This window comes from Pipistrellus kuhlii, unplaced genomic scaffold, assembly GCF_014108245.1.
Source record: "Pipistrellus kuhlii isolate mPipKuh1 unplaced genomic scaffold, mPipKuh1.p scaffold_m20_p_17, whole genome shotgun sequence".
Taxonomy (NCBI): Eukaryota; Metazoa; Chordata; class Mammalia; order Chiroptera; family Vespertilionidae; genus Pipistrellus; species Pipistrellus kuhlii.
This window is the reverse complement of record NW_023425482.1, coordinates 19,583,870-20,157,106: the sequence shown is the minus strand read 5'-3', so window position 1 is coordinate 20,157,106 and position 573,237 is coordinate 19,583,870. Positions and strand designations below refer to the sequence as shown.

The window sequence follows — 573,237 nt, the reverse complement described above, 5'->3', positions numbered from 1 at the left end:
GCTGCACGGACTTTCCCACCCCGGGAGTGTTTGGAGCAGTCATTGTTCTCCTTGGGAGACTACGTGTCCTGGCCCGATCTCCCCCTCGGAGCCTCCCGCCCCTGTGCGACCCGAGGTGTCCAGAGCTGTGGGGTGGAGGAGACTAGGGCCGACTTCTGGGAGGAGTTGAGTGGATGTGTTGGAAGGTGTCAGTGTTGAGATTCCTGAGTGCTAAGCCAATTCCTTGAACTCTTGTCAATAAGGAATGGAAGGGGGCGGGGAGGGAGGGGTGACAGGATAGGAGGATAGGACACTGTCCCGGAGGAAGTGACTGTCAGTGAGTGTAGGAGAGAGGAGCCAAGCTTCTGACCAAGGAAGGCTGGTCTGGATTTGCCGAGGAAGAGGCTGGAGACGGGCTTTCTTGGGCAAGAAGTGGAGCTGGGGGGATACAAGGAGGACGCATCCCAGAGCTCTCCGTGTCTTTTTCTGCTCTAACAGATAGAATAGCGCACATCCCTACATGTCCAGCCTTCGGTGTAGTTAGTATGAAGCTGACTTGAGAGGGAGAAGGCATTTTATAGAAGCATCACAACTCTGAGGTTGTCCATTGGACTTACATAGAGTGTGTGGGTGAAATATAACAAGGTCCAGATGGTATTTAATCCACACTCTCTTTAGAATTAAGGAAAAATCATATTCTAATTGTTATGTGTGTGAGGCAAGATCGATCCAGATACTTTTTTTTTTTTTTTAGTTCGGAGAGGAAGGGAAAGGGAGAGAGAGAAAAACATCAATGATGACAGAGAATCACCCTGTACTGGGAATTGAGCCTGCAACCCAGGCATGTGCCCTGTCCAGGAATCCATCCATGACTTCCTGGTTCATAAGTGGATGCTCAACCACTGAGCCATACTGCTGTGCTGGGTTGCCTTTTTTTTTTTTTTTTTTTTTTTTTTTTTTTTTTTTGCGGGGAGCAGGGGAGGGGAGGCTTTTTAATGGTGAAAGTGGGTTTGTGTTCTGAGCAGTGAGTTTTAGGGACTGCTTTAAGCTTCGTTTTTAAAGTTATGTTTCCCAAGCACTCTGGTTCAGTTGTACTATTTTCATAGACTGGCCCGATAGTCCACCAAACTCCGGCTGAAGGACAGAATAGAGCAGTGAACCTACAACAGGGACTTTTCAGGCAGAGATTTCCCTTCATCGGTGGTTCCCTTTCCCTGAGCATAGCCCTTGGGAATGCAAAAGATGAGTAATTGAGTCATGTGACAACTTATCCCAGAAATTAACTAGTGGGGGAGACAGCTCCTGCAGAAGTAGAGCTCGGAAGAGATGGTGCCAAGCATTGTTGGAGAGGTCCAGAGACTGCTGTGAGTGCAGAGGGGGGAGCGGAAACTCTGCCTCTGGGAAAGTCAGCAGGGACGCCTTTGCATAGAGCATAAAGCGGGTGTAATTGAAGGGGTTGAGGTAGAGCTGGTTGACTGTGGGTCAGGGGAGTTGGGAGGCAAAAAGACGAGGGACATTTTCATGAAACCGTTGTCCTGTGAGACTGTGGGTGTAGCTTGTAGGCAATGGTTAGATGAGAATAGAAAGGAGTTTGGACTTTTTTATTTTGGCCTTTGTAACCCATTTATTCCTGTATGTACTCATTCAGCAGATAATCATTGAACCCTATGATGTATTAAGACACTTTCTACGTGGCTAGGATACATCAGTGAACAAAATTGATAAAGGTCTCTGCTTTTGTGGAGCTTACATCCTAGAAGTTGTAGACAGAAAAATTATATGATATCCTAGAAGGTGATGGTACCTCAGAAAAATAATTAAAAGTAGGAAAAGGTAAGGAGGATTGAGTGGGAGATGTCAGAGCTTGTGGTAGGTAGGACTGCAATTTTAAATAGGATGTAAGCTTATTCTTGTTGGTGACATCTGAGCAGACTTAAAGGAGATCTGGGGAGGAGTTCTCCGGAAACACCCAGATGTGTGTCTGGTGTGTTCAGGGAGCAGCAAAGAGCCTAGTATATCTTGAGCCAATGTTTTTGAGCAGGGAACTAGTATAGTTTCTTATTACTTTTAAAGATTGTTGTGAATAATGAAGTATAGGAGCAAGAGTTTGAAAGTCAGAGCTCTTTTAGGGGTGTGGCTAGCAAATACCGGAAGTGGTCCACAGTGGGAGGGGAATGGGAGCAGAGATGAGTGAGGGGGATACCCTGAAAATCCTATATATACGTAAACACTGCGTATTTTCTTCCTTATATGTGTACTACATAATAGTTAGGAATAAGAAAGGTGTTTACCATTCTTAAAGTTGAAGCCACCAGAACAGTAAGTCAAAATCTCTTCCTCTAAGACCTATTTCAAAAGTATGATTCTTTTCCTGACTTTTCTATGTCTTATACTACCTTTTTTTTTTTTTTTTAATCCTCACCTGAGAATATGTTTCCATTGACTTTTAACAGAGAGCGAGAGTAAGGGAGAGAGAAACATTGATCAGTTGCCTCCCACACAAGCCTGCACCTGGGATCGAATCCACAATCTAAGCATGTGCCCTGGCTGGGAATCAAACCACCACCCTCCAGTGTATGGGACAGTGCTCCAATTAACCAAACCACCTGGCCAGGGCTGTATTACTTTTATTTTAATAAAATATACCTTATTAAATATACCTTAAATATATCATATAGATCTTTTTTTAACAACAAAAAAAGTCATTTATGTTATCTCTTCTTTAACATCTCTATTTGTTGTGACAAATTTCCCTTTTTTTCTACTTGCACATAATTTTCCCTTAAACATTTCCAATTATAATATTTTAAAATTCATATGTTTTTTATGAGGTTTATTTTTTAAATCACTTTTAATGGCTGTATTATATTACTTTGCATGGACATACCAAATTTGTCTAACCATTCCTCATAAAACATTTTGGATGTTTCTAAAATTTTTACTATTATAAATAATACTCATTTCTATGTAAATCAATATTTTAAAATTATTAATGAGGTGGGGTTTTTTGTTTTGTTTTGGTATAAAGTCTTTGAAATCCAGTGTGTATTTTGCACTTGCCACACATCTGATTTGGACTAGCCACATTGCAAGTGCTCAGTAGCCACATGTGGCTAGTGGTTTACTGATTACCGTATTTTTCGGACCATAAGACGCACTTTTTTTCCCCCCCAGAAGTGGGGGGGAAAAGTCCCTGCGTCTTATGGTCCAAATATAGCCTACACATATACTTTTTAAAAAAAGTTTTTTTACTTGCCCGGCTCTGTGTGGTCTTTGTGTGCTTGCCCGGCTCTAAAATGGTTCTAAATGCTGCTGTTTACTTTACAGGGTTGATTACATGTGTTTATGACTGTGATGTTGGGTTTTAATGCACATAAAATATTTTAGGACACTATTTGTTTCAGAATCTTTTTTTCTTCATTTCCCTTCTCTAAAAACTGGTGCATCTTATGGTCCGGAGCGTCTTATGGTCCGAAAAATACGGTAGCTTAGATCTAGAATGTTATTGTCTGACTTAATGGCATTTTTGGCATGGGAGAATTTGAGCTAGATTTGAACAATGAAGAGGAAGGATTGTATATAGGAGACACTTTTTAGGCTCTAAAGGAAAAAGGAAGAATCAAGGATGAGGTCCAGATTTCCCGTTGGGACATGTAGATGGTGATGCTGTTAGCCTAAATAGGGCATCTGTGTATGTGTGTAAAAGCTAACAGTGATTTTCTTCTCTCCACACCCAGTTGATAGGTATGCTATTGATCTGCACCTTACCAAACTGTCAATGGTCTATGAGTACTTGAGTAGAAACACTATATTCTATGCCAGTAAAATTAATGTGTTCTAATTGGGCAAACTAACCCAGTCTTTGGGTGGTGGTTTTTATAAATGAGATTATTTTTACACATTGACTGCCATTCTCTAGTTTTCAGGTTAGTAAAGTTTCCATTTTCTGAGTTATAGTTTGAGCTGATTTTTCCTCCAGAATTGGTATATGTTAGAGTTGGATTACTTTTTTTTTTATTTAATCACCTAGAACAGTTTCCCAAAGTGTGGTACGCGTACCCCCAGGGGTAGGGGAAGAGTTTGGTGGGGGTATGCGTTGCACCGGAGTTTGGTGGGGATATGCACTGCACCGGGCTTAGCTGCGCCTAATTTTACGTTCTCATGAGTACGAGGGGTACTCAGCGTTACGAAAATTATAGAAGGGATACACATATGTCAAAAGTTTGGGAAACACTGGCCTAGAACATGGTTAGAGAGAGCAAAAGCTGGGGAGCAGGAGGATGGGGTGGGGGGACACATGTCCTTTGGTGCACAGGACAACGCTCAACCAACTGAGCTACTCTGAGTGGGCTGGATAACTTTAAATTAGCACATGTTAGCCTTTCTGGAAGGGCCCTATCTACCCTTCTGCTCTTACAACTCTTACTTCTTGCTCTGGTCAGTGTGGCCTGAGACAAGGTCTTGACCCTCTAGGACAGTGGTTCTCAACCTTTCTAATGCTGTGACCCTTTAATACAGTTCCTCATGTTGTGAACCCCAATCATAAAATTATTTTTGTTGCTATTTCATAATTGTAATTTTGCTACTGTTAATAAATCGTAATGTAAATATCTGTATTTCCAATGGTCTTAGTCCACCCTGCTAGCGGTTCTCAACTTATGGGTCGTTGAGAACTGCTGCTATAAGAGATGATTGTGGCATGGACTAGGGTGAGGATGGTAGAATAGGGGAAAGTAGGGAGGAATTAAAGGTTTGTAAACATGATCAAATTTGTGTTTTAGAGAAGGACCTTCCACCGCTTTCCACTGGGGATTGTGCCCACAACTCAGGCATGTGTCCTGACCAGAACCAAACCATGACCTTCCCAGTTCGTAGGTCAGCACTCAACCACTGAGCCACACCAGCTGGGCTCGTTGGCATTTTTTATTCAGTGCGTGTGGTCAAGTCAGACACCTAGTAAATACAAGTGACACGGTATTTTACATGGCACAGTCAGATCCTTGACCTGGTCAGAAAAATTTGCCACGTCTCAACCCTTCCCTATTCCTGTGGGGACACAGCCACAGGGATAGGATGTGGAGGAGCCAGTGTTCGTATGAATGCAGTCATTCCTGTTTCTCTAAAATTCAGATCTCTGCCATCTCCTCAAGGCTGAACTCAGGAAACAGATGTGTGGTATGGGTCAGGCTCTTGCTGAACACTAGTGTTTTAGAGTTTAGAAACAAATTTATAGTAGCTGCCCTCATAATGCTCACCATCTAACTAGAAAAACAAGCATTCGGATAATTGTGTGTGCGCGCCAGCGGGCGTAAAGGACACAATACAGTGATCAGCCCTCCAGTGGGGGATCAGAAGGTTTCAGTGAAAATCTGCTAACCAAGACCTGAAGTATAAAGTGGAATTAGCAAGGGAAAAACTACTGGGAGGGTGGGGAGAGAATGATATTTCCCAAGAACAAAAAAACACAGTTAGGCTGTGGCCAAGCACATAGGGAGAAGTGTATGGACTAAGGCAGAAATTGTCTTTACCATAGCTTTATATATATATATATATATATATATATATATATATATATATATATATATATAACATTCATAACCATTATTACATTTTTAAAAATTTTTTTTAATATACTTTATTGATTTTTTTTTACAGAGAGGAAGAGAGAGGGATAGAGAGTTAGAAACATCAAAGACAGAGAATCATCGATCAGCTGCCTCCTGCACACCCCCTATTGGGAATGTGCCTGCAACTAAGGTACATGCCCTTGACCGGAATCAAACCCGGGACCCTTCAGTCCACAGACTGACGCTCTATCCACTGAGCCAAACCGGTTTTGGCTACCATAGCTTATTGTATCCCTCTTGAGATAGAAATCTAACCAGAACCAAAGGAGAAATTTCAAATAGGGCATGGTGACAGATGTCTCGTGGCTTACCAAGGCCTAACAAGGCAAGCAAAAACCAACCCACAAGCATCATGGAGGACCCTCAGCTACCCTTGTTTCTTTGGGGAGGAGAGGAGAAAGTGATCAGAATGGAATAAGACCTTTGACCTAGCAATTCCAATTCTAGCTAGCTATCCTAGAGAAGTTCTAGCATAATTGCACAAACAGTATTTAATGCAGTAATGTTTGCACTAGCAAAATATTGTAAATAATCCAAATATCTATTAACAGGACGTTGTTCATTTATTCATTCTCAGGGTATTTGTCAGCATTCACTATCGGTCAAGGTATATAACTGGTGAAGACAGATAAAGTTCTCATGGAGCTCATAGTAGGGGAGACAGACAGGCTAACAAGTAAGCAGTCTCAGATAGTGGTGAGAAGTAAGGTATCCTTTTTAATCTATTTGGTTCCTGAGTTAAGGTGGCAGGAATTTGGACAGTGAGAGATAACTGTGTCAGGAAGAAACTGAAACATGGTAATATGATGGAGAGTAAATTAAAGGAAGGTGCTGAGACAGCTTTTCTGAGGAAGTGATGCTGGAGATAAGGCTGAAATGACTAGTAGTAACTAGTTGTCAACCATGTAGAGATTCTAGAGGGAGAGAAAGTAGCAAGCATAAAGGCCCAGGTGGGAGCAAACTTGAAGTATCCAATGATCAACAAGTTCAGCATGGCTAGAGCCCAGGGAGTGGTGGGGAGTTTTGAATTTTATTCTTAATGCAATAGGTGCTGTTGGCTTTAGGTAATGGGAATATTGTGATACTATAGAGTCTGTGAAGTAAGTCAGAGGATTAAGGTGAAGTTATATGTATTGCTGTGGGAAGATCTCTAAGATCTCCTAACTATTACATAGTTAATTGTAAAAATAAGTTGTGGAACACTATTTATGGTATTTCACAAAACAAGACACTGTGTACAAAGAAACATGGAATAGGGATTCTCTAAGTGTATGCACCAAACTGTTAACAGTGGTTATTTCAAGGGTTTAAATTAGGATTGGTGATGGGGATGAAGGAGGGCTGCCACTGACACTTTTTACTTCCCACCATATTTGGATTTTGTAACAAAAGGAGGTACATGAGCCGGGAGCTTCCTGATTGTATAAAAAGGCTTGGCTTTGAAAGGAAATACAACAAAAGCTAAGGATTGCAGGACACACTGCTCCTCATGACTTTCTGGCCTGAATGTTAGATTTCTTTATGTAAGTATGTAAACAACTACATGTAACTGAACATTATCCCCTCAGAATATTAAATATATGGCTGGGACTGGTTTGGCTCAATGGATAGAGCGTCGGCTTGAGGACTGAAGGGTCCCGAGTTCGATTCCTGTCAAGGGCATGTACCTTGGTTGCAGGCATATCCCCAGTAGGGGGTGTGCAAGAGGCAGCTGATCGATGACTCTCTCTCATCGATGTTTCTAACTCTCTATCTCTCTCCCTTCCTCTCTGTATAAAACCAATAAAATATATTTTTTTAAAAAGAATATTAAATGTATGATCATCGTTTCTAATAGACTCTACAGTATGTTCCCTATATTGCCATGAGAATGTTTGTGTGAATGAATATTCCTTGAGCAGGAATGTGATCCTACAGGAATCAATGACATTCAAGGATGTGGCTGTGGACTTCACCCAGGAAGAATGGCACCACGTGGCCCCTGCTCAGAGGCGCTTGTACAGGGATGTGATGCTGGAGAACTACCGCAACCTGGTTTCTCTTGGTAAGGACCACATCCCAATGTCTCGCCTATTGGTGGGCCTTTCCTTTCTCAGTTACTATGGTTGTGGAGCTCTGTGACTGTAGCTTGGGTGGCTGTGAGCAGGGTGTGGGCGTTCAGGGTCAGAGCTTGTTCATCTTTTTGGGACCAGCCTTATGGGTTTCTGAGCCTGCTCTTTAGGTAAAAGGTCTTTCTTTTGCAGAACTGGGCGTAGGCCATTTGGTTGCATAATTCCCTCAAGTTGTCCATTTTCTTTTCCTTCAGAGTTCACGAGGGTCAAGGACCACTACTGACTTGCAAGAGGCTTTTTTGTCCATTTGCACAAACAAACAAATCCTCTGTTTTTACCCGTGAGCAGGTTATCAAGCTTCCAAGCCAGAGGTGATCTTCAAACTGGAGCAAGGAGAAGAGCCATGGCTATCAGAGGGCGAAATCCAAAGATCTGTCTGTCCAGGTAAACGAGTGAGGATCAGGCGTGTGGGAATCCGTGCAGACAGTGGCAAAGCTGAGGGAGTGGGGAGCACTTTCAGATTGCTGCCCTGGGAGCTCACAGAAGGCAGAAGAGGCTGAGCTCTCATGACACCCCTGTATATCTCCCTTCCCCAGTGGGTGCTCCTGCTGCTGGTCGGTCTTAGAGGAAAAGATACCACTTTGTTCTACACTGAGTATGCCATTTCTCCTGTCCTATAACCCTACTTTCTGGATTATTTTCTCCTCCGGTATCCTCAGGCTCCCATCTCATTATTTAGCGATCTCTTTTCTTACTCACTCAGCCATAATTGAACTTCCGTGTCTCCTTCTTGTTTCGTCTTACCGCTCTCACTCTCAGCTGCCCAGACTTGTAGGAAATATCCACAGCCTTGACTCTTCCTCCCTTCACAACTTGTCTTAGACTTCTTTCCCTCACTACACCTGTCTAGGGAGGAACATGGTCTTCCATCCATTCTATGGTCATGTTGATTTGATTCATTGCCTCTCTCCACTGTTCCTAGAATATCACTCTCTCCTGGTCTCCCACCTGGATATGTGCTTCTTGGTTTGAGGTCTTTGGCTTTTCTTGCTTTTCCTTCTAAGCAAATATGCCTTAAGGACTCTGTCCTCCAGGTTCCTCCCCCTTCTTTGTTACAAAAAGGGTGCCTGCCTTCTGGTGGTTGCAGCTCTTTATTTATACTATAGACTCAAAAATCATCCTTGCTTATACCCTGGTCATTTATTCCTTTTCACAGAACACTTTCACTCGGAAGTCCCACTCAGTTCTTATTAAAGTATAAAATCTGAATGAATCATCTTGCCCATCACTCCTTTCTACCCTGACCTGTTAGAAACCTTTTAGTATTTCTAATCTCTCAGACCAGACACCATAGTCAGTTTAGTCTTTTTCTTTCAACCCAGGTTATTTTCCTTCTTTGAGAAGTTATCTTAGATTTTCCTGCCTTTAACTTCTGCTGGTGTCATCTTCAACCAAACCCCAGGCTTAGATTACTATAATTTCCAGTTAAAATTACTCCCTCCATCTTTTTTATAATCCATATATATATATATTTTTTTTTATTATTGATTTCAGAGAAGGAGAGGGAGAGATAGATGGAAACATCAATGATGAGAGAGAATCATTGATATGTTGTCTCATGCACATATCTCTCACTGGGGATTGAGCCCATAACCCGGGCATGTGCCCTTGACCAGAATCGAACTGGGTACCCTTTGTCCCCCATGCCAATGCTCTATCCATTGAGCCAAACCGATTAGGGCTGTCAATTTATCTTTTATGTATTTCCAAGTAAGTTGCAGGTGAGTATATTTCATTCCTACATTTTTTCATGTGCATATCATTAACTAGAGTTCAATAATTGTTAATGGCTTTTAGAGATCAATTTATTAGGCAGATTAAATAAATCTTTTTTGGTTAAGCAAGGTGACTAATGTAGAATCAGAGCTCAAATAGACAAAATCCACACCCCAGTTGTAAGGACAAGAATGATTTGCCTCCTGAAATATTTTTTTAAAATATATTTAATTGATTTTTTACAGAGAGGAAGAGAGAAGGATAGAGAGTTAGAAACATCAATGAGAGAGAATCATCGATCAGCTGTGTCTTGCACACCACCCATTGGGTACGTGCCCACAACCAAGGTACATGCCCTTGACCGGAATCAAACCTGGACCTCCAGTCCGCAGGCCAACACTCTATCCACTGAGCCAAACCAGCTTCGGCTGAAATATTTTTCTCAGTGTGTGACATCTAGCCCTTAATCTACAAGTGTAACAAAGAATCATTTCTATTAGATCACTGGCTGCAGATTTTTCACTTCAGGTTTGACTATCTGGAGTCTCAGAGATGACATTTAAAGAAATTATAAAATAGATATATTAAGGAAATATATCTATTTCTGAAAGCTCACAGAAGGGCAGAAGAGGCTGAGCCCTCATGACACCTCTGTATATCTCTCTTCCCCAGTAGGGTGCTCCTGCTGCTGGTCAGTCTTAGAGGAAAAGATACCACTTTGTTCTACACTGAGTATGCCATTTCTCCTGTCCTATAACCCTACTTTCTGGATTATTTTCTCCTCCGGTATCCTCAGGCTCCCATCATTATTTAGTGATCCCTTTTTTTACTCACTCAGACATAATTGAACTTCCGTGTCTCCTTGTTTCGTCTTACTGCTCTCACTCTCAGCTGCCCAGACTTGTAGGAAATATCCACAGATTTGACTCTTTCTCCCTTCACAGCTCTATTTCTGACAGCTCACAGAAACCAGTTTATTAAATGGACAGCAGGCATAGAGAGCAAATACGATCCTGCAAGATGGACTGTGATCCTTTTTTCTTTGTATCTATGCCTAACACTCTCTTAATCACTTATCTCTTTACTCCCTAATCAGCCTCCTAGCTGGGCATCCTAGTTTTGAACTTATCATTCACTCTGGATTTGCAGTCTGTATTATCATATATTTTCACTCTTCCTTTCCTAGATTTTGGGTATTCTCCCTAAGCCACATGGCTGATTTTAAAACAGAGTCATGTATAATTTGAATCTCATTTTCTCATTCCTATGGTAGCAGTTTGTCTCAACAGGAGGGAATAGGGGACTTTTGCACTTTGGATTTCTTTCAGACTGGAAGACTAGGCCTGTGGCCAAATCATCAAATCTACAGCAGAACATATCTGAAGTATCCCTTCACACAGATGGTCTCTCACGTGCCACGTTAGAAGATGTGAGTAATCAGTTAGAGAGGCACCAGGAAAACTGGAAGAGGTATCTGGGGCCAGATGTATCCACCCAGAAGAAAATAATCACACCAGAGAAAACCTTTGAGCATAATAAATTTGGTGAAAACTCTAGATTGAACACAGATCTGGTCACACAACTGAACATTCCTTCAAGGTCTAGTGAATGTGATACGCTTGGAATCAATTTGGGACATAATTCAGACTTACTTAATCAGAATAATATCCTTGTAAAAAAGAAACCTTATAAATGTAATAAATGTAGAAAAGCTTTTATTCATAGATCATCACTTACTAAACATGAGAAAACTCATAAAGGAGAGGGAGCTTTTCCCAATGGTACAGATCAGGGAATTTATGGTGGAAAGAAACACCATGAATGTACTGACTGTGGAAAAACCTTCCTCTGGAAGACACAGCTTACTGAGCATCAAAGAATTCACACAGGGGAGAAACCCTTTGAATGTAATGTGTGTGGGAAGGCCTTCAGGCATAGTTCATCCCTTGGTCAGCATGAGAATGCACATACTGGAGAGAAGCCCTATCAGTGTAGTCTCTGTGGGAAAGCCTTTCAGCGCAGCTCCTCCTTGGTTCAACACCAGAGAATTCACACTGGAGAGAAACCATATCGATGTAACTTATGTGGAAGGTCTTTTAGGCATGGCACATCCCTCACTCAACATGAGGTCACACATAGTGGAGAGAAACCCTTTCAATGTAAGGAATGTGGGAAAGCCTTTAGTCGATGTTCTTCCCTTGTCCAGCATGAGAGGACTCATACTGGAGAGAAACCTTTTGAATGTAGCATATGTGGGAGGGCTTTTGGTCAGAGCCCATCCCTTTATAAACATATGAGGATTCATAAGAGAGGGAAACCTTACCAAAGCAATAACTACAGCATAGACTTCAAGCACAGCTCATCTCTTACTCAAGACGAAAGCACTCTGACTGAAGTAAAATCTTACCATTGTAATGACTGTGGGGAAGACTTCAGTCACTTTACAGACTTTTCTGACCATCAGAAGATCCATGCTGGAGAGAGCCCCTATGATTGTGAGCAGACCTTCAGTCAACAATCTATTTCTCATCCTGGAGAGAAGCCCTATCAGTGTAATGTATGTGGGAAAGCTTTCAAAAGGAGTACAAGTTTCATAGAACATCACAGAATTCATACTGGAGAAAAACCCTATGAATGTAATGAATGTGGAGAAGCCTTCAGTCGGCGCTCATCACTTACTCAACATGAGAGAACCCACACAGGAGAGAAACCCTATGAATGTATTGACTGTGGGAAAGCCTTCAGTCAGAGTTCATCCCTCATTCAGCATGAGAGAACTCATACTGGAGAAAAACCCTATGAATGTAATGAATGTGGGCGAGCCTTCCGAAAGAAAACCAATTTGCATGATCATCAGAGAATTCATACTGGAGAAAAACCCTATACTTGTAAGGAGTGTGGGAAAAACTTCAGTCGAAGCTCAGCTCTCACTAAACACCAGAGAATTCATATGCGAAATAAACTCTAAGAACCTTGGAATTTTTTAAATGTGCAGAAAGCTTTAGCTAAAATATTCATACTCAGTGTCAAAGGATTCTTGCTGGATAAAAAATTTGAGAATGTCACGATTCATGTGTATGTTATGTTGTGTTCAGAGAAAACTTTGCTAATAGACAATTTTTTCAATAAATAAAAGACACATTCTTAGATCTGGTTATGAACTTTTATAAAAATAACTACAAACATAATACATAACCTGTTGAAGATGCTATGTTTATATATTGAACTTTATAAAACTTTTTAACATTTGCAGATTACAAACTTTCAACAATTTGACTTGTAACTGTTACTGTTGACAGCCTTTTTTATAGATAAAATTCCTGCATTAGTGACCAAAACTCAATTTAAAAATTGCTTGACAACTACATTCAGTTGCAGTTCTTATATTGAATGCACCATGGAAACCAATTCCACCTCCAGAAATTCATCATTCAAAGAATTAGCTGTCCAGCTACTTCATTGTACAGATGAAGAAACTGAAAACCAAAGATGTGAAATAGTTTGCACAGAATGCTGCAGCTTATGATGGTAAAACTGGTGTAGGATGCAGGTCTCCTGGCTCTTTGGCCCCAGAGTCTTGACACTGAAAAGCTAATTTGGAATTCAGAGGGCTTTTAAATAAATTTTAATTCAGATGCACAAACATTTAATGAGCACTTAAGAATTCATAAAAGCATAAGAGGCAGCAAGATATGTTTAAATTTGTCACAAACTTATTTAAAGCAACTTGGTAGAAGCTTAAAACCAAAATGTTAACAGAAACTGTAAATGGTTGAACTACTGGCAACTTTTCCATTTCCCAAGTATCATAATTATACTTTCAACTAACATTTCAGTTTTATAAAACTATTAAGTCCTCTATTCTGCACTGCCCCAAGCTTCCTATATTGGATCAATGAGAAAACAACACAAAACTAAGACAAGAATTTTCCCCTAAATTTGTGGACAAGTATAAATTCAGGTACCTCTTGCCATAAAATTTGCCTTTAAATTAACACGTGCCAAGGGAATATTTCACCATAAAAATAACTTTTTTAAGCTTGTGGCGCTTTCCCATCAGTAAAGCCTGAGAGCTACGTTTCAGTATCCCACTCAAATCCTTAGTGTCCCGTAGGGGAATTCATAGGCTATCCTAAAGGAATTTCAAGAAGCTTTGTTGGTTCATTGGCACTAACAATGCAAATAAATTTAGGATCAATTGTGGACATTGACCCCTTTCATACAAGAGCATCTCTCTAAAATAAGCCAATTTTCCCGCCTTGATGAGTCACTGGGAGGAGTGATATGAGTGGTGGTGATGGTGAAATCTTTCCTTCTGGCTTTCTTGCATGCCAAGTAATAGGATCCATTTCCTTATCTCACCCTGAATAATACAAGGCAGCTCCCAAACATTCTTCATAGTTCTTTGCAGGGAAACGTGCCTGGGGGTTGAAATATGGCATGTCTAGCCCATTGTCTATCACATATGGAGCAAGATGGGATATTCCCTAGCCGACCTGCCCTTCTAAGACAATCATTCAAAACATGGCTTGTTTATGGTATTCCATGCTGAGTGCACACACAATGCCAAAGTCAAGCTTATATTGTCTGATACATAATTTGACAATATGTAATTATACTCAAACCTTCCCCCATTGATTGGCCAAGATGCCTAACAGGAACTCATTTTGCTGCTGATTGTTTGGGGATCCCCATAGTGGACTATGTGTAAGAATGGCATGAATAACCAATTGAGTGCTACCCTACTTTTAAGTTTATAAAGACTTTAGGTCTAGCCGAAACCGGTTTGGCTCAATGGATAGAGCGTCGGCTTGGGGACCGAAAGGTCCCAGATTTGATTCCGGTCAAGGGCATGTACCTTGGTTGCGGGCATATCCCCAGTAGGGGGTGTGCAAGAGGCAGCTGATCAATGACTCTCTCTCATCCATGTTTCTAACTCTCTATCTCTCTCCCTTCCTCTCTGTACAAAATCAATAAAATATATTAAAAACAAAACAAACAAACAAAACCCTTGTTTTCAAATCTTTCAGGTATATACCTGGAAGTGGAATTGCTGGGTCATTTGGTAAAAAAAAAAAAAAAAAAAAAAAAAGACTTTAGGTCTAGTAGACCCAAAGGAGACCACTGGTTTGTGTGTGGAGCCTGGCCTAGATCCAACCAATATCTGAATCTCAGCACATCTTCATTGACAGGGAGGGAGCCTAGGGTATATGAGTGGCTAACAGAGCAGAGGATTCCATGGTCCCAGCATCTTTGCACCATGCACTTATGATCACCTAGCTTTCTAGGCCACATGAAATGCATCCTTGTAACATCATTGTGTCCTTTCAATAAATAGCCTTCTTAGTTGAATAGGAGTCAGTTTGTCTATTTCAGTTTTCAGAAGTTGACTAAGAAAAGAGTGGCATATCAAGGAGGAGGGCTTAACTGCTAAACCCTTCACAGCCTGGTGAGTTAATAACAGCTACCATTTATTGAATGCTTACTACTTGAAAGACATTGTGCGAAGTACTTTATAGCTATCATTTCAGTTAATTCTTACAACTTCCCATTCTAGGTCTTGTGGTAACTATGGTCTATCTGCCCAGCTTTTTTCCTCTTTTCTTGTAATAATCCCTGCTGTACTGATCACAGGAATACAAATCAGGACATGCGTGGAGTATGGGATAGTTTTAGGGGAAAGCATGTGTCTAGTTGAGCCAATATCGGAGTCCTTTGCCAGGATTTTTTCAAAACAGTTAGCAGGGGAATTTTGATTTTGGCTTTCTAGGCTAGGAAGGTGAAAGCTAGAGCTACCTGGAGCCTGATTTCCTACCAGAGAGGGGAGGTCTCTTGTGGGAGAGGGTGCCACTGACGTGATGGTATTCTCATTACTAATCCCTGAAGTTTTTGGACCTGGCTCAATTTCTGAAGCAGTTTGTAGGATTCAGTGGGCTCCCCATTATCAGTCCAGTGATTCTCTCTTTTTGACTAAAGGCTAATCTGTTAGACTCTGTTTCTTTTTTTTTTCTTTCTTTTTTTAACATATTGGTTTGAGAGAGAGAGAGAGAGAGAGCGAGAGAGAGAGAGAGAGAGAGAGAGAGAGAGAGAGAAACAACAATGATGAGAGAGAATCTTTGATCAGCTGCCTCCTGCATGTCCCCTGTTGGGGATTGAGCCCACAACCCGGGCATGACCGGAATCAAACCAGGGACCCTTCAGTCTGCAGGCTGATGCTCTATCCACTGAGCCAAACCAGCTAGGGCTATACATAGTTTCTTGCATTAAAGAAATCTAATACATGTATTATGTCCTTGTGTTATAATGGTGGGAAGGGGATGGGGCCCAGAGATAAAATAACTCACCCCAGGTAGTACTGTCTATAGCAGATTTAGGCTTCTGACTCAGGACAGGCTGTATAGGCAAAGCTCTTAATCACTAACTGTTGTCTCCAGGGGCATGTTGGGTTCAAGGAGCTGTATATAGTGCAGTGTCATTTGGGGGTGAGTGGATAGAAGGATATGGTGATAGGTCAGAGATCAAGAGGAGACAAAATGGTGAAGGGCGTTGGAATTTTTTCCTGACTCAGTAAATCAAAATCCCTAAATTCACTCATAACCCTCATACCTTAATGTATCATTTCAATTCAGCCTATACTGTAGATAAAAATAATTTATCATACTTAAAGAAGAGCTTACATATGTTCTATGGTGCTACATAGTCTCAGTTTCCTTAAGTCCCCTATTGTGACAATTTTATAATAATGACAATTGAGTATTTTTATCTTTTTAAGCACTCCCACTTTTTTTTTTTTTTTTTTTTTTTTTTTTTTTTACAGAATCTTTTATGTTAATTTTTTAACATATCCAGAATGAGATAAAATATCCAAAGTGAGGTTGTTAGGTCAGCTTGTAGCAGTTAGTGTAACCAGATGGTGTGAGATTCAGATAAGATAGCCCAAGAGTAATCATCTCAACATTGCAAACAGGATCCAAAAGGAAAACCAGCCTCCCAATCCTGGGGAAGGTCCCAGGGTAGGCCTCTCCCCCAGAGCACCTAACACACCTCTTCCTATAGGAAAGATAAGAAAAACACATCTGCAGTTTGTATGCATATTGATGGTGGCCGTGTTCAGTTCTTTATAGCTGCTAAACCACTTAATTCTTACTCATCTTAAAAATGCAAATGTACCTGGCTGCCTTATTTCAACTAAATTGATGTCTCATATTTTCAGAGATAACTGTTAATGTCCATCATGGTGCCACAAATTGTGTGTGTGATTATTTGCTGTTCTTCCTCCACCTTGCACTAGATTATTATAACTTCCAGGATGGCCAAGTCCACATCTATTTTGCTAACTTTCTGTTTCCCCACTTAATTACTAGTATAGTGCTAGGGACATAGCAGGTATTTAATATAGTCTTGTTAAGTGAGCAATGAAGTAGAAATTTGTTGGTAGACAAAGTAGACTGGTTTGTAAATAAAAAGATTCTCAATCTTTTTAAAAAAATATTTTATTTATTTATTTATTTATTTATTTATTTTACAGAGAGGAAGAGAGAGGGATAGAGAGTTAGAAACATTGATGAGAAAAAAATCATCAATCAGCTGCCTCTTGCACACCCCCCACTGGGGATTTGCCCGCAACCAAGGTAAATGCCCTTGACCGGAATCGAACTCGGGACCTTTCAGTCCACAGGCCTACGCTCTATCCATTGAGCCAAACTGGTTTGGGCAAGATTCTCAATCTTGAAATCAGAATATTGTGAAAGAAAGCAGTAGATGCTATTTCTGGCAAAAACTTAGAAGTCTTGCAGGAGAAAAATGAGAGCTTGTACTGCTGGCAGGAGGGTAAATTGGTACAATTATTTTGAGAGTAATTTGGTAATTTTCAGTAAATTTGAAGCTAAGCATGCTTCATGACCCTAGACGAGATGTATACCCTAGACTAGAAATTCTCCTATATGAGCACAAAGACTTACATGAGCATGCTCATTGCAGTAATGTTTGAAATAGTGAAAATATGGACACAACACAAATGTCTGTCAGTAAGCGAATGGGTTAATAATTTGTAGCATATTCTTATATAATACAACACAATTTCTTAAATTAAGGAACCAGAGCATCTGGCAAAACATGCTATCTCTGCCTATTCCACTCCTGTGCCCATGCATTCTAAACATTTAATTTGTTCTTTTCTATGTCCTACTCTGGAAGGTAAGCTCCATGATAGCAGAGATTGGGGGTAGTGGGGGTATATGTTATTGAAACATAACATGCCTACAGAAAAGTACAAACAGCCAGTGAACAACTTGATGATTGAGGGTGGCTACTTTCGTATCCTGTCCCAGCATAGAATTTCAAATATTTAACAAATGGTTGGACTGAATGTACCTGTATTCACATGCCTACCATATTGAAAACAATTGAAAATAAAGTTATGGAGGATGTGAAAATCCTCATGTAAAAATCTATTAACCTATTTTTATCAACTCAAAAGTAGGAAGGAATTAAAATATCAGCTTCAGCCAAAACCGCTTTGACTCAGTGGATAGAGCGTTGGCCTGCAGACTGAGGGGTCCTGAGTTCAATTTCGGTCAAGGGCATGTACCCCCAGTGGTGAGTGTGCAGGAGGCAGCTGATCTGATGTTTCTGGCTCTCTATCTCTCTCCCTCTATGTAAAAAAATCAATAAAATATGTTTTTAGCCGGGACCGGTTTGGCTCAATGGATAGAGCGTCGGCTTGGGGACTGAAGGGTCCCGGGTTCGATTCCAGTCAAGGGCATGTACCTTGGTTGTGGGCATATCCCCGGTAGGGGTGTGCGAGAGGCAGCTGATAGATGACTCTCTCATCAATGTTTCTAGCTCTCTATCCCTCTCCCTTCCTCTCTGTATAAAATCAATAAAATATATATTTTTAAAAAAATATGTTTTTAAAAAATATATCAGCTTCAGAGTGGTGGTTTCCGCTGAAGCTAATGGGGAGAGGAATAAGAAGGAATAAAAGAAGGCTTAAACTCATATCTTTAAAATATATCTATATCTAAATGTATACATAAAATATATCTAAATGTAAGATATTTACATTTGTTAAAGGAGTATGATGCATAGTATTTACTGTATGTTCTTCTCTAAACCTTTAATAATTAAACTCAGCCTCTTGGTCTTATCTGGTCTCCCTATAAAGCCACCTGCTTTGTTCCCCTCAGAGTTATGAGCATGTTTAGCCTGTACATGTAGTGTGTCCAAAGGATTTAGGAGAAGGAAAAACAGACACTCATGCTCCCAAGGATGAGAAGCTGATCCAAGAAAGAAGAAAGAGTCCTTGCCCTAACCTAGCGGTCGGCAAACCGCAGCTCGTGAGCCACATGCAGCTCTTTGGCCGCTTGAGTGTGGCTCTTCCACAAAATACCACGGCCTGGGCGAGTCTATTTTGAAGAAGTGGCGTTAGAAAAAGTTTAAGTTTGAAAAATTTGGCTCTCAAAAGAATTTTCAATAGTTGTACTGTTGATATTTGGCTAGGTAGACTAATGAGTGTGCCGACCACTGGGCTAGAGGCATAGACTGCATGGACTAGTCTGCCCCACTGTGAATGAACACGGGACTGGGGTGAAACTGCCTAGACAATCACCCATCTCCCTGGGAGAGGACTTCCCTGTTGGGACAGGCCACTGGTCCCAGGTCAAACAGGACTAACCCAGGTGACCCGAACCTTCTTTTTCCTTCTCTCTGGTCCATCCAATGCTAAGAGAAGCCGGCTGGGCATATAGGCATCTAAGAATAAGGCATGAGCCCTCGCTGATGTTGCTGGAAGATTATAGCATCCACTGGGCACCAAAGGGTGATGGGTTCGAGTGCCCATCAAGGACAGGTGCCTGGGTTGCAGGCTCCATTCTCAGTGCCCCTGGTCTCAAGGAAGGCAACTCATCGATGTGTGTCTCTCACAACAATCTTTCTCTCTCTAAAAATCAATGGGGTGGCCGAAACGGGTTTGGCTCAGTGGATAGAGTGTCAGTCTGTGGAACGAAGGGTCCCAGGTTCGATTCCCATCAAGGGCATGTATATGGTTGTGGGCGCATCCCCAGTGGGAGGTGTGCAAGAGGCAGCTGGTCGATGTTTCTCATCCATGTTTCTAGCTCTCTATCCTTTTCCCTTCCTCTCTGTAAAAAAAAAAAAAAGAAGAATCAAAAAATATATTTTAAATAATAATAAAATAAAAATCAATGGGGTAAATATCCTCGAATGAGGATTGGGGAGCGGGGAGAATAGGGTACGAGTTTGGACTTTAGAAATGGGCTGAACTAACAATCATAAGAAAACATAAAATTGCTTTCTCTCCGGTTAAAGGATTCTAAAGGGAGATTTGACAGTGTGGCAGGTGACAACACATAGGTTGAAAAGGTTTGTACCATCAAATTTAGAATTAATAACAGGAAGATCTGGGTGTGTCAAAGGAAGTCCGCTTGCTTCCCCCAACACTTTACGAGCGAGTGCCTGGGTAGAAGCGCCGTCCTCCAGGTACCGGACCCGCGCAGCTGAAGACTACATTTCCCGAAAGCCTTGGCGGGGAGCACCCTCGCTTCCGGTCTGACGTATTCCGCCGCTGAGGAGGGCGTTCTTGGAAGAGGCTTGAAATTCTAGCGGCCCGGCACGCCGACTTCCGGTCTGCGTCGGCTGGTGCGCGGCGCTTCGTGTTCGCTTCCCGCTGGCCCGAGCGCTTCTAGAAGCCCGGCGGGCGTCCTGCTGCCGGCGCCAGGCAGCCCCTCGTGCCCCATAGCAGAACCCCTCAGGTCAGCCCATCCCCTCTCTTGTCACTCTGCCCAGTGGCTGGACACTGCCATCTCCTATCGCGAGGCCCACTGGACAAAAAGGGGATAAGTTGAGCATGTGACATTAGGTAAGTGGAGAAACTCCAGGTAACCATAACCCCTGCCTCTGAAAAGGTGTAGCTTTTCCTGAGGAAGTGTAAGTGTCTACTTCCCCCCGGAAACAAAGTCATAAAAACAGACACCAACCTGTCCTTTGTCATTCTTCCCTTCTGCTCCCTTCCCCCCGGGGCAGGAGAGACCTGTGCGGGGAGGACCAGGAAGCTTTGAGTGAAGGGTTGCAATTCCGGTAACGGTGGCCTAGGTCATTAGGACCAGCTCTTCCGTAGAAAACGTAAGCTGGATGGAATGTTGGGAAAAGAAAAGCATTCCAAAGAGCTAATACTGGAGTGGAAAGTTAGGGATCAAACTCTAGGAGGAGCCAGAGATGGTTTGTAATTCCAACACTCAGGGCTGCCTTTGCCAGACGCCTTTTGTTGCTGGAAGGAGACCCCTGTGAACCTCAGCTGTGAGGTCGGTGGACGTGCAGTGTAAGGGGTACAAGTGTAAAAGTGCTGAAAGCTGGGAGTCTGAATAATCTCCCTCTCTCTCTCTCTCTCTCTCTCTCTCTCTCTCTCTCTCTCTCTCTCACACACACACACACACACACACACACACACACACACACACCCCCATTTAAACTGGAACCCCAAAGGAAACTGCATTCAAGAAAATGTTGAACTGAATGGAGATGAGTATGTCTCTCAAGTGCAGCTCGTCTTGGAGGTTTAGGGGACCTCAGCCTTCAAAATCTACAACATTGATCCAACTGTGGTGTGCCCCGGTGACTGACAGAAGCGAATGAATATAATCTATAGAGACACGTAATGTCTCAGACATCAAAGTATTCACGCACACATACCCTTTTTCTAGTAACTTCCAGCACATTTTCAAAAATAGGTATACAGAGAGACATCCTGAAAGGAACATGCAGAAATAATAGACAACAAACACGGACACAAGTACTTCAAATGCTGGAATTACCAGAGAAAAAGTATAAAATCGCGAGTTTTTAGAAGTTGATTACATTTTTTATTGATTGATTTTATTTTTTTTATATATTTTATTGATTTTTTTTTACAGAGAGGAAGAGAGAGGGATAGAGAGTTAGAAACATCGATGAGAGAGAATCATCGATTAGCTGCCTTCTGCACACCCTCTTCTGGGGATGTGTCCTTGACCGGAATCGAACCCAGGACCTTTCAGTCTGCAGGCCGATGCTCTATCCACTGAGCCAAACCGGTTTCGGCTATTGATTGATTTTAGAGAGGAGAGATAAAGAAACATCAATTTATTGTTCCACTTATCTTTTTATTGGTTGTTTCTTGTATATTCCCTGACTAGGGATCGAAACCACAACCTTGGCATCTTGGGATGATGCTCTAACCAACTGAGCTATCTGGCCATGGTTTTTTAGTATTTTCAAAGAGATAAAACACAAGTTTGAAAATACCTGCTAAAATAAGAAAGCTATTAAATTTTACATAGATTTTTTTTAACAAAAAGTAACCAGTAGATGTGATTCAAACAAAGCATTTGCAGTTCTAGAAAATTCCCACACTTTGAGAACCACTGATCTAAGTTAAAACACAGCTACTTTCAAGGGATGATCTGCTTGTTGTGTTTTTCAGTCAATACTCCTCCAGTTTATTCACACTCTTAGCCAATTTCCCCAGCTATCTCCTTTACTATGTCAGACAACATTTCATGGAACATACGGACCAACATGGTTCCAAGGAAGCAAGAGTGAAAATGATATTCAAACTCAAGTTGTATACATTATGTACACATTTTATATTGGTCATACCTTAATAAAGAGTTTTTTTAAAAAAAGAATGAAGTCTTTGTCTGTTTTCTACAAAATTTCAGCAAGTATTTTGTTTAATTGTGTGTAAGCTAAAAACAAGTGTGTGTAGGTGAGGAGGGGCAGTGCTGGGCTGGTCGTGGTGCTCCAATCCCAGCTACAGCACCGCATTGTGAATGTGCTCAGACAGAGTGAGTCACTGACAGCAGCCCAGCGCACCAAGTCTGGTGACTTCTAAGAAAGTTTACATAATTCAGTGCTGTTTTGGGGTGGGGGGGGGGGGGGGCGGGGAGGGGGGCGTGGAGCATCATAAGAAGGAAGAGGGGAGATGGCCCAAGCAAGAGCCACTGCTGGACTTGCCTGGACCCTGGAGGCAGCTGCTTGGAGCAGGAGTTGGTTGCAGGTGGTGTGGTCAGATGGCATTCTCTGAAAGTCAGGAATTTAGTACATGTGTAACAAGTTCCTCTTCTGAATTTCTTAGCAGAATGGTAGTGGCATCCTTTTCTTTGAGGTAAATATTTAGCCATTTAAATATATATATATATATATATATATATATATATACACACACACACACACACATACATACATATATATATATTTGTTGATTTCAGAGAGGCAGGGAAAGGGAGAGAGAGAGAGAGAACATCAGTGATGAGAGAGAACCATTGATTGGCTGCCTCCTGCACGCTCCCTACTGGGGATCGAGCCTGCAACCTGGGCAGGTGCCCTTGGCTGGATTCGAACCTTCAGTCTGCAGGCTGATGCTCTATCCACTGAGCCAAACCAACTAGGGTTTCAACCAAAAAAAAATTTTTATTTCAGAGAGAAAGGGAGAGGGATAGCGAGATAGAAACTTCATTGATAAGAATCATTGATCAGCTGCCTCCTGCACACCCCCCACCGGAGATCAAGCCCCAAACCCAGGCATGTACCCTGTCCAGGAATCAAACTGTGCCCTCCTGGTTTATAGGTCAACACTCAACTGCTGAGCCACACCAGCCAGGCAGCCAACTCTTAATTAGGACTCATTGGTAGTGTTCAGTGAAACCATTTATGTTCACTTATGCTTTCTCTCCCTTCCCCTAGAAGAGATCAATCAGTTAGTAATCCACATTTACCTTTTTTCTACTGATTGTAAAACAGTTCATTCTCCTTGTTGAACATCTTATTTTCAGGAACACATTTTTGTAAGTAGATTAGATTTTCTTTTAATTATTTTTTTCCTTTAGTAGCATTGTTTTGTTGTCTTGTTGCACATTCATATACTTAGTTCAGGATCCTGTATCTATTAGGTAGTAGTAAACAGTAATGAACTGAACAAATGGACATTTCCAATGCTCCTCATTGCCTTTTTCCCCAGTCAGCACTCCTCTCTGAGTGACAGGGCAGATTTTGAAAACTCTGTACCTCAGTTTCCTTAACTGTAAATTGGGCTTGTTAATAGAACCTACCCCCGTAGGGCTGTTGTGGATTAAATGAGTTAATGTTGTACGGTACATGGCCCAAAGTCACACAACAGATGTTTCTTGCTGCAATTTTATCATTATCATCACATCACCAAACTTGGAAGCAGCTGTACTGTAGTGGCACAGCGTTGGATCTGGAGTTGGCTGTGGCGTTAGCTGGGTGTTTTTTGGCACATCGTCTCCCCTCTCTGAGTTTCAATTTATCTTTATTTTTAATGTATTTTATTGATTTTTTTTTTTTACAGAGAGGAAGGGAAAGGGACAGAGAGCCAGAAACATCGATGAGAGAGAAACATCTACCAGCTGCCTCCTGCACAACCCCCACTGGGGATGTGCCCACAACCAAGGTACATGCCCTTGCCCGGAATTGAACCTGGGACCCCTCAGTCCGCAGGCCGACGCTCTACCCACTGAGCCAAACTGGTTAGGGCTATCTTTATTTATTAAAACATCTTTTTACATCCTCATCAGAGGTTATGTTTTTATTGATTTTAGGGAGAGGATGGAAAGATCAATGTACCCTTTAGTACATGGGACAATGCTCCAACTGAGCCACACCTGCCAGGGCTTAGTTTGTCTTTAAAGGGGGGTACCATAACCCCACCTGTTAGAAATGGTGTGAGGACTGAGTTAGTATCTGTAAAGCACGTGATGAACAGGTTGGGATTGTAGGGTGTTTTATTTGGGTCCCTCCTGGTAAGAGTGAGAACTGTAGGACCCTGCCCACCTCCTGGTGGGGACACTGTGTGCATGCCAATGGCCACTAGGGGGCGGTATCTGACTGCAGAGGGAGCCCTGGAAGTGGCAGAACCTGCACAAGATAATGCTAGAATTTTACAGCATCAAAATGAGGAGATTCAGGCTCTCCATCCTGGGTCCCTGCACCTGAAGGAAAGAGATCTGGAGCACTTGACAGGCGGTAGGGGAGATCAAAGTCAGCATAAATCGGGGACACCCAGTGTAATGCCGGAGGAGCCCAGCAGCTCCGTGAACAAACCAGTCTTTCCCACAACTTTTTATTTTTAAAATTTCAAACCAAAAGAAATGTTTTAAAAACTGTACAATCAGCCCTAGCCAGTTTGGCTCAGAGGATAGAGCGTTGACCTGCAGAGTGAAGGGTCCTTGGTTCAATTCCAGTCAAAGGCACATGCCCAGGGTTGTGGGTTTGATCCCCAGTGTCAGGGGGGGAGGTGAAGGAGGCAACTGATCAGTGATTCTCTCTCATCATTGATGTTCCTATCTCTCTCTTCCTCTCTGAAATCAATTAAAAAGTTGTACAGTGAACGTACACCCTTATACCTTCCATTTTGATTCACCAATTGTCAATATACTTTGCCAATTATTTATACACAGATTTTATTTTTATTTTTTGGCTGAACCAAAAATTTGAGTTACTTTCAAACGTTCTGACACTTTGCTCCAGATTCTCCAGTCTGCATCTCCTAAGAACAAGGACATTCTCCCACGCAGCCACAATGCTAATATCATAGCTAAGAAACTCACCATGATAGTATTATCTCATACACAGTTTCATATTCAGATTTTCCCAATTTTCTCAGTCATATCCTATATAGCTATAGTTTTGTTTGTGATCTAGCATGCAATCAATGTTCACCTAACTCTTTCATGACGGTTTTGAAGAGACCAGGCAAGTTATCTTGTACAAGATCCCACAGTCTGAATTGGTCCTAGGTTTAGATTCAGATAAGTCACTTTTGGTAAAACATTGCAGAGGCCATGTTACCTGTTTCCCATTACATCATTAATAGGAGGCCCATCGTGTAGGTTTGTACCATACTGGTGACACTGAGTTTGATTGGGGCACTACATGTGACAGTTTTCTCTCCCCACCAAAACACTCAATTAGATCAGGACACTATAAGAAGCAACAAGCAACCCAACGGTGTGGCTCAGTGGTTGAGAGTTGGTCCATGAACAAGGAGGTCACAGTTTGATTCCGGTCAGGGAATATGCTCGGGTTGCGGGCTCCATCCCCAGTCAGGAGTGTGCAGGAGGCAGCTATCAATGTTTCTATCTCTCTACCCCACCCTCCCTTTCTCTCTCTCTGAAATCAATAAAAATATATTAAAAAAAAAAAAAAAAGATAAAGAAACAAGTTGAATCCAGGATGTGCGACAAATCGCCTAGTTTCTCCAATAATTCGATGGTATGGGGCTACAAAGAAGAAAAGACTTTTTGAATAAAAGAGACTTATGAGACATAGTGGCCAAACACATTGGATGGACCTTGTTTAAATTCTTATTTGAATAAACTAGTTGTAGAAAGACATATTTTAGACCATTGGGGACATTTTAGTATTAGATGATAGAAATTACTTTCCATCTCTGGCCACTGCAGCGAGAGGAGCTGCTGCCAGGTCTGCCCACCTGCAGTGAATGGTCCTAGGAAACTGCTCCAGCTCCCTGACAAGAGGAACAAGCAGAGGTACAGCACTGAACCCAATAATGGGAAGGCCTGCAACACCTTTCACCACAATGGGCTGATTTACCACAAGATGGTGGGCATGGAGCCTGCGGCCCATGGCAAGGTGTAGTGATTGTCATGAAGTGGAGATCCAGCCAGACAAAGCCAGTCACCCCGAGCAGCATCCGGCACGTGATCCGCAAGAACAGGCATTGCCAGTTCTGTGTATGGTCGCTATGTTCAGGGCCAGCACCGTCCTGCACAGCCAGAAGCCTGGGCGGTGAAGAGGAAGTGGGCCTGCCCCACCAAGAACACCTGAGCACCCCTGCCCCCAAAGCAAAGGTATCAGCCACCTTTCCTTTAGAAAAATTACTGATAGGCCTGACCCGTTTGGCTCAGTGGAAAGAGTGTCAGCCTGCGGACTGAGGGGTCCCAGATTCCATTCTGGTCAAGGGCATGTACCTTGGTTGCAGGCACATCCCCAGTAGGGGGTGTGCAGGAGGCAGCTGATTGATGTTTCTCTTCATCGATGTTTCTCTCTCATCGATGTTTCTAACTATCTGTGTCCCTTCCTCTCTGTAAAAAATCAGTAAAATATATTTTTTAAAAATTACTAATAATGTCATTGGGTGTAATAATAGCATGATTATTTTTCAACATTATGTTAATAAATTATAATATATTCATGTATTGGAATATTATACAGCAATGAAAAGAATGAAGTAGAGCCTCATAGATCGCACTAGATAAATCTCAGAAATAGTGGGAAAAAAATACAAAATTATAGAATAATATAATTGTTATACCAATGATACATATTTATTGATATATTATGATGTAATAATACATTATGATGTAAGATTTGCTTTTTGAATATATATTTTATATATTTAAAATCTGAAAAACAGTGCTAGAGATTGTTTATGGATACACACATATGGACTAAATATAAAGGCCTGTAAAGGAATGGTTAACACTATATTTGAGTGATGTTTAGAGCAGAAAAGGGTGTTGAAATAGGGAAAGGTACATAGGAGACTTTAACAATAGCTGTTAGAGTTTTATTAGGATAGGTTGTGGTTAAATTAATTACGCTATTATCTTTTCCTTTCTTGTGTATACTTGAGATTATCTCACAAATTTTTAAAATATGTTATTGATTTTATAGAGCACATGTGTCAAACACAAGGCCCTCGGGCCAAATCCGTCCCGCCAGGCCTTGCAATGTGGCCCGCACCGTGCTGTCATCACTGCACTCCGCTGCGTTTCCATCACAATGACAGTTTATGACTGTTCAGTAAACCATTGGGCCCGCGATTTAGGCTGGATTTTAGATTTTGGCCCCTTCTCTGATTGAGTTCGACACCCCTATTATAGAGTAAGGAAGGGAAAGGGGGAGAGAGAGAAAGAGAAACATCCATATGAGAGAGAAACATTGACTAGCTGTCTCCTGTATGCACCCCAACTGGGGACTGAACCCGCAGTCTGGGCATGTGCCTTGACCCGGAATTGAACCAGCAACCTCTGGGTACATGGAACAATGCTCAACCAACTGAGGCACACCAGCCAGGACTCACAATTTTATAAAAATTTAGCTTCTTAAAGAAGAAAAAGTTTTAATTTATCAAGCAACTAATAGATTAAAAAAGCTTAACATATGTAATCTACTTCAATGTTCACCTTGAAACCAAATGCAGGTACAGCTGAGAAGATGTCGGATTCCTGTTCTCAAAAACCATCGTAACACATCTCAGTGCAGGCAGGGTTGTCTTTTTGTTTGTTTTTTCAGGATGGAGAGGGGAAGCAGAACAAAGAGATCAGGGAGGGTTTGTGGACGTGCAGGGATGAGGGGTAGTTGTTCTGGTCACCTTCGATAAAGGTCCTGGCATCAGCGATCCCTGTGATCAAGCCAACCCAGGCCCACACAGGATCTGGAAGAGCACGTTCTTCTAATATGCTCAGAAAGGGGAGAATGTGTAGGATGCTTTCCCGTAGTTCTCGATGTGGATCTTTGTGGTTAGCAGTTTTGAGTTGGTCACTTGTGTTGTTGTTTTGTTATCTGAATTTTCTGGCGTCTTGAGGCCACATGGGAGCTGAAACTGCAGATCCCTGTAATAGTACACTAAAAAACTTCTAACATGCAAGCTTTAATTTTAAGGGGTAGAGGGAGAGGGAGCAGTTAGAATAACAAGCTGGGTTCAAACCTACGAAGATTAAAGTAAACTGTGATTAGCATAGTCCTTCACCATTACAAACTCACTGTTTAAATCCTCTGGCACCACTCTGCCCTTTGTACACTCCACTGTAATGCTAACCTCCCTGCTGGCTTTTTTTGTTTTTTAAGTAATTTTGAGAGAGAGAGAGAGAGAGAGAGAAAGAGAGAGAGAGAGGGAGGGAGTGAGAGAGAGAGAGAGAGGGAGAGAGAGAGGAAAAAATTGATTTGTTGTTCCAGTTATGTATCCATTCATTGGTTGATTCTTGTCTGTGCCATGACAGGAGATTGAACCCACAACATTGGCATATCAGGATGATGTTCTAACCAACTGAGCTACCTGGCCAGGGCTTGCCTGTTGTTGTTGTTTGTTTATTTTGTTTTGTTTTGTTTTGTTTTAAAAAGCTGGGCACAGTCTTACCATGGAACCTTTGCACTTGCTTTTCCCTCCACCTGGAATATTCTTTCCCATAAAGAGCATGGTTTCCTCACTCAACTCATTCAAGTATTGCTCAGATAAGAACTTTTCAGCAAAGCCTTCCTAGGTTAGCCTGTCTCCCTTACCTTGCTCTACTTTTTCACCATAGCAGTTGTCACCTTCTGACATTTCATATAATTTACTGACTTCCTATGTTTGCCGTCTGTCTCCCCCGGTAGTTTGTTAACTTGATCAGAGTAGAGATTTTTCTGTCTTATTCACTGCTGTATTCCCAATACCTCAATAATTTGGCACATAGCATAGGCACTTAATTCATATTTGGTGAATGAATGAAAATGTTTTATCACTGCATTACAAATTACCTCAAAACTTAGCAGCTTAGTCCTAACCGGTTTGGCTATGTGGATGGAGCTTTGGCCTGTGGACTGAAGGGTCCCAGGTTCGATTCTGGTGAAGGGCATGTACCTTGGTTGTGGGCACATCCCCAGTGGGACATGTGCAGGAGGCAGCTGATTGATGTTCCTCTCTCATTAATGTTTCTAATTCTCTATCCCTCTCCCTTCCTCTCTGTAAAAAAAAAAAAAAAAAATCAATAAAATATATTTTAAAAAAACAAACAAACAACAATTTAGCAGTTTAAATCATAAACTGTTCTTTCACATGGTTTCTGAGAGTCATGAATCTAGGAGATGCTTAGCTCAATTTCAAGCTCAGGTTCCCCATGAGACCGTAGTCCAGTTGTTGGCCTGCTCTGTGGTCACTTCAGAGCTGGCCTGGGCCTACAGAACTCACTTCCAAGTTCACAAATATGCTTGATAGTAGACCTCAGGTCCTCACTGTCTGTTGGCCAGGAGCCTCAGTTCTTAGCCCCATGGTCCTCTCTTCACGGGGCTGCCTGCAGGCAGCTGGCTTCTCCAACTCCATCAGGGAGAGAAAACAAAGGCACTCAGGACAATGGCTACAATCTTTCTTACCTAATCACAAAATACAGTAGTTGAGTATTGACCATCTAAGGTAGGTAGAATAATGATGGCCCTTCAAAGATGTTCATGTCCTAATCCCTTTTTTTTTTTTTTTTTCCATGTCCTTATCTTATCCGGAGAGCCTGTGAGTATGATATCTTACATGCCAAAGGGACCTTGGAGATGTGATTAAATTAAGGATTTTGAGATGACAGAGTGTATTGGATTGTCCACATGGGCCCAGTGTAATCACAAGAGTCCCTAAAGCACATGTGTCAAACACAAGGCCCGCGGGCCAAATCCATCCCACCAGGCCTTGCAATGTGGCCCGCACCGCGCTGTCATCACTGCACTCTGCTGCGTTTCCATCACAATGACAGTTTATGACTGTTCAGTAAACCATTGGGCCCGCGATTTAGGCTGGATTTTAGATTTTGGCCCCTTCTCTGATTGAGTTCGACACCCCTACTAAAGGAAAGACGGAGGAGGCAGGATCGTTAGTGACCAAAGAAAGGCCAGGTGACGGTGAAACAGGTTGAAGTGATGCACTTTGAAGGCAGAAGGGACCAGAGCTGAGGAATGCAGGCGGCCTCTACAATTTATAAAAGACAAGGAAACATTCTTCTCTGTTGTCTCCAGAAGGGACACAGCCCATCCTCACCTTGATTTTGGCCTAGTGAGACCCATTTACATGTCTGACCTCCAGGACTGCAAGATTATAGATTTGTGCTGTTTTAAACCATTAAGTCTGTGGTAATTTGTTACAGCAGGAATAGGAAATGATTACACCTGTATTCTTTTTTTTTTTTTTTTTTTTTTCCATACATCACTTCTGCACTGTATTGCATTGGGAGAAGTGACTCAACCCTCATTCACAGGGTGTGAATACCAGGGCCAGTTACTGGGAAGCACTAGAGAGGCTGCCTGCCACAATGGATAGATAATTAACTCCAGTTGAGAGAGAAATAAAAGGAGACTCGGAGGAGTAAAGTAACTTGCCTGGGGACATAGAGCTAATAATTGTGGAATCAGTTCAATCTGATAGAGTAAATTCCAAACTCTTAATAACTAGCTGCCAAGTCCTATTTGATCTGGGGCCTCTCTCTCTATAATCTCAGGCACCACATTTATCCCAACCCCAGGGCATTTAAAACACTCCAAAACATTGCTTTTCTGGGGACCCGCTTATTCTCATCTTGCAGGTCTCAGTTCAAATACACGTTTTTCCCTGATAACATCCTGACTTTTATCTCTTTATCCTATTTTAGTTTTTGTTTTATTTAGTTTTCCTTTACTATCCATCTCTTCTACCGCTCCTACCCCTCACTCATGGGGGCAGGGGCTTGGCGTGCTTTGTTTGTTGCTGTATTACCATTATTGGCATATAATGGGTATTAAGTAAGTCTTTACTGAATGAATGAATGAATGAATGAATGAATTCACAGGGAGGTAAAATAGTGGAAAACAACTTTTTAATTCGCTTCTCTGAGCATCTTGAAATAACAGATCTTACTTGGCAGACTTCATGACGATTAAAATGAAAGAAGTCACAAGACCTAGAGCTACAGGCTGTATTTTGAAAGAAATGAGAGTTGATTCTCCCACTCAACTTGGCCTGGGGGTGTTCACAGGGCTCTGCACTCTGAGAGCCCTTTATCTCCAGAAAAGGGAGAACACTGGCAGGAGGGTGAGCAATCCACCAGTACCTGTATCCGAATAATAACTAAGCCTTTTCTTCCCAGGCTGGTTCTGCTGGTTCCCACATCTTACCCCGAAGGCAAAATCCTTTTCTACATTAGCCAGGAACCAGAGCTCTCTGAAGACCCTGCAGCTCAACCACATGTTGAATGAGGCTGTATTAGGCAAAGAGAGCAAGTTTTGATTAGGAAGGCCGAGGCCTTGTGATCTTGGATAAAGAACCTATTTTCTCAATCTTTCTCCCTCTTTTCTGGGCGGGAGGGGAGGAACTTGAGTCAGAGAACTGAATAATCACCTCATTTCACAGCCCACACTCACAGTTTGTTTGGGCAAGGTTCCTCTCTGGTTTTATTAATTCACTCCCTCATTTATTTCTTTGTATCCTTGCCCTCAGCTCCCATTACTCTGCTCCCCTAATCTTTTTAATAAATGCCTTTGAATTTGTGGGTAGCTTTGTCAAATATGTAGTCCTGCTTCATGTGAATGTGACTTAATTTTTTAATTAAAGGGTGCCCTACTCTATATCACTTTCTGTCTCTTACTGTGGAAACCAGCTTCCACCATAGCCCCCAGTGGGCCTCCTGGTGTTCACATCTTTGAGCAGTCCCTTCTCGCCTTGAATAGAGCTGACCCTACTCAACAAATAAGATATTTCTGGGATTACAGTGTGCAGTTTCCATGGCTAGGTGATAAAAGACATTGCAAACTCCCCTTTCCTCTCTCTTGGCTCACCCACTCTAGGGGAAGTCAGCTGCCTTGTTGTGGGGACACTGAAGCCGCCCTATGGAGAGGTCCAAGAGGAACAGAGGTCTCCTGTCAACAGTTAGCACCAACTTGCCAGTGCGTAAGTGAACCATCTTGAATGATTCTCCTGCCCCAATCAAAGCTTCAGATGACAGCAGCTCCAGTGACATCTTCACTGTAACCTCATGAGTCATGACATATCCCAAACCAGAACCATTCAGTCAAGCCATTCCCAAATTCCTGACCCACAGGAACTCTGTGAGATAATGAATGTTTATCTTTATTTTAAGTCATTAAATTTTGGGGTAATTTGTTACCCAGCAACAGATAACTGATACTTACTCTTTCATTTAGCTGTATATGGTATAGATCTATCCAAATTTCTTTGTCTAGTTTAGGAGACAGCAAAGTTTCACTGTAAAGAGCTATTGAAAATAGATAGGAAATATTTTAGGTTGACAGGAATATAGGTTGCAACAACCCAACTCTGCCGTTGTAATACTGTTGTACTTAGCTAATTGTTTTTTTAAATTAAATATTTTGTTGATTTTTCACAGAGAAGAAGGGAGAGGGATAGAGAGCTAGAAACATCGATGAGAGAGAATCATCGATTAGCTGCCTCCTGCACACCCCCTACAGGGTATGTGCCTGCAACCAATGTACATGTCCTTGACTGGAATCGAACCTGGGACTCTTCAGTCCGCAGACTGACACTCTATCCACTGAGCTAAACCAGTTTCGGCATAATTAGCTAATTATTAATAGTAGGAAAGGAGCAAAGGGAATGCCAGACATTATAGGCATGTTCCCTGCAAAACAAGGAGACTGGACAAAGGGAAGATAGACGTATGCCCAGTAAAGTTGGGATGGCTAGGGGAGGTGCTTTCTATCAGTCACTCCTGAGAACAGGGGTGGTTGGCCAGAATGGACTTAGCCGACTACAACCCTGAGCAGATTTGGAATATTTAATTCTCTAACCAAAGAAACTTGCTCTCTTAAAAATGAAATATAGTGGCAACCATACTTTGGTAAAAACTGCTGTTTGAATTTTAACCCTTCTAGTTTGGCTCTTACACCTGATTAAACACGAGGGGGGGAAAAAACAAAAAATATTTACCTTAGCTTTCAGGTGAAGACTTGGAGGCTAAGGCAATTTTCCCTTGCCTGGGACCAGGAGCACAGGAGAGTAATTCCCACTAACTCAGTAACCTTCAGAGATAGAAACTGTAAATAACCTCTAAGCTCTGCTTCTATGTTATAGGCTATTGCAAGATAGGGCCACATTCCAATGTCCAGCAGGATGTGACTAGCAACGACCATGCAGGTGACTCCAGTCTTTAGAATGTAGTCTTTAAGATTTAGAATTTAGAACAAAGGAAAATTCCTGTGGTTTGAACCTTTAAAAGGGATTGCCTAACCCTGAAACGGTGCAGTCCTGTGGAGACCACCTGCGTATGTTGCTCTTGCGTCTGTCCTGGCCAGATATTTCAATAAATTCTTGCCTGCTTTTTTAATTAATCATCAGCCTCCAGTGGTCTTATTTTTGAACCCAGGATTCAACCCCACAACAAAAACAAACAAACAAACATATTTTTATTGATCTTAGAAAGGAAGGGAGAAGAAGCGATAGAAACATTGATGAGAGAGAGAAACATCAGTTGGCTGCCTCCTGCACACACTTTTGTGGGGATTGAGCCTGCAACCTAATCCTATGCCCTGACTGGGAATTGAACTGTGACCTCCTGAATCATAGGTCAACACTTAACCACTGAACTGCACTGACCTGGCAAAACTTGCTCTCTTATGCTCTTGGCTCTCTTGGTTCCTCTTGGCATGCTTGACTTATGGCTCATACTTGGCTTCCTGGCTTTAGTCCACATGGCCCACAGCTATGTGGACCACACACACAATGGACTAATGGACTACAACTAGTAGCCTGATGTTGACCTGAACCTGACTCTAACCTGGAAAGGAAACTCAGGACACTAGCTTTCATTTCAGCTTTACTGAAACCCCAGCTATACTTCTATGACTGAACTAAGGGAAATGGGACTTTGGAAATGCAGGGGTATAATTCCACAGAGATAAACCTTTCTACCACATCTCATTCTCCCCCGAGGGCCTCCAGAAATGCTTATTCCAAGGAGAAACCAAGGACCTTACTTCCACTGATAACAGAAGCACAAAAGTAACCATAGACAATACACAAACGAATGAGCCTCGCTGTGTTCTAATAAAACTGTGTGGATGCTGAAATTGGAATTTCATGTCATTTTCACGTGTCACAAAATATTCTTTTGATTTCCCCCCAACCATTTAAAAACGTAAAAATCACCCAGCCAGTGTGGCTTAGTAGTTGAGCATCAACGTATGAACCAGGAGGTCACGGTTTGAGTCCCCATTGGGGCACATGTCTGGGTCATTGGCTCACTCCCCAGTGTGGCATGTAGTAAGCAGCCAATCAATGACTCTCGTCACTGATGTTTCTATCTCTCTCCCTCTCCATTGTTTTTTGAAATCTTTTTTAATTTATTTTTTAAATGTGGTCATTCTTAGCTCAAGAGCCAAGCTGTACAAAAGCAGGCAGCAAGTCAAATTTGGCCTACAGGCCTTGGTTTGTTGACCTTGGTCTATTTCATTGTTTTGAACTGCTGCATAATTATACCATATTGTGCTTTTACCATATTTTACATATTTATTCCCCCAGTGAGGGGCATCCAGTTTATCTTCTATTCCCAGCTACCACAGACAACTGCTGCAGTGAATACCCTTGGCTGTGTGGGAAGGTCCCTGGGACATTTGCTCAGGAGTGGAATTGCTGGGTCTCAGGATATTAGTCTACACTCACCAGTGGTGCATGAGAGTCCCATTTCCCCTACTAACTCTTGGTATTGTCCAACTTCCTAATTTTGCCAGTCCGTGAATTGGTATCTCCTCTTTGTTTTGGCTTGCATTTTCCTCTTAACCAATGCATTTGAATATCTCTTTTCATACTAATATTCAGCTAGGTTTCCTCTCTAAATTGCCTATTCATGTTGGTCACCCATTTTTCTATTAGATGTTTCTGACTTTTTCTTATTAGGGAGACTTCCTCTTCCGGGCCTTAGGTTCCCCATGTGCACTGTAGTTGCCTATAGAGCTTTCCTGAGATGCCCTCCATGTTCCTGAAATTCCTACAGCCATGTTTCAAATAATGAGAAGTTGGCCCAAGCGTGGTGGGGTTTTTACCTATATTATCTCAGTTTAGAAATCCTGGCCCTGACCGGGTGGCTCCGTTAATTGGAGCGCCGTCCCGTACACCAAAAAGTTACAGTTTGATTTCTGGTCAAGGCATATACTTAGATTGTAGATTGATCCTCAGTTGGGGGTGGTGTGGGAGGCAAGTGATCGATATTTCTCTCGCACATCGATGTTTCTCTCTCTCCCTCCTCCCTCTTCCTCTCCCTCAAAGTAATAAAATATCATTGGGTGAGGATTTTTAAAAAAAAGAGAAATCCTGGTTTTATTTGGGGATTATGACTGAGCCTTGGTGTTGGGGGAGTTGATTATCAGTCCAGGACCACTGTGGGGGATCATGGGATCGAGCAGATGTCCAAGCTGGGTTCCATTAGGAAGAGCTTGAACTACAAATCAGAAAAAGACAGAAAACAACCTGGGGTGAGAAGACAAGGCACTAGAGAGAAGGAGCCCTTCTCTTCAGAGCTGGTGCAAGTAAAATTAGTTCTACACTTTTTTGAAGGGCAGTTTGGCTGGTATGTGCCAAAAGCTTTTAGCACCTGCACACCCTTTGACTCAGCAGTTCCCTAGCAATTTGTCCTGAAGTAATCAAAGACAAGGAGAAAGTGTTTGGTGGTGTGGGGGGGAAAATCACACTGAAATACCTCTGCAGGGACGGAATACTATATCTGTGTCTTAAGAAAAATAGTCTGCAGAAGGTTTTCTAATGCTATGGGAAGATGTTTATAATTCAGTTAACATGAGATCCATATTATAAAATAGTGGTTACAGAAATTATCTCATTTTTGTAAGGAAAAATATAGATGAATAAAGAACACTGGGGAAATGTCTTTATTGAGTGCTTAATGTGTGCCTTGCACTGTTTTTAATGCTTTACAGCCTCATTTAGTTCTCACACAATTCTATCAGTAGGTGCCATTATAATTCTCATTTCACAGGTGAAGAAACTGAGGTCAGAGAGGTGAAATGAGCTGTCCAAGTCGCAGGTGGTAAGTGATAGAGCTGGGATTTGAACCCAGGTAGCGGGCTCCAGAGCAACCCCAAAATACTCCCATGGCCACCTCCATGTTCATATCTAAACAATGAGACTGAGCGGCCCTTATTTCCTTTACCTGTATTTTCTGACTTTTCTACAGTTATTTATTTATTTAACCTTATTTGTTCTGTTTTGTTAATCCTCACCTGAAGATATTTTCCATTGATATTTAGAGAGCATGGAAGGGAGGGGGAGAGACAGAGAGAGCGATATCTATGTGAGAGAGACGCATAGATTGGTTGCCTCCCACATGTGCCCCACCACGGCAAGGGATCAAGCCTGCAACCCTTCTATCCACAGACTGATGCTCTATCCACTGAGCTAAACTGTGAAGGGCTACCAATGAACTATTTTTAAAAAAATGTTTATTGATTTCAGAGAGTAAGAGAGATAGAATCATCAATGATGAGAGAGAATCATTGATTCGCCGCCTCCTGCTCGCGTCATACTGAGGATTGAGCCTACAACCTGTGCATATGCCTTGACTGGTAATTGAACCATGACCTCCTGGCTCATAGGTCGACACTCAACCATTGGGCTACAATGAACTATTTTTTAAATATATATTTTATTGATTTTTTTTTTTTTTTTTTTTACAGAGAGGAAGGGAGAGGGATAGAGACTTAGAAACATCTTTGAGAGAGAAACATCAATCAGCTAACCTACTGCACACTCCCTACTGGGTATGTGCCTGCAACCAAAGTACATGCCCTTGACTGGAATCGAACCTGGGAGGGACCCTTCAGCTTGTAAGCCGACACTATATCCACTGAGCCAAACAAGTTAGGGCTATAATTAACTATTTTTAAAGAGCATCCTCCACTCCAGGCGCATTGAAACGCTTGGTGCTTTTGGAAACATGACATTGCAGGGGGCTGTGGATTGGGTTGTTGTGGGAGAAGAAACAGGAGTGATTTGGAGCTTTACTCACCTCACACTGTGTCCCAGCCCCAAACCCTCATCTCATTCTCAAACATATGAAGGAAATCAAAGGTCAGATGTTAGTTGTATGACTTTATTTTATTTTATTTTTTTAAAATATATTTTATTGATTTTTTTACAGAGAGGAAGGGAGAGGGATAGAGAGTCAGAAACTTCGATGAGAGAGAATCATCATCGACCAGCTGCCTCCTGCACACCCCCCACTGGGGATGTGCCCACAACCAAGGTATGTGCCCTCGACCAGAATCGAACCTGGGACCCTTCAGTCCGCAGGCCGATGCTCTATCCACTGAGCCAAACCGGTCTCAGCAGTTGTATGACTTCAGAATGGTTCCTCACTCTTTCTGAGCCCTTTCCTGGTATGTCATATGGGCCAAATTTCTAGAGAAACTTCCCAGTCCTTCTCCTTACCCCCCTTCCCAGCACTCAGAGTGAGGCATAGGGAGGGGAAGCTTTGCACTGTGGTCCTGGGAAGGAAAGGAGGGAGGCCTGGGAGGAGCGGGGAGGAGGAAGCTGGATTGGGAATGGAGTGAGGAATGGTGGTGGAGCAGCAAGAGGGACAGGTCTGGGGAGGAGTTTCCTCCTTTCTCTCCTCTCCCTGAGGCTGTGAGGAATGGCTGCTCCATCTCCTGTTGTAATTCTGGGAAGGTCTGTGCTGTGGTGAGTACTGGACAGGGAGTACACACACACACCTCACCATTGGTGACCAGGGCCCCAGAGCAAGTCAGTCTGTTTTCTGGATGTTGGCTTTCTCAGCAGTTAGGAGTTAATGCCTGGCTGTTTGTGAAGCAGCAAGAGGATAGGTGCTTTGTGAAAAGCTAAACAACTATGTGCTGTGTCAACATGCCAACAGTACACCTCCGATGGTTTCTTTTTAACAGCTTTAAAAAAAATCTTCATTGTTGAGTTGGTCTGAAGGTTGTGGGTTATTGTTAAGCTGATTAACATAAAAAAAATCTTCATTGTTGAAAGTATTACATTAAGTCCCCTTGATTCCCTTAGCCTGCCCTCGGCCCCTCCCTCCCTACACCACCCTATTGATTATGTCTATGGATTATGCATATTTGCATACAAATTCTTTGGTTGATCTCTTTCAACCCTCCTTCCCTCTGACATTTCGAATCTGTTCTGTGCTTCTATGTCTCTGGATCTGTGTTGTTCATCAGTTAATTTTGTTCATTAGATTCCACATATGAGTGAGATTCTGTGATACTTGTCTTTTTTTTTTTTTTCTCCTTGGGTTGAAAATTGAATTGCTGCCTATCTTCTCTGTGTGGGTTCTTCTTAAAAAAAAAAAATACTTTATTGTTGAAAGTCCTCTCTTTATCCCCCCATTAACCCCTTCCAGCCGGCCCACACGCCCACCTCAGGCCCTCACTGCCCCATTGCCTATGGCCTTGGGCCAGGCATATATACACACAATGTCCTTAGTGGATTACTTCCCATCCTTCCTCCCTGGCCTTCCCTCTGAGATCTGCACTCTGGTCCGTGCTTCGTGCTTCCACGTCTCTGGATCCCCAGGTTTGTCAGTTTATTTTGTTACTTGGATTCTACATATGAGGGGTATCATGTGATACTTGTCTTTCTCTGGCTAACTTATTTCACTTAGCGTGATACTCTCCAGGTCCCACCATGCTGTTTCAGCTTGTTAGAGATTCTTCTTTCTTTTTTTTTTTTTTTTTTTTTTTTTTTTTTTTTTTCTGATCAAGCCTCAGTTTTATTCTCTGAAAATGAGATTCTTCTTTCTTATTGCTGTAAAGTATTCCATGGTGTAAATGTTCCAGATTTTTTATCCACTCATCCACTGATGGGCACTTGGGCTGTTTCCAGATCTTGGTTATTGTAAATTGTGCTGCTATGAACTTAGGGGTGCATACATTCTTTCTGCTTGGTGTTTCGGGTTTCTTAGGATATATTCCTAGAAGTGGGATCACTGGGTCAAGTGGCAGATCCATATTTAATCTTTTGAGGAAACTCGATACTGTTTTTCATGATAGCTGCATCATTTCTGCATTCTCACCAGTAGTGTGTCCTCACCAGCACTTGTCATTTGTTGATCGTAGCCATTCTGACAGGTGTGAGGTGATATCTCATTGTCATTTTAATTTCATCTCTCTGATAATCAGTGACTTTGAGCTTTTTTTCATATGTCTCTCGGCCATCTGTATGTCCTCTTTGGAGCAGTGTCTATTTTGGTCCTTTGCCCATTTTTTAATTAGATTGTTTGCCTTCCTTTTGTTAAGTTTTATGAGTTCCTTATATATTTTGGATATTAATCCTTTATTAGATGTATCATTGCTAAATATTTAACAGCTTTTTTAAAACATGTAATTCACATATTACCCAATTCACCCATTTAAAGTGTATACTTAAGCAAGTTTTAGTATACTCACAGAGTTGGGTAACCATCACCACAATTTTAGAACATTTTCATCCATGCCCCAAAGAAACCCCATTCCCTTTAGCTATGGCTGTCATTCCTCTCCCGTCTTCTTAGCTCCTCAGCCGTAGGCAATGACTCCTCTACTTTCTGTCCCTATAAATGTGCTTATTCTGGACATTTTATAACAGTGGAATCACACAGTGTGCCATATCTTTCTCTGACTTCCTTTTACTTAGCATAGTATGTTTTTGTTATTGTTGATAATTCTCACCTCAGGATATTTTTTCCCTTGATTTTTATTAGTCCTGCAAGGGATCAAACCTGCAACCCAGGTATGTGCCCTTGACTGGGAATTGAACCGAGACCCTTGGGTGCACAGCTGTCCAATGAAACTTTATTTGTGGACACTGTAATCTGACTTCCATGTTAAAATTTCATTCCTTTTTTATAGCTAAACAATATTCCATTGTATGGATATACCACATTTTGTTTATCTGCTCATCAGCTGAACATTTATATTTTTCTCCTACTTATGGGCTATTATGAGTAGTGCAGCTGTAAACTTTAATATGCACATTTTATATGGACATATATTTTCTTTTCTTATTTAATTAATTAATTGATTGATTAATTTTTGTTTGTTAATCCTCACCTGAGGATATTTCTCCATTATTTTTAGGGAGAATGGAAGAGAGAGGGAAAGACAGAGAAACCTTGATGTGAGAGAGACACACACATCGATTGGTTGCCTCCTGCATGAGCCCTGACCAGGGCTGGGCTGGGGAGGAGCCTGCAACTGAGGTACATGCCCTTGACCAGAATCAAACCCGGGACCCTTTGGTCCACAAGTCGACACTCTATCCACTGAACCAAACTGGCTAGGGCTATATTTTATTTTTTTTAAATAAATGAATATATATATATATATATATATATATATATATATATATATATATATATGTTTTATTTCAGAGAGGAAAGGAGAAGGAGAGAGAGATAGAAACATCAGTGATGAGAGAGAATCATTGATTGGCTGCCTCCTACATGCCCCCCACTGGGGATGGAGGCATGTGCCCTTGACCAGAATTGAACCTGTGACCCTTCAGTCCACAGGCTGACACTCTACCCACTGAGCCGAACTGGCTAGGGCTCATTGATGTTTCTACAATATCTTTATGTCCCTCTCCCTTCCCCTCTCTGAAGTCAATAAAAACATTAAAAAAGTAAAGTAAAAAAAGGCAGTATGAATGGGGCCTGAGAGGAGTTTCCAAGGTGGGAGAGCTTCTGAAACCCATTTCTATTATTTCCCCAAAAAAACTTGGAAGGCATTTCCTTAAAGTCTCAGAAGTGATGCACTGTAAGAAATCTTTCCTCTGTTGTGGGAGAGATGGAGGGAATCCTGATTGTAATTTTTTGGGGTCTATCTTTTCTGGGAACGGGGGAGATTTTCTGTTCTCCTGCTGCTGCGCTCAGCCCCACAGAATTGCTTTTGCAGCAACACCCCTCTGTAGGGGACTCACAGCAGTGACGGGGTAAGGCTGTGTTTGGGATAGGAGGCTTCAGCAAGAACCTGGGAGAGACCTGAGAGAGGGGGCGTCCTGGCAGCACACGTGACTAATCAGCTCTGGTTTTCTTTCCAGCAGCAATGGCTCCCACCTTCCCTCCTACACCCGGTCACTGCCATGTCCTCTACCAAAGGGGGGGCGAACCCCGAGCCGGCTGGCACGGGGAGACCTACTGCCTGGTCGGTGGCTGCCGGTCCTTTGGGGATGCCCCTTTGGCCACCCCAGCAAAGGCGGAGGCAGAGAAGCCAGGCCCCAGAGGAGCACGTAAGAGGCATCGTCCTGTGGAATGGTCACACAAAGACCTCGGTTGCTCCAGCCCCAAAATTCCACGACTGGAGCATGACAGCAAGAGGCTGACCCCACAGGAGCTCACCCCAGCAAAGGCGGAGGCAGAGAAGCCAGGCCCCAGACGAGCCCTCAAGCGATGTCGTCCTGTGGAAGAGCTGGATGAAGACTTTGGTTGCTCCAGCCCCAAAATTCGACGATTGGAGCAAGGTGGCTGACCCCACCGAAGCTTGCTGGCCGAGGCATTCTCTGGAGAGGACAAATGTTTAATGTTCCTAAGACAGCTAATGCCTTCTCCTTCAGGGACCTCCCCACTGCCCACCACTGGTGATCACAACCTGAGCCATTCTGTCTGTGCCCTCCTCAGCCAGGAGCCCGCTTCCAGACCAAACAGACAGGGCAAGGAGCCTCAGGAACGGAGGTTTCCACTGGGAGGCTGCTCTGAGCATCCCAGGGCGGAAGCGGGCCCTGCAGAAAACCTGCTGGTCCTCTGCTCAGTCCTCTGGAGTCGCTTCCTGGGCAGAAGAAAGAGAAGTCTGCCCTCTGTGAGCCCTGGAGGATCCAGGAGCAAAGAGGGAGTGCAGAGTGGCCTTAGCAGGGCCCACCCCGTCTACCAGATGGGCTCCTGCCCTGAGTCATTGCCAGCGGCCACCAGCACAAACCGGGAGGCTTCCTGAAACGGAAAGAAACCGTCTGATACCCCAGGGAGCCTTCGGTCTGGGTCTCAGGAGTGGAACAGGGAGACTTAGGAAGTCCTGCTTCCTGGAAAGTGTTAGGACTCGAGGACAATATAACCCTTAACTGCCGTTTGTAAGCTTCCCTCCGCAGGAGAACAATGACTGGGACATTGTCCAAGCTTCCTGCCACGGGAGGACCAAGACCAGGACAACTTGCTGGACTCCATCTAAAGGGTTAAACCTGGCCTGAAAACACCTGATTGCACATCCACATTCTAAGCCCCAAGACCCACTGAGTACAAGAGCTTCCCGCCAGGACTGCATACAGGGATGAAACTCCAGCTCCTGGTGCTGCCACCATCGACCCAGTTTCCCTTTGGCTGAGTGCTGTGCAGCCCTTCCCTTTGGATATCCCATCCGCCATCTCCTTTCCTTAAATAAATTCAGTGTTTTTTTATCCACCATCTGAGATGGCTATCCTGCCTGCCCACATACCACCAGGTGTTAACTTTTCAGAAAGTGTTATGTCTAGCACCAACCCCTTCCTCCCAGGGTTCATCTGCTTTTTTATTCCCTCTCTGACCTCAGTGGGGTCCCTTACTGATCAATAAAATAATATTTTTCTATAAAAGCCAGTGTTTTCCTTGAAATCCAGTTGTCCAGTGTGAAGCCCTGAACCTCTCTTGTTTCCTTGAAGTACATTCCCCTGTGGGGTACCTGGTCCTGTAAGACCTTCTGCCTCCAAAAAGGACCTGTGGGTGAAGCGTCTGTGTGACTCCTGCAATGACACCCGTGCTAATTGAGGCCGGACTCAGATTGAAACCAATGAGTACGTGTGTGTGTGTGTGTGTGTGTGTGTGTGTGTGTGTGTGTGTGTGTGTAGGGGGGTTGAGGCTTGTTGCTCGGGATATTTTGGTGACTGAGATGATTGAAACCCCTCTCAAGGTATCCACAAACAAAAGAGACAAGTCAACAATATACTTTAAAATAATAATTGCTATCCAGAATTAAGAGGATAGAGTGATGAGAGGGTGCTACGTTACGCCAAGTGGTCACCTTCTTTGAGGTGGATTTTCAGTAGAAATGTGAATGATGGGTCGTGTAGGAGCTGGAGGAACAGTATTCCTGGAGGACAATGTGGCAAATGCAAAGACCCTGAGATAGGAATGAGGCCATGTGTTTCAGGGCCAGCACAAAGGCCAGGGTGGCCGGGGAGGAAAGAGAAAAGAATGAAGATGTGATGGGAGAAGTGGGTATGGGCCAGACCATAGTGAGCTTTGTCCACCATGGTGAGGAGTGTGGTTCATTTTTCTTTCTTTTTTAAATATATTTTTATTGATTTCAGAGAGGCAAAAGAGAGAAACATCAATGATGAAAATCACTGATTGGTTGCCTCCTCCACACCTCCTACTGGGGATAGAGACTGCAACCTGGGCATGTGCCCTTGGCCGGAATTGTACCCAGGACCCTTCAGTCTGCAGGCCAATGCTCTATCCACTGAGCCACACCAGCCAGGGCAGGAGTGTGATGGGAGTCATAGGTGACCTAGAACAGGGTCGTAAAGTGATCTGATAAGGATGATTGGAAGATAATTCTGACTGCTGTGCATGGTATGAGGTGCTGGCTGTTCCTAGCGGGATGTCTCAGCAGTTAAGGTCTCAGCAGTTAAGGGAACAGTTGGTGCTGGGAAGTGGGGGAAGGGGATAACCACAGACTTCGGGGTTTGTGTCCCAGGCCCACCTGCCTCAGTGGCTTGTGGCCTCTGGCCCAAATGAAGTCACCCACCCTGTGGACAGCACACTTGTCCTCAGGGGCCATAACAGCGAGACCGTTGTTGCTCATCCCCCAAAACATACCTTCAAGGCCAGGGCAGGTCCTGATCGCTTAAGAAGTTTTCCCTAGCCCTGACCGTATGCTCAGTTGGTTGGGCAGCATCCTATGGACTGGGACAGTGGTTGGCAAACTGCGGCTCGCGAGCCACATGCGGCTCTTTGAAGGCCCCTTAAGTGTGGCTCTTCCACAAAATACCATGGCCTGGGCAAGTCTATTTTGAAGAAGTGGCGTTAGAAGAAGTTTAAGTTTTAAAAAATTGGCTCACAAAAGAAATTTCTATCGTTGTACTGTTGATATTTGGCTCTGTTGACTAATGAGTTTGCAGACTGGGAGGTTGCAGGTTTGATTCCCAGGTTAAGGGTACATGCCTGGGTTGTGGAATAGATTCCTACTAGGAAGTATTCAGGAGGCAGCAGATCACTGTTGTGCTCTCACATGGATATTTCTCTCTGTCCTCTTTTCTTCTCTCTCTAAAAAATAAAATATTTTCTAAAAAATAAAAGAGTCCTAACTGGTTTGGCTCAGTGGATAGAACGTCGGCCTGCGGACTGAAGGGCCTCAGGTTCGATTCTGGTCAAGGGCATGTACCTTGGTTGTGGGCACATCCCCAGTAGGGGTGTGCAGGAGGCAGCTGATCGATGTTGATGTTTCTCTCTCATCTCATCAATATTTCTAACTTGCTATCCCTCTCCTTTCCTCTCTGTAAAAATCAATAAAATATTTTAAAATATATTTTTAAAATAATAAAAGAAACTTCCCTAACCTGAGTTAGAGGAAAGAGGCGGGCTCCCTGGGGCTCCCAGAGTTCCCACTGTGAGTCTCAGTTAACCCACAAAACACAGCTAATGACTCTTCCTGCAGTGAGCTCGCCTCCCCTCCCCCCACACTCCCGCTGCCCAGCACTGGAGATTAGAAACCTAGTATCTGCCTCTGCAGCCTGCTGTGACCAAGGCTGCTTTGTGGCTCCTAGAAGAGTCAGATGGGTTGGCAGTTCCCAAACATGAGGCACAGTCTCAGACTCACCTAGAGATCTGAGGAAAATGAGAGATTCCCAGTACCCACACCAGTCCTACTGAGTACACGTCTATTGTGGGGTCTTTTCAAAGCTACTAGTTTATAGGAAATACAAGGGACAGAGGACCATGTGAAATGCCACCTCAGGATGCAATCAGAAAATTTCAAAACAAAACTAAAGGACAAAGGATGCCTGCTGCAACCACCTACCTGTTCTCCGTATCTATGTTTGTTTTTATATTCTCCTTTAAGTGAAATCTTATAGTTGTCTTTCTCTCTCTGACTTATTTTAGCATAATCTCCTTGGGCTGTGTATTTTTCAAAACTTTATAAAGTGAACACACTGTAATTTTGTAATCTAAGCAAAAATGAAAAAAAAAAACAAACATAAAAAATGTTGGTAACTTTTTTTTAAGGGGTGAGGGGAGACTCCTTTCCAATGGCTCAGCTTTTTCCTCTTGGGCCTCCTTCCTTTTCTTCCCTCCCCCTGATCCTCACCCCTAGTCTCCACCCTTCTGTCCACCTGGTTGCATTCCTCACTTCTTTTCCCCCCAAAGAACTGTAATTAAGCGTTACTCTGTAATTGCCATTTCATGGTTCCCCATCTGAAGTCATGCTCCTGCTTGGCCTGGTTTCCATGTCCTTCTCAGTCTTGGGAGGTGGGGCAGGACTCAGCAGAGCCTGGGATGGGCCTTGTGCTCATCTGAGAAGGGATATTCCCTCTGTGTGTGCGCCTGGCTCACTTGATGTGCTCAGTCCCTTCTCTACCTTGTTTGATCCTCAGGACAAACCTGTAAGGAAACCGAAGTTTGGGGAGGTAGATGGAGTTAAGTCACCAAAGTTCTCACAGAGAGATTTGCGACGCAGGAGACAAAACACAAAGAGTCCAGCCGATTAAAAGGGGGAGGTTTCAGTCTTGGGCTCCCGGGCGAAATTCACTGGTCCGAGGGTGGGCTGGGGAAGTTCGCACCAAAAGGGGGCTTAGGAACTTTTTTCTTTTTTTTAATATATATATTTTATTGATTTTTTTACAGAGATGAAGGGAGAAGGATAGGGAGTAACATCGATCACCTGCTTCTTGCACACCTCCTACTGGGGATGTGACCGCAACCAAGGTACATGCCCTTGACCAGAATCGAACCCGGGACCCCTCAGTCCGCAGGCAGACATTCTATCCACTGAGCCTAACTGGTTAGGGCGGTACTTCTTTAATACAGCTGTCTAGTAGGGAGGAGAGCAGAGGGCCTGAGAGGTGTGGAATTTCTGCCTCGGGCCAGGGGTCTAGGAAGGCACCAGTTATCCCTGTCACCATCTACCTAGCAGAAGCATGCATCGGCTCTGGACTTCCTTCCCTGCCTGGACCTAACACTCACAGATAGTTGGTGGGAGGTAATACTTTCACTCCCTCAGCTGACAAGCATATTCTTCACTTAAAAAAATATATTTTTCTTGTTTTCAGAGAGAAAGGGAGAGGGAGAGAGAGATAGAAACATGAATGATTAGAGAGAATCATTGACTGACTACCTCTTGCACGCCTTCTACTGGGGATGGAGCCCAAAACCCAGGCATGTGCCCTGACCAAGAATGGAACCATGACTTTTGGGTTCATAGGTCAACACTCAATCACTGAGCCACACCGGCTGGGCCTGACAAGTGACACCAGGCACCAATGCTCTCTCATGACAGTTTGATATCAAAGCTGGCATCCTTATCCCTCCCTGTATCCTCACCTTTTGTAATAGGACTTTGCAGCTCCACCATCTAAAAGGTCCATTTCCCCAATCTTTGGGCCTGAACCAGCCTTGCTTTGACCATTAGAGTGCCCCAGAAATACCAGTGCACCTTCCACACCGAGGACCCGAGACAGCTTGCATGCTTCTGCTCTTGGCACACTGCCTCCGCTGTGAAAACAAGCCCAGGCTACGCTGCTGAGCATCATGGCCCCGTCACCCCAAAACCAGCCAACTGCCAGACATGTGAATGAGGCCATCCTAGACCTGCGAGCCACCAGCTGACTTGCTGGCTGACTGAAGAGACATGAATCAGCCCAGCAGAGATTAGCCAAGCCTGCTCAGATCAGCAGAACCACCCAGCTGGCCACAGACTCATGAGCAATGGTTTCAAGCTTCTGAGTTTTGGGGAAGATTTTTTTATTCAATAAGAGCTAGCTAATCAGCCCCTTAAAGAGAAGACAAGGTGAGAGGCTGTTGGGATAAAAGAACACCAACTTAGCAACCATTTATTTGGTGCTTACTGTGTACTAAGCATCTTCATTGAATTCTCACAACAACCTTATGAGAGAGGTCCTTCTATTGTCCCCATTCTACAGATGAGGAGACTGGGGGAGAGTGGCTAATAATTTGCTCAGGATCCCAAAGTTAATAATAAATGATAATCAGTTAACAAGTCAACGTGTGGGAAGTAGGAAATGGAGTCCAGAAGGCTACCTTGTGAACCAACTGGGGGGCAGAAGTTAAGCATTCAAAAACCTGATGATGGAGGCCCTTCCCCCGCTGAGCAGTCAGTAGGAAGGTGGTACTTTGAGAAAAATGAGTTTTTTTATTTTTTTAATATATTTTATTGATTTTTTTACAGAAAGGAAGAGAGAGGGATAGAGAGTTAGAAACATCCATGAGAGAATCATCGATCAGCTGCCTCTTCACAATTCCTACTGGGGATGTGACCACAACCAAGGTACATGCCCTTGACCAGAATTGAACCTGGGACCCTTCAGTCAGCAGGCCGATGCTCTATCCACTGAGCCAAACCGGTTTCGGCAGGAAAATGAGTTCTTAAAATAGGATAGCCCAGCTGGGTGTGGCTCAGCAGTTGAGCATCAACTTATGAACTTAGAGGTCACTAGTTCGATTTCCAGTCTGGGGATACACCCGAGTTGCGGGCTCGCTCCTCAGTAAGGGGCATGTAGGAGACAGTCAATCGATGATTGATGTTTCTATCTCTCCCTCTCTGAAATCAATAAAAAATATATTAAAAATTATTAAATAGAATAGTTGGGCCATTGTGGCTCAGCAATTCAGTGCTTTGACCTATGAACCAGGAAGTTATGGTTCAATTCCTGGTTCAGGACACATTCCTGGGTTGCAGGCTCTGTCTATCCCTAGAAGGGGGCCTGCAGGAGACAGCCAATCAGTGATTCTCTCTCATCATTCATGTTTCTATTTCTCCCTCTTCTGTCTTCTCTGAAATCAGTACAAATATATTAAAAATAAAAAGACAGGATAATAATTAAATTTATAAGTATTGGTTTATTTATTAAATCATATTTATTCAATAAAAATCTCCTCAGAGGCCAATTAATTTGGAGGAAATCAGAGGATGCAAAGTTAGATGCTGTGTTAATCTGGGTTTTCCAGAGAAACAGAACTAATAGGATGTGAGTCTATGATAATAAAAGTATGATATGCTAATTAGATCTGATGTCCTTCCAGACAAAGCTGCATCGGCGGGGCTGAGGCAAAGGCAGCCACTGTGGTGGAGAGGGCAAAATTCCTCCCCCGCCCCCCACTCTCTTCCTCTCTCTTTCTAAAAAAAAAAAAAAAAAAAATTATTAAAATAAAAAGAAGCTGTTGCTGAAGTGAATATACTATTATAGTAGACCTAAATTAGGGCAGTGGATGAGGAAACAGAAGGAAAGGACACACCTGGGTTAAATTTCTTTTATTCAAAATATGGAATATGATCTCATATTTATAAAATCATGCATTACTTATATGTAAGTTTTTAAATATATGCAAAGAATCTTACAAATCACTAGGTTTGAAACTAGTCAGCTAAAGAGGCTTCTGGGGAAATGGTGCATCTTTATTTTTTTAAATAAAACCATGTATTAATTTTCATCCTTACCAAAAAAAAAAAACCCCTGTGAGATATGATGTTGTTGGTTCCACTTTATTGATGAAGAAATTGAGGCTCAGAGAAAGTTTAAATCGCATGCTCAATGTTACACAACCAGTGCTCCTACCACTTCAGTAGTCCTTCCCCAGAAGCACTCTGAAGGAATAATCAAGGAAGCTTCAAGAGTAATTGAATGGAGGAGGGGAGGAGGGAAGAAGAGAGGAAGGGATTAAAAATAACCAGGGCACATTACCAGCCAGTGTGGCTTAGTGTTTGAGCATCATGGCCTTGGTTCGATTCCTAGTCAGGACACATGCCCAGGTTGCAGGATCAATCCCCAGTAGGGGGTGTGCAGGAGGCAGCCAATCAATGATTCTCTCTCATCATTGATGTTTCTAGCTCTCCCTCTGCCTTCTTTTCTGAAATCAATACAAATATATATATTTTAAAAATAACCTGGAGACTTTGAATGTGACCCAGTGGAAAAAAATCAGGAGGGGATGCTGGGTTACTGGGGGGAGGTATACGTTAAAGGAATGATTATGGATGGAATTTGGTGCGTCGATGGGGGCTTAGAGGACAGATCTAAGTCTACTCCTTGTGAGATGGCCCTGCCATTGAGCACCTAAAGTGCCCTAGCACCTGGGCATTTTTAAGAAAGAAAATAAATTCAACCCCACACTTCCAGGCAAGTGGTGTGTTCCTCTGGGTACTTGCCTTCTGCATCAGCAGCTTGTACAATACTTTCTGTGGCTCTGTGTGGCCTGATTGATTGGCCAGGCTTAAAAGGCCTGCTGTTGAACCTGAGATCTCAGGCTTCCAGCCTCCTTAGGTCATTGACAAAAGTCTTGGCCTGAATGTGAGGTTATTATTCATCCAAGAAGACATTATAAACCACGAGAACGCAAGCCCAGCAGGCAGGAATAGCCGCCCAGCTCACTAGGCACGCTGCGTTTTTATCCATCTCTCCAACATGATTCATAATTAAATCTGCAGCAGGCAGGAGGTAAACTAGAATTTTTTGCAAACTGGTGCTGGGAAAGCACTTCGAATACAATTTAATTTCAAAGTTCAGGAGGCTCAGCACTTGAAATGCTTGTGACATTTCAAGTTGAGGCTATTTTTCTGTACCTTTACTGGGCCTATCCCCCAGGAGGGAAAGACGTGAAAGGAAGAAAAGTTGTGTGGTTACTAGGAATATATTGGGGGATATATATATATATATATATATATATATATATATATGTGATTTTTTAAAATATATTCTATTGACCCTGTACAGAGAGGAAGGGAGAGAGACAGAGAGTCAGAAACATCGATGAGAGAGAGTCATCAATCAGCTGCCTCCTGCACACCCCCCACTGGAGATATGCCTGCAACCAAGGCACATGCCCCTGACCGGAATCGAACACGGGACCCTTCAGTCCCCAAGCCGACGCTCTATCCATTGAGCCAAACCAGTCTCGGCTATAATGTGATTTGTAATGAGGGACTGGCTCATGTGATCTGGAGGCTGAGAAGTCCCACGATCTGCTGTCTCTAAGCTGAAGACCCAGGAAAGCCAGTGATATGGTTCTAGTCCAACCCTGGAGGCCTGAGAAAGAAGGGGGAGTGGGGACAATGTTGTAAGTTTAAGTCCAAGATTGAATAAAAAGTAAAATGGAGGGACACACACTTCTTTTACATGGGTGAGTAGAGAATAGTTAACAATTGACATTTACAGCACATAGAGCTGTACATGGGGGATAAATTAACAACGTGGGATTCTGTGGTCAGGTGCTCTGGTGCCATGGGTGTGGCCTGAGGTGTCGGGAAAAGATTACTGTGACATTTTAAAGATATGTCATCTTAGACGCAACAACACAGCAGACAGGCTCACTGAAGGTAAAAATTGACCTTTGTTAAGGAAGCTACATGCCTAGGCTGTGACTACCTGCATGACCTGCTTTTAGTTGGGAATTTTTATGTTCAGATCATCCTGTGTGGTTATTGTCGGTCTCTGATTTTGAAAGGCTTGTCATGCAGGCCTCCCCTGAGCGTGTCAAGTTTAGAGTGTGGCCTCTTTTTCTGTTCGTGATATCAATAGACACACAAAAAGCACTTGAGAAAATTCAACACACATTTATGATAAAAATGTCCAGGAAACTAGGAATAGAAGGGAACTTCCTCAACTGGACAACAACCTACCAAACACCGACACCTAACATCAGACGTAATGGTAAGAAACGTAAGCTGTCCCACAAAGTTCAGGAACAAGGCAAGATGTTCCCTCTTGCCACTGCTTCTCAGCATCATACTGGCAATCTTCACCAATGCAATAAGACAAGAAAAGGAAAGGAAAAAAAGGACATAGATTAGGAAAGAAGGAATCTAGCTTTTTAAAAATTGTGGCTTGTAGTGATTTATTTTCACATTCTAAATAAATACTAACTTGGATACCTAACTTTATTCTTGTAATTTTATGGGTTTTTTGTGTGTTTTTTTTTCCTTAAAGAAGGCCTCCCCAGTTGTGCATTCTTCACCCCCTGAAACCCAGACCTGCCTATGAATGAATACTAAATGAACCCAAATTAAGGTCCACAAAAATTTATGCAGGAAGAACCTCGGGTCCTCTTATTCAGAAGGAGGCACTGAATGTGCACCTGGTGTGCCCAGAGGGCAGGCACATAATAAACACAAATGTGAGGCTTTTTGCATATAAATATTAACTCAAAGTGTGTTTGAAAGGAGGTTTCTGCCATTAGCTCCACGTAGAAAATTAGCTGGCTGTGAGAATGAGGGGCTGGGAGCAAAGAGACTGAGAATATCCCCCAAACATGTTTGCCTCAAAAGAGAGTAGAGGATGAAAGGAAGCAACCTGGATGCTCGGGTTCATTCAGAGCAACCTGGTCACTCACTCATTCAATAAATATCTATTGAGCATCTGCTGTGTACCAGGCAGTGTTCCAGGCTCTGGAACAGAACAGTCAAAAACCTCTCCCCTCCTTGTGGTGACGTATGGCTAGGAGGAGAGGATAATCCTATATAATAAAAGGGTAATATGCAAATTGACCCTAGTAGCAGAACGACCGGTCACTATGATGCACACTGACCACAGGGGCAGATGCGCAATGCAAGAGCTGCCCCCGGGTGGTCAGTGCGCTTTGTAAAATAATAAAAAGTAAAAAATAATAAAAAATTTACTCATAATAAAAAGTAAGTTGTTGTATCTATATTATGTTAGAAGGTGAGAAGTGCCAAGATGAAAAATAAAATAGGGTGAGGGAGTTGAAAAGTAGTGTGTGCAAGTATGCACCTTTCAATAAGGAAGTCAGGGAGATCTCGATGGAGGAAGAGCCAGGATGTGAATCCTGGGAGGGAGGAAGCCCTGCAGGTGAGAGGAGTTGTATGGGCAGGGGTATGCTTGGTGCTGGAGGAACAGTTCAGAGGCCTGAGTGCTGAAAAGGAGTGAATGGGGAGAATAAATCTGAGAAGTAATGGGGTCAGAACCCCTAGGATGGCTTTGGCTTGGCACTGAGAAGGACAGAAGAGGGTTTTGAACAAAGCAGTGACATGATCTGACTGCTGTGGGGTGAACAGACTGAGGACAAAAGCAGAAGGCAGGGATCAGTGGAGAGCAGTACCATAATGCAGGGTTAAAAGGAACCAACAAGAGTTACTGGAATGGGATGTGAGAGAAAGAAAAGAGAGCAATGGAGATCAACCACTGAGCCACAACAGCCAGACTAAAGCTGTTTTTTGTTGGTTGGTTGGTTGGTTTGTTTGTTGGTTGGTTGGTTTTTTTTTATATTTTATTGATTTTTTTACAGAGAGGAAAAGAGAGAGATAGACTGTCAGAAATATCGATGAGAGAGGATCATCATCAACCAGCTGCCTCCTGCACACCCCCTACTGGGGATGTGCCCGCAACCAAGGTACATGCCCTTGGCTGGAATCGAACCTGGGACCTTTCAGTCCGCAGGCCAACACTCTATCCACTGAGCCAAACCGGTTTCGACTGTTGTTGTTGTTTTTTTTTTAAAGAAGTACACACTGGTTCATTTGGCTAAGTGTAGGCCCCTGCACTTAGAGGTCATAGGTTCAATTCCAGTCAGGGCATGTGCGGGCCAATCAATGTTTCTCTCTTACCAATATTCATTCATTCTCTCTCTCTGTCTCTCTCTCTGTCTGTCTCTCTCTCTCTCTTTCTCTCTCTCTCTCTCCCCTTACTTCTTGCCTCTCTCTCTCCAGTTCCATTCCTCCCTCTTTCTCAAATTAAAAGAAACACAATTTTTTAAAAAACTACATACCATGAATTCCCTAAGGTAGTTGTTATTGCAGAATACCTCATGTGAGCATGTGTCATGGCCTGACACTGAGACCAGTCAGACCATAAATGACTAGCCAATCACACTGGCAGTGGTCAGTCACATACCAGTCACACAGAACTGTCCGTACTTAAAACTGATCATGGGAGTTTGGGCTGACAAAGCTAATTAGCCATAGCAAGGGTAGCAGTGGTTAAGGTCACAAAGTCTGCAACAAGACAAACTTGATTTTGAACCCCAACTCTGTCTATGACCATTGGCACGTTAGCCTCTCTCAGCCTCAGTTTCTTCATCTGTAAAATAGAGATAATAATACATTTCCATAGGGTGATTATGAGGATTACATGCAGTACTATTTGTATAATAAATAGTACAGTGCCTGAACTGAGTAAAGAATCAGTAAATGGTAGCTGACATCGTTTTTTTAAATGTATTTTTAATGATTTCAGAGAGGAAGGGAGAGGGAGAGAGAGATAGAAACATCAATGATGAGAGAGATTCCTTGATTGGCTGCCTCCTGCACACCCTCCACTGGGGATCAAGCCCACAACCCTGGGCGTGTGCCCTGACCGGGAATAAGACTCTGACCTCCTGGTTCATACCTGATAGGTCAACACTCAACCATTGAGCCACAGTGGCTGGGCTGGAATAGTTATCTTTTTAAGAAAAATTTTATTGAATTTATTGGGGTGGCGTTGGTTAATAAAATTATGTTTCAGGTGGCATCATTATTAATAATGAATATATAGCACTGAGCACAGTGTCTAATGTATTAGGAAGTGCTCAAAACATGAGATAATAAGCTTATACTTTTCACTGGCTTTCATCTGGCTCCTCTATAGCAAATACTTACACAGCCTAAAGCATTAGGCTCTGCCCTAGAGCCTCTTGGCCACCCCCACATGAGCAAATTGAAACTTCCGGAAGCTTCTAGGAGAACATTCCAACTGGAGTTTTTGATGAGGAGCCAAGACAGGAAATGGCATTGCCATTCCAATGCATGACCTGAGACAAGGAGCTAGAAAAGGAACTCACAGTAGAAAATTATTGCAATTGGTTATCCCAGGAATGCAGGGGCATTTCAACAGCAGAAAATTCCTTAATGTAATACATCATAGTATCTAGTTAGAGGAGAAGGTTGTAATCAGTTTAATGCCTTCAGGAAAACATGGCTGATAAAATGTAATACTCATTTATCGTTAAACATTAGTAAACCAGAATTAAAGGGAAATTTCTGTCCCTGGTATAGATATAGACCATATCAAACAGCATACTTAATGATGAAAAAATAGAATGATTCCCAAAGTAGGAACAAGGCAAGCATGCTGGCTACCATTCTTGCTATTTGATATTGTGATAATAGACAAATGATTTTCAACAAGAGTTTCAAGACCATTCAATGGGGGAAAGAAGAGTCTTTTCAATAGATGGTGCTGAGACAACTGGACATCTACACGCAAAGAAATGAAGCTGGACCCTTACCTCACACCATATACAAAAAAATGAACTAGAAATGAATCAAAGACCCAAATGTATGAGTTAAAACTATAAAATGTTTAGCAGAAAAATTTGGTGTAAGTGATTTCTTAGATATAACACGAAAGGCATGAGCAACCAAAAGGAAAAAAAATAGATAAATTGCATTTCATCAAAATAAACTTTTATGTCTTTAAAGGACAGCATTAAAAAAGTGAAGAGACAATCCACAGAATGGGAGAAAATATTTGCACATCATATAAGTGATAATGGTCTAGCATCCAGAATACATAAAGAATTGTTACAATTCGACAATAAAAAGACAACCCATTTTTAATGAGCATCATCCCATGTGCTGAAAGTTCAGTGGTTTGCTTCTCAGTCAGGGCTCATTCCCAGGTTGTGGGTTCAATCCCCAGTCAGGGGAGGCAACCAATTGATGTTTCTCTCTTTCCTTCTCCCTTCCTTTCTCTCTAAAATCAAATATATTAAAATAAAAAGACAACCCATTTCTAAAATGGATAAAGGATTTGAATAGATATTTCTCCAAAGACATGCAGATGGCCAACAAGCACATGAAAAGCTGTACAACATTATTAGTCATTAGGGAAATACAAATCAAAATCACAATGAAATGCCACTTCACACACACTAGAATGGCTATGATTTTTTAAAAATAGAAAATAACAAGTGTTGACCAGGATATGGAGAAATGGAAACTTCCGACATTACTGGTGCTAGAAATGTAAAATGATTCAGCTGCTATAGAAAACAGTGTGGTAATTCCTTAAAAAGTTAAATGTAAAATTATCATATGACCTAGCAATTCCACTCTTAGGTATATATTCTAGAGAATTGAAAATGTGTATAAAAACTTGTACATGAATATTCATAGCAGCATTATTCATAATAGCCAACTGATGAGTGCATAAACAAAATGTAGTTTTTAATACAATGAAACATTATTCAGCCATAGAAAGGAATGAAGTACTGATGCATGCTACAGCCTGGATGAATCTTGAAAACATTGTATTAAGTGAAAGAAGCCAAGCACAAAAAACTATCGATTATATGATTTCATTTATATGAAATGTCCAAAGTAGGCAAATCTGTAGGTGGTTGCCAGGAGCTGAGGAGGAGGATGGGAGTCACTGCTATGGGTAGGGGATTCCTTTTTGGGTTAATAAAAGTGTTTTGTAATTAGATAATAGTGATGATTATACAACTTGAAAGCTCTTGAATTCACCACTTTAAAATGGTGAATTTTATGGTATGCAAATTATATCTCAATAAAAAATCTTAATGTAATTAAAAAACTGAGGTTGAAAAATTCAGTTCCAGCAATTTTACTCCTTGTTGCACATTCTAGAGACAACACCGCCTCACCACTCCCACCAAGCACCAGGAGCATATAGGAAGCTTACTTTATAGTTTTAAAATGGCCACAAATTCTTTACCGTCCCTCCTATTAAGGGGTGAGGTCGATTTTCCTACGCTTTGAATCTGAGCTAGTCTTATGTCTTCATTTTAACCAATAGAATTCAGCAGAAGTGACTGCTGCCGATTCTTCAGGAGACCTTGCAGATTCTGATCTACTCTTGGTACATTTTCACCACCATGTGAAGAAGTCCAGCTGGAGAAAGAGGCCAGACATCCCAGCTGAGGCTCCAGACATGTGAGTGCGGCCATTCAGCCAAGCTGACCACAGCCAGTGAATCCAGGTAAAAAACATCTTGTCAACCCACAGAATCATGAGGAATAATACATTTTTATTATTTTTTATTCAGCTTTGGGGGTGTTTTGTTTTTTTTTTTTACCCAGCAATAGCTCACTGATACAATACCGAGGCCTTGCTTGCGCTCTCAAAAACTGAGAAGCAACCCAAAATGCAGGTTGTGTGGTATCGTTTGTAGGAGCCTGGACTTTGGGCTCCCACCCTGCCACTTACCAGCTCTTTGATGGTAAAACATTTATTCAACTTCCCCCCATGTTCTCCTAGATCCCTGGTGGGCAAACTGTGGTTCGAGAGCCATACATGGCTCTTTGGCCCCTTGAGTGTGGCTCTTCCACAAAATTAGGAGTACCCTAATTAAGTTAATAACAATGTACCTACCTATATAAGTTTAAAAAATTTGGCTCGCAAAAGAAATTTCAATCGTTGTACTGTTGATATTTGGCTCTGTTGACTAATGAGTTTGCCGACCACTGTCCTAGATCCTTGAGAGAATTTGAGGGGTTAATATACAGAAAGGACTTGAAATAATTTTTGCTAGAGATCAATGCTATTAAGTGTTGGCTATTGGTATTGTATGATCACTGATAAATGTGGTTCCTATATGCGCTAGAGATGATACCGGAGTAAATGTAACAAATGTATATAGTTGGACAATTCTAAAAAATATGTGATTGTGTGGAAATAGCAAGTTGTAGGATCATAACATTTATGGGAAAGTATTTTAAGCCTGGCTGGCATGTCTCAGTGGCTGAGCGTCAACCTATGAACCAGGAGGTCGTAGGTTTGATTCCCTGACAGGGCAGGTGCCTGGGTTGCGGGCTCAGTTCCCAGTGTGGTGCGTGCGGGGAGGCAGCCAATCAAAGATTCTCTCTCATCATTGATGTTTCTATTTCTCTCTCCCACTTCCTTCCTCTCTGAAATCAATAATAAATATTTGTTAAAGTATTTTAAAAGGGAGAAGTACAAAAAAACTATCTTAGAGTGTTTGTCTCCTTGAAGGCAAAGGTGGGAATGGATTTCTAAGTAGAAATAAAAAAAGAATTTTGCTTTAATGGAAATGTTCTTCTTTCTTATTATACAAAAAGTACACTAGTTGCATCATTTTTTAAAAGGAAGAAAAAACACTAGGGGCAAAGAAGCTAAAATCTAACATTGGTTAAATTAGGTTTGGTGAGGATATGATTGCTGTTTTCCTCCTCTGTGTTCTTTATTTCTGCACACACACCCCTTCCAAATCCCCATATTAATTGAATTACAGTGATTCTGAATCCTTGGTTTTCTTTAGCTCCAGCGTGGCGACCTGGCCTCCTCCAGCCAGCCCTGACACCTGTCTCGTTGCAGGCTCAGCTGGGTGTGCATGGCACCTGGCCCTGTGATCCAGGGCTTCCCAGCGTGGGCCCACCCCATGCCCTCAGGGGGCTGTGTTCTTGCCAAAGCTTCAGATCTCAGGCTTTGATCCTCAACGTGTTTGAAGAACATCAACTCATTAGTTTCAATCCTGTGAATTATAAGGGGGTTTTCCCATCCTCCTACGCCTTTGGCAAGGAGCCTAGACACCCTCCTGCAAGCAGCTGAGGGTCAACAGCTGTGGGGAGGGGGTGCTTGTACCGAGGTGTCTGGGGAAGGGGGGGCACAACAGAGGTGCGTGCCAGGGCGATTTCCTTCCACAGCAGATGCCGAATGGAGGGCTTTATCGGGCTCTCTAAATTTTTAAAGACTGGTTGGTGATGTTTTGTCTTGCTGTCGTTTTTTTTTATTGAGCAGGGCAGATAAATCGGCTTTGGTGTCCTTAACTATTGTGTAGGAGGGTGTGAAAGCAAAGGCTGCTGCAGGGACCTACAATATACAGGTTAATAAGAGATGGGGAAATGGGGAATCAGGAGAATTGTTTGCTCTCAAACAAATTGTTCCTGGATTTTTCTATTTTTCTTGTCTTTTTTTTTTGGGGGGGGGGGGCGTCTTTTTTATTTAATTTATTCTTTTTCCTGGATTTTTCTGTTGGGATGCTCATCTCATTTTGGGGTTTTATATCCAAAGGAAAATCTTGATGTTCTTTCTGGTTTTGATCTATAGATTCTGGATTACAAATAACACATATTCTTGATTATTCTAATAGAAAAAAATAAATAGCTCTGGTCACTGTGGCTCAGCTGGTCTGAGCGTCGCCCTGTGCACTGGAAGATCAGTCTGTCCGTCAGTGGAGGGGAAGACAGGCTGGAGGGGACTACAGAAGGCCATTGTAGTCCTCTAGGAGAGAGGTGACAGACTTAAATAGAATAAAATGTGCAAAGCACTTAATGATATGGGATGAAAGGGAGTTACTATTAGCAATATAGTAGGCAAGCCAGGACTGCTTGAGGCAGTAAGTAAAGAGTCCAGAGTTAGAGGGACTTGTGTGTCCCTGAGATCTTTGAAACTCCTTTCCCCTCTTCCAGTGATAAGTGCTGGAGTCTTTTATCCTTACCAAGCTATTTGACCTGTATTCTAGTGGTTTCATTGGCATTTATGTTTGTATTTTTCCACCTGTGTTCCTTCTTGTCACCATCAGCTGGGGAGGGAGGAATTGCATGGAGGGAGCTTTCCAATGTCATCAGTGGAAGTGAAGTTCTTGGGGTGCCACGAGGAAAAGAATTTTCCCCCATGGAGGGATGAGGTTTCATGGAAACCTTTATTAATGGTGTAAAGTTAAGGAGGCTCCCCTCCAAGGTCCCATCTCTGTCCATCCCGCCACGGAAAAAGCCCAGTCTTGTCTTCAGCAGGGCCAGAAACAAGGCCACCGCCCAGGATCTCTGTTTCATCTTAAAGTCCAGTCCAGTCCAGTCCAGTATTTGTGTGTGGAGCCCACATGGCCATGGGATATTTGACTGTGGCCACATGGCTGTGGAAGTGAGTGCATGGGTGAGCGTAGGTCACAGAGCAAGGAAACGCAAGAAGGGGAGGAGGGAACTCTTCTTTAAATTTTATTTTATTGTTGAAAGTATTACACATAGTAGTACATATATCTCCTTTTCCCCCCATTGACCTTCCCCCAGCCTTCCCTACCTCCCGTCACATGCCCTCACCCCACTCCCACAGTGTCTTGTGTCCATTGGTTGCGCTTATATGCATGCATACAAGTCCTTTGGTTGATCTCTTTCCCCCCCTCCCCAACACTCCCCAGCCTTCCCGCTGTAATTTGAGAGTCTGTTCGATGCTTTACTGTCACTGTATCTATCTTTTTGTTCATCCGGTTATAATGTTCTTTATTTTCCATAAATGAGTGAGATCATGTGGCATTTTTCTTTCAGTGCCTGGCATATTTCAAGGAAGGAACTCTTTGTCTAGGGATTTTAACATTTCAAAATTCTGCAGGTTTCCAGTGGTGTCCACCTGCCAGCCAATTCCTTGTTTCCTACGCTAGAGTGACAGGCAAGTACCTTCCCACGTCACCCTGAGTTCACTGTTTATGTGCCCACCTCCTTTGTTTGATCCTTTCCCCTGTGATCTGCCAGGAATGGACAGGTGGTTCCCCCTGGGAGGGTAAAGCGGTAGCTTCCTCACGAAGCTGCCCAGATGTCCATGCTTATAATGTCTGACTTCCCTTCGCTTTCCTTATTAATAACAACAAGCGAATTGCAATAACACTAACACTTCTTGTTAGTCGTGGGAACTTGTAAGTCACTCAGTCTCTCTGAACTCAGCTTCATCTTCTACAAAATGAGGATTCTGTGACAATCCGTGGATAACTGTACAGAAAATATTTTCAAAATGCAAGAAAAAAATTGTTATTTTATTCAATATTTTTTTAAAAAGAAATACTTATTAAGCATCTACTGTGGGCCAGGCACCATTGTTGGTGCTGAGAATATAGCAATAGGGAGTGGGGGGAAAGAACAAAAATGCAGCCCTTCCACAGTTGATGTTATTGTGGAAGTCCATTCAAATTCTGGGTTTTTCGGATTTTGATCATATTTTCTAAATTGTCAAGTCACCTTGAGCCCATGAAAAAGACAAACAGATTCTTGGCCTGACTACAGTCTTGGTCAGAATAGGGAAGATAGAATGGGGGAAGGGTTTACTAACACCCTGAAGTTATTCAGAAAGGACTAAAAATAAGAGGTTAAGTGGATTAAACTTGTCTTCTTTCCCCAAACACTGATCAAACACTTAGCAGTCCTGCATACACATCTGTTTATATACTGAATTTTTAAAAAATATTTCTAACTGCCTTTCTTTTCCCAAACACTTAGCAATCCTGCATACATATCTGTTTATATGCTGGATTTTTAAAAAATATTTCACCGCAAAAGCAAGTCCAAACATGAGAAACAACTTGTGACCTTGAGGGAGAAAGCAGTGGAGGTTAGCAGAAATAACTGAGCTTGCTGTGCAACCATCGGCAGGTCACCTTCCTGATCTGGATCTTACTGAATACCAGTTCATGGATGATTTAGTTGCATCAGAAGTAAGACAGAACAGTCAGAAGCTACCGTGTTTCCCCGAAAATAAGACATCCTCCGAAAATTAGACCTACTTACAGGTTTCCTTCTGAGTGAAATATAAGACATCCCTCCCGGAAATAAGTCGTCCCTCCTCCCCCAGGAGTCACAAGAAATTCACCAGGAAATTCAGGAATTGGGTTGTTATGATGATGTTCCAGAAGATGATGACATGATTGTCATTGAATAAATGAGTAAATTCTTGATGCTGTAGGATTCACAGTTTGTCTGGTTTGTGTTGACAACTACCGTACTACCGTACCATATACAGGTAATAAATTTCCTTTTATTTTCATTTAACAATAAATGTGTACCGTATTCTTCTTTATGGAAAAATAAGACATCCCCTGAAAATAAGACCTAGCACATCTTTGGGAGCAAAAATTAATATAAGACACTGTCTTATTTTCGGAGAAACAGAGTAGGTAAATTTAGTTGATTGAATTAAATTGCATTGATCAAATTAAAGCAAGTTTAATTAATTGGATTACATGATATTAGTAGAGGCCTGATGCACAAAATTCATGCGAGAGTAGGCCTTCCTGCCCTAACTAGTTTGTCTCAGTGGTTAGAACGTCGGCCTGCGGACTGAAAGGTCCCAGGTTCGATTCTGGTCAAGGGCATGTACCTTGGTTGTGGGGAACCATTAGGAGGTATATAGGAGGCAGCTGATCGATGTTTCTTTCTCATTGATATTCTAACTCTCTATCCCTCTCCCTTTCTTTCTGTAAAATAAAAAATAAGAGTAAACCTTCCTTCCCCTGCTGCCGGCACTGGCTTCCCTCTGGCACCTGGTACCTGGACATCCCTCACAGCCCCAGCTTCATCTGGAAGGAGATCCGGAAGGACATCATATTACATTTTTATTATTATAGACTAGTGGCCCGGTGCACAAAATTCGTGCATGGGGTGGGGTGGTGTCCTTCAGCTCAGCCTGTACCCTCTTGCAGTCTGGAACCACTGGCTCCTAACCTCTCGCCTGCCTGTCTGCCTGATCGCCCCTAACCATTCTACCTGCCTGATCGCCCTAATTGCCTCTGCCTGCCTACCTGATGCCCCTAACTGCTCTCCCCTGCCAGCCTGATTGTCCCTAACCGCCTCTGCCTCGCCCCCCCACCATGGCTTTGTCCGGAAGACGGCCAGTCTGTCTGGCCTAATTAGCATATTATCCTTTTATTAATATAGATTATTTTCTTAAAGATCCTTTTTGGCCTTACAGTTGTCAAAGTTTCTAGACCTTAGTCATTCACAGGGATTCAGGGCTTGTGAGTGCTTATCGATTCCATGCCCTGAATATAGTACACACATACATAAATACTTGGCCTCTGATCTCTGGAAACTGACAGCTCAGGCCTTGGCAAAAATTCACCAGTGCTGAAGGCATCACCATCCTGCCTGAGATTCAGGGGAAAGGAACCTACAGTGTGTGTGTTAGGTTTATCAATGGGAATCAGCTGCCTCAGCACCTTTAAAAAGGTGCGAGTCCCAGCCCAGCCAGTGTGCTCAGTGATTGAGCATCGACCTATGAACTAAGGTCATGGTTCGATTCCCAGTCAGGGCACATGCAGACTCATGTGTGGGGCATGCAGGAGGCAGCTGATCAGCGATTCTTTCTCACCATTGATGTATCTATCTTTCTCTCCCTTTCCCTTCCTCTCTGAAATCAATATATATATTATATATATATATATAAATAAATATACATATATATATAAATATATATACATATATATATATAAATATATATACATATATATATATTTTTTTTTTAAAGTGAGAGTCCCAGAAAGCTCAGGAACAGACAGACATAAGGAAGTAAGACTGGCATCATTTGTGCAGAGCACTTGGCAGGGGAGGGAGAGGCAGGAAATAGGACCTCACCCAGTTTTAAGGCTGTTTCCTAGAAAAGACTGAAAAACACCCGATTGTCTTTGGGACACATCCCCATAGTGTACAGTGTGGGAGTGAAGTTCTGGGAAAGTTGCTGCCAAAAATGGGCAGAAAAGCTCTTTCTAAATGTTTCTTGAGGACTCGGAATTTAACCCTGGCCCGGCGGCAAATATGTTTAAGAGGTTCTTAAGAGAAAAGGATCTGGTATTATGGAATTCTCCCTAATATCTGCTCCCCACGTTAATTCTTCTAGCACATATTGGTGGGTAGTAGGTTGGCAACTGATTCAGGCAATGAGTTGTGGAGTGAGACAGAATTGGGTTATATTGTCATTTTGCCTCAGCTGTGTGTGGCCTCAGTTTTCTTGTCTGTGAAAAGGGAATAATATGAACGGCTGTGTTGTGAGGATTAGAATGAGATAATGCATGAGAGTACCTAGCACAGAGTCTGAATCCAGTGTGTGCTCCAAAAATGATAGTAGTTCCTTTGCTTAGGACTTGTATTGCTAGAATGAGACTTTGCAAAAATCCTTTCTCATATCAGTTCTGTGAGAGGCGGCAAGAAACCCACATCGATTTTGCCTCTATGCATCTAGCACCCTGCCAAATGCTAAAGTTATTATCTTGTTGATTTCATTCATTCAATAAATATTTTAGTATCTACTTAATGCCAGGCTGGTCTGGACACCAGGTACAGCAGTGAACAAAGCAGACAAAAATCCTTGCCTCTCACAGAAGATTCCCTTCATAGGGGAGAGAAACAGGAAATGCAATTTAATGAACATTTATGTTTACTATGTCCAAAAGGGCTTTACAGATATTAATGCATAACCCATGAGGAAGGATTATTATGCTTATTCCACTTTCCCCGTGAGGAACCTGAGGCACAGGGAGTTGAAAGCCACTTGCCCAAGGTCTCAGAGTTCAGAAGAGCTGGATTCAGGATTCAAAGCTGGACACTGTGACTCCAGAGCCTTGGTCTTAATCATTACTGTATATTGCTTCTCAAAAAAAAAAAAAAAAAAAAAAGTGCATATGGCCCTACCTGCTTTGGCTCAGTGGATGGAAAGTCAGGCTGCGGACTGAAGGATCCCAGGTTCGATTCCTGTCAAGGGCACATGCCTAAGTTGTGGGCTTGATCCCCAGTAGGGGATGGGATGTTTCTATCTCTTTTTCCCTCTCCCTTCCTCTCTGAAATCAATAAAGATACATTAAAAAAAAAAAGATACATTTGTACTAATAAATCAGTGTATGATAAATGATATAAAAAAAATAAAGCAGGGTCGGGGCAGGGTGGGGCAGGCTAGAAGGGGTCAGTGGGGTAAAAAAGAGGACATATGTAATCCTTTCAACAATAAAGATTTAATTAAAAAGAAAAACAAAAAATAGGGAAACTTGCCAAAACCAGTTTGGCTCAGTGGTAGAGTGTTGGTCTGCGGACTGAAAGGTCCCAGGTTCGATTCCGGTCAAGGACATGTACATTGGTTGTGGGCACATCCCTGGTGGAGATGTGCAAGAGGCAGCTGGTCAATGTTTCTCTCTCATTGACGTTTCTAGCTCTCTATCCCTCTCTCCTCCTCTCTGTAAAAAATAAAATAAAATAAAATAAAATAGGGAAACTTAATAAGAGAGACCAGGGGTGAAAGGAGATGGGGAAAGGCCCCTCTGAAGAGCAGCAAGACCTGAAGGAGGGAGAGGCAGGGGGACTATTGGGGGAAGGGTGATCCAGGCAGAGGGAACTGCGAGTGCAGGGGGCTGGAGGCAGACCCGTGCCTGATGTGTGGGAGAACCACAGGTAGGCTAGTGTAAGAGAAGCAGAGTGAGCAAGTGGTAGAAGATGAGCCAGAGAGTGAAAGAGGACTCAGGCTGACCACTGGAAGCCTGCATGTGCCTTTCTCTGAGATGGGAAGATGGCAGGAGGAGCAGGCTTGTGGGGGAAGGTCAGGAGTTCAGGTTGGGATAATTGTCATGATCACCCATCAGACAGGAAGGACTGGCTCCGGAGGGCTTGAGAAATGAAATAACTCACCTCAGGCCAATCAGGAGAAGGTTCAGCCTCCCTGCTGACCCTACTTTCAAAGCCACAGCCTTTCCCTGGTTGGGTGCTCTGGAGAGAACTGGAGAAGTTCTATTTTATTTTTAAAATATGTTTTTATTGATTTCAGAGAGCGGAAGGGAGGAGGAGAGGGAAATAGAAACATCAATGATGAGAGACAATCATGGATCAGTCGTCTCCCTCCTGCATGCCCTCAACTGGGGATGGAGCCCGCAGCCCCAGCATGTTAAACATGCCCCAAATTCAAGTCTACACATTCCCCCAGTTCCAAACTTGCTCTGCCTGCTGTAGGATTCCAAAAAGCAGACCCTGAGACAAGGACTCATGTGTCTGAATGACTTGTTAAGGAAGAAATGGTATCATTGGAAGTTGGATTGGGGTTCAGTTGATGAGAGAGAGAGAGAGAGAGAGAAGCATGGATTTGTTGTTCCACTTATTTATGCATTCATTTGTTGCTTGTATGTGCCCTGACCAGGGATCAAACCCACAACGTAGGCCTTTGGATGACACTCACCAACTGAACTATCCCAGGGCCAACTGTCCATTTCTCAGTGAGGCCTCTGGGCCTCCTGAATGCTCATCTGCTCCTCATCTATTTTCTGCCCTGCTCTGCGCCTGGGGAGAATGATACCTAAACACCCCACCATGTGGGCGGGCTTTCTTGTCCTTAGGTTTCTGGATGGGTTTGGAGGCACTGCCAGGAGCTGAAGGGCAAAAGGAAACGGATGGATGGGTATCTTCCTCTCCCCTCCCCTGCTCTGCTCTGGGTGTCTTCCCCTACCTCTCCTGGACCACAGACGCATTTAAAGGGTGGTCCTCACTGTCCAGCTCTTCCCCAATCCAACTTCCAATGATACCATTACCTCCTTTTGTCCTTCAGTCCTCAACGATGTAATGCCTTCCTGCTGTCAGTTCCCTGATCATTCCTCCAGCCCTTTCACTGAGACTTAAACCTCCCCTCTCCTCCCCCACCGCCAACCAAGCTGGATAATGTCTTCTGCTACACCACTACGGGAACACTTCATTTAGTTTCCAGTCCTATCTTCTGCCCCATGAATTGGATATTCCCATTCTGTTCTTATTCTTCTACATAGCGCATGTTATCTAACCTAATATATATTTACTTAATTATTTACCTCCATGCCCCACGCTCTTGGATGGAAGGTGGTTTGTCTGTTTAGTTCACTCTTGTGTCTCTACTGATTGGCACAAAGCAAGCAATTGTTAAATGAATGAATGAATGAATGAATGAATGAACAGACGATCGACAGGGGAGCCACGGAGAAGACCGCAGTGTGGTCCAAGCTGCGGGCGGAAGCGCTGACTCTCAATTCCTCCTCTCGCGCCTCCGCCCGGATTGCTGAGCGCCCGGGAAGGAGGCGGAAATGAGTGCGCCCAACAACCCTCCAGCCGGGCGTTTACTTAATTAGGACCTGTATCCCCGGGCTCGTTTGTGTTTAACTGTCCGCCTAATGGCTTCATCTGGCTCCTGGCTGGGGAAGGGGGGGAACCTTGCGGGTACCTCCCCTCCCCCCGCCCGCCCGGAAAGCAGCCCCTGGCGGGAGATGCAGGCGAGGCAGGCGCAGATTTCAGCGAGCCTCCGGTTTAATATTGAGCTTTATCTACCCCTGGTCTCCACCCCCACCCCCACCCGAGGGCCCCCTGGCCGGAGAGCACCGCGCTCCGGTGATATCGGAGGCCGATTGCTCGCTGAGCCGTGAGCCGTGAAATTGAAAGATTACAGCGTTTCTTTTCTTCTCTCAGTTGGGGCAATGGAAGGGGTGCTTCCGAGGAGAGAAAGGGGCTGGAGAGGCGGAGGAGGAGGAGGACCAATGAGTTGGATCCTGAAGCAATACCAGGAAACATCGAGGCACTTGCTCGGTGCCAGGGACTGAGGTTAGCGTTGGAAACGTGCTAATCCTCGTCGGTATGCCTGCATTCCCTTAATCTCCTAGTGCTGTGGCTGGCGGGCGTCGTAGCCCCAGCTGACGCTTGCAGAACTGTTGCTCGGAAAGGGCGATTCACTTGCTCGAGGCCACAGAGCTAGTGAGTGGTGCAACCCTAACGGGAAGGCGGGCGGCGCGCCCAGAGCCGGTGCTCAGGGAGAGAAAGAACAGCCAGCGTCTCAGCGCAGTCCGTCCTTTTAGCCTGCCGCCGGCCTGAGGTGGGGAGGACTAGGAGACCACCTAGTCCTCTGGGGGGAGGGAGGACAAAGAATCTACAATTAGAGACCCCACTCTCCTCCTCAAACCCCTGAATCTGAGCTGGAGAGGAGGAGGTTGAGGGAAAGAGAGACTTAAGGGAACAGGAGGTAGGGAGAGGGCGCAGTGCAGGGCGCAGCGGTTCCCGGGACAGTTCCCGTGTCCAGGGCCGCCGTGTGCAAGGAAGGCTCGCTGGAAGGCTGCTCTAGGCAGCAAGCAGTTTTTGCTCAGGTTGTATTCAGTATTCAAGGCCAATAAAAAGAGCCGCATTTTTTAAAACTGCCTTTACTTAAGTGGAGAAAGTGTTCTGTTTTATGGGAGGGGAGGGTGTTGCTGGAGACTAGGAGGCTAATAACCCCTTTACCTTGTGCCCTTTGACGCCACCGAGACTTCCGAGCGCCGGGCACATCTCTCCCGGGCTCCACTGGTTGTGCTGGGCAGTGAATGGGTTTTGTGCAGACTTTGAAACGCGGTTCCTCGCCACCCACACTGCGTTTTACACCCTCCGAGTGGGCTGGCATGGGAGGGGGAGAGTGAGGCAGGGGCAGCAGACACCCCCCCCGCCTCCATCAAAGCTTTGGGAAACAGCGCCTTGTGGGGGAGGGGGAATGAATGGGGCGCCTCTGTCTCGGGTCAGGTTCGAAGGCTATAGCCGCCAGACCCAGAAACATGTTTCTTTGCTTGCTGCGGAGGTTGAAGAGTGGGGTGGAATTTTTTGTTCTGCTTCCCCTTCCCTCCTCCCCCTCGAACCCAGAACCCGCCTGCCGGGAGCAGCTCCTGAAAAGCCGAGAGAACGCCTGTCGGAGGAGGGGCTTCGAGGGGCTTCGAAGGTGCTAGGACCGCGCCAGCCGCCGCCCCACCTGCGAAGGGGCGGGACCTGGCGGCGCTGGGCCAATCAGCGCACGCCGGCGCTCACCTGGCCCCTTCCGCTGGTCCCCGCGAGCTGGCGCTCAGAGCGGCGCGGGGAGCTCAGCGCGGCGGCCGCACGCTGTCCGGGCAGTACCTTCACCTCCCTCTCTCTCTCTCTCCAGCAATGGGGCTCCCTCGTGGGTCCCTCGCGATCCTCCTCTTCCACTTCTTCCTCCTGCTCCAGGTACCCTATTGCCTCACCCCTGCCCTGCCGGATGCTCCCCGGAGGGCGGGCGGGGTCCGCCTGCGGTGGCGTCGGGGTGGCCGGTCTCCCGAAGCCCCGTTAGCAATCCGGAGATGGGTGTGCAGGGCCGGGCACGCCTGTGACCCGACCTTCCCCTCTCCCCGCTCTTCTTCCCTTGGCTTAGGTGTGCTGGCTGCCGTGCGCGTCCTCCGAGCCGTGCCGGGCGGACTCCGGGGGAGCTGGAGTGACCTTGGAGGCGGGAGGAGCGGAGCTGGAGCCGGGCCAGGCTCCGGGGAGAGGTAAGATCCTCCAGGAGCCCGCCCCGTGCATGCATCTCCGGGGCGGATGGAAACCGCACGTGGTCCGCTCGCTCTGGTGTGGCCCGCGCGAGGGCTGTCCCGCCGCCTCGGCTACGGGGGAGGCGCGCAGGCAGCATCCTGGGGACCGGGGTGTAGGTGGGCGATGGACGGGAAGACCAGACAGCGTCGCGCCCTCTGAGGTCCAGGTCCTCCTGGCTCCGCTACGGCTGCCACCCGGGCGGCTGAGCTCCGCGCCCAGCGGGTCTGAGGGAGGCTCCCCCGCCGGCCTCCCTCCGCGGAGGAATGTGCCGGCCGCATTCTTCCCCGGCCCCCGCGCAGGTGTGGGGATGCGCCGTGCCCGGGGCAGCCCCCTGCGCCCCTCGCGGGCCCCTTTGTGTACGGCGCTTTGTGTCTCCGACAGACAGACCGGGTCTGTTTCTCTTCTTCGCGCTCCCCTCCCCCGCCCCCCTGCTTCCCCGGCAGCTGGAATGCACTCTTAACCCTGCCCTTCCCGGAGGGTCTGCGCCCCTGCCGCCTGCCTGCCTGCCAACGGCCTGGCACACCTGGGCTCGGGCCGTCGCACCGCGGGCACACTCCCGCTCCTCCAGTGCCTTTCGCCTGGAATGTTCGGGCCCTTGAGGAGAGTGTGTGTGTGCGCGCGCGCGGGGGGGGAGGGGGGTCCTAAGCTTGAAAGTCTTGAGCCCAGGGGGCGGTGGGTGGGAGATCAAAGCACATTTTTGGCCTCCCAATTGCTTGTTTACCCCCTTTTAGTTCAAAAACTTGAGAGTGGGGGGTGGGGATCACTTTGGGGGCGGAGAACCAGTGTGTTCTGAGACTCAGGCAGCTGCAGGCTCAAAGGGGGGGTAGGGGTGGGGGGTGTCTCCTTCCCTCCACGCCGAGGAGGGGGAGTGTGGCTTCTCCGCTGGACCAAACCCAAGTTCTTAAGCAGAGGTCTAACTCGGGATTCTTGAGTGGGGATCCGGAGGACTGTTACCCTGTAAAATTGTCTTAAGGATTGCTGTATGCATTTTTCTTGGGAGGGGATTTATAGTTTACTTGGTTTTCAAAACAATTAGACACTGCCACCTAGCATTTTTCTCAGCCCCCATCAGCATCCCCCCCCCCCCCCTCAGCTTTAACGTGGAGGTGCCCGTGCTTCCGGAACAGAATGGTTCTCTTTTGTTCTGCAAAAGAGGATTGGAGGCCTGTAGAAGCCTCCCCCTCCTCCCCTCTCTTTTCCAAAATAACTGCAGGTTGACAAAAACAATTAACACTCAGGCTAGGCCAGGCTCCTTAAACTCTTGGCTGTAGGGAGCAGAGGAGAGGCATTGAGAGGCCATGCCTCATAAACTTTAAATTCTTGTGCATGAGTTTATTACTGGCTAGCTAACAAACTGCAGCTCAGGCAACCTGTAAAAAAAAAATGTTCACTTGGGCAGGGCCCCCAAATCCAATCCCAGCTCCCCCGAGGAAGCGTTATGGCTAACCTGAGTGCTGCCAACTCTGTGCCCCTCCCCCTCATGGTCAAGTTCTTTGACTAAAGTTCTGGGAGAGCAAGCTGTGGCTTTCAGTGCCGTCCGCCTTATCGTTCTTACTGAAGCAAGAAATATCAGATTCGCTGTCACTTCACTTAAGCTTGAGGTGGTTGGGGGGAAGCGGTGATCTGGTTTTCGATTTCATGGTCTGCTTGGTGAGTGTTTCCTGGTGACATCAGGCTTTTTAAACCCTTTGAGAAAATTCCGCTTTTCTCGGATGTGTGGGTTAGGATTGTGAAAAGGGTGGTTTCATGCCAGGAGCACACCTGGGATATTAAACAAAGGGTGGGTTCAGATGCTTGGCTAACTTTGCGGCTCCCTGCAACATGCCTGCTTCTTAGAGCCGTCTTCCCGTGAGATAGGCTGCCACCTTATTTAAAGTAAAAGTACGTTTCTGGGTCCCATACATTAGGATGCCCCAGCAAAAAAATAAAATAAAATTCTGATATCTCCCCTTAGTCGTCAGCTGCTGGCATCTGTCTACCCCCCTCCGTGTACCCCAGCTCCCCATCCTCAGTACAACTGGGATGGATTCAACCCAGTTGAAAGGGTTATCCTGAGGGGACACACACACTCAAGTCTGGCCAAGCAGACAGCAGTTTCCATATTGCCAAGGAACCACTGTGCCCCTGTTCTCCCCTGGGTTATGAATATCACAGGTGTCTATGAAGTTGAGCTCAAAGAAATTATCTGATATAATTAATGCCTTGTTTGTATGTGCGCTTTCCTCTTCAAAGCATTTCCACAGCCCCTGAGCTTGCTTAATCCTCCCGACGTTCTCTTGAAGCTGGTATGGTAAATATTAGACTACTTCAGCTCCCAAGCTGAGTTGGGGCTTCGGGAAGCCGTAAGCCCAGCCCTTCTTGGAGGTTTTAAAAGGTGGAGAAATGGAGGAGCAGCTTAATGAATTTAATTTGCTTCGTTAAATAGCTCGCAGGCTTCCTTGAGCATCACAGACATGACTTTTACCTGTAGGTGTATGCCCAGGACCTATTAAGCGGGATGCCCCGTGGGTATTTGCATGAATCATGACACTCTTCTGAAGGGTCTGCCCATTTTACAGGTGAAACCTGAGTACGTAGTTACGGCTGCTTCACTAACATCACCGCAGTAACTAGCTGGGACTTGAATGGCAGTTTCTGACTCCCAAGTCCCCTGGCATTTTTTTTTTTTTTGAACTGCCAGAAAGTGGGAGGTGGATGAAATGGAGATAGAGCAGGAATGTTCTCCTACCCCAGCTCTACAGTGTGGGGTCTGCTTTCCTTCAAGTGTGGCCTGCAAGCAAAGACAAAGGAGAGGTGGGAGGAGGGGCTTGCATATTGGTGCAGTGATTAAGAGTGAGTGACCTAGAGCCGTCTATACGTTCTTAATGGTGAACAACTGAGAGGCAGCTTATAGTCCAAGAAATTCAGTACATCATGTGGTCCCTCTGCAGGTTCAGCTCCCCCTCAGTCGGTGTTTGGGTAATTTCAAAGCTCAGTAATAAAATCTGACTGAACATGCGTTAGCTTCAGGATGGTTTTTTGCTTATTTCAACTTGTATAAAAATTGTCTTTTGTTTTGGAGCTTCCATTCTGGGCTGTGCCCTCCATTTGATGATTATTTAGCTTCTAGTTATATTTTATTCTTTCAGTAAACATATTTAGCATCTGTATGTATCATGCCCTGTTCTAGAACTGCCGCCATATAGCAATGAACAAAACGAAGTCCCTGCCTTTGGGGGGCTTGCAGTCTAAAACTAGAGGCCCATTGCATGAAATTTGTGCAAGAACAGGCCTTCCCCCAGCTGCTGGCATCGGCTTCCTTCTGGCACCCGGGACCCTGGCTTCCCTTGCAGCCCTGGCTTCATCCGGTCTAATTAGCATATTATGCTTTTATTATTATAGATTAGTTATTTTTGTGCTAGTGACTGACTGCCTTGCCAAACAGGTGATGGTATTTTCCCCTTAGTGTAGGATGGGGATCAGGAACCTGACATGAGGTCATGGGGGCAGTTAGCAGTCAGGCCAGGATTGAAACCCAGAGGGATTCCCCGGTGCCTGGTGAATCTGCCTCTGATGAATGGGTATTTGGGAATTGAGGCTTCGAGCTGGCTCAGCAGCAGGGTAGGGTTGGTTACCAAAGCCCCGTTGTACATCGCTGTTAGCTTGTGCCTGGGGAGCAGGCCTCAAATCTCTAGACTCCCTTTCCACCTCCTCACAAGGCACTGTTCCTAGGTTACGCAGTGCAGGGCGCCCACAGCGCTGCTGTGTGAGAAAGACGTGGCTTATGATGAGCAATGAGTTTCTAGGGCTAGGAACGAGCTCTGCAAAGCATTCGGAGAGTGATGGAGGAGGAGGGAGAGAAGAGCTTCGCTGCCCACGTCAGCTGAACCTTTGGTTCTGAGACTGAAACGTCTCTAGTGAGAGAACCACTGTCATTGAAGAATAACATATATGGAGGAAAGTGCTTGATGGACTTCACCGAAAACACCCATGTACCTAGCACCCAGCTCAAGAAACAGCATTGCATGCACCTCAGATACCTCTTCCTTTCCAGTCTCTACCTTCCTCCCGAGAAAGCCACTAACTATCCTGATTCCAAAAAGATAAATTAATTTGCCTGTATTTGGACTTTATGTAGAAGAACCATAGAGAAAATCCTCTTGGCTCTGGCTTCTTGACTGCATATGTGAGATTCTTATAGAGTTCTGGATGTGGCTGTAGTTAAATCTCATGTGGCTGAAATACTCAATACAGCATTTGGGAATTGAGTATTTGAGCAGCAGGCTCCTCGTATGACAGAGGTGATCCTATAGTAGTCATTACATGACTATCCACAGTTCTGTTGACCAGCGATTGAGGAGTTTCTCCCCCCTCTCCTCTCCCACTTTTTTTTTGTGTGTGGCTATAATAACTAGTGCTACTGTGAACACTATTGTTCAAGACTTTTGGTGAAACTATAAACAGTATCTGTTAGGTACATACCTGGGAACATAATTGCTGGGTTAACTGAGACTCACGGTACTGTGACCGTGTCCTGAGAAGTCAGCTTTTCTCTGTGTTGAAGTAGCTGAGTCTCTTCTGGATTCAGCCACCTGCCCTCCCCCAACAGGCTCCTTACCAGACCCATCCTGTCTTGCTTCTTATCTGGCCTCATGCTAAGAGACAAGTTATTATTATGTACTTGGTAGCTTCCTTTATCTTGGGGGAGAAATCTTTTATCTTTTTTTGCCCTTAAGCTAATGCTTGTATTTTCCCTCAAAGTAGAAAGGAAATCTCAAAAGGACCCTGAATTTCTTAGGTGAGGTCTTTTTCTGGGTGAAGATTGTTATCCTGGCCAGTGGGTGGGTGGGCAGCAGACTCCTCGTATGACTAAGGTGGTGAAGTCCAGCTTCTCCCTGGATTCAGAGGCAGTGAAGTATCCCAGATTGGAAGCCAAGTTGAGTGGTCTTTCAGCCAACAAATGTCTGAACACCCACAGGGTACTAAATGTTCATAAGTGAGCAAGACCTCAGTGGGCTCCTGATTAGAGGAGGAAGTAGATAAGTCACCAGGCAATTTTATTTTTTGTTAATCCACGCAAGGATATTTTTCCTTTTTTTGTTTGTTTTGTTTTTTAGAGAGAGTGGAAGTGGGAAAGAAACATCAATGTGAGAGAGAGAGAGATTGATTGGTTGTCTTCCACACCCAACCCAGGTACATGGTGTTTAAGCCAACACTAACCAGTGAGCACACTGGCCAGGGCAGTCACCCGGGCAATTTTAATAGTGAATCCTTTGTTCAGCAAATATTCATTGAGTACCTGCTAAGTTCCAGGTACTATTTTTAGGTGCTGGGGATACATTAGTGAACAAAACACGAAAAAAACCTCAGGCTTCATGAGCTACTTGTCTGCTAGTGGAGAGAGACAGACAAATTAAGTTATTTACATGAGTGTGTGAGTATGTGTATTATTTATATACATACTAGAGGCCTGGTGCACAAAATTCATTCACAGGGGTGGGGGTGACCCTCAGCCCAGCCTGTACCCTCTCCAATCTGGGATCCCTATAGGGATGTCCGACTACCTATTCAGGCCTCCTAGGATCTGGCCTAAATAAGCAGTCGGACATCCCTCTCACAATCCAGGGCTGCTGGTTCCCTACTGCTTGCTTGTCTGCCTTCCCGATTGCCCCTAACCACTTCTGCCTGTCAGCCTAATTACCATCTAACCACTCCCTGCCAGCCTGATTGCCCCCATCTGCCCTCCCTGCAGGCCTGGTCCCTCCCAACTGCCCTCCTCTGCTGGCCATCTTGCGGCAGCCATCTTTTGTCCATATGGGGGCAGCCATCTTGTTTGTTGGAGTGGCGGTCAATTTGCATATTTTTTATTAGATAGGATATGACCGAGTGGGAAGTGGGAGAGGGAAATTTTAGAGTCACATAGGAACAGCTGTTGACACATTCTTGGGGGAACCTGGAGGAAGTGGTACAAAGCTGGTGGCTGCGGAAGACTTAATGCAAGAGAGATTGGGCATGAGAGGTAACAGGGAGTGCTCCTGGCAGGGGAGCAGCCTATGGCTGGTCCATGGAGTGTAAGGTGGGAGACACAAAAGGAGAAGTAGGCAGGGTCCAGTCCAGCTTGGAATTAGTATCCCCCCAGAACAGAGGTAGTAAGGTGTTCTGGAAAGGCAGGACAGGGGCCTGAAGTCCCAGTTTTGCCGCCATGGAGGCCAGCCCCTCCGCCAGCATCCCTTCTCAACCGCCCTTTTCCCAGACCCGAGGGCAAGGATGTTGTCAGCCTCAGTTGAATTACCCCCCTCATTTCATTTCGTTACTGGGCATTGCCAGCCGAGGCAGCCGGGCTGATGAGGAAGGACTTTGAAACAAAAACACAACTAAGTACCTTTTGCCAAGAGCTAACTGAGTTCCAGAAACTACACTGTGTACTTTTATGTAATAAGCCCCTTTAATCCTCCTAAAAGCCCCGTGAGCGGGTGGAATTGGCTGCATTTAACTGGGTAGGAAACCTAGGCTTTTAACTTTGTAGCTTATCCAAGGTCGCCCAGGTAGTAAATTATGGAGTTAGGGTTTGAACCCAGGTTGGACTCGTAACCATTTGGGAGTCGGGGTGAGAGAGGGAAAGAGGGTGTGAGTCTCTGGCCCCAGCCAAACTGGAGGAAGATTGGAAATAGTTAACTTCTGACCCAAGAGCTTTGAATTCCTGTCCCCTCCACAGGCCTCTGTTAATCACTAGGAGCTGGAATTGGGGGGGAGGGGGCATTTCTATCCAGGATCCCTGGCCTTCCTTTTAGGATGTAAGGCGGGTAGGGAGGGCTCAGGGCCCAGGCCTGATAGCCTCTCACTGACATTCTCAGCAGAGAATCTGCTTCTGGTGTTCATCTTCTGCCCTCCCCATCCCCCTGCCACCCTTCTCCCAGCACCAAGACCTCCCACCTTGCTCTGAGTGCAGGAGCTTGATGTATTCTCCCCTCCCCCTACTCCTCCTGCCAAATCTGGGTCCCCTCGCCCTTCTAGGTTACTAGAACATCAGGGGGCCGCAGATCCCTCAAAAGCTAGCAGAATCCCCTCCGGCTCAGTGGCCATGGTCCCGCTGGACGCCAGGGTGCTGGGGGCCTGCCGCTTGCTCAGTGAAGAGAGAGGGAGAGGGAGAGGGAGAGGGAGAGGGAGAGGGAGAGGGGGAGGGGGAGGGGGAGGGGGAGGGGGAGGGGGAGGGGGAGAGGGAGAGGGAGAGAGGGAGAGGGAGAGAGGGAGAGAGGGAGGGTGCTGGGGGCCTGCCGCTTGCTCAGAGAGAGAGAGAGAGAGAGAGAGAGAGAGAGAGAGAGAGGAAACAAAGCTAAATGCATGCTTTGCTTTCTCCCTTTACCCCATCTTTGAACTCACCACTCCCTCTGTCACCGTCTGACTTCTGAGGCGAAGGCTCACGGCCAGGATCACAGCCAGGAGGTGGGAGGGCTGGGGCTGCTACCCCCACAAGCAGAGTGTCTCCAGGCCGCACAGAACCCTAGGGAGGAGAGATCTGAGAGTCTCCCCCGGACTCTGGGGCATCTCAAGGGCTAGATGGGGAGACAGGGCTGAGGACACACCGTCCCAGGCTTTCCTGTTCCCCCCCAATCTCAGTAACCCCACTTCTGCTCGTTGGCTAGTCAGAGTGCATAAGATTACTTCGAAACGACACCTCTCTCACTAGGAAACCTTAAACTTGAATTGAAGACTAGAAGTAAGTTGATCTTGCCCAGGGGTTCCGGCCTCTGGGTCTCACCTCTGGGTCTCACGTTACCTGTAGGAAGTCTGCTCCCCCCGCAGTGAATTGTGTGTGCACTAGAGTGCATGTGGCCCTGGCTGGGTAGCTCAGTTGGTCAGAGTGTGGTCCCGATACGCCAAGGTTCAGTCCTCGGTCAAAGCACACGCACACGAATTGGCCTTTCAGTTCTAACAGCCTGTGTGGGAAATGGTGCCTGGCCCTGGAGCTCCGAGGAGGCAGGTGGGCTGCCGGCTGGTCAGTGAGGGGGCAGGAGCGCTCAGCCACCATCCCGGGTGTCTTGCTCGGGCTGGCTGCCTTTTCCCAACGAGCCCTATCTTGTCGTAGCTTCAGGCAGAGAGAAAAGACAGCTACCTGTGGGCTCCCCCCGCACACAAGTCAGAACAAGACTCCAAGCCCCACGCCCTGCCCTCTCCTTGAAGCCCGCTTACGGCTGGGGCTTCCCACCAGGGCTTCAAGACCTGTTATTTTCTTGTCTTTTTCCGCTTCCAGAATTCTCCTGCATTCCCCAACGGGGACTCAACCACATTGTTAACTGGTTCGCCCCTGCCTTTGGCCTCCGGGAGTCAGTAATTTGCACGCTTGACTGAGTGTTAAAATTGCCTAGGGAGCTTTTTATTTTCATCATACTCCCTTCCTGGTATACTATTTTATATAGTTTATGTAGGGTTGGGTGGTTGGGACTTTACGTTAATACATAAGTGTACGTTCACTGTAAAAACCAGGTTTTTCCACTCAAATATATAGCACTTACTATGCGACAGGTACTGCTCTTAGCATTTTATGTGTTAGCTTGTTTAATCACCATGACATCCCTTGAATTAGATACTGCTATCACTCTCTTGTTACAGATGAGAAAACCAAGTCCAGAGAGGTTAGGTAACTTGCCCAAGACCACACAGCTAGTGAATAGCAGATCTTGGATGCAAATCTAAGCAGCCTGAGCTTTAGCCACTAAATGTCACTGCCTCTCAATAGAAGCAAATCAGAAATAAACACGTGAAAATTCTTCTCTTCCTCAGTTCTACTCCCTAAGGATAAGCACAATTAACAGTTTAATGAGAATCCTTGCAGACCTTTTTCTTTACAAAAAAAAAAGAAAAAAAATATATGGAGGCACACCAAGATTCTTAAAACAAGAATTGGACTGTATTGTGCACAAAGATACTACTCTGCAGCTTTCCTAACTTACTGAATCAGGCTGCTTTCCAGAGTGCTACATACACATCTGTCTTGTCCATTAGCAGCTCCGTGGCCTTCCACGTGGTAGACATGCGGTGATTTATATAGCTGACCCCTATTTTTATCTTTGACAGATGTGGAATGGGGAGGAGTTACCATAAAAATTGTGAAGTGTTTAGACTTTTAGAACTCTTTAACTATCAGGAATCACCTTATTAGGAAAGATTGCTGTAGAAAGGAGTGAATGAATTGTTCATCTTAACCCCATCCAGATAAATTAAGCCTTTACGTTTGAATACTAACCTTCAAGACAAGCTTTGCTGTAAGCTTAATAAGGTTGCAGTACCACTTTAAAATCTTAGTTTTCACACTAACTATTTTTGTATGTCTTAATTATCTGACTTTCAGAAAGCATTTGAAATCACCAAAAGTAAAAAAATTTAACTATGTAACAAATTTATTAGCACTTGTATTATTTTCCTTAAGTGTTGAGAGCTTGAGAATGTGACGTTCGGTCAAAGCAAAAATGCATTTTTTTTCCTCAAGTTTTCTTCAGATTCCAAAATGTAGTTGGCAAGCCTTGTGCTGCATAAAAGTTGACTTTCATTTTAAAGAGGATATACTCTTTTCTGGTCTTACTTTTCCCTCCCCACAAGAGGGGCCAATGGGTGTGTGTGTGTTTGTTTTTAACTCAAATATTACTGCAATACACAGTCTTATACAGGGTGGTTGCATTGATGTAAAATATGCATTCTTTTAAAAACCTCAAAAATTCATAACTCCCATGATTCAAGACTTACGGTCTCATCTGAACATATGTGAAGTGTATGTGTGTGGGATGAGGAAGCTAAGGGAATGCTTACAATTCACTAGTCCCTCCAGTTTTGAAATTATGAGACTTTTTACACTTAATTTTGGAGGTTTGTATTTCTTTAAACTTTGCATACAAAGTGGACAATAATTATGGCACCGTTTCAAATTTCTATCCCTGAAATTAGCTCAAAATATAACTATCATAATGCCGAGGCCTGAGCTGGAGTTCAGGGCTGCAGTGCCTGAGTTAATTCGTTTGTCCCCTTGCTAGCTGTGGAAACTTGGGTAAGTTGCTTAACCTCTACGCCCGTTTTCTCATCTGTAAAATAGGGATAATAGTGGGGATCTTATAACACTGAGGTGAGGACTAAATGAGTTAGTGTTGCCGTGGCTGGTGTGGCATAATAGAACCTCAGCCCGCACACCGAAGGGTTGTGGGTTGGATTCCCCGTTAAGGACATATACCTTGGGTTGCAGGTTCAACCCAGCCTTGGTCAGGGCGCATGCAGGAGGCAGCCAATTGATGTCTTTCTCACATTGATGTTTCTCTTCTCTTGTTCTCTCCTCCTTCCCTCCGTCCCCTCCCTCCCTCTGTCCATCCCTTTCATTCTTTCTAAAAATCAGTGGAAAAACTCTTCAGGTGAGGAGGGTTAACAACAACAAAAAAGAGTTAGTGTATGAAAACACAGGTAGTAAAGACAAAAAACAAAACACATGCAGTAAATAAACGTTAGGTGTTAGTGGTGTTTATAATAGTACTAGAGGCCCAATCGCGAGGCGCCCTGCCGGGGGCCAGGGACCACACCTGACCGGCATAGCACCGGCTGCTGCATTGTGTCAGCTGGGGTGGGGACAGGCACTCCTGTGTGTTGTGTCTCTGTTCCGGTCCCCCCCCAGCCCCAGCTTCCCTGCTGCCGCTGGGGATGGGGATGGCACGCTGTCCCCTCCAGCCCATCTGTTTGGGCAGCTCTCCCTGAGCAGTTGTTATGCCCGGCTAATTAGTATATTCCCTATTGCTTTTTTTATAAATAGATGGATAGATAGATAGATAGATAGATAGATAGATTGATTATTACAATTGGACAAGTCTATATGCATATTTCCTTAGTAATTTTAAAATTATTATCCCTGGTTTTAAATATTTATTTATTTATTTATTTATTTAGAGTGAGAGAAACATCAATGTGAGAGCTAGACATTGCTTGGTTGCTTCATGCACACCCCCTACCAGGCATCAAAACCACAACCCAGGCATGTGCTCTGACCAGGAATTGAACCAGCAATCTTTTGGTGCACAGGATGACACCCAACCAACTGAGCCACACTGGCCAGTGTTACTTGTGCCTTTCAAAGCACAGCATATCCTGTTGGACCCTCATCAGAGCCTGTGCGTGTGCGTGTGCTTGCGTGCGTGCGTGCGTTCCCAGTACAGAGGCTGGAAATGAATAAGGGCTTATCTCCGTGGAGTGCTTACTGTCACACAGCTTAAATATGAAGCGACCTGCTCAAGGCTGCAGGCCAGCCAGTGTGCTGCAGTTTGACCCAACAGACCCTTAATTTCCATCCCACGTGTCCCAGGTTGAGCACAAGGATCTCTGTTCTGATTTGGTCCTTGAAGGTAGAAATCAGTGAGCCGAACAGCACACCTCGTGCGCAGCTTTGAGTCTGTGGGTGCGTCAAGCGCTCGGAGCGCTGTGGAGAGTAGCCCAGCCTGGGTTTCTCTGGGGCTTGAAGGGAGGACGCAGTTTCCACCGGTAAGGAGGGAAGCTCTTTCCAAAGAGGCAAAACTGAATCCTCTGGAAAGAATTGCTTTCTCCTTAACTGGTTACCAAAAAGCTTTCCAAGTAGGGGATTGGGGGGAGGGGGCGGGGAAATAGCATCTCATTTTTTATTGCAAGTCCAGTGTTTACTGGTACTGTGGGAAATAAGCAAAATGGAGGTCACCACCCATAGAGAAGCTTTGCCTTTTCCAGTGAACACTTTCAGTAGGTCTTTCAGGTCCATTTACCTAACCAAGACTTCACTGAGGGCGTCTGTGGAGGGTGTCTGATCGGAGGGAGTGGACCTGACTCCCATTGTGCACCCTCTCCAGGCCCCTGCCCTGGCAGTCCAGCTGCCCCTCCTACTTCGCTGGGTCTGAGAAGGGCTTCTAGCTGAGGGCCTCAACTGCCCTGCCTGCTCTATCTGCAGGAAGACCCAGTTGCAGGGTGAGGAGAACATAGATGGGGCATCTGCCAGTGTGGTCGCACTCTGCCAGGGCCAGGCTGTGGCCCCGCAGGCAGCTGGTCATCTCCGTAAAGCCACCACTATGCTGGTGACCGCGGGGGAATCCCACCCACCAGGCACTTCGGCTGCAGCACGGAGCTGGTCACCGGAAGATGGTGATTGTGTGGTGATGAATTATCTCTTACAGTTCCATGGTGGTGGGTCGGCTTACTCTGCTCTTGGCTTTTGGGAAGAAGAGCCTGGCTTCTAGGAGGGCACTGGCGGGCAGGTGGAGCTGCCTGAGCGATTTATCTCCCGGCGTCAATCAGATGGCCCCGAGCCCCTTGCCTGTCAGCATGCCTTGCACCACAGGCCTCTTCCCTCTGGCCCTGCTCACCTAGCGCCAGCCTGTTTTATTGTTCGTGTTTTGTTTTGTTTTTCAGGAAGATGGGTGGTTCTGGGGAGAGCTAGTCTGCCTTCCTGGTGCCAACGCTTGGGGCCATATGTAATCTACCTAATCTATGCATCTGCCTTTCTCTTTTATAAGATAAACATAGTAATACTTCATACTAGCCAGGTGCATGGTGTAAACTGTAACATGGCTGTTTTGTGACCTGTCCCCAACCCCGCCTCCAGCAGCATGGTAGGTCGTTTTTGACATTTAAGGCTACAGGTTAGACATTTGAACAACTCGTCGCACACGTAATTAAGGATTCTGTTGAAAGTTAAGTTGTTGAAGCTTGAAAAAATAAAAAATACACTGTCCTAGCAACAGTCATGACCATCCTTGCAGTTCCGGATTTGTGACATCGGGAGGATTTCTGCCACAATTCCTGGGTCAGAGGGCTTGTTTAAGGTTTAATTTTCAGGAAGGTTGTGCCAGTGAGCACTCCCCCACCACCCCTAACAATATATAGCTGCGCCATTTCCCACGTATTCCACCAATCTTGTTCTTTTCACCTGTGTTTCTAATAAGTGAACCTTTTATCAATACAGTCTCCCTTGGGAAATCGGCAGAATCTTTTTTCCAGGCAATTTCACATAATTTTCCTCTGCACCTTCTTATCTCAATTCCTAAGACCGGAAAAACAGAGGCCTACTCTCCACACGCACCCGGTACGGTAAACAAAGTCAGTTGACTGCATCAGACTCAGTGCAGTGATCACTGCAAGGACAAGTGCTGGCTTCATGAGCTAGGTATGTCCCTAAACCAGGCGAGGTGGAGACTTCTTGGCCAGGTGGCTCAGTCAGAGCACTGTGCTGATATCCCGAGGTCACAGATTCGATCCCCAGCCGGGGCACTTACAAGAATCAACCAATGAGTGTATGAGTGGGTGCAACAACAACACATCAATCTTTCTCTGCCTCTCCCCCCTCTCTAAAAATAAATTTAAAATATAATAAATAAATAAAAAGCTTTCTTTTTGCAACAGCTCTAGTACCCCAGGGACTTGACTCTTCTTGCCTGGGTTTTATGGGGGTGCCATTTCAGGATCTGAGGTCAGGCTTGGCAGGGGCGATCTTTAGAGAGGAGCTTTGAGCACAGGCCAGGGACTCCAGGTCCCACTGGATGTCTTCCAGTCCAGTGCAGATACACAGAACTCTTGTTCTTATGCATTAGTTTTCTCTGGGGCTTGAAGGGGGGACGCAGTCTCAGGTTATCAACTCCCTTCCCCAACAGTATTCTAGGAATTGTGTATTTCGGCTCAGTGCCGAACGCTATCAATTTATATCTACCTTTTCATCAGGTTCATTGACTTTGTGATTCGGAATCCCTGTGTTGGAAACTTGAGTCTGAAGCAGTCAACTAACTTTGTTTACCGTACCGGAGGCGTGTGGAGAGTAGGCCCCTGTTTTCCAGTCTTGAGATCTGAACTGTTCCCCATGTGCTCATCAACACTCACCAGCTTGCCCCAAGCAGAGTTTCACACAAGCCCATTCATGCCTTCATGACTTGGCCAAGGTTTGTGGCCTTGTGGAGCTAGGCCGCAGTCGGGAACAGGAAATACATCTGCTTACTTCACTTCCCCGCTGTTGGAAGGTGGGTGAGTGATGATGAGACCTGGTTTCAGATCAATTTCATTTTGAGCCAGTGATGCAAGCCGCTGGTGCCAGGAAGCATCTGGGAGGAAGTTGTAATGATTTTGCCCCACGGCTCACTGTTCACCAGTCTCTTTGTGACTCATGGCTTGAGCGAAAGCTCATATTCCTACGGTTGTCTCTGTGAGATCTCTGTCCTCTGCCTCCCCCAGTTAGCCCAGAGCACTCCTAAAAGCAGTCCTCTCCAGATGCAGACTGAGCCAGCTCCCTTTTATGCTCTTTGGTCCTGTGTTTCTCCTCCTCCCTTCAGTGCTTCATCCCTCAGGTAAGGCATTTGGCTATAGCTAAGCCCCTACCTACTTTGAGAGATGGTTTTTCTCTGATGTCGAGGCAGGCCCAGACTTGGAGTCTGAAGCCTGGGTTAATTGTGAGTAGGCTAAAGGTACCTTCTAAAGGCTTACTCTGGGCTAATCACAGTGCTCGATGCCGTGTGAAACATCCCATTTAATCCCAGTAAGTTAATGAGATAGCTATGATTATTCCTATTTTCCAGAGGAGGACAGCTCCCATATGCTTCTACAATATGGATTTGAACCAAAGCCTTTCAGTCTCCAACTCCCATGTTCTTCATCACTGCCCTGCCTCTAGGATTTGAAATCTGGTCCTGCTGCTTCTTGGTTGTGGGGCCTTGCATATTTACCGGTCAGAAACTGCTTCTTGCAGCCTCTGGTTTCCTGAGTTGTCAGAAAGGGGAGGAGGTGTAATATCCACCTTGCAGATTAGTTTTTGAGGACTTTGGATAGGAAAACACTTAGCTGAGTGTCTCGGGCCTTTGAAACTTGTTCCTGCCTGCCTGGCTCAGGCTCTGGGCTGTATTCTGCCTCCAGCTGAATGTGGGTTGGAGCTGTGGGACCAGGCCCTCTGATGCAACTGGAATGGCGGCCTGAGTGGGAGGCATGTACAGTTGGCATACATCACTCTTGGCTTCCTGGTCTGGAAGGCGCTGTCCCCTCGGAGAATAGATGGACAGCCCAGATACTGTGCTATAAATATTTGGAACCATAAGAATAGTGGAAATGTGCTGGCAAACAGTAGTGAAGCGAGTTCACTTTCCTGAGGGGCAGATCTTGAAGATAGCAGCAAGAGGGTTTCTGGTTCCTGGCAGCTTTTAGTGTGGAGGGAGGATTCAGGCTTCTGAGTAATAAGGGGAGTCACTCCAGTAAGCCTCCTGCTGGGAAACCTGCTGGGGAGGGTTGGAGGGCTCATTGAGCCTCTCATGAAGGAAAAGCGCTGATAGATGGATCTGGCCAGCCCTCTGCTAGCTGAAGAGCTTCCCTTAGGAAGAGAACTGTTGTTAGAATGGAAAAGGTGACTTAATTTTTTACCCGTGTTTGACTAGCTAATGCATTCACGTGGGTCAGCGTTCAGAAGGCTGTACACTAAAAAGTCTCATCCCCATTTTCTCCCTGCGTCTCTCCACCCATAATAAGCCCAGTTTTTTGAGTCACCTTCCAGAGGTATTTTTCAAATACAATTTGAAAGTACAAATGTTAGCGTTTTGTAGAGACTGCTGCATTGTTCTGTATCTTTTTCCTTTTTTAATTAACAATGTCTTTTTTAAAAAATATATTTTATTGATTTTTCACAGAGAGGAGGGGAGAGGGATAGATAGCTAGAAACATCGATGAGAGAGAATCATCGACCAGCTGCCTTCTGCACACCCCCTACTGGGGATGTGCCCGCAACCCATGTACATGCCCTTGACCGGAATCAAACCCGGTCCTTTCAGTCCGCAGGCCGACGCTCTATCCACTGAGCCAAACCGGTTTCGGCAACAATATGTCTTAAAGATCTTTTCATATCAAGGCACAGCAGCTTCCTTCTCTTCTATAGTTTTTATGGTTACATCTTGTTCTCTTGTATCAGTGGTATCATCACCCAAAATTAACCTCTTGTTGATGAACATTTTTTTTATGTTTTCTGGACTTTTGCTATTATAATGAATCCTTTGTTGTTGGTTTGCTAGAAAGCTGAGGAAAGGTTATGGTGTCCTTCTAAGAGGAAGAAATTTGGACACTGGCAGTCACAGAGGGAAGACTCAGTAAAGACACAGGGAGGAGACAGACATTTACAAGCCAAGGAGAGAGAGAGGCCTCAAAAGAAACCAACCCAGCTGACACCTTCATCTCAGACTTCTGGCCTCCAGAATTGTGAGAAAATAAAATTTTGTTGTTTAAGCCCCTTAGTCCAGGCTGGATTAGGACCCCCACCCTATGACCTCATTTTAATTTATCACCTCTTTAAAAGCCCTGTCTCCAAAAACAGTCACATCCTGAAATACTGGGGGTTAGAGCCTCAACATATGAGTTTTAGGGGAGACATGATTCCTGTTAAGAGTCATGTTAAGAGAAAACTTGAACATATAAAAAAGAAAGCCCTAGCTGGCTTGGCTCAATGGATAGAGCATTGGCCTGCGGACTGATGGGTCCCAGGTTCGATTCCAGTCAAGGGCCCGGGCCTGGGTTGCAGGCTCAATCCCCTTGTGGGGGGCGTGCAGGAGGCAGCCAGTCGATGATTCTCATCATTGATGTTTCTATCTCTCTCCCTCTCTCCCTTCTTCTCTAAAATCAATAAAATATATATATTTTTTTAAAGGAAGAAAGTAATTTTTTTATTTTTTTTTTAATCTTCAACTGAGGACATGCAGAGAGAGAAACATTAATCTGCATATGCCCCAACCGGGAACCAAACCTGCAATCCAGGTATGTGCCTGACCTGAAATCAAACCAGCAACTTTTTGATGCTCAACCAACTGAGTCACTCCACTGGCAAGAAAATAAATTTCTGATAATCCTAATCATTGGGAAGGTGGACTTCCGTCCAGTATTTTTTATTTTTTAATTTTTTTCTGTGCATAATTACAAATACTGTATGTGCAATTCTACATTCTGCTTACTATTCTTACTTCATAGTGTAAGTTCTTCCCTAGATAACTTAAAGACTACTATAAATATCATTTTGCATAGTTGTTCAATAATTCATGGAGTTAGTGCCCCATATGTTATTTAACTCTTTTATTTTGCTGTTAATCCTCACCTGAGGATATTTTTCCATTGATTTTTAGGGAGAATGGAAGAGAGAGGGAAAGGCAGAGAGAAACACACATTAATTGGTTGCCTTTTGAACGGGGCTGGGCCAGGGAGGAGAGAGAGAGAGAGATAGAGAGAGAGAGAGAGAGGGATTTGTTGTTCTACTTACTTATGCATTCATCGGTTGCTTCTTGAGTAGGGATCAAACCTGCAACCTTGGATGATGTTCTTAACCAACTGAGCTACCTGGCCAGGGCTAGATTATTTAACTTTTGCTCTATTTGAAAGGTGACATAAGTGTCATTCCTGGTCCTTTTAGCCCTAAAGCAGAGCAAAAGAATAACTCAAGATGAGACTACAAAGCTGTGCTGGAGGTAAAGGGCAGGTTCTCCCTGGGGATCTTGTGCCCCTGGGGCCTCTGGAGCTGGATCAGGCCTGATCTCTCTTCCCCTTCCTCCCACTGGCCAGGCGTGTCACAACCCATGGCTCCTCAGTGGGAATGTCGTCAAGGAGGCAGGGCTGGTTTCTAAGCAATCTTCTCTTCCACAGGGCACATTCCAGCCTTCCCACAACGGGTCCTGCCTCTGTGTGTGCGCCTGGGGAGTGTGTGCTTTTAAATCCCCCTTTACACTCTTCCATCGCTGAGCCCTCTCCCCAGATGATGGCCAGTATGTTACTAACTTCCTTCACCTAGGTTAGCTTTGCCTGTTTTTGAACTTCATGCTAATGGAATCATGCATGTGTTCTCTGTTCAGTCTGGTTTCTATTAGGGAACCATATGTTTGTAAGATTCATCCAGAATGTCCTTATAGTGGATTCATTTCAGTATGTGAAAATACCGTGACGTTTCCAGCCATTCTCCCTTGGTGGACATTTGGGCTGTTTCCAGTTTTTAGCTATTCTAAACAGTGCTGCTGTGAACATTACAGTACATGCCTTTCGGTCAATCTGTTTTTGTTGAATCTATATCTTAGAGTGAATTGCTGGGTCTTGGGGAAGGTGTATATTTAGCTTCAGTAAATATTGACCACCAGTTTCCCAAAATGGCTCCCATTTTATACTCTCATGTCGGACTTCCACTTTTCTATTGAGCTCAAATTTGCATAAAAATTGACCATTTAAAAAAACATTAAAAAAAAAACAATTCAGTGATATTAAGTACATTCACAGTGTTGTGCAACCATCACCAGAACTTTTTCATCTTCGCAAACAGAAGCTCTGTATCCTAAGTACCTCATGTTAGCAGAACCGTACAGTATTTGTCCTTTTGCGACTGGCTTATTTTACTTAGCATAAGGTTTTCAAGGTTCATTCATATGGTAGTGTGTGTCAGAACTTTATTCCTTTTAAAAGCTGAATAATATTCTATTGTATGTATAAACCACATTTTATTAAATCTCTTGATGGACAATAGTTGAATTATTTCTATCTTTTTGCTATTATGAATAATTTTGCTATGAAAATTTATATATGAATATCTATTTGAATTTTTGGGTATGCACATAGAAGTGAAATTGCTGGATCATATGGTAATTCTATGTTTACCTTTTTAAAAAATATATATTTTATTTATTTATTTATTTTTAAATTTTTTTACAGAGAGGAAGATAGAGGGATAGAGAGTTAGAAACATCGATGAGAGAGAAACCCTACACACTCCCTACTGTGTATGTGCTTGTAACCAAGACACATGCCCTTGACTAGAATCGAACCTGGGAACCTTGACTCAGCAGGCCAATCCACTGAGCCAAACTGGTTAGGGCCTATGTTTACCTTTTGAGGAACCACTATTTCACATTCCAATGCATGTGGTTTCTAATTTATGTACATCTTGCCAACACTATCTTTTATTTGAGGGCCGGGGGTGTTACACATTTGTAAAAATGTGTTGATTTTTAGAGAGACAGGAATGGGGGGAGAGAGAGAGACAGATTTATTGTTCCACTTATATGCATTTATTGGTTGATTCTTTGTATGTGCTCTGACCAGAGATCAAACCGAACCTACAACCTTAGGGAATTGGATACTTGAACCAACTGACCTACCCTGCCTCCTGTATGCCCCCTACTGGGAATGAGGTTGCAAACTCAGGCATGTGCAAAGGACAGCAGCTCTGCCAACTAAGCCAAATAACCCTCCTAGTGGGTGTGAAGTGGTACCGCATTGTGATTTTGACTTGCTCTCTCCTAATGACATTGAGTATCTTTTATATGCTTATTGGCCCTTCCTTGTATATTGTGTTTAGAGAAATGTCCTTTCAAGTTTTTTGCCTGCTCCCAATTGTTGAGTTTTTAAGGAGTTCTTTATATTTTCTGGATATGAATCCTTTGGAATATTAATCCTTTTTATATTAAACTCTTTGAATACTTTGTCATGTTCACATTACTTTTGTACTTTACAAAATAAACCTCATCTGTTACCCATTCTTATACTAAGGAAGGATTTAAAATAAAAACCATCACCATCATCATCAACTGAGCCTAAAGGACAATTCTTCAAAAAAGGACAGTTGGAAGCCTCCCCCTGACATTTCCATGGCCTGGCCTGGTCCCGTGGTCCTTTCTGTGCTGCTGCCCGGCGAAACGATGAGCACCGGAGTCTGGGCTGGCACCACGGGCATCACTGGGCCAGAGCCTGGTGCTGATGGGCCCAACTGTGGCCTCTAGCAGGTTCCCTGATTTGACCACAGGAATCGCGTGTGAGAACGTTGGCTGTGAGTAATATTTAGCGTGTTCTTTAGGGTCCGGCTGACCTGGCTTCTGAACATCAGTTTTCTTACCTTTGCAAAGAGACTAACACCTACCTTGGTGGGGCAGACATAAGGATGAAATGGGCCCAGGCTCTGGCTTGGTGAATGATAACTACTCACTCACAACGCTCATTTAAAGGGTGGCCGAGCAGGAGGGATCCAGAAAGAGTGTGACAGGCTGAGGTCTAGAGCAGCAGTCGCCAACCAGTGGTCCGAAAGGTTGGCGACCACTGGTTTAAGGAAACCTTCGGAGCGGCGGTCGCCAGCCGGTGGCCCGTGGACCGCTGGTGGCCCATGAGGTCCGAAAGGATGGCGACCGATGGTCTAGAGCAGTGGTCGGCAAACCGCTGCTTGTGAGCCACAAGCGGCTCTTTGGCCCCTTGCATGCGGCTCTTACACAAAATACCACGTGCGGGCTCGTGTGTACAGTGCGGTGGAAACTCCGTGGCCCATGCGCAGAAGTCGGCTTTTGGCCTGGGCCGGTCTGTTTTGAAGAAGTGGCGTTAGAACACTCAAGGGGCCAAAGAGCTGCATGTGGCTCATGAGCCGCGCTTTGCCGGGCTCGGATCTAGAGCAAGCTGTGTGAGCGATGTGGCAGGATGCATAGTGCGTGAAAACCTCCTGCCTCCGGCTGTGACCTTGGCCTCCTCCCCATCCCCTATGTCTCACGAGGCCACTGGGTACTGATGTCACTCAATGCCTATGATCTTGGTTTTCTGGCCTCATGAAAGCCCCATCTGGTCACATTGCCGCCCAGAGGAGGTAAGCCGAGCCTCCTCCTGCAGTGGAACACGCCTTGATCCGGTCGAGGGGCTGTTGTCTGGGGTAGCTTCCAGAAGCCCCTCCTTCCTAATACTCTCTTTCTCCATTCTCCCCCGTTTTCATAGGCTGCCCTGGGCAAGAGTCAGCCCTGCTTAGCACTGATCACGATTTCACTGCACTGAACGACACAGCAGCCCAGGTAAAACCATGTCCGCCCGTGTGTGTAGGTGGGGAGGGGTGAGGTGTTCTTCGTGCCCGCCCAGATTGCTGTTGTGAGCCACCTAGTCCCTTCAGAGGAGGCAGTGTTAGCCCTTAGCTGCCACAGTGTAGTCTTGCAGCTGCCCAGTAGGGGCAGCAGAGAGCTGCCTCGTGAGTAATGGTCCAATGCTCTTGTAACCTTGGATTCTTTCTCTCCCCTCCCTTTTCTTTCCCATATCATCTGGGTAAACCCCAAGGGAAAGCAATTCCCACACAGAACTGCCAATCCCATGAGCTCCTGGGAAGATGGACATGAGGCACTTGGTCACACATTGTTTCTTTTAATTAGTTTTTTTGTTGTTTTTTTAATAGCTAATATATACATGGTTCAAATATAAAAAATACATATATTTAAAATTATGCAATGAATTACCTCCCCTTATTTCTCTCCATCTGCCTAATGCCCTCTCCACCCCCTTCCCACAGATAACCACCATTATTATTTTCTTCTGTGTTCCCCAGACTTTGTCTATAAATATGCAAATATGAAGGTATGGCCTTATTTTCCTACCTTTTTACACAAAAGATGGAACAGTGCCTGGCATCTACGGTATGTGTTTGTTAAATATCAAAGTACATATCAAAGGTCTTTCCATGTCAGCACAGAGAGAGCTTCCTTATTCTTCATTTTTAGGGCTGCATAGTACTTACATAGATGTACGTACTGTGGAATTTTCCGTTGGTCCTCTGGACCTTAGATTGTTCCAATCTTTCTTTTGCAGTATACCCATCCGGGTCTGCCTCCTGACCCTTACCTCCTGTAGGTGAGGATGGTGGGTGTGTCCCAGCTGTTTGCATATATAGATTAAGGGGTTTTACTCTCCTTACAGGAAAGTAAGGCTCTGAGGATCTCCCCACCCAAACGTATCTTACGGAGACGCAAGAGAGAATGGGTGTTCCCGCCGCTGTCTGTCCCTGAGAATGGCAAGGGCCCCTTCCCTCAGCGGCTGAATCAGGTATGACTGTGCTTCTCCCTGGGAGTCCTCGGTGGCTGCAGGGACCCTCGCCTAAAGGCCTGAATAGAGGTTTCTTGGTGCTGAGCACGGGGGCCTGCAGAGGAAAGCCTCTCTCGTGGCACCAGTTTCTGAGATATTGGTCACTTTGTCAGCTGTCTTTTTTTATTTTATTTTTTTTAATTTTGCTTCCAGCTCAAATCTAGTAAGGACAGAGGCACCAAGATCTTCTACAGCATCACAGGGCCTGGGGCAGACAGTCCCCCTGAGGGCATCTTCACCATTGAGAAGGAAACAGGCTGGCTGTTACTGAATAAGCCATTGGACCGGGAGAAGATTGCCAAGTATGAGGCAAGTAAACTTTAGCATCCAATGAGAAGCAGGGCCCGGTGGGAAGGGTGGCGCCAAGCTGACCCCAGACCTGTGCGCCCGCAGCTCTTTGGCCACGCCGTGTCAGAGAACGGCGCCTCCGTGGAAGAGCCCATGAACATCTCCATCATCGTGACAGACCAGAATGACCACAAGCCCAAGTTCACCCAGGATGTCTTCAAAGGGAGTGTTTTGGAGGGAGCACTGCCTGGTAAGAGGGCTGGGGAGGACTATGGCCTTGGGTCAACTTATTACCATCTAGAGATCAGCTCAGACCCTTAAGGTTGGAAGGACACTCTACTTCTGACTTCCTTGGCTGTGCAACAGATCACCTGGGATCTTCTTTAAAATCCAGATTCTCCTACTCCATCCCAAGATCCCTGAGGAAGAGTGATCCTGGATCTGTATATATGAAAATCTGCATATATGAAAATTTCCCAGAAGCCTCAGATGATCAACCAGGTTTAGGAACCACTAGCTTTGGAGCTACGACGACTAGATTTGCATCTTGATCTTGCCTCTTTACCTGCTGTGACCCCCCGGCAAGTTCTTGACCTCTGAGCCTTAATCCTCACATCTGAAAATGGCAATAATATCAACCTTAAAGGATTCTGAAGGTTAGAGAGAATACACCCAGCTTATGTAGTATGAAGCGCCTGATACAAGGGTCTGCTGTGAATGGCAGCAGCAGAAAAGCAGTAGAGGCCAGGAGGTCCTGGAGCATGGCTTATGCTGAGGGAAACATGAACTCCCAGGGCTGGAGAAGAGGGTGGGAGGGGCCAGCAGCGAACTAGGAAAATAGGTTCATGTTAATGCTCTCAAAGACGGGCCCTGCTGGGAAGGGTTCCTCTTCCTTCCTCTCCGAATAGTGGACAATCCATACAGAGAAGTATAAATTGGTTAGACTGCCAATAACAAATTCCCAAAAGAAACACAGTACCTTAAACAAGATGGAGGATCCCCTCTCCGTCCCCCCTTTTATTTAAAGCCTACAGGTGGTCAGCTCAGTCTAGAATGGTCCAGTTGGAGACCTAGACCCTCCTCTCCCTTTGCTCTGCTGTTTTGGCATGGTTCCCAAGGTTGTCTCACGGTTGCTGCTGGAGCTCCAGCCGTTCTACCTGGGACAAGGGGAAGGGCGGGAAGAATAAACCCAAGCTCGGGGAAAACACGCCCCCCAAAGTTGTAAATCCCATTTGTCAGAATTTAGAGTTGCGGTCACAGCTAGCTGAAGAAGGGATGGGAAATAGTCTTTGTTCCAGGTAAGCCTGCGCCCAGCCGAAAGTGATTATGGAGGATTATGTCTCTAAGTGAGAAGAGAGGGGGGAGAAGGGGAGAGTGGAAAATAGGTCCCCATTAGCGATCTCTGTCAGAAAGTGGAATGTGGGTCTAAGCCGCTGAGCAGGAAGGGGGCACACTCATCTTCTCCCCCCTCCAGGTACCTCTGTGATGCAGGTGACAGCCACAGATGAGGACGATGCCGTCAACACCTACAATGGGGTGATTGCCTACTCCATCCATAGCCAGGAGCCAAAGGACCCTCCTAACATGTTCACCATCCACCGGAGCACAGGCACCATCGGCGTCATCGCCAGTGGCCTGGACCGGGAGGTGAGTGGCCCTGAGGCAGAGTGCTGCCTGCCCGGGCTGGTCCAGACACTCAGAGCAGGAGCCCTGCCCCCAAAGCCCAGGATGGAGCAGGGGGACCCGCGTCAGCTGGCAGCGGTTGCTGCTCCGTTCCTATGCTGGTGTCCCTCAGCTCATTGGGCCAGTGGCATGCCGCCAAACCATCTTGTCGAGGCTGAGGAGGCAGCCATAAAGTGCAGACATTTGATATTTTCCTCAGGTTTTCTCATTTCCTCTCGGAACGCCTCACTTAGCGTGCACACGGCCCAGATTTGTCCCCTGTGGACCACAAAGCAGAATTAGCTCCTTGGATACCGGAGTTGCCTCCTGTTCCCTAATTAATTCCTCTGACCAAATCCCTGCTCAAAGCTCTCACATTCTACATCTGCCCAGGGTCAGGGGGCAATGCCCAGGCTTCAGGCCCCGGGATGCCGCTTGTATGGCCAGTTTCCCTCCCCTTCCACCCTTTGCTCCTGTTCTTTTGGGCGGCGGGTCGAGGAGTCGAGGGAACACTGTGAGAGGGAGAAACATTCCTCCGCCTTCCGCCGCCTTCTCCCAAGGCTGCGCTCTCAGGGGCCTCCACTCTCCTCTCCTCCCCAGAAAGTCCCTCAGTACACGCTGACCGTCCAGGCCACCGACCTGGACGGCGAAGGCTCCACCACCACGGCGGTGGCCATCGTGGAAGTCCTCGACGCCAATGACAACGCTCCCGTGTTTGATCCCCAGAAGGTAATGTCCCTCCCTCCCTCCCTCCCTCCCTACCTTCCCGCATCAGAAATGAAGGACGAGGGTTTCCTTTCTAATGAAACTCCAGAACCAGCTTAATGATGCTTCAATTCCAGCCCCACCACCGACGAGCAGTGTGCCCTCAGGCAAACTTCCTAACCTCTCTGTGCTCCATTTCCCAATCTGAGAAATGGGGGTCATGACAATACCCGCTGCATAGTTCTGAGTTTTAAATAATCTGTGTAACTCAACCCCCGGTGTATGAAAATCTTTGATGATAAGAACATTTCTAATTTACCCGTCCACACAGTGAATGCTTGTGCATTCCAGTGACAGAACTCGGGGCCAGTCGAGACGACACCTAACCCCCTTCTGTCTTGAGGCAGCTTTGGCTGCTAACATTACTTAAGGCTGATTAAAAATTGTTCTGAGCAGTTGACTTCTTAGTCTTTGTCATCTGTTCTAAAACTTCCAAAAGAGATCCTGGTCCTGCCGAAACCGGTTTGGCTCAGTGGATAGAGCGTTGGCCTGCGGACTGAAAGGTCCCAGGTTCGATTTCGGTCAAGGGCATGTACCTTGGTTGTGGGCACAGCCTCAGTAGGGAGTGTTCAGGAGGCAGCTGATTGATAATTCTCTCTCATCGATATTTCTAACTATCTATCCCTCTCCCTTCCTCTCTGTAAAAAAATCAATAAAATATATTAAAAAAAAAAAAAAAAAAGATCCCGGTCCTTGCCCCAGAGCACTTATGCCTTCCTGCTCTCAACTACATAGGTGGTTACCCTTGGAGGGGGTTGGGCACCCAGACCGGTGAGATTCCTGGAGTATCAGGCCCCCGGGTATAGGAGAAGCAGGCCCGAGATTGCCGTGGTCTGTCCCAGCAGCTGGGAGGCTGCCTCTCTGTGTGCCCCAGAACCCTGGTGACTGAGTCGGGTGGTCCCAGAAAGGGTAGGAGGCGTGAGGCCTCCCCAGAGCTGGATGGAGGATTCACAGCAGGAGCAGAATGGAACAGCCTCTCTGAGTGTCGGAATCTGCTCTGACTGCTGTACTTTCCCACTGACAGTATGAGGCTCGTGTGCCCGAGAACGCGGTGGGCCATGAGGCCCAGAGGCTGACAGTGACTGATCTGGACGCCCCCAACTCACCGGCATGGCGTGCCACCTACCGCATCTTGGATGGTGACAGTGGGGACCATTTTACCATCACCACCCACCCCGAGAGCAACCAGGGTATCCTGACAACCAAGAAGGTGAGTCCGTTGGGCGTTAGACCAGGGCCACACTGGGGACAGTCAGGCCTGCAGCTTCAAGGTGACACCTGCCTGGGGACACGTGCCTCGGACCCTTCTTTTGTCAGAGTGCACACCAGGCCTGTGGCTTCCGACGCGTTCCCATCCCTTTTCTGTGGCGGAATTCCTTCTTTCATACTAAATCTTAACCAGGGATCAAATCAAATCAAAGCAGTCAGTGGAGCCCCTCCACTCATTTCCCAGTGTCCATTGGCTGTCCTCAGTCAGTCTGCACAGCGGGTCTCTGTCTTATTAGAATTCTTGCTAATTTCGTACTTAATCCATATCTAGGTGATTGGGTAGTAAAAGTGTTCTAAATTACTTAGTAGTTTGCTATCTTTACTACTATATAAATAAAATGGGTGCTTTAAGGAGATGGGACTGATCTTTCTTTGATTTCTTTTGTATCTTTGTAGTATTCAAATGTAATGAATATTGGCTCATTCAAGCAGCTCACAACACAAGTGGTATTATTAATGTTTTTCCCCAGAACAACAAATAAACAACTCTCGGGAAAGGCCTGAACAAATCAAATTAAAATTCCCCCTCAGAAGTTCCATTCCTAGAAAATTCAGTATATATTCAAACCACACCAAAAAGTGTTTGTTTGTTTGTTTACATAAAACATATTCTAAATTGCAATTGTAAACAGATTTCTCACACCCAAGAATACACAAATGTCCAGCGGAATGTTGTCAAGTCACATGGACATGGGACAGTTCTTTGTGTCCCTGCCTCAGCCTGTCAATACCAGTGGTATCCTCAGTCATTATGACAGAGGGAAATGCCTTCAGGAGTTTGTGACAGTGCCTGCGAGGGGGCGGCACCACCCCATTGGGGACCAGTTCTGGGGCGGTGGGGTGGTCTGAGAGGCCCCTCTAGCTGCCACTCAGGAAGTGCCGGTGGCTTTATGGGTAGGGAAGAGGCAGTGGGGTGGGCCCTTCCTTCCGACATCCCAGCTTGGCATGGGGCCTCCTCATAAAATGGCAGCTCAGGACCTCCTTCTTCCCTCTCAGGGCTTGGATTTTGAGGCCCAAAACCAGCACACACTGTACATTGAAGTGACCAACGAGGCTCCCTTCGCGGTGAAGCTCCCGACCTCCACGGCCACCGTGGTGGTCCACGTGGAGGATGTGAATGAGGCACCCGTGTTCGTCCCGCCCTCCAATGCCGTTGAGGTCCAGGAGGACATCTCTGCTGGGGAGCCGGTCTGCACCTACACTGCGCAGGACCCGGACAGGGGGAGTCAGAGGGTCAGGTATGCAGCCGCTGGGCTCACATTCCTCCAGATGCACTGGGAGGAGTGTTCGTTCTCATTGCCGGAAAAGTTGCAAAATATTTTGAACCTTCTGGATGGTTGTTTGTTACGGCCAGTATTCGTTCTCATTGCTGTAAAGATTGTGAAATATTTTGCCCCACCCGCGTGGCTCAATGGTTGAGCATCGTCATCGTCTTATGAACCTGGAAGTCATGGTTTGATTCCTGGTCGGGTTGCAGGCTCAATCCCCAGTGTGGGGCATGCAGGAGGCAGCCAGTCAATGATTCTCATCAATGATGTTTTTCTCTCTCCCTCTCTGAAATTAAAAACAAAACAAAACAAAACACAAAAACACCAAACAAACAAAAAAAAAACTATGAAATATTTTGAACCTTCTGGACAGTTGTTTATTATAGCCAGTATTTGTTGTTATTGCCGTAAAGATTGTGAAATATTTTAAGTCTCCCAGACAGTTGTTTATTAAGGCCAGTATTTGTTGTTATTGCCGTAAAGATTGTGAAATATTTTGAACCTTTTGGACAGTTGTTTATTATGGCCAGTATTAGTTGTCATTGCCCTAAAGATGGTTAAGTATTTTGAACCTTCTGGATGGCTGTTTATTATGCCCAGTATTTGTTCTTATCACTGTAAAGATGGCAAAATATTTTGAACATCTCGCCGCTCCTCTTCCCATCCTCCCCAAGGCTAAAGACTCTGGGCAGGGTTCCTGCTCCTTCTCACATTTCCTTGCTGGCCCCCCACCTGCTGCTCAGGTTTCCATTTAAGGAAGGCCCTGACTGCCTTCTCTGCACCATCCTGCACCCCTGTGTCCAGGACACCGTCTGCTAGTTGGCATGAGGACGCTTTGAATGATGACACCAGAATTCTGAGTGTTCTGTGTGTGACTCTTCTCTCGACTTTTCCACTCCAGCTACCACATCCTGAGGGACCCAGCAGGGTGGCTGGCGATGGACCCGGACAGCGGGCAGGTCACTGCCGCGGGAGTCCTGGACCGCGAGGATGAGCGGTTCGTGAGGAACAACGTCTACGAAGTCATGGTCTTGGCCACGGACGATGGTGAGAGCTTCCTCCCAGCCCCTCCTCATGGGCGCCTATGGTTCCCAGGTCACATGACACTGCATGGCCCCTCCATAGCGGGCGTATGGTGTGTGTGTGTGTGTGTGTGTGTGTGTGTGTGTATGTCAGGGAGTGTTAGCAAGGGGTCCGAAGGGGTCCTTCAGAGGAGTGTTTTGAAGACTGGTCCTTGGGTGGCTGGCCATGGTTCTGATTTCCCTAAAACCTGAGTTAGGAGATATCCTGAAGCCTAAGTTTGTGGTTCACTAAGCCCTGATTGGCCTGTCCGTGTCCCCCGGATTAATGGAGAGGGGCTGCCTGGAAGTGCCATGCTTGATCAGCGATGTCACACCACGGCAGGGTGGGGGTTATGATGCGATTGTCATCTCTGTGTGACCCACAGTGAGTAAACGGAGGCCTGGGGGCAGGGGAGAGGTCTGGGAGGAAGCTGCATTAGCCCGGAGGCGGCCAGTAGGTTTTGCTTTGTGACAGAGTGCTGCTGGCTGTCTGGAGGAAGTGGCTGCATTTCTACGCTGCGGTCAGTTAGGAATATCTGCTGTGGACACACAAGGGGAATGCTGGCGCATGGCCTTGTATCCGCCATCGCTGGTTTGAGCTACAGTGAAGCTAGTGTATGGAGGGTCTTCAGAGGCTACAGCCGGGCAGTGGCAGGACCCCTCCCTGAGGCTGACTAGGTCAGCAAACTGCGGCTCGAGAGCCACATGCGGCTCTTTGGCCCCTTGAGTGTGGCTCTTCCACAAAATATCATGGCCTGGGCGAGTCTATTTGGAAGAAGTGGTGTTAGAAGAAGTTTAAGTTTAAAAAATGTGGCTCTTAAAAGAAACTTCAGTCGTTGTACTGTTGCTATTTGGCTCTGCTGACTAATGAGTTTGCCGACCCCTGGGGTAGGTCATAGGGGAGCTTCACATTGATTCACCAACCCAACCAAGGGCACATGCTGAGAAGGATCATACGTGTCATTATGAACAGGGAGCCCTCCCGCCACTGGCACGGGGACCCTCCTGCTAACACTGGTGGACGTCAACGACCACGGCCCTGTCCCTGAGCCCCGAGAGATCACCATCTGCAACCAGAGCCCCGTGCCCCAAGTGCTGAACATCACGGACAAGGACCAGTCCCCGCACACCTCCCCTTTCAAGGCCCAGCTCACACAGGACTCGGACATCTACTGGACGGCCAAGGTCAATGAGCAAGGTAACCGAGTGAGGGTGGCAGGCGGCTGCCAGCTCTGCTGGGCGGGTTTGCCCCATACCAGGACCCTGCACACACGCCCACGGAGCATCTTGTGGGCCACAGAGGTAATGGTCTCGAGAACATCAATCCAAGGCTAATGATTGACCTATCAGGAGCCTTTGGAATTCTACAGGAGCCCTACAGACCATTTGTTCCCTGACTTCCTTACTGAGTAGATTGAAAAACAAGCAGACGGGATGTGTGTGTGTGTGTGTGTGTGTGTGTGTGACTTTCTCCATGTCATGTGAGTCAGGGTCCCAATGCCATGATAACAGCTAAAGAGCACTGAGCGTGCTTACTCGGCGCTAAACACCACTTCAAATGCTTTGTGTAGATTAGATTTTTAAATCCTCACAACAATCCTGTGAAGAAGGTACTAATACCGCATACACACGTGTGCACACCCATTTTACAGATGGGGAGACCAAGGCTTACAGAAGTTTAAATACCTTGCTAGAGGCTCCATGGCTAGAAATGGATGGCACCAGGGTTTGAATCAGGCAGACTGATTTACCCTAATCCTCTGCTGCCTCCCATCTATTGAACCCTGGTGATATGCAAGATGGTTTTTGTCTTTTTCCTCATTTAATATTTCTACTACCTCTGTGGTCAGTATTTTTTCTCCCTATTTACAGATGAGAAGTGAGACTCAGAGAGGCTGAATAGCATGCCCAAGGGCCCAGAGTGAGTGAGCAATAGAGATTGAAGCCAGAGCCCATGCTTCTCCGCCCCCCTCCCCCCCATCGCCTCTGTCCTTTCTCTCTCTGACACCCTGTAGCTTCTCGGCCTTCAGCAATATTTTATTTGCCATGGGCATGAAGAGGGGCTTCACTAGTATTTTTTTTTTTTTAATATATTTTATTGATTTTTCACAGAGAGGAAGAGAGAGGGATGGAGAGTTAGAAACATTGATGAGAGAGAATCATCGATCAGCTGCCTCTTGCACACCCCCTACTGGGGATGTGCCTGCAACTAAGGTACATGCCCTTGACCGGAATTGAACCCGGGACCTTTCAGTCCACAGGCCGACGCTCTATCCACTGAGCCAAACCGGTCCCAGCAGGCTTCACTAGTATCAAATGGGTGGTGACCCCGGGTGCATGAGGGAGGAGGATCCAGCCTCAAGTGCCAACAAGGGCCCTGGAGAAACATTTCACCACTTTCCCTTTTCTTTTTTTTAAGGTTTCAGTATTTTTTAAAATACTTTTTTTTCATTTATTTTTTTTTTAGGGAGAGAAAAAAGGAAAGGGAGAGAGAGAGAGAAACATTAATGTGAGAAACATTGATCGTTTGCCTCCCACATGCGCAGGGATTAAACGCAAAACCTGTGTATGTACCCTGACCCGGAATCAAATCATCAGCTTTTTGGTGTCTGAGACAACACTCAACCAATTGAGACCCTGGCCAGGGTCTGCATCACTCTCGTAAAATGTTCTCTTCTTGCCTGGCCGGCATGGTCAGCGGTTGAGCAATAACCTAAGAACCAGGAAGTCATGGTTTGATTCCCGGTCAGGCACATGCCCAGGTTGTGGGCTTGATCCCCAGTCTTGTGGAGTATGCAGGAGGCAGCCAGTCAATGATTCTTTCTCATCGTTGTTGTTCCTATCTCTTTCTCCCTCTCTCCTCCTCTCTGAAATCAAGAAAGAAAGTATATTTTAAAAAATGTCCTCCTCTTCCTCTTGGGGCCAAGATCCCCCAGGAGAGAAGTCGGTTCTCTGGTGTCTGGGAACTAGTACTTCAGGCTCTGCCTTCTGCTCCAATGAAACCAGATGCCCAGGGTCCATCACTGCTGCTGATCCCAGTGCAGAGAGGACTGTCCACCTGCTTCAGACGCCCACATTGGCTCATTTAAAAAAAATATATATACTTTATTGATTTCTTACAGAGAGGAAGAGAGAGGGACAGAGAGTTAGAAACATCAATGAGAGAATCATCGATCAGCTGCCTCTTGCATATCCCCTAATGGGGATGTGCCTGCAACCAAGGTACATGCCCCTGACTGGAATCGAATCTGGGATCTTTCAGTCCGCAGGCCCATGCTCTATCCACTGAGCCAAACCGGTTTTGGCCACATTGCCTCATTTTTGTGATTCCTGTGATTTGGGCGTATATACCCAGCACCTTCTCTTTGGGGAGCCCAAATTGGTCTCCTGTCACCCCCTTGTGGCCTAGAAGACATTTTCCCCTCCCTGACCTGACCATGTTGTTTAGAGAATGTGGACTCTGAAGCCACAAGGCCCTGGTCCCAGACCTGACTCCTCCATTTACTAGCTTTGTGATTGTGGGCAAGTTACTGAGCCTCGCTTCCCCTCTCTGTAAAATGGTGCCAGTCACTGAACCTGCTTCTCCCGTTACGCTGGAGGTTGAGTAAGTGGTTATGTGGAAAGCATCTGGTCTGGCACGGCGGTGCTCGGTAGATGCCCACGGCCGTCTTCACCACCGCGACTTCCCAACAGATCCGCTCTGGCTCTGTCAGGTGTGAGCATTATGGTCAAAGCCCAACGCTACCAGCACCTGATAATGGTATTGGTTTTAACTTAGTTTTAACTTAGTTTTTTGACCCGATCTTGTCCCCGTCAGGGGAATTAACTCAGATGTGACCCAGTGTGACCTCGAGCTGGTTACTTGACCTCCCTAAGCTTCAGTCCCTGCATTTGTCCAAGGGGGAGAGCAATACCTGCCTCCAAGTTACAGTGAGGATTAGAGCTGGGCTTGGTACATAGTAAGTGTCAACTTAATCACCACGGCCACTGCCATCAACAGAGAAATCGGCCCTCCGGGAACAGCATGGGGATAGAGATGTTGGTGAAATATCCCACACGGCCCCTCTACACGGCAGACCAGACGTTCAGCCTGCAGAACTCACCCTGCCACTGCCAAATGGGCACTGGGTGATTCTCCCTTCCGGCCTTTTTACTAAGAGGGGCCCACTGAGTGTGCAGAGGCTCTGCACTGAACATGGCTGGAGGTCAGTGCTGACATAGGCCAGCACGCCTAAGGGCAGGTGAGCTGGAAATGTGGGGCTGTTTCTTATTGTCCCAAAGATTGGGAAATACCATGGCATTGAGTGGGGAGGATCTGTCCTGCTTGGGGAAGTCCTGCATGATGGAAAATAGTCCCACCCAAGCTTAAGTAGCTCTCTCCCCGAGAAACTTGCCTCTAAACTGAAGATCTTTTCTCAGAGATGCCCCTGGCTGTATTTCTCACCTGCAAACATTAGCCTCTCTCCACGCTCTAGGATTGCCCCACAGTCTCCCCAGAATAATGCCCCTTCTGCAGGCTGCACCGAGCTCTGTGGTTAGCCTGCCACCCACCTTGGGCTTTTGGAGGCCAGTTAGCTCAGGGCCCATTGCAGCCTTATTTCCAGCAACCCTGACTTGTGTGCAGGTATAACACAGATCAGTGTCCTCTCTGATCTGCCTAACGACATGTTATGTCACCAAGTCGTGTTCATTTGAACACGACTTGGTGACATAACATGTCGTTAGGCAGATCAGAGAGGAAAATAGTCCCACCCAAGCTTAAGTAGCTCTCTCCCCGAGAAACTTGCCTCTAAACTGAAGATCTTTTCTCAGAGATGCCCCTGGCTGTATTTATTAATAATTTTTATTATTAATAAAAATTAATAATCAATGCTTCTTGGGAATATCAGTGCGTGGGATATTGAAATGCTATCATAAAGTTGGGGTGTAAACATTGTGTTTACTAATGCAAAAGCAAAATGCAGTAGTAAATGGTGATGAACTTTCAAATAGGAAAACCAGTGGCCAGTTAACCTGACTATTGAAATATTAGGTTAGCCCTGGCCTGGTGGCTCAGTTGGTTGGAGCACCATCCTGTACACCAAAAGGTTGTGGGTTCAATTCCAAGTCAGGGTACATACCTAGGGTGTGTGTTCAATCCCCGATTGGGGTGCATATGGAAGCAACCAGTCAATGTTTTTCATGTCGATGTTTCTCTTACTCTTTCTTCCTCTCTCTTTCAAAAATCAATTTTAAATATATCCTCAGGTGATGATGAAAAAAGAAAGCATGAGGTTAGCTGTCTCCTGGCAAGAACAGTGTTGTTTTTGAGGCAAAGAACAGTCTATAGCGGTCGCCAACCTTTCGGACCTCACGGACCACCGGTTGGCGACTGCTGGTCTAGTAGCTAATGGTGCTAAGAAATGACTGGCTCTGCATGACAAAACTTTTAAAAAAACATCGTATTTTAAAAATACTGTGATTATTGTGTGTGTTTTTTAATATAAGTTGTTTTTGTTTTTTTCCCTGCCCCAATAATCCTTACCATGATGGTGAATTTGACTTTGGCCATGTAGTAAAAAATTGTAAAGATATTTTATTGACTTTCAGAGAGAGAGAGAGAGGGAGAGGAGAAACTTCCATATGGGAGTGAACATCCTAAATATTGACCGGCTGCCTCCTGCACACTCCCCATGGGAGATGGAGCCCACAACCCAGGCGTGTGCCTTGACCAGCAACCTTTTGATATATGGGATGACACCTAACTGAACTCTACTGGCCCGGGCCTGATACCAATTTTTAACACGTGGTCAGACTGTGCTTTGGGGATATTTTTCCTTGTCACCCAGATATAGAGAGGCTCTTGCCTCAAACCTCCTTCATCGTATGCTCTGTTCCATTCATGGCTTCCCGAGGTGAATCGATTGTCTGTCCACTCCAGGAGACGCAGTGGCCTTGTCACTGAAGAAGTTCCTAAAGCAAGACACCTACGACGTGCACCTTTCGCTGTCCGACCGCGGCAACAAGCAGCAGCTGGCAGTGATCAAGGCCACCGTGTGTGACTGCCTCGGCCACGCGGAAAAGTCCTGCCCCGAACGCTGGAAGGGGGGGTTCCTCCTGCTCCCCATCCTGGGGGCCATCCTGGCTCTGCTGTGTGAGTGCCGGTGCCCTTCTCGCTCTGAGGACGGGGTGGTTAGGAAACCTGATTCTACACTGAACTCCTGGGACTAAGGGCCACCAGCATTGCCCATCTCTTCCTTAACGCTCTGGATTCCAGGAGTGTCATTCAGTCAGTAGAAGAGTAACATCAGCTAGAAGAATCCCATCCCTACAAAGGAGAATTTCCTAAGACCAGTACCCTTAATAAGGGAAGGCTGACAATAAATGGATACAGAATTATAGATGGGGATGAAGTCACAGTGCTGCCAGGGGGAGGTGACCTTGAGCTGAGACCTGAAGGGCGAGAGCCATGCAGGTGCATAGAGAGTGTTCCAGGCAAGGGGAAAGCCCAGAGGAAGGTTCTGAGTTAAGGAACTCCCAGGAGGCCACTGGGACTAGACCTGGGCCAGGGAGAGGGAGGGATGGGAGCAGACCAGGGCCAAATCCTGTGCACCTTGCTGAGTTACAGGTGTTCCTGGGTGCAAGGGAGTGACCAAAGTGTGTTAAACTCTGGCTACTGAGTGGAGAGACCTAAAAGTAGATGGGGCTCTGAGAGTTTGGGGGTCCTGTGTGGTTGTGGGGGGGGGGGTGTGAATATTCACACTTCCCCACCCTTCCAGTCCTCCTGGTACTGCTCCTCTTGCTGGTGAGAAAGAAGCAGAAGGTCAAGGAACCCCTTCTGCTCCCAGAAGACGACACCCGTGACAACGTGTTCTATTATGGCGAGGAAGGCGGCGGCGAGGAGGACCAGGTAGGACATTGGGAGGGCTGAGGTGTAGGGTGGGTAAGTCAGCCAGCTAACCATGTTACTTAGCTACATTGACCAGGCCCTGGCCTGACATTGATAACTTCTCTGGCCATACAAAATTATCAACTTAAAAATTAGCCTGGTATATCTGGTCAGACATTTAATTAACTCACTCCTCACACCTCAGCAGGGCCAGACCAAATGACTAGACGTTCCCCACCCCTTGCCTAAAGCGTTAATCTTCATGCAGGACCGACCACCCAACTCCTCTGAGAGGGTATCGGGTCCATTGCTATAGTCTTTTTGGCCCTGGTCAAGGTGACCTTCAGCCTGCACTTAATATGAGAGAGGGGACGTGGAGACTAGGGCTTTCAGAAAGCACAGACATTTCTGTCTTCTAAGACCTACCCATGGCCCTGACTGGTTTGGCTCAGTGGATGGAGCATTGGCCTGCAGACTCAAGGGTCCCAGGTTCGATTCCGGTCAAGAGCATATACCTTGGTTTCAGGCACGTCCCCAGTAGGGGGAGTGTAGGAGGCAGCTGATCAGTGTTTCTCTCTGATCGATGTTCCTGACTCTCTCTCCCTCTCCCTTATTCTCTGTGAAGGATCAATAAAATATATTTTTTTTAAAAACCAAAAGACCTACCCATGAACCAGATCATCCAACTGGGAGCAAAATGGGGTGAAATGTAGATGGTGGGGGAGCAGGAGAGTCCTTCTCAATCTCATGCTCTCCTTTCTCAAAGGACTATGACATCACCCAACTCCACCGGGGTCTGGAGGCCCGGCCCAAGGTTGTTCTCCGCAACGATGTGGCGCCAGCCTTTATCCCCACACCCATGTACCGCCAGCGACCAGCCAACCCCGATGAAATCGGCAACTTCATCACTGAGGTGAGGCATGGGGGCAGCCTAGGGCAGCCTTATACTCAGGCTCCAGTGGCACAGGGGAAAGAGCATGGACCACAGAGTTGTGACTCTGTAGTTCAAATCCTGCCTTCACCACCAACCAGTTTACTCAAAGGTGCCAAAGAGGTCACACAACCAACCAGCTGTGTGACCTCTCTGGCACCTTTGAGTAACTTCTGGGCTTCTATTTCCTGCTTTCTGAAACCCTAGCTTGTAGAGTGGTAAAGAATGGATTAGGAATAATTTATTCAACAAATACAGGGTAGGGCAAAAGTTGGTTTACGGTTTTGTGTACACAAAATAGTTTATTCTTATATTCTTATTAATTACTAGAGGCCCAGTGCACAAAATTTGTGCACTGGGCGGGGGAGGGGGGCGTCCCCCTCAGCCCGTCCTGCACCCTCTGGCAGTCTGGGAGCCCTGGGGGATGTCCTACTGATGGCTTAGGCCTGCTCCTGCCTCTGCCACTGTGCTTGCCCAGCTACAGGCTAAGCAGTGCTCCCCCTGTAGGAGCACTCTGACCACTAGGGGGCAGCTCCTACATTGAGCATCTACCCCGTGGTGGTCAGTGTGTGTCATAGCTTTGAACTGAAACTGGCTCTCTGACATCCCCCAGGGGTCCCAGATTGCAAGAGGACACAGGTCAGGCTGAGGGACCACACCCATGCATGATCAGGGTCAGGGAGGGATGTGGGAGGTTGACAAGCTTGGAAGGGACTGCGGAAAGGCTCCAAAGGGTGTCCAGCCCATCTCACTTGGTCCTGATCAGCTGGACCCCTACCAGGAGGAACATCATAGCATCTGCCCCCTGGTGGTCAGTGCACATCATAGCGAGTGGTTGAGCAACCTTAGCATATCATTAATATGTTGGTTGAACAGCCATCTAGATGACCGTACACTTAGCATATTGGGCTTTTATTATATAGGATTCTATTATTTTCCATATGAACAACTGTAAGCCTACTTTTGCCCTACCCTGTATAGTGGTTGTTAGGGAAAAAAAACTCTGGAGCCAGGGAACCTGAATTTGGATTCCTAAAGGTGCCAGGAGGTCCTGGTGTGGAGTGGGGTTGGGACCTGTGTTACAGGTTGCTTTAAGGATTGGATGCATAAGCACCTGCTGCCCTCCCATTGCAATCTCCTGGGGATGTCAAAAACGGATGCCTCAGACTCACTCCACCCCCCAAGGTTGTGATTTAACTGCCCTGGATAATACCTGGGCGTTGGGATGTTTTAAAGGCTCCCAGGTAATTTAAGTTTGGGAACCACTGGCCGGGCACTCAGTACTATTGTTGCTAGTACTGAGTGCCTCCAGTGTTCTTAACTCTAGTCACACATTTGAAGAATTTTGAAAAATATCAATGCCAGGGACACAGGCGTCTGTTTTTATAGGCTCTGATAGCTTTGGCCCCCAGGATTGTAAGAACCACTGAACTAGGTACATAGGAGGTAGATGATATGAGCTTGGTACCTCGTAACAATCAGTAAATGGAGGTTTTTAATAGGAAGGGTGGGTGGGTGGGTGGGTAGATGGATGGATGGGTGGATGGGTGGGTAGATGGATGGGTGGATGGGTGGGTGGGTGGGAGGGTGGGTGGGTGGGTAGATGGATGGGTGGATGGGTGGGTGGGTAGATGGGTGGGTGGGTGGATGGATGGGTTCGTGGATTGGGGTGTTTGAGGAAGTAGCAGTGGGCAAAGGGCTCAGGGGCGGTCAGGATACCTCACCCTGGCTTTGACCCCTTCTGGCTCAGTCTTCTCGTCTGCATAAAAGGCAGCTACACGTTCTGCTTTGAGGGATTAGCCTGAGCATGTTTGAGAGTGCCGTGCTAAAACAAAAGTGTCTGGGGAAAAATACGTGGAGTGGTGGGTTTGAGAAGATACCTCAGAGCTAAATATCTGCAGCTTTTCCCTCCAATAGATTAAGTCGGTTTCTAGAATTTCTCTGTGCGTTGGACAGTTAGCAAATAGTATCTCCTTTAACCCTCTTATGACAACTCTGTAGGGTAGGAATCCCATCATTTTCCTCATTTTACAAATAAGGAAATGGTGTTTCATTATTATGCCAGGTACTATTCAGTAAGCACTTTACAGATATTCATTTATTCCTCTAACTCCGTGGTTGGCAAACTGCGGCTCTCAAGCCACATGTGGCTCGTTGGCCCCTTGAGTGTGGCTCTGGGCGAGTCTATTTGGAAGAAGTGGCATTAGAAGAAGTTTAAGTTTTAAAAATTTGGCTCTCCAAAGATTTTTCAGTCGTTGCACTGTTGATATTTGGCTCTGTAGACTAATGAGTTTGCCGACCACTGCTCTAACCATACGAAGTCTCCCCATCTCAGAGACGGGAAAAGCAGCAGAGGGAGGTGAAAGCACTAACATCGCAGGATAGCGTGTGAAGTCAGAGTCCCGGCCCCCACCGCCGGCCTGTCGCACCGAGCACTTGCTGGGTGTCCGGCCCCGTGCTGAGCTCATTGCATGATTTCATGTCAGCCTTCAAAACCTCAGGGAGGGGAGAAGAGGCTTCACAAGTCAGGAGATGCAGGCTCAGCCCACTGAACCAACTTGCCTGAGTTCTCGCAGCTGCCCAGTGCGGGATCCCGCGGCTCTTAACCTCCTGCTCTCTGTCGCCACAGAACCTGAAGGCGGCCAACACGGACCCCACAGCCCCGCCCTACGACTCCCTGTTGGTGTTCGACTACGAGGGCTGCGGCTCCGAGGCTCCCTCGCTGAGCTCCCTCACCTCCTCGGCCTCTGACCAGGACCAAGACTATGACTACCTGAACGAGTGGGGCAGCCGCTTCAAGAAGCTGGCGGACATGTACGGGGCTGGCCAGGAAGACTAGGCGCCCGTCCGGGCCGGCGGGGCCCGGGACTGACCGGCAGGCTCAGCTGCATCTTCAGAGGGGCCCGGTCCCCACCCCACCCTCAGCCAAGGACTCTGAGCTGCCGAGAAGGGGCCTGAGCAGCTCGGAGGGAAGAGGCCTCGGGGCTGACCGCAGACGGGTTGATTCTCAGGCTTTCCGACGTGGGCCTTTGGACTCCAGCACTGAAGCCTCGTGGAGGCTGGATTTTCGGGAGTCTCCTCCCTGCCGTGAGATGCTCAGCCTGTGTCCCGACGCCCCAAGATGCCGTTCTCTCTGGAATGGACCTTTCTCCGTAGGAAGAGGCCTCTTTTTTACACGTCGGGTTTTTTTGTTGTTTGTGTTTTTTTTTAATGCTATTTTTAAGAAGTTAGAGGCGGGTCCTCAGCAGTCCCCCGGAGCCCTCAGAGCCCAGCCCAGAGCTGCTGGGCTCTCGGCCTCACCCGTTTCTCTTCGATCTCCAGGCCTGAGGCCTCCTAGTCGGAATGGATTGCTGCGTTTTTTATACCGAGCGTGTCTAGCTGGCCCTTTATTTTTATTTTCCCCGTGGAGTGCTGTAAGACGAAGGGTGATACCATCGGGCAAATGTACTAGAACTTTTTTTTATTAAAGGAACTTTCCCAGAGGTGTCAGGGGAGCGAACTCCTTTTTAAAGTCGTTTTTATTGATTCACATTCGCCTACCACTCACCCGCTTAAGTGTCCAATCCAGTGTAAAGTCCAGCGGTCTGTAGGCTTCTCAGAGCTGTGGGAGAGGAGGGAGCGCTCTTAACCCCGCAGGCGTCACCACGGCTTCCCCCACTTTGTAGAGGAAACTCAGGGTCCCTTGAACAGGCCCAGGTGGGACGAACCTGCTCTCCTCCCTGTGGGCTCCGCCTCCCGTCTGTGTGAGGACCAGTTGACCTCCTGACCCCTGAGCTGAGCCCCACCAGGGCTGCAGGGACATCATTTCTTATGGGGCGATGTTCCGCGTGATTTTCTCCACTGCCTCTTCAGGCCTATCCCTGCAGCCGTGCCTGGGCGCTGTCAGCAGTGTTCGATTTCGGTGACATGCGGAGCGAGCTCTGTTGAGAGACGGGTTGGATGTGTGTGTGTGTGTGTGTGTGTGGGGGGGGGGGTTGTGCTACTTCCTAGCATCACTTAACCTCTGCCTGCCGCAGGTGTTTCATGCATAAGACGAGGTGGTCCTATGAGGTAAGTGAATTCATGTATGGCACAAGGTGCTGCTTGTGTTCACTGGTAACGGCTACCAGTTAGTCCCTTTTTAGGCCTGGACAGCATTTACCTCCAGTGATTTCTTTTTAAAAATATATATTTTTTTTTTATTGATTTTTTTACAGAGAGGAAGAGAGAGGGATAGAGAGTTAGAAACATCGATGAGAGAGAATCATCGATCAGCTGCCTCTGGCACACCCCCTACTGGGGATGTGCCCACAACCAAGGGTTACATGCCCCCGACCGGAATCAAACCTGGGACCTTTCGGTCCGCAGGCCAACGCTCTTATCCACTGAGCCAAACCGGTTTCGACTGCAATGATTTCTTTTTAAATCCATCCTTGCAATCACCCTCCGAGGGGATTTTCCTCCTTTGGAGAATAGCCTTATTGTATTTCTTTCAAATGACGCCTGATCATCCTCAAAATCAAGCCAGACAGAAAGAGAGCTCGCTCCGCATGTCACCGAAATCGAACACTGCTGACAGCGCCCAGGCACGGCTGCAGGGATAGGCCTGAAGAGGCAGCAGGCCGAGAACCATGCACGAGGGGCCTTTGTTCAAGCAAAATGTCAATGTTTTCTTTGCAACGAACAGACAGGATAGACTCTGGAGTGAAGCTGAAAAGGTGGCTGACGTGGAAATAAATGTTTCCTTCCCGCAAGAGGGACCCTCTGCAAAGCAGGGGTCCTCACAGTGCAGGCCCCGGGCCCCCGGCAGCCGCGTCACCTGCAGAATCAAACGGCAGGCAGGACCCTGCCCGCTGCTTTAACAAGCCTTCCAGGTTGTTCTGATGCAGGCGCGAGGTCAGGGCCAAGGCTCTGCAGGACGAGGCTGAGGGTGCACGGAAGCCTCAGACCCAGACCCTGGCTGGGGAAGTGAGAAGAGAAATACGGTAAGAAACCTCACTCGTCGTCCTTGGTCCTCGGCGCCCTGGCCCACAGTCAAGGCCGCTCCCTGCCTCTCCCTTAGCTGCTGCCTTTGGCTCCTGCGGCCTCAGATCCCCCTCCACCAGGGCCTGGCTGCTTTTGCTGATAAGGTTGTTTGGGAGGATTAGGTGTCTCAGCCAGCAAACACCTGCTGCCCCTTATCTTCAACTCCTCTCCGGGAAGCCTGAATAAAGCCTGAAACCCTATCTTCAGCGGAGACTAATCCTAAGACCAAACAGCCACTGTTGGGGCTGGCCATCCTCCCCTGAGATTTTTGCAGGGGGTCGAGGAGGAAAAGCGGCCTTTCCTAGCCTCGCCTGGTCTCTGGGTGCATCTAGATTCCCCGAGTTGTTGGAACTGGTCGCCAGCCTCGGCGATTCGGAAGGACTAGGCCTGGACTCTGTGAAGGGCTTGGGCCTGAGGTCACTCTCTCTCTGGGCCTGCTTCTTATCTGCAAAATGGGATCTTCCTTCTAGTCTTTGGGGCCTGTAATAAGTCAACATAGGTCACCAGTGCTAACCACTCCGAGTGGTGCCAACTGGAACCAGTGTGACCATCTGCCAGTGGCCACCTGAATGATTGATTTTCTATACCTTGAGTATTCATTATTCACATTTTGTGGTTCAACAGTTGGCAGTGCATCCTTCCAATCTTTCTCCCTGTACCTTACCATGGGAATTTTGCAACCTATCTTCTAACAGGACCTACAAGCAGACTGCCTTATTGTCTCTAAGGCATCCAGTTTAGATGTGTGAGCATTGATTTAATCTCACCACCATCCATGGACTTTATTGATTCTGTTTTTTTGCCTTTGACTCTGTTAAACTCCCTGGAGCATCCATCTCTGCAGATGCTTCAAAGCCAGTCTTCCACCACCAACTAGGGTCGAGTGGGAGAGACCGTGGTCCTGGTTGGGATCAAGGCTGCCTGATTCCGAATGGAGGATTCCATCTAGGTTGACGGCTTGGTGCTGTCGGACCCCTCAGGCTCCTATTAAATGCCCCCACACCCCCCATCTTCATCCCACAGACTTTTAACCCAAGTCCCACAAAAAAGGTAAAGTGACTTAGCTGGAAGGAGTTGGGGTGCTCAGAGACCCACCTCATAGCCTCTTCCTCTCAATTTTGCTCCTTAAGAGCCCCCCAGTTGAAAGCATTTTGAAAACGGCCTCCAGGCTACCCCTGCCATCTTTCAGGTGGCAAAAGGTAGAGGTGCTGAAAGTGGTCTCTCCCAAGACCTCTAGCAGGGCAGAGGTGGGCTGGGCCCAGGCCTCACTTCTCACATGCCTTTTCCCTTGTGGCTGACCTGACACTTAAATATATAATTTTTATTATTATTATTTTACAGAGAGGAAGGGAGAGGGATAGAGAGAAACATCAATGAGAGAGAAACATTGATCAGCTGCCTCCGTACACCCCACACTGGGGATTTGCTCACAACCAAGGCACATGCCCTTGACCGAAATTGAACCTGGGTCCCTTCAGTCCCTAGGCCAACTCTCCAGCCACTGAGCAAAACTGGTTTCGGCCTGACACTTTTTTTTTTTTTTTTTTTTTTTGGTACCAAAGAGGTCAGTCAACCTGGGAAGCCGCTCTGACAGCCCACACCCTTATGTCCAGTTCCAGACTCGGTGGAACTCCATGGGGCCAGCTCCCTTGGGGCTGAAGGCAGAGCCTACCTCCCACTGTAACAATCCACCAAGGAGCTGAGGTTCAGGACACAGTTCAAATCCCAGCACTTCCACGCAGGACGCCTTAGACAAATCACTTTACCCCTCTGTGCCTCACTTTTCTCATCTGGAAAATGGAGTGATAAATGAGTTAATATCCGTAAAGTGCTTCGAAGGTGCCTGGCATACAAGTGCTGCGTGGGTGTTGTAGTTATCGCTACTGTGGTTGAGGGACTGATGGTCAGTAAGCTCCTTTATCTCCACTCTCACACCCACCCTAAGCCATACATTCCCTGCAGGCCCTTCCCCTCATGCCCAGCAGAGGGCACCATCCACCTGAACCACAGCATGGCTGGCGAGCCTCCCAACTTGGCAACCAAGAGAGGGAGAGATGGCTGGAAGGGAAGGAGCCCCAGACAATACAGTCACTGTGGCTGCCACACCCCAGGTCCAGAGTCAGCTGTGTGTCAGGAACCACCTTGGACACTGGTGATGACGGTGGTGTGGTGGTGGTGGTGGCAGTAACACCCAATTATAGGTGGTGCCCTTCACATGCCCGGAAGGAGTTACACACACACTCTCCCACTCACAACCCTGGGGAGAGAGGTTGTATGCTTCCCTTTTTGAGTAGAAATTTAGGGTCAGAGAAGTTAACGACCATACGTAGCCAGGAAGTGACAGACAGTTTGGGGGTTCAGGTCCGCTTGATTTCCAAGTATGGGCTCGTTTTACTATCCTAGATAATAAAAGGATAATAGGCAAATCAGATAATAGGCAGAATGACAAGTCACTACGATGCGCCCTGACCACCAGGAGGCAGGTGCTCAATGCAGGAGCTGCCCCTGGTGGTCAGTGCGCGCCCACAGGGTGGGAGGGGCTGGGAGGGGAGAGCACTGCTCAGCCAGAAGCTGGGCTGACAGCTGGCGAGTGCAGCTACAGTGGCAGGATGTCCGACTTCTGGCTTAGGCCCGCCCCCCACAGCGCGCTCCAGGGAAGGCCTTGTTGAGAATGTATCATTTAAGCACAAAGACTGGAGGGTTTGGGGGAGCAAGTGTGCCCCTATGTCTGGGCACAGGGACAAGTGGAAAGGCCTGAGGCAGGAGCATGCTTGGTGGGGCTCAGCGGTGTAGCAGGGACACCCGTGTGGCCGGAGCGGAAGGAGACAGAGTGCAGTGGGAGATGAGATCAGACAAGCAAAGGGTGAGGCTCGGGGTGCCCAGTCCTGGGCCTCGTCCCCGCCTGGGCTGGAGGCTCGGTTCGGGGCAAGGCCTGAGAAAAGGCCTGACTCAGGAGCCTCAGCCCCATCCCGGAGCTGGAGAAACCTGATTCTTCTCGGCTCGGCTCCGTCCTCAGCCCCCGAGGAGGAGGCAGCGGGCCTGTCAGGGCCTGCAGGCGGCTGCGGAACCGGCTGGCAGGCGCTGCAGGATTCCCTCTCTCAGGGGCCCTGTCTGAAGGGAGAGCCTGTCAGAGAGGAACCAAGTCTGGTGGGACAGAGGCCTGGCGAAGAGGGAGCCCACAGAGGATGCAGACACGGTGACTCACCAGCCCGACCCCCTCTGAGCCTCAGTTTCCTCAGGACGGCACCTCTCAAAGGGCTGAAGGGAGCGGCTGTGCAATCATGTGTGAGAAGCACTCAGAGCTGTGCCTGGTGAGCAGTCAGGGCTCCATAGGGGTAACTGCTACGATGGTTGTTGCTGTTTCTTGCTATCAAGCCTTCTCCAAGTTAGGGGTGGGCTGGGAGCTCACGTCCCTCTGTCCGCTCGGCTGCCTCAGCATTTATGAGCTCACTGCCCAGCAGGCTGCCAGGGTGTGGCAGGCCTGAGGGGAACTGAGAGGGGGTGAGGGGTCAGGAATGCTCGGTCTGGGCTCCACCCATTCCTGTCCCCACTGCCTCCCAGGAAACCAGGACCAGCTGATGGGGCAAGACAGGGCAGTCCTCCGTGTGTCACCCCGGGACCCAATGGCCAAGGCATTCTGGGAAGAGGATGCCAAGTGATTACAATTATCATCAGAGCCTCCACGAGTTACCGACTCGCCTTGTGCGAAAATTTCACTCCAAACCGAAATCGCAGCGTTAAATGTCCCCTACGTCCGTGCAGGATCTGATCCCATTGCTCTGGGACCTCATCTGCTGCTGCTGCTGTCTTCTCTCACTCACACCCTGGTCCTGGCTCCGTCAGCTTCCTGTTCCTCTCAGGACAGTCCAGGCTGCCTCCCACCTCAGGGCCTTTGCACTTGCCGTGCCCTCTGCCTGCTGTGCCATCCCCCTAGGTACCCCCAGGCCCCCTTCCCTCCCTCAGGCATCGCCCAGTGTCAGCTTGTGGGCTCTGCTTGCATCACGGAGAGAGTCCGCCTCCTTTTTGTGCTTAGCCAGTCTCTAACGACCTTAACGGAGAAAGAAGGCCTAGGATGTAATGACATGGTTCGGTTGTCATTGTTTTTATACTCACTTTTCTAGTATGACAGAGGACGCTGATTTTTCCATGTACAATATGGTTCATGTTTTGAATTTAAGGTACATTTCTGTAAGTTTTAAATAGTGAGTCCATTTAGTGAAACAATTTTGAGTCAAGATTAGTGAAGGGTTGACCTCAGGGACGCCATGCACAGGGAAGGCGGTACTTCGAAGAATGAAGCTGGAAAAGGTAAATCCATGTTCTGTGTTTTATCTCATAGGTTCTTTTAAAACAGTATGCACTTTCTTTGGGGAGAGCCAATGTACATCCAGAAAGTATAAGAAGACTTACATGCTAATCTGCGTACTAAAAGTTACGTATAGCCGAAACGCTCAGTGAATAGAGCGTCAGCCTGCCGACTGAAAGGTCCCAGGTTCGATTCCGGTCAAGGGCATGTACCTTGGTTGCGGGCACATCCTCCGTGGGGGGTGTGCAAGAGGCAGCTGACCGATGATTCTCTCTCATCGATGTTTCTAACTCTCTATCCCTCTCTCTTCCTCTCTGTAAAATATCAATAAAATATATATATTTTTTAAAAGTTACCTATAGCTCAGGGAAGAGTGAGAGAGAAGAGAGAACTGTGGGAGCTGGAAAAATCCAGGCAGGCTTCCTGAAAAAGGAAGCTCTTGGTATTGGCCTTGAAAGATGTGTGGCCGTTGGATACGGGGCTGAAAGAAAGGGGGAAAGAGGCAGGGAAAGAATGGTGTATTAGAATTTTCGGATGAGAAAGGAAGAGACTTAGAGAGTCCCATGTTTTCTCTTGCCATTGACTTTTTATACAAATGAGAAAACTGAGGCCCAGGAGGTGGTTAGAGCAAGTGGCGAAGGAGAGCCCAGGCTGGTTCGGGTCTGGGATCTTGTTCCAAGCCTCAAAAGGCAGGACCAGGCTGGGTGAGAAGAGATAAGGGCCGAGTGGGGAGAGATGAACAAGGAAGACACTTCGGGCTGGAGGCAGCAGGGAGCCTCGGTGGACTGTGGGAAAGGGGGAAGCCCCCGAGAACGGTGGACGGCACAGCAGCGTGTAAGAGTGTGGGCTCTGAAGCGCCAGCGCCCGGGTTCGAGTCCTTCCCTGCCATTCACGACAAGTTGCCATCTCTGTAGGATCAGCTTCTCTACCCATGAGATGGCGTAACAAGAGCACATGCCTCGCCAAGTTGCTAGGACAAGTCAACACCTGTAAGCCACTCGGAGCGGGGCTTAGCAAGTACTCAATAAATATTAAGCCTTGTAGCTTTTATTACAGCCATGCGCCACATAAAGAGGTTTAATGGACCACATATATATTGGTGGTCCCATAAAACCATAATGGAGCTGAATTTCCTGTAAGAAATGGGAGAATGTGTGTGGCTCAGGAAGGCATTCTTTTCCCTGACGGGAGCCTTATTGGTGGGGCTTGGCAGTAGATCCCTCCTACCTCGGGTTTTTTGTTGTTTGTTTTTTAGAGAGAGACATGGGTTTGTTGTTCCACTTATTTATGCATTCGTTGGTTGATTCTTGTATGTGCCCTGACCGGGGATCGAACCTGCAACCTTAGCACATTGGGGTGATGCTCTAACCAACTGAGCTACCCAGCCAGTTCTGAGTGCATGGGTGACATGCCCGTCGGCCTGCCGCTGGCCTGGGTCAGCACAGAGGAGCCTGCCTCCCAGCGCTAGGTATTCCAGGCTCTGCAGCCCCTCAGATCTGGACGCGTGGCCTGCAGAGTGCATGGCTCTGAGTTCTCCGCTGAGGACCCAGACCCCCTGCACAAAGACACAGGCCCCAGGAGCTTCCTGACGGACATGGAGTCACTGTCACTTCCGTGGCAGCTCCCGGTGGTCGTGTGGAGCCAGCCTCCCCCGTGCTTGGGAAGTATTTCCGGGTTATAATGCTGTACAGCAGGGATAGGATTTACTTCTTCCATCAGTGCAGGGCCAGGGAGAGCCCTCTGTACCGGGCGGGGTCAATGGAACCAAAAACAAACTTCCAGCGTCAAAATACCGCGTCTCCCGTGCCCCGTCCTCCCCGTGTTCAATGGCCTCTTTTTTTTTTTTTTTTTTTTTTTTTTTTTTTTTAATATATTTTATTGATTTTGTACAGAGAGGAAGGGAGAGATAGAGAGTTAGAAACATCGATGAGAGAGAGTCATCGATCAGCTGCCTCTTGCACACCCCCTACCGGGGATATGCCCGCAACCAAGGTACATGCCCTTGACCGGAATCGAACCCGGGACCTTTCAGTCCCCAAGCCGACGCTCTATCCATTGAGCCAAACCGGTCCCGGCGCAATGGCCTCTTTTTTAACGTGAGGACCGCAGAGTTCCGTAATCTGACTCCAAGTGCAGCGGCCAAAACCACCGGCCATGGAAGTCCCGTTCCTTTGTCTCAATGACTCATTCCTGCTGGTCCTCGGCCACCTTTCAGCCCCTCCCCACCACGGTGATCGGTGATCGGCGCCTGATCCAGCCAGTTCCTCCTCCTCCTCCCTCTCCTCCTCCTCCTCCTCCTCCTCATGTCCTATCAGCCCAGCCCATATCCCTGTGCACAGAGCAGCCCTGACAGCTTCGAGGTTTCGTGTCTGGAAGGCAGCAGGGGTGGGTGGGGTGGGCAGAAACAGGCGAACTCGAAAGAGTCACTGAGGAAAGGAGTGGAGTTCTCCTCCTTACGGTGTGGTGGGCAGGCGTGCAGGATCCCTTGCTTGCAGCGCTGTTCGCATCAAGGAGGGATTCCTCTTGGTGGTGGGGCTGTTGTGTGCATTGTAGGACTTTTTTTTCTTTTCTTTTTTAAATATATTTTATTGCTTTTTTACAGAGAGGAAGGGAGGATAGAGAGCTAGAAACATCGATGAGAGAGAAACATCCATCAGCCGCCTCCTGCACACCCCCTACTGGGGATGTGCCCGCAACCAAGGTACATGCCCTTGACCGGAATCGAACCCAGACCCTTCAGTCTGCAGGCTGATGTTCTATCCAGTGAGCCAAACGACTCAGGGCTGGGACGTTTCACAGCATCCCTGACCTCACCCGCTGCAGGCTGGATGCCGGTGGCATCTGCCCAGCTGTGACAACCAGCATTGTCTCTAGACGTTGCCAGTCGTCCCCGGGGGAGAGGGAGGGGGTGCGAAATCATGCCTGGGTGAGCATCACCAGGCTACAGTAACCATGTGGCATGGATAGCGAGGCAGCATCCTGGGGCCAGCCAGTGGGAAGCCATTCCACCCTTAGGCCTGAGGGGCGGGGGAGGAAAGGGCCTTGGAGACCCCGCTGAGAGCTGGAGCCACGGAAGGGGGTCCACGTGACAGGAGCTGTGGCCACGGGTTGCAGAATCGCCAAACGGCGTGGCAAGTCTGAACTCACTTGCCTCCCCCCAGACCCATGTCTACCTCAGTTCAGCCAGCTGGGAGCCCGGACACAGGGAGCGCTGCTCACAGAGGGGGATCCCGGACACAGAGCCACGGGAGGAGCGTGGATCTGGGGGCAAAGGGGACCGAACCGGTGCCGACGGCTGTGTCGTCCGAGAGGGGGTGATGGTGGCTGGGACAGGGGGACAGCTGCGGGTGGAACGGGCAGATTGAGTGGAATCGGGGATATGTGAGGATGTGTGGCTGATTAGATGAGGGCAGTGAGAGAGGAAGGAGTGAAGGATCAGATGCTCGGGTTTCTGGCCCGGTTTGACAATGGCGCCGTTTCCTGAAACGAAGCAGACAGACAGAGGAGCAGGCTGGAGAGGGGCAATGGTGAGCTTTGCCTTTGACATGCCTGCCCTGGGAACACTGTGAGGTGCCGTGGCACGTGGAAGTGGAGGTGCTCAGGGGCAGGTAGGCAGTTAGGTTATCCTGGGGTGGGGTCTGGAGAGATCTGGGCTGCACCAGGGGAGGGGAGGGGCCCCGGCAGGAGGGGCATTGGTGCCAGCTTCCCACAGCCTCTGCCCCGCTTCCCTTAGAGGCGGGAGAGGGAAGTTGAGACCAGCTGGAGGGGAAGCAAGAGGAGAGGGAAGGAGAAGTGGCAGGCTGCATGCCATGAAGGGAGCTCATCCCTCATTTCCTATTCCCAGCTCCCTCCCCCCCGGGTGCTCTCCTGGGGAGGGAAGTAAGAGCTGAGGGTGAGGCCGGCCTACAGGGCCTGAAGGACACCACAAGCAGCCTGGCAGGTGGGAGAGGGAGGAGGTTTGGAGGAACAGTCCTCGTCCTCCCCTGGTGCTTCCTGGCAGCCAGCGGCCAGAAGGCGTGGGGATGCCGCGGGGCCAGGCCCAGGGCTGAAGATCTAAGAGGGAGGGCTCTCTCCACCCTGGGTGACCCCGTGAATCAATGAGTCTATAGAGGCTTCAGCAAGAGCAGCCAAGAGCCGTGAATAATGATCAGAACTTCAAAAGGAATCACCAACTGGCTGGGTAGCTCAGTTGGTTAGCGCATCATCCTGATTCACGACGGTTGGGGGTTCAAGCTCTAGCCAGGGCACATACAAGAAGCAACCAATGAATAGAAATAAGTGGAGAAACAGATGGATGTTTCTCTCAAATCAATAAATACAATTTCGGGGGGGTGGGTGGAATTAAGAGGAAATGATAGCCCTCGCTGGTTTCGCTCAGTGGATAGTGCATTGGCTGCTAGCAGAAGGGTTCCAGGTTCGATTCCAGTCAAGAACACATGCCTCAGTTGCAGGCTCCCAGTCCTGGCCAGGGGCATGTAGGAGGCAACCAATTGATGTGTCTCTCACATTGATATTTCTCTCTGTCTCTCCCTCTCCCTTTTACTCTCTCTAATAATCAATGGGAAAAATATCCTTGAATGAAGATTAATAACAACAACTACAAAAAACAAACAAACAAACAAAACAGGCCCTAACCTGTTTGGCTCAGTGAATAGAGCATCGGCCTTCAGACTCAAGGGTCCCAGGTTCGATTCCGGTCAGGGGCATGTACCTTGGTTGCGGGCACATCCCCAGTAGTAGGTGTGCAGGAGGCAGCTGATCGATGTTTCTCTCTCACCGATGTTTCTAACTCTCTATCCCTCTCCCTTCCTCTCTGTAAAAAATCAATAAATTATATTTAAAAAAAAACAAACACAGGAAAGATAAGGAAAAGCTATAATAATAGTCTCCTTGTCTTAAGAACTTTCTAAATGCCAGCTAGTCCTCGGAGCACTTTCTTTTATCCCAGTCCAATCAGGTGACCAGAGCAATCTGCTCTTTCGGAGACAGAGCTCATAACCACCGTTGGCCGTATGACAAAGATGCGATGATCCCCAGGTGACAGGTGAGGAGATTGGGGAGAACAAACATGGGGAAACCTGGCTGAGATCTGAACTCAGGACCTCCCAACTCCCAGTCCCTTACACCGTCCACCTGCAGGCCCCAGGCAGGAGCCTCCCTTCCATGCCATCCCCCCACTGTGCCAGCCCCACACGCCCACCCCTCGTCCTCCGCCCCGCCTCTCCCTCCCTCTGTGGAAGTTAAGATTTTGTTTTGTTTTGTTTTTAATAGACCACACTTTACTTAAGATCCTTGAGAAATATTTAAAATGTTGATCTCATGTGATTTTTTTCCATTAAGGAAAAAACAATAAAACCAAGTCATTTCACTCACATGGCACCCTCTGATTTGTTTCCCTTAATGATTCAGTTGACCCTCCATAAAGGGAGAAGCTTCCCCAGTCCTAATCAACAAGCATATCGGGTTGCTCTGCTCCCGCTGGCTGGGGTCAGGCGCAGGTCTATTTTCCAGGGACATCAGCCATCTCAACTCAGGAGCCAACAGGGAGGAACCTTGGGCTTCGGTTTCAAGCGCCCCACCCTTCCTCTCTGTGCCCACCAGGTGCCTGCGCGTGGCCTCCAGCTGTGCTGCCTCCCAGGACCCCGCCCCCGCCAGTGCCAGAGTGACCTTTCCGGGGCACAGGCCTCATCGTGCCCCCGAAACACTTCCGTTCCGTTCCCATGACCAACGACGTCAACTCCAAGAAGCGGGTCATGTGAAGCCTCCAACCTTGGTCTCAGTTGACCCTGCAGCTTTAACTCCTGCCCACCCCTCACCTCTCCCCACAGGCTGTGCTGGACAACCACCTTCTCCCCTTCTTTCCTCCCGCCTCACCTTGGCTTGTACTGTTCCCCCTGCTGGGGTACCTTTCCTTTTTTCTTTCTTTCTTTCTTTCTCTTTCTTTCTTTCTTTCTTTCTTTCTTTCTTTCTTTCTTTCTTTCTTTCTTTCTTTCTTTTAATATAATTTATTGATTTTTTTTTTTTACAGAGAGGAAGAGAGAGGGATAGAGAGTTAGAAACATCCATGAGAGAAAAACATCGATTAGCTGCCTCCTGCACACCTCCTACTGGGGATGTGCCCGCAACCAAGGCACATGCCCTTGACCGGAATCGAACCTGGGACCTTTCAGTCCGCAGGCTGATGCTCTATCCACTGAGCCAAACCGGTTTTGACAAGTACCTTTCCTTTTCATCCCATCCCTCCCCAATCTGATCAATTCTTTTTTCTTTATTTTATTGATCTTTAGGGAGAGAAAAGCGAGAGAGAGAGAGAGAGAGAGAGAGAGAGAGAGAGAGAGAGAGAGAGAGAGAGAGAGAGAGAGAGAGAGGAACATTGATTTGTTGTTACATATATTTATGCCTTTCTTGGTTGACCTTTGTATGCTTTGCATGTGCCCTGACCGATAATTAAACCTGCAACCTTAACATATTGGGACAACACTCTAACCCAGGCGTCTTCAAACTGCGGCCCGCAGAGGAGTCTGATCCGGCCCGCCAGGTTTTTTGGGCAATGAGCGCAGCTGAGGTGTTACAGTAGGAATTAGTAGTTCATATAGTCCAGGGCCCTCCAGCTCTCTGAGGGACCGTGATCTGGCCCCCACTTTAAAAAGTTTGAGGACCCCTGCACCAACTGAGCGACCTGTCCAGGGTGAAAAATCTGATCAGTTATTACAAGCAGTTCATCTGCAAAGCCTCCCACCGTTCTGGGCGTGTCAGAATTAGCTGTTCCCTTGACATGTCCCCCCTTCCTCTGGTAGATCTCACCAGAGTCTGGTTCTTGGGCATTTCGTGTCCATCTCCGCAGTTAGACCTCAGGCTCGCTGAGTGTCTCTGCCTTGTTATATCCAGCCCACACTTTCACCCCGAACACCGAGCACAGTACCCGGACCCGGGCGGGTTCTGGGAAATCGCTGCGTTGACATCCAAGACTGGAAACCTTCTCTGAATCCCGTCTCGGTATTTCCAGTAAAGGGGATTAATGGCTGGTCTCTCATCCCTCAAAGCTTCTTTGCCTCTCCATTAGCCTACAAGGAACTTGGTTCCTGCCATGCTGTCACTTCTTCCAGGAAGCCCTCCAGGTTTGGCATCCCTCCTAGGAGACTTTCCTTAACCCTTGCCTCACTGCACTCATCGCTCTGAAGTGTAAATGCCTCTTTGCCTGCCCGTTTCCCCCACCAGCCTGAGGACACCTTGAGAGCAGGGCTGTGAGTCTAGCCCAGGGTAGGTACCCGGTGAGAGTTAACCGTTGTAGAGTGCTTTCAGCATGCTCAGTGCGTTCTGGGCACTTTATATGCCTTCAGCCGCTGAAGTGCCAGACTAGCCCCAGGAGGTGTGTGGTATTATCTAGTTTCTGAAATGTGCCCAGAGTCACCCAGCTAGGAAACGGAGGAACAAGGATCTTATTCCAAGCCATATCTGACTCCAGTGCCAGCTCTTACCCACCGCACAGCATTCATTGCATAGCTTAGTGAGCGGAAGTGGGGCCGATGCTGAGGAGCCAGGCACACCCTGGCCTCCTGCTCATCTCCCCCCAGGAGACAGAGACCCGCGCCAGTCTGCAGGGAGTTGCCCCAATGCAAGGCCAAGATCCGTACTAATAAAGCATTCTTGGTGAAGAGCGTTTTAATAAAGACCTGTTGTTCTCCTCTGCCCTCGCAGCCACCCCATTTCCTGCTGCCCCACAGGGAGGGCCTGGGAATGGTTAATACCGCTCTGCTGATGAATAACCTCTGGGGTGGCTTTAGTAACAAAAGACCTCGCGGCACCAGGCCTGCAGCCAGGCCTCGCCATGACAGTCCTCCCCCGCCTTGTCCGTGGGCACCATAGGCAGTGTGGGGTGAAGGTAGGTTATATGGGAAATAATGCAATAATTAATAAGTAATAATGAAAGAATAAACTCGTGTTTCACATACGACAGTAAACTTATTTTCGTCCCACCCTGTATGGCTCAAAAACCTGAAATAGGCACTAATATTTGACCCAGTAAATCCACTTGGAGAAGTTTATCCTAAAGACTTACCGTACAATTCTCACTGGTATCTATACTAATAATAGAGGAATATGCAAATTGTCCAGGCAGCTGTCACAGTAACAGTAACGACAGAACAGCAGGCTACATGGGATGACCAGGCTGGCAGGGACGTTAGTGAAGGATGACCAAATGATTGAACAGGGGCCGGCAGGGCAGGGAGGGCAGTTGGGGGTGACCAGGCTGGCAGAAGGGCAGTTGGGGGCAACCAGGCTGGCAGGGGGCGGGGAAGTTAGGTATGACCAGGCTGGCAGAGGGGGTGGGGGCAGTTAGGGGCTATCAGGTCAGCAGGTAGAGGCAATTAGGGGTGATCAGGCTGGCAGGGAGGCAGTTAGGAGTGATCAGACAGGCAGGCAGGTGAGCAGTTAGGAGCCAGTGGTCTAGGATTGTGAGAAGGCTGAGGGGACTTCCCATGCACAAGTTTCAGCCACTGAGTCACACTGACCAGGCAACGTTACATTTTTAAAATCCATTATCCTGTCCGTGGACACCTGGGTTTGCCCGGATTCTGCTATTATGAATAATACATCTTGTACGGGTCTCCTGCTGTGCCTGCTGCAGGTGCTTCCTCTGCTGAAATGCTGAGCTCTCTGGTGTTGGTTTGTGAATGATGAGTTTTACTACAATTGTTCATTGCACTCCCACCAGCACATCAAGGGGATGGTGGACGATCCATGTTCTAAGTGATGCTGATTTAGTTGGACTTCTTAATGTGGGCAACTGAATGAACTGGCAGACTTGTTCTCAACACTTACCCTTTTACTGCTTTCAGACGTGGTACCAGGTGCATGTATTACTCAGATGAATCTAAAACACAATGAAGTCTTTGTCTGGAGAGACAAAGGTTGGATATGGCTCAAAATTGTCAACAGTGGTTAACGCTAAGGTAACAGGTCATTTTTATTTTTCTCCTTTTTGTTTTTCTCTGCATTATTATTTTTTTTTCTACTTGAGGATATTTGTTAATTATACTAGAGGCCTGGTGCATGAAATTTATGCACGTAGGCAGGAAGTCCCTCAGCCTGGCCTACACTCAGTCCGGGACCCCTCAGGGGATGTCCGACTGCCTGCTTAGACCTGACTCCCTTGGGGATCTGGTCTAAGCTGGCAGTCGGGCATCCCTCCTGAAAACCAAGATCTCTCGCTCTTTTCTGCCCACCTGCTCACTCCTTACTGCTCAGCTGGCTGCTCCTTGGTGCTGCAGTGGAGGAGGGAGAGGCTCCCGCCACCACCACCACTGTGTTCACCAGCCATGAACCTGGCTTCTGGCTGAGCGGCCGCTCCCCTTGTGGGAGGGCACTGACCACCAGGGGGCAGCCCCTGTGTTGAGCCTCTGCCCCTGGTGGTCAGTGTGCGACATAGCGACCCGTCATTCTGTTCTGCCATAATGGTTTCCTAGGCCTTTATTATATAGATAATTTTTAAAAAGAAAGAGGGAAGCTATATGGTACCCAACATTAGTTGTCAGGTAAATACAAATTAAAACGACAATAAAATACCACTACACAATTATTAGGGTGGCTACCATTTATTTACGTATTTATTTAAAATATATTTTATTGATTTTTTTTTTTAACAGAGAGAAAGAGAGAGGGATAGAGCGTTAGAAACATCCATGAGAGAGAAACATCCATCAGCTGCCTCCTGCACACCCCTTACTGGGGATGTGCCCGCAACCAAGGTACATGCCCTTGACCGGAATCGAACCTAAGATCCTTCAGTCTGCAGGCTGATGCTCTATCCACTGAGCCAAACCGGCGAGGGCTAGGTTTCCCTACTTAATAGACCTGGAAACGTCCTGTATTTCAGCCCCTTCAGCTGTGGAATGGAAGTGGCGTCGCTGCTTGAGATTCAGTGTGAGGTGGAAATCAAATGAGCATGGGTAGGAAGTGCTTTGCAATCTGTAAGTGTAATCAAAGCTAAGACTTCATGCATGTGGGCAGTCTCTATTGTGTGTGGGGTTCAAAGAAGGTGCCCAGCTGGCACGGCTCAGTGGTCCATGCGTCGACCTATGGACCAGAAGGTCAGGGTGTGATTCCCGGGCAGGGCACATGCCCGGATGGCGGGCTCCTTCCCCAGTGTGGGGCGTGCAGGAGGCAGTGGATCAATGGGGATTGAGTCCGGATCCCAGACATGTGCTCTGACCGGGAATCCAACCCAGCTCATAGGTCAATGCTCAACCACTGAGCCACCATGGCCGGGAGTGCTCCCCTGATCTTAAAGCTTTGCAGTGGCTCCCACTGCTCTGAGGACACAGTCCGAGTTGCTGACCACGATGAACACATTAAGCACTGTGTCAGTCACCGGCGGCTGGAACAGAGAGGAAGAGAAGTCAGGCTTGGCGCTTCATGCGTTAGCACAGCCTCGCACCACCGCGCTCCTTCCCTGCCTGTCCAACCTCTCGCCTCTCTGGCCTCCAGCTCTTCTGAGCTTCCTGAAACGCTGAGCTCTCCCCCTCTGCCAGGAGCACTCCGGTGAACTCATCTTAGATGCCGCTTCCCCCAGGAAGCCTTCCCTGAGGCCCCTGTGCCTCCTCATCACAGGCGTGTTCATCTCCAGTCACGATCACCTGGTGGACCTCACCTGGTCACCCATACAGCTCTTCTAGTTGCTAAAACACTGGATTGAAAAGTTCCTGTATCTGTTGGTTCCCAGCTGCTTCCCTGAGTCCCTCAAGTGCTCCCCACCCCTGCAGACCCTCCCAGGACCCCCAAACCTCCCACCGCCCAGCAGCCAAAGGGCTGAAGCCTGGCCCAGCAGGTCTTCATGGCTGGTGTTCATTTTGACGGGCCCAGTGTCCAGGCTCCACCAGTTGTTAAATATTATTATTAATATTTCACCAGGTAAATACCTGGTTCCCTCGCCGTGTATTCCACTGACCCAACGCTTCTTGAGAGGGCAGGGGCTCCTCCCTTCACATGCTAGGTGCCCAGGGAGGGTTTGCCCGGTGAGTGAATGGAGGAGCGAGCGAATGAGAAGTTGGAGAGTCACTCTGGAATGTGGGGCCCCCCTCCCATCCCCTCCTCAGAACGGACTCTGGAGTTTTTGTTGAGGTTGTGATGGCGACCTCGCTCTTTGCCCTGGTTTTATTGCGCTGCTGGTCCCCACCCCTGCAGGACGCTCCCTCCACCTGCCGTCTCTGCTCCGGCATGGTCACCCTCCCTTCCTACGAACTTGGGTTTTCTCCGAAAATGGCCGAGCCTGGGAAGACCAAGATACACCCCTTTCATGAACTCTGGAGTAGCTGAGCACATGCGTACGTACACACACCACACACACACACACACACACACACACACACACACACACGAGTCAACATGCTCACGGACAGTGGTAAGATGACTAACTCATCCCTGTTTACCCAGGACTTTGCCGTGTTTAGCACGAAACACTTCACTCCAGGAACCCTCTCTGTCGCTGGCAAACAGGGACGATGGGCCATCCTGGCACTGGGCTGGCTGGGTCTTTCCTCCTGGACAGTGGAGGGTGTGGTGGCTTTCAGGATGGGCTTCTGTGTCACGGTGCTGGGCACAGGGCCTGGCGCTCAGGGTGCTGGCCACAGCTCTGCCACTGCCAGGTTGGTATCTTCCTCATGGAGGTACTCGTGCTAATAAAAGTAAAAGTGCCTTGACCTAGGGCAGTGGTAGGCAAACTCATTAGTCAACAGAGCCAAATATCAACGGTACAACGACTGAGATTTCTTTTGAGAGCCGAAAACCGGCTTCTGCGCACGGGCCACGAAGTTTCAATTGCACTGTATGTGAGTGCCTGCACATGGTATTTTGTGGAAGAGCCACACTCAAGGGGCCAAAGAGCCACATGTGGCTTGTGAGCCGCAGTTGGCCGACCACGGACCTGGGGCCTGGAACATAGTGGGTGTTGTATAAATGACAGCCTCTCTTATTGTTGTTGTTGTTGTTATATATGTGCATGGGAGGAAGGTTTCTAGGTTTTTCCATTTGTGAAACACAAACAGTCAGAGGTGTAGGGCTGCAAAAACCACCCCTCTACTCAGACTGCTCTTAGCAAGACATTCCCCTCCCACTTAAAAAAAATAAAAGTTTTATTGGATAAAACTCATAAACCACACAATTCACCCATTTAAAGCACTCGATTCAGTAGGTTTTAGTGCGATCATCACCACAATCTAAGTTTAGAACATATTCATCCCTTTCTAAAAGAAGTCCCATACCCATTAGCGGTCACTCCCAGTTTCCCTCTGACCCCCAATCCTGCACAGCCCTAGGCAGCCGCCAATCTATTTTCTGTCTCCATAGATTTTCCTATTCAGGAAATTTCATAAAAATGGAACCATAAGATATGTGGTCTTGTGTGTCTGGCTCCTCTCACTTAGCCTGATGTTTTTAGGGTTCACCCATGTTGGAGCATGTATCAGGACTTCATTCCTTTTCATTGCCAACCTCCACCCACCCCTCTGATCCAGTTCAGATATATCCAGAAAGAGTTCAATGCTCACCCCAGTCAAACAAGTTCCCACTTGTGGAGGAAGAGACCAACTTAGGTTACACTCCTTATGCTTTAATTTCTTTTTGTCCTATTTGCTTTTTCTTTGTATTTTGAAGAGTTGATATTTGAAATAAAAAGAGAATAGCCCTGGCTGGCCTGGCTTAGTGGTCAGAGCATTGGCTTGTGGTCTGAAGGGTCTCAGGTTCGATTCCTGGTCAAGGGCACGTACCATGGCTGCAGGTTTGATCCCCAGACCTGGTCATGGTGTGTGGGGGAGGCAATCAATCAATTTGTCTCTCTCACATTGATCTTTCTCTCCTCTTCCTCCTCCCTCTCTTCCACTCTCTAAAAATCAATGGGAAGAACTATCATCAGGTGAGGATTAAAAAAAGAGAGAGCTGAAACCGGTTTGGCTCACTGGATAGAGCATCAGCCAGACTGAAAGGGTCCGAGGTTCGATTCCGGTCAGGGGCATGTACCTTGGTTGCGGGCACATCCCCAGTAGGGGGTGTGGAAGAGGCAGCTGATCAATGATTCTATCTCATCCATGTTTCTAACTCTCTATCACTCTCTCTTCCTCTCTGTAAAAAAATCAATAAAATATATTTAAGAGAGAGAGAAAGAGAGAATATATTACAGTGTTAAGTTATAAAGCATAATAGTGAGTAACAGTGAACTCACCGTGTACCTGCATTTTCCTCTCCAGAGGAATAACTGTTGGGAGAGGAGGATGTCGTGTCCTTATCAAGCTTCCCAACTCCCCTCTGAAGCAATTTCCAATCTTTGATAGTTATATATTATTCATAGTGTTTCCATTTTGTCCTGGGACTATAATTAAGCATTTGGTGCTTTGTCTGGGGGTTGAGTCAAAGAACTGGAAAGCAAAAACAAAACCAACAGCATCACGATTCCATAAATATTACTCATAGGAGAACTCCCGGCCCCCAGGGACAGAAATGTGAACCTGGCCAGTGACACATTCCCAGTTCCAAAAAGCTCAGAGTCAAGAATTTCAGAAGCAGAAGAATGAAAGGATCTTTTCAGGCCAACTAAGTCACTTCACAGGCAGGAGGCCGAGACTCGGGGAAGGAAAGAGATTCTGCTTCCAGTCACAAGGTCAGTCCCCTACTGTGTTCTAGCCACCTCCCGGAATTGGATAAGTAAATTGTGTTAGCCACAAAGTTCCATTTTATTGTATTAAAAATATTCAGTTGGTTTTAGAGAGAAAGAAAAGGAGAGAGATAGAGGAACATTGAGTTGTTGTTCCACTTATTTATGCATTCATTGGTTGCTTTTTATTTTTAACTTTAAAAAATATATATTTTTTATTGATTTCAGACAGGAAGGGAGAGGGAGAGAGAGAAACATCAATGATGAGAGAGAATCGTTGATTGGCTGCCTCTTGCAGCCCCACATTGGGGATCGAGTCTGAAAACCAGGGACATGCCCTCACTGGGAATTGAACCCACAACCTTGGAGTATCAGGCTTGGGGGCTCTAACCAACTGAGCCACCTGACCAGGGCATAGAGTTCTATTTCAAAGGGAAATTAAATCATGAGGGCTTCCCAGTAAGAATTCGAGGACATATGCCCTAACAGTCTAATCTGTTTGGCTCAGTGATAGAGTGTCGCACTGTGGACTGAAAGGTCCCAGGTTCGATTCCAGTCAAGGGCATGTACCTTGGTTGCGGGCACATCCCCAGTGGGGGGTGTGCAGGGGGCAACTGATCGATGATTCTCTCTCATCGGTGTTTCTAACTCTCTATCTCTCTTTTCCTCTCTGTAAAGAATCAATAATATATATATATATATATATATATATATATATATATATATATATATATATTTTTTTTTTTTTTTTTTTTAAGAATTTGAGCCCTGGCCAGCTTGGCTCAGTGGATAGAGCGTCGGCCTGCAGACTGAAGTGTCCTGGGTTCAATTCCTGTCAAGGGCATGTACCTTGATTGCGGGCACATCCCTAGTGGGGGGTGTGCAGGAGGCAGCTGGTCGATGATTCTCTCTCATCGATGTTTCTAACTCTCTATCCCTCTCCCTTCCTTTCTGTAAAAAATCAATAAAATATCTTTTAAAAAATAAAGTATATTAAAAACAAACAAACAAAACCCCCAAAAGTAAAGCCCTTTGTTTCTGAATATCTGTGACTTGGGGTCAGGGGGTGATTTCATTGGCTGCTGAGCCCGGAGAGGGTTGGCCTTGGGAACCTGGGGGTGAGCTTTCTCTCTCCATCCCACCTGGCAGGTCCTTGGCGCTGAGAGCAGGGGCGGGGTCTTCTCTGCTCGCAGGTGGGAGACAGGAAGCAACAGGCCTGTGGGGCCCGGCAGCTATCCTGTGGCACCTTATCTGTCTTCTTGAGTCACCGTACAAAGGTATCTGTGCGAAGCGAGGGCACCCTGCCAGCCGTGGCGCTCCTGGCAGCGGCTCCCTCGCTGTGGGCTCAGGAGGAGGTGGAGGTGGGCTGGAGGGAGCTGCTGCCAGGGCCTCCGCCCGGGGAGAGCCCCCACACCTGAGAACTGCAGAATGTGCGGTGAACAATAATGAGTGTTTATTAGCATCCCTGTTCGCCACGGATACTCAGGCGATGTCCCCGATTCTGGCAATCAGCCGGCGAGATAGGTGCTGTTGTTATCCCCACTGGTACAGAGGAGGGAATGGACTCCTTCAGAGGGTTATACCTCACAGGTGGAAGCCCAGGGTTCAGACCCAGGCGGCGAGGAGCCCGCGTCCATGCTGGGCACCATTTGCCATTTGTGGTTTTTAAAAATATTTATTTATTTATTTATATTAATTAAGGTACCACATATTTGTCCTCAACCCTCCATTCCAATTCCCCTCTCATGCCCCCATCCCCTATTGTCCTTGACCACTGGTTAGGCTCATATGTGTGCACATAAGTCCTTTGGTTGATCTCTTCCTTGCCATTTGTTTTTTGTTGTTGCTGTTGTTGTTTTGTTTTTAAACGTAGACAATTTTATTTCCGTAAAGCACAAAATAGAATCTTTGGCTGCACAAACATCACTAGTTACAGTCTTGCCAAGGGGGCCATTTGGCTTTATAGCTGGGGCACCAGCCCCAAGCCCACCGCTGCCATGACCTGGCTGTTGCTCTCTCTGAGCCTCAGTCTTCTCCTCTGGAAAATGGGGACAATACCTTCTGCTGTGTGGGCAGGTTGGAGGGCCGAACGGTCGGGCCCAGGGCCTGCCCCTCTGGTTTCAGAGCTCATCGTCCCCACGCCTCCGTGTACGGGGAGCTCCAGCCAGGACCAAGTGTCGGCAGCTCAGGCTGTGCTCTTGCCATCTTCTCTCGGCGGCGGCCCTGGACTCAGGAATTTCAGGTCAACTGGACAGGCCATCGCTTGCTAAGGGAAGCCAGGTTTGCCTCTCAGTTCCGATGGCACCTGGCCTTAACAGCCTGCCCTGACGCTGGGAGGACAACATGAAGATCCAGAGTCTTTGGAGGCGGTGGCTGTGGGTTCAGATTCCAGGTTTGTCACAGTTACTGTCTATTTTTGTACCCCTCTGAGCCTCTGCTCCCCAGTCTGTGAAACGGATGTAGTGATTGCACCCAAAGGGCTGCATGAGGACTGGTGAGAGAAGGGAACTCCAGGAAGTGGCAGCTACCATTTTTAAAAAAATATTTTTTATTGATTTTTTTACAGAGAGGAAGGGAGAGAGATAGAGAGCTAGAAACGTCGATGAGAGAGAAACATCGACCAGCTGCCTCTTGCACACCCCCTTCCAGGGATGTGCCCGCAACCAGGGTACATGCCCTTGACCGGAATGGAACCCGGGACCTTTCAGTCTGCAGACCGACGCTCCACCACTGAGCCAAACCGGTTTCGGCTACCATTTTTATTACACTGTATATTGCAATCACAATGGCTGGCATATAGCATTCAATAATACTTAATACATAAATGGCTGCATTTCGCCTGTCTGTACCCCTCATCACCTATGAACTTTTTTTTTTTTTTTAAACCTATGAGCTTCTTAAGGGCAGGGACTATATTTTGTTTATTTCTTTTAAAAATATATATATTTTATTGATTTTTTACATAGAGGAAGGGAGAGGGATAGAAAGCTAGAAACATGAATGAGAGAAAAACATCGACCAGCTGCCTTCTGCACACCCCCTACTGGGATGTGCCCGCAACCAAGGTACATGCCCTTGACCGGGATCTAACCTGGGACCTTTCACTCCACAGGCTGACGCTCTATCCACTGAGCCAAACCAGTTTTGGCTATTTTGTTTATTTCTTTGTTCCTAAAGTTAAGCAGAGTGCCTGCCACATAGGGGTACTTAATAATAAAGGTTTATTGTTTGCCCCAATAAGCTAATGGGCCTGGGCAGCCACCATCCATGATGCTAAAACCACAGGATGAATGGCTGATGACGGACTTGATAATGGAGGGCTGAGCTGACACCAACTGCATCTCAGTTATCCTAATAGAGTCAACCAGACAATTTTTGACTTCTAATAGGAAGGACTCGGTATGAAATATTTTTCTAATATGGGAAATACTCAGGATGAAATATTTTTGCCTGAAAAAAAAATGGAATCTGAATCAAATCTAGTTCTGAGGACCGGTTTATGTGACATACGGGATAGAGGGAGTAACATCATGAGGATGCATTTGACCAAATATAAAATGCAGGACAAATGATTTGAGATATATATATATATATATATATATATATATATATATATATATATATATATTTTTTTTTTTTTTTTTTTAAAGCCCCTTAAAAGCACTAAACAAAATTGTCCTCTGTAAATCTGGATTATGTCAAAATAGAAACAAGTAAAAAAGGGATCTGTTCATTATCTTGCTTGTGCTGATGGTTTCACAGTGTGTGCATATGTCCAAACTTATTAAATTACATACTTTAAACACGCACTGTCAATTATAACTCAAAAAAGCTGAACAAAAAGAGTCGAGGGGACCATTATAGACATAAAAAGGCACAGCAGTCCAGTGTGGCTCCTGCTTGGGTCCTGATTCAAACAAGCTAATTATAAAAGAGACTTTTATTTTTATTTTTTTTCCAAATAAGGCCTGGCCATTGAATGATACTGAGGCGTTATTATGAATTTTATGAGGTATTATTGGTCATGTTTAAGGAATGTATTTCTCAGAGATGCAGGTTGAAATATTTACAGGGGAAATGACATGTTATTTGGGATTTTGCTTTAAAATATTCTGGGAAAAATGCACACACCCAAAATAAAACAACAGCTGGGGGCTACGCACTTGAAAGAATGTCCAAAATCCAAAACACTGACACACCTTATGCTTAGGACGTGGTGCAACAGGAAGGCTCATCCACTGCTGGTGAGAATATAAATGGTGCAGCCACTTTGGAGGACAGTGGCAATCTCTTACAGAAGCAAACATGCTCTGACCATGCAGCCCAGCAATTCTGCTCCTGGGTATTTACCCAAAGGAGCTGAAAGCCTATCTTTTTCACCTCCAGACCAGCTCTACCTCTCAGTTCAGATGGAAACCTGCATGTGGATGTTTATAGCAGTTTTTTTTTTTTTAATGTATAGAGGGCTTTTGTTATTTGTAACATAGGCACAATTATTTAAAGTTAATAAACTTTTATTTATTTAAGGAATTTCACATGTTCTGAGTTCTTCCACTGCCTTAGTTCCTCTTGAGTTTGAGTCTTAATCATCTTACTCCCTGTTTTGCTCAATCCTGATGTCATTTCAATCCGTCCACAATCCTTTTAGTTGAGCTTCTTTGATCTACACTTGAATATGGACAAGCCTCAAAAACTCTGCGCCTATAATCGTTGGGAGCTAATTTCTTCAAGCAATTTACTTTAGGACCGTAATTCAGGTCTGACTAGTATCTGCCTGGTTTTTTAATTTCAGACACCCGCTAAACATGAATAAGTGCAAATCGTCACTCCTAAGCTATCACTCCCTAGAATAGTACAGATCTTCAGGATATACAAAAATATCTAAGATTTAAAAAATTAAAAAGATTATTAAGTCTGCTGCAGTTTTAGAAGCTGGCTTGTAACTCCTTACCACAGATCTATCAGTTCTGTGAATAAAGGAAGCAACATATTTATTCTATGAGGCGTTTCCAATGTGTATAGCAGTTTTGTTAATAATTGCCAGATATTGGAAGCAACCAAGATATCCTTTAATAGTTGAACAGATAAATCATGATACACTCAGTCAACGGAAAATCACACAACAGTAAAAAGAAATCAGCTACCAAGCCATGGAAAGACATAGAGGAAACTTACATGCACGTTATTAAGTGAAAGAAGCCAATCGGAAAAGCCTACACTATGACATTCTGGAAAAGGCAAAACTGGCCACAGTAAGATCAGTGATTGAGACCTAACCCGTTTGGCTCAGTGGTTGGAGCATCGGCCTGCAGACTAAAGGGTCCTGGGTTCAATTCTGGTCAAGGACATGAACCTGGGTTGCAGGATTGATCTCCCACGCCTGGGTTAGGGTACGCGCAGGAGGGAACTAATTGATGTGTCTCACTCACATCGATGTTTCTCTCCCTCTGTCCCTCCACCTCCCTTTCACTCTGTCTAAAAGCCAATGGAAAAAATATCCTCAGGTGAGGAGTAACAAAATAAAAAACAACAACAGCGGTTGGCAGCAGTGAGGGGAGGGATGACAAATAGGAAGATGGAGCAACGAGCATTTTTAGTGAAGCAGCTCAGTATGATACTGTAGTGGTAGTACACATGTGTCCAAACCCGTAGAACACACAACATCAATGAGTCAATGTAGGTTCATCAAGTCTAACAAATGTACTACCATGTTGGTCTGATGGGAAGGCTATATATGTATGGGGCCGGGGATATATTGGAAATCTGTGTATCCTCCCCTCAAATTTGCAGTGAAGTGAACATTGTTTTTTGTTGTTGTTGTTTCTTTATAGTCTTAATTTTGAAAAGATGCAACAAGATTGGTGCAATTACAAAGTTTCCAAATTATAAAAGTTACAAAAAATAACGGCTGAACCTAGATGGTAGATACTCGATGTTTCATTATTTTATGCCTGGTATACATTTGACTCTTTGCTCTGTGTTTGAAATAGGCATTTTTTATTTTTATTTTTATTTTTCAGACATAGGTGGCTGTCGGTTTAGCAGGAGGCAGAGGGAATACTCAGTTCCCTCCCCTGTGTGCTGGCAGGTGGTGGCCCTGCAGAGGTGCCCGGAGTGCCCAGGAGCAGTTAGAACCCAGCCATCAAGCTCCTTGGGAGCCAGAACAGACGAAAGTCCCTAAGCAATTGCAATTTCCCTGGGATTCCTCCCTCTCTAGCTGTGGGGTTGGGCTCCTCCCAGCAGAGCCTGGGGCAGAAGTGCCCCTCCCAGTCTGAGAAGCAATTTGACTGCCTTTGATCTGGAGGTGGAAAAGATAGGACTGCCAGGGGGATTAATCATTAGCCCCAGGCTGAGCGGCCTCCTGGACACCGGAAGTGAAAGCCCTTCGGAGACCCACCTTCCACAAGGAAACCTGGAGTGTGTGATCCCAAGGCAGGGTGCCCGGTGAGCACCGCGGTCAGGGGCTGCCGTCCACTGGGAGGGGCACTGGCAAGGCCTCTCTGGCCAACCTTTCCTCTCCCCATGGATGCCTGAACTTCCACCATTGGCCTTGGACAGGCCCTCAGAGAGGTCTCAGCGGCCAAGGTTTCGATTCCCCCCCCCCCCCGTGTGAGATGCTTAGGAAAGCAATGAAGCTCACCACCTGCACCGAGGGGCTTGCATACAATTTCAGGGTTTCACGGGCAACCCCCACTCCCTTACCTCCCCCTCCAGTCCACCCACTGACCAGGTTAACAACCCTGGGTGGAGTTTCACGGCTCCCGAGGAGGTTTTTATTCTTGGAGAGAAGCACACTCCAGAGCCCTCTTTAACATGCAAATGGCCCTGGGAGGGTGGGAAAGACTCACTGGTGAGGGTGAACATTTTTCCAGGCTGAGGCCATAGACAGCCTCAGAGACTCTCATGGTGGGGGTGGGGGTGGGGTGGGGAACGGAGGGCCTGAGGGTGGAGAGGCTTCCCGGGGGACTCACAATGTGGCTTAGAACTGGGAAGGGAATGTACCGAGAGCCAAGAGGGTGGAAAGCCAGCTTTAGGGCACTTACAGCACGCCCCTCTTCCCCCACCAAGCTAACGGCAGAACAAGAATTTGAACCCTCCACCAGCTGGAGACCAAAGGCCCAAATCAAGGGTCCTGGTAGAACACAGAGCATCCTCGGGAGCCAGACCGCAAGGCAAATACCGTTACTCCTGCAGGAGGGCGTGGCCCACGCACACGGAGCCGGTGGTCCCTCACAGCCCTCCTCTTGAGTTTCCGGGTCATCGCCATCCACCAGGAGACTACTACGTTCATTCTAATCAAGACTTGGAAGGGAAATGAGGTGGAACCCTCCTGGGAAGGACCCTACCTTGTCCTGCTTACCGTGGAGACTGCTGTTCGAGCTGCAGAACGAGGTTGGAGCCATCTCTCATGGGTTAAGGACAGACCAACAGCTTCTCCAGGTGGACACTTCCCCTTGGACGGGCTGTACCAGGATACAGCCCCTTGAAATCAATGCTGAAAATGGTGAGGCTGGGTTCGATTCGCTTGAGGGATCTGGAAAATTGCAGAGGGCTTACAGTGTGGGTTGGAGAGATGCGTACAATTCAGATCATGCCTATTACCCAGGTACGTTATTGGTTGCAGATAACTTGAATGACTTGGATATCTCAGCCTCTGGGCCAAAAGGTTGGCGAGGACTAGACTTAGGAATAGATGCCACAGGACAAGATCTCCTAGGCCAGTGTTTCCCAAACTTTTGACATATGTGTACCCCTTCTATAATTTTCGTAACGCTGAGTACCCCTCGTACTCACGAGAACATAGAATTAGGCGCAGCTAAGCACAGTGCAGCGCGCATATCCCCACCAAACTCCGGTGCAACGCGTACCCCCCACCAAACTCTTCCCGTGCCCCTGGGGGTCCGAGGACCACACTTTGGGAAACACTGGCCTAGGCCACTGCCACCACCGTGCAAATAGAAGTAGGCTATGAGGGAACGAATGCCTGGGTGGAATGGACTCAATGTCCTGTGCCCGCCTTACAGAAAAGCGACTGTTCGCTGGTGTGGCCGGAGAAAAACCAGAGGCCCAAGTGATCCCATGTTCGTTCGGATGGACCTCAGACAGTAACGGGATGGAATGGATGTGTGCTTGGCCCTTACCAGGAGGAAACCGCCTGGGGAAACGCTTCCTGCAAGACTCTCATCCTGTTGTTCCCATCCAAAAGAGGAAAGAGCAGGGATTCCCCCAAAGGATCTGTCCCCTGTCCTCTGACGTAAACTATACCTCCTGCCACTCCAGGGGGGGAACAGTTCTCAGAGTCTATGAGAAATTTACCCGGATGCGTAAATAGCCAAGTATCCTCGGAAACCAACCGTGCTGCCCTGCGGATACCCCCTGAGCAGACGCCTGGTGGTATTGTTGGGGACCATTGCTTACAGCCTTGCCCTGCAGTTGGAGCGGAACTTGCGCTCTGATACCATCGGCTACCCCTTTCCCTTTGGCATACCGTGAACCTCTTTCAAAGGACAGACAGACAGACCAGGAAGAGGAGAGAGAGTCCAAGGGGCTCCTTGGACCCTTATATGGGCACAGGTCCCATGGGGCACTATTCCTAAATCTAGTGCCAAATGAGTTTAAGGCTAGAAGTCAGATTGCTGCAGGATTTGAATCTGCCCTGTGCTGGCGGTCCACTGTGAAACAAGAACGTGGTGGGGCCGAAACCGGTTTGGCTCAGTGGATAGAGCAGCGGCCTGAGGACTGAAGGGTCCCAGGTTGAATTCTGGTCAAGGGCATGTACCTTGGTTGCGGGCACATCCCCAGTAGGGGGTGTGCAAGAGGCAGCTGATTGATGTTTCTCTCTCATCGATGTTTCTAGCTCTCTATCCCTCTCTCTTCCTCTCTGTAAAAAATCAATAAAATATATTTTTTAAAAAATAAAAAGAATGGTTGGATTCATTATATGTACTATCACTAGCAAAGGGTTGTTAACTATACTCAAGATGCAGTTAAAGGGATAGCAGAACCACGAGAGGCCACCAGCAGGATGACGTGGGGGAAGAGAATGGCCTCAGATAGGATTCTGGCAGAAAAGGAGGAGTTTGTGTCATGTTGAGGGGCCGACATTGTACTCTCATCCCTGACAACACAGCTCCGGATGGGACCGCTAAGGCCCTGCAGGGATTAACAACTCTAGCTGGTGCGTTAGCTGAGAACCTGGGAATCGAGGATCCTTTCTCCGATTTAGCAGTGGTTTGGAGAATGGAAGGGAATGACAGTCGTGGATGTTCTATATCATCCCATGTATGCGGGGGTCTTATCTGTAGTTAATGGAAACCGCATTGACCAAACAGCAAAGCCGTCTCCTTACAGATACCACAGAGCATGAAAGTCATGTTAACCGAGTTTGAAGAAAAGAGTTGAGTGAAAAGAGGGGCATTGTGAGAATGAACAAATCATCTTCTCTGTCAAAGAAGGGAGTTTAGGCAGCCTTCAGTTTGGCCCACGTGACTTGCAGCTCCCCTGGGGGGTCGCCATTTTCAAATGGCAAGGGTCAGCCCCTTCCTTTAAATTAGCCAATCTCGAAAGAGTGGGAGCCTAAGCTCTTCCAATCAAGAGTGAGGGACAGATCACGTGCTTCAGGAATAAAAGCCTGAGTAGCCGGCCCGCCTAGTCAGTGTGCTGTGCTCCCAGACCCTGTGCTGCACACCCTCCTGGGGAGTAACGATATTTGCCTTGCTGTGGGACCCCCCAATCTTGGGGGCTCACCTTATTTCTAACAGTTGAGAGAGGGCAACCCTTCGTGATCAATTTTGTGGAACTTGGAGAAATCCTTGCCGAGAAGTCTGAAGACAGCATCTCTCCAGACCTGTCCACACTGCCCCTTAATTGTTTTCTAAAATCCTTTTTATTGAATTATCAGAGCGTAATGGAAGAGTCGATGAGAGTCACTGCGAAGTTACAAGGCCAAGGCTTGCTGGGCGGAGGAAAACAAAGCCCTCACGGCTCCCTGGGCCGAGCGATGGTATAAAATATGTATTTTTTACATAACTGGGCAAAAAAAAATAAACGAACCAGGCCGCCCCACGGGGACAACGCCTCTTTCTGTATTTCCATTATCTTGTTTAATGCACAGTCCGGTCCAGCAGGAGCCTCAGCGGGCAGGGAGTACTGGAGCCTTTTCCCTCCTAGCCTCCTGGTAGGGTAAGAGGCAGCGAGAGCCCAGATGCAGGCATCCAAATGGCCTGGGCGTGTGCTCAGAAACCCATTAAAACGTCATTACAACGGAGGGGACGGACAGCTTGAGGGGGGCTGAGCTGACCCTCAACAGTCTTGCTTTGAGACATTGCTTCTCTTTTGAGGCTTTACCGTTAAGCTCTTCTGGGTGAACTATTGTGAACCCGGCCTTCCCCATGTGGAAGGGGGAAGGGGCCGGCCCTTTCCAGAAACAACCTCTGCACCGAACGTTTACGGAGCCCTTGCTGCGAGGGGGCCGACACTCTGCTGGGTGATTTTCTTGCATTATCTCCTACCAGCCCATCTGTAGAGATGAGAACACAGACTCGGCAAGGTCACACAGTGAGTGAGCAGCTGACTCCACACCTGTGTTGTGGTTCTGACCATGTTTGGAGAGTGAAGGGAATGATGGTGCTCTTGTCAAGGTAGCGAAACCACGCAGGTGCGGCTGGCCCCGGAATAACATTTGCATGTCTAGTCTTTTTTTTTTTTTTTAATATTTTATTGATTTTTTACGGAGAGGAAGGGAGAGGATAGAGAGTTAGAAACATCGATGAGAGAGAAACACCGATCAGCTGCCTCCTGCACATCCCCTACTGGGGATGTGCCTGCATCCAAGGTACATGCCCTTGACTGGAATGGAACCTGGGACCTTTCAGTCTGAAGACCGATGCTCTACCCACTGAGCAAACTGATTTCGGCTGCATGTCTATTCTTTTTGTGATGCTAAAATTATTTTATTGGGGGATAGAATTCTCTAGAGAAGGGTATGTGGCAATGGTGTGGGGTTAAGAGACCCGGCTTGGAGATCAGGAGATATCAGGTTCCAGCCTTGGCTTTGACATGGATTTGCTATGGGGCATTGAGAGTTAATTGCAAATAACAGGTTTGTGTGATCTCCGTTTTTTTTTGTTTTTTGTTTTTTGTTTTAAATACATTTTCATTCATTTCAGAGAGGAAGAGAGAGAGAGAGAGAGAGAAACAACAATGATTGATGGGCTGCCTCCTGCACGCCCCCCACTGGGGCCCAGCACCTACTGTTGCTGTTATCATCACTCGGAGCTATTACGGTGCAGGAAATATTGGTCTCTTGTTGTATGGCAACCTCACAACACAGGGAGGCGTTTGTGATTATGATTCCCATTTAGAAAGGAAAGAAGCTGAGGTGTGGGAAGGTGAACTGAGTTGCAGACAAGAGCCGGTGGAGACCTGCAGTTCAAAGGACAGAACCAGATGAAGAGGGAAGCCCAGGTGTCAGTGAGCCACCCACCGCGAAGCCGACTCCCAACTTGGTGGCAACAGGAATCCTACACCCAACCCTTCTCCCTCTGCCCTCCACAGTCCAGCGGGTCCCGGGTCCGTGCGAGGCAGGGGCCGGGGGCGGGGCCGGGGGCGGGCCGTCCTCCAGGGCCCCGCGGAGGAAGCTGGGGCCGCTCCGGCCGCTCATTGGCTGCGCGCGGCAGGTGCAGCCTCAGCCAATCAGCGGCTCGGGGGCGGAGCCTCACGGGCTCACCTGGCGGCTGCGGCGGCGCAGCCCCAACTCAGTGGCGCCCGGAGCCTCGGAGCACCTGCGAGTTCCTGGAAGTTCCGTCCGCCGCCCGCCCGGCCGACCCGACCCGACCCGAGCCTCCCCGGCCCGCCATGGGCCCTCCGTGCCGCCGCCTCCTCACGCCGCTGCTGCTGCTGCTGCTGCAGGTACGCGGGCCGGGCCCCCTGGCTCTCCCGGGACGCCTTCCGGGCCCTCCCCCGCGCCCCGGCCCCGGCCCCTCCGTCTCCCGCCGCCCCTCCCGCTCCCCATCGTCCCCGCCGCTCTCTCTTCTGACAAGAAACTTTGGGTCCGGAGGCCCGGGGCGGCCTGGACCCGGCGGGGCGGGAGCGGGTGAGACGGAGGGACCGGGGGCCGGGGCGCTCCTGGCCCCGCGGTGGGTGCGCCCCGGGGCGGGCGCTGGGGCTGGGGGCTCCGGGGATGGAGGCTCCGGGGTGGCGAGGGGCGCAGGGGGCGGGGCGTGCAGCCGAGTGGGGGTTGGAGAGTGAAAGGGGGAGCCCCTGGGCGGGTGCAGGGGAGCCGGGGGTCGTGGGGCGGCCCCCGAGGTGACGCCAGAGGAATCGATAGAAGTAAAGGCACCTGCGAGCTGCAGAAAGGGAGGTGCATGGGTCTGGGGGCGCCCCCGGGGGGAGAAAGGGGGTGGTCAGACGTGGTTAGGGCGCCCAGGGTCCGAGGAGCTGGACCCGGAATGGGGAGGAAAGGTGCCTCCGGGGAAACGGGGGACGGAAGGAGAGGGGTGCCGGGGGTGGGGAGGGTGAGGGAAGAGGTGACCAGCAGCCCCTCTCCTGGGCGGGCGTCCCCGGGGGCCGCGCCGGGTCCCTCCCACCAGCCCGACGCCGCGGGCCAGGGAGGGGGTGGCGCTGCGGGGTTTCGGTGTAGGCTGGAGGGGGTCCCCGAAAGTCACCCCGGTCCCATCCTTTCCGCCCACCCCCAGGTCTCCTCGCGGCTCTGCCAGGAGCCCGAGCCCTGTCGTCCCGGCTTCGGCGCCGAGAGCTACACGTTCGCGGTGCCGCGGCGGCACCTGGAGAGAGGCCGCGTGCTGGGCAGAGGTGAGCGGGCCCGCGGCTGGCGGGGGGCGTGGGGAGGGCCCGAGACTTTGCACCCCAAGTTCAGGGGCTACACTGGGCAGGCCCCTTCTTCCTGGGCGCAGAGGACACGCCTTTGGAATTTGCACAAATGTGGGGGGGGGGGGTTGTCTAAGCTTCGGTGTCATGGAGCACGGTGTTTTTTGGGGGGCTATTCTGGGGGGGGGGTGAGTTATGTTGCAAGGAGGGGCACTAGTTAGAGGCCTCCCGTGTGCCTCCTCTGGTCCCGACCCCTTTAGAGACAGCCTGTCATTTCCTACCGCAAATACCTAATAGTGGGAAGGGCGGGAGGGAAGTGGGAGTGCCCGGTGGATGAGCCAGGGAAGGCTCAGCGGGCGGGTCCGCTTGCCCCGGGGTCGCCCCGTGGGAATGGGGACTCAGCGCCTGGCTCCCAGGCCCCGTTCCGCACCGTCTCATGTGGCTGGGGAGCCCTCTCGGTGGTTAAGCTGTGGCTGGTGCTCACAGAAGTGAAAGCATTTGGATACAGGTGCTATTTCCCCCCCCCCCCCACACCCCCCAGGAGTAACGCCTTTTTCTTTTTTCTTTTCTGGGGCTTTATCATCGCTGAGATAATCAGAATGCTAGAGTTTGCTTTGTTTCATTCCACTGTTGCCCTGGGGCGAAAACAGGGGAAGGCTGGTTTCTCTTCTGGTTTCACCGATTCCCTGATGCTTTTTTCTTTCTTTCTTTCTTTTCCAAACTACTTTCTCCTCCCGCTGGATTTTAGTTGATTGGGCGAGTTATCATAACAATAAAACACACACACACACACACAAAACACTTTTTGAAACCAGGAATCACCCACAATCCCCGGAGGGAATTCATTGCTTATTCTTCTAATCTCTGGCCACGTGAAATGTCTACAGCTATCACCCTGTTGTTTGGGGGAAAAAATTTTTTTTTGAACTTTGGAATTTGTTCTGATAGTGGGTGGGCATTTTTTACACCACCCCCCCTCGCGCAGAGAAACTGAAGCTTGATTGATTAAAATGTGTTTGCTTTTCTGAGGCCTGTGTGTGTGTGTGTGTGTGTGTGTGTGTGTGTGGTGTGTGGCGCATTCCATGGGGTCAGGCCGGAAGTGTTTGCCCGGTTTTTGCCCTGGGTCCGTCTTACTTGGCCGGTCCCTGCTTTGGTGTGCTGCCCCACCCTGTTCTGGGCACCTGGGAACGAACTGAGATAGAGGGATAGCCTAGCCCTGCCCTCCACACTGCCTGTCCCAGCATGCTGCTAAGAATGTCCCAGAACCCACGTAGAGGGCACTGGTGCCCGGAATGTTTGATGGGTATCAGTGGGCAGGGAGGCTTGGCTTCTGGAAGGGGTCAGCATTGACCCAGCCTTGAAGAAAGGCTCAGGGATTAGGAACAGCTGTGTGTGTGTGTGCAGGTGTGTGGGGGGGTGTCTCAACACAAGTGTTGGTCACTGTGTTTTCCTGAATCAAGACATCTGGTAGCGCCAAGGGTGGGATTCGTTTTTATCCCTCTTGTGTTTGACCAATAATACTATTATTACGGTCCTAGCCGGTTTGGCTCCGTGGATAGAGAGTCAGCCTGCGGACTAAAGGGTCCCAGGTTCAAATCCCGTCAAGGGCATGTGCCTTGGTTTCAGGCATATTCCCCTAGTAGGCAGATGATCGATGTTTCTAACTCTTATCCCTCTCCCTTCCTCACTGTAAAAAAATCAATAAAATGTATATTAAAAATACTATTATTATGTGTTAATAATAATTATTAATAACAACGCCTGTTAGTTGCTTTTAACTGGACGGTGGGGCAAGTGCTTCGCATATTTCACCTCATTTAGTCTTGCCAAGAGCCTTATGAGGGTGGGCACCATGGCTCTTCCTATTTGGCTGATGAGAAAACGGAAGCGAAAAGCAATTTAGTTGTCCATTCAAGGTTTCCCAGCTGGTCTTTCTCCTGCTCTCCCCTTCTCTTCTCTGTAATCTCAACAAGGAAAGAGGGTGCTCGGGGAGTTAGTGTCCACTGTGAAGTGGACTTCCTCCTCCCTGTATGCTTGGAAGAGCGGAGGTGTTGACAGGCCGGCCCTAGAGGAGGTGGTGGTGATGGAGACAGCTCAGCCCCGTGGGAGGGGTCAGACCGGGTGGGAGGCGGAGGGGCCTGCTGCTGGTGGTCTCGCTAGGCCAGGCGGTCTCCCTCAGCTGCTTGTATGGCTGGTTCCAGGTCCCTTTGCGTCCTCATACCCGTACCCACTCAACAGGTTTCTTGACATTTCATTTTGGGGGTGCTTTTTGGACTAGGGGGTCCCTTCCTATCAATCCAGTGTGGAATCACCCCCGGACAGAAGTGCCCTTGAGATAAAGCACACACGGGACCTCAGGGAACTGGCGCGCGCGCGCGCGCGTGTGTGTGTGTGTGTGTGTGTGTGTGTGTGTGTGTGTGGTGGTAGTGTTGGTGTGTGTGTGTGTGTGTGTGTGTGGTGTGTGTGTGTGTGTGTGTGTGTGTGTGTGTGTGTGTGTGTGTAATGGGATTACAGTAATGGGGTTTAGGGAGGTGGCCTCACTCTCTTAGGACAGTGTAGAAAATGGAGGGATGCCACGTTACCACCAGGCTTAAACATTGGCCCCAGGGAGCATTTGCATACGATCTTGAGGTTCCATGGACATCCCTCACCCCAGTCTGTCTGCAGACACCAGGTTAGAACCCTGGGTGGGGTTTCATGGCTCCTGCGTTTTAATTCTTTGAAAGCAGCACACTGCAGAGCCCATCGGCTCCGTGGAGAATTGACTGTGTGGGGGTTTACAAACTGGAACCTGTCACTTTTGTCCACCCGTGACCATAGAGGGTCCCAAGGAGGATTTGGCTAAACGTGGGGAGGGGGGCCTTTGGGACATTTTTGTGCCCCAAGAGATCCTTGTGTTTGTTCTATTGGTTTCTCTCCAGGTTCTAGAATGGAGAACGTTTTAAAAACAAAAACCAACCCCCCCCAAACACACACACACGCACAACCCCAGCTGTAAATGGGTTCTTTACTTTCTGACTATCTTCCCTTTTCTGAGCACAAACTGGTTTTCAGATCTCACTCCGCTCTAAGTTGACTGGAGGTCGGGGGAGGAAAACCCCTGGTTTCCTTGCTTTGCTTCCCCTGCCACCTGGCCGTGGGCAAACAAGGCCTGTGTTTTGGGTCTGAGCGCTGGCTGCGTGATGGATTGACCTCGCTCCCAGGCCCCCACCTGTGTGGATTAAGTACACCCATTTCCTCTCCTTCCTGAAAGATGTGCTGAAAGGTGGTGGGAACCTTATGCTGGCCCCCTAATTAAATGGGCTTTAAAACACACACACACACACACACACACACACACACAGAAACCTGCTTTGGAATGATCTGACATCATCAGATCCCCACTCCCCCACCCCTCACCCTCCTAACCACCACTTCCCAGAGTCCTCACATTTGTGACAGGGGAGGAGACTAATGGCTCCTGCTCCTGTCCTTGCCTTTGCGTCTCCCTAGGAGCCGAGGCCCGGGGTCCTGGGCCCTGCAAGGCCATGTAAGGAAGGCTGGCTGCCTGCTCTTGCCCTCCCTCTCTGCCAGGTGGTTATGGAAATCCCTGTTTGCTCTCCGGGGCTTTTTATGGAGCCAGCCTTTTCTTCCGAAACGCTCACCTGGGTGTCTGTTACGCATCCCCTTCCAAGCATAGCCCCAGATAAGCCAGACGCTGAAGCAATCAGCTCTCCCATCTCCCAGAAGCTGCCAAAACCCGAACGTCGCCGGAACAATCCAGACTTCTGGGTTTCCACTCTGCCTCAACTTCCATCTCCTCTCCCGGCTCGGGGCTTTCAGGGAGATGAATGAGATCAGTACGGCCGGGCAGGGTGGCGGTGTGAGTACCTGAAAGGTCCGGGTTTGAATTTCAGCTGTTAGCTGTGTGACCTTGGGTAGTAAATCCATTTACTCCGGTGAGCCTCAGTTTCCCTATATGTAACACGGGAGGCCAGCAATACAGGTTTGCCGTGAGAATTCAACGTTCGTATTCACTCAGTGGTTGAGTCAACCCATGACTCTTGGGTGCCAGCGCTGGGCTAGGCCCTGGGTTTACAGTAATGAATAAAGCAGGTGTGGGCTGAACATAAAGGCAAGTGGGACAAATGTAAAGAGATAAGGGGGTGGGGGGAAGAGATGAGGAGTCGTGAAATGGTGGCTCATGTTTCTTAGGGACGGAGTAGGCAGTCAAACAATATTTTGAATAAATGATTAAAGGAGTGAATAAATATTGACTTCTCTTCGGGCCAACCCTAGCCGGCAATTGTAAATGGGCAGGGGAGAGTTGGGAGAGTTGGGGCCGTGGCTCTCGAAGCTTTGCGATAAGTGTGTCCCCGGGATACAGTGGACTGAGTGCTTCCCTCTGAAAGCTCTGGAGGGCAGAGAAAGGAGACCTCGGTTTCGGAAATGGAAGGGCAGTTCGTCATCTTTAAGTGTTTTTCATCGTTGGTCAATTAAAAAAAAAAAGAGGTGGCGGCCTTTCTCCCTCGCTCTAATTTGTTTCCCATTTGTAAAGCTCAGCTGATGCTTGGCAGGGCTTTCGGTCCCTCCTCTTTCCGCACTTTTCCCTTTCCTTCTTCTCAAACTACCTCCAGCCCTCCTCTTCCCCGCTGCCGGCACCTTCCCAGCATTTAGAGGGTCCTTGAGTCAGACTGCCTAGATTGCAATCCGGGGAAAATGCCCCTTGCCAGCCGAGGGACATGGGACAAGGACGTTCTCAGCCTCTGTTTTCCCATCTGTGAAATGGGCAGAACAGTATCCCAAGCCATAGGGCGTGTCAAGCCTTGATATCAAGCCTTAATATCAAGGCTTGCTGCATATTAAGTAATAAAGCCCCCAGAGAATTTAGGGCTTTCTGTTTGAGACACTCCCTCCCGTGTTTTACCTTCAGTTCAAACCTCTCTCTCCCTGGGCTCCCTCCTGCCCAGCAAACCAGCCAAACCAGTTTCCTCAGAGCCTCTCTCTGCTTCTGTATTAAAGCAAACACCGCTCTGCAAACAGTGACTGGGCCCAAGCGGCCTTTGCTGAGAAAGGAGATTCTGGTCTCTGGCTTGGGGTGGGCTGAAGCAGCTTAGCCTGCTGACCTGCTCACGAACATTGTTCAGAATCGGCGTGGGAGGAGTGGGGCCGGGAGCAGCCGTGGGTGGGGAAGTCAGGATGACCTTAGACGTTTCAGTTTCTGCTTGGTTTGTAAAAGTATTTCCTAATCCACATGCTCAGGGAGACCAGTCTGTTTTCCCGTTGCCATAAATGCTCTGCCCCAGCCCCTGAGACTCTGGTTTGCCCTCATGGCTAAGCATCGAATCACCTGGAAACACTTCAAAAACACAGATTTTTTCCCCCCCTCCTGCTCATTCACTGAGCTACAGCCCGACTGAGCTCCTCACTGGTAATTGATTTTATTGGTCTCTTGTGTATCTTTTTTTTTTTTTTTTTCCCCCCCTCAGGGTTTCCTTCTGGGAACACTAAAGGAGTAAAGTCTTGATGCAAAAAAAAAAAAAAGTAAATTTAATAATCATCTTTTTATGTAAAGAGGGTGGGGTTCTGGGCATGGCACTGGACAACTCCAGCCGCTAGGTCACACATGTTTGAGTAAATACCTGGTGCCAGGCAGGGTGTGGGCATCTGGTTGTCGGCCTGAGGCCAGGGACCCAGGGCACCTCGGATAAGGCAGCGGCAGGGCTGGCCGTTCTGCCGTGCTGGGGAAGGAGAGCCCTGTGGGTGCGAGTGGAGCAGCTGGGATGGGACAGGGGGACCTGAAGAAGCAGCCAGTGCCCCGACTTCAACCCCAGCCCCTGCCTGCAGGGACATTCCAGAACATTCCTGAAAGTATCCGGGGGGTAATTCCAGTACACTCTCAGAATTCCGTGGGGTGGGGACACGTTCAGCCGATACAGGAGCGGTTTCACCTGCTGGGCTTTGAAGAGTGAGAGTGCGCCCACATCAGCCAGACAGAGAAGGGGAGAGAGCTCTCCAGGAAGAGGAAGTGGGGTGCCCAGAGGTGTGGTGGGGCACAGTGGAGTCAGCCTGGCTCTGTGCCTTCTGGGACAGGGAGGGTGCTTGTAGGAGGAGAGGGCCCCCGCATGAGGCTGCCTAGGCCGGCCAGGGGTAGGCCTGGACCTCAGTCTACAGGTAATAGGGGATGTTCTCTTTCTGTTCTTTTAGTAGGCAAATCATGCATTTGATTAAACAGTTAAAAAGTCTTGCCTGGCCAGTGTGGCTCAGTTGGTTGGGCCCCATGCACCTCAAAGTTGTAGCTTGATCCCCAGTTGAGGGCTGGGAGCATGCGGGAAGTGGCCAATCAGTGTTTCACTCTTTCTCTCTCTCTCTAAAAATCAATGATATATATGAAAAAGTCTCCTTTCCACCTCATTCCACTCTTTACCCACTTCTTCTCCACGGCACAGATAATCAATTAGTTCATAGATAACTGATTTTATTGGTCTCTTGTGTATTTTTTTTTCAGGGTTTCTTTATGGGAATACAAAAAAAAAAAAATTCAATTCTTTATGTAAACATAAATTAAATACCAATCTTTTTACCCAAAGAGTAGCTATTCCATACCTTCTTTTTTTGTTTTTAAATATATTTTTATTGATTTCAGAGGGGAAAGGAGAGGAAGATAGAAACATCAATGATGAGAGAGAACCATTGATCAGCTGCCTCCTGCACACCCCACACTGGGGATTGAGCCCTTGACCGGAATCGAACCTGGGTCCCTTCAGTCCACAGGCCTACGCTCTATTCACTGAGCCAAGCCGGCTGGGGCCATACCTTCTTTTTTGCCCAACAGTATAGTTGTGTGTTCTCTCTCTATATATCGATCTTCCACATTCTTTTACTTTTGATATAGCTTCGTGGCATGGATGTACCATAGTCTTATTTAACCTGCCCCTGATAGACACTGGGATAGACTATGGGTTGTGTCTTATCTTTCAGAAAACAGCACCCCAGGGAATAACATAGCATCTATATCCTTTTGCACACATCCTGGTGAATGCAGAAGGTACCATATTTTTCGGACCATAAGACGCACTTTTTTCCCCCCAGAAGTGGGCGGAAAAAGTCCCTGCGTCTTATGGTCCAAATATACCCTACACATATACTTTAAAAAAAAGTTTTTTTACTTGCCCGGCTCTGTGTGGTCTCTGTGTGCTTGCCCGGCTCTAAAATGGTTCTAAATGCTGCTGTTTACTTTACAGGGTTGATTACATGTGTTTATGACTGTGATGTTGGGTTTTAATGCACATAAAATATTTTAGGACACTATTTGTTTCAGAATCTTTTTTTCTTCATTTCCCTTCTCTAAAAACTGGTGCGTCTTATGGTCCAGAGCGTCTTATGGTCCGAAAAATACGGTAAATTGCCGCAAACGGCCTGCCTGGGTGTGGCTCTCTCCCTGACCTGGGTGGGGCTCCCACCTCCCGGTGAGCTCTGATGTTACCTCTAGGACCCAGTGGGGCCTGCCTGGAAGGGTTGAACCTGTTCCCCATGATCAAATCATAAACGGTAGCCAGCACAGGGCCCCGTGGGATAATTGGCTGCGGCCTAGATAATAATTACTGGGCTTTGTAATTAGGAGCGCTTGTAACAAGCCGAAAGCCTTTCAGTTAGGTGATACCGGGGCCAGTGGAAGTCTAAGAACATCTGGTTCTGTGGTTTTGGCATTCACACGTGCTGATAGACCTTGTCTGTTCCCAAGAGAATTTTCCCAAAAGAAGTTTGAGAGGGTCCTCCCTTATATGATTGCCACCGCCTCCTATCTGGTCTCTCTGCTCCCTCTTACCTCCCCCCAACACAGTCTCTTCTCTGCCCAGCGGAGTTAGACAATATCCATCTCACTCAGACTCTGCCCGGAGTTCCCATTTTACATGGACCAAAAATCCAAGTCCTTTCTGTGTCTTACCGCGTGTCCATGCTCGGCCCCGTAATCACCTCTGTCTCTCGCCCTCTTCACTTCCGGACGAAACCCAGAGCACACCAGACACAGCTCTAGCTCAGGCCACTCCTTACTGTCCTCAAGTCTTTGCTCACATGTCAGCCTCTCAGGAAGGCCTTTCTTGCTCCCCCTATTTGAGATCGTAACCTCCTCCTCCGGAAGCCTTCTTCATCCTTCTTTGCTTTATTTTCCTTCGCAGCACTTTTCACCATCTAACATCCTATGTACTTCTAACATCCACTGACTTCTGTCCGTTGTCTCCTTGCCCCAGAACCTCAGCTCCAAGAGGCCTGGGGTTTTTGTTTTATTTAGTCCACAGGCTGTGTTGCGTCTAGAATAGCGCCTGGCACATAATAGGTACTCGGTAGTATTTGGTGAATGAATGAATCTGGTTTCAGAGAGAGAGAGAGAGAAAGAGAGAGAGAGAGAGAAAAAAAAAAAAAAAAAAATATATATATATATATATATATATATATATATATATAAAATAGGTCTATATATATATTTTGCTTTTAGAAGCTATTCCACTATGCTTTTTTTTTTTTTTTTTTTTTTTTTTTTAAATTGAGATAGCTCTGGCTGGTTTTGCTCAGTGGATAGACCCAAACTTTACCTAGCTTAGGTGGTCCCCATAGTCACCAGATCTCAATCCAACTGAGCATTTGTGGGACGAAGTTAAAAGGGTCCCGGGTTCCATTCTGGTCAAGGGCACATGCCCAGATTGCGGGCTCTATCTCCAATTGTGGGCGTGCAGGAGGTGGCTGATCACGGATTCTCTCTCATCGATGTTTTTCTCTCTCTCTCTCTCCCACCCTTCCTCTCTGAAATCAATAAAAATATACTTTAGCCGAAACCGGTTTGGCTCAGTGGATAGAGAGCGTCAGCCTGCGGACTGAAAGGTCCCAAGTTTGATTCCGGTCAAGGGCATGTCCCTTGGTTTCGGGCACATCCCCAGTAGGGGGTGTGTAGGAGGCAGCTGATCGATGTTTCCCTGTCATCGATGTTTCTAACTCTATCCCTCTCCCTTCCTCTCTGTAAAAAAAAAACAATAAAATATATTTTGAAGTAAATAAAAATATACTTTGAAACACTGAGATACCATTGACATATAAGTTTCAGGTGTAACTGCGCCTTTTGTTTTAAAGAAAAGAGGGGACTTGTTCAGCACGAACCACAGACAGAGACAAAGAGGAGGGGACGTTCTCAGGGCTTGTGTCTCTGCTTGGCGCTCTGAGCCCTGCACACACCCCTGATGTAACCTTACCTAATTGTCTTGTCACAAAACAGCTTGCAGTCTGCAGTTGAAAGGTCAGACGAGCCATTTCTGCCTCGGTGTAAGGAAGCACCAGATCAAAATCTAAACAGCGATCTGAGCCCGCCAGGGCCATCTGTCTGGTTTCCTATTGTCTGCGTAACACCTTCCTTGAGCAAGGCTCCCAGATACACCCAACACCTCCTCCTGGGTGTCTGCAGTATCCTGCAGGCCCATTAATTGTTCAAGACCCGGTGTCCATTCTTCTAGTCCTTGGCAATGAAAAGGAGCCTGGGAGGAACTTGTGGAGAGATGCAAAAAAACCCAAAGACAGTAATTTAAAGCTAGCTCAATCAGCTCATGGCCACGATAAAAATCTCACCTCTGAAATCCATCCGATCCATCAATCAGTATTCATGGAGAGTGTATTATAGGGCAGTATTTTATAAATCTGCCTAATGGGCAGAGTTGCCAGATTTAACAGATTAAAAATACAGGACAGCCTGACCGGCATGGCTTAGTGGGTGAGCGTCGATGGTTCAATTCCCGGTCAAGGTTACTGGCTTGATCCCCTGTGCAGGAGGCAGCCAGTGATTCTCTCTCATCATTGATGTTTCTATTTCTCTTTCCCTCTCCCTTCCTCTCTAAAATAATATATGTACTGAGTGGCAAGATTATTATGACCACCCCATCAGTACTTCGGTGGGCCACCTTTTGCCTTCAATACTGCGGCAATTCTTCTTGGCATTGACTCCACGAGATGTTGAAAGGTGATGCGAGGAATCTGACACCATGCCTGATAAATAGCACTGCCCAGTTCTGTGAGATTTGATGGTTGTGGAACCAGCTGTCTGATGGCTCTTTTAACTTCATCCCACAAATGCTTAGTTGGGTTGAGATCTGGTGATTGTGGGGGCCACCTAAGCTAGGTAAACTCTCCCTCACGTTCTTGAAACTCCTGCACAATACGAGCACCGTGGCATGGAGCATTGTCCAGTTGGAAGAAGCCATCTCCATTGGGATATGCCATCAACCTGATAGGATGAACTTGATCAGCAATGATACTTAGGTATGTTGTACTATTCAGACGTTGTTCCACACGAATTAAAGGGCCCAGATCATGTGAGGAAAACATGCCCCAAACCATAATACTATCCCACCAGTGTGAAGGGTTGTTGTACTCATGCATGTGGGGTGCATGCTTTCTTTTTTTTTTAAAGTGAGCACATAATCTTTATATATATATATATATATATATATATATATATATATATATATATATATATATATTATTGACTTTTTTTCAGAGAGGAAGGGAGAGAGAGAGAGCTAGAAATGTCGATGAGAGAGAAACATGGACCAGCTGCCTCTTGCACACCCCCCACTGGGGATGTGCCTGCAACCAAAGGTACATGCCCTTGACCGGAATCGAACCTGGGACTCCTCAGTCCACAGATCGACGCTCTACCACTGAGCCAAACTGGTTTCGGCGGGCTGCATGCTTTCATGCTGTTTCCTCCAAATTTTCACTCTGCCGTCTGCATGATGCAACTGGAAACATGATTCATTGGACCACATGACTTTTTTCCAATGCTCCACTGTCCAATCCTTGTGTTCCTGTGCGAATTGGAGATGTTTTATCTTGGTAACTGCAGATAGCAAAGGTGTTCGAACAGGCCTTCAGCTTCCATATTCTATATGATTCAGTGTACAGCTAATTTGCCTACAAATGTCAGGTGATCATAATAATCTGGCCACTCAGTGTGTGTGTGTGTGTGTATTTAAAAAACGGAACAGCCAGTTACATTCGAATTTTAGAAAAGCAAGGACTAATTTTTTTTAGTATCAGTATGCCCCATGCAATATTTGAGAGATACTTACTAAAAAACCCAGGAATTATTGTTTCATACTCAATTATTTAAAAAATATACATATATTTTATTGATTTTTTTACAGAGAGAAAGGGAGAGGGATAGAGAGTTAGAAACATCCATCAGCTGCCTCCTGCACAACCCCTACTGGGAATGTGCCCGAAACTAAGGTACATGCCCTTGACCGGAATTGAACCTGGAACCCTTCAGTCCGCAGGCCGATGCTCTATCCACTGAGCCAAACCAGTTAGGGCCATACTCGATTCTTATCACAAACATTGGTGTATTGACTAGTCCTTCCCATGCACTTACTATGTCATGCTGTCTCTCTCCTTGAAACCTCATGACAGCCAGTGAGAAGTGACACTTGTTGACCCTGAGAGGCTGAGTAAGATATGGGTGGAGACAGGAAGTGGCAAAGACCAGCTGCTCATTCTGGGGGCTGTTGGACTCCAAACCTGTGCTCTTCACAGCCAGTGTGTGAGTGCCAGGCGAAGGGGACGGACAATGCCTGCTCCGGAGGTCTCGGAGGGAGAGGAGCCCTTCTGGAGACAGGCAGTCGCCTGTGCATTCACTGCACAATTTCATGTTGAGTGCCCCATGTTGAGTGCCCCTCAACCCTGGCTCTGCGCTAGGCAGCGGGGATATGATGGAATGAAAGAGACACAATCCCGCCCTTGTGGACTTCCCTTTCTAGTTGGAGGAGGGGAGACAGACAGATGGCGATCTATGGAAGGAAAGACAGCAGATATAGCAGGAAGGATGTGGTGGTGGGGAGAGATTCTTGGGAGTCATCACTAAGAAGAATGACATCTGGGAAGATCTGAGGAAGTGAGGTGCTTGTCGATGTCGGGATTGGACTGTGTTTCAAAGGGGTTGTTGGACTGTCCACATTCTTTCACTCCTGATGGCTGCCGTTTAACAAGACTCTTCCCTGAGCAGGCGTTTTTTTTCTAAAGGAATGACCCCGAGGCCTAATTGTCCCCGCGTCTCCGTTTCCTTTAAAGGCTATGCCATCGTTCAAACGAGGATCTGACCCTCTTCCCAAGCTACTCAGGTATTGGCACGTCCCCAAGAGGAATAGGGTTCTCGTCCAGTTTTTATTTAACAACTTCCGCGTGGCGTTAGGATGAAATTGTCCGATAAACAGGCATGTTTTTTGTGGGGAGGGTGGGGTGAGGTGGGAGGAGGCACATGCATATGGGTGTCCTAGGAACCCGCTAGTTAGAATGAAGTCTGGATTGAGCAAGAAGATTTTTCAAAGACTGCACACTCCCTCCCCCACAAATTCTTTTCACCACCATCGTGTGGGCGCATTTGAAAAGGGAACGGGAGATGACCAACGGGGAGTGTGTGGGAAACGTCGCGGCTTCCCTATGGAGAACGTCACCCGCTGAGTCAGCGGAGGGACATTCGCCGGCTGGCAGGTGGAGCGAGGCTCTGAGTCACCGGCACTGAGAGCCCGTCCTGTGAGGCTATCGGTATCGGAGGTTGAATCAGCGGTGACATCACCCTCTCCCTATCGCAAGGGCAGGTATTCTCGGTGTCCTTCTTACTCATGAGTCCCGGGAGATCCTGGCCCTTGGTCCCTTCATCCTTAGCAAGAAAGAAGCCCAGGCGGGGTGTCTGCAGAGGGGACTGAGTCCGACAGCTGCTCCGTGAAGTTCCCGTGTCCGCTTTTCATTGCCACCCAACCCCGGGGCTGGCAGTATCATGACTAAACTTTCTGGAGAAATTAGGCTTGGTGGGTGTGCTGCCTTCACCCTTCGTCCTTCTTACGTCTGCATTTATAAAGAAACGCCCCCGCCAAAACCGGTTTGGCTCAGTGGACAGAGAGAGCGTTGGCCTGCGGACTGAAGGGTCCCAGGTTCGATTCCGGTCAAGGGCATGTACCTTGGTTGCGGGCACATCCCCAGTGGGGGGTGTGCAGGAGGCAGCTGGTCGATGTTTCTCTCTCATCGATGTTTCTAGCTCTCGATCCCTCTCCCTTTCTCTCTGTAAAAAAAAAAAAAAATCAATAAAATATATTAAAAGAAAAGAAGGGCTCTTCTGTGCCTTGGCCTTGCAGATAGGGGTTTCGGAGCTTGTCATCTGCGTCTTTGATTTGGAAACGTCCCCTGTGAACGGTGCTGATTTTTCTTTGGACTTTGGAGTCAGTGATGATTTCTCTCTCGCTTTCTCCCCCCTCCTTCCTGCTAATCCCCTCATCTGAGCCACGGGCACACGGGAGACCTGGGGAGGCCACTCACCAAGGAAGCCGTGCTTCACTTCCCAGGTATGAGGCCCAATCCCCGGCGGAGATTTGATGCCGGGGCTGTGACTCTAATCCTCAGCACCTATTTCTTCTCTTCTAACCTGTGAAACAAAGGAGCACGTGTTTCCCGGGCCTCCCTGGGAGAGGGAAGATGAATGAATGGGGAGGGCTGCACGGAGAGGCGTGATCGGGTGGCCACGGATCCCGTCCAGCTCTTGTTTGCCACGTGACCTTGGGCAAGGTGTTTAACCTTTCCGTGCCTCAGTGCCCTCACCTGTAACGCCATCGCTCCTACCTCGCAGGGTTGAGATGGGGACTCGGCGGGTTTGAGTGTATAAAGCGCGTTTGGCACCTGGTACGGAGCAGACACTCTGGAGTATTGAGTTTTTGCTATGAGAACTTTCTGCTTTAGAACTGTATCAGGAGGTGAAAAAAAAACAACAACCCCACTAATGGCCAAAGGAGCCCAAGGGAATAAGGATGAGGAAGGGGTACACCCCTTGTCTGTTTGCTCCTTGTCTTCCCCGAATCTAAGACATCCCTCTTGACCCAACACCCACTGTGCAGATTGTTTGCTGCCAATCAAGTGGAGCATCGAGAAGCCACTCTGCTAACTTATAGTCACGCCTATCTGGTTCCATCATCCTGTGAACTTGATTCCAGTATTATCTCCATTTTACAGGGGAGTAAACTGAGACTCAGCGTCCGTGACATGTCTAAGGCCACAAAGCTAGGACATGGCAGGCAGAGGTCAGAACCCCCGTCCACTGACCCCAAAGCTTATGTACCACCTGTGTACCTGTACCTACCTGGCGAATGCTTCTCTGTGAACTCTCAGGTCCCTTGTCATAACCATTAGAAAAATCATATATATATATATATATATATATATATATATATTCCCAGTTATTCCCAGTGTTTTTTGAATTAGATATATATATAGATAGATACTTATTCCCCCTTCCCTAACTTAACTAAAAAAAGTAGCATATTGTACACACTGTTCTTGTTTACTTGAAATATCTTGGAGATTGTCCTCATTTTTAATGGATGTATAGTATTCCCTTGTAACCCTGTATTGATGGATTATGGCTGTTTCTGGGGTTTTACTATTAGAGCAATGTCAAGAGCATTTTAGATGCCGTGTGCAAGAGAGCCTGCAACATGGAGGTCTCTGGCCTCTGGATTGTTACCGATTGCAGGGGACAGATTCCTGGCCGGACCAGTCTGGGCATTGGAGAGGGACTGGGTGTTTAGGGTTTTCTGATGATTAATAGTATAAAGCCAGGGGCAACTTCTCACACAAACTAACACTGATGAGTTTATTCTTGCAGGGGTCCCTGCCCTGCCTCCCACATGCCCACCGATGGTTCTATAATTCTGTGCATCCCCCGGGACCCAGGATCCACAAGCCGCCCCCCCCACCCCCCACCCTGTGGGGAGTTTTGTGGATGACTGACTACCCCAGCCTTCTCTGCTGGCCTTTTGAGAAAGCTGAGAACTAGTTAATCTGCTTTCTAATACTTGCAAAGGCCATATCTTCCATGTGGCCCACGGAGGATAGAACAAGAGGAAATGTGGAAGAATTGCAGCAGGAGGGATTGGGGAAGACGTCTGAGGTTGGCTGGTAGCACTGGAACCGCCTGTTGCAAACACTGACAGCTCCTGTTCCAGTTGTGCACCCAGATCCCTGTGGTCGCTCGCACCAGGTCATCTTGCTTGGCCCCCCTCAATCCCTTGCCACGGGAGCTCTGTTCCAGACAGAATTTTCCAGGGTCTCTGTAACCTTCATGGACTGCCCCCCTAGGAAGATTCGGAATGGTTCAGCATTAATCTCACAGAGAAAGAAGAGTATGTTTCAAAAAAATCCACTTATTGGGGAGCAAAGTTAGGAAGGAACTTTAACCGAGTCATGCTGTTCCTCAGTTTTGCACATGAATCTGGCTGTTTCGGTGCGGTTAGGTGACTGGACCAGAGCCACACAGCTGGCAGGTGTCATTAGAATGATGATAATAACATGGTTGTTAAGCAGGAATCATCCTGTTCATTGCACTGTCGGTTGACTGAGTCCTCCACTGTTCCCGTAGGATTTCATTTTAAAATCCCTGCGCCAACCCTTGGGAGGGTCGGTGCTGTGACAGTTGCATTTTCACACAATAAAACGAAGGGTCGCACGGCTCGTGGCCTGGGATGGGAAAAGGGAGTCTCCCAGCCTGGCCGGCGTTCACCACGCCCTGCGCTCGGCGGCTCCGTTTCTGGGGACATCTGCATTCCAGGCTCTTCCTTTTGGCCCAGACAGGAGCCTCAGGGTCCGCTAGAAGTCTTTACCGGTTCCAGCCTTCGGGTAAATGATGAAGCTTTCAGATCCCTTTGGCTCCTTCGAAAGCCCAGAATAAAAGGGTGTCACTGGCCCCCATGTATGGTGAAGTGTATCCAGAGTTGAGTTTGCAAGCCATTTCAGAGTTTCATTTGCTCCTCTAATTGTTATTAGTATTTTCTTTTCCAAGTTACTACTTAAAGTGTCTTCCTAGTCACTTTGGGGTGGGGTGGAGGGTAAACCAGTGAACTCTATGAACGCCACAGCTTGCTTGACCTACCCACCAAGCTTGATGGGAGGGAAAATGTTTTTTTGGTGTGTTTTTAAAAAAATATATTTGATTGATTTTTTACAGAGAGGAAGGGAGAGAGATAGAGTTAGAAACATCGATGAGAGAGAGTCATCGATCAGCTGCCTCCTGCACAACCCCACTGAAGATGTGCCCGCAACCAAGGTACATGCCCTTGATCAGAATCGAACCCAGGACCCTTCAGTCTGCAGGCCGACGCTCTACCACTGAGCCAGACTGGCCTTGGCATGTTTTGTTTTTGTTTTTTTTGGAAAAACTCATAATAGCAGTGATGGGTTGGGGTTATGCTGAAGAAGGAGGGTCGAGTTTGGCTGGTGTGGCTCAGTTGGTTGAGCCCTGCCCCATGCACTGAGGCTGCCGGTTCGATTCCAGGTCAGGGTACATGCCGGGTTTCAGGCTCCATCCCCAGTAGTGGGTGTGGAGGAGGCGGCCGGTCGAGGTTTCTCTCTCATTGAGGTTTCCATCTCTCTCTTCCTCTCCCTTCCTTTCTCTCTCAAATTAATAAAAACATATTTTAAAAAAGGGGGGGGGTGCATTAGAGCTACACACTGCCATGTTTACAGATGGAAAGCGATGCGTCTGGGTGGGTAAGGAGCTGGCAGTATACATGCCGTGAGACCGCCACTAGCTCAGGGCTGTGAGAGCTGGATATGTGTGGTCCGTTATACTACTCTCTCTACTTTTGATTGTGTTTGAAACTCTTCATTATAAAATTTAAACAAGTTTTGCAAGGAAAACCTGAATGATGATCTCTAACAGAAAATTCAAACACCTTCCCGTGGCAGACGTTAGCAATTTGGTGTGTATCCTCCTGGATGCCTTTCTACGCATTCACAGAACTTGCGTGCCCCTATCTGTGGGGTTTGGGAAAAACAAAACAAAAAAAAACTTGGGGTGTTGCAGAAATGAAAATATGAATTATTCTACAAAGTGGAACCATCTCCCTTACAATGTGGAAAATTTTGCACCTCGATCCTGGAACTTTGTGCCCTCCATTCTCTCTAACCTGAGGAAGGTGTTTTTAACACCATAGAAGGCAAACGAGTTAGTTCCCCTTAGTCTGGTGTTTGAGTGCCCACTGTGTGCTCGCTCCAGTCAGACAGTCACGAGGCCCCTGCTGTCCCGAGGGCTTTGGAGCTCCGTCCGGGAGCTTTGGAAACTCGGAGAGGAGACACGGAGCTATCAGACAATGGGCGCATTCAGAATCCAGGTGGGGTTAGACCTGTGTGGGCTGGAGCAGCTGCCGGAGCTGCTGCCTGCCTGCCGAGGTGTTGGGTGGCTGCGAGCAGGAAGGGGGAAGCAGTGGGAGGGGAGGGGCCTCTCGTGCGGATTATGGGGGTTGGGAACATGACAAGGAACGTTTGGATGGTGACGAGTAGCTCAGGTGAAACCCAGCTTTCTGCCCTGGAGCCACACCAGGAGGGCCAGGGGCTGAGGGGAGACTCTGGCCTCTGCGGCTGGCAGGGTCACAGCAGGACAGTAATGCAGCTGCCTGGCTGGGTGGGGCCCTGCTGGCAGAGACCCTGGCGAGCTGGGAGAACAGGAGCAGCAGGTTCTCCCTCTGCCCGCCCCGGGGCCAGGGGACCCAGTCAGTCCCAGGCCGGAGCAGGATCAGTCTGGAGTCGGCCACACGAGAACGGGAAGTGCCCCTCGGAGCCCGGTGCAGTCTGGCCTGATTCATCAGACGCGGGGCCGCCCACGTGGGCCGCTGCCACCCCAAGTGCTTGTCAGACTGTCCTCCTGCATCCCCACCCAGCCTTGCTCCCAGGTGCCCTCCCTGCCACTGGCAGCAGCACCCATCTGTCCACCCCTCTGTCCACCACTCACACACGTGTTCACGCATTCCGCCAGTAATGACTGAGAACGGCTGTGTGCCACGTGCTGTTGTGGGCTGGGGGATACCACTGATGAAAGAGGAAACAGAGAGGGCCGGAGCCTGGGATCAGGACACAGGCTTTATTGAAGGAGAGTATCGCTGCCGGCTGCCTTCCAGAGGGGAAAGAGAGGGGAAAGAGAGGGTTGCAGGCACCTTTTAAGGAGAGGAAAGAGAGGGGATGGGGCTTAGGGCACTCAGCACACGCTGATGGGTGGTGTCATGAAAGGCACATGATTAGGGACCTAGGAACTTAGGAATCGGGGGCTTAGGGTATTTGGCAGGTGCTGATTGGTGGTTCCATGCTCAGGAATGTCCGGCTGCAGGTGGAGTTTACGTCATTCTCCGTCCATCAGTTGGAGGAAGGGAGGACCTATCAACAGAGAACAGACCTATGCATCTCCTCCCGTGTGGTGTTTGCAGTCTAGTGCGTTGGTGGGAACAGGCAACAGACATAACAAATAATGTAAGGCATTTAGTGTATTGCGTGGCAACACATGTTTAGGAAAAATAAATATGAGTGAGGAGATACTGAGAAGCCCTGGGGTGGTCGAGAGGGCCTCACTGAAGGGGGCTGTTGAAGCAAGGATCCGAGGGAAGTGAAGGATTAGGTGAAGGGGGGTCTAGACGAGGGAACAGCAGGGAACAGCAAGGACAGAGGCCCTGAGGCAGAGCAGAAGAGTAAGGAGGCCAGAGTGCATGGATGTGAGTGACCAAGGCGCCGGGGACGACAGAAGGGCAGAGGGGGGTGGCCCAGTGCAGAGGGCTTTGTAAGGACATTAACGCCTGGTTCAGTCCAGATCCACCCACCACTTCCGGCCAGTTAGCTGTCTCCTCCCGGCCTCCTTTCCAGGCAGTGGAATGCCCAGTAGGTAGTTGTCTGGGTGGGGCTCTTCCAAGGGCAGGATCCGGCTGGTGGTTAATAGCTTGGACCCTGGACCCCAGCGGCTCAGGTTCCAGAGCTGAGCACAGAGGCCCAGGGCCTCTCTCAAGCTTCTGATTCACTTTGGCTCAAGGCGAGGCCCATGGAGTCACATTTCTTAGGATGATGCTGTTTCATCCCCAGAGCAGCCAGGCTCTCTGTCTACTCCACTGGCACACTTTTCCTGTGTTCCCTGCATAGCTAACGCACCTCTCCTGGCCAGCTCCAGTGATGCTTCCTCCAGGAAGCCTTCCTTGATTTTCCACCCCTAGCCTAGGTCAGGGCATCTCTCTTCTCCCCACCACCTCCACCTGCCCATGGCTATTTCCTTCCCAAAGATAAATCAGTTGTAAAAAGCAGCTTAATTTGCCCTAACCGGTTTGGCTCATTGGATAGAGTAGAGTGTCAGCCTGCAGACTCAAGGGTCCCAGGTTCGATCCGATCAAGGGCATGTACCTTGGTTGCCAGCACATCTCCAGTGGGGGGTGTGCAGGAAGCACTGGTGGTTTCTCTTTCATCAATGTTTCTAACTTTCTATCCCTCTCCCTTCCTCTCTGTAAAATATCGTGTATGTATGTGTGTGTGTGTGTATATATATATATATATATATATATATATATATATATATATAAGCTTATATATTATATATTAGCATATATATATATTAGCTTATATATTATATATTAGCATATATATATATATATATATATATATATATATATATATTAGCTTAATTAAAAGCATTCGATTCCTCTGCTTCTTAACATTGAAGGGAAACTGTGGTGATAGCTACTACTTTTTTTTGTGTTTAGCATCAGCGAGGCCCTGAACCCCCAACTTCCACTCATTCTTCAGCCTATTGAGCCTATTCCGTGCCAAGCATTCAGACAGACCCTCGGCAGTGAGGACCCCCACCCCCGTGTGGAATTTCTCTTCTAGAACGGGGAAGGACAACAAATAGAATAAGTAGAACGTGAGAAGGTGGCTGCCAGAGGAAAAAGTCGGAGTAAAGCGGTGGCATGGGGGCCGCATCTGTAATCCCGCCATTGCCCTAATCCTTTGTCTCCCAGGCCCAGTCCTGAGTACAGGTGACAGACTGAGGTTTAGAAAGGGGAACGGCTGGCATTTCCGGAGACGGGGATGGGCAGCTGCTGCCAAGGGAAGTGGAAGCGGGCTGTGGGACCTAGAGGTGAGGGAGGGAAGTAAATATTCACCAGGGCGGAGGGGGATAATCACACTCACACACACACACACACACACACACACACACACACACAGTCCTTGGAATGTGCACTCAGAAAGCTCTGCCATTTGAAATGCTGATCGGTTCATTAGCAATTGTTATGGGCCTTCAGCTCTTGTCAGGTTTTAACCCTGTGATTCTGGGAAATAGTTTTCAATCTCTAAGACGCTTCAAAACCACCTGTGTAACTAAAAAAAGAAAAAAAAAAGAAAAAAAAAAAGCAGACTCCCGGGCCCCACCCCCTCAGGTCCTGAGATGTAAATCTGGGTGAGGTCTGGGGATCTGCATGTTCAACAAGCCCACTGGGAGGTCTTGGGCTTGCCCTTTCAAGAAAAGCTGGACCCTAGCATCCCATCCCAAACCTGGGCTGGAGTGTGGGTTACCCGGACACCTTACAAGTGCAGACTTTGAGGGGCCTCCCCTCTAGAGGTTCAGAGTCACCAGGCCTTTTGGCGGGGTTGGGGTAGGGGTTGTTTTAAGCACACTCCCCTGGTGATTCTTGCTTGGGCTTGGGGGTAGGGGTGAGGGAAAACGTATGAACGCACCCAAAGTTATAGACAAGATGAGTGTGTATGCTTGTGCATGGCTATTTTTTGAGTTCAGACGATCTACAACTTTCATCAGACTTTGAGGCATCCAAGCCCCTGCTACTCTCACTGTCCCCTCTCCCCCCGAAAGCTTGGCTCTGTGCCGAAGGATTGGTTCCTGCAGTCTGGGACACAACCTCAGGGTCTGTCCCTTCGGAAGGGAAGGGAAGCTGAGGGCTGCAAACTCCTCAAGATATGTGACAAAATGGCCGAAACGCTGGTGAAGGAAGAGTTCCAGTGTATTTGGAGATGAGAGCTTGGATGGCTGAAGGGGCTTATTCCCCCCTCCCTCCCTCCCTCCCTCCCTCCCTCCCTCTCTCCCTCTCTCCCTCTCTCCCTCTCTCCCTCTCTCCCTCTCTCCCTCTCTCCCTCTCTCCCTCTCTCCCTCCGTCTCTCCCCTTCATTCATCCACCCATCATTCATTTCATTCAGGTAGTCTTTAGGCACCTGCTGCATTCAAGACCCTCAGCCATGCAGGCTGCTAGAACAGGGAGGGCAACCCAGATAATTCAAACTAGTGGATGATCTGGCAAGCTAACTGACTTGGTTTTGGTCCGAGATGCTGTTTATGAGCCTGCAAACACAATTCCCTAATTTATGAGTTGCCCAGCCCAACATTACGATGTGTGGCCAAGCCCAGCTGCCGTTCTGGAGAAGCCAGCATGAAGCTCACACTGAGCACAGAGATAAGGCAGCTGTCGTTACAGTCTTAGGTTGGGCCAGGTAAGAATTTTAGGGACTTCCCTTGCTGTGAACAGGGAGTCAGGTTGCTTTTCTCTGTGTGTGTGTTTTTGGGGGGGAGGGGCGGGAGGGGAGATTTGGTTTATGATTAATCCATCTAGAATTTGATAACAGATCCAGTGAGTGTGTAAGGCATTTCAGAAATTTGAAATTTGATTCTGATACACTCCTGAAATTTTAGAGAAGGAAATTAATCATAAATCTGGGGAGTTTGCCAGTTATTAATATGTAGGCCCTAAGACAGATGATTTATCTTTCTCTCTTAAAAAAAAAAGTTTATCAATTTTTTTAGAAGAAGAGAGAAGAGAGCAATATCAATGTGAGAGCGTAACTTTGATCGGCTGCCTCCTATACACCTACTACCAGGGATCAAACAACAACCTGGGTATGTGCCCTGACTGGGAATCTACCTGGCAACTCTTGGATGCCCAACCAACTGAGCCACACCGGCCAGGGCTTCTTGAGGATATGCTTTTTCATTGATTATTTTAGAGAGATAGAAAGGGAGAAAGAGAGAGAGAAACATCAATATGGGAGAGAAATATTCACCAGTTGCTTCCCATAATAACCCTGACTGAATCAAACCCACAACCTTTTAAGTATTTCTGCATATCGTGACTTTCAGATATTTAACACTTTTACAGATTTAGTTTTCCTCTCATAGGAAAGTTCCCTGTTGCAATTGGATCTGTTTTCTACCTGGATCTATCTATCTATCTATCTTTATTTATTTACAATACTTACTTTGATATATTTTATTGAGTTTTTACAGAGGAAGAGAGAGTGATAAAGAGTTAGAAACATTGATGAGAGAGAAACATCGATCAGCTGTCTCTTGCACACGTCCTACTGGGGGTTGTGCCCACAACCAAGGTACATGCCCTTGACTGGCGGGACAAATTGTTAGAAATCGGGACTGTCCCGCCAAAAGTGGGACGTCTAGTCACCTTATTCTAGACCCCATTTTCAGATGAGGAAATGGAGGCCCAGGGAGGTTCACAGAGCTTATGGCCCACATGACATGAGGATCTGCCACTTAGATCTTACGGGCATTTTATCCTCTTGGTGATAGAATCTGATGAACTAGATCATTCCTACTCCATTGTTGACAGTGATGTTCCTAGAACAGGACGATCGGCATCCTCCGGAGACGGGCATTCTCTTTCCCATGGTGCCAAGGACATTCCTTTTTCACGGCTTCATGAAGCGCCTCTTGTCTCTGTTGCTCTGTTTCTTCACTCTGTCCTTCCCCACCTCATTCCAAAGAAGAACTTGAAGGTGTGGGTTACTTAGACGCCTACTATCTGTATGTCTGATGGAGACGGGGAAATGGGCAGAGGAAAGTGGAAGGCTCAAGGATGAGGACGGGGAGGGCTGAGTAGCCAAGTGCCTGCCACAGCGCCTGGCTCCCCATTACAAGCAGACCGCGAGTGTGACCGAGCTTCCTGCCAGTCACAACAAAGAGATCAGGTGCATGATGGGGCTTCTGTACGTGAAGCATACATCAGTGCTTCCGCGGGGAGCTCGGCTGTGCCAGAGCGTTCTCACCCGTCTGGCAACGCCTCTTGTACCTCAGACTTACCATTCGTACTTCCCTTTATTATAAAACTAATACGTGTTTGTTATGGGGAAAAACATTAGAAAATGTAGACAGCTAAGAAGAGGAAAATTGTGCATATTATTACTGCCTAGACATCAGCATGGGGAAACATTTTGACGACAGGGTGTAAGATAATGTAAATGCATAGGGTAGCAATAACATGCAACCGGGATTTTACTAATGCATCTTGTCCCCCAGCCCTCTGCTGCCTCAGGGCCACCGTGCCTGCTGTTCCCTGAGCCTGGGACACATGTCCCACTGGTGTCCCCATGGCTCCTTAACCTCCTCCAGGCGGCTGCTCCAATTTCACTGCCATCAGAGTCCGCCTGTGTAACAGCACACACTGCACCTGTCACTGTACCCCCTTACCTGTGTCTATTTTCATGGTCCTTAAGTACGTACGTACGTATGTATGTATGTATGTATGTATAGTTCAGAACCATGATCTCGCTGCGCTTTAACCCATTTAATATCTGCGGGCTGCTTCCTGATTTCTTCGAGGAAGAATTGTGTACCTGGCTCTTTTCAGGTGATAGTCGCTCTTGGGTACTTTTCCTCCCAGTCAGTTTTGTGACCTGTCTTGGCCACTATTATGCTTTTTCCCCACCTTTGTCTGAGAGCCATCGTTGCAGGGTTGGAAAGGCTCTCGGAGCCACGTGGCCCAACCCTTTCTCTGGCCTGGAGAGTCCAACTTCCTACCACCCGGCAGTGGGCTCCCGGGAGCTCTGTCTCCTGTCCTGAAAATGTCACTTTCCTGACTCATGCCTGCTTCCCATGGGCACCACCCCTGGCCAGGCCCCTCAGACACATCCTTCCCCTGGGACTGAAGACCTCAGAGGGATTGGGTGTCTTTTCTATCCCACCCGACACTGAGGAGGACCTCAAGGAACATTATGGATGGATGAATAACTCCACGCCCACCTCCAGGTGGGGATCATGTTTACTTAGGGCCTGGCACATACCAGGCACTGGTCCAGGCAGCAGGCGGTACTGCAGGGAGAGGGAGACACTCCAGGCCTGTGCCTTCAGGGAACTTGAATTCTAGTGTCTGTGTAGACGTTACCATGTAAGTAGGATTTTAGGGAGAGGTACATTTTATGAAAGAAATGGGGAGGGGAGAATGGCTGGGCAAGAGGCCTACGCTAGCTAGGGATGGCAAGTGGTTAGGGGAGGTGTGTATTGTGTGTAGAGCTGGGAAGGAGGATGCTGCAGAAGGAAATGGAGAATCCTAAGCAGAGGGAACAGCAAGGGCCAAGGACCTGAGGCAGGAAAGGCCGCCAGTGGAGGAAGAGTGGCCAGGAGCCCAGTGGGCAGGGGTGGAGAACGGGTCTGAGGTGACATTGGAGGGGTAGGCAGAGGCCAGATCCGGCTGATTCATTCTTTGAGTTTTCAGGGGAATCCATCTATTTCTTTTAGAAATGAATGATGTGTAGGAGACCAGGGCATTAAGTTTGTTCGGTGGACATGGCTTGCCCAGTGCGGCCTCGGTGTCAGAAAGGATTTGGGTGGATGGCTCATGAAAACAAATTCCTGCCCACAGGATCCTGTCCTTCAGTTCCAGCTAAACCAGACCTCCCCTTGCTGCTGCTGCTGCTGCTGCTGCTGCTGCTGCTGCCGCCGCCGCTGCCCACACATACAGTCTTCTGCTCCGGCTCTGTTTCTGGCAGCATCTGCTTGTCTCTGGCTCCGGAATAACAACTAGCGCCCATTGAACTTGCTAGTTGAACTTCTGTGTCTGACACCTGCTAAAGGCTTGACACGGATTAACCTGCTTACTCATCCCATCCCCTTAGGAAAATAGGGGCCATCACAGGCTCTGTTCAATGGGTGAGAAAGTGAGGCAGGAGGAGGTGAAGTTATGTGCCCAGGGTGGCATCGTCAGTAAGTGGTGGGCCTGGGATTTGAACTCGGGTTATATGACCTCTCACCAGGGCTCTTAACCACTTAATGCTACACTGTAGCCCTGAACTAAGGACTCAGAGCCTAGGCTGCTTGTCTTAAAATTGACCCCATATTGCCCTGTGGTCACCGGTAGTTGATGTCCTTAAGTTCTTGTAGGCAGGGTCCCTGCCTTTCCCGACTCAGCCTCCCTCCCCACACCGGGCTGGGAAGGGCAGGGCTCCATCAGAGCTTTGAAGCCTCATCTCTGGTTTACAGTTTTGACAATTGCTGTCCCTCCTGACCTCTTGTGTGGCAAGAATACGCCTCTTTTATTAGTCCACTGAGATTAATAAACCGTAGGCCTTACAAGTAGTAAACAGTCAGTAAATGTTCCCTGAGCGTCTTTTAGGACCCGGCTCTGTCTGCATCCCAAGCGAGAAACCAGTGATTGCCAGCCTTTATGGAGAACTTGCCATGTGCCCAGCAATGGGCTGACCGGTCCGGTCTATTCCTCGCCACACTCGGAGGAATAGCCGGTTCTGCTCTATTAGTAATGTGGTCTAGGCCCTCCTAAGAAAAACCACAGAGCTTATGGGGAAACGGCTAGGGGAACAGCACTCAAACTTTGCGATACATTAGAAAAAAAAGAAGTTTGAGCGGGAGAGTGGGGAAGGGAGAGGGGGAAAGAAAGAAGTTTGCTTATGGGAGTAGGTCTCGGTAGGGTGGCATCTTGTGAGTTGTGGATGCAAGGAAGATAATCCGTAATCAGATGGAAAGTTGTGGCACCAGGTAGGGATGGGTGTGGAGTGTGACACGCCCTGAACTGAGGGAGCTGGAAGGGGTGTGCGCGTGTATGTGTGTGTGTGTGTGTGTGTGTGTGTGCACGCACGCGTGTGTGTGTGTGTGTACATGTGTGCATTCCTGTGCTTCAGCTGAGTATTCCTTTCTAAGTGTTTCTCACAAAGTCATAGCACATGAGCAAACTCGACAGTTGAGTTATGCGCAGACCGTTCCCTAATTAATCATTCATGTTGGAACAAATGTGCATTTTCCAAGCAAGCATTGTGGAAGAACTGCCTGTTATGCCAATTTTGCAGTGGAGTAAGTTGGCAGTGCAGGGCTATGCAGCTGGGAGATGGCAGAGCTGGGATTTTAACTCGGGTCAGCATGAGGGCTTACCCTCGGTGCCATAGGGCTCTCCCCCTTCTCACTTACGGGAAGCAAGTTATGCTGACCCGGATGGGCAAGAGGAGAGATTCTGGAACCGAACTGCCCCCTCCCCTCATCACGACTGCCCGTATGGAAAGAAAAGGCGGGGTTTTTCCCTTCGAGTTGAGTCCGATGGCCTCCTTTTGTTCTCCTGCTTTGAGGACAGAGCTTGAAGCATCTGTAGGGTGCTAGGAGGGGGCTGGGCAGTTCTGTGTTTCTGTGTGTACGACCATGAATTTCATGTAAACGTATATATATCCATGTACACACACCAGCCACACATGGAGCTCAGATTTGTAATTTTAAGAAGCCATTACATTTCCCTCCCCTGTAATAAAGCCCAGCTGGAATTTCTAGATCTGAAGCTTCTAAGGTAAAGAACTGGTGGCGTCAGCACGTAGCTTAGAAGGAACAAAAGGTTATGATTTCACGGACCCTGAAATTAGACCTCAAGGTCAGGGCAGTGTACTCCAGGGCATTCACTCATCATACCTGGGTGTTTAGCTTTATTAACTAAATGTTGCCCTTTCTACTTTGCATCTGCCGCCCACAGACACACCCCTGCGCTCCCCCGCCCCCCTTGGGAAAAATTTAGCTGTGAAAGTCATAAAAAGTCCCCAAATATAGCTACTTTAGATTTTTCAATGTAGTAGTAGATAACAAGCACAGTTTGTGTACTTTTTCTGTTTTAATAGTAACGATCACCGTTCTCTGAATGTGAGCAGTGGATTAAGTGCTTAGCATGAGGCAGGAGACGCACCGAGACTCCCTGCCCAGCGCACTCACTGTGCATAAACTCCGAGTCCGACGGGCTTGTGTGTCAGCGAGGGTGCTGGTCCCTTCCTTTGTGTACTTTCTCACTTACTCCTCACTTCGGTTTTCTAGTTTGAAGTTTGCCGTCAGACCCATTTTACAGATGCGGAAACTAAGGTCTAGGGGAGGGCAAGTGACTCGGCTTCCACTGGAGCTCAGAGTGGCAGTGCGGAAACCTCAATCCAGGTGTGTCTGGCTTTGGGGTTGCCACTGGTTGCCACCATCCTGTCCCACCTGCCCTGTTGATGGCTCTGTTCTGAATGTGATGCTGGTGTCTGTAAGCCTTGTTCCTTCGGCCGGTTTAGAGAAAACCAGAATCGCCCTGAGTTCGTTTAGGGTGGTATCAGTCAGGTGTGTTAACCTTGTGCTTCCTGTCCCACCCCCAGGCGTTCTCAACACACTCCGTAGGGCAGGGAACCATGCGTGAGAGCACAGTGGTCAAGAACTCTTAATTCCAGTTTCATACCAGTAACGTAAGCCGTGAGACCCTGAGCAAGTTTCTCACGCTCTCTGCCTCAGTTTCTCCACCTGTCAGGTGGAGATAGCAATAGCACCTACTTCATAGTTATTGTGAAGATTAAATGTCTAGTATAATGAGCCTGGCACAGAGCCTGTGCAATAGAAAGTGTCAGCAGCAGCAGTAGTAGTTGCCATTATTATTATTGTTATTATGATGGTGGTGGTTGATTTTTATTACCATCATCACCACCAACAAAGGCTTTAGCCGGGGTTGCCTTCAAACAGTGTTTGTGAGGTGGTGGTGTTCTTGGGGAGGTGACATGGTTCCTTAAACGATCCTTAGAAAAGTCACAATAGATGATACTTTACACTCACTGGGATGGCTGTAATTTAAAAACAGAGAATGTGACAAGTGTTGGCGAGGATGGCAGAGGAGTTAGGACTTTCATATACTGCTGGTGGGAATGGGAATTGTGCTGCCGCTATGGAGAACAGTCTAACAGTCCCTCATCAAGTTGAGCATGGCTACCATATGACTCAGCAATTTCACTCCTAGGCATATGCCCAAGAGACTGGAAAACATATGTCCACACAAAAACTTGTGCATGAATGTTCATAGCACTATTCAGAGTAGCCCAAAAGTGAAAATAACCCAAATGTTTATCAACTGGTAAGTGTGGTATATTCATACAGTTGAATATTATTCAGCTATAGAGGAGTGAGATGCTTCCCCATTCCTTTTAATGATACTGGCTACCACATGGTTGAAGTTGAAACATGCTGAGTGAAAGAAGTCAGGTACAAAAGGCCACATATTGTCTGACTCCCTGTATATGACACTAGTGGCCCGGTGCACGGATTCGTGCACATTGAAGGGAAATTAATTAGGAGAAAGATTTGTGCGGTAATTATGTTACTACAAAAAAATTATATATGAAAATAGTGTATGTAATATAGTATTATAAAATTAAAATATGAAATACTTTAATATCGCTATTCACCCTTTATGATAAAAGTATTCAGAGATAAAAGAAAATTAGTAAAATGTATATGAAAATAATATATAAATTGATTAATAAACAATAACAACATGATAGACAAACAAAGACATGATATAAAAATAACAAAAACATGATATAAAAACAACACTGATAAAAACAATGGCTGGTAAATTGATTAATACATAACAACAACATGATATAATAATAAACAAGATATAAAAACATGATATAAAAACAACATTGAGCCCTAACCGGTTTGGCTCAGTGGATAGAGCGTCGGCCTGTGGACTAAAGGGTCCCAGGTTCAATTCTGGTCAAGGGCATGTACCTTGGTTGTGGGCATATCCCCAGTAGGGGGCGTGCAGAAGGCAGCTGATCGATGTTTCTAACTATCTCTCTCCCTTCCTCTCTGTAAAAAATCAATAAAATGTATATTTTTAAATTGATAAAAACAATGATTGATAAATTGATTAAACTTATTCTAATATCTCCCTGTACACCACATTAAGATTAAAAACACTTTCAGAGTGCTTGACTAATTTCCCTTGTGATGAAGTAGTTACAGTTTTAACATCACATGCTCTTCGGTAAAATATGCGCAAGTCAGCATTTATTTTTAAATTGCCAGTGCACATTATATATACCGGTTGGACGGTCAGACGAATGGGTGGTCAGTCACTTAGCCTTTTATATATATAGATATCCAGAACAGCCACATCTAAAGGGACAGAAAACTGGTGAGTGGTTGCCAGGAGCTGGGGGAAGAGGGAGGAACTGGGGCTGACTGCTGATGGGTACATGGTTTTTTGAGGGGGAGGAATGATGGAAATGTTCTGGAGTTACAGAGTAATGATGGCCGCACAACATAGGGAATAACTAAAAACACTAAAATTTACATTCACTTTGAACTGGTGAATGTTACGGTAGGTGAATTCCATCTAAATTCTTTAACATGCAGCAGGGGGGAAAAGTAAGATCATTAGTGAAGTCGTTCCCGCTCCTGGTAGCAGAGGTGCTGCTGAACGGTTAGTAAACCACCCCAGGCTGGAGGGGGTGCCTCCCGGGGCCCCGCCCCCTGAAAAACCTTGGTTCACAGGCTTCCCATAATCAGAAGGGATTCTGGGAAACCGCAGCCACCTGCTTGCCTAAGAAAATGGACACCCGAAGTAAGTTTGATGTATTGTGCAATCCAAAGGCAGGCATGCAGGCAGGCAGGCTTTGGAGATGAGTCTGAGCTAATGGCTTAAAAGGGTGTTTAAAAGAGAAAGCCGTAGCCGGGCTGGCCTCCTCTGCCCCGTCAGCAGAAACAGCACATTAAGGATGAGAAGTATTTAAAGCCGGCAGCCGTGACATGCGTTTTCCATCCTGCAGGGTTTAGTTAATGCACGGTTCTCCCGTGGAATTGATTAAGGTCAGGAGGTTCTTGCCCCTCTCACTGGCTCCCCTGTTGTACCCTTTTATGGCAGAAGGCAGGAAGTTCTCCAGAAATCAACACTCAAAGGTTGCAGTCTTCTTTAAGCAAATCAAGGATGGCCAGGTGGCCTATCAGGTTTTGCCAGGGCCACAAAGACCGTCTGTACGGGCCTTATCAGATGGCAGCACCCTGCCTGCCCCATCAGCACTCTAGCCTTCCACCTGCAGTGTGGGCTTGAGTGAGATGCCCCAGGGCCAGCTCACCTGGAACCCGGCACTCCCATTTGGTGACTTGTTTGGAGGCTACTGCAATGGCCCAGGTGCCAAGGAAAAAGGCAAAGAGAACCAGGAAGAGGGGATACACACATGCCAGCTGATGACAGGGGCAGGGCGAAGTGGAGGTTAAGGCTTTGGGGCCAGGCTGGCTTGAGTTCAGTTCCCAGCTCTGTCCGTTTGCTAGGTGTGTGACCTTGGGCAAGTCACTTCACCTCTGTGCGTCTTACTTTACTCACTTGTGAAATGGAGCTGCAGTACCTACCCCCCAGGGTTCTTATGGGGGTTGACTGAGACTCTAGGTGGCGCTTCTCAGAGGGCTAACACTTGATCACTTCCTGGCAGCCATAGGATGACTAGCAGCCATAGCCCGCCTGCAGGCTCCTGAGCATCCTCGGAGGGTCTCAAGTGGGGATTCCAAAGCCCGCCCTTCTCAGCCATTCTCAGGTGCCACCCGAGCCTCTGGAAAGCGTGCCTACCTCTGCTGGCTCTCATCTCCAGGGTTCACATGAAGGCCCTGCTCTCGGGTTGCCTGTGGGGCCATCTGGGGCCCCTCCTTGGGATCTGACCAGATGTTTGGGGGCGTGGGGGGGACAAAGGCGCCATTTATTCATTCAACAAATATTTATTGAGAATTTAAGTGCTCAGCACTGGTGTAGGTACTGTAGATATATAGTCATGACCACAAGGATAGTAGGGAGTAATAACGAAATAAGCAGAGTAAATAAATATACAGTGTGTTAAATGCTGTAGAGAAAAAGCAGGAAACAAGGATAAGAATAGAGATATCAGCCCTAGCTGGTTTGGCTCTTCGGATACAATGCTAGCCTGCGGACTAAAGGATCCTTGGTTCGATTCCCGTCAAGGGCATGTACTTCCGTTGCAGGCTCCTCCCTGGCCCAGGCCCGTGTTGGGGCTCATGCAGGAGGCAACCAATCGATACTTTTCTGTATTTCCCTCTCTTTTCCACTCTAAAAATCAATGGAGAAATATCCTTGAGTGAGGATTAAAAAAAAAAAAAAAAAAAAAAAAAAAAAAGAATGGAGTGTTAGAGGCAGGGGACTGCTATTGGAAATACAGTGCTCAGGGCCTGCATGGAGGGACCTTGGGAGGAAAAGAGGGAGGGGTCACAGCAGGAACTGCAAATTCAGGTGACTTGGGCAGGAACACATCCAGTGAACTGGCTGCAGCAGAGAAAATGAGGTGAGGGTAGACTCTGTCAAGCCGGGGAGTCATGTTTTTATTTTGAGGAAAATGGGGATCTCTGGAGGGCTGGAGCTGAGCAGAGGCACATCATGATGTGACTGCGGTTGTAATAGGCTCACAGGGTCTACTTTGGAAAGAAGAACCTGTGGGGATCTGGGCCAGAACTGAGAAGACTGTATGGAGGCTGCTGTGAAGGTCCAGGCATCAAGAGATGAATTGGGCCCTAGTCGGTTTGGCTCAATGGATAGAGTGTCGGCCTGTGGACTGAAAGGCCCCAGGTTCGATTCCGGTCAAGGGCATGTACCTTGGTTTTGGGCACATCCCCAGTAGGAGGTGTGCAGGAGGCAGCTGATCAATGTTTCTCTCTATCCCTCTCTCTTCCTCTTTGTAAAAAATCAATAAAATATAAGAGAGAGAGAGAGAGAGAGAGAGAGAGAGAGAGAGAGAGAGAGAGAGAGAGAGAGAGAGAGAGAGAGAGAGAGAGAGAGAGAGGAATTGGTTGGGTCTATCAGGTGAGGGGATGGGAGATATTGGATTCTTGGGCTGTCTCCATGTTCTTCTCCCATCCCTCATTTTGACCCCCCACCTGTGCTTTGTTTTCATTCCCAGCACTCAAAACATGCTGGCAGGAGGCTTGCGATTACCCCTCTGCTGGGGCTCAGGAGTTGGGGCTGGGGAGGCATTGGGAGCAACCAGTCATTGTGGCCTCATTTGAGCCCCTTCATTCTTTCATCCTTCCTCCCAACACCCACAGCACCAGTTTAAGCCCTCAGCGTGCCTCCGGTCCAGCTCCTCTTTGGGATCTCAGGCATCTTTGAGAAAATATCAAAGGCCATGGAGCCTCCCACAGGTGTCTACCTACATCTTTGTCTTTTTTTTTAAGACTGTTGATTCTCCCCCCCCCCCCCATATATTTATTGATTTCAGAGAGGAAGGGAGAAGGCGAGAGAGTTAGAAACATCAATGTTCAGAGAGAATCATTGATCGGCTGCCTTCTGCAAGCTCTCTACTGGGGAACGAGCCCACAACCCGGGCATGTGCCCTTGACAGGAATTAAACCTGGGACCCTTCAGTCCATAGGCCAGATGCTCTAGCCACTGAACCAACTCAGCTGGGGTGGTGTCCACATCTGTACTTATAATTCCGGGGGCTCATGGCTTCCCATTCACAGACCTAGAAGCTTGGCTCAAGTCATAGGTACCACCGCTACGTCCTCAGGAAGGAGGTCGAGCAAAGCAGAACAGTCACCTGGGAAACTTCCTTTCATGGCCACAGAAGCGGTTGCCAGGTGGCCTGAGAAGGTACCAAAACTTGGATCAGAAGAAATGGAAGACCCTGCCTTGCCCTTAGGCAAGGGCACCACACCCAAAACTGCGAGTGGCAGATGGTGGGGTTGAGGGGGTGCGGGGAACACTGATAGAATTTTTGTTCACAGAGGAACCCGTGGGGGCTCTGCCCCTCCTGCAGGGTGGTCTCAGAGGCGGCTGCCAGAGGCTCCAGTTCCGAAAACCTCTAACATGACAGTAACAGCAGCAAAGCAGGTTAACCACATATCCAGGTTGAGCAATTGATAAAAAGCCTTCCCTCCCCTGTTGCAGAAAAAGGGGAAACAAATCAAGGGTTCATTTTCCTGAAGCCACACGGTTCCTTAGAGGCACAGCTCTGCCTGGGCCCCAAGCTCACATGCGGGGTCTGGGTCCCAGCACTGAACGAATAGCACCAGCGAAGCCGTTGGAGCCTGAGTCAGGGCCATTCGGGGGGCGGGCAGCCAGCCCAGTTCCGTCTGGGGTCCGCTCTGTGCAGACGGTATTTCCTTCTTTTCTCGGGTGGTCTTGCAGTTCCTATGCCTTGGCTGGCCCACATCTTGCCCTCGGATGCCATTGTCACCGACCCTTATAGAAGAAGTCAGCCTTGTACATCTCGAGGAGTATTCTACCAGTCTGTCTCTTCTCCACTCTGCCTAGGGCAGCTGTATCATCCTTGCCCCTTTGCCCCTGGACCAGTTCCATGGGTCAGCGTTCCTCTTAAAGTGTGACCCTTGGGAAGAAAAACAGCACTCATCACTTAGATCATTAGATCGTAACCCCGAGAACGTACTTACCAAACCACAAATAGACTCGGACAGAACCAGACCGTGTCGCCTCCCGTCTCGGAGTGTCTTATTTCTGATAATGCGGCTGAAGCCTGCATTAGGGGTTTTGGAAGCCTGAACGCAGGGCTTGCCTGAGGAAGTTTGTCGACTCAACACTGGCCCTCCTTGGGCTCAACCCTCTCGTTAAAGAAAACTGTCTATGTGAACGTAAGAAAACCAACATGAACCAATTCAGATGCTCCAGGTGACTACAAAAGCAGGTCTCTCTCCTTTCACCTCCCTCCATCAGCAGTTCACCTCCTGTGCCAACCAGTCCTACCAGTTTCTGTATCCTGAAGATATTCCTTAGAATTCTCTATCCCATTTCGCTTTTTGTTTCTCTAAAGGCAAGTCCCTCTCATATTATTACATACCGGTTTATTTTATTCTTTTTTTTAAAAGTTAAATTTTTGGGGATGTTTGATTCTTTTAAACAACTACCTCTTTTTTTTTCTTTTTTTTTTTTAACTAAGATGTTTAAAAATTGTTTTTAAGAGAGAGAAAAAGAGAGAAACAACAATGTGAGAGTGAAACATTGATCGGCTGCCTCCTGCACACCCTCCTACTGGGGATTGAGCCTGCAACACGGGCAAGTGTCCTAACCAGGAATCAAACTGGCCGCCTTTTGGTGCACAGGACAATGCCCAACCCCCTGAGCCACACTGGCCAGGGCACTGATCCTCTACTAATCCTCCCATGTTTGGCTACTTACTGCCAACAGTTGTCTTATGAATAACCTTGCACCTATGTCCTTTTGCCTGTGTGCAAGCTTCCAATTTTTGATCATATTGGAAAGGGGAGAGAGGCCAGGTAAACGGACTGTTGATGCAAGAAAGGTCCAAACCGCCAAAACCAGTTTGGCTCAGTGGATAGAGCATCAGCCTGCAGACTGAAGGGCCCTGGGTTCAATTCCAGTCAAGGGCACGTACCTTGGTTGCGGGCACATCCCCGGTAGGTAGTGTGCAAGAGGCAGCTGATCGATGATTCTCTCTCATTGATGTTTCTCTCTATCCCCTTCTCTTCTTCTCTGTAAAAAAAAAACAAAAAAAACCCCCAATAAAATATATTAATAAAAAAAGGTCCAAACCTGTAAGACTTTTTATGAGTTTATCTGAGCCAAACTGACAACAGATTGAGCTCCAGAGAATGGCAGTTGTGCACCATATTTTGTACATGACAAAGGAGGAGGTGTAAGGGGCTACATGAAATCCACTGGTGATAGATTAGAGGGTGGGGGGAGGGGGATCTGGGATGGGATGGAAAGTAAAACGAGTAGACAGACACACCCTTCTTTTCCGTAGGTGGGTACAGGGTAGTGACCCGTCTCCTGCTCTGATGCAGTGACTGTGCTCTGGGGGGTGTGTCTGGAAAAAGGAAATTATTCTGACATTCCAAAGGTTTGTTGTTGAAGATGCAAGAAAATAGGCCCCATGAAGGTAAAGATGGACCTATGTCAAGGAAGATACCAGCCCACCATAACGGGCTTTCAGTTGAGAAGTTTTCATTTTCAGATCCTCCTATGTGGTTCCTTTTGGTCTCTGAGTTTGTAAGGCCGCCTTGCAGGCCTCCCCTGAGCTTGTCAGCTTTCGTACGTGGCCCTTTTCCCATCCACAGGACCACGGAGTCTTGTGAGAGCTGCAGCCAGTAACGTTAAAAGTTTGGGAACTGAGCTGGGACGGGTGCCACTGGCCCTTGTGGTGGCAGCCACCGTACCATGGCCTCTTGAGTTAGTCGGGTGGCCCGTGGCTGCACCCTTGCGTCTGTCAAAGTCTATACCCGGAACCGGGGCTTGGTCTTCCTGTCACTTTCTTATTTTTGATTTTTTTTTTCTTTTTCTTACTTGGAGTGAGAAACACCAATTTGAGACGTTTCTGCTTTTTCCGGGGACTCAGCAGGACGCGGGATTGGTTATGGGGGTTTATTTCTCAGGAGCGCTGGAGCGAAGGCGCAGGCGGGGGCCGAGCGATTACCTCCAGCAAACCCTCTTGGAAGCGGCTGCCTTCCGCATCAATGCCTATTTGTTCTCGACAATGGAAAACGCGCGAGCGTCCACTAAGAAAGAAAACACTTTTCTCTTCTTGCGAGCTCCGTGGGACAAGCGAGCACTTGTTTGGGAGTCATCTGCAAGGCATGTGACCCGGAGCCTCCGGGAGATGCCTGGCTTCTGAAGCCTGGGCTTCCAGCTGATCTTCCGGGGCTGCCTTAGGAGTCTCGTTCCAAATGTCAGAGGCAGAGGGCCCGGCGTTCCTAGCACAGCCCACCTTTGGGGAAGGTGCAGGCCCCACATTCTTTCCCTGTGAAGAGGCTTCCAGGCTTTGCTCCCCAGTTACAGAGTGATCCCAGCTTCCCAGCTTCCCAGCTCCACACCTGGGCCAGCCTATTCCTGCGTCGGCTCGCACTTGGGAAATGCTGCCGCCAGACCGGCGCATATGTCTACCTGGGTTGTGTTCTGCACGGAGGATTAAGCCTGTGGTGTTAAGCAAACTACCTTTGTCCCTAGCATGGATTTTCCTCCATGTGTCAGAGAGGCAGAGAGGTAGTTTTCACCGAGTGGCTGCTCCACCAGCGGTGGCAGGTTTGGGGCAGGAATCCTGCTTTAGAGAGCCACTGGCTCTGTGACCTTGAGCAAATGACTTAAGCCTTCCTGGGCCTCGGGCTCCTCAGCATCCTCAGCATCCAGGGGATTAAAGGACCCCGCCTGCTTCCCAGCAGTTCCACGCCTGTGCACAGCTCTGCACCACGTCTGCACTTAACGACTATCATTATATCGAATATTTATTTACTCTTCTAATTATTGTTCATTAAGAATGATTTGTGGCTTCTCTTTTCCTTCTCCACGTTTTCCTGACTCTGACCTTGTCATGATTGGGTGCAGGGATTCGTGTCACTCTTGAACCTTGGGGCTTGGGCTCATGGGGTCCTCCTCGCAGGCCATCCTAGCAACTGTTTTTGTTATGGGTTCGTTGAGGTATAACTTACATCCCTTACAGTTTACTCACTGTGAGTGTACAGTGAGATGATTGTTGTGCGTATGCACAGCCAATCTGGCCATCACCACAGTCCGGCTTTAGAATGTTTGTATCACCCCACAAGTTAGCTCGTGCCTCTCAGCGACCAAGACTCAGATCCATCCCTAGTGCCTGGCAACCACTGACCATGGTTGTCATATAAGTGGACTGTGTACTCTCCTGGGCACGTCTTACAAATGCCCAGGCACGGGCCTTGCCCCAGGTGAACTGAATCCAATCTCCTGGGCTGGTAGGTTTTTTTTTGTGTGTGTGTTTTTTTTAATTGTAGTCTTTGTCGTCTTCTTCCACTTAGCATAATGCTTCTAAGGTTCATCGGTACTACGGCGGGTACTGTTTCTGTTGCGGAGTAGCACTACCATACTTGATCCTTCCTAATAGCTATCTAGGTTGATTTTTGTTGTCTAATGGACAAGTGGAGGGAAAAGAAGAAAGCTGAGGAAGAAGAAGGCCCTTAAAAATACGGTAGTACCCATGCCCTAATTTTAGAAAAGCAGGGCATTATAGATACAGGACAGGGGAAGTAAGTGAATTAGGAAAGGGTCGTAGGCCAGAGTCTGAAGGACACACAGGACACACAACAAGCATTAACAGTGGCTTCTCTGCTTGGATGGGACCATCAGTGCTTTTTTATTTTTTTAAAAAAATATGTTTTTATTGATTTTAGAGAGAGAGAAGAAGGGAGCAGGATTGAGCCTGAAATCTAGGCATGTGCTCTGACCTTTGGTACATGAGATGATGCTCAACCAACAGAGCCACACTGGTCAGGGAGACCATGAGTGCTTTTGATTTGTCTTTTTGTTTGTGTGTGTTTTCCCTTTTGGGGGGTGGATACAGCTTTATTAAGATATAAGTTACACATCATACATTAAATCCTTTTAAACTGTAGTATTCAATGGCTCTTCAGTATATCCACAAACTCTTTGAGAACATTTTCATCATCCCAAAACGAAGTCCCTCATCCTTTAGCTGCCACCTCTTGGCGGCCCCTTCTCCCAACCCCCAGAGCTAAGCATCCACTCATTTATTTTCCATCTATAGAATTTGCCTATTCTGGACATTTCATGTAAGTTAATCACTCAATACATGGTCTTTTGTGAGTGGCTTCTTTTAGCATGATGTTTACAAGGTTCATGCACGGGGTAGCACATATCAGTACTTCATTTCTTCTTGCTGCTGAATGCATAATATTCTCTGGTATGGACATGCCACATTCTATCCGTTCATCAGTTGATGAACATTTGGGTTGTTTTCACTATTTTGAATCATGTTACTACGTCACCTGTGTTTTGTCACTTTCCCCCTCTAACATAAGGTATTGCTGTTGAAATTAAAAACAAAACTTAAGATTTGAGGGGAAAATACCACCCTGAGTAACAAGTGGCCGAGGAATGTGAGGTATGTGTGTTTCTACCATCATATTATCATCCAACAGCCCAGAGCAAAAGGAAGGGAAGTCACGGGGTATCAGGTGGGGAAGGAGGAAGCCTCAAAACCCAGATCAGACTGTAACGGGGTAGGGCTGTGGCTTTTGGGGAGCACTTTCCCTCCCGGGAGCATGCCCACATCTTTCCTCCCTGTCAGGCGTGCATTGCATCTCCTAAGCTCTTAGGGTCCCCACGAGACTTGCAATGGGCAGCGGCAGCTCATCCCAGGCTAACCCCCAAACCTCTCTCCAAGGCCCCCTTTTTTCCTACTTCCCTGCGAGTTAAAGCAGCCCCATCTAGGCTCTCTGTTACTTCTTCTTTCCTAAGCCCTTGCTTGTGTCACTGACCCCAGTATTTAATAAACGTACTCTGACGCCCTAAGTGGCTTGGCTCAATGGATAGAGTGTCAGCCTGGGGACTCAAGGGTCCCAGGTTCAATTCCGGTCAAGGGCATGTGCCTTGGTTGCGGGCATATCCCCAGTGGGGGGTGTGCAGGAGGCAGCTGATCAATGTTTCTCTCTCATCGATGTTTCTAACTCTCTGTTCCTCTCTAAAAAAAAAAATCAATAATATAATATATATAAATATAAATATATATATATATATTTTAATTCATTATTTTTTTTTAAGTACTCTATCATCCCCTCTTTTGCCCCCACGAAAACAGCAAAACTAAGTCTTGAGAGTCAGCCGGACAGACCTGGGTTTGAATCCCACCTCAAGCCACTCAGTGTTATATGAGCTTGGGAGAGTCACTCTCTGAGACTTTACCGATAAACTTGAAGAGCGATACTTCCCCCACTGGTATGGCGATAACTTAAAGTGTTTATTATACCTCTTGCCTCTCCTAAGGGCAGACTTCGGAAAGCCATTCTCCACCATCATTGGGTGCTCCTAGCACCTGGGGGAGGTTTAAAATATACCTGTGCCTGTGCTCTACTAGCCCTAAAGATCAAATTCAGTTACCCGGTCAGGGCCCAGACCTGGGGATTCTGTTGTTGTTGTGTTGGTAATCCTCACCAGACGATATTTTTTCCATTGCTTTTCAGAAAAAGTAGAAGGGGGTTAGCGGGGAGGGGAAAGAGAGAGAAACATTGATGTGAGAGAGTCCATGGACTGATTGCATCCTGCATAAGCCCCAACTGGGGGCGGGGAGTGAACCCACAACTCAGGTACCTGCCCTTGACCGGGAATGGAACCCACTACCCTTGGGTGCACAGGCCGATGCTCTTACCACTGAGCAACGCCAGCTAGGGCCAGGCCTGGGAATTTTTTAGCCCAGGAGAGTCTGTCCCGGGCACATTAGGCCCTGGATTGGAAATGATGTTACAGGTATATTGGTCACCGTGCTTTATTTCATAAGTGGCCAACTAAGAGCGCTCCCTTAGGGCCTAGGACCCAGCCCCTCACCCAGGCCCATCAGCTGCCGCTAATCTGAGGGGTCAGTAGGAGTTGGACTTTCTGACCGTGGGGCCCTCTCCAGCTTTGGGGAATGCAGCAGAAAGGAAAAGTGAACAGATGTTGTGGTGCATGAGGGAGCCTCTTCTTTCTAATCAATAAGCAAACAGTTGCTGGAGTTGCCCAACCGGCCACAGGAATGTTTCCTGGGTTGCAGGCCATGGGAATGATCAATTAGGCAGGCAGGTTGGGTGTTTGTGTAGTTAACCTGCAGCCAGAAGCTGGGACAGTAAACCCCCAATTTAGCGAGGAAGCCAGAGAGCCTCCCCATTCTCTTTGTTGTTTTTGACTAAACCAAACAAGTTTTCCTTGCTGGGACAGGGAAGAAGTCCCCTCCTCCTCCCCCGCAGGCTGGATGCCAGCTCCCTGCTGGAGCGGAGTGTCATTGCTTCCCCCTCTTCCCTTTTTAAAAAATTTAATATATATCCCTAACTGGTTTGGCTCAGTGGCTAGAGCGTCGGCCTGCGGACTGAAACGTCCCAGGTTTGATTCAAGTCAAGGGCATGTACCTTGGTTGCGGGAGCATCCCCAGCTAGGGGGTGTGCGGGAGGCAGCTGATTGATGTTTCTAATTCTCTATCCCTCTCCCTTCCTCTCTGTAAAAAAATCAATAAAATATATTTTAAAAATAAAAATTTAATATACTAGAGGCCCGATGTGTGAATTTCATGCAAGAGTAGGCGCTTGCTGCCATGGCAGCTTTGTCTGGAAGGACGTCCAGAGGGTCGTTCAGCTCTCCGGCTGGTTGATTTGCATATTATATTACACTTTTGTTATTATAAATTTTTATTGGTTTCAGAGAGGAAGGGAGAGGGAGAGAGAGAAACATCAATGATGAGAGAGAATCGTTGACCAGCTGCCTCCTGCACATCCCCTACTGAGGATGGAGCCCACAACCCAGGCGTGTGCCCTTGACCAGAATGGAACCCGGGACCCTTCACAGGACGATGCTCTGTCCATTGAGCTAAACCAGCTGGTGCCTCTTCCCTTTTTTGGACAGGTGAACGAGAGGCCTTGGCAGTTAGCGTTCACCTTGGAGAACTAAAGCCAAGTCCTTGGTCTTGGACTTGAGCAGAGAACCAGCCCCGGCTGAGCCACCAGAGCCCCATCCAGGCAGGATATTGAGGTCAAACTAGGTGAGGCCTTATCAGCGGGCGCTGGCCCGTGTCTGAACTGCCCGGGACGGGCCTGCGATGAAGACGACTTAAAACAGTTCTTTTCTGGCCTTGATCTGACCAAGGGCACAGGGAATGGAGGCCGGGTCCGTGCAGACAGGAGCAGGAGCCTTCACCACTCACGGGCCTGTGCGGGAGCGCCATGCTAACATGGCTTCATTTCACTAGAATGTCAGCCCCAGGAGGTCAGGGATCAGGACCTGCAACCCTGCTGTGTTCACCCCTGGCTCTTCAGAACTAGAACAGGGCCCCGCCCACAGCAGCTGAGCAGCAGGTGAGCAGTGCTAGGCGCTTGAATTTCCTCCTGGTTGTCACATGGCTCCCTCCCTCCCTCCTTTAGCATGCAGCTTGAAGCTGGAACTTCTCCTCCTCCTCCTCCTCTTTATTATTATTATTACTTTTAAATCCTTAAAACAATGTTCAGGAGGACACGTTTTTCATAGATTCTGTAGAGACAGAGACAGAGACAGAGAGGGAGGGAGGGAGGGAGGGAGGGAGGGAGGAAGGGAGGGAGGGAGGGAGGGAGGGAGAGAGAGAGAGAGAGAGAGAGAGAGAGAGAGAGAGAGAGAGAAACATCGATTGATGCCTCCTGTACACACTCCAACCAGAGATAGAACCCAAAACGGGTATGTACTCTTACTGTGAATCGAACCTGCGACCCTTGGGTGCACAGGCCAATGTTCTAACCCAACTGAGCCACACCAACAAGGGCCTAAAGTAAATTGTCCCGTTCCCTCCAGCTGCTGCAGGAAACCTTGGAACCCCCTTACATGCTTGTTTTTCTGAATTAACACTTTTCATTGCTGACACTTACTGGTTTGTCAATTGCCTCATCCCCGCTGGGAATGGAAGCCCCGTGAGGGCAGGGCCGTTGCTTTGTTTTGCTGTATGTCCCAGGCCTCGGGATGATGCCAGGCAAAGAGTAAGGGCTCAGGCACTGTTTGGCTGAAGAAACAATCCTCGATGCAACCCCTTAAAGGAGAAGCAGAGAATGGGGAAACTGACGCTCTAGGGAGGTCAGCTGTAGCTTGCCTACAGCAGCACGTAAAAAGCACAGCTGGGGTTTGAACCCAGATGGGTTGGGCCTGCATTTATACAGGGGTAAACTCTACAAGTGTTTGCACTGGCTTTTAGCCACTTCCACAAGTGCCACTTAGGACATTTTTTACTGGGCTGATTCTGATCGGCACCACCGTGTTTGCTATTCAAGAACACAAACAGCATTAGCCTGAGCAGAACCATGACTGGGGAGCAAAAACACACTGTCTGAGTGACCCAAGGGGAGGACAGGGGTGATGGATCACCCCTTTGTCCTTGTGGGCGCCCCTTCCCAGGGGCCTGGTTCCTTCACCTGTGATCTCATTGCTCACTGTTTTCTCTCTGCGCTGACACCCTGCCCTGCCCTCCACCTCAGCCTGTTTTGATGGAAACGGAAGCAAAGGGGGACTTTGCTCCTTGCTTTCTACCCAGGCTGTGTTCATTGTTTTTTTTTTGTTTGTTTGTTTTTTTAATAGATATTTTATTGATTTTTTTACAGAGAAGAAGGGGGAGGGAGAGAGAGTTAGAAACATCGATGAGAGAGAAACATCGATCAGCTGCCTTCTGCACACCCCCTACTGAGGATGTGCCTGCAACCAAGGTACATGCCCTTGACCGGAATCAAACCTGAGACCCTTGAGTCGCTCTATCCACTGAGCCAAACTGATTAGGGCAGCGCTGACATCTTTTATTTGGGTGCCGGTGAAGATAGAGACCATGTAATTAAAATGTGTTCTGGGCAAAGACGTTATGGGAGGCTGGGAGAAAGACCTCATTGAGCTTCATGAGAGTAGTAAACTTCTGATCTCCGAGGTCCTCTGGGTGCCCCCTGTCAACAAGGGAGATCTGAGCGCAGGTATGGGTGCCCCAGGCGACGACACCCCTGGAGCCCATCACCTGGGCTTCGTGGACACACAACTTGAATTGCGCTTCTGCAACGTGATATCCAAGCTGCTTATCTTTCCCAGAAAAATGTGTGGATTTAAGGCTAGCTCATGAGAGGAATTCTTGACTTATTTTAGCTAATGCAACATGTTGACTTAAAGGAGGACATTTATATATATAAAATTGATTTCAGAGAGGAAGGAAATGGGAGAGAGAGATAGAGACATCAGTGATGAGAGTAAATCATGGATTGGCTGCCTCCCGGTTCATAGGTCAGTGCTTAACTACTGAGTCATACCGGCTGGGGAGGAGAACATTCTTGAATTTGCCATTCAACACTTTCTCCTTCGCGTGGCTTCTGATTGTCACTGTCCTTACTTAATGTTTTCTGAGTCTTGGAACTGGTTTTCCGAGGCACAGCAGCCTTCGTTCCAGGAGAGCAAGGGAGTGTGTGTAGGGGGAAGATGGAGAATGGAAACTTGGCTGTCCCATGCCAGCTACTCCCCACCTGTCCTATTCCTCTGTGTGAACTAACCTCCGGGATCCATTCACGTAGTAATTATTTTGCAAAATGGCTCATCAATACCAAGAGGCTGCCTGTGGTTAAGTCCCCATAGTGGCTGCTGACCACAGGCTCTGCCACTTGATGGCCATGTGGCCTGGCCAGGTCTCCTTGGTGACACTTCTCAGAGTCTCAGTTTCCTCGTTTATAAGCAGGACTGCCCAGGCCACTGGTGTCTAGGAAGGCTATCAGGTGGTGGTATGTCCCTGGATTTCAGTAGCGAATGGACACATATAATTTGAGACTTATTTGGGCTAAAAAGATAGTCTTCCTGGTGCAACTTGAGTCTCCTCGGCATCGCCGAGAGTGGCCGAGCTGGAGGCTTTCCCTCCCACTTTATAAACGTGAAAACAACATTTTTGTGTTGAGCCTGGGTATTCAGTGAACCCATAAAGTTTAGTAATTTCATGGACACCATCAAAGGAAAATGGTCCAGAATCATGCAGAGCCATCAAAGAAAATGGAACCTATGAAGGAATTGTATAGGCAGTGGTAGCTATGGAGAATTATGGCTTTGTTTGAAACACCGTGCCTAACCAGCAAAAATAAACTCTTGCCTAGCTAAGTGATCCATGTCTGTCTTCCCAGGATTCCTTTCGTTCATCAGGTTAAACATCTTGTCTTTTTAAAAAATATATTTTGCCCTGGATGTTTGGCTCAGTGGATAGAGCGTCGATCTGCAGACCGAAGGGTCCTGGGTTTGATTCCAGTCAGGGAACATGCCTGAGTTCCAGGCTCTATCTCCAGTAGGGGGCGTGTAGGAAGCAGCCAATCAATAATTCTCTTTCATCATTGATGTTTCTATCTCTGTCTTCCTCTCTGAAAGCAATAAAAAAAATATATTAAAAAAAAATAAATCTTTATTGGTTTCAGAGAGGAAGAGAGAGGGAGAAATAGAAACATTGATGATGAGAGAAATTTATTGATTGGCTGCCTCCTGTACGATTGAGCATGGCTTATACCCTGACAGGGGATTGAACTGTGACCTTATGGTTGGTTAATAGGTCGATGCCCAACCACTGAGCCACTGTGACTAGGCTAAATTTCTTTTTTTCTTTTTTCTTTTTTTTTTTTTAAATCTTCTCTAAGTTAGAAACGGAAGCCTTCAGTTTAGGGGTACGTAATGGCCGTGTGACCCCCGGGGGCCTCAGAAGGCTCTCAGATCTAGCCCTCGAGTTGTGTGTGTGACTTTCTCTTCCTCAGGCTGAGCGCTCAAGTTCAAATGGTCCTTGAATGAAAGCTTAAATGCCCTCTGCTTTGGTGTTAGCTGCGGCAAATGCGTTCTGATGAGAGGGAAACAATCCATAATGCACGCCTTTGTGTGTGATGTGGTGAAGACACGGCTTTCAAGTAGTTGCTTCTAAGAGACTGGGGTATCCCAGTTTTGAGTTCTAGTTACCAAATAACTATAGTTAGCTGGCTTTGATAGCAGGCCCCTGTCCTTAAATCTCAACATCTCCTGGAAATATATAAATGCTTTTCAAAACTGTCTTGTTCCTACCCACTCACATTCCAGCAACGGGGCTGGGTGGGGGTGGGGGAAGAATCCTTGAAGCTGGACTGTTCTGTGGCAGGATGGCAATTCCAAGCGAAGAATGCTGCCGAGCGCCCAGAGCCTACCCCAGGGCTGGCCACGAGTTTACTGTGTATTTGAACTTCACTCATCTCTTCCAGGGCCTTCTGATGAAAGCTGCTACTTCCGCCAAATAAGCTAGAAAATGAGACTCTTGCAGGATAAATAATACACAAAATCACAATGTATTAAAAAAAAAAAAAAAAGTTATTTTGTCCGGCCGGTGTGGCTCAGTGGTTGAGTGTTGATCTCTGAACCCCACGGGATCATGGCTCGATTCCCAGTCAGGGCACATGCCCGGGTTATGGGCTCGATCTCCAGTGTAGGATGTGCAGGAGGCAGCCAATCAATGATTCCCTCTCATCATTGATATTTCTACCTCTCTTCCTCTCTGAAATCAATAAAAATCAAGAAAAGTCACTTTTATTTTTATTGTTTTAAAAAAGTAATTCGTTGTAATTGTGACATGCAATCTATACTAATAAAAGAGTAATATGCTAATTAGACCAAATGTCTTCCAGACATCCTTCTGGACAAAGCCACTGTGGTAGAGGCTGGGGCAGAGGCGGTTAGGGGCAATCAGGCTGGCAGGGGAGAGCAATTAGGGGCGATCAAGGCAGACAGGTTAGGAGCCAGCGTTTGGCAGTCGGACATCCCCTGAGGGGATCCTGGGTTGGAGAGGGTGCAGGCCAGGCTGAGGGACCCTTCCCCTACCCCCTGTGCATGAATTTTGTGCACTGGGTCTCTAGTCCTATATCATAAAAGCCCAAATTGCTAAGTGTCCAACCATTTGTTCAACCATTTGACTAGTAGCTATGATATGCACTGATCACTAGGGGACAGATGCTCTGACCAGTAAGTTAACTTGCTGCTGGGGTCCAGCTGATCAGGACTGGGCAAGGTGGGCCTGAAATGCCCTGTAGACCTTCCATGGTCCCTCCCTGGCCCTGATCGTGCACTGGTGGGGTCCCTTGGCCGGCTCTCCAACGTCCCCTGAGGGTTCCTGGATTGTGAGAGGGCACAGGCCAGGCCAAGACACCCGCTGGTGCACAAATTCATGCACCGAGCCTCTAATATAATATAAAGATGTACAAGGAAAACATGTTTAACAAAAAGAAAACTACTTTCTAACCCTGCTGCTACCACACTTCTTCCAGTCTTCCCCTACCTGCCTCCACTGTTAACCACCTGGTGTGTAGAATTCCATACTGACCTGGAATGTCTTTGCCTTAAATATTCCTTTTCATTATTGCTGGAAAGTGTAACCCCATTTTGCATACAGGAACAGAGGTGAAGACAGCCCAGCCCCTTCCCTCACCAGCATATAATTTAGGGCAAAGGAAATGGAGCTAGTGATGTCTATGCAAAGGCTGAGGAGGTGGGAAATTTAATCCGAAAATTGGACATAAGGATCATAGCGCAAGGGGTCAGTCTGGCTAATAAAGAGGAGCATGAGGAACAGTGGTTAGGGTCATGAACTCCCAGGCGGTCTGGGTTCCAATCCCTGCTCTACTGCTTAACAAACTGCCTCAGTTTTCCCATCTTGAAAAGGTAACATTGGTAATGCCAATCTCCTGGAGTTCTGGGATAAATATTAGCAAAGTGCTGAGAATAGAGCTGGACACAATATTCTGTACATGTTAAAAATATTTAAAAATTACCTGGCTGGTGTGGCTCAGAGGTTGAGCCTCATCCTATGAGTCAGGGATGAAGGTTCGATTCCTGGTCAGGGCACAGGCCTTGGTTGCAGACTTGATCCCCATTAAGAGGCATGCAGGAGGCAGCCAATCAATGATTTTCTCTAATCATTGGTGTCTCTATCTCTCCCTCTCCCTTCCTCTCTGAAATCAATCAAAATGTATTAAAAAATTACTTAAATAAAGATAGTTGAAGTGATTGTTGAGGGTGTAGTTTTTGATGGTGTTAACGTTATGGTGGTGAAAAGATCTTCCCATTAAGGGATGACCATTGGGTTCTTGGCTCTTGTCACTGGGATTTGTTTTTTTTAGATCAAGTGACCAATTGACCGGCTTAAGAAAGGAGGAGGAAGAAAGGATTGCACCCTCTCCAGTCCGGGACCCCCAATCGGGGGATGTCTGGCTGAAAAGAACAGTTAGTTCCTTGCTGGCTTTATTTTCGTTTAACTTTTTTATTTTGAACATGTTTCATTCTATTCACTTCCCATGTACTGATCCTCTTGTTCCAGCAGTTTGCCATTCTTTTTTTTAAAATATATTTTATTGATTTTTTTTTTTTTACAGAGAGGAAGACAGGGATAGAGAGTTAGAAACATCGATGAGAGAGAATCATCAATCGGCTGCCTCTTGCACACACCCTACTGGGGATGTGCCCGCAGCCAACGTACATGCCCTTGACCAGAATCGAACCAGGGACCCTTCAGTCCGCAGACCGACACTCTCCCACTGAGCCAAACAGGTTTCGGCCAGTTTGCCATTCTTATTCCCTCTCCCACAGGCTGGCCTTAGCATTCCCTGTGGCTCCTCCTCACTGGCCAGCCCCGGCCAGATGTGAAGGAAGCTTCCCGGAGCCTCCCCAGATCTGGAGATCCCCTGGGTCTGTCCTATAATTTCGGGTGTATCAGCCTCGAGGATCAGGTTGCCAGGAAAGGTAATGACCCTTAATGAGCACCTGGAAATTCAGGTTGGGGCTGCCTGGTGGCCACACTTCTCCTGTCACTTCCCGAAGGGTGGGGCTTCGTCTCCATTAAGACGAGACGCCCCAGAGCAGGTTAAATGCCTTGCATCAAGGTATGTGCAAAGCCATTTTCATTTTTTCAGGCCGCCACCCTTGGCAAGTCCAGTCATGCTTGTCCCAACTTTCGCTACCAGATCGGAGCTGGCTGGCTAAAGGAACGCCATGTGATAAACCAAGGCAGCTCTTGTTCCCTGGTGATGGCACAAGCCCCCAAACAGTCCAGGTGCCCCAGGATTTCTGTTGGAGTGACCTGGGGGAGGGTTATTTGAAAAATATCTTGTTTTGCTGGTTTAAGAAGTAATTTCTGTTTTAGACGTACAGGGAGGTATCTGCCCATCCTTTGATAGACTGCATTTTTTTTGGCCTTGAAGGTGTTGCTCAGTTGGTCGGGTGTTACCCCATGCACCAAAAGCTTGCTGGTTCGATTCCCAGTCTGCGGGTTTGGTCCCTGGAGAAGGAATGTGCTCGTTTTTAATCAGTGGTGCAGAAGGCAGCCAATCGATGTTTTTCTCTCACATCCATGTTTCTCTCCTTCTTTTTTCCATTTTCTCTAAAAATCAGTAAAATACCTGAAAGAAACTATTAAAAAAAAAAAAAAAAAAAAAAAAAGACTGTTTTTCTTCTTGGCTTCTGTTGTCATTTTAGGGTTCATCTGTCTGTTTAGCAAATACTTGTCTTCTAGCTCGTATGCAAAGAAATAAAAACCTCCTTTGACTTGCATTGTCCCTTTGCATTCAAAATGTGATTCACATTCACTGGCACCTGGCTAATCTCCCACAAAACCCTAAAGAGGCAGGCTTGATAAGTGGAGGTATGTATGCTTCATGGTCTAGTGGAAAAAAACGAGGCGCAGAGAGGTTAAGCATTTTACTGAGGCCACTCAGCAAGAACATGGCAGAACTTGGGTTTATAATCCAGCCAAGAATCAGACCTTTCTTCATGTCACCGGACACCCCCCCCCCCCCGCCCCTCCTGTCATTTATTACAGCATTATTTGCCAGGTAGTAGACTGCCAACTATTGCATGAGTTGGCTGCAGATTTTTATCAGCTCTGGATTTTAGGCCACGGGGCAAAAATCATCCTTCAAAAACAGCTAAGGCCCCAAGCGAACAGTACTCTCCAGGGTGAGGGAGTGCCAACCATGAGACATGTTGAGGGTTAGTCCCAGCTCCACTGGAAAGTGGTTATAGGCTGTCAGGTAAGTTTCCTAACCTCTCGGAGCCTCAGTTTCTTCATCTTCAAAACAAGGGTTCCTCGTGGTACTTGCCCTGCCACCCACAACCATGGTTTTATTTTCTCTGGCAAGGGTGGGGCTGTTGGCTTCAAAAACATTGGCAAGGGTGGCCCCTGGTGGAGGAAGTGAAAACTGCAGTTCTAGGCATCATGGTGATTATGGGGCTTTCTGGCAGAGACCTGGTCCTCATGAGTGAAGAGATGTCGAGCTACATAAAATAGGCACAAAAGCAGGAACTTAATAAAAGATCACTTAGACAAAAATAGAAATTCCACTGGAGGAAGGAGGGGCAGTTATCTGAGTGGGAGGAAAACAGGCCAAGTTGAGTTTCCCAGGATGAACTGTTTTATCTACGGTTCCCTCTGCCTTGAAGGCTCTTGAGCCGTGTTTTCTCCAAGGCTGGTTCCTGTAGCTCTCCGCTCAGAAGCCTCCACGTCAGAGAGGTCTTCTCGCACCATCCAATATAAGTTGTGCTTTCCCCAAACCTCCCCGCCCGCTGTCATTCTTATAGTTAGTACCCTCTTGAATTCCTTTAGAGCCATGGGCATTCATCACTATCTGTAGTTTTTTTGGCTTTGGTGTTCGTATTTTTGTCCATCTCCTCCACAATAGTATAAGTTCAGTGAGAGCAAGTGTCTTATCTGACTTGTTCACAGTTGGTGGGAATCTGATCAATATGTTTATTGATTTGAGAGGGAGAGAGAAACATGGATAGGAGAGGAAAAAACATAGATTGGTTGCCTCCCGCACACACCCTGACCGGGAATCCTACCTGAAACCTAGGTATGTATCCTATGCAAAGAAATAACAATCTCCTTTGACTTGCATTGTCCCTTTGCGTTCAAAATGTGATCAGGTTTGATCCCCAGTAGGAGGGGGGCAGGAGGCGGCCAATTGTGCTTAATTTGTGGGACTTAGGCTTTTGGTAAGTGAGTCCAGTTTGTTTTTTTTAGAGAAGGAATGTGCTCGTTTTTAATCTGCCCAATTCCTTAATCGCTGTTATTTATACCCTGCAGTGAGTTTTGAAGCATGCACCGGCCAACCGAGGACCATCTATGTCTCTGATGACACCAGATTCAGAGTGGGCACGGATGGGATGCTGATTGTCAAACGGCCTTTGCAGCTACATAATCCAGAGATGAGTTTTCATGTTTCTGCCTGGGACTCCGCCCGCAAGAAGCTCTCCACGAAAGTGACACTGAAGGCAGCTGTGCACGACCACCGTCAACACCACCACCACCAGCACCACCAACACCACCACCATCATGTATGTTGCAGTGTTTCTTAAACGTTCACTGTTATTTTAGCCTGCTTCTTAATGCGGGGTTCTCTACTTGGCACCGTGCAGATGTGGGGCTGGGTAATCTTTTGTTATGCAGCATCCCATGTCTTCACCCATTAGTTGCTAATTGCACCCCCTCGTGGTGACAACCAAAATGTCTCCAGACATTGCCAGGGTCCCCTGGGGAACAAAATAGTCCCCAGTTGAGAACCATCGGTCTAACTCAGTGGTTGGCAAACTCATTAGTCAGCAGAGCCAAATATCAACAGTACAACGATTGAAATTTCTTTTGAGAGCCGAAAACCGGCTTCTGGACATTTCAATCACACTGTATGTGCAAACCTGCACGTGGTATTTTGTGGAAGAGCCACACTCAAGGGGCCAAAGAGCCGCATGTGGCTTGCAAGGTGCAGTTTGCCGACTACTGGTCTAACTAAACTAATTTTTTTTTTTTCCTTCTTCTTCCTTTTGTGTGTGTGTGTGTGTGTGTGTGTGTGTGTGTGTGTAGAGGGGGATCATGTGGAATGGTGGCAAGATGCCATTATCTTTATTTCAGCAGGTTGAGTAGAATAGTGTGGGTAAGCGCATGGACTCTGTCTGGGATTGAATTTACTACCTGAGTAAACATGGAAGGTATTGTCAGTGCTTGAATGTCCTTATCGGTAAAATGGAGATGATAATGACAGCATGGGTTAATACACGTGAAATGCTAGAACCATGCTCGGCATATGATAAGTACCCAGTAATTGTGAACTGTCCTTATCACTCCTTTCCTGGAGGAAGAATGAGTAAGAGGTCAATATTCCGATCATTGGCTCTTTGTGTTCCTAATGGAGAGGGTCTTGGCAAAGCCAGGGAAGAGTCAGTGGGAAGCTTTTGCCTCATTGGGCTGTAATCTACACAAGATCCTTCCCCATGATATGGCAGGGCCTGGCCCTTCGTCTGGCACATACCAGGAGGCCAGTAACCATTCAGTGGACCAGCCATGAATGGAAGGACGTATGCCTGTCTAAGTCCTTGGCAAAAGAGTTTCTGGGGATTGTTAACCAAAGCCAAATGCCTTTACCAGTTTCTAAAGTGCTCCCATGGTGCTTCCTACCAAAACGTCTCTCTGGGGAGCATTCTAGTTGCATTCTGCTACTTCCCTGGAAGTGTGGACCGGGTTCTACATGCCAAGGCCCTTTCCAGCTAGCTCCTGTTTTTCTCTCCAAAGACTCCTGAAATTCAGAGAACTTAATAGTCCAGACAGATTGAAATTTATCATCCTGGTGTAATTGGACCAACCAGAAAAATGAGGAACTTAGCAGTTATATTAACATAGGTTCCTGACTCAAGTCCTCAATGGACTCTGTCATTCTTGTAAGTTCAGCACGGTGGGTGCTTGCTGGGCAGCTATGCCTCTTATGACCAAAGACAGTTTTGCACTTGTTGGTTTCCCCCCCCCCCCCAACTTTTCCTCCCCTCCTTTGCCAACTTTGCCTCTGCCTCCACGCCAGCTGATTGTGACTAGGTTCAAATACATGTTATAGAAAAACACAAATCACAGTGGCTCATGCAAAATACAGTATTTCTCTTTCAAGTGAAGGAAATCGAAGTTAAGAGTAAGTTGTGGCCGGTGTGGAGAGCCCACAGCCATCCAGAGCCCAGGTCCTTTCTGTTCTGTCATCCACAGTCCATGGCTTCAGCCTCAAGGACACCTCATGATCCAAGAGGGCTGCCAGAGCTCCAGCAGTCACAGCTTTATTGCAGGTGACAAGAAGAAAGGGAGGAGGCACCAAGATGCATCGCTTACTTGTCTGGCTGCTTCCTTAAGAAGCCTTTGTGGAATTCTCAAGCAACACTTCTGCTTATATCTCATTGGCTATAACTTGGCTCATGGCCACCCATAGCAGCAAAAGTAGTATAGGAAATATAGTATTTCACTTGGGTAAATTGCTGGATATAAAATTTAGATAGATAGATAGATAGATAGATAGGTAGATAGGTTTTTTGTTTGCTTGTTTTTGAGTAAGAAACTAAAGGAGGCTATTGAGTGGTAGGTGGCAACTCTGTCATAACTGGTTTGGAGTTCACTTTGCTTTGTCTCTAGTTCAAGGGATTCTTATAGAGCCAAGTGGTTTTTCACTAGGATAATGGGTGACATGAGAGAGAAACATCCATCATCTGCCTCCTGCACACTCCCTACTGGGTATGTGCAACCAAGGTACATGCCCTTGACCAGAATTGAACCTGGGACCCTTCAGTCCGCAGGCTGACGCTCTATCCACTGAGCCAAACTGGTTAGGGCTCTTTCTCTTTTTTTTAACCTCTTTCTTAATTCATGTAAGAATAGATTTTTTAAAAAAGGATAGGTCTTATATTTATACTAGAGACCTGGTGCGTGTGAATTTGAGGATGAAGATGCTGTGTGTGTGTGTGTGTGTGTGTGTGTGTGTGTGTGTGTGTGTGTGTGAAATATGCAGAATTGGGAAGGATTTTGTGGTGATATCTGGTCACATCTCATATTTGTCTTGTGCATTTTTAGTCAAATTAAAATAAAATAAAAAAACCACCAGAAACTAGGGCTTGAATCTCACTGGGCAAACAGTGACCAGTGGCTTTATCGATGGCGGGGGATGGGATCATCCTCTGGAACTTTGACTGTGTTACCACTAATCACTTTGAAACACTTAGACAATTTGGAAGAGTGTTTTCCCTTCCATCATCAACTATCTTATTTCCCTGTGTGTGCATAACGTTATCATTATCACCCATGAAAACTACTTAATACAAGTCTCAAAGGACATTTTTGGTTCTCATCCCACAGCTTCCGTTCGAACAAATGGACACCTTAAAGATATAATGACACCACAAGAGCAAAGGTTTTTTTGATCACAAAGTAGTTCGTAGTACCAGCTCCCAAAACTTACTGATTTTGGCTGATAACTCTATTTGGGGACCTATAACCCTAGGGAAAAAAATATATATAAAGGAAAAGAAATTAAAACACCAGGATATCCAGTTGTTTAAAAGCTCTGATACAAAAATCATAGGATATACTGTTCTATTACCACTATGCTGTACACCTCAAACTAATACAAAATAATATGGAATGTAAGCTGGAATGGAAAAATAAAATTTAAAAACCATAACAAGTGTGACATTGTAGGCTTAAAATACTTACAAAATAACACTAAACCTATCATTGTGCATGTATAATGGTTACTTGGAACTCTGGACACTAAGGAAGATCAGAAGAGAACACTTTATTATGGCTAGGTGGTTCGTTGTCTTTTGTTTTGGCTGTTAATTTTGTTATTCACTTAAAATCACTTGCTGCCCCCACAAGGATGGAAATGCTGACTGGATAGATTGGACTCTTCGGCCGGCATGATTTCTCATGAATTATCTCATTAATGTTCTTCATCTCTTTTCCTTTTAGGACGCTCTCCCTGAAGCCCGGACGGAAGTGCTCACATTTCCCGACTCCCACCACGGTCTCAGAAGACAGAAGAGGGACTGGGTTATCCCTCCCATCTCCTGCCCAGAAAACGAGAAAGGCCCGTTTCCTAAGAATCTGGTCCAGGTAGAGAAGAATGCTCTCTATTTCTTTGGGAGGAATCTGGCAGAGAAGGACCAAGGAGAGGAAGGAGGAAAGACCGAATGTAAGAATTCCTCCCTTGCTAATTCTGTGTCTGTTTTGTCTCCAGATCAAATCTAACAAAGACAAAGAGACACAGGTTTTCTACAGCATCACTGGCCAAGGAGCTGACACGCCCCCTGTTGGTGTGTTTATTATTGAAAGAGAGACAGGATGGCTAAAGGTGACGCAGCCTCTGGATAGAGAAGCAATTGCCAAGTACACAGTGAGTATCGCTGAGACGCTTATTAGTGATGGGGGTCCCATCTTCCCAAAATTGTTTGGTCAACTGATCTGGATCCCTGGATTCGAGATGGTGAACATATGAGGGGCTTCATTTGCCACTTGGAGACCTATTGGTAAAGAGAAATGACAGGAGAACCTGGATAGGGGGGCTTTTAAATTACTTTTGTTGTTAGGAATACAGCGGGGAGAGTCCTTGCGCATCATGCTTCCCTTTGGACCCAAGATATCAGCTTCCTGGAGCTGAAAGTGATGATGTTCGGAGAGCAAAAACCATTTCTGGGGCCCGTAGCAGAGTGAGCTTACGGAGGCTGGGAAGTAATGTATTGAGGCCAAATGCAGAAAAATCAGGAGGACACACTAGACTGGAGTGGCCAGGGCTAATTTTGCCCTGCTTGGAAGAAGTCAGAGCGTTAAGGTTCCACCGTTATCTCCCGGGCATGGCTCCCCAGCCCTCTTGTAGGGAATGGGAGCTCTGACCTGGTGGGGTGTGTTCTCCAGGCCTCAGGTCTTCACGTGTTGTGCTCTCAGCCAGTGTGCTGACCTCATTGGAGCATCAGCACGGGGGTGAGAAAAGGGCTCAGCTGCAGGTGTCCATGCCCTCGGGTCTCAGAGAGCCTGAAGGAGGGGACTCCAGGTGGAGCCCACTCTCTGGACAGGCCCCTTCTCCCACTTCTTTTCTCCTTGGGGCCCAAGTAACCCTCCCTTGGCTCTTGCAGCTCTTATCTCACGCCGTGTCTTCAAACGGGGAAGCCATTGAGGATCCGATGGAGATTGTGATCACGGTGACAGATCAGAACGACAACAGGCCCGAGTTCACCCAGGCGGTCTTTGAGGGGTCTGTCAGGGAAGGTGCTCTCCCAGGTAAGAGGAGCCAAACACCCAGAAAGATGCTGAGGTCCTTTGGACCCCAGTGTGTTGGAGTTGGCGTTTGGGGTCAGGACCTTCTTGTGGACAGAATTTCAGTGAAAGCCACTGTGTGTGTGTGTATGTGTGCCCTGTTCGTGTGCATGCATGTAGCACTCTACCTGCAAAAATGTGTTTAAAATCAGAGGGATTTAAACACAACCTTCCTTCACTAAGCAGTAGTATGAACCCCTCATACAATTTTCCTGATCACATTTTTTTCTCCTTCCCTTAGAGATAGACACTGCCCTCCCTTTTTTTTTTTTTTTTTTTTTTTTTTTTTTTTTTTAAATTTGTCTTCTACATTGTGTGTTTTTGCCCCTAGATATAATCTTGTTAGTTTTGCCTACTTTTTTACATGGTGATAAACTGTTTTCCGATGCGGTCAAACCAATTTGCTCTTCCGTCAGCAATGTATATCCTGGAATTATTAGACTTTTTAGCTTTAGTCAATGTGTAATGATTTCTCAGTACAATTTAAAAGTGCATTTCTCTGATTATTAACAGACTAAGCATCTTATATGTTTGTTGGCCATTTGAGTTTCTTCTTTTTTAAAATGTTTTTATTGATCTTTTTTTAGAGAGAAAAAAAGGGAGAGGGATCGAGAGATAAAAGCATTGATGAGAGAGAAGCATCATCAATTAGCTGCCTCCTGCAACACCCCGCAGTGGGGACCGAGCCCCAACTCCAGCATGTGTCGGGAACAGGAATTGAACCGGCGACCTCTTGGTTCCTGGGACTATGCTCAGCCACTGAGCCATACCAGACAGGCTTGAGTTTCTCCTTGACGACTTGTCTATTCAAGTCGTTTGGCCTTTTATTCCCTTGGGCTATTTGTCTTTTTCCTACTAACTCTTAGAGTTATTTAGATGTCCTAGAGCTTGTCCTATCAGTCCCTTGTATTATAAATATTTTCTCCCACCTTGAAGGCAATGATCTCAAAGGACCCATTCTCTCAGGTGAAGCTGTGGCCGAGAAGACAGTTGAGGAAGTCTTGAGACTTCTTCCTATTTTTCAGGCTATTCACTCAGTATAAGAGACATGGCAAAATGCTTTAGTTTAACCCTCACCCTTTCCCCATCTCCTCCTCCTCACATCCACCCCCACCCAAAATATTTGCTGGAAAGACTGAGTGCTTGGAACACCGCTCAGGTGGGGAAGGCTTTCTTCCTCTGGTAGCACTTTGGTAAGAAATTTGGAAATTAGCCATCAGAAGCTCTGGGACACAGTGTGTCCCCGGGCTCTCACTTTTAATGCTCTGGACAGAATTGAGTTGAACAGTACCACCCAGACCCTGGAGTGCAGCTTGACTGTCTTCCTCTCCTTTGATGCTTCCAGGAACCTCCGTGATGGAGGTCTCAGCCACAGACGCGGACGACGAAGTGAACACCTACAATGCTGCCATCGCTTACAAAATCATCAGCCAAGAGCCTAAAGAGCCTCATGAGCAAATGTTCACCATCAACAGGGACACAGGAGTCATCAGTGTGCTCACTACCGGGCTGGACCGTGAGGTCAGCAGGGAAGAGATCCAGAGGGTGTTGTGGGCAAGTGCACATTAGCTACATCCATGGACAACGCAAAACTCTGCGGAGGCCAATTACCACCTATGTGGTCATGGTCTGAGCTTTGCATCTACACGTGTGCAGAGGTTGTGTGCCTAGCAGACAGTCCGGTAGGCCGGCATGCCGGCATGTACGCAGATGATAAAATTCCTGTGTCTATGCTATGGGCTGAGCTAATGTGGCTGTTGTTCCTAACTTGAGTGTACTCAATCTCTCTGCAGAAGTTCCCTAACTACTCTCTGGTGATTGAAGCTGCTGACCTTCAAGGGGAAGGCTTAACAACAACTGCAAAAGCTGTGATCACAGTCCTTGACATCAACGACAACCCTCCTATTTTTGACCCAACCACGGTAATTCTGCAGCTCCTTGATGGTTTCTAAGGAAAGGTCCTTTGTTGCTTTACAACTGCTCCTGAGTGAAGCCCTGGGAAACTTTCCCCAGACTAGTGAGCTTTAAACTTAGAAGCAAGCAGGTTGGGGTGGCTGTTGTCTTTATCTGGTGCCTATTAGCAGAATTTTGTGACGTGGCAAAAAGCATCTATGTCCTCGTATTGTGTATCTTGGTAGAAAATCTTACCAGGTTCTAGTTATTCACTGAACAAACGTTTTCTGAGTTAATACCAGGCACTATGTTAGACACTGGTGATGTTATCACCAACAAGGCCAAGATGCCGTTTTCATGAAGTGGATAGTCTTATCTAGATGTTAGACAGCTTAAACGGATAATTGTGTGCAATTATATTAAACTAGAGGCCCAATGCATGAAATTGGTGCATGGGTAGGATTTTTAGGCCTGGCTGATGATCAGGGTTGATCTGTGGGGCAACTAGCAGGGCGATTTTTTTTTTTTGAGGGGAGGGGGGGTTTCAGGGAGGCCATTGACACCTGGCTTGGCTGGCCTGGGACCTGCGGGCTGGGGACAGTTTCTGTTTTGAGTGCCTGCCCCCTGATGGTCAGGGCACGCCATAGCAACCAGTCGTTCCACTGGTCATTCCGCTGTTCAGTTGATTTGCATATTAGGCTTTTGTTATATAGGATAGGATGTGGTCCAGGAGAAGGGACTACGCCCCACAAAAGAACCTTAAATCTTATTGTATTGATTAGAAATCAGTTCAATGGTTAGTAACAGAGCCTAGACTCTTGGGATTTAAACAAATAGGGTTGACGTTTTCTCGGGTGTCCAAAAAAACTCCAGAGGTGGATAGTCCACCCTGTCAATAGAGACCAAGCCTGCATTGTTTTGGGGCATGGCTTCTATCCTCAGTGTTTCCTTGTGGCCCTGGAGGGAGGCAAGGGCAAGGCGTGCAAAAGCCATTGCTGCTAAGTTAAGTCCAATTATTTCTGGGAAGACCCTTCCCACAAAGTTTGTTTACACCTCATTCACAACTGCTATCTGCAAAGGAAGACCGGAAATAGAGTATCTTATTTGGGAACATTGCTGCCTCCAACAATACCGTAAGTGAAGAAGGGGAGACTGGATATTCAGTCGGCAATTAGCCGTGTCTGCCACCCTCACCTAGACATTGTGCCCGTGAGTAACGTTTGTACTAAGACCTGAAAGGAGGTTGGCAAATGTGTGGGACACGGAAGGATGGAAGTGCTCCATGCAGAAGGATCTGCCCTAACCCAAGAGAGAGCTTGATGCATAGAACTGAAAAACAGTGTAGAGAACCAAATGAAGTAGGTCCTGCAGGACCTTGTAGACTAAGTTTAGAGCCGTGGTTCTCAATCTTCCTAATGCCTCAACCCTTTAATACACTTCCTCATGTTGTGGTGACCGTGACCCCCATCCATAAAATTATTTTCGTTGCTACTTCAGAACTGTAATTTTGCTACTGTTAATGAGTCGTAATGTAAATATCTGTGTTTTCCAATGGTCTTAGGAGACTCTGCTAGTGGTTAGGGTCATGACCCACAGGTTGAGAACCGCTAGCAGGGTCGCCTAAGACCATCGGAAAACACAGATATTTACATTATGATTCTTTAACAGTAGCAAAATTACGGTTCTGAGGTAGCAATGAAAATAATTTTATGGATGGGGGTCACCACAACATGAGGAACTGTGTTAAAGGGTCAAGGCATTAGAAAGGTTGAGGACCACTGGTTTAGAGTTTTAGAATTTTTAAAAAATATATATTTTATTGATTTTTTTTTTTTTTTTTTTTTTTAACAGAGAGGAAGGGAAAGGGATAGAGAGTTAGAAACATCAATCAGCTGCCTCCTGCACTACCCCCACTGGGGATGTGCCCGCAACCAAGGTACATGCCCTTGACTGGAATCAAACCCGGGACCATTCAGTCTGCAGGCCAACGCTCTATCCACTGAGCCAAACCGGTCAGGGCTAGAGTTTTAGAATTCTTAACTCAACACCTGAGCCAGAGTGTGCGGAGAGGCCCGGGTAGCCAGGGCCTTGGGAAGTACTCTAGGTTCTCCCAAGAGCTACCTGACCCACCGACAGGAAATCTTATTGTATTGATTAGAAATCAGCTCAATGGTTAGTAACAGAGCTCTTCTGGTTGGGTGGCCACTTCCTGTGAGCATTCCCTTAGCCCCTGAGACCTGGTTTCACTATCGTGTCTCAGGACGTCCTAGGTGACTCGCTTTTCCTTTGCTCTGCAGTACCAGGGGCATGTTTATGAGAATGAGGCTGATGCCGTGATCGCTACGCTCAAAGTGACCGATGCTGACCTCCCCAGAACCCCTGCGTGGGAGGCCGAGTACACTGTATTAAATGACAAGGACCAGTTTGTTGTCGAAACAGACCCAGAAACCAACGATGGCATCTTGAAAACGAAGAAGGTTTGTGTGGTGCTTGGCAAGATGCCGAAACGGACAGCCCAGCTAGCTGCTGACTCCCTGGTCCCTGTTGTCCTCTCAGTAAATTAGCATGATATTCGGGGGCGGGGGGGGGGGGGGGGATAGAGGTGGCTGGCTTTCCCAGTTTCTGTGGGCCATTTGGGATTTGCAGTGACTCTTCAGGCTCCTGTGGGAAGTCGGGAAGCTGCTACCCAGCATCCTAAAATTGAAGAGGAAGTACCATCCATGTTGATAGGCTCTTCCCTTGAGGCATTTGCCTGCCGTCCATATCCATTTTGCAGATGAGAGCAAAAATGGGCTATTGGTCCCTGCTATTTTCCTGAATTATTTTACAAGTGGGTCAGATATGATTGTGATTGAAAGATGTCTTGGGAACTTGAAAATAAGAAGTGGAGTGATTTTTTTTTAAAGTTGATTTTAGAAAAAGAAGAAGGGAAAGGGGGAGAGAGAGAGAGAGAAGCATCGATGAGAGAGAAAACATCAACATCATCTGGCTGCCTCCCACGTGCTTCTCTCTGGGATCCAGCCTCCAACCTGGGCATGTGCCCTGACCGGGAATTGAACAGGCAATCTCTTGGTGCATGGGTCGACACTCAATCACTGAGCCATGCTGGCTGGGCATGAGTGATTTTTAAAATTATTAAAGGTGAGGTAGTTCCTTTCCCTGCTTTCTTAGGTGTAGAAACAGGCCTAGAGGTTAAGTTCCCCAAGTCACACAGCATCTTCTGTCCGTCTGCTATCGCATGGACAGCATGTCAGACAGGATATGAGCGTTCTCACTCCTCAACGTTAACGTTGAGTTAACGTGCCAGTGTTAACTGAAGCTTGCTGTTTGAGATTTCATGAGTTCATCTTTCTTCTCCTTCGGGGGAGGAGGGACAGGTGTGTGCGTGTGTGTGTGTGTGTGTGTGTGTGTGTGTCCAACTCGAATGTAGCCAGAGTTGAGGATCACTGGTACGTTGCTAACCAAAAGCAATAGTTAAGTGTTATTGTTGTTTTCTACTAATATAACATTTTTTAAACTTTTTTTTTTTTTTTTTTTTTAGGGCTTAGATTTTGAGACCAAGCAGCAGTACATTCTCTACGTGTCAGTGAAGAATAAGATCGACTTTGAAGTCACTCTGTCTACTTCCACAGCCACCGTCACAGTGGATGTGTTGGATGTAAATGAGGCCCCCATCTTCATGCCTCCCCAAAAGAGACTGGAGGTGTCCGAAGACTTCCCAGTGGGACAGGAAATCACATCTTACACCGCCCAGGATCCGGACAAGTTCATGGACCAGAGAATAACGTAAGTGTGGGTTTTTCAATTGACTTGGAACCAACTGGATGTATGTATATAAAGTACTTAATTTATAACATGTTATCATCATTGGTCTGTGCAAGACCCTTCTCTTAATTTTTTTAAAATTTCCTTTTTACCTCCATTCCCCACACCTTTCCCCCTTCCCTTTATAGCTAGCCATTCTAGGATTACTGTGCTTCCTCTCTTCGAGTTCATGTAGTATAGTAGGAATGTGGTTTTAATGTACATACGTGGTATTGCCTATAAGTAGTTTGTTGTCCTCTTTAAACTGGAAAGCACCTCTTTGGTATAAATTACAGCCGCAGATACTGAAAAGACGCACAAACCAACAGCAACAGTGTTCTAGGCTTTTGAGAGCTGGGTTTGACCAGGAAAAACTATTACAGCACAAGCCCAAACATGACAAACATGTGTCTTGTAAGTGTGGTTTCCAGGGGTAATGGAGGCCTCTCCTCTGCTCAGAGAGCTAGATTTCTACTTGTTAATACCTACTTTAAAGGAATCTGTCAGGACCTCTGAACTATTTTTAAAAAAATATATTTTATTGATTTTTTACAGAGAGGAAGGGAGAGAGATAGAGAGCTAGAAACGTCGATGAATGAGAACCATCGACCAGCTGCCTCTTGCACACCCCCCACTGGGAATGTGCCCGCAACCAATGTACATGCCCTTGACCGGAATCGAACCTGGGACCTTTCAGTCCACAGACCGACGCTCTGCCACTGAGCCAAACCGGTTTTGGCAAGGACCTCTGAACTATTTATAAAAATGTTATGCAAGCCCAGCCAGCATGGTTTAGTGGTTGAGTGTCGACCTATGAACCAGGAGGTCACAGTTCAATTCCCAGTCAAGGGCACATGCATAGGCTGCAGGCTCAATCTCCAGTGTGGGACATGCAGAAGGCAGCCAATCAATGATTCTCTCTCATCACTGACCTCTCTCTTCTCCTCTGAAATCAATAAAAATATATTTGAAAAATAAATTTAAAATAAATTAAAAAAAATAAATTAAAAATCCAGAGGAGAGTCCAGTCTTTTTGGTAATTGAGTGCGATATTGTTGTGGATGGTGTTTTAGCCTCCAGGCATGTGACTTATGAAACTTAAAAGAAGCAGACGGAAAGAGCTTAAGTGTGACTTCAACTTCTGAGGTTTTTCCGGAAGTGTTACTTCTATCCTGAATGAGAGGGCTGGTACATACCATTAAACCGTGTGCGCCTTGCACAGGATGAGCTGTGTGGAGGGTCCGGTCAGTGACCTTAGTGGCTGTGAGCATCATTAGCTCAAGGACGATGGGAACCCGGGCTGATAACACCCACCTCTTTGATTAATTTTAACATTTACTAAAAAAGCAGTGACAACTCGCCTTGATGTGCCACTTGGTGGGATTCGACAGCATGTGCTGGGGCGTGGGGGTGACTGGGGAGAGGTCAAAGGGGGAAAAGAGTCATTTGTAATACTTTAAACAAAGAATTTACTTTTTTTTTTTTTTTTTTTTAAAGAAAGAGAATCATTGATTGGCTACCATCCTGCTCGCCCCCCATCGGGGATGGAGCCTGCAACCTAGGCATGTGCCCTGACTGGGAATTGAACCGTGACCTCCTGGTTCACAGTTCAATGCTCAGCCACTGAGCCATGCCAAAAAAATAAAAAAAAAATAAAAAAAAATATGCGTTTTTAATCAAACTTCAAAAGGATAGTAAAAAAGATAACGTTGTTCCAGGGTTGTAACCTTAGCTTGCAATAGTGAAACAGGTAGATCAAAGCCTCCCTTGGGTCAGGGGTCAAGCCTTGATAGTTTGTGTAGCGGCCCTTACCCCCGGATAAAGACCGCTCTGTGGAGTTCATTGCTTTGCACGTCTAAGGAAGTGGGGATGAGCCCATAGGTATCCAAGGCTCTTACCTCCCAGGTTTCTTTGCTTGCTTTTCTGTGTCTTTCCACGACCCCCATGAATAACTGAGCACTATTTCCTGTTTTTCACGCCTTTGTGTCCTCTGATAGATTGGCTTTTGTACTCCTAATAGGTGTTGCTTAACAGTGTTCTCTTGGTTTTTGCCCCCCCCCCCTTTTTGTAATTGTAACGCATTGAGGAATTTTATTTGCATGTATGTATTACATCCCTAAAAAAAGAAGCCCAGATTCTCCCTCCTGTGTGTTTTTGTCTTGCTTCTTCATGGTGCAGTGCCTGCTGGAGTTGTCAGCACAATGAAACAGAACTGATGGGAGGGGAGCAGGATCTTTGTGTTGCTTATCAAATCGGGGGCTGATTACACCGCACTTGTTTGAACTGCCTATGAGGTTCACAGCAATTTCCCCAGCTCTGTGAGCATCAATAATTTCACATTTGCCTATGAAGCATTGCTGATTTTTGAGAATCAGCCAGAATATTCATGTGCACCCTTATGGAGGCATGGAAAGATGATGGAAAGAACTCACTTGACATTTTGAATAAAGCATGTTTTTTTTGCTCTGCATAACCATAAGAAGTTTTAGCCTGTTTCACACCTACCATTAAATGCCACTATAGCCCGTCCAGCTTGGCTCAGTGGTTGAACATCAACATATGAACCAAGAGATTGTGGTTCGATTCCCGGTCAGGGCACATTCCTGGGTTGAGGGCTCAGTCCTCAGTAGAGGGCATACAGGAGACAACCAATCAGTGATCCTCTCTCATCGATGTTTCTCTTTCTCTCCCCCTTCCTCTCTGAAATCAATAATATATCGAGAGATATATATACATATATATATATATATATATACATATATATATATATATATATTTTATTATTATTATTATTTTTTATTATTTTTTTAATATATATTTTTTAATGCCACTATAGCAACCCATCCCCAAGTCACCAAATCTCCAAGTGCTAATGGCGGGGATGCTGAGTGATGCCAAACTCTGAAAGAGTTTGCTTTGAAAAATACATAAGGATCATAGAACTCATTATTCAGGCAAGAATTATCCACAGTTGCTAAATCTATGGGAGGAAAGTTAGTTGAACAGGATATTCCCAGATTATCTGCCCCCAGAGTATAATATAATTGCAAAGAGGAAACATTTGCCTTTACTGTGAAGAAGCCTGTTAGCCCCTCCTTTATCCAAGTGATCAAAGAGAACATCAATAAAAGGACAAACAGACGCCATGTACCTCCTAATGAGATGCACCGAGGACACACCATCCATCACCTGTGTAGTATGAGGACCATTTGGGGGAAATTGACAATTTGAATGTGTACCATATTTTTATTAATAGTATTTTATCAAAGGTTATATTTTCTGAAATTGACAATTACATTGTTGGTTATATAAGAGTTTGTCTTTGTTCTTTGGAGATGATCACTCATAAATATTTCAGTGTGTTAAGGAACATCATACCTGCAATGTATTCTTGTGAGTTCAGCAAAACAAGACATAATGTAAATGTGTGTCAGCTTTTGTATATAGCAAAATATTAACAACGGGTGAATCTAAGTGAAGGGTACCTGGAAGCTTATCAACTTTTCTTGGCAACTTTTGTATAGGTATGATATTTTAAAGAAAAGGTAGAAGTCAAAATTGTAGAGAAGTTGGAACTGACCAACAAAGAGGAACTTTAGAATTCTAAGCCAGAGCTTGTGCCTTTCCAGGTATCGGATTTGGCGGGATGCTGCCAACTGGCTGGAGGTTAATCCGGACACTGGTGTCATTTCCACTCGGGCTGAGATGGACAGAGAGGACACGGAGCATGTGAAGAACAACACATACACGGCCCTCATTATAGCTGTAGACAACGGTAAGGCCACCTTCCCTCTCTGGCTTTGCTTGCCCCCCACCCTTCTTTTGGAAGCATGAGTTCATTTTTTTTTTTTTTTAATATATTTTATTGATTTTGTACAGAGAGGAAGGGAGAGAGATAGAGAGCCAGAAACATCGATGAGAGAGAGTCATCGACCAGCTGCCTCTTGCACACCCCCTACTGGGGATATGCCCGCAACCAAGGTACATGCCCTTGACCGGAATCGAACCCGAGACCTTTCAGTCCCCAAGCCGACGCTCTATCCATTGAGCCAAACCAGTCTCGGCAGTTCATTCTTTTAACAAAAGCATTCTCATGTCAGAAAGCATTCTCCTTGTCAAAAATGCAAATAACTTCAGTCAAGCAGAAGTTCCTTTTCGACACTTCTCTATCCTCCTTCTCCACGCCAGCCAGGCTGTCGGGACTTAAATCCTAGGACTAAAGCTCAATGCAGGTGTGACCTTGAACTTATTACCTAATCTTTATGTCCCTCAGTTCCTTTATCTGACAAAATAAAATTAGCATCCCATCAGAATTTAATGAGTTAATGTAGGTAAAAAGTGTCCGGAAGAGTGCCCGCTACATAGTACATGCTCCATGAAGACTGTCGTTGTTTTTATTAGTGTCATGACACCTCATTATTAGTTAAGTGTATTTTTACAAAATATATATATTTTTTTATTGCCCAGCCAGTGTGGCTCAGTGGTTGAACGTCAACCTATGAACCAGGACGTTACAGTTCGATTCCCAGTCAGGGCACATGGCCAGGTTGCAGGCTTGATCCCCAGTGTTGGGTGTGAAGGAGGCGGCTGATCACTGATTCCCTCTCATCATTGATGTTTCCATTACTCTCTCCCTCTCCCTTCCTTCTGAAATCAATAAAAGTGTTTTTTAAAGTGAAGCATAGAAACACAACAAGATGTGCCTGTACCTCTTTTCAATCAAATGATGTTATCTGGATACAGCATAATTTAATCATTTTCTCATTAAAAGACCATGGAAGTTGTTTTCACTTCCTCACTATTTACATGAGTGACAAGTAAACATCCTTGTATCTATCTTCCCTGAAGTAAATACTCAGAAGCAGAATTACTTTTATTAAAAATATATATATTGTTATTGATTTTAGAGAGGATGGGAGAGGGAGAGAGAGATAGAAATATTAATGATGAGAGAGAATTATTGATCGGCCACCTCCCACAACACAGGCATGTGCCCTTGACCAGAATCGAACCTGCGACCCTTCAGCCTGCAGGCGGTGCAAACCTGCAAATACGGCCCTGGCTCTGTTCGCAGAATGCTTTTTTGTTGTTAATCCTCACCTGAGGATATTTTTCAATCGAATTTCAGGGAGATTGAAAGAGAGAGGGAAAGGCACAAACATCTGATGTGAGAGAAACACATCAATTGGTTGCTTCCTGTATGAGCCCCAACCAGGGTCCGGGCTGGGGAGGAGCCTGCAACCAACGTCGGTGCCCTCGACTGGAATTGAACCCAGGACCCTTTGGTCCGCAGTCTGAGCAAACCTGGCTAGGGCACAGAATGCTTTTGCACGAAGGGAAAGCCAACCCGTTGCTTCAGCTGCAGTCCCTCACTGGCCAGTTGTCTCTGGCTGCATGGGAATTCCCTGGCCTGGCCTGTGATGAGTGGAGGGAATGGTATCTAAAACAAAGGCCAACAAGCTTTCTGCAAAGGCCAGGCAGTAAATACCTTTAGGGTTTGTAGGCCATTCCGTCTGTGTTGCTTTTGTAGTCTAGAAGCACTCCTGGACAGCCTGTGAAGGGATGAACATAGCTGTTTTCCTAATTTGGCCAGAATGCGTTCATTCAACTTGATTCCTTAAAGTGTTACTTTGTGCTTGACTCAGTAGTTCTCAGTGTAGGTCTACGAGAAGAATGAAGTTTCATCAGAAAATCTACTAGCTCATTAGAAAAATTTTTCTTTAAAAAAATGTGACACATTCTCATTGTTAAAACAAGAAAATTCACATGATGGAAAAAAAAATCTATCCATGGATGAAAGAATAACACACATAATGGAATATACACATAATGCAATATTGAACCTTAAAGAGGAAGGAAATCCCTCACATATTATGACATGGATGGATAGTGACAACGTTATGCTAATTGAAATAAGCCAGTCACACAAAGACAAATACTATATGGTTCCACTAACATGAAGATTAAAGTCAAGTTCATAGAAAGAGGAGGTAGAGTGGAGGTTACTACCATGCTTCCCCGAAAATAAGACATCCTCCGAAAATAAGACCTAGCGCATGGAAAAATAAGACATCCCCTGAAAATAAGACCTAGCTCATCTTTGGGAGCAAAAATTAATATAAGACACTGTCTTATTTTTGGGGAAACAGGGTAGGAACTGGAGGGGAAATGGGGAATTGTTTAATGGACACAGAGTTTCAGTTTTGCAAGGTGAGAAAGTTCTGCAAAGCTGTTTCACTGCAAGGTTGGACTGTTCACTTTAAAAGGTGGTAAATTTTATGTTATGTGGTTATTGTTTTTTTCCACTAAAAAAAAATGGTCAAAAGAAAAATAATCACTACAGTCTTGCCACCCACGTATAACTATTTATAGGTTTGAGATATAGTTCTCTGGGTTTTATTCTCCACCCCCTATAATATACTCATACTGATGATGATGATGATGATGATGATGATTCCTTGAGTTTCTACTTTTTTTACTACCGTATGCTAGCCACTGTGTCAGGATGTAAAAGTAATGCAAACACAAGTGTGTATGACCTGGCTGGTGTATAGCTCAGGCATCGACTCGTGCACCAAAAGGTTGCTGGTTCAATTTTGGTGGGGGCACATGCCCAGGTTGTAAGCTCGATCCCTGGTAGGGGGCGTGCAGGAGGTGGCTGATGGATGTTGCTCTCTCACATCCATGCTTCTCTCTCTTTCTCTCTCTCTACCTTTCCGTTCCTCTCTCTAAAACTTAATTTAAAAAAAAAATTTTTTTTAAAGACGTGTTTATGAGCTTCCAAATCTATTTTGAAAATCTACTTGGAGCTATTTTACAAGGCTCAACCCTTTGCTAATCACCTTAAAGCCATAGAAGTTCAGAAAAAAGGAGAACTGGTGGGGGCAATGCAGACTTCTTAGAGGGGTGGAAATTTAATGGATGAATAAAGATAGGCGAAGAGGAGGAAGAAGGGTGCTCTTGGTATGAGGAATTCTATATAATAAAAGGCTAATATGCAAAATTGACCCCTCTACCAGGATATTGACTGGGAGTTCAACCAGAAGTTTGACCAGAGGGCGTGGTTGGCCTGTCTACTGCCCGTGGCTCCTCCCCCCAGCCGGCCCAGCCCGATCGGCCCCTACCTGTGCACGAATTCATGCACTGGGCCTCTAGTAACTTGAATAATTTTAAAAATGTGGAATTAGCATGTCAGAGACCTGCCCAACCAGGAGTGAAGATGCAGGTTAGGAGGCTCTGTGGGCAGGTGACCCCTGAAGAGCCAGGACAAGCTTTGGGTTCAGTCTGTGGGAAGCAGTAGGGAGTCATCCATGTCCCCGAGCTGTGGTATATCCTGTGTGTTTCTTCTTAGGTTCTCCACCTGCCACTGGGACGGGAACCCTTCTCCTGGTCCTCTCTGACGTGAACGACAACGCCCCTGTGCCGGAACCTCGAACTTTGGAATTCTGCCAGAGGGACCCACAGCCTCACGTCATCAACATCGTTGATCCAGATCTTCCCCCCAACACGTCGCCTTTCATAGCAGAACTGACTCACGGGGCCAGCGTCAACTGGACCATTGAGTACAATGACCCAGGTGGGAATTTAGCATCTCATTTTGGAAACTTTGCTCTGACTTTCATGCTGCTGCCCCCATCCTCTCCCCCACCTCCCCCTTCTGAAGTTCCCTTCTTAACTTGCAGATGTCACCCCTTTCATGGCGATGCTTGTTTCCTTCATCCTCTCTGCATTTGAGGCTTCCACCAAGCGTCCCTTTTCCCAGCTGGTTGACTCTGGAACATAGTGCTCCGTAAACTCCAATCCAGGCAGCTTTGGGACATCTTTAGTTCCCTAATAATCTTATTCGACAGTAAACCAATTTTTCTCTCTCCTGATTTCACATCGTTTATTTCTGTTGCTTCCTCTAGGGCGTGAATCTATCACTTTGAAGCCAAAGAAAACCTTAGAGTTGGGAGACTACAAAATAAACCTCAGGCTCGAGGATAACCAGAACAAAGACCAGGTGACCACCTTAGAAGTGTACGTGTGTGACTGCGAAGGGGCCGTCAGCAGCTGCAAGAGGAATGCCGCCATTGTCGAAGGTGGACTGCAGCTTCCGGCCATCCTGGGGATTCTCGGAGGCATCCTGGCTTTGCTAAGTAAGTACAGCTGGCGAATGTCCTTTGACTTCTAACATAGGGGAGGTTTATCACCTGTTGAACATTTCAGAGGTCCAAGACTGGAAAGCCACACTCGTTGTACTAACACATTGCGAACAGATCATGAGAATTCTTGTGTCTGCTGTTTTAAGGCTAGTGGCCAGTCACGAGAATTCTGTATAGTAGGTATTAGCTTATAAGAACATGTAATAAATAACTTCAAACTGCAATGGGTATTTAATTTTAAAGCGTGCTTTTTTTAAAAAAAAATATATTTTATTGATTTTTTTACAGATAGGAAGGGAGTGGGAAAGAGAGTTAGAAACGTCGATGAGAGAGAAACATCAACCAGCTACCTCTTGCACACCCCCTACCGGGGATGTGCCCGCAACCAAGGTACATGCCCTTGACCGGAATTGAACCCGGGACCTTTCAGTCCTCAGACCGACGCTCTACCACTGAGCCAAACCGGTTTTGGCTTAAAGCGTGCTTTTAACATTTATTACGTAAAACGCTTTTTGTACTTGTTCAATAGAAACTTAACCTGGCCGCCGGGTAAAGCTAGCAGTAAGTCTACTGGTCCGCAATGTGTTAAGTCAACTGGGGGCCCAGCCCTTTCTCTTTCATTGTTTGTTCGATCCATCAGGGAAGTACTTCTCAAGCTCATGGGCAGACAAATTGCCTGCACCTCTTTGTTTGTTTATCTGTGTCTCTTTGTAATGTCACAGTTTTGATCCAGTCGGTTTGGGGTGGGGCCTCGGATTCAGCATTTTCAACCAGCTCCCACGTGATGCTGGACATTGCGGGTTCTTAGATCCACTCAGGGCCACAAGGCCTTGGGATTCTGTCCTCATCAGCCAGATATGGTCAGAGCCAGCCAGCTCACCTCCTGCACATTCCATCCTAGAGGAGGGATGATCGAGGAAAGGGAAGGGACACATCTGGAAACTGCACATATCCCCTTCACTCACACCCCCTTGGCCCAATCACAGCCACCTCTGGAACTCCCCACTCTAATTGGGTGACCATGTGACCGATTAAATCGTAGCAGAGGGCAGGGTGGAGTGTGGGGTGAACAGTGAATATCAATGACTGAAAGAATGAAGGAGAAAAAAAGATACTGGGGAAAAATCTGGCAGTTTCTGCTGTAGTGTTTAAAACTGATAACTCCCTGAGCCACCTAGGGTTGACAGATGTTTTTATAGTTTCAAAAAACTCGGTTTGTTGTCTCACTTATTTCTACATTCTTGTATGTGTCCAGTCCCTCAGGATAGTGCTTCTCAGGGTAATACAGAACCTCAGGTAGTAACATCCTTATATATCATAGTTGCTTCTTATATGTGTTCTGATCAATGATCGAATCCACAACCTTGGTATACCGGGATGATGCTCTACCCAACTGAGCTGCCCGGCTAGGACAGAATCTGGTATTTCTCCCAGGGGATCTTCTTGTTTTAACAAGAACAAAGATAGCAGCAATCTTTCATTCTATAAAACACTATAATTGATTTTATACCCATAAGCAGCTAGTTTTCCTGCATATAGTCTCCATCTGAATTGTTATGAGAACAAACCCATGTTTGTTTCCAAATTTTCTGTGTGCCTGGAGCAGTGGGTGGACTATCTTCCTCTTGCAAATAGTTTAGGGTCTTTCGCCTCTGAACCTTTGGAACAATGTGCTTTCTTGCAAAATACCTGTCTTGTGGCTTTGAATCTTGCTGTGACTCAGTATCTTCTACGTCTGAGCTATCAGCTGTTAAGTATCTATACATTTTTTTGGGACACCCTGTATAATTTCTTCATTTATAATAAATAATTTGATATTTTTAAAACATTAAATGTTAATTGCATGTCTTAGAATTATCCCAAGAGCAGATGAAAACCCTGGAAATTAAACAGCTTTAAAAGCTTGCTTACATGATTTTATCTTAGGAGATTTTTAATAGTCTATGCCCCACCCTATAATTGATTAATAATAACATGCATGCATCAAATCACATTTAGGCCCAACCCTGCTCTCAAAATTTCAGTGGCATCAGTTCGCTTAGGACCAAAGTCCTTCCAGTGATCCACATGTCCTGGCTATCCCTCTGCCCTCCTCAGCGCTTCTTTCCCCCCCACTCATCCTGCTACAGCCACGCTGACCTCCCCTTCCTGAATCACACCACACATGGCCTTTACTGGTACCATTCCCACCACGTGGAGCACTTTCCCTCAGATTTTGGAAAACAACCGATTGGTTTTAGATCCAGTTGTGAATTCAAGACCGCACTTGAGTTCACATATTGTCCGGTATGTTGTAATGCATATTGTTACCTGCAGGGAGGTGAGCATGCCCACAGGGGTTGTCTTAACAGCCCTCCGTCTGGTACACGAGGCAGTGTGCTCTGACCATTACTGCTTATGGCCTTCTTGACCTCTGTCTTCCCCTTACAGTCCTGATTCTGCTGCTTCTGCTGTTTGTCCGGAGGAAACGGGTGGTCAAAGAGCCCTTACTGCCCCCGGAAGATGACACCCGGGACAACGTGTATTACTACGATGAAGAAGGAGGTGGAGAAGAGGACCAGGTGGGTTTTAAAAACCGTGGTAAACATCTCAGTGGCCATTTATTTGGAAGAAGCAATGGTTAGAGGGCAGACATTTGAGCTAGCTCTGTGTCACTTCGTGTGTGTGTGTGTGTGTGTGTGTGTGTGTGTGTGTGTGTGTGTGTATTTAAAGCCTGACCCAATGCCAAAACCGGTTTGGCTCAGTGGAAAGAGCGTTGGCCTGTGGACTGAAGGGTCCCGGGTTTGATTCCGGTCAAGTGCATGTACCTTGGTTTTGGGCACATCCTCAGGGGGGTGTGTGCAGGAGGCAGCTGATCGATGTCTCTCTCATTGATATTTCTAACTCTCTATTTCTCTCCCTTCCTCTCTGTGAAAAATTAATTAAAATATATTTAAAATAAATAAATAAATAAATAAATAAATAAATAAAATATATTAAAAAAAGTAAAGCCTTGCTCAAGAACATAGACATTGCCACTGGCCACCGTCATCAATACAACATTGCTGACATTTATTGAATGTGCACTGTTCTGCACTCAAGTTACTGAACAGAGGCACAGAGCAGCTAAACAACTTACCCAAAGTCACACAGCTAGGAAGCATTAGAACCAGGTAGTCTGATCCAGAGCCTACTTTCCTCATTGATAGTCTTCATTCAAATTATCTTTGACATGGGGCAACTGATCTGACCTCATAATTTTCCCCCTTGAATTATTTTAGCTACACTAAACTGTTTTTTACCTTTTGTAGATATTAAGTCTTTAGATTTTCTTTTCTTTAAAAAAAAAAAAAAAAAATATATATATATATATATATATATATATATATATATATATATGTATATATATTATTGATTTTTTTACAAAGAGGAAGAGAGAGGGATGTGCCCTCAACCAAGATACATACTCTTGACCAGAATGAACCTGGGACCTTTCAGTATGCAGGCTGATGCTCTATCCACTGAGCCAAACTGGTTAGGGCTAGGTTTTCTTTATTTGTCCTGATTTGGAGGTAGTCTTAACTTGCCTTGCCCTGGAGTTTTCCAGAGAAGTTTTAGAAGTCTGCTGTTTTTAGAAAGGGAAGCATCAGACCCATTACAGAGTCCTGATAGGGTGGGAAGGGCATGAATATTTGCTGAATAATAATCTAATAATCATGCCCTGTGAGAAGTTAATAAGATCCAACCTTCTCCATCTCTACCTACAAGTGCTTCTCGCAATCCTTTTGTGCTATAGTTCCTTCCAGTGCTAATTTGGAGACTCTTAGGTTGAAAACTACCATTTCACCTTTCACTGGCACATGCTTGTAAATGCATAGTGGTCAGTGAAGGCATTATCCAGTACCATAACCTATAAACCAAACAGAAGCCTGTTTCTGGCTTACTCTTTGCTAATACTTTCACCTTCTTCTCCAAAGGACTTTGACCTGAGCCAGCTGCACAGGGGCCTGGATGCCCGGCCGGAAGTGACTCGCAATGATGTGGCGCCAACCCTCCTGAGCATGCCCCAGTATCGGCCCCGCCCTGCCAATCCCGATGAAATTGGAAACTTTATTGATGAAGTAAGTAAGCAAAGTCGAAAGCCAAGGCACAGCTCATCTCTAAACTTGAAAGGAGCGTTTGTGTCCAAAGTTCAGAGTCTAGATGCTTTCCTTTGCCACATTGTCATCTCTCATGACCCCGAGCCCTATTGTTGTGTGTCTCACCTGAATTTCAGAAATGATATCATTTCGAATGGACCTTAGTGAATTGTGAAGCCCGTATGACAACACCAAGAATCCCTTGAAAAGACTGAATAGAATTAGAAATGGAATGAAAGAGATACAGAGTAGATCTCATTTGGTTTATAAATAACATTTTCATTTTTAGGGGGAAAGATATTCTGCATATTTTCCCTTAACTTTCTTTTCATTAACAACGTATCATGTCCACCTTGGGGGGGCAGTTGGTAGAAATTCACCACGTTGGTGTTGATTGCTCCCGGGGTTCTGCAGGGCGGTGGTTGCGTTGCCCTGCGGTCCACTTTGCCTGAGGGAGGCACCAAGAGAAGGCATCTTGCCCAAGATGTCAGGTGCGTGGCTCCTTTCACTGAGAGATCCTGTTTTCTTCCTTCTTCTTTAGAATTTGAAGGCGGCCGACAGCGACCCCACGGCTCCCCCTTACGACTCTCTGCTTGTGTTTGACTACGAAGGAAATGGTTCCGAAGCTGCTAGTCTGAGCTCCCTGAACTCCTCGGAGTCAGACCAAGACCAGGACTATGACTACCTGAACGAATGGGGCAATCGCTTCAAGAAGCTGGCAGATATGTATGGAGGTGGCGTGGACGATTAGGGGACTCCAGGTCCCTATGCTTGTGTGCTGGGAAATGTAGGAATAATTCCTCTGGACGTCTTTCAGCTCCCCGTATGTGAGATGAATAGCTGGGGAAGAGAGATTGATCAGTGATGCCATTAGGATAGTATGATTTCCACTTTGTAGGTCTAATCTGTGTGTTAGAAAGATTTTGACTTAGTTCTTGAGTCTTTTCTTTCTCTTATCACTCTTTACAAGCTTGCAGATTTTTTAAAGGGTGTTGTCTCATTTTTTTAAAAGGAAGGGGAGGGGTTTAATGCCCTATTGTTTTGTGTATATACATAAAATTTAATTTTTAATTTTTTTTATCCTATCACCGCATGGGTGTCCCATGTTCCAGTCTCCACTCTCACTCCTCAATTTACTTTACCCGAGACAGGACTTCTGTGAGGCAGAAGCTATTGGGCCCTTTTAGGGTAAGAGGCTTTGTCATAGCCTGGCCATATTGTGACTGGGTATTGTATACTCTTAAGACCTTCAACAGTTTTCTTTTTTTCATCTCCTAAGTGTGTAACTTGAAATGGACATCTACCCCTTTGCTTGTTCTGAGTCAGAATGTTAGTTATGTGAATGTCCTGATGGGGGTACTTTGGTCCTAAACAAGGAGCTTTGGTCAGAGTCAGTGATGAGTTTTCAGGTGCAAAGTTGGTCACAAAAACGTAAAAAAGACTGATGTATTTCGAGACTCAGAACAGTGCCGAACGCGTTGCAGCCAAAGAGAGAAGATGGCTTTTCACAGCTGATGGAAAACATGGAGGTGTTTTGAGAAGGCAGGAGAAATTGCTTGGAGATGGCAGGAGAAATTGTCACTGAGCCTGGCAATTCAGCGAACTGAGGCTGAGAGTGGTTGAAATGGCTTTACCTCTAGCCCTGAAAATTCTGGAAAAAATGGGAGGCTCTCAACATGTGTTTCCTACCCGGATCTCCAGACCATGGTCCCTAGAATCCCCAAGTGCTTGCTTCTGTTGCTGTCCACAGGAAGTACTGGCTGATCTGGATACATTTGCCCCCAAATCTGAGAAAACAGAGTATTAGGAACTCCAGTTTTTTCGTGGGGGTTAAGGAGAACCTTGATTTGGATATTCTTTTCGTTGAGATGCGACTATCAAAAACTTTTGACAATCACAGAAAATTGCTTACTGTCCATCAACTGCTTTTCAAAGGAAAAAAAGTAATCACTGCAACCACTTCTTGGAATTGTCTTGATTTTTTTAAAGCAATTTGAACTCTAATGTAGTTCTGAATAGACAGTCACTATAGTTTTGAGTGGATGTGTGTGCGGGTGCTGATAATTTCTATTTTCTTTGGGGATGGAAAAACAATTCAAGCTGATAAAACGTATACCTAAATATTCATTTTTATAAATTTTATTAAAGAATTTTGTTAAATCATTGTCAAACTTGTTTTATTTGATTGCACCTCAATCCCAGGCAAGACAAATGATAGATTAACTCAGTCTAACCATGGAGAAAGGAGCTTTATATTCAAATGACTTCTCTAGAACTTTGTGTGTGTGTTTTTTTCCCCATGTGGTGCACAAAGTGGAAGAGAAACTGCATTTTCAAGGTCACTTTATTTGAAAAACATCTCTTTATGCCCTAGCTGATTTGGCTCAGTGAATAGAGCTTCTGCCTGTAGACGGCAGGGTCCTGGGCTGGATTCTGGTCAAAGGCTGCAGGCCCAATCTCCAGTAGGGGGCATGCAGGAGGCAGCCGATCAATGATTCTCTCTCGTCATTGATGTTTCTATTCCTCTCTGAAATCAATACAAAAAATATATTATTTAAAAGGTCCAAAATTATAAACACCTATTCATGTGCATGTTGTGAAACCAATACTACAATTCCTTTGGCAATGGGAGAGGTCTGGGCTGAGCTGAGGGTAAGAAGTAGAGCTTCAAACAGCAGTCGTCAGCAAAGTTAATAAAGACCAGAGGTTCTCTAACAGGTAGATTGTGGCCCCCTCTCCCAGGAGATGTTTGGCAGTTTCTGGGTAGGATTTGATTGTCATGACTGGGGAGGCGCTGCTAAACATCCTGCCATGCACAGGACTGCCCCTCATAACCAAGACTTATCAGGCCCTAGATGGCAGTGGTGCCTCTGAGAAGTCCTGGGATAGGCCTTTGACTTTTCTCTGCTGGAGGAGTGTAACTTTTTTAACTACTTTTAAAAAATTTAAATTGTAAACTATATATATATCACCTTTAATTATCTTTAAGTGTACAGTTAAACTGCACTCAATACATTAACAGGGGTTTAATAATGGTGACATCGTTCACTAGGACGATCCTTATTCTTAGGAGATAAACGATGAATCTCGGGGCAAAGTGTTAACGCTGTCTGGAAAGGAACAACTTGAGGAAGGAAAGCATATCAACAGAGGGCAAAAGCAAACATGAAAAATGTTTGCAATGCCTGCATCTGTGTTTACTGTAGCGTTATTCACAACAGTCAAAACAGGTGGAAACAACTCAAATGTCCATCAGTGAATGAGTATATTAAGCAAAATGGGGCATATACAAAACATGGAATGTTATTCAGCCTTAAAAAGATAAAAAAAAAAAAAAAAAATCTGCCCTGGCTGGTTTGGCTCAGTGGATAGAGCGTCGGCCTGCAGACTGAAGGGTCCCAAGTTTGATTCCAGTCAAGGGCATGTACCTGAGTTGCAGGCACATCCCCAGTGGAGGGTGTGCAGGAGGCAGCTGATCGATGTTTCTAACTTTTACTCTCCCTCTCTGTAAAAAAATTAATAAGATATATATTTAAAAATATTAAATAAAAAGGAGAGCCAAAGCTGGTTTGGCTCAGTGGTAGAGCGCCAGTCTGCAGACTGAAAAGTTCCAGGTTCGATTCTGGTCAAGGGCATGTACATTGGTTGCGGGCACATCTCCGGTAGGGGGTGTGCAGGAGGCAACTGGTCAATGTTTCTCTCTCATTGACGTTTCTAGCTCTCTATCTCTCTCCCTTCCTCTCTGTAAAAAATCAATAAAATATATTTTTAAAAAAGAAAAGAAAAATCTTGCCCTGGCTGGTGTGGCTCAGTGGGCTGGGCATTATCCCCAGCACCAGGCGGTTGCTGGTTTGATTCCTGGTCAAGGGCACATATCCCAATTGTGAGCTTGATCTCTGGTTGGGGGCATGCAGGAGGCAATGGATCCATGTTGCACTCACATCCATGTTTCTCACTTCCTCTTCTTCCTCTCCTGAGAAATCAATAAACTATTCTTTAAAAAAAAAAAAAAAATCCCGACACATGCTACAATGTGAATACTTAATACCACTGATTTGTTTACATTAGAATGGTTGATTTTATGTTATGCATATTTTACCTTAATGAAAAGTTTGACATGGGAGTATAAAATGGTTGCATAACATTGTGAATGTACTTATTGCCACTGAATCATATGCTTAAAAATGGTAAATTTTATATCTACTTTACAGTAATAAAAAATAGGGGGAAATACGATAAAGACAAATATAATGGTTCTACCATGAATAAATTAAACTGTTTACAGAGGACTGACCATAAGCAAGGGGCTGTATGAGCAAGGAAATAACTTTCTGAAAAAGACTACTGAGAAGGTAGCAGGCTCAGCCAGGAGCCAATTGGATGATGGGAAGTCTAGAGAGCTGTGCCTTTGTTTCCCTCTTGCTAGTTCTGTAGGTCCTGACAAGGTGGTATATGGAGAAGACAGGAGCCATCCTGCCTGAGTTCTAATTCTGGTTCTGTACTTTATTTTTTTAATAAATTTTATTGATTTTTTTACAGAGAGGAAGGGAGAGGGATAGAGAGTTAGAAACATTAATCAGCTGCCTCCTGCACACCCCCTACTGAGGATGTGTGTGCAACCAAGGTCCGTGACCTTGACTGGAACGGGATCCCTCAGTCCTCAGGCTGACGCTCTATCCACTGAGCTAAACTGGCCGGGGCTGGGTTCATACTCTGAGCTTAGACAAGTTATTTAACCTTACCCTCTCCTGTTTCCTTTTCTTTCTATTGCTGAATAAGGGCCACAGGAAGGGAGTTTTGAGTAGAGGAATCATTTAAGCAAAAGCAGGATGATAGAAAAGACCAAGCCAGACTGGATTTAGTCAGATAGAACTATTCAAGTGCGTTGGGCAGAACTATGTGACCCAAAGTGAAGGTGCATCTGTTTGCAGGGTTGAACTGGCCTGGGGTGGGGACCAGAGACAGCAAAGAGCCTCTGAATTTTGAGTTGCAATAAGGATAAAGGGGTCCAGAATATACCTCTAATGAAGAGGTTTTTCTCCTGAACTCCCCTTATCTGCCTAAAAGCAGAGCCTCCCAAAAGGATTCAACAGTCATAAATCTTCCCGGGAGTTTCACAACCAAGGAGGGTAGAACATTGGCTTCACTGGGATAGGAAATCACCAGCAGGTATTGTCACAAAACTATCGTATCTCCCATTTATTTTTTCTCAGTCACTTGTTTTCCTTTCATTGCCCTTTCTCTCCCTCCCCTATTAGGACAGCATACAAACCCTCAATTCTAACCACCTCATCGAGGCACATTTTTCTGTGAATTCTTTAGGACGCGCATAAACATCTGGTTTTTCTCTTGCTTATCTGCCTTTTGTCAGTTTAATTCACAGGCCCCATATCCAAAACCTAAGTAGATAAAGTTCCCCTCAGACAAGAATCTGCTTGATGCTAAAGGGAGAGGTAATATAAAGGTAAAACCTTTAAGATAAGTGAAAGGAAGCTTCAGTAATGTCTTTTGTGGAGTGGGTGGTGGGGGGTTATCACAGAGACTAAGGTTTTCAGACGCATAGGGTAAGAATTTAGGGGTCAGTTATGAAAGATGGACTGCATCCACTCCACTTATCACATGTGGCTTTAGAAGCCAGAAACCCTTAACTTGCTGAGGTCTTTACTGGCGATTCTGTTTCTGTAAAACAGCCACTGATAACTATTGGATACCAAAAGCCTTGTTAGTTCTGGGTTGACCAATGTTCTATCTGCCTAGGTCTCCCATTGTTTCATTCAGTACATGCATGCTTTCATACTGAAATACATATTATTTTGCGATAAACTACTTTTTTCTTTAATTTTTTTAATATTAAAAATTTATTGTTTGAAGTATTTCAAATAGTGGTACATATGTCTCCCTTTTCCCCCTATTGACCTTCCCCCGTCTGTCCTCCCCTACCCCAAGTACATGCCCTCACCTGTCTTCCCCCCCGCCCCCCCGTGTCTTGTATCCATTGGTTATGCTTATATGCATGCATACAAGTCCTTCGATTGATCTCTTACAGTCCCCGCATCCCCCCCCCCCCAACCTCCCCTGCCTTCCCGCTGTAGTTTGGCAGTCTGCTCAATGCTTCCTTGCCTCTGCATCTATTTCCCCCCCCCCCCCGCCCATTTCATTCAGTACATGCATCTTTCATACTGAAATATATATTATTTCACGATGAACTACTTCTAATTTCCTTCTTGATGTAGCGGTTCATTGTGCATCCAGGCAAGTTATAGTAGCTGTGGGTCCCCCGCCCCCAGGGCAGTAAAGGGATGGAGAAAATGTCAGGACAAATGGGCGTTCCCGCTCACGTCGGCCCCGCCCATACCTACAGCCACACCCACGCCTATGGCCCCGCCCCCAGCGCTGCGCGCGCAGCTCCTGCCACACACAACATGGCGGCGCGCGCGGGCCGCCGAGGCGCCTGAGCAGGTCGCAGAGTGGCGCGTGCCACTCCAGTCATGGCGGGCCGCGGGCCGGCCGCGGGTGGCGGTCCTCTGGAGGCACGCTGCCTGGAGCGGATTGTGGAGGCGCTGAGGCTGCTGCTGAGCCCGGGAGGTGAGAGGACGGACCGCGGCGCCGGGCCGCGTGGGGAACTCTGAGGGCCGCCAGGGGCTTCAGGGCCTGAGGCCGTCCCGCCCCCCGGGGTTTTGGGGGCACCGTGTGCCCAGGCTCCAGGAGGGATGGGATGCTGTGGACACTGACACCAGACCCCGTGCAAGCGCCCCAGTCCGTGGTTTCTTCCCGTCCTGGGGCAGCATCCGAGGCCGGGGCTGCGGAAACGGCTCCGGAGACGTGGGTGCGCGGGGCGGTCCCGGGAGGTCCCAGCCTCCGGGGGGCGCAGGGTCCAATGGGGACACCCCGGAGGTTTGTGCAGAAATGCCAGGGGGTCCTGGGAAAGGAAGCAGTGACGGTTGAGCTGGGTTTGGGGAGAGCATTTGGGGATGTACAGTCTGGGACGGATTTGCAGTCCCTTTTAATCTCCCGTGGTGGCGTGACCAGGTGTCCCCGATTTAGAACCTGAAGGCTCCCTGGGAGCCTGGCGCTCACCGTTCACAACCAAGCACACAGCCAAGCCGCACGGAGACATACGTAACCTACCCGAGATCCATGGCTCAGATTGCTCCAGGTGTTACCTGGAGCTTTGGGAAAGGACACCGCTGAAGGGTCTGTTTTGGGGAAAGGGGTTTAGGATGGTGAGCAAGGTGAGTGAGGTGATGTTTCATGTCTTAAATTTTGAGACGTGCCCTCCTTCTCTCAGCCCTCCCTCCCCCCCAATCCCCAACCAAACTGCAAAAACTCCCACAAACATTCTACCATACGTGGGGTGAAGTAAAAAGAAGTTATTAATAATAGCCATTGAGTGCCTAAGAAGTATCCATCCCTGTACTGTGTGTGCCGATGATTATCATTTAATTCTCACAGCCATCAGCTGAGCCAGGTATTACGTGTTATCCCATTTTACGGAGGTTGGAGGTTGCTCAGTGTCAGTCCAGCGAGTGGCAAAGCCAGGGTTTGAATTTAGGAGGCTCCCACTGTAGTGTGATGACTACACTACTTTGTCCCAGTGAAGAGCTGAATCTCAAAGTAGAGTGTTAACTTCCTAATCAAGAGGCCTCTTGTCTAGCAACTGCAACTCTCCCACGTACGACTGAGGAAAAGGTTAAATCTAGAAGTAATCATCTGTCACAAAGCACATGTACTTCATTTATAGAAGACCTCTAAATCTCCAAGAGTATGTGGTGGGATTACATACATGAACTTTATTAAATTGTTCTTTTTCTTTTTTCTTTTATTTATTTATTTAAATATATTTTATTGATTTTTTACAGAGTGGAGGAAAGAGGGATAGAGAGCTAGAAACATCCATGAGAGAGAAACATCGACCAGCTCCCTCCTGCACACCCCCTACGGGGGATGTGCCCGCAACCAATGTACATGCCCCTGACCGGAATCGAACCTGGGACCCCTCAGTCCGCAGACCGATGCTCTACCACTGAGCCAAACTGGTTTCGGCTTTTTCTTTTTAAAAAAAAATTTTTTTTTAATTGATTTCAGAGAGGAAGAGAGAGGTAGAAACATCAATGAGAGAGAATCATCGATTGGCTGCCTCCTGCACACCCCTCACTGGGGATTAAGCCCACAACCCAGGCATGTGCCCTTGGCTGGACCCGAACCTGGGACCCCTCAGTCCACAGGCCGACGCTCTATCCACTGAGCCAAATTGACCAGGGCAAAATTATTTTTTTTTCAAATAGGAATCTAAACATTTCTAAACATTCCTATTTGAAAAAGTAATTTATTTAGTTTTGTTAAATGATATTATTTTGCACATACAGTCTATTACATATTGTGTGAATCTGCCTGCTGTTTTCTTTTATTATATCTTTCTGTGAAGGAGTTTAAAGTGTGTTATGATATTCAGATGTCCCTGATGGGCAAAGGAAAGGATCTTGGACAGGATGAAAGTATTGGTTAAAATGACATCCCCCTGGTTAAACTTTTGATCTGTAAATTGACTACCTTTAGGGTAATATTTACTGAGAGTTAACTGTTTCTAGTAATCTATCCTCAGTGCTGTTGGAGATGCACATAAGATGCTTATGCTCTCAAGCATCTTGTCTGTTTGGGGGAGATGGTACCATACCTATAAACCAAAAGATACTTGACATGGCAAGATAACACTAGTGCTGAATGGATGGTACAGATAGAATTGGTTAGAGAGGAATTCTCCATGGGTGAGGCCACAGGAAAAAAGAATTGAGTCTGGATGGGAATTACATAGACAGGAAGGAAGATATCAACATTCTTTCACATTTGAGCTACCAAAAGTTCTGCTGCATTAAGCATTTCTCTTCCCCTGACTTCCATTTCTTTTCTCAATTATGGGGCAAATAAGAATATTTCCACCTCCACTTTTAGGAAAAATAGGAGCCATCTCAACAATAGTTTTAAAAAAAAATAACTTTTCTAAATACTAAATATAATTTCACTGGGGGAGAAGAGGCTGAAAATTCCAATAATCCTATATAATAAATCCTATATAATAAAAAGCTAATATTCAAATCGACCTAACAGTGGAGTGAACAGTCACTATGAAGTGCACTGTCCACTATGAAGTGCAGCTGCCCCCTGGTGGTCAGTGTGCTCCCACAGGGGTAGCACTGCTCAGCCAGAAGCTGGGCTCACAGCTAGTGAGTGCAGCAATCGTGGCAGGAGCCTCTTCCGCCTCTGTGGTAGTGCTAAGGATGCCCAGGCCTACGCCATCAGTAAGGCATCCCCCAAGGGCTCTCAGATTGCAAGAGGGTGCAGACTGGCTTAGGGACACCCCCCACACTGCCCAAGTGCATGAATCTCATGCACCAGGCCTCTAGTTTATAAATAAGGAAAGTATATTACACTTATTCTTGTCTGCCACATCGTTTGCACTTTGAACTTAATAAAAAGTACCATACAAATTGTGACGTCTGCTTTTAAATGTCACAAAGCATAGACATTTAAACTGTACACTGATTGGAAGGACTAGATTAGGGGTGTCGAACTCAATCAGAGAAGGGGCCAAAATCTAAAATCCAGCCTAAATCGTGGGCCCAATTGGTTTACTGAACAGTCATAAACTGTCATTGTGATGGAACGCAGCGGAGTGCAGTGATGACAGCGCAGTGCGGGCCACATTGCAAGGCCTGGCGGGCTGGATTTGGCCCGCGGGCCTTGTGTTTGACATGTGTGGACTAGATGATGCTGTTCACGAGGGCAGCATTTCCCGAAGTGTGATAGGAGTGGCACTAGGTGGTGGGTAGAATAGAGTAGTGAAACGATCAGGAGTTTGGCTCTGGAGCCAGACTGCACAAGTTGAATATGCCCTGGAAATATTAATGATTAATGACTAATGATAGTCCTTGTCTTACAGAGTTGTTGTGAGATTTGAGTTAAATACATAAAGCTTAGAAAAATATTCTAGCTAATATAACTTAATTAATTAATTAATATTATAATTTAAAAATGATTTAATTTGAAGAAATAAACAAAGCAGGTTACAATATAGCTGGTCCTCCAGTAAATGACAACAGTTGTGGAAATGCTATGTGACTGAAATTTGGAAAACATTGTTTTAAGGCAACAATCTCAAACTTTTTGGTTTTAGCACTTTTTTACACTTTTAAAATTTGCTGGGGAATTAAAAGATTTTTCCGTGGGTTATATGTATCAATATTTACTGTATTAGAAATGAAGATCTTAAGAGAAGCCTTTTACATTTATTATAAAATAACATTAATTTTAAAATAGATAAAATAATATCGATAAACCATTACATGCCAATATAATGACATGTCATGAAAATTATTTTTTGTAAAATAAAATAAATTAGTGGGAAGAATGGCACTGTTTTATTTTTTTGCATATTTTCTTAATATCTGGCTTATTAGAGGACAGCCCAATTTTTATATTTGCTTCTCCATTCTGTCATGGTAGGTATAATAGTTCTGATTGAAATAGATGAAGAAAGGCTAGACTCACATATATATGTGGTTGGGAAATGGGAGGAAACTTCAATCACCTTTTCAGATAATTGTGTATATTTATTTAAGTTTTTTACATTTATTTTTAGAGAGAGAGGAAGGGAGAGGAGAAACGTTGATGTGAGAGTGCCTTTATTTTCAAGTAGATTTTATTTTTTTCACCAATAGAGGGCAGAAAAGACTACTTCATTAAGGGATTTGATAAATAGCTTTTGCTTTATTTATGTATATATATTTGAAGAAAGTTCTTGGCAATGGCTTTAATTCTTTTTAAAAAATATATATTTTATTGATTTTTTACAGAGAGGTACAGCTTTTGCTTTAAATCACTTTCTTTGTGTCCCATGTTTGGGTATCTTTAGCCAAATATTCACTCCCTTAAATCAGAATACATACCCTGGACAGCCCTAAAGAAGTACTGGAAAATTCTTCTGACTCATTATTTTTAAAGAACAATGTTATTGTTCCTTTTTATTTTTATAAAGTACTTTATGTTCCTTATAGTAAAGCTTAAAATATAGAAAAACTAAAAGAAGAAAATTAAAATAATCTTAATCCCACTATCCAGAGATTGGATTTTGGGAAATACTATTTTTCTTTTTGACAAGGTCTCATATACTACCTACTGTTTTATAACCTTAAAAATAACTTTTTAAAAAAATATATATTTTATTGATTTTTCACAGAGAGGAAGAGAGAGGAATAGAGTTAGAAACATTGATGACAGAGAATCATCGATCAGCTGCCTCCTGAACACCCCCCACTGGGGATGTGCCCGCAACCAAGGTACATGCCCTTGCCCGGAATCGAACCCGGGACCTTTCAGTCCGCAGGCCGATGCTCTATCCACTGAGCCAAACTGGTCCCGGCTAAAAATAACTTTTTTCAAAGTACAGAAATAGCCGAAACCGGTTTGGCTCAATGGACAGAGTGTCGGCTTGGGGACTGAAAGGTCCCGGGTTCGATTCCAGTCAAGGGCATGTACCTTGGTTGCAGGCATATCCCCAGTAGGGGGTGTGCAAGAGGCAGCTGATCGATGACTCTCTCTCATCGATGTTTCTAACTCTCTATCTCTCTCCCTTCCTCTCTGTACAAAATCAATAAAATATATTAAAAAAAAAAGTACAGAAATAATAAGTATTCACTGTAAAGATTTTTTAAATTATAATTAAGCACAAAAGAAAAACCCATATCTTCTTACTGTTCTCTCCCTCTTTCTATATAACTCATTTTAGTTTTTAATTTGTTCTCCCACTGCTATTTTTGAAAAGAAAAATAAATAATATATTTCATATTCCCTTCCATTCCTACACAAAAGATAACATATTATATACATTCTTCTGCACTTTCACATTTTAATAAGTCTTAGGGATCACTAAACAGTGGACTGATCTTTATCTTTCCCTTTTATAGGTAATCCATTTTGTGTACATACCATTTCTTATTCAATCAGTTTCCTAATGGGCATTTGGGTTGTTTCAAGTTTGTTTGTTTTTAATCCTCACCTGAGGATATTTTTTCATTGCTTTTTAGAAAGAGTGGAAGAGAGAGGGAAAGACAGAGAGAAATATTGATGTAAAAGAAACACATTGATTGGTTGCCTCCTGCATGAGCCCTGACGAGGGCCCAGGCCAGGGAGGAGTCTGCAACTGAGTTGCATGGCCTTGACTGGATTCAAATCTACAGGCTGATGCTCTATCCACTGAGCAAAACCGGCTAGAGTAAGTCTTTTGTTAATACAAGAAACACTACAATGAATACCTTGTGTATATGTCATTTTTGCCTGAATTCCTAAAATGGAATTGCTAGGCCAAAGGTTAAATGCTGATGTAGTTTTGCTAGATATTGCCCAATTTCTCTCCTTATGGAGGTACCATTTTAGTTTCTACCAGCAGTGTATGATAGTGTGTGTTTTTCCCAAATCTTGTCACATAATCTACATATATAAAAGGCTAGCATGCTAAGTGTCTGACTGTCTGACTAGTCGCTGTGACACACCCTGACCACCAGGGGGCAGACGCTCAACACAGGAGCTGCCAAACAGCAGTGACTTGGCAGCGGTGGTTCTCAGGTGACGCAACCTGAAACCAGAGAGGAGAGAGCCCGATTCCTCAGGGGGCCAAGGTATTCCACCTTTGGCCATGGGTTATGTTGTCGCTGAGGCACTGTCCCCGAATCTGGTTTACTTCACACTTGCGTTTGCATTCCACACCCTGTATTATAGCTACTTTGCAGCGTGCCCTCTCACACTCTGAGACCCCTTGGGGGATGTTGGAAAGCCGATTTCGGCATAATCCCTGAAGGCCAAGCCAAGGGACCCCACCTGCTGGTGGGATCCTGCTCACTCAGCAGATGCCTTTTGAGCCAGAACACCACCCCAGGTTCAACCAGCTAGGGAGGGACCTCGGGAGGTTGGCTCCAGGGCATGTCCAGCCCATTTCACACAGCCCCGTCCCACCGCCACCTTCTAATTAATTTCCTTTCAATGTGCACGAATCTGTACACCGGGTCACCAGTGTGTTATAAAACTTCGACGTTAGCTAGCTGACAGATGGGGAGTGTTATTTCAGTACAGTTTTAACTTACCTTTAGGTGCAAAGTAGATCATATTGTCATGTTTAAAAGTCATTTGCATTTTTTCTATAAACGTTACATCTTTTGCTCATATAGTGTTTTATGCTCTTTGTCCACTTTAGAATATATTGAATGAACATGTCATTAATTAATGTTCCATATAATTTCATGGCTGCACCTAGAACAGTTTGATTGAATGAATCTTCGATAGTAAGTGTCCAGCTTTCTAAATTTCCTGTTTTATGCTACAGTTTAAGCCCAGAAAGATAGCTAAGACATGGCCTCTGACTTCAGAACACAAGTGGAATAGAAACTAACTAGGTGAAGAATAACATGTTAGGGACGCTATTCTGACGACGTCCAGAGAGCTGTGGGAAGGGAGGGGATGTGGTCCTGCATTCTGCCTGGGCTGGAGGCCACAGTGAGGGGAGGCTTTCCAGAGGGAATGCCACCTGAGCCAGGCCTCAGAGGATGGACTGGAGTGGGCAGTACATTTCCATACAGGAAAGTGCAATTAATTTTCCACGTATGTTGTCCTTTTTTTTTTTCTTTTTTCTTTTTTTCCTTAAAAGGATCAGGCTCAAGTTCACTACAGATCACAAAACATGAAGTCTTGTTGGCTACTTTAAAATCTAACCTGTCTGCTTTGGAGGCCACATTTCTGAAGGATCCCCACTGGAAGAAACTGCAACAGCTGAGGGATGGAATTGCTAGCAGGGCAGAGTGGCCCCGGCACTCGGTGGATGTCACCTGGAGCTTTTCCGCTCAAACCTTACTGCTGCTCTTGTGCTTGAAGGAAACCATGGTCCACCTCGCAGCTGATTTCAATCCAGGTAAACCCAACCCGAAGACTCCCGAGGCCGCCCCTGCCCTGAGCCCGGACACACTCAGTATCTCACAGCAGAAGACGGTCCAGGCGGCTTTACAGTTTGTGGTCACCTTGGGCGTCTGCCCCTACCTCATGCCCGGTGTTGGAGTCCCCTTGAGACACAGGACCGAGTTTGGGGCTGTTGTTCAAGACGTGGTGTGTCTCGATGCTGCCCCCGATGCCACCCGGAGACTGTATACCAGCTGCAGGGTCCTCCTGAGTGTTGCTCAGCACGCATCTCTCGGGAGCTTGATCTTCTGCCGCCACTTTGGGGATGTTGCAGCCGGTCTGTGCCAACTGGGATTCTGCCCAACCAAGAGAAAATCACTCAAACCTGAAGAAGAGGTAAAATAGATGTGGAGAGAGACAGTCTGTGGGTGTGTCTGGGCGAATCTGTATGAATGTGTGTACATACTTGTGTGTGGTTGTTATAAAAGATAACTCTTACTCCTTTGGAAAGGGACTGATGGAAAGAGCTAGAGTTCCTAGTGAATGTCAAAGCATACCCAGTAGATAAATGAGTCTTTTTAAAGGGTTGGAGTTTTATTAGATGCTAGTCCTTTGCCCACTTGGAGATCCATTTCACCTGTCCCTTCTTGTCATTCTATGGAACAGCTATCACAGGCTATTTCTCTGAGCCTCTGTTTCCTTTTTTTATATAAAATTATATAGTAAGACCTGCTTTGGAAGGTGGTTGTGAGGATTAAGGTTAATGTGGGTGAAGTACCTAGCCCAATCCCCAATAATGCTCATCAAAATATAACTATTACTGATAATAGTATTAAGCTGTTCATACCTCCTTCGTTAAGCTCTTAGGAGGATTAAATGAGATAAAAGTAGGTAAAGCACTTGGTACACTGCATAATTCAGTCAATGTTCGTTGTTATTAGGAGTTAGGGGTATGTGCCTGTGTTTTGCTGACACAGGTCAGGACTTAGTATCTGGACCATAGAGGTGCTGTGGAAGTTACAGAAGCATAAGACATGGTCCTTTTCTCAAACAGCTCCCACATTCATTGAGGAGACAGGTCTCACAAATATAACATTTCGGGGACTCCTACGCCCCCATGAGGAGACCACTAGTATCTGCATAGGAACCTGGCCAGAAGAAACTGTTACTGTATGAATGTAGTGAGGGTCAGAGTAGTTCATGTGCAGGGTAATTTCTTAGCCACTGCTGCCAGATCTCATAATGCCCACCACCTCATTCTCTGTCACCTTTCTGTGTCATCTTCCCACTTGTTTCTTTTTATTCCCCTTTAAAAAAATCCTCACCCGAGGATATGTTCATTGATTTGTAGAGACAGAGGAAGGAAGAGAGAGAGGGGAACATCGATGTGAAAGAGAAACATCGATAAAAAAAAAGGAACATTTGTAATAATATGAACAATAAAAACTTATTAAAAAAAAAAAAAAGAGAAACATCGATCAATCAGTTGCCCTCTGTACATGCCCAATCAGGAATCGAACCCCCAACCTTTTGCTGTAGGGGTTGACACTCCAACCAACTGAGTCACCCTGCCAGGACTATTGGTTCCCTTTTCCATTCTCTTTCCTGGCTGTGCTCACAAACATTTAACCGAAACCCACTCTCATTGGAGCAGTGACGGGAAGTTCTCCCATTGCCCTTTTTCTGTGGAGCAAAGTGCCATGCTCTTTACGACAGGGTATGGGTCTTGACAGTTCTATCTGGACTTCTGAGATAGGGGCATCTGATAGATAGGTTTTATTAATATTGCTGGGCCCAGGCAGTGCTCCAGGCGTCTCTGGCAGGAGAGACAAAAGAAAGGGAAAGGCATAGAGAGGACCAAGTGTGAAGGTGGGAGAAGTTGGCAGAAGGGGAAACATGATGGGTGTCATCATGAAGCTGGACAAGTCCCAGCTATAGCTGCTGCTCTAAGCATCTCCTTTTCCCCCTTTTGCTAAATGGTAATGGGCAGCACACTGACTGCTTGGACTGAGTTACTAAAGGGGGACAGTACTGTTGAGGCCCTGTGAACAGCACCCCTCTTTGCTGCCCAAGTTCTCAGTGAATTAGAAGACATTTAACCGAGTAAGAGAGATGTGAAAAGTAAAGACATCCCCTTTAGCCCTGGCCCGGTGGCTCAGTTGGTTGGAACATCGTCCCATGCACCAAGGGGTTGTGGGTTTGATCCCAGGTCGGGGTGTTTATAAGAGGCAACGGATTAGTGTTTCTTTCACTTTCTCTTCCCCTCTCTCTCTCCTTCCTTTCTTTCCTCTCTCTAAAATCAGTAAAAAATTAAAACAAACATTACTCCTAAGTTCAGAGTTGGAGGATGTTGCTACCAGATGGAGACAAATGGGCTTTCCAACAGTGAATTCCAGAATCAGACACTCTTACTCCTCCCCCAGTGTTAAGGAGGGCTGGACAGCTGCAGTGCCTGTTGTGTGGCAGGGGCTGTGCCTGTGTAAAACGCACAGCCAGGAGGAGCAGACAGAATGTGCACTTGCTCTGAAGAGGTAGAAGAGGAACGAGCTGAGCTGTGCATGACAGAACTAGCCAATAAGTAAGCTTATTCCAGACTCACCGTGGAGGTAAGTCCATAAGCTCCGCTGCCCAGAGATGAGTGCGGGGATGGAGAGAGGCCTGGAGGGTCTCTGTAGTGTGGCTTCCTCCAGGCAGAAGGATGAAGAAGCCTTCTTCCCTCCCCCCTCACAAGTGTCTGTACAATATTATAAAATATTACCTTCGATTGCCTGCCTGCTTTTTATTCTCAAAAGCCAAGTACATGTGGTGTTGTTGTTTTTTGTTTTTTTTTAGGTGTTAACCGAAGAGGAAAGAGCCCTATCTCGGGAGGCCTTGAGAGACATCTTGGATCAAGTGTATCAACCATTAGCTGTTCGAGAATTACTTATCCTCCAGGGCGGACCACCCCAGGTCGGAATTCGGGCCTAGGGACTCCCGTGGGTGCATCATTAATTGTAATGTGCAGTCTTCTGGGAGTGGGCCTCTCCTGGGAAATTTGATAATCTAATTAAATCTTTAATGGTATTTGGAAAACTAATTTCACTGATCCTTAGGATAACATAAAAGGATTTTTCTTTTAGAGGAATGATGGACACTATTCCCAAGAATATGGTAGTTTTATTTAAAATGTATTTTATTCATTCTTAATCTAGATAATTTTTAAACTAAAATTTGGCTATTTGATAGTACATTCTTTTAGCAGAAATATTTGAATATCTTGTTTTTTAACGGAGTATTTGAAGTCAAGAAATTAAAATTAGAGCTGTTGCCCCAGCTGGTTTGGCTCGGCGGATAGAGCGTCAGCCTGCGGACTGAGCGAGGTCCCGGGTTCGATTCTGGCCAAAGGCACATGCCTGGGTTGTGGCCTCGGTTCCCAGTGGGGGGCATGCAGAAGGCAGCCAGTCAATGATTCTCTTTCATCATTGATGTTTCTATCTTTCTCTTCTTTTCCATTCCTCTCTGAAATAAATAAAAATATGTTAAAAAAAATAAAATTAGAGCTGTTATTGGGACTATTTTTAGCTTCTTTGGGAAAAAAAAATGTAATAGTATACTACAAGGCATGTAATAATTCTTTTTTTCTTTACAAATAATTATGTATCTGCAATGGCTGAATTTGGGGATGTAGATGGGAATTATCTATTCTATTTGCTTTTAGGACCTAAAGTGTAGTTATCAATCTGGGTGAGTAAAGTGTGAGGGGCCAAAGGAATTGGCTGTGGGTTAGGAACAAGGACCAGCTGCAGCTGGAGACAAAGATCTCCCAGCTGAAGTCATTCTCATCTCATCCCAGAGCATTACTATAGCCCACCCCCCATAGGACTCCTCTGGCCTCACACTCTGCTTCTCTGAATAAATTCAGTTTGCCAGATTAAAACAAATGCATTCTAATGATAACGTGGTCAAAAGCAGAGACTCTGGAGTTAGGCATACTAGAATTCAACCCCAGTGTGCAGCTGTATGAATTAATAAACCTTTCCATCCCTCACTTTCCTTATCCATAAAATGGATGACAGCAGTGCCTTTTTTATAAGTCCCTTTTGAGATTATGTGGGAGGTTCTTCACAATAAATGGTAATTTTTACTCCTCCATAAGTATAAGAGAGAGGACAGGTTAGTTAGGATTGTTTCTTTCACTAATTTTGGGCTCACACGTGCCCCAAAATGGTTAACATTTTTGCTCAAAATAAGGGACACCAAGTCTGTTCATGCTGGCTCCACAGAGCTCTCAAAAAGGCGCCCTTGAGAAATCCACCTCTTTCTTGAAACTGCTGTGTCACAAGGAATCACAGTAGGGAAGACCATGGAGGCAGGACTAAAGAGCCTGCCCTCTCTCTGTTGTGAACTGTCCCCGTGGTGGTGAGGCGTGTTCAGAGGAATCTTCTTTGGAAGCTAGATTCAGCTGGAAGGACTGCATTCGGAGCTGGCCACGTGAACCCTGTGCTCCCCAAATCTGTATTTTATTCACTGACGTGTTTGTCTATTTCTGGGTTTGAAACCTCACTTGCTGTTTCATTGGAAGTTTTACTGTATTTTTACTTACTTAAAATGAGGAAGAAGGTTTTATAAAGGAGTCCTTTTTTTTTTAAGGAAAAAATGTTCTTTTGAAGTCTGTATAGCATACTATTGTCAGTCTGTCTCATTATATATGTTTTAATCATTCCTACACATCCCATCTATTTCATTGACATTCAGTCCATACCTTTCCCTTCTTTTCCAGTCCTGCACAGACACGAAGACACAAGCTCGAAGCCGGGCCCCCGCCTGGCTCCGGCGTCTGTGTGGGCAGCTGCTCTCGGAAAGGCTGATGAGACCCAGCGGTGTGCAGGCAGTGGTCCGGGGCATTTTGGAAGGAGCGGGTGGTAAGAAAGAAAATGTTTCTGTTCCTTTAGTATCCATTTTCCTTCAAGTCACAGTGAATTACTGATCTTCAACATTTGCCTTTAAACTTGACTGAGACTGTATGTGCCTTTGTGGAGATTAAGGAAGTTAGACTTGGAAGTCAAACCCTAATGAATTTCTTTTCCAAAGAAACTATTTTCTTGCCATTTTTCTGAAACAGTCGTGACCCACTGTTCACATTGTTGAATGATATTGTTGGCTATTTCAAATGATCTGTAATATCAGAGGAACAACAAATTGATGTTTCTCTCTTTTTCCCTCCCTCTCTCAATTCTCTCTTCCTCTCTAAAAATGAATGAATTAATTTTTTTTTTTAAGAATAGTTAAAAAATAGCCCTAGCTGGTTTGGCTCAGTAGATAGAGCGTCATTCTGTGGACTGAAGAGTCCTGGGTTCGATTCTGGTCAAGGGCACATGCCTGGGTTGCGGGCTTGATCCCCAGTTGGAGGCGTGCAAGAGGCAGCTGATCAATGATTCTCTCTCATCATTGATGTTTCTATTTCTCTCTCCTTCTCCCTTCCTCTTTGAAATCGATAAAAAAAAAAAAAAAAAAAAAGAAAAGAAAAAAAAATACAGGAAAAATCTCAAATAAACAATTTTTAAAAATATAGTTAAAAATAATGAAGAAAGAATACAGTTCAGTGGTTTTTTAGTGTATTCACAAAATTGTGTAGCTATTACTATTACCTAATTCCAAACATTTTTCTTTAATTAATTTTATTTTTTACATAAAAAGTTCAGTAGAAGTTGGATAAAGTAGAGTGATTTTAAGCAGTAAATCAATCTTATCAACACAGCACAAGCTGGCCAAAACCACAAGATAGCCTGCTTTGGAATATTTACATGGTAACAAATTTAACTTTGCAGGAGAGCTTCAACCTTCCTTACAAAGACTGCCTGTGATCCTAGCATGTAAAGGCTAAAAGCAAAACAAAAAATAAACAAAAACCAGGAAAAAACAGATTATTTTCAGTATATTCATATATACATTAAAATATAATACAGGTCGTCAGGGTAGAGGTTGTGCTTGAGGATGGACAGCACCGCCATAATTCCAAACATTTTTGTCATTATCCCCCCCAAACCTCTCATACTCAGCAATTACTCCCCGTGTCCCCTCCTCCAGTTCCTTATAAGCACTAACCTACTTTCTGTCCCAGTGAATTTGCCTGTTCTGGGTATTTTGTCCAAATGGAATGAATGATGCAATTTGTGATCTTTGTGTTTGGCTTTCACTTAGCTTCATTTTTTTCTTTTCTCTCAATATATTTTATTGATTTTTTACAGAGAAGAAGGGAGAGAGATAGAGAGCTAGAAATGTCGATGAGAGAGAAACATCAACCAGCTGCCTCTTGCACACTCCCCTCCGGAGATGTGCCCGCAACCAATGTACACGCCCTTGACCAGAATCGAACCTGGGACCCTTCAGTCCGCAGACCAATGCTCTACTACTGAGCCAAACCAGTTTCGGCCTTTTTTTCTTTTTTTTTTTTTAGGTTTAGTCATGTTGTACATGAGTCAGCCCCTTTATTCCTTTTTATGACTAAATTGTATGCATATGCCTGGTAATTTTTAAAGGTTTTTTTTTTTTTTTATCCTCACCCAAGAATATTTTTTCCTTTGGTTTTTAGAGAGAGTGGGAGGGAGGGAGGAGAGAGGGTGAGGAAGAGGAAGAGGGAGAGGGAGAGTGAGAGGGAGAGGGAGAGGGAGAGAAACATTGACATGAGAGAGACACATCTATTGGTTGCCTTCCCCTTAAGCCCTGACTGGGGCCCCGGGATTGAACCTGCAACTGGGGTACATGCCCTTGACCTGAAATCGAATCTGCGACCTTTTGGCCCACGGGCCCACATTCTAATCACTGAGAAAATCCAGCCAGGGCTATCTCAGATTTTTAGGACCTTACCTGGGAAACGGCTGTGAGTTTTTGACATGTCTATTCATTGCTGACAGCTGGAGTGGCTGGTGGGAGTGATGCGGAGGCAACAGCTGCTGATTGGAAAAAGTGTGACTTGATTGCAAAGATTTTGGCCTCTTGTCCCCAGCAGTCTCTTTCACCAGAGGACTACTATAGAGGTACCTGTCCCCAGGTAAATCATTTTGTTTCTTTTGAAAGTTTGAGGGTTTTCTGCTTATTTACAGAAAGGATTTTTAATGTTCCTCTAATATTGAGGTAAAAGCAATATAATATTTAAGGTTACTGTTCATTGAGCAACCTTCTTAGTAACTGAATTAAAAACCTGTTGGAGACACTGACCTAATTGTTGGATTTAAGTATACTTCATCACTATTAGATAAGTAAGTAGGTCACCCAGCTTGCTGTCAGAGTTGTGCTAGGAAACTCGAGTTTTATCTTATTCCTTATCTTTTGTGTGTTTTTAATTAGCTAAAAAATAGGTATTAAATAAGGTAAAACAATATGACACATAATTTAAAAAGCACAAAAGAGTAAACAGAATTGTAAGTTTTCCTCTCACTTCTGTTCCCTAGTCCCTTCAGAAGTAGTCACTATTACCAACTTTTTGTTTATTTTCCAGAGATATTCTGTGTGTTATATATATATAATTATATGTATTTGTATGTGTATTTGTAGTCTATTTTTCATCCAAATGATAACGTATTACACACACTGGTTTTCATTTTGCTTTTTAAACTTTGAGATCGTTTCATATAGAGCTGCCTAATTCTTTTTCGTGAGTAGTATTGCATTACATTCATTAATAATTTGTACCATAATTTATTTAACCAGTCCCCTAATGGATATTGGAGTTGTTTTCATTATTTTGCAATTATAAGCCATGCTACAGTTAATACTCATAAATCTTGTACATGTACAAGTTCTATCATAGGAAAAATTCCTAGAATTGAAATGACCACTTCAAAGGGTATATACATTTAAATTTTTAACTGATATTATTTATGTATCTGTTTTCTTACACTTTTGCCTATACAACATGCTACAAAACATTTTTATCTTTGCTAATGTGATAGGTGAAAAACGTGGAAGGAGTTTTCTTAATCAGTACTCCCCATGCAGTTAAATGTAAGACATGGCTTTTGAAGTATAGTCCAAAGAAAGTGGTTCTTTGTTATGCTGATCAAGGTTCTCATGGGTAGTCATGCATAAGAACACAATATCACAATGTAAAGATTTTATAGTGAAATATACTGCGTATAAATAATCTTACAGGACAAAATTAATAATTGCAGTTATGAATAAATATTTGCTCACACTAGCAGCTTTAGTTTCGGTACTTGAGGCTAAAATCAAGTCACAGGTTTCAGCTTGCTGAGTCTTTCTGGCAATGTCAGAGGTCACATAGAGTTTTCGGGCAGAGATTCTCCTGCCTGCAAAAAGTGCAAGAGTCACTTTTAAGTCACTCTTTTTAAGCAACTTTTCTATCAATTGCTTTTATTTATTTATTTATTTTTATTTATTTATTTATTTAAAATATATTTTATTGAATTTTTACAGAGAGGAAGAGAGAGGGATAGAGAGCTAGAAACATCGATGAGAGAGAAGCATCGATCAGCTGCCTCTTGCACATCCCTCACTGGGGATGTGCCCGCAACCAAGGTACATGCCCTTGACCGGAATCGAACCCGGGACCTTTCGGTCCGCAGGCCAATGCTCTATCCATTGAGCCAAACCGGTTTTGGCTATCAGTTGCTTTTAGAGTGTGGTAAACCCACCTAGGTACTGGAGATCTATGTTTGTCTTTGAGAAAATAGGCTGTTGTCTGGGATAATTCAAACATGACAGGCGATCTTTAGGCACTAAATGTACTTACCTACCTTGACCCATTAATTTCATTTAGTGGTGCTGTTATAATAGCAAAGTTTGGAGAGAAACAGAATGTATGGAAATTAGGAAATAATTTAATATATTCTTACCTGCAGCTTGAATAGATATATATCACCAAATAATATTTTTGAGGATTTTATAACAGTTCTAGGGGCCCAGTGCATGAATTTGTGCACCTTGAACTATGGGTACGGGGCGGGTCTCGGCTCATCCTCCACTCCCTTGCCCAGCTCCTCCCGCTGTGGCCTCCAGTTCCCTCTCTGCCATTAGCCCTGCTCCCATGCGCTGACAGCCCCGGCCCCACTCGCACAGACTGATGGCACAGAGCAATTGGGGTCAGCACCAGCAGGAGGTGCTAGTGGGGCCAGCACCAGCAGCAGGTGGTGGGGGAGCAAAGAATTTTCAGAACCCCCAGAGGCTTGCCCCGATGACAGCAACCAGCACCCTGCCTTGGTCTGGTGCTCCCAATCACCTGTTCCACTATCCCATCGTGGCCAACACCCACCATGTTTCGTGTGAGCCTCCTTGTGGTTAGCACATGTCATAGCAACCGGTTATTTGGTTGCTTGGTTGTTCCATCATTTGTTCTATTTGCATATTTTATATATATATATATATATATATATATATATATATATATGAATTATATTTTAATAATATATAAAACAATATTAAGTGTGGCTTCAGTTAGAAAGAAAAAAGAATTATACAGAAATATGTTGGAAAAAATACACCAAAAATGTGATTATTAGTGCTTTAGGAAGATTTAATTTTATTTTCAAAACGTTATTTTCTATATTTTATTGATTTTTTTACAGAGAGGAAGGGAGAGGAATAGAGAGTTAGAAACATCGATGAGAGAGAATCATCGATCAGCTGCCTCTTGCACACCCCCTACTGGGGATGTGCCCACAACCAAGGTATATGCCCTTGACCAGAATCAAACCTGGGATCCTTGAGTCCGTAGGCCAATGCTCTACCCACTGAGCCAAACCGATTTTGGCAATAAATTAGTGTTTTTTCTTCTTAGATAATGTAAAGACCCTTGTAAAGAGGCTGGTATTTATTTACTTCATATACTTTTTCTTTTAGATCCTGGATTTATTTCACTTTCAAGATAAATTAACTGCACGACAATTTCAGAGAGTTGCCACCACTACCTTCCTAACTATGTCAAGAGAACGCCCACAATTGGCAGCAAAGTATTTGCTTCAGCCAATGTTAGCGCCTCTTCTTCGATGTGTGAAAACAGCAGGTAAAGGAGGAAGTCTGGTGGGTTCCCCTCTTCTTCAGTGTTTCAGGTTTAAATGACTTCAGTCTGTGGTATATCAGTGACTTTAGTTTTATCTTTATCTCTCCCAACTTTTTATTTTGAAAAATCCAGTTCACAAAAGTTCTAAGAAGATATAGTGAACCTAGGTTGACCAACTGTTATTTTTGGGCCACATTTGCTTTATCTTTCTCTTTTGATACGTGTACATTTTTTAAAAAAACATAGGAGAGTTAGTTATAGACATCATCTAATATACAGACTTTATTTAGATTTCTCTGACTGTCCCAAGAATTTCTTTTATAACTTCTTTTTTTTTTTTTTTTTTTTTTTTTTTTTTTTTTTTTTTTTTTATAAGTTTTTATTGTTCATATTATTACAAATGTTCCTTCCCCCCCCCCCCCCTCATTGCTCTCCTCCACCAGGTTCCCACCCCACCCTTTTCCCCTCTCCCCATTGTCCTCATCCATAGGTGCACAGTTTATGTTCAGTCTCTTCCCACGCCCCCCTCTCCCCTTTTCCCCAAGAATCATCAGTTCACTCCCCTTCCATACCTCTGATTCTATTATATTCAACAGTTAATATTGTTCATCAGATTTTTTTAATTTCCTTGGTTTTTAGATTCACTTGTTGATAGTTACGTATTTGTTGTTCATAATTTTTATCTTTGTTTACTTTCTCTTCTGAAAGAACCCCCTTCAGCAATTCATATAATTCTGGTTTGGCGGTGATGAACTCCTTTAGCTCTTTTTTATTAGTGAAGCTCTTTATCTGGCCTTCGATTCTGAGTGATAGCTTTGCTGGGTAGATTATTTTTGGCTGTAGGTTCTTGCTATTCATCACCTTGAATATTTCTTGCCATTCCCTTCTGGCCTGCATGGTTTCTGTTGAGAAGTCAGCTGACAATCGTATAGGTACTCCTTTATAGGTTACTACCTTCTTTGCTCTTGCTTCTTTTAATATTCTCTCTTTGTCTTTTGCTCTTGGAATTTTAATAATGATGTGTCTCGGTGTGGTCCTCTTTGGATTCCTGAAGTTTGGAGTTCTGTGTGCTTCCTGGACTTGTAAATCTAATTCTTTCACCAGGTGGGGGAAGTTTTCTGTCACTATTTCTTTCAGTATGTTTTCGATATCTTGCTCTCTCTCATCTTCTGGGACCCCCATAATTCTGATGTTGGTTTGCTTGAAGTTGTCCCAGAGGTTTCTTACATTATCTTCAATTTTCTGGATTCTCTTGACTTCTAGCTTCTGTGGAGGAGTGTCTTCTGGCTCTTTATGTTCCAAATCTTTGACTTGATTCTTGCGATCTTCCCTTCTGTTTTTAGGACTCTGTAAAATATTTTTTATTTCAGACAATGTATTCTTTATTTCTTGTTGATCCCTTATCATTTCTTGTTGACTCCTTATTAATTCTAGTTGATCTCTTTTCCTATCCTCATAGGCCTTATCCATCTTTTCTAGGAAATTCTTGAAAAACCTTATAAGCGTAGATTTGAACTCTATATCCAGATGCTTTTTGTCCTCCATTTCTTTCGTTTGTGATCTATTTTGTTGTCGCATTTGTGATCTATTTTGTTGTCGCATTTCGCAGTTACAGATGGGATGGGGTTTCAGGGTGGAGCCTGCAGCTTTGGCTTCCGTCAGCCCCGCCCTATGCGGGTCCTTCAGTGTTCGCTGCTGGCGCCTCTGAGAGAAAGGTGCCCTCGATTTTCGCCTGCTGCTAAACAGTCTATGCTCTCCCACACTGAGCCCGGTATTGGGGTTCAGTTCCGTTTGAAGTGGAGTTGGAGGTGGTGTTCAGAGCAGTCTGGAGCCCCAGTCTCCTTCCCGTCAGGGCAATCCCGCGGCACAGCCGACCGTCCCTTCTCTGTGTGCAGTGTGCGCACCTCCGGGACCTCCTTTCGCCTCTCCCTGGGGTTCCGCCTTACAGCCCGGCTCCCTATGGCTGAGCCTGAGTCCCCGGGGTCTGGCTTAGAACTGGGGTTCAGAGCAGTCGGGGGTCCAGCACAGTCGGAGTTTTATCTCCTTCCCGCTAGGGAACGCCAGCCAGGCACTCGGCCTCCCTCCTCTCTGGCTCCGTCCTCTCCGCGCGCGCAGCGTGTCTCCGTACCTTGGGCTTTTACAGTTCCTCCGTGCCTCCTTTTGGTTTTCTCCTTGCTTCTCGCTGTAGAATTTCCAGTCAGTCAACCTTCCTGTAGTTCTGGGCAATGTCCGTTTTATATTTTAGTTGTATTTTATTGAAATTGTTGTGTGCGGCTGCGGCTAGGTGTTCACCTGGGCGCAGCCATCTTGGATCCCTTTTATAACTTCTTTAAAAATTCAGAATCCAGCCAAGAATCATTCATTACATTCCCTTATGTCTTTTTAGTTTCCTTTAGAATATAGAATACTTCTCCAGTTTTTTGTTTGTCTTTTATCAACATATTTTGAAGAGCCTAGATTATACATTTTTAAATTTGTATTTACTTGTTTCCTCATGATTAGATCCAGATTAAACATTTTGGCAGGAAAACTACATAGGATGATGGTTCTTTTTTCAGTCTCCATCAGATTAAGGGACATATGTTATCACTTTATCCCGTTATTAGCAATGTTATATTTGATAATTTAGTTAACGTAGTAGGACACAGATTTCTCCATTGTAAAATACTGTCCTCCCTATGTAATTAATAAGTAAGCTATATCATTATAGTCTGAGACTGTGTGATAGTCTGTGTGAATATTGTTTCCCAATAGTCTTTCATACTATGGTTTAAAATCCATTGATGAGCCTTACCAGTAAAATGTTGACTATTTCTTAAGTTATTTCTATTTTGTTAGTTGGTATTCTTATGCAAAGAAAAGCTTTTTTCTTCCTGCCTCTCCCCTTTAAAAATTATTATTTAAATATCAATATAGATATTTAGATTCTTTTTCAATTGGTTACCAAACATTTCTGTCATTCATTTTGATGCTCAGATTTTCCCATATTTGGCCAGTGTGTTTAGCTCTGTGTTAATGTCTTAAAATATTGACATTTTCAACACTTCCCTTAGTATTGATATGTATAGCTTTATTGAATTTAATGCTGGGATACTGAGAATCATTATAGCACTCTTGGTGATTAAAAAAAGTTTTTCCCCCCTAGATAGTTTCTAAGCTTAAAAATGAAGAAAAAAAAGTTGGTTGTTATGGTTAAACCAAATTTAGGTGTGTGTAGACTTTGTGTGGAAGTCATTTTGTAGTGTGAATTTATCTGGATGTACTAGTATGTGGTGGGAAATGTGCAGTCATGGAGAAAGTCTAATTCTTTAGCATAACAATATTTTACCAGACTCAGCCTTTGTGAAGTGAAATTAATCAGACATGACAAACATGATAGTTGAGTAAATATTTAAAATTCCTTTGTATATTTAATAGGAATCTATCATAGAATCAGTATATTCTTCAAAAAATGGCAAAAAAAAAAAAAAAAAAAAAGTGACATGCTATTTCTGTTGGCTTGAGTGTGGGTAATTTTGGTTTTTGTTCTCTAGAGATTCCAGAGAGTGACCTGGTGCCAGGCACCATTTTGGTGACAGAAGAAGAACTTAGTACATGTATTGAGGATATATTTAAGGTTGGTAATTTGAGTCACTGTTTTTAGCTAATATTTTTATTAATCTTTAAAAATAATTTTGCATTTTTAATTGGTTCTTTAAGAATTGGAATGGTTAATCTTAAATTATTCCAAATCATCAAAATCTTTTCACTTTTTGAAACTGGAAACTATAAGCTGTTGGGGGGGAGGTACATTTTGAAACCATCCGTTTTCATCATTTATCTGAAGGTTAAGCAGTTTACATTCTCTAACTAGCACATGCCACTGATGAAAGCATGCCTTTTAAAGAAATCGACAGAGGCATTTACAATACTGTAGGCTTCCTAAAGTGTATGAACGTTTTGAATCTACTTTATAACTTTTGATAATAATTACCATCATAAAGAAGTCTGAATAAATGGATCCTGCATATGACTACCTAAAAATATACTGAAAATGAAAAAAAAGAAAATTGTCTATCCTCCATGATTATATGACATATATGAAATACATGTTTTTAGTAAAAAATCAAGTCTATTGTGTTAGGCTTGGGGTAAAGATTCTTTTTTAAGTTTATTTCGATAAATTTATAAATGAAAAATATTTACAAGAATAAACAGCTTTTGAAACTGTGCTCCATGTAAAAAGGCATAGCCACTTTGGAAAATAGTTAGGCAGTTCCTCACAAAGTGAAACATGGAGTTATGTGACCCAGAAGTTCCACTCCTAGGTGTATACCCAGGAAAAATGAAACCATGTTCACATAAAAATCTGTACAAGAATATTCATAGCAGCACTATTCATAATAGCCCAGATATGGAAACAACCCAAAGGTCTATCAATAGATGAATGGATAAATAAATGTGGTATGTTTACATAATAAACTACTTTTTTAGCCATAAAAAGGAGTGGAATATGGATACATACCACAATATAGATGAATTTAAAAATTATAATTTAAGCCCTAGTTAGTTTGGCTCAGTGGATAGAGCGTCGGCCTGCAGCCAGAAGAGTCCTGGGTTCGATTCCGGTTAAGGGCACTTACCTCGGTTGCAGGCTCCTCCCTGACCCGGGTTCTCACTGGGGCTTGTACAGGAGGTGTGTCTCTCTCACATCAATGTTTCTCTCTGCCTTTCCCTTTTTCTTCCACTCTCCCTAAAAATCAATGGGAAAATATCCTCGGGCGAGGATTAAAAAAAATAATTATGATTTAAAATATTTAATAAGAAGCCAGACACAAAAGACCATATATTGTATAATTAGATTTATATCTGAAATGTTCAGGATAGGTAGATACATAGAAATAGAAAGTAGGTTAGTGGAGAATTGGGAGTAGCTGCTAATGGGTATTGGGTTTCTTTTTGAGGTAAGAAAAATATTCTTGGATTAGATAGTGGTGATTGTTATACAACCTTGTGAATTTTCTAGAAGCTACTGGATTGCATATTTAAAGAGTGTGAATTTTATGGCATATGAATTATATCTCAATAATTAAAAAATTTATATTCCAATTGTCTCATTTCTTTCCTATGGAAGTAAATTAAACATTTTTATTTATTTATTTTTTAATAATTTTTTATTGACTTCAGAGAGGAAGGTAGAGGGAGAGAGAGATAGAAACATCAGTGATGAGAGAGAATCATTGATTGGCTATCTCCTGAACACCCATTACTGAGGATCGAGCCCGCAATCTGGGCATGTGCCCTGGACCAGAATCATACCTGGGACCCTTCAGTCCGCAGGCCGACATTCTATCCACTAAGCTAAACGAGTTAGGGTGTAAATTAAACATTTTTAGAGTAAATTTTCAAACTTTAGTTTATTATGAAATAGTTCAAACATACAAAAAATATGAAGAGTAAAACACTCATGTACCCATCAGTCAACTGAAATTCTCTACTTGAAAGGATCACTATCCTGAATTTGTACTTTTATCTCTTAAGCTATTTGTATTATCATTGTACATGATTTTAAATTTATTTTAATGGCATTGCAATGTATTGACATTAATGCATTGCAATGTATGTGACATTGATTCATTCATTTTCACTACTAGATGTTATTTCATTATGTGACTATATAACTATATATTTGTTTATTTTTCTACTAGAGGCCCGGTGCACGAAATTTATGCACTGGGGAGGGTGTCCCTGAACCCAGACTGCACCCTCTCCAATATGGGACCCCTTGGGGGATGTCCAACTGCCCATTTAGGCCCAATCCTACCAGGATCAAACCAGGATCAGACCTACACGGGCAGTTGGACATCCCTCTCACAATATAGGACTGCTGGCTCCTAACTGCTCGCCTGCCTGCCTTCCTGATTGCCCCTAACCACTTCTGCCTGCCAGCCTGATTAACCCCTAACCACTCCCTGACAGCCTGATTGATGCCTAACTCCTCTGCCAGCCTGGTCACCCCCAACTGCCCTCCCCTGCTGGCCTGATCATCCAAAACTGCTCTCCCTTGCAGGCCTGGTCCCTCTCAACTGCTCTCCCCTGCTGGCCATCTTGAACCCACATGGGGGCAGCCATCTTGTGCTGGAGTGATGGTCAGTTTGCATATTACTCCTTTATTAGATAGGATTAGCAGTTAGCTCTCTTATTACTGGTGAGGTTAAGCATTACTTTGTGCTTTAAGTTCATTCTGTAAATTGCTCATTTTTTCACTTCTGTAAATTGTTCATATAGTTTGTCCATTAAAAATTGTGTTATTGGCTTCTTTTAGAGTACTTTCTTTTTTAAAACAGCTTTATTGAGGTATACTTTACAGAACATGAAATAATGTTTTAATTGTACAATTCAATGATTGTTGGTAAATTTACAGAGCTGTGAAACTATTACCATACGGGTTTAGCACGTTTCCATCACCCCCCAAAGATGCCTTGTGCCTATTTACAGCCACTTCCTTTTCCCACTCTCAGCCACAGGCAACCACTCATCTGCTCTCTGCCTCACTGGATTTGCTTTTGAGGGATATTTTGTATGAGGGAATCATGTGATATGTGCTCTTTTGTGTTTTGTGGCTGGCTTCTCTTAGCATAATGTTTCTGAGGTTCACATGTTGCATATATCAATATTTTGTCTGTTTTTTTGTTAATATTCTATTGTATGACTGTATCACATTTTGTTCATCTGTTCATTAGTTGGTGGACATTTAGATGTAGAGTAAAATATTTTAAAAACAGCTGTGTAAGATATAATTCACATATTGTATAGTTCACTCATTTAATGTATGCACATCAATGTTTATTTAGTATATTCACAGATTTGTGCAGCTGTCTCACTATCTTATTTTAGGATATTTCATTACCCAAAATGAAACCCCACACCACTCCCAAATCCTACTATTGCCCCCAGATGGAGGGAAATTCACTTTTAGTTGGGTGAATTAAAACCTCCTAGAGAGGCAAGCAAAACAGTTTGGTGTAGACACTTGATTATGCACAAGGATTGGGACTATCGTGAAAGCAGAAGGGGCGTAGAAGGGTAATTATTCTCTCTACAAGGTTTTGGCAACTCAGCTGCAGTGGGAAAACAGAGGAAATGTGTATGTTGGAGGGAAATGGTAAACATTGTGTAAAATTTAGCTACAAAGGATGTGTCTTTATTAACTTTCTACTAATACTAAATTACAGAGTACAGCTCCACGGCAGGAAATAAGGGAAACATCTGGGATGGTTGAATTGATTGAGCAACTCACTGGGTAACAAGAGGGAGTTTAATTTTAGAGAGGCACTTGGGAACATTTCCAGCTCTGGTTGTCTCTCTCTCACTTTTCTTTTAAACGGATTTATTGAGATATAATTCACATAACCACACGATTCACACATTTAAAATGTTCAGTTCAGCTCTCTGAATGAAAATTTTATGGTGGGAACAATTACAAGGGAGGCCTTTCCTGTATCTTCCATACACACAGCGCGTGGAGCCATCTGGCTCTGATGGGCCAAGTGGGAAGTTCTCACCATTAGAGGTGCTAGTGGAATTGAATTGAAAGTTGGCATAGTTACTTCTACTTCATCTGCATAATAATTCTCATCATTTCTGTGTGTACTTTACCTCTGGTAAAATTATCTAAGCCAAAAAGGGGATATGCAGTTCAAATCACTTTTAGTTCATTGGCTTCCTATTCTGTTTCCTCTGACTCTGAATGTCTGGGGCCCAAGCTCTAAAATGCTGAAATTCTTTTGTCCTCCCTGGTATGAGATGGATAAATGGTCTTTCTTTGCCTGCAGGGGTGAAGAGAGGCTTAGATTGCATAGAGATTGGTTCTGGGTAAGGCAGGATAAGATAATTCCACTTCTTTCTGACTTGGATAGTTTTTTGTTTTTTTGTTTTTAGAGAATTGGCTAGAATCTGATATTGGACTTGGGTTGGAGGAGGAGTGGGGTTATAAAGGGGATGTTTTCTTTTAGTATTCCTTATAGTACTTGCCGAGGCCCCTAAAGGTGGAAGAAATTTTAGGGTAGGAAAGCCTAGAAGGTAACTAATTATTTTATTTTCCTCATTCTCATTTCCATCATCTTTTCTTCCCTCTGTCTTTCTCTCACTCTGTAGAGAAGATAATATTTGCACAGGTATAATTTTAAGAAGAGCAAGAGGGGCTTTAAGTTACTCTCCCTCCCATCTGTGGCTGTTCCCTAAAGGCAGTCATTCTTTCTGGATGTTTCCATTTTTATTGTAATTGAACTGTGGCCTTGAATAACATGCAAAGGACTGAAAGAAGCATCCTTCAAAGCTGTGGGATATGCAAGTGTTAGATTTTCAAAATGCTGCAGTTCAGATTCTGGTGTAGTGTCGTGACAAGTACCTACCCCTTTGAGTCAGACAGACCTAGGTTAGAATCTGGCCCTAGGGTTGCCTATCATTGTGACTTTAGGTGATGTATTTAACATGAGTTGTGGGGGTGAATAGGTAAATTTTGGTAAGTTCATTGTATGCATAATAGGTGCTCAAAAAACTGTCAGTTCCTTTTTGGTTCAGGGAAATTCTTATTTTAAAGGATAATTTTATACAATATGCTCTGAAAACATGAATAGTAGAAAATGCTATATTAGGTAACTTGTCCTGTTCTTCTGCCTTACACAAGTCTTATTTAAACTCAGTAAGTAAATTAGAAGTTCTGGAATGTTACTATCAAAAGGATCACTGTGATATTTTAGAAGGCAGCATTTAGCTAGTTTAATACTTAACAGGAGTAAAATCAAGTTGCAGCCTGTATTGGATTTCAATGTTAGGATTAAGTCAGCTTGATTCTGAATAGACTCATCATGTTTTTATTTCCACACTTATACATCCCTGTGAAAGATAAGGCCATAAACTAAGCAGACAGTTCCATTTACAGTAGCCTCAGTGAGAATAAAATATTTAGAAATAAATTTAACATTTGCATAAGGTTGTATATTTTACAAAATGTTCTACCATGAGTTATCTTCCTTGGTCCTTACCCTAAAAGCTTGGTGCCTACATTATAAATGAGGAAATGAGATCTAGGGAGCTTTAAATGTCTTATCCGTGTCCACTCACTTGATATGTGATTTCGGGCAGTCACACAGGTGGCACACCAAGTTTCCTGGCCCCGGACTTCCCAATGCTTTTTCAGTTACTCAGCATGTGCTTAACAACGTAATGCGAGTCTATGACATGTGAGGTGGATCTTGTGAGAGGACTGCTTTCCGTTTTGTTTTGCTTTGAAGCAGAAACATTTATAAAGGGCAAAGAGGGCCAAAGATATGGTGACAGAAGGTGATTTGACTTTGAATGATGGGCACACAATCCAATATGCAGATCATGTATCATAGAAATATACACTTAAAACCCATATGATATTATTAACCAATGTCACTCCAATACATTTACTTTTTAAAAAAGAAAACACAGCCATAACCAGTTTGGCTCAGCGGTAGAGTGTCGGTCTGCGGACTGAAAGGTCCCAGGTTCGATTCTGGTCAGGGGCTTGTACTGGTTGTGGGCACATCCCCGGTGGGGGGTGTGCAAGAGGCAGCTGGTCGATGTTTCTCTCTCATTGACGTTTCTAGCTCTCTAGCTCTCTCCCTTCCTCTCTGTAAAAAATCAATAAAATATATTGGGGGGGAAAAAAAGAAAACACATGTTTATTCTTAATACTTTTGACCATTTTGACTCTTATGAGTTTTTCCTTTCCTTTTTATTTAAAATTCTAGTCATTCTGCCAGGGAAATTCAGTCCTCCAGACATTGAAGATAGAAGGTACTGAACAAGCCAATATGTTAAGTCAAGCATTCTTTTGTCCAATCTGTTCTCCCTTTCATGGCTGAAGTTCTATTCTGTTCAGTTAATTCGCATTGATTGAGTAGCTTCTAGCTATAAGTTTTTGTGTTTGTTTGTTTTTTAATGAGAATACAAGAGGGCGCTGTAACTTCCCCACAAAGGTAGAGCTTTTGAGAAAGTAAACACCCTTCAAATCTTTGTTCACTCATTCTTTGATTCAGTTCATTGGTAGCCAAAAAATTTACCAACTACATACTAAGTGCCTGACACTCTGCGAAGTTTACAAATGCTGAAATGATTCAGAGCCAGCCACTGCCTTCAAGGTTACAGTAATGTACAATCCTAATATATAAAAAGCCAAGGTCCGTCATGACCAAAACAACTGGAAGGACAACTGAACAGCAGGCTGCGTGGAGTGACCAGCCTGGCAGAGGGGGCAGTTGGGGAGAACCAGGCTGGCAGGGGGGTGGAGGAGAGCAGTTAGGAGCAATCAGGCCAGCAGGCAGAGGCAGTAGGGGAGATCAGGCAGGCAGGTAAGAAATTAGGAACCAGCAGTCCTGGATTGGAGAGGATGCAGGCTGGGCTGAGGGGGACCTCCCCCCATCCCTGCACAAATTTTGTGCACCGCGCCTCTAGTCTATATATAATTATGTACCCAGAAACACACCTCTGCTGTTTGCAGTCCTCTAAGCTTGAATGAAGGGTTGTAAGGCTTAACTTAACCGCAGGTGCCTCTCTTATGGCTGGCTCTGTGATGGAAAGCCAAGATTCATTCTGGAAGGAATGTGGAAATCCCCAGACTGCCAGTATGATCACTGGTACCCATCTATCTCCTCTTCTAATCTGTTCTGAGCCAGTATGGTTTTTATAGAGCCATACTGTTCTCTTATTTTGCCCCACAGCCTTGTCCTACACATTTATACTCGAAAACCCACAGCTAGATATGGAAGTTCAACTGCAAAGCACCATTTTACTTACTCATAGAGGGGCTTTTTTACACCAAAGGATTGAAAAGGTACCTTGAGCGTCTGTCTTTCCCTTCTCTGCTTCAGCTTTTCCAAGGTATTTTGTTTGGTGATCCCTGGCTGTACAGATGCAGAAAACCTTTAAACTAAATAGGATTTCATCTTTAAAATACTAAGTTCTGAACTGAAAGATCAGAAAGTGTGTCTGGAAGGGAGAGAAATTTTGGTTAAGGTGAAGATTCAGTGTTTCAAAAAATGTTGGGTGGGGAAAGGGAAAGATGGTTCTTTTTTTTTTTTCCAACTAATCTTACCTATTTTTTTATTATTAATATGTTTTATTGACTTTTCACAGAGAGGAAGGGAGACGGATAAAGAGCTATAAACATTGATGAAAGAGAAACATAGATCAGTTGCTTTCTGCACACCCCTTTCTGGGGATGTGCCCACAACCAAGGTACATGCCCCTCACTGGAATCGAACCTCGGACCCTTCAGTCCATAGGCTGGTGCTCTATCCAGTGAGCCAAACCGGTCAGGGCTAGTCTTACCTCTTAATGGCCGAGGTATCAGAAAGGTATAGGAGAAAATTAGTAAACTTGCAATCAAGAGAGAGAGATGCTGGATGAGACTTGAAAGAGGCCTTAAAATTTGATGATCCAACCCCTTTATTTTCCACATAAGGAAACTGAGACTCAATTTGTGTTATGTCTTACAACTGGACATGGAAGTATTTACAAACAATCCTATGTGAAACATATCCAATAGTTACACTGCTGGGGAAAAAAAAAAGCTTTTAAATGATACGGAACATTTTTGCCACAGATAGAAATAATATATGAAGTGTTGAATTATGTTTCAGAACTCGAATTCCCATCTTACGTTGCCTCCAGGTGAGGAGAGAGGAGTCCCAACTAGAAAGAGACAACACATGAGCACAGTCCAAGGAAATTCCGTAATGCCTGGGTGTTAGGGCACAGAGATGGTGCAATGTAGTCCTCCCTCCCTCAGAGGGGAGGAAGCAGCTTGCCTATTGTGCCTTGACTGCTTCTTCACTTGGTGCTGTCACCAGCCTGGTGAAGAGGAGACTGGCCCAGCAGTTTCCTTTGTATGTAGTATGACTTCACTGGGAGGACTGTGCTTGTTTGTTTTTTTCTTTTTTCTTTTTCTTTTTTAAATATATTTTATTGATTTTTTACAGAGAGGAAAAGAGAAGGATAGAGAGTTAGAAACATCGATGAGAGAGAATCACCAATCAGCTGCCTCTTGCACACCCCCTACTGGGGATGTGCCCACAACCAATGTACATGCCCTTGACCGGAATCAAACCCAGGACCTTTCAGTCTGCAGGCTGACGCTCTATCCACTGAGTCAAACCGGTTTCGGCTTTTCTTCTTTTTTGTATAAGTAGCGGTTAATGTTTCATTATTATATTAATGTTTCATGATGGGTGCAGACCAAACTGTTAACCTGCATGTGAGTTTAGTGTGAGGCAAGAGATGGGAAGGAAGGGGCTGTCATTGGAAAGGACTGGCTAATAGGGGTGTCGAACTCAATCAGAGAAGGGGCCAAAATCTAAAATCCAGCCTAAATCGCGGGCCGAATGGTTTACTGAACAGTCATAAACTGTCATTGTGATGGAAACGCAGCGGAGTGCAGTGATGACAGCGCGGTGCGGGCCACATTGCAAGGCCTGGCGGGACGGATTTGGCCCGCGGGCCTTGTGTTTGACACATGTGTAGCCTATGGCCCTGGGGATCCACCAGAAGACTTGGAAGAAAGGGGCTATCTAAGATGCTCAGTAGGAGGAAGAGGAAGTGGTACAGAAGCCGCTGTCTATGGTGCCACTCAGGAACTCCAGTTGTCTTTTACAGATTGCAGGAATAGAGTTATTAATAGCCTGACAAGATGGGATCTACTGATTATGGGGAATAGCGGGGAGAGACAGCTGGGATAAAGTTGGTATGGGTTAGGAACTGAAGCAATGAAGATATCATTATGAACAAGGGGAGTGAGTATGGGAGGTCATGGAGTACAATGCTTTGTTCTTTTTAAAACTGTGGTAAAATACACATAACATAAAATTTACCATTTTAGACACTTTAATTCAATGGCATTAAGTCCGTTCACATTGCTGTACAACCATCACCACTCTCTGGTTTCAGAACCTTTTCATCACCCCTGACTGGGTTACAGGCTCGATCCCGGGTGACGGACAGGAGGCAGCCAATTGATGTTTCTCTCTCATCACTGATATTTCTCTCTCCCTATCCTTCTCTTTCCCCCTCTCTCTAAAAATCAATAAAAACATCTTAAAAAACTGCTTATATATAAAAAATTGAGGTAGCACAACATAATCATCTCCTCTGATAGGTGCTGAAGTAGGAAATTTGACTTTTGCCTTCAAGGCTAGGTGAAGAGGTGAGGGATAACTATATATTCAAAGATTATAGGTTATAAGCTTTAAAATGCTATTGGAATTCAGAGGAGAAAAGTCACTAATAGTTGTTAGATGCTTCATGAATATTTGCATGAATGAATGAATGAATGCATGAATGAACAATTGAACAGTCAAATACATAGCTGGCCTATGGAAGAAGTAGAACTTGATCTGGGCCAATTTAATAAGTACCACTGCCTGTCTTTGAACTAAAAAATACAATCTAGTCATTAGGATGCAGAGCAATCCATTAGGTGGATAACAGAAACTGGATTTTGATAATTTTCTTTTTTAGATGGCTAGTCCAAAACTTTTGGAAAAAAATATATTTTTTCATTAAGAAAATTTAAAGAAAGGTAGATTTGGGCACAGTACAAGGAAGAATTTACATTAACATTGGAAGGAAGGTGACAATCCTGTATGTGTCAAGCAGAGGCCATTAAAGTTCTATGAGATATAGAGAAAATTATTGATCAGATTGAGCCAAAGAGAGATTTATTGCTAAATCTCTCTACTTTAAAAAAAATCTGTTTCTCTGTGAATTGAATGAATTATTAGTTGATGAATTGCTACGAGTAATTCTTAATTTCCCTCTCTTTCCACATGCCCTTCCTCCTTAACCTGTTTTGGTTTTTTTTTATCACACTTGTCACTGTCTGATATTATTGTATATTTATTGTTTATTCACTGTTCCCCCCACTAGAATGTAGAAGCAGACAATTTGTTCACTTCTGTATGCCTGGCACACAATAGATGCTCAATAAGCATTTGCTGAAGCTTTAGATAATAATAAATAACATATATATGTACAGTTTTTCCTAGATATAAAAGTAGTACTTCTTTCTTGTTAATAAAATACAGAGAAGTATAAGGAGAGAATTTAAAAATTGGAGGAATTTATCAACAACAACAACTTATACCACTGGGAAATGTGCTTGATTTGAATTCACCTAAAGTTCTAAGTGTTTGGACCCAATCAGGCCAGTAAATAATAAAGATTTAACCCCATCTGTGTGTTTTTTGTTCGTTGTTTTGTAATGTACAAAAGATGCTGGTAAGGAAGGATGGCTCCATAGGGATTACCTCTGGAACATAGAATCCAAAGCCGAACAATGGGCTCTTACGTTATCTGGGCAATCTGTTTTTGTACCTCCTGTAATTGGTGATATATAATTAGGCCTGCATATTACTTCTGAACACTGCCATACAATGCACTTCAGTTAGCTGGGCTTATGGGGATTAGATCATGCACAGGAAGCTGGCTCCTTGGTTATAGAGCTCCATAGAGGAGTGGGGAGGCTTAAGGAGGGTGAAAATTTAGGGTTGATTTAAAGGGACAGGATTCTCCGGAAAAGCACAGAGATTTTCCACTTTGTGCCTTCATGACCTTTAGTTCCCCATAAGCAGCATTGATTCTTGCCTCAATCCTTTCTGTAAATAAGGGCCTCTTTAAGCTTCCCTTTCCTCACCCTTTAAAAAAGGTTGACATTATAAGATTGTTTTCATTTTCATGAGCTAACTCTACAAAGAATCTAATAGAGCCAGGAAGATAAAAAACCCCAACATAGTTCCTAGAACACATACTAAAAGTATAATCATTGTCAGTTTCTTTTCTTACCCCTCTCCTTTTATCCACTGTTATCACTGTCACACTATCAGGCTTTAATTAATTTATTGTAAAATAATGACATTTTGAAATCCCAGTATGGTTTTTCTTGTGCCTCAGTTTCTCCTTTTATTGCTCAAAATCCCAGTATGTTTGACTGGAGTTTTGATTAGCATTTTGCACTTCTTAAGATACTTTAAGTTACCCACCTTGAATTATTGTTATTATAATTGGTTTACTTGTTTTATTCTTGTTAGATCACAAGCAGTCTGAGAGATGACTCTTATTCATTTTTATATTCACGACCTAGGACAGTGGATATTAAAAAAAAATACGTACCATAATTATTATTAATAACAAATCAGCATCCTCACACACTTTACCCTATAAGGCCAGTGCAGATCTAGAGACACAGCATAACTTCTTTGAACATTTATTGATTTGGAGAGAATAGGACATACCATTCTGCCAGTAACATTTTAAGAGTGACAAATCTAGAGCAAGCTATGTTTTTGTGTGGGATTTTTTAAACTAGGTTTAGCTTTTTCTATGTGACATTGATTGCTTGTTAGTTTCTAAGAGCAGGGCCTTCAGCAGTAAGAGAATTATTGTACAGATGAATAATAGGCAGATTAGGAGACTCCGAGGTAGTCAAAAGTAGGAAAGTAAGGGGTCAGAAAATGGGTCAATTTACCCATTTTGCCCAGCAGTTTTCCAGGCTGTACACACAAAAGAGCTGCAGCCCAGTCTCCCTCCATGTGTTTCAGGCTGTCTGTCAATCTCAAATGGTTTCATTGGCCTTAGAGCTAAAATCGTTTGTCTTAGCACTAGTGTGTTGCTTACGGTAAGACTCTGAGCCCTGCTAAAAGTGTGTGCTGTTTGATTCCCATCCTCTGGCTTTGCAGTTACTCTCTCATTTCCTTTTCCCTAGGTGTACGTGGTGGGAAATGAGCCTTTAACAGTTTTGGTGGATTCCCTGCTACCGGTCCTGGGAGTGCTCTTTTCTCTCTACTGCTTTACCAAGCAGAGCGTGTCTCACATAAGGTAAACAACCAGAGAAACTTACTTGTTTATAAATAGTGAAGTCTTCTCTTGCATGTTGCTCTCATTCTTATTTTGAGTTTAACATGTCTCCTTATAATTAACTAGAGGTCTGGTGCATGAAATTCGTGCACGAGGGCGGGGGGGTGTCCCTTAGCCCAACTGGCACCCTCTCCAATCCAGGACTGCTGGCTCCCAACTGCTCACCTGCCTTCCTTCTTGATTGCCCCTAACCACTTCTGCCTGCCAGCCTGATCATCCCTTACCCACTCCCATGCCAGCCTGATTGATGTCTAACTGCTCCCCTGCCAGGCTGTTAACCCCCAACTTCCCTCCTCTGCTGGCCTGGTCACCCCTAATTGCCCTCTCCTTCAGGGTTGATCGCCTCCAACTGCCCTCCCTTGCAGGCCTGGTCCCTCCCAACTGCTCTCCTCTGCTGGCTATCTTGTGGTGACCATCTTGTGTCCACATGGAGGCAGGATCTTTGACCACATGAGGCAGCCATCTTGTGTGTTGGAGTGATGGTCAATTTGCATATTACACTTTTATTAGATAGGATAGAGGCCTGATGCACAGGTGGGGGCCGGCTGGTTTGCCCTGTAGGGTGTCCTAGATCAGGGTGGGGGTTCCCTTGGGACATGGGGTGGCCTGGGCGAGGGGCCAGTGGTGGTTTGCAGGCCAGCCATTCCCTCCCACTCCCCTTCTGTGAGCCAAACTGAGGCCCTGGTATCTGGAATTTATGTATTTTCTACAATTGAAACTTTGTAGCCTGGAGTGGAGCCAAGCCTCCTGCTGGCTCCGTGGTGGCAGCCATTTCTGTTGGGATTTATGTATCTTCTATAATTGAAACTTTGTAGCCTGCAGTGAAGGCCTGGGCCAGCCAGGGCTGCAGAAGTTTGGCTTCCTCCATCTCCCAGGGCAACTCTAACCTCCTGCTTTTCCAGCTCAGTGGCTGCCACCATTTCTGTTGGAATTTATTTACCTTCTATAATTGAAACTTTGTACCCTTGCATGAAGGCCTGGGCCTGCCAGGGTGTGTGGAAAGCTTGACTTCCTCCATTGCCAGGGAAACCCAAGCCTCCCATATGCTCTCTGTGGCCGCAGCCATCTTGGTTGGGGTTAATTTGCATACTTACTCTGATTGGCTGATGGGCATGGCTGGTGGGCATGACTTGTGAGTGAAGTGGAGTGGTGGTTAATTTGCATATTACTATTTAATTGGATAGGACTAGAGGTTCAGTGCACATTCCTGCACTTAAGGGAAGGTGGGAGGATCCTTCAGCCTGGCCTGTGCCCTTTAGCACAGGCCAGAAGCCCTTGAGGGATGTCATTTGGACATCCTTAGCGCTACCTGTGGGAGTGCACTGACCACCAGGAGGCAGCTCCTGTGTTGAGCATCTGCTCCCTGGTGGTCCATGCGCATCGGAACGACCAGTCATTCCACCATTCAATTGATTTGCATATTACCCTTTTATTATGTAGGTATTTTTCTTTTCAGTCAGAAAAACATTTGAGGATCTTCTTCTGCTCGTGTAGAAAAGAGAGAGCTTTGCAAATTGCAGGGGATTGGGTGTAGTTTTTAGAATGACTTGATTCAGTCCTAGACATTAGAGATGAATGTTTACATGTATGAACGTGCCCCTGTTTAATCAGTGAAAAATACTGGAATTACATGTCTAGCAAGGAGGAAATAGAGGATGGCTCATAACTACCTCGTGAGGAGCTAGGAATCAAGCTCGGGAAATCTGGATCTGAATATGGCACTCTGTAATTTGGACTTGGATTTAGTGTTAGTGCTGCACAGTGTAGTTTAGAATGAAGGGGCTTCTTAGTCGTCCAGAAAATAACCTTTTGTATTGGGATGTAAGTGGGACTCCTTTGGTATCAGCTCTATTTTCACAGCTACTTACGTGGTTTCTTTCTCCTTCTTATAAGAGTTTATATCCTTTCTAAAGTCATACAGAATTCTGATTTTTGGTGTTTGGAAATACCACATATGTAATCTGATGTACAATAATGGTACCTTCTTTGTTGAGTTATTATAAAGACTGTGTATCAAACTGTTTAGCAAATCTACCATCATCACCAAGGGGTGAAGGAAAGTATAGTTGGCGCTTGCACAACATAGGTTTGAACTATGCGGGTCCACTTATAGATGATTTTTTTAGTAAATACCTATACTGTTTTTAATCTGTGCTTGGGATCTGTGGAGGTAGAGGGCTGACTGTACATTAATCTATGCCATTCTATTTATTTATTTATTTGTTTGTTTGTTTGTTTGCTTTTGATCCTCACCTGAGGATATTTTCCCATTGATTTTTAGAGAGAGTAGAAGAGAGAGGGAAAGACAGAGAGAAATATCCATGTGAGAGAAACATTTCAATTGGTTGCCTCCTGCACACACCCCGACCAGGGCCCGGGCTGGGGAGGAGCATGCAACTGAGGTATGTGCCCTTGACTAGAATTGAACCTGGGACCCTTTGGTCTGCAGACTGATGGTCTATCCACTGAGCCAAACTGGCTAGGATAATCTATGCCATTTTATATAAAGGTCTTGAGCATCTTCAGATTTTGGTATTTGCAGGGGATTCTGGAACTAATCCCCCAAGGATATGGAGAGACAACTTAAGTTTTTTGGGAGTCAGTACAGATGACCCACATGTTGTTCAAGGGTCATCTTTACTATCTTGCATATTAGTCAAAGCTTACATATTGCCTTTGACTCTAACTTTTGGTTAGCGCATCATTGTAGCCCAAAGCCATATGGGAAGTGACAATAGAAAGTGCAGTGTGAGATGGAGATTATATATGTGAATTTGGCTGTAATGGGCCATCCATATAATAACTCTTGTTTTAGTTTTGAAACGCAAGTCCTCATAACACTGTCATGTCCACATCAGAGACTAAGAAGGAAGAGGCAAATGTTTATTCCTTTCCTCTCCTAGTAGAAAAGGGATGAGGTATCAGCAAGAATTTGTTGGTATGCTGTTTCTTGGTCACCAGCAATGGGTCCCATTGGTAGTAATGGTTTCATTAGTGTAAACTTTTTTTCACAGTGCCTACAAAGTGTACACAGTGGGTACACTTTGTATTACAAAACAAACCCCATTCATGTGGGGCTTATATGTCAAATCACATTTATTTCTAGAGCCAAAGATCAGTCAGTCACTATTGAATTTCAGGATATTTGTAAGAAGCATACTTTTCATTCTTGCACTTCAGTGGAACTAGGTGACTATGCCAGCACTTAGAATGCAGTGGGACCTGACAGTCTTTCTTTCTCTCTTGTTAGATGCATAGAGTAAGATGACAAGCTCATTTATAACTTCTTTCTGCCAGGTCACTTTGCCAAGAGATCTTATTATGGATTCTGGGGAAACTGGAGAGGAACAAAGCAGTTGCCAGCCTGAAAGGATTTGCAGGATTGGACAGATCTGTGCCTTCTCTGCATTCTCTATGTCAGTTTAGAGCTGCCACTCAAGGTGGCATTATGATTACCATCAAAGAGGCCATTTGGTGAGTCCAATCAAACTTTGCTGTCTCTCTTCAGATTTAATTGTACCCGAGGCCAATCTGTGATTTGTCCACTAAGGGGCGCTGATAGAAAGGAAACAAAACAGCGGCTGACGTGCTTCTGTTTGTTATAACGTCTAAATGAAATGTTCAGTCATCCTCCACACTTTTCCTCCATGCTAGCTAACAGCATGCATCTGATAGCTAGCATGGAGGAAACATGCTAGCTAACAGCTCTGCATCATGACAAGCCCCTTACTTCACAAAGTCTTTGCCAGTGAATCAGAATAAAGGGCAGACACATGCTCACACTCAACACCATAAACCAATGCGCTTTCTCACAGAATGGTATATGTGTGTTCTGAGTCAGACATTTTCCTATTGGAAGATGCTTGATAGCTATTTTTTATAGAAATTTTATAATGGCGGCTTGTTTCTCCCAGGAAATGATTAGAAGGTGCTTAATAAATGTTACTGGAATGGGTATTTTATTTCTCTAACATCTCACAAGTGTAGTTTAAATTATTTCCACTTTCTGAGTGATATGAATAGATGTTATTACCTCAGACTGTAAAATTATTCTTATCAGATTTCACAAGTATTTACCTGGTGGCAGCTACTGTACTTAGTTTTCATATCACTTTCAAAATGAGGCCATTGGTTAAAGTGTTTAATTTTTTTATTCATGGTTGACTAAGTTTTAGAACACTTTCATTATGATGAACTTGAGGAAAATAAACATATTGGTTTTTAGCAATTATCAGTACAAACACAAGCTAATATTTTACTCAGAGTTGTTTTGTTGAGCATTAGTAGGTTCTGTGGTTATGCCCTGGAACTGAAAGAGTTTAAAATTTTGGGGCATGTTTATTTAAAAAATGCTTTGAAACAGGGACCAATTTAGTGACTATATAGAGAATTTTATAGTATTTAACTTATCAGTAGTTAAAACTTATTGCTATCTTAACAAGTCTTTAGTGCATTTTTTAGTGCACATGTATCAAAATCAACAGTTCTTAATGAAATTAAAGTTTCTCTTTATTGTAGGAAAGATAGTGAATAGGCAGTGCTTGAATGAATCTCCATCCTGACCAGATCCTTAATCTGGGGTCTCTGTGTGGACTTTTAAGGGGCTATAATCTCCTTGAAATTATACATGCAATTTTTTATATGCAAACATGGATTTTCCCCCCTCCCTGGAGTAAAGGGAAAATAATTTAAAACAAAATTTGCCGTCTTTTTAATGATTTGTTGTATGGAGAAATAGCATGTTACTTTAGAATATTATTAATGGGGTTTTAAGAAAATATGTCTCCGGGTGATCAGTCTTCCCAAGATAAATGTGATCCACATTTCAGTGATGAAGACGAAGCCCTGTACCAGAAGGTATTCTCAGAGCAGTGCCAGCTGGAGCATCTTGGGGACTTGCTGTCCCACTGCCAGGAATGTGGGTTGGCTGGTGACTTCTTCATCTTCTGCTTGAAGGTAAGAACTACAGTGCATACAGTTCATGGTCAGCTTTATTCCAGGGTAGTATCAGGAGCCCCATTGAATTTCCAAGGTAATCATGATCTTAGGTCCTAAAATTAGGGCCTATTGGGATAAATAATCAGAGGATACAAGAGTAATTTATTTTGTAAGAGGCTTGGTAAAGAGAAGAAACCTACCCTCAGCAGTACACGTATAACTGAACGACTTTACAAGGGAATGTGCCCTGAATTTTAGAGATGACCAGAGCAGAACTGTTGATCTACGAAAGGGTTAATCTTTGCTCTGTGTTCATAGTAAGAACTCTTTTGAAGTTAATAGCAGGTTTTACAGCTATAGAGTAATCCCTTTCCTTTCTGACTATTGTTTTGTCAGGTATTTGGAAAGGAGATTTAGCCGTGCTGCCTCTCTCATTTCATTGTGTAGCCGCTTGAAAACCTTCTCCAGGTTTGCTTTTTGGGGCTGGTGGTTGTCCTTCCTGTTGTCCTAATCTCCAACAGTAACCCATACCCCATACAGTTACCCCTTATGAGCACTATTTGAGACCATAGCCTCTGATTCCCTGTCTTCCAGCTCTGCCTTCTCCATTATTTTCTCTGAAGAAAGTGTCTATTCCAAGAGAATGCTTGTGGAGTTTAAGGATGGTGTGGGTGTGGGAGAATGCAAGGAGGAGTGAATTAGGGCTAACAATTCTAGAATTTGAAGTTGGGGATACTTTTTTGATGCTTTCTCCTCTCCCATGTTCACATCTACCCCCTCCACCCAGCCCACTCATTGTGAATAACATTACAAGAATATATGTCCTCTTAATTTGACACTTGAAAAAATTTTTATTTGAAAACAAAACAAAACAAAAAAATGAAAGGGTTTTTTTGTTTTGTTTTTTCTCCTCTAAATCAAGGTTCTCCCACATTGACATTTTGGTGGGATAATTTTTTGTTGGCTGCAGGAAAAGGGGAGATGGGAGGCCTTCTGGTGAGGACTCGGGGGGGGAGGGGCTTCCTATGCATTGTGGGATGTTTAGCAGCACCTCTGACCTCTTCCCACTAGGAGCTTGTACCACCCTCCAATTATGATGACCAAAATTGTCCTCAGATATTGCTAAATGGCCCTGTTGGGAGCAAAATTGCTTAGGCACAGTTGGGAAGCACTGCTCTAAACTGTCAGTTACTCTGTTAAAGCATTAATTGTTAACACGTTTCGGACCAGTAGTTTTATTGCTAGCTTTACCCAGTGGCCAGATAAGTTTCTATTGAACGAGTACAAAAAGTGTTTTACATAAATGTCAAAGGCACGCTTTACAATTAAATACCCATTGCATTTTGGAGTTATTTATTACATGTTCTTCCAAGCTGATATCTTTTTAAAGTATGATCCTTTGTAAAACACTGTATGATATGAAGTGAGAATTTTCATGATCCGTTTCAGTAAGTTAAGGTTTTACCTTCCCAAGGAAATTTGCAATATGAAGAGCAGGGGAAAGCCTACAAAACCCACAGAAATGAATTATGTATTGGTAGAAGTTTAGTTCTAAATATCTTGGGGAAAAGGCTGTGGTGCTGAAAGCATCTAATCGTCTCTAAAGAGGTTTGCAAATGTTATTTGGCTTTAGTTCAAGGAAGGCTAGTGATGGAGATCATAAAAATACTGGTGAAATAAATAGCCTTTCAAACTAGTTCTTCGTGTATATGTTTTTCATTATGAAGTTTTAAATTTTCATACACAGGTATCATGGTATAGGTACTATTCTGCCACTTACATTTTTTACTCCATAGTGCCTTTGAGAGCTCTCTGTATTGATATCCCCATAGACCTGGTTCACTTATCTCAACTGCTGCAATATAATAAATACATCAAAACTTACTCATTTTCTTATTGCTGGGCATTTTTGTTTCCAATTTTTGGCCAATATAAATAATGCTGCGGTGAACATAGACTTGTCCTTTAAATACACATTTCAAACCGTTTTCTAGCTCTTGTTGAGCCCTTCGTCCTACAGGCTTTTTATTTACTTTCCCTTTTCTCTTACTCTGACAGGAGTTGACTCACGTGGCTGTGGAAAATGAAGCAGAGTTAAAAACGCAGAACTTCTCCAGCAAAAGCCTCCTGGAATTAGAACAGCACCAAACCCTTCTGGTGGAAGGCCAAGAGCAGAAGCTGCTGGTCCTACAGCTGGTGGCTGTTCTGTGCGAGAGAATGTCTGAGCAGATATTCACAAACATCACTCAGGTCAGTGTCTGTCACATTCTGGATCCAGCCTGGTTTGGTTCCTTTACCTTCTTTCCAAAAAAAATGTTCAGAGAATATTACTCAGAGTGTGGTTTGATGACACCTGCCTCAGGGTTACCTGGAATGCTGGTTAAACATGCAAATTACTGAGCCCACACCAGACCAAGAGGATTGACACTTTCATAGGTCCTGGGAATCTGCATGTTTATTATACAAACTCCTGTGGTGATTCTCAAGCGCTTAAAACTTTAAGAACTGTTTTAAGTGAGCCTGGGCATCTGCTTGTTGTTGTTGTTGTTGTTGCTGTTAATTCTTACCTGAGGATATTTTTCCATTGGTTTTTTAGAGCGTGGAAGGGAGGAGGAGAGACAAAGAGGGAGAAACATCAATGTCACATCAGTTGGTTGCCTCCCACATGCAGCTCAACCAGGGCCAGGGGTGGAGCCTGCAACCGAAGTACGTGCCTTTGACCGGATTGAACCCAGGACCTTTCAGTCTGTGGGCTGACACTATCCGCTGAGCCAAACATCTGTATTTAAAAAACATATTTTTATTGATTTTTAGAGAGAGGGAGGGGAAGGGAGTCAGAAAGAGAGAAATGTGGATAGGCTGCCTCCTGCCCACCCCTACCAGGGATCAAACCTGCAAACTGGGAATCAAACCAGCAACCTTTTGGTGCACAGAATGATGCCCAACCAACTGAGCTACACCGGCCAAGGCTGGGCATCTGTATTTTTTAATGCTCTATGGATGTGCATAAAAATAATCATCTAGAATTTTATAGGTCCTCTAACTCAGCTTATCTCCCTAATAGCCTATGAAGTTTTAAGATTAAAAAAAAAAATGCTTTCAGATTAAATTAACTGTGTGTGAATCAGCACCTAAATTTTATTGGCTCAGACATAATTTTTACCAGCTTTTTTTTTTTCTTTTTAAGTCCTCACCCAAAGATATTTTCTCCGTTGCTTTTTAAGGAGAGTCGAAGTGAGGGGTGGGATGGGCAGGGAAACACTGAGGTGAGAGAGACATAATTGGTTGCCCCCCACAGGAGCCCCTACCTGGCAGGGATCAAACCTGCAACCAAGGTAGGTACCCTTGGCCAGGAATTGGAATTGAACCTGAAACCCTTAGTTGTGCGGGTGGATGTTCTAACCACTGAGAACATCAGCCAGGGCTTACCAGCTTTTTAAAAAATATGAAATAAAAATAATAAAGCATAAAGCAGTGCAGGTGCTATATTATACCACTTTACAAGAATTAGTTGGTGGTAAGATGGTATAATTGTCGCGTTTAAATCCGATTCTCCAGCTCTTTGTATCCTTTTCATTGTCATCTGCCTCGGGTGTTGCTAAGCAGCATTTCAGTACAGCTCCTGCTGAGAAAATTTGCAGCTGCCTGTCAGCTCTGACTTATCGTGACTGTTTAATGAGAATTATGGTCATGATTTTTTTCCTGGCCTCTTATTCCTTCAGTTCCTTGACCCTGTGTTAGCTACTCAGTGGGGTGATTTGTTTCTCTTGTGTTTATATCGTTTCCATGACTTTCACATGCGGATCTTATGTTTTTGTCTCAGGATGCTAGTTGGAAGGGGAAATGGTCTAAACATTTATATGACTTGAGCTTTTGCTCTTATCTCCTATTATTCCCAATTATGGAACAATGGTTTGAGGCTGATACTAAAATGAACTGTCCCATTAAATTATCCTTCAGCTAAGGTTAAAATGTATCAGGACAAAAAGAAACACAAAAATATATATTAAATTGCATTTAGTAATCTTATTGCTAGTGATACTTTTGGTATGTTATTTTGAAATACACATGGATAAGTTATAATAAATGTTATAGTAATTAGGGACCAAATTTTTCAGTGTAAGAAAAGAATTATAAACATAAAATCAAAGAACTTGAGTAAAAACACTAGTATCTTGAATTTTGATTGGAAATATGAGTGTGAACTCATGATTTGTTTTTTCTCTTTTTGAAAAATATGTAATTCCTGGCTAAGTGCACTGTCAGTGCCAAGAAGCAATGATAGCACAGTAGCACTAAACATCATTTGTGCTGGATTATAGTTTCTAAATACCATTTCCTACTAAAAGAACACAAAGCTTATAGGATTAAAGATTTATTTGTGGTCTAGGGTAGGAATTGTATACTATAATCCTCAGGGCATTTTATTGTACATGAATATAAGGAAATTATGTGAAATTAATGAGGTCATGTGAATAATACTCAGGAGCCAATTTGAAGGGGCCATAGGACATTTTGAGCATTAAAAGGAATAATGCCTGCAATGGATTTAAACACATCAAAGTTATACATTCTAGTCCCTACAAAAAAAAAATCTCGTGTAGGACACCTTTGAAGATTGTTAGGGTATTACTCATTAATATATAAATTGATAAATGAAGGCAAAGAATAAAGCATTTATCTTGCTTTTCCTTGGGAACTTTATTTCAATGTAGCCAAATAGTTGATGAAGGAAAAATTTTCTTTATATAGAAATGACAGCTAAAAAAATCCAAAGAACTAGAAAATTACTTTTTACAATCCCCTAATGAAATGATAGGTCTAATTAACAATCATCAATGTTACTAAAGTCATTAGGGATACTGTATAATGAATGTAATTAGGCCAAGTACACCCAAATCACCTGATCCCCTCACCACCTACACAGCATTTTATCAAGAAAACTTTCAGCTCTGGCCAGTGTTGCTCAGTTGGTTGAACTTTGTCCCATGCACCAAAAGGTTACTGATTCCATTTCCGGTCAGGGCACAAGCTCTAGTTTTGGGCTTGATACTCAATAGGAAGCATGCAGGATGCTTCACTCTCACATCAATGTTTCTCTCTCTCCCTATCCCTTCCTCTCTCACTAAAATCAATCTAAACATAAAAAAAAAAATTTCAACTTTGAAAGAATTTTATAGTGATTACTTACATATCCACTGAATAGATTCTATTAGCATTTTATTATACTTGCTTTGCCACATATTAACCCCTGTTTTCAACTGTCTTTCCACCTCTTTTTTTTTTTTAATGAATTTCAGGGTTAATACAAATATCAGATACACCTCCCTAAATATTTTAGTATGAACTGTTCATCTGAACATCACCATAGGTAGACAAGCAGACTGTATGTGCCCTCCTGATGTAATACAGTAGGACAGATGCAGCAGCTCCTGGGAAGAGTTCTGACAAAATAAAATAAAATCCCCAAAATGTGAATCTGAATCTAATCAAGAAAAGGCAGGACAGAGAAGCGAGTTAATGCCATGAGGAAGCAATTGGTCAAATGCAGTAAGTGGGAAATTCTACAGGACAAATGACCCAGTTTCTCTATCAATCAAATAAATGGCATCAAAAAGGAGTATGGCTAAAAAAGAAAAAAAGGAGCAGGCTTTTGTAGCGTGAAAGGGACGTATAACCAAATGCAAAGTGTGGATCCTGATTCAAACAAACCAAGACATTTTTGAACAGTCATGGACCGAGTATTAGAAGATATAAGGGATTCTTGGTTGTAGTCATGGTATGGTAGTAACACATGCTCATTGTAAACACATTTAAACAATATAGAAGTGCAAAGTTTAAAAATGAGAGATTTCTGATTAAAGATGGTGTGTTGAACACAGGTGTTTATCTGCCTCCTCTGGAAACCACAAGGACCAATAGAGCAGGAAAGGAGAGACAGTACATAAAAGAGAATAAGATTTGGAAACTGGAGAATAGTAGCTGATTTAGCAACTTCAGAAAATGGAAAGCTAAGTGCCTGCATGGGAGAAGTCAAGAAGCAAAGCACTGCACTTCAATACAATTGTTTTGAAAAGAAAAAAATAAAAATAAAAGAAACAAGCTACTTCTCCCTGCAGAACTCTGGGAAGACTGGAGGCCCCAGATAAGCTTTAAAGATGGAGCTGAATTTAGAGCTTAATAGGTTGAAAGGCTGCACTAGCTTGGGTAGACCCCTTGATTCCTTCCTCAACTTTGTACAACCACCTCCTATCCACAGCAAAAGATTGGAGGTTTATTCTTTTTCTTTTTTTAAAATATATTTTTATTGATTTTCAGAGAAGAAAGGAGAGGTAGAGAGAGAGAGAAAAAAACATCAATGATGAGAGAATCACCGATCGGCTGCCTCCTGCACGCCTCACACAGGGGATTGGGCCAGGCATGTGGCCTTGACCAGAATCTAACCTAAGACCCTTCAGTCTGCAGGCCGACGCTCTATCCACAGAGCCAAACTGGTTAGGGCTGGAGGTTTATTCTTGAGAAAGGTTGAACCCAAGAGACTTTGGATTTGAGTGGTGTTAGCAAACTAAAGAACTGGAGGATTAAGTTGACATCTACATGCTCAGCAGTGAGGCCTCCAGCCCCCTTCCCCTCCGTTGCTAGAATGGTGGCAGCAGGTTTACCTATCCTCATAGATGAGTGTGAGGATTACGTGAGTCTATAACTGTGCTGTGTTCAGGATGGTACCTGGTAAATAGTAAATGCTTAATTTTATTATTGAATTAACCAGCAAAATAATTAAAGGTGGTTGTCTCTGTAGGGCCAGAATCAGGTGGGAGGAGGACACTGCTATTATTCATTATAAACTTTCAGGAATATTTGGCTTTTTCAATTATGCACCTTTACAAAAAACTTAAGGAAAAAGTAAAAGTCTCTCCCTCCCTCTCTGCAGCAGGCTTTAGTCACATACCTATCCTTGTGGCTGGCAGTCCTACCAAAGTCACAGGAAATGAGTAGAAGGGGGAGGAGATGTTATCCAAATAGGTATGGTGGTTTTGTTGTTACAAGAAAGTTTGCAGGAAAAGCTACTTCATAGATGACAATACTGCTGTTTATTATATTAACAGCTTCCAGGGTTTTATATATGTACTAGAGGCCCGGTACATGAAATCCATGCACGGGTGGGGTCCCTAGGCCTGGCTGGGGACCAGGACCTATCTGTGGGGCAACCAGGGGGACAATCAGGGGCCCCTACTGCCACCTGCCTTGGCTGCCCTGGTGCCATCTGCTCGCCGGTCCCACCCCCCCACTGCCACCAGTCGCCTGCCTCTGCAGGGTGACTGGTGGAATGATCAGGGGGGACCCACTGGCACCCGCCTTGGTTCACCTGGGGCCTGCAGAGTAGGGGCAGCTCCTGCATTGAGCATCTGCTCCCTAGTGGTCAGGGCACATCATAGTGAACGGTTGTTCCACCAGTCTTTCCACAGGTCGGTCGATTTGCATATTAGGCATTTATTATATAGATATACATATAGACAGATATAGGAAAGTTCTTTGTTACCAAAAATAGAATGATACTGATTGTTTTCCAACATATATAGTGGAGAGGAACTTAGAAAAAGTCAGAGGTTAGGTAGTTCTTTTCCAGTAATTTAACAACACTTGTGCTGATATAGAAGCATCCTATAAGCCAGGTGTGCTTTAGAAAACTCTTGAAAGGCAAAATAGGTAGCCCAAGATGCTCAATGAGAGTTTCTCTAAAAGGGCCAGTGTCCTTAACTCTGGCATCAATAAAGTCCTAGGCTAAGAGGGTGGTGAAAATTGCCATGACCATCATTGTTCATTTCAGTAGGTAGATCTTTAAATAATTTTTCTAGCTTCCTGCCTTATTACAAAAGACAAGTGTTAACAAGCCACTTTTTTTTTTTAATCTTAAGCTTACGATAAAGATTCTAGCGTAGTGTATAATTTGCCCAGAGAGTTGAACATGCAAGCTTGCATGGTATTTAGAGGCTTATTATGACCTATCTCAGTTGCCCCATTTTCAAAATGATGTTCCTCTTTTGAGCCATTAATCCTCAGTGTGTGTGTGTGTATGTGTGCGCATGCGCATGTGTGTGTGTCCAGTATGTACCTGTGTGTGCATGTACATGTGTATGTGTATGCTGTCTTTTATTCAAAAGTGTTTCTTCCTTTGAAAGTGATTAATCAATGTGCAGTTAAAATGATGCTGACCAAGTTAATTCCATTTAAGGTTTAGTAGGATGCCACATGTGATGTAAAATATTATACGTGAGTCTTAATCCTTTAAATATATTTGATACTTAAAAAATGACTCTGGTTCATTTGTACAAATTGTTTGAGGACACTGTCTTCTACATAAAATTGAATGCCTCTTCCCCAATTCTTTGCTTAATTAGAATAAGACTGTTTGCTTAATTAGAATAAGACTGTTAAAATTCAGGGGTGAGGCCCTGGCCGGGTAGCTCAGTTGGTTAGAACATTGTTCCAATATGACAAGGTTGTGGGTTCAATCCCTGGTCAGGGTACATGCAAGAATCAACCAATGAATGCATAAATAAGTAGAACAACAAATCGGTGTGTGTTTTTTCTCTATCGCTCTCAAATTCAATTAAAATTTTTTAAATTTTTTTTTAAAAAGTGAGTGGGCCCTAGCTGGTTTGGCTCATTGGATAGAGAGTCAGCCTGTAGACTGAAGGGTCCCGGGTTCAATTCTGGTCAAGGGCACATATCCCCAGCTCTGGTTGGGGATAGTATGGGAGACAACCAATCAATGTGTCTCTCACAATCGATGTGTTTCTCTCTGTCTCTCTCCTTCCCTTCCACTCTCTCTAAAAATCCATGGAAAAATATTTTTGGGTGAGGATTAATAGCAACAACAAAAATAGTTGCTAGGATGAGGGGAAGATATTCTTGAGGAGGAAAAACTCATTAGAAAAAGTAGATCTAGGACCTTCTACATTGGTCAAAAGTAACAAATCCTTTTTCATTTTAATTTCCTGCCAAAAATTCATGAAAAGTAAAAGGAGTTGGTTTAGTATATTAAAACATTTGGAAAAGTTTAAATGGGCTTTCTCACTTATTGACCATATGGCCTTGAGCAGATTACCTCCTTAAGTCTCAAGATTCTTCACCTCAAAATGAGGACAAGAGTAGTGACCTCCTAGAGTTAATATGAGGCCTAAGTGATATTGTGTATGTAAAATACTGAGCACCATGCCTTCTACACAATAGTAGTTGTTGTTGAAGGTTCTTTTTTTTAAAATATTTTATTGATTTTTTACAGAGAGGAGGAGAGAGGGATAGAGAGCTAGAAACGTCGATGAGAAAGAAACATTGACCAGCTGCCTCCTGCACACCCCCTACCGGGGATGTGCCCGCAACCAAGGTACATGCCCTTGACCGGAATCGAACCTGGGACCTTTCAGTCTGCAGACCGACGCTCTACCACTGAGCCAAACCGGTTTCGGCATGTTGAAGGTTCTTGCTATCATGATGTTGATGTGGAAGAAGATGAAGATGTAGACCTAAGATGTAAAGAAAATGTTGAGGTTTTTTTTTTTTCTTTCTCCCCACTGATTCTAAATCCCTTTTCTGTGATAGGTGGTGGACTTTGTCGCAGCAACACTGCAGCGAGCCTGTGCAAGCTTGGCCCACCAGACAGAGAGCACTGTGGAGTCACAGACACTGAGCATGTCCATGGGGCTGGTGGCTGTCATGCTGGGAGGAGCTGTACAGGTGAGTTGCAGACATGAGCCAAACTTGAAGGGAGGGAGAAGTGAAGAGAAGAGAAACACCTATGGTTTCCCTTCCATACCCTTGTGAGAAATAAGAATGGATATTACACAGAGGAGAACCAGGATAAACAAGTCAAGTTGTTAATGAGAATTGTCTCCAAAGTAGAGGACAAGAAAATGTGCACTTCCACTTTGTCACCTGTGGAGTGGTCACCGTCAGAGAGGCAGGACCCTTTCTGACCTGGCATACGCTTGATTTGGAAATGCTCAGCACAGTGCTTTGCATCCATGGCGAATACTGAATCCTCTTACCCTCACTGTACTCGCTTCCAAAGCCGGTTCCTACTGTTCCAGTCAGGGGAAGCCTTTGTAACGTGATGGTTGCTTAGGGTTCCATCTGTTTTAATATATTTTTTATTGATTCTTTTACAGAGAGGAGGAGAGAGAGATATAGAGCTAGAAACGTCGATGAGAGAGAAACATCGACCAGCTGCCTCTTGCACACCCCCCACCGGGGATGTGCCCGCAACCAATGTACATGCTCTTGACCAGAATTGAACCCCGGACCTTTCAGTCCGCAGACCAACACTCTACCACTGAGCCAAACCGGTTTCGGCGGGTTCCATCTGTTTTAAATAGTTTCGTTTTGGCATAGGATCCATTGTTTTGCTCATATCCTGTAACATGTTAAAGCTTTGTTCCCAGTGGATGTATCTTTTACGTACTCTTAATTTATAATTTTTAAATTTTTTTCTCTCAAAGTATTTATTACACACTTGCTTTGTGCTAGATACTGAGCTAAGGTGCTGGGAATAAAACAGTGGACCAAGGAGACATGGTCTCTACCCTCATGAAGCTTGCAGTTCAGTAAGGGAGTCAGATACCAAATAACTATCCCAAAAATGTACATAGAATTGAATGAAGTTACAGAAAGGTGGAAGTTACCAGGAGAACATAGCGTTCAATTTAGGCTGGGAAGGACTCTTCTGAGGAAGTGTAAGGTTGAGGTAAGAGTTGAATGATGGATAGAAATTTGGGTGTACATGTTGTGCGGATGGAGGAAACTCTTCCAATTAAAGAAAACATTTGTATAAAGCCCAGGAAGCAGGAAAGAGCTTGGTATACTTGAGACACTGATAGAAGGTCAATACAGCTGAAAGGTAGAGACTGAGGGTCAAAGTAGTGCTAGACAAGGTGGAAAGGTATGCTCTAGCCAATTATTTCTATACTAGAGGCCCAGTGCATGAAATTCATGCACAGGTAGGGTCCTTAGGCCTGGAGCAATCAGGGCCAATTGGGGCCTTCAGGTGCCAGCCGGGCCTCCTGGTGGTCATCACACATCATAGCGAGCCATCGAGCTCCTATGCAAAAGCCTAATATGCAAATTGTCCCCTTGGGAGTCTTCCATCGAACTCCCAAGGGGACAATTTGCATATTAGGCTTTTAGATAGATAGATAGATAGATAGATAGATAGACAGACAGACAGACTGACTAGAGGCCTGGTGCATGAAATTCATGCATAGTGGAGGGGGTTCCCTCAGTCCAGCCTGCATCCTCTCGCAGGGGGATGTTCTGCTGGTTTAGGCCCGATCCTGCTGCAGGATTGGGCCTAAACCGGCAGTCGGACATTCCTCTCACAATCCGGGACCGCTGGCTCCTAACCACTCGCCTGTCTGATCATTTCTAACCACTCGTCTACCTGCCACATCGCCACTAACCCCTCTGCCTGCCTGCCTCACTGCCCCTAACCACTTGCTTGCCTGCCTCATCATCCCTAACCACTTTGCATCCCTGCTTCATTGTCCCTAAACCACTCGCCTGCCTGCCTAATTACCTCTAACCGCTTGCCTGCCTGCCTGATCACCCCTAACCATCCTGCCTGCCTGCCTCATTGCCTCTAGTCACTTTTGCCTTGGCCCTGCCACTGCCATTTCATCCAGAAGGACATCTGGAATGACATCCAGAAGGTCTTTTGGCTGTCTGGTCTTATTAGCATATTATGCTTTTATTATTATAGAAGATTAGGTTAGGAGACTACAAGAAGGCAGAATGGACTTAGTGCAAGTATTATGAAATCTAACCTGAAATCAGACTAGCTATAGCTCTTAACAATGAGTAGGGAACCCTTTGGGAATGGAATTTTGAGTTTGAGGATTCAAATTTGATACCAATTTTTTTCATATACTGATTCTTGATATGGATTTCCCATCTCTAACCTGTCCCAAATGGAAAAATAGAACATAGAAATCTCCATTTCCCTTTCTAAAAGCCTATTGTTGGGACTGGCTGTGTTAATTAGTATTGTTTTAAGAGCGCCTCACGATTTACGCAAATGTACATCCCTTACCTGTCCCTGTCCCTGCTCTTTCATGAGCCATCCTGACTCACTGCTTACTTCCTGGTTTTCTCTGACTTTGCAGTTACTTCAATTAACATAAACACGTCACCCTCATACTTTTGCTCTAAATCTAGTCTTTTTCCCCCGTTTGGTTCATGGATTTACTAGTATAGGTAATGCTGGGTTTTCTGTCTTCATGTTGGAAAAAAAATGTCATGATTCTGAATTACGTTTTCAGATAACCATTGTCAGGCTTAGGGTTTTTGCTTCAGAGTGGAGATTATACTGTACCTATTCTCAATAAGGACTAATCATTTTAATTAATGAAACAGTATCTAGTAGCATTTGAACCTTCCTTTTTCTTTCCATTCTAATGTATGTAATTAAGGTAATCATTAAAACATAGTGACTGAGAAGAGAAGTTAATTAGGAGGAAGTGTAGGTCTAAGACTTCTAATAGAACAACTGTAACTCCAAACTCAAATTTCTAAATTTCAGGATTGGTCACAGTACAAGTAATATGATGCTAGGAACTTCCCTGTCCCCTCAGGAAGCAATTTTTGCCTGATGCTTTCTGGCCTGTTGGGACTTCAGCTTTGAGGCTCAGGTGGTGGGGCTAGACTTGAACCCAGATCTTAAAATCTCATACCACATTTTCTGAGAGTATCGTGGAATGACCTTAGTCAAGAAATATTTATCAAGTGCCTCTTTGCCCTCATGGAGCTTACCTTTTAGTCGCTATGATTAATATGATGAATTCTTAATTATTTTTTTAAAAGATTCTTATTTTTATATTTTATATCTTAAGTATAGCTCACCATAAAACAGGGCATACTGCATGCTAACTTAGAACAAAAGTAAAAATACTACTGGTAAGTAAATTCAGTGCCATTACCAGGTATGTAAACTAAAGCAGTGGTTCTCAACCTTTCTAAATGCCACAACCCTTTAATACAGTTCCTCATGTTGTGGTGACCCCCAACGATAAAATTATTTTCGTTGGTACTTCATAACTGTAATTTTGCTACTGTTATGAATCGTAATGTAAATATCTGTGTTTTCCAATGGTCTTAGGCGACCCTGCTAGCAGTTCTCAGCCTGTGGGTTGTGACCCACAGGTTGAGAACCGCTGCTGTAGAGCCTAAGACCACCGGATCCAGGTCAGCTAAAGATCTGAAGAAATAATTGGTGATATATGGAAATGAGAACACAAAAAATAAATGTAAGTACTTTTCAGAATTGGCAATTTTTAGGTCAGGATTTTATTGCTGGAAGAGACCCTGTGATTCTTCCAAAACAGTGATTCTCGCTGGAGCAGGATGAGGGTATGTCTGCCCCAGAGGGGAGCTGTGCAAAGTCTCTGGTGGGGCTTTTTCATTGTGCAGTTCCCTCTCTGGATGTCATGCCCATTCTCAGATGCTTCCCTTATAAGCACCTTCCCGTCACCCTCAACCCTGGCCCTGCCCCCAGTTCTCAAATTGAAAATTTGCAGAAGTTTAGAACAAGTCACCATCTAACTGGGTCACTCCTGACACCCTGAGGAAACTCATAGTTGTGGGCTGACATAGCTCTGCTTATTCCATTTCTGAAGCATTCCAGAAACTCTGGAAGAGAGGCAGTCAGATAAAGGACTCTGTCACTTGTGGGCTGCTCCTCCAGGCCTCAGGGCTCTCACACAGAATTCTGTGCTGAGGAGCAGTGACAGTAAAACCAGAGGCTTCATGGCAGATCTCAATCTTTTTTTTTTTTTTTTTTTTTTTTTTTTTTTTTTTTTTTTTTTTAAATATATTTTATTGATTTTGTGCAGAGAGGAAGGGAGAGAGATAGTTAGAAACATCGATGAGAGAGAGTCATCGATAAGCTGCCTCTTGCACACCCCCTACTGGGGATATGCCCGCAACCAAGGCACATGCCCTTGACCGGAATCGAACCCGGGACCTTTCAGTCCCCAAGCCGACGCTCTATCCATTGAGCCAAACCGGTCTCGGCCAGATCTCAATCTTGATGGCAGCCCTAGATGACCCTTGAAAAGTAATTAACTGGGAAGTGCCTCAGTTTTCTCATCTAATTAAGTGAATATTCCTTTATATCTCAAAATAGTTTTTTAATATTTATCAACAAATAGTTGATACTTGTAATCTTAGATTTCCCTCATTTTTCTAATAGTGGGGAATCTGTAGGCTTATGAAGCTGAGGATGTGCATTGCTTTGATTGCCTTATCAACTATTTGATTCAGAAAACACCTACTTGCCCATGTGATTAAAGTATAATAGGAGGAACCCCCAATGACTAAGAAATTTGAAAATGGGAGAACAGCTTTTTTTTTTTTTAGACAATTTTTAGAGCAGTTTTAGGTGCGCAGAAAAATTGAGCAGTGGGTATAGAGGATTCTCATGTACCTGCCTCCTCCACTATCAACATCATGCAATAGAGTGGTACATTTATTACAGTCGATGGACCTACGCTGATACATCATTATCACCCAGAGTCTATAGTTTACATTAAAGCTCACTCCTGGTGTTGTACACTTTGTGGATTTTGACAAATGTACAATGACGTGTATCTACCACATGTAATAGTTTCACTGTCCTAAAAACCCTCAGTGCTCTATTCATTCTGTCCCCTCTAATCCCCAATCCCTGACAACCACTGATCTTTCTACTGTCTCTACAGTTTTGCCTTTCTCAGATTGTTACATGGTTGAAAGCATACACTGTGTAGCCTTTCCAGGCTGGTTTCTTTTACTTAGTAATATGTATTTAAGGTTCCTCCACGTCTTTTTTGGTTTGATAACCCATTTCTTTTTAGTATTGAATAATTTCTGGTAGGTGTATAGTGGTATCTTATTGTTTTAATTTGAAATGCCTTGATATAGGATATTTAGTATCTCTTCATATGCTGTATATCTGTGCATCTTCTTTGGTGAAGTGTCTGTTGAGATCTTTTGCCTATTTTTAATTCGGTTGTTTGTTTACTCATTGTTGAGTTTTAAGAGTTCTTTGTATATTTTGGATAAGTGTCTTTAATCAGATATGCCGTTTGCAAATATTTCTTCCTGGCCTGTGGCTTGTCTTCTCTTTTTCTTGACATTGTCTTCTGAAGTGTCAAGAACAGAAGTTTTTAATTTTAATGAAGTCTAGCTGATTAATTATTTCTTTCTTGGGTTCCTTTTATTTGGTATTTAATAGAAAAAAAGTCATCTCCATATTCAAGATCATAAAGATTTTTCTCCTATATTATCTTATAGGAACTTCATAGTTTTGCATTTTACAGTCTATGATCTATTTTGAGTTAATTTTTGTGAAGGTGTAAGGTCTGTGTCTAAATTATTTTTTTTTTTTCTTTTCTGCACATGAATGTCCAATCATTCCATCACCATTTGTTGAAAAGTCTGTCTTTTCTTCATTGTATTGCCTTTGCTTCTTTGTCAAAGATCAGTTTACTATATTTTTGTAGGTCTATTTCTGGGTTCTCTTTTCCATAAGTCTATTCGTTTTATATTGTATAAAATTTTTAAAGAAATTTTATATAATGGAAATGAAAAAGAGTCCATGTACTGTAGATATTCCCATTTCAGATGCATAAAGAAAAAAAAAAAACAACACATACACAAAGATCCATGATACTAGAGAGGCACTGAATGATGTTTAACATAATGATAACACTAGCAAAATTTTTCTAAAATATCGTTCAGTTCCATATAAATTCCTGATAAAATTGACCCTTTTCTTAGGTAACACATACCTTTACACTAGACACACATACTCTCTTCCTTAAGATACAATAACACAAAAATGGTCAGTTGTTTTACACATGAAGATAATCTGACATATGTTGCAAAACTAGAAATTCTACTTTATGCCAAATTTGCATTAGTTTGTAATGGTTTAAACAAAGAATTTTGAGGAGAGTGTGTGGTGAAATTCTACAGGTATAAACCTGTCATGTACCTCAAGTTTTCACTTAATTTGGAGGAAAGTGGTGGGGAAAGTGAGCAGTAACAATTTGTGGACTTATAATATAAAATGAGAACATTATATAGATCTTGCAAAAACAGTTAGTTGGTTAATTGGTTGTTTGTTGGATAATGAAACAAATGAATAAGTAATAAATATCCTGCCTTGTTCTAAAAAGGATTTAAGAATTGCAATATTTTGCCCAGCCTGTTTGGCTCAGCGGGTCTTGGGTTTGATTCTGGTCAAGAGCACATACCTTGGTTGCAGGCTCGATTCCCAGCACGTGTGGGAGGCATTCTTCGATATCTTTCTCACATCGATGTTTCCCTCTTTGTGTCCCTCCCCATCTCTTCCACTGTCTCTAAAAAAATAAAATAAAATAAAATAAAGTAAATCAATAGATAAAATATCCTTCATGAAGATTAACAGAAAAAAACATAAAACTGCAAAGTTTTCAAATTATCAGGGCCTCATGAAGTTTCATATGATAATTTCCTCAGTATTTTCAAACAGAAAAAGATTACAACTGATTTTTGTTTTCTGCATGTACCTTTCCTAGTGAGGACTATGAAATTATTAGAACAAAGCTTCTGGAAAAAATAAAATCTCATGTAATTTTCACTCCTGATTCCTAGCAGAAATTCCCTTTAGCCAATTATTGTCCCATTCCTTTCCCTACCTGTGGTGCCATCGTATGCTACCTAGCCTCTTTAGATAATTTAATTAAGAACATTTATCCAAGTGAGACCATGTAGGATATTAGCCAGACTTGTTGAGTTCACATCTTACCATGTAGCCTTGGACATGGTACTTAACTGTTCTGTGCTTCGGTTTCCTCCTGTTTAAAATAGAGATAAAACACCACACCTGAAACCTATATGATCATGTTCTCCAATGCCATCCCAATAAATTTACTAAAAAAATAAAATGTAGATAATCATTGTAATTAGATCATAGGGACATGAATGTGTGTTTTGTTTATTGTATTTATTTTTAAAACATTTACATAGTACTTACTATAGTATGTGTCAGGCACTAAGTATCTTGCCAATAGGAACTCATCTTTTTATGGCAGAAGGCATACTAAAAATATAATAAAAGTAAAAAATACATTAATCTGGAAAATAATTTTTATCATATGATTGGGTATTAAAATATGACTTGGGCTCTAGCCAGTTTGGCTCAATGGATAGAGGGTCCTGGATTTGATTCTAATCAAGGACACGTACCTCAGTTGCAGGCTTCTCCCTAGCCCAGGCCCTGGTTGGGGAGCGTGCAGGAGGCAACCAGTCAATGAATTTCTTTCACATTGATATTTCTCGCTGTTGTTCCCTCTTTCTTTCACTCTTTCTAAAAATCAATGGAAAATATCCTTGGGTGACAGTTTAAAAAATCTGATTTGGTAAGAATAGCTGTAGAGATAAACAGTTTAAGGGATAAGTGGGTATAAAGGATGTAAACAGGCTGTTGACAGAAAAAGAAATGCTGATTGCTAATAAACATGGAAGGATGTCTAGCAACACTATTAGTTTGGCTAATGCAAATTAAAACCATAAGATGCCATGTTAATGCTCATCAGATTGTAAAACTTAAGAGCAATAATCTGCATTACTGATGTATTTGTTAATTTAGAAAAGGACCTATAAAAATGATAAGTATTCAATAAATGTTTTTTGTTGTAATTGCTCAACAGTGGCTATTAGTGCTAGATGCAACAAGATTTTCTCCCCGCCCCTTTTACTCAGGATGCGTTGCCTTATGTTCAAGTCATGTTAGCATTTGCCATTTTTTCATTTCATTTTGTAGTTGAAGTCAAGTGATTTTGCTGCCCTGAAGCAATTGCTGCCTCTGTTGGAGAGGGTCTCCAACACACACCCAGACCCTGTCATCCAAGAACTCGCTGCTGACCTCCGCATCACCATCTCTACCCATGGAGCCTTTTCCACCGAGGCTGTCAGTGTGGCTGCCCAGAGCACCCTGAGCAAAAGGGATCCAGAAAGGAAAATGGAAGAGCGGCAACAAACCAGTCACGAAAGATACACTGATGTGTCGGTCACCCACCTCGAACAACAGCAAAGCCATGCGAAATCCAGTCAGACGGGCCTGAAGTCCAGTGCTCCGCTCATTCCTCAGGAGGTCAGCGAGCCCAGCACTACTGCAAACCAGAAATCAGGAAGCATAACCACAGAACAGCTCCAGGAAGTTCTTTTATCTGCTTACGACCCTCAAATTCCAACACGGGCTGCTGCCCTGCGGACTCTTTCTCGCTGGATAGAACAGAGAGAAGCAAGAGCCCTCGAGGTGCAAGAGAAGCTTCTCAAGGTGAGGAGAGCACCCTGCAGAAACAGACATATGGGAGGGGCAGCTTCCCAGTGTCTTACTGTGTATCAAGACCTGTCCTGGTTTACTTGCAGGGAACTTGTAATTGTCTGAGGAGGGAAGTCTTAGACAGAGGAGAGACCCAGATAATCTCACAAGGCTAAACTGAACATGAACAGAATACCAGAATTTTTTAAAATATATTTTATTGATTTTTTATTTTTTTTATTTTTTTTTACAGGGAGGAAGGGAAAGGGGGAGGGAGAGAGAGTTAGAAACATCGATGAGGGAGAAACACTGATCAGTTGCCTCCTGCATAACCCCTTCTGGGGAGATGCCGCAACAAAGGCACATGCCCTTGACCTGAATGGAACCTGAGACCCTTGAATTCCCAGGCCGATGCTCTACCCACTGAGCCAAACCAGCTAGGGCAGAGTACCCGAATTTTTACAGGCAAGAAATGCTGTGGACAGTCAGGGAAAGGAGAGAGTTAAACTCTGGAGGAAGTATCTCTTGATATGGCCTTAACAAACAAGTAAAGTCTGAGCAGATGAAAGAAGAGAGGCTGGAACAGAATGAGCAAATTCCCAGAGAAGGGCAAGTACCTTTCTGTAAGTAGACGCTGCGGCCAGCCAGATAAGCCACCTGTTTTCTCTGGGCCCCTCTTAGAGGGGCCTTAGAACTGGTTCTCCTGCCCTCTACTCCCTCCATCACCGTGAAAAAAATACACGTTGTTCTTTACATCACAGATTTATGTGGGAGAACATATGTGTTTAGCAGGAATCTTCTCTCTTTTTGGAAATTATCCTGACCTCAGTATGGGTTAAGAGCAAATGACCCAGAGCAGCGGTTGCCAACTTTTTGGACCTCACGGACCACCAGTGGTCCGCGGATCATTGGTTGACAACGGCTGATCTAGAGACTACTGAGTAAATTCTAGATCCTTTTCTTGGACAAGCCACTTAAACTTTCTGAGCCGCAGTTTCTAAATTTTTAAAAGGAGGGTCCACTTTATATTGAAAGATTTAAAATAAAATCATCCAGCCGAAGCCGATTTGGCTCAGTGGATAGAGCTTCGGCCTGCAGACTGAAAGGTCTCAGGTTCGATTCCAGTCAGGGGTATGTACCTTGGTTGTGGGCACATCCCCGGTGAGGGGTGTGCAGGAGACAGCTGGTCGATGATTCTCTCTCATCAATGTTTCTAATTCTCTATCTCTTTCTTCCTCTCTGTAAAAAATCAATAAAATATATATTAAAAATAAATTAATTAAATAAAATAAAATCATCTATGTAAAGCACCAATTATAGTGACAGGCACATAATGAGCATCAAATAAAGGTTAGCTGTTGTTATTATCTCTTCCATATGGCTAAGCTATTAGAGTAAGAATTGCAATTCTGATTGAAACCATTTATTTTTAGTCACTGAAGTATTAGATTCAACAGTATAATAATAATTGCTATTTATTGAGACAAACCCTATACTTTTCAGATGTTGTCTGTAGTCCTCATAACTACTGCAATATTGGTATTGTCCCCATTTTGTAGGTGAGAAAATCGAGGAATGGAAATGTGCCAAGGATCTGTTGTCATTAAAATATTGCTGAAAACATTGTTTTATATCTTCTTTGAGTAATCATCAAAAAAAATCCCTTCATACCCCTATTTAGATGGTGAATTAATCGAACATCTTTGGGATTTTAAAAAATTTATTTAATCTTCATCTGTTATACATAACAGGTCATCAAGGTCCTGTCAATTCTTTTTCCAAGAAACCTTTCAAATCAACCTCTTCCTCTTTATTCCCATGGCTACTACCGTGGATTAAGCTTCCTTTACTTCCTACATGATCCCCGCCCCTTCCAACTGGCCATCTTCCCAAATGAGCTAATTTAGGCTTTCCCTAACATGCTGCACATGCTGAGACCAGCAGTATCAATTAATATCAAGAATCGCTGTACTAACAGAGGATGCATCACTACACATGGAACAGGCACCCCCATCTTCCCCTAGACACCAAGCAGGAGACACATGGGCTCACGGCCACTATCTTTCTCCCGCCCTCACGTTAGGGCCTACACCCAGCATGTCATTGTCATGTCTTCTGGATAAGCAGTACCCATAGTGGTTGGCACGCCCTGATGAGTTCCTAAATTATAAGATGTGTTGGGACTCATTTATTACTAATGTCAGTTGAAGTACTAAAATTTAGAAAAGATTTTAAAACAAATTAGAACAGATTTAAAGTTATCCCAATAATAATGATTCTGTCTTGCACGTGTATTTCCATATGCTTTCTAAGTGTAAGAGAAAAGGATCAAATTACAGCAAACGTGCCATCAACTGAACATAACCCCAAACTTGGCCTTTTGTGTGTCATGGCCCGTAGTCTGTCATGTCATATTGCGAATGTTGTCCCCCATGGGCTGTGAAGGGAAAAATGGTGAGGACTGCTCCTCCAGATTTTGGTTTCCAAGCGTACTCCTAGTGCATGCTTGACTACTTCTCTTAATCATTACCCTTTCTTAATTTTTATAAAAATGGGACTCCAAACTTATATAGTGTTTTCCCCACAAGACTTTAAAAGTCAGACCAGGGTCTAGCTGTAAGATAAATAAGCAAAGCGTGTATTCTTTTGAAGCTGCTCTTTGTGAGTCACACCACTGCTGTATTTTGTGGTTCCAGATATTCTTGGAGAATTTGGAGCATGAAGATGCCTTTGTATATCTGTCTGCTATCCAGGGTAAGTTAGTCCTGATTTAAGAACTTTGAGTGTGTGAATCAAAAAATCTTTCATGTGTATTTGCACAAAACCTCTAAAGTCATAGAGCCACAAGGCTGCTGATTATTCTGTCTAGTTTTCTGTCTCCTAGCAAGGACTTTATTTACCAGGTGTACTAGTTAATAATGGGGATTTTTTCAATAGATGGAGTTACACATATGTTGATATATATATGTGATTTGATATATATGCTATTTTGTTGTATTGACAGCAAGCTTCAAAGCTTCATATGTCAAACATGCTTAAAGGTGTCGAAAAAAAAAGCATTTACGGGAAGTTTTAATTCTTTATTTTGAATAAAAAATTATTATATGCTTCGGGAAGCTTATGATGAACATGCTCCATCTCAAGATTCTTGTGAATGCTGGTTTAAACGCTTTAAAAGTGATGATTTCAATGTGAAAGACTAAGAATGTCCAAATCAACCGAAAAAGTTTGAAGATCTACCATTATAAGCATTATTGAATGAAGATGCATGTCAAACTCAAAAACAACTTGCAGAAAGATTAAATGTTGCTCAGCAAACAATGTCCGATCGTTTACAAGCAATGGGACAGATTTTAAAGGAAGGGAACTGAGTGCCACATCAACTGAATGAAAGACAAATGGAAAACCAAAAAGCCATCAGTAAAATGTTGCTTCAACGGCACGAAAGAAAGTCTTTTTTGCATCGAATTGTGACTGATAATGAAAAGTGGATTTATTTTGAGAATCCCACACACACAAAATCATGGATTGATGCAGGTCAACCATCAACATCAACTGCAAGGCCAAATCACTTCAGAAAGAAGACAATGCTCTATGTTTGGTGGGATCAGGAAGGTGAGGTTTACTATGAGCTTCTAAAACTGGGTGAAACGTTTAATACTGATCGCTACCAACAACAAATAACCAATTTGAACCACCCTTCAATTGTAAAATGACCAGAATGGAGCAGAAAACACTGCAAAGTAATTTTGCTTCATGATAACGCACCGTCACACACTTCAAAACCAGTTAAAAACACATTAAAAGATCTTGCGTGGAAAGTATTAACCCATCCGCCATATTCACCAGAACTTGCTCCTTCAGATTACCACTAGTTCTGATCGATGGCACACTTTCTGAGCAGTACTTCAAAATGTACGAAGAAGTGGAAAATTGGGTCTCTGAATGGTTTGTCTCAAAATAAGAAAAGTTCTATTGGGACGGTATCCACAAATTACATGAAAGATGGGGAAAATGTGTAGCCTGCGATGGACATTACTTTGAATAAAGCACTTTGGATGTTTGAACAGTGCGTTGTTGTGACTAGGTTAAAAAGCAAAATGACCACCCAAAGAGGTAAAAGGTTAACTAGGTGAGAGCAGAAACTGAAAGAATAGAAGGTTTCAGGAAGAAAATAATTACCTGCAGCTGAGAAGCCAAAGAGTCCAGGAACTAAGTCTGGAGGCCCGATAAAGCTCAGGAAACCACATGACAATCATAGTACTTACTGGAATTAAATAAATCAATGAAGTGCCTATAATTAAAATGCCTATACTGAGTAAGGCTCAGAAAAAAGTCATCTTGTACTTGTCCTGGGAAATTGTAATACTGTAAAGATGTGAAGATGTTTCTCATTGATATTTTTTTTTTTAGGGCTAGGTTTTGGGAAGCCTCCTTGTGTCATTCTAACGCAGCAATGTTGCTGTTTAGAATGAACTTCTTAGCTGATTAACCCACTGAGCTCATTAGCCCCGAGGGTCTGCTATAAAAATCTCAACTGTTGGTTTTGTGTTTGTATTTAGTAATTTTAATTGGTGTGCTAATCAGTTAGTCGCTAATTTGGTGATGAAGAACATGGGAGGTAGAGGTGTAATTTCTGTTCTCAGCTCCCCTCGATAGGCAAGTTTGAATTAATTGATGTTTTTGGTGTTTGTAACATACACTTATAGGCCAAGGCCTTAGGTGAATTTCCCATTAAGAAAGGAAAGAACTGAATTTTCCCACCTGCGTTGCCAGGCCTAACGCGCTCCAGGAGCCAAGCCATTCTGGACTTCCAGTCAGAATAGACCAGCCCCCTTGCAGATGTCCTACGGTATTAGGAGCTCTTGGGTGTGGTTCCAGTAGCATTAGTTTGGGGGAGAGTGTGTGTGTGTGTGTGTGTGTGTGTGTGTGTGTGTGTGTGTGTTTAATGTTTTTCTCTTCTAGGCTGCCTAAATGGCTCCATATGCAAATTACAATGTACCTTTTGCTTAATTTATTGATATTTGGATTTCTTTTTTGTTTTGTCTTTGAATTTTTATTTTTATTTTTTTGGTAATTTCTTACCACTTGGCAGTCTAGGCATGGATTAGAGGAAAACTAAATAAGAATTAAATTGATGCCTGATGTAGGAATTTCTTATGTGTGAATTAGATTTTAATTTTATGGGAGATTGTCTACGTCTCCTTTTAGTCGTCATAAGAAAGTGATGGTTGCCGAAACCGGTTTGGCTCAGTGGATAGGGCGTCGGTCTGCAGACTAAAAGGTCCTAGGCTCGATTCCCGTCAAGGGCACGTACCTTGGTTGCGGGCACATCCCCAATTGGGGGTGTGCAGGAGGCAGCTGGTTAATGATTCTCTCTCATTGATGTTTCTAACTCTCTATCCCTCTCCCTTCCTCTCTGTAAAAAATCAATAAAATATATATCTTAAAAAAAAGAAAAGAAAAGAAAGTGATGGTTGATTTAGTTCTCATAGCAGCTGCCCCAGGTACTCAGCAGCTTCTGCAGGCAGAGAATTATATACTAAGTAGCTGAGTTTCAGTTACAATCCAGAGTTTATAAATGGAAGACTTAATCTTAGACCAATACCATTTAGTGTCTTCCTTTTTTAGACTCCTTATGTATTCTTTTGTTCATTGTTTTATCATTATTATTACATAGGTTAATATATTATTTTTTTAATCCTTACCTGAGGATATATTGTTGTTGTTGTTGTTTGAGTTTTTAAAGAGAGAGAGAGAGAGAGAGAGAGAGAGAGAGAGAGAGAGAGAGAGAGAGAGAAAGAAATATTGATGTAAGAGAAACATCACTCAGTTGCCTCCTGTAGGTGCCCCAACCAGGCATCAAATCTGCAACCTAGGTATGTGCCCTGACTGGGAATCGAACCCAAAACATTTTGGTGTACAGGATAATGCTCCAACCAACTGAGCCACCCAGCCAGAGAAGTTAATATGTTCTTATTATTTAAAAAAAAAAAAAATGACAAGGAAGTATAAAAGGTAAAATGTACAAGTTCTCTTTTCAAAAATTAGAGTTAAACTTTGTCCTTTAGAGTCCCATAATTTATAATCCATGTTTCACATTTCAGTTTTGAAATAGGTGTTTAGTAATTAATGTGATGAGTAAATAAGTGGTATTCTTAAATAAGATATTATAACTAGGTTATTTATCATATTCTGGCTCTGCGTCTTCTCAGTTACTTTCAGTTATTTAAAGGACATTTTGAAAGCAGCACCAGAGACAGCTGTATTTCAGGGATCCAATCGATCCCCATCAGTGTCAAAAGGATCTCTGGATAAGACTACCAGGCTCATTGAGGAAGAAAGAAAGAAAAAAAGCAACAAAACCCCTAGGCTGTGAGCCAAGCATGAAGGTGGAAGTAAACCAGTGTGTGTAGTGAGGAGAATCTAGACATCCTGACATGCCCCAACAAATCGCACTAACTCTTCCACCTCTTCCTTTCAGAGGAGAGTTTCCATTTCTGACAAAAGGGCCAAAGAAAGGAAAGGCAAAGGGCCCGAAGGGGAAGCTAGACACAAGGTGAAATTGTTTTTACAGCATTTCACCTGGGCAGGATTACAAATCTTAACTTGTCAGAGATTGAACTCCCTATCTCATTCTCAGATTTCTACCTCAAATAAAGTAAGTTGGGAAACCATTAACTGAAAATAATTCTATCCCTTGAAGGACCATCTAATTGGATCTGGCACTGAGGTTTGGAATGCAGCCCTGTGAAGTTTATCATCTCCATTTATGTCCTTGACATGGGAAGATGTCTTTTATGTCCTAACCTGGTTTCTGTACCACCTAATTAACGAGTGAGCGTTGAGCCGATGTCTCTCATACATGCTATCTAAGTCAATTCTTGAAGTATTGATAGTTCTGGGAAGTTAGACATGATTATCCCCATTTCTAAAACAATCTGCATACGTAAAATTCACCAATTTACAATGTGCAGGTCAGTGGTTCTTAGTATATTTAGAAAGTTGTGCAACTATCACCACTATCTAATTTTAGAACCTTTTCATCGTCTCAGAAAGAAACCTGGTACCCATTATCAGTCTCTTGTATTTCCTACTTCCCCTAGCCCCTAGCAACCACTAATCTACTCTTTGTTTCTATGGGTTTGCCTATTCTGGACATTTCCTATAAATAGAATCATACAATGTGTGATCTTTTGTGTCTGGCTACTCTTACTGAACATTAATGTTTTTGAGGTCCATTCATGTTGTAGCATGGATTGGCACTTCATTACTTTTTTGAGGCTGAAAAATAATTCATTGTATTGATTAACTAGCTATATTGTTTATCTATTCATAAGTTGATGTTCATTCGAGTTATTTTCACTTTTGGTTATTTTAAATGTATGAGTTGCTGTGTGGACATGTTTTCATTTCTCCTGGATATATACCTACAGTTGGAATTGCTGGATCATAATAGTAACTCTGTGTATCCTTTTGAGGAACTGCCAAACTGTTTTTCCAAAGTTGCTGCACCATTTTGCTTTCCCATCAGTAGTGTGTGAAGGTTTCAATTTCTCTACATCATCGCCAATACTTGTAATTGTCTGTGTTTTTAATTCCCTTGTCAGTGGGTGGAAGGTGGTATCTCATTGTGATTTTCATTTTCATTTCTCTAATTGAGCATCCTTTTATGAGAATATGTCCTTTGTATTTCTTCTTTGAAGAAATGTCTTTTTAGATTATTTGCCCATTTTAAAATTGGATTATTTGTCTTTTTATTATTAAGTTTTAAGAGTTTGCTTATGAATTCTGGAAACAGATTTTTTGCCAAGTATATAAGTTGCAAATATTGTTTGCCATTCTGTGTGTTGTCTTTTCTCTCACTAATGTCATTTAAAGCACAGAACTTTTTACTTTTAATGAAGTCCACCTTATCAACAGTTTCATTTATTGCTTGCATTTTTGGTGTAATTTCTAAGTAATCGGGAAATAATTTCACTATAAATCAGCCCTTTCTAGAATTTAATAATATGCTGACCTCATTCAGATTTGTTTGATTGTGTGTGTGGTTCAGTATCATATTTTAAACAATCTCTATATTTGTTAATCCTCATTTCCCCTATTGATTTTTAGAAAGGTGGAAAAGAGGAGGAGAGACAGAGAGAAACATTGATATGAGAGAGGCACATTGATTGGTTGCCTCCTGTGCATGCCCCTACCAGGGTGTGTGGGGGGGGATAAAGCATGTAACTGAGGTAGGTGCCCTTTGACTGGAATCAAACCTGGGACACTTCAGTCCGAAGGCCAGTGCTTTAGCCACTGAGCCAAACCAGCTCGGGCTCTGTGTGCATCTTTGAAACTCATCTTCTGCAGAGTATGAGAGTATGTTAGCTCACACTGCCAGCCCTGCTTCCGATGATGGTCATAATTATTTCAGCACACACAATTCAGGGCATCCCCATTGTTTTAGGAGCATCAGGAAAGAGGCTTCAGAAGTCAATCCTGGGATTTATGCAGTTGCTTGAAATTGTGGGCTATGTAAACGTATGGTTCTCTTATAGAATTTTTTATATACTTGTTGCATTTCTCATACCAACAAATAACATTTAAAAATTACTTACATTAAAATAATATAAATTAGGAGGCTACAGAGAAATCAGAACCCTCATGTACTGCTGGGGGAAATGTGGAACAGTGCAGCTGCTCTGGAAAACAGTCTGACAGTTTCCAAAAAGTTAAACAATTACCACATGACCCATCAATTCCACTCCTAGATAAATACCCAAGAGAAATGAAAACACGTGTCCACATAAAAGCTTATGAATTCTCATCACCACATTATTTGTAATCACCCCCCTCCCCAAAATAAAATAGAAGCAACCTAAATACCCATCACTCAATGAATGGATTTTTTTAAAAATGTGGTATAGCTATACAATAGAATATTACGTGGCAATAAAAAGGAATGAAGTACTGATTCATGCTTCAAAATGAGTAAACCTTGAAAACATGATAAGTGAAAGAATTAAAAAAAAAAAAAAAAGACTACATATTGCATGATTCCATTCGTATGAAATGTCCAGAATTGACAAATCCATCATAGAAAGTAGATTAGTGGTTGCCAGTGTATGGGAGGAAAGAAGGGTGGGGAGTGACTGATAATGAATATGAGATTTCTTTGGGAGACTAATGAAAATGTTTTGGAATTAGTGATCATTGTATAATCTTATAAATATACTAAAAACCACTGAATTGTGCATTTTAAAAATAAACCTTAAAAATTCAGAAAAGTATCCATAGCTAAGAATCCCTCCCAGGTTCGATTCCAGTAAAGGGCACATACATTGGTTGTAGGCTTCTCTTTGGCCTGATCCCTGGTCAGGGGGAGTGCAAGAGGCAACTAATCTATGTATTTCTCGCACATCGATATTTCTCTCTGTCTTTCTCTCTCTTTCACTCTCTCTAAAACCAATGGGAAAATATCATTGGGTGAGGATTTTTTTTAAACATTCAGAAAAGTAGTTTTTCATGGAGCTCTTAGGACTTTGAAGTGATGACCAAGATTTAGACATGTGGAGATGGAGTGATGGGATTAAGACTGGAAGAAAAGCAAAGGTAGGAAGATGTTCAAAGGAGGGGCAAGGGTATAGGAAGGGAGGCAGTTCAAGTTGTTAGTGGAGCAAATGGGCGTGAAGGGGAAGGGTGGGATTGGGCTGTTGAGATGCCAAGATACCTGAGCTCCTCTGTGGGCTCTCGGAAGCCTTTAAAGGCTGTGGTTGTTATCATCCCATCCTCATGTCTTGGGGGTGGGCTTCCTGGATTTGATGCTTGTTGATACTTATTATTTATATTCCCTTTGTTCTCATTTTCCCTCATGATTTGCTAATCACCAACCACATATCAGATGTAACTTAACATTGTTTCATTTAGCCCTTACCATAACCCTATAAGAATCAATGTACCTCCCCATTTTTCAGACAAAAAAACAAACAAAAAAACAACAACAAAGCTCATAGGTTGTTACCAGTAAAAGGCCAACCAGTGAGCGATGAAGTCTGGAGTCAACTCCAGAACCAAGGTTCCCTTATCCCTCTCTTTACTTCCCTCCTCTCTCTACAGTATTTTCTTGCCTTTCTCAAGTCATCATGGCTTCTGCTCTTGCAGAAAGTAAAATTAAGCCATGGAATCAGTAAATCCTGACATTTTCAGCTAAACAATGAAATACTTCTTAATTTCTTGGTTTCCAGAGCTAATTTCAAATCCTTTACCTCCCTATGTATGTTAAGCCAGGTGTCATAGTCAGATTCACTACCAAGAAGGCAATTGTGAGACACCTTTGGTTAGTGTTAGTTGCTTAAATGTCTACAAACCATTAAGGAGGCATCAGTACCATCCCTGAAGAGCAGCTACTTAAATTTTGCCCTGGAGTCACCCTTTCTTTAGTGAAGTTGGAATGTGAAGATAAGTTAAGGATGATAAAATAGTGAGAGAGTCACAAGTGAAATAGCAAGTTCATCATTAGGCTTTAAGCACAATATTCCTTTACTCTCTAAGAATCAGTTCATGTTATTGGAACTACTTTGCTGTAACAGCTGGAGGGACACCCTGTTCTTAGCTTTCTCTCCCAAACTAAAGAGCAAGCAGCCTACATTACACTTCATTTCATTACAAATGAAAATTCCTAATTTTACTGGATGTGATTGCGATGATTCTTGAAAATGTTCACATACATAATAAGCCGTTATATTTTTTACTAACTGTGACACAGTTCCTTTTGTTACTGAATCAAAGGTTTAACATTTTTAACTGAAGTATTAATTTCTTCCTCTTTGGTCATGTCGAGACCTCGGGCAGTAGTGGAAAGTACAGTTAAATGGTATTTGTACAGTTTGGCAACTCATTTTTAGACTCTTACATTTGACTTTTAATCTTGGTTATGTTTCCTGACCTTGTGGTATCTCGGCTGTCCCTGAAGAAGCTGGGAGGTTGGGAACAAAATGAGCCTCAGGGAACGGATCACAAGCATTGAGCTACCCAAGACCTACTAATTAGGTCATCTCTCCCATCCACCTGCCAGAGCATGTCCTTAGATAGGGATGGAAAGAATTGTAAAATATCATTTTTTTAAAGATTTTTTTTTTTTTTACATTTTATTTTTTATTGGTTTTTAGAAAAGAGAGCAAGGGAGAAGGAGAGAGAGAGAGAAAAAAAAAATCAATGTGATAGCAAAACATGGATTGGCTTCTCCCCACCAGAGACCAAGCCTGAAACCCAGATATGTGACCTGACTGGAAATTGAATCAGCAACCTTTCAGAGTGCAGAACAACACCCAACCAACTGAGCCACATTGGCTGGGGCTTGCAAAATATCTTTGGCCATTGATTTTTTTTCTTTTTATTGATTTAAAAGATTTATTTAACAAATATTTACTGAGCACTTACTATCTGGGAGGGCACTGAGTCATTCACTGCCTTCATGGAATATATAGCTGGAGTGGGAGAGGACATGAAGGGCGTAAATATTCATCAAATAATCACACAAAAATTTTGAAATATGCTATGAAGAAAAGGTACATCGTGATAAGAGAACCTATCTGGGTCATTTTACCTGGCAGAGATAAGCTGAGACCTGGTGGATGATTAGAAATTAACCTAATAGACATGGAAAGAAGCGTGTTCATGACGGGAACAGCAAAACAGCCAGTGCTGTGGCAGAATGGGGCCTGCAGACCAGAAGGACTCCATGAATGCCTGTGTTTAACAGGCACTTGGGGTCAGTGACAAAGGGATGGGCTGGGGGGCCCCGGAGCACCATCAACCCCACTCTAACCAGAGGACTCTGCTTTTCTTTCTCTCACTGAGCCTCCTCTAAAGACTTTGCATGAAAACAAAGATCTGCTACTTAAAAAAAAAGGAATTGAAAAATCACTATCTTAGGCCATCTATCTGACCTAGCAAAGAAGTTTTATAACATGTGTCATATGTGATGTGTTATACCACACAACTTTTCAGTACCTTCTCCTCACCACTGTCAGAGGATGCTATCTCTTTTTGAGACTGTTCTCATGAAAGCCAGTGAGTATGTTTGGCTATCTGTACAAATCTCTACACTCAGTCATCCAGCACACAGCCCTGAGCCATTACAAAAAAAATCAAAAAAAAAAAAATCATTCTAATTCCAAATGAAAAAGGTAAAACCACATGGAGTTATTTTTAGACCACTGGTTTTCAAATAATTTTCTTTTTTTGCTGTGGGATTAAGTAAGATCTAACATGAAGTTGTCAAAAAGTCGAATGCTCTTTATTTTCTTATTTGTGCTTTTTTTCTTAGACTTTTTACATTTTTTTGTATAAACAGTTATTGCTTTTATCATCAGAAGATAATGGTTTTTTTAAAATTATGTGGCTTGTTTAGCAAAACGGAATCATTTCGTGATAACAAGCTTCAGGGACTAGAACAGATCGAAACAGATGGCTCCCTCTGTTTAGTGCCCCCTGTTGACCTTCTCACAACGAGGAATTACTAATCACATGGTGGCCGTGGCTTTCTCACCCGGATTTATGTGATGACAGCGGAAACCTTCCTGACAAACAGATGTGTTTCCCAAGTGGAGCTTTTCTTAATGAAATGGTTGCTTAGAAACCAGACCATGTTAATAACTCTTCTATATTTAGTTTGCAAAGTGATTCCATTTGCAAAGTTATTAAGTCAGAGAATACTAATGAGATCAAATGAAACATATCTATTATTTCTTGCCTTGCAATTCTGCAGCCAACTGGTTAAATTAGCACCAAAATTTGGCCTTGACGTGTCTATTCATCATAAGGACATACACGGAAAATAACAGCTCACGGAGCCACCCTGCTCTGCTCTCCCCTGTGGTTCTCCAGAGGCACAGTGTGTTTCATCTGTCACCTGGATGTATGAGACACTGTGACATGGAGTACTTCTTAGGTTGCTGAGAGAATCCGTTAGGTCAGTGGGTCAAAAATTGTAAGTGAAAATGTAAAAGTAACTTCAAGTTCAGCTCAGTGACACAGCAGTAAAGGAAAGGCTTGGGAGGGAAGATGCTTGTTTGGGATGACAATTTATAAATGGAAAATCTGATATGCTGACTATTACTAATACAGAGAAACCTCAGCATGAGCCATATTTGTCTGGTGGACTAAAACATTAAGTCTTAAATGCAAACTACAGGAAATTTGGAAGAAAATACATTTCTGTCTTTTATTTCCAGTAATGATGAGGCAGCTCAGCTGAAAACAGCTATGCTTCAGGGCCCCTCCAGGGTCCATGACGAGGTCCGGTCTCTCCGGAAAATCGTAGACAAAGGGTTTATGAGGGAGAAGGGACTCCTGGCAGGGGTGATAGTATCTCTGCCTGGATTCCCTATGAAACTATAGTTTAAGTCCTACAAGGCATGGTTGCTGATTTCACAACAATCACATTTTCTAAGCCAGTCCTAGTACCTGTCACAAAGACTTGTCCAATCTTCTCATCAGGACAATCGCCAGGCATAACTGAGGAAAAAGGGGAGAATTTCAGAAATATTTATATCTTGATTGTGTCATTGTTTGGTACCCAAAGCACAGAGCGAGTCTCCTGGCCGGGAGACATCGGAGGCTGTGCAAGATCAGCCCCGTCTTGTCAGAGCTTCAGGCCAGGTGACAACTCCCCTGGGAGGCTTTGGCTCTCTCAAAACTAGTGCGAACCTGATGCATCAGTCCTTGTTGCTGAGTCTGCAGTTTCCCTTTGCGTAGGCTTCAGGTGAAATGCCAGCAGAAACTCAGGAGAGAAAAAAAAATGAATCCGAAGTTCAGGTGGTACTCCTCCTACCAGGACCACCCATCTTGGGGTCTTTCGGAGTTTGTAAAGGGTTTTATTTTCTTACCGAGTCTAAAAGAGAACCACTTACTGTTTCCCAGGAAATCAGAAGCTCCTATTTTCTTTTTAGCAGTAAACATTTCTTTTGATAGCATAAAGAGAATGTTAATGTGCTTTTTCACTCTTTGAAAGCTACATAAAGAGAATTAAGTGAATAACATTCTATTTATTTTTCGGCCATGATCAGTTGACGCAAATTTCTCTGAACATGTAGGGCAGTGATTACTCCCAGAGAAGCGATAATTGCTGTTTTCTTCTCCTTCTTTCCTCACTTACGCCTTCAGTCAGTATTAGAGCAGCTTTGTCCGTATTTCTGTGCGTAAAACAGAGCCCTTGATCACAGTGGTGGTCTTGCGCCTCTGCTTTTCTCAGCTCTGTCCTCTTACTCCTTCCTCTCTATTGCCCCAAGTTATTTGATGGAGACAGCGCTGCCACGGTGGACCCTAAGCTTTACAGTGCTTTTGGGGTTTCATTTTATTCATTTGGGGAGGATAGTAGAAGTAAGAAATTTAGAGTCCTTACAGCAGCCCATAAAGATGTAGAGTGGAGGTATTTTCAGAATCACTGCTTAAAAACGGGAACTCATTAAAATCCAAGGTTTGGATTTCCATCTGTCATCATCAATGGCAACAGCATCTCAAGTTAGAGCCACTTGTGAATTTAATAAACATCACTACCTCCCTTTTCCACCAACTGGGAACAAAGCAGTCCCCATGAAGCCCAACCGGACCCAGTAGAGGACTCTGCCTTTTCATATGGGAAGCCGTGTGCAAAGTGTTTCTCCTTCCTCTGAACTTGGAGCCCAACAGAAAGTAAATTTTATGGAGCGAGGCTGCCATCATAGACTTGAAAATGTAAGGTTTGTGTCTTTGGGGGTAGGATTTGCGGAGCTAGTATTGTCCCAGCACAGATTTCTCTTAGGCGCTGCCCGGTGAGCCCTGGGTTGGCAGAGTGCACATGTGCAGTGCTGCTCTGCCAAGTGGCAACTCTGTGTTCTTGGGCTATGCTTTTACCCCTCTGTTCCTCAGCATTCTTCTCAGTAAAACTAGGAATGATGGTATTACCTACTTCAAAGGATTGTTTGAAAGCATTCAGTGGGTAAATCATGTCAAGTGCTTAGGACTTTGCCTGGCATATTGAAAACAATAAATGTTAGGAATTTTTATTGTCTTTACTACTTATTATAATACTAATAATAAATACATTTTTATTTATTATAATAATATTTCATGATCCAAATGACTTCCAGTAAGTACAGTTAACTTTCAGTAACTATAGATTATTCACTTGTTTTTTTACTTTTTCCCTTTTCAAAATGGAAATTCGAAAACAGTTTAAGCAAATGTATATTGGCATTATTTTAGTATTCGGTATTTTTTTAAATATATTTTTATTGATTTCAGAGAGGGAGGGGGAGAGAGAGAGAGAGAAAAAGAGAGAGAGAGAAACATCAATGATGAGAGAGAATCATTAATTGGCTTCCTCCAGCACACCCCACACTGGGTATTGAGCCCACAGTCCAGGCATGTGCGCTTGACCAGAATCAAACCTGGGACCCTTCAGTCTGCAGGCCAAAGCTGTATCCATTGAGCCAAACTAGCTGGGACGTAGTATTTGAATATATTATTTAGATCCTGGTTTAAAGAGATAGTGTCTACAAATTTTCAGCTGTTAGTTTTCTATTATGCCTTACCCTGTTTTTTCCTCAGGCCTAAGTAACACTCACTCATCTCGAATCTTTATTAATTTGTTGGAGATTGTGTACACTTAATACAACTTTGGAGCTTCAGAAAAACTTAACATCAAATTGGCTAGATATTATCATTTACTTTAATTACAAAAGCAGCCCAGCTAATCAGTTGAGCTCCCCATACTTCCTTAATTTAATAACCAATTTCCCCACTTTGTGCGACTTCCTAGATTCTTAGAGCTGAAGTTATTGTTAGTTTCCACGGTAATGAGAGGTCTCAAATGAAGCAAGTGAAGTAACCTTCTGAAGGGTAATATTTTCCTTCTCTCGGTCTACCTTTATTATCTCTGTGTCATAGAGCTAGAGGACAGTCCCAGATTGGTGATATCTTTCTGTAATCAGGGGAAAATTTCCTTGTGCCTGACTATCATTGTTCTTTCAAACTAGAAATTCCTCCACAGGTTAATATACATTTTATCTTCTTTTTAGTATTTTAAAATAACTTATTTTTATAGATTTATTTCAAACATAGTTTGTAAAGGTTCAAAAAGCTTATCCCTTGCCCTTCTTGCCCCCTCACAGAGATAACCGTTCCCTTCACCACCCTCTTTTAAAGTATTTTTTTTCCTAATAATTATCTCCTCATTTATAAAGAAAATGCTTATACTTATCTCTCTTGATTTAAACAATCTTGGACACTATCTACTTATTTTCTACATATAGGGTGAGGATTTAGCACATGCACACACACACACACACACACATACACCGTATGCCCACCTGTACCCCTTCTCCTCTTGCCTTTTCCCCAATCACAGTTTGGCTGCATCATTGGGCAGCATTTGCTGCTGACTCTAAGGGTATTGTTCATTGCTGAGCACAGTTCAGTCTTCCTTTCTTATATATTTGCTTGGTTTTCTATTTAATGGTTACCAGTTTTTTCCAAATGATCTATCAAATACATAGATTTTTTTTCTACCTTTATTCTCTTTACCCAAATTTCAGCCTTTACCACCTATCTTACTCTCTTTGTCCTTATTTGTGGGTTTATACCCTTTTACTCCTTTATCATTAATTTAGTAGCATTTCAGGAAGAAGAGAATACAAATGTTTTTGGTCATTCTGCTATGTTTGAGTGGAAATTCTTTTTACATTTTCATGTTTAAAAGAGGCTGTTCTATTTTATTTTTTATTATTTTTTATTTTTTATTTTTATTTTTAAATCAATCTTTATTGTTCATATTATTACAAAGGTTCCTCATTTCTTCCCCCTTCCACTAGGTTCCCTCCCCATCTTCCGCCCCCTCCCCAGCCCCCATTGTCCTTATCCATAGGTGCACAGTTTATGTTCAGTCTCTTCCTCCCCCCTTTCCCCCCCCCCCCACCCCCAGAACAGTCAGTCCCCTCCCCTCCCATATCACCAACTCTACTACAATGAACTGCTATTATTGTTCATCAGGTTTTTCAATCTCCTTTTTTTTGTTGTTGTTGTTGTGTGTGTGTGTGTGTTTTTTAATTAATAAACTTTACACTTCTAAGAATAAATTTTAAAATCTAATAATTTTAAACCTTGTTTTTTTTTTTTCTGCCCTGGGAATTGAGAGCAAACTTGTTTACATGTAAACTTGCCCTTAGGCTATCAAAAGGTATAGCCATTCAAGTGTAAATGGACACATTGTTTAAACATAGCTGCTGGTTGGAATTGGATTACCTGTTCTGGGTGGGAAGGGCTTGTCATTCCCTTTCTCCATTAAAATTAAGGTGTTAGCTTTAAAACTTCTTTTTGGCAAGAGGCCTTAAACTTTCAGAACTTTAAATTTTTCAGATAGTAAATCAGTTACTTAGCATTTTCTCAAATCAATAATACCTCCACATGCCCAAGGATACAATTCACACAAAAGACATTTCCAAATAGATCAACCAACCTCATCCAGGCCCCACACAAGGCAATCACAGATCAACACCCCAGCGCTATACTAACTCAACACATCCAGATCTAAGCCTTCCTCATTTGATTCAGCAGACCCTCAAGTTCCCCCAAAAGTTTCTAGCCATGTCTGAGAGGCAGCCTTGGGGCAGAGGCAGGCGAAGATCGAGCTGTTCCGGGCCTGGCTGCTTTGGGCCTGGCCTCTGTTGCTCTGGTCCTTTCCACAACCAGCTGCTCCGGGTCTGGCCACTGCCGTTCCCTACCTGGCTTCTCTAGGCGTGGCTGCTGCTGCTCCGGGCCTGGCCACACCCGACCCGGCTGCTCAGGGCCCGGCCGCTTCGGGCCCGGCCACTCCCAGCCTGGCAGCTGCTGCTCCGGGTCTGGCTGCACCCAACCCGGTTACTCTGGGCCCGGCTGCTCCAGGCCCGGCTGCTCCGGGCCTGGCCGCTCCCAGCCTGGCAGCTGCTGCTCCTGGTCTGGCTGCACCCGACCCGGCTGCTCTGGGCCTAGCTGCTCAAGGCCCGGCCGCTCTGGGCCTGGCCACACCCGACCCGGCTGCTCTGGGCCCGGCTGCTCTGGGCCCGGCCGCTCCGGGCCTGGCCGCTCCCAGAGGCTGTTCTATTTTAAAAGACCATGCCTGTTACCACAAATTTTTAAAAACTTATATTTATATTTGATCGGTAAATTCAAGGTACAAAAAATTACAGAATAAAAAGTACGTTCTCTCATATCTATCCCCTGAACATCTCATATTTTTACCCCAAAATAACTAATGTCATTACTTTCTTTTTATTTTTTATTTAATTTTATTGATATTTCACAGAGAGGAAGAAGGGAGAGAGATAGAGAGCTAGAAACGTCGATGAGAGAGAAACATCGACCAGCTGCCTCTTGCACACCCCCTACTGGGGATGTGCCCACAACCAATGTACATGCCCTTGACCAGAATCGAACCTGGGACCTTTCAGTCCGCAGACCGACGCTCTATCCACTGAGCCAAACCGCCTTCGGCTGTCATTACTTTTTGTGTATCCTTTCAGAACTACTTTATGAATATATTTGCCCTATATGCGCAAATTATATACACATTGTTTTGTGTCTTGCTTTTCACTTAATAGATTTTAGAACTTATTCCTTACCAGTTAGTTAAAAGCTTCTTTATTTTTTATGGATGCATTATATTTCGTTAAATGGCCACAACTTAATCAGTCCTCTATTAATGCACATTTCATTTATTTTCAATCTTTCCAAAGAGTGCCACAGTGATGATTTTGTACTTAAGGAATTTTGACTATTTGTGGTTCGATACCTATTAAGATAAATTCCTAGAGTCGATTATCTGGCTTACCACAGAATGTAGATTTTTAAATGTAATAATTTTCTTACAAAACAAGACAGAGCCCGTGAAATATGAAATGCATGATTTGTTTTCCCATTCAAATAACAAGTCATTTTCTCCCTCCTTCTGCCCTCACCCTTCAGGGAAACCGGAAGAGATTTGGACATTAAAAAGAAGCTGATACTTTGCTCTTAGCAGATTTCCCTTTACTTTCAAGATGTGCTATATTTTCCTCTTTTCCTTCTAGCCTAAAAACCTAAAAGTATAGATATAAAATATTTCTTATAGTTTTTTATAATAATTTTTAGACATAATTGATGTACCATACAATTCACCAACTTAAAGTATACAATTCAGTGGGTTTTAGTATAATCAACAATGTGTAACCATCACCACAACAAATTTTAGAATGTTTTTAAAGCTCCAGATAAAAACTCCATATCCATAGCAGTCACTCCTTATTTCCCTCCAACTCCCACAGCCCAGGGTAACCTCTAAGTCTACTTTCTGTCTATAAATTTATCTGTTATAACTGTTTCGTCTAAATGGAATCACACAGTATGTGGGTTTTGTGTTTCTTATAGTTTTTCAGCAGATATACCTGAGAATAGGTGATTTTCTAGGTTGGTGTTGATTTGGGGAGAAAAGTGGTTATCTGACCATGGGAGTGAGGCAGGTTAGTTTTGAAGTGGGGTGGTTTAGCAGGTACCTGGGATAGAGCCAGTCAGCATTGACATTTTTTGTTGTTGATTTTAGAGAGAGACAGGAGGAGAGGGAGAGAGAGAAACATCAATCAGTTGCCTCCTGTTGCCCCCCAAACCAGGATTGAACCCCAAACTTGGGTATGTGCTCTGAAATCAAACTCACCACCTCTTGGTATACGGGATGACACACCAGCCAACTGAGCCACCTGGCCAGGGCAACAAAGAGACCTAGAATGAGACTGTCTTTCCGACATGTAAGCCCACTGTGTGAGACTACACCCAATCCACTGTCACTGCTGGAGGTCTGAGGGATCATATTGAAATCAACACTATTTTGGTTTTTGTTTGTTTGTTTTCTTAACACTATTTTCAACAGAATACATTTCTGTCTTTATCATGAAGTCGTTGGGAGGGGGAAAAAAAGCATAATTATTTTGCAAAGTTGATTGTCTTTTTTGTTGTATAAAATAATATGTTAAGTTAATTTGCCTATATCCTATGTGTTGCCCCAAAACATACATCAGGATGCTTTCATGAATTCTTGCCAGTTTGTTTTACCTTTACCTATTATGTATCTTATCTGTTATACCACATCTTGAAATACATGGCTGTTTTCCTAGGAATCAGAGCAGGAGCACTATCTCTCACACAATCATTTGCATCTGATTGCCAAAGGGATTGGTGTGTCATGTTTCCTTGAAACCTGTGCTGACCCAGAAATTACCTCATTTTCAAATTACAAAGGAATTATATCAAGTGTGAGAGCTCAAGGTTCATGTGAAGGTTATGGCCATGCTTCCTCCCTTGTCAAAATTCGGAAAACTTTTCAAGTAAGAAAACAAAAACAGCCACACAAAATTTCATCCCTTTACATTGTTCTACAGTCTTCACCGTCATCTACAATTCTCTGCACCGCTTGATGTAATAGACATAGAGGGAACTGCCTTTGTTCTCTGTGGATTGGTAAACTCATAGATGGCAACCGTATCCTAGAAGGTAAAACTCAAAACAGTCAGAGGGTCATTTGGCAGAGACTGTGGAACAGGCCAGCAGGAAGATAAACAATTGCTAATGTGGGCCTGTGGGAAGCAAGACTACTTTGCTATTGGCAATCTTTTTAATGCAAGATTGGGAGAATTTGTAACTCCCTGGTAGAAAAAGTAAAAAAAATAAAAAATAAAAAAAAATCTAAAACTAAATAAAAATATATATGAAGAAAACTGTGCTAGGATTACTTTGGTTGAAAAAAAAAACCAAACTGACATACACATAGAGGGTATTTACTGTCTTATGTATCCAAAGATTAAAGCTGGGAGGCGTGCAGTCGTATGCAGGGGCTCAAAGGATGCCATCGGGCCTCTTCCTTTTCTCCTTCCCGCTCTTGGCTTGATCCTCCTCGGTGTTGGCATCATTTTTGGGTGTGCTTTCTCCCACATGGTGGCCACTGCCAGCTTCAGGCTCATAACTTCAACAGGAAAGGAAGTAAAAAGAACTTATCTTTCCCAGTAGTTCTGATGTTGGCTCCAAGATTGAATCGATTTGCCCATTCCTGAACCATTCATAGTGGTAGGGATGTAATGGAATATCCTAACTGGCCAGCCTGGGACATGAGTTCACACAGGAGGGAGAGAAAGTAGGACGTTAGCTGCACTCAAGCCAGGTAGGCTGAAGTGGAGCTTGGAGAAGGGATGCTTACCGAAGGAACACGAGGTGCTGTTAGTGGGAGAGTGAGTAGATGCTCTGTGCAACCAAAAATGCCTGCTACAGAGAGGAAACCAAGAGCTCATTTTGAAGTATATAGAAGGATAATATGCTCATAGTAGTAAATGAACTGTTCGTTGCCAAAGGTTAATGAGAGAAAATAGTCTTAAACTACAGTAGGAGGGATTTTAATAATACATGTGCTTTAGGAAAGCTAAATATAGATCAAAGATTTATAAAGCAAATTCCACTGATTTCCATTATAAAGTCCCAACCTATATTTCCAAACGGAAGCAGATTTACCAGGTTTTCTAGTTGAGAATGTCTAATGGAAAACTAATTATGACAACAACAGATCTATAATATCGATATGTACTGGGCCTTGTAACATACTAGCTATACAGCATCTATCAGAATTGCAGTTACCAGCCAGCAATTCACTTTTTCTTTGGGGTTCTTTCAGAACTGGGAAGCTTTTTCCTTTCCCTTGGTAAACAATTGATTTATCCTTTTCTTAAGCAACAGACCTTTTTCCTATGCTTAGGTGTTTCTAATTCCACCTTGGACTTCCAAGAAGTTGTCCATTTTTTTTGCATAAAGGAGCTAACTACAAATGCTGGGTCACATTTTGCCAACAGGGAAGTGATCTAATTCAGGTTCTGAAACTCCCTTAAGAGCAGTGCTTCTGTTTGTATAAAATTGAAGGCCACATAAAGAGAGCTATGGCTTAGGACCACCAGCAGAGACTTCCCAGGCTTTTCCCAAAGCAATGAAAAGGTAGGGAAGGGGAGGGCAGAAAAGAGGATGGGCAGGCAGGTACAGCCCACAGCAGATGCTCTGCCTTTGTGTATATCTGATTTATAAGAGAATGGAATCACTATCTGTAACATAGAAAGCAGTGTGTAGATTTTGCCTGCAAGATTATCAAGCTTAAACAGGAGAATGGTAAACTCAGGTAAAAAGTAATTATAGATTTTCAAACATTTATATCACTCCTCGATCTTCTCTTAATTTCTAAAATTTATATCAAGACTCTGTCTTTGAACCCTTTTGTCCATTCATTCATTCAACAACTAGTTATTGAGCGCCTGCTATGTGCTGACTCTCTTCTAGGCATTTAAACTATAACAGGAAATAAGATAAGTCCTTTACTTTGTAGAGTTCACATTTTTAGGAGGAGTGCAGTCAATAAATAAGCAATATATAATATGTCAGGTAATAGTAAGTGCTGAGAAGAAAAATGAAGCAGGCTGAGAAGGGAAGGCAGAGGAAAAAGTAAGGCAGTCAGTCTATTCTAAGGACAGAAAGGAGACCAGAGTTGACTGTAGGGAGCAAAAGAGAGTATGGTAAAAGATGAGGTCAGAGAGAAAGCAAAGGCAGGTGAGGATTGGCAGCTGCCCATATTTAGGAGAAAAGGGAAACCATTGAGGGATTTGAACAAAAGAATGATGGGGCCTGGTTTATTTTTTAATCTTTTTAAAAATATTTTTTTTATTGCTAGATAGGAAGTGAGAGGGAGAGAAAGATAGAAACATCAATGATGGGAGTTCTCATTGATTGGCTGCCTCCTGCAAGCCCCCCCCCCCCCCCCCCAAGGATTGAGCCCACAACCTGAGCATGTGCCCTTGACTGGAATCAAACCAGGGACCCCTCAGTTTGCATGCAGGTTGACACTCCATCCACTGAGCCAAACCAGCTAGGGCCTAGTTTATGTTTTAACCAGAAAATTCCAGCTACAATTAGGGAATAGTGTAGAAGCAGGGTGACTGATTAGGAGACCATTAAAAAACACCAGGCTGGAGATGATAGACTATCGTCTGAGATTGAGGAGGAGGTAGTGAGAAGCATCTTCATCCTGGGTATATTTTGAAATTTCAAATTTTCTTTCTTTGTTTGGTTTTTCTTTTCTTTTTCCTCACTATTCTTTAGACATTATATAACCTTTCCCACCACCCACCCAACCGCAGAGATAGAATTTGTATTTATTTGCTTAGAAACCAGGTGCTGTTTTAGGTCTCTTCCTCCTGCCATCCTTCTTTGCTGGATATGGAGCTGGGCACAGATATGATAACACTGCTGCATTCACATGTTTGGGAGGTATTGGCATGATGGGAGAAGGGGTCAGCGAGTCCTAGGAAAGGGAGTCAAGAACAGGACTTCACTATTTCTGATCAGGGAACTCAGCCATAGCATACATGTACTATTGACTATGCCCAGAATCTTTGAAGGTATTTCTTGTGGAAACTGCTCTTACTGTTGACATTTTACAGAGAGAACTCATACTGGAACGGAGAACTACAGAGAGACTGCTGTGTTTCAGGCTGATTTGTTGGCAGGGACAATAGTAGTCATAGAACCTTAAAGTCTCAGAATCAGGATTCTAGAGGCATTTAATCCAGTCTTCTCCTGCTGTTGTGTGAACCCCTACCATGATTGTAGTCATCTAGCCTCTGCTTCAAGAGTCTATAACTCATAAGTCATGGAGTGTCATGCTGGAAGTGACCTTAGAAATTATATAGGGCTGGGACTAGAACTCCCAGTCCCATGTTCTTTCCACTCGCTGTCTTGTCACTCCAAATAAAGGGCACCCCTTGCCGAGAATTACAGGGGTGGGTTTAAATGCCTTGGTGTGCATCCCATTGCAGGCTGTCTGGGTTACTTTGCCTTTCAGTCTTAAAAAGTAACGAATTTTCTTTTTATTTTCAACCTCAGGAATTGCCCTGCTCTCAGATGCGTACCCTGAGAAAATCTTGATTGGCCTGTTGGCTCAGTATGACAGCAGTAAAGACAAGCATACGCCAGAGACCAGAATGAAAGTCGGGGAAGTCCTGATGCGAATTGTGAGGGCCTTAGGTGAGTTTTCTTGTTCCATCCTTCTGAAACGGTGGGGGAACAGTCTGACTTTGGAACCAAAGTCTGTACACCTGGAAGCTTAGTCTGTCCACTGTGGAGATAGGGCTGTTCCTGAGCATCTTGCAATGCCCAGGACAGCTCCCGACAACAAAGAATGATCTGGTCCAGATTGTCAAGAAGGCCCCGTTGGATAGATCCTGTTCTAGAGCTCGAGTGAGCCATTTTGTTTCTGCTTTAACATCACTCAGACGTGTTACCCTGTTTCCCCGAAAATAAGACAGTGTCTTATATTAATTTTTGCTCCCAAAGATGCTCTAGGTCTTATTTTCAGGGGATGTCTTATTTTTCCATGAAGAAGAATACGGTACACATTTATTGTTAAATGAAAATAAAGAAAATTTATTACCTGTATACGGTACGGTAGTACGGTAGTTGTCAACACAAACCAGACACACTGTGAATCCTACAGTATCAAGAATTTACTCATTATTCAATGACAATCATGTCATTATCTTCTGGAACATCATCATAACAGCCCAATTCCTGAATTTCCTGGTAAATTTCTTGTGACTCCATTTCTTTCAGAATCATTGAACCAAATCTCTCATGTTTAGCCTAGGGGGGGGGGGGGCTTAATTTCAGGGGGATGCCTTATATTTCACTCAGAAGGAAACCTGTAAGTAGGTCTTATTTTCGGAGGATGTCTTATTTTCGGAGAAACATGGTAGTTCAGTCCAGAACTGCCATATACAGTTACTCAGGTTGTTCACAGCTGTAAAACCTCCAAGAGGCATCTTTGTATGAATGGCAAACCCTGGAGTTGTACAGTACTCAACCTCTGTGATCATCCTGGTGGCCTCGACACATCTCAGTTATCATTTAGATTGCCATCCCACTGGACAGAGTTTGAAAGTTACTCATTCCCTTCTGTATTATATTTACAAATCCTTTTGGATGTGGAAGCTTCTGCATGTGGCTGATTTTATCTGTTTGGTACCAATCTTATAAGCATACTTTTTTAGTGGATGGCCTTTTCTGATCCTGTCTGCTAAGTACGGGAGTGTATCCTCATAAGAGCCTGTGGCCCCCTTGTAGGTGGTTATATTGAATATATGCCTCCTATGCTTTTTTTCGCCTTCCTTTTACATTTAGTGAACCATAATATGAAATAAAGTATCTTTTTAAATTATCTTCACATCAATTTTTTCAGAGATGTAAGTTTAAAATCTATTTCTAGATCTTGCCTCTCCTAATTGTAGCAGTGATAAATGGTAGTTTTGGAAAATTTGGGAAATTTTAAAAATATTTAAAAAAAACAAAGTGATCACTGATAATCTCATAATTTAAAAATAACCATGTTTGTTTACAGTTTGATGTTTCCTTTTTTTTTCTCAGAACAATAATTATACTGTGTATATACTGCATTTTTTCATTTAACATTGTTTATCATCACTTTTCTTTATCATTTAATCTTTCTTGAAAATTATCACTCCTTCCCCATCTTATCTTTCTTTTTCTTTTTTTAAATATATTTTTTATTGATTTTTTACAGAGAGGAGGAGAGAGGGATAGAGAGCTAGAAACATCGATGAGAGAGAAACATCGACTAGCTGCCTCTTGCACAACCCCCACAGGGGATGTGCCCGCAACCAATGCACATGCCCTTGACTGGAATCGAACCCGGGACCTTTCAGTCTGCAGACTGACACTCTACCGCTGAGCCAAACCGGTTTCGGCCCCATCTTCTCTTTCTTAATTCCTAAAATTTATATCAAGACTTTGTCTTTGAACCCTTTTGTTTATTCATTTAATGAGCAAAATGATGGAGCCTGGTTTATTTATTTTTAATCTTTTTTAAATATATATTTTTATTGATAGAGAGAAAGGGAGAGGGAGAGAAAGATAGAAACATCAATGATAGTTCTCATTGATCAGCTGCCTCCTGCACACCCCCCCCTGGGATTGAGCTTGCAACCAATAAGATTTATTGGTTGTATTATATAATCAGTAATCTGAATTTATTATCATAATATTTAATTTTCTTCCAGAAAGCTATTATTCTTTATTATGTTGTTTCCAGTTACTTTCTTTATGAGGAACTTTTTAAGGATTATAAGAAGTGTGCTATTGATTAATCTCATACACAAATCCTTTTAGTGACTCTTTGATTCTTTCTTTAAGATTGGTTCCTGCAAGAGAAATTGCTAGGTCAAAGTATATGCATGCTTTAAGTCTCTTGATATCTAGTACTAAGTTTTCCTCCATAAATGTGCACTCTTGTCAGCAGTGAATGAGACTGCTAATATCTCATACAGAAAACTTATTTTGTGGCTTCAAATTCTACCTTGGACCTTAGACCTATCAGAAAATGTGGTGGGAGGGTGGGCTGATGAAAGGAGGGAGGGTGTGGGAGGAGGGACTGCTGGATGAAAGGGTAGATCTGTGATTCAGTGAATTCATTGTTGCTCTAGAAGAGCAACTAAGATCTGATGGTGTCATCGTTATACACAAAGAATAGCACTTAATTACATTTAAAGGCAGAACATAGTCTTCTACTCAGCAAGCTCAAACAAGTTCCAGTTTACTTGAGATCAGAAGTTTCTAAAAATAAGCAAAAATAAAAAGCTCTATGCGTGTTGAAGATATCCATCTGAAGAGTTTACCTTCAGTGAACTCTATAGAAAAGATGAGGAATTAATTTTTGGAATGAGGAATGAGGGGAGAGAACTAGATCTCAGGTCTCTACTGGATATGCCAAGGCAAGTAGAATGACACCCAGGAATGCTGGGGCAAAGCAACTTATACTTCTAGGTTAAGAGGTGCCTTTTCTCAAATTACTTTATATTCCAGGAAAAGGTGGGTCCAGGAAAAGGGGTATTTCTAACTCTTATTTACCTTATTTAATGTACTTTGTCAACTCTTTTTTTATGTCACCTGCTTAATTTTTATTAGTTTTGTTGTTAATCTTCATCTAAGGATATTTTTTTCATTGATTTTTAGAGAGTGGGAGGGAGGCAGAGAGGGGAAGAGAGACAGACAAGGACACAGACAGACATTGATGTGAGAGAGACACACAGATTGGTTGCCTCACACATGCGCCCCAACTGGGGCTGGGATGGAACCTGCAACCCAGCACATGCCCTTTACCAGGAAGCAAACCTTTGACCATTTGGTGCTCAAGCCAACTCTCTAACCACTTTGCCATACCGGCCAAGACTCACCTGCCTAATTTTTGTTTTAGTTTAGTAATCACTTTGCCCCCTTACAGTTTAATCTAGTGATGAGCAACCCATCTAGTTTCAGGATGAAGCTCATAATCTGATTTTAGAAAACGTGTCATCTGTCCAGAGAGGAGCATATTCAGCCCCAAATTCTTTTCTGACAACCACCCTTTTCTAGCCAGCTGTACAGGGAAATTCATTAATTAGATTTGTCTAGCAGGCTACTGTGAGCTCCAATTGGCTTAGACTGGGAATTAAGATAAGAAGAGGAGCTTTATAATAGCTACATAGCCCTGACCGGTTAGAGGAATGAGGAATGAGGGGAGAGAACTAGTTGGTAGGAGCATTGTCCCAGTATGCCAAGGTTGCGGGTTCTATCCCCAGTCAGGGTATATACAGGAAATCAACCAATGAATGTGTAAGTAAGTGGACATTTCTCTCTCAAATCAATAAATAAAAAATTATTTAAAAAGCTACATAATACTTTATAGTACGGATATACCACAATTTAGACCATTTAGTCAACCATTCCTCTGTGAATAAAACTTCACTTTTATCCATTTTTTCCTGTGACATGCAGTATTGCAATATAAATTTTCACGTACATGTGCTAATAGAAATAAATGCATATTTTGTATGTATGTACTAGTGCATGCTACAGTACTAGAACATTTACTTATGTAAATTCAATATTTGCCAAAGTGGAATCTCTGGGTCAAAAGCTGTTTATATTTTAAATTGCTTATATACTGACAGATTACTTCCTAAAATTGTAGGTGAGATTGTGCTTTTTGAACTCCTGCTATGTCTGTTGCCAAATAGAGAAAAGTATTTTTTGAAAATTGTGTTCTTCGAAGGGAATGGACTAAGAAAGTCCATCTTTTGTTATTATGTTGTTTGTCTTGATTGCAATGGGGGAAAATGTCTTAATTTAAGAAATACAATAGTAATACATTTTGCTATCAATTACCTTATAGTAAGAGTAGACAAGTATTTCATTTTGGTTTAAATTTATATTTCCCTGATGACTAATTATATTGAGCACATGTCTTTCCATGTGCTATTTTCTATTCATGTGTCTCTTACATGAAGTAACTGTGCAGATATTTTTCCATTTTTAAGTTGGATTATTTCTCTTTTTATTAAAGATTTCTTTAATGTAGTGGATACAAGTGCCTTGTCATATATCTGTATTGCAAACATTTCCTTCTCGTCTTTTCTTTTCACGTGATAGAATCCTTTTCATCTTTTCTTACTGGTCTTTTTTTTTTTAAGAGCAAACATTGTTTTTTGGTTAAAATAACACTTATTATAATATTAAGTAAATATGCAAAAAACATAAAATCAGGTTACATATTTTACCTCACAGCTTGAAAAATAAACACATTTAAAATTCTAATGCCAACAAAAATATCAAATTGATGGAATTATTTTAATGTGATAGAAAATTTTTTGCTAAAATGAGTTCACTGCCCACAATGTGATATGGTTCTGATGTGAGGGTGGGGAATTTTTTTTTAGATCAGCATGCCCAAATTATTATGCGCTGTATGATGAATCCTTACTGCTATATCTTCCCTCTGTACAAACGACTGCAAAACCCTTGGGTTCTGAAGTCAGACTGCCTGCACTCAAAGCCCAAGGCTACCACTTCCTAAATCTTGAATGTGTGATCGTAGCAAGTTACTTAACATCTCTTGTTTCTTGGTTTCTTCATCTATAAAATTATCTTAATAGCAATACCTACTTTATAGAGCTCTTGTGAGGCTCACAGGAGTTTTTAAATGTAAACTGGCAGATATTATATATAATAAGCAGGTATATAATAATAATAATAATAATAATAATAATAATAATAATAATACCTTTTATTACCTCAAGTTCTGTGTAGTAACTCTGCAGTCACCGAAGCCTCAGGCCAATAGGAATACTAGACATTAATGGTAAGGGTAGAATTTCAACTACATCAGGGAAATAGGAACTAAATCCAAGCCAAGCTTTGTGTATAAAGCCAGGGATTGGGTTTGTGCTTCCCAGGACATATAAGAGTGAAAGCTACAATTACCACTGGGAGCAAGCTTCTCTCTTGGAAGATAAATGAAGACACACACACACCATCAGCCCCTGCTCACTGGTGACTAGAACTAATTTCTAGTTATTTCCCAAGGATGAAAGCCCCTGTAGTAAAACTGCTTCTGAATTGGGTCACCTGCAACATCAGTTTCTTCTTTCTACTCAATTATTCCCATCTACATATAAGTATTACTTAATATATATTATTATATATATAAATATTACTTAATATATATTACTTAACAAAACATTCTCTCTTATTCCTATACCTCCTTCCAAATATAGCCCTATTTTTCTGTCTCCTCCAGCGTAAAACTTCCCCAAATGATGTATTTTCACTTTTCATTCATTTCAAAATATTTTCCAATTTTGTTTATGATCTCTTTTTCTACCATGGATTACTTAGTTGTGTGCTGCTTGTTGTTTAAATTTCAAATATTTGTAGATTTTCCCAGTAACTTTCCATTATTGCTTTCTCATTTATTTGTGATCAAGGAGCATACTATGTATGTGGAGGTGTGGTCTGTAAATATCAATTAGATTAACTTGGTTAGAGTATTTGAACATCTATTGCTGTGTGCATACATAGAATTTTTGTCCTCTTGATGAATTGATCCTTCTATCCCTTTTTTAAATTCCTTGTTCCAAAGTCTACTTTTTGTGATGTTAATAGAGTCATTCCAGCTTTCATAAAATTAGTGTTTTTTACAGTATATCGTTATTTCTTAATCTATGTCTTTATATTTGAAATGGATTTTTATAGGCACATTTTAGGGTCTTGCTTTTTAAAAAAAATTCATTCTGATAATCTCTGTCTTTCTGTTGTTATTGTTAATCCTTACCCCAAGGATATTTTCTCATTGATTTTTTAGAAAGAGGAAGTGAGGGGGTTGGGGGGAGACAGAGATGGTTGCCTTCTGCATACACTCCGACCAGGGCCAGGGAACCTGCAACTAAGGTATGTGCCCTTGACTGGAACCGAACCTGGGACCCTTCCGTCCATGGGCCGATGCTCTTTTCACCGAGTCAAACCGGCTAGGGCTAATCTCTGTCCTTTTTTTTTTTTTTTTTTTAATAATGGGGATGTGATGTACAGCATAGGGAATATAGTTAATGATATTGTGATAATTTTTTAAAATATATTTTATTGATTTTTTTTTTACAGAGAGGGAGAGGGATAGAGAGTTAGAAACATCGATTAGAGAGAAACATCGATCAGCTGCCTCCTGCACACCCCCCACTGGGGATGTGCCCACAATCAAGGTATGACCTTGACCAGAATGGAACCTGGGACCTTTCAGTCCACAGGCTGACGCTCTATCCACTGAACTAAATCAGTTTTGGCTAATCTCTGTCTTTTAATACTAGCCTTTTAAATAGTTTAGATTGTCTATATTTACTGTAATTTTAATATAATTGAGTTTAAATTTATCATCTTGCTATTTATCTCATCTATTCTTTTTTTAATTTATGTTTATTGTTGAAAATATTGCAGATGTCCCCCTTTTTTTCCTCAATGACTCCCCTCCTCCCCACTCTTACCCACTCCCCAGTCCTTCACTGTACTATTGTCTATATCCATGGATTATGTACATCCAATCAAATAAAAGGGTAATATGCAAATTAACCATTACTTCATCACAAAGATGGAGGCACTTACAGCCACAAGATGGTGGTGCCCAGTCCTCTCAGCCCCGCCAGAGTCCCGCAGTCCCTGGGAGTGGGGGGGTAAGACATGGTTGCTGAGAGCAGGCAACGTGAGTGGCCTGGCGGAATGCTTCCTTCGTCGCTTGGCCGAGGATGAGCCTCTGGGCTGTAGATAGCCTCTTGCCAGTGGGCACAGAGTGGCCAAGCCCCACAAAGAACTACTGGTGCACGGATTCGAGCATAGGGCTACTAGTATGCAGATTATAAATTCTTTGGTTAATCTTTTCCTGTCTTCCCCTTTCCCTCTGAGAATTGTTAGTCTGTTGCATGCTTCCATATCTCTGAATCTGTTTTATATCAGTTCATTGTGTTCATTAGCCTCTACATATAAGTGAGGACATGTGATCTTTTTCTCTAACTGGCTTATTTTGCATAGCATAACAATCTCCAGGCTTCTCCATGTTGTCTCAAAGGATAAGAGATCCTTCTTTTTTGCAGCTGCATAGTATTCCATTGTGTAAATCAAGCGTGTCACGTACCAGCCACGAGTTTGACATGCTTGGTACCACATGCTTTTTTAACCACTCTGCTGATGGGCACTTGGGCTATTTCTAGATCCTGGCTTAATTAAAGAAGCCAAGATCATACAGAGCCACTGTGCCGTGATTAGGGATTTGGATTTCTGTTGACTTTAAATGGAAGCCACTGAAAGATTTTAAGGAGGGAAGAATTCCTCATAATTACATTTTAGCAAAATGACTTTGGCTGCTCTGTGAAGGATGAAAGTGCACAAAACTAGAAGCAGAGACACCTGTGAAGATGTTGCTGGGACAATCTGGATCTGGGCCAGAGATGATGGTGGGAATGGGGTGAGGGTTTACACATGAGAAAGAAGAAAAAAGATGTCTTCAGATAGGAAAGAGAGCATAAGAACAAGACAAAAGTGGGCCGCTCGTGCACAGAGAATTGAGACTTGAGCTGACTCCCTGTACCAAGTTGTTTTGGGTTCCTTGGGAAAGTCAGGCTGGATACAGAGGGTGGGGTATACCACAGAAAGCCTTGATGCTGGGCAGAGAGGAGTTTGGACTTGCTGTGATGGGCGTTTGAGAATCCCTATAGATTCTTAAGAGAGGAAGCAACATGATGAGAGATGTGTAGGAGTGATTGGCTGGAGCATGAAAGATGGATGAAGAAAGGAGCCAGAGAGATAACTAGTAGGCTCTTGTGGTATTCCATGCCACAGGGAGATAAGGGCTTTGATTAGAGAGATGTCTGTGAGAATGGTGAGAAAGTGGATATTATAGTCAGGTCAGAGGGGGGAAAAGAGACTGTCATCTTTTTTTTGTACATTTAAAGATGGTGATAGAGTTATAATCCACCCAGAAACTGTTACTCTCATAGAATTGTTGAGAGGCTGAAATGAAGAAAAATATTTTAAATCACAAATATTTGAGTTTATCATTATAGAGATATATTTACTACTATATTAACTCCTATAGTGGGGTTTCCAGATACCAAAATAGAGAGATGGGATTAACCAGATTGGCAGCCAGTGGGCAGGTAAATAAGAATTTGACGTATAGCCGAAACCGGTTTGGCTCAATGGTAGAGCGTCGGTCTGCGGACTGAAAGGTCCCGGGTTCGATTCCGGTCAAGGGCATGTACATTGGTTGTGGGCACATCCCCAGTAGAGGGTGTGCAGGAGGCAGCTGGTCGATGTTTCTCTCTCATCGACGTTTCTAGCTCTCTATTTCTCTCCCTTCCTTTCTGTAAAAAAATCAATAAAATATATTAAATTTAAAAAAAAGGAATTTGACATATAGCCTTAATCTTGGAATACATTTTACCTTTCTCTATCAGAGAGAGGTATGTACTATGATCCTGGAGCCATAACTTACTAAGTTTTGAGCTTGACTCACATTTAATAACTATGGACAAGTTACATAACCTCTCTGTTACTTATCTGTAAAATAGGTATAATTATAATAACTACCTGATTGGGTTATTATGAAATTAAAAAGATAATATATACAAAGTGTTCAGAACCAGTAGCTCTCATGGTAAGGAGTGAACAAATATTGGTTGCTATTATTTTTCTATTGGTATTTTTTATTTAATCCTTTATTGTTGAAAGTATTACACGTGTCTCCTTTCCCCCCCCCATTGACCTTTTCCCACCTGCTCCTACCCCAGCACAGGCCTTCACCCCCCTACTGTCCTGTTGGTATGTGTCTGCCCCCTGGTGGTCAGTGCGTGTCATAACCAGTTGATTGGTCATTCAGCTGCCTAGGCTTTTATATATATACATACACACAAACACACACACACAAACACACACACAGACACACTGAAGCCTGGTGCACAAAATTTGTGCACAGGGGTGGAGGTGCCCCCTCAGCCCAGCCTGCACCCTCTCCAACTTGAGACCCCTCAGGGGATGTCCAACTGCTGGTTTAGGCCTCAGGATTAGGCCTAAACGGCAATCAGACATCCCTCTCACAATCCGGGACTGCTGGCTCCTAACTGCTCACCTGCCTGCCTGCCTGCCTGCCTGATCGCCTCTAACTGCCCCCTCCCCCATCCTGGTTACTCCCAACTGCTTGCCCCCTGCTAGCCTGGTAACCCCCAACTGTTCCCCCACTGGCCTGGTTGCCCCTTAGTGTACCCCCCACCCCCCACTGGCCTGCTGTTCAGTCGTTTGGTCATCCCTCACTAACCCCCATGACAGTCTGGTTGTCATGACATCCCCTGGCTTTTTATATATTAGGATAAGTATTTCTTTAACAGCACCTCACTGCTTGCTTTTTAAGGGTGTTTCTTTAGAAGTTGCTCATCTTTCCAAATCATCCTTAAGTCCTCTTTCCCCCAAATCAAACATTGTATCCTACATTTAAATAGCAGTAATCTTACCTTTTGTAATTAGATCTCTCTGAATAGGTTTGGGTAGATATTACATTTCTTTTCTGACCATCACCATCTGCAAGAACCATTAACTCAGGAGATACAAGATGACATTGGCAAAGGATTCTTCCTTTAAAGATTACATCATAATTATTTTTTTTATTGTTTCAGCATTTTAATTTTGCTGTTACTTTTATTTTCAATGTCTTCATATTTTTGTCTTCTTATTTCACTCCCCTATTCCAATTTTAGAGTAAAATTAAAACATTAATTTTGGAACTTTGGTGTGTATGTGAAAGGACACAGTAATAAAGCATCTGATTTTCTATCTCTCTCTCTCTCTCTCTCTCTCTCTCTCTCTCTCTCTCTCTCTCTCTTTTTTACAAGTTTAGAAATATAGTTTGCATTTATTTTAACTTATGAACTTGCAAGTCAGTAAACCAACATCATAACTGAAATATAATTTCTTAGAAAGAAATTGTAACTTAATTTTCCTTTTGCTGGACCTGATATAATAGAGATTTATTTCATAGCACTTGAGGGATGTTGTGTTACTGATTTAAACATGAAGTTGTATTCTCAGGCCAAAAGCTTCTCAATTTATGCTTGTCAATATTATGAGGCCAACTAACTCTTGAGCATGCTTTAACAAGTTTGAACAGTTAAGTAGCGAATTAAATTAATTAAGTCACTGAAATGGCTTTAATACTTTCATCATTACAAAATTGTAAAGACAGTGTCCTTTATTGAAAATATTTATTTTTTTCCTTTCATCTTTTTTTCTGGGGGGCTGGGAGGGGAAATACTTTTTAATGTTTTTTTTTCTTTACAAATACACCAGAGACTCAATCCTGGGCCACAAATCTACACACTCCTTTGCAACTGGTCCTCTGATGGCAGAACCTTTCATCTCCCCTCTATTGTTTACTGTGACCCCCACATTACCTTCAAAATTAAGAAACGTGCCATCCTGTCTCTGGTATGACTTTGATTGTCGAATTGGATGTCCCTTCTTTCTGAGCTCTGGCTTGCCTTTTTTAATTGTGACCATCATCATGTCACCCACACCAGCAGCAGGAAGTCTGATCAGGCGTCCCTTGATCCCCTTTGCAGAGATGATAAGCAGATTTTTGGCTCCTGTGTTGTCAGCACAGATGATGGAGGCTCCTCCTGGAAGACCCTAAGACCCATCACATCCTCGCTTAGACTTCTTGAATGCTGCTGGAAAGGGAAAGTTTTCTTTCATCTTTTAAAATAATTTACCATAAACCTGGAACTCTTCCTTCCTTGTGATCACATTTCTGGGCTTGATTTTGTTAATTCTACCCTTCAAGGAAATTCCGTCCTGTTTCTGAAGTGTTACTGTCTCAAGCACACTTTCCAGCAGAACTGATATGTTTGTCTTGTCAGTAACACCTTGGGGTAGAGTCAGTTATTGCAGATTTTCCTTGTAGGGTAACTTTTGTGTAAACTGGAAAGTTTATACATTGATTAAACCAATCTTCAAGTTCAATGAGCTGTTGAGATGGAATGAGTAACCTAGTTAATGAATCACTATAGAGGCCTTGGCATCTCCTGTTTCAAACTGTTGATTTCTGTTACTTTAGTAGTTCATGGCGTTGCCAAAAATGCTTTGTCGCCACAAAGCATTTCCTATACGTTGCATTACTTTGTCCAGAGATATTTATCTATAGTTCTTATTTGCACATCACTCTGTGATTTGATGACACTAAAAGAAAACTTTTGCAAGTTAAAGTGTAAAATGGGGACTCTACTCCTTTCACTGCTCCTCACTCTTTTCTTTCTTCTTAGTCCCTCGAATTTAAAATTTCCCTCTGCAGGTCCTCACTCAGTCTTGAACCATCATTACAAAGTAATCAAATTGCAGAAATTATTTCACTCTCAGATCTTTTTCATTTCTTCCCAGCTTGTAAAAAGGAGAGAGCAGGTATATTAATATTTATGAAATGGTTAATGGCAGCTTCCTATTGTGCTATCCTTCTTAGGATGACTTTGCTTTTCTAATTGGAGGCTATTTAGTCCAAAGAAATAAAATTCTAATAATTAAATAGACTCTACGGCAATACAATTTGCTAACAGAAGAAATATTTGGAAGCAAGAATGTCTCTCGGTGGCTCTTTAAAACATACCTGGTAGGCCCTGTCAGTGTAGCTCAGTGATTGAGCATCAACCCATGAACCAAGAGGTCATTGATTCAATTCCAGGTCAGTGGACAGGCCCAGGTTGTGGGCTCAATTCCCAGTAGAGGGTGTGCGAGAGGCAGCCGATAGATGATACTTCTCTCTCATTGATGTTTCTATCTCTCTAAAATCAATAAAAGCCTATTTTTAAAAAAACATACCTGGTAGATCACTTGTACTAACAATAGTCCTACTAACATGTTTGCTATTGTTTAATAACTTGTCCCGCAGGGATCTTCCCATGGTTACATGTACACCTCAGCCTATCCATATACAATTTGCATCTCAATCATCCCTGCTTATGTGGTCTATGCAATGAGGTACAATGAAACCACAACCAGGAAAGGGAGTGCTAAGAGTCCCTGAACTTTTTTCTAACCTCATAGCTCAGGGTCAACTCTTGGTTACATTGCTGTAAAAAAGGATAACTGTGTGAATGTAAAACCAAAACCATTAGCAGATCAACCATTAGCCTTAGGGAGAAAAGTGGGTCCTGACATGCAGGCAGCAGTAGAGGGGAATCTATCCAGAGACTGCCCAGCATTCTTGCCCAGTGACTACTGCGACCTGCCTCCTGGCAAGCCCCATCAAGACCAGAAGATGGCTTTGGCCCCAGCACTCTGCAGTGTCCTAATATGTGCATCTGGGATAGGGGTTTAGCAGCTTTCCACTGTTAGGAGATCGGAAGTGTTCAGCTCTTCCCACTTTGAAAATGGTAAAGAAGAAGGAAATCCTTTTGTTCTCTTCCGACTAGAATTACAGGATTTCAGCCTTTAAACAAGATAATTAAGTAACAATTCCGGTGCTTGCCCGTGGACCAGAGAAACTTACTCCCATTATGCCCTATTGCTCACACACTTTCTCAGACATGGCACTGGCTGCTTTTCCACCCATGCCTTATAAGGTTAAACAGAAAAAGACCATGCAATGCCAGAGATGTGAGGGAGTCAATTGGCCACTTTTCCATCCTTTGTTTTAGAATGGAAGTTCCTGCTGATCTTAATGCCCGGCCAAGTAAGTGTCCCGGTGGCGGGTAGAAAGAACCCTCTGCCTGGGAGATACAATTCATGTCTGTCTGTCAGTAGCTGAGTGACCTGGGATTGGCCCCTTTTAAATTTTACTTTCTTATTTATAAAACAGAATTAATATTTTTTTCCTACCTACCTTAAATTCTTGTGAGGCTCAAATAAGATAATAGGCACCCAGGTGCTTTGCAGATAGAGGCTTATAAATGCACACAGCATTGCTTTATTGCATAGCATTTTATATCTGGGCTGCACTGTAGCTGCATATTTTATCTTAACTAAAACCCATCCCCTGTTCGTGAAGGGCTGTGTAGAGAAGGGAAACCAAAATCAGAAAAGAGATGATTTCCCCAGAGCTACAGGGGAAATTCACAGCTGAAAAGCAATTGTTACTAGATCATCATTTACCTCTGAATATTTCAATGATGAATCTTACCAGAAATTAATTGCTTTTAATTATTAAATTCTCTACATGGCTTTTGAAGAAGAAATTCTGCCTCCCAGGATCTGCCATCTCAGTCCCATTTCTTTGTGACCTCAGCAGAAATCATCATCTCTGTTGACTCTGATCCACACATGTGACACAGTAGGTTGTATGCATGAAACATTACAAGGAACCAGTCCTTCCCCTCCTGGATTTCTTTCAGTAGTGAAGTGGAATCTCAGAGCAAATGAATAGCTGTCAGCAAGGACATAAAAGCGTACACAAACAGAGGCAGGTCTGTATTGCATCTTCTGTTTTCTCATTGGCTGATCAGCGGGGATAGTTCTGTGAGGGCATGTGGCTCTCCACGTTACTGGTAGGAATCTCTTCACTTCAGTTCAAAAGTAACTGGGAATCCAAGATGGGAGGGAAAGTAGTTCCTCTGAAGCCCTTTCTTAAATAATTGACTTAGTGAAGTCAAGGGTGTATTGTAACTTCATTTAATCTTTTTCCATCTTTGCTCTTTTTTTCTCTCCCCAAAATATTTAATATCAAAACAGAAAGTACCGCCTTTGAGAGAGGAAGAGCATACCTGGACTGGTTAGATTACAGAGGGGATTTGACACTGTAATTGAGATCTCTCTCCATCTCCACTTGAGTCTGATTTGTTAGAGGAAATGAAGTCAAAGCAAAAGAAATTTGGATTAGGCATAATAAAAGGCACAAGTGTTTTTTAAATATTGGCAGAAAGTCCTAACTATCCTTGGGTTCATGTTTGTCAAACATGGTTTGGCACAGACTTTTGATAGATGGGATATTGGACTAAACCTATGTGTAAGGACCTCTGAGTCTAAATCGTCAATTTTTTTTTTTATTTGTTTAAAAGACTTTTATATTACACTAATATGCATGTGTGTGTGTGTAATATGTGTGTGTGTGTGTGTGTGTGTGTGTGTGTGTGTGTGTTTGAACCAATGGAAGTTAATTTAGAGGTTTAAAAAAAAATATGTTACCGATTAGCCGAGACTGGTTTGGCTCAATGGATAGAGCGTTGGCTTGGGGACTGAAGGGTCCCAGGTTCGATTCTGGTCAAGGGCATGTACCTTGGTTGCGGGCATATCCCCAGTAGAGGGTGTGCAAGAGGCGGCTGATCGATGACTCTCTCTCATCGATGTTTCTAACTCTCTCTCTCCCTTCCTCTCTGTACAAAATCAATAAAAATATATTTAAAAAAAATATATGTTACCCATTAAACTACCAGCTCTGAGGTAGTAAGGACTGAAAAAATTTTGGCACCATTTTTACCAACAAATAAGGAAGCACAGAGCTGGCAGAAGGAATACCATTCCCAAAGTAGAGGGAAAGCTCTGGGTTCTGCTTTCTTGAGATATAATTCAGATACCATACAATTCACCCATTTATAATGTGCAATTCCGTTTCTTTTTTTGTATGTTCGCAGATATGCAACCATTACCAAAATCAATGTTAGGACATTTTTATCACACCTAAAGAAACCTTATACTCATTACCAATCAATCACTGATCTACTTTTTTCTCTTTAAGGATTTACTTATTTTGGACATTTCTTATAGTAAGTGAAATTATACAGCATTTTTCAGCATAAAAAAAGAAATGAGCTATCCAACCATGAAAGGACATGGAGAAACCTTCAATGCGTATTATGAAGTGAAAGAAACCAATCTGAAAAGTCTACATGCAATATGTTCCCAACTATAGTTGCCAACATATATAGTTGGAGTTTGAATTGCATAGGTCCACAGATTTTTTTTCTCTAAATACTGTAATTATATTACGTGTTAACCAACGGTTTAAGTTATTGGTAAGGCTTCTGGTCAATAATATGCTATTAGTAAAGTTTGTTGGGGAGTCATAGTTTACATGCATATTTTCAACTGTGTGAGGAATCCGTGCTACTAACCTCCACATTGTTCACAGGTCAACTGTATATGACATTCTGGAAAAGTCAAAACTGGAGACAGTAGACAAGTGGTTGCCAGGAATGAACTGGGAGGGAGGGGTGAATAAGCAGAGCACAGAGGAGTTTTAGGACAGTGGTTAGAGTGTCGGTCTGTGCACTGAAGGTTCGTAGGTTTGAATTCTGGTTAAGGGCACAAGGGTATGGTTGGGCGCATATCAGAGGCAACCAGTTGATGTGTGTCTCTCACATCGGTGTCTCTCTGTCTATCTGTCTGTCTCTCTCTTCCCTTTCTCCCTCTCTTACACTCTCTCTCTAAAAAAAAAAATTTAAAAAAATTTAATGGAAAAAATGTCCTTGGGTGAGGATTAACAACAAAAAAATAAGTAAATAAAAAATTTTCAGCTCTCTCTTTCACTATGCATTTTTCACTATGCATTGATTTTTCACCTTCCTAAGCAACTCATTTTTATCAGATTTGTTCAAACAAATCTAGATTCTTCACTTTTCTTTGAACACACAGCTGTTTGCTTCTCAGGAAGGTTAATTATTGCTGACATCCTGACAAGAGTATGAATATGCACATCGCCAGGTGTTGTCATTGCACAAAGTAGAAGTCATTGATGCTGAACTCAGGCAAACCCCTCTGACTAGCAGCTACTTGAGTAGGTATCTAAAAGTGAGCTTGGATTTACTGTGTGCATTTCCCTGAAGCTGTTTAGAAATCCTGAGGAAAAGATGGTGGTCTCTCTAACTTCAGCTCCATGGGTATCTCTCAGTCCACATGTTGTAGCCTGTGGTGATTACTTTCTGAAAACGGAGGTGAGGGACTTCAGAAATCAATAACATTTTTGTAAAAGCCGTATAATATGCATTTTCTTAAGGAGACAACAGGATGGTCATGAATGTTTGCCTGTGTCTGGGATCAAGTGTCTGCCATCTTTCAGACAAAAAGTGAATTAGGATCTTGGAATCTGGTTCAAATAAATTAACTGAAACAATAATACCATTTCAACTAGATAAAGAAAAATATCAACTAAAAGGTAAAGAAAATACCTCCCCCCCCCCCCCTCCCGAACACACACACACACCACAAACTAAAACCAGGAGTGCATGGGATAATTGAGATTTAATCGCTTAATCAGAAACTAAGGGATACTTGTGGGTGTTCTGGAGCTGTGGTTTTAGTTCATAATGAACTAGGTTAGTCAATAGTTGCAAAATATACTCAGCATATTGCTCTCTTCACACGAGCTAACTGTATATACAATAGTTACCTTTTTATAATAGGTTGGCAAATGGGAACCTATTATATATATAAATATATATAAAATCTGATTTATGCTGTATAACAGACTATTATCCCAATTAAAATGATAATTAGAAGAAAAATTATTGGGTTTCTGTTTTTCTGTTTATATTAGTTATGAAATTGACTTTTGAAGCCTTTCAAAAACATATACTGTCTCATTCCTTTGTTTTAGCAAACCTATCTTTTCAGGCTTTGTACTGATAGACATAGAACTGACATAGAAGTACTCTATAATTTTAAAGAATATTTCAATTTTCATATTATATCAGTTAAATGCTTTTAGCTGCAAGTACAGAAATTTCCAACTTAACTGGCTTAAATAATGGGGAATAAATCATTGCACATAACAAAAAGTCCAGAACTAGTGAATTCTTTGATTCCATGACATCATTCGAGACCTAAATCTTTTAGTCTTTTCTGCTCTGCCAACCTCAGCTTTTTTGCCTCATTCTCTGGTCTGTCGTGGTTTCAAGTTGGCTGTAGCGACTCTAAGGTGTCGTATATTTAACATAGCCAGAGGGAAAAACGGTTTCTTAGAGTCTTCCAGCAAGTTTTTCTTCACAGCTCATTGTCCAGACTGTCACCTGCCCATAAATAAACCATTTAAGGCAAGGGGGCTATGTCCACCATGATTCACTTCATACCCATGAAGACCGTAGCCTGAGTCACATGGTGGGTGTTAGGCCCCCAGGCAAAGGTGGATATTTCAACATAAAAACTAGAGTGCTATTTGCAAGGAAGATTGGGAGAATGCCAATGAGATGAACACAACAAAATTAAAAACCCTTTATGGCCCTAGCTGGTATGCACAGTGGTTAGAGCACCACTACATTGAATATGTGTACGGAACGGTCATTGGTTCGATTCCCGGTCAAGGGCATGAACCTGGGTTGCAGGTTCTATCATGTTTCTCTCTTTTGCCTTCCCTCGCTTTCTTCCAACTCTTAAAAAAAAAAAAATCAAAGGAAAATATATCCTTAGGTGAGGATTAACAACAACAACAAAAAACGCCCCAAAAAACCTTTATGTAGGATCTTTAAATTCTATCCCTGTGTCAAAGCGCATCCTGGAAGCGTTATTCTTTCACTGCATGCATTTCAGTTTGTTCTGCATAGAAACCTGGTTAGGGCTGACCTCCAACCTGGAGACTAGAATCCAGTACAGTCTTCAGAAATGCGGAGGGTGGCATAGTCAGAGGCTAGCAGAGCCCCCAGGAAATGGAAGCAGAGCTGTAAATCCTGTAAAGCCCCCAGGAACAGGTTTGAGCAAAGATGTGACAAATCTAGGCTGTGTATGTGAGGTCCAAGGGAGATTAAGTTGCACCAAACATGATGTCAGAGCTCTTGGAGAAGCTCAGAGTGGATTCAGCGAGTGGTCCAGACCAATACCTGCAAAACCAGGTTGCAAGTGGGCCCAGAGCGCAGACTGGGTACAGTGCGGGGCTCTTGTGATGCTGACCCTCCCACTGGCTCCTTTGGTTTTCAGGTGCACTTGGGAGGGTGTCGGTAGAGCATGCAGTTAAATGGATGCTCATTTGGAAAGTGGTAACAAAGCCCAAAAAGGGCAGGAAATTGCCCAAGCCGGTTTGGCTCAGTGGATAGAGCGTTGGCCTGCGGACTGAAAGGTCCCAGGTGCGATTCCGGTCAAGGGCATGTACCTTGGTTGCAGGCACATCCCCAGTGGGGGGGGGGGGGGGGGTGTAGGAGGCAGCTGATTGATGATTCTCTCTCATCCATGTTTCTGACTCTCTATCCCTCTCTCTTCCTCTCTGTGAAAAATCAATAAAAATAAAATATTATTTTTTTTTAAAGGGGCAGGAATTACATAAATGGAACATTAAATAGTGGCTTTGTTTATGTGATGGTATGCTCTTTTCTTTTATGGTGGGTCAGTATAAGAAATAGTCATAGGATTTCTACATTGAATATAAAACTTTCGTTGTCCGTTCTGTTCTTCACTTTCCCCCCAGTTCTCACATGACTTGTTTCCTCAGGTCTTTTCCTCTGAGAGCTTTTCCCTGAGCCCTCACCCCTGGCTCTCAACCTCCCTCCCCAGCCCCCACCTTCCTTTCCTTCCTCCCCCACACCCGTGTCATAGCCCTTCTTGCTGCTGGAAGATTTATTTACTGTATCGTCTTTCCTCTCCACTAGAAGTAGGCTTCAGGAAGATTGGGACTTTGCTCTCGTGTTCATGCTATATTATATCCAGTACCAAGAACATACTTTTTATATACATTTGTATGTTTAATATACATATTTAAATTTGTAAGTTTTGTTATTAATAGTGAGAGAAGTGTGTGTTGTGTGTGTGTGTGTGCATTTTTACATACATAAATGGAATGATGTTAGTTCCGTTAGTTTCTTTTGCTTAACAGTTTCTTAAGGAGACCTTTCCATATTAGTGTATATATTTCTGACATGCACCTTTTTTTTTTTTTTTTTGATAATACTCATCTGAGGATATATTTTTCATTGATTTTTAGAGAGAGTGGAAGGGAAGGAAGAAGGAAGAGAGAGAGAGAGAGAGAGAGAGAGAGAGAGAGAGAGAGAGAGAGGGAGGGAGGGAGAGAGAGAAACATCCATGTGAGAGAACCACATCAATTGGCTGCCTCCTGCACCTGCCCCAATTAGAGATGGAAACAAACTAGCAACCCGGATACCTGCCCTTGACCTATCAAACCTGAGACCCTGCGGTGAAGGGCCGATGCTCTAACCACTGAGACCTCCTGGCCAGAGCAAAGTCCCCTCTTTCCTGCTCTGCAAACAGACTATGGCCAAAGTCATCATTGATTTGGTTTCTGTGATATACACTGAGTGACCAGATTATTATGATCTCTGAACGTATAATAATCTGGCCACTCGGTGTATAGCCTATATAGTAAAAGGCTAATATGCAAATTGTCCCCTCGACCAGGAGTTCAACCAGCACGCAGGCCGGCCAACAGCCCATGTCCTCTCCACCTGGCCAGGCTGGCCGGACCTCACCCGTGCACAAATTCAGGCACCGGGCCAGATTATTATGTGTCCAGAGATTATAATAATCTTGCCACTCAGTGTATGTTGATGTTAACTGGGCGGGATGAGTCTATGACGAAGGCATGTAGTATATTAGGAACTGGGAGCTTTTGAGAGAAGCTACTTCTCATCTTTTTCTTAAATTGTATGGAAAGTACATTGTGTACCTGACCTTAAAGGAAAACAAACATCCTCTTCCTCCCCTTTCAAGTGATTGAGATTAATGAAATTATGCTCTCTAAGCAACCTCTGCTTGACTCTAGGATGGTATTCACCAGTCCATCAAAACCGTTCTTGTCAAGGTCAACGGTGACCTCATTGTTACTCAGTCTGATGGTCAGTTATTAGTCTTCTTCCGCTTAACAGTGAATGTTCTTCCAAAGCATGCTTTCAAATAGTTTTATACAAATATTTAAAAAGTATAAAACACCATAAAATGTACCACCATGATGTCATTATTCCTTCTTTAATAAACTGACTGTGTGCTTTAAAAGATTTTTATTTCTTCCCTTTTCCTATAGGGGATATGGTTTCAAAGTACCGAGAACCTTTGATCCACACCTTCCTGAGAGGAGTGAGAGACCCAGATAGTGCTCACAGGGCCAGCAGCTTATCCAACCTTGGAGAATTGTGCCAGAGGCTGGACTTTCTGCTGGGCTCCGTGGTTCATGAGGTACTGCATGTTGATTCTTTTCTAAAGCTTTTCATTTGGACCTATGAATAGCTTGGGATTAGCAGTCACAAGACCTGTATTTTTTTTCCAGGTCAGGTAAGTAAGTCATTTAATCTCCCTCATCCTCACTAGTATGATACATATATTAATATATTAATAGTGATGCCCAAGCAGTGTGGCTTAGTGGTTGAGCATCAACCTAGGAACCATGAGGTCACAGTTCAATTCCTGGTCAGGGCACATGCCTAGATTGGAGTGTGCTAGAGGCACCCGATCGATGATTCTCTCATCATTGATATATATATATTTAATTTTTAATTTCAAGAGGATTTATTATAAAAAAAATTCGAGGTAATTAAGAGAATTGAAGAAGGACAGATAAAACTTTATTGCGGTCTCTGGAAATACACTCATGGATTATTCATCTACTTGAATTTATGGTATTTCCTGATTCCTGAGCTTTATATGCTTTTTATTGATTATAAAGGCTATTCTTATAATTAAATTCCAACTTAGGATTTTTAGGAAAGTTATACACCAGTCATTTTCTCTCCTTGAATTCCCCTATGCCCAACTTTTTGTATCTTTTTAAAAATAATTTAGAAACAATGATGGTTACTGACTTAAAACCTTCAACTGCTCTATTATACATGAACCATTAGGCACCTGATGTTTGGTTATGTTAGCAAATCTCATTGTTTAGCAATATCAACTTGTAACACCTAAGGAAAGGCCTTTGCAGGACTATATGTTTATGTCAGCTAAAGATTTCAGCTTATTATAACTTCTCTGGGTCAAATATTGAAATAGTTCTTTTTTTTTCTTCCTGTTTACTTGGTTTCTTCATATGACTCAACCTAAATTGAACCATAAATCATGAGCTGAAACCTATATAATTTTATTAGCCAATGTCACCCCAATAAATTCAATTAAAATTTTAAATAAAAATTTTGAAATCACCCAGATGTCCGTAGATGGGAAGTTTATTTGTTTTTAGCTTTTATGTTGATTTTTAGAGAGAGAGGAAAGGAGAGAGAAAAAGAGAAACATCAGTGTGAGAGAGACACATTGGTTGCCTCCTCATGTGCCCCAACCAGAGTAAATAGAATTTATATCTTTTATTGATGGAACTGTAACCCAGGTACATGCCCTTGACCCAGAATCGAACCCATGATCCTTGCTTTTGTGGTCTTGAAAAGGAACAGACTTGCCATATGAAAAAAGCTACTGACAGGAAGGGTCATGTAGCTTCATCTTAAAAGCATTTGCTTTTGGCAGTGAAACTTCTAATTTGAAAAACCAGGTGTTTCCATCCCACATAATTTCTGTCTATTCTTTCTAGATGTCCCTTCTTATGTACCATCCCACGCTTGCCGTGTCATCAGTGCCAAGCTGGCCGCCTTGGCTGGACTATAAGTTGGAACATTATTGGACACTAGACAGTCTTAGTATTTCATTCATCGAATCTTCCTATAGTCAGACTGTTCTTGTCCATTCCCATGGAAAAAAGTAGGATATTTGGCATGGCTCTTAAGTAGTTCTTCATTTAACAAATATTTATTGAGCATTTATTCTATGCCAGTGGTGGCACTATAACCAAACTATATGCTAGGCGGTGGGGATCCAGTTCTGATCACAATGAAGTTCCTGTCCTCATGGAACTGACTTTTAAAAGAGGGGAGTTAGGTAGTAAACAAGCAAGCGAGTACACAAATACGTACTGTGGTTGGATAGAGTAAGTGCTACGGAGGTAAATTTAGAAAGGCAAGGGGCAGGAAGGGAGCTTGTTCTTGTATGTGAACTTGGATGAATAGGAAAAGCTTCCGTGATGAGTGACATTTGAGCAGAGACCTGAAGGAAGTAAGGGGTTGACCCAGGCAGCTACCTGGGAAGAGAGCGTTCTTGGAAGAAGGAGCAGCAATACAGAGGCCCTGAGGCCAGTGTGGCTTGAGTGAAGAGGGTAAGGGAAGAAATCAGAGAGGCTATTGCAGTCCACGTGGGGCCTTTTGTAAGGACTTTGGCTTTTACTGTGAGTGACATGGGAAGCCAAAACAGAGGGATGAAGCGATCTAATTTATTTTAAAAGATGATCGTGTGTCCTTCTCTGACAGCTCTCTCAGTGTCTCATTAAGGCTTTGGAAGTCTTCTAGTCTCAAAAATGCTTAGCCCGGTGTGTACTTGTGGGGAAGGAACTTTAACCTTGGGAAAACCTTCTCCTTCACTAGCATTTGTCATGTGCCAGGCATGTTAGAGGACACAGGTAAAGGACCCAGTCTCTCTCCCCAGGGAAATCTCAGGGAGTGTGAAATACAGAGGCATGAACAGACAGTGGACTGACTGGAGGGGTGACATAGTACAAGCACGAGGTGCGAGCAACGCAGAGCTGCGACCCTCAGTTAGAAATGCCAGGGCAGTGAGTCCGTTACATTGACCAAGTGTTAGCCAGGCAGAGAAAGAGGAGAAGCGTAATCTGTCTTGATACAAAATTGAACCAGGTAGCCACCATGGGCTCTGCTACACAATCTGATCTGTGGGTCAGAGTTAAAGCCCTCAGGCATCTGAAGAAACTGCCCCCTTCCCCGTTGGGTGGTCCAGATTTGTGGACTGCCCATGCCAAGACAGTGCTTGCTGGTAGGGAAGGAATATCAAATGTAGGATCATTTCTTCCACATTCTCTGTACCGGGAAATCAGGTTTTCTCTCTCTGTCAATGTCAAGACTTAACCTGTTTGGAGAGCATTATTGTTTTCCCCCATTTCCTCTTGTTCTTATCAAGAGCTGTGTTGCTTGAAACAAAATCTTGATAAGTTCTTTATTCCTTATCACTTCCTGTGAGAAGTAAATATGATTTAAGTCAACCACAGGGAGAGGCCCAACCTCAGTGCAGCAAATGAGATCTGCCCCAGGTGACAAGGGCAGGAGCATTCGCGTCTAATGTGGTGCCCGCGAAGCCGATACGAAGCTTCCACCTCTGATCCCACTGCATGGCCTGCATTTATTACCAGCTTTCCACAGTCAGTGCAGTTTCTAAATGGCAGGTTGTGTGCAGGATGTGAGCACGTAGAACCCTGAGGCCAGGACTCAGGTGGATGTCCTGGGAAACCTCAGGAAGCTACAGTAGCCTCCGTGGTTCTCTTACGTGGCAGGTTAAATGAGCAAGCCGAGCACGTGGGAATTAGAGACCCCGCTGCCTTTGCTGTTAAGGCTTCTTAGTTTACAAAACAGAGGGGCAGATGGCCTAGTTTCAGACAACACACCAACTGAATTTTAACAAAAGAAATGCTTCGAAAAGGGATGAAGCTGCAGTTGGAAAATTGAAATCATGCTTTCCTGATACATACCTCCACTCCGGTACCTCTCTTCTGGAATTTTCCAAGGGTTGTTTCTCCCCCCCACCCCCACCTCAATCTTGCCATTTGTGTTATTTATTTATTTATATAGTTCTGATTATGCTTGGTGTGTGCCAGCTATTTGAGGAGTGATATTTTTCCTGTTTCTGTTGGCTCCTCTCAAGTGTCAGATTGCTTAAGCTGACCTTTCGTGTTTCCAAGCAGTCATCTTCCTTCTCTCCGTATGGCTTTTAAAGTGGGTTTGATTGACATAATTTAGCCAATGACGAAAAGGCCTTACATAGGACAGGTCACTAAAATAGCTACATGGACCCGGAGACAGGCAACACGCGGATCACATAGAATGGGTTTCTGTTCTCTGGGAGGACTTAGAAACAGAATAGAAATGTTACACCAGTTCATAAATTAGTAAAGACCTTACATCATCGGTCTATTTGCCAAAGCTTTTAGGAGTGGAAGGTAATGGTGAGTGTGACCTTGGGATTGGAGGTGAGAGAGACTAGCCATGGGAGTGGCTTGTTCAGACTGGATGGATGGAAGAGAGTGGCCATGCACTTGGTGAGGGGCCTATCCCACTGGCCTGCAGAAGAGCAACATTACAGATTAGTTTTGGGGGTTTCACCTGGAAAGCAGAAGCCTTTCTCACTTCTAGGTGATATCTGTAAGATTGTATTACAATTCTGATGCTTTAAAAACATTTTGCATAACTGGCTGTCATCCACTTCATAGAACTTGGTATTTATGGCAAAGGCATCAAGGAAGGTTCACGAACACTCTCCTGTTCACAGATTCTTCCTGATTGTCCCGGGTGCTAATTGCAGATGGGCTTGGTATAGTCTGGCGCATAAGTCACTAACATCCTGTAACAAGTAGGGAACCATTCCAGCTGATCTCAGCAAGGCTTGTAATAACCAGCTCCTCTGTCAGTCATGCCTTCAAGGTGGCACAGGCTTTCGAGAACTGGCCTTGTCCGGGAAGTCCTTTGCCAGCCAGGATGGCTCTGCCTGTCCTAATTATAGATTCACTGAGAGCCGAGGCAGAAGCATAGTGAACAGAGCAGAGGTGACAAAGCTGGACACCAGCAGGGTTCTAGGCCAGGAAGCCTTGGTCCCACAAACGTGGAAGCAGGGACCCGAAACTAAAACCTAGAGGGAAGCTGGCAAAGAGGCTTGGGAGCATCTGCACATTAAACAGCCCTGGGCTGGCTTTCACACTTTAGTTATCAGACTGAATCAGCTAAACTTTCATGTGTCAAGAAAGTCTCAGACCTAGCTCTAACTTGTTCCCCTGATTTCAGTTCTTACCTTGTAAATAGTAAGCCTGCAAGTAGAGGTAGCTATTATATTGTTGCCTGTTTGGAGGTCGCCCAAGGAATTCCTCCTAGGACCGAATTGCTTTCACCGTTAATGCCAGGGGCATGGAAGCCACTGATGGCCTTGGGTCAGGGTGTCCCAGGTCAAAAGCAGAAGCCGCTTGCTGCGTCGAATTAAAAAACAGTCCCCAGAGTTGAATTTTTCTGGGATTTCTCCTTCACTTGCAAGCTGCAAACTTATCTAATGGATATACAACTTGATTGAATGCCAGTGCACCACAGATGCAATTATATTTAAGAACAAGCTACTTCTTCTCATCTCTGTCATCACTGATTAATTAGACACTTTGAACTATGCCCAACTGTTTGAAAGCTGTGAAAAATACAACCTGCATAGTTAAAATTTCTCCACAAGCCTATGTCCTCATTTGTGCCTTTATTTAAAAAAAAAACAAAACATTCTTTAAGCATAATATATGTATATTAATACATGTTTCCAAACACCCAATCTGGCTAATTTCTTATCATAGCTAGAAATTCTTCCACAGTTGGCCAAGAAATACACTCACACAGTAAATCAAATAACAAAGTATGTGAGAGACCAATTGGATAGTAATTTTCTTACCTTCTATTTTGTGCTGCCATTCGTCACACTTTTTAAATTTTTGCTTTTTTTAAAAAATCTTGCACAAGTGCCTCAGAAAGGTTTGTTGCTGATATTTTTAGTGGTACCTCTATGCCTACTAGGAGCAAGGGATAGAAACCCTCATTTTATTACATGTAATTATTAGCATATACCTGGCACCATGTTTTGCAAGTAGTTTCCAGTCTTTTCTGTTATAGAGCCATCTTTTAAAGTGAACGAGCCCTGAACGACTTCCTCCACAAAAGAAGAACCCAGGCAGGGAGTCTCTGAAATTGGCCCCCGGTGACTCACCTGGGGTATGAGCTGTGTTTGTAGGACTGGGAAGTCTGGACATGCTAAAGATCAGTTTGGATATTTATGTATTTCTCTGTCCCTGGGCAGAAACTTTCATCAGTGGCACATTCATATTCATGCCAGGCCTGACTATGAACTCTGATGCCTGCTTAGCTACAGCTCCATGGTTCTCAGTCCCCAGGTGCCGCTGTGTTTGGAACAGCTTTTCTTCCTCTGATTCAGTGTTCCCAAAGGGGGGGCAAGTAACAGTTCTTCCCTTTTTTTCCCCCTTTAAATATATTTTTATTGATTTCAGAGAGGAAGGTAGAGGGAGAAATAGAAACACCAATGATGAGAGGGAATCATAGATCGGCTGCCTCCTGCATGCCCCACACTGGAGATGGAGCCCGCAAACCGGGCATGTGCCCTGACTGGGAATCAAACTGTGACCTGATTCATGGGTTGATGCTCAAACACTGAGCCACACCAGCTGAGCAGTTCTCCCCACTTTTGAGAAAATATTTGCGTTTGAACACACCTTTATTATATAGTCATGTGCCACAAAAATGGCATTTCAGTCAACAACAGACCTCATATAAGATGGTGACCACAGCGTATGGCTCAGGTGTGTAGTAGGGTCTACTCCTAGGTTTGCAAAAGTACACTGTGATGTTTGTACAATGACAAAATTGCCTAGCCACACATTGCCCAGAACGTGTTCTCATCCTTAAATTGCACATGACCATATACACGTATCCCTTCCCACTCCCTAATTTCCCTCCTGAATTCCAAACCAGGCTTTTGTCCTTTTCCAGAAAAGCTTAATCAAGATCTCAACACTAGGTCTCTCTTACTGAGAACGAGGAAACTTTCCTCTTCTCTCTAGCAGATTGTTCTTGATGGATGTATAGAAAGTGGGACATATTTAAGAGGCTTTATGTAATTGTGCAATCCTGGGTTTTATTGACTTCTTCCCTCACTCTCCTAGGTTACAGCTTGTCTAATTGCTGTGGCTAAAACAGACCAGGAAGTTCAAGTGCGCAGAGCTGCCATCCATGTGATTGTGCTGCTGCTTCGGGGACTCAGCCAGAAAGCTACAGAGGTAACTCAGTCTCTTAACCATTTGTAATTTTCCTGCCTCTGGTTTTTGTCTGTTTGTTAGTCTTTCTTTCACCAGGGCAGGCCTCAAACCTTTCCCCTGGGTTGACGCAAGCAGATGAATTGATAAGCAGGGATTTTTGTAGCAAGAAATTGTATTGTTTGCTCTTCAGGAAGATGTTTTTTCTGTAACATCGTAGGTAAATCACACACTCACTGCTACAGGGAAACTGGAGCACAGATTTGTAGATCGAGGCTCTGTGTCTTGGCATTCCAAGGTGAGCTAGCTGGAAGGCACTGAGCCTGCCTCTGTAGCCTGAACTTTAGTGACTTGCCTTCCTGACTCATAATAGTTCATACTGAATTACAAAAGGGCCTCGTTTTAAATGTTTCCTTTCTAGCGGTCAGTTCAATCCATGAGATTTTACTTGCTGCATAAATTAAACTTTCTTCTCCTTCGAGTGGGTTTGGCTGGATTTCTCCTCAGTGTATGGCCAGCACAGGAAGAAAGTATTTATATCCACATGTGATCTGAGAATGAGTGACCTCTAAATTAATTTCCTTCTTGATCTTAATGGACACTTATTCCCAGTTGACTTCGTAGAGAGAGTTTGCATTAATAATTCACTTACCGGCATCCACAATGCTCGTCTGCGGCTGGGACATCGGTATTTAACCAAGTGTCAGTGAAGCCATTAGAAGAGTAATAGTTTTGCCAGACACACAGGCTTTCTTCATGCTGGAATTTTGCCATATCAAGTTTCTGACACCATTTCGTACAAGCGTGGACTCATGAGTTCCCCCCCAACTATTATCTAGGACCTTGATGGGACTGGAGGACGTACAGATCATAACTCAGTAACTCAGATGATTAAATCGCTGTGGGATACACTCTGCTCTTGTTGAGAATTTGCTGTACAAGAGGGGTTTGAGAAAGAGTGAGTGTTTTACATCCATTGTCAAGATTTACAAAACTCTTGACAAACATTTCATGGTTGGTATGTAAGTTGTAAGAAAGTATAGGGGAAACTTGGTGAGGGGTATACAGGAATTCTCTGTGCTGTCTTTTTTTTTTTTTAAATAAGTTTTTATTGTTCATATTATTACAAATGTTCCTTCCCCCCCCCCCCCCACCATTGCTCTCCTCCACCAGGTTCCCACCCCACCCTCTGCCCTTTCCCCTCTCCCTATTATCCTCATCCATAGGTGCACAGTTTATGTTCAGTCTCTTCCCACGCCCCCCTCTCCCCTTTTCCCCAAGAATCGTCAGTTCATTCCCCTTCCGTACCTCTGATTCTATTATATTCAACAGTTAATATTGTCATCAGATTTTTTTAATTTCCTTGGTTTTTAGATTCACTTGTTGATAGTTATGTATTTGTTGTTCATAATTTTTATCTTTGTTTACTTTCTCTTCTGAAAGAACCCCCTTCAGCAATTCATATAATTCTGGTTTGGTGGTGATGAACTCCTTTAGCTTTTTTTTTATTAGTGAAGCTCTTTATCTGGCCTTCGATTCTGAGTGATAGCTTTGCTGGGTAGATTATTTTTGGCTGTAGGTTCTTGCTATTCATCACCTTGAATATTTCTTGCCATTCCCTTCTGGCCTGCATGGTTTCTGTTGAGAAGTCAGCTGACAATCGTATAGGTGCTCCTTTATAGGTTACTACCTTCTTTGCTCTTGCTTCTTTTAATATTTTCTTTGTCTTTTGCTCTTGGAATTTTAATAATGATGTGTCTCGGTGTGGTCCTCTTTGGATTCCTTTTGTTTGGAGTTCTGTGCGCTTCCTGGACTTGTAAGTCTAATTCTTTCACCAGGTGGGGGAAGTTTTCTGTCACTATTTCTTTCAGTATGTTTTCAATATCTTGCTCTCTCTCATCTTCTGGGACCCCCATAATTCTGATGTTGGTTCACTTGAAGTTGTCCCAGAGGTTTCTTACATTATCTTCAATTTTCTGGATTCTCTTGCCTTCTAGCTTCTGTGGAGGAGTGTCTTCTGGCTCTTTATGTTCCAAATCTTTGACTTGATTCTTGCGATCTTCCCTTCTGTTTTTAGGACTCTGTAAAATATTTTTTATTTCAGACAATGTATTCTTTATTTCTTGTTGATCCCTTATCATTTCTTGTTGACTCCTTATTAATTCTAGTTGATCTCTTTTCATATCCTCATAGGCCATCTTTTCTAGGAAATTGTTGAAAAACCTTATAAGCATAGATTTGAACTCTATATCCAGACGCTTTTTGTCCTCCATTTCTTTCGTTTGTGATCTATTTCGTTGTCGCATTTCGCAGTTACAGATGGGACGGGGTTTCAGGGTGGAGCCTGCAGCTTTGGCTTCCATCAGCCCCGTCCTATGCGGGTCCTTCAGTGCTCGCTGCTGCCGCGCCTCTGAGAGAAAGGTGCCCTCGATTTTCGTCTGCTGCCAAACAATCTATGCTCTCCCCCAATGAGCCCGGTATTGGGGTTCAGTTCAGTTGGAAGTGGAGTTGGAGGTGGCGTTCAGAGCAGACTGGAGCCCCAGTCTCCTTCCCGTCAGGGCAATCCCGCGGCACAGCCGACCATCCCTTCTCTGCGCGCAATGTGCTCGCCGCCGGGACCTCCTTTCTCCGCTTCCCCAGGGTTTCGCCTTACAGCCCAGCTCCCTGTGGCTGAGCCTGAGTCCCTGGGGTCTGGCCTAGAACTGGGGTTCAGAGCAGTCGGGGGCCCAGCACAGTCGGAGTTTTATCTCCTTTCCGCTAGGGAACGCCCGCCAGGCACTCGGCCTCCCTCCTCTCCGACTCCGTCCTCTCCGCGTCTCCGTACCTTGGGCTTTTCCAGCTCCTCCGCGCCTCCTTCTGGTTTTCTCCTTGCTTCTCGCTGTAGAATTTCCCGTCAGTCAACCTTCCTGTAGTTCTGGGCAATGTCCGTTTTATATTTTAGTTGTATTTTATTGAAATTGTTGTGTGCGGCTGCGGCTAGGTGTTCACCTGGGCGCAGCCATCTTGGATCACTTTATTCTTAATTCTTCTCTGTGCTGTCTTTACAACTTATCTGTAAATCTAAAATTATTTCATAATAAAAATTTGTCTAAAATATGATAGACTATTCAACAAAATCTACAATATTCTCTGAGTGCAACACACTCTCATTAAGCGATAGAAAAGGAGAGAGAGAAAATATGCCTGGTTAGTAAAGTGAGAGAAGAAACAGAAAGAAACACTATCCAGACTTCTCATATCCATGTGTAGCCAATGAAAGCAACACTGCTTGTCTTACCAAGACTAAAATAATTTGTGGCCATGGAAGATTTTTGTCACTTTCAAAAGGCCATGCGAATGAAACACTTCTATTCTCCAAAACAACTCCAGTCTGAAATTTATAAACTGTGCTTACTTGGTGAATAAAGAAAAGGAAATGGGACGGGATGGATGGCTGATTCCTCTTCCTGTGGCATCCTTGAGACCAGGTGTGTTAAATCTTGTAATCGTGGGTGTGATTATCACCAGGGCCACTTTAATGAGAAGCGGAGATAACCACAAAGCTTTCAATCTGGGATTTCTCTTTACTGCTCTGTTTTGCCCCCAGGAACAGCTGAAATGAAAATGCCACTTTGTTGATGAAGTTTAGTGTGTTTTTTCCTTCTAATCACTATCTCTCAAGCAATAGAGTGCCAGAAGGTAATCCCAGGTTTCAGTGAATGCTCTGTTGTTCATAGAGCTGCCGGCCAAGGACCTCTGTGGTTCTGGCAGCTTGAAACGGAGGCAGAGAGTCCAGGGAGAGGCAGAGGCTCAGAAGATCAGGTGATAGACTGGGATCAGAGAGGGGAGACATCACCACCTCTGATTCACGAGGCAGCTTCTATCTCTTTCCTACTTGAAAGTAGCCAGAATTTTGTGCAGTCAACACAGTAATCACATTGGAGGAAAATATTGCATTCACTTTTTTATTGAAATACTTACTTTCTTACCCTACCCGGTTTGGCTCAGTGGATAGAGTGTTGGCCTGTGGACTCAAGGGTCCCTGGTTCGATTTCGGTCAAGGGCATGTACCTTGGTAGCAGGCACATACCCGTTAGAGATTGTGCAGAAGGCAGCTGATGGATGTTTCTCATTGATGTTTCTGACTGTCTATCCCTCTCCCTTCCTCTCTGTAAAAAATCAATAAAATATATTTTTTAAAAAGAAATACTTATTTTCTCTTTTTAGCCTTATTTTGGCTTTATGACTATATCTCTTTGTTAATTCATTCCCAATATATCCTAAAGCCTAAAAGAACCAGGAAGGACACCACTTTAAACCCATTCTACTTTATGGAAATGAAATTTACTGGGATACTCGGGAGAGGAGCTGTGATTAGACCTGTATCTTCCATTGGCCTCAGAGTTAATAGCCCTCCTCAACATAAAGAAGATGAGCTGAGTGACAGAATGAGAACATTATGCCCAACTATATGCTCTTCCCAAATTAGGTCTTTGCAAAGTAACTAATTTAAGCATTGTAAACGTTTAGAACATCCGTATTCATATTCCAAAGACAATAATGAAGAATTGGGACAATAATGGCTGACTGACAGTCTACCAGACTGGCTCTCCTTCAGATAACATCTAAAAACTCTGCATATAATACAGTAGGCAGCTATCTGAAGACCTTGGAGTGTGGTCAGAAGCAGGCAGGTTCTTATGGAATCCATGCTTAGAGAAGAGGTGCTATACAAAATGAGTTCCCATTTCCTTGGCTTTTAGCCAAGCCTATGTGAGAGGAATGGCATGCATTAGGGGTGCTGGTTGGGAAGACCTCGTCTTTCTAGAATGTGGAACCAGAAGATCCAACCTGAGGAAGGTACAGCTGCAGGAGGGAGGCTACAAACCCTGGAAGGGAAAGATCCAGAGAGAGGATTTCCAAATTCTGTCTGCGTACATCTCTGCCTGACCTCCAAACCAAGCAAGATGATTGCCTGCTTTATAGAAATAAAAGCACTGATTGGAAAAGAAAAGAATCCAGAGGCTACGTAATTTAATGTATATAGCGTCCAGGATATAATCCAAAATAACTCAATATATGAAAACACCAGAAAATGAAATATATTTCCAATAGAAAATAAAATCAACTGAAACCAAACCAACGATTATACTGAAATTAGAATTATCAGACAAGGATTTTAGAGCAGTTGTTATAACTATCCTCAAGAAATTTTTAAAAATATGCCTGCAATTAGTAAAGAAAGGAAATCTCAGCAAAGAAATAGAAATTATTAAAAAAAAAATCTCAAAAGGAAGTTTTAGAACTGAAAACTACAATATAAAAACCACAACATAGAAGGTTCTTTTTAAAAACCACTCGATGACATTAGAAGCGTCGATGACCAAAGATGACCGAAGAGAGAATAAAGGAATTTGAAGAGCTCCAGCAGGTTTGACTCAGGTTAAAGTGTTGGCCCATTTACTGAATGGTCTCAGGTTTGATTCCCATCAAGGGCATGTACCTCTGTTGCAGGCTTGATCCTCTACCCAAGTCAAGTAGATGAGGGAGGCAACCAGTTGCTGTGTCTCTCTCACATTGATGTTTCTCTCTGTTTCTCCATAAAGCAGTATAAATTATCTGATGGGAAGAACAGAGCGGGGTGGAAAAAAAGATTTAAAAAGTGAGTGTTTTCGAGTGACCAGATAGTCTCAGAGAGCTAACTACACTTCTCCTAGGAACAGTGGTTCTTATCCACTAATTGTGTTTGTGGTGACATAACTACTATGAATAATGGAATAAACTGTGGGTGATACATTCCAAGACCCACACTCACAGTGCCAGACTGAAACCACAGATAGTAAACCTTATGTGTGCTGTGTTTTTTCCTGTACATACATACATACCTATGATAAAGTTTAATTTATAAGTTAGACACAGTAAGGTTAAAAATAATACTATTAAAAAATAAAGTAGATGATGGACAATGGCAAAAAAAATAATAATACTATTAATAAATTATAACAATATACTCTAATAAAATTACAGTGGAAATTTGTTTCTTTTATACTCAATTTATTCCAGAAGGCTGTTCAAGAAGTGATTTGTTCAAAAACTGAAACAGCCCTAGCTGGTGGCCTGTGGACTGAAGGGTCCTGGGTTCAATTCTGGTCAAGGGCATGTACCTCAGTTGCAGGTTCCTCCCCAGTCTGGGCCCTGGTCAGGGTGGGTGCAGGAGGCAAACTACCAGTGTGTTTCTCTCACATTGATATTTCTCTCTGTTTTTCCCTTTATCTTCTACTCTCTATTAAAAAAAAAAAAAATCAATGGAAAAATAACCTCAGGTGAAGATTTAAAAAAATACAAATCATTTTTTCCCCAATAGAAATAATGTAAATTGAATTAATCTGTTCCAGATCCCCAAATGATTCCCTGTTTTAACTTTTCTTATATACAGTACATGTCTAATGTACTGATTATAAGTAAACACTTCATTTCTTAAATTTTCTAGTACAAAACACCCTGTACTAGCCTTAAATAAATTTTTCATATATATCACTGAATTATTTATTGCTGGAATTTTCCACTTAACATTTTTCAGGCCACAGTTGATTGCAGTTAACTGAAACCTTGGAAAGTGAAACCACCAATAAGGGAGGACTACTGTATATACAATAAAAAAGTAAAAGTTGATGACCTTTGTTAAAAAAAAATAAGTGATTTGAGCCCTAGCTGGCTTGGCTCAGTGGATAGAACATCAGCCTGCGGACTGAAGAGTCCCAGGTTCGATTCTGGCCAAGGGCACATGCCTGGGTTGAGGGCTTAATCCCCAGTAGGGGGTGTGCGGGAGGCAGCCAATCAATGATTCCTTCTCATCATTGATGTTTCTATCTCTCCTTTTCCCTTCCTCTCTGAAATCAATAAAGAAATATATTTTTTTAAAGTTAAAAAATATATAAGTTCTAGATTTATCTCGATAGCTACTACTGCCATTCTGTGTGTAGTTTACAGAGAGCTGACTTCTTGCAAGAACTCTGAAGTACTTGAGAACTTTGCAGGTGGATTTATAGTGACTAAGTATAGCAGCTTTTGACATTAAAACTTCCCCCTTGCCTTTTAATATTAAAAGATAATTCCCAGTGCTTAGTTTTTCTTTCTTCTAATCCCTGATCTTAGATGACAAAAGAATAATCTGTCCTCTACTCTGTCTAGTGGGAGATAAGTAGTAGGCTTGAGAATTCTTTCCTTCAAGATGATAAACAGGTGTTAACATAAGGTTGTATCTTCAAAAATAAGCAAAACCCGAAGCATCTTCGGGGGGAAGAGTTGGGCTTTCATTTTTAATTGATAGCTGAGTCAGGTTCTGAGCCAAACCCAGGCCTCCACCCAAGAGTGATTTTTTAATTCCTTCTTTTTTGACTCCAGTTTTGAACTCTGATGATAAAACTCCTCCTAATAACATGATGAATAGTGGTTTCACTAACATTTGTGCAGTTGGAGGTTACTCTTCTCCTTTGTTGTGAGAGAGAAGGCAAACCCTGGCTAAAAGGAAAAAAAATATGAATGACGTTGTGTGTGACATTATGCTTTTTTAATTACAGCAGTCACATGTGGTCCATCCAAAGGGTTTAGTGCATGTATCCTAGGTTCACTTTGTGTCTGTCTGTCTGTCTGTCTGTCTATCCAGGCTGGGAACTAGGACCTGAGACGTAGCACAAATGACAAGTTATAAGTAAATAGACTTAATGGAAACTTCCTTTTATTGGTTTTTGTTTTATCCTGAAAGCTATTTTGACAACATCTGGTGTGGGGGTTTTTTGTGTGTGTGTGCCCTGGGTACAATAAACAGGCCTCGTTCCCTTCCCAGGGCTAGTTTCACAGACACTGCTCCTTTTGAACAGATCGAAGGCTCCATGTGAAAAGCAAATGAAAAGAACACATAAAAATGCCTGGGATCCAGGTAATAATTATTCCTCTGTGAACTTTAAAAAAGTGCTTAGGAGAGCCCATTCAGGGCTCAAATTAAAGAGTGTCTTCCCTTCTTGGGAGTGTGAAACTCTAGCCAGTTGACCAAGGCAGCAATTCTGTCAGTCATCTTCTGCTACCGGCCAGGGCTCTGTGTTTACAGTATTGATATTATTCATAAAAGGCATGGAATAAGAACTCAGCATTTGAGGCCCTGGCTGGGTGCTCCATTGGTTAGAGCATCGTCTGGATAAGCCAAGGTTTCTGAGTTCGGTCCCCACCAGACCACCCAATGAAAGCATAAGTAAAGTGGAGCAACAAGTCTCTCTCTCAAATCAATAAATTTTTAAAAAAGAATTTAGCATTTGTTGGACATTTTTAGTGTCAAAGAGAGACGGACATAGAGGAATTTTAAAATATGTATGCTGTCAGTTTATAAATTATCTCCCCAAACACTTCTCTCTTTACTTCCTCTTAGACTAGGGGTGTCGAACTCAATCAGAGAAGGGGCCAAAATCTAAAATCCAGCCTAAATCGCGGGCCGAATGGTTTACTGAACAGTCATAAACTGTCATTGTGATGGAAACGCAGCGGAGTGCAGTGATGACAGCGCGGTGCGGGCCACATTGCAAGGCCTGGTGGGACGGATTTGGCCTGCGGGCCTTGTGTTTGACACATGTGTCTTAGACATTCTAGCTACTGTGACTCCATTTCAGTCTTAAAAGAAAAACCCTTTTAAACCCTGTATTAGTTTCTTTTAAAAAAAAATTTTTTTTAAATAAAAATATTACTCAGTTTAGAGAGGAAGGAAGAGGGAGAGAGAAACATCAATGATGAGAGAGAACCATTGACCAGCTGCCTCCTGCATGCCCCCACTGGGGATGGAGCCCACAACCCAGGCACATGCCCTAACCAGGAATCGAACTCTGACCTCCTGGTTCATAGGTCGATGCTCACTAAGCCACGCAAGCGGGGCTGAATTAGTTTCCTAGGACTGCCGTAACAAAGTACTACAAACTGGGTGACTTAAAACAATAAAAATGTACTGTCTCATAGTCTTAGAGGCTAGAAGTCCAAAATCAAACTGTTGACAGGATCACATTCCCTCTGACCTACTATAGGAAAATCTTCCTTGTCTCTCTCTAGCGTCCAATGGTTTACCAGCAATCTGTCATTTATTGGCCTGAAGATGCATAACTCCTATCTCTGCCTTTGTCATCATATGCATTCTTCCTGCGTGACAATGACTTCACCTGGCTTTCTTCTCGTAAGAAGCAGAAGAACATAACTGGTGTCCTACTCCAGTATGACCTTATCTTAACTAGTTACATCAGAGCAACCCTGTTTCCCAATCAAGTCACTTTCTGAGGTCCTGGGATTAGGACCTCACACATCTTGGAGGAAACAGGAGACACACTCAACCATAATGGGCCCCTAAGAGTCTATAGTCATTTCTCTTTTGTGCTTATGCTTCTCCATCTATTCGTTATTACTGCATCTTGAGAAGAGCCTGTTTTATTTAGGACATCTCTGTCTCTTGGTACTCTCTTCCTTTTTTTTTTTTTTTTTTTTTTTTTTTTTTTTTTTTTAAGCTTTAAGTATCTGTGCTACATCTCAGAACCTCAGGAAGGCAAGAGGAGCAGTGTGTCCGACATGCTTACCTTGGAAGAAATGGATCCTCACAGTTTAGTAGAGAAAATAATGAGGGAGCATAGGATAATTTAGGGGCTGCTGAATTTGGTACAAGTTCTGGTCTTGGTGCATATCTCTTAACCTCACTGAACCTCATTTTCATATCAGTCCTATCTACCTGACAGAGATGTAGCAAGAATTAGATGGGATAACATGTAAAACTTCACAAATTGTAAAGGATGCTAAATATAAAAGACAACAATGCTGATGATAAGTACTAATTTTTATTGTTGTTGTTACTACTACTACTTTCACCACCACCACCATCACCGTCACTACTATTATCCAATCTATAGATTTGCAGGAGGTTTTTAATAATTTTAAAACTCACCGAAGAAAATTTTATATTTAATCTAAATGAATAGGCCATTTATTTTATGGCTGGAAGTTTTAGAGGTTTACACCTTATCCTGCCAGGCTCTCACCATCAGTCATCTCAGATTTTGAAAGACAGACTTTTATCATATGGCGCCCAGCCTTCCCGTCTGTGCAATGATCTCATGTTGCATAAGCCCCTCATTCTTCGTCAGGATGGGTACCAACTCAGCTGGAACCTAGATGCTCTTTAGTTACTGAACCCCAAGATATTGAATTGGATTTGACCTCCAACGCTCTTGTTTTTTGTCTTTTTTTACCTACCGCTATGAAGTAGTTGATGTAGCACCACAAAATAATAATAATGCCGTGTGCTTTTATAAAGCAGGCATTGAGCTAGGTGCATTACTGTATTATTTCAGTTGATTCTCTCAGGAACTCTGAGGGGTAGGTAGTGTTATCCCCATTTACAGAAGATTAAAGGAAGCCCCTCAAGATTCAGCAAGCTGATCAAGATCACACTGCTAGCAAGTGGCAGAGCTGACTTAAATCCAGGCTGTGTCTCTAGCTCTTCTGTTTCCCACATTTATTAAACTGCTTATTTATTTTTTAATGCTCAATTGGGGATATGTTTTTAATTTGGTTTTAGAGAGAGAGAAGTATCAATGTGAGCGAGAAACATCAATCTATTACCTCCCATATGCCCCTGACTGGGCATCAAAACCACAACCCTGATGCTCCAACAAACTGAGCCACCCGCCTGAGACTAGACTGCTTATTTTTTTTAAAGAAAGAGCAAATTAAGATTATTATTTTTTATATATATATTTTATTTATTTTTTACAGAGAGGAAGGGAGAGAGATAGAGAGCTAGAAACATCCCCCACCGGGGATGCGCCCGCAACCAAGGTACATGCCCTTGACCGGAATCGAACCTGGGACCTTTCAGTCCTCAGGCTGATGCTCTACCACTGAGCCAAACTGGTTTTGGCTCAAGATTATTTTTAAGGCAAAGAATTACACTAATAATGAGTAAAAATATAATTTTCCATGCTAAGGAGATTTAAAGTGACATTCTAGTTTATTCAGTCAAGATTTGTACCCAGTTCCAGTTCCTGTTTAGTCATATACTTTTCTTTAAATAACAAAGGTTTCATCACTTCTCCGTGTCAAGGTGTCGTGATGACTTTTATATCTGTTGTGTATATTTAGCAGCTTGTCTTATTCTGTGTTGTCTCAAGCCCAACATAATTTGCTATCCTTTACTTCTTAAGACCCAGTCAGACCAGAAGCACAAGTTTCCAAATATTCATTCCCACACATTAAAAACTAAATGTTCAGTCATTAATGAGTGCCTATTTTCCCAAAGATCTCTATTATCTGTCAAATACAGATTTGTAGATAGCAGCGATTTTTAACCTTTTTCATCTCATGGGATACATAAACTAATTACTAAAATTCTGCAACACACCAAAAAAATATATATATTTTTTGCCAATTTGGAAAAAAAAAAAAAGTATAATTTTTATTGGTTTACCTACCCTTTATGCTCCAAAGTAACTTTTAAAAAATCAGATGTCTGAACTTATATATAAGGATTTCTGGAACTACGTAGGAATTAATCAATCAGACACAATCTTATTATACGATGTGACCAATAAGATGCAACTGTATCATATGACCTATATGTTTATGATTCAAGACAAGGCATTCACACCAGATGGTTATTGTTGTGTTTTCATTTTTTATTTACAATCTAAGGGAAAAGAGGTCAGTGTTCCTGTTTAAAAATTCAATGTTTAAAAACTCTTACAGCACATTGGTTGAAAATTGCTAGTCCATAGGATAGCAACTCAGAAGTCTTGCCCTTAAATTTCTGAGTTAAAGAGGGTTTATAGCTAGATAACCCTGGAGACAATCAGAGACCTTTTTCAGAGGCATATTTGTCCCAGGGTCTGAGCCAAGGTCTAGGAGAGCGGGGCTGGAGGGCATCAGGAGAGGAGCAATGCCAGGCTGGAGACAGAATGAACCTGGGGGAGGTTGGTGAGTAGGAAAAGGGCAAGGCCCGGTCCAGGTAGATGAAGGCCGCTGATGCTGATGCAAAGGGAGGTAAAGTAAGTGTGCTCTGTTTATCAGTAGTTCAATAGCCTCCACTCCCCCTCACCTTGCATCTTTCTTATCACATAATTTCTTAAAGTGAGATATGACATATCTGTAAAATTTACTGTATTAACGTGTACAATGCAGAGTTTTTAGTATATTTATAAAGCTGTGCACACCTCACCACCACCTAATTCCAGAGCATTTTCATTAGCCCAAAAAAGAAGCCCTGACCCCATTAGCCATCACTTTCACCATTCCCCCCTCGCAACCACTAATCTACTTTCTGTGTATGGATTTGCCTTTTCTAGATATTTCATATGAAATTCATTCATAGGTGGTTTTTTGTGCTGCTTCCTTTCACTTAGCATAACGTGGTCAAGCGAGCTGTTCCGGGCCTGGCTGCTCCGGGCCTGGCCTCTGTTGCTCTGGTCCGCTCCACAACCAGCTGCTCCGGGTCTGGCCACTGCCACTCCAGGCCTGGATGGATCAGCTGCCTCTTGCACACCCCCCACTGGGGATGTGCCTGCAACCAAGGTACATGCCCTTGACTGGAATCAAACCTAGGATCTTTTAGTCCGCAGACTGACGCTCTGTCCACTGAGCCAAACTGGCTTCGGCTAATTGTTGTTATTAACATACCCCCACAAAGATATACGTTTTCCTTCCCCTTCTCCCTGTATAGTTACATTAGAGTTTTTGCTATATCAGCGTTTAGTGTTTATATTATGAGTGTAACTATTACCCACAGTTGAGTCATATAATGTACTATGATTCATTTCCTTTCTTGTATGAAATTTGGCTTTCTCTGAAGTTAACAAATGTCTCAGGTTTACATTTGTTACTCTTCTATGAACCAGTTACCAATTCATTCCCAGCCTCTGCTACAAGTTTATAAATCTCTTAAAAGGTTCAAGCACATCAAGTATTACAACTCTTCATCACTTGCTCTTATCTGGACTGGTCACCTTCTAAGCCTACTGTAAGACTTGAGAACAGAGCACTCAAAAGCTGATGATGCTCTGTGTGCATGGGAAATGCTACGGACTGGTGGACTTTGTAACAGGGTAATAAGCTGGCCAGGTCATTTCATGGGGAGACTCCAAAATTTATTCGAAGTCTTTTCTTTGGGGCTAGTCAGAGAAGAACCATCTTGTCTCCTACTTAGACTCGCTGGCCAGGGTTCTGGAAGATGCATAGAAAGAGGAATATGGTGGTCTCACCATCAGTAAGAAGACTTTTACTTAATCTTTCTGTTTCCAACATGGCAGCCTCATCTTACCTAAACCTAGTATCCACCTATCCAGAGTCTCTCTGGTTGGACTCTTCAGCGGGTAAAACTCCAGGCTTCCGGTGTGGTTGGAGAGGGGCAGTCACCTGGATGCACAGAACAGAAGGCAGCAGGAGACTTAATTAGTACTCAACATACCTCCAACCAGGGTTCCTGTTCACCTCCATTTTGAGAGGTATGAATCATCAGCTCCTGAACGTTTTTGAGTTTCCCTAGTGCATTAGGCTTGCTTCTGGGCTTTGGTTTAATGAACCAATTTGTCGTCCAAACCAGAACAATTTTAAGAGCAAAAGAAGACACTATTAATAATTATATCAATGCAGCAGACATAAAACATGCTAACCTGGGCAAATCAGGATTCACCTAACTGCTTCTAATGTCATCATTGTCTTGTTAGTTTTTTTCCCCCCCTTTATTGATTAAAGTATTACTTATGTGTCCTTGACGCCCCATTGCCCCCTCCACCCCCACACCTCACCTCTCGCTTTGTTAGTTCTTTTTGTTCTGATAACTTTATATCATTTTTATCCCGTTACTGTCATTTTAGTGGAGCTTGAGGAGAGAGCAGTGGTGTGTACTTGTGTTCAGTCCACCAGCTTTTAGGATTCTGCCTTCTTTATCGATAGAGAAAGGAGATGTGAGGGATATATATGACTACAGTCAGAGCTCTTTTGGTTGCAAACAGCAGAAACCCAGCTCTCAATAAGCTTGAGCGAAGAGAACTTTTCGGCCTCCTGAATCCAAAGGAGAGCGAACAGGCACGTTGCAGGGAAAGCAGGGCTGAGCTGGTCGAGAGCGACCCAGACGAGGAACTGCAATGCTCCTTCTTTTGTCTCTGCTTCTTCCTGCACTTTGCCTTCCTTCTCCTGCACTGGAGTCCAGCTTTCTTCCTGTGGCAGCAACGTGACCACTGCCCGTGGCCAGCGCCACATCTTACACCCAGTACTCAGATTCCCTCTCTGGCCTGAAATGCAAAAAATTTGAGGGAAGACACAATGTTCCAGCTAAGGTCAGACGCTCATTCCAGGCTGAGCCAGGTGGGCTATGTGGGGTTGCTGGTTTATGTAAAACCGTGCTCAGCCTCCACCACAGTCACGCGTGAGAGGAGAGGCTGGGGTCAGTACTTTGGGGTAGAGGATACCCTTAGAATTAGCCAGATCTCAACAGGAACTTGTCCGGATCCTTTTGTCATTAGCGATAATTTGAAAAGATTAGGACCTTACTGTGACTGCTAAAATGTATAGTCACCCTTTTCTAGTGAGAACATAAGTGACAGTTTAGAAGCCCTAACATTTGAAACAGCTCCCTTTCAGCCTTGTCTGCATATCATTTACATTGATCTACATACGTTAGAAGTTGGTTTGTCTTTCTCTTCTGCATCTGACCTATGCTATTTTATTTTCTGAAGGATAGCTTTCTCTTTACCCTTATCATTATTGTTTAATTGATTTCAGAGTGGAAAGGAGAGAGAGAGACAGCAGTGATGAGAGAGAATCATTGGTCAGTTGCCTCCTGCATGCCACACACTGGGAATCAAGCCTGAAACCAGGCATGTGCCCTGACCAGTAATCAAACCGTGATCTCCTGGAACATGGATTGATGCTCAGCCACTGAACCACACTGGCCAGGCCTCTTTACCTTTATTTTTATCTAAAGTGTCTGAGAAGATTATAGAATTGTACACCTAAAACCTATATAATTTTATTAACCAATGTCACCCCAGTAAATTCAATTTAGAAAGTAAATAAAATAAAATGGCAAGAAGGCCAAAATTGGTTTGGCTCAGTGGATAGAGCATCAGCCTGTGGACTGAAAGGTCCCAGGTTCAATTCCGGTCAGAGGCATGCAACTTGGTTGCGGGCACAACCCCAGTAGGGGGTGTGCAGGAGGCAGCTGATCGATGTTTCTAATTCTCTATCTCTCTCCCTTCCTCTCTATAAGAAATCAATAATATTAATGTTTTTTTAAAATGGCCAAGAAGAAGGTAATAACATTTAAATACAGAGTACTATCTAATAAAGGGTAATATGCAAATTAACCATCACTCTGTCACAAAGATGGCAGTGCCCATAGCCACAAGATGGCAGCGCCCAGTCTTCTCAGCCCTCTAGGGGGCGGCCGCTGAGAGCAGGTAGCGTGATCAGCCTGGCAGAATGCTTGCTTTGTCACTGTGGCGATGAGCCAAATGCCCAGCCTCGGATAGGCCTCTGGGCAGGCCGGGGCGCAGAACGCTTGTGTCATGGAGAGCCTCTGGGCATCGGGCATGGAACGGCCAGGCCCCGCAGAGAGCTCCTGGCACACAGATTCGTGCACAGGGCTACTGGTTTTATAATGTTGGATGTGGAAGATGCCTTAGAGACTAATTTATATCTTACGGAAACCTCATGAGTTGCTCCTTTGACATCAGGTCTCCATGGTCAAATGAGTTTGGAAGATGCTGTATCCAACTGCATATTCCCCTCTTGGAGACTTGGTGCATGTTAGTCTATTGAGGGTCTGAGAGATCCTGCAGCAAAGAAAACTAACAATTCCCCAATTCGTTTACCAAGGAACACTTTTTTCATTATAAGCCTGCCAAGTAATAATATTCCATGAAACATACTTTGGGAAATAGTCCAATGATCTTATTTATGAATGAGGAAATAAAGTTCATGAAGAGACTGTGGTTATAATTTTTCAAAGCGAGTGCCAGGAAGAATTAGCATAATTTCCAGTTGTTCCTGGTAGCGTGCAATGGCCAAGTGCTAATGAAAGTATAGTATTCCCCCTCCTCTCCCTCTTACTTAATTCAGTTATTCACCTGGAACAGGTTTACATTACAAAGATGAGTTACCAAGTTTGGGAAATTTTTTTTCTAGTTAAGAGCCAAGATACAGGTATCTTGTACTGGCAACTCAGATGTGCATCGGATAGTTGATTTTCCAAAACAATAGACTACAAAAGTACTTTTACTGAGCATTTACTATATGATAGCACTTATATCTAAGTGCTTTGTGTTCGTTCATTCATTTAATCTTCATAATTCATTTAGGTATGTATAATATCACACAAGGGGACAGAGACAGAGAAGGTAAGTAACTTGTCTGATAACTAGTGACAGAGGGGGTGAGCCCAACTAGCGTGACCCCAGAACTGGCACCACATAGTCTGTGACTGTCTGCTGAAGGACTCAGAAACCGAGTCACTTGGGCTTTCTCTACACAGATCATGACTAACAGAAGGCTGCTTCAGGTCCTGGGAACTTAATACCCACAAGACTACCTCCTTACAGCTTATTTACTGTCTACCCTGGAGAGTATGGAACAGTGAGAGGTGTGTTTGGGGCCAGCCTTGGACCCAGGTGCCCTGACCTCCCAGGACCTGCCACTGTGAACCGTTCAGAATGCAGAGACAGAAAACAACCCCGGCTTTTTCATGTTCCACTATCTCTTGCCAAAAGCACAGTCCAACCATGGACTGTGCCATCCGGCATCTTCCCATAATGTACGCAGAACTGGAAAAAAGCATGGAGCAGAGAAACACTGATGGAGATGCAAGTACCTTCGGGGCTTCCAGGCTGGGGAATGAGAGCCTTGGGACTTTCCTTCTGCCCCGCAGCATGACTTGGAATCGTTTCCTCCCCTGAAAGTGACTATTCTGGTAATGAGATGGCCTCTGGGTTGCAAAACCCCACTTATCTTTGCTCCATTCCCTGAAAGGGAATTCTGACGCAGTGTTCCCTCAGTGGGTGACATGAAATGACATTCAGGATTGATGCTCTGGGGTCTGTTCCAGCTCATTGCTCATCGCCCCATGGTTTGTTTGCTCTTAGCAAATCTGCTCCAAATAAATCCCATGTCCTCTGAGGTTTAGTATTTAAAAATAATATAACTAACATCTACTTCTACTAAGGGCTTATTGTATGGCAGGCAAGAGTTAAGTTCTTTACATTCATGATATTATTGGTCACACCTTATGAGAGAAATATGCTCACTAACTCTATTTATAGATAAGCAAATCGAGGTCCAGAATTTTACATCTTGATGCCTAGGTCAAACAGCCAATAAAAGGTAGAACTGAGTGCAGGCCCAGGCTGTCTTATTGCCATCTTGGCTGTTCTGAAGACACTAATTCCACTGTCCTGAGACTGTGCTTGGGGAAGAGGTGGACTGCTACAGGTGTACTGGGACAAACTTTGGTTCCTAGAACCCCGTTTCCTTAACCACTAGACTTTCTTCTCTTTCTCTGGAGTCAACAGGTATTCAGTTACTCAGGGAGCAGCCAGGATCTTTCTGAAATGCAGATCCGCTGAGATCCAGTCCCCACCTAACCATTTCAATGGTTCACTGTGGTCCATAAGGTAAAGACCAGGCTCCTTAACAGGACGTAGAAGGCCGGGTGTAACCTGGACCCACTGGACTTCTATAACGATCTCTCCCACACTTTTCCTCCTGTGCCCTGGGAACTGCTTGCAAGCTCCAGATATAAGCTACATACTAGTTCTTGCCTCCACCTCTTGGCCCATACTGTTTCTTATGCTCAAGTGTCTTCTCCACCTGTGCACCTGCTAAGCTCTTATTCATTCTTTAGGACTCTCTGTAAGTGTTATACTCCTTGTCAAAAGCCTTTCCTGGTTTCTCAGGTAAAATCAGTCCTCGCTTTTCCAGTCTCTGCAGGACTAGAGTGATAATTGTGCTTTGTTCACATTGATGCTATGTGAGGCCCCTGAATACACCAATCACTTTATTTAAAAGTTGTGATGAAATTTACCAATGTAACCATTTTTTAAAAACGTTTTTATTGATTTCAGAGAGAGAATCGTTGATCAGCTGCCTCTTACATGCCCCCTACTGGGGATCAAGCCCAGGAATTGAACTTGTTCACGGGTTGATGCTCAACTACTGAATCACATCAGCATCATAACCATTTTTAACTGTATGGTTCAGAAGCATTTCAATGCATTCACATTGTGCCCTAGCTTGCTTATCTTAGAGGATAGAGCGTTAGCCTGTGGACCGAGGGGTCCCGGGTTCAATTCTGGTCAAGGGTACATACCGTGGTTGCAGGTCCGTCCCTACCTGGCCTGTGCAGGAGGCAACACATTGATGTGTTTCTCTCACTTGGATATTTCTCTCTGTCTTTCCCTCTCCCACTCTATCTAAAAATCAATGGAAAAATATCCTCAGGTGAGGATTAAAAAATACATATATACATTCACATTTCTAGGCTGCTATCACCATTATCCCTCTACAGAACTCTTTCCATCTTGCAAAACTGACACTCTTCACCCATTAAACACTGTCAGTTCTCCTCTCTCCACAGCTCCTAGCAATCGCCATCCTGTCTGCCTCAGTGACTGACTCCCCTAGGTACCTCATGCCCTTCATGTTTACATCCCCAAAGTCTAGCACATTGCCCTCCACAAAGTAAGGTTTAATAAATGTTTGTTGAGAGAGCACATGAAATCTTTTCTCTGCTAGGCATGAACTCATCTCTGGGATTTCTCTGTACCTGCCTAAGTAGACTTCTTCCTCAGACCCCTTGAACTGGAAGCCTGGGACTTCCTCCAGTGTTCCGGTTTGCCGCGAGCAACCGTTGTCTGAACAAGTTCTCTCTAGGAGGGAATTTCACCTCTTACTTGGAAATGCCTAAAGTTTGAGTTACAGTGAGTTGTAGACATGCTGTCCCCAGAGCAGTGGGAGAAGAAGGCCTGAGGCAGAGTGACAGAATGAATGCTGGTATGTAGCCAGATAATCTACATTTCAAAACTTGGCTTCTTGCCCGTTGGTATGGTTCAGTGGTTGAGCGTTGAACCGTGAACTGGGAGATCACTGGCTTGATTCCTGGTCAGGGTACATGCCTGGGTTGTGGGCTCCATACCCAGTAGGGGGTATGCAGGAGGAAGCTGATCTGTGTTTCTCATCATTAATGGTTCGATTAATCTCTCTATCTTCCTTCCTCTCTAAATCAACAAAAACATTAAAAAAAAAAACTAAAAAAAAAACTTGGCTTCTCTCCTCCACACACAGTTTGTTTGTTTCTTTACATTTATGACACACGTATTCCCCTCAACTTGTCCCATCTGGGCAGAGGTGTCGGCCATAATTCCCGCTAAGCTAGCAACAGAGGCAGCTGTCACATTCTGTGTTCAGAATCTCACTTCACATACACATGATTGGGAATAAATTTTTAAGATTTTTTTTTGGGGGGGGAGATAAAAATCTTAATTTGTGGATCCAAAGTTGTTTTAAACCCTGTTCCCCTTACTGTAAAATGAAGACCTGGCTGCTGATAGTTTAGAAAATTCCAAGAACGTCATAGGCTTTGTCCAAACCACAGCACTCTGCATCGGCACTTAGATTTTTCATAGGCAAAGTCCTAACAGTGATCTCTACTTGTGAAACCATGGCATCTCTTTTATAAGTCTCCTATCCAGTGTGTTTTTTCCCTAACCTTCTGAATTAATGTATCCTGGCTGCTTTTTAGAGTCACTTGGAGAGTGTAAAAAGAACACACACACACTAAGTAAGCCCTGAGCACCAACCTCTAAGATTCTGATGCTAATGACAGGCTGGGGGCCCGGGCATTTTGAAAGTCCTCAGGGGTTTGTAATGTGCTGCAGGGTGGAGAGTCACCACATTAGGACAGTGGTGCTGCTCAGGGGCCAAGTCTGGACTGTGTAGACACACATGTGGGTGGGACAGTTGCTTTTTCCAGGTTAGTCCCGCTAGTCCTCGCCATATATGAGCACATAATACAATAGAAGCCCTCCCAGGGCCTCTGATGCGTCAGTGACTGATTTTCTCTGGCCTTCGGTCTCATTCTATAACCTTTTGTTCCTGAAGCATCCGGCACAGAGCATTGATATCCGCTGAGCAAATATCCTAAGGACAGCGGCCTGCATTTCACCTGTGGCCACATCAGGTTGTGTGACCCCATGAGCCTGGGGTGAGGCTGGCCCTGCGAATCCATGCCACAAAGGAAAGCCAAACCTTGCGGTCAACTAATTTCCTGGTGGCTGCTGCCCCTCCTCCCTAACGGGGCCCCATCCAAATAAACAGGCTTAATGTGCAGCAACAAGGTCATCGTCTCTCCTTAGCTTCCTTTTGCATATTGGATTTCTTTGTGACTGCACATACTTAAAAGCAAGGCTTGCAGAGTTAGATCTGACAGACACAGGTCTGAATTTTAGCTGTGCCCTTGAGCAAATACACTAATGGTCTCTAAATCTCCTCTCCCAAATCTGTAAACTGGGCCTAGTAACACCTACCTCATAGGATTAAATGTGTGTGAAGGGCTAGCAGAGTGACTGAGACGTAGTAACCATGCACTGTATGGTAGGAGTGAGCTTTTGGCTGGTGCCATCTATTCCCACGTGGGAGACATCAGATGCAGAAAGGGCGCAGAGCTGTGCTGCCTCCGCGGGGTGTCTGCATGGAGAGCTTCAAGGGCCAGGGACGAGGAAACCCTCTCCCCCAGACGCGGTAACGGAATACAGTCTGAAAGCTGGGATTGCAACCACCTTCTAAGGAAAAAGCTGCCAGTCTCTCCCCTGAGCAGCAGCCTGCTGTCTGCACACACTCCGGCCATTTTTCCTGCCTCCTTTGTTCTATTTCCGTGCATGTGGGGGTGTAGGAAAGCTGCTGCCTTCCTCAGGTTGCTATTTAAAGACATTCTGAAAGATGCTGCCACCGCTGCTCCCAGCGCCAGAGCAGCTACTGGTTCTGTGTCTGCCGCGGAGAGCTGGCTGTAGCCCCTGTCAGCGCAGTCTGCGCCCGGAAGCCTTGGGTCGCATGCCTCAGGGCACACACAATTAGGAGTAAGTCCAATCACCTACGTTTTGTTTGGGCCCCTGAGCTGTCAGCCCTACCAGGGGTTAAACCGTCTGTCTTGGTCTTTGTACCTGATCTGCTCAGCCTGTCTATATATTCCTGTCGTATTTTTGCCGCTTGACCAGTTAAAATTTCCCCCCTTACTCTCCATCGAAAATCCTCGCCCATCTCCAATTTTCACATGAGATACCCTCCCCACTTAACAGCCAGACACAACCCAGAAAGGGTAAAAATTCCATTTATCTCTGGGTCTAGCAGAGAAAAAATACTTCGGAATTAAAGCGTGTTTGAAAAGCCCAATAACCCCGGGTTAATAATAACGCTACCCTGAATTCAGCATGTTTGAGATTCGCTGTCAGGCTTGGATAGAAACCTCTTAGACATTATTAATCCCGTCTCCCTTAGCTGACCCTCCCTACGCTTTCAATGATGTGTCTCAAAAGCCTGGTCTTTCTGTCTGAACCGGCCCTCATTTCTTTTTTGTAGACCCAACCAAGTGAAGGTTTGGGTTTTGTCAATAAAGCATTCATTCTTCTTCAGGCCAGAATGAGGTGCGGATTGTGTACCTCCTTGCTTCCCCAATTCATTTGTTTCCTGCCCATTACCTTAGAGAGCCTGGCCCCTCTCTGCTTGCTCAGCAGAATCCCTCCTGGCGCTCAGCTCTGCGGACAGCACAGCCCCTGTTCCCGATTGCAGGCACCCACTCCGGCCCCCATGGTGCACTCAGACGACAGCAGCCCAATTCCCTCTCGCATGTCCCTTCCCTTTTCTTCTAATTCTCCTCACTTGTTCATCTTTCTGACTTCCTGACCACTCTTTTTTTTTTTTTTTTTTGCCTCTGCTCTGTTTTCAGAGTTTTGCCTTTCCCCTCATTTTCTTAACCCCTTGGTGGTAAACCCCATTACCTCAACGTCGGGGTAGTAATAGCAACGATATTTTGAATTGTATATCACTTTGCTTTTGAGAACAAAGTACTCTCACATGCTTTATGCTCCCCACTTCGTAGAAGTTAAAATAATCACCACTGCCGAAACCGGTTTGGCTCAGTGGTAGAGCGTCGGCCTGTGGACTGAAAGGTCCCGGGTTCAATTCCGGTCAAGGGCATGTACCTCGGTTGCGGGCACATCCCCAGTAGGGGGTGTGCAAGAGGCAGCTGATGGATGATTCTCTCTCATCCATGTTTCTAACTCTCTATCCCTTCCTCTTCCTCTCTGTAAAAAATCAAGAAAATAAATTTTTAAAAAAATAATCACCACTCTTAGAGGCAGAGTAGTATAGTGGGTAGTAAAGCCCATGGGCTGGCTCAGGCAGGCTGCCAGGTTTGCATGTTGGCTCTCCCTGTTGCTAGCTGTGTGGCCCTAGGCAAATTGGAGATGATGATAGTACTTCTCTCTTTGTGCTGTTGTGAGGATTAAGTAAGTTAGTGTAGATAAAATACCTAAAACCATGCCTGGCACATAACAGGTAGTATTACTGGCACATAACAGGTATGTGTAAGGTTTACCTATTGTTGTCATTCATTCATTCACTCATTCACTCATTTAATCATCAAAATTGGTACTTCATGCCAGGCGCTGTCCTAGGCCTCAGTAGTATTCAATAGAAGAGTAATAGGTTGGACACAGTCCTGAACCTCAAAGAGACCACAGTACTAGTGGGGCAAACTGGCAAACTGCCTCTTACTTCGCACCCACTACATGCAAGTCCTCGTGCTGGCATCCTTATAGACATTAATGGTTACAACAGGCAGTGTTGTCTCCATTTACAGATGAGATCGCTGGGTTCCGGAGCTGAAGTAGTTTACTCAAGTTTCCTTAGCTAGTAATTGAGAGAGCCAGGGTTCCTTCACCCAGTCCGCCTGCCTCCAGGCAGTTAGGTTCACCTCTGCAAGTCTGTCTCCCCCAGAGGGGGAGCTCCTGAAGGGTGGGCCTGGCCTTCATCACAGAATGCTTAGCATAGTCTCCTGCACCCGGCTTGGGAAATGCTGGCTGAGTTGTGCTCTGTTGATGATCCTTGACTCTCTGCCCCATTCCTAGTCTCATCTGTTCACTCTTAGTTCCCTCAGCCACCCAATCATACATTGGTTTTAACGTCAAGGTCCAGTGGTCAAAATAAAGATTCTTAGAAGTTGGCTTATAGTTAGTTCTCTAACAGGTTCACACCTATTTAATGCTTATTTCAACTTGTTTTAAAACAGAACTAATCGGATTCTGGGGTTTCTTCCCGCTCTGATCCCCAATCTAGAGAATGTTTTTGTCTGCTAGCCACTAACTCAGTTTACCTCTTCTCTTGTGTCTGCCGTTGCTTTTTACTTCAAAGTCTAACTTCCCTGGTAGTCCTCTGTTTCTGTCTTTGTGCCAGTGCTTACTTGTTTTTTTAGACACAAAAGGAACCACAATTTGTGGTTGATAGGATTGTATGGAATTTAGTTTTCTTTCTTCTGGTCTTTTTTTTTTTGCCTCATCTGTTGGTTCAATAGAAGTTTGAATTTCTAAGTATAGTTAGTATATGCTAGCACTGAACTCTTTTTATCCTTTTGTATTGAGCAACCTATTTCCCCTTAAATATTAAGAAATTATAAATGGAGCCGAAACCGGTTTGGCTCAATGGATTGAGCGTCGGCTTGGGGACTGAAAGGTCCCAGGTTCGATTCCAGTCAAGGGCATGTACCTTGGTTGCAGGCATATCCCCAGTAGGGGGTGTGCAAGAGGCAGCTGATCGATGACTCTCTCTCACCGATGTTTCTAACTCTCTATCTCTCTCTCTTCCTCTCTGTACAAAATCAATAAAATATATTTTTTAAAAAAAGAAAAGAAAGAAATTATAAATGGAAAATCTTCCACTGGATTCCATCTTGCCTAGTTCCTATTTCTGTAAATGTCAATTTGTGACCATTTGTGTCATGTCTTATTGATCCCATATAATAGTAGCAGAAGAATGGCAATTTCATTGCTTAAGTTCCATTTGTAAAATCACCTCGAAGTATAAATGACTTTTTAAATATTAAAACCATTTTTTGATGTAACTTAATCTACCAATTACTGAACATCTTTGCTGGTGGTGCTTATGCTAGAGAGGCAGTATGACCAAGGGCTTTTTTCCTTCCTCTATTTCCCAGATACTCGGGGTTGTGGTTAGATTGCTTTATAATAAAAAATAAATGCAGGAATTAGAAATAAGAAAGATATCTGCCATGTATTGCTTCTTTTGATCTTAACTCAGATACAATAACCACTTTGGGGGTGTTCCAGGTCAAGCTCATTGAAAGAGTCAAACCCTGCTTTCCTGCTACTCCATTGAAAATGCACCTGTGTGCCCAAGGCAGTCTTCCGCTCACACTGTTCGCTTTTCAGTGGGCCCTGCCTCTCCCTCACCTGGTCTTTTCTAAGCCACGTCTAACCCTAATAATTTACCCTAGTCCCTGAAGCATCAGCATTGTGTGCTTCAGGGAACTGGTGCCAGGAGGGGGAGGGGAGGGAAAGAGAGGGTGTGTGTGTTGGGCTAACACTCTAAATTCTTTTACTAAAGCATCTGAACCCTACCCCTTTCCAGGGAGTTTTCAGACTGCAAATCTTGGTACTTCTTTAAGATATTCCAGGCTCACCCCCACTCATTTGTTCCCCCCTCCGTCTCTCCCCGGAGTCCTTGGGCCTGGTGCATGGAGAGATGAAGAGCAGGTGTGTTGAACTCTTAATGAGAGGTTTCCTCTCTGGGATTGCCTATATCCTGCCCACCACAGAAGCTCCTGTGAGTAACTTTACCTTTGAACTCTCCTTGTATTCAGCCCCTGATCCGCTGGATTTAGTGACAATCCCTGGCTGGCAGGAAGCTTTGATCCCTGGGGAGTCCAGAGGAAGTCCTGTGATGTGTGGGCTCCCCAGGGCTTCAGGGATTGGGGAGAAGGTACCAGGGTGGGTTGCTGAGGTAGACCCATTAATTAAGAAGGAGCCTATGCCTAACACTCAGGTTACCTGCAAAAGGAGATCCGGTAGCTGATAACTAGGGAGCTCCGCATCCCTCCAGGATGAAGCGGTGTTTGCACAAGCATTATTGTGATTTAAGACTGTTCCTACCCACACCAGAAAAGAACAGAGCGCCTTAGAACTTCCTTTTTAACAAGTAAAGGCCAACCTTGCTCTGAATTTAACACATATTTTTTCTTAAGAAAAAAACAGATGACCCTGTAATAAACTGTAGGAGCTCTAGAATTTCTGTGTAATCCGTTGGAGAGTGTGTTAGGAGACTTGTCTTTAAGATGTGTTTGCATAACAAGGATGCCTGGTCTGTTCACAATCTGCACTTATTTTAGGTGGCTTGGCGATGAGGAGACTCCTTGAAGCTTCCCAAGCCACCCATTGGTGCCACCCATTGGCTACGTGCAAATGCATGTCAGAGATGGCCCTTCTGCATGGTAGGGAGTTATTCTTTCCCCACCCTCCTCCACTGGTGGAAATCACTCACTTTGCTTCCACAGAATCACGTATTTATTTCTCTCTTACAGTGAGGATTGTGAGTCTGCCTCCTCCCCGCTAGGGCTAGGCTATAGCTGCCAGAGGGTAGGGTTTGTACATTATTCATCTTTTTATCACCAGCCCATTGCCTGGGCATGAAGTAGGCCCTTTATAATGATTATTGAATGAGTGAGTAATCGTGAGGCATGACGCATAGCTATGGGGAGTCATCCTCTTTCCGGATTCATTTCCCTTTTTCACACTGCGAGCCCCGAGGAAAGAAAGGGCAGATGGGAAAGTTCCCCCCGTTGGAGTCAGATGCCTCCACTGGGAGACCTAACCCCTATTGTGTCTCCACAGTTTTTTTGTTTTGTTTTGTTTTGTTTTGTTTTGTTTTTTCAGAAAACTCAGGAAGCAAGTGCACAGTATGGATGGGCAGCATCTTTGTGAGGTTTTGCCCACCACTTAGTGTGGTATCACTGGGCAAGGAGCTCAGAGAGTTGTCTTCAAGGCTGACTGCATAATATGTGGGGCCCAGAGCAGAGTGAAAATGCAGGGTCCCTTGTTCAAAAACAAGAAAAAGAAGAAGAAAGTGTTGCTAATGGCATGAACAAAAGAACATCCAGCCTAGAAAAGTCTTACGCAATTTTTTTTTTTTTTAAGCCAAACTGACAATTGCTGGGAAACAGTATCTCGATGGATTAAGAAAATGCTCTGGAGGATGGTAGTTTTGCAGCTCATTTTATACATTGGATCAAAGAAGATGTTAAGAGGGTTAATGAAATCCATTGGCGGTAGATTAGGGAGGTGGGGACATCTCTGAGGACTGAATAAAAAAAAGTGAAATGGAGAGACACACTCTTTTATCTGGGTGGGTACATGATAGTTAATTGTTAACATTTACAGCACATAGAGATGGTATGTGGTCAGAAAGATAATACTGTAGGCTCCGGTACCCAGGTTGTACCTTCAAGGGGTCTACTAGCAGAAAAGAAGATTGCTCTGACATTTCAAAGGTGCCGTATGTTATCTCAGATGCCCAAAGACAGTAGACGGTCTCCCCAGTTTCCCTCTCTGGAGACAACCAGTTTTTTGATTATTGTTGTTTTTCATGAATATGCAAAATAATGTATTTATATATTTTAAAAATTTTTTTTATTGATTAAAGTATTACATATGTGTTCTTATTCCCCAGGACTCCTCCCCCATCAACTAGTTTTTTAATGTATTTTTGCAGTAATACTCCATGTTTATATTTATATTAAAATAAATACACAAATTTATTTTTTAAATTGATTTAGAGAGTAACATGAGAGCATAACTATGATTGGCTGCCTCCTGCATGTCCCTACAGGAGATCGAGCCTGCAATGCAGGACATGTACCCTGACCGGGAATTGAACCAGCAACCCTTTAGTGCACAGATTGTTGCCCAGCCAACTGAGCCATACCAGCCAGGACTGATCATCCTCCTTTTTAGAAATTATATATTATCACAGACTTCGATGTACAGTCAACTCTTAAAGTTCCAGTTGTTTGGAAAAAAAATGTTAAGTCCATTTGGACCAATTATTGTCATAAATGTTTGCAAACAGTGAGGTAAACCCAACCTGATGCATGTAGGTAGCATTATTAATAAAGAGAAAGGCCGAAACGGGTTTGGCTCAGTGGATAGAGTGTCGGCCTGCAGACTAAAAGGTCCCGGGTTCGATTCCGGTCAAGGGCATGTACCTTGGTTGCGGGCACATCCCCAGTGGGGGGTGTGCAAGAGGCAGCTGATTGATGATTCTCTCTCATCGGTATTTCTCTCTATCTCTCTCTCTTCCTCTCTGTAAAAAAATTAATAAAATATATATTATAAATAAATAAATAAATAAATAAATAAATAAATAAATAAATAAAAAGAAGAAACACAGCATAGCATAATGGTTAAGATTATAGGCCCTATTTCTTCTAAGCAAAATACATACCTGCAATCCAGGTATGTGGCCCAACTGGGGATTGAACCATGACCTCCTGGTTCATAGGTCAACCCTTACCACTGAGCAATGCTGGCCAGGCAGGAAAAGGCAATTTGTTCATTCTTGGGAATGCTGACACAGGAGACACAGACACGCCTCTCTCTCGCACAGGTGCTGAGGGACGTTCTCAAGGATCTCTACCACCTGCTGAAGCATGTCGTGCGTCTGGAGCCTGATGATGTGGCCAGACTCCATGCCCAGCTGGCTCTGGAAGAGCTGGATGAAATCATGAGAAACTTCCTGTTTCCGCCACAGAAGCTGGAGAAAAAGATTGTGGTCCTGCCATAGTCTTGGCTGGCACAGAGGCCATCAAAGAGGCAGAGAAGAACCAAGTAGCCAGAGCAGTGCCCATGCCTTCCAGCAGATGGCCCACTGCCTCTTCGATGCTGGCAATATGGCTGACCCCGGAGGTGGCTTTGTGTCTCTGGTAAAGAGGCATTTCAGAATGCAGTTGGAGGTAGGGAGGGGAAGGAAATTGTTATCGAAACATGCAAAATGGAATAAAATTACCCTGGCTGGAAAGAGAAACAGGTCTGAATCTGGTCCTCAATCGAGATGGAAAGCTATGCTGTCGAGGATTTGATCTCCAAAACAGAGAATCAGGCTGGTTGCATCTTCCAGAGAAGGGTAAACCCTGTGTCTGTCCTCCCAGGCCATTCCCTTTCACTCCCTCTGCTAGTTTGCATAGAGCTGCCCTGATTCTAGGAGAAGGGAACCACAAGCATCTCAGATGAGGGAGTTGCATCTGCTCCTTTAGAAAAAGCAAGTGCTTAGACGGTGATTTAGTACGAAATGCGTACTGGAAAGTGCACTGCATATTGGTGACCTGATGCCAGGTGGATTGAAATCATTTCAGATGTGGCACTGTGGAGTCCTTTTTATTTAGATACTTTGGCCACTGAATTTTGGTTGCAGCTACGAGGAGACCAAAAAGGAGAAACTGGTTGTTTCCAATAAGCCCTCCCTGTGGCCAATACCTAGCAGGGGCTAACCCAGAGCTCCTCCATCAGTCCTTAGATTTGCGGGCTGGGTTCAGAGTTTTATCACAGGATTGTATCCCCGCTCTCTGGAGTGAGGCCAGGGGAACCAGAATACAATTTTCCAAAATGCTCAGGTGACTGAAGGATCTATAAAGAGGCATGCCTGTGTGCCAGTTAACAACAGGAGATTTCTCTCTGGCCAGACTACAGACATGGTTCTTAGCTTAGAACCTTTGAGGTGGGCATTTCTTTTAAGAGATCAACTTATAAACAATTAGGGATCACAAATTACCTTAAGCAAAGAATTGGAACAAAGGCAGTAAGGTGTTTTGAAGGGATATTTCTCTCTTTAAATATATATTTTCTATAGATTTCAGAGAGGAAAGGAGAGGGAGAGAGAAATAGAAACATCAGTGATGAAAGACAATCATTGATCGGCTGCTTCCTGCATGCCCCCTCCTGGCACTTGAGCCTGCAACCTGGGCATGTGCCCTGACTGGGAATCAAACCTTGACCTCCTGGTTCATAGGTCGATACTCAACCACTGAGCAACACGGTCCAGGCTGAAGGGATATTTCCATTCAGCTAGGGTAGCTGGGTTAATTTTCATTCTCCAAATAAGACTGTCTTGAAAATCAGGATCGGGGCTGTCAGATTAGAGAAGAATCTCCTTTGGACCAGTTAGATGTGCACAAAAAATTATCATTTCTTAACCTTCCTTTAACTAGACTCCATACAACTCACTTTGCATAATAAGATGAAATATTATATGATTGATATAACTTACAACTTTATTTGCATTAAATGTATTCCAGTTCTAAAGACCTATCCTAATTGATCGCCTTGCTTAGACTGAGCAACTCTCTCGTCTAAGAACCTACTAGTCTACTAGAAAATGCCTCATGAAGCCGAAACCGGTTTGGCTCAGTGGTAGAGCGTCAGTCTGTGGACTGAAGGGTCCCGGGTTCGATTCCGGTCAGGGGCGTGTACGTTGGTTGCAGGCCCATCCCCGGTGGGGGGTGTGCAAGAGGCAGCTGGTCGATGTTTCTCTCTCATCGACGTTTCTCTCTCTCTCTCTCTCTCCCTTCCTCTCTGCAAAAAATCAATAAAACATATTTTTAAAAAAAAAGAAAAAAGAAAAGAAAATGCCTCATGAAGCATTCTAGTTAGTGCCTGCATCTCCATTTATAAATTGCCTCTTTAAAAAATTTTTAATTGATTTCAGAGAGAAAGGTAAAAGAGAGAAATATCAGTGATGAGAGAGAATCATCGATGGGCTGCCTCTTGCACGCCCCACACCGGGGATCGAGCCCGCAAACTGGGCCTGTGCCCTGACCAGGAATCGAACTGTGACCTCCTGGTTCATAGGTCGATGCTCACCCACTGAGCCACGCCAGCTGGGCATATTGCCTTTTTGCAAATAAATAAATAAATTATTGATTGATTTTAGAGAAGTGGGGGGAGAGAGACCAATTTGTTGTTCTACTTATTTATGCATTCTTATGGTTGATTCTTGGACTAGTATGTGCCCTGACCAAGGATTGAACCCACAACCTTGGTGTATCAGGACAGTGCTCTAAACAACTGAGGTACCTGGCCAGGGCCATAAATTGCCTCTTAATTTGGCATGTAGCAAAAAACATCTGTTCTTTATTGATTTTGGTGGATTTGATTTCAGAGTGACTTTTTTTTTTTTTTTTTTTTTTTACTATTATTGAATTCAAGGGGAAGATACCTTAATACAACCCTCCTAAACATGACCAAAATATTAAAAGTTTCCAAAATATTGAACAGTTCTTCCAAATTTATATTGATATATATATGATTTCATCCATCTCTGGGAAACAGCATGAGAACTGAGAACTTTAGAATAGTAAAAACACAAAAGTAAAAAAAAAAAAAAAGACATAGAGGCAGATGGCAGGAGCAATAGTGACACTTCCCTGCACAGGCCTGTGAGATGCCTGACTCTGTATAGCAACAACATACTCATGCTTGCCTCCCACCTCTGCCCGCCTCTTCTCCTTCTGAGGCTCCCTCCTTCCTGCCCCTACCTGTCTCCTCCCTTCGTCTCTCCTGGCCTCTCACCTTCAGTCTCCTCCATTGCCCAGTGGTCTGTCACCCCTGCTCTCCCGGATCACCCCCCTGGTCTGTTACTTGGCCTTTTCTCCTCCTTTCTTTCTCTTCCTGGTTTCTTGCTCCTCTTTGTCCACAGCTCTCTTGGCCTGCAGAGGATGGCAATGCGGCAGGAGGCCCAAAGCTGTGGCTGCAGCCGAACCCCAGGAATTATACTGACTGCTTGTTCAGGCATTTCCTGAAGATTCTGGAGAGCTTCCCTTTCTGCTGTGTTGTACTTCCTTCCTAGCACAAACTTGACCTTCTATGAGTCCTCTGTTATTTAATCAGAAATCTCTTCACCTTACACTTTGTTCCTTATCATCTCTCCACACATATAACTTTCCCATATTTCCTAATATTCTTCTCCTTTCATCACCCTTCTTCTTCATTACCTCCCTGCGGCCCTGTCTTCCCATCCACACGGTGCCAGGCACTGGAGGGTAGGCAGGCAAATCACAATCATTTGCTGAGCACCTACTGCGTTCCAGATGCTGCACCAGGCACACTGCGGACACAGCAGTGAACAAAGCAGACAAAACCCTTATCCTCGGGGAAGCTTACTTTGCAGTGGAAGGAGACAGATAATAAGATAAATAACAGACTGAAGATAGGGCCACATCCAATGTCAAGCAGATGTGACTGGGAACCAACCCTGCAGGCCGTCCCCAGTCTTTAGAATTTAGTCCTGAGGGGCCAATCAGGGTTAGCCGAGGCAGTGACATCACCTACCTGAATAAAACTCCTGGACTGGGCGATATTCGCTCTCTTCCGCCATGCTGCCAGCATGAGTGGGATAGCCTATGCTAGCATGGAGATGGCTCTTTTGTTTATTGCATCGGACTCGGCTCCCTGGTGGTCCTTGGGGATCATGACTGGAATCCCCAGCCAGGACCATGAGGGACCCCCATTCCGAAGAGCCTGACTGGCCGCGGTAGAGAGGAAGGGCGAGAGATAGAGAGCCAGAAACGTCGATGAGAGAGAAACATCAACCAGCTGCCTCCTGCACACCCCACACCGGGGATGTGCCCGCAACCAATGCACATGCCCTTGACCGGAATCGAACCTGGGACCCTTCAGCCCGCAGACCGACGCTCCACCACTGAGCCAAACCCGCCCGGCAGTAACTTTTTTTTTTTTAAATAAATCTTTATTGTTCATATTAAAAAAAAAAAAAAAAAAAAAAAAAAAAAAAAAGATAAATAACAGACTAGATGGAATGTCAAATGGTGTTAAACGCTACTGAGAAAAGAAAGTCGGGAAGGGGGTTGAAGAGCGTATGGAGATGAGAGCTATAAATTTAGGTCACTTGTCCAGAGAAGCCCTCACGGAGAAGTCAGTATTGAGCAAAGATCACAAGGAGGTCAAGGAGTGAGGATGACGATATCCGGGAAAAGGGCATTCCAGGCAGAGGGAACGGAGGGATGGGAAAGGCCCTGAGGTCAGAGTGTGTGTGGAGGCCAGTGTGGCTGGAGCACAGGGAGCGAGAGGAAAGTGGAGCGGATCACGGGAGGAAGGTGATGTGCCATCACATCGAGCCTTGTTGACCACTCTGAGCCTGGGGGCAGCCAGAGACCCACTTCTACCTGAAGCCCCTTCAGCTTGTTTCTGGAAAATGCTTGGAGGCCCAGGTGATAAGTTATGTAAGATGGAAAACACATATAAATATAGAGTTGCGTACCCAGCCACAGTTTTTGTCATAATCACAATGAAGCAGGGAACCTTTTCACGGCTCCCTCTTCTCTGGCAGCAGCAGTTCCTCTTCACCGGCCCCAGGGAAAGAGAAAAGCAAATGTGTTATCTGTCCTCAGTCCACCCCTCTGCTCTGTCCCTTTGGGAGAGGGCGAGTGAATGGAGCTTTGCCCACCTCCTGCCTGTGGCTCTCCCCAGCAGTTCGCTGCAGTGGGGGAGGGATGGTGAAGACATCTGAGAGTCGATCATTGGGTAGGAACGAGCTGGGGAATAATTCATCTGACCTGCAGAATCCGGATGGGCTTCTGCAGTCTTTTTGCACAGAAATCCAAAATTTCAGCCAGCATTGCCATGGGAGGGAGAGAGTCAGAAACAGGAGCTGGGTTGAGGGCGGGCTGGAAGCGGTGGCCACTACTCCATGACCCTGGGGGCTCTTGTCCCCCTGCTCCTCTGCTCAGCAGGCCTGACCTCTGAGGGCCCGGCTGTGTCCTCCGGCAGGTTCTGCAGCCACAGACATTCTGCAGTCACATGCAGCAGCCTCACTGCAGTGAGAGGCACCTCTGACTTCCACGCACCACTCTGCTTGGAACGGAGTGACGGCTTGGGGGTTGGGAAGCTGTCGGCTGAGAATACTGGCTGCGGCACGCTTCCCTGCTGGCTGGGTCAGGGTGCTCCGCTCGCCACCTTCACTGCTGGCAAGCGAAGAGCAAACGCAGACCCTCACCATCAGCCCTGGAGGGGGATGAGCCCACTAATTAGACGTGTTATCTAGTGCCCCTCCCCACAGTTCGTTATGCTGTGTTGCACTTCCTTCCTAGTAGCTCCGTGCCACCAGGAGGGGTCTGAGATTGGGCCCTGTCCCTAGGGGCATAGAATGGAATGATCAGTTGCTCTGTGCTTCCGTTAGTTCAGAAAGTCGTTTTTTTTAATCAGTCAGCTTATCTGATCCCCACATCATGGGACAGGGAGGAGAGCTATTGTTACCCCTCTTTGGTGGGATTCGGCCCCGTGTCTCCTGGGTCCCAACTGGACCCTTTTGAACGTGTGTTGAATGCCCCGGAGCCTCTCCCCCCAAAATGAGTAGAGAAGCAAGAGCCTTTCGACGAGAGCCCAGTTTGGGAGGCACACTCAGGGGCTCATAGGGACACATGAGCCCTGGTATGGGTGCCACGAAGAAGTCATTTCGTCTCCGCTGACACAGCTTGAGGATGCCTAGCAACACCCGTGCCAGCCTCTGCCCTCTGAGAGCCCTGAGGAGTGGGAGCCCTCAGGTATGGATGCCCTGACTGTGTGTGTGTGTGTGTGTGTGTGTGTGTGTGTGTGTGTGTGTGTTTTCTGATTACATATGTTACATGAATTATAACCATGTTAACATATATGTCACCAAGGAAAATTCCCGCAACCTCACCTCCACTCCTACCCCAAGACCACCACTGACAGTTTGGTGTCTGTCCCTCCAGAGCTTTCTTTCCTTTTGCCCTTTTCCCAAGTGGATGCTAACATGTGTTACTGCTTTCAAAACCAGAAATGGGATTTTTTCCATAGTGTCTGGATATTTTTTCTTAGGCATAACCTTGGAGATGCTCTCTTTCCAGCACTTACAGACCCCTCTTCTTTGTGGTGGCGGCATGTCCTCCATCGCGGAGGTGAGCTACAGCTGGCTTAAGCATTTGTTCCGGATGGCCAAAAGCATTTGTTATGTGCACCAAAACCGCCAATCGGGGCACAGTTTCTGATTTCCGGTGATTCTTTAGGGCTTCTGAAATATAACTCTCTGCATAGTGAAGTGTTTCTATAGGGTAAGTCTTAAGGATCGAAAAGCCATGAGCATTTTATTTTATTTTAAATATATTTTATTGATTTTGTACAGAGAGGAAGGGAGAGAGATAGAGAGTTAGAAACATCGATGAGAAAGAGTCATCGATCAGCTGCCTCTTGCACACCCCCTATGGGGATATGCCCTCAACCAAGGTACATGCCCTTGACTGGAATCGAACCCGGGACCCTTCAGTCCCCAAGCCGACACTCTATCCATTGAGCCAAACTGGTTTTGGCAGCCATGAGCATTTTAAATGTTAGCACCAAAGTGTTCACCAGAAAGTTGGTGCTTCCCCCATCCTGATACTACTTTAATATCCATAAAATGCACATTCTGACCTCACAGCAAAATGTCAACACCATTTATTTTCTAAACAACTCAGAACTAGGAAATCTTCAGGGGCTGGAGTTTTCTGTGCACCGAAACTGCCAATCGGGACACAGTGACGTGCTTTGCAAGTACACTCACCAGCAGCAATATCCCAGCTACAAGCATTAGTTAGGGGCTCACAAGTGTCACCCTGGAGAGAAATCCTGAGCCCTGGCAGGCCTGCTAAAAAGAGTCTTTTTTCCAGACTCTCAGCTCTGAGGCTGTCCTGAGTGTTAGCATATGCCATTCATGGGTATTACATGGCCTCAGGAGAATGACCACAGTTCCCAGGCCAGACTCAGGACATAGGGTCTGATGTCCCCTCAAAGTATCTGCTTATCCTGTAAAACCTAGGATGAATGATAACAGTAGCTCTGCATTGCTGTACGTAGTCAGTTAACATTATGGTAAACTTATTCTGCTCTTCTGTTCACTTGACATATATTAATCCGCCGAGTCCACGTACTGGGCTTGTGGGATATTATTATCCCATTTTACAGATGGGAAAACTGAGGTACACAAGAGGGTAATTACTTGCCCCAGGTTACATAGCTAGTGAGAAGTAGCCAAACCAGTATTTGGGCCCAGGCAGTCTGGCTCCTGGTGCTGGCTTTTAGCCACTGTGCTTTGCTGCTACCAAACAGACACTATTTTCCAAATTGTATAAAATTCTTCACATAAGTGGTTCCCCTCTGGTTGTTTAAATGGACCACGTATGTCGAGTTAAACTTCAGCCCTGATTCCCTCCAGATAGTGTCCCTGATACCAAAATCCAACCTCAGACCCAGAGCCTTGTACTTGTGTTTGACCTTGTAGTTTGCCCAGCAGCTGTAGATGAGATTTGCTGCAGTTCTCCAGCCTACCTGGTCCTTTGACAGCTTTCGTAAATTGCTTATTGAAAGGCTTGTTCTTCTTTCTGGGGGTGGTAATGGGAGTTACTAAGACTGCCTTCCTGGGAGCAGAGGGACAGAGAGCCATGTGCATCATAGAAAAGGTAGCAAGTTGTTCCATGAACTCCAATCAGAGCCAGAAATGCCCCCTTTTGTTTTTGTTTGTTGTTTTTGCTTTATTTTATCCTTCATTTCTACTGATGGTAATAATGGAACATTTAAATATATATATATATATATATATATATATATATATATATATTATTGGTTTTTTTACAGAGAGGAAGGGAGAGGGATAGAGTTAGAAACATTGATGAGAGAGAAACATCAATCAGATGCTTCCTGCACAACCCCTACTAGAGATGTGCCCGCACCAATGTACATGCCCTTGACCAGAATCGAACCTGGAACCTCTCAGTCTGCAGGCCGACGCGCTATCCACTGAGCCAAACCGGTTAGGGCTAAACTGTTATTTCTTGCATAGATGTTTCTTGGACATACATATTAATAGCTCTGTTCCATACCATTCTTTGAGAGAAAAATGAAACTGAATGAATGGCTCTCGTTTGCAGAAGGGGGAAAAGGTCCGGAGAAGCCAGTTAATGCGAATGCATTTAGGCAGAGAAAGTTCTTTCACTCACTAGTTCTTAATGTTAACCAGTTAGTCAGCACCTAACTTCGTCATGAGATGCAGAACGGCTGGGGGGGAGAGTTGTTGATAGAAGTGGGCAGTCTGCAGGGCACCCCGGAGCTGCAGGAGCACCCTGTGCACTGGGGACCTGGGAAAAGCGACTGGCCTTTCCGTGGTTTATTAGATGACGTAAGATTTAATCCTCACTGTCTGCCTTAGGAACCGAAGCCCGCTCGGAGCAGTGCCTGGGGGCGGCTTCTCTGATGCTCAGCCCTAGACCTCACCAGCACAGGCAGCCTGGCGTGGGCAGAACAAAGCCCCTGCTCCATACTTCCAGTCTCTCGGACCTGGACCAGCCCTCCCCCACCTGCACCGCCCCTCCCCACTCCCCGTGGACAGCCTTTATTAGACCACACACCATCTTCAAAACTTCAAAACCTATGGAGACCATATTAATCCTAGGGAAGAGCCACCCTGAAATTAGACCGTCTTTACTAAAAGAGTGGTGGTGCTGATGCTTCAAAGAGCTGCGAGACACCCCACACACACTCCCCAGAGAAATTGAGTGGTGGTGTTCAGAGTGCAGAGATCGAGGCTCCAACATATGGGTATTTTCTGTGGCCAAGGCCAGGGCCATGGGAGAGAGAGAGTCCTGGGGACCGCATGCCCTCAAAGAGGGCAGCTCAGGCCCACTGTCCTAACTCATCCTTTGAGTAGGGAAAGCCCCCCAAGTACAGACGTTCTGTCATTTAGAAAACAAAAGCTAATCTGAAGTCATTTGTGTCAACTCTGTCCTCCCACTGACAAGGCTGGCTGGTTTCCACCCCAACCCCCCCACCCCCCCTTCCCCCTCCCAAACCCACCCCCTACCCCCGCTCCGTTCTAGAAATAGCAGGTAGCACTTTTGCCAACAAAAGAATTGTATCCAGCCGAAACCTGTTTGGCTCAGTGGTAGAGCATCGATCTGCGGACTGAAGGGTCCCAGGTTCGATTCCGGTCAAGGGCATGTACATTGGTTGCGGGCACATCCCTGGTAGGGGGTGTGCAGGAGACAGCTGGCCAATGTTTCTCTCTCATCGACATTTCTAACTATCTCTCTCCCTTCCTCTCTGTAAAAAATCAATAAAATATATTTAAAAAAAAAAGAAAAAAGATTGTATCCAGTTCCTGGTGGATTGGGGAGCTCTGGGGACTGACCCGGCCCATATGGTCTGTCCTCTGTGTTTCTCCCCGGCTCTTCCTTCTAATTCCAGTTCCATCAGCATCCTTTCTCCTTTTATTTTTTTTTTCCTTCTGGCTTGATAGCTCATCGGTTCATTGTTAACTTTTTAAGACCAGAATGTCCAAACAGGTGTAGCAGGCAAGGTGCTAGAGGAAGACGGGTAGACACATATTCTGGAGCTCACCTCTGTGCTTGGCTGGCTCTCTGCCATCCACTTGGTGCCAGAAATGTATTTGCAAATCTCAGCCGAGGAGAGTTCTCAGGATGTGCTCTCCACGCTGATACATAATAGAATCGCCTACGAAATTTCAAAAGAAAGCAACTCAAGCCTGGGGCTCACCCTCAGTGATTCTATCTAAATTGATTCTGGACAGGGTCCAGGCATTCGTGGGTTTTGTTTTGTTTTTATTGATTTCAGAGAAAGGAAAGGAAGAGCGAGAGAGAGAGAAACATGAGTGAGAGAGAATCATCGATTGGCTGCCTCCTGCATGCCCCCTACTGGGAATTGAGCTGGAAACCTGGCATGTGCCCTGACTAGGAATGGAACCATGACCTCCTGGTTCATAGATTGATGCTCAACCACTGAGCTACACCAGCCAGGCAGCATTAGTGTGTTGTTGTTGTTTTTTAAACTACCAAGGTTTTAAAAGTTTAAGATGCCACAGCCAAATATGAAAACAACTGTATTAGCTTATCTGGTGAGAAAAGAAGGTGTGTGTGTGTGTGTGTGTGTGTCTGTGTGTTGTGTTGGTGAAGAGGTTGTCCTAGGGGGAAAAAAATCTGATAATAGGACATATTTTTGGGGGTCCCTCCCATGAAGGAGCCCATGGGAACTGCTCCTACCCTTGGCTCTTCTATAATCACTTTTATGGGGGCTCTGGCTCTGGACCTCCTCTGTGACAGTGACTAACGATGTCTTTAATCAAGAAAGAGGACATAAAGCAGAAGTGCCAGCCCATTTAAGAACTGTGGTTGATGTTACTGTAACAAGAGCCAAATGAATTTGGAACGAAGTTACCTTAAGTGATTTGTTCCACTCCTGCTGATCTGGCGACTGGAATTGTGACTCCATACACTGGGCTTGTGTTCCATTAAGGTCTGGGAAAGTGTGCACTTGAGTAATGAGCAAGCGTGTGGGTGTCATTTGCGGACAGTGAGTTACGTGCACGTGCAGAGTGGACACGCACACAGTGGGTAGCTTTCCAACACCCCAAGGAAAGAACCTCTCCCAGGAGTTCCCTCGGGCAGCGTGCATCGCTGTTGACATCATCATTCTTCAAATGCTTTTTTCAAGAAAAGCATCCTTTCAGGGTACTCGTAGAGCACATAATTATGCACGCCTCCCTCCCTTACCCAGATCATCCTGGGGGCTGGCACCAGCTGGGGTGTGTCAGGCAGGCCCTGTGCCCCAGTCAGGGCTGTGTTCCCAGGAGGAAGGGGTCTTTTTCTGACTCACTCAAAGGGTGCTGAATGAGCTGGCAGAGTCCTCTATACTTCCCCCTTCCCTTCAAATTCTCTCAAAGGAACAGTGGGAAGGATTTAAATAAGAGCAAAGTACTCAAGTTTTGGCTACCACTAATCCTCTGTCCTGGCCTTCTCAACTTGACTGCTTTCTTTGTAGACTGAGGCTGTCAAACCCTTTTCACATGAATGCTTCTATCATATAGGCCAGAGGTGGGGAACCTTTTTCCCCCCAAGAGTCATTTATTTATACCATCATTTGAGGGCCATACAAAATTATCTTAAAACTAGCCTGCTATGTTTGGTCAAACATTTAATTAACTCGCCCCTAATGACTGGCAGGGCCAGACCGAATGATTTTGCAGGACTTATGCGGCCTGTGGGTTGTACCTTCCCCAACCCCTGATATAGGCTGGACCTCACCCAGCCCCAGCCTAGGAGGAGATTCTGTGAACTCAACAATTCACTTCAAAATATCTTTTTATTATAAACTTATTATACCTATTAACAGAAAATTTGGAGAACACAGAGGGGAATAAAAAAAAACTCCATTGTTCTACCACCCAAGCAAACTTGATCTTAATTTCTGGGTGAGCTTCTCTCCTGCCTTTTTATGCATAGCATTTACAAGAAAACAAAGTAAACCTAATTGCTCATACATAACAATTTTGTATCTTGCCTCATTTATACATTATAAGCATTTTGCTTATTTCTACATTTTCTTTATGAACACGATTTTTATTAGCTGCACACAGCATTCCACGAAGAAGGTAGATAGATTATGGTTGAAAATTGCCTGGATTTTTTTTTTTTTTCCTGCGTTCACCTAGGGGAGGGAGAGAAAGGAAAGATGGCCAGAAAGAGCTTTTTCTGTTCAAGATTCCAAGAAAAGCATCTCCAGGTCTGGTCTGATGTTCAGCCCTCATTCTGGTGTGCCCCCCGAACTCTGACCTGCCCTCCGAACTCTGACCTGCCAACCAGCACAGGAACCTGGAGCTTGGAGGAACTGACTGTTCTGCTGCCGCACAAAGACTTCTTAATTTGAGATGAAAACGCTTCTTCCATCCAAGAAGAGAGAGCGGGAAGAGAGACTGGAATTAAAATCTCACCTTTGTAACTGCAGGACAGAGTAGTCCTTACACCTGCTTCTTTCACACATAGCACCCAGAACTGGGGCTGATGACAGAGTACTTGTGAGCAACGTTATGAAAGGGTAACTTTGTTGGGTAGTAGCTGCCTTACTGTATCCCAGGCGCACGCTTCCCACTTTGAATTACGCATTAACTAGCATTGTATAATAGATTAAGCTGCCTTGAAGAGAGAGCCCTGTTTAGCCATCTGGGGGACATCCCCTGCTCCTCTCCGGAGGCCAGTTTAAGTTTACCTTCATGAGCTTTGAGGGGTTTGACTGTCGTCAGCCCAGGGGAAGCTGATGGGATGGATGGATTGGGGGAGACCTGGCAGCCTGGCTGCCACCCTCCATTCCGCTTTGCTTGGCTGGAAGCTGTGGGCTGGGTGCCATAGGGGAGCACTGAGGCCTGAGGTCAGAGGGTGAGGAGGAGGCAGCCAGTGGAGCTGGAATAGCCCTCCTGCCCGCCCTCACCCAGCCACTCCCCAGGAGACCAGCAGAGCAGCACCAGGCTGCTGGCAGGGTTTATCCCACGGCTTCAGGCAACGGTGCTGACGAGAGAGATTGAATGGTTGGCTCCTGTTGGTGCGAGGTGTTTGAGCATTTCATGGGTTTGGATTTGAAATTCAGTGGAAAGGTGAAATCTTTGGGAAACTGGGTGGCAGCCAGGCTGCCAGGTCTCCCCCAACCCATCCATCCCATCGTTTACCTCAAACCCCACAAACCTTTGAGAATGGTCCTTTCAACCTTCCAAACTACAGGAATTATACCTCCACCTCTACCCTCGCTTGTGCCCCAACTCCTCTTCCCTGAAGGCAGCACCACAGCCCTCACTGCAGTCCCCTCTCAGCCCTGTGCTGTGGTGTACCTGCCTCCCAACAGGCTTCCTACACCCCATTCCTGGTCCTTATCACAAAATGCCACTGGCTCAGTCATCCCCAAACAGTACTTTCAATCCATTACCACCTTGCTCAGATATCTTCAATAGTTCTCCATCATCTACCCAACAAAACCCACACTTCTCATTTGGTCCTTCATGGCCTTCCAGAATCTGTCCCTCGCATCTTCCTCAGCAGCTGGACTTTCTCTCGGGCACTTCCTATGCAGCAGACACTGTTCAGGTTCTCTCATAGAAATGCCTTGTTCCATCCGGGACTCTCTTTACCGTCTTTACAACACACCTCACCCACTGCTCTCCCTGCTCCTGGTCCGTGTTATCATCCCAGCCGGACTGTTCTCACCTTTCTGCACCGTCAGCTCAAGTTCTCCGTGCAACTCGGTCTCGTCCACTCCAGCTTACAGAGATCTCTTTCCCAAAGTGATCAAACTCTCCAGTTAGATTCTCTCATAAACTGCCTTGTACGGTGACTTACTTTCTCAAAAATGAACTTGTCTTCGACGTGGACAACTGTCTAGATGGCAGGGACCAGCCTGAAACTTCCCAGTGGCCAAATGGCCATTATCTGCTCAGAGCAGCTCAGAGTTTGTTAAATGAAGGTTGAAATGAAGTACAAATAAAGTCTACAACTGAGCAAAATAGGAGGCTTATCCTCTGGAACCCGAGGAAAAGCCAATTCACAACATCTGAATTGATGTTTTTAAGCGACTGGGTATGGAATTAGTCCTATTTCTAAATCCTCGGTGGTAAGCAGAGATAAAGCTGAGCTTCATTGGATCGGCCCTTAAAGATTCCCCTGCCCAACCAACTCCTGGGGAGATGAATGCAAACAGGGCACCGAGAACTCCAGGCTAATTACAGGCAGACCTTCCCTGGCATAGTCTGGCCACAAAGTAAAGCTGCCCGATAACACCAGATCCCTGGCCCTGCAGATTAGAAAGAGAGAGAGAGAGAGAGAGAGAGAGAGAGAGAGAGAGAGAGAGAGAGAATATGTTTGCCCTTGGAAAGCCAATAGGTATGGGTAGAGTGTTTTCTTATGATGTTGCAATTGGACCCACTGTTTATTTAGGATGTGTGAATTGTGCAGTCCCAGCCCACCACCTATAAATTGTCTAGAGCCAATCGAGCAGAATGGGACAACCTAGGAGCCTTGGAAATTAACACGAGATGATCCTGGAGCAGCCCCAGGCCACTTGCCATCCTTATGCTTTAAACACGTCACTGTCAAGCAGCCGGTTGGCTGGCTATGACTCAGACACGTGTTTTTGTTTTTGTTTTTTGGCTGGTCTGTGGAATGTATTTTTTCAACATTTGAATTAGCTTCTAACATTTAAAAATTAGGAGATTTCGCACAGAAATCTGGATTTCTGGCTTCTCTTGATAACAGAATACCTGTCCACGCTGGGCCCTCCCTCCGAGACACTCCATTTTGTCCCTGCCTAGTCTCTGCTTGTTTTTCCCCCTAAAGATTGCAGGTTTGGGTGGGAGGCAGAATCAGATAATCTCTGGCAACTCCAGGCTCTGTGACACCCCGGGATGTAGAGGAGGCGGCCCAGGGCTCTGTGAGACCGGGATGCAGTCTGCACAAGGCATTCATCATGAGCAGGGGCCTCTGAGATTCCTGTCACCTCCTGGAGGGATGGGCACGTGGAATCCACAGTGTGGCCAGTGGATGCCATTTACTGAGCCCTTAACTTCTGCTCAATCCTTATAATAACCCCGAGAAGCAGAAACTGGACCCCATTTCTAGTATGAAATACTGAGATCAGTGCCTTCCTGCCTGGCTCCAGAGCTCTCCTTTTACTTAACCAAGGGCTTCTCTCTCCCTATGCATGATTAGTTTTATATATATATATATATAAAATTTCAGAGAGGAAGGTAGAGGGAGAGAGAGAAACATCAATCATTAGAATCACTGATCAGCTGTCGCCTGCATGCCCCCCCACCCGTGCATGTGCCCTAGCCAGGAATTCAACCAGGACCTCCTGGTTCATGAATCAACATTCAACCACTGAGCCACACTGGCCGGGTTGATTCGCTTGTATTAGGGCCAATCTTAAGTTTAAAACACTCTGCCATTGCATATTCAGTACTAGTTTTTAAAAGCACATCATAAAGGATATGTAAGTGATGTATCACATTAGTGATGGTTTTTTCAAGCAAAAGCATAGAGTGATTTGATATCTATAATGCAAGCTGGGAGTGGGTGGGGTAGGTGTGCCAGGGGCCTTTGCTTGCCTGGGCAACTGAGAAGTCAGCTCTGTGGCCCAGAGTGAGTGCCCTTGGGCAGGCAAAATCCGCCCCTGGGCCTTAGCAGTTCTGACAGGAGCAGCTTGGAGACGGCAGCTCAGGTTCCTGTAAGTCTGTGGCAGTTTGGAAAGAAATGGAAACTTACCTCAGGTGTGCTTGAAGGACACATACCTTTACTTTCTCCTAGTCTTTCATTGTAATTCCTCCAGTTGTTCGGAGATTGAGAAACTCAGTGTGTTCAGCTGGTTCTAAACTTCCTCAGCTAACAACTCCCTACCACTCCCCAGCCCCACCCCACCTCACCCAAGTATAGCCCCAGATTTTAGGGACCTGGAAGCCCCTCTCCCCACGCCCATCCCTGAGATAAGGTCAGTTGGGAATTTAAAAGGTCGTGGATGTCGGGAATAACTGGGGAGGAGGAGGAATGGGTTTTGGCTTTAAGGCTCTGAAACTTGGAGGTTTTTACAGGGCTAGTTGCATCTTTTGCGAACAACCTGAAAGTCATTAGCGCCCCACTGCGGAATTCAGAGCTAAGCTGGTCACAATGGTTAACACCTTCTTGGACCATTTGACAATCATTCGCCTCTGCGCCTTTTATTTATTCATTTTTATTTCTCTATTTTGCCGGCAGGGAGGTCCCGCTGCCTTGGCTTTGGGGAGCACCAGAAGTCGGGGGGACGTTTCCACCGGCTGCCAGGGTGAGTCCATCTCCAGGCTTACAAAGCGCGTTCTCTGCAAGTTACCGCTCAGCTTCTGGGTTGAGCGCAATGACCGCTTCCCCTGGGCAGCTCGCTGTAGCCCAGACGAGCGCGGGGAAGCTGGGCCTTTTGGTGGATTTGGGGGGGCGGGGAACACCCCGCTTTTCGAAGGCGCAGAGGCTGCGAGTCTCTGCAAAGCGGAGGCGCGGCGTCCACGCGGGACCCGGCGTCCCGCCCCGCGCCGGCCGCGTGGAGCTGCCTCCGCGGGAGCCGGGCCGGGGGGGCTCCCTGGCGGCCCTCGGGGGGGCCCTCCCACTCTTCCCAACTTTCCGGCCGCGGGCCGGGGGCGGGCGCCTCTCCCGCGGGGACGCTCTCGGTACTTAAGGCGCCTCGGCGGGGCCGGCTCGCCAGTCGGAGCGCGCGGCGCGGCGGAGAGGAGGGAGGCGGGGCATGGGGCTGCCGCGGGCCTGAGAGCACGGAGCGCGGGCGGCCGGCGGCACGGTGAGCGGGCCCGGGCTCCCGGCGGAGGGTTAGGGCGCGCCCCGCTCCCCCGGGGCCCCGCGGGCGCCCCCGGTTCCCCCCGGCTCCCCTGGATGCGCGTGCGGGCGCCGCGTCCCGAGCCGGGAGGCGGGCGAGCGCTGCGGCATCTCCCGGCTTCCCGGCGGCGGTCCCGCAGCCCCCTCCCCACCGACCCCTCCTCCCTTTCTTCCTTCCTCCATCCTCTCCTCCTCCTCCGGGCTCTCCTCCCTGCCTCCGGCGGCTCCGGGGTTGTGGAAGGATTAGGGGGCGGACGGCGGTGCGGGGCACGAGGCTGGCGGGAGCCTCTCCCTCCCCCACCCCCTTCCCACCCGCGGGCTCGCACCTGTCCCGGCCCCGAGCCGCTCGGCGCCCGGGCTCCTGCGGCTCCGCTGGGCCCCGGCCTGGGCTCCCTTCTCCGGCGGCTCCGAGGGGCCGGGGACCGAGCCCCCGCCCCGCGCACAAGTTTCCGTCCCGCCGCGTGCGGCCCCGCCGCGGGCACACCTGTCAGCCGGAGAGGCTGCGGCCCGGGCAGCCCCGCAAAGTTTCGGGGGGCAGATGGGCGGGGTACGCCCTTGGTTGAGGTTTGCCCCTTCTATCGGCCGGGGGTGGGGGTCGGTCGGTCTTGGGGATCGTCCCCGAACCCCCGTGTCCTTGAAGCCGAATGCGCTAAGGGGGGAGGGGGAACGTGCAGGGACAAGAGGCGGCCTGGGCTCCCCTCCGCTGGGTTTGGGGGGGACACGGCTTCCCCCCTCCCCCCATCTGGGCAGGGGCACCTCAGCCGGAGCCCGCACACCGGCGTGCGATTGTCCGGGAGGTCGCCGACCGCAGGATCCCGGTCCTCAAAGGGGTGGGAGGCGCCGGGGTGGTGCCTCCGATGCCCGCGCCGGGCGCGGAGGTCCCGCCCGGGGAAGGGGATGCCGCCTTTGTCTGCAGCCACACTTTGCCACGGCGGCCGGGGCCCGGGGAGATCGATGAATGGGACCTGGTCCGACCGATTCCTTGGGTTTTTCCCTCGCGGGGTCCTGGGAAGCCGGCACGTGGGTGTGGCCGGCGCCGCCTTCCCCAGAAGGGGAGGCGGGAAGCCGCCGAGCGCGAGCCTTCCCGGCGGCGTTAACCTGGTGGCACCGCCTGCAGCTCTGCACCGAGGCGGCGCGCCGGCGGCGAGACCCAGCGGCAGGTGCGGGGCCGGTGGCCTCCGAGCCCCCTCTGCCTCTCCCCAGATCGCAGGTGGGCAGCAGTGCCCGCAGCGCCCCCTCGGCATGTCACCTCCTGGGCCGTGGGTGGCAGGGTCTGGGGCTCTGGGCCCTGGGCCGCAGGAGCATGCCCGGAGGGGGTGGGGTGGGACCTGGGAGCCTGCAGAGGAAGCACGCGGCAGGCAGGCTCCTCGGGATGGCGGGGCAGAGCGCCCGGACGCCGCCCCGCTTCCCGGAGAGGCGGCCAGGCTGCCAACAGCACTTTCCGGACTGCAGCTGCGGATGGTGGTGCTGGCGCCTGCATCGCGGGCCGGTTTAGGTAGCGACCGGGTGTTCCCGTGGCAAGAAGGCGTATTGGCGTTGGGGTGGGGCTCGGGGACGGCTTCAGTTAACACCTAGAGTTGGAGCAAGCTTGGAAGTGAGACCTCATTGTCTGTAGAGGGTGGGTGGGGTGGGAAAGGGGATTCCTCAGATCAGGCATCCCCCCCACCCACCCCACCCTGCCCCTACAGTCAGCCTTCCCGCTCAGGTAGCCTCTCATAGCTGGAAGTGCTTCCATTTTTCAGGAAATTATTTACCTATGGAGCAAGAAACCATTGGGACCCCAATAGGTGGGGGAGATACCAAGTTAGAGAACTTGGCGAGGTCAGGCAGCCAGGGGGTGGTGGAGCCCTGGTGTCTTTCCAGTCCTGGGCGCCTGTCAGTAGGAACCGCCGTTTCCCACAGTTCAGAGGCGGGAGCCCTCACTGCTGCACACGAGCAGCGTCTGCAGGAGCGGCCGGCGGGCGAGCACAAAGGCTCTGCGCGGGCACTAGGACCGGGCTGATGGGCTTCCGGGCAGCCGCCCTCCCAGGGCTGCAGTGCGGCTGCAGTTCCCTTCGGGAGAGCTGTCCACACCCCAGGCCTCCTTTCCCTCCCTTTCCCGCTCTGCCTTTCCCAGTTGCTTTCCCTTTCTTTCCTGGCTCTTTTGTAAAAGAGGGAAAGATGAGGAAGGAGAGAACACAGGGAAACTTTCTCTTACTGACTGTGCTGTTTGGAGAAGGGAAAGCTGTTTCCTTCCCCCCCCCCCCCCACATCTCTTTATGTTTCCTGCTGTTTCTTCTCTCTTCCCCTCTTCCCCCCCCCCTTTTTTTAAATCCTTCCCTGAGGATTTGTTTCTATTGATCTAGAAAGAGAGGAAGAGAGAGAAACCGATCTGCTGCCCTCCTCCCCCATATGCGCCCCCACTAGTGATCGAACCTGCAACCCAGGCTTGCACTCTGACCGGGAATGGAGCCCACACCTTCTGGCAGACTGGATACTGCGCCAACCATTGAGCACCCGGCAGGGCCCTTCTTCCCGGGCCTCACTGGTGGCTGTGCTTTCCTGGAGCACACTCCCCCCCAGAGTGCAGTCCCTAGCCGTTACGGTGCAGGTAGGAGCTGGGGCCACTAGCTGCCTCCTGGTTCATCCTCCTCCCTATTCCCTATCCCCCCCCCCCCCCCACGTGCTCGGAAGTGCCTCAGGCTCACCCCCGCTGAGGCTTGCCTTCCAGAGTTTTGGGTCAGGCAGGTCCAATTCTGTCATCCTCCAGCTAGGTAGCTCTCTTCAGCTTTGGTTTGTCTGACAATAAACAGTAATAATGCCGCTTTAAGTGCTTTCCCTATGTAACCCATTTAAACCCCAAAGAAGCCGAAACCGGTTTTGCTCAGTGGATAGAGCGTCGGCCGAAGGTCCTGGGTTCGATTCTGGTCAAGGGCACGTACCTTGGTTGCGGGCGTATCCCAGTGAGGGTGTGCAGGAGGCAGCTGGTCTATCCCTCTCAATTCCTCCCTGTGCAAAATCAATAAAATATATTTTAAAAGAAAGAAACCTCAAAGAGGCTATGAGGTTAGTGCTACAACCCACATCTTACAGGGGAATTAACTAAGGGACAAAAGACAGTCCCACAGATAGCGCCGGGGCTGGGATTTGATCCCTAGTGGTCGTAGCCATGCTCAGCGGAAATGGTTTTTGTTACCGGGTCATCTACCCTGTTCTGGGCCAGGCCCAGAGAGAACGCCCCCGTTCCCACTGAGACTGGGGACGCTGCCTCCCGCCTGACGCCCTCCTCTCCCGCCTCCCCCCCCCCCCAGATGCCGGTGCAGCTGACCACAGCCCTGCGAGTGGTGGGCACCAGCCTGTTCGCCCTGGCAGTGCTCGGCGGCATCCTGGCCGCGTACGTGACGGGCTACCAGTTCATCCACACGGAGAAGCACTACCTGTCCTTCGGCCTGTACGGCGCCATCCTGGGCCTGCACCTGCTCACGCAGAGCCTGTTCGCCTTCCTGGAGCACCGGCACATGCGGCGGGCGGCCCGGCCCCTGAAGCTGCCCGCGCCGCCGCGGCGCTCCGTGGCGCTCTGCATCGCCGCCTACCAGGAGGACCCCGACTACCTGCGCAAGTGCCTGCGCTCCGCCCAGCGCATCGCCTTCCCCAGCCTCAAGGTGGTCATGGTGGTGGACGGCAACCGGCAGGAGGACGCCTACATGCTGGACATCTTCCACGAGGTGCTGGGCGGCACCGAGCAGGCCGGCTTCTTCGTGTGGCGCAGCAACTTCCACGAGGCGGGCGAGGGCGAGACGGAGGCCAGCCTGCAGGCGGGCATGGACCGCGTGCGGGACGTGGTGCGGGCCAGCACCTACTCCTGCATCATGCAGAAGTGGGGAGGCAAGCGAGAGGTCATGTACACGGCGTTCAAGGCCCTCGGCGACTCGGTGGACTACATCCAGGTAAGCGTGCCTCCCGGCCGCGTGTGGACGTGCCCAGCCAGCCGGGCACCCCTCCTCCGGGAGGGCCGAGTCCAGAGTGGATGCCTTGTGTGGTGCACATCCTCCTCTGCGCTTGGCAATAGGCGTGTTGGTCCGAACAGCAGGCCTGGGGGCAGAGAGACCTGGATGGAATCCCGGTTCTGCTGTTACTTAACCTTGTGAACTGTGTTCCGATAATAGAAATAGGAAACAGATATATACCCTGTTTCCCCGAAAATAAGACAGTGTCTTATATTAATTTTTTCTCCCAAAGTTGCGCTAGGTCTTATTTTCAGGGGATGTCTTCTCTTTCCACGTGCTAGGTCTTATTTTTGGAGGATGTCTTATTTTCGGGGAAACACGGTAGCATTTACTTTTTTACCAGGCACTAGTGTAGGCTTTTCATACATATTAACTCTTTTAATCTTCAAAATGCTCCCAGGGGATAAGTACTATTATTACCTTCTCTCATAGAAGGCGAACCTGAAGCACAGAGAGGCCAAGTAACTTGCCTCATGTCACTCAGTAGTTGGCATCTACTAATTTTTATGATTATGATGATTATTATTTTACAGAGAGGAAGGGAAAGGGATGGAGAGTTAGAAACATCAATGAGAGAAACGTTGATCAGCTGCCTCCTGCACAACCCCTACTGAGTAGGTGCCTGCAGCCAAGGTACATGCCCTTGACTGGAATCGAACTTGGGACCTTCAGTCTGCAGGCCGATGCTCTGTCCACTGAGCCAAACCAGTTAGGGCTCACATCTGCTCTTATTCGTTGTGCAATAATGCCTCATCACTGGCAACAAGGGGATGAACCCTTCATAAAGAAGTATGGTGAAGATCCTGCCCAGTATGGCTCAGTGATTGAGTGTTGATCCATAACCAAGAGATTATTGGTTCGATTCCTAGTTGGGACAAGTGCCCAGGTTTCAGGCTTGATTTCCCAGGAGGCAGCATGCAGGAAGCAGCCGATCGATGTTCTGCCTTCATAGCCATGTTTCTCTCTTTCTCCCTCTCCCTGAAATCAAATTTTTAAAAAAAGTGTGGTGGCCCTAGCTGGTTTGGCTCAGTGAATAGAGCATCGGCCTGCAGACTGAGGGGTCCCAGGTTCGATTCCGGCCAAGGGCACATGCCCGGGTTGTGGGCTCGATCCCTAGTCAGAGGTGTATAGGAGGCAGTTAATCGATGATTGTGTCTCATCACTGATGTTTCAGTTTCTTTCTCCCTCTCCCTTCCTTTCTGAAACCAATAAAAATATATTTTAAAAAAATAACATAATCTTAAAAAAAAAAGTGGTGAAGAGCAAAAGACATCATGCTTGAAAACACTCAAATATTGTTTTAGTTTTGGACCAAAAAGTCCTACCTTCTCAGTGTCAAATTTGTGTCTGTGTAAGGTAGAGGGACACAAGTGCAAACCCAGCAGAACCCTGAACAGACCCTGCCTAGCTTCCAGTCAAAGGGGTCGCTGACACCAGCCTGAAAATTTTATTAGATGGACAAGGTTGAATGGCTCCAGTTTTCAAATAACAAAACCAAGAGAGAACTGATTAGAGATTGACACATTTCAGTAACAAGTCAAAACTGATACCCAGGACCCCACATTTCTGGTCCTGCATCCATGCTGTCCATTCCCCCGTTTCTTCCCTTCTCTGATCCTGCCAGAAGGTTTCGTTCATATCCAACTGAATGTGTAGTGGCTGTTGCGGTGGCCCACCTGTGTACTAACTCAGTATTAGTACTGAATGAAGTACTCTAATATTTACATTTTCTATACTGTTCCCACCTAAATTTAGCTTTCCATAGATTTTTTTGTTTGGGGTGTGTTTTTTTTAAAGTTATATTATTGCCTGAGAGTTGGTACGTTTATCTTTTTCGGTGTTCCTAGGCCCAAGGACCCCCTCCTCAGCCTTGTAGAGGGGGATGGGAAGCAGTCTTGATTCTGCACTTCATCTAGGGTCAAAGGGCCTCTGAAACTTCCCTGCGGGCTCAGAGGGTTAGCAAAAACCCTTCGCCCTGGCTCCTGCGCATGCGACAGTGACTTTGTCATTTACTCCCTTGAAGCACAAGAATCCTTCCTCCCCCAAACCTGCTCTGTACCCATCTTCCTTTCCTGAGAATTTCCTGTGTGTCCTGGTGGAGCACCTGAGCCAGACTTTCCCGGTAGGGCCCTGGGATCACTCCTTGGGCAGCCTGGGCAGCCTGTCCTCCATCAGCCTTGCCGAGGGCATGTCTTTCCCGCTGTGGGAGGTAACCTGCCCCAGGCGGTGGTGGAGCACAGGAGCTCTGACCTCTAGCCCCGCTCAGCCAGAAGGCCTTCCTGAGGTGAAGGCGGCTGAGCAGCAGGAAGAACGTGGGAGGGTCAGGGCAGGAAGTGGCCATGAGCACTGGGGGGCTTGGTCTGCAAGCTGAGGAGGCTCTGGGAGTTTGGCCAAGGCTCCGTGGGACCTTCCCAGCCTGGCCCAGAATGTAAGACTGTCGGGAGGGAGGGAGGGGGGAGCAGGTATGATGCTCCGCCTGGTTCCCCCTCAGCCTTCTGCTGCTTGTGGCCACCGTGTCTTCCAACATGGAGAGGGAGCGTTGGGTAGGTTGGAGTTTGGGGGGCCTCCCCCTTCCTACAGGCTAATGGCTTTCACTCAGGACCTTCATTTAAAGCATTTGGGGCTTTTGCAGAACAGGGTTTGGTCTCATCTGTGGATACTGTTCTTGGCTCCTTCAGAGGTCAGAAAACCAAGTCCCTTGCCCATACTTATCTGGGCTCTTTGTGCCATCTCAGTAATTTTATAGAAAACACACACGGAGTCAGCCACCGGGCTAAGTGTTCCTAGCCCAGATTCAACTAATGGGGCTACCTGTCAGAATCAGACCATGAGCCTCCCCACGAAAGGAAGGCAAGGGGGCAGGATTTGAAGGCAGCTGCTACCAGAATCTCCATGCCCATCCAGACAGAGTATATTCCAGGTGAGAGCAGCCTTCGGCCATACTGTGCCCCAATCTGAGACTCGGCCAAGGGAGTTCTGAAGGCTTGGCAGCCATGTTGGGGCGGGAGAGGAGGTGTGATTGGTAGATACATCCTCCACTTGGGCTGTGGATCATCCAGAGGCCAGAAGCTGAAACAGGGAAGACCTTGTTGTTAAAATTCTTATGGGATAGTTTTGGGCAACAGCCTCTGGCAAGAGCTTGGCCTTCTGAGGTGTGTCTGCTGGCCTTGGTCTGGGCTCTGTACCTGCACTTGCGTTCTCAGGAGCCTGGCTTCACAGAGGCTAAAGACCAGTCCAGTACAAAGCCTTCCTCCCTTCCCAGGTCCAGCATAGACAGACGCCTGGGTTTCTCTCTCCGCTAGTGGTTGTCAAGCCCGGTGTCTGAACTCTTCTTTTCCTTACTTGCCTTTGTTACTCCTCTCACCCCTTCCGTTTGGCACAGATCTCTTAGCTAGTGGCCAGAAGCGAACCATATGAGAGGGGGCTGTGAGCCGACCGAGGTCAGAATGGGCTAACAGTGCATTTCCTCTGCAGGTGTGTGACTCGGACACCGTCCTGGACCCAGCCTGCACCATCGAGATGCTTCGAGTCCTCGAAGAGGACCCCCAAGTAGGAGGCGTTGGGGGTGATGTCCAAGTAAGAAGTAACTAAGGATTCCTGGGGGTGGGGGCTGGATCTCTTAGCTTCCTAATCCAATTGGATGTCTGGGAAGTGGGCATCTTGATTTCCTAGTACTTTTGGGGGTAGAGGAATATTCCTTTTTGACAGTTTCAAATGGTTCACTTGCTATTGAGCTCCTTTCCTGTCCTTTTGAAACCCGAGGGGAGAAAGTTACTTGCCGGGTATGGAGAGAGCCTATGTTGCCGGGAGGGGCACAGCATTCTGAGCCCATTGGTCCTGCAAGGTGCTTCCTATTTGGTAACACAGCAAGCCCCTCTCAAGTTAGACCCTTGAGAAACCCTAGTTCTAGGTTAATTGCTCGGAGGAGCTCTGGGCAATGTGGTCAGAATGAGGGCAATCGCTTCTTCCAGAGGGTACGGCTCGTATCATACCAGCCCTTCCCAATCAACTTTCCAACCGAAGGGTCAGGACAGGTGACTGGGCGTTGTTTCATCTTTCTCAAGGCCTTCTCTCTAGCACTGCCACAGGCCGCCGCCTGAGACCGCAGGTGGCTTTGGCTGCTAGAGTAACGTCACTGGGACGATCCATACAGACGGCACAGTGGAGAGTTGGGGCTGGTGCTGGGGAGAGAGAGTGTGGTTGGCTCCTCAGAGCCTTGGGTTTCCCAGCCATCGGGCTGGGACTGATGGCCGGGAATTTGAGCAGTGGGCTAGGAACTCAGGGTAGGGAGGCGTCCTGGTCTCCGGTGTGTGTCTTCCGAGTCTCACGGTCTCAGGTGTGGAGGCCCAGCATGTATGGTTCCCTTGCAGATCCTCAACAAGTACGACTCGTGGATCTCCTTCCTGAGCAGCGTGCGGTACTGGATGGCCTTCAACGTGGAGCGGGCCTGCCAGTCCTACTTTGGCTGCGTGCAGTGCATCAGTGGGCCGCTGGGCATGTACCGCAACAGCCTCCTCCAGCAGTTCCTGGAAGATTGGTACCATCAGAAGTTCCTAGGCAGCAAGTGCAGCTTTGGGGATGACCGGCACCTCACCAACCGAGTCCTGAGCCTGGGCTACAGGACTAAATACACAGCGCGTTCCAAGTGCCTCACGGAAACCCCCACCAAGTACCTCCGGTGGCTCAACCAGCAGACCCGCTGGAGCAAGTCTTACTTCCGGGAGTGGCTCTACAACTCGCTGTGGTTCCATAAGCACCACCTCTGGATGACCTACGAGTCCGTGGTCACCGGCTTCTTCCCCTTCTTCCTCATAGCCACGGTCATCCAGCTCTTCTACCGCGGCCGCATCTGGAACATTCTCCTCTTCCTGCTGACGGTGCAGCTGGTGGGCATCATCAAGGCCACCTACGCCTGCTTCCTTCGGGGCAATGCGGAGATGATCTTCATGTCCCTGTACTCCCTCCTCTACATGTCCAGCCTCCTGCCAGCCAAGATCTTCGCCATTGCTACCATCAACAAATCCGGCTGGGGCACCTCCGGCCGGAAAACCATCGTGGTGAACTTCATTGGCCTCATCCCCGTGTCCATCTGGGTGGCAGTCCTCCTGGGAGGCCTGGCGTACACCGCCTACTGCCAGGATCTGTTCAGTGAGACGGAGCTAGCCTTCCTCGTCTCCGGAGCCATCCTGTACGGCTGCTACTGGGTGGCCCTCCTCATGCTGTATCTGGCCATCATCGCCCGGCGATGCGGGAAGCAGCCAGAGCAGTACAGCTTAGCTTTTGCTGAGGTGTGACGTAACCCTCAAGCAGAGCCGGAAAAGTGCAATGGGTGAGGGAGGGAAGGGGAATGGAGGAGAAAAGATGGGGTGGGAGGGAGGAGGGAAACGCTGTTTTAGTTTCTTGATGGTCCAAAGGACGAATCTGAAGTGCAAAGAAAGGTGACTGTAGTATGGCCCAGGGCTGTTCTGCTTAGGGAAGGCAACACCAGCTCCAGCTCAGGGTGGTAGAGGAGACATGTTTTCAGGCTGCCTGGCTGCTATGTGGTGGAACAATTCCACTCCTGCCCCAGGATCCAGAGGGAACTCAGGAGTGTGTTAAATCAGTCAGTTCCAACCATAGCGGCTTCTGACAGGTACGTGAGCAAAGCCAGCTGCGGGAAGGGGTTCTCTTAGCCCATTTGAACACGACCAGAGGTGGAGGTAGAATTTGAGATCTGGGCCAGCTAGCAATGTCTCCCACCTCAATCTAGTTATCAATGCAATAAGATTGTGCCTGAGTTACAAGGCCCGGAAGCCTGATCTCTGGGCATCAGAAAACAGGGTACAGGAATGGTGCTTTATTATGTGTACCCCATTCCACATCTCCACATCCCAAGGATGAGCCAAACTAGCAGGGAGTTAGCATTGAACTGCTTTAAATATACATAGATGTGAATGTTAAAAAGGAAAACTTGACAGGAGGAACAAAGGTTGGTAGTGGTGCTCAAAGCAATGGGCTATATGGAGGTATATATATATATATATTCTACCTGGAAACTGCCTAGATCAGTGGTGGGCAAACCGTGGCTCACGAGCCACATGCGGCTCTTTGGCCCCCTTGAGTGTGGCTCGGCGTCAGAACCACTTCTTCAAAACAGACTCGCCCAGGCCGACAACCGACTTCTGCGCGTGGGCCACGAAATTTCAGTTGCACTGTACGTCGTATTTTGTGGAAGAGTCACACTCAAGGGGCCGCGTGTGGCTCGCAAGCCGCGGTTTGCCGACCACTGGCCTAGACATCTAGATGTGCTTGTCTGCTGAGGAGAGAAAATGTTTCAGTCATCTACCAGGGAGATTTAAACCCCAACATACTAAGAAAGGAAGTGAGGGCTCAGTATTTCAACCTGTGTACTCATGAAGTCCTCTTAAATTCAGCTGAGTCCCAAGATGGCCACCTCACTGATTTCCAGGTGATGTCGTTACCTCTTTGCCCTCCTCATTGGGCAAATTTCACAAGGTGGCAAGGGAGTCAGCACCTGGACTCTCACAGGCTCCTCTGTAACAGGCAAGCTTGCCCTCAGCACATGGGAAAACCTACTAGGAGCCTCTGACCAAATTGGCTGCCATCTTGGGACTGCTTGGGATGATTCCTTGGCAGGTGGGTAGCATGCATGACTTTCAAGCTACAATTCTTTTCTTTTTTAAAAATATATTTTTATTGATTTCAGAAAGGAAGGGAGAGGGAGAGATAGAAACATCAATGGTGAGAATCACTGATTGGCTGCCTCCTGCAGGCCCCCTCTGGGGATGGAGCCCACAACAAGGGCATGTGCCCTTGACCGGAATCGAACCTGGGACTCTTGAGTCCGCAGGCCGACGCTCTATCCACTGAGCCAAGCCAGCCAGGGCCAGGCTACAATTCTTGACAATCGTCTCTAATGGAAAGCTTTTCCGTGTCCACTAAGTGAACCCTCAAATCCAAGCTGGTCATCTCTGAGACTGTCCATTCTCCTCAGTGGCTTCTCCAGGGAATTCTTACAGACAAGCTGTGGATAGTGACGACTGCATTTGCTTCTTTCCAGAAACCAAACGAGGAGATGGAATTGATTCCTAAATCCTAAGGTTCTTGCTTTCTCATTTCATTTGAGGCAGCTTTATTTCCTTCTGCTTTTGGTGGGGAATGAGGGAAACCCATTTTCTAGAGATAGGCAGTCCACAGACTGTTCTCAGCTCTTGGGTTTGAAACCTGGATCTTGACCAAGCCTCTGACTTAGGGGTTGCTTGCTCATGTGTGCTGTCTCCAAACATCCTTTCTCAGAGGGTCCAACTAACCCTTCAGAATGAGCACTGAGGTAGAGGAGTGAAGGGGCAAGCCTGTAGCATACCTAGGTGCTTCCTACAAAGGAACAGTGTGCCGAGTCACAGATTGGCAAACCCTGGTGCTTTCCTTCAACTCCCACGAACTCAAGGGTTTTCCAAGTGCAGCCAACACGGCTGCATCACACAGACCTCAGGTTTCTGGTAAGACTGCTGGGTGCCGTTGGGCCCAGTCCATGAAGGCTCTCAGAAGAGGCAGCAGCCATTTGCCGAAGGCAGTTGTTCCCGACTCTTCCGTGTTTTTGCTGGCCAAGAAGTAAACTATTTTGAGCACCACAATGGAGGAAATCCGGTCAGCCAACTGCAGAGCTCAGACTTCACTAAGGGCTGTTTTTCTTCAGCTTTCACTCGAAGGGTAACATAGGATGGGCTCCCAGATGGAAAAACCATCAGGCTGTCCTACTATCAGCTCTGCCTTGCACTGTTATCGACTTTCCTCGTATCAAAAGTAGTGGGCTCACAACGTTTGACCTCGACTGGCTTTTCTAAGTTATTTTGTACGTTTTTCAGCAGTGAAACCAAACTGGGTCTTCAGCTTTATCCCTGTTTCTGGCAAGGGAAGAGCCTTTGTACAATTGGACACATTTTGGTTTTTCCTCATTGAAAATTTTAACTGTCTTTTTTGTATTATTTCTACAATAATTTGTAAACTATTTATTTTTACCTGCTTTTTTTAACTTTTCAGGTCAAATTTTTTATAATGCACATATTTGTCAAAATAAAGATTCTCTCATACTGCTGTCTCTGAGCTACTTCCTCCTTTGTTGTACTCAATGAACGCTGACTCGTTATTCCACTTTCAAAAGTTGCACTTGAGCTAGAAATAGTTTCAGTAATTTGAGTGTCACTCAGAAGCAGGATGAGCTGTCACAGCTGCCTCTGAACTTGGGGAATACCGTAAGCCTACCTTGATGATAACTGTACACCTATGGTGGCTTAACTTTATTGAAGAGGGTGGGGGGGGGGGTCCTTTGGTGAAATTACTGGCAGAGGAGTGAGCTAAAGCTAAAAATCAAGCTTGCTTCTTTCTTGACAAAGTGTTTTATCTGTCAGATAATACAGAACTGTGGCCAGGCTGAAACCATGAAAAGCAGTGGGATAACTTCCTTCCCTGTGGAACAGGTAACAAAACAGCGACACCAGAAACCCTCTCATCCCATTTATTAAACAGTAAGAAAAGATACAACGCCGGAAAAACACCAACCATCCTTTCACATCAGGTTGAACAAAGCACAGTGATTTCTTCCCTTCGACCCCCCCCCCCCTCCCACCCTCCTCCCCCTATCCCATCCACATCAGCTTAAATTTTGAGGTTCTTTGATTGGGAGTACCAGTGGAGAGGGAGTTGGATGAACTGTGGAGCCTTGATTCTGGCCTTCTCTAGGTCCCAGAGAAGGAAACTCCAAGACCTGCCAGTCAAGTGGAAATTGTACTTGGTGGGTCTTGAACGCGGCTGCCCACCTACCTCCCCGTTCTGTGTCAGGCCCCCAGGGAAAGGTATGGCAGTGGAGGACAGGTCCAAGCTGCCCGGGTCAGAGCTGCTGAAGCATGGTCCGTTCACCAATGCAACATTGCTAGAGCAGTGAGCTGAGTCTCCAGTGGTGAGCAGGGAACTACATATGAATTGGGACCTGCAGGTCAATGTATCCCTGAGGAAAAGTCCACAAGAACAATTCAAGAAACTAGCAAGAAACAAGGGGCGGAAAGCTGTGGGACAAAAGCACAGCAGGATTCTGGAAGGCTAGAGATCCTTTCTCTCAAGGCTGGGATCATTCCCACCTGCCATAGTCCATGTCCCACAAATAACATTTCACCTTTAATCAAGAAAGAAGCAGAGTTTGAAAAAAGATGACTCATTTGAACTTGAGCCCAGCTATATACTTCCGACTGTAGCTCCATGACTACCCTTTTACCTAAAACGGCATCTGCCCAGAACCACGATGCCTGGAGACCCAGGTGGTCCTAGAGAGAAAACGGTTTAAGGGGGTAACATTCCATTTGGGTACATTGCAGCCATTGGACCCCCTGGTCTGGGGAAAGCAGCTGCGTTTGTGCCAGGGAGACTACCCACTCTAGGAAATGGGACCACAGTCTTCATTATAGGACCATTCATCCTTGGAAAGGAAGCTGGGTTCAGACCCAGATTCCCAGTTGGCCTTGCAAAAGGAGCTGGGTTGACACCCCCAGAGCCTGCTGCAGAAGAGCCCAGAGGCCCAGAAGCTGACCTGGGGAAAGGAACTTGACCAGGGCCTAGTGGGCCAGTAGACCTTGGGAAGGTAGCTGGATTTGGACCCAAGCCAGGGGCTCTTGGGAAATTAGCTGGGTTGGGTCCTAGTGGCCCAGAGGCTCTTGGGAAAATTGCTGGGTTTGAACCCTGGAAGCCAGCAGACCTCTGAAAGTTAGATGGGTTTGAAGCCAATGTTCCAGAAGACTGAGAGAAGGCAGCGGAGTTGAGTGCCCCCGAACCTGTCCCCCTTGGAAAGGGATTAGCATTTACCCCCATGGGGCCAGCCGGCCTTGAAAAATTAGCTGAATTAGGGCCCATGGGGCCAGGAGCCCTCGACATGGGAGATGCATTTGGCCCTGAAAGGCCAATTCCCCGAGAGCCAGGACCCAAGTTTGGGCCTATGGAGCCAGGTACTCTTGCCATGGAAGATGGGTTTGTGCCCATGTTTCCAGAAGCCTGTGAGAAAGAGGATGAATTTGCTCCTAAAAGACCTGCTGCTCTTAGAATGGGGGCAAGATCTAGGTTTTGAGGTCCAGCCATTCTTAAGTTTAGACCAGATCCTGTGCCCAAGAGGCCACCTGCTCTGGTGTCCATGTTAGGGCTTGGGCCCAGGCCACCAGCCCTTGGGTTGGGCCCAAGGCCTGGGTCTAGACCACTTGCTCTTGGGTTGGGCCCAAGGCCAGAGCCTGGAAACATACCCGACCTTGGGGCAGGGTTTGTACTCATGAAGCCCGATCTCAGATTGGGACTTGGTCCAGGGCCCAGGCCAATGGGCCTACTATTGGAAGGGCCATTCCCAGGAGTCAAGAGGCCACCCGTTCTCAGATTGGGCCCAGATCCAGGGCCCATTGGGCCCCCACTTCTGGAGTCAGGTCCTGTTCCCAGGAGACCACCTGCCCTTGAGTTGGACATAGGACCTGGCCCTGGGAGACCCCCTAACCTCGGGTTAGACATAGGCCCCGGGCCCGGAAGAGCCCCTCCTCTAGCGTTTAGAGCTGGCCCTGGCCCTGGGCCCAAGAGGCCGCCTGGCCTCGAGAAAGGAACTGAGCCTGCGGCAGAGGGATTCATCCCCCTGGGAAAAGCAGCCATGCTTGAGTCACGAGCACCGCCATGGAAAGGTGCTGGATTTGAAGCCAACGAGCCTGATGAAGCTGGAAAAGAAGAAGGGTTCCTTGGAAACGGGCCCAGATTTCCACCAAGAGAACCAGTGGCCCTAAGGAAGGAATCTGAGGCCATGCCCAGGGGGTGGCGAGTGTTTAGACCCTGCCCCCCCTGTGGTCCCAGGGAACTGTCCAGCCGTCCTCGAGGTGGCAGTGAAGCACGAGTCCAAGGCGTTGGCCGCTCTCTAGGGAAAATCCGGGGTTCTTTCATACTTTCTTGGGTACGTTGGTGATAATGGGCTTGGGTCGAGTTTTGAAAAGAATCTTGTTTTTGATGAGTGCTGTCACCAAGTATTGGGTGCCAGTCTTACAGCCACGCTCATCACAGTCCTGCTCCGTAGAAGTGTGTTTGACTAGGACAGCAAAAGGTTTCTCCAGGTGGATGATTTTCCCGTACAGGATGTGATGCCCCACGATCAGCACAGGAATTCCCTTTGGCAGAATAAGAATAAGATGCCTGAGATTTAGAGCAAGATCTTAACACTCGAGTGCTTCCTAAAGATGCTCTTGGCAGGCAGTAGTGGTACCTGCACTCCCTGGTTTGGCTATTACACTGCTATATAGCTACAGTGGACAACCCACCCTCCTCATGCCCTTTATGGCCCTGGTAAGAGAACTTTCACTTTTAGAACTGTGACCTTTTGCCTGGCCAGTGTGGCTCAGTGGTTGAGCACAACCTATGAACCAGAAGGTCAGTTTGATGCCTAGTTGTGGACTTGATTCCAATAGAGGGCTTGCAGGAGGCAGTCGATCAATGATTCTCTCATCATTGATGTTCCTATCTCTCTCTCTCTCCCTTTCTTTCTCCCTCTCCCTTCCTCTCTCCAGAAAAAAGGAAAAAAAAAAAAAAGAACTGTGACCTTTCAAGAGTTCCCAAAGCTAAAGGGGGAGAACAAGCAGGTAGTTTAGCAGATTAGCTAGCCCTTGTTAACAGACCTGAGGGCAGTCCTCACCCTAGGTCCTGGGAGCGCCACCTCGGTAGCTTGCTTTCCTGAGGCGTTAGGCAAGGAAAGAAAAGCCCTCACCTCAGTGGTGTAATGTAGGTCTCCCAGGTGGTTTCCAGCTAATCCGGTGCTGTAGCGAGCCTCGATCTCCCCCTGTAGCTCCATCAGCACCCATTCTGCCAGGCCTCCAGCCCCAGCACTGCAAGCAAAGGCTGGCGGTTACAATATTTTTGAGGGGGTAAAGGATGAATGGTATCCTATACCACCAATCAAGGCCCAAAGGAACTCTTTGTTGAGCACAAGTTCTTGGGAAACTAGGCAGTGCTAAGCACCGAACTAGAGATCGAAATGCAAGCATCTGTACAAGATGCACCCGAGGACCCTGATTCTTGCAAGGGAATATCAAATCTATATAGCCCTAAGCATTCAAACTACATAAAAAGTCTCAAAATGTACTCACCTTGAGACAATAATTTGTACCATGAGCCTTCCGTCTTTATAAAGTCACTGAAAATAAGCTGTAGAAGGAAAAAACAAGATTTAGGATAATAATAATGACAGCTAATGTTTACCACTTATTGTGTACTAAGCATTTTGTGCTTTAGATACATTTTATCTCCTTCCTCTAACAAGTCCATAAGGTGTAAACTTTCAAAAAACTGATGTACATCTAAACTGCTTAAAATCACCAAGGGTCGCCCTAGCCTGTTCGGCTCTGTGGACAGTGTTGGCCTGCAGACTGAGGGTTCCAAGTTTGATTCAGGTAAAAGGCACATACCTTGGTTGCAGGCTCTTCCCCTACCCGGTCCCTGGTTGGGTTCATGCTACAGGCAACCAATCGTGTCTCTCTCACATCAAAATTTGTCTTTTCCTCTCTCTTCAACTCTAATTCAATGGGAAAATATCCTCGGGTGAGGATTAAGAAAAAAAGAAATCACCAAGGGTTAACTACAGTATGAACAGTTTAAAGATAGCACAATTGGGTTGCAGGTCGCATAGCTATTAGTCAAAGAACAAAAATTTGAACCCAAGCCATATACTGCATAGTCCACACTCTTCACCACTATGCTAATAACTTATCTTTCTCAAGGATGTTTTAAAAAAACAAAAAACTACATCTTTTAGATTTCAATTTTATATATATTATTGATTTTTTATGAGGGGAAGAGAGAGGGATAGAGAGCTAGAAACATCGATGAGAATCATCAATCAGCCGCCTCCTGCACACCCCCTACTGGGGACATGCCCACAACCAAGGTACATGCCCTTGACCGTAATCAAACCTGGGACCCTTCAGTCCACAGGCGGATGCTCTATCCACTGAGCCAAACTGGTTTTGGCTAGATTTCACTTTTTCTCCTAGGTGATATGAACTTTGTGTCTACCACTTTGGTTATCTGACACTTCAAGGTTCAAAGGACCCCCTTTAAATAAAAGCCTTGAGAACTTAGAAATCCTTCAGACTTTAGTGAATGGTAAGCTGACTTCTGATATGAGATTCAAATGCTTTGACCATCTTTTACTTCGATACTGAAATACTGACGATTCTCATTTTATACAATATCGCCACCTGGTGGCAGGTTTGTGGTACTCCGTAAGAATTGGTTAAAAGAGGCCATTTTGGCCTGCACTGGTCTTTCTGGGAAGGACAGGCGCATGGGGGATTGAGCGCACGGGGGACCTAAACTACAGATTCTGTGTAAGTCTTTCCAATGAGTAGATGGAGCCTAGTGGAAGGTTATTAGTCCAGTGTTTACCGAGTTCAGCAAGTTAACAGGTATTATAATTGTGCTCAAGCTCAGCAATTAACACAGGCTTCTTTACTGATTTGTTCATTTTCATTTTGGATATCCAGGAAAAAGTATATTGCCAGCACAGACTCAACAGGTAGCATCATCTCTATTCTTGAGCACCAAACATACTTTGGGAATAGTGATTGGTTGAATCACTGGACTTAAAATTCAAATATAAATGGCAGCTAGTATTTATTGAATTTTTACAATGAATCAGATGCTGTGCACATACATGGGGGGTATCTCAAACACTGTGACCACTCTGATACTTTTCCCTATTTTGTAGATAAAGCTACTGAGAGATGCACTGGCTTGTATGTGGCGCGCACACAGCTAGTATGAGGTAGAGCCAGCTAAGGACCTAGGCCATTTGACTTTATCTACACTCATTATGATTGCCCAATTCTTTCCTTCCCAAAGGAGAAAACCAAGTGCCAGTGAGAATGAAAAGGCATCAAGGCATCAGGGAGGCACTGTATATACCCAACAACTTGTCAGAAGAGCAACTGGGAATCAAGGCATCCTTGAATGAGTGAGACCTCCTGCAGCAGCACTGGCTGCAGGGCCACCTAAAAACAGGTAATACTCTAGCTCAGGAAGGCAACAGGGCTGCAGAAAAAGTAGGCCCTGATTAAAAGAACCACCAAAAGCACTTTAAAAACCCTTCCCAAGTTTCCCGAAGGAGGATAAGAATTTAAAATCCAAACCCAAAAGGTCTGACTAGAATCAGAACAATCTGGGTGGGGCACACCTTCTCATTGGGTGGCCATATCTATTTTGAAGTTAATTACTATTAAAATTATATTCAAGTGCCACCACAATTTCTAAGAGAAAAGTCCAGTCAGAGTATTGTTTACAATACAAGAAGCTTCATTTCTCACATAGCTAAACTTTTCAGAATACTTAATCTGGATTCTTTTGGTTCCAAAGTGAGAACAATCCCATGATGTAGGCACTGTTTTACCACTCCCATTTTACAGATGAGGAAAACAGGCTTAACGAAGCTTTAAGTAACAGGTCACAAAGTTGTAGAGCTGGAATGTGAACTTGAACGTCTCCACAACATGGTCTCTCTTGCAGTCCTCTCCTGTAGTCTATCTGTATTGTGAAATTTTAAAATTCTACCTTATCATCTTAAAATATCCTATCACCTGAATACTATTTCTTTACTTGCAACAGTTGCCCTTAGGTACACAGCATGTCTGTAAAACTGATTGTTTTACAATACTAGCCCTTCTCATAGGATCACTTACAAAATGGCAAGTAACCTATGCAGATCTTACCACTTGCCACCAAAGTTGCTAATACATCTGTAGGGCAGGCAATTAAAAAAGAACAGCAAGCCTGCTTATTATTATATCTTAATTGATTATAGAGGGCATTCTTTTACATCAAAACTCATTTTTATTTCTGACAAAATTATCTTCTGGATTGTTAAAAGATTACTGTCTTATAGAGAACAGCATGAGCAATGATCTTCATAATGGTAACTGCCCCCTCCCCCCCAATTTTTTTTTTTGGCAGAATAAAGTATGGAATGTACTTAATTCACCAGTCCAGCTTTTACTGAAAGGGGCCTGGACTCAATGGTTTAACTGCAAATTATTGTTTCCCTAGAGCAAAATAATGTTTTATAAATTATTTTCATTAGAACCTTTTAATTCTTGTATTTTAAGCTTTTAAAGAAAAAAAGTGAGAGGTAACTTTAACTTCTGCTAGGCCAACAGCATTTATTGTGCTCTTATTTGGTCCCAGAGACTATTCTGTTGGGGGATACAGGGAGAAAAGTCATCAGATCTGGACTCTGATTATGCCATTTATTCCATGTGTGATGGGAGTCATTTAATCTCATTTCAGTTCCCCACCAATCAATTAGGCATAAAAAAGAAGTTATTGCAGAGTTGAGAGTTAAATGAGGTTATGAATGTAAAATCCTCAGCACAGTGCCTAAGACAACCTATAGCATCAAGCTATTGATTACCTGGCTTTTTCTTAGTAAGAATGTCTTATTACACTGTATAATTATTATGCCAATGTTTATAGTGGTGTAAAACACTCCCCAGAAGCATCAGGTCATCAGTACAAAATCTGTTTCATATAATGGGAGAACAATTCAAAGGTGGTAGTCAGGGTTCACCAAACTGCTCCAGGGTTTAAGTTCTGGAAGGTTCTTCCCTCTCTAAGAATGAGGACTATTTTTCTATGTGCCTTTCCACCAAATGAACAATTCAGTAGTTTGATAGACCAATGAATACAGATTTTTATTAGCAGTGTCATTGTGGTTTTGTGACTGAAGGGGATGGTCTAAAGGGGATCTCGGCTGTGGAAAGCCTTATACCATCAAGTCCTAAAATCCCGTTTCTGCATGAGCTTGTTCCCTTTCCAAAAAAGGCATGTTATGGAGTGTAAGTGGAACTGAATGCTTCCAAACTTTTCTTTAGCGAAGACTGTGTTCAAAAACGTGTGTGGGTACTATGTACAGACGTGGTACTTTCCCATCACATTTTAGGATTCCCAGGATGGAGGGAATCAATTACTGGAATTTTGTAGATAATGAGTGGAAAAAAAGATGACTTCAGTCGATCTGAGTTAATCCAGTTTTCTCCATCTTCTGCTACTCTGCGGCCCCCCCTCAACCTTCCCCAAAGCCCCTTCCTTTTTCTAGCCCTGCTCGAGGTCTCCCTGCTATGGTGGACTCTCCTCCCACCGCCTCCCATCTTCTCCACCTTCTACCCCTCCCTTCCCTCCCCATCCCTGCAATGAGGGCCACAAGCACTTCCTACGTCTGGCCCCGCCCCCTTTCTGGGACTACTCAATCCGCTTCCCCTCTCCTCACCAGGCCCCTCCAAATGCCCCCCCCCCCTTTGCTGGGACCTCTTACCTAGCTGTTTAACCCTTTCTCCAACCTCCCAGGTAATGGATTCTTTACTGCCTTACCCCCCCCCCCCGCCAGCCCACCCCCCAAGAGTGACCTTCCAAACCGGTTACCCTCCTCCAAGGATTCCTCTTCAACGTCTCCTAACCCCCTCCCCCATCAAATCGTTCCCTGTTCCCCCCACCCCCTAAATTCTAAAATACTCCGTTCTATCCTCCGGGACCTCACCCCACTCTCCCCCCTTTCTCTCCGCCCACAAAAGGGCCTGGATGGGATCCCTTTCCTGACTGTTCCTTCCTTCCACCACCCTCCAAAAATCACCTCCCCCAGCAGCCTCCCCGCCCCGATGGGAAATGTCCCTTCCATCAAACCTCACGGCCCTCCAATCCGCCCCCCTCCCTCCAATCCCCATTCCGATATTCCCGCTCTCTCTAGGGTTCCAGGGCTGCCCCGCTCCCGCAGGCCTCCCGCGCCGGGCCCCCTCCCCCCGGGAAGGGCCCCGTTTCGCACGTACCTCGAGAATCGGGCCCGCGCCGCCCCCTGCTCCGTCCTCCTCCGCCCGCGCTCGGCCACCCTTTCCGCCCTCCTCCGCTGCGCTCCGCCCCGCTCGCTCCCTCCCTTCCCTCCTCCCTCCGCCTCCCGCCTCCCCGCCGCTTCACCCCCCCACCCCTACCCCCCCACCCCTCCACCCCAGTTCCCGGCCTTCCTGGTCCCGGAGCCCCCCGTTCCGTCCCCGCCGCTCCTGCGCGGCCCTCCCCGCTCCCTGCTCCCCGCTCCCTGCTCCCGGCCCGACCTCCCCTCCCCCGCCCGCCCGCCCGCCATTCTTCTCCGGGAGCTGCGCGCCCCGCCCGGCCCCGGCTCTCCTAGCTTCCCGCCCCGTCGCCCCCTCGCCCCATCCCCGGCTCGGCCCTCGCTCCCCGCCGCCTCCCGCGCCCCCCTGCCCGCGGCCTGACCTGCAATGGCGGCCGCCGAGCGCGGCGCCGCGCGGCCAACGGGCGACAACCGAACCTCCCGCCGCCGCCGCCGCCGCCGCGAGCACTGCCTGCGCACTTCCGGCCTCGCGCCGCGAGCACTTCCGGGGCAGGGCGCGCGGGGGCGCGCACGTGGGGGCCGGGGCGGAGGGAAGCGGGCGCCCGGCGGCGGGTGAGTTGGAGAAGGAGGGGAGGGAAGCGGCTGGGAGGGAGAAGGCGGCTCGGGGGCTGCGGCCGGCGTGAGGCCGAAGCCCCGTGGAGCTCCCCCGTTCCCGGGTGTCCAGGGCGGGTGGGTGGGTGGGGGCTGCTTCGTAGGCCCCCGGAAGATGGAAGAGGCGGGGGAGACCTCGTGCGCGCTTCAGACTCCCTCTTAGCTGGGCCGGGCCGGGCCGGGCCCACCCCCCCCCCTTCCTGCTCTCGGGTTCCGAACCTTGAAGGGAAATGAGTGAGGGGTCCACCAGGCCCTGCCCCTGCCCTTTCCGAGGGCGTTAAGTTGGCCGTAGCGGGAGGTGGGGTTGGAGGGGGAGTTGACAGATGGCCACACCAGGTCCTGTCGCTTCCAACAAGGAACAGGGGCTCGGGGTCCTGCCTGCCCCATCAGTCCCACCTTCAAGTCTGATGTGACACTTTGGCATGCTGTAGAGCTAGGAAGAAGCGCTTGCTAAAATGCAGATTCCTAGGGTCTGCCCTCCACCCCCAGAAACTGGAATTCTGGAGCTGTGGAATAAAAGACCCAGAATCTGGCATTTTTGAGAACCCATTTATTTAAGTGATTTTGATGCAGGAGTTCTGCAGACCTGACACTTTTGAGAGAGACTGACTTAGGCTCTCAGCCTGCCTCTGTAGAGGGTGGTGGTGCTGACTCCACATTCCCAGCATTTCACAGGTGTTCGTACCCTCAGAGAAGCCTCACACCCCAACTGGAAAGAAGGACCTTAATTCTTTCTCCCTCGAATGCAACTGGTCAGCTCCAGGCGTCTCTCTTGGTTCAAGGGTACGCTCCCATTGCAGAATGATATTATGTTCTGTCTTTTGCTCCAAGATCACATTTTAGATTCTCACCCTTCTTTTCCATCCTTCCTCCAGGCAGTTTGTCAGGATTGTTAGAGAAGTCTGGGTGATGTTCCATATGTTGATCTTTTAATATTTTTGCAAAAGAATCTTGAGCTCCTGGAGATGGTTTGATAGATTCTTGTATGGGGCATGAAAATATCACTGGTTGGAAAAGTAGAAGTGAACTTCAGTGAGAGAGAGTTGGAGTCTCCCATCCAGAGCAGTAATGATAAGGGACGATACTGCAGTTAACATTTTACAAAAATGACTTTTTCCCTCTCTCCTCCCTTAGGAATGGGTGAATTTAAAGTCCATCGAGTTCGCTTCTTTAATTATGTTCCATCAGGGATCCGCTGTGTGGCTTACAATAACCAGTCAAACAGACTGGCTGTTTCAAGAACAGATGGCACTGTGGAAATATATAACTTGTCAGCAAACTACTTTCAGGAGAAAGTAAGTCATTTGGAAGCCTGATTTGGTGTTTCTGGTGTTAATTTTCTTCTTAAGTTAGGTTCTACAAAAACCTGTATGTCTTTTGTAGTCAGAGATCAAAAGTAGTGACTGTACCCTCTCTGGAATTGTTTTGAACTATGTAACTTCCGTAGCATGCAATTTCTTCTCTGACTGATGAGAGAAGCTCCAGGCTTTGATGTGTGAGATCAGTTAGAAAGAGCCTCCCTAGGAATCGTGGCAGCTCACTGACCTCTGGAAACTGAGGTTTGCTCGTTCTTTTGGGCACATGAAGGAAGATTGTCGAGACCATTGCTTTATATCAGTCTCCACACTGTCGCAGCTGTAGTAAGGTGGCATTTCCTGCTGGCGGTGTCAATACCAGTTTCAGAAAAAAATCACGAAACATTTTAATATCAGAAACTTCGGTGATGTGATAGCAGGAAGTAGATTTCTGAGTGGGTCTGTCAGAGAATATAGACTCACATCCCTATATTTGGGAGTAAAGGAGATTTTAAATTAGGTAAAATTCCAGTTGGATGTATGCACATGTGTCAAACACAAGGCCCGCGGGCCAAATCCGTCCCGCCAGGCCTTGCAATGTGGCCCGCACCGCGCTGTCATCACTGCACTCCGCTGCGTTTCCATCACAATGACAGTTTATGACTGTTCAGTAAACCATTCGGCCCTCGATTTAGGCTGGATTTTAGATTTTGGCCCCTTCTCTGATTGAGTTTGACACCCCTAATCTAGAGGGATGTGACAGCAGCATTTTTTTTTCCCAAAGGCACTGATTACTGATTTCAGGTGCAACATATAATTCCATTCACATGTATGAAGTGTCTTACATACCTGGGCATCATGAGGTAAGTGGATAGATAGGTAAATGAGTAAGTTTAGTGCCCAGCAGCCTAGTACTTGAAATGTAAGCACTGTAAACGTTTCTAAATGAATGAGTGGCAAATATTAGGCACTAAAACAAATGTCAGATGACCTACACTCAGGGAGTTCAAAGGCCGGTTAAATTTTATATAAAACTAAGTACAGGCATAGAATCTTAGTAGAGAGATAACTTACTCTGATGAGGTGGATTTAGGAATCTTGGAAAAGAATGACTGAAGAACTAATAGGAGTTAAAAAAATTACTGGTCACCACAACTGGGTTTTAGTGTGAACGAGCATGCTGTGGTACATGCTTGTTGTATCCTCTGTTTTTCTTGTCCTTTATGACAGCTGCGATTATATAATAATATGTATATTTGTTTAATGTCTTCTCCACTGAACTTCAAGTTTTATGAAAGCAGGGACCACGTCAGTGATGTTCATGACTATATTTCCAGCATTTAGCAAGTGTCCAGGATAAAGCCACTGCTGAATTAATACTTACTGAATGAATTACATCAACCATTTGTTACTTGTGTCTCTTATTCTCTCGTCTGTGTTTTCAACAATTAAGTAATTCAATTTAGTCTTCTGCTTTCTTTCCCTACTATTTAAGGTTGCTTAGTTTTGTTAGTTTCTCTCAGAACAAGAAAAAATGGTCTCTCTCAGAGTGAAAAGAATAGGGATTAGGGATAGGGAGACCAACATTCTCTTCCTGTCATTGACTGACACTTTGGGAAGCCACTTCACCCGGAACAACTTTGGCCTTTTCAAATTCCGTAAGGAAAAATTATACTTACCCAGTCTCTTTTGTGTCAAGCAAATAAAAGAATAAAATGCCTTAATATGAAACTTTGTTGTCCCACTTATTTATGCATTCATTGGTTGCTTTTTAAAAATATATATGTTTTGCCCTAACTGGTTTGGCTCAGTGGAAAGAGCATCGGCTTGTGGACTGAAGGGTCCCAGGTTTGATTCCAGTCAAGGGCATGTACCTAGGTTGCAGGCACATCCCCAATAGGGGGTGTGTAGGAGGCAGCTGATTGGTGTCTCGTCCTCATCGATGTCTCTAACTCTCTCTCCCTCTCCTTTCCTCTCTGTAAAAAATTAATAAAATATATTTTAAAATAATAATAAAAATAAAAAATATATATATACTTTTTAATTTGAGAGAGAGAGAGGAAGGTAGAGGGCTAGAGAGAGAAAAATGTCCATGTGAAAGTGAAACATTGATTGGCTGCCTGCTGCATGCCCCTTACTGGGGATCGAGTCTGCAAATCGACCTCTTGGTTCATGGATCAGTGCTCAATCACTGAGCCACACTGGCAGGGCTGGTTGCTTCTTGTGTGTATCCTGACCTGGGATTGAACCCACAACCTTGGTGTATCTGGACAATGCTCTGAGTTACCTATCTAGGGCTAGGGAACTATTTTCTTTTTTTAAATATACGTTGATTGACTTCAGAGAGAAAGGGAGAGGGGAAGAGAGAAACATCAATGAGAGAGAATCATTGATCGGCTGCCTCCTGCACATCCCCCACTGGGGATCAAGCCCAAAACCCAGGCATGTGCCCTTGACCAAAATCAAACCTGGGACCCTTCAGTCCGCAGTCTTACACTCTATCCACTGAGCCGAACTAGCAAGGGCTTATTTTTTACCATGTTGCCTGTGACCACTCAGTGCTGGTCGATGAGGAATTCACGATGGGTTGTTGAAGTTCTGGTGTTTCTGTAGTTTTTCCCAGGTCATGAGTCTCGAGCTACAGAAGCTTTGTGTTGGGCAAAAGGACAGCGACTCTTTAGTGCTGGACTCAACGGAGAGATTATCGAGTATGATTTGCAGGCCTTAGACATCAAGTATTCTATGGATGCCTTTGGAGGACCCATTTGGAGTATGGCTGCCAGCCCCAGTGGCTCTCAACTTCTGGTCAGTACGCAACTATTGGTTACGTAAACCAAGATTCCTCTTGTGCCCACTTAAAACTTCTTTCCTGTGCTCATAGGAAGGTAGATTAAAGTTATGTTACGCTATTTAGCAATTCCGATCCGAGTTAGATTTCAGCAATCCCAGTGTAAGATTGTAGTTGAGATTGGGGATTAACAATCCCTTGTCCTTTTGCATCCTTTCTATTTTTACTTTTGACCTCGTTTGTTCATTTATGAAATGAGAGGGTTAGTTTGGTTTTCCCAAACTTTGTTCTTTTGGAATTGGGAGCCGTAGAGACTTGTTTTGTTGTGTTTTACAATGAATTTCATTTCAGAATATAGCATATTAAATCCTTTTGTAGAGTCACAGTGCACTGATGCATATTAAAAATTCCTAGGTCCTTCCGCCAGTTAACTTGTGCAACTGAGTTTCACCACAGTGTTTCTCAAAATTATTTGAGCACAGACTGAGAAGACGGCTCCCCCAACCATTAACATTAGAATGGCTGCTTTCATAGGTTGACTGTTCTCTTCTGGTTTGCACTAATTTGTACAATATCTTGATAAGTCTCTGTTTAGATTATACACTGAATGGCCAGATTATTATGATCTCTGAATGCATAATAATCTGGCCACTCATTGTATATCCTATATTATCCTATATAATAAAAGGCTTCTTATCCCCTCCACCAGGAGTTTGACCAGCGAGCAGGCCAGCCAACCGCCTATGTCCCCTCCCCCTGGCCAGGCTGGCCAGACCCCACCCATGCACGAATTAATGCACTGGGCCTCTAACACACACACACACACACACACACACACACACACACATACATATAGACAGAGTGACGAGATTATTATGCGTTCAGAGATCATAATAATCTGGCCACTCAGAGTATAGTTATTAGGTCTTTCATTTAGTCCATGGGTCTCTAGCAGAAATGCCCTGTGAAATCCTATTTCTATTCTATGTCCAGTGCAGGAATTGGGCCACTATTTAGCCTGCTTTCTTGTCAGGATATAAAGGCTACCAAGAATACACAACTAGTTTCTTGGTTCCAATACTTTTTTCTCTTACTAATTATTTTTCAGAGCAAGTGATCACTTTAGGGAAGAAATGTATATATTTGTAAGTAAATAAGTTGAGTTAAAAATGTAAAATGCTTATCTTATCTATTTCCTACCTCCTCTCCCCTAATAGGTTGGTTGTGAAGATGGATCTGTAAAACTATTTCAAATCAACCCAGACAAAATCCAGTTTGAAAGAAATTTTGATCGGCAGAAAAGTAAGGGTCATTTCTGGTGGGGCTGTGAATAGCCTTAGCAAATAGTTACGTGTATGTGCCACTAGGGATGGGATATTCCCCCAGGGGTCCAGGTAATATTTTAACTACTAGAGGCCTGATGCGCAAAATTTGTGCAAGAGTAGGCCTTCCTTCCCCCAGCAGCTGGCACCCGGGACCTGGGCTTCCCTTCCAGCGCCAGCTTCATCCAAAAGGTCACCTGGAAATATGTCCAGTCTAATTAGCATATTATACTTTTATTATTACAGGCTAGAGGCCTGGTGCACAAAAGTTGTGCACTTGGAGGTGAGGGTCCCCTTATCCTAGCCTGTGTCGTCTTGCAGTCCAGGAGCCCTCAGGGATGTCCAGTTGTCTGATATCCTTAGCACTTAGAGGCTCCCACCACCACAGCTGCAAACTGTTTTTGTAAGGACACAAAGTAGTAAATATTTTAAGCTATATAAGTCAGACCATCTCTGCCGACTCTGTCGTGGCACAAAAATAGCCATAGATAATACTTAGACAAATGGGCATGCTCCCGTAAAACTTTACTTTCAGAGAAAGGGCGTGGGCCGCATTTGGCCTTAAGGCCATGGTTTGCTAACTCCCCTTCTAGCAAATAATAACTGTCTCATGTGTCCTTTGTGTCCATTATGAATGGTTATTCTCTGCTACACAGATTCATATTTTGGTTGTTTTTAATACCTTTGGGTGTTCTTTTTAAAAATTTCATATGTTTAGCCAAGAATAAAAGAGAAAATAAATATCTCATTCCCCTATGTAGACAACATTTTGAGATTAATCTTCTAGACTTTTTAGAATATTCATATAAACAAATACACAAGGGTGCCTGAACCTGTTTTCAACTTTGTTCTCACTTTTTACATCACAGACATCTGTCTGTCATGCTAGTCTGCATGGTGTTGCATTTTCCGGTGTTCCATAGTTCATTTAGTCAAACTCCAATTGATGGATAGTAATTATTTCTTTACTACTACAACCAGTGGTGCAGTGAATATTTTTATATACATGTTTTTGGGCACTCATGCAAGTATTACTCTTCGATTAATTCCCCGTGCAATTACTGGGCCAAACATGCACATTTACATTTTGTTAGGCTACTACCAGATCTACTACTAAAGGTTGTGCTTCTTTATACTCCCATCCACCATTTATACATTATTAGAGTTAGTACCAAATACTTCATTATGGATCCCAGGGCAAAGTTGTTCCTCATCTATTATAAACCAGTTCTTCACAAGAGTGCAGTAATAGTGGGAGCTAAAACTAGAGAACAGTAGCCCCATAGATAATTGTAGAGGGAGAACTCAGTTACCTTTTGCTGTGTATTTATGTGTATGTCCATTTTTTTATTGTTCAACTCCCAAGGTCGCATCCTGAGTCTCAGCTGGCATCCCTCTGGCACCCACATTGCAGCTGGCTCCATAGACTACATTAGTGTGTTTGACATCAAATCAGGTGACTGTTTTTCTCAATTTATTTGGGATCTGGGTCTTGTTAGATTCACATTTCTGACAAACTGGAGTTCTTGTTATGTTGTAACGATGTTTAGCCCTAACCTCGTTAATCTTCTGGAATGTTCACCATGAATTTCAGTCCTTTCTTGGATTACTAATCCTGCTTTGGGAGGAATCTTGGTTCTTCTATGGAATCCAGTATTATTTATTTATTGATTTCAGAGAGGAAGGGAGGATAGAGAGATAGAAACATCAATTATGAGAGAGAATCATTCATTGGCTGCCTCCCGCATGCCCCCTACTGATGATGTAGCCCACAACCTATGCATATGTACTTATATGATTCTCTCTCATAATTGATGTTTCTATCTCTATCCTCCCTTCCTCTCTGAAATCAATAAATAAATGCCATGCAGTTATCAGTGCCATATGCCAATGATATAACTAGGCATGTGCCCTTGGCTGGAATCGAACCTGGAACCCTTCAGTCCATAGGCTGAAGCTCTGTCCACTGAGCCAAACCAGCTAGGGCTATTTACCAAATTCGCCACTGTTTGTGTGTGAGAGAGAGTTAGAGGCCCAGTGTATGAATTTGTGCATAGGTGGGGTCTGGTCAGCCTGGCCAGGGGGAGGGGACATGGGCAGTTGGCCAGCCTGCCTGCTGGTCAAACTCCTGGTCGAGGGGACAATTTGCATAGTAGCCTTTTATTATATAGGATAATACAGGATATACACTGAGTGGCCAGATTATTATGCATTCAGAGATCATAATAACCTGGTCATTCAGTGTAAATCTAAACAGAGACTTATCAAGATATTGTACAGATTAGTGCAAACCAGAAGAGAACAGTGGTCTTATCACAAAAGTTCAACCTCTGAAAGCACCCATTCTAATGTTAATGGTTGGAGGAGCTGTCTTCTCAGTCTGTGCTCAAACAATTTTGAGAAAAGAGCAAAGTGTAATGGTTATGTGCAAGTGGCTAGTTTTAAGCAAAGTCTCTTCCATTCCACCTCCGCCCTCCAGCAAATTTCTGTCCCTTCCCTGTCACCACATCCATCTCTCCTCTTTAGGCAACCATTTTGGTGTTCAGAGACTGAGTTCACTGTAAGTAGTGTAATAGTATATTGGATGTGGTCTGTGTTCAGGTAGCTAACTTAATGTATGTGTACCACATCATTCAAATGTGGACTTTTCTTATTTTTCAGGAAGCGCTGTTCATAAGATGCTGGTGGATAGGCAGTACATGGGTGTGTCTAAGCGGAAGTGTATCATATGGGGTGTGGCCTTCCTGTCGGATGGCACTGTCATCAGTGTGGACTCTGCTGGAAAGGTGCAGTTCTGGGACTCGGCTACTGGGACGCTTGTGAAGACCCATCTCGTTGCAAACGCTGACGTGCAGTCCATTGCTGTCTCAGATGTGAGTGTGGCTCCTGTTTTGAGCAGTTCCGGTACAGCCCGGGCGATGAGTAGACAAGGCCCTGGCAGTGTTGCACCACAAACACTGTTCCCTGGCTCTGAACGTTGCACTGGAGGAAGATGAGTTTAGGAAAATCTATCTGGAGAGTCACATAATTTCCCTGAGCTCTTTTACCCTCTTAGCTGGAGAATATTCTCTGAAAGATTGGTTAGCTGCAGAAAGGATTTCTTCAGGCACTCCCACCCCTAGTTCATCATGTCTGATTGCAGAGAGAGCACAGTGTGCGCAAAGAGTCAATAGAAGCAATGTTTCCCCTCTCCACAACTGTTCTCCTGCTTCCTATCTTGGGAAATTAGAAGATGATTTTATAGTGATTTTGTACAATGTTCATTGTCTTCTATTTGAATAAGACTTAAGCAATTTTGTATTGAACAGGTGTGCCTCTTTCCTTTTGGTAACCAGAGTGCTTAATCAGAAACGTTTGGGTATTTTAGCAGTGAGGCATAGAAGTAATTTTGAGGTTTGTTGACTACATCCTTTATTTTTTTTCCCCTTCTTAATGTGAGAATTGCTTGCTATCTTAAGGGTGAAATCCAGTTTCTAGTGTAGAGATCACACATGTATACTTTCCTTGCCTATAAAATGTTTCTGTCCCATTTCACAGGTTTTCCGTGAGAACAATTTTGTGTGTATTAAAGCCTATAAAACATGTAGATGTCACCTATAAACTATAATAAAACTATAAGTTGAGCCCTAGCTCACTTGGCACAGTGGTTCCCGGACTGATTCCTGTCAAGGGCACATACCTGGGTTGCACACACAGTTCCAAGTAGGGGGTCATGCAGGAGGCAGCTGATGGATGTTTCTGGCTTTCTGTCTCTCTTTCTCTCTGTTAAAACTCAATAAAGTGTATTTAAAAAGAAAAAAGGGAAAAAAAGAAGGCGGCTCTGGCCTAAGCGAAGGCGGTGCTGGCAGCTGGGGGAAGGAAGGCCCATTCTTACAGGCATCCTCACGCCTCAGGCCCAGAGTACAGGACATAATAGTATGTTAAGAGAAGAAGGGGTAGATTTACATATTAGATATTGTATATTAGGTATTTATGTATTAAGCATTTTATGTGTATTCAGTTATGCCAGTATATGTGTGTATGTATACATATATAATATCTCTAAGAGGATTTTTTAAATGCAAATTATAATTTCTGGAGAGGGTAACTGGGGGAGGTCAGTGGGAGGCAGGTTTAATTTGTATTGTATACTATTTTATACTATTTGATCTTTCTTTTCTCATATGCCTATATTACTACATTGCATTGACTCTTTATATCTGATTGTAAAATATGCCATAATTTTTTTGTTAGAAAAAGAAGAAACACAGTCAATTAAACTATACCATAGTGGGTTTTTTTGTAAATAAAATATGTATTTTATAATATAAGCATATATTATAAACTATTATAAAATGACACAATGCTTTTTTAAACATAGAAGTTATATTTTTTCTTATTGAAGAGTTCCTTGAGACTTAAACGTAAGTTTTTGTGATAGCACTTATGCATATATAAAAAGGAAAGTATAACTGACATAAAGTGATTAAGGTATTCCTAAAACTTCTTCACATTCAAAGTTGGACCCTACCTTATGTCCCTATGAATTTGCCTGTTCTGGGTACCTCATAAGTGGTATCATATATTTGTTCTTCTGTGTCTTTGTTATTTACTTAGCATAATGTTTTCAAAGTTCATCCATGTTGTAGCATTATCAGAATTTCATTCCTCCTTAAGGCTAAATAATACTCCATTATGTTTATCTGAATGAAACACCTCATTGAGTTTATTATCTGTTGATGGAGGTTTGGGTTGTTATCATATTTCATCTTGTGAATAATGCCGCTGTGAACACTGGTGTTCAGGTTTCTATTTGAGTCCCTGCTTCCAAACCTTTGAGAATATATATTCATTACTATTCTTGCTTGGATTGGTTTGTTTGTGTTTATTTTTTAGGTTTTTGTTTGTTTCTTCTATATGAATTCAAGAAACAACTTTTTTAATTCCAAGTATAGGGCTATCAGTATTTTTATTGGGTTATGTAAAACTTAAAAGTTTACTTAGTGATCATCAATATTTTTATCATGTTAAATATTCTCATTCAAGAATATGGTATGGGTTTCTTTGTGTAGGTCATCTTTTGTGTCCTTTAAGGAGGACTTAAAAAATTTTTTCTTTTATAGGCCTAGCATATTTCTTGTTAAATTTATTCTTAGATATTTTATCTTTTTTATTGAATTTCTAATGAAGTCTAGTTTGTATATATGAAAGCTCTGTAATTGGTTGAGGTACATATTGTTAATTGTGCCAGTAGGGGATGTGTTATTATCTATGAGTGAGCTTGCTCCTGTGTTGGAATCGTTACCTTCTAGACTCTAGAATCTAGAGGAAAAAGACCCCTGTAACCTACCTTCCAATTCTGGGCATCAGTTTTCCCCTAAGCTGCCCAGATAGACAACCTCAGGAAGTCTTTCTCAAGGTGGGCCCTGTTTTGCTCAACTGTACCTCCTTGATGATTTAATTTCTCAGCAAGAAGACAGTTTCGTGGTGGGCACAGCCGAGGGGACAGTATTCCATTTTCAGCTGGTCTCTGTGACTTCCAACAGCAGCGAGAAGCAGTGGGTACGGACAAAGCCATTCCAGCATCACACACACGACGTGCGGACCGTGGCCCACAGCCCGACAGCATTGATATCGGGAGGTGGGTTCCGCCCTCGCCAGCTGCTGCTGCACTCTGCCCAGCTCTGCTTGTTTTCACGCAAGACATTTTCTAATTCTGATGTCTTCTCCCCACTCCCTCCCTCCCGCCTAGGCACTGACACCCACTTAGTCATTCGTCCTCTCATGGAGAAAGTGGAGGTAAAGAACTACGATGCTGCTCTCCGAAAAATCACTTTTCCCCATGTAAGTATCACCCCCTATTCCCCCACGTTCTCTTCATTTTCCAATTCCTCTGTCACACAACAGTCTGAGCATAGCTCACACTTCCTATGCTCGGCGCTTTTTTGTTACATATTGTGCTTAGCCATGTTACAGTTCTTAGCACACTTAGTGTAAATGCTTGCTTAATTCTGTGTCAATCCTTTAGACTATGAGCTTGAGAGCGGTAGGTATGCTTTTATTTACCAGTGTGTTCTTAGACCCTAGGACAGTGCCTGGCATATGGTATTGTGTAGGAAATACTTATCAGGCAAATGGATTTTAGCAGTAAAAATATGCTAAGATGCTGCTGCTATATCTCATACTGCAACAGTAGATGACCCTGACTGACTTACCACTTTTCGATTCTTGGATACAGCGACGTCTCATTTCCTGTTCAAAAAAGAGACAGCTGCTCCTCTTCCAGTTTTCTCATCACTTGGATCTTTGGCGACTGGGATCTACAGTTGCAACAGGTAAGATGGGAGCAAGACTTTCCTAGGAAGAAAACTGAAGAGAGAAGCCAAAACTTAGAATTGCAATTGATACTCTGCTTATGGAAAAATGGGAAGTAGATTTTTCTTGTCCCTTGGAACTCATGGTTTCCATCCACCAGATGGAGCAAAGGAGTTCTTCCGAGTGTTAGATCTGTTAAAAGTTTACAGTTCTGTATGGTAGAATGGGTAGTGGTAGCAGGATGTAGAGAGTGTGAAGGTTGTGGAATCGTAGTTCGCACTGTTTTGGTTAGGATCAAAATAGGATGTTGAAAAATGGCAGGATTTAATGTTGGTTAGTGACATCCCTGCTAGGAGGACGCAACAGATCTTACTAGGTCAATGGTCTGCAAACTCATTAGTCAACAGAGCCAAATATCAACAGTACAATGATTAAAATTACTTTTGAGAGCCAAGTTTTAAAACTTGAACTTCTTCTATTGCCACTTCTTCAAAATAGACTCGCCCAGGCCATGGTATTTTGTGGAAGAGCCACACTCAAGGGGCCAAAGAGCCGCGTGTGGCTCGCGAGCCACTGTTCGCTGATCACGGTACTAGGATGAGAGCCTACTGGCCTTTTGTATGCCCTGTAAGGAAATGTTTAGGTTCTATTGTTTTATATTGGATTAGGTTTATATTGGAATAAGTTTCCAAAATGAGCAAATGGAGTTGAGGCCACAGCAACCACAAATTCCACTTTTACCCACCTAAATGCCTGGCTGTGGTGTTGAGCTTCAGCAAATTAGTGATGTACCATAGGGCCATGGAGGACACCCAAAAAGAAGTTAAGAAAATGTTCACTGCTTTCCCCAGAAAATGGTAGGCTTATGAAGATAGTTTCCTGATTTGTCACTGTCAGAGTCCCCATTCTATCCAGGAATGACTTTAGAAGAAAAAATATATACAAATAACCTTTCTTTGAAGAGGAAAAACCTCAGGGAAATTTCTTGTTCCAGGAAAGCATGGGGATACCCTTCCACTCTCCAAAGATGCAGATCATTTACTGCAGCTCAAAACAAAGGTAAGGAAGTTTAACTGTATGTGTGCAGTCTCTGAAATCCAGAGCATTTTCTCCTGCTGAATTTTGAGGATTACTTAGTTGAAAACACTAACTATAAAATCTAAAATAATTTGAATGAAGTACCTTGTCAGCAGAACTGGATTTCCCATGATTATATGTTGGACATTTAGAATTTATTGGGTGGGTGAATACAGGAAATTGGTTTTATTATTTTTTTTGTATTATTATGAAAATAATATGCTTTTTAAAAAAATATATTTTATTGATTTTATACAGAGAGGAAGGGAGAGAGATATAGAGAGTTAGAAACAACGATGAGAGAGTCATCCATCAGCTGCCTCTTGCACACCCCCTTCTGGGGATATGCCCACAACCAAGATATATGCCCCTGACCGGAATTGAACCTGGGACCTTTCAGTCCATAGGCAGACATTCTATCCACTGAACCAAACCGGTTTCAGCTGCCAATAGTTTCTTGTATATCCTTCCAGAAAAAAATTTCCACCCATTTGTGCATATGCCTTTTCTTTTTATAATAATGGGAATCTACTATGCAAACTTCTTTGTGTTATTTAAAAAAAAAAACTTTATTTTAATTACACAAATATTTGTGACTACAATCTCACTGTAAAAAATTCAAGCAATATTGATAGTTTATTTCCTCATCCACTTCTTTAATTCTAATTCCATTTCCTGAAATAATTGTTAATTGGCCAGCTGTAATATGTCCTTCCAGATCTTCTTTGAGTGAGAGAGTATTTATGTGGTACATACGTATTTTCATACATTTACTTATATTTCGTGAGTTTTTTCAAGTATATAAATGTTACCAATTTTTCTCTTGTTCTGCAAATTTTTTCACTTATTATTTCTTAGAGGCCCCCTTCTTTTTTTTTAATCCTCACCCCAGGATATGTTTTTATGGATTTTTTTTTTTTATTTTTTTTTTTAGCTAGAGGAAGAGAGAGAGAAATAAACATCGATGTGAGAGAGAAACATTGATAATTTTCCTCTCTTATGCACCCCAACTGGGGATCAAACCTGCAGCCCTGCAGCCTGGGTATGTGTCCTGACTGGGAATCCAATCGGCAGCCTTTAGTGTTATAGGACATGCCCCAGCTAACTGAGCCCCCAGGACAGGGCTTCTCAGAGATCTTTACAGTAGACTGTCCTAGAACAAACAAATCAATCCTCCAAGTCACCTCGCCTCCAAAGCTTCCTGCATTAAGTGCCTCTCTGCTCGGGTTTCTGACGTTAGGGTTTAATATGCAGCTGTCTGTGAGGTACACAGGGCTGAGATTATTTAGTTCACAGTATTCTTAGATCTCAGCTCCTGGAAACCAACGCCACACTGTTTAGGTACTCTGCTTCTGACGTAATCACTGTGACACACAGTATGTAATTGTCAGGATTGTGTGTAGGTGTTTGTGGATTCGTCCAGAGTGATGACAGCTTAGGGATTCATATCACAGTGAACCTCGTTGTCTCACGTTTTACTTGAACACTCATCCTCATTCCTGACATTGCAGGGGCCCGAGAACATTATTTGCAGCTGTGTATCCCCATGTGGAAGTTGGATAGCGTATTCTACAGCGTCTCGGTTTTTTCTCCGTCGGTTGAATTACGAACATGACAACCTAAGCCTCCACAGGGTAAGTGATAACCCAGGGTCTGGTTGAACGAGAAGAAAATTCCTAAGTAAATTTTTGTGTGAAGTGGGAACGTACTGGATAGGAATCCTTACTCAGTGGAAGGTATTTGGAGAAAGGTGTTTTATTTTTTCCACTTGGATTTGCTTTTGTTTTTGGAAGAGTAGGGAAATGCCAGAGAGTGGCAGTAAAGTTCGAGCTTTTTGAAGAGATAAAGGAGACGGGGGTGTATGGGTTACATCAGACATGTCAGTGTCCCTGACCCTTCGTCAGTTGGCTTCCTTAGACACAGGAAGCATGAATGTAACTGAAGGCTGGCGGAGATTATTACTGATGGCCTCTAGGTCTCGCTTCTCTCTCTCACCGGTCTTTTTTTACTACTGGTCCACCCCAAGGTTTCCAAAATGCCAGCGTGCCTTCGTTCTGCTGTTCAGATTATGTTTTCTGAAGATTCAACAAAGCTCTTTGTGGCTTCAAATCAAGGATCGCTGCATATCCTTCGGCTGTTGGAAGGAAGCTTCAAGCACCTGCACACTTTCCAGGCTCAGTCAGGTAGGAATTTAGTAACTGGCCATAGGAAAGAGCTGTCGGCCTCTGATATATCTATTTTTTTTTTTTTTCTTCTTTCTTTTAAACCTTATTCATTGTCGGGTATTCACTGACAGTCTTCTCCCCCATGCAAGTGCATCCACTCACATGGTTGCAATTTAAAGTAGGAGGAGATATCTGGCAAATAAAAACGTTGATGAGATGTGAAATATTCCTCACACCTACTCTTTTCTCACTGGGCTCTTGATTCTTTATTTGGGGCCAGAGAAGTTTCATCACCCTTGAAAGAGTTTTTGTTAGCAGGGCAACAAGAACATTAAAATAATTTATAATCCTGACTACTGTTAATATAGTTGTATCCAGTATGTGTGTAGGCAGGCATTTTATAGACATGTTAATTTTTTGGTTGTTTTTATAAAGATGAACTTACACATACAGTTTCATTACCTATCATATAATGTTCATGGTCACTTTTCCCTGTTCTTTGAGAACATAAATGCATATGCATGAATAAGTGACTTTGTAGTTAACTTGTTGAGTTAATTATTGAGGACTTAGTCACCCAGCTTAATTTAAGTTAGTAGTTTTCTTGGATGCTTCCCATGGGCCTTTTTCCTTCTTCTTCACCCTGGATTATAGCAGCTTCATGGTCACTTAGACTATCAGCTTGGAAAGTCGACTCTTTTTTAAAAAAAATATATATTTTTAAAATATATATTTTATTGATTTTTTACAGAGAGGAAGGGAGAGGGATAGAGAGTTAGAAACATCAATGAGGGAGAACATAACATCGATCAGCTGCCTCCTGCACACCCCCTACTGGAGATGTGCCCACAACCAAGGTACATGCCCTTGACCGGAATCAAACCTTGGACCTTTCAGTCCGCAGGCCAACGCTCTATCCACTGAGCCAAACAGGTTTCGGCCTCTTTAATATTTTTATTGATTTTTTAGAGAGGAAGGGAGAGGGAGAGAGAAATAAAAACATCGATCGGCTGCCTCCTGCATGCCCCCTACAAGGGATTAAGTCTGCAATCTGGGCATGCGCTCTGACCAGGAATCAAACCAGCCATCACTTGGTGCACAGGACAATGCCCAACCAACTGAGCCACACCAGCCAAGACAAAAGTCAACTCTTTTAACTTAAACTCTCACTGTTCATAAGCTGCTTCCAAAGCATGCAGGAAAAGAAACCCACAAGTTAGTAATCAGATAAAGTAAACTGCCAATTTTTATTGAGTGCCTATATGTTTTTATTATAAAACTTAAGACTCTTTAGTTTGCATTTAGCATCCCTTAAAATTAGGCCCTGCATAGTATATATACTTTTACTTCTTCTCTCTCATCTCACTTCTTCCTTAGAGTCAGGCTGGTTTCTTCACAGCCTTCAAACCTGTGCATTTCATTTCTTGTTACTTAGCTCACGTTCTTCATCTTTTCCTACCTACCTCACCCATCCTTCAGCATCTGACTTATGCCTTGCATTAGAGCTTTTTTTTTTTATCATTTGGGGGTGCTACAGCAGCATGTATTTTGGCATATAGCATCACTGTCTGATTTTTATCCCACATGAGTTTTTATGTTGCCAGATTGGTTTAAAATCTTTTGATGACAAAGATGGCTCATATGTGCCCATGCTCCTGTAATGCTAAATATATAGCATGCAGCTCAATAAATTTAAGATATGCTTTAAGCCTGTTGAATGGGATGTTTGTCCCTAACTTTTAATAAAAACTATTTGGTAGAGCCCTCGCCAGTTTGGCTCAGTGGATAGACTGAAGGGTCCCAGGTTCATTTCTGGTCAAGGTCATATGTGTAGGTTGTGGGCGCAATTCCTAGTGGGGGGATGAGGGCTTGCAGGAGGCAGCCGATAAATGATTCTCTCTCATCATTGATGTTTCTCTCTCTCCCTTTCTCTCTGAAATCAATAAAAATACATTTTTAAAAACCTACTTGGTAGAGAAGGATTTTTAAAACAAAATATAGATTTTAGTGGTAGCTGCTACCTTGATTCTTCATTCCTGTAGTAGGCAGTGTCTCTCATTCAGGCCTGAACAAGTGATGCCTTCATGTTTATCTCTCCGGCTCCTCTTTATATGAAGAGTAGTTATTAAATGAAAATAGACTAACTTATGTAGAACTTATTTGCAGAATTATCAAGAAATTATCCTCGTCCCCAGTCTATATGGCTCAGTATAGTTGAGTGTCCACCTATGAACCAGAAGGTCATGGTTCTGTTCTGGTCAGGGCACATACCCAGGTTGTGAGCTCAATCCACAGTATTAGGTGAGCAGGAGGCAGCCAATCAGTGATTTTCTCTCATTATTGATGTTTCTATCTCTCTTCCTCTCTTTGAAATCAATTTTTAAAAAATGTATTTTTTAAAAATTATTCTATTAGTAATTTAGAACTGAGGATCTTACTGGCTTTGCCATCATCAAAGCAGGGCTGGCTGTGGACATTGGACATTGAATTCAGACTTACCTGTTGTCCTGTCCTCACAGGGACAGTGGAGTCCATGTGTCTGTTGGCCGTCAGTCCAGACGGGAATTGGTTAGCTGCATCCGGCACCAGTGCTGGCGTCCATGTGTACAGTGTGAAACGTCTGAAGGTGAGCTTTCGGTTTAGTAGCAGCACACAAGAAGTTCACCCTGCAGGTTTAAGATTCAGGGCCAGTTGGTATGACCTGGAAAATTACTAGGCTTTTTTTTTATCTTAACCAAGAATTTTTCCTGTTTTACTTGTTTGGGATCTAAAAGCTGTAATCTACCATATTAAAATCAGTCAGTGGGAACTGAAACCACTGGTGCCCAGAAATTTGAAATTAAGGATTTATGGGTGATGAGCCAACATTTCTATATTTTGGAGAGGAAATTTTTTATCTACCATGGTGAATAGTTACAGTTGGTAACAATTTCCTTTAATAGTTTACCTTGCAATCTCAGGGTACTTTTTAAATTAAACTGGACCAGAAATTTGACAGAGAAATAGCAGGAAAACATTTTTCATGAATCAGTAATGATATTGTCATTCACCCATTGAATCACTAGTGGTCCCTTACAAATCTTCATCATAAAAGTCAGATAAGAACCACCCAAAACTTGGGATAAGCATGAAGTTTATAGAACCATCTAGAGGCCCCATGCATGAAATTTGTGGTCCCTAGGCTTGACTGACGATAAAAGTGCGCATCTGATGTGAAAAGGCAGGTCCCAGCTGACCTCTGGGCAGCACCTGGGCCCCTGCATGCCCCCTCTGCCTGAGTCACAGTACCCGAGTCCCCAAGTGGAGATGCAGTGAGCACAGCTGGCCACCATCTACAAGGCAATCAGCAGGGCTATCGGCCCCCGCTTGCACCTGCCTTGTCCTGGTGCTGCCTGCTCACCTGCTCCACCATCCTGCCGTGGTCCTGCTCTCATCAGAACTGCCACCTGCTGCCAACACCAGCCATGTCCCGTGCCACCCCCTGGTAGTCAGTGCACATAATAGTGAGTGGTCAAACTCCCAGTCAAACAATTTGCATATTAGGCTTTATATGAGGCTTTTATAATATAGGATGCCATATTGCTGCATTTAATGGGTTTGCCTGTTAACTACACAACTTAATCTTTATTACATTGTGGGAATAGTGTGTACTGCTTGCTTTTTGAGGCTTGCCTGGCATTTAAGACTGTCCTGTGTAGTAGTGCAAATGCCTTTCAGTTGTACATAAATGTCCAAGCCCAGGCATTGATTTATTTCTTTTTTGTTGTTAATTCTTACCAGAGGATATTTTTCCGCTGCTTTTCAGAGAGAGTAGAAGGAGAGAGAAACATCAATGTGAGAGAGACACATTGACTGGTTGCCTCCCACACTCACCGCAATTTGGAACCTGCAACCCAGATTCCCTTGATGGAACCCGCAACCCTTCTGTGCATGGGCCGACACTCTAACCACTGTACCGCTGGCCAGGGCAGCATTGATTTCTTCTAAATCCAGTGTGGATATGTAGATTCTCTGTTTAATGACATGTTTACGATCAGTTTATGTTGATATCAAGACAGCAGGGAAAGCTTTACTCTGCAAATGCTGTCAGTTTTGTAAGCAGTTAAAACATTTTTTTTTTTTTAAGAGATAAAATTTTACTGTTTGGAGAAATGCCTGACATTTATGGGAACTTTCATAGGACCCTTTGCGTTCCAAGTGATACTCTTTAAAGACAATTGACTTAGACCATCCAGTCTTTCTTGGGTGTGGGTATCACATAGAGGTGCCTTTTATGTCTGCTTCTTCCCAGCTTCACTGCACAGTTCCTGCTTACAATTTCCCTGTGACTGCTCTGGCCATAGCCCCCAAAACCAACAACCTTGTCATCGCTCATTCTGACCAGCAGGTGAGAGATTCTGGTGCTTTCCAATTACTTTTTGCTGGACGGTAACTTAGAAGCTGAGATGATAACTTTGGAAGACCCTTTCCTTGGAAGTACTGGATGATATGAAGGTCGATTTAGACTGGAGAGAACGTGGATTCAGGTGTTAGACTGGATATGGGATGGAATAAGATTTTGAGAGTTGAAAGTGATGAAAACATAACTAACCTTCACTTTTGCAGGTGAGGAAATCAGGTACCTAATACCAGCCAAAATTAGTGCTCAGCCTCCCGCTTTTTTTCATACTAAATTGTAAGAAGATTGTCGTTTTAAGGAGATCTCTGAAATACCTGAGCTATAGAACATACTCTGAAATTATTCTGACTTCATCTGTAAAAAGGGCATGATAATACCTTCCTCACTGGAAAGATTTAAATGTGATCCGAGAAGCACATTTAAGTAGACTTCCAGGCAAATGGTGCGTGCTAATGTAATCAGTAGTTTTTACACTCGCACATGCACACTCATATATTACATTCTAGCCAAAAAAATTAAATCTCTCTTTTTAGTTTCATAGAGCTGTGTCCTTAATCAAAGACTGAAAGATTAGTGAAGCCACCTCCTTTGTCACATATAATGATCATGTCCACCTGATGCCTTTTACTGGCAGTTGGTCCCGTAAATTCTTCAGTCATTAAAACTGGTGGGAGAGGTTTATGTACCTGGTAGATTAGCAAAGATCAATAAAGGTGATAATACACAGGATGTGAGAGTATAGGGAAACAGCACTCCATACATTGCAGAAATCAGTATGACTTCTTTAGAGAACATTTTGGCAATATCTATAAAAACATTTAATGCACATAATCTTTGATTTGAAGTTAACATTCTAAAAGTTCTTCCTACAGATAATATGCTTTCAGCTGTACAGAAGGACATTGATACAGAGATAATCATTGCAGCCTTGTTTGTTGTAGCCAAAGATTAGAATTAATCTAAATGTCTATTAAACAGACTAGATAAGTCAGTCGTGGTACATCCAAAAAGTGCGTGGGTAATTATGTGTTCTTCAAAGGGGCTCTTCAAAGGAGTACGAGTGACCTATATTGAATGAGTCATAGTGTGTCTTGTATGCATCAAATATCTCTGAGAAGATGTAAATAAGAAAAATAACAGGCTACTTTTGTCTTGGGGAGAAGAGGTAAAAATTACAGGGTGACTTTTCATTATAAACCTCAATGCTGTTTAATTATTTAGTCTGTAATTTACCTTAAATTTTTTTTTTATTTAAAAAAAGAATAGTGAGAAAGCATAAGGCTGAAGGTTCATATAGATATTTTCTGGTCTTTCTGGATACGAGCCAGCATTTCTTCCGCCTAACGTTCTTCCTCAGATATTTGAATACAGCATCCCAGACAAGCAGTATACAGAGTGGAGCCGGGCCATCCAGAAGCAGGGGTTTCATCACCATTGGCTCCAAAGGGATACTCCCATCACCCACATCGGTTTTCATCCCAAGAGACCAGCGCACATTCTTCTCCACGACGCCTACATGTTCTGCATCATCGACAAGTCCTTGGTAAGTTCTTTGCCACTTCACCCTTGCTCTTCCCAAATCTTCTTTACTTGAGAAACTGCAAGTTCTAAAAGCAAGAGGTACAATAAATTAGAGGAGGGAGAATCAGAATCAAGATTTCCTGCTATATGATTTGGAGGAGAGAGAAGCCTTTTGTTTTGCAGATTCCTTGTTTTTGTTCCCACATTTTTTTAAGGCTCCGGGGAAGGAGTGGGCCTTTGTGCACTGGTTTTTGCTAATCTGACCACTTCTTTGTTTTGCCTGTGAGTACACAAACTTAAGTGGCGAAGTGATTAGGTCAGTATCCAGAAGGTGACCCTCATTTGGGAAAACCATTGAATTGGCTGAATCACTGCTACCTTTGCACCCTGAGTGGCTGAACAATATGGTTTCATCAAAGGGAATACAGGCTGTGGTTTGGACCACATACGTGCCTAGGCTGTATGTACTCAGACACTATCTGCAGGCTTGATGAGTTGGTCTTAAGATCTTAAAAAAAGTCCAGCTAAGATTTCAATTCTTCATGGCTGTGATTTAGGTGGGCATTTTTTCCCGTTCTAGATTCCATCCTCTGCCAGCTGGTGTTTTGATTCACTGCAGTTTATCCTTTTTGAGCAGGCACTTTCTTTCCCGCGAGCCCTGAGCTCTGTGGCCATGCCTGCAATGCACTGTGGGCTTACATTACAAGCAACACACACAGTGTTGTGTATCTGTGAGGCGGGGGGTGGAAGGAACACGGGGAAAGCAGCAGATGGCTCTACAGGAGGGTGCGTGGTGATGTGTCATTGGAACGCTTCTCATGGGCTCCGCGTCCTCTGGGTGTGGGAAGTCGAGTTGGCTGACAAGTGCCTTCTGCAATTTGAGTGACACAGGAAGGGCCTCTCCCACTCGCTTGCCTCTTTGTAGCTCAGTCCAGATCGGCCCGTATTTTTTCCCAAGCATGGTGATAAGTCCATCACTTCCTCTTTCCGGGCAGAGCTATTTCCCAAGGAAGTCAGAGATGAAATATCACTTGCTTGGCCAGAGGCCATCTCTTGAGGTGTCAGTGACATCAGTGGAGATGGTTGTGTTGCCGTTTCTCCTGGGGAGAACTTTAGTCACTGGGCCAGCCCGTGACAAGCAGAACCTTCATGGGCTAAGCTCCTGCACATGCCAGTTTATTCCTGTCACTCCGTGTTACTGACAAGACTGGCGGAAGCCCCAGCTGGGCTCTTTGATCTTGCCGGCAGAGTACCAAGCTCTTTTTGCCTCATTCACCCCCCTCTGCAGTACAGCTGGAAGAGTGACTACAGCTCTCTTCCTGAAGTGAGGAGAGTCAGGGAGGAAGTAAATGTATATTATATATATGATGGTTGGGAGATAGTGTTTGCCTGAAAAATCATTATGGTCCATTCAATAAAAACAATGACTTAAACAGTGTATCTTTGTCGTTTTAGCCTCTTCCAAATGACAAGACCTTACTGTACAATCCACTTCCTCCCACGAATGAATCAGATGTCATCAGGAGGCGCACAGCCCATGCCTTTAAAATTTCTAAGAAATATAAGGTAAAGCATCTTGCATAATATTTTGGAGAGTTGATTCCTTGTGATATTATCCAAATGTATCCAAAAGCTATCAAAATGTCACCTTCATTTTTCATGCAGCGGAACTCATTTGGGGAGACAAGTAACTTCTGAGGATGTGTGTCCCTTATGTCTGTTTCATTGTTCTTGCTGTAATAGATTAGAGGCACATCATACTTAACCAAAATGAAATACATCAGTAGTGAGAAATAATGTTGGAGCTTAGGTGGGGTCTTTGTGTTAAAGCTGACTTTTATATTTTACCTCTAGTTGGAGAATCCTATCTAATAAAGAGGGAATATGCTAATTGACTGCCCGCCCTCAAAGGTGGCAGTGGCCAGGCCTGCCTCTGGAGTCCCCCAGTCCCCTCAGTACCCCCAGCTGCCCAGGACCAGCCTGAGGCCCAGGCAAGCCTCGGATGGCAGCTGCCCAGCCACCAGGGCCGGCCGAGGCTTGCGCTGCCAGCAGTGCCAGCAGTGGCAGGTGTCGTGGAGTGTCGCCTTCCCCTGATCGCCTGGTTGCCTCCCATCCCTGAGGGCTCCCATACTGAGAGGGGGCAGGCCGGGCTGAGAGACACTCCCTCCCCTCCAGTGCATGAATTTTCATGCACCGGGCCTCTAGTGTTCTATAAGATAATTTTCGACAAATGGAAGTCATTGACTATTACGACTTTCTTTTCTGGGCTAGGCTTTTCACTATATAGAAAACAGAAATCACTGAGCCTATGATATTCCAGCTATTTGTGCCACCTTAGAAGTTCCATATTTATGCTTCTGAGATGGGGTTCCATGGGTGCCCCGGAGCATTTTCTGAGGGGCCTGCATGCAATTCTTTTCTAAGGGGAGGAAGGTCTGTGAATTATTCAAGTATGATTAGCTTCTTAATGGATTTGTAACTTGTCATTTGTCAAAAATTTGGGCTCCAAGCCCTCAGTTAATACTGATTCTAAGAAATTAATTTTTTTGTACAGAGAAACATGAAAAACCTTGCTGCAGTCTTCTGTGCGTGAACTCAGTTAAAAGTTCCCAGCCTTTTCATCCATTTTGAGTCCCAGGGCAGGACGGGCTGTCAGAGATTTACACCCTCCAGTCTTGAACTAGACTAACCCTTTAGCTCTAGGTCCTCTATTTAGGACTGGGCATGCATGGAGCCTACCTCCTGCTAAGAGTCATTCTCATCTCTCTACAGCCTCTACTCTTCATGGATCTTTTGGATGAAGGAACACTGGTGGCAGTAGAACGGCCCCTGGATGACATCATCGCTCAACTCCCACCACCCATCAAAAAGAAGAAATTTGGGACCTAAGATAGGGCACTGTCTGTGTCCTCCCTTGAACTGCCCTTTCCTATTTGTTTTCACAAATCACGTTAATAAAAAAATGTTATTCTTTAGGATTAGAGTCCTCATAAATGTTACATTCATATATTTTTATTGATATCGGAGAGGGGGAGAGAGAGAGAGAAACATCAATTCATTGATCAGCTGCCTCCTGCACACCCCCTACCGTGGATCAAGCCCACAACCCAGGCATGTCCCCTAACCAGGAATCGAACCGGGACCCCCTGGTTCTTAAGTGACACTCAACCACTGAGCACACTAGTCAGGCAAAAACGTTGCCTTTCAAAGTAATGGGCAGTAATTTCCCTTCATTGAATGAGAGTAAAAGGAAACACCAAGGTATTTGTACTTGGGATAATGTTCTAAGTAGCTACAAATTCATGCAACTTTTTCAGGGTCTTGTTTGTGTTTTCAGACCATAATCTCGAGGAGAGAGAAAAATGATAGTTACCCTCTCTTCCCTAACACATGCCTGAGGCTTCAGAGTGCCGATGACCTTCACTGTCTGTCAGCCTCCAGCCTGCAGCCCTTGCTGAAGCGTGGGGGCCTGCCCAGCATTGCCCTGGAGCGCAGGGAACTATGCTTGCTTATCAAAGATAGCCTGTCTACCATTAGCAATAATCAGCCTGTGTTCAAGGAAGAATTTTAACGGCTGTGCTCCATCCAAAAAGCAGAAGCTGTTGGCCTTTCACTGTCAGGTATTAATTTTATTTAAAAGGAAAAAACTGAGCTTTGGTGTATCAGTCCCATCAACTCTCTTTTCACTTGTTATATGCCATTTTCAGAGGTTCAGGAAACATTGGGCATTTTGGTAAGCAGTAGGGGTGAGAGTGGGAATCAGAAAGCCTGTCACATATCTCACCTTTTCTGTCCTTGTCTACCGTCTTTGACATTGTTATTCCTGTGGGTGTTGACTGACTAGTTTTAATGTGATCTTTTAAATGAGAAAGTGAAGAACTATACTTAACCTGAACTGAGCAGATAGGTTTCTTTCCCATCTCGGTGGATGTATTCTGTTGCATGCCTGCAGAAACCCAGTATGTGTGAGGTTTTGTTTGTGTGTTTGTTTAGGGCATGAAGGGCTGTGGTATAGGCAGAGAAGTATGTGAGTTCTGATGACATCATATGAGTAACAAAGCTGGTGAAAAAACATTGCGCTAAGATGGAGTCTGGAAAAGAAAAATAAAGGTGAGAATTTAAAGTACAGGTGTGGGGGGAGAATTAATAGGTAAAGAGATAAAGGAAGCCCCAATGCATTATAACATAAAGGACAGCCTGTTTCAGCTTCATTTGCTAAGAGGGAACAACAGGGTTTATAATGGGCACAACTTCTCGGCCCTGCGTATTCAGATGGTGTACAGTGATCATGAGGGCTGATGTAAATAAGCAGATGCAACTTTCTAGGCCCTCTGAATAAAATAACTTCCCTCTTAAATAAATGTCTTCAGTGTGACCTATTCTCTTCATCTGCATTTGACTGGAGTATTACAAACTTTCAGTGGACTAGAAGATCCTGCCTTTTCTAAGAAACAATTTATGTGTTTGGTGTAGTTGAAACCAAAGTTCAAGTCACTGGTCTACGTTGAATGTGACCAGAGCAAGGCGAGGATGCCTTAAATATTAACTCACTCGCTTTTAACTGACTGTAGAGCTATAAATCCAGAGACTCTTCTTAACTGGAGGCTAGTTTATGACTTGATTTACTTAACCTTAAACATTCTGAAACCTTGTGGATCTTGGACGGTGTCATTCTGACAGAGAGGGCCCACAGACCATCTGAGTGAAGAAGTAAAACTTCTGAAAGTAAAAAGCATTCCTTTGCAACATATCCAGCCAGTGACTTGGATTTCCATAAATGGTATGGGAAGTAAGAGCTCTGAGCCTTGAAATTCTTCCTAAGTAGAGAATTTTGAATGCAAATGAAGCAGAAACTGATTGAGGCAAGTTAGAGAATTTGGGGAAGGAAAGGCAAAGCAGTATTAAAGAAAAGGACACGTTAGTGCCCATGTTTTGGGGTGATTTTACTTTGGGGATTGTGTAACTGGAACACATTATGTTTCTGTTTCAGACATTTTGCAGACTAGCTCATATTTGGGTTCCACAAAAAATTTTGATCTGATACCTAGAAAACTTTTTTTTTCCTGCTGACCAGACTCAAATGCTTTAAAAGCAGTTTTCTCTGCCCTAGCCAATTTGGCTCAGTGGCCTGTGGGCTAAAGAGTACTGGGTTCGATTTCAGTCAAGGGCACATGCCCAGGTTGTGGGTTCAGTCCCCAGTAAGGGGCATGCAGGAGGCAGCTGACCAATGATTATCATCACTGATGTTTCTATCTCTCCCTATCCCTTCCTCTCTGAAATCAATATATGTATGTGTGTGTGTGTGTGTGTGTGTATTTTTAAATGCCAACAAAAGTTTTCTCATGTAGTTAGTAATCTGATTTCTGAATGGCTAATGTGCCCTTCACCATGGGGATTACAGCCAATTATACTGGAATATTGGGGGAAAGTTAGAGGCCATCTAGTGTGGGTGTCTTTTGAAGCATCAAAACTTTCTTGAAAGGGAACTTCATTCTGAACTGCCATATATGATATAGAAGTGGAACTGTTCTTGTTGGAGGAAGGGATGGGTAGGAGTCAGAGGTTTGTGAAAGAAACCATGTGTTTCTTGGTCTCCTTTTTATATTCATGGCAGTAGAGACTAAGAGGAGAAGAGGCACCAAAACCGGTTTGGCTCAGTGGGTGGAGCCTTGGCCTGCGGACTGAAGGGTCCCGGGTTTGATTCTGGTCAAGGGCATGTGCCTTGGTTGTGGGCACATCCCCGGTAGGGGGTGTGCAAGAGGCAGCTGATTGATGATTCTCTCTCATTGATGTTTCTAGGTCTCTATCCCTCTCTCTTCCTCTCTGTAGAAAATCAATAAAATATATATTTTTTAAAAAGAGAGAGAGAGAGAAGAGGCGCCTTTTTTGCAGTGGTCAGACAATGGTTTGTTAGAGGCCAGGGTGGCATTCTTATGGTTATTCTCCCACTTAGGGCCCCAATCATATGATTAGCGGGCATGGTATACAAAAGATTTTTCATTTCATAGATAACAGGGAAGGTGTTTCAGCATTTCTTGCTCTGGATGAGCACTCCATTTATCTCGAGTCTTGTGGGTAATGAACAACGTTGTCTGCTAGTGCCCACCTAGTGAGATTTCTACAGGTTAATTCCTGGGAGTGGAATTGCTAGCTCATACTATGCCTATATATTTTTTTCTTTTCACTTTACTTGCCCTGGGAGTGGATGTATTTCCAGCAACAGTGTTTGAACGTACTCATTTTCTTACATCTTGGCAGTGTAGTGCTAAATTTTCGTGTTAGGCCATCTGATGGGTGAAAAATAATATTTTATTTTACATTTGCGGGGCCTACCATAGGACTGAGAGCATGCATGTCTCATTCAAGGAAGCATCTCTCCCTGCAGGGGAACGGCTTCCCTAATTTATAGGAATTAGAAACCAGGTGAGTTTCCTAGAAAAAATAAGAGTAGAACAGGAGCCACAGAGGAAAGCTAAGCATCTTAGGAAAATATGTAGAAAAGATTAGTTTTGTGTCAAAAACTTTTAAACATGTAGTGAGAACTAAGACTGGTAGGAGTGAGCCTTGAGGTTTGGTTAAAAACTGTCCTTCAGTGGAAAACATAGTTGTGAACCTCTCGTATTCAGAGGAATAGCACAGTAAAAATGCCCACTTAATAAGTAAAGGAACAGAAGAGACTGGCTGTCAGGAACACATGGAACAGGCTGTTGTGTAGGTTCTTGGGGTCTATGTTGGTTAGCTCACAGACTGGGTGGCTTAAGTCCATTTTCTCACAGTTCTTGAGGGTAGACGTCCAAGATTAAGATGTGAGCAGCACTGGTTTCTTCTAAGGCCTCTCTCGTAGGCTTGTACAAGGCCATCTTCTGGTGTCTTCACAGGGTCTTCCCTGTGTGTGTGTCTGTGTCCTCATCTCATAAGGAGCGTCCCAGTCTCTCATAAGGAGGACAGTCTATTGCGTTGGGGCCTACCCTAATGACCTCGTTTTAACTTAATTACCTTTAAAGACCCTTATCCAAATGTAGGCACTTTCTGAGGGCCTGTGCATTAGGCCTGCAACCTGTAAGTTTTGAGGGGGACAATTTAGTCCATAAAAGAGTCCTTGGGAGGATGTTAGGGGCTTTGCAAGCCCCAGAGTTTGAATGCTGAACTCTGTACAAGTCTGCATTTGTCTGAGGCATGTCCATAGCATGCACCTGATTCCCAAAGGGACCATATGAGATCTCCACAATTGGCTTATCTCATTATCTCATTAACTGATTCAGGAGGGAGTTAAAGCTGTGGGACAAAGGCCTAGAAATACCATATGCATCAGTGAACATGATTTGGTGTTCAAGAGCATATGAAAAATAGCAGTTGAGCTTGGCCGGTATGGCTCCGTGGTTGAGCATTGATCTGTGAACAAGAAGGTCACAGTTTGATTCCCAGTCAGGCCATATGCCTTGGGTTACACTGCAGGCTCAGTCCCCAGTAGGGGGCGGGGTGTGCAGGAGGCAGCCAATAGATGATTCTTTCTTATCATTGATGTTTCTCTCTCTCCCTTCTTCTCATCTATATATATATATAATATTAAAAACAAAATTAGTTGAAGCTGATTATAAGACTGCAAGTCTTATGAGGTACTGGAAATTCTGTCAGAACTAATATAAGGAAAAAGGGGATTTTTATTTTGGAGCCTTATATGAATTTTATGGCAAATTATGTTATTTCCATGATTGTCAATTTTAAGACGCTGGTAATTTTCCATAACTAAGTGGATTCAGTGAAACTAACCTTCTGCTTAGTATGTCCTTGCTAATATTTTCCTAAAAAGAAAGTCACAGAGCTACAAAACTGTCACCAGCTGCTTCTTATTAGTAATGTGGTTAGCAGATGTGGGTTTTCATAGCCATAAAGCATGAGATAGTTAATCCATTTTTGTGGGTTTCAGATGGATAGTGATTTATCTTGGCGGGATACATTTTTTTAAAATGTGCTTGCATCAGCTAAAGGATATAGGCACCTTTCCCTCTTTCACTTCCAAGTTTGTGCAGGAGAGAAAAACACACATTTTAGGGTTTCTCCTGGAAGGCAAAGGCGTACGGCCCGCTGAAAAGGACAATTGATCTCACTGTCTTCTAACTGGGGCAGAGTTATGCGTGGGTGATTTTTTCAAAGTTGGATGTTAGTGCGGTTATCTTATAAGCTTATTTCTCCTTTTAGACTCTTTAGGAGCAACTGACAGCTCTTGCTTTTGTTCCCCTGGCATCAGGCCGCCTTTGTGGCAGTGACCTTCAGGCTTGCTCAGGGCTGCAATTTTGCCTGGGGCCCTCCTTCCTTATGAAATTACACAACACTCAACCCTTGGAACGAGCCCCAGATCCACTAATTCTTTCCTTTGACGGACTCTTGGCAATATGTTCTCCCTTTATACAAGATCTGTTTGTCACCGAAATTAATCTGGCCATTTGCCCTTTAAGCCTGGAATCAAATGGTATCATGGCAGACTCATTCCTAGATAAAGTGTAGTCTCCGGGCTCCAGCGTTTTCCACCAAAGGTTTTATTGTTGCTGCTGCAGCTGAAGGCCAACAGGTACAGAGGAACAGCCGTGGGTGCTTTTCACGGACCTCTCACCGTGTGGCTGGCACAGAGCTGCTCTGCGCTCTGCCCATGTTATCCCAGTAAGCTCTCTCCACCACCCTCCCAGGTAAAAAGTATCTGGATTCTTCCAGAAAAAAACTCAACCCCATGACCTCAATCCCTTGACCACTGTCATATAGCTAAGTGGCCACGTATGATTTGAACCTTGTGCCCTTAATGACCGTGCTCTCTCATACTGTGAAGGAAAAGGAAAAGGGAAAAAAAACAAAACCCAGACCATTGGGTTTTGACAGGACACAGAATCTTGAGCCTGCCTTACAGAGTTGTAGGAAATTAGGGAACTGAGAGCTCTTCCAACCTCCTTATTTTAAACTAGCAAAGATGTCTGCCTTGCTCTGAGAAATAATAAGGTAACAGCTTGAGCAGAGGAGATTACATATTGATAGGTGACAGGAATAAAAGGTTATTAGGAATTATCCTTTTTTTTTAGAAGTAGATAACACGGCTGTTCGAAAATGAGCTAGGCTGGTCTCGGAGTCCCCGGGAAGCGGTGAAACAGACGTGTGCTCATTTTATTTCAGATTTCATTATCCACAGTAAGTGGATTGCCGCTGACTACTTTGAGATCTCCTAGATGGTAATTTTCACTCCGCAAGGAACCAGTCACCTTCAGAGGGATTATTTGAAATGACTGCGGCCCAGGAGGCGCTGCATGTCCGTCAATCACAGTTGAATGAGGTTCCTTTTTTGCAGGGCAATATTTTTTTGAATAGTGGGGGATAAAAAGAAGCCTATGGGTGGTCCCTGCCCTCCTGTATTTTTTAAATCTACTTGGGCAAACCAGCCAAGCATGAAATAAAACTGTTCAAAGAAAAAAAAAATCCCCATGAATTGTGTAGACAGGGGAAACTTGGTAGGTGGGAAGCTTGCAGCCCTGAGCAAGCCTGAAGGTCACTGCCACAAAGGCGGCCTGATGCCAGAGAAACAAAAGAAAGAGCTGCTCAGTTGCTACAAAAGGGGCCAAAGGGAGGAATAAGCTAATAAGATAACCAGTCCAACATGCAACTTGGTGGGTAGGTAGCTGTGGAAAGGGGCAGGTGGGGTTTGGAAGGATAGACTCGGACAGGGATTTGGAAGGCATCATTGGGAGGGACTGACTGGATGAGTTTGAACATAGCCAAGTGATTATTGAAAATTAATTTAGGTTCTAATGGAATACCTTGTATTTTATTTTTTAAAGAGGAAGCTAAGAAGAGAGAGAGAGAAATTAGTTTGGTGTTCTACTTATGCATTCATTGATTGATTCTTTATGTGTCCTGACAGGGAAGGGGTGGAGGAGGGGGGGAATTCACCTGAAACTTGGGCATATCAGGACAATGCTCTAACCCAGTGTTTCCCAAACTTCTGACATACGTGTACCCCTTCTATAATTTTCGTTACGCCGAGTACCCCTTGTACTCATGAGAACGTAGAATTAGGCGCAGCTAAGCCCGGTGCAGTGCATATCCCCACCAAACTCCGGTGCAACGCGTACCCCCACCAAACTCTTCCTGTACCCCTGGGGGTACGCGTACCACACTTTGGGAAACACTCGGCTACCCTGCCAGGGCCTCTAGTAGAATACCTTATAAAAACAGCTTGATAGTTTGGGAATTTGTATGGATATATTTAAAACGAATCCAAATATCTGTCTCCATTACCGTTTCTCCTCCCAGGGTTAAACATTTTGTTATATAACTTAATATCTTATATAAGTGCTCTCATTTACAATTTAGTTCAAAGATCTATAACCTCCTCCAACTCTGTGGACCAAAAGGTCTTGATACTTTGTGAAAGTTATTTCCCTAATAAAGTTGCCCTTCAGTGCCCAACCTCTGGCTGTTACATTAGTAAAAGGTGTTCAAACGGGTGCTCAGACTGTAAGGAATCAACTGCCAAGGGCTCTCTAATAAGCAGAAATTTCACGTATCTCAGACCTGGGGGGGGGGGCGCTCACGCCTCAGCTGGAGCAAAGCCAAAACCGTCTGGGACTGCAGGTGCACTTGGGCACATCAGGACCTGCTGGAGCAGCAAGCCGGCCTCGTTGCAGTTGATTTAGGAGAGGGCTGGAGGGACGAGCTTCTGCTGACATTTGCAGCTTTGAAAATCCTGCTCCATTAATTGCAGAGTGGATTCTGCTGTAATGATTTTTTTTTTTTTTTTTTTTTTTTTGTAAGATAGTTTCCTCATTTTGAATTCTCTCTTCATTTGGGTTCTGGGTGCTTTCCAGTCTATTTTTATTGTTTTAACTCCTGATATAGGAGGCTCTTTGGAAGTTTTGCCAACACCTGAATGTGCACTCATAAGAGTGGTGCATGGACGCGGATTACGAGCGTCAACACGTTCTTTGTGAGCAAGCAGGAATACAGCCCCTTAGACAGGAATCGGTGCACGCTCCCTTCTGCAGCCTGTAAACCGCCTCTGCCCCCCAGAGAAAACACGGATTTCGCTTTTACTACTGAAAGAGGGCACCTCAGCTTCGTGTGTTTGCTGAGATCTTTCTTTCTCGGCAGTGTGATTTCTGGACCCTCGTTTTTGAGGTCTGAGGTATGTCGTTATCCCTTTAGACGGCTAGTGCTCTGAGGCTGGTGTGTTTTGGGTGTTTTTTTGTTTTGTTTTGTTTTTAAGTACTGGTCCAGGAAGCTGTTTCCTCTGCTGCCTCACTGTGGACTTTGGGCCAGTCATTGGCTTTCTGGGCCTCCCCTTCCTCGGCTCTTCCATTCCATGGAACTGGAAGAAGTGGGTGGATAGCATCCCCCATGTCTTTGGATCAAAGCTGCTGGGGGCTCTGCAGCATGCATACAGTTTCTGGAGCTGCTCAGACGCACTTGCCCCAACAAAAGGCCACTGCCTCCAGGATAAGGAAGTCAGGTCTACAAAAACCCAAATTCAAACTCTTGGATATCTGATTATAGGAGGCTTTTCACACTTATATCTTGCTGCCTCCACGGATCCTATGCTCTGTTCACATAGAAATTCTGGCATCTTCCTGAGTAACCACCATTCTGCAAATATCTTTGAGGCCCAGGGATTGTGGCTGCAGTGCTGAAGAAGACACCTCCCTTTAACGTTACAAGGCAAGTTAAACAGATGATTACAAAGCAGGGTGACATGCTTGGAATCCTGTCTCTGGCCCTGTGCCACCATGATCTCTGCCCCACCTATTCAGCTTCCATTGTCACCGCTGTGAAGTTGACCCCAGGCCTTAACTAAATGTTTCTCAAACGGTCTTCTCAGGGCGTTTCCTATCACTTTAACCACATGGTATCTCACACCAGGTAGGCTGGGTCTCCGTTTTTCCTCCCCACGAGACCGCTAGCGCTCAGCTGCGGTACGATTTCTTCAGCTCACCTCCAGGCCTCAAAAAAGAGCACACCGGCGGCGGCCGAGCCCTCAGTAAATGCAGAACGAACCAATCAATGCAAGAATGAATGTGCAACCCCCGTCTTGCAAAGTGCTTTTTCGAAGCTAGCTGACTTTGCTTTCCGTGCCTAGGCAGCTCCGGTGAACTGCACGGTGTAAAGGTCAGGAGTTGGCGGCGTGGGTGGAAGGTCCGTCAGAGGCGAAAGGAAGGAGGAGGTGAGGTGGAGCGCCGCCACTCGGCTCCCTCCCGCTGCCCACGTCCGGTGAGCTTACAGGGGACTGGTCTCCTGGCAACTCCTTCATCTCCCGGAAGCGGCTCGTGGCCCCGCCCCTCCAGGTGGGCGTGGCCTCATGAATAATGCACAGACGGGGGAGGGGCCGGCCCCGCCCCCTCGGGCGGGAAGGGGGAAGCGCCGGCCGCGCCGCCTGACTGACTGGAATGAGGGTAGCTGCGGCGGCGGCGGCGGCGGCGGGAGCGGGACAGACGATGGCGGTGTGGACGCGGGCCACCAAAGCGGGGCTGGTGGAGCTGCTGCTGCGAGAGCGCTGGGTCCGAGTGGTCGCCGAGCTGAGCGGGGAGAGCCTGAGCCTGACGGGAGACGCCGCGGCGGCGGGGGAGCCCGAGCCCGCGCTGGGGCTGGCGGCGGCGGCGGCGGCCGCCTTCAACGGCCTCCCGAACGGCGGCAGCGGCGGCGACTCGCTGCCCGGGAGCCCGAGCCGCGGCCTGGGCCCCCCGAGCCCGCCCGCGCCGCCGCGGGGCCCGGCGGTGGAGGCGGGCGCGTCGCCGCCGGTGCGCCGGGTGCGGGTGGTGAAGCAGGAGGCGGGCGGCCTGGGCATCAGCATCAAGGGCGGCCGCGAGAACCGGATGCCGATCCTCATCTCCAAGATCTTCCCGGGGCTGGCGGCCGACCAGAGCCGGGCGCTGCGGCTGGGCGACGCCATCCTGTCGGTGAACGGCACGGACCTGCGCCAGGCCACCCACGACCAGGCCGTGCAGGCGCTCAAGCGCGCGGGCAAGGAGGTGCTGCTGGAAGGTGAGCGGCGGCGGCGGGCGGCGGCGGCGGGCGGCGAGCGGCGGGCGCGGGCGCCGCTCACTTTGTTTCTGTGTCCGTGTCCGTCCCCCCGCCCCTCGGCGGAGCGAGCCCGTTCCCTCCCCCTCCGAGCCCTCCGGTGGCCGGCTCTCCCGGGCCCGGGGTGAGGATGGAAAAGCGGATGCTTCCTGCGGGAAAAGTTGGGCGGCCGCCGGAGTGTGGCTCGCCGCCCCGGGAAAGAGCCGGTGGAGACTTAGTGAACAGCAGCCGCCGCGCTCGGGAGCCCCGCCTGCGCGCGCTTCGCTGGCACCGCGAACTTCCCGGGCTCGGGTTCTGGGGGTGTCCGTGCGCCCCCCCGAGGAGCGCCGGGCCCGCACCTTCTTCTCTCACCTCTGCCGGGCGGGCTGGTTTAAAAAAAAAATAATAATAATAACAGCAACAATAATAATAATACATATATATCCACACGGATGCCATCGGTATGCTTGGGCAAACCACCAAAACGCCGGTTAATTTAATGGGAATTTAACCCATCATTGGCTCTCAACAATACCCAGAGCAGATCGTAGCACTTCCTCGAAGCTAGAAAGCTGAACCAGCAACTCTGTGCGGTTAATGAGCCTTGTTTAACAGGGGAGGCTCACGTGTTTGGGCATTCACTGCCAACTAGAGTTTTTGCCCCTTTTGCAAGAGGCCGGTGCCAGCTTCCTTCCATTCATAGGCATGCTGCTGCCTGGCTTTAAGCAGCTTTTAGAAGCCTGAAATGTTCAATTGCAAGATACGTTTGAATAGTCAGGGTTATTTAGTGTATAGAGTGTCTGTCTCTCCCCCTCCCTCCCCCCAAAAAATGTATACACACTCTTGGAGTCATTATAAAGGCAGTGTTTATTAAAATACATTTCATTTTCAAAGTTGAGCTATCAGCTGTTGAAGTGTGTATATTTTGGGGGGAGGGGCGGGGGGGGGAGGAAGACACCCTGTGTATGTGGTCTGTAACCTAGATCGTTCGTGGTGCATTTGTGGGACCAAAAGGCAAACTAAATCTCCTCTCCTTGGAGGATTCCTGCATGTTGGAGGTGATGGGGTGTCTGTATTGTAAATGTGATCTGAAAAGCCAGTTACTCCAGAAGTTTTTGAGCCATTGGCTTTCTTTCGCTGGTGATTCAGCCATTCAGGAAGCATTTATTGCCTGCCGTATATAGAAGAGAATATAAAAGATGATGTGTCTATTTGTATCTCTACTTAAGGAACTGATAGAAAAATGCAAAATGGACAAGTCATTCATTGATTATGTAGCGCAGACTATATATAAGTGCCAAGGGAATGGAAAAGGCAGGAAGTAGTTAGTGAAAACCAGGATTAGTCATGGAGGACTTTTTCCAGGAGCTGAATCTTGAACCTGGTCTCCAAGGATGCGATGGCAGAGATGACTAAGGAGGGTATCCCTGGCCGAGGGAGAACAAAGGGAAGGGGCAGGGAGGGGCCAATCCTCAAACTGAGATGCCATATCTCCTGCTTGGCAAAGTGATCTTTACTTTTTTCAAAAAAGCTAGTAAGTATTTGGGAACATATTAGTTTGCAAGTACGAAATTCCAGTTGTGAAATTCCAGTGTTCCACATTATAATATCCTCTTTATAAATTTTACTTATATTTCACTTGTAGGTGTAGCTAGACAGTGCTTATAAGTTACTGTTAATAAAGCAGCAAATCAGAAAACCAAACAAGCACTCATAGACACGGACAACAGTATGGTGGTTGCCATGGGGAAGGAGCCTGGGGGTGGGGGTGGGGATAGTAAAGAGTAAAAACGGTCAGAGAAGAAGGGGTCATGGTGACAGAGAAGATTTGGCTTCAGGTAGTGGGCACACAGTGCAATATTCAGATGATGTATCATAGTTTTTTGTACACTGGGAACCTACATAATTTTTTAACCAAATGTTAAAACCCCAATAAATAAATAAAAAATAAATTAGTGTTAATGGAGTAAAATGATAGATTGAGGCTTGGTGGTTTGTATATAAAAAAATAAAAAAATAAAAGCTTAACTGTGTGCTTTTAAATTGGCCCAGCTAAGCATTTGGTTATAAATTCTTAGAGCCAAAAGATTGAATGCAGTACTATTTGTGTAGTACTCAGTGGTGGTGATGGGCAGACATTTCAACCCTTTTTTTTTAAACCCACTTTCAGTTTGAATATAATTTGAACCTGGTATTCATACCAACGAAATGAAAATCATCCAGTAAATGTTTTCATTGGTTTAAAATAGGCCACATGTGCTTTTAGCAGGTTTACAAACGGTGGCATAATAACATTTACTGAATGCCTTTTTGCCTAACACAGGTTCTACTTTACTTTCCCATGCTTGTAAAAGACAAGCACTTTTTGTCCTTATATGTGGAGGGAAGAATAAAATTGTGCTTTCAAGCCAAGGGATATAAAAATAAAATTACTTCGAATGAGCAAAAATCACTGAAAACAGTGATTTAATTGATCCATTCAGACTACTTAAAATGGAGAGCTGGTCTCCCATCCAGGTAGGCCACTTTTTAAAAGGCAGAATTTATGTTTAGCTCTTAGAGTTTTGAAACTGTATTGTTCTTTCATTGGATGTCTCAGAATTTGAAAAGCCGCCTTGACAGAGCACGGCGATGCACTTCTGTGGTCCGGGCAGGGAATTTCAGGCATGCCCTTGCCACCCCCAAGCAAAGGAGAGCTGAAGGCTCTGGCTGCCTGTGGTTAGGGAACTGAGTTAAAGGGTTCCTATTTACCTCACGGATTTGTAGGGAGTATTCATTCATACATCTCACATTTTACTCAACTCTGCCACGTACCAGAGGCATTTGAAGATGCTTAATTTCTGCCCCTCGGGAAGTTTGAGGTTGAGATAAGAAAAAAGTGCAGCAAAGGGCTCTAACAATACAACCCTAAGAGAGAGGATACAGCACAAAGGAAGGAGAAATCTATAGAGCATAGTGGGGATCGGCGGTGGAGGATGGCCAGGAAAAAGTTGACAGAAGTTGAAGCTTAAATTGAGCCTTCCCCTAAGAAGGGAAAGCTGCTACCAGTCAGGACACACAGTGAGAGGCTTTAAGAAGGGAGTCCGCCCAGTGAGGGTAGAGTACAAATGAGGACTTTGTGGCCAGACAGATTCAGGTTTGTTTCTGGCTAGTGCTTTAACCCCCAGGGCTAGTTACTCACCTCGCTAAACCTTGGTTTCCTTATCTCTAAAACCAGGATAGTAATAATGCCTCCCTCAGAGGTTGTTATTCATTTGACAGTTTATGTGCTGGGTACTTTTTAGGTACTGGCATAGAGCAGTAAACAGCACAACAATAACAAAACCACACACACACACACACACACACAAAGCGTGAATGAGAAAAATAGGACGGGGCCATGCAGATGTGCCTTGAGTTAACAAAGAACTTCTGAAAATAGCCAGGATAACGCATTGTTAAAAGGCTCCATTTCACTTTATAAGAATTATTTTAGGTTGTACAGGTTAAGAATGAGTTTGCATTTCTTGGATGTAAACACCTTTTTTTTCTAATCTTGTCTTCCTGTTTTTCTATCACCTCTGATCTAGGCCAACTTTTTATCCTTAAATTTTGCATTTAGTTTTTCCTACCTCTGACTTTTCCTCTTCACACTTACTACTCAGAACCTTAACACTTGCTATTAACACTGTGCTTGTAGTTTGACTAGTGTTTGTTGGCACTGATATTAAGATATGCAGAGATAATACAGATTGGAAGCACAAAGGGTGACTATTTACCTATCAGATATTGTATATTGAATTTGCTGTATCCTGAATGCTAGGAATAGGATTTATCCATAAAGCTTTTAGATGAAGCTTTTAGGGCCATAAAATTGGTTAAATGAATATGCACTAGACTACACACCAAAAAGTGTTCCAGATAAGGTTAGGAAAGACAGAATAAAATATCAAACCCTAAACTGGACAGAAGGCAATCCAGTTTAGGGTTTGATATTTGAGAAAAGATCAATATTTTTAAAGTCTCATTGGAATATTGTTGGGAAATCATCTTTTACTGCCTGAATATGGTTCTTAAAGAATTACTCTGAAATATATTGAAAAGAAAATAGTTAAGTGTATAGAGGAAGTAGATTGGCATGAAAATTAACTTCAAAATTAAAAATAATTTTTGTATCTAGAATAGTTTGAGATTTTGAGTGTCATATATAATATGGCTTGCTGTATATGTTAGGGGAAATGTAACATATAATGCTGACATTATTATGCTGCGAAATTAAGCTAGCTTCGATTCCTACACTGCCACTTTCTTCGTATGTTGGACAAGTTGAGAGTTTCCTAGAAAAAACATTTGACATTTTCATTGAGGTTTTGCGTGAATATTCATGAATCTCTCTCTTAAAGAATAACTAAAGTGTCAGAATATCTGTATTTCTGCGCTTTTGTTGTTGTCTAGCCTCTCTACGTAGCACTTGAATGATTAGACAGATGTGTTTGTCTGAGAAGCTATGTCTTTGTAATCAGATTATTTTTTACAGAGTTTCCTTCGTGTGAAAATATGCCCTTTAAGTTATTATCAAAGTACAAGAAGTTTATTGATTCTAATTCAGAGTAATTATGAAAATTCTCAGAATACTTTTAGAAAACATAACCAGGCTTTAATTTAGATCTCAACTGATGACTTGGTAACTTCAACCTATATAGTTTGTGTTGTGTAATCATTCCAGGATAAAAGTTACTTTCTTTTGTGCTCAAATGTGTGCCTTTGTACTTGTAGATAAGATACTAGGAGTGCACCCAGTGGCTATAGAACAGTGGTCGTTCAAAGAATCAGTCACTTTCCTTAGCCACACTGTTCTAACAGAAGGACAGAAATGTCGCTTGCTTACATTTTCCACTAAAATGCCTTGTATTTTTATGAGGATTTTTAAATTACCTGTGCATTTTTTTCTGCATTTTCTCCTTTGACCTTTATACCGTCCTTTGAAGTGGCGGGCTGTTTTATTTTTGTTTTACAAAGGATTATACTGAAGTTCATTAAAGTTAGGTGAGTTACCAAAGGTATCAGAATTTCTCTTGGTTTCTAAAGGAAAATTTTTAATGTTTCCTTTGGACAAGATGAAAAATCTTACCTGGAGTTTAAAAAGTTGTAAAGTCTCATCTTCCAGATGAGAAATCAATGACCCAGAGAGGTTAGCGCACCATGTTTAAGGTCACCTAATTAGTGGTGGAACTTGGACTAAAACCCAGTGCAGTGCTTTCTCCCTTGTACCGGGTGCCTATAGTCAGTCAGATCTTTTAGCACCTCTATGCATCATGTTGCAGTGTGTTCTTTTTTTTTTCTTTTTTTTTAATATATTTTATTGATTTTTTTACAGAGAGGAAGGGAGAGGGATAGAGAATTAGAAACATCAATCAGCTGCCTCCCGCACACCCCTAACTGGGGATGTGATGTGCCTGCAACCAAGGTACATGCCCTTGACCGGAATTGAACCCGGGACCCTTCAGACTGCAGGCCGACACTCTATCCACTGAGCCAAACCGGTTAGGGCTGCAGTGTGTTCTTAAGAAAACGGTGTGCTAAAGAAGTTGAAGGTGGTCCCTGGCATCCAAAACTTAGACTAACATGGGGGAGAGAAAAATGCCACATAGAGAGTAACTGCTAACATGTGTAATACTCGCTCTCCAAGAGTTCTCTGAAGAGATGGCTAAATTGGGAGACGGGAGAGCTGAGTATGACTTCATGGGGAGAGGATGGTTTGATCTGAGACCTGCGGGGCAGGTTGCTGCTCTATATGGAAGGCAGTCAGTCCAGTTGAGGGGCTAACTTGAGCAAAAACCAAAATGAGCATGGCATATGATAGGAGGTGAGTCTAGGAATGGATTTGGGGAAAGAAGTAAAGCTGGGTAGATAAAGTGGAGCCAGATTATGCAAGGCCTGAAAGCCAGCCAGAGGAATTTGGACCTTTTTCATTCTGTCAGTCAACATTTATTTTATTAAGTACCCATTGCAAACAAGGTGCTAGGGTAAATGCTGGGAATTCCAAATGGGGAGTAATCCCTGCCCTTTAGGCTAGTAAGGAAACAGTTACGGCAGGTTGTGAGAGTGCTTTAAAAGAGGTGAGAACATGATGCCCTGGAAGCAGAGGTAGAAGCTCAAAGGAGACAACATGTCAAAGCTAAGAAAGCGATGGTATCTGGTGTGTTGAGAGAAGTAAAGCATGGTGAAGTATGGTAAGCGTGTACCTGGAGAACGGGCTGGAAAGGTGGGCAGAAGCCAAATCACCAAGGGTCCTGTGTGCAGTGCCAAGCAGTGTCTCCGTGGGGTGTATATAGGGTGGGGCAAAAGTAGGTTTATTCGAAACAGTTTATTCTTATATTATTTCTTAATTTCCATACAAACAACTGTAAACCTACTTTTGCCCCACCCTATATTTACTTCTCAAACTGAAAAAAGGTTTTAGGCTTTATTAATATTTAATGTATAGATGACACTAGCTCATTCTCTCACTCAGGCTTATAAGACCGTGCTATTACACATTCAGCATACAAGTGATATCTTGGGAAGAGCGGAAGCTTCACAAAGAAGAGGAACTGATTGTGGTCACCTTACTTAATTTGTCTGCTATTATCATATTGCAGTCCGATAGAGTGGATTTACTTTATATTATCTGCTTCTAACTAAATCTTCACACAATGAACATGTGGCTTAAAGATTTGTACAAAGAAACCATGGATGAAGGTAATTCTAACGCAACAAACAATAACAAAGCGGTAGAGCTGACATTTCTCCTAGGAGGAGCTCTTTAGAGAAGTCAGCCTCAAAAATGAATTTGCCAAATAGACTATGTGAAATGTGGATTAATACATTGTCATTAGTAATGCACTTCACCCTGAGAATATTGTACTTGGAGACATATAGTAGCTAATGATAGTATGAGTTCATCAGAGGTATGTTTGTGTATTTATTTCATCTTTACCTCATTCTTTCTAGAATTCTATACTTTATAGGTTTTATACTACACATTACATACATCAATGAATATTCATAGGTTGAGGGTATAGACTCACATTTTTACTGAAGGGCGTGTACTGTTAAAAGTTTTAGCCTGGCCAAAACCGGTTTGGCTCAGTGGATAGAGCGTTGGCCTGCAGACTGAAAGGTCCCAGGTTCGATTCCGGTCAAGGGCATGTACCTTGGTTGGGGGCACATCCCCAGTAGGGGGTGTGCAAGAGGCAGCTGGTCGATGTTTCTCTCTCATCGACATTTCTAGCTCTCTATCCTTCTCTCCTCCTCTCTGTAAAAAATCAATAAAATATATTAAAAAATAATAATAATAAAATAAAATATATTAAGAAAAAAAAAAGTTTTAGGCCTGGAGCCCTGGAAGGTGTTCAAAAGGGTTTTCCCATTCGATTCCTGGTCAAGGCACATGCCCGGGTTGCAGGGACCCCAGTGGGGAAGATGAGGTGGAGAGGGAAGGAGCCGATTGATGTTTGACTCTCAAATTGATGTTTATCTCTCTCTCTCTCTCTCTCTCTCTCTCTCTCTCTCTCTCTCTCTCTCTCTCTCAAAATATCAATAAAAATGTAAAATAAAAAGTTTCAGGCCTGGGGAGCCACTAAGGCTTAAAAGTGCTTCAAGTGAGAAAGTGCTGTAAGTGAGGCTGCACTGTCTTAGAAAGTTTAGAGTGGCAGAGGGAATGGAGGAGTTCAAGACGTAAGAAAAAGCAGGTAGAAGGCTGTTGTGACACCATAAGGATAGTGACACCAGATAAGACAATATGAAACTGAAAAGCACTAAGCACATAGAAACAGCAGGTCTAAACGCTCAGTCTGAAGCCCTGGCCAGTGTACCTCAGGAGCATCCTCCCATACATTGTCCTGGCCGGGCACATGCTGAAGTCGCAGTTCAGTCCCTGGTCAGGCATAAGGCAGCCAGTCTATTTCTCTCTCTTTCTCTCCCTCTCTCTAAAATCAATAAGCATGTCCTCGGGTTCAGATTTAAAACAAACAAAAAATAATAATAGTTTGTTTGGAGGCTGAAGGAGAGAGAAAAGTGGAGGATAACTCCTAGATTTCTGGCTTGGGGAACTGGATAGCTATGAAACCAGTATGAACAGTGGAAGAACTAGTTTTTTGGGTGAAGATAAGACGTTTTATTTGGGACATGTTAAATTTGAGTAACCTGCGTGACCTCCGGTGCAGAAGGCCAGGTGTGTACTTCAGACTGACTACTGGAGAAATCAGGAGAAATGTCAAAGCTGAGCTGAAGATTTAAGATGTCAGAGTAGAGGCGGCAATTGATCCCGTGGGGATGTGATCATCCAGGCAGTGCAAATTAAAAAGAAGAGTAGGGCCAGGATGGGAACTCGCAGAACTCTTCCATTTCAAGTGAAAGCGGAGAAAAGCAAAGCAGGAAAGATAGTCCCGGATGTAGGGAGAGAGTCTGGAGAAAGGGTGCAGTGGGAGTTAGGGAGGCAGGGGCTTCAGAAGTGGGCTGACCAGCATCCAGATGCTACCAAGAAGCCACGAAAGTCAAGGACGAAAGAGTAATCAGTTGGGTTTGGTATTCAGAGAGCAAGGTGTTAGAGTTCTCGTAAAAGCAATTCCAGAAGAGTGACAGGAGCCGAAGCTAGTGAGCAGACTGTACCTTTGTAAAGCTTCTCAGAAAAACAAAAGAAGCAAAGATGGTAACTAGAGTTGAATGACGTGTCCAAGGAAGATTTTACTTTTGGGGTGGTTTGTTTTTCATTTTGTATTGTTCTAAATGGGAAAAGAAGAGATAGAAGGGACGGGAACTGATGCAATCCATTTTTGAGCCAGGAAGTGACATGATGGGAACAGAATTTTGGTTGGCAGCAGTGGATACATTGGATGCAATGCAAGGAGGAAGGACCAAAGGTGGGAACACTACAGCTGTTGGAATAAAATGCAGTCTAAGCCAGAGGCGATGACCATTGAAGGGGGTGGAGGTAGTAACGGTGGAGCTGGGAATAGAGAGGAAGATTCCATTCAAGAAACATTTTTTAAAAATTGATTTTGAGAGAGAGAGGGAAGGCTAAAGAGAGAAAGGGCTGGAGGGGAAGAGAGAGAGAGAGATTTGTTCACATATTTAAACATTCATTGGTTGCTTCTTGTATGTGCCCTGATGGCGATTGAACCCATGAACTTGGCGTGTGGGAACAATGCTCTAACCAACTGTGTTACCTGGCCAGGGCCTCAAGAAGCATTTTAAAGCAGGCGATTCTGCCAGGGGACAGTAGAATCCATGAGGGACATTTTCTCACCTGGACAGTCTCCTTCTGACTTCCCACACACCCAAAGATTTGATACTTGTAGAGAATCTCTGGCGGTTAACCTTGTTGGTAGCACAGGTATTGGATCCCTAGAGACTGGGGTGGAGAATTGAAAGCCAGTTTTAAAGAAAGAAATGACAGGATGTGGGGCAGACTGGATACAGTGAATTAGCCTTGAGATTTCTACCTGAGGACACTAGAAGATTGGTTATTATCAGTGGAAGGGGGTGAATGGAAAAATGGGGAGGGTGTTAAGCTCATACTATTAAGCTTTGTAATAAACCACTTAGGCAGTGTAACGCTGGCTATGGGGACTGAGCAGAAAAACTTTAGGGTCACAAAGCATAAGAACATATTCTTCCTTTATTTTGTTGTTGTTGTTTTTCTCTAAATTAGAGAAATGAGCTTTTGACCTTTCCTCTGAAGAAATTATAGTGTGTTCAGGTAAGTTTAAAATTTTGTCTCTGGAAAAATACATTTGATTTAGTTATTTTAAGTGTTGTTCTAAGGAAAATACACTGATTCCCTTATCAAATTTTATGTTCAAATTCAGTTTAAAAACAAAACTCATGAAATAATTGTGTATATGAGCAAAGTGCCAGTGATTATGGTGTCCATAGATATACCTTTGGGAAAGAGTAAGAGTTACAAAACTCAAATCTGGTTTTGTTTCTGTAACCAGGCTCCCGAGACATTGTTAAAATGCTTTGACATATAACTAGGTATGAATATGTGAAGTGCAGATATTTTTTAATTCCTTTGGCTTTTCTGCAAAATTTTTTTTCTTTCTACCGTCTTCTGTTCCTCTTGTTTTTGAATTTGCAAATTATTTAAAATGCTTTATGAAAAGTAAACTGAATAGAGATGAGAAAGTTGAGTCCTCTGTTTTTCCATTTAACTAATCTGTCATTTGTGTAAAATGTTACACCTCACCTTTGAAAAATGGTTTAATTGTTCATTGAAAGAGACTCAGGTTCTGGCTGGGTTGCTCAGTTGGTTGGAGTATCATTCTGTACATCTGAAGGTGGCAGGTTCATTCCTTGTCATGTCACATATGTATTGTAGGTTGCAGGTTCGATCCACAGTTGGAGTGCATATGAAAGGTAACCGATCGATAATCAGCCCCCCCCTTCCTCTCTAAAATCAATTTTTAAAAAACATACCCTCAGGTGAGGATTAAAAAAAAGGAGAGATTCAGAAAAATCACAAATTTATTTATTTTTAGTAAAATGAGTTGATTAATAACAAAAAAATTATAGTACACACTCCTTATTCAGGGCTCTTTTGGTTTCAGAGCCTAGAAGCCCCTTCAAGCTAGCTCACATAGAGGATGGAGGAGGTGCTGTAAGATACTGACAGGCCTCAGAGCTCCTGGGAGAGCCGAGCAGCCAGGCCTCAGGACCACCGCTCACTCCCTCATGTCTCCTCTCGAAGCTTTGCTGTTTTTCACTCTAACAGTATCTTTTGCACCAGTTTTGTTCTAGTCCTTTTGTGGTTTCATTTTTTTATGTTTAACTCTTTAACCTATGTAGAGTTTATTTTGGCATGTGAGCATGCAGTAGAGATGTAACTATTTATTTTCTCAAATAGTTAGCTGATGGTCTCAGCATTACTTGTCAAATAATCTTAATCCGCTTGCACGCACTGTCTGTCAGATTGATGGGGCTGCCTGGTATGCCGAGGGGGGGAAGATTCAAAGCCATGCCTGCGTCTGGTTAGTGAGTGTGCCGTGGGCAGGTACCCATGCTCCCTGTCTGCCCATGGAGGAGTGCCCTGACCTTGCTTTACTGATTCGAAATGTACTGTTTTTTTTCCTTTATATTCTGTGATCTCATTCTGGATTTTCTATTGTATTCTATTTGAGTATTTTGTAACACACCACACTTGATTGTACCTATAACATTTAATATGTGACAACTCAAGTGGACTATTCAATAAAAATCTGAAAAATAACAGGAGGGTATATTAATAGTTACTTATTTCTCCAGAGAAGGTTTGGGATTTTTATTAAAATTGTATTAAACCCATAAATTAATATGAACAAAACTAGTGTCTTTGTAATATCTTTCCTAGTCATTCTGCCAGAAATCTGGACCTCACTCATCTCTGTTCCAGTCATGTGGGAAGGGCTATCCGATGTTCAGATCGGTCAGGCTTATATCAGGTACTCACCTTGGAGCCAGGGAGCAGGGCAGCCTCTCCTGGTTCTGGATGGACTGACAGAGGGGGTTTCTCAAAGGATAATCAAGGTGGTGTTACCAGAAGGAGGAGGCATGGATGTTAGGTAGGCCTCTTCTAAAACATCAGGAGACAGAATTAGAGATTAAATGAGAAACTACCAGGTTAAGACATACAGAAACTTTATAGACAGCTGTAAAAGGAAAGCAAGAATAAATTTGCTCGCCGAAACTGGTTTGGCTCAGTGGTAGAGCGTCGGTCTGCTGGCTGAAAAGTCCTGGGTTCTATTCCAGTCAAGGGCATGTACCTTGGTTGCGGGCACATCCCCGGTAGGGGGTGTGCAAGAGGCAACTGGTCGATGTTTCTCTCTCATCGATGTTTCTAGCTCTCAATCTCTCTCCCTTCCTCTCTGTAAAAAATCAATAAAATATATTTTTTTTTAAAAAAGAATAAATTTGCTTGGATACAGGCAAGCTAGAACTTTTCAAAAACTCTTGACACTCCATCGTTATTCCCAGCATTTATTTTACTTTTATATGAATTTCAAGCAACTTTGCAAGTATGCTTTATGATTATCATTTTATAACTATGACAACAAAAATATGGAGAGCTCGCGGGTAGGCCTTGAAATTAGATTGGGATAGAGAAGAAGCATCGTCTATCAAAATAGACATACACAATTTTTTTTTAGCAAGAATTATTTTGGTTGCAGACACCCAAACCAAACCAAGCAGAAGTGGAATGTATTGCCTCAGAGTGGGGGTGGACCTAGGTTTAGGTCCAGAGGGATCCAAAGGCTCAAATTATCTTGGCTGCAACACCTCCTGCTGTGGAGTCTAATTCTGTGTAGTCAGCTAAGATGGTGCCGGTGGTTCTGGGAATACCGGGCCCTAACTTAGTAACCCTGTTAAAAAAGAATAATTTTAGTACCCATATATCAGTCTCGGGGAAGATTAAGTAGCTCTGCTGTGTCTGCCCCTTGGACATGTCATTATTTCTAAGATGATGGAGACTGTTATGTAGGCCTGGGTCACGTGTCCATGCTTGGTATGTTGAAATTGGCAGGCTCACCACAATACGAAATAAATGTGGAATGGGGTGGTGGCTAGGCAGACTTACATCCACTATAACAATGTAGATAATTGAAGTTATAGAGCTTAAAATATTTCTGTAGCTAAATTATAAATTTTTTAAGATCAATAGAAGTAATGACATTGCTGCAAAGCTTTACATGTATCATCGCAGTTATCACCTCTATGGCAGGTAGCATCATGTCTATTTTAAATATGAAGAAATTAAATATATATATATATATATATATATATATATATATATATGAAGAAATTGAGGCATGGAGAGATTAAATAATTCATCCAAGGTGACAGCACTTGGATGTAAAGGCAAGGTAGTTACTCAAATTTATCAGACTCCACAAGTCTTGGTGTTTACCATTATAACAGATTGCTTCTCTGATAGATCAGTTTAGGTTAAGAAACTAGCAGGTTCTAAAGACCCAGCAGTTTTACTGTTACCATTGGCTTAATGTACAGGAACTTGTGCTCTGAATTCTGTGTTGTTTTGTCTGTCTGGGGGTTATCGTTAATGTCTCCCAGTCTTTCAGTTTCTGATTTTTCATACTGGGTGCAAATAGATAGCTGGTTAATCAAAATGTATTGAGTACCCACACTCTGTGTACTTTTAAGTATGCAGAATGAGTTTATAAATGTTAATAAATATGTAAATTAATCCAAATTATTTTCTATATTATAAGGAGAGATCTTGGCATAAAGGAGCCTACAATGTGAGGGATGTGTTTTGGCTCAGGTGAAAGAAGGGCGGGGCAGGGCAGGGAGGTGTTCTCCTTGAGTGGAACGGCATGTCCGAAGGGCAGAGATGGGAGCTAGCAAGTGATGTTCAAATTTCAAATACCGTTTCCCTGAAAATAAGACAGTGTCTTATATTAATTTTTTTCTCCCAAAGTCGCGTTAGGCCTTATTTTTAGGGGATGTCTTATCTTTCCATGCGTTAGGTCTTATTTTTGGAGGATGTCTTATTTTCGGGGAAACACGGTAATTGATTTTCCAGACTCTGGAACACTGAGTCTTGAAAATGTTTACGAATGTTTTATTAGTGAAAATGGTACAATTGATTTCTTAGATATTGTTTAACAATTTTGTTCATTATCTGCTACTTTGTAATGCAAAATAAAAAAATTTGTAATTATTCTAGCCAAACATTTTATTTTATTATATTTTTGATTTTAGAGAGGAAGGGAAAAGGTGAGAAACATAGAAATATCAGTGAGGAGAGGGAATCATAGATTGGCTGCTTCCTGCACAACCCCTGCCTTGGATCGAGCCCAAAACTGGGGCATGTGCCCTGACTGGGAATCGAACCATGATTTCCTGGTTCATAGGTCAACACTGAACCACAAGGTATACTGGCTGGGCTAGCCAATTGTTTTTTTGGTTTTTTTTGGTTGATATTTGTATGTGCCCTGACCAGCGATTGAACCTACAACCTTTTCATATTGGGAGGACATTCTAACCAACTGAGCTACCCTCCAAAGAGAAGCTCTTCCATTTTCAATTCATTACTAAGTTATTTTACTTTTGGAAAACATCAATGTTAACAAAGCAGCATCCAAACTGTATCCACCTTTACAAAAAAATGTATGCCTGAATGAAGCACAGTCTGTTTGACTGAACACAAAGTGTCTTGGTAAAGGTTATTGTTAACTGTTAACTGTTAAATTATTAACTGTTTTCATTGAAATAAAAGCAGTCTACCTTTTAGAAAATCACAGTAATCTATATTTTAGAATATTAATAGTAAATATTCTGTATTAGTCTCTTCAAAGATTATCGATTACATACTAGAATAAATTGCACTTATTTTTACAATGAGCATAAAATAAAAATAATTGAAAAAAATTAAGCTAGCTCTGGGCAAATCTACAGGGAAACAACAATAAAACTAAAGTGAATTTCTGAAAATCAGTGTTCACAGATATTTTAATATTGATCTTTGTCTACTTACAGTGTCATAGAGTTGATTTTTATGTTTGTTAATTTCATTTTAGAATACAGAATAATGACAGTACTCACAATATTAGTATTAATCATTTATACTGGAAAATAAAGAAATGAAATAATTTTAAATGTTTAGTATGGTTTTTAGCAGCCAGGTCTAGGTTGATAGTATCAGACAGCTGTATTTGTATGTATATTTCACATACTTTTTTTTTTTTTTTTTTACATACATGTTTTGACAATGAAAATGTTTTCCAGTATTGTGATGAGGGCCAGGTAGGAAGAGGGCGGGGCTAGGTGGAGGTAGGCAAAAGCAGAGGGAAAAATTGGGGCTACCTGCAATAGTGTCAACAATTAAAATTTTAAATTAAAAAGAAAAAATGTTTTTCCTCTGCTTATCTCTAAAGAGATTGTGGTTGAGAGAAAGAAAATCTAGTTTCCTCATATTACTCTATCACCTACAGGTTTACTCCCACTATTCTTTCTTTATTTCTCATATTTCCTCTTACATCCTCTGTGCTTGGGCCTCGCTCAGAAGTCTTTAGGCTCCTTAAGGCATCTCTCACCCTCAGAATGTAGTTACAGAAACTACCTGAGCCTTCTGGTACCAAAAATGCTTTGGTTCCCAACTGAAGCGTTGAAAGGACAAGATACTTGGGAAATAATACAGCAAAGCATTTCTGTTAACGTGACGTTGGAAAAAAATGATTTCAGCATCAGAAGCCTTACATTTCTTATCTATTAAAAATAAGGTGCCTTCCAGTTCTCATATTTTATAATTATAAATATGAGATATGAGAGAATGAAGAATTATAGTTAATATAAATTGACTATGGATTGTCAATAAAATACATGGATTGTCAGAGAATTAGAATATAAATCAGGTTACTTGTAATACTAATGTTATTTTACATATACTTGAATCTTTCTTTGATCATTCCTATGGAACCTCAGGATTTATAATACCATACTTCGAACATTACTATTGTGCTAGAGATGCACAAAGTGCCAGATAAGAGATTTTACGTTACAGATTTGCAGATAAATCAGCTTTTGCTCTCCCGCCTTTCATTATAACAAGTAACTAATCTCCTTGAGGCCGACAAAGGCAGCTCTTTAAATGAACTTTTTCTTCAAACAGAAAAAAAATCACTTAGAAATATTGAGCCATCTCAATTGCAGTTAATTTTGTCACTGGTTATTGTGTAACTGGAGTTTTCTTCATTGCTTTTTAGTGAATGAGAACAAGATGGTCTCAATGAATATTGCAAAAAAAGGTCAAAGTAAAAGTAGATGCCAAATAATCTCTTGTTCTTTGTCCTTTCTAGAGTGGAAAAGCAGGAGAAATGTAGAAATTGTTTGCATAAATATTTATCTGTGTTGGCTACTGTTAAGCAATTTACTTTCAGGGGTCCTCAAACTTTTTAAAGTGGGGGCCAGATCACGGTCCCTCAGAGAGCTGGAGGGCCGGATTATATGAACTACTAATTCCTACTGTAACAAAAAACCTGGCGGGCCGGATCAGACTTCTCTGCGGGCCGCATGTCGCCCGAGAGCCGTAGTTTGAAGACGCCTGTCAGATACTAGGAATATTTTGACAAGGTTGGGAATCAATTTCTTTTGTAAAGAAGTTAATATTTATCTTGTTTAGCATTAGCATACTGCCATGAAATTATTATTTTTTAAATACATTTTTACTAGAGGCCCAGTGAAAATGCATGCACTGTAGGGTGGGGGGTCCCTCAGCCTGGCCTGCCCCCTCTCACAGTCCAGGAGCCCTCAGGGGCGGGAGGCGACCTTGCGATCAGGGGAAAACCACACCCCCATCACACCTCTGCTGCGGCCTTGGGAGGCTGGGCAGCTGCCGTCCAAGGCTTACCTGTGCCTCGGGCCGGCCCTAGGTGGCTAGGGGGAAAAGGGGACTTGGGAACTCCGGAGGCTGGTGCACCTGCTGCCCCGGCAGGGCCGAAGGGACTGGGTGCTGCCTTCTTGTGGCTGTGGGCGCAGCCATCTTTGAGGGCATGGCAGTCAATTAGCACATTCCCTCATTGGCTGTGGACACCGCCATATTTTGTGATGGCATGAGGGTCAATTAGCATATCCCCTCTTTATTAGATAGGACTAGTTAAATATTAAAAGTTTAGCATGATAGTAGATGCACTGCAAAATTTTGGAGTTTTGAAGTTCCTCATTTTTGGTAAGTGTGACATCTTCGTTTTTCACAAAATTATCAAGTACTTTTAAAAATTCAATCAGCTCTAGTCGGTTTGGGTCAATGGATAGAGAGCATCAGCTCTCGGGTCTCAGGTTCGATTCTGGTCAAAGGCATGTACCTCGGTTGCAGGCTCGATCCATGGTTCTGGTTGGGGCCCATGCAGGAGGCCAATATGTCTCTCTCATATTGCTGTTTCTCTCTTGTCTCTCCCTCTTGCCCCTCACACTCTCTAAAAATCAATGGGAAAATATCCTCAGGTGAGAATTAACCCCTGAAAATTAATTATAGGGAAGTGTGTAAAGTTAAATAAAGAGAAAAAAAATTAAATAGAGTCCCCTTTTCCCTGGATATTGTTCTGTTTGTGCAATTTCTTTTACTTTGGATAATTTTATACGATAAAGGAATGTGTTATTATATGCTTATAGATGTACATACTTGACATATTCTAATGGTGGTAGGTATAGGAGAGCATCCTGTGTTTTCACAGTAGGCATTTAGAGAGGTTTTACAGAGCCCTCTCATCTACTAGGTTATATACTTATATAATATGACAATGTTTACAGAGTACCCAATTCCTTTTGTGATTAAAAAAATACAAGGATAAAAATTATTTTATAGCAATTAAATTAAATAAAGAAATCTTAACACTCATTGTCCTGAGGCTTAGGGTACTATTCTAGGATACTATGGAGGGAAATTTTGTTTCCCTTAAATTCTTAAACACTTTTGTTTCCTTAAGTACATACCCAATTGTTTGTTGTGTGTATATTTATTTTAAGGTTGTTTAACTATCCATTTCAAATATAAAGATCATAATACTATTTAATCACTCTTTAGCTATATATATATATATATATATATATATATATATATATATATATATCTTTCCCTTCCTCCCTCTCTCTTCCTCTTTTTCTCTCCCCCCCACTCCCTCCCTCCTTCCCTCCTCTTTTTTCTCTCCTCCTACCTCCACTGTCCAAAAATCAGTGGAAAACATGTCCTTGGGTAAGGCTAACAACAACAAAAAAGATAAATAAAAGTTATCTTTAAAAATATAAATATAAAAAAAGAAAAGTATACGTGTATCTATTATGAAATTTTTGCCCTGTGTTTCAGTAGTGATCTCAAGCTCTGCTTTAAGGGAAAAGTCTTAGAGTTTTTAAGGTACTTATTTCCTTTTGTAGACTTACCTTGGTAGTTCTTTAAGGAGAAACAATCCATAACAGCCAATACTATCTTTTCCAGCGTCTGATAACACTTCACTGAAAAGATCACTGCTTTTTACCTTGAATCCTACACTCTCACCTTTGCTAACTACCAGTACTTACATTTCTCTCAATATTTCATATTCCTCCTTGCCTCTGTGCTATAACCCTATCCAAACTTGCTCATTTCCACCTTGTCTGCTTGTCTTTTTTTTTGGAGGGGGGGGAATAGGACTTTTATATATTTTATTTAGTTTACTTGCATGCAACAAGTTCTCAATACTACACTTTCAAGAAAAGGGAGATGATTGGTTGAGGTGGTGAGACAGGATGTAGTCAAGAAAAGACAACATGGGTGTTTAGCCAAAGCTTTGTCACAGACTGACTGTGACTTAGAAGTTTTCTAATTTCTTTGAGCCTCATTTTTCTTAGAGTTTCAGTTTAACATTTTTAAAAATGAGCAGGTTGTACTGAATTATCACTAAGGTCTCCTCTAGCTCTAAAATCCTATACATTACCTATTTTTAGATTAGTATTTGCACATGGGACACTCTGGATGGATTTGTTTGATGGGGCGGGAGAGATAGAACATAATACACTTGAAATTAATAGCTATTTTTTAACCTTCTCTAAATATTGTCATTTACTTAGGCTCTCTTGAGTGTAGCTCTGTAATTCATTTGTACTAACTACGCTGGTGAATCTTCCTCCTTTCCTAGAATAATCTACCAGCAGAGAGAGGAGGATTTAGCATGCTTGAAGATAAATATAATCTCAAGATAAGCACTCTGATTATAGGAAGCTAATATTAACACAAATTGGCCGTCAATTTCAAGGACAAACTTTTACATATCCAAAGCTGCTTTATAATATTGCCTTAATATATTTTGACCAGAATATTGTCATGGAATTTTTGAATTAACTGTAGACACCTGTAGAATGACAATGTTCTTTGGTTTTGTCATTATTCCCTCACCTCAAATTACTCTTGCTCATTAGGAATGAAGTAAAAGTGGGTTGGGGGAATGAGAAGGCAGTGGTCAAAGAATACAAACTTCCAGTTGTAAGATGAATAAGTTCTGGGGATTTAATATTCAGCATGGTAACTGTAGTTAACAACACTACAGAACACACTTGGAAGCTGCTAAGAGAGGAGATCTTAAATGTTCTCACAGACAAAAAAACTAGAATTGTGTGTGAGGTGATGGATGTGTTAGCTAACAACCTTATTGTGGTGATCATATTTGAGTCTGCATCATTTTGTGGGATGTTTACCAATTTGGATTTGTCTCTTATTCTGTTGAGATGCAAATATCCTGTTACTCTTTAAACTTTTCACTAATTTTAGCATTCATTAGTGGGCTTCACCTACAACAGTTATTACTGTAGTGTTCTAATGATTATTTTCTATTTCTTTCATTCCTTTGACATTTATTAGTTGGAATTCTTCTCTAAGAGTTGTCCCTTCTCCCCCATTTATTTGTTTAATTACTTATTTATATCAGTATGGCCTCATGGATATCGTTTTTTAAGTTATAATTTCATTACACTATATTTATATTGATGCTCAAATTGTCCCATTTTAGATTTCATGACATTTTAATTTTAAAAATTAATAAGCCCTGGTCAAGTGGCTCATTTGGCTGGAGTGTCGTCCCATACACCAAAAGGTTTCAGGTTTGATTCCCAGTCAGGGCGCATACCCAAGTTGGGAATTTTGATCCCCAGTTGGGGGTACATATGGGAGACCTGATTGATGTGCTCTCTCACATTGATGCTTCTCTCTTCCTCTAAAATCAATAAAAACATATGCTCAGGTGAGGATTAAAAAATTAATAAAACAAATTATAGTGAAATCAGTTACTTGAGGTGGATTGAGCAATGTATTTCATAATAGCTTAGCATTCAGTAGTTGATTTCTATGAACTTTTGACAATTCTCACCCACTACTCCTGAACTCCTTAGTCATGTGTTATATAAGAAGGAGCAGGGAAAGAACACGAACCCATCTTTGTTTTTTCTCCTCTTCCTGAACCCAGTTAATTCTGTCAGTTTGGTCAGAAAATCCCTAATGACAACAAAAGCTTGGCAGTTACTAAGAGCAGTTCTTTTGTATAATTAAAAAAAAAAATTACAAAGTGTTTAAAGATATGGAAACTTGATGGCATTCTCATTCTCCAGTGGTGACACTGTGACTGGGTGTTCAGGATGGAGTGCTTGCTGACCCCTAGAATAGCTATTGTGCTTGGTTAATATTGTGTTTCCGTCTGTAGTTTATCATTTGAGGTGCTGATCCAAAATAAACCATCCGGTGTATCCAGCCAGTGCAGGACATACCCACTTAGCAACAGGAATATGGCTAAGGATTTCCTTGTGCTTAAACTACTGGAGTCTTAGGTTTGGGGTTGTATTTATTTTTATGTTTAGGTTTTTTGTTTGTTTGTTTTTGTCTAGTGAAAAACATTACTTTTAGTATTTTTTTAGTTTTTTCATTTTGTTTGCTGTTGTTATATCCAGTTATGTGTAACATTTTATTTATACCTCTCTTGCAACATTTATCACATTTTGCCTTTTCTAATTTTTACTTTATAAATTGGTCTTTTTTTTGTGTGGGGTTGATGTCTTCCTTTTTCTTCTTTTTTAAAAGTATATTTTTATTGATTTCAGAGAGGAAGGGAGAGGAAGAGATAAATAGAAACATCAGTGATGAGAGAGAATTATCCATTAGCTGTCTCCTGCACACCCCCTACTGGGGATTGAGCTCCCAACCAGGGCATGTACACTGACCGGGAATCAAATTGGACCTCCTTCCTGGTTCCTAGGTCGATGCTCAACTACTGAGCCATAACGGCCATGCTTCCTTTTCCTTCTCAACTGGCCAACTGGAGGACAAAATCCGTATATCAAACATTTTAAATATCCCTTATACTTTACACACAGGAGAGAGTTCTTTGTTGCTGAAAAGGGGGACATATGATTTTTAACAGTTAAAGATTGTTTTCTATTACTTATGTTAGGAATAGATAAAATCTACCCACTGGGTTGGTGAGGCAAGAATTTTCTGTACTTACAGAAGAATGTTCTAATCCACTATTAACTCCTCATAATGAGATTAAATGTTTATGTCACTAAGAATAAATTGCTCATATTTAAGCCATGTGTTTAAGTTGATAATAGTTTATTAAGAATTATTTTTAAATGACAGATTGTTCTGATAGCAAATTCAGCTGAGAAAGAACAACAAAGATTCTACATCTGTAATTTATGTGATAATCTTCAGAGAGAGTGACCATGTCCCACTCAGTCAAAAGGCAAACATAATGGCGTTGAATAAGAACCCTTTATCCAAATATTTACAAAAACTCTTAATCTAGAACTATTATCAACATTTAAAAATTTTATAGGAAGAGAGGAAGGGAGTGGGGGAGAGAGAGAGAGAGGTTTGTTGTTCCACTTATTTATGCATTCACTGGTTGATTCTTACATGTGCTGTGACCAGGCATCAAACCTGCAACCTTGGTGTATTGGGAGGACTCTGTAACCAACTGAGGTATCCGACCAGGGCCTATTAACGACATTTTTAACTGGAATTTATTACCCATGCCAAAATATTACTCATGATTTCACCAGGACAGGGAAATTAAGACTACAAAAGTATATCTAGATTTGTGACAGAAGTTTTCATAATTCATCTAACCAATATTTACAGTGTATCTTCTGTGTGTTAGTGATCCCTGCTATGAACACTTTATCAATGTACTTCCAAATTTGGACTAATGTATAAAATTTATTTGTGCTATAGCTAAGTATGCATATGGAGTCATGTGGAGTGGGGCACAATTTGCTGTCAAGGTTTAGAAGCAAGTATAATGTCATAATGTCAAGCCAGTTACAGAAATATTGTGTATGTACTAGTACTTGACATACGCATGGATCTTGCCTCATGAGCATGCAAGAGAATGTATGTAGGGCCTTAAGTAGCCCTGCACAAACTGCAACACAGTTCTGAAGAGTGACTAAAAAAGTGAAAGAACCTTGGGTAGATAAACATGATAGAAGTGATGGTTGTAATTATCATTGACGTGCATGGTGTCTAGAGTTTTAATTTTTTTACTGTAACTTGATCATGTAGGAAAGACTGGCAAAGCAGAAATGGTGACATATGTCACGTGCCATCATCATGATATGTGGAGTGTTGCAAGAATATAAAGGAGGATGGTTTAAGTGCTGTCAAAGTTGGTCTTTTAGTGACAGGGAAGACAAAACAATTAGCTTGCTGTCTTTCTGGAGATATTTTAACTACCATCTCCATATTCTCCCATGTTGCATAATAATTGCATTTGGTAGATTGTTTATGTTCAGTGCTTACTATCTTTGAGGCTCTCTTATGCAGTTACTTTGTTTTTTTTAAATATGTTTTTGTTGATTTTAAAGACAGGAAGGGTTAGGGATATAGAGAGAAACATTGATGAGAGAGCAACATCAAATAGAGAGAAACATCGATCAGCTGCCCCTCACACATCCACCATTGGGTATTGAGCCAGTAACCCTGGCATGTGCCCTGACCAGGAATCAAACCATGACCCCCTCGTTCATGGGTTTGACGCTCAAGCACTGAACCACACCTGCCAGGCTTCAGCACTTATTAAATAGTGACCCCTGCCACCACTGCTGGTCGCTGTCTGCGCAGCAATCAGCGAAGTGATTGGGCCCTTGGTCACACCTGCCTTGGCCTGGCACACCCGCTCACCTGCTCCACCATCCTACCACGGTCGCACTCTGGTCGTGGCCCATTGGAGCCAGCAGCACCTTCACTGCCACTGGTGCCAGCACCCAACGCTCGCCATGTTCCATGCCACCCCTTGGTGGTCAGCGCACATCATAACGAGCGGTCAGACTCTTGGTCACACTCCCAGTTGAACAATTTGCATATTAGGCTTTTATTATATAGGATATACTTATTATTTAAAAGTTCAAACATTATAGGAAGTTAACTTCAAAAATAGAAGTCCCAATACAAATATAACCATTATGAGCAATTGTCATATTTTCTTGAGCATTTTATGAATAACAAATTACATATAATTTTTAAAATATAACAACTTTTATAATTTGGCAACTCTGATACCCTTAGTTTCATCATTATTGTCCTTTTGTGATGATTTTTAAATTCTGGCAGAGTTTTTTCTCCCCCCCAAAATTAGTCTTTACTTTAATATTTCAGCAGAGACAAAGAATCAATATAAATTATTCCTAGCCAGCCTGTTTCTTGTGCAAATTGCCTTTTTCATTGCCTCTGCTATAGTGAAAATGAAATTAAAGTCTTGTCTTTTTATTTTTTTCTCTTCCTATAAGTGGTTAAGACCTTTCTACTGTTGTCAACAGTCTTCTCTGATTTGTGTTTTCAAGTGAGCAGAAGGAACATTGTTTCACATTAAGCAATACTTCTTTTTAGGGGAGAGAGAAATACTAGGAAATGGAATTGACTCATAAAAACAGATATGGCATAGAAAATATAAACCTCAACACCGACAGGAAAAGAAAACTATGTATTTCAAAGTATTTTTCAAATGTAGCATCTCCCACTTTTGGTATTCAATAAAGGCTTATAAATACACATATTTAAGGTACAGCAATTTTCACAGGGAAATTTGCTGGTAGTTGTGTTCCTTATAAAAACACTTAAAAATGCAAACCTACGATGTTTAAAACTTTTTGCAAAACTTTTTAAATAAAGTTGAAAATCTTGCATATTCTTTAACAATTTGAGGAAACATCCCAAAGAGAAAAACTTTTTAAATTCATTTTTAAAATATTTACTTTATAAATGACCCATAACTAACCCAAGTTTCCATAGTGTAGTGGTTATAAATGACCCATAACTAGTTTTACCATGTAAGATTAGTACTTAAAGAAGACTACCAAGGAGAAATTATATAGTAAACATTCCCAAGACTGAAATTGTTTCACTCTAGCTTGTTCTCTCTCTCTCTCTCTCTCTCTCTCTCTCTCTCTCTCTCTCTCTCTCTCTCTATATATATATATATATATATATATATATATATATATATAAAAGTGTAAAGACTAATATTTGTATAAAAGTAATAGATATCTGTGTTAGAATTTGATTGAGTCCTAAAACATTTTTTTTTTTGCCAGTTTACATAAATTTATTGTAAAAAAGCCATAATTTTAAAATACTAACATTTTAACTGCTGGGGACAAATTTTGAAACTACCTAATTTCTGGCATATTTAGATCTGTTCCACTATAGCTCAGAGGCATAAAAGGAAACTTGAGTTTTCCTTGTCATCCTAATAGTAATTTGAGATCCTCAAAAAGGATATATAACTCCTACTTTTATTGACTTGGACGAGCCTTAGATTGAAATGGAGAAGGAATGATGGGTAAGAAAGAGAATTGAAAATCCCAGAACCAACACAAATCACAGCTGTTCATATCTATAAAAACATATACAGCTTCTGAGGACATGCTTGGTTTTCTTGCTGGGGATTTGTTTTCCTCCTGATGACTGGCAAGAAGACAGGAGCTAACATCACAGAGTTAAATGATGAGGCAATAATAGGACGTTAAGTATGACTTTGGAAATGCTGGTACAGCAAATTCAGAGAATTATAACTTAATGTTTTTGTTAGATCTGGGGTGCTGGTAATTTCCTCACTGTTACAACCTCACAAATCACTCCTCCCATATCTTCAGATTAAAAAAAAAAATAGTATAAAGAAACAAGGATTTCCTGCTTTTAAAGAAAAGATAATATCCTGCATTTGTTGAGGCAGGAGATCAAGATTGGGTGGGCTTATATACATATCATTTTCACCCATTAAAGTAGCAAAGATGGTTTTTAAAAAGATTACTTGATGTCAGTTATTGGAGTGGTCAGAAGGAGGATTGAGCCCTGGTTGGAGCATCCTTCTGTACACCAAGAGGCTTCCGGTTCAGTCCTGGTTGGGGCTCATACTGGAGGCAACTGATCCATGTTTCTCTCTCACATCAGTGTTCCTCCCTCCCTCCCTCCCTCTGTCTTAAAAAATATCACTAAGCATATCCTCAGGTTACGATTAAAAATACATACATACATAAGGATTGAGAAAGGGCCTTTGGATTGGGTAAGAAAACGTCAGTGACCCTTTAGAATTCAGTTTTATTCAGAAGAGTTAAGGAGCAACAGGAGAAATAGAAACAAAATAGGAACTTTTTCTTTTATAGGAGTGCATTGAAGAGGAAGGAACTAACTCAGGATTAGTAAGATCAAAGCAAGGCGTTTTCGGTTTGCATAAACTTGGTAATATTTTAAGCCAGTGTTTCTACGGAGTACTTGTCTCTCATGGGTCTCCTGTCTCGTGCTGTGCCTTCTCTTCTCCCCAGCCCTTTCATGGTGGAATGTACTCTTCCTCATCTGTACTCACTCCCTTCGTGATTGTGCTGGAAAGTCTTCCATTTGCCCCTCCAGGACCACTCCTCCTCTACCTGCTTTCTCTCCCCGGAGGATGACTGCATGGACTGTATCCACAAGCTTCCCAGGATGCTGGAGGGAAACGGGGAGGAGAGGGAAATGGGAGCATTCATCCCCTTAGCTCCCAGTCTGCAGGCTCACTTCAGTCTGGATGAATCTGACTGCAAGTCACTGCTCCTCACAAGTCAGCCCTCTATGGGACTCTCCTTCTGGGCTGGTAACCACTTCCTCTCCTAGTCTCTCTAGACCTAGGTGTGGAAACAGGATATCATACTCTATTTCCCCTTGTGGTTTCCCTGAACTCTTGCCCACACCTTTATAAACTGTCCTTTTGTTAATCCTGTGCCATTCATTTCCTGCTGGGATCCTGACTGATCTTATCCAGTCTCTACATGCCAACAATTCCCATATTTATAGTTCCAGCCCAGACCTATCTCCTGAACTGCAAACTCATATATCTGTCTGACTGCTAGATTTGATTGTCTAATATATATCTTAACTCTTAAACTTGTTGATGGCAATTCTATTTTTCCAGTTCAGGACAAAAGTCTCAAAATCATCCTCAACATTTTTCTTACCCCCTTCTTATCCAGTCCTTCAGGATATCTGAGTAGCTTTTCTTTTAGTGGAGAATCTAACCACTTCTCACCACCTCCTCTCCTGTCGCCCTGGTTCAACTACTTTCACTCTCATCTCTAATAACCTCCCAGTTGATCTTCCGGCTTCCGCCTTAACCTTTTTCACCCTATTTTCAAGGTAGTGAAAATGATTAAAATGCATGTTAGATCATGTCACTCCTCTGTTTAAAACCGCCCAGTGGCTTCCTATTTCAGAATAAAAGCCAAAGTCCCTAGGACACCTGAAAGGCCCTGCACCATCTGCCTTCCACACCTTTACCTTTATGACCCCATTTTCTAGTCTTTCCCGTCAACCTGCGCTAGTCACAATGGCTTCCCTTACTGCTTTAATAGTATTCCCTGTCAGGAATGCTCCTCCCACATATCTGCATGACTAACTCCCCCACCTCCTTTAAGTGTTCATTTAAATATTGTCTTTATGAGGCTTACCCCAACCACCTTATTTAGAATTCCCTAGCACTCCTCATCCATCTGCTCTTACTGTCATTCCTTTTCTGCAACATTTAACATCTACTAAATACTATATTATTTGCTTAAAAAATTTTTTTTTTCATGCAGTAGAGTTGGTTTTCACTTCTTATGGTAAATAGTTCTGTGAATTTTAACACATGTATAAATTCTTATGTCTATAGCCACAGTCAGAATACACAACAGTTCCATACTCCAAATAATCATCATATCTTCCTTATCCCTAACCACTGGCAGCCGCTGATCTGTTCATCATATAGTTTGTCTTTTCAATAATGGGATCATGCAGTATGTAACATTTTGACACTGGCTGCTTTTACTCAGCATAATGCTTTTGAGATTTATCCATATCACTGAGTATATCGTTTTTTTATTGCCAAGTAGTATTCTATCATGTGGCTATACTGCAGTTTATCCACTCACCCACTGAAGGAAATTTAAGTTGTTTCCAGTTTCCAGGACACTTATAAAAAAAAGAACTGCTAAAACATTAATGTACAGGCTTTAATGTGAACATAAGTTTTTGTTTCTCTGGAATATAATTTACTTATTAATTACATTCATCTTTTTTTTTTTGGCATGTTTTGTTCACAGATGTATTAGCTTACGTTTCTAAAACAGTTCTGGGCACATATGAGGAGCTCAACAGATTGGTGAATATGCATTTTTGCATATTTTAAAATGGAAAGGTAGCCCTAGATGGTTTGGTTCAGTGGTTAGAGCATCAGCTTGCAGACTGAAGGGTCCCAGGTTCAATTCCTGGTCAGGGCACATGCCTGGATTTCGGACTTGCTCCCCAGTGAGAGATATGCAGGAGGCAGCCAATCAATATCTCTCATCATTGATGTTTCTATCTCTCTCCCGCTCCCTTCCTCTCTGAAATCAATAAAAATATATATATATATCTTTTAAAAGGCAAGATATACAGTGGGAGGAAAAAAAGGGGGACACATGTAGTACTTCCAACAATAAAATTTTAAAAAATAAAATAAAATGGAGCTGAAACCGGTTTGGCTCAATGGATAGAGCCTCAGCCTGCAGACTGAAAGGTCCCGGGTTCGATTCCGGTCAAGGCCATGTACCTCAGTTGTGGGCACATCCCCAGTAAGGGGTGTGCAAGAGGCAGCCGATTGATGATTCTCTCTCATCGATGTTTCTAACTATCCCTCTCTCTTCCTCTCTGTAAAAAAATCAATAAAATATATATTGGGGAAAAAAAGAATGACAGAAAAAATAAAAAAATAAAAATAAAATGGAAAGATATAGTGAAACCAGCATTATTCTGAACACATTCAGAGTTTACATAGACAAATCCTAGACTGCAGTCTACTCAGACCCCAAGTGGTTGGAGACTTGGGTTGAAAGTTATCTGCGAGTTGAGAACATAAAGGACTTTTTTCTGAAAGTATTTCCTCTCTAATGTTTTTCATGGCCATTTAGCAGATTTCTGATTTGAGAATCTTGGGATGGGGTTAAGGAGAAACCTCTTGGGAGAATACTTTAACAGTGATGTCAACATAACTCATTTGTGAGCAAAATGAAAAGCCAACTTTTCCTCCCTAAGGATAAGCTAGAAACAAACTTGCTTGCAAAAGCAGGGGAAATAATTGGCACCATTCTCTCCACATTGTTCAATCCATTTAGTTTCACTTAAACTCACAGTAAAGGTCGCTGGATAGGATAAGAAAAAGATAAGTTTAGGGGTGAAGAGGAAAATAATGATTCTGTGAGAGGTTGTGTTCATAAGAGAAGGTGATTGATTTTCTGGAATATTTCTATTAACAGCCATAGCCTATGTCTAACTATGAAGTATCTTTTGAATAATCTTTTATTTAAGGTTAATTGCTCCTAATGGTTCCAAACCAGAATAGCAGTGTACCTAATTAAAATACATAGGAACACGCCCCTCCACCCCAACCCTGTTCTTTAGAGCACATGTGTCAAACACAAGGCCCGCGGGCCAAATCCGTCCCGCCAGGCCTTGCAATGTGGCCCGCACCGCACTGTCATCACTGCACTCCACTGCGTTTCCATCACAATGACAGTTTATAACTGTTCAGTAAACCATTCGGCCCGAGATTTAGGCTGGATTTTAGATTTTGGCCCCTTCTCTGATTGAGTTTGACACCCCTACTTTAGAGGATGGAATTCCGTAAGAATCAGTTGGCTCCTGGATCCCATCCAGTGCATCATAGCTTTTGAAGGCTAGCGAGATTTCACTTTAAGGTGGTTCCATGTTTAAAGTTTGAGCAAGGTTTCAAGATAAGTTTTCTTTATTTTTAAAAATGTTTCTTTTGGTATAAATGATATGGACTCATAAAAATTTCAGACTACATGAAGATATACAGAACTACATGAAGAAAACAAGGCAAGCCTACACCTATATCTGAGCACTATTGATATTTTGATGAAAAATCCTTCCAGGTATCTTTCCAGGTAGTTGTAGAGTACACATATCTGTTTTTGTTACACTAAAGAGAAAGGGCTACAAGGATGCTTTTAGGATGGGGGACAGCCCCCTTCACTTTTTTTTTTTTTTTTAATGTATTTTATTGACTTTTTACAGAGAAGAAAGGAGAGTGATAGAGAGCTAGAAACATTTATGAGAGAGAAACATCGATCAGCTGCCTCTTGTACACCCCCCACTGGGGATGTGCCTGCAACCAAGGTACATACCCTTAATGGAATCGAACCTGGGACCCTTCAGTCCGCAAGCCGACGCTCTATCCGCTGAGCCAAACCGGTTTCGGCCCCCTTCACTTTTAATAAGAGTGATCAGTACATAGAAGAAAGAAAATTAACTTCTGCACCCAAAACATTGCAGACATCAGTGTTTAATTAAACATTTTTAGGATTATCTTTTTCAGGAAAAATGAAATAACTCTGAAATATGTTGAGGGTTCTGAGTGCACATGAGGGTATAAGGGGGAATAATTTATTTATTCATCCAAGTATTGAGATTAAAGCACTGTGGCAACTTGGAAGATCTAAGGACTAAAACAGCACCATGAACTCTCCATCTTCCCATATCTCAGGCAAATTAGAAATAGACGTCTATTCTTAGTTCTTCAGCCATTATAAATGGCCAGGTAGATTGGGGTGAGCACCATTGTCGTCAGCTCAAATGAAACTCGTAGCTCTCTGAAAAAAGCCATGCAATAGGCTATGTATGTATGTATGTTTTATTTAAATATGTGTGCATTAACCAGTTCAGTGATACTGTTTGATTGAATGAACTTCCAAGTAGATCATGAAAGATCCTCTCCTAACCACTATAATATTCAAGATTAGTCATTTAGAATGTCTTTAAGTTCCCTCATTTGGTAGCCCAATAGTTGGTATACTGCCTTAAATTGTTCAAAAAGTAAGTCTCTGCCTTTGGCGGTGACTGGAAACTGTAGGAATTTCTGCCAAAGTTCTTGTGATCTAATCCTCTCTTGGAAGTACAAAGCTAAAGCATGCATTGAAATGCCTGAGTCAGCCACTCAAGGGATATACTGGCTGCAACTGCTCATTTTTCTAGGATGAAAAAAATCTCCTTGGTGACCTGAGACAGCTAGCTAGCTTTAACTCTCTCCACCTAGAAATACATGTATTATAACTGCGTAGAAAACACACACACACATACACACACACACAAACTATATATAAATGTTGGCATAATTGAAAAAGAACCCTTTATGATCTGTGTGTGTGTGTGTGTGTGTGTGTGTGTGTGTGTGTGTATATATATATATATATATATATATATATATATATATATTATTGATTTTGTACAGAGAGGAAGGGAGAGAGAGAGAGAGTTAGAAACATAGATGAGAGAGAGTCATCAATCAGCTGCCTCTTGCACACTCCCTACTGGGGATGTGCCTGCAACCAAGGTTCATGCCCTTGACCGGAATCAAACCCGTGACCCTTCAGTCCCCAAGCCGACGCTCTATCCATTGAGCCAAACCGGTTTCGGCCCTTTATGATCTCTTATGTTTTCTAGAATTATGATTAATTTCAGCAGATCTTATTTAGTAACTTATAAGAAAATACCTTCACCTCTTCTATTGATTGCTGTTTAAAAATTTTAACTTTTCCAACCTTCTAATTTAGGGAAGGAAAAGAAAGCCACCTACTATTTACTGAATATTTAGTATATCCTGGAATTGTTACTTGTTTAGTGTTAACTCCTATTATATAGATGAGGACCTCAGAATAGGCAAATAAGGTTTCATAGCTCTGAGATGGCAAGCACAGTTAGTATTTGAACCAGGTCTGTATGAACCCAAACGCCTCTCTACCACCACATCATGCAATAAAATGAACTGTAGAATGTTAGGCTTATAAAAACTATTATCACTATTATTAAGTAAAAATACAAGGTGCAGAACAATAAGCATAATATACTACCACTATGTGAAAGTGTGTGTACATATATCCACGTGTGTGTGTCTGTAGTACATATACTTAGAACATCTAGTATATCTCTGGAGTACTTTACAATGAATAGTTGGACCCTAGGAGGGGAACTGAGTTGCTAGAAAGCTAGACTTTTTGTTATAAAAATCTTTTATACAGGCTGAAACCAGTTTGGCTCAGGGGATAGACCGTCGGCCTGCGGACTGAAAGGTCCCGGGTTCAATTCTGGTCAAGGGCATGTACCTTGGTTGCTGGCACATCCCCATTGGGGGTGTGCAAGAGGCAGCTGATCGATAATTCTCTCTCATCGATATTTCTAACTCTCTATCCCTCTCTCTTCCTCTCTGCGAGAAATCAATAAAATATATATATTTTAAAAGTAAATAAATAAAATCTTTTATACAGTTGAATTTTGTCATATATGCATACATTTGATTATTTCTTAGATTTAGTAGTTTATTTGTTAGCAAAGTTTCATAAACATAAAGCTTCTAAAGCTATAAAATGTTAATGCTAACTCTTATGATACTGATAAGCATTGATAATGATCATATCTTTCTTGTTTTCAATTCCCATCATCTACTCTGATGACCTACCACTTTGGAATTTGAAAGGGAGATAAAACATTGATATGACATATAATTGATGTTAGCAGAATTAATGATGACTGAATCATCTACCATTTATTTAAATTTTTAGTGCTATCTAAGATTTTAATCTTTGGTTTATCTATTAAAAAAAAAAAAAAAGAACATCATGCCTCAAATACAGTAGTTGCCAGTCATGACTGAGGTAAAAGAAATCTATATATATAAAAGACTAATATGTGAAGTGTCTGACCATCCACCGATCGCTTTGAGGCACACTGATCACCAGGCAGCAGACGCTCAACACAGGAGCTGCTGTGATGCACACTGGCCATTTACAGAGAAACCGCACTGCGGACCTGGCACCCACAAAGCAACACTCGGCTTCCCCCAAGTGGGACACAGGCTCAGCCACCACCCCGGAGTGTCAGCCCACCAAACTGCAGCCACTGCTGCTGAGACCCCATGGTGCAAAATGCTGCCCACAGCCCAGCCCAGCCTGGAAACAGTCACTGTGGGCGCCGGGTAATGGCGTCACGGAGCAAAGCACAGCTTGCTCTCCCTAGCAGTTAGTCTCTTTGGAATTTCTTTAGCCCAGGAACACGACTTGCTTTATAGCCAGGTGCAAACATTTCACATTTAACCAAATATCTGTGAAGCATTTTCCCGTGCCTCATCTCATTTGATCCTCACAGAAGTCCTGGAGTAGGTAGATAGGAGACTCAGTGGAATCCTATTTTCATTATCCGAAAAACAGATTTAGAAGCTTAGAAATTTGACCCAACTGAAAAGAAGTAAATGGCGGACCTTGAAAATGACTTCATGTTTTCTCACTGAGCAGAATATAGTCAAACACTGCTGCAGTTAAATATTTTACCCTTTGTTCTCCCTATGTGATCTACAATAATTATCTGCTTCATGTTCATGTTTTCTTCTGTGTTGCTGACAATTACCTGAAAGAGAAGTTGGGGTGCTTTACTGGGCTGGAAAAAGTTTAGCTAAATGAGAAAGCAGGTCTAATTAAGCAAGTTTATCTAGATATATAAAGCTCTCGCTGGCGCCAGTCTCACATGTGTGTATTCATCTGTCATTGTTGATCGTGAATTTGATTGACACTTCTATTAAAGAAAAAGGATGAATAGCAATATTAAAATATTTCTTCTAATTAATTTCCTTTCAGTGTGCACGAATTTGTGTCCTAGGCCTCTAGTATTTTATATAATCTTTAAAATTGAACTTAAAAAAGTTTCCCATCTATTAAAAGCTATATTTTATTTTGGGGCTAGCATTAATGGAAATACCTTATCTTGAATATGCTTATTTTTGTACTTGTTTGTACTTGTTTTCAAAATTGTAATGATCTGTTTATACAGTTGTCTTCCTTAGTAGTCTGGTCATTGCAGGAGGGCAGGGTCCATCCCTCATTTGTTCTTGTTTCTCAGGGCCTCGCCTCATGCTTGACACTTAGTAGGTAGCTGAGAATGTTGATTGAATTCAATCAAATTGAACTAGAGATACTTAGCTTAGTCCAGTGAAGAGAGAGAGATATCATCTTATTCTTCAGATATTTGAAGGTGTTCTCTCATGTGGAAGAGATTGTTCTATATGGCTTCAGTGAACAGAAAAAACAAGTGAAAGTTTCAAGATGTTTCTATATGTTGACTCATCTAAATGTAGGTGGCGCTATCTCAGGAGGTACTGAATATATCACCAGGAGACTCATTCGTAGTTGGTCAACTCCTGAGACAATTTAGTAATTTAATTATTCATTTGTTTCTTCACTCATTTATTGAAACATTTGTTGAACAGACACTGTTCTCGATAATTGGATGCCAGGATTGAATAAGTCTTAATCCCTGCCTTGGGGAATTCAACAGCCAGCAGGGGAGCAGAAGTTTTCGCAAAGGATTACACCCCAGGGTTCTAAGGGGATGTTGTTGTAGAGGTGTGATGGTAATGCCCTGGAGAGAGGAGACAGCAACTGCTGCTGAGGAGGTGACTCTGGGTAGAGTTGATCAGGGGAAGGAGTGTCCTAGGAAGACAGAACAATACGCACATTCGCTCAGAAGTTAAAAGTTTTTAGAATAGAGTAATGCTATTTCATTTGTATTTCATGCCCTTAAAGGACCCTCTGATAGATTCTGTGTGCTGGCTCTTTAAATTCGTGTTTTTGGCTTTGTTTTCTGCTTCATGCTAGATATTGCATGAATGTGTGCATTTTAGTTATTATTTTTTATAGGAAGCAAAAATGCTAACCTCCTTCTTTGGTTTTTGTTCATAGTCAAATTCATCCGAGAAGTAACGCCATATATCAAGAAGCCATCCTTAGTATCAGACCTGCCATGGGAAGGTGCAGCTCCCCAGTCACCAAGCTTTAGTGGCAGCGAGGACTCTGGTTCTCCAAAACACCAGAACAGCACCAAGGACAGGAAGGTCATTCCTCTCAAAATGTGCTTTGCTGCTAGAAACCTAAGCATGCCGGATCTGGAGAACAGGTGAGCTGTACCTAAGCAGAACATCATACTTAAAGACATGTTGCAATTCATTTTGCAATAACATGACTGACTAAATTTCATGGAGGGAAACATCAGTCTGAGATAAGAGAATAGTTTTTGGCATTCCATATTTAAATTGCTTCATACATATGTGTGAAGTACATTTATAGAAAATTTTGGGCAAACAGACAAGAAGCATAACGGTGGATACTCCTGGGGAGTGAAATGCGATTGGAAGGAAAGAAGGGACTTCTGGTCTTCATTTTATACCTTTCTTTTTTCACTATGAGCATTACTTTGTAATTGAAAAAATTTTACTAAAGAAATTTTTAAAATATTTGTTTAGATGTATAAATTCTTTATACTGTGGGTGTGTAAAGAGTCAGAGATCTGTATTATAGATCTCACTATCAACTAATTATGTGACCCTGGCAAGTTAGCTTCTCTTGACCTTAGTTTTCTAGTTTGTAAAATGAAAGAGTTGAATTGGGACGGCACCGGTTTGGCTCAGTGGATAGAGCATCGGCCTGCAGACTGAAAGGTCCTGGGTTCGATTCTGGTCAAGGGCATATACCTTGGTTGCGGGCGCATCCCCAGTAGGGGTTGTGCAAGAGGCAGCTGATTGATGATTCTCTCTCATCGATGTTTCTGACTCTCTATCCCTCTCTCTTCCTCTCTGTGAAAAATCAATAAAATATATTAAAAAAAAAAGAAAAGAAAGAGTTGAATTGGATAATTTCTAATGTCCCTCCTAGTTCTATAAACATTTGGTTTCTATGAGTTTGTCTTTATTATCTCCATGAAGTGCTACTAGTAAACTTAGGTTAGGGATTGGGGGTAGGGAGGGTGGGGAGGAGAGATAAACTTGTCCAAAGACATAGTTAAGGATAAACTTTTTATTAGGAGCTTTCACTTTTATGGTCTCCTCCAGTCTGAATGCAGAGCCAGATACCTGATCAGATGGAATGGATCATAGAAGATAACAAATAGCTGAGAGACTTCTTGGGCATTTTAGACCACAGGGACATTAAAGCTCATCTAAATGTAGGTGGTGCTATCTCAGGAGGTACTGAATCTATCACCAGCTCTATAGCATGTGGTATGATATGCCCTAACCGACTGAGCTCTGCAATCAGACAGACCTTGATTTGAACCCCATCTGGGTACCTGCTCAAAGGAAGGGTCTGAAGAAGTCCCTTCACCTCCATAAACAGCCATATCTTCGTCTGTTAAAAAAACACACCCAAGCCCTAACAGTTTGACTCAGTGGATAGAGCATCGGCCTACGAACTTATGTCCCAGGTTCGATTCCAGGCAAGGGCATATACCTTGGTTTCTGGCACATCCCCAGTGGGGGGTGTACAGGAGGCAGCTGATCGATGTTTCTCTCTCATCAATGTTTCTAACTCTATCCCTTTCCCTTCCTCTCTGTAAAAAATCAATTATATATATATATATATATATATATATATATATATATATATATTTAAAAACACACCCCAAAACTTAATAATTAACTCATTGTAAAGATTAAATATGAAACTCTTTATATAGAGGCAAGCACATAGTAAATTCTTTAAAAAAAATAGTATCTTTAAAATGACTACACACTTTTAAAATTATATTCTGATATATTTGTATTATTTTTGTTGCTTTTTAAAATTTCTTTTTAAAAATATTTTATTTGTTTATTTCAGAGATAAAGAGAGAGGGAGAGAGAAATAGAAACATCAGTGATGAGAGAAAATTATTGATTGTCTCCTGCATGCCCCAGTCATGAGCCCTTGGATTGAACCTGGGACACTTTAAATAAAGTCCCTTAATTTCTCTGTCATCCTGTTGGCTTTTTTTTCTGTTTGTAAAATGAACTAATACCTGCTCAACTATATTCTTTAGAACTACTTTAAGGATAAATAAGATAATATCTATAAGATAATACCTGTGAAATCATTTGGATCTTTTGATCCTTAAATTTATCTCCACTTGGTCAGGGGAAGTGTCATGGCAGGTGACACAGCTGCAACATTTAAAACCATGCAAAAAATTCACAATTTATATAGGAATAGCAAAAAATAAGTTTCATCAGGACATCTGTCATCAAGACACTTATCAAATTGCAGCTTTATTTAGCTGACTGTATTTCTGTTTGGAAATCTTTATCTTCCATAGTCTTTTGTAAAACTCTGAGCAAAAAATAGGCTTAGATGTTCCCTAATCTGGAAAATACTTTGGAATCTGTTTTTAAGCCGTAGGTAGACACGTGTTTCTCAACATCCCATCATTCTTCACTTCCCCCTAATATTTTATTATGAAAATCTTTCCACACATAGCAAAGTTGAAAGGATTTTATAGTTAATGCCCATTTTCTACCACTAACATTTTATTCTATGCTTTATCACAGACTGACCCATCCATCAATCCATCTATTTAGTTTTTATAAAATGCTTTTTAGAGTGAATTGCAGACATTAAAATATTTTCTTCTAAATAGTTAAGCATGCATATAAATAACTAGAGTTCGGTGTTTTTTATAGTTTTTTTTTCCCTTTTGGCCCAATATTTGCATCCAATAAAATGCATAAATTGTAAGTTTTGACAAATGCATACAATTATATAACCCAAGCCTATCAAGATATAGAACATTGCCGAAACCGGTTTGGCTCAGTGGATAGAGCGTCGGCCTGTGGACTGAAAGGTCCCAGGTTCGATTCCGGTCAACGGCACATACCTTGGCTGCCAGTACATCCCCGGTGGGGGGTGTGCAGGAGGCAGCTGATCTATGTTTCTCTTTTATCGATGTTTCTAACTATCCCTCACTCTTCCTCTTTGTAAAAAAATCAATAAAATATATTTTAAAAATAAATTTTAAAATAAAATAATTTAAAAAAAAAAAGGATTTAGAACATTACCATCATCCTGGAAAATTTTCTTGTGCCCCTTCTCAGTCAATTCTCTCTCCCACCTCCAAGGCAACTTCTGTTCTGATTTTCTAGTATTAGATTAGTTCTAACTATCCTACAACTTTATATAAGCATATTCTTTTGTGATAGAATTCTTTTGCCTGCAAAAGGTTGTTGAGATTCGTCCATCTTATTGCATGTATCAATAGTTCTTTCTCTCTGATGCTGAGCAGTAATATTGTGTTGTATGAATGTATCACATTTTATCTTTATTTTTGTATTGATAGATACCTGCGCTATTTCCAGTTTGGCACTGATATTAATAAAGTTATTGTGAATATTTTTTAAATCATAACCCGAGGATATTTTTTTCCATTGATTTCTAGAGAGAGTGGAAGGGGGAGACCCTTTGGTCTGTGGGCTGACACTCTAACCACTGAGCAAAACCAGCCAGTGCTATTGTGAATATTTTTCTAAAACTCTTTTTGTGGGCATATACTTTCATTTCTCTTGGATAAATTCTTAGAAGTGGAATTGCTGGGTCATGGGATAGGTATATGTTTAGTTTTTTAAAAAACTCCCAGACTTTTTCCCAAAGTGGTTGTGCCATTTTACATTCCCACCACCAGTGTAGAAGAGATTCTGTTGCTTCTCATCCTTGCCAGCATTGGTAATGTCAGTCTTTTCAATATAAACTACTCTGATGGGTATGTAGGAATCTCTTTGTGGTTCATCTTTTACCTTCTAAATGCAAAAGGTATTTGACACAAGAAGAAAGCATCCTTTTTTTCTGTTTTACTACTTTTATTTAGTTTCATATTCACTATCCAGAGCTGAGAAAAAAAAGTGCTGACCATCAGAATGAGTAAAAAGGAGGAGGAAGTTTATTCTCTTCCTCCACCTTGAGTTCTCAAGACCTCACTAGATGCTTCTGATAGTTATAAACAGTTAATTCTGGAAAGTGAAAGCTAAATAAATAATGATGACGTCCAGGGAGAGAACAGGAGCCCATTCCTTAGCAAACAGCCGCGGAGGCAGAGTGGAGTTCAGCAAGGACAAGGTGTTCTTAAACACTGCTCTTCAGAAACGTACATCTGTTTCCTCAGAGCTGGTTCACAATGTCTTGTTCATCTTCACATTGGCTGTTTTCCAAGTTCAAGGTAAATTTTGGCTTTATGACATCATCAGACAATATGATTATTACTGAATTGAGCACATAAGTTATGTCAAAGACTACTAAACAGAAGAAATAGCAGGTTAGACTTATAGAATCCTATGCTTCTGTGTATCTAAATATTGATTTGATTCATACGATCAGAATGGAATTGCAGTTCTCAGGAAATCCTCAGTGGTTTGACCAGAGGCCAAAACTGTTCACACTGTAGCTGTTTCCTCCTCTCTCCTGTGGACTCAGACAATTACTGGCAGACTGCCTCCAAGTGTTTGTTAGGAGAGTTTGCATATGAATTTTTCTTTTAAAACAGCAGTAGGCTTTAGGAAATATGTTGTCCCCTTTATCAGGTGGAGGGGAACTTCCTCTTCAAGGGCAAATTCTTCTGGATCCTAGAACCATCAGAATTTTGGAGTTTTGTTTGTTTCTTCTCATTTAATTTGCCATTTTACAATCCCTTTAAAAAAAAAAAAAAACTGCAAAATTTCTCTTTTCGTGAAAAACTGGTGATCTTGCCCTGAGAACTAATGTATTGCCTGTTTTCACCTTTTTCCAGCCCACTGGACTTTGTTAATCAAGCTTAATTTTAATTTATAAGACTTACTAGAAAGTGAAAGCTACATTACACTGCTGAATTACACCCCTTATTAATTCCATTTCCCCAGTTATTAATAGCTAGGGTATTTGATGTAAGGATTTTCAGAATTCAGAGGCTGTTGAAGGAGATGTGTCTGAGAGACTGTCAGGAACTGTGTGAGGTGAACAGGCCTTTTCAGAAGGTGAACGTTTTGTACCCAGAGAAGGATGAGCTGATTCCTATCTGTGGTGCTAAGTAGGCCAGGAGGAGGAGTGAAAGAAATTTCTTGTCATGGTTTTACGACTGAACTTTTAGCATGTGTCTAAAGGATGTTAAGCTGGTTACAGGGAGTCCAAAGCAGCCAGGTAGGAATAATCAGCCCCTTTAAAAAGAAATCAGCGTGGTAGAGGATTCGAGATAAGGACATCACCGGCTCTTCCACCCAGTTAGGTGACATGAGTGTGGGTTTGAACCTTTTGCTGGTTTGAGGGTGGGGAACACTGAAACAGGCTTTCACCAGACCCTTTATTTTACCGTGTGCTTCACTCCTACTGTCAGAGGTACCTGGTGCCTCCAATTTCTCAGCTCTTTGGGATTCTACACTATGGATTGGCTGGGAGTTGGCTCTCCCCACTTTTTTTTAAGTCTGATACATCATTTAACTCCTCTGTCTGCTTGCCAGTTTCCAAGATTTTATAGTGCTCCTCTTCTTTTCTCCATGAGCGTGTAGGATTATGCTTTAAAAAAATTCCTGATGACTTCTTAGATGCAACACCAAATTCACAGTACATAAAAGAAAAATTTTAAAGTTGAGTTTTATAAATTTTAATAAATTTTATTAAAATTAAAAACTTCTGCTCTATAAAAGGCACTGTTTATTAGGATTCTCCAGAGAAACAGAACAATAGAAAAGATGGATGGATGGATAGATAGAAATACAATAGATTAATTTTAGGAATGGGCTCATGCAATTATAGAGTCCAAGAAGTCCCATGATCTGCTGTCTGCAAAGTTGGCGAAACAGGAAAGTCAGCGGTGTAATTCAGTCTGAGTTCAAAGACCCATGGATCAGGAGTGTCAGTGTAGGAGGATAAGAGAAGATGGATGTCTCAACTCAAGCGAATAGCAAATTTGCTCTTCTTCCAACTTTTTGTTCTATTCATGCCCTCAGTGGACTGCATGGTGCCCACCCAAGTTGGTGAGGGCCACTCTTACTGGTTCAAATGCTAGTGCCTCCCGGAAACACCCACAGATACACCCAGAAATAATGTTTTAACAGTGATCTGGTCATTCTTTAGTTAAGGATGACACATAAAATTAACCATCATAAACCATTAGACTCGCAGGGGTCCTCAAACTTTTTAAAGTGGGGGCCAGATCACGGTCCCTCAGAGAGCTGGAGGGCCGGACTATATGAACTACTAATTCCTACTGTAACACCTCGGCTGCGCTCACTGCCCAAAAAACTTGGCTGGCCGGATCAGACTCCTCTGCGGGCTGCATGTGGCCCGCGGGCCCGTAGTTTGAAGACGCCTGCATTAGAGAATGAAAAGAAGCCACAGAATGGGAGAAAAACCTTTGTAAAATGCAGATCAGATAGAGGACTGGTACCCAAATAGACAAAAAATTCTTAAAGCTCAACAATAAGAAGCCAACCCAATTTAAAAAGTGGGCAACAGATTTGAACAGACATCTTACCAGAAGAGAAAGAAATACATGTGGCAAATTAGCATATGAAAAGTGCTCAACATTATATGTCATTAGAGAATTGCAAATCAAAACAATGAGATACCACTACACACCTATTAAGATGGCTAAAATCAGGGCTACGGTAACTCTTTTTAATCCTCACCTGAGGATATATTTCCACTGATTTAGAGAGAGAGAGAGAGAGAGAGAGAGGGAGGGAGGGAGGGAGGGAGAGAAATATCTCAATGGAGAGAAATATTGATCAGTTGCCTTCCTATGTAACCCAACTGGGGATTAAACCTACAACCCAGATAAATGCCCTGACCAGGAATTGAACCCTCAACTTTTTGGTCTATAGGATGAGGATGCTCCAACCAACTGAGCCACCCATCCAGGTCTAGAGCAACAGGAACTCTTTATTTGTTGCTGGTGGAAATGTCAAATGATCCAGCTACTTTGGAAGACACCTTGGCTGGTTCTCACAAAGCAAAACAGGGTCTTACCATATGTGATCCAGCAGTCATGCTTCTTGGATGATTTACTAGATGGCTATCTCCACTGGGAAGGCATGTGAGTGGGTGAGTAGATAGGTGCAGGTAGATGTGTTTATAACCTGTGTCACTGCCATCTTTGGAGTGTCTTTTTTTAGATAAGAACTTCATAGTAGCCTTCATAGTCCTTAATAGAAGCACTTTTTATAACCTGTAATTAATTGTGTGTTAGTTGTTTAATTTTCTGCCTTCCCCATTAGATTAGAGACCCAGTGAGGAAAGAGACTATTTTTTTTCATCTCTGTATCACCAATAGCAATGTCTACCACAGTTTCTGGTATATAGAGTAGGTGCTCAATAAATATGTTTAAGAAAGATAGACTAACCAGTGTTTAAATGAGAGTGAATATATGCCGTATTAAATTTAAATATTTGCCAAATGAGAGAAATACAAGCTTCAAGGCAGAAATGCCAGTTTAGTCCTGCCGGTATTGCTCAGTGGTTGAGCGTTGACCTATGAACCAGGAGGTAACGTTTCGATTTCCTGTAAGGGCTTAATTCCCAGTAGGGGGTATGCAGGAGGCAGCTGATCGATGTTTCTAACTCTCTATCTCTCTCCCTTCCTCTCTGTAAAAAATCAATAAAATATATTTTAAAAATAAATAAATAAAATTAAAATAGATTCCCAATAATGTGTGTTAAACCCTGGCAAGTTTGATGACTTCTGATCTAGCTCACTTTTTCGTTTTCTTTTTCCACACAGATTGATAGAGCTACATTCTCCCGATAGCAGGAACACGTTGATCCTACGCTGCAAGGATACAGCCACTGCACACTCCTGGTTCGTAGCTATCCACACCAACATTATGGCTCTCCTCCCACAGGTGTTGGCTGAACTCAACGCCATGCTTGGTGCAACCAGTACAGCAGGAGGCAGCAAGGAGGTCAAGCATATTGCCTGGCTGGCAGAACAGGTAGGCTGGGCGACAGGGCAGGGGTGCCATTCACAGCCAGAATGGTTACCCTATTTCATATTGATCATGCAGTCATACATATAAAAAGCAAGCAAACAAGTCACTAATTGTAAAATCTTGTCTAAGAAGACAACTTTTAGGGTTGGGAAATAATACTAAGAAGAAAAGTTTCAGCCATTTTAAAAATAGTACCACTGATTGCACAGTGAACACTCTTGGCTTTGACTCTGTGCTAGAGCAATGTCTGTTCTTTTCCTCTGCATTGAAAGGACTGTTCATCCTTTTAAATGTATTCATAAAGTCAGTACTTTATATTGTATTAAAGGATAGGAATGATCCAGAATAAATCTTCAAAAATATACTTTATCATGAACTATAGTGGCATCTAATTGGAGAACTGCAGGGCTAGTGGTAATTAAAATAATAATAATAATAAATTAAAAATAGTACCACTGAACTAATTCAAAGTCCTGTTTCTAAAATACTCTTGATTTTTACTTTTCTGAGATAGTTGTTTGGGTTACCCAAATTAAATATCACTCTCAGAATAAGGTGTAGAAGATTGGATACCATTTCTCAGAAGTATGATGAGCTTATGTATCTCATAAAGGTTGGACTTGCTACATGCCAAAGCCTTTTCTGATCTAAGATTGTTTATGAGTGGGAAATTGTCAAGATAATTTCAGGTCATGTAACCTGCTTAATGTAGGTAAGCATTTCTTCTGGCAAGAGGTGCATCTCCTGAAAAGCTTGCATGTAAATGAAACCGTTCCAGTCATTTTTGGCAAATAAATTAAAAAAGGGTCATTGAACTTTAAATGATTTCTTCGTAATTTATCCTTTTTGTTATTTCATGTTGTTATAAATTGAGTTAGCTTAAAAAAGGGAAAACCTATAATATAGATATTTGGTAACTGATAAATAATCTGTTCTATGCAAAGAGACTTCTGTCCTAATTCCATTCTTATGATAACTGATTTTTACATGACTGATAGTTGACCTTTTAGTTGGTTATACTCTTAAAAGGGAATTTTTTTATTTATTATCTATTGAATCAGTATTTTAAGCATTTGAGTATAGGTTAGAAAAGCCAAGACAGCCAAAAAAAAACTTTGTTCTCACAGTTCCTACTTGGTCCCTGATAATTCCCCAAATGTGTAAAGACTCAAAGTAGTATTAGTGAAATCGTTTATTTAGTGTTTGCTTTGTGTTTTATATTATAAGAAATAAAGAAAACAGAAGTACATTACTTGTCAAAAAGATTTATAAGATGAAGAGATTTAGGGAATGAGTAATAACAATTAGCATTTTTTCATCTTTAATGCTATTCAATTCTATTTATTCTAAAATAGAATTTGCAGGAGGGTCTTATTTGGCCAGAGTATGTGCAGGCATATGGATATATGGGTGTTGAAACAAGCAAATAAAAACCCTAACATTAGTGTCCCTTTTTTCCCCAGCCATAACCTCAATAGTGGAGCCCCCAGGCTACTTGCACTGATACCACAACTGAAAACACAGGCTATATAGAGCAGGCAGCATTTGACTCCAGTAAAAGCAAACAGTATCTTTATAAGTTAAGGCAAATAGGCAAACAGAATGACTTAAATTGAAGCTTTCTTATTCTCCAATGGTAACTAGAACAGGGAAAAGATATTCTCCAAAATCTAAGGACTCCAGAGAGCTAAAGAATAAACTATTTTAATTGAATAAAAAGTTTTCTATCTTGAAATTGAATATTCTATTGACATTAGCAGTTTTCCTTTAGAGCCTAAAATATCTTCCTTGGGAAGAAATACATTTCATTTAGGTTTTCCAAATCCATATACTCTGATCTAGCTTTCAAAATCTCCTTCTTACAATTTAGGAGATCATTAATTTTTTAAAAATCAGGTTATCATTTTAACCCTTTGGGAAGATAGATGTTGCATTATTTTCCCTCTTGAAATATTATCCATAACAATTTCAGAGACAGACTTAGTAGTGAACATAAACTAGAAATCCCTTTGGGGTACCTGTGACCCAAAAATGTAAGAATCTAGAGAACCTTTTTAGAGATGGCATTCTCCCTCCAGACATTACAGTAACCTCTGGACTAATACAGAGTCCTAGAAAATTTGGGTTCACTGATAAGACAAGTATAATTATTTCTACAATAATTTTTTAAAAAAATATATTTTATTGTTTTTGTACAGAGAGGAAGGGAGAGAGATAGAGAGGTAGAAACATCGATGAGAGAGAGTCATCGATCAGCTGCCTCTTGCACACCCCCCACTGGGGATATGCCCGCAACCAAGGTACATGCCCTTGACCGGAATCGAACCCGGGTCCCTTCAGTCCCCAAGCCGACGCTCTATCCATTGAGCCAAACCGGTTTCGGCTATTTCTACAATAATTTGCTTGAATTCTGAAAGTCAGATCACGTACTTTTGTGCTTTCAGCACACAATAGAACAAGGGTCACTTCCCTGGGTGGAATTCATTTCCCACTCCTGGAATCAGCTGGGGGCTCTAGCTAGGAGAAAGAGTCTGAGTGGTAGTTGTTGTAACAGAACAGAACCACTTAGGCCATTTTCAGATTATAAATGTATTCTTAAGGTGCTCTAACAATCCAGATTATCTCCCGAGTCATTTACGAGGAGGAAATGAAAAGGGGCTCTGAGACACCTCTTTAAGAGACAAAAAAAAATTCATCAATTTGAATTCTCCTTGAAGCCATATGTCACTGTGATGATTGTGAGCTGAAGAACTGGTGTTAAGCCGAAACCGGTTTGGCTCAGTGGATAGAGCTTCGGCCTGCGGACTGAAAGGTCCCGGGTTCGATTCCAGTCAAGGGCATGTACCTTGGTTGCGGGCACATCCCCAAGTGGGGGGTGTGCAAGAGGCAGCTGATCGATGATTCTCTCTCATCGATGTTTCTAACTCTATCCCTCTCTCTTCCTCTCTGTAAAAAGTCAATAAAATATATATTAAAAAAGAATTGGTGTTAAAATACACTGAAAATATAAATGATCAGAGTACACTGCATAAAATATAGGGATTGTATTGTTTTGGACATTTTTACATTCAGTTATTTATATGTGTGTGTATTGGGTTGTAATGTAAAATATTTCTTTTTTGATATTTAAATTGGGTTTTTAAATTCTTTGTTATTTAAAATATATTTCTTACAAAAATATTTGAAAAATACTGATGTTTAGAAAATAAGGATGGAGAAACAAATGGAGACTCGAGACCTGCTATGTCAGACCACCACTGAATGGACTTTTATAATTACATATCGTTATAGTTAGCTCTGCTTTCTGGATTTCACCATTGTAACAGGCAAAACTAGATGGTGGAAGACAACAGTGGAGACCTGTTCTCATGGCTGTGACTGAGAAGGATTTGCTGCTTTATGACTGCATGCCATGGACAAGGGATGCTTGGGCATCACCATGTCACAGCTACCCTCTTGTTGCCACAAGGTAAGTCAAAAGACACGAAAGGAGAGTATCTGTCCTACTCTAAATCTTCTAAAGAATTTTAAAGTGAAGTCTGTTATATAAGGTGCTTAAAATAGGATTTAAGTAGCTGACATAGTTGATTTAGACAAAAACTTCTTTCACAACTTTATTGATTATTTTGCTTTTCCTAGCTCAGAATAAATGGTTTCTGTCATTAGTGTTTTTGTGTGCATTTTTTAAGTTGTTGAAGCAGCTTTCTAACTACTCCCTTCAAGACTTGCTTAGTCATGAATATAAATAAATAGTGTGTGTGTTTTTTCCTTTACTTTATTGACTGTGACTACAAAACCACTGAAATTGTGGCAGCCTCTTGACCGAGTGATGAAATCATTTAAACCGGAATGTGGTACTGTGGATAAACCACACAACTCAACCAAAATATTCTCCAATTTCTCTTCCTGGTAAAAGAGCATATAACTTTGATTCCATCAAATAAACATTGACTTGACCTGAAGCAACAGGATGTTTCTAGCATGCTAGGAGTGGGGAGTTGCAAGCACAAAGAACAGAGAAATGTAGATTTGGGTGCCAATATGTCTTAAGAGAGCACTGGAAACTAGTTACCTCGTGTTAAATTAGAAGACATGTGTACATTCAGTTTTATTGGAGCTTTAAAAAGAACCAGGTTTTGATGTAACTCAAAGTACACATTAAAAAGGAGCGCCACCGAAAAGCATTTGGTACTCAAAAAGGCTAAATGTTGAAACCATCTGGTATGTCCCACAGGGAACAGTGGGGAGCAGTCCTGCTTTGAGCAAACAAAGATTCATGCGAGGAAGAGTATTCCTTACCTTACAGGAAGACTTTCATGTTATACAGGACTTCTTGCATCTTGCCTCGCTCCTTTACATATATCATTTTTAAAAATAAAAATATAATTTTTACATAGCTTTTCAGGGGTGGCTCTGTGATTCAGAGCTGGAACACCTAGGTCACAGAATAGAGACAAGGGATTTACAGAGCCTCAGAATGAGAGAGGTGAGCCCTCATTAAGTCCTTCAGGATGTGAGGGTCCTGCATGAAGAAGGACTCTAACCATCATTTTTCTCTTTTTGTTTTGTTTCTTAATCCCCACTAAATTATAACCTTAAGGTTAAGAACTGTGACTTAGTCATCTCAGCACTTCTTATGCTTTGCATATAATAGGCCTTCAATAAATCTCAGTTGAGTTAAATTCTGTTACTTAAGTTATCGTTTCTCTGTCATGGTTATTTTGGAAGCATGACAGAAATCCTATGAAAGCATGTAGACATATCTCAGTAGTTATAAGTGCAACGATTAGACTTATATTTTCTAAAGAGTTAAGCTTATGAATATGTAGAGATTGCTTAAGTTTAAATTTCGTGATAAAAGCTTATTCTTTAGTTATGATTATAAAATCCAAGGAGAGTAGTTTTATCCTTAGACATTTCCTTAATTTGTGGCACTGTGACATTCCATAGATGAGCCTTTGTTTAATACTAGAAATTACAATCCCATGAACAAAAAGTTTCTGGCCATAGGCTAGACTAGTCCTAGACTACAGAAACACTTTGGTACTAAGGAAGGAAATGGGGTGTTTGTGTTTGTACTATCAGTGTGGTATTAATTTGCAGCTAAAGAAAAGTTAGAAATAAATTTAAGAGTTAAAATTATAAGAGGAGTAGATCTTCATGACCTTGGCTTGGGGAGAGCTTTCTTAGATATTACACCAAAGGTGTAAGCAACAAAAAATAAATCAATGGGACTTCATCAAAATTTAAAAATTTTGTGCTTCAAATGTCACCATCAATAAAGTGGAAAAAACAAAGTGAAAAGACAACCCACTGGGTGAAAGAAAATATTTGCAAAATATATATCTAATCAGGATCTTGTATCTGGAAAATATAAAGAACTCTTACAGCTCAATAATAAAAAGATAAATTACCCAATTAAAAAATGGGAAAAGGATATGAATAGACAAAATATACAAATATCGGGTCTAGTAATAATTAATGTCGTTTTTCAACATTCGTTTAAAATAGGGGTGTCGAACTCAATCAGAGAAGGGGCCAAAATCTAAAATCCAGCCTAAATCGCGGGCCGAATGGTTTACTGAACAGTCATAAACTGTCATTGTGATGGAAACGCAGCGGAGTGCAGTGATGACAGCGCGGTGTGGGCCACATTGCAAGGCCTGGCGGGACGGATTTGGCCCGCGGGCCTTGTGTTTGACACATGTGGTTTAAAATCTTGCTTGGCGTTGACTTGTATTGACATAACTGTCAAACACGTGGTATCTACAGAACGTGTGAAGTGCAATTAACAAGATTTGCTTGAAAAAGTTTGTGTTTGGTTTGGTTTTTGTTGCAAAACTAGGGCTAAGAAGATGGCAGATGAAGAGCATATTCGGCACTGCATGCTTTACGAGTTTCAATTAGGAAGAAAAGCAAGTGAGGCTGCAAAAAACATCTGTAGTGCTCTTGGTCAAGATGCAGTTAGCGCCAGAAAATGCCAGCGTTGGTTTGAGAAATTTCGCGAGGGAAATTTTTCGTTAGATGACAAGAGTGGTCGAGGCCGTGTGTCCAATTTTGATCAAGAAGCTCTTCAAGCTCTTTTGGTGCAAAATCCTCAAATTACCCAAAAGAGCTTGCGACAACTTTAAATTGTTCACAAAAAACCATTTCCAATCAATTGCGTGCACTTGGCAAAGTCCAAAAGTTTGGAAAATGGGTTCCTCATGAGTCGACCGACAACAACCGTAATCAAAGAGTCACAATTTGCAGTTCGCTCCTCTCTCGTCAAAACCGTTAGCCGTTTTTAGAGCAAATTGTTACTGGAGATGAAGAATGGGTGCTGTATGTTAATTTGAAAAGGCGGCCTCAATGGTTGGACAAAAATGAGGCTCCACAGCCCACGCCAAAACCTGACTTGCATGCGAAAAAAGTGATGTTGTGTGTTTGGTGGAATTTTAAAGGAATTCTTCATTATGAACTTTTACCATCTAACCAAACCATTACAAGTGCAGTGTATAGTGCCCAATTGGAAAGGTTAGCCCAAGCTTTAAGAGAAAAAGAACCCGCGCTGATTAATCGGAAGGGCGAAATTCTTCACCACGATAACGCACGACCGCATACTGCAAGAATCACTGCTGAAAAACTGCGCCAGTTGGAATGGGAAGTTCTCCCTCAACCTGCATATTCTCCTGATATTGCCCCTTCCGATTACCATTTGTTTCGTTCTTTGCAAAACTTTCTTCTTGGAAAAAAATTTAATAATGAAGAATGCCTCAAAAATGCATTGACCGAATTTTTTGCATCGAAATCACAAGAATTTTACAACAGAGGGATTAAAATGTCTCCTGAGCGTTGGGCACAAGTAGTAGAAAACAACGGCAACTATATTGTTGATTAAATTTTGTTGTATTGTTTAAATAAATTCGATTTTAAAAAGTATTAGAAAACGACATTAATTATTACTAGACCTAATAGCTAATAAGCACATAACAAGATGCTCAACATAATTAGCCATCAGGGAAATGCAAATCGAAACCACAGTGAGGTAGATACCTCTTCCTACCCAGTAGGATGCCTATAATTAAAAAGACAGATAATAACAAGTATAGACTTGGGTGTAAGAAAATGAAACCGTCATACACTGGCTGCTGGAAATGTACAACGGTACAGTCCATGTGGAAAACAGTCTGGAAGTTCCTCAAAAGGGTAAACATAGAGTCACCTTATGCAGCAATTCCACTCTTATGTTGTATACTCAAGAGAAACGAAAACTTATTCCACCCACAAAATTATACATGAATGTTTATAACAGCATTATTCATAAAACCCAAGCAGTGGAAATACCAAGTTCATTCAAATAATGAATGAATGAATGAATGAATGAACAAAATATGATATATCCATACAGTAAAATATTGTTTGGCAGTAAAAAAGAATATGGCACTGACCGGTTTGGCTCAGTGAATAAAGCGTTGGCTGAGGACAAGGGTCCCGTGTTCGATTCTGGTCAAGGGCATGTACCTTGATTGTGGGCACATTCCCAGTGGGGGGTGTACAGGAGGCAGCTGATCAATATTTCTGACTCTATCTCTCTCCCTTCCTCTCTGTAAAAAGTCAATTTATATATATATATATATATATATATATATATATATATATATATATATATATCTTTAAAAGGAATATGATTTTAATAAATTCTGCAATATGGATGAACCTTGAAAACATTATGCTAAGTGGAAAGGAGCTAGATACAAAAAATAACATAGTATTTGATTCCATTTGTAAAAAAATGTCCAGAATAGGCAGGTGTATAGAGATGGAACAATTAGTCATTGCCAGGAATATAGGATGGGGAGTGGGAGAAACAATAAGGATAGGATGTCTTTTGGAAGTAATGAAAATGTGCTAAAATGCAATGTGGTGGTGATTATATAACTCTGAATATACTAAAATGTATTGAACTATATACTTTAAATGAGTAAAGTATATGGCATGTGAATTATATTTCAACAAAGGTGTTATAATGTTAAAAAACAATACCATTTAATGGAAGGAACTAAGGCCGCTCCTTAATAAACGAGTTTGAATCCCTATTTTGCCACTTTTAGTAGGTAATTGGGAGCATGTAACTTAATCTCTCTGTGCTATAGATTTTTCATTTGTTAATGAAACTAATGAGATAGGGTGGGTGTGAGTATTAAATGAGTTTATACTTGTAAAATGGCTATAGTGATACTTAACACATTGTTAGCTGTTTTAATTATAATAATAATTTATTATTAAATGAAAATATGTCCAAGAAGAATTCTACATAAAAAGTATAATTGGTTTAAATTTGGCCATTGTTAAAAGAGGAGTTTAGTTCTACAACAGCTTTTACAAGTAGTGAAAATTTCATATTAAATGTGATGAATCCAAATGTATTATTTGGATCAACCTAGACATGCAAATTGAAATTGTCCATTAATTAAATGGGTGGGGCCTGTAGCTCCCTGAACATGTTTCATACTAAGTTTAATTAATGTAACAGCAGGGATTCTTAACTCCTTGTTCAGGAAGTGCCAGTGGATTAGGAACAAAGATGACAAGCAAATGAGAAGTTTAGTTTTTCCGTGTGGCCACGTCCACCAGATGGAATTGGTTTAAGTCACTACATGATGTAATTAAGTGGGATTTAATCATCCTGTCTCCCAGAGTGGGTAGAGTATGGCCACTGAGAGAGAGGCCCAAGGATGGAACCAGACCAGGAGGTTTACCACAAAGAAAAGCAAGGCCAGAAAGTGGTGTGCTTATGTCTTTTTAGTGTGGGGGAAAGAGAGGGTTTGGGATTTATATGAGTAACTAGAGTCCCAATGCATGAAAATTCGTGCAAGAGTAGGCCTTCCTTCCCCTGGCTGCTGGCACCGGCTTCTCTCTGGCGCTGGGACCCGGGTCCTGGGTTCCCTCCTCCAGCTGCCAGCAGGCACCTGGAACCCGGCTGGCTGCCCTCCAGCCCCAGCTTCGTTAGGAAGGAGGTTCGGAATGACATCCAGAAGATGTCCTGTCTAATTAGCATATTACCCTTTTATTATTAAATATGAGAAAGGGCTGAATGTTCACTTTTCTCTGATTCTATCTCTAATACTTGGGAACATGTTCTTATGAATGGATGAGACAAAAAATAAAAAAGATAGCATAAACAAATAGGGGGGGGGGGAATTAAGGACCTTGATTAGCCACAAAAGTAGATGGTCAAAAATCAAAGAACATTGTCAGGGCAGTGTTATCATGAGTTATCATTTATATTGGCTTGTACCCCTACAGATTCTTGGAAAGCAAGGCTTCGTGTGTGTGTGTGTGTGTGTGTGTGTGTACTTATATAGCTGATATTTCAGGCTGGTAAAGAATTCAGTAAAACATTAAAGTGGTAAATGAAGAGGATATTTGTTTTATTTATTTATTTGTTTGTTTGTTTGTTTATTTTATACATCTCGTGAGATTAAAGCCAATTACATGACAGAGGTAGAACAACAAATTGGTTTTAAAGGTGCTGTGGATTTTGTAGGATATGCATTTTGTCATCTTTTTTTAATAAGCTCTCTTTGACTGGAGGAGAAAAATATCCAAAGAAAGTGTGACTGCTTTACAGTGTGGAAAGGGAGTGGCAGTGTGCTTGTAGCACTTACAGGGCAAGAGCTGCTAAAACGCTTTTGCGTGAGCTCATCTGGCCTCCCCACTTAAGGGAGCCTTTTGGCCGCGTGCGCTAACCAACTGCTCACAGCAAGACTCCAGCAGCTGGTTTGCATTAGATTCCCTCTGCCAAATATTTCATAACTAGATCTGTAGGAAACATTTTCCTAGACTTCATTTTTTTTTAATGTCTGACTTGGGATTAACCACCAAACTGAATATGGTAGACCGCACCCTGTCACTTTCCCTGTGCTCTGCCTTACTGGGATGATATGTGGAGCAATTTGGAAACTTATTTAACTCCTGCTGAAATAGCTAATGTTTAAGTGGCATGTTGGTTCTCTGGGAATCAACTCAATGAGGCGGTTCTCATAGCCAACTTTCCTGGACCTCTGGGGATCCCTTCTTCATGGGATCTGAAGATGAGTTCAAAGCTATAGCCCTAGTCGGCTTGACTCAGTGGATGGAGTGTCATCCTGAGGACTGAGGAGTCCCAGGTTCGATTTCGGCTGGGGTACATGCCTGGGTTGCAGGCTTGGTCCCCGGTTGGGGGGCATGCAGGATATAGCCCATCAGTGATTCTCTCACAACATTGATGTTTCTATCTCTCTCTGAAATCAATAAAGAAATATATATATATTTAAAACAATTACTAAGAAATAGTTGCTTTTTTTCATTGTTGACATTTGCACTGGGAGTTGGTAAAATAGCTGGTGCCTTAGCATGAATCAAGAAAGTTGGCACCAAACTGTATGACTTGGAGGGTGTGGGAGGATGCCGATTTAACCTCAAAATGTGGTTGTTGGAGCAGTAAAAATTATTCATTTTATTCACACTTAAACCTTGAGTGTTCATCTTTTTAACATTGTGAAGTATGGTGGTTTTCTCAAAAGAAAAGCACATGTGTATTTGAGTTGTGAGTTTACCTGTGTTTTTCATGGAATATCATTTTTTTAAAGTATATTTTATTGATTTTTTTACAAAGAGGAAGGGAAAAGGATAGAGAGTTAGAACTATCGATGAGAGAGAAACATTGATCAGCTGCACACCTCCTACTGGGGATGTGCCCACAACCAAGGTACATGCCCTTGACTGGAATCAAACCTGGGACCTTTCAGTCTGCAGGCCGATGCTCTATCCACTGAGCCAAACCAGTTAGGGCAGAACATCATTTTTTTAATTGAAATAACAACTGGCTGACAAACTATGGTAAGTCAAACTTGGGTATTCGTCAGACATTTTTCTCTAAAATGACCAAAATGATTTTGTCACTTAAGAAAAACACAGATAGTATTTGTTGTCAAGTATAAAATTATAGCTTTCAAACAAAAATTAGAATTCTGAAAAACTGGTGTCTGTCCCTGTGAGTTGACAGCTTTCCAGTACCTAAAGAATTTTCTGATGAGATCAGTAGTGGTGTTAGCAAATGTGACTTTTTGATATTATATAACCAGATGGTTTAAACATTTGGAAAATCTGCATAGCTCAGTGAAAAATTATTTTCCAAGTGACCAATGAATGATGCTACAAAATCATTCAAGCATGTAAAAAGTTCCATTTAAAATGCAAAGGAAGAGTGGGTTTTTAATGTAACATGATATTAACTTTATTGATAAGGTTTCAGATCCTACATTGCAGCAGGCTCAATCCCCAGTGTGGGGCATGCAGGAGGCAGCTAATCAATAATTCTCTATTTTCATTGATGTTTCTACCTCTCTCCCTCCCCCTTCTTCTGCAAAACAAATACAAATATATTTTAAATTTTTTTTTTTAAACCCTAGCTGGTTTCGGTCAATGGATAGAGCCTTCGGACGGAAGGGTCTGGGTTTGATTCTGGTCAAAAGCACATGACCGGGTGGCAGGCTCGATCCCAGTAGAGGGTGTGCAGGAGGCAGCCAATCAGTGATTCTCTCTCATCATTAATGTTTCTCTCTCTCTCTCTCTCTCTCTTTCTCCCCCATCCCCCCTTCTTCTCTGAAAACAATAAAATTTTTTTTTTTTTTTAAAGAAAGCACTTGAGTTTTGGTTCAGTGGAGAGGATATCCACAAATATCTCAAAAGGCTATTAAAATACTTCCTTTTCTAACTCATACTGTATAAATATAATGGATGCAAACAAAAGCACTTTAATTTCTAATTATCAATAAAAATAACAAATATAAACAAAAGCATTTTAGAGTACTCAGTAGTGTTTAAGAGTATAGAAGGGTACTCAGACAAAAATGTTGGCAAGCCACTAGTTTAGTGCTTCTCAACTGTAGCTACACACTTAAACCATCTGGAACATTTTTAATAAAATAAAGTTTCCTGGGCCACACCCTAGACCAGTTAAGTCTGAATTGTTGAGGATGTGAGCCAGGCATCATCATTTTTAAAAGCTGTGTACCAGGTGATTCTAGTGTACAGCCAGGGTTGAGAACTATAGTAATTAACTTGGTTAAGTCAGTTAGTGGGTAAAAGAAATTGCCTTTAAGAGATGCGCTCTTGGCTTTTATCTGAGCCGATAGTGACTCCCTGACAACTAAGGAGAATGTAAAGGAGCACCCATGTGCTCTTAGATGTGTTCTTGCTCAGGTTGTGAGAGGAAGGAAGGAACCAGCAAATTCGTAGAAATATTATAGGTATATAGCCTACCATGAAGCTAACAAGCCATTTTTTTCTCTTTACTGCACATTTTTTAGTCAAGTTTTTAAAAATTCTGTATGGAAAACATTGTCGGCTGGATTTCTAATAAGTGAGGAAGTATGTTTGTATTCATATACAGATCTTCTTAGAACTTATAGGAAAAATTTTGGAAGAAGTGAATAAATTGAACTGTATTAACTGGTTGCCATGAAACAAAATGTTGAATAGCTTAATGACCCTAAGGAAAATTACTTTTCTCTTGGTTTTTTTTTCCACATGTGTACTTCACTGTTCATTTTTTTTAGCAGTTTCATTGAGATATAATATACATAACATGTGATTCACCCATTGAAAGTATAAAATTTAATGATTTTTAGTATGTTCACAGAGTTGTACAACCATTACCATAATAAATAGTAGAACAGTTTAATCACCCCCAAACGAAACTCGTAACCTCATTTTTCCCTTCCCCCAGCCCTAGGCAACCACAAATCTACTTTCTCTCTCTATGTATTTGCCTACTCCATGTAGTAAGTGGAATTATACATTTTATGTCTTCAAGGTTCACCCAGGTTGTATGATAGCAGGTGTCACAACTTCATTCTTTTTTATGATTGAATAATATTCCATTGTTTGGATATACCACATTTTGTTTGTTCGTTCATCAGTTGATATACATTTGGGTTATTTCTGTTTTGGGGCTATTATAGGTAATACTGCTATGGACATTTGTGAACAAGTTTTTGTGCTAACATATGTTTTTAGTTTTCTGGCTACAAACCTAATATCTAATATCTACCCTAGACTTAATATTTCTAAAAGCAAATCTTGTGTTTCCCTGACAAACCTTTTCTTTTTGCACTCTTTTCCACGTACCTAATGGAAAAATCTTCTTATATGCTTATTTGCCATCTGTATATCCTCTTTGATGAGGTGGCTTTTCAGACTTTTGTCCTTTTGTTTTCAGTGTTATTAACTCCAATGATTTTTTGAAAATTGTGGTACAAAATACATAACAATATTTATCAACTAAACTATTTAAGTGTGAAAAAGTAATGTTAGCTATATGTACATTATTGCACAACAAATCCCTAGAACTTTCTAATCTTCAAAACTGAAACTCCATTTCCCCATCTAACCCTATCCCTGGTAACCACATTCTACTTTCTGTTTCTCTGAGTTTGATTACTTTGGATACCTCATATAACTAGAGTCATGTATAATAGTATTAGTCTTTTTGTGACTGGCTTATTTTACTTAACAGTGCCTTCAAGGTTCATCTGTGTTTTAGTATATGACAGGTTTTCATTCTTTTTAAGACTTAGTAGGTAGTGTGTAGACACCACGTTTTCTGTAGCCATTCATGCGTCAGGAGACATTTAGATTGCTTCCACCTCCTGGCTTTTGTGGCTAATGCTGCAGTGAACATGGTGTGAAATATCTACTCAGAGCCAGGTTTCAGTTCTTTGGTATATATGCCAAGAAGTGAGTATTTTGCCCGTTTTGTTTTTTTGTTTCACAAAAATTAAGTCAAAATGAATCTTAGATCTAAACGTAAAATGCAAAAGTGTAAAATTTCTAAAAGACTTCTGAAGAGAAAATGTAGATGATCCAGCATAATACACTAAAGGCATTTTCCATGAAAGAGAATATCAATAAGTTGGACGTCATTAGAAACTTCTGCTCTTTGAAAGACACTGGTAAGAGAATGAAAAAACAAGCCACAGAGTAGGAGAAAAAAATATGAATCTGATAAATGACTGATAATCCAAAATATACATAGAACTCTTAAACTCAACAGTAAGAAAACAAAAAACCCAGTTTAAAAAGTGGGCAAGCCCTAGCTGATTTGGCTGAGTGGATAGAGCTTTGGCCTGCAGAATGAAGGGTCCCAGTTCGATTCCAGGCAAGGACACATGCTCAGGTTGCGGGCTCAATCCCCAGTAGGGGGCGTGCAGGAGGCAGCCTATCAATTATTCTCATCATTGATGTTTCTATCTCTTTCTCCCTCTCCCTTCCTCTCTGAAAGCAATAAAAATGTTTTGTTTTTTTTAAATGGGCCAACGACCTTAACAGACATCTCACAAAGAAGATATAGAAATGGCAAATAAGAATATGAAAATATGCTCTACATATATCATCAGAGAAATGAAAATTAAAACAATGAGATACCTCAACAATTATTTAAATGACCAATATAAGTACACTGGCAAAACCAAATGCTGGTGAGGATGTGAAGCAACAGGAAGTCTCATACATTCCCGGTGGGAAGGCAAAAATGGTGTAGCTACTTTGGAAGACAGTATGGTGGTTTCTTACAAACATACTCTTCTGATACAATCCATTAGTTCCACTCCTTGATATATATATATTTTTTTGCAGACCCCTCACCCCCACCTTCACCATGTCCCACTCCTTGATATTTACCGAAAGGAGTTGAAAACATGTTAAAGCAGCACAAAAATGTTTATAACAGCTGTTTATAGTTGCCAAAAATGGGAGCAACTAAGATGTCTTCAGTAGGCGAGTAGATAAACTGCTGATACATCCAGACAAGGAAATATTATTCAGAGCTAAAAAGAAATGAGCTATCAGGCCATGAAAAAACATGGAGGAGATTTAAATGCATATTACTACGTAAATGAAGCCCATCTGACAATATGACATCCTGGGAAAGGCAAAACCCTGGGGACTATAAAAAGGTCAGTGGTTGTTGGGGGGAAGGAGAGGATGAATAGGCAAAACATAGAGGGTTTGGGGGCAGTGAAAATACTCTATGATGTAATGATGGATATATGTCATCATACGTTGTCTAGGCCTAAAGTAAACTATGGACTCTGGGTGATTATGATGTGTCATTGTAGGTTTATCTGTAAGTATATATATATACATATATATATATATATATATATACACACACACACACATACACACACACATCTCATGAGTGAGGTTGATAGAGCAGCTGTGCATGTGTAGGGGCTTATCATTTCCTAAACATAATTGAACCTTTTATTGATATGCATAGCCTCTTGGGAGCATAAAAATGCCAGTGGCAAATTGGAGACTTTGCCCACAAGCCCAGTGTTCTGCCCGGGTCATTTTATGGGAAAACAAATGGTATCTACTTATATTGAAATGTACTTCTCCAAACACTGCTGATGGCTTTTATAATTTTCTGCTTATCAGTCAGTATAAATTGCTGGCATCTTCCCTGACAGTACATTAAGTACTTTTCATCTTTGCTCTGTTTGTGGTTCTAGGTTGGTTCATTCTGGCTCCGGATGTCGATCACCCTCACTTGGTTCTGACCTTACGTTTGCTACCAGGACAGGCTCTCGGCAGGGCATTGAGATGCATCTCTTCAGGGTGGAGACACATCGGGACCTGTCGACCTGGACCAGGATACTGGTTCAGGGTTGCCATGCTGCTGCTGAGCTGATCAAGGAAGTCTCTCTAGGTATGGATTCTGGCATTTCACTTCTAACTGTAGTTAAATGGAACTGTTGTTATACATAAAGTACAGTTCATTATCATGTGTACCAGACTTTAAAATGTTCTGAAATATGGCAGCTTAAAGTGAACATGATAGAAAGAAACCTGGTTTCTTTGTTTCAATAGCAAAGTTTTTCCAAGCCTTGTACATGGCTCTGAATTAATTCATAAAACCCTATGTACAAGATGGCAGTTTTACTGTTTATCCTTTTAATATGTCTGATAATATAAAGACTCATTTACCAAGTACTGGATGCATTGATCCTCTAGTTAAGATTTAGAATTTAAGATATAGATAGATACCCTTAAAATAAAAACATCTGGAAAAGCTTATGGCTATAGAAAAGTAATTTGGAATACACGTTTCTCTTCAAAAGTTTGAAGATGTATACTCAATACTGAAATAAGCATCTGAAGGAATTGATTTTGGTGATCTCTTTCCATTCTTAAAGCGCCCTCTTGTGGCGAGTCTATATGATTGGGGGGTGGTTTCATATGTATACACAGTATTTGTGTATTATGCATCTTATATATGTACAGATATTTCCAGATTGCCTTTCCTTTTAATAAGAACAGAGAATAATCAAAATTAATATACAATTACAGTTTCTAATATAGTTTGAATTGCTTTAAATATCTTGATTTTAAGTTGATTTACTTCATTTTGCTGCTTTTACCCGAGATTTTATTTTATAGACCTAGTTTTACAGAATTTATAAAAGAGAAAATGTTTCAAGAGCAGAAAGTCTTGTGATTTATCTTTCTCTTGCTTCTTGAAGACGAGGGAGCTCCATGGCTGTAGACGTGCAGGGCAGGGACAGTTTTTAGTGTGTCACACAGTGCAGATCTTCACCTATTTAGGACCTCGAGATTGTCCTCACAGCCACAGTGGCAATCCAAGCAGCAACGCCAGTGATAGTAAGAACCCACTCTGGATTTTGACCAGAGCCTCCCCATCCACTCCGTCTTTCTCAGTGGTCAGTTTCCTGTCTGCTTTCTCTGGGAAGTGGTTGGTCAGCACATTAAAGGCTGTGGGGCTCCATCTTGACCACAGACTGTGCTTTCTGGGATGGCCAGTCCTCAGTCTGAAGGTCTGCGATGCTCTGTGTTCCTGTGTGGAGCCTGAGCAAACAGGCAGCGCATCCCTCAGGTCCCTCACTGGCATCCGGGGTCATCAGGTCTTCTCCGAGGATCCAGAGGGGTGTGCTTCCCAAGCAAAGCGTTCACCTTGAATTTTTAAAATTTTTTAGTTTCGAGTTGTTTCTTTGGTGTTTGGGAGCCAAACTTCACCTTCCAGGAAATAAACATCTATCTAGTCCCTGGCTCACAGTTGTTTGAAAAGGAATGGCTTGAGGAGAAGGAGAATAAAAACCTGTTGGTTCCTTATATTTTTAAATAGACAAAAGAAACATTTTTAGGTAGATTTTTTTAACTTTTTGTTCTCATTCACAGCCTTTTTTAACCATTACCTTGGTAATTTTTTTATTTTCACAGTTCAGGTCAACTGATGTGCTAAACCTGTTAATCACTTACTTACTCTGTATCTAGAGGTCTGCCAGGTGTATTAAACCAGCTGAGGGAAACTGCTCTGGTGAAGGTCAGAGTTTCTGTAAAACATGTGTGTGTATGTGTATGTGTGTGTGTGTGTACATGCACATACGCATGTATGCACACTTAGTCTGCTGTCTTAATGTGTGTGTGCTTAGTGTGCACACACATTTGCATATATACACACAAGCATGTCCTTCAGATACACGTTACCACCTTCTGTTCCATTGAATATTATAAAAATAAATATGTTACAATTCGGGTGTTCTTGAATATTTTGAGCTGAAAATATGAAAAATGATTTTAAAGTAAAGTTGGTCTTGCTGGGAACATTGGCACCCCCAGAGTCCTCCTCCCATCTCACCGGCCCCGAGCAGCAGGGACAGGATTTGCAGGGTAGAAGCTATTTGACATCAGGGTCCTTGCCCTTCGTGATACACTGGTAACCACTTAGAAAGACACAGGTAGAAAACACAAGTTGTGCTTACCAGTATTTATCTTGGTGTAACACTAATAGATATATTACTAATTAATGAGCTTTTCTTCCTCTTTTGTTTTGTTTTTTTGTATTAATGGAGCTGCTTAGAAAATTATCTTTAATGTATGTCATTATATTCAACAGTATCCTTGTGGTTTGAAAAAGCCAATGTCCCTTCCACTTAGCAGATTGTGAAGTGGTAGCCAGGGCAGTAGAAGGAAAACCAGGGTGGGTGGGGACAGTAAGTACCAAAGGAAGAGTATTCGAGCAGGGGAATGGCCAGTAGGGTTAAATGTATCAGTTGGGATGATTTAGGGTGCAATTAATAGAAAATATCCTCTAAAAGTAGATTCAACGTTGGAGAAATGTACTCTTTTACATAAAAGAGAGGAACAAGAGTAAAAGGAGGTGGTGTTGTGTTTTCTCTTCCCAGTCATAGGTCTTTTCTATCTGAGTCAATTTGGTTCTTAGGCACACCCTCGACCAACGCCAATCACCAGGGAAAAGCCAGGCTGCCTGGCCCAGAGGCTGTCTGCCCTTGACGTTGAGGTCACCCTTCCCTGAAACACTTTAGGAGAAAAGAGAAACCTGAATAAAATTGGGGTTTGGCTGTAAAGGAAGAATGGAGAAATAGGAGCTGGGTAGACAGCCAACAATGAGCACTCTAGTATCAAGTAAGACAGGGCCTGAGAAACAGGTCGGATTTAGCAACATGGAGATAATTGGTGCCCTGGGGGAGAGATGCTTGTGGTGTGATGGCTGAGGATGGGATGGGAGGTGAAATGTGGATAGACTGAGTGTAGACCAGCTCTTTCAAGAAGTTTTGCTGTGAAGAGGGGAGAGGGGACTGGTAGAAAGGGCACCTACCTCGGTTGCTTGGGCCCAGGAGGAGACTGCAACCGAGGTACGTGCCCTTGACCAGAATTGAACCTGGGACCCTTCAGTCTGCAGGCCGATGAGGGCTCGATAGCCCTTATCTTTGATAAACATTATCTTTAGCTGAAACCGGTTTAGCTCAGTGGATGGAGCGTCGGCCTGTGGACTGAAGGGTCCCGGGCCCATCCCCAGTAGGGGTGTGCGGGGGGCAGCTGATGGATGAATCTCTCTCATCAATGTTTCTAGCTCTCTATCCCTCTTTCTTCCTCTCTGTAAAAAATCAATAAAATATATATATATTTAAAAACAAACATTACCTTTATCCTCTTCCCAAATACCAACCAAACCCTGTTCTTTTCCTCAAAGGCATCTTTCAGTTGTTCCTTATCCTTGCCCACTTGAAACCTCTCCCTATTCCTCACTGCCTGTCAGGTTAGGTCTATTCTTAGGGCCTATCTGAAGTCCCATCTCCTACAGGAAACCTTCCCTGACTTGGGCCTTATTCAGTTCGGTGTTTAGTCATGTCTGTGCATTCTGCTTTACACACAGGTTCCATGTTTATGCCTGTTGGTTTACCAGGTCCTTGAGAGCAAGGACTGCGCCTCTGGCTTCTCCAATACCACATCCAGGCTCTTGCCAGCACGGGTTCAGTTGTCACTCATTGAACTGAATCAGATCAGATTTCAGGGAGAGTTATGGTAATTTCTTCCTTATCTCAATCAAGATGTTGACTTGAGTGACCAGAACAAAACTCACTGTAGGAGGTTCCAAATAGGTTAGGTAACAAGCATTCTTAAAGAAAAGATTTTGTTTCCTTTTTGTGAAGTCACAAGAATCCTTTTCCACCTGACAGCTGAAGCAGGAACTTTAACAATGCGTTTGCTTATCTCCAACAGGCTGCACATTAAACGGCCAAGAGGTGAGACTCACTGTCCACTACGAAAATGGGTTCACGATCTCCAGGGAAAACGGAGCCTCCAGCAGCTTGCTGTACCGCTACCCCTTCGAAAGGCTGAAAATGTCTGCTGACGACGGCATCAGAAACCTGTATCTGGATTTTGGAGGTCCGGAGGGAGAACTGGTGAGAGAGTTTCTGAAAAACATGTTTATTCTAATAGCTATTCTCTTTCTTATTTATTGCTTCTTAATTGTTCTTCAGTTTTTAAGATGCAGTGGGTTTGGGTTCTTTTTCTTCCTTTTCCACATTTGGAAATCATTCCCCCCCCTTTTTTTTTATGTAAGATATATCGATAACATATTTCATTTATGCTTTTATTAGATGAAAATTAACTACTCCATATAACAAAATAGTCATATTTTAATTACAAAGTCTGAAAACAAATAAATGTTAACATGCAACTATATAAACAATAATAGCAGTTTTGACAGTACAGATCCTTAAGGGGAGCAATGGCCGAAACCGGCTTGGCTCAATGGATAGTGCGTCGGCTTGGGGACTGAAGGGACCCGGGTTCGATTCTGGTCAAGGGCATGTACCTTGGTTGCGGGCATATCCCCGGTAGGGGGTATGCAAGAGGCAGCTGATCGATGACTCTCTCTCATCGATGTTTCTAGCTCTCTATCTCTCTCCCTTCCTCTCTGTACAAAATCAATAAAATATATTTAAAAAAAAGGGGGGGGGAGCAATGAAAGAAATATTTGGTTTCTATAGTCAAAACAATTGGATTAAACCATAAAATAATTCAGTCATTCCCTTTTTTAGAAGTATTTTTTTAATCTTAGAAAGAAAAAATAGCCCTTTTAAGAAATAGGTTTTTAAAAAAATAAGATATTAAATATTAAACATTTTAAATACTAAATAAATTCTAGTCATTGCTATTTAGCAGTTTTTTTGGCATAAGAATTAAAAGTAATAGGGTGTCTTGGTTGCTACAGAAATTCTGCTAAACAAAGAAAAAGATACCGAGATATGCCCCCATTATTATTATTATTATTATTATTATTATTTTTACCTCCTTGTCCCTTAAAGGAAATTTCAGCAGGAACTCATGATCCTCTTTAGAGAATTAGAGAAGTGTACTTCAGAAATCATAAATTGTGATAAAGGAGTAAGACAATGCCTTTTCTCTTTTATCAATATTGAGCCAGTAGTTCAGGTCTTATATGTGAAATTTTATGTCCATCGACACAGTCACAACAGATCTAAGTTGGGAAACAGAATCTTGGCATTTTAGAACTGAATTAGATCTATTTTGAGCACACGGGCTAGAAATCTTACTTTAAATGATGAAGCTTTGGGAGACTATGCGTAGGCAATGAACCAAGGCTTTTCAAAAACCTGAAGTATAAGAGACAGTAAAAAGTTTCTATTAAATTAACTTCTATTAAAGTAATCAGTTATTAATATCAGTAGCCATATAGCAAGCAAGGTATTAGATTATCCTCAGCAGGGGGCAATGGTAAGATATGTACACATATAATACCTTAATAAAAAAATTTTTAAAAAAGATTATTCTCGGCTATTTATATATTTTTAATCCCTGCTTTACATTTAATGTATGCAAAGTTTAGTTAGGAATTTAATGCTCTATAACTATGCTCTTCAAGTCCTGTTTTTCTTTTTCTTTTCTTTTTTATATTTTATTGATTTATTTTATTTATTGATTTATTTTTACAGAGAGGGATAGAGAGTTAGAATCATTGATGAGAGAGAAATATCAATCAGCTGCCTCTTGCACACCCCCTACTGGGGATGTGCCCACAACCAAGGTACATGCCCTTGATCAGAATCGAAGCTGGGACCTTTCAGTCTGCAGACCGACGCTCCATCCACTGAGCCAAACCAGTTTCAGCAGGTCCTGTTTTTCTTTACAAGGCATAATTAAGACATGTCCTATTCCTGGTCTCTGTTATCAGTGCCACCATGATTGATGGCCAATGTGACTCATGCAGCCAGACCCCAGGTCTCCTATGCATCTGGGGCCAGGTGTTCAAATTAGAGGCCTGTGCTTAGGAAGTTATAATAACCCTCCTTACTAGCCTCAAGAGTTGTCATTTCCACCACAAACTTATATGAGGTGTCAAAAATCATACCTAGCCCTAGCCCATTTGGCTCAATGGTTGAGTGTCAGTCGCGGACTGAAGGGTCTCAGGTTCGATTCCGGTCAAGGGCATTCCAGTCAGTTGTGGTTTCCAGCTCGGTCGTGGGAGGCAACCAATCAGTGTGTCTCTACCTCTCTCTTCCACTCTCTCTAAAAATCAATGGGAAAATAACCTCAGGTGAGGATTGGCAACATCAAAAATCATACCATAGGTGGTGATAGTTCAGCTGAGCTTACTGTGGTTCCTACTCAAAAATGCATATAATTACAATTAATGGTTTTCATATAGGATATTCTTTTCTTTTACATCCTCTGCTTCTTTGTTTTATCAGGCATGGTGGAAGCCAGTACACCATCAAGTGTATCCTAATTATGGATGTGAACCTCAGACTAACATTTAATTATAACATGGAATAACCTAACATCAGAGTACACTTTCATTTGTGGCTTTCAGTTCCCAAGAGTTTCTGTAGCTCCAGCACATTCTTTTTTTTTCTTTCTTTTTTCTTTTTTTAAATATATTTTATTGATTTTTTTATAGAGAGGAAGGGAGAGGGATAGAGAGTTGGAAACATCGATGAGAGAGAAACATCGATCAGCTGCCTCCTGCACCCCCCCCACTGGGGATGTGCCCGCAACCAAGGTACATGCCCTTGCCCGGAATTGAACCTGGGACCCTTCAGTCCGCAGACCAACGCTCTATCCACTGAGCCAAACTGGTTTCGGCCCCAGCACATTCTTTATCTAAGTTCTTTTGAAAAAGTACAACATCACACCTAAATCTGTTTCTTTTGCATGTTTGTTTATTAGCATTTCTGTGATAACGCCCTTTCTCCACAGACCATGGACCTGCACTCCTGTCCGAAGCCGATTGTATTTGTGCTGCACACGTTCTTGTCGGCCAAAGTCACTCGCATGGGACTGCTTGTATAAGCAGCAAGAATCAGAAAAGAGCTTTGAATGTCACAAGAAGTATTTCCACCTCAAAAAGAAAAAGAGAAGAAAAAAAAAGCACAAAAAGAAAGCTCTTTGCCCTCCTCCAGCACAGTGCCTTGACAAGGACCTGCGAATCACTGCTGACCCCTCACCACGTTAAGGAAGAGCCTGCCTTTCACAAGCTGCCGTGGCCACAATTTCTAGGCTCTAATAAGCTCCAGAATGAACACCTGTTGACTTATTGCTGGTTTCCTAATGTGGTTCCTAAGTAATTGGGTTTGATTCTCCCGTTAAGAAGGGTGGCTTATTGTCTTTCTTTCTGGACACAGTAAAATATCCAAGAAGTTGGGGGCTTTTTCTCATTCCCGTGGGATTCGTGTCAGACTTAGCTTTGATCTCTTGCTTAGGAAGGCTCTCTCTTCCCAGGTGCTAGTCTCCAGCAGCCCCAGCTTCTTGGTCTTTCCAGACGTGTACATGGTGACGGAGTTTACTGTCCCCACTCGCTCCTCCCGCCCTGGGAAGTCCTCGAGTTGTATCACCAAAGCGCCCTTCCGCGTGTCCTGGCTCTCTCTACCTCCCGCCCCCGCTGCCCCCGTCACCCCTTCCCACTGCACCCCCAGCTTCACCACTCTCAGTGCTTACGTTAGGTCTTCGGACTGGCAGAATTTTATTTGCCTTGCCTTCCACTCCTTTTCTGGTGGTGACCAAGTTCAAGAGCAAGTCAGAACCACTGCATTGAAAGAAAAGTTTTATCTGTTTGAGAGTTTTCTCGTTTTATCCTTGGGAAGAGCCAGGGGATGCGGTAAGATTTATTTGAAAAGAAAATCCTTATTTTATTTTTTTCCATGACCTAATAATTGACATTTACTTTAATGAGAAAATCCTCATGTTAGCCTACGCCATTTTTTACTGCTTACCAGACGTGCCTTTGGTTGGGGTCCGTGGAGCTTTATTATCCCTGTTTGAATAACTGCCGCCCCCGGGGAGGCCGTCTGTCCCGGGGTTGGGAACAGCCTGGGCAGCTCCTCAGCACTGTCTTTCTCGTGGGCGGAGATGGCTGAGGAAGCTGCATCCTGACCAGCAAGCTCGTTTCAAAAGGAGAATTGGTGGGTGAAGCCAAACAGATTGCTGAGTTGCTTTGGGCTCTGCTCCTCCACGCAGGACCCTGGCCCCGGCCCTCTCCCCTGGCGGCGGCGGAGCGGTCTGGACAAGACTGGTGTGAGCGGGCTGAGGCGGCCAGGGAACGGATGCCTGGGTTTTGCTAAGCACTGCCAGATGCCATCATGAGTTCACATTACAGTAAGAGTGCTGATTTCGTGGTTCTGGAGAACACACTCCGTTATTTACGATTATGAAGGAGGCGCCTATCTGAAACCATTTAAAATAGGGTGATAGCTGTATAAGATGTCAACGTCAGCCCCGTCCCTGGAACTGAAAGAGAAGGGAGCAGTGAGTTGGCTGTTCTCCTTGTTCTCTGAAGGAAGGTCTGGGATTAGTTCTCATTTACTGTGTTCATCAGGAGTGCCTAGAGGGTGTGAGCACTACAGAGGGTGGAGGAGGCAGACTCCCAGCAGGGAAAGAAAACAGCGGTGTGTGCGGCACACGGCTCTTTGGTGTGAGTGCAGGCTGACACAGGTGGGATGTGAGAGAACCGAGTCGAGCAGAAAGTTCTAGTTAGATGTCGTAAGCCCATTGTCTTCACTCCTTCCCATGTTCAGTGAGATTAACCACAGGCAGAGGCTGGGGAGAGATGTCTGTTCTTCCCTCACCACCGGTCCCAAAAGTGAACTGTCTGAGCCACTGAAAACTGGAAATTGAAACCTTAGACTAGGATATGTCCTTCAAGAGCTTTTTATGTTTTGAAAATTCACAAGCCCAAGGTTGGTTCCATCTGGATTAAGTTGACAAGTTAGGGAAGAAAAACAAAGTACCTTGAAGGTCCAGCTGTGGTTTCTGGAAGAAGAATTTGAATACATAATACCCTTCGATAGGGAAGCTTAGACATTCTCTGCAGTGAAAGTATTCATCCGAGCAGATGAGCGATGTAATCACGGACTTACAGCAAAGCCATTAGGTTGAGGTTTCTTTACAGCGTGAAAGGCTAAGCCACTGAAAAGATTTCCAGGGGGAACTCCTGAGCCACCTGCTCCCTGGTTTATGAAAAAGGTCTGTGAAAACGGTGTCATTAAACCGTGGGAGGAAGAGGTAGTGCGTGCCCTTCCGCCCCTTTGTCCAAGCTTTAACTGCCATGGACAGCCCCGCGGTCCACAGGGTTTTTAATATTTAATAGGGTTTTGAGTCTTGATGTGAAGTGAAATGGATGAGAGGTTTCCTGTGACCATTTGTGCCCCCAAGAGCAAGAGCCCTTAAGCTGCTTGTTTAACATCCTTCAACAGCTTTCCAACCACGGATGACCAGGCTGTTCTTCAATTAGGTGTGTGTGTGGGACTTTCAAACCACAAATGAAGTACTTTTTTGTGAATGAGGCAGCTTTGATAAATACGTGCATGTTTTTGACCCACAGTTGGGAATATGAAGAGGCTGACTGTGTCCACTGCTCTACACGGTTTTGCATAAGGGACTTGCGCATCTGTGGGTTTGTGAAAACCAAGGAACGACTACAGTTAAGGTTTCAGGAAGTCAACGTTAATTCTCGGATGTTCGACCGCCTGGGGAGCTGGCACCCCTAATCCCCACGTTCTCCAAGGATCAATTTGTACTTTGTATTTAGACGCCAAAACATGGCAAATTATTTTCAAATGATAACTAAAAGTAGGCATTTTTCATATTTCACATCTTTTACAGAACAGCTAATTTTTCATTTCTCTTTTATTCTGAATTAGGAAAATTGTTGAGAGTGTTGTGGGCTTCCATGTGTTGAATGTAAAGGAATTGCAGAGTATGTTCCACCCATTCAGTGTCCCCCCCCACCCAAGACCTGGGCCTAGACATCTTCTCCATATTCCACACAGATGCCTGTCAGAGAAAAGGCTCAGTTATTATTTTTTCTGAAAAAGGTAAGTCCTTTTCTGAAGTCATCAAATGAACCTTACTTGGAAATTAGTACCTAATATTTTATGTGAAGAAATACTTTAATGTATGTTTATACAGTATTTATTAGATATTTGTAACTGCAAACTCACCTACCTAGTAGACAGAGTTTCAGGTTAAATATTGGGGCATATACAGGCAATCAAAATATTACATTAAATGTCATTCACTTATTTTAAAGCCATGTTTTAGCACTTTTTAGACTAGGTAAGTCTAAGAGTGCCTGTTTTTATCATCTGAAATCTCACCAACTTTGTTATTGAAAATTATTGCATGGAAGGAGAGATTGAATTATTTATTTCTTACATTTTTATAAGTGGAAAAATCTCTCCAACCAACAAACGATTAAAGTTGTTACTGATTATTTGTTCTCTTATCCTCCTAAGCAGAATGGTAACAAAGCTTTTTTTTTTTTCTTCAGCTGATTGAATGCACTTAGCTAATAAACCAAAATTTATTCTTTAAAAAAAAAATACAACTGTGTGGAATCTGGATAAGATTATATTTTTTCCAGAAAAACAATCAGTGCAAATGCTTTTGATGAACAAGTGTGACCACTTTTGAGAAAAGGTTATGATAGATTTTTTGTTAATTTTCTGAGAACCTCCAGGTCTTCTTGTTTAATTTATATGCATGTGGATAATTTGTGTGTGTTTTTCAAAAACATGGAAGAATCTCCATATTTTTTAATGCAAATTACCTTGTAAGCTGCTATGCAAATTGTATTAAGAGGCCTACCTACTAAAAGAGTTAAACATTTTTGAAGCTTCAGGGAAGACCTGTAGACTTAAGCACTTTCTCTGCTTTTTTTGTATCTTATCTTGGATACTTAACGCTGAATTATGTTATTGTTTTCACTGGTTATAAGCTATTGATTGTACATAATATTTAAACCATCCAAATATCCAGCATACATTTCCATGTTGCTGCCATCCACTATCGACACCGTGAGCAAAATGGCTGGTTGGAAAGCCAAAGTTCATGCTTTTACAATCCTTAATGAAGAAGTAAAATGCCAGAGCTCTTTGGTCTCAAAACATTGTTCTGGTCTGACTATCTGTGTAAGAAGAGAGACTTCTTTAAATTGGGATGCTTAAACTTTTAAGTTGAATTTGAGTGTAATCATACTCTACTTATATATATTTTTGTCAAGTATATTATGTGGCAGGTGATATATATTCTACCTTTCAGTTAAATTTGAATTGTTGCAATGGCTACTGAAGATGAAGACAAAGGAATCTGCCATCTGCAGATTCTCTCTGTTTCGATTTTAATTGCTTGGAAATCTAGAATTACTTTGACTTTCTATATCCTGGCTTTAAAAACCTACATAGCAGACTCCCCTCTCCCTTTTTATTTTTTTTTTATTTTTATTTTTTTTAAGGTACATCTTTGTGCTGAGTATATAGACACTTGATAAATGAGTCATGTTAGTTCTAAAATAATTATGCTTTATATCAGGATTATGTTTTGTTGATCAATATATATTCTCGTGGTGAAATTTATTTTACACTAGTCATAGACTGCTTAAGCGGCTGATTTGAAACCCTTTCTCTAAGAAAACAAAATCATCTGGCAGATAGAAGCTCATCCTTGAAAGGATCAAATTTCAGGTTAACGCAAAGTACAATCAGTAGACGCCTAGAGCATACCTGTTTCCTTGTCCTTTTGACTCTAGCTAAACTGCCAACTGGAAAAATGATTATTTTATATTAACTAGAAAAAGTATTTAAACAAGATTTCTTCTATTGTTTCAAAACTGATAAACTTGAACTTAATCTCTTGCCATTTATTTCCCCTTTCCACTTCAGGTTCTTGAACCAAAGCATTTTCTGGGTGTTTAAAGCGAATCTGCATTTGACAGAATGCATAAATATGCCATTTGCAAATAACTGCTTGTTCTCCAATGAGCACTTAGTTATATTCAACAAAAATCTACCATATGAGCTGTAGTCTTTGAATTGCCCAAAATAGATTGATTGAAACTAAAAACCTATAATAGAGAAATTATCAATACTCTGTGTTATTCAGGGGTTGGACAGAAGTAGACTTACAGTTGTTCGTTGAAGTAATACAATAATTAATAAATAACAATACAAGAATAGCCCTGGCCAGGTGGCTCAGTTGGTTGGAGTGTCGTCCCATACACCAAAAGGTTGCAGGCTTGATTCCAGGTCAGGGCATGTATGGGAGGCAACCAACCCATCGACGTTTCTCTCTTTCTCTTTTTCTCCCCCCTTCTTCTCTAAAAAAAAAAACACAAAAAACCACATACTCACAAAAACATATTCTTGGGTGAGGATTTAAAATAAAATAATAAAAGAATAAACTGTTTCATTATACTCACAAACTGTAAACCTACATTTGCCCCTGTGTTGTGAAATAAGTTATCCTGATAGATTTCTAACTTCTGCGTCCTTAAGTAGCTTGCTTACTCAGTTTTTCTTAATCTTATATATATATATAATTGATTTTTTACAGAGAGGAAGGGAGAGGGATAGACAGCCAGAAACATCGATGAAAAGAGAAACATCGATCAGCTGCCCCCTGCACACCCCCTACTGGGGATGTGCTCGCAACCAAAGTACATGCCCTTGACCAGAATTGAACCAGGGACCCTTCAGTCCACAGGCCAACGCTCTATCCACTGAGCCAAACCGGTTTTGGCAGTTTTTCTTAATCTTAACCTCTAAACTGTTGACACCAGTGATCTTTTCCTTTTGAGTCCCTCTTTGTCCCAGTCACATACACACCCTGAACCTGACGGTTCTATCACCTCTTCCAAAGTGATGGAAGCCTCTTATGAGGAGATGAAAGATACTTGGGAGGCTTGGAGAATTTTTAGAAATTGCGGGACTAATTAACAATATAGTAATCCTTGCAGTCTTTCCTCTGATAAGCACTTGTGTATAGTTCTCCACAGACACTCTGAAGGGTCCGTAGCACATAATCGGTCCTCAGTCACAGCACGCCATCTGTCAATCAGGTTAAATAACTAACCACTTCATATTTTTATCAAAGTACATCTGGAGTTCTCCTCATTTGGCAAATTGGAAAATGTTTAAAAGGGGGCCCAGTCTAGCATGAAAGAATTCCAAGCACATTTAAGTAGGCTGGTCTTTTCATTACACATAATTTTTTAAATGCAAAATTATGATTTAAGTCTGGGAAGGAGAACACTGTAGAATACCTTTAGGGAGATGAGTCACAACAACAATTAAGTTCTGTTGCTCAAAGTGGATCAATGAGAAAGTCTTTTTAAAGAAATGCTGCTTTTAACTATAAACAGCAAAGCTAAATGTGTATTTTCATCTACCACCCATTTCTAAACTGTGCTGGCCTATTCATTTTCACACTCACACCATTTAAACATCTCATTTGCTGAAAGTCCTTATACATGGTGGATGGAGTATTTCTTCATAATGAGAGCTCAAAATGAAGATATTTAAAACTTAGTAAAATTCCACTTGTTCCAGACACTCTGGCAAACTCAGTGGAAAGAGCACCTAACGAAAACGAAAGACTGTGTGAATGTTTCCTTATTTCTTATATAGTAACATCCTTTTCTATCCAGCTTGCCTTCCGTTCATCATGAGGATCAGCCTCTCAGGTAGCATCCTTCATCACGCTCAGAAAGTGCCTGAGCCATGTGATTGGAATGGCACAGGGAACACTCTCATGGGCTCTTTCCCCTTTGTGTCCACGTGTCCTGGAGCTGTGCACACATACTACCCTGTTTCCCCGAAAATATGACAGTGTCTTATATTAATTTTTTTCTCCCAAAGTTGCGCTAGGCCTTATTTTCAGGGGATGTCTTATCTTTCCATGCGCTAGGTCTTCTTTTCGGAGGATGTCTTATTTTCGGGGAAACACGGTAGGTCATGGTCTTTCCTCAAAACCCGCCCTCTGACAATCAGGTGCTAATGACTATCATTATTGGAACCAGCACATACGTGTCGCGTGTCTGCTCTCCCCCGGTTGGAAGAACTGCATCTCTCCTCAGTCCTGTCCGGGTGGGGGTCAGCTCTATTTTTTCACCTCTCTGTTTTCTAAATTCATAGAATCTGGGGGAGAGGGAACTGTTAAAGCCAAGTTCTGGGTTTGGCACAGTCACCCCTGATGATGCTCTTCACAACTTACAGCAGATCTGCCCTCATGAGATCCAGTTCCAGTTGTTTTCCTCCAGGAAGGGGGGCTGCGTGTTACCTTTGAACGCGTCAGGCGGGTGCAGCCTGCGAAGACCTTGGTTCCCAGAGAGTGGTTCCCCTTTTGGCAGCAGACCCAAGGTCTTTGAGCAGATAATGTGGCAGGCCGCTACCTTGAAGCCTTCTGTTTTGGCTAATCTCTGCAAACTCTGGTTTGTCCCTCTATCCCACCCAACTTGCATTTCTATGAAGCATTAAGACTTAGCTAAGATACTTCTACAAATTATTAAAAGTTTGTGATACTCTGGGGTTTTCTTCTTTTTAGAACCCTGTATTTAAACAAGACTTCTTTGTAAGTGTTTAAAATTTAAGTTTGAAATCTTCTGGCATCTACCAGACTACCAAATTGAAATCCGTGGCGTACAACAGGGCAGTATTTGTGTTCTTAATTAAAAAAAGAAAAAAGCTTTATGTATGTGTACTCTATAAATACAAATGCATAGACAACACTTTCCCTTGAGTTGCACATGGACATTTAGCATTGTATATTACAATGAAAGTTTGTAACTTAAGGGTATTATATATATAAATACATAAATACCTTTGTAACCTTTATACTGTAAATAAAAAGTTGCTTTTAGACTTGTATTTTTTTCCTTTTTTCTTTTTCAATGTTGAAATAGTTTCAAACCTACAGGAAAGTTTTAAGGACAGTACAAAGAACTCCTACATCCCCCTTCCCCAAGTTTCCCAGTTAACATTTTAGCACATTTGTTCCACCTTCTTTTTCTGACACGATGCTCTCTTCTGCGTCCCTCCCAAACACAAGGACACTTCCCTGCATCGCCACCACACAGACCTCCGATTAGGAAACCAGCACATCGGTGCAACTCTACCGCCCCGTCCAGACCCCATTCAGATGAGACCTTCCAGCCAACATAGGCAGGCGTCTATCGTTTCCCCCCTATTGTAATGTCTAGAGCCAGTTCTCCCACCTATAGGTTGATCCCATTGATCTTTACTAGATCCTTTTTTTAAAATATATTTTTATTGATTTCAGAGAGGAATGGAGAGGGGGGAGAGAGAGAGAGAGAAATATCAATGATGAGAGAGAATCGTTGATTGGCTGCCTTTTGTATGACCCCTACTGGGAATCAAGCTAGCAGCCCTGGGCATGTGCCCTTGGCCAGAATCGAACCTGGGACCCTTTAGTCCACAGGCCAACGCTCTGTCCACTGAGCCAAACCAGCTAGGGTTTACTAGACCCTTTCTATTGGTTGGTTGGTTGGTTTTGTTGTTTTTTAAAAAAATACTTTTATTGGCCGAAACCGGTTTGGCTCAATGGATAGAGCATCGGTCTGTGGACTGAAGGGTCCCAGGTTCGATTCCAGTTAAGGGCATGTACATTGGTTGCGGGCACATCCCCAGTGGGGGTTGTGCGGGAGGCAGCTGGTGGGTGTTTCTCATTGATGTTTCTAGCTCTCTGTCTCTCTCCCTTCCTCTCTGTAAAAAATCAATAAAAAATATTTTTAAAATACTTTTATTGATTTCAGAGAGTAAGGGGGAGAGAGAAGGATAGAAACATCAATATTGAGAGAGAACCACTGATCGGCTGCTTCCTGTATGCCACCCAGTGGGGACCAAACCCACAACCTGGGCATGTGCCCTGACTTGGAATCAAACTGTGACCTCCTGGTTCACAGATGGACACTCAACCAGTGAGCCACGCCGGCCGGCCCTATTGGTTTTTCAAACATGTTCAGCTCTTCTCACATTAACAACCATCAGAAACTCCTTCCGGACCCACAATTCCTGCAGCTGTTGTTCTAGGCCTCCCTCTCTTTTCCCCAAACTCCTTGAAAGCTGTGCCTCCTCATGGACTTCATCCCTCTTGTCCCACTCACTTGTGGCCCTCTGCAGTGTGGCTCTGCCTCCATCACTTCCTCCTCTCTGGCTGAGGTCATCGTCAGTACCTTACATATGTCACTGTCTGCTTTCTCAGCAGCATTAGGTACCGTGCTCCTCTCTCCTTCCCCACAGTCCTCCCGCCCCCGCCCCTGACTTCCAATACTCTTCTGTCTGTCCTTGTTTCTGGCTGTCTTTCAGAGCTGCTTTTGCAGGCTCTTCCTCCTCTGGCTGGCCAACAAACCTCCAAGCTCTGCCCTAGGCTCCCCCTACCCTCTGCTCTTCCCGGGGAGATCTGATTCGCAGCTTCCATTCCCACAGACACCCAGATGTCTCACAGATGTGCCTCTCCAGCCCTCCTCTTTCTTCTGGCTTCCAGATGCATATATCTGACTATTGATACTTCAGAGGCGCCTCAACCCCCTCATCCCTCCTCCACAAGCCCCCAGATCTAGTCTTTGTCCAGAGTCCCCATCTCAGTAGCATTACTATTGGTCCAGGTGCCAAAGCCAGCAACCCAGGAGTTATCTCTGTCCCTCCAGCCCTCACCATACCCCTTATCTAATCCATTTCCAAGCGCTTAAAATTTGTCTTCCAAAACCTCCCCTTTCTGTGCGCATCTCTCCATGCCCCTCTCCTCCCAGACCAGGCTTCCCTCACCCCTCACTCTTCTGGACTAAGGCAGTAGCTACATGCATACTAGCCATCCCATCTCCGCAATCAGTTCTGCATAGGAGGGCTAGAGTCATCCATCCAAAAACAAATGATCAGTTTCCCATTGTCCTTAGGTTTAGGATAAAACCCAAAATCTTGGCCATAGCCAAATGTTCTCACCCCTACCCTACCTGCAAACACCAGGGGACATCAGGCTTTGACTTACTACTTTCTGCTCTCTGGCCACCTGAGCCTTCTAACAGTTTCTTAAATTCCACCCGTGGCCTCCTCGGGGCCTCGGGGCCTTTGCACAGGCTGTTCCATCAGCCAGGAATGCTCTTCTACCGGGAGGCTTTCCCGACCCCCTACCTTGGGCAGGTTGCCTGTTAGAAGCCCACAGGGCAACGGGCCTTCGCACACGAGCCTCAACATGCTTGTTCCATAACTTTCCCTGATGCTCATCCCCTTTCTCCTCAGACTGCAGGCTCTCCTGGAGCTGTGTCCATCATTGCTGTGTCCCCAGAAACATCTACACAGAGCTCCGAAGTAGCCCACACTGATGAAATATTGTAGAACTGAAGGAACGTGGCTCAGTTGGCTGGAACATCATCCAGTGCACCAAAAGGTTGCGGGTTCGATACCTCGTCAGAACACATACCAAGGTTGTAGGTGTGAACAGGAGCCGCCCATTTCATGTTTTTCTCTCTCTCCCCCTTTCCCACTCTATTTAAAAACAAATAAGAACATATCCTCACCGAAACCAGATTGGTTCAGTGGATAGAGCCTCGGCCTGCGGACTGAAAGGTCCCAGGTTCGATTCTGGTCAAGGGCATGTACCTTGGTTGCGGGCACATCTCCAGTGGGGAGGTGTGCAAGAGGCAGCTGATCGATAATTCTCATTGATGTTTCTAACTCTCTATCCCTCTCTCTTCCTTTCTGTAAAAAAATCAATAAAATATATTTAAAAAGAAAAGAACATATTCTCGGTGAAGATTAAAGAACAAAACTACTTTTAGACATCCTAAGTTACTAGGAACTGATAACACTGTAGGGTACACTATGTTTTCATTAGCTAGCTCCTTCAATACTCTCAAAAGCTAGAAAAGGTGGATCCTGATTGTTAGCATTCCCTATTAAACACGCGGAACACAAAGCTCTGAGAACTAAAGAACTGGCCACGGGCACTGCTTTATTGGAAGTGGGGTCTGGGGCCTGAGGATTCTGCCCCGCCCTGCCTATGGCCCCGCCCCCTCGCCTCGCCCCGCCCCACTCCCGGGCCCACCAGCCCGGTTGGCCCGGTTCTGGCCGGGGCGGCCGGTGGCCGCGGAGAGCGGCGCCTGCAGTGTGGACCGTGGCCGCCAGGGGGCAGCCGCGCCGCTCGGGCTCGACCGCTCTGGGCCGCGCTCGTCGCTCGTCCCCGGACTCCCTCCCGCTGCCAGCGGCCACCGCTCCCCGCGCCCGGCGCGGACCCATCGGGCTCCCCGCGCCGCACCCAGCACCTCGGCTCCCCGAGGCCGCACCGAGGCCGCCAGCAGCGCCGCGGGGTGTGAGGCGGACCCAGGAGATGAAATGACAACGTCAACCCTCCAGGTACTCGGCGCGCGCGGCCCGGCCGGCCGGCGGAGGCCGGGGGAGGCGCGGCGGGGCCTGCGGACCGGCTGCCGGCGGGCGGGGGCCTCCTCCGAGCCCCGCCGGCCTGGCGCCGCCCCCGCCGGCGTCTGTGTTGACGGGACGCGGAGCCGGGGGCCGCCTTCCGTCCGGAGCGCCCGGCCCCCCGGCCTGGCCGAGCCCGAGCCCCAGGCCGCGCCGTGCAGCCGGCGCCCCGGCCCCGCCGCGGCCTCAGCCTCCCCGGGAGGCCTCCCGGCGCCGCCCCGCAGCCCCGGCCCAGGGCGGCTGCTGGCTCTCCCTCCTCCTCCTCTCCCTCCTCCTCCTCCTGTTCCTCCTGCTCCTCCTCCTGCCTTCCTACCAGCCCCTGCTTCCTCCCCGTCTCCGATTTCCTCTTCTGGGCCACGGACCCCTCATTCATTCCCTGGGTTGTGCGGGCGGAGCTGGGTGGCGCCCCCTGGATGCAGGACGGACCCACCTCCCAGGTGCCGCCGGGCCGGCGGGCCGGGAAACATAAACACGCTCCGGCCTCGGGCCGCGTTTGGGGCTGGGTCTGCAGGTCCGCCCTGCCGCCCCTGGGCGTGAGTGACCTTGGGGCTGAGGAGGGTCTGGGAAAGCCTTCCTCACGGTGCTCAGTCTGGGGGGGTGACACAGTGCTCGGGGAGTTCCTCCAGGATTCCCTGGAAGGAGTGGCTCTTGGCATTCAGGTTCCCAGAGGCGGAGGAGGGCGGCTGCTTCAGGTGCTGCAGGGGAAGTGGGCACAGTGGGTGAACTCCCCCCTGCAGGTCCCATCTGCCTGGTGTTTGCAGGACCTGTGAGCTAAGAATGTTTTTTATTTAAAAAAAAAACAAAAAACACACATTTAAAAAATATATATTTTATTGATTTTACACTGAGAGGGATAGAGAGTTAGAAACGTCGATGACATTGACCAGCTGCCTCCTGCACCCCCCCTCCTCCCCCACCGGGGATGTGCCTGCAACCAAGGCATGTGCCCCTGACCGGAATCGAACCCGGGACCCTTCAGTCCGCAGGCCGACGCTCTATCCACTGAGCCAAACTGGTTTCGGCAACAACATGTTTTTTAAAAACAGCTTTACTACAATATAACACACCGTACAATCCGCCTATTTAAAGTGTTTTTCGTACATTCACTGTATTGTGCAACCATCACCACAATCACTTTTATTTATTTTTTTAAATATATTTTATTGATTTTTTTTTTTTTTTTAACAGAGAAGAAGGGAGAGGGATAGAGAGTTAGAAACATCAATGAGAGAGAAACATCGATTAGCTGCCTCCTGCACACCCCCCACTTGGGCCCGTAACCAAGGTACATGCCCTTGACCAGAATCAAACCTGGGACCCTTCAGTCCGCAGGCTGAGGCTCTATCCACTGAGCCAAACAGGCTAGGGCCACAATCACCCTGAAGCCAAACCTTCACCCTGTGGCTGTCATTCCTCCTCTGTCCCTCTATCCCTCCTCCCAGCCCCTGGTAACCACGAATCTCCTTCCTTTCCCTATAGATGTGCCTATTCTGGGCATTTTATATAAATGGAAATTATACATAATGAAGTCCTTTGTGAGTGGCTCCTTTCAGTGTGACAGAATGTAGGTTTTCGCTTTTTTACAAGGCCGAAAGGGTATTTCGTGATACGTGAAAATCATGAAACTCAAATTCCAGTGTCTACAGGTGACGTGTTGTTGGCACACACGCCTGCTCGTTGGTTTATGTCTTTATGTCTGTGTCTGCCTTGGGCTCCCAGGCAGGGGTGAACCGCTGCCGCAGATTCTGCAGCCGTTTCCTCTCATCCTCGTCCTTTGCCATGCGCGTTACTCGAGATGGGGCAGGGTTGGCGTTTGGTCACCTTACCCTCCTGTTATGCAAAACTGCTCCTCTCCACACTGCAGCTGAGGGCTCCTGCATGCCAAAAACGTACGCTGTTTTCCGGAAAATCTCAGGTGCAGGAATTGAGCATGAAGAAGGGAGCAATGGATTGAGCGTTGGCCTGCGGACTGAAGGGCCTGGGGTTCGGTTCCGGTTAAGGGCACATGCCCGGGTTGTGGGCTCCATCCCCAGAAGGGGGTGTGCAGGAGGCAGCCGATCAATGATTCTCATCATTGATATTTCTCTCTCTTTCCCTTTCCCTTCCTCTCTGAAATTTCTTTAAAAAGGGGAGGGGAGGGGAGCAAGGGATGGGCCTGCTCTGCCACGTGGCCTGTCACATGGGGGACAGAGCGGACCTGGAGTGTTGTCCTGAACCCCACCTTTCAGAAGGACCAACCTAAGCAAGAAGGCCTATGGAGCAGTGGTTTTCATCTCACAGCACACGTGAACTAATTTCTAAAATTCTGCAGCACACCAAAAGTACTTTTTGCTGATCTACCAGAAAGAATTGATATAATTTTGATTCATTTACACCAGACGGCTGTTGTTTTGTTGGCTGTTATCGTGTGTATGTGTGTGTGTGTGTGTGTGTGTGTTTGTGTGTAAAAGTAAGCAATTTATTAGCCGCAGCAAAAATATACTTAGGACAGCCGAAACCGGTTTGGCTCAGTGGATAGAGCGTCGGTCTGCGGACTGGAGGGTCCCAGGTTCGATTCAGGTCAAGGGCATGTGCATTGGTTGCGGGCACATCCCCAGTGAGGGGTGTACAGGAGGCAGCTAGTCGATGGTTCTCTCTCATTGATGTTTCTGGCTCTCTATTCCTCTCCCTTCCTCTCTGTAAAAAATCAATAAAAATATATATTTAAAAAAAATATATATATATATATATACACACACACACTTAGGACAGTGACACAAGAAGGGCACAGAAGAAGCAGGAGAGCCTGGGCTGGGTGGCCTTAGCTCCCTGGGGAGCCAGAGAAAAGGGGGGAGAGGGAGCCTTGGAGTCAGATTGAGGGGGTTCACCCTGGACGAGCTGCCGCTGCCCATTGTTCCTCTGGGTGCACGGCTCACAGGTCCCTGAGTCAGGGGTGGGGAGAGGGAGTGGCTGGGCATGCTTCTGGAGGGAGAGCTGCTGTTGTTTCTGTGTTTGACCAACGACGACAAACTAAAGAGAAGCGGTCAGAGCTCCCGACTGAATAGTCAGGTAGTGCATGTTTTAAATCTTTTGCAGCACACCTGTTGAAATGATTGGTATAGAGGGAAAAAGTCTGAGGACCTGCGGGTGTTTGCTATGGAGAAGAGTCACAGGGACAGGACTGCCCGCTCCTGTGGTTTCTGAAGGGCCGTGATGGGAGAGGAGACAAGTGCAGCTTGTGTGTGGGCCCCTCATCCATTCATACGGCTCCCGGCTCCCGGCCATTCTCTCTGCTTAGGGAGTGGATGCAGCCGAGGCTTGAGACCCGTAGCTGCACTCTCTCCTTTCCTCGTCTCAGCCAGGCCTGCCCTGTCCATCAGTTCGTTTTGGAGGGTGTCTGTCTCTCTTCCCGATGGGGAAGGGCTGCAGGAATGCCCGGGCCCTGCCCCCGCCGTCAGTGGGGTTGTTGTGTGGACGGAGCTGTGTGTCCCGGCTGTGTCTTGTGGAGGCGGAGAATTCTGGTCACGCCCCCGGGGTGAAGCCATGGTTTCCAAGCTGGATGGATGTGGAGGTGGGGGCAGCGGTCTGAGAGGCCCAGCGTGCTCCCGGCCCCGTGGAGAGCACAGGGCACACACAGGGCGCGAGGCGCACAGGCCACACACGGTGTGAGGTGCGCAGACTGTCACAGAGAGCTCAGAGGGCTCCCAGGGTGGGCCCTGCCGTGGCAGCGCATACTGCTTAGGGGTGAGCACGCGCTTTCTGTGATGGAGATGCTGGTGAATTGGCCCGTGTGCACACACAGCTTTTCCCTAAACGTCTTCTCTTTTCAGTCTCCGGAAGCAGGTTGGCTGTAGATCCCTTTAACTTCACCTCGTAAAACTGGGGTCGATGGAGGGCTTTCCGCGCTGGCTGCTCTTCTCCGGCCTCAGTTCTGGCCTCCCTGCCGGCCAGCACAGGACCCATTGGTTCCGGGGTTCCCCTCTTCCAGGCTCCGGGTCGGGGTGCATGTCTTCCCCTGAGGCACGGAATGACTGGACCGCTCACCAGCTTCCGCTTGCTCAGAGCACACTGCGGAGGTGGCTTCCGTGGTGTTGAGTGACTGGGGAGAGGGATGGCTGTCTTCTCGGCATCCTCCTCAGGCCCTTCCGGTCGTTGGGAACGTAGGCCGGCATAACGGTCTGTGCCTGACTGTTTCTCGTCAATGCATTCCTCCTGCCCGGGCCCCGGGGGAAGCACTGAGCTCTTCGCTTTGCCTTCCCAGAAAGCCATTGATCTGGTGACAAAAGCCACAGAAGAGGATAAAGCCAAGAATTACGAGGAGGCGCTCCGGCTCTACCAGCATGCGGTGGAGTATTTCCTGCACGCGATCAAATGTGAGTCCCACACGGCCGCCCAGGCGCGGGGCCCCGCCCAGCGAGAGGAGCGCGGGCACCGGGGCTCACAGGGCCCTCTCCTCCCCCTGCAGATGAGGCGCACAGCGACAAGGCCAAGGAGAGCATTCGAGCCAAGTGCATGCAGTACCTAGACCGGGCGGAGAAGCTGAAGGATTATCTGCGGAACAAGGAGAAGCACGGCAAGAAGCCGGTCAAAGAGAATCAGAGCGAGAGCAAGGGGTGAGTGCGGAGGAGGGGAGGACCGCACGGGCCCACGGGCGTGTGCCTGGCCCGTGCTGCTGTCGCTTTGGATGCTAGTGCAGCCTCCAGCTGCTTTCGTCAAGCACTTACAGTAGGGGTGTCGAACTCAATCAGAGAAGGGGCCAAAATCTGAAATCCAGCCTAAATCGCGGGCCGAATGGTTTACTGAACAGTCATAAACTGTCATTGTGATGGAAACGCAGCGGAGTGCAGTGATGACAGCGCGGTGCGGGCCACATTGCAAGGCCTGGCGGGACGGATTTGGCCCGCGGGCCTTGTGTTTGACACATGTGACTTACAGGATACCGCTGTGCGCGCTGCGACCCTGGGTCTGGGTGGGGAGCCAGCGTGGAGGGTGCTAGCCTTGGGTTCTGCAGCCAGATTCTTGGGGTAGAACCCGGCTCTGCCACTTCCTAGTCTCGTGACCTTGGGCGAGTGCCACGGCCCCCTGTGCCCTCAAGTTCCTCGTCTGTAGGAGGAGGAAGATGATGAGCAGATGAGGTGATGGGGTGAAGCCCTGAGGATCGATGGTGGTGCCCAGTAAGGATTGAGTAATTGTCAGCTGCTGCTGTCATTGGCGTTAACATCTTTATCTGACTTACAAAGCTACAGACTCAGAGATTCAGAGATTGCCAAGGTCCCAGAGCTGGAACTTGATGGAGCCTGGAAACACACCCTGATTCCAAAGCCAGGGTTCCCTCTGCAGTTTCTCTCCTCACGCCTGTGGCTTGTCACCACGGAGACTCCGGTTCTCTGAGCACAAAGGCCCCTGGGGCTGGAGGTGAGGGAGGGCCCGGGAGGAGGTCCTGAGGAGGAGAGTGGCGGGTGCGGTGCCAGCTGCATCCCCAGAGGTGGAGACTCTGCTTCTGGGCGGAGAAGGTCGCCCGGGTGAGAGAGACCCCAGGGAGGGGCAGGAGGCCAGACATCCCCACGGAGCTGCAGGAGGTGGGAGGGTGGCAGTCCCTCCTACCCGGACAGGGACCTGCCAGGGTGGGGCGGTGACTGCTCCTTTTCCAGGTGCTCCTCCTTAGACTCAAGAAGCCTGGCCTGGACTTAGCTGGTTTTGCTCAGTGGATAGAGTCGGCCTGCAGACTGAAGAGTCCTGGGTCCGATTCCAGTCAAGGGTACCTGCTGGGGCTGCAGGCTCGATCCCCATTAGGGGGCGTGCAGGAGACAGCCGATCAATGATTCTCTCATCATTGATGTTTCTCTCTCTCCCTCTCCCTTCCTCTCTGAATCAATAAAAATATATTTTTTTAAAAAGGTAAAAAGGAAATCTTCTCCAGGTCAGAGCCACTTGCTATCTGGTTTCAAGTCTGTAGGAGAGGCCAGTGAGGGCTCTCCTTACTTGCCTTGCCTGGCTGCTCTGTTTCCCTCTTTTTAAAATATTTTTTTATTAATTTCAGAGAGAAAGAGAGAGAGAGAACCATCAGTGATGAGAGAGAATCATTGATTGGCTGCCTTCTGCACGCCCCCTATTGGGGATCAAGCCCACGATTTGGGAGTCGAACCATGACCTCCTGGCTCATAGGTAGCTGCTCAAACACTGAGCTGGGCCCTGGCTGCTCTTGAATCCAGCCAGAGCACATGTCCCTCACCAGTCTCTGGAGAGAGCGCGTGTCTCCATTATCCCTTCAATGAAGAGAGGAGGGCGGGTCGTGAGCGTTTCCTGGAGGATCCGTAGTCCCTGAATGTGCTCGGGGCACTGTTCGTGGTCTGCGCTGTGAGCAGCAAGAGCATCCCTTACCGCTCTGCTGGCCGCCGCCTCCCCGCCCCCGGCTCCAGCTGTCCCCCTCTGTCTCCTCCCAGCAGCGATAGTGACAGCGAAGGGGACAACCCCGAGAAGAAGAAGTTGCAAGAACAGCTGATGGGTAAGAGGCTGGAGGCCCCGCGCTGAGGGAGCGGGGCACGACGAGGGCCCTCGGGGGTCCGGGCTCTGGACCCAGGGCTCCGCCTCCCTCCGCAGGCGCCGTCATGATGGAGAAGCCCAACATCCGGTGGAGTGACGTGGCCGGGCTGGAGCTGGCCAAGGAGGCCCTCAAAGAAGCTGTCATTTTGCCAATTAAGTTCCCACACCTGTTCACAGGTGAGAGTTGAGCTCTGTAGGCCCGGATGTAAACCTCAGGCTTCCGAGGGAGCAGGCTCGGGCCCTGCTCTGAAGCTCCAGGGGCAGGTGGTGACTCGGCTCCCGTTGCCCTCAGTGGGCGAGGGCTGGCCCTTCCGGGGGCCCCCACTCAGGAAAGGCCACGGCCTGCCCATTCAGTCATCCAGTCCTCGGCTTCTCTCTGGTGTTAACGCCTTTATAACTGGAACTTCGACTGGTCCCAGTGGGCGGACGAGGTCCGAAACCAGTGCCAGACAGTGTCACTTTGAAGGTCACGGGGTCATGAGCCAGGGCTAAGACAAAGCCTGGACAGTTAATGTAGTTCCTTTTCCCCGTTGCTCTTAGAATCAGCTGTCCTGTAGAACTCGTGTCTGGCTGCAGTGACAGTGACGGAGGCCCCTCTGCCCCAGTGAGGGGAGCTCACCCCGTTTATTCCTTCTGGCAGGCAAGCGCACCCCGTGGCGAGGGATCCTGCTCTTCGGGCCCCCTGGCACCGGGAAGTCCTACCTGGCCAAAGCCGTGGCGACGGAGGCCAACAACTCCACCTTCTTCTCCGTGTCCTCCTCAGACCTGATGTCCAAGTGGCTGGGGGAGAGTGAGAAGTGCGTGGGCACCAGGCCCTCCCCGCTGGCTCCCCGCGCCCCCTGCTGGTGGCCCAGCGCCCGCCCGCCCGCCCGTGCAGGCGCTCCCGGAGGAGCTGCCGCGGGGTTCGGGGAGCAGCAGCCAGCAGAGGCCTCTGGCTGGCTCCTGGGCGGGACGCTGATCCAGACCCTGCAGTCCGGAGGGCGCTTGGGAGGGATGGGTCGTGAAGGGAAGAGAAGGCTCTCCAGTGATGGGGTGTCGGGGTGTCCTCTGTTGGGGACTGTATGTAGTTAGCGTATTCCCCACCCCGACTCCACTTAGCAGATGAGGAAACCGGCTGGGAGGGAGGGAAATGACTTAGACAAATCGGGAGCTAATGGATGGGAGGGCGCAGTGCTGCCGGAGGGTTTGTCACCACCGTCTTTGAGAAATCCAAGCGGGACTCTCGACTTGACCTCCTCGTGGCAAGGGCAAGAGGCGTGCCCGGGACCCCGGCTGGCACGTGTGTGAGTGTCCAGGTGCCAGCCCGCTTGTCGCCTTCACAGGCTAGTCAAGAACCTGTTTGAGCTGGCCCGGCAGCACAAGCCCTCCATCATCTTCATCGATGAGGTGGATTCCCTCTGCGGCTCCCGCAACGAAAATGAGAGCGAGGCTGCCCGGAGGATCAAAACGGAGTTCTTGGTGCAGATGCAGGGTGCGTGCCAGTCCTGGTTTCCTCCTCGGATCCCGGTCCACCCGAAGCCAGCCCAGCGAGGGAGGCTCGGGAGCAGTTCCCAGCTCCATCTCCTCAGGCCTTCCTTTGGAGCGGTCCCTGCGCCTTTGGTCCCTCCGCCCCTCTGTCCCTCCACCCTCCGCCTCTCTGCCCCTCCGCCCCTCCGCCTCCCTGCCCCTCCGCCCCTCTGTCCCTCCACCCTCCGCCTCCCTGTCCCTCCGCCTCCCTGTCCCTCCACCTCTCTGTCCCTCCACCCCTCCACCCCTCTGTCCCTCCACCCTCCGCCCCTCTGTCCCTCCACCCTCCGCCTCCCTGTCCCTCCGCCCCTCTGTCCCTCCGCCCCTCTGTCCCTCCACCCTCCGCCTCCCTGTCCCTCCGCCCCTCTGTCGCTCCACCCTCCGCCCCCCTGTCCCTCCGCCCCTCTGTCCCTCCACCCCTCCGCCTCCCTGTCCCTCCGCCTCCCTGTCCCTCCACCCCTCTGTCCCTCCGCCCCTCTGTCCCTCCGCCCCCCTGTCCCTCCGCCCCTCTGCCCCTCCGCCCCTCTGTCCCTCCGCCCCTCTGTCCCTCCACCCCTCCGCCTCTCTGCCCCTCCGCCCCTCCGCCTCCCTGCCCCTCCGCCCCTCTGTCCCTCCACCCTCCGCCTCCCTGTCCCTCCGCCCCTCTGTCCCTCCACCCTCCGCCTCCCTGCCCCTCCGCCCCTCTGTCCCTCCACCCTCCGCCCCCCTGTCCCTCCACCCCTCCGCCTCCCTGTCCCTCCGCCCCTCTGTCCCTCCGCCCCTCTGTCCCTCCGCCCCTCTGTCCCTCCACCCCTCCGCCTCCCTGTCCCTCCGCCCCTCTGTCCCTCCGCCCCTCTGTCCCTCCGCCCCCCTGTCCCTCCACCCCTCCGCCTCCCTGTCCCTCCGCCCCCCTGTCCCTCCACCCCTCCGCCTCCCTGTCCCTCCGCCCCTCTGTCCCTCCGCCCCTCTGTCCCTCCGCCCCTCTGTCCCACCACCCCTCCGCCCCCCTGTCCCTCCGCCCCTCTGTCCCTCCGCCCCCCTGTCCCTCCGCCCCCCTGTCCCTCCGCCCCTCTGTCCCTCTACCCTCCGCTTCCCGGTCCCTCCTCCTCCCTGCCCCTCCGCTCCTCCCGAGGCAGGCAGGGTAGTGAGGTCTTGGCTGCCGCTAGGCCAGTTCGGGCCCACCAGGGAGGTGGCGGGATGGCTCCAGTTGAGGACACACAGCCGCTGAGGTCCTCCCCGCAGGTCCTGACTGACTGCTGGTGCTCAGAGGCAGCTCTGTTCCCCTTTGTCCACAGGCGTGGGGAATAACAACGATGGGACTCTGGTTCTTGGTGCCACAAACATCCCCTGGGTGTTGGATTCGGCCATCAGGAGGAGGTGAGTCTCCCCCAGGAGGAGAAGGGGGTCTTTCTCCGGCCATGTCCGCGGAAGCTTCTCCTTGTCTGCATGATGGGCAGCCGGTGCGGCCAGCCCTGTGGGCCGTGTCCCTCTTGTTAAGACTCCTCCTCCGTCTGCTCCCAAGTCCAGCCGTGTGCTTGGCTCTCTAGGTTTGAAAAGCGGATCTACATCCCCCTGCCGGAGGAGGCTGCCCGTTCCCAGATGTTCCGGTTGCATCTGGGCAGCACCCCACACAGCCTCACGGACGCCAACATCCAGGAGCTGGCCCGGAAGACGGAGGGCTATTCGGGGGCCGACATCAGCATCATCGTGCGGGACTCCCTCATGCAGCCCGTGAGGAAAGTGCAGTCAGCAACACACTTCAAAAAGGTGGGTGAGCCCGCACGCGTTGTTTAGAATTGTCGCAGGGAAGGGGACAGCAGCTTTCTTTGCACACAAGTCTGGGCCTCTTGGCGCACCAAGGGCAAGTGCAAAATGCACCCTGAGGCTCCAGGGCCCGGCCAGGGCTGTCCCTGCTCTCCCCTGCCCTGCGGTTCTTCCTGCTTGGCCATCTAACTGTGTGAGCCGAGGGGACGGCACCACGGCCCCCGCTGCCACCCCCCGCCATCAGCACCGCGCTGGGCATGGTGGGCCTTCCCGGCGTTTGGAATCACCCACCGTGAGGAGGGCTCCGTTCCCACGGAAGCTCTGTGCCAAGGGGCTGGCGAGCGTCCTGCTCTGCACCCGGCCTCTCTCGGTGCCGGGGAGACACTTGTCACTGACCCCCCTCCAGGAGCCTCTCCTAGAGGCTGAGGCAGGGAATCAACAAGACAGACTCATTCTCAGAGGTGGGAGGGGCCGGCTGGAGCTGGGGGGGAGGTCTGAGATTCGGGGCCGGAGGGCAGGTTGCCCTCTTAAAGGATAAGCCACACGGGTGACGAAGGAGAGGGAATGAGCCTTCAGATACTCGGGAGAATGCCCCAGTGGAGAGATTTCAGGTAGAAAACATTTTTGAAGCCACTACGTCAGTGGTGAGATTTGAGTGAATGAGAAAGAGGAAGGCACCCAGGCATTTGGGGCCACACAGTGAGGTTCCGGAGGACGGTGGCCGGAATAGCCTCTCGGTCAGACTCCCAGCCACTGGGACCGCTCGGCCGGAGGGTTTGAAGGAGCCTCTCCCTCCTTAGACTAACGACCTAGAAGTCCAGGCACTTGTTCACCTCCTGCCCTTCCCTTCTCTTCAGGACTCGGAAACCTGAGGTGTCCTGCCCTTCTCCAGACACAGCCAATCAAACTCCTGTTTGCTTTCAGGTCTGTGGCCCTTCCCGCACCAACCCTAACATTATGACGGATGACCTCCTGACCCCATGCTCTCCGGGGGACCCCGGGGCCATGGAGATGACTTGGATGGATGTCCCTAGTGACAAGCTCCTAGAGCCTGTGGTTTGCATGGTAAGTGGCCAGCTGGCAGAGCGGACTGCACAGCCCACAAAATGGAGGGCTTGGGTCCAGGAATAAAAACAAGCTCCTCCCCTTTTCTGTCCCAGGCTGTTGTGGCTCCTAAACAGAGAATGGCCTTTGGGGCTCTGAGTAGCCGGGGCTTGTGCTGTTAGACACAGTCCTCACTCAGTCCCAGGATGGAAGCCGTAGCATTAGCATTTTATTTTCTTCTGCAAAAATAGTGAAAGCCAGCTCTAGCCGGTTTGGCTCAGTGGATAGAGCATTGACCTGTGGACTGAAAGGTCACAGACTCAGTTTCAGTCAAGGGCACGTACCTCAGTTGCAGGCTCAATCCCTGGCCCCAGTTGGGGTGGGTGCAGGAGGCAACCAATTGATGTGTCTCTCTCACATAAATGTTTCTCTCTCTGTGTCTCTCCCCCTTCCACTCTCTTTAAAATTCAATGGAAAAATATCCAGGGTGAGGATTAAAAAAAAAATAGTGAAGGCCCGGTGATATGTCTGCCTAATTCCATGGGTTTGGCTTGTCCTGCCCCCAGAAGGAACCAGCAAGTGTATGTCAGCGCGGTGTGACCTGATGCCGTTCACAGGCAGGCTCTCCTGGCCAGTCCTCACCTCTCCTTATCCCGGTGTTGCCCGTGGTCTTGCCCGTTCTGTAGGCAGGCGTCTGCCTTTGCAGCGGGGGTGGGCGTGCAGTTAGAGCTTCTCACGGGAGTTAGAGGGCGGGAGCTTAGATCCCCTCGGACTGGCAGCAGGCCTGTCTGGAACCGACAGAAACTGCCCAGGAGGAGGAGCGTCCGTCCGGGAGGCCTCGGGCGGAAGCCGGGCTGCAGAGGGCGGTCTGCATTTGGGGCTGGGGCTGACCTCCGCCCTGGACTGCTGGGAGGCCGGCCACGCCTCAGCCACATGCTCTTGTCTTTGCAGTCGGACATGCTCCGGTCTTTGGCCACCACCCGGCCCACCGTGAACGCAGAAGACCTCCTGAAAGTGAAGAAATTCTCAGAGGACTTTGGACAGGAGAGTTAGAAGCTTTTCACTGGTGACGGTGCAGGAGGGAGGTGGATGGCGGTAAATTCATGCACGCCTCATGTCGGTGGCCAGACAGGGCTCAGGGCTCCTCCTAAGGTCACTGCGTGTGCCCTGGGCTGTCCGGCCACCAGCCAAGGAGCAGGAAGGAAGGGGCTCCCGGCCGCAGAGATGCAGAAGCACATCCGGCAGCGGGTGGAATACTGGCTCTTCCTCTTCCTCCTCCTCTTCTGGATGCTCACTCCTTGTCCTCCATGTTTGTTTTTAAAGCCTTTTTTGTTCCTCTAAATTAATGCTGCTTGGATTTTCGTCTTGTTTATAAATAAAGTCAGAATCACCTGGAAGCATCGCGGAGTGGGAGCAGCCGAGCAGCGGGACTGGCGCGGCAGGCAGACCTGTGAGCCCGGTGGCCCGTTCTCTTAGGCCTGAGGGTCACTCCCTGTGAACTGAGTGGCTGATGTCCTGGATCCCCAGCCCACGCTCTGCCTGGAAAGGCCCGGAGCAAAGCCAAGCCATTCGCGCCTCCCGCGTCGGCCTCCCCAGCCCTGCGCCTCCCCGCAGGAGGAGCGGGTGCGTGAACACCGAGCTGTGCACGGCCGGAGGGGAGGCAGCCAGGCGGGCCTCACTGCTGCCTCTTCCCTCTGCGTGTGAGAATATGAGCCAGCCCCCGCCGGTCCCCGCCAGGAGGTGGGCTAATAAATCCTTTCCCTTCTTGAGCCGCCTGAGTGAGTGCGTCTTTGTGACACTTGGGCTCTGGGAAGGCAGTGCTTGCTTCCAGTGGAAAGCCCCGGTTTTCTCCGCTGTCTTGTCTTCAGCAGAGTAGGAAGTGGGAGTGTTGCCACTGCCACTGTGCCTAGGCCTTACTCCAGTCCTGTACTTTCTCGATCAATGATTCTCTGTGTCCCTGAGACCTTTCTTCCCCCAGGCCTCAGAAGTGTGGCCAGGGGTCCCTGAGGGACTCAGGCCGTTCTTCCCGTTGTCCAGCCTCCAGGTCAGAGTCTCACACTGGCAGGCCTGTGCGCCAGGTGTGGTTTGCTCTGGGGCCAACATTTAAAGCTCAAGAGGAGACACGAAAATTCAGATTAGGTGATGCTGGGCCTGTGTCCCCAGGAGGCCACCCATCAGCTGCAGCTGAGCAGGGCAGCCCTGTTCTGTTGTGACAAGTGGTGCAGTTCACCGTCCCCAGGGGGCCGGCTCACACATTGGCATCGTCTGCCCAGCCCCGTTGACTTTGTCAGACACCCAGGTCTCCAGAGCTGGCAGCCCTGGAAGTGCGTCCGACGGGGCAGGTGCAGTCATGGCTGCACACGTTGACCGCGAGATAGGAGCATGCAGGAAAGGCCTGGCATGGGTTGTTCAGCCTTCCTGTTCCCTTCCCCCTCCGCCCACTGGTGTTTCAAACCCGAATGGTCCAGAACCGAGTCTGTGGCCAACTCTTAGGTCATGTTAGCCTTGCACTGTGGTGTTCCTATGGTCTGGTTAGGAGTGTCTGCTGAACTCAGCGAATTTCTTTTTTTCCCTTCCTCCTCCCTAACCCCTCCGGCTAATTTCTTAAAGTGTCCGCTGAATTGAACCTTCTTACCGCATTTTTATGTTTCTCGAAGGCTTGGGCTTGGTGCTCCTCTCCGTTGCTAATGGGTTATCGTTGCTAATGGGTTATCCCCGTTACCTGGAGCGCCCCCGGCCTGACCTCGGATGACACTTATGCAGCAACTGTGACCGGAATTTTTGTTGCTTGCTCTGGAGTTCCCACATGTGTACTTCTTGGTTAGTTATGTGCCCTCAGCCACCAGTTATGTTTGTAAATGCTGGACTAGAAGCCAGGATAAGCCCCCTGCCAGGACTGTTTTGTTTTAACTTGATGTTTATTCGTATTTTATTACTCTACCTCCATTATCTTTACTTGAATCAGAAGGTCCTTGTACCCCCACCTTTTTTTTAAACCTGCTTCCTCATTTCCTCTGCTAAACACCTGGACAGTCACAGGGGTCATCCTCGTAGCTGTAGTCACAGCTTTCAGACGCCCCCTGAGGCTGAACTCAGACTGACGCCGTGGCCTCGCGGTCTCTGTTAGTCATGGCGGATGCATGCAGAGGAACTTCCCTAAAAGCTCCCTCTGAAACCCACGTCTTCCCCGCCTGGCACTCTGTCCTGACCCTTCTGCCTACATTGGCTTTCACTGTGCAGCTCCAGGTGCCGATTTGTGTGTGTGGTTTTTGTGGCGAATACATCTGCCTCGGGTGCAGGAGATTTTCTTCATTGGAAATGCAAGGATTTGCCTTTGGGTTGTAGTGTCTTAACCAGGAGACCAAATCCTTCCTCCTCTGTGGTTTTGGTCAGAACAGGAAATCTCATATATTGTCAGCAACAGAGATGGTCTCAGGGTTTCTCCAAGGTCCACTCTGAGCAGTCATTTGCATCAGGGAGCTGAAGTCAGATGCTACAGATCTACACTACAGAGGCCTTACTAAGGACTGTCAACCTCAGAGCTCTGTAAGGAGGCATCGGAATTTTTTTGTTTGTGTGTGTGTGTTTTTTTAATTAATTGGAGAGAGGAAGGGGGAGAGAAGCTTTGATTTGTTGTTCCACTTATTTATGCATTCATTGGTTGCTGCTTGTATGTGCCCTGACCAGAGATGGAACCAGCAACTTTGAAGTATCAGGATGTTGCTCTAACCAATAGAGCTACCTGGCCAGGGCCCAGAATGTTCTGAGGCCACCCTGCAGGAGTCTCTGAGCATTGTCTGAGGGAAAAGGGGTCACTGAATTCTATTTTTCTAAGGACACATGTTCTCAATGTTAATGAGAGCTTTCTACAGACTTCCCAATGGCTGAGGGCCTGACTTCACCTCAGGGTAGTGCCAAGTCCTGTTTCTTCCAGAGTTTAGTGCACAGAGAGCCAGTTCACTTTTGCGTGGCCATATAGGCCCCCCAGACTCAGCCTGCTTAGAAAAAGCTTAGAGGAGAGTTCTGTAAGGAGGGCTCGTTTGTTTAATTGCTGTTTAAAATAAGTTCTTTCTCAAACAACTTACTGGACTTCTTACTACATGGGTATTGGACTTTGGTAAGAGTATTAATGATGCAAAACAACATAAAAATGAGGTAAGCCAACCTAAAGAAACCAATTCCTCACCTCTGACAACAGCTTAAGGTTAAACCCTGATCAGTCATTGTGATGCTAATTTATTTTTCCAAAATAAGTGTGGTGACCAGGAAGCACAAGGTCTTTCTACTCAAATTGTGATGGGAAAAGGGGCATTGGCCGCCCCCTACAGAACAAGCCAGGTACCAAAGTACCAGCCGCCCAAGCAATCTCAGCAGAAAAATCCTCCCCGGGTCTGCTTAAAGGTGAAAGGCGAAAGTGGGAACCTAAACTCTCTGAATGTGTCAATGTGTGTGGGTACTCATTTATTCTGATACTAGAGGCCCGGTGCACCACATTTGTGCACTGTGGGGGTGGGCGAGATGGGTCCCTTGGCCCAACCGGTGCCCTCTTGCAGTGGGACATCCCCCAAGGAGTCCTTAGCGCTGCTGCTGTGCTCGCCAGCTGTGAGCCTGGCTTCTGGCTGGGCAGGTGGTCCTCCATGGAAGCGCATTGATCACTGGGGCAGCTTTTGCATGGAGCATCTGCCCCCTGGTGGTCAGTGTGTGTCATAGTGACTGGTCATTTTGTGGTTTGGTCATTTTGCATATTAGGGTTTTATTATATAGGATTCTCAGTAAACATTTCCATGTACTGGGGCCATTCTGTCCTGTGTTTACTTCCACAAGCACACTGGTGTCCAGGGCAGAGGACTTGAGGTAAGACACACAAATCCCTTGTAAAACAAGAATTTGGTAAATAAAGTCAATCACAGCCTTAATCTGCATTTTACACACAGCTTTTAGATATTCTGGAACTACATTTATTAGCAAATCTTGGCTTTGGGAATAGATGGCACAGGTCTTACAAAGTCATGTCTACTGAGAGTAGTTATTGCCCCCCCTTTCCTCCCCATCCTCCATACAAAATTATCAGGAAATGTCCATTCTTTTTAGTTTTCTTCTCAAGTTAAAGGCAGTATTTTATAGCTCAACCTGGAGCAATTTTTTAAAATATTTTATTTTATTATTTTTTTTAATATATTTTATTGATTTTTTACAGAGAGGAAGGGAGAGTGATAGAGAGTTAGAAACATCGATGAGAGAGAATCATTGATCAGCTGCCTCCTGCACACTCCCCAATGGGGACGTGCCCGCAACCAAGGTACATGCCCTTAACCGGAATCAAACCTGGGATCCCTCAGTCCGCAGATCCACTGAGCCAAACCAGTTTCGGCTATTTTATTTATTTTAGAGAGAAAGGGAGAGGGAGAGAAAGATAGAAACACAAATGATGAGAATCATTGATCAGCTGCCTCCTGCATGCCCCCTACTAGGGATCGAGCCCACAACCCAGGAATGTGCCCTCGGCCGGAATCAAACCTGGGACCCTTCAATCCGCAGTCTGATGCTCTATCCATTGAGCCAAACCAGCTAGGGCACAATCGTTTTTACCATCTTCCTCCAACTCAGTCTGGCATGTTTCAGAGTCCATTGTTTTCTGTCGGAGCCAAGCCAATGCCAAGTAAGACAGCCTGGCTCAAAGCTGAAGTGTGTGTCCTGGTTTTCAGGATCCTCAGGGAAGGTTTAGTCATTCACCTCCATCCAGCGGATGTTTGTAAACGTCTTGCTATCCATTTTGTCAATGAACAGGCAGCCCTGCAAGTGGTCCATCTCGTGCTGGATGATGCGTGCTGCCCACCCACTGGCCTGCCACACCACCTGCTCTCCTCTGGGGTCCAGCCCTGCAAAGGAAGTTACAGTCTGGGTGAGGACATGCTGAGCTGCATCATTCTCCACCTCCTTACCACCTTTCCTGGCCCCTGGATGTTCCTCTTTACAAGAGGCAGCATCAGAAGGGAACTCAGCACCTCTTATCCTCCTAGAAAAGATGCCCCAAGTCTGCCAATTACCAGTAGTCGACTTATCAATAGTTCAGTTAGGTTGCTGGGCTTACTATACGATCTTCCTACTAAGATGCTTCTCTCCTGAACACTCCTCCCACTTCTGAAGTATTGCTGTTCGCATTCAATTCCTAACAAAGTATTCTAGCTTGGAGCAACATAAAATCAGGGAGACCACTGACTTCCTGACCCTCATGGACCAAGTGGCTTGCTCAGGAGGAACAATCATCACAACCCCAGCAAAGAACCACATTCCACACAACATCCTGGTATGACAGCCCGGGAATGGCGTGTCACCTTCACCCTGGGCTGGGCAGGGCAAAAGTCCCATTTCTCCCGCTCCACCATGACAGACAGCTAATTTGGGCAGACAGAGTGGGCGAGGGCATAGAGCAGAGGGCCAGCCTAACCCCCCTCCTGACCTCCCACCCCGTCTCTTCCACTTTGAGCTGTCTGTGCCCCAGTCTGTTAGTCCTGAGTGCCGTCAACTCCCAGGTCCTGTCCTCTGTTCTCGCCGGAAGGTTCCGCTGATCGGCCATCCACGTGTCTGCACTTGGGAGTTTCACAGAAACTTTCCTGGGATCCGAGGCCGCAGCCTCCACAGGCAGAAGAGACACAAGCGCTCCCCCGGCCGCCCCGGGGTCCCTGCCCTCCCGCACCTGAGATCTGCACGGCCTGGAAGCGGGGCACGTGGGCCAGGAAGCCGGCGACGCTCTCGCAGCCCTCGGGGAAGGTGACCAGGCGGCTGTCCAGCACCCGCAGGCGGGGGTTCACGAACACGCGCAGCGGGAAGGGCTCCATCTGGCGGGCCTCGCGCAGGCGCGGCGCGCAGGCGCGGAAGAGCGCCTCCGGGAACTCCAGCGCCAGCACCTGCAGCGGCACCCCGAGCTGCGGCGCGCTCAGGCCCACGCAGTGCCGCTGCCGCATCACCTGCACCAGCCGCTGCACCAGCCGCTGCAGCTCGGGTCCCGCCAGCTGCGCCGGCTCTACCGGGGCTGCCACGGCCCGCAGCGCCGGGTCTCCGACCTGGCACACGTGCGGGAATGGCGGCCTGGGCGCTCCCAGCACCAGACGCCGCAGGTAGCGCCAGTAGGAGCGCTGGCGCGGCGGCCCCTCGAGGCCACCCCCGGGGCGCGTGGAACTGCAAGCCCGGGCTCCGACCGCCAGCCCCTCCGCCCACGGCAGGGCTGGCCCCGCGAGGCAACGAGCCTGCAGTGACCCCAGCAGCAGCCCGGCCCCCAGGCGGCCCATGGTGCGCTCCAGAAGAGCGGCCCGCCCCTACGCGTTCCCATTTCGCCCTCCGTAGCCGAGCCCTCCAGCCGCCAGGGACGCTGGGAATCGTAGTTCCCGCGCGCCTTCCTGCCCACAGAATGCTGTCCGCTTCTCGGTGGCGATAATCAGCTTTATTATTTTACTTCATTTCTTATGGGATAAGATAAGTGACTAAGAGGTTCCCCCTTTCATTTTCTCTCCCCTGGGGCTGTCCGGACGGGCGCTGCAATAAGCCTCCAGGCCCTGGGTGCCGAGTCTGGTTCTGGGAGCAGGGAACCTTGTTAAGTGCTCTCACTGGGCACATCTGCTTGCAGTGGCTCGCTTGATTCAACCTGCTCTTGCCCCTCCTCAGGGAAGGCCGGAGTGATGGGCTGGAGGCTTGACTCCTCGGCTGGGAGTTCTGGTTCTGGAGCTGCAGCTGGAGCTGGAGCTGTGAGCTCTGGCACTGGCTCCCTTTCATCCAGACAGAAGACCGTCTCTTTCTTCGGCAGGATAGAGGCGAGAGGCTCCTGGACGATGCTCACGTTGACATGCCCAAGGTTTCCGTACTTGGAGAGCTGAGTGGGTGGAATGCCTGACCCCGATGGTAGGCAAAGTAAAAGAGAAAACGTTTAATAAATGTAAATACTGATATGTCACAAGAAATCACAGTCACAATAACCATATTTCAATACAGTGAGCCATTTTGTGACATGGGCGTATACAGTAAAGCCAGGCTTTGAAGGTAATCTGCACAGCACAGCGCAGGGCGGATGGAGTGAGGGTCAAGAGAACCTCAGTGGGCAAGCACTGGCTTCCCTGTGACAGGCCCAAGAGAAAAGCTGGGGGAAGTGGTGAGCAGCCCCATTGCCTGGTGTGATTAGTGGCCCACTGCCCTTTGGGACGTTCTGCCTCCTCCTCCCCTGCAACCATCCCAGGGGCAGAGAGAGTGGGTACAGGGAAGTGAAGGCACAGTGGAAAATCATACAATATCTGGTTCTTCTGTGATTAGCTTCTACCACTTAGTCACATATATACATCGTATGAAACCATTTATATGAAATGTTCAGAAAAGGCAAATCTGTTGCATCGGAAAGTACATTCGTGGTTGCTGGGGAATGACTGCACTGGGCATGAGGCATCTTTTGGGGGCGATGGAAATGTTCTGAAACTGAATGGTGGTAATGGTTGTACACTTCTGTACATTCACTAAAATTTCAGAAGGAGGTGAATGAATTAGTATGTGAGTAAGATCAACCAAATAGTTTTTAAAATCTTCTCTCCTTTCTCTTACCTAATGTCTGTGCTATCTGAGCTGGTGGGAAAAGGACTTGGAGACAGCGATTTAAATAAGGAACGAGGTCCTCCAGGAAGACAGTGCAGAACTGGATGAAAAGCTCCCGCTCCCCACTGGTGAAGGCAGCCTCTTCAGCGCGATGGAAGCCCAGGATCACTTTGGTTACCTAGGAGACAGAGGCACCGTCAGTCACAGCAGTGGTCTACTACACCCTCCATGAGAGCGGCCTGTCGCTATCAGCAGTGCATGAAACTAAGCACAAACGTGCAGCCTCCGTTTTCGTGAAGAAAGCTGTTCTAAACAGTACGTGAGAGTACTACTTGGTTTGAATTCAGAAGTGTGATCACTTTTCACAACTCTGTCATTTCACTGCTGTCTTTCTGACTCAGCTTGTTTCATCACCGTCGCTTGTTCCAGTGGAAGAATACCTGGTTCTTGACTCCCATGGGAGACTGTTCAGAACCATGTTGGATCCAGGAAAATAAAGCAAAAAAATTATAAAAGGGTTTTACTGAGTAAGGCCAGGAAGCTAGGTTACTAGGAAACTGTAAAGGAAGAAGGAAACAGAGCTGGAAAGAAGTTCCAGATACAAAGAACAGAGCAGCCGACCAGGCAATTCAGACAGGTGACAAGATTAACAAGACTGGTGCTATATGCCCTGGTTCAAGTCCTAGCTATGCCACTTACTGGTTCTGTGACTTCCAACTGATTACTTACCTGAAAAGCCCTCCATACCGTCTGGGCCTCAGTTTCCTCATCCCTTTTCTTTCCTTCCCTTCCTCAGTTTTCTCAACAACAGGACCTACCTCATAGAATTTTGAGGATCAAATCTTAATATGTGCAAAGTATGATGAATGCTATTTGGCATGGAGTGAGTTCTACATAAATATTAGTGAATTACTATTATTTGAATTTCATTGACTCTAAATGTGCTAGCTGGTGTGGTTTAGTAGGTTGGATTGGCATCCCTTACACCGAAAGGTGTCGGATTTGATTCCAGTCAGGGCATATACCCAGGTTTGGGGTTCAATCCCTGGCCAGGGCGTGTAGAGGAGGCAACTGATTGAATTTCTCTCTCATATCGATGTTTCTCTCTCTAAAAAAAAAAAAGGGGAGGGGGGTGGCATACTAGGATATTACAGGAGCAATAGCATTACTTGTGTTAGGCAGAATTCTAAGATAGTTTGTGTGTCATTTCTATCCCCTTGTATTCACTTCTTTGTGTAATCTCCTCCCCTTACTTGCAGACAGAATCTGTGGCTTGTTTCTAACCAGTAGCAAATGGCTAAGGTGGTAGCGCGGGGTATGGGGGAAATGGTGACGGAAGGAGTCTTAACGTGGGGTGGCGCGCACACAGCATACAGATAATGTGTTGTGGGACTGTGCACCTAAAGCCTGTGTAATTTTGTTATCCAGTCTCACCCCAGTAAATCCAATGAAAAGAAAATGAATATGGCCAAGGTGAAGAATTTTGCAGTTGCAATGAAAGACCCTAATCAAGTGACTGAATTAACCAAACGTGGGCCTGATTTAATCAAATGGGCCTTTTACGAGAGGGCTGATGACTTCCCTAAAAGAGGTTTGCGCAGGAGATACTCTTCCATTGGCCCTGAAGAGTCAAAGAGCCAGACACTGCGCCTGGCCTCCTGCTCCACACAAACTGGGAGATGATCAATGTGTGTGGGAGTTCGTTACTCAGCAACAGAAAGCGAATACATTACAGAATCGTGACTACAGGTCAGCCTCTCCATGGGCTGTTGTAGGTTCCATGTAGGGAGACGAACTGGCTCAGAGTGGCTCAGCCATTACAAACCTCCAGAGCCACACCAAGCCTCTCTAAGTCAGCAGTCACCACCGCCATGCGGACTGGCTTATTACCAAAGCCTGGTCTTCTGTCACCAAAGAAGGTTCCAACAGCGAGCCGACGGCATGGGCTCACCTTGGCAAGCGCGTCCTCCAGGACCCTGGTCACGTCCTGCGCCAGGGCTATGGGGCAGCAGAGGCGCAGGTCGTTGAAGGCGACCAGGATGTTGTTGAGGAAGCAGGCCAGGGGTGGGAAGTCCAGGAGCACCATGGGCGGCTGCAGGGTCCCCGGCTGAGTCACGGGCACCGCGGCAGGCAGGCTGCTGCTGCCCAGAATGGCCGGAGCCGAGATGAGGGTGTAGGAGTTCATCTCATCCTGGAACTTCTCCACCGCCTCCTGGATCGCCTTCTGGAAAGTGCTGATGGCGACCTGCTGGAAGACGGGAGCCAGCTGGCCCCGGAAGTCGGCGCCCACCCGGCTGAAGGACAGCCCGAAGTACATGCACTGGCCCAGCAGCGAGTCCAGGCGGCCGCCGGTCCCTCGGTGGAGGTCGGCCTCCAGCACCTGCAGGAACTGAGAGACCTTCTGCAGGACCCAGCCGTGGAAGATGGCGCCCTCGTTCACAGTGCGCTCCCCCGGGGCGGGGGACAGCAGCGGGTCCTCGTCCGAGAAGATGGCGCGGTACTGGGTGATGATATCAAACAGGTGGACGCGGCAGGCCTCGATGGTTTTTGTGATGTGGAAGTAGGGGTCATCGTTGGGGATGGCGGCCAGGATGGAACGGAGCCAAGCGTCTCGGGCCTGAAGGAACTTCACCCGCAGCTCCGCCTCCGTGAAGATGTCCATGCGCCGCAGGAAGCCGATGACGCGCAGGCAGGCGGGGAGCTGGATGTTGGTCCGCAGCTGCTGGATCAGCTGGCTCAGCATCAGCTGCATGGACTGGCGCACCTCGTTCACGATGCCCTGGCAACGCGGAGGGGCGAGTCACACCACTAACCCTGAATATTCCCCCTGCTTTCCTAACATAGGAAGTAGATTTCCTAAAACTGATTTATACTGGGTCCCCATGGCCCTGCTTCCCCTACCTCACCGGCCCCCTCATGCTCTCCCCTTGCTCACTGCAGTCCAGTCCCACTGGCTGTCTTTGTATTCTTTTTTTTTAAATACATTTTTATTGATTTCAGAGAGGAAGGGAGAGGGAGCGACAGAAATATCAACGATGAGAGAGAATCGTCAATTAGCTGCCTCTTGGATGCCGTCAACCAGGGACCGAGCCCGAAACCTGGGCATGTGTTCTGTCCAGGAATCGAACGGTGACCTCCTAGTTTGTAAGTCAACGCTCAGTCTCTGGGCCCCCCTGGCTGGGCTGTCTTTGTATTTTTTAACACTCCAACTTCCCTCCTCAGCCTGCTGCGCTTGTTCTTTCCACGTTCTGGTTTGTGCTCTCCCCTCACATCTACGCGTGGCTGGGTCCTTCTGATCTGGGTCTGAGCTTACATGTTCTCTCTCCAGAAGAGCCTTTCCTGACCGCTCTCTCCCTAGAGCCATGGTTTTCAACCTTTCTAATGCCGCGACCCTTTAATACAGTTTCTCATGTTGTGGTGACCTCACGGTGGCCTTAGGCGACCGTCACGACCCTCAGGTTGAGAACCGCTGCTGTAGAGCCTAAAGACATCGGAAAGCACAGATATTTACATGACGATTCATTAGCAGTAGCAAAATTACAGCTATGAAGTAGCAACGAAAATAATTTTATGGTTGGGGGTCACCTGTTATTAAAAGGTAGCGGCATTAGAAAGGTTAAGAACCACGGCCCTAGAGTAACTCACCCTGGTCTCCTTCCATCCCATCCCCTGGGTTTTCTCTAGACCACATGTGTCAAACACAAGGCCCGCGGGCCAAATCCGTCCCGCCAGGCCTTGCAATGTGGCCCGCACCGCGCTGTCATCACTGCACTCCGCTGTGTTTCCATCACAATGACAGTTTATGACTGTTCAGTAAACCATTCGGCCCGCGATTTAGGCTGGATTTTAGATTTTGGCACCTTCTCTGATTGAGTTCGACACCCCTACTCTAGACAGTCGCTGTCTAAACGGATCCTATTGTTTACCTGTTCATTTGCCAACTATCAGCTTCCGCTCATGAGAGCCAGGGCCTTGTTTGCTTTGTTCACATTGCACACCCAGCCCTTAGATCGGCGAGCGCCTGGCACACGGGCTCCTATTTCTCAGTTGAATAAATGAGTGAATGTATGTTTGTGTTCCAGCCTGACTGGCTGGCAGCAACTGACGTGAAACATATAAAGTTTCTGCCTAGCCGAAACCGGTATGGCTCAATGGATAGAGCGTCGGCTTGGGGACTGAAAGGTCCTGGGTTCGATTCCGGTCAAGGGCATGTACCTTGGTTGCGGGCACATCCCCAGTAGGCAGTGTGCAAGAGGCAGCTGATCGATGACTGTCTCTCATCGATGTTTCTAACTCTATCTCTCTCCCTTCCTCTCTGTACAAAATCAATAAAATATATTAAAAGCAGTAATACAGAATTTAAAAAATAGTTAAAAAAAAAAAAAAAGTTTCTGCCTAAAGGTTCAGCGATGCCCACAGAATTACTGGTCACAAGAACATCAGTGTGAGGCCCCTCTGCGTGGGGAGGCGGGCTACCTGGATGACGGGGATGGAGGAGTACTTCTTCTCCAGTCGGCGGACGTAGGCTGCCAGCTCCAGGGCCTCCTCGTAGTAGCTGTTCCGGACGCAGGTGTCCATGAGCTGGGGAATCTCTAAGATCTCCAGGATTTCCGTGTGCCGGTTTAGGGTCAGGGTGTTCATCCGGCGGCTGGCGCTGATCTCCTCGGCCTCCTTCACAAAGTTCCTGGGGCAATCGGGAGAACGTTGGTTGCTCACAGCTCCGCACCCAAACCTTGATTGCTATTAGTCAGCATTTACTGTGAACTGGGCACTAGGCGGGCTTTGGTTTGATCTAATCTTCAAACCAAATTATGAGGTAAGTACCCTTGAAGAAACTTTAATCTCGGGTTAAGCGACCTGTCCAAGACCACACAACTAGCAAATGGTAAAGATCTGAACCCAGATCTGCCACTTAACTAGCTGTGGCAAGGTAGCTAGGCTTTCCTAACTGTTTCCTCGTTGGTAAAATATTAAGGATGTGAGGATTAAATGAGATGATGTGTGTAAAGTATTTAACACAGCACCTGACTCAGACTAAATGTTCCTTTAATAACAGCTCAATCTATTCCTATGCTGTTGTTAACCTTGGTTCCCACCAGTTTCCATTTCTTCTGCATAATGGCAGAGATCCGTCAGGACCGGTTTGGCTCAGTGGATAGAGCGTCGGCCTGCGGACTGAAAGGTCCCTGGTTCGATTCCAGGCAAGGGCATGTACCTTGGTTGCCGGCACATCCCCAGTAGGGGGTGTGCAAGAGGCAGCTGATCGATGATTCTCTCTCATCGATGTTTCTAACTCTCTATCCCTCTCTCTTCCTCTCTTGTGAAAAATCAATAATATATATATTTTTTAAAAGTTTAATCTTTCATTAAAAAAAAAATGGCAGAGATCCGTTTTATGAAGTCCCCTATCTGTTTTGGGGTGGGTAGAAGGGTACAAAAGCTATTGTCAATTAGCCAAAGATTCAAAAGAACACTTAAAAGCGTTTATCATGAAAGGCTGGAAGGCAGAATTAGGGATAATGGATTGAGGGTCTAAAAAAGCAGAATATGACTCAAAAACAAGGAATTTTTAAAAATAAATTTTTGCCAACCTCAAATGGTAGGATTTCCTTGTCAGTGTCCTATCAATGAAAGTTTTGGAGCAGAAGACTTCTGGTCCGAGTTGTATGCGTTGTGTCTATAGGTGTGTTTATGTATATTTACATAAATATGCTTATCTAGTAAGCTGCCAATTGTTGATAGTTAAGTATGTCAGGGCCCAATTCTTTGTTTTGCATGGATTCTCTTTGTGTACTGCTCACACAATCCTCTGAGGGAGGGACGTGCTGCTGGGTTCCAATTTTGACTAGTAAACGTAAGGGCTGGACCCTTCGACCATCACTAACCTCTCCATCTCAACTTCCTCATACATAAAAAGGAAAAAACAGTACCTACCTCGGAGACTGTTGTGAATTCTAAATGAATTAATAAAGTGCTGGGAGAGCCCTAACTGGTTTGGCTCAGTGGATGGAGTGTCGGCCTGCGGACTGAAGGATCCCGGGTTCGATTCCGGTCAAGGGCATGTACCTTGGTTTCGAGCACATCCCCAGTGGGGAGTGTGCAAGAGGCAGCTGAGCGATGATTCTCTCTCATGGATGTTTCTAACTCTCCATCCCTATCCCTTCCTCTCTGTAAAAACCAATAAAATATATATATTTAAAAAATAAAAATAAAGTGCTCGGAGAGCCTGGGACATGTAAGCGCTCCGTTAACTGTGTGCCATATCCACTATAGTAAATGTCACTATTGCAGTTGTTTAAAAGCCCCTCTGGCACCGCCCACCGCACCTGCAGCTCTGCTGGAAGCTGGGCAAGCGGTCGAGCAGGTGGCCCACCGAAGCCTCCACGTCGCCAAACAGGCGGTGGATACGCTCGGTGCACTCGGCGCCGCGGATGAAGGTCTTGTAGTTGGCGAAGGCCAGGTCGCGCGTCTGCTGCAGCAGCTGGGCGCGCTCCTCCGCCAGGCGCTCGGGCTCGCGCCGCAGCCGCTCCAGCCCGGAGCCGCTCAGCTCCCGGAGGTAGCGGCCCACGTCGGGCCGTTCCCGCCACTGGGCCTCCGGGAAGCGATCCCGGAACAGCGACGCCAGGAGCCCTTCATCCTCCACCTCCCCGAGGGCCGCTGCGGTGGCGGTGGCGGGAGCCGTCGCGGAGGACGGGATTGCCTCCATCGCCGCCATCTTCCCGGCAGCAGCGTCACTTCCCCTTCCGGCCCAGAGAGGGCGCTGACGCCGAGTCTAGGACCGGAAGTCACGGGGGCGCACGTGCCGCCTTGACGGTTTCTGATTGGGCCGCGCTGGCGTGGGGGGAACCAATGGGAAGCGGGCTTTGGGGGTTGCCAGGGAGAGAGGCAGGCTGGCGGCTGACTTCCTCTTCCGGCGGCTGAGGCACGAGGATCCGGTGTTTCAACAGCGGGAAAATGCGGCCTTTGACTGAAGAGGAGACTCGCGTCATGTTTGAGAAGATAGCGAAATAGTAAGAGCGCGGGAGGGGCGGAGGAGGGTGTGCGTGTGGTGGGAAGGGAAGGGGGCGGGGTGAGGCGCGGGGCCGGGGCCGGGCCGGGCCGTGAGGACGCGGCCTCCAGTGCGCCTCTCGTCCGCAGCATCGGGGAGAACCTTCAGCTGCTGGTCGATAGGCCCGACGGCACCTACTGCTTCAGGCTGCACAACGACCGCGTGTACTACGTGAGGTGAGGAGGGCCCGGCGGGCAGCACAGACCCGGGTGGTGGGGGTGGGGGTGGGGGTGAGGGGTCTGGGTCACACTCGCGCCCTTATAATGACACCTCTTTCTTCCTCGCCCTTTTAGTGAAAAGATCTTGAAGTTGGCCGCCAACATCTCCGGTGACAAGCTGGTGTCGCTGGGGACCTGCTTCGGGAAATTCACGAAGACCCACAAATTCCGGCTGCACATCACAGCTCTGGATTACCTGGCCCCCTATGCCAAGGTTTGTGGGGTGGGTTTCCGGCCGGCCACTGGGGATGGAGGAGGTCAGGGTTGAGGGCCACCTCTATCTGGACGCAGAGAGTTGGGCAGCTTCTCTGCTACCAGCATCAGCACCAGCACGTGGAGAGGTTTGTAGGTATGGCGAGGGCCCCGTGACAGGAGTCCCCTGACTACCCGTTGTAATTATCTCCAGCAAAATAGAAAAGCCTGCGCAAAGACCCAGCTGAAGATCGAAAAGCAAGTAGGTGGCTCTGATGAGGGGCAGAGTGGGTCCAGAAAAAGAGCCGTTTAAACTATCCATAGGAGAAGTTGCTCATAGAGTGGAGGAAAGAAAGAAGCTGGCAGTAATGTTTAGGAAATGAACAATTTGAGGGAGATATGCATCTTTCAAGAAATCCATCCTATCAATAGATCCAGCTGCTAGCTTATCTGCAGGGATATAGCTTGTTAACATTTTTGTTTTGGGATTTTTATTCTCTGTTTATGTAGTACAAAGTGTGGATAAAGCCTGGAGCAGAGCAGTCCTTCCTGTATGGGAATCACGTGTTGAAATCTGGGCTGGGTCGAATCACTGAAAACACGTCTCAGTACCAGGGAGTGGTGGTGTACTCCATGGCAGACATCCCTTTGGTGAGTACAGATTGGTAGCTGTTACGTTTTATTCAAGAAAGATGTATTTTTCGACCTGTGGGCTTGAGAGACTATAAATTCTCAGCACCGTGTGTGTTTCTCAGAGAACTGTGATTTTTTTTTTTTAATGTCTTTTGTTATTTCCAGCCTTCAGTGCGTGTTTATTGAATGACTTGAGTGAATCAGTGTCTCTTCTTTTGAATCCCAGGGTTTTGGGGTGGCAGCAAAGTCTACACAAGACTGCAGGAGAGTAGACCCCATGGCGATTGTGGTATTTCATCAAGCAGACATTGGGGAATATGTACGACATGAAGAGACGTTGACTTAAAACGAAATCATCGCGAGGACTTGTGGCTGTGTGGAAGGGCCTAGCTTTGTTTCCCGTGTCTGTGTAGGCTCCACCATCTTGTTGAATTTGGCCAACACTGTGATCTCTCCAGGGACTACTTAGCTCGATATGGACAAATGCAGGCTGGATTCTTACTGAGCAGGAATGGGTCAAAAATGGCCATTTCGGGTGTTTGTGTTTGTTACTAAATAGAGTATCGTGTTTTTTATATTTCAATCAGGACTTCTTATTTTCAGTAAAAGATTCTAAATCATTGGAATTGAGGACAAGAATAGCTTATTGTTATCTGTGATAACACTTTTCCAACCTCATGGTAAGAATACAACAGGTTTTCTTATTAATACTAGGAAGGTAGATATTGCTGTATAAGAATAGTTGGCTGTGTCTGGGATTTTACAAATGAAATTTGGATAAAATACTAAGAGCAATTTATTCTTCTAGTTTTCCTTATGATGAGTGCTGTGTGGTGTGGGAGAAAACTTGGATCATAAACCTAGTTCTAATATCTACCAGCTCTGATGTTTTAGATGAGTCATTGAAACTTTAGTGAGCTTCATTTTCTTCTGTTTCAAAAAACAGCTTTAACCATCTACCTAAGAATGGTTTTCAGAATTTGCCTAGCAAATGAGAGGTGCTGACTAAGTGGTAAGAATTGTTTTTATGTTGCATATATACTGAGTGTTTCTGCTACTAAGCATAGGATCTAATGAGTATAATTTGATTATATTATTTTGGTTTTTCCAAGCTGTTTTCTGCATCTTTTTCCTGGATGGTGATTTCAGATTGAATGTTATTTTCATCACCTTGGTTTCCTAAAACATTTCCCTTATGAACCTTTACTTAACTTACCGGACTGGACAAAAAGCACTAATCAGAGACCCTGAAATAATTTACTGCCTTCATTCTTCCATGTGCTTCCTGAAGTCATTTTTAGAATTAAAATATTTTTAAAATGAAAGTAATTTCGTAGGGAAATCTTTTTTAAACTACCTATATTATAAAACAAATTTTCTAATGATTATACTGTTGAAATCTCAAAGGTGACGTCTCTAAAAATAAAACATTTTTAACTACAAAGAAGCATTCTACCAATTGTAGAATGCTTTTTGACCCATTTTCTCAACTCTTCTCTCTTCACCAGTTCTCTTAACCTCTGATAGACGTAGTGGCCAGCTGGCATGGCTAGGTGGTTGAGTGTCGACCTATGAACCTGGAGGTCAAGGATAGATTCCAAGTCAGGGCATATGCTTGGGTTGTGGGCTGGATCTCCAATGTGGGGTGTGCCTTGATTCTCTCTCATCATTGATGTTTCTGTCTCTCTCTCTCCCCCTCTCCCTTTCTCTTTGAAATTAATAAAAAATATTTAAAATAAATAAATAGACTTGGTGAAGGTTAAGGGACTGGTAGTAGCATTTGGTGCGTACATTAGAATTAGCCAACATCTTGCCGAAACCGGTTTGGCTCAGTGGATAGAGCGTCGGCCTGCGGACTGAAGGATCCCAGGTTCAATTCCGGTCAAGGGCATGTACCTTGGTTGCCGGCACATCCCCGGTAGGGGGTGTACAAGAGGCAGCTGATCGATGATTCTCTCTCATCGATGTTTCTCTCTATCCCTCTCTTTCTCTCTCTAAAAAATCAATAAAATATATTTTTTTTAAAAAGAAAAGAAATAGGCAACATCCAAACTTACACATTTTTATTCCTTTATTGCCATTTTGCCTCAGTAGATGAGTGCAGTAAACTAAAACTTTCTAATAGGAGAAATTGATTATTCCCCCCCCCCAGTAACTTTACAAAGCTGATTTAACAAAGCTTTGATAAGACTCCGCCCCAGAAGAAAAGAGCCAGCACACTGTAATTATGTTTGCTTAGCATTTTGGCTTGTTTGTGTCAGTAGTCGTTGAGACATTGAAGAGGCGCTTCAGGAAGTACAGCTGCAGGACCCCAGAAAGAACAATCACAAGGCTCTGGGCCATCGACCACCAGTTCACATAGTTATAGTTTGATTGGAGAAGGAAAAAGTCAGCCATTTTCCTCATGCGGGCAAAGTTGTAATGACGCCACATGTGAAAGATATTTTTCTGTACCTTTCGTGTACTTTCCTGTGGGGCAGACAATGAAATAAGGAAAGGATGCCTCCCTACCCCCATCTAGCCTCACCTGGATGCTCTCTAGCTAAAAAATAAAAAGTGGACAAAGGATTTAAATAGACATTTCTCCAAAGAAGATATACAAATGCTGAAAAACACCTGAAAAGTTGCTCAGTGACATTAGAAACAATTCAAAATCAGAAGATACCATTTCACACGAGCATGAAGATGTGGAGAAATTTCCTGCTGGTGGGAGAGTAAAATGGTTTAGGCACTGTGGGAAACAGCCGTTCCTCAGTCAATTACTACCCTGTTTTCCCGAAAATAAAACAGTCTTATATTAATTTTTGCTCCCAAAGATGTGCTAGGTCTTTCCATGCTTATCTTTCCACGCTAGGTCTTATTTTCGGAGGATGTCTTATTTTCGGGGAAACACGGTATATGACCCAGTACACTACTTTATATAGAAATAAAACCACATTTACACAAAAACTTATGCAAACGTTCACAGCTGCATTATTCATGATAGACCAAAAAAATGGAAACAATGCAAATATCTGTCAGTTGATGGGTGGGTAACTAATGTGGTATATCCATTCAATAGGATATTATTCAGCAATAAAAAGGGATTAAATACTGAATACATGCTACAATATGGATGAGCCTTAGAAACATACTAAATGAAAGAAGCCAGAGGCAAAAGGCTACATTGTATAATTTCATTCATATGAAATGTACAAAATGGGCTCATTTATAGAGCCAAAAAGTATAAAACAAGAATTCCAAGTCATAAAAACTAAAGGCTACAAATCCCCTTGCCTGTTTGGTTTCTCAGCTCAAATACTATCACTCCCATATTTTTCATCTTTTTCCAAATTTAAAATCTGTTTCCATGGATGTTTCCCACAAAACAGTTACCTCAATTGCATCCAGAGTGTTATTCAGTTGTTTTCTTTCGTTCTGTTTATGGTCTATCTCAGGCTCTTCATAGAAGACTCCAAAATTGAGGTACACTTGCACAGAACCAAAGTGATTTTGCTGATTTTTTAGACAAAGTTGATAAAAACCTGTAGGAATTCCTGGATCATTACCAAGTCTTGGTCTCCCACCCTTTGTTGATCTCACTCTCTAGGTGTGGAGATAACGGTTCTCCAGGGGTCAGTGTGCTAATTAGCACCTTTTTACTTAGCAAGTACAGCGATCCAACGTTTGATGTAGAAGTTACACTGATCTTACATGAAACTTTATTCATTTTTTCATTAAGGTATTATTGATCTTACATGAAACTTTTACTCAACATTACTTAAAATAATCATGTTTTGGCAGATATTACTAACGGTCTGTAGAGAAATTAGTATTTCCTTCCCCTTTTTCAACCTATTATCTCAAGGAATTTCTCAAATTGAGTTGAAATTAAGAGCTGGAGGATACCACCTCAAACTTAAACGAGGCAAAAATTGATGTATTGTGAATGAAAGAAATGATTAACTGCTAGGTGGTCTGTACAGGACTGATGGTTTGGGGCATAAACTGGTGCTGGTTTTCAGCTGGGGTCGCCTCCCCTTGTGTGTGTGAGAGTGTATTTATCGAAATGGTTGGAAGGCACTACTGGCATGGAGAGGCCAAAGATGCTAAATATCTCATAATGCTACAAAGTGAAGGATCGTCTATGCTCCTTGAAAAACATCTTTTTGTACACCTGGCTGGTAGATTGCTGCTGACTGGTGCTGTCCCAGGTGGGGACAGGCTCGATCTGGCTGTAGGACTTTGCTGGTGACTAGAGAAGTGCTTTGCTGTGGGAGGTGGATATTTTTCATGGCTGTGCATTTCCTCTTGTTCTGGGTGCTTTTTGGTAACTGGGTCATGTATTCCGATGACTGGAAATAGATGTCATCCCATTATAAATTTATTAAATGAAATCCTGTATCTTTAACGAGTCTGTTTCCCATATTCTGGTTAGTTGGGGGTGATAAGATAAAATTGAGTTTCTGGACCCTGGAGTTATAGTCACCTGGAGACTTGGCCACTGGCTGTCTCCAGGAAAACTGGTTTATGGTGTTCCAGGCTGAAGTTTTTCCTACTGTTTTACCATCCTATGCAAAAAAAAAGCCAGGGTTTTCACATCTTAGCCACTTAATTTCAATACTTCATCATTTTCCCAATTAAAAAAAAAAAAGACAATTATTAGAATAGCCATAGTTATAAGAACAGACCTGTCTCGTGGGTAGAGAAGTTAATCTGGCCCCGGACATTCTGAGAGGTTTCTATGAGAAAACCTTGTGGGGTATGTGCAGTGGCAGCAATATGCCGGTCATGTGATATTCCCAGTGTCCGCTGAACCTGCCAAGACACATGAAAGGGAGAATGGTCCCTGATACGTCACCAAGAAGCTAGTTAAATGGAAAGATTGATATCCTATGTGGTTCTCAGTCAGGGATGGTGCTGTCCACCCTCTGGGGATTTGGATTGAGTTAATGGTGTGCAGTGGGGTGAGGAGAGACAGCAAAGATGAACATCCGCCATGTTAGAAACAAAGAATTGCCCCAAATGCAGATGGCACTCCTATAAAAAAGACATGTCGCAGACCTCACAGCAGGCCTACATCGGCTGGTGTGCAAGATTCTGGTTGTAGCCTTGAGTGAACTAGCGTGGCTTTGAGCTCCCTAGTATTGTCCTCACACACTTGGGCTTATTTCATGCTTCCTAGTGAATAAGGCACTCAGTAGGCACTCACTGCCACGCTGGGTCTTGATAAACCCAGGCTACAGTGAGCTGTCTATAACTACTCTTTTATCACAATTTAAAGATAAGAAAAAGCTCTGGTAAGTTCATTTAAGTTTTTGTTTTGTGTTTTAAACATTTTTTAAATTTCAGAGAGGGGGAGAAATAGAAACATCAATGATGAGAATCATCTATTGGCCGTCTCCTGCACGTCCCCTCCTGGGGATGGAGCCTGGGCATGTGCCCTGACGGGGAATCGAATGGTGACCCCTGGAGCCACAGCAGCTCGGCAAAATAAGTCTTGAAGTTACAGTGGAGTAAGGTCAGTATACAGAATCTATTACTATGTGAGCAGATTAGAAAGTTAAGGTTTCTAAAATGAAAAACCAAGGGAATGAACCGCCTCTAACTTCACTATTGAGTGGGATGGATTGAAGTACTGGGCCTGTGAACAGGCAGGTTGAAAACATTTACCTTCTTAACACAAACAGGACTGTCTGGCCCGATAGAGAAATGTTGAGCCGGTGACCCTGTTTGCCAGAATTACCCCTAAAGGCAGGAGACTAAATGTTGCTCTTCCAGCCCCATAAACTGGTCTCTTTTTGAAATCTCTTTAAAGTTCATGTGACTTTCCTGATCCGCCTTATTTTAATATTTTAAAAATGTATTTTCTCATCTCCAAATCTGAGTAAATGTGATGATGATTTCTCCAGAAGTGGCACCCTGTTTGTCTCCTGGTTTTGAGCACACTGCCATAGCCTCCAGTTTGGGAAGCCAAGCCATATGTTTTAGTGATTATTCATCCAAGAGTTTCCATCTAACTGCAGGTCCATTTCATTAACAGATGGAGAATCACAGCATAATAAAGACAACCAGAACCTCATGTTAGTCTAGGACTTGACCCACTTTACAAAAGGAAACAAAAAAAATTCTCCCATGTGGCCAGACGAGCCCAAGTACCTACCTCATAGCTGAAATAGAAGTATCCACTTTGGTGGGCAAATTGCCAAAAGCATTCTACGCCTCCTGGAGGGATCATGATGGCAAAGTCATAGCGATCTGCTCCCCGGAAGAGTGGCTGGTCCCCAGACCCACTAAGGGGTTCTGTTTTCTGGCTCCTGGCAGGGGTCACTAGGTTCAGAACCATCAGTCCAACCCCAATGAGCAAAGGGAACATGCTGGTTCCCGGAGACTCCTCTGCAGGTGAACTGCCGGTAGCCCAGTGGAGCCAAGTAAGTTTATATAACTTCTGGGATAATCATTAACTCCACAAGTCATACCTGGGCTGGCGGCTTCAGGGCCACACATAGATATTCACAATGGAACTGGCATGATACTGTATGGGTCACAGGAAGTTTTTCCTTCCACCTAAAAAAACTTAGTGGCTTACCAAACCTACTTCCTGGGGGCGAGGTAGAATCTACTACGATTTATCTCCATCCTTCCTTTTGGCTCTCTCTTTTTTTTTTCTTTTTTTCTTTTTTAGTTCTTGCTTCTTGGGGATAAATATTGAGTAAGTTTATTTACAGTCATCTGAATAGTATAGACAGAAGTTGGCTGGGGAGATTTTTATCTTATTCAAATCAAATTGCTAGATGCTACCCAATTCTATAGTTGAGAGAACATGTGCAAACCCATGAAAACATGTGCAAACATTTAAATGGGTGAAGAGTGAGCAAAAGACAGAAATGGACTTTCAGAGATTCCGGGGCTGGCTCACCATCCATAAGCACAGCTGGCACTGCAGGGCCCCTGAGTGGGCCTCACACTCTTACCCACCAGGACAGTGTTTCCGTCACTCTGAGTCGTGCCAATGTCTAAATGTTTTTATTTCAGCCATAATCTTAAAAAACAAAACAGCATTAACAGTTTCTAAGCAAGTCTTGCTTCAGATTCATCACATTGATTCCAAGTGTAATACCTGAACTATCACAAGGGAATAAGCAAGGAACAGACTTCTGATTGTGTTCAGTTCCGGAGGAGAGCGGATGTCACAGCACTCTTCTTGCTAAGGTGGAGGTGGGAGAGACTGGGACCATTCCTCCGCACACTGTGGCACAGGCACCCCACCCACGTTCCCCCCTGCCACAGTTTTTACACTGCTCATGTTGTGAGCAGTGACTTAGACTCAGCGAAACAGTCAACAGTACATGGTAAGTTTCTAGAAGCCAAAGTCTGTTTTTTGTTTGTACACACTTCATTAACATTACAACACTGAAGTGATGTTAAAAAAATGTTCATGGACCTGTACATTTTTCACATTTGAGAAATGCTGATTAGGATATGTTGCTTCCCTAAATCATTGCAGTGTCACTCTTCTACACAGAGCACGCCATCTTACTGAAGTGAGTTGAGAGGAGAAGATTCTGGAATCCTGAATCCAGTTTAGAGGGAGAACACACAGGCTGCCACCAGATCAAGGGGAGGTGGCTGTATTGAGAGAAGATCAAGTTCTCATTGTCGTTTCATTTGGGGTTCATTGACAGAAAAAATAGTAGTACCAAACCCCCCCAACACACAGTTAACAGGTAATAGAGCTGTACAAAGCTTCCGACTTGTAACTACAGGATGAATTTGAAACTTTAGCATTTCTTTACATCTTTCACTCCAAAGAGAAAGAGGGTTCCCGGTGGCTTCCAAGGACGACAATATCCAGGAGAGTTTAACATCGTTTTTTAACAGTCAGCGTGGTTCAGCAGAAGTTGTTTAACATTTTGCAACCTCCGTGTGTTCATACACGTTGAGCTGCAATTAAACAGCCACTTCTATTTGAGAGAAGCAAGACTTTAATGAAGAAGGCTACAAGTTATGGACAATAATTAGTTTTCAAATTTTAAAAAATGATTACAGAAAACACTTTACTGAATTTTCTTTTTGCTAAAAAGACAGTCTTTAAGGATGTCCAAGAGAGACAGCAAGCACAACACAGTACAAAAGGAAATGTTGAATTCCAGTGCAAGACACTAACATAGCACAATTAGGGAATCGGGTGGAAGCAACCATTTTCACAAAGAATGGGATTAGGCTTTTATATTCGATCAGGATTGGGCTTTTTTTTTTTTTTTTTTTTTTTTTTAGCTTTAAAAGTCCAGCATAAGGACGAGAATTGGGAAGAGAGAATGGGGCAAGGGGCTAAACGTATCTACAATCACCAAAAAAACACACTGGGATTCAACCACATAAGTAGAGGTTAAATCTGCCTGTGAAGTCCAGCAAATATTAGGAGCAAATGCCAAGAGTAGATCTAGGTGTTGATGTCACAACAGGTTAAATAGGACTGGTCTCTCATCAGCTCTGATAAAGTTCCTTTGCATTTGCATCAAAAGGCCAAAGCTTTACCTGGAACAAGTTCACTCCAAATAATGCTCACGTTGCTGGTTTTAACAGGTCATGGAGTCATAAGTGCTCCTAACAGACGCCACCATTTCCTAGGAGAAGGTTCTACTGATCACCAGGAATTGAAATACAAGCAAACCACTGAAGAAGGGAAATACTAATGATATTCTGGCACTGTAAAAGCTGTCTGCCTGTCGTCTCTGCCAAGGACATGGAGTATACTTGACTTGTAGCTCCATGATCTCCAACAGCGATGAAGTGGAACTAGGACCTCCCCCACGTCAGAGGAGGATGCCCAAAATTTTCATCCCAGCCCAACTTCTGAAAGAAAGCAGACTATCGGGGCTATTATTAGGAACTATGCTCCTGTGAATTCTGTGGAAGCAAAATTTGTTTCAGTTCATGCCAAGTCTTTTCATGGTCCGCCAGCGATCCTTAATCATCACAGCTGTTCGATTAACAAATGGGTAATTTTTAGAAATGGCAGCCCAGTTTCCTTCCCCAAATTTTTGCACTCCAGCCTTAATCCACTCGCTCTCTTCTATAGTCCACTTCTGCAAAAGAAAACAAAAAGATTTATCATAACTTAGCCCTCCACTTATCTACATTTCCATACAGTGAAGAGGTAAACTCAAGAAATCTAGGAGAATAATATGAACCCCCCCAAAAAAAAGTTTTATGTTTTTAAAACCCAATACAGATAATAAATTAACACTGGATTTGGATATTTAAATGTTCAATGTCCTGCCATTTCATCTTCAATTAATAATCACGTATGTAGTCAAGGTTCAAACGTGTGTTGTTCATGGTCAGGAACATGTGTCAGGTTGCTATTCAACTAGATTTTTCTTTCAGAGAATAACTAACTGCAAGTAAGCCCTCATTTAAGGCAACTTTAAGTAAGAGGACATATAACAAAACCAACTTTATCCTAGGCTAATTAATTAATAGAAACAAGACCTAAGTTTCTATAGCATCTAATCAATATCATAACAAAATATCGATCGAAAGGACGTTACTTGAGGATCTGCTGTGTTTAACTTCGTTTGGATCATCAGAAAAACGCATAGGATTTTTTGCCAGGTGTGTGGGTAGTCTATCTGTGAGGTGTGAGCACTTACTTTACCTCTGTTCTACCCACTCAACCAGAAAAGAATTTTAAATTACCTGCTTTTTTGTTACACTGGCTGTATTCTCCTCATCTGGTGCAGCTGGAAAACATTAAAAGTAGAGTCATTTCAGAGTTCAGCTTTCTCTGCACAAACACCAGAAAAAGACATAAAATGTCTCTAATGGGAAAGCTTGATTGAATTTTCACACACTTTGAGAAAAGAAAGGATATCACTAAAGGAGAATTTGGTTTTGTCCTTTGTTTGCAAGATAACAATCATTTCAGCCCGTGAAAATCTGTCCACAGCAAATACTTTACAAAAAGACATTAATAAATGTTGGTTAATGATGGATTTGGTGCTCTTTAATAAAACGTAACATTTTCTAAAATTACTGTCTGTGGTATTTAAAGCCCTAATATATATACTTCTTATACATACATGATTTCTGCTTTATAACCTCTTGCTAACTACTGTTTTGAAATAACTTTTACTATCTCATGTCAGATTTTTTAAATCCCTGATAATTTTATATAAGAAAAATTAGGTTCAATTCCTTAAACAAAAGAACAGGGTAATGCCTAGCTGGTTTGGCTCAGTGGGTAGAGCATCCGTCTGTGGACTGAAGGGTCCCAGTTCCATTCCAGTCAAAAACACGTACCTCAGTTGCTGGCTTGATCCCTGACCCTGGTTTGGGCATGTGCAGGAGGCAGTCAGTCAACTTTTCTCTCACATCAAGATGTTTCTCTCTCTCTCCCTCCCCCCCCTCCCTTCCACTGTCTCTTTAAAAAGAAAAAAAAGATTCCTATATATTAAAAGCCTAATATGCAAATTGTCCATTCGACCCCTTGCTTTGACGTGCGCCGACCACCAGGGGGTGGCACGGTATTGGCAGTGGGCGGCAGTGGAGGCGCTGCCAGCCCCAATGAGAGCGGGACCGTGGCGAGATGGTGGAGCAGGTGAGTGGGCAGCACCAGGCCAAGGGGGTGCAAGCAGGGCCCAATCACCTCAGATGGTGACTGGAGGCAGGGTGGGGCCACCACCGACTCCCAGGCGCTGAGGGAGCTGGATGGGGGCCCAAAGACTCAGGCAGAGGGGATACCCAGGGGCCCAAGTGCTGCCCAGGGCCCAGAGGTCAGCTGGGACTTTCCCTTCCATACCATTTACTCATGCTTCGATCTCCACGCATGCGGCCTAGAAACCATACCCATGCACAAATTTCGTACACTGTGCCTCTAGTCTAGAGGCTAAATGACTGGCTGACTGGCCGGTAGGTGTGATACTCACTGACCACCAAGGAGCAGATACTCAACACAGGAGTTAAGCGACAGCAACTTTGCAGAATGCCCTCTTGCACTCAGGGACCCCTCGGGGGATGTCAGACTGCTGGTTTTGGCCTGATTCCTGAAGGCCAGGCCAAGGGACCCCACCCTGCTGGAGGGACCCGGCTAACTCCACAGATGCCCTTCGAGCCCCAGCACTCCCCCAGGTGTGGCCAGCTAGGGAGGGACCCACGGGAAGTTGGCTCCAGGGCATGTCCAGCCTGTCTCGCCCAGTCCCACCCCGACAGCCACCTTCTAATTAATTTCAGTGTGCACTGATCTGCGCACCGGGCCTCCAATACAGGTATAAAAGACATGCCATTTCAAGGCAATGAGAGCTGGTTAAAAAGCTGCAAAACAAGGCAACGTTGCATAAACATGAAACTTGCTACCGTGTTTCCCCGAAAATAAGACATCCTCTGAAAATAAGACCTAGCACGTCTTTGGGAGCAAAAATTAATATAAGACACTGTCTTATTTTCGGGGAAACAGGGTAGATGTCTCAGCAGGTGCCACTGTCCCAGCAGTGTTTCCTAAAAAATGGAAGAAGTTGGCTCAGAGCAGATTATTTATTTTTAAATTACTAAGTAATTCATACTATAGTGGATGCATATTTCTAAAGCTGACACACGTCTGTACTGCATTGGAAGTGGTTGTTTCCTAGAACTTTTATATCCTGTTGTTCTTAACTATTTAATGCCATGGTTAATGATTTTGTTACTTCCTCCATTTTCTCTTTAATCTTGATCTTGCCAACTATGTTTTTGCCACTGAAGCTACTTCTAAAAGACAAAACCTAGGAAGTGGCAATTGATTGGGTAGTGGTGCATTATAAAAGTGCTTAGAATCTCCAAAATTCAGGTTTAGCTCTTAGATATTTCCATTAGAATATGAAATATGTGATGGGAGAGATTCTAATGCAAATGCTAGTAAGTTCAATAATAATTATGGAAAAGCAAAGCTCATCTTAGAAAACATGTAGAAACTGGTAAGAGATATTGTATTTAAACAAAAATGCAGGGAATGACCACTTCTACCTTTTCTAATTACAAGTCTTTAGGAAGAACATCAATTACAATTAAAGAGAGGATTTATTAAAACAAAACCAGGCATTTTCATTAAATACAAAGTTCTGCTTTGACAGTCTTCATTGTTTAATGGGAAAGAACATATAACTGACTCCTGAACTGAAATTTTTCTAGATGGGAGACAAAGCAGTTTCTGAAACATTGATGTGATAGAAATATGCATCTTACACTTCAGAGTGTCAAGGAGAAACCAAGGAGAATCTCCTAGCTTACCCTGAACATCAAACAGTTCGTCCTCTTCTACCCAAGTTTCTTTTTCTTCAACCCCATTAGAACTGTTCCACTTGCCTTTGGGTAATCTGCGGAGAGATCAATGAGACAAGGTGTAAAACATTCATCCTAGGTCTTCCATATTCTGTCCCTGGCTCGCTTGCAGCCCTCTATTTCTCCTCATTCTGCTGTGACCACATTCAAAATTCACCTACATACAACTCCTAAACCCTAACTGGCCTGCAGGACTCCTCAAGCTAAGCACTGAATACATCCCCACCACCCTCAAAATAGGTATTTTTAAGGCTCTCTGGTTATTTTGCAAATGAATAATGAAAGCAGTTTGCTTAATAAGTGCATTAGGTTTAGGGGGGGGGGGGGGAATTCCTTGAGTTCCATGAGTTTTCTGTGAAATCACCTAATTGACTACTTTCCTTTGTTTTTTAATTGAATCCTATCTCCCAAAATGTAATTTCTGAGAGTAACGAATTTGAGACAACGGATACTTTTCTTTCTCAGGAAATTAGCTGTTAATTACTATTTATAAATAAAAGTCTTAAGTTTTCTACCTACGTATCCTAGTGCTGGGATAAAATTGATTTTCATCGCTGGGTCTGTCATTTTCACCGGAGTAGGTGTTCACTCTTTCTGCAGATAGCCTCTGCAGTTCAGTGGTAACTCCCTGCACCTACTCTCAACTTGGCATTTATTACACGTACAAATGGTTTGGTACTTGTTAACTTCTCGTGTTGTGGAAGGGGCTGCAATCTGGATTCTCATCCCATTAGTGGCAGTGTGCTCCGGGGAAAGCCAGGATAGCCTGTGGCTCCTGGTTTCTGAACAACCCTTGAACTAAGAATGAATTTTATATTTTCAAAGCATTGTAAGGAAACAAAACAAAAAATACACAACAGACACACATGTGGTCCACAAAACCTAAAATGTTAATCTTTTGCTGGCCTTATAGAAGTTTTGCATGTGATCCCTTAAATTGCAAAAACCAATAATTTTATTTGGCGAACGAACACCTAGTAAGCACTTGTTCATGCCAACTGCCGTGGGAGATATAAAAACCTACTCACTCATGGCCCTACCCTCCAGGTGACAAACCTTAATCCTGCCTTCCTCTCGCCCACTGGCCCAGCTCCTCTAGGTCCCGACTGTTCCCCTGACAGCAGGGTCTAGCCACTCTCCTTTCCCTCAGCACCTCTAACAAACCCTCACTGGTATCTCATCAAACCTTCAGATTACTGAGGTTAGAATTATTTGGACATAGCCGAAACCGGTTTGGCTCAGTGGATCGTGTGTCAGTCTGCGGACTGAAAGGTCCCGGGTTCGATTCCGGTCAAGGGCATGTACCTTGGTTGCGGGCACATCCCCAGTGGGGGGTGTGCAGGAGGCAGCTGATCGATGATTCTCTCTCATCGATGTTTCTAACTCTCTATCCCTCTCTCTTCCTCTCTGTAAAAAATCAATATATATATATTTTAAAAAAAAAAGAATTATTTGGACATAGTTAGAAAAGCAGATTACAGGCATTCCCTGGCCTCTTCTAATTCAGTAGTAGAGGCGTGGGAATATATATTTTTAAACATTCCATAGGTAATTGTGATATGAAGCCTAGTTTGAGAACCTCCACTCGATAGAAACAATAGGAATTCAAGTTCTGGCCCATTTCCTTATTCAGACTTTTCTACTTTATTCCTCCCTGTGCATTGTTTATTCCCGGCCATATAGACTACAGGACATTTTTTGGAACATACCAGGTATTCTCATGCCTTTATGCAAGGGATTCCTGGTGCCTAGAACCCCCAGGTCCCAAAATGCTTGATAACCTCTTGAATAAGAGGTCATCTTTCAAGGCCAGCTCAACATTTGCTCCTCTGGAGGGTTTGCTCCACCAGCCCTGCTGAGCAGGCTCATCTCTCCTTTCGAGAAGCTTCCCAGGCCCCTCACACACACTTCCCTTAGAGCCGGGGTCATGGGGGGCCTTTTTTGTGAAGGGCCAGATAGGATCTTCAGTGTTGCAGGCCTTATTGTCTCTGCTGCAACTACTCAACTCAAGGTAGCATCAAAAGTAGCTGCAGACAACTCAGCCAGACATCCCATAAATGATAGATGTGGCTGCGTTCTAATAATCCTTTACAAAAACAGACAGCAGGTAGATTGGACTCAGGGTCTGTATTGTGCCGACCTCTGCTTTAGTGTCCATCATACTTCATATCATAGCCTTGGCACATGAGAGATGGTCATGTCTGAACGTTCACAAATCCTCCCAATAATAAAACTATTGTGGTCAGGTCCTCTTTCCAGCTTTCTCATCTGTTCATGGGGCAATACCTACACCTCACGAGATCACTGTAAGTCAGGGAGATCACGTCCAGAATGAAAGTAAGTGTGTTGAGCTGCATCTACTTGCCCAGCCGTGACTCGCTCACTTCCAAATGCTGGTATTGGTGCAGGCATTCAGAGCAGCTCAGTGCCTGAGGAGGTTCACCTACCAGATGCCACAGCCCCGCAGGACACCTAGCCTTGGGAGACCAGCGAGGTCACTTACAGAAGGGAGGTTCATGGAGGAAGCAGCCTGGTGTGTGTAGTGTACAGGCCCTGGGCCTGTGTGTCCGGACTGACCTGGATTAATGACTTAAGACCAGTTAGTAACTTTTCCGAACCTTCCTCGTTTATAAAATGGGGCTAATAATCTGAGGATTGAATAGACTGTAATATAAAACATGAATGTACTTGGCCCACAAACAGTGCTTCTCTTCCCTTTAAAAGACGGATGGGATTCTGACAAGCAATGATGGAGGGATGACAGTCCAATCATGGGGAAAGACAGGGAGCAAGGATTCAATGACAGTAATAGAAACAAAAACAAAACAGCGTGATCCGGAGAGAGCAAGCAGACCAGTGTGCCTGGAGGAAGGACCCACAGAGGGCACAAAGGTAGCAAAACTTGAGAAGAGAGGTCAGGGGTCATGATGGGCGAGCAAGATGAAAGCATTCTAACCACTGCTCCACAGAACCTAGCACAGTGTGAGAGGTTAGTAAATATTTACTGAATTTGCCAAGTCTCAAAAGCTCATAGAAAGTGCAAAACTGTAAATACTCGTAAATCTCTAGTTAGTAGTCACGGTACTCAGAAGTCTGCTAAAAATGGCAGCAGCAATGAGTAGGAGGCTCCGACCCTTCCATCCTCGTGCCCTCGTGCAATGCCTGGAAGCCCCCGTGCGGGGCTTCAGAACTGGCCCGCATGGCTAGGTTGTCTCTCCCCACTCCCGAGTCACATTCTAGCAGTCTGAGCAAGCCTTGGTGGCAGACAGCTTAGATGCAATTTACTTCATCACAGAAGCAATACCAGGCCCAACCAGGACCACCAACCAGCCCCCAAACTCCTACAAAGAAGGTCTTCGTACTTGGAATTCTTCTCCCTGGGAAGGGCTTGGTTGAGAACGGCAGGTGTGGATGGTGGTGCTGGAATGATTTCCTGAGAGGCGTTGAGGCTTGAGCTCAGCTCAGTACTCTGACTATCCTCCTCCAAAACCAATCTGCTTATTGTCATACGCTTGTTCTTGGGCTGCAGTTCAGAGCCACTCTCTCCCTCAGCAGGAGCGGAACCTTCGTTGTCATCCTTTCTCGGTCTCTTGTTTTTGAGGGCTGGCGATGAGAGGGATGCTTTATTAGGAAGTATCAGATCTTTCTGGTCCAGTTTTGAGAAGATCGCCTCAGAATCTTGTGAACCGCACAGAGTCTTGAAAGCTGCTTTTAGAGTCATCATTCCAAAGGTGGTTGGAGTATTCCGTAGCTGCCTACAAATAAGGCAACATACTAAGATCAGTTTCACCACTGCTTGTTTTTTTAAATCTTACCTATGGGTACTTTTTCTTCATTGATTTCTAGAGTGGAAGGGAGGAAGAAGGGGGGTGATGAGAGAGAAACATTGATACAAGGACTCATCGATTGGCTGCCTTCTGCACACCCCCCACCACCAGCAACCAAGGTATGTGCCCTTGATCAGGAACTAAACCTTAGACCCTTCAGTCCATACGCTCTAACCATGGTGCCAAACTGGCCAGGGCAGTTTCACCACTGTTGATGGTCATGTTAGCAGAGGACTCCTCAAATTGAGGTTAAAAAAAAACACAAAACAGCCGGGACCAGTTTGGCTCAGTGGATAGAGCGTCGGCCTGTGGACTGAAAGGTCCCGGGTTCGATTCCGGGCAAGGGCATGTACCTAGGTTGCGGGCACATCCCCAGTGGGGGGTGTGCAGGAGGCAGCTGATCGATGATTCTCTGTCATCAATGTTTCTAACTCTCTATTCCTCTCTCTTCCTCTCTGTGAAAAATCAATAAAATATATTTTAAAATAAAAATAAAAATAAAATTTTAAAAAAACAAAACAGGAGATTGCTTGATATAACCTTACTTTACAAAAGCTTTTAAGTTGAATTATGAATTTTAAACTCCAAATCAGAGAACCTTAAAGGAACTGGGGCCAAGGATATTCCAGAGACCTCTGTCGCTTGTGTGTGATCAAACCTGTTAGTCTGTATGGTCTACAGCAGTGTTTTCCATTATGTAAGTACTTTACACAGAGTCTGACAAATATAAGTCCATCTGGGCAACCTACTGATAACCCAGCAATTTCACCTTGAAATCTATAAACTCTCCAGCTGTCCCAGTCCAACCCTCATGTGACATAAGTGGAAGACTGGTCTCCATCCTGCCCATTTTCTCCTACAATACCCTTGAGAATGGGATCCTGAGAAAAGCGTGCCATACATTCTTGGAACAGCAAAAAACTGCCTTTTCAAAAAGTTCATCTGTCGTTTAGAATGCCTAGTGTGCTTTAAGTAAAAACTGTTAGCAGAGGGAAAACTGGCAGCCTGTAGGCCTAACTCGGCCTACAGGTGTCTTTGCTTGACCTATGCAAGTACTTTTAAAAAACTGGGTAACTACCAACATTCAAAAATTGAGAAGGCTAGCCCTGACCGGTTTGGCTCAGTGGATAGAGTGTCAGCCTGCGGACTGAAGAGTCCCACGTTCGATTTAGGTCAAGGGCATGTACCTTGGTTGCGGACACATCCCCAGTAGGAGGTGTGCAGAAGGCAGCTGATCGATGTTTCTCTCCCATTGATGTTTCTAACTCTCTATCGCTCATCCTTCCTCTCTGTTAAAAATCAATAAAATATATTAAAAAATTTTTTTTAGAAAGCTTAAAAAAAAATTGTACGTCCCATACAAAAGTGTGAACTGAAACTTGGGCATCCTTGGATAGTCACACAGCAATAATCACAAAAGGCTGGAAAGCATGCCCTCCCGGTTCACTGTCCAAGCCCTCAGTTACCCTGGACTCACTTCATTCCTTTACATTTCCCGCCAGCCCCCAAAGGCATTTAATTTGTGACCCCTGCTTTCACAACTGGTCTTGGGAATCTGATTCAGTCTGAACACTCTTATTTAAATAGATCAGATATCAACAAGGAAGTGCTGAGTAAATATAGGTGAGGCAAAGAGAAACGGGGGACAGAACCTTTGAGGATAGCCAGTCAGGAGTTTCTGTCAGGGATCCAGTCTCCAATATTCTCATTTTCCCAGATGTGCTCTGTAACTCCACAGTACCTTGTATGAGCAACCCAGTAACAAGTTAGGAGGTCAGATCACCAGGACAAACTAACTGATCTTGCTCTGTGGAGGAGACTGTGCTTCCAACAGGTCACCCCAGTATTTTACCCGGTATCACACCCAGTATCATAAGGGCATCTCTCACCTCGGAGGGTCTCTGGATGGCTTTTCCACAGGCTCTGGTGCTGGCTGTTTATCTTCCTTCACTGTACTTGAAGCAGAAGACTCAGATTTCAAAGCCTTTTTGGCCATCTGGGAAAGGAAGGATGTCATCAGGAAGAGGAAGCCACAGAATTTCATTATTCTCTTCTCCTTTAACCATGACCACACTCAGTATGCAAACATGTTCACCTATAAATCCAGTCTAGGCATTAACCAGAGGACATAAAAAGCAAGAGAACTTACAAGACTTCCTTCTTTTCATTTTTAAAAAATGGCTCATAGTTTCTGTGCTGAAGGAGAACTCAATTTGAGTAGTGCTACCCATCTTGACAGTGAAAAAACTCTTTAATTATGTGATTTTACTTCACGTTCCTCTTCTTGGGAATCTGATTCACATGTCCAAACATTCTATTAAGTGTTCCTAGTATCCTGACACTTGCTCCTGATTATTCCAATGAGATATACCAAATGACTGCTAAGATCATTGACACTATCCTAATATAGGTCTTGCACACCTATAATTATGAGCCACATTTTCAACATTCTCAAAATCCTGGTTTAAGAAAAGCCCTTTTGCTCAGCTTTCCCTCACCATCGTCCACCTTCCAGGAGGGACAGGGCTCTGATTCTTCTACAAACTGTGCTGAGCCTCACTGTTTCCCTTCTTTATTCTTCTCTCTTTGATCCAATTAAAGAGTGTCTTCATTTGGCCTCTTCTGCCTTATACTTCTAATCACACCTTTTCTCCAATTATGCCTTCTTCCTGTTAACAAACCCCATCATACCACATCTAATAAACCACTCTTCCAATTTAACTCAGACTTCATCTCCTCGGGGAACCACCATCAATTGTAAGCTGAATTTTCCCCTGTATCAACCACACAGATTAATCACACGTAGAGGAGGTAAAAATGGGAGGTAAGAGAGACCAGCTTTGTTTCGTTTGCCTCTGTCAGGATCTCTGCTTCTGTATATTTAAGGCATTTAATTAATTAAGATAGATAGTGGATATAATTCAGTCTTTCCCACACATTTATCTTTTCACTTCTAACAAGAGTTGTCCTTTTCTCATTGCCCCCGCACCCTCAAGGCCATGCCATGGTTATGGGGGAGAAGGCCAAGGCCCACCGTGAGGAGGTAGGGCTCTGCGTCATCCAGGTGACTCTCCAGGAAGCGCAGCATCTTCTGCTGGAAGGTCTCATAGGAAAAGTTCTGGATAACGGGGTGGGCCAAGTTCTTTTCACGGATGATGTTCAGGAGATCACTTCTCAGTTTCTATACAAAGGACCAATATTGGCAACATGAAAATGAGAACACTAGTAAACATTCAATGATGAGTTGAGACAACAATGTCAGAAATTTCCCAACATTCTCAATGAAAATCACTGGTACACACAGAGGAAGGGGAGCCCACCACAAAGGGTGTGTCAATAAATGATGGATCAGCCACAATGCGTTACTATGCAGCTATAAAATAATGATGAAGAACTTAGGATCTAAAGTGCCTTTATACAGTTACTTAAAGATTTTTGAACTTAAAATACAAAAAGGATAAAAAAGTTCTTTATCTGCTAATATAGCATGATCCTCTAAGATAGAGTAAGTGAAAGAAGCAATTTACAAAAATACTCGAATTAGTGTGTAGAATATGCTCACATAAGTATATTGGAAGAACAGGAAGAATGGATATGTGTGTATACAGATATCCATATACAGACACATGCACACTTTTTTGCTTGCATATACACAGAATATCTCTGAAAAGATAAAAGCAGAAAATACTGGTGGCCTCTGAAGAGAGAGAGGAATTAGATGGCTAAGTCAGAGATAAGAGTGTTTCACCAAGCTCTTTGGTTGTACTTCTTGAATTTTGTATTATGTACATGTTACCTTTACAAAAATTAAAATTTAAAGGAAAAATAAAGGGAGGGGAGGGGAGAAACAAGAACAGAACTTTTGGCACCAGAAAATAGGAGTTACATCCTTACAAAAGCTTCCCAGGTCTACAGAATCAGCATTTAGGCAGCATTCCGTCAAGTTAGAAGTGACACAGAACTTGATAATGTGATACCTGGTGATGATCACTTAAAGTTCTGCCACAAACCAGACATAAATGGGCAAATAAATGACTTACGTAAATTTGTGTAATAAAAAATAAAAATTTAAAAGCCAATCTAACAGTAAAATAGCCTGGATATAAAAGACAACATGCTAAAGGTGCTGAATATTTACATAACATTCCTAACAACTCTTTCCCTGTTTTCCCACAAAAAAACAATGACATGGATTTAAGTTTTATTATAGGAGCAAAATATTATATTTACCTGAGTTGTGGGGTCCTTGGACATATGTTTTTTCAAAATTTTTGAAGCCTTTTCAAATTCTTTATTTTTAATACAAATAATGACAGCCTACAAAAGGGGGGAAAAACCTTTTTTAACTGTTATGATAAGTATGAGAATATTAAATGTCACAAAGCTTGACTAAAAAGTGAAACTGAGTCTTACATACCCAAGAATTTTTTTCATATTCTTTCAAATTCCTGTACTTAAAAACTAATAATTATTGTTCAAGCGTTTTGAACAACTGTAAGCTCTTTTTCAGTGAATAGGGTATAGATTTTCAGCATTACATTCGACTTTTTAAAAAGATGCCTATTACAGCAAAATCGGATCCCTTAGATTACAGACCATTTACTCAAGTTTGAATAGGGCCTCATAAGGAAAGGCAAAATGGACTCGAGTCATTCCAGCTCCCCAGAACAAATGGTTTTGTTCTTTTTAGATGCAAAAGCTTTGATGAAGTGGAGGGAGAGAGGGTGAGATGCATTATTCCAGTTAAAATGTGCAGGAATTACTGAGACAGACAAAACCCAGCTCATCCACTGCAGCCACAAGAGTTTCAGTTAGGATGAGGTCTCAACAACCAGAGAAAATGAAGGTAAAAAACACAAGAAAACCGAAGAGACTATAGTAGAGGGAAATTAGTCATAAATTGAAAATTAAAAAGGATATTTTTAAAATGTGCATTTATTTTTTAAATTAGAAAGGCCAGGGGAAAACTGGGAGCACTTGGAATTATCTAACAGGATAATGATTCTGTCTCAAGAGAGGTTATCAGACATATGTAACATACAAAAGGAAGAAAAATTGGGTCATAAGTAGGAATTTTCAATCTTCTCAGGGAAGAATTTAAGAAACAGACAAGAGTAGGAGGAATAGCAAGAAAATCTATAATATTTAAGCTGAGACCGGTTTGGCTCAATGGATAGAGCGTCGGCTTGGGGACTGAAGGGTCCCGGGTTTGATTCCGATCAAGGCCATGTACCTTGGTTGCGGGCATATCCCCAGTAGGGGGTGTGCAAGAGGCAGCTGATCGATGACTCTCTCTCATCGATGTTTCTAACTCTCTATTCCTCTCCCTTCCTCTCTGTACAAAATCAACTAAAAAAATATATATTTTTTAAAAAACAAAGAAAATCTATTTAAGCACTAATCTCTGGTCATTCTATCAACATGCTGAGCACAGCCCTACAGGGCAAACTAGTCAAATGCTCCTGAATGCATAAGCCTAAATTCTTTTTTTTTTTTTATATAATATATTTTATTGATTTTTTACAAAGAGGAAGGGAGAGAGAAAGAGAGCTAGAAACGTCGATGAGAGAGAAACACCAACCAGTTGCCTCTTGCACACCCCCCACCGGGGATGTGCCTGCAACTAAGGTACATGCCCCTGACCGGAATTGAACCTGGGATTTTTCAGTCCGCAGACCGACGTTCTACCACTGAGCCAAACCGGTTTCAGCACATAAGCCTAAATTCTTGCTGCCCAGGGAAGGTACAGTCTTTCCATTTTAATTAAATGACCACATTCACTTTTACATATTTTTTTTGCAGAAAAACACTAAAACTATACTTTCTTGAATACAAAGATTTTACTCTTTATAAGTCAGTTAGGTGCTATTGTTTTTAAGTTTTATTTGCCTTGCATGTATTAACTTTTGGGGGACTGTTGAGTTTTAACACTCAAAGTATTGACTCTTATAACACAAAAACGTCCCTTGTGCTGCCTCTATAATCACTCCGTCCCACATCCCTAATCTTTTCACTGGACTTCTCAAAATGTTATAAATTGATTTATACAGTACTTAGCGCTTATTTTTTAAAGGACATAGCCTTGAGACTAGCTTACTTCCCTCAGTACAATACCTCTGCAATCCATCTATGTTGTTACATTACCAATAATTCCCTATTTTTTATTGCTGAACAGTATATCCCATCATATGGATCTACTAATTTTATCCATTCACCTTCTGAAGGGCATTTGACTTGTCTACAATTTTTGGTGATTATGAATAGAGATGCTAAAACATTTCTCTACAGTTAATACCCAGAAGTGGAATTGCTGGGTCAGATGGAAAATGTATAATTTCATAAATGGACAGTTTTCCTTAGTGATACCATTTTGCATTCTCATCGGCAATGTAGGAGAGTTCCAGTTGCTCCACATTTTCACTAGCACTTCTTAGTGTTAGTTTTTAAAGTTTAGCCGCTCTAATAGGTATGTTCTGGCTTTACTTTGTATCTCCCTATTGACTGATGCTGAGCATCTTTTCATGTACTCACTTGCCATCCATATTCTCTTTGGGGGTCTTTTGCCCATTACTAAAACAGAGCTGTTTCTTTTCTTTTGAGAATTCTTTATATTTTTTTCTTTTTATTGAATTGGGGTAATACTGGTTAACAAAATTATACAGTATAAGTTTCAGGTGCACAATTCTAGAGTTCTTTATATACTTTGGAGACAAGTCCTTTGTCAGATATAAAATTTGCAAATATTTTCTTCCAGCTTGTCTTCTTTCTCAACAGTATTTTTCTCAGAATTTTTCCATGTGTTTTGCTAGACTTATATTTAAGCATTTTTCTTTTGGGAGCTGAATAGTTCCCCCATTACCCATTTTTATACAAGTAAAATGGGACAAAAATAGGTTTACACACTTGTATGTGAGCTTATTCTTATTAAACTAGAGGCCTGGTGCATGAATTCACACACGGGTTAGGTCCCTCGGCCTGGCCAGCGATCAGGGCCATCAGGGCCACCTCGCCCATTCCTGATGGGGCGGGACTGATCAGGGCCTGCTGGCCAGGGAGAGGGGTCACAGGAGGTTAGCAGACTGGCCAGGGGGTAAGAGGGGCTATGGGAGGTTGGCGAATCAGGGCTGGCCAGCCAGGTGGAGGGACCGGCTGAAAGGAGGGACGGTGGGAGGTTGGTTGGCCAGGGGGGAGGGAGTGGAGGGTGTTGTTGGCTGTGGGAGCGAACCCACGCATTGCGCATCTGCCCCCTGGTGGTCTGTGCTCATCATGGCGTCCAGTCATTCCACTTGGTCAATTTGTATATTAGCCTTTTATTATTAAATATTATTTTCCATACAAAAATTGTTTCAGTTACCTGTGGCCAAGTGCACTCCAAAATATTAAATGGAAAATTCCAGAAATAAGCAATTCATAAATGTTAAATTGCACCATTGCTCTAGGCAGCATGATGACATCTAGCATGAGGAAATCTCAGGCTGTCCTGCTCCATCCCACCCGGGACAGGAATCATCCCTTTGTCCAGTGTATCCATGTTGTACACGCTACCTGTCTGTTAAGTCATTTAGTAGCTGTCTTGGTTCTCTAGTTGACCGTCACAGTATGGCAATGCTTGTGTTCAAGTAGCCCTGATTTTATTTAACAGCCCCAAAGCACAAAGCAGTAATGATGGTAATTAGGATGTGGCAAAGAGATGCCATTAGTGTACGTATGTATAGGGAAAAACATAGTATGCATGAGGTTTAATACTATCCAAGGTTTCTGGCATCTGCTGGGAGTGTTGGAACATATTTCCCACATATAAGGGGGAGACTACTGTATTGTAAATGGCACTGTTTTGGTAATTTGATTTCAAATTCTTTACTGCTAGTGTATGGAAATATGATTAATTTTTGTGTTCATCTTATATCCTGCTATCTTGCTAAAGTTACTTAGTATAGCTTTTTTGTGTGTGTATATTTCATGATATATTTATATAGAATGGGGCAAAAGTAGGTTTACAGTTATGAGTATGGGAGTTTATTTTTGTATTATTAATTGTTGTATTATTTTCCATTCGAACACTGTGAACCTGCTTTTGCCCCACCCTGTATTCAGGGTGATGTCTTCTGCAAATAGGGACAATTTTATTCCTTCCTTTCCAGTCTGTTGCCTTTTTTTTTTTTTTTTTTTTTTTTTTTTATTACTGCACTAGCTAGGTCTTCTAACATGATGTATAATGGAAGTGGTGAGAATGGATTCCTTGCCTTGTTTTGGATTTTTAAGTACAAAGCATTCCTTCTCTACCATTAAGTATGATGTTAGCTGTAGGGTTTTTTTGTAGATGCCTTTATCAGATTGTGGAAGTTACTTTTAATTCCTAGTTTCTGAGAGTTTTTATCATGAATATTGAGTTTTGTCAAATACATTTTTGGCATCCACTGATATGACTGTGTGTTTTTTTTCTTCTTTAGATTAATAGGTGGGTTACACTGATTTAGAAATACCGAATCAGCCTTGCATTTTTGGGCTTTAGTTTCCCCACTGTGCCACACACTAACAGCACCTGTATCCAGGGCTGAACCTACAGCAGCAGGATGTACAGTAAAAACAGCAATGGAGCCCAGCCTGTATAGTTCAGTCAACCTATGAACCAGGAGCTCATGGTTCAATTTCTGGTCAGGGCACATCCCTGGGTTGCAGGCTCAATCCCCAGGGATGTGTATGTGTGGGTGTGTGTGTGTGGGTGTGTGTGTCTGTTGAACCAGCTGATCAATGGTTCTCTCTCATCATTGGTAGTTCTCTCTTTCTATCCCTCTCCCTTCCTCTCTAAAATCAATAAAAATATATATATTTTAAAAGCAATGGAATTTGCCGGGACCGGTTTGGCTCAGTGGATAGAGCGTCGGCCTGCAGACTGAAAGGTCCCGGGATCGATTCCAGGCAAGGGCATGTACCTTGGTTGCAGGTACATCCCCAGTAGGGGGTGTGTAAGAGGCAGCTGATCGATGATTCTCTCTCATCGATGTTTCTAACTCTCTATCCCTCTCTCTTCTTCTCTGTGAAAAATCAATAAAATATATTTTAAAAAATAATAATAAAAGAATATAAAATAAAAAATAAAAGCAATGGAATTTGCTCCAAGTTCCAAGGATCATACCTCTACTGTTAAAGAGGAAAGGGGTTCTGCCTTCAGTTTAGGTGCCTGCCCTGCTGCCACTACTGTGGTACTGCCTAAGTGCTGGGCAAAGAGAAGGAAAACACAAAACTGGAATTTCTCCCATCCTCTCTGACCCTTCGATCTCCTTCCTGCTCCTCTGACCAGAGAGAACCTCCCTTGGAGTTCTTTCTGTTCACACCTAGAGTGCACTTCCAGCTTTAAGGAGCCTTCAAGTCCGGGCTGGAAGATACTGGAGAGGGAAACAATGATAAACTACTTATCACCAGTTTGGTAGACTTTCAAATGCTGGTGTTTTCCCATCTCTTACTACCACTTATATTTCTAAGTCCTCAGAGTTCCACACATTCTGTGCAGGACTTATACTTGGAGCATTAAAGTAATCGGAAGAGAGCATGCTTAATCTATTCCAGAACTGGAACATAGTTCCTGTTATATTTAATTTGTTAAACAAGAAAGGAAATACAAATGCTTTCAAAATCTAAAAGTCTGCCTCCAACGTTTGTGGGCTATGAGTTTATCTTTTAAAACTAAGTATTCATTTCCGGTGAAGATTTCTTTTAAAGAGATGAACCATTGCTTTTTTCACTTGAGAGTATTCAGAAATAAGTGTAATTTCTTCTCTTATGTGTCTGTTAAGGTTCTTGGGTATAAGCAATAGCACTGATCTCTTCAAACTTAAACAAAAGGGAAATTCTAAGCACGGATTTTCAATAGCAGAGAGACAGCCTTAGGTTTGGGGGAAAGACAGAAAACCAAACTCACGAAGTAAAGAAAGGCTAAGGAAGAAAACTCAGAAAGAATCCAGGCTGTTATGGGAAAGCAGGCGTGCTCAAAGCCTTGACACAGCTTTCTGTTCCAAAAATTAAATTTCTGGGAGAGTCTGTCTGATCCACCAGCCCCTCAGTCGGGGTAAAGCACCAGAAGAAAATCAAAGGGCTCTTACAAAGCAAGGTGCAGGAGAAAACGCTGCAAAGGCAAAAAAGCAGCAAGTAACTGCTTCCTCAAAACATGCTCTCCATGCTATTCGCTGCTGTTTTTGACAGAAACTACCTGAGGAATGTCTTGTAGTAATGAAGAGAAAACCAATATAGTCTCAATATCATTAACTTACCGAAGCAGTTCCCAAACTCTTTGGACTTGGGATTCCTTTATACTCTTAAATGTTAATGAGGATCCCAAAGAGCTTTTATTTATGTGTTATATCTATTAATAATCATATTAGAAATATAAAACTGATATTAAAGATATTAATTCATTAAAAAACAAAAATAAATTCATTACAGGTTAACAAAAGCACACATCTTTGTGAAAAATTACTATATTTTCTAAGACAAAAGTTTAATGCAAAGGTTGGTGTTGTACATTTTTGCAAATCTCTTTAATATCCGATTTAATAGAAGAAAGATGGATTCTCACTTCTACTTCTGCATTCATTTTGTTGTTTTGGTTGGAATATATACAAAAAGTAATCTTGCCTCACACAGGTATGAAGTTGGAAAAGGAAGGAATATTTAAATAGCCCTTCAGAAAATTATGGCTATATTTCTTCAACTCTATACCAAACTTAAATGTGTTAAGTTTATCTTCTACTTTAAATGGATCTTTTACCCAGGAATGATTCTGTAATATAATGCATTGCTCATCTGGAAAATATTGGTTCATTAAATTATGAAGATCTTCCAAATATTGACCCATTTATTTAAAATAATTTTTAAAGTTACTGTTGCTAATTCCATCATCAATCTTATCAGAAAAGTCTTGAAGAATTGGGAAGTTATCAAGCACATTAATACAAGTTTTCCAAAACACACTTGAAAGCTTGAATTTTGCCATTGTAACAAATACTGTCAATTATTTTCCTTGAAGTGACAAGTTCACTTTCTCAAGGAAACAATAGCCAAATACCTAAAGTTTGTCAGTTCCGTCAAGTAAAAATGATGTCCCATTAAAAAGGCAGCTAGGCCCGGCTAGTATTGCTCAATGATTAAAGTGTTGGCCCAACACTGAAGAGTTATGGGTTCGATTCCGGGTCAAGGGCTGGTACCTGGGTTGCACCGTGGTCAGGGCATGCAACCAGTAGATGTCTCTCTCACATTATAGTTTCTCTCCTGCTTCCTTCTCTCCCTCTCTCTATTTTTTCTCCCCTCACCCCTCCTTTCCATTCTCTCTGAAAAGCAATGAAAAAATATCCTCAGGCGAGGATTAACAACAAAAAGCAGCCAGGTCAGCCCTGCAACTCAATCACTCAAGGGCTTTTCTTGAAGACAATCTTCAAGTTTGCAGCAAAAATACTTTAGGCAAGATTCTTATTTTGTCACACAAAATAGTGAAAAGATGTTTGCTCCAGTCTAGATGAAATAAAATTAATAATTTTTACTCCTTCCTCAAAGACATTCTTAAACTGGCTTTTAACTGCAAGCATGTGGCAATGAATACAAGGAGCACTAATATCATTTACCACTACCTTGATCATGCTAAGGCACCAGCCGTTTTACCCATCATTGCTTTTGCACCATCAGTGCAAATGTCAATGCACAGAAAAAAGTCAACTTCTGTTTTTGGCATTGTTATGAAAATTGTTTTTGACCCATTAAAGGGTCCTAAAGACCTGCAAGAAATCCCCAGACTATATGCTGAGAAAATCTAGCTTAAAAAATAACTCACTTGATAAAAAAAAAAAAAAAAAAAAAAAAAAAAAAAAAAAAAAAAAAAAAGACAAGTGACAGAGAATTTAATAACTAGGAAATCAAGATAATTTTGATAGGCAGCCTCTACGATGGCTGCCAATGATCCCTACATCCTACAGTCCCATTCTATACGCTAACCCAGAGTTGGCCTGATCTCTGACCAATAGCATATGGCTGAAGTGATGATACGACATTACTTCTGAGATTAAGTTATAAAAGATGGCAGCTTCTGTCCAGGGGACAAGCTGCCAGGATGTAAGCAGCCCCATGGAGGCAAAGAGCTGAAGTCTACAACCAATGGCCGTGGAGGAAGTGAGCCCTGCCAACAACTGTGTGCGTGAGCCTGGAAACACATCTTTCAACCCTAGTAGTCAGCTTGACCATAATCTCCTGGGAGACTTCAGCCAGAAATACCCAGGCTGTACAACTACCCCATTCCTGACTCTTGGAAAATGGGAGAAAATACTTTAATGTTTTAAGTTGCTAAGTTTTGGGATAAATTGTTACACAGCAGTATTAGTAATACAATTATGTATATCGAGATCTTGTACCTGATAGAAAATGGAAAGAAGGTGTCAACATAAGAAAATGGTTAACTAGATTTTACGAATAGATTTTTCCTTAACGAAGCTCCTAAACAAAAGGATCCATGAACTTAAATATACAGCTGAAAGAGGAAAGCTTCCCCCAGAAGACAAACCTATAGTCCTTGCATTCTAAAGGAGTTGCATTTCTCAATCAGCTAGCTCTTTAATAGCAGCTACACAAACTACTCTGAACCTGTGCTCTTTCTTTCCATTCAAAAGCTCTTTTGAAAGCCATCATGGATTTCTCTTCCCTTGCTATTATGTCTTTCCTGGCACTTTCCCTCCAACACAAACCTGACTTACCTCAACCAAAATTCTATTCTTGCAGCTAGAATTATCTAAGCTTCCTTTGCAAGAGCAAAAGCAGCTCCTTCCAAGGTCCTTAACTGAATAAACATCTGCTCCTCACATACACTGGTTGCTTTAACAGGGTACCTGAGCACTCAGCACACCAAGGAACACAGTCTTCATTGCTAAGCAAGGCTTTACCCTCAGCCTCCCCTCTCCCCCTGCCTCCGACCCAATTCCATCCTTTCAGGGGGCGCTCTTTTTTTTCTTAGCCGTTTCCTTACTTTCCATCACCAAGACAATGCTGAGCTGTTGTTCCTCAGTCCCCACCTCCTGAATCTGCTTCCACATCCCTAGCCTTTGTCATTGGAGAACAAAAACCTTTTTCTGACTGGTTCCCATGGCCATTCTATGTTTTTGGTATGTTCCCCCCCCCCCCATATGTTTTTATTGATTTCAGAGAGAGGAAGAAAGCCATAGAAGCATCAATGATGAGAATCATCCATCGGCTGCCTCCTGCACGCCCCCTGCTGGGACCAAGCCTGCATCACGGGCATGTGCCCTGAGCTGGAATGGAACTGTGACCTCCTGGGTCAACCACTGAGTCGCACTGGCCAGGCTACGTCTATGTTTTAAATAGGTTCTACTACTTGAAGCTACCTGAGCCGTGAAAGAGTCAATAGTCCCAAATTCCTAGACACTCCGCTAGCTTTTTTTCTTGTCAAGAACACTACCTGTGCAAGCCTTCTACCATGACTGCGTTTCTAATTGGCTGATTGTCACAGCACCTCTGAAAGTGTGACTCTTCAAGGGGAATGTTCCCTAGCCTCTCTTTCTGCAATTGCATGAAATAGCTCAGAGCCCCACATTTCCCAAGGCCCCAGCTCTTCTTGTTTTATTATATACCAGGGTGGCCAAACCATTACTTCTAGCCCTTCCACAGTTCTCCTTAATGGTATGTGATAATCTCCAGTCTTCAATGTCAACCCGTTTCCTACGGACTGTGGCCCCTCCTGCAAGAGCCTCAAGGAAGACACCAAAATCCTAACAGCTGGGCACCTGCCATCAATGGTTCTTTCCAAGTCTGAGCTGGGCAGGGGTTACCTGAAGAGATAACATCTATGTGTATGTTCATGGTTGAGTGTGCTCACTTGCTCTCTCTCCACCATTTTTCCTCCACCGCACACAGAAAGACATGCATTGTATCCTCAAAGACCTCTGAGTTTTGTTCAAAGAAAAAAGAAAAATAGAGCCTTACAGCCTCCTTGACCAGTTTTCTACTGGATTCCACCACTGCCTCTGTCAGTGTAAATTCCGTTTTAATCATCTCCAGCACATTGATAGCTGATTCCAGGGGTGTGAGCTCAGCCTCCATATCAAAGGAGCAGTCTAGGACAAAGAGCACAGTTTTCACTTTAAAGCTATTTTCTCCAGAGTAGAAACGTTATGTCCAAAAATACATACATTAATGGACAGGAAACATGCAAATATAGTAAGATTTGCATTTAATTGCTGACTAACTCGCTACAGGCTTACAGACATGTTAAGAGTCCAAATTCAAGTCAATGAATTTGAAATGGCTTAATTTTCAAGACAGGTAGAAAAGTTATTTTTTTAGCACATGCATCTGCAGCTCAAATTTCAAGATGCACACATCCGCCTCAGACACAAGCGGCCAGAAACTGTAGACAGCTTTGCTAAACAGCTTTCAAGTTCAATTCAGAAAATAAAAAATGTGCTTCTACTCTGAAAAAACTCTCTACTGTGGGGAAAAAAGATGTGGCCATCTTAACATAACTCACTTCAGATAACAGCAAAGTTGGGGCGAGCAAGAAACAGGTGGGAGGAAATAAAAAGAAAAACGCAGGCAAAACCACAGAAAAGCAGGCAAGAGAGCATCTCATCCACTGGAAAAACTAGAGCCCCGAGCATGCTCATTCTAGAAGGAAAACGACCACTGATGCAAACACAGCAGCGCACCTCCATCCCGAATCCTTCAGTCCCGGATGTAAATTTGGTGACAAGAGTATAACTCTAAACCCGGAGAAATAACACACACACACACACACACAAAAAAAAAATTGCCATACCTAAATTCTCCCCTTCTTCAATACGCGACAGACACTGCATAACCCGCAGCAGCCGGGACACGGTGTGCTCCTTTCCCAAGGGCCTGACAAGCAGAGCTGGGGAAGAAGACAACGTCGGTTCGGCGACCCCAGCCCCGACCCCCGGCCCCGGAATACCCCTCCCTTCCCCGCCCCCAACCCCAACGCCCAGCCCCTTCCCCCGGGCCCGGCCCTCACCCTGCATGATGTCCCGGATCTGCCTGAAGTCCCCGTACCGGCTACTCCGAAAGGCCCGCAGCGCCTCGTAGAAGTAGAACTTGAGCACCCAGCGGTTCACAGCCTCCTCCAGCCGCGCCTCCCCCGCGCCCCCCGCCCCCGGATCGTGCCGCCCCCGCCGAGCCCGCCCGCCGCCGCCGCTGCGGGACGCCCGCCGGCTCGCCGCCCGCCCGGGGCCGTCGCTGCTCCCGCCTCCTCCCGCCATCCCGTCCGTTCGCCGCGCAGCCTCCCCGCCCCCACGACCGGACCGCTTCCTCGACTGTGACGCCGCCGGATCACGCAGAACGTCCGGGCCGGAAGCGGGGCCCCCCGTCCCGGCTCCCGCGGCCATGATACAAGACAACGTTCCGTGCAGCCCGCGGGCTTCTGGGTGGGAATAGGACCGTAAGGGCCCCGGCCCCCTCTCGGCCCCCGTAGTTCCGGTACGCCTGCCGCAATGCCTACCGGGACTTGTAGTCCGTACTGCTCAGCTGCGCAAACCAACCTGTGTTTGCAGTTCCAGGGTCAATTTTGCTCCGAAATTATGGAACAGTGTGCTAGAGATGCGGGTCTTTGTATAAAATATTGAAAAATAAATAGTGAAGCTTATTAAGCGCTCATTGTGAGATGTATCATAACACAAAGGAAACTTGATTAAACAAATTTACGCTAAAAAAATAACCCAAAGCAAGGGCCTGTGTTAACCCAGTTGAAACTAAGAAACAGAATAAAGCCTGGCAGGTGTGCAGGGGTTGAGCGTGGATCTCTGAGCCAGGAGGTCACGCTTGGGTTTCCCAGTCAGCCCCCAGGCCCAGGTCTCAGGCTTGAGATCCCCAGTAGGGGGCATGAAGAAGGCTGTCCAATGGTTCTCTCATCATTGATGGTTCTATCCTGCTTCTTCCTCTCCCTTCCTCTGAGTCAATAAGATTAAAAAATATATATATATGGCAAATACCCCCAAATACATATTGTTGTAGAACAATTAGAAAAAAATAAAAGGTTAACATTTAAATCAGCCATAACCCCACATGAAAAATATGTTGACATTTGGGTTTATAGCCTCCTAATATCTTGTAATCTATTATGTGTATGTGAGTGTGTGTGTGTGGAAAGGATTATGCTATATATTTTATAGTAGAGGCCCATTGCACAGCATTCATGCACTGGGACCCTTAGCCCAGCCTGTGCCTTCTCTGCAGTCTGGGATCCCTCCAGGGTGCATGCCTAGGCCAGCAGGTGGACATGCCTGAGGAGTCCTTAATGCTTAGTGACATCCCCTCAGGTTGGTCAATATTCTCTTTTGAATTGGCTATTATAGTAATGCCTGAGCTCAAAGGTCAAATCTCACATAGGACTTGTGTGGCCCCTCTCCCTCACTGTCCTCCTATTCCACCTTCTTTGTTTTGTAAATATAGACCTTTTGTTACTCCCAGTTTCCTTATTTTATGTAAATGTAACTGTTGCCTCTCTAGTCTTATGGAAATGTACCTTCTCCCAGTTTATAGCCCTGTGTTTTGTTTGTTTATTTTTTCCATGGGCCCCCCATTATAAAAACTCCCTTATCCTGCGGAAACCAGTTTGGCTCAATGGATAGAGCATTGGTCTACGGACTGAAAGATCCCTGGTTTGATTCAGGTCAAGGGCATGTACCTTGGTTTCAGGCACATCTCCAGTAGGGGGTGTGCAAGAGGCAGCTGATCAATGATTCTCTCTCATCGATGTTTCTTTCTCTATCCCTCTCTCTTCCTTTCTGTAAAAAAATCAATAAAAAAAAAGTGTATATCTATATATCTATATATCTATATAAATTTCCTTATCCTGCCTATTTCACCCCTAAAATTCCTATTTCAGTCCCCCTTCCAATTAGGAAACCCCAACTGCCATTGGGGGTGGCAGTCAAGGTCCCATCGGAAGTGGACGGTCTCAGGGTCCAGGGAAGGTGAATGTAGTGGCCTCCATTTGCAGTTCCATGGGGAGGACCATTTGTAGCTTTAGGGCTTCTAAATGGGAGGACATGAAACATACCAAAGGTTAAACAGGCAATGGTTAAAAATGAGTAATAAGCTGAAACCAGTTTGGCTTGTTGAATAGAGCATCAGCCTGCAGACTGAAGGATCCCAAGATCTATTCCAGGAAAGGGCATGTACTTTGGTTGTGGGCACATCCTCAGTCAGGGGTGTGCAGGAGGCAGCTAATTGATGTTTCTAGCTCTCTATCCCTCTCCCTTTCTGTGAAGAGTCAATAAAATATCTGTGTTTTTTTTAAAAACGAGTAATAGCCGAGGCCAGTTTGGCTCAGTGGATAGAGCGTTGGTCTGTGGACTGAGGGGTCCTAGGTTCAATTCCGGTTGGGGGCATGTGCATTGGTTGTGGGCACATCCCTGGTGGGGGTGTGTGTGCAGGAGGCAGCTGGTCGATGTTTCTCTCTTATTGATGTTTCTAGCTCTCTATCCCTCTCCTTTCCTCCCTGTAAAAAATCAATAAAACATATTAAAAAAATAAAAAATAAATGAGTAATAATAATAATAAACACAGTTTAAATCAAGGTCTCAGAAGAGCCTCTTACTTCTTATGTATTTGTAGCATGATTTGCTAGACACAGAACAGCTGAGTACATAATCTTATGGTGTACAGCACATGTGTCAAACACAAGGCCCGCGGGCCAAATCCGTCACGCCAGGCCTTGCAATGTGGCCTGCACCACGCTGTCATCACTGCACTCCACTGCGTTTCCATCACAAGGACAGTTTATGAGTGTTCATTAAACCATTCGTCCCGCAATTTAGGCTGGATTTTAGATTTTGGCCCCTTCTCTGATTGAGTTCGACACCCCTAGTGTACAGTATAACTTCCTTGAGTTCTTTTCTCCCTTTCTATCCTAGTGGATAGGCCTGGAGAGGACTTCTTTAAAAACCTTAATCCCTGCCCCAGCAGGTTTGTCTCAGTGGATAGAGCATTGGCCTGTGGAGTGCAGGGTCCAGGGTTTGATTCCTGATCAGGGCAAATGCCTGGGGTTGCGGACTCAATCCCAGAAGGGGCCGTGCAGGAGGCAGCCAATCAGTGATTCTCTCTCATCATTGATGTTTCTATCTCTCTCTCTCCCTCTCCCTTCCTCTCTGAAATCAATAAAAATCATGATCCCTCTCTCCTTCTCCAGGTACTTTTCAACCCCAGTTCTACATCCACTTCCACCCCCTTCTTGCTGGATACATTCCTGAACCTTTCTTTCTTCTTTGCATTTCTGTGATGGGTTTGCCACATTGACCTTGGAGAGTCCATCCCTTACTCCTTCTTTGGGTACATCATTGTCCATATCTTTTACAGGCCTGGAGTGAGTTAGGGGCATTTCCAGAGGAATGGGTGAGCCTGGAGTAGGTGTAGGAAGGAAGTGGAGACATAGGGTGTAAGTCACCTGAAGGTGTCTCAGATGTTCTTGGAATTCACCACCCAGTACCTGAACCAAACAGAGAAATCTCAGTCTGGTGGGTGGGTGCCCCTTCCCTGAGACATCCAGTAACTGGCTTAGCTTCAGAGGTTGTTCTACCAGCCCCACTGGACTAGGACCAGCAAGGAGCCACTAAAGGACAACCCAGGTGGGCACATGGCAGCAGCAATGAAGATGTAAAATCACATACTGGACCCCTGAATTAATTAGACATGAACCTTAATCTGTATAGTATCTTGGTTTGACAAAATCTCCATGTGGTGGACATTCCAGAATAGGGGAAGAGGCCACTCAGTCTGACAGATCTTTGGTGACTGTGGCTTCTTTGTGATCTCAATCTTATGGCCTTAACAAGGAGCTAAATTACCTGCATCAAATCCTGACTCTTGCTAGCTGTGTGACCTTGAGCAAGTTACTCAACCATCTCTGTGCCTCTGCTTCTTCATCCGTGAAGCACAAATAATAGAGGTACCTTATGGGGATTGTATGGAATTATTTTTCGTTTCTTCTTGGTTCTTCTTCATTTCCTCTTGGTTCTTACTCATATTGTCGAATTTGTCTTCCATTCTTTTCAGCCACCTTATGACCATTTCTCTGAATTATTTCTCTGACAGGTTACTTGCCTCTATTTCATTTACTTCCTTTCCTGATGATGCCTGCTTTTCTTTCAAACATGAGGGCTGTTTCTTTGTCTCCCGTGGTCTCTCTTCTCCAGATGTCTGGTTATGTAGTTCTCTCTCTCCTGCGTTGACTTAACAGCTGATCCCAGGCAAAATCTGACATCTCCTCTGAATCCGTGTGTTTGCGCCAATTGGGATACCGGTGTTCCGGGGTTCTCAGCTGTTTGGTGGGTGCCTCAGTTGTAGATTTCCAGGCCTCCGATAACGTGGGAGTGGTAAGATCCATAACCACACCTTCTGTACAACCTTGTCTCTGGGGGAGAGAGCATAGGGTCTTGAACACACAGTAGGCACTGGATAAGCAGGGGGCGAGTAAGGACTGAGTAAACCACATTAAGATTAGAATGTGGGAGTACGTTTCCATCTGCTGCAATGCAGCAAGAAATGGGTAGTGTCTGTAGCCATTCTCAGTCCTGAGCGTTTGTCAGAACCACAGGTGGGCATGGGATGGGGTGCAGATTCTCCCCCACAGGTGGTGTTTCCATGTACCCCATAGTACTTGAATTAGAACAGAAAAGGGATGTGCAGAAGGGAGCTATTTTAAATTAACTATCTGGGAGATTCTGGTTTTGATACCCAAGCAGATATGGGAACGATAGAATTACTAAATATCTGGAAAGTACCAATTTGGCAGTATTTATCAAAATTTAAAGTCACACGCATTTGCACCTACACTTCTTCCTAGATTTTATCCTCTGCCCAAAAATATGGGCACAAAGATATTCAGGGCAGCATTTTTGAAACAGAAATATTTGAAACTAGGAAAATGTCCATTCGTTCATTAAACTAAGTTTATTGAGCTTTACAAGCATACCCCAAGAGAAACTGTGGGTTTGGTTCTGGACCCCGGTAATGAAGTCAGTATCACGATAAAGTGAGTTGTAATCTTTTTGCTGGTGGAGGGTCTTGTTTTTAATTTTTTTTAAAAAGCAGCATCTGTGAAGTGCGATAAAACAAGATATAGCTGTATTCTCCTTACCAGAGACAGCAGTGAGCAACAACAAAATAATAGTAAAGTCCCTTCTCGTTAAAAAAAAAAAAAAAAAAAAATGTTTTTATTGATTTCAGAGAGAGGAAGGGAGAGGGAGAGAGAGATAAAAACATCAGTGTGAGGGATAATCATTGACTCCTACTGGGGATCGAGCCTGCAACCTGAGCCCACAACCCAGGCATGTGCCCTTGACCAGAATTGAACCCAGGACCTTTCAGTCTGCAGCCTGATGCTCTATTCATTGAGCCATACAGGCTAGGGCCTAAAGTCCCTACTCTTAAAGAGATTTGCATTTTAGTCCATCAAAGGAGGACTGAATAATTTATAATGGAATGGAATAAATGATCTCGTTGGAATATTATTCTGCCACATCAAAAGGAGCAGGGATTGTCAATATATGTGCTTTGAAAAGATGTTCAAGACATTTTTTTTTAAAAAAATGTAGGAAGCACCCTGGCTAGGTGGCTCAGTTGGTTAGAGCATCATCCTGATAAACCAAAGTTGTGGGTTCAATCCCAGGTAAGAGCACATACAAGAAACAATCAGCCGAAACCGGTTTGGCTCAGTGGATAGAGTGTCAGCCTGCTGACGGAGGGGTCCCAGGCTCGATTCCCGTCAACGGCATGTACCTTGGTTATGAGCACATCCCCAGTGGGAGGTGTGCGGGAGGCAGCTGATTGGTGTTTCTCTCTATCCCTCTCCCTTCCTCTCTGTAAAGAATAAATAAAATATATTTTTTAGAAAGGAAATAATAAATGCATAAATAAGTGGAAGAACAAGTAGATATTTCTCTATCTCGCCCTTCCTCTCTAAAATCAATCAGCAGACCTGGCCTGCGTGCTTGGTGGAGCATTGGCCCACTCCCTGATGGGTTGCAGGTTCAATTTCTGCTCAAGGGCCTGTAGGGGAGGCAACCAATCCATATTGTCTATCCCACATGGATGTTTTTCTCTCTCTCCCTTCCACTCTAATGGTAATAAATTTATTACATATTAAAATGTGTGGGACCCCACCCGGCGTAGCTCAGTGGCTGAGTGTTGACCTATGAACCGGGAGGTTGAGGTTCAATTCCTGGTCAGGGCAGATGCCCGGATTGTGGGCTTGATCCCCACTGGTTGGCTTGCAAGAGGCAGCTGATCGATGATTCTCTATTATCATTTATTTCTCTCTCTCTCTCTCTCTCTCTCTCTCTCTCTCTCTCTCTCTCTCTCTCCCTTTTCTCTGAAAATCAATAAAAATATTTTTTAAAGGTCTGGGGTGCAGCAAAAACAGTCATTAAATGTACATTTTGTAAACTTAAATGCAGTTTTGAAGAAGAAATTTTGAAAACATGAGTAAAGCACTCAAGTTAGCAAGAGAACAGAGTGAATATAAAAATAGTAGAAGGAAGGAATTTCAAATAATAGGAGAAAGTAATAAAGTATAAAAGAAATAAAAAAAATTATCAGTAGTTCATTTTTGGGAAGTCTGATTGAAGAGGGGGAAATTTTGCTTTTTTCTTTATTCCCTTTCATGCTGTTTAAACTTTTTAATCTAAGGAAAATATTACTTTTATAATTTTTGACTGTTTAAAAAAAAAAATCCGTAGAAGCTTGGGAGCCTGTGATGTTTTAAACGTCCAGCAGGGGGCAGCGGTGATCCTCAGATATTTCTGAAGCCAGCCCAAAGCTGAGGTTTAGTGTATACAGAGTCCCAATTCCAGGCCCAAACTGTACTGAGATCACCAGATTATAAAGAAAACAAGAAGGCCGAAACCGGTTTGGCTCAGTGGATAGAGCGTCGGCTTGGGGACTGAAGGGTCCCGGGTTGGATTCCGGTCAGGGGCATGTACCTTGGTTGCGGGCACATCCCCAGTAGGGGGTGTGCAGGAGGCAACTGATCGATGACTCTCTCTCATCGATGTTTCTAACTCTCTATTTCTCTCCCTTCCTCTCTGTAAAAAGTCAATAAAATATATTTTTTTTAAAAAGAAAGAAAAAAAAGAAGAAAAGAAAACAAGAAGCAAGCAATACCTCACAAAGTTTAAAATGCTGTAGGAATTGTTTGACAAAATATTTCCATTACAGATCTTTATTAACATCTGTACATGATCCTAAACTGCTTTCTTTTTTCCTTCTCCGCGGCGCTCACAGTTCTCTTATTCATTAAAAAATCAAACCGTTTGATGAGATACCCTTAAAAGGTCTCTTCCCAGCTCCAAAATTCTAGGGCTTTAAGAATCCAAGTCAGCACCAGGAAGAAACAAGCCCCAGTGCCCTCCGCAGTTAATTGGCTTATCCCAGAATCTGCTTCACAACCCTTAGCCTGATCAGGATGAATTATTACCAGTTTATCTTTAGCGCAGATCAAAGAATCCTTTTTGGAGGGGAGAGGAGGATGTTGGTATTTGTTCAGTCTGCTGATGGAGCAAAAGGAGGACTCTCCCAGTCTATAAATGTTTAGCATGTGTGTAAAGGTCGTAGGTCTGGTGTTTAGAAACTGCACACAGGCTTAGGAAGGAATCTTTGCTGGGCTGGCCAAATTAAACACGGGCCAGTTGCAGAGGAATAAACACAAGTTAACATTTAACCGCAAATCCCTGTTCTTGCCGCTTGGTCTTTCTCAACAGGAGGGGCCTGAGAAGGGTCAGCAGGCTGCTGGCTTCTCTCGTGAGACCATGGGCTCCTCTGAGAACTCACCCACCTGCCAAGGTTAGAAAATATATACTAGCGTTTAAGCATTCAATATTTACATATTTAAGCATTTGAATCATAAACTCTTCCAGCTATTATTTTGTGCCCCAATAGGAGTTCTCTCTCGCGCTCTCGCGCTCTCGCTCTCTCTCTCTCTCTCTCTCTCTCTCTCTCTATTTTTATTTATTTATTTATTTTTTTTTTTTTTTTTTTAATAAGTTTTTATTGTTCATATTATTACAAATGTTCCTTTCCCCCCCCCCCCCCCACCATTGCTCTCCTCCACCAGGTTCCCACCCCACCCTCTGCCCTTTCCCCTCTCCCCATTGTCCTCATCCATAGGTGCACAGTTTATGTTCAGTCTCTTCCCACGCCCCCCTCTCCCCTTTTCCCCAAGAATCGTCAGTTCACTCCCCTTCCATATCTCTGATTCTATTATATTCAACAGTTAATATTGTTCATCAGATTTTTTTTTAATTTCCTTGGTTTTTAGATTCACTTGTTGATAGTTACGTATTTGTTGTTCATAATTTTTATCTTTGTTTACCTTCTCTTCTGAAAGAACCCCCTTCAGCAATTCATATAATTCTGGTTTGGTGGTGATGAACTCCATTAGCTTTTTTTTATTAGTGAAGCTCTTTATCTGGCCTTCGATTCTGAGTGATAGCTTTGCTGGGTAGATTATTTTTGGCTGTAGGTTCTCGCTATTCATCACCTTGAATATTTCTTGCCATTCCCTTCTGGCCTGCATGGTTTCTGTTGAGAAGTCAGCTGACAATCGTATAGGTGCTCCTTTATAGGTTACTACCTTCTTTGCTCTTGCTTCTTTTAATATTCTCTCTTTGTCTTTTGCTCTTGGAATTTTAATAATGATGTGTCTCGGTGTGGTCCTCTTTGGATTCCTTTTGTTTGGAGTTCTGTGTGCTTCCTGGACTTGTAAGTCTAATTCTTTCACCAGATGGGGGAAGTTTTCTATCACTATTTCTTTCAGTATGTTTTCGATATCTTGCTCTCTCTCATCATCTGGGACCCCCATAATTCTGATGTTGGTTCGCTTGAAGTTGTCCCAGAGGTTTCTTACATTATCTTCAATTTTCTGGATTCTCTTGCCTTCTAGCTTCTGTGGAGGAGTGTCTTCTGGCTCTTTATGTTCCAAATCTTTGACTTGATTCTTGCGATCTTCCCTTCTGTTTTTAGGACTCTGTAAAATATTTTTTATTTCAGACAATGTATTCTTTATTTCTTGTTGACTCCTTATTAATTCTAGTTGATCTCTTTTCATATCCTCGTAGGCCTTATCCATCTTTTCTAGGAAATTCTTGAAAAACCTTGTAAGCGTAGATTTGAACTCTATATCCAGACGCTTTTTGTCCTCCATTTCTTTCGTTAGTGATCTATTTTGTTGTCGCATTTCGCAGTTACAGATGGGACGGGGTTTCAGGGTGGAGCCTACAGCCTTGGCTTCTGTCAGCCCCGCCCTATGCGGGTCCTTCAGTGCTCGCTGCTGCCGGCGCCTCTGAGAGAAAGGTGCCCTCGATTTTCGCCTGCTGCCAAACAGTCTATGCTCTCCCCCAATGAGCCCGGTATTGGGGTTCAGTTCAGTTGGAAGTGGAGTTGGAGGTGGCGTTCAGAGCAGTCTGGAGCCCCAGTCTCCTTCCCGTCAGGGCAATCCCGCGGCACAGCCGACCGTCCTTTCTCTGCGCGCAGTGTGCGCGCCTCCGGGACCTCCTTTCGCCTCTCCCCGGGGTTCCGCCTTATAGCCCGGCTCCCTATGGCAGAGCCTGAGTCCCCGGGGTCTGGCTTAAAACTGGGGATCAGAGCAGTCGGGGGCCCAGCACAGTCGGAGTTTTATCTCCTTTCCGCTAGGGAACGCCCGCCAGGCACTCGGCCTCCCTCCTCTCCGGCTCCGTCCTCTCCGCGCGCCGCGTCTCCGTACCTTGGCTTTTCCAGCTCCTCCGCACCTCCTTCTGGTTTTCTCCTTGCTTCTCGCTGTAGAATTTCCAGTCAGTCAACCTTCCTGTAGTTCTGGGCAATGTCCGTTTTATATTTTAGTTGTATTTTATTGAAATTGTTGTGTGCGGCTGCGGCTAGGTGTTCACCTGGGCGCAGCCATCTTGGATCTCTCTCTCTCTATTTTTATAAATAACCCTTTACAGGTTGTAAAAAAAAAAATTATTTTTCTTTTAACACTGGTACAAGGTTAATAGCTAATAAGTGCATGAAGCAGGATTCAAACCTGTGACTGGGCTCCAAGACCCCCTCACACTTGACCACGGCACTACAGGAGATAAGAGGGCTCCCTTCATCTAGTTGTTATCTGGGAGTGGTTGAATGTCTGCAGAGTGGTTGGGATAAGTATACAGAGTGAATGATTGTTGGGTCACAAAGCTTCATCTAGATATATATATTTTTTTAATTGATTTTTTTACAGAGAGGCAGAGAGGGAAGAGCAAGTTTGAAACATCAATCAGCTGCCTCCTGCACCCCCTACTGGGGATGTGTCCGTAACCAAGGTATATGCCCTTGACTGGAATTGAACCTGGGACCCTTGAGTCCGCAGTCTGACATTCTATCCACTGAGCCAAACCAGTTAGGGTTAGCTCACATATATTTAACATATATGTGCTGGGGATAGGATGTCAAAAGATGATTTGATCATCACCCTTTAAGAAACTTCTGGCACACGCTCTTGAGCACAGTCCCATCCCCCCGCCCCACACACACACACACACACACACACACACACACACACACACACACACTTCTTTCCTTAGGCATGGATCTTTGCTTTCCCCCCCTAAGCTCTAAAGGTTCCCAGGAGACTGCTGACCAGGGGAGCAGCGAGCAGTGGCAGCTCGTCCGGGGCTAACCCCTGAACCTGTTTCCAGGGCCCTCCTTTGCCTCTGTCACTTGTTTCCTGAGTCCATGCAGACCAGCTGGCTCACTTCTGCCTCCGTGACTGTCTTTCTAAAGGGCCAATGTGGCCTCACTGGGACTCACTCCTGTTGCTGTGATCTTGCCTCTTCCTTTTTAAGCCCTGCCTTTGTTTCACTGTCCCTGGCTTTAATAAGCATACTCTCAAAAAAAAAAAAAAAAAAAAAAAAAAAAAAAAAAAAGAAGAAGAAGAAGAAGAAACCTCTAGGTTTTGGAGACATGAGGGGCTACCAAGTAAGCAAACATAACATGTGAAAAATAATAGGAAGCCCCAGCCAGTTTGGCTCAGTGGATAGAGTGTCAGCCTGTGGACTGAGGGGTCCCGGGTTTGTTTGTTTTTTAAAAAAATATATATTTTATTGATTTTTTACAGAGAGGAAGGGAGAGAGATACGGAGCCAGAAACGTCAATGAGAGAGAAACATCGACCAGCTGCCTCCTGCACACCCCCCACCAGGGATGTGCCCGCAACCAACGTACATGCCCCTGACCAGAATTGAACCTGGGACCCTTCAGTCCACAGACCGAAGCTCTACCACTGAGCCAAACTGGTTTCGGCGGGGCCCCAGGTTTAATTCCAGTCAAAGGCATGTACCTTGGTTGCGGGCACATCCCTAGTTGGGGGTGTGCAGGAGGCAGCTGATGGATGTTTCTCACTGATGTTTCTAACTCTCTATCCTTCTCCCTGTAAAAATATCAATAAAATATATTAAAAAGAAATAAAAAATAATAATATGGAGCCCTATCCGGTTTGGCTCAGGGGATAGAGCACTGGCCTGCAGACCTACCGGTCCTGGGTTCAATTCTGGTCAAGGGCATGTACCTTGGTTTCAGGCTCCATCCCCAGTAGGGGGCGGGCAGGAAGCAGCTGATTGATGTTTCTCTCTCATCAATGTTTCTAACTCTCTATCCCTCTCCCTTCCTCTCTGTAAAAATCAATAAAATATATTAAAAAATATTTTTTTAAAACGTAACCCCTGGGAGCTTTATTTGAATAATAATAATAATAATAATAATAATAATAATAGGGAAACAAAGGAAGAAGAAAATCATGGCATCACAGCAGGATGGTTACCTCCCTGGGCTCTGGAGTCCAGTTCTTAGCTGTGGGGCCTCTAAGCCCCAGTTTCCTCATCTGTAAAACGGAGGGAGCCTGGCAGGATGGGTACTTGCTGAGAGGGTTCAGTGATTGAATGCATCATTCCGTTGCCTAGCATCGTGCTGGCGGATGAGAAGACCTGTTAACCTGTGAGGTAACGATACTGTTTCTTCAAGTGCAAGTGTCTGCGATGTGGGTGCTCCTTCCTCAAGTGGTTCTGAACCTCTCAGCACCCGAGACCCATTTCCCTGCGACTGATTCTTCTTGCTGACACACTTATTCTTCTGTCTTTCTAGAATGTCTCCAGGAAAGAATGACGTGCCCAGGGACCCCAGCCCCCAGGCA

The 573,237-nt window shown here is 44.5% G+C and overlaps 14 protein-coding genes, 5 long non-coding RNA genes, 1 other non-coding gene and 1 pseudogene across 49 annotated transcripts in view; 13 read left to right on the top strand and 8 right to left on the bottom strand.

Annotated features, from left to right (window-relative positions):
• The window catches only part of ZFP90 (ZFP90 zinc finger protein), a 14,076-nt gene extending 617 nt beyond the window's left edge, over positions 1 to 13,459 (top strand). For 2 of the 4 annotated variants that reach the window (XM_045582758.1, XM_045582757.1), the window contains exons 3-5: positions 7,524 to 7,650; positions 8,006 to 8,101; positions 10,762 to 12,582. In XM_045582758.1, coding sequence (XP_045438714.1) covers positions 7,524 to 7,650; positions 8,006 to 8,101; positions 10,762 to 12,401 — 1,863 coding nt within the window. In that variant the 3' untranslated portion in view covers positions 12,402 to 12,582. Of the gene's footprint in view, positions 116 to 7,523; positions 7,651 to 8,005; positions 8,102 to 10,761; positions 12,583 to 12,811 lie in introns of those variants that run through there. The other 2 variants (XM_036440719.1, XM_045582759.1) reach the window with 2 other exon arrangements.
• LOC118720607 lies at positions 9,795 to 16,893 on the bottom strand. Its single transcript, XR_004988483.2, has 3 exons — positions 16,883 to 16,893; positions 14,946 to 14,952; positions 9,795 to 10,031 (listed from the first exon to the last, which is right to left on the bottom strand). It is a non-coding gene; the product is annotated as an uncharacterized LOC118720607 (long non-coding RNA).
• Positions 16,894 to 24,306: 7,413 nt separating this feature from the next.
• Positions 24,307 to 26,334, top strand: LOC118720875 (annotated as a pseudogene).
• A 41,460-nt stretch (positions 26,335 to 67,794) lies between these two features.
• CDH3 (cadherin 3) lies at positions 67,795 to 107,857 on the top strand. The gene is made up of 16 exons (XM_045582751.1): positions 67,795 to 68,091; positions 68,276 to 68,390; positions 89,134 to 89,207; positions 90,097 to 90,222; positions 90,415 to 90,570; positions 90,655 to 90,799; positions 92,024 to 92,196; positions 92,812 to 92,940; positions 94,001 to 94,186; positions 95,242 to 95,483; positions 96,415 to 96,560; positions 97,548 to 97,772; positions 102,495 to 102,707; positions 103,333 to 103,463; positions 104,209 to 104,355; positions 107,003 to 107,857. The coding sequence occupies exons 1-16, from the start codon at positions 68,032 to 68,034 to the stop codon at positions 107,210 to 107,212; spliced, it is 2,478 nt and encodes an 825-aa protein (XP_045438707.1). The 5' UTR covers positions 67,795 to 68,031; the 3' UTR covers positions 107,213 to 107,857.
• Positions 107,858 to 139,146: 31,289 nt separating this feature from the next.
• CDH1 (cadherin 1) lies at positions 139,147 to 214,725 on the top strand. 5 transcript variants are annotated; one of them, XM_036441364.2, is made up of 16 exons: positions 139,147 to 139,238; positions 140,024 to 140,138; positions 189,579 to 189,826; positions 193,266 to 193,409; positions 193,534 to 193,689; positions 194,426 to 194,570; positions 195,952 to 196,127; positions 196,400 to 196,528; positions 198,797 to 198,976; positions 200,041 to 200,285; positions 203,933 to 204,078; positions 207,655 to 207,879; positions 208,211 to 208,441; positions 210,878 to 211,008; positions 212,404 to 212,547; positions 213,107 to 214,725. In XM_036441364.2, the coding sequence occupies exons 1-16, from the start codon at positions 139,185 to 139,187 to the stop codon at positions 213,314 to 213,316; spliced, it is 2,679 nt and encodes an 892-aa protein (XP_036297257.1). In that variant the 5' UTR covers positions 139,147 to 139,184; the 3' UTR covers positions 213,317 to 214,725. The 5 variants fall into 5 exon arrangements, with proteins under 5 accessions (XP_036297257.1, XP_036297256.1, XP_036297259.1 ...); XM_036441363.2 differs by having other exon boundaries at positions 189,579 to 189,829; XM_045582750.1 differs by lacking the exons at positions 139,147 to 139,238; positions 140,024 to 140,138 and adding an exon at positions 164,661 to 164,694 and having other exon boundaries at positions 189,573 to 189,829.
• Positions 214,726 to 218,977: 4,252 nt separating this feature from the next.
• On the top strand, positions 218,978 to 354,993 carry TANGO6 (transport and golgi organization 6 homolog). 2 transcript variants are annotated; one of them, XM_036441362.2, is made up of 18 exons: positions 218,980 to 219,150; positions 226,259 to 226,899; positions 229,336 to 229,452; positions 231,263 to 231,404; positions 233,397 to 233,533; positions 236,341 to 236,503; positions 240,034 to 240,116; positions 252,267 to 252,379; positions 255,716 to 255,892; positions 257,248 to 257,374; positions 259,415 to 259,606; positions 266,960 to 267,094; positions 275,196 to 275,711; positions 278,393 to 278,450; positions 299,637 to 299,777; positions 320,053 to 320,204; positions 326,773 to 326,886; positions 354,577 to 354,993. In XM_036441362.2, exons 1-18 carry the CDS (start codon positions 219,054 to 219,056, stop codon positions 354,751 to 354,753), a joined length of 3,282 nt encoding a protein of 1,093 aa, XP_036297255.1. In that variant the 5' UTR covers positions 218,980 to 219,053; the 3' UTR covers positions 354,754 to 354,993. The 2 variants fall into 2 exon arrangements, 1 of the variants encoding a protein (XP_036297255.1); XR_004988562.2 differs by lacking the exons at positions 326,773 to 326,886; positions 354,577 to 354,993 and adding an exon at positions 315,729 to 315,870 and having other exon boundaries at positions 218,978 to 219,150; positions 320,053 to 320,189.
• Positions 354,994 to 370,519: 15,526 nt separating this feature from the next.
• HAS3 (hyaluronan synthase 3) lies at positions 370,520 to 381,362 on the top strand. Of its 3 annotated transcripts, none has more exons than XM_036441384.2 (4): positions 370,520 to 370,619; positions 374,446 to 375,081; positions 378,616 to 378,717; positions 379,512 to 381,362. In XM_036441384.2, the coding sequence occupies exons 2-4, from the start codon at positions 374,446 to 374,448 to the stop codon at positions 380,433 to 380,435; spliced, it is 1,662 nt and encodes a 553-aa protein (XP_036297277.1). In that variant the 5' UTR covers positions 370,520 to 370,619; the 3' UTR covers positions 380,436 to 381,362. The 3 variants fall into 3 exon arrangements, with proteins under 3 accessions (XP_036297277.1, XP_036297276.1, XP_045438712.1); XM_036441383.2 differs by lacking the exon at positions 370,520 to 370,619 and adding an exon at positions 370,994 to 371,120; XM_045582756.1 differs by lacking the exon at positions 370,520 to 370,619 and having other exon boundaries at positions 374,257 to 375,081.
• A 2,280-nt stretch (positions 381,363 to 383,642) lies between these two features.
• On the bottom strand, positions 383,643 to 386,094 carry DERPC (DERPC proline and glycine rich nuclear protein). Its single transcript, XM_036441386.2, has 2 exons — positions 385,391 to 386,094; positions 383,643 to 385,330 (listed from the first exon to the last, which is right to left on the bottom strand). The coding sequence occupies exons 1-2, from the start codon at positions 386,092 to 386,094 to the stop codon at positions 384,475 to 384,477; spliced, it is 1,560 nt and encodes a 519-aa protein (XP_036297279.1). The 3' UTR covers positions 383,643 to 384,474.
• On the bottom strand, positions 385,900 to 392,532 carry CHTF8 (chromosome transmission fidelity factor 8). The gene is made up of 4 exons (XM_036441400.2): positions 392,449 to 392,532; positions 387,288 to 387,345; positions 386,909 to 387,026; positions 385,900 to 386,315 (listed from the first exon to the last, which is right to left on the bottom strand). The coding sequence occupies exons 2-4, from the start codon at positions 387,308 to 387,310 to the stop codon at positions 386,091 to 386,093; spliced, it is 366 nt and encodes a 121-aa protein (XP_036297293.1). The 5' UTR covers positions 387,311 to 387,345; positions 392,449 to 392,532; the 3' UTR covers positions 385,900 to 386,090.
• On the top strand, positions 392,518 to 416,513 carry UTP4 (UTP4 small subunit processome component). 10 transcript variants are annotated; one of them, XM_045582752.1, is made up of 17 exons: positions 392,518 to 392,638; positions 393,812 to 393,972; positions 396,586 to 396,777; positions 397,978 to 398,062; positions 399,449 to 399,538; positions 400,744 to 400,955; positions 403,531 to 403,702; positions 403,814 to 403,905; positions 404,300 to 404,396; positions 405,371 to 405,435; positions 406,965 to 407,087; positions 407,480 to 407,636; positions 410,138 to 410,244; positions 411,910 to 412,005; positions 413,375 to 413,560; positions 414,994 to 415,104; positions 416,311 to 416,513. In XM_045582752.1, the coding sequence occupies exons 2-17, from the start codon at positions 393,814 to 393,816 to the stop codon at positions 416,425 to 416,427; spliced, it is 2,061 nt and encodes a 686-aa protein (XP_045438708.1). In that variant the 5' UTR covers positions 392,518 to 392,638; positions 393,812 to 393,813; the 3' UTR covers positions 416,428 to 416,513. The 10 variants fall into 10 exon arrangements, with proteins under 10 accessions (XP_045438708.1, XP_036297262.1, XP_036297264.1 ...); XM_036441369.2 differs by having other exon boundaries at positions 405,341 to 405,435; XM_036441371.2 differs by having other exon boundaries at positions 405,338 to 405,435.
• Positions 416,514 to 425,915: 9,402 nt separating this feature from the next.
• SNTB2 (syntrophin beta 2) lies at positions 425,916 to 494,528 on the top strand. 2 transcript variants are annotated; one of them, XM_036441389.2, is made up of 7 exons: positions 425,918 to 426,552; positions 460,333 to 460,546; positions 468,137 to 468,347; positions 471,671 to 471,813; positions 483,887 to 484,083; positions 487,917 to 488,101; positions 490,923 to 494,528. In XM_036441389.2, exons 1-7 carry the CDS (start codon positions 425,958 to 425,960, stop codon positions 491,013 to 491,015), a joined length of 1,638 nt encoding a protein of 545 aa, XP_036297282.1. In that variant the 5' UTR covers positions 425,918 to 425,957; the 3' UTR covers positions 491,016 to 494,528. The 2 variants fall into 2 exon arrangements, with proteins under 2 accessions (XP_036297283.1, XP_036297282.1); XM_036441390.2 differs by lacking the exon at positions 471,671 to 471,813 and having other exon boundaries at positions 425,916 to 426,552; positions 468,258 to 468,347.
• LOC123652490 lies at positions 430,529 to 432,442 on the top strand. Its single transcript, XR_006741867.1, has 2 exons — positions 430,529 to 431,869; positions 432,095 to 432,442. It is a non-coding gene; the product is annotated as an uncharacterized LOC123652490 (long non-coding RNA).
• On the top strand, positions 468,546 to 468,659 carry LOC118721038. The gene has a single exon (XR_004988610.1). It is a non-coding gene; the product is annotated as a small nucleolar RNA SNORA22 (small nucleolar RNA).
• LOC123652489 lies at positions 491,062 to 497,789 on the bottom strand. The gene is made up of 2 exons (XR_006741866.1): positions 496,995 to 497,789; positions 491,062 to 491,119 (listed from the first exon to the last, which is right to left on the bottom strand). It is a non-coding gene; the product is annotated as an uncharacterized LOC123652489 (long non-coding RNA).
• Positions 497,790 to 502,161: 4,372 nt separating this feature from the next.
• Positions 502,162 to 515,010, top strand: VPS4A (vacuolar protein sorting 4 homolog A). 5 transcript variants are annotated; one of them, XM_036441392.2, is made up of 11 exons: positions 502,167 to 502,363; positions 506,667 to 506,778; positions 506,871 to 507,018; positions 508,852 to 508,910; positions 509,006 to 509,125; positions 509,589 to 509,745; positions 510,271 to 510,419; positions 511,729 to 511,810; positions 511,981 to 512,200; positions 513,122 to 513,262; positions 514,193 to 515,010. In XM_036441392.2, the coding sequence occupies exons 1-11, from the start codon at positions 502,343 to 502,345 to the stop codon at positions 514,292 to 514,294; spliced, it is 1,311 nt and encodes a 436-aa protein (XP_036297285.1). In that variant the 5' UTR covers positions 502,167 to 502,342; the 3' UTR covers positions 514,295 to 515,010. The 5 variants fall into 5 exon arrangements, with proteins under 5 accessions (XP_036297288.1, XP_036297287.1, XP_036297286.1 ...); XM_036441391.2 differs by having other exon boundaries at positions 502,168 to 502,363; positions 508,849 to 508,910; XM_036441395.2 differs by lacking the exon at positions 514,193 to 515,010 and having other exon boundaries at positions 502,162 to 502,363; positions 508,849 to 508,910; positions 511,961 to 512,200; positions 513,055 to 513,191.
• Positions 515,011 to 518,695: 3,685 nt separating this feature from the next.
• Positions 518,696 to 528,584, bottom strand: COG8 (component of oligomeric golgi complex 8). 4 transcript variants are annotated; one of them, XM_036441382.2, is made up of 6 exons: positions 528,142 to 528,583; positions 526,292 to 526,499; positions 523,767 to 524,594; positions 521,825 to 521,993; positions 520,931 to 521,125; positions 518,696 to 519,120 (listed from the first exon to the last, which is right to left on the bottom strand). In XM_036441382.2, exons 1-6 carry the CDS (start codon positions 528,528 to 528,530, stop codon positions 518,963 to 518,965), a joined length of 1,947 nt encoding a protein of 648 aa, XP_036297275.1. In that variant the 5' UTR covers positions 528,531 to 528,583; the 3' UTR covers positions 518,696 to 518,962. The 4 variants fall into 4 exon arrangements, with proteins under 4 accessions (XP_036297275.1, XP_036297274.1, XP_036297272.1 ...); XM_036441379.2 differs by lacking the exon at positions 518,696 to 519,120 and having other exon boundaries at positions 520,656 to 521,125; positions 528,142 to 528,580; XM_036441380.2 differs by lacking the exon at positions 518,696 to 519,120 and having other exon boundaries at positions 520,854 to 521,108; positions 528,142 to 528,584.
• Positions 524,623 to 525,938, bottom strand: LOC123652487. Its single transcript, XR_006741864.1, has 3 exons — positions 525,698 to 525,938; positions 525,457 to 525,495; positions 524,623 to 525,165 (listed from the first exon to the last, which is right to left on the bottom strand). It is a non-coding gene; the product is annotated as an uncharacterized LOC123652487 (long non-coding RNA).
• On the top strand, positions 526,498 to 527,383 carry LOC123652488. Its single transcript, XR_006741865.1, has 2 exons — positions 526,498 to 526,946; positions 527,202 to 527,383. It is a non-coding gene; the product is annotated as an uncharacterized LOC123652488 (long non-coding RNA).
• A 39-nt stretch (positions 528,585 to 528,623) lies between the features above and the next one.
• NIP7 (nucleolar pre-rRNA processing protein NIP7) lies at positions 528,624 to 531,231 on the top strand. 2 transcript variants are annotated; one of them, XM_036441397.2, is made up of 5 exons: positions 528,624 to 528,825; positions 528,953 to 529,039; positions 529,157 to 529,295; positions 529,784 to 529,924; positions 530,133 to 531,231. In XM_036441397.2, exons 1-5 carry the CDS (start codon positions 528,770 to 528,772, stop codon positions 530,250 to 530,252), a joined length of 543 nt encoding a protein of 180 aa, XP_036297290.1. In that variant the 5' UTR covers positions 528,624 to 528,769; the 3' UTR covers positions 530,253 to 531,231. The 2 variants fall into 2 exon arrangements, with proteins under 2 accessions (XP_036297290.1, XP_036297292.1); XM_036441399.2 differs by having other exon boundaries at positions 530,072 to 530,198.
• Positions 531,232 to 531,962: 731 nt separating this feature from the next.
• On the bottom strand, positions 531,963 to 536,762 carry TMED6 (transmembrane p24 trafficking protein 6). Its single transcript, XM_036441396.2, has 4 exons — positions 536,049 to 536,762; positions 534,577 to 534,703; positions 533,282 to 533,430; positions 531,963 to 532,375 (listed from the first exon to the last, which is right to left on the bottom strand). Exons 1-4 carry the CDS (start codon positions 536,259 to 536,261, stop codon positions 532,142 to 532,144), a joined length of 723 nt encoding a protein of 240 aa, XP_036297289.1. The 5' UTR covers positions 536,262 to 536,762; the 3' UTR covers positions 531,963 to 532,141.
• Positions 536,763 to 536,895: 133 nt separating this feature from the next.
• TERF2 (telomeric repeat binding factor 2) lies at positions 536,896 to 561,496 on the bottom strand. Of its 2 annotated transcripts, XM_036441388.2 has the most exons (10): positions 561,056 to 561,495; positions 560,840 to 560,935; positions 560,008 to 560,138; positions 550,261 to 550,347; positions 549,065 to 549,211; positions 547,920 to 548,026; positions 545,566 to 545,958; positions 542,153 to 542,238; positions 539,588 to 539,631; positions 536,896 to 538,974 (listed from the first exon to the last, which is right to left on the bottom strand). In XM_036441388.2, exons 1-10 carry the CDS (start codon positions 561,423 to 561,425, stop codon positions 538,816 to 538,818), a joined length of 1,620 nt encoding a protein of 539 aa, XP_036297281.1. In that variant the 5' UTR covers positions 561,426 to 561,495; the 3' UTR covers positions 536,896 to 538,815. The 2 variants fall into 2 exon arrangements, with proteins under 2 accessions (XP_036297281.1, XP_045438703.1); XM_045582747.1 differs by lacking the exon at positions 550,261 to 550,347 and having other exon boundaries at positions 561,056 to 561,496.
• Between the last annotated feature and the right edge of the window lie 11,741 nt (positions 561,497 to 573,237).

Coding starts and splice junctions, on each gene's coding strand:
- NIP7 (XM_036441397.2), top strand. CDS start 528,770: ATGCGGCCTTTGACTGAAGAGGAGACTCGCGTCATGTTTGAGAAGATA. Junction 529,296..529,783: donor ACCTGGCCCCCTATGCCAAG/GTTTGTGGGGTG, acceptor CTGTTTATGTAG/TACAAAGTGTGGATAAAGCC. Junction 529,925..530,132: donor CCATGGCAGACATCCCTTTG/GTGAGTACAGAT, acceptor TTTGAATCCCAG/GGTTTTGGGGTGGCAGCAAA.
- HAS3 (XM_045582756.1), top strand. CDS start 374,317: ATGGTTTTTGTTACCGGGTCATCTACCCTGTTCTGGGCCAGGCCCAGA. Junction 375,082..378,615: donor ACTCGGTGGACTACATCCAG/GTAAGCGTGCCT, acceptor TTTCCTCTGCAG/GTGTGTGACTCGGACACCGT. Junction 378,718..379,511: donor GCGTTGGGGGTGATGTCCAA/GTAAGAAGTAAC, acceptor GTTCCCTTGCAG/ATCCTCAACAAGTACGACTC.
- SNTB2 (XM_036441389.2), top strand. CDS start 425,958: ATGAGGGTAGCTGCGGCGGCGGCGGCGGCGGCGGGAGCGGGACAGACG. Junction 460,547..468,136: donor ATGCCGGATCTGGAGAACAG/GTGAGCTGTACC, acceptor TTTTCCACACAG/ATTGATAGAGCTACATTCTC. Junction 484,084..487,916: donor GATCAAGGAAGTCTCTCTAG/GTATGGATTCTG, acceptor TATCTCCAACAG/GCTGCACATTAAACGGCCAA.
- CHTF8 (XM_036441400.2), bottom strand. CDS start 387,310: ATGGTACAAATTATTGTCTCAAG. Junction 387,027..387,287: donor GTACAAATTATTGTCTCAAG/GTGAGTACATTT, acceptor CTTTGCTTGCAG/TGCTGGGGCTGGAGGCCTGG. Junction 386,316..386,908: donor ACCTACATTACACCACTGAG/GTGAGGGCTTTT, acceptor ATTCTGCCAAAG/GGAATTCCTGTGCTGATCGT.
- DERPC (XM_036441386.2), bottom strand. CDS start 386,094: ATGAAAGAACCCCGGATTTTCCCTAGAGAGCGGCCAACGCCTTGGACT. Junction 385,331..385,390: donor GGCTCTGGCCTTGGGCCCAA/CCCAAGAGCAAG, acceptor TGGTGGCCTGGG/CCCAAGCCCTAACATGGACA.
- CDH1 (XM_036441363.2), top strand. CDS start 139,185: ATGGGCCCTCCGTGCCGCCGCCTCCTCACGCCGCTGCTGCTGCTGCTG. Junction 139,239..140,023: donor TGCTGCTGCTGCTGCTGCAG/GTACGCGGGCCG, acceptor GCCCACCCCCAG/GTCTCCTCGCGGCTCTGCCA. Junction 212,548..213,106: donor TTGGAAACTTTATTGATGAA/GTAAGTAAGCAA, acceptor CTTCTTCTTTAG/AATTTGAAGGCGGCCGACAG.
- UTP4 (XM_036441371.2), top strand. CDS start 393,814: ATGGGTGAATTTAAAGTCCATCGAGTTCGCTTCTTTAATTATGTTCCA. Junction 399,539..400,743: donor TGTGTTTGACATCAAATCAG/GTGACTGTTTTT, acceptor CTTATTTTTCAG/GAAGCGCTGTTCATAAGATG. Junction 415,105..416,310: donor AAATTTCTAAGAAATATAAG/GTAAAGCATCTT, acceptor ATCTCTCTACAG/CCTCTACTCTTCATGGATCT.
- TANGO6 (XM_036441362.2), top strand. CDS start 219,054: ATGGCGGGCCGCGGGCCGGCCGCGGGTGGCGGTCCTCTGGAGGCACGC. Junction 275,712..278,392: donor TGCAAGAGAAGCTTCTCAAG/GTGAGGAGAGCA, acceptor TTGTGGTTCCAG/ATATTCTTGGAGAATTTGGA. Junction 299,778..320,052: donor GCGAATTGTGAGGGCCTTAG/GTGAGTTTTCTT, acceptor CTTTTCCTATAG/GGGATATGGTTTCAAAGTAC.
- TMED6 (XM_036441396.2), bottom strand. CDS start 536,261: ATGTTCCCTTTGCTCATTGGGGTTGGACTGATGGTTCTGAACCTAGTG. Junction 533,431..534,576: donor CTTCTCTACCCACGAGACAG/GTCTGTTCTTAT, acceptor GAATTCCTACAG/GTTTTTATCAACTTTGTCTA. Junction 532,376..533,281: donor ACACTCTGGATGCAATTGAG/GTAACTGTTTTG, acceptor TCTGCCCCACAG/GAAAGTACACGAAAGGTACA.
- CDH3 (XM_045582751.1), top strand. CDS start 68,032: ATGGGGCTCCCTCGTGGGTCCCTCGCGATCCTCCTCTTCCACTTCTTC. Junction 68,391..89,133: donor GGGCCAGGCTCCGGGGAGAG/GTAAGATCCTCC, acceptor CCGTTTTCATAG/GCTGCCCTGGGCAAGAGTCA. Junction 103,464..104,208: donor GCGGCGGCGAGGAGGACCAG/GTAGGACATTGG, acceptor CCTTTCTCAAAG/GACTATGACATCACCCAACT.
- COG8 (XM_036441382.2), bottom strand. CDS start 528,530: ATGGCGGCGATGGAGGCAATCCCGTCCTCCGCGACGGCTCCCGCCACC. Junction 526,500..528,141: donor AGCTTCCAGCAGAGCTGCAG/GTGCGGTGGGCG, acceptor CGATTGCCCCAG/GAACTTTGTGAAGGAGGCCG. Junction 521,994..523,766: donor TGGAGGACGCGCTTGCCAAG/GTGAGCCCATGC, acceptor TCTGTCTCCTAG/GTAACCAAAGTGATCCTGGG.
- TERF2 (XM_036441388.2), bottom strand. CDS start 561,425: ATGGCCGCGGGAGCCGGGACGGGGGGCCCCGCTTCCGGCCCGGACGTT. Junction 549,212..550,260: donor CCAAGGACCCCACAACTCAG/GTAAATATAATA, acceptor TCCTTTGTATAG/AAACTGAGAAGTGATCTCCT. Junction 548,027..549,064: donor CAGAGCCCTACCTCCTCACG/GTGGGCCTTGGC, acceptor TTCCTTTCCCAG/ATGGCCAAAAAGGCTTTGAA.
- VPS4A (XM_036441391.2), top strand. CDS start 502,343: ATGACAACGTCAACCCTCCAG. Junction 506,779..506,870: donor TTTCCTGCACGCGATCAAAT/GTGAGTCCCACA, acceptor CTCCCCCTGCAG/ATGAGGCGCACAGCGACAAG. Junction 510,420..511,728: donor GTTCTTGGTGCAGATGCAGG/GTGCGTGCCAGT, acceptor CTTTGTCCACAG/GCGTGGGGAATAACAACGAT.